This window comes from Mastigoproctus giganteus, chromosome 2, assembly GCF_048544385.1.
Source record: "Mastigoproctus giganteus isolate SK-2022 chromosome 2, ASM4854438v1, whole genome shotgun sequence".
NCBI lineage: Eukaryota > Metazoa > Arthropoda > Arachnida > Uropygi > Thelyphonidae > Mastigoproctus > Mastigoproctus giganteus.
The window spans coordinates 86,915,703-87,394,076 of record NC_143576.1 but is presented as its reverse complement, the minus strand read 5'-3'; the positions used below and the strand labels follow the sequence as shown (position 1 = coordinate 87,394,076).

Genomic DNA, 478,374 nt, shown 5'->3' with positions numbered 1-478,374 from the left:
GTTCAACTGCAGAATTTCTTAAAGGTCTATTCAGTCTGGTTTTCCCCATGAGTTATTTCTAGATTTTTCAGCCAAGCAAATCATGGCAAGATTTTCAGCCAAGCAGATGCATGCTCTGTAAAATCAATAACTGGATATGTTTTCTTTTTTGAATAAGCAAGCATGCATGATCCTCAGAAAAACAAAAATTCAAAAAAACACCAGTATGGAAAATGAAGTGCACAGTCTGGAACAAGAAAATCTTCTCTGGATTAATTTTAAAAAACATGATTAATGCCAAACATATCATGTAACTTTACAGACATTGAGGAATTCCTTAAGAAAACAGCCTCAACTTCTTCCGATAGAGCCATGACAACATATGATTGCACAATGGACAGCAAATTGATTAGAACACTTTACAGCACTTCCCCTTCTCATTTAGTTATCATAGTTATCAGATTTCCATTTGTTTTGTCACCTTAAGTGATAGAAGGAAAGCATTTCTTAACAATAAGGTTATTTGAGCAGTTCAACGGTGTTACCAGTGTCATGACACATTCTAGTAACATGATTTTGAAAATCTCATGAAATGTCCATAGTGATTATGTTGAGGAATAGACTACATGTTTCTTTTACTACACATAATTTCTTTTCCCTTTCTTGTGAAACATCTGAAAAATGAAATATTACAGACCTTACTATCTGATTTGCCCTGATATTTGGTAAAAGCTGTTGACAGCTTTGCCTCTATTTAAATAATCATAAAGGAGACATAATATATGACAGGACAGATAATATTGCACCAAACATTTAGTGGAATAAAATGAAAGAAAATAAATTTAAAGATATTTCATTGCATTTGTGTAATAAGTAATTCAAAGAATCTTTTTATATTCGTGCTTTCTCTAATGTTACTATAAATAAGAATAAAAGTTTGGGTTGCTATTTCCATCTGAATCCATATGCTTTTTTGAATATCATGGATTACAATCATAAATTTACTTTTGAAGACACTTCCCTTCACTTCACTCTATTATGTTAAGAATCTTTATTATTGACTTTCCTAAATCACTATAAACAAGGTCGATATCGATCCCATCTGAATTAATTCCTTCAAGCATAAAATGAGTATTGGATTCTTATTCTCGTCTTCAGTGCTAATTTCAGTGGTCCACGTCACTGATGCATTTGGTTATCTTTACGCTCTCAACCATCACAACTACCAACTACCATGTGCTCCAGCTCACAGCATTGATTCCATATCATGTACAACTTCTTTAAATAATACTGCATTTCATTCATATGTTTCTTCCTATTTATATTTTATATGTTCTTGTTTTTCATGCTTTAAGGAAGTCAGAACAATCTTGGATTCAACATTCAGTTAGAGATGTCTCTGTAGCCAAGTGGTCAGGAGCGGGAGTGCAGTAGCACACGCTCCTTGAGTAGACCGGGGTTCAACCCCCTGACTGCTAAATACGGTTGATCTGCCAACCCACACTGGACCAGCGTGGCAGATTATGGTCCATTTCCCTCAACATGAATTGTTGAGGAGGCTTCCATCCTGTAGTGGTGGTGGTGGGGGGGGGGCACTCGCTTCTGAATCTGATTTTCCCTCCATATTATTAATATAGCTTTTCCATCTTCGATATAGCACCCGAATGCTGTTTTGTGATCACTGTTGGGGCAGACTGGCCCCCAGTGTGAAATACGTTGATCCTTTAACACAGGGGTCGCCAAACTTCTTTGACCATTGATCCCTTCAAGAGTTTCTTGACTTTTTATTGACCCCCTCTATTTTACTATTACATAATTATAATAGGACAAGCAAAAAAGATGCTTATGTGAGTTTTTAGATTGTTTAATTTATAGTTAGTGTTTATTGTATGTATAATATAGTATATATTATTATATTGGCTTAACGTCAAAGGGATATGTTTTTGTTTTTGATGTCCTTAGCATTACATATTTGATAGGAGGGATAAATAATATATAAAATTTAATTTAGATAACAAAATAACAATAATACAATCTTCCTTATATATATGAAAATAAGACTTTTATTAACTTAGTATACAATTTACTAACGTCAATGTGAAGGGTGTGCTTCGTGACTGTTGACAAGATTAGCAATGTTGGGTTCAAAATTAGTAAGTTTCAGCCTTAAATTGCCACAGAATTCTATATCTAGCTTATTTCTTTGTTTCTTTAAAATGGAATTAATGGTACGAGCTTGGAAATGCAAGCAAATACCACTTCAGAAAGTTTTGGATATTTTTCTACAACATTTATATTCGTCCAAAATTAACTTAAAGTCCGATTTTTAAAAAGCGTCTTAGCTTCAAGATCAACTGACATCGATAAGTTCATCTTGTAAGTTACATTCGATATTTTCAGTATCTGCAGAAAATGGCGTGATAATTCAATCTGGAATGTGCATGTTTTTAAAATCTGCAAAGCACAATTTAAAATCATCGCTCAAATTTTGAAGATGTTTTGTGTATATTTCTAAGTCTTCATCTTTTACTTCCAATTGCCGTAGGTTCGAAAAGTACTGAAAATCTTTTCGTAACAATGATGATTTAAATAAGGCTAATTTAGCTTGGAAGCCTAAAAGAATTGTCCGAGCTTGAATAATCGTGACATCTTTACCTTGTAGGATGGGTCTGTATGTCATTAAATTTTGAAAATAAGTCTGCCAAGTAGAAAATATGATTCTTATTTCTCTTCAGTTCATCACTCAAAAACAAATTAACATCTGTAAGAAACTCTAGGGTTGAGTCGAACAACTCAACAAATCTTTGTAGACTTGCACCTCTAGACAACCATCTTACTTCAGTATGCAAGAGTAATTGGTTTGATACTTCATTTTTTTCACAAAGTTTGGCAAACAATCATGATTTAAGAGGATGAGCTCTAATTTGATTAATAGATTTAATACACACTCTTAGAGTATCGTGCAGTTCGTCACTGAGAGTTTTTGCCACCAAATGGTTTCAGTGCAACACACAGTAAATAGTACGTACACTTTGAACTTTTTCTTTCAGAAAGGCAGCGAAACCTCAATAACGGCCCACCATTGTAGGTGCGCCATCTGTGGCTACTGCTGTTATATTATAAATGGAATATCATACTTATTTAAATATTTCTCCAATCGCTAAAAATTTTCCAACCCCGTTCCATCACTTTCAAGATATTTTGCAAATAAAAATTCGTCAATAATTTGATGTTTGGTTTTACTATAATATCTTACATAAGCCATAAGAATAGAAGAACTATCGAATGTAGATTCATCAAGATGGATGGAGAACTTACTATTTCTGAGTTCTGATACTACAGTTTTTTCTACATCTTCAGCCATTTCACCAATACGCCTTTTCACGGTATTCACACTCAATGGTAAGCATTTTAAAACGGCCAGAATCTTTTTTCATTATGGTTTAAATTACTTCTTTGATTGCGGGTATAACAATGTCCTCTGCAATTGTATATGGTTTTCCTTTTTTTGCTATATTAAAAGAAATATTGTAGGAGGCTGTTAATCCTTGTTTATTGTCAGTTTCGGCAGGTGCTTTCATAAATGATTTTGTTGGTCTTTCAGTTCTTTAAAAAAGTCAAATCTTTATCTTTCTTATCGGGATAAGTCTTTGAAGATGACCTTTCATTTTTGCTGGTTTCATTGCATCGTTACTAAAAGTTTTTTCACAAAGAAGACACATAGGCCTCGTTTCGTTTGTTAATGAAGCAATAAACCCAAGTTTCAAATATTCTAACAAATATTGCCTGCATTTATTTTTCGAATCTGAAGCTGCCATTGTAGTTACTGGGGTTGTAACAAAATAATTAAAATTGAAGCCAGTAAGCAAAAGTAATAAGTCTAAATAATATACCTACTCACGTATTTCTATAGGATGTACGAAACTACCAGCCCTGCTCAACTCTTCAACATAGAGAAGTTTAGTTCGTGAATGAATAACGATTGAATTATAATATGTATGTTGATGAATTTTAGAACATTAACACTCACTTGTATGTCGATGCGCAAAAATGAGACTGGAATCGAATACATGTAAGTATAAGTAAATAAGCAACCGCGCATGTGTTGCAATCTCGTTCCAGCCATGCCGGAACCACCGACATCCATTTATTGCTAAATATGTCATTTTGGCCTACTTGATTGGCCTCCTTAACTATTTTCACGACCTTGCTCCATCTTACAGGTCCCATTCATGTCACTGTTCCCACGATTCACTCTTAATTGCATTGTCATTCAGGATGGAGGTAATCCAAGTTAACCGAATTAAATATTACCCGTACAATGATGTCTTATATTTTTCTATTGACCCGAGCCCGAATCGACCCCTGGGGGGTTGATATCGACCACTGCTTTAACATGTTCTTTTATACACACACTGTCTCTTAAAATAGTATTCACTGTTGAAACAGCAAGACCTAATTCCGTACAATAGATGACAAACTTTGTCATGCTTCGTACTTCTTAATTAACCATCTTCATTTCTAAATCAATTTTATTTCGTTTTGTTTCCCAGCACTGCCAGCACTTGCACTTTTCGTTGGTCGATTTCCCTTCATCACATAAATAGGAAGGAAGAGAAGATTCTGAAAATTTATTTATGTTTTTATATGATTGAAGATTTCAGTGAAGGGGGAACACATTTCATCATAATAACGTAAAAACCCACAGAAGTCGAGTATTACATGAGTCGGGGAGTTCCTGTATTTTCTCCGGAACAGAAGTTAAACCAACAGGTCTATAATTATTTGTGTCACCCCTTGAACTCCCCTTGTGAATTGGGGATACATCCATACATCTCCAATCCATGGGATCTCCCCTGACTCTAAGGATGCTCTCATAATTATGGCTAAGGGTCTGCCCACCTCCCCTGCTGCCTCCTTCATTATAACTGTTATATCATCTAACACTCTGGCAAGGCAAGATTTGTGCATTTTGTATGCCATTATGTCTATGGGAATATATTTTCCATAGACACAATGTCAAAAACATGGGTAACATTCTCAACAAAGACCCGACAATAGTAATGGTCAAATCTCATTGACCGCTGCAAAACAACACTTTATGCCCAAACAACGATTCATCTATCCAAAGAAACAAAAACATGGCCCCAAAAATCAAGCAAATTACAATAATAAAGAACCCATGTGACTCAAATGCCAAAGAATGTCCACTCCTTATCATCATCGACCGATGACAATCAAGAACAAACCCATGATCTCACACCTCGTTCTCAGTACTATTCCTCCTTGCTGCTTCTCCCCATCTACATCACTCTCCATAGCACACCATACAGCATCAACAAGGGGAACAAAACTGAAACAAGACAGCGAAAATGAAGAGCAACACAACCATTCCCGCAACGCCAGAGCAACAACTGCCTTATACCATGTAAGTCAGTGAGACACTTCCCTCCACCTGAACAAACAAACAAATGTACGCACTGACTGTACACAGTGCTCGTGACTGTACAGCCACGAGCATGGCTCTGTTCAGTTACACATGCAAAAATACCACATTCATGAATGTCAATCCCCTCATTGCAATCAATGCCCATACCTCCAAACTTGTCATACCTGACAATCAAAAAAAAAAGAACCTGCAAACCCAGGAACACACAAAGTGGGAACCGCCCACAATGAAAAAGCCACACTACGGGCACAGAGCCTGAAAACTCACAACCTCCGAGGTCGCCGTCCACAGGCCCATCCAACTTTTGGGCAGTAAATTTGGGTAGCCAAAAACAGAAAAACTTAACAATTAAAATATCAATTAGAAATTACATCAATGAATTTGTCATCCATAAGCATGATGTTGACTTCTGATCTCTATCATTAATTTTTAAGAACAGCCATAAATAAAAAAATTTGTTATGGTATATTGTGTACAAAGGTGCTATGCCTACACCTGTGTTCATTATCTGTAGAGCTTTGATCTTGAGCATCAGAAACAAGGTAGTCAGGAAATAAGTTCTTTGATAACAAGTCTGCTGTTACTGAAGATATTTCTTCTCATTTTCAAATACAGTGCCAAAATAAAAAATAAAAAATACAATTATGAGGTGTGAAATTTAACTATTTCTTGTCTTTTATCTCACAAAAAGCTTTGTGCATTTTGTACACATGCTTTTCTTGGATTATATATTTTTTTTTGTTTTTTCATGCTGCTAGAGAGTTAATATAAGTCTCAGAAAAGCTTCAAAGTTCAGTGTGTAAAAAGTTTTGCATTAACGAAAGAGAATAAATAACAATGCTTAAAAACTGTTTCCAACTTACCGTATTTCCCCATGTATACGACGCACCTTAATTTTGGGGCCCGAAATTTGAAAAAAAAATGTATTAGTCATCGTAAAATTCATACAACTCATCACTGTCAAAACTCCCATCCATTAGCTTGTCCTCATCTGTGTCTGATGACGAATCACTGTCTTCATATATTGCCTCATCCTCAGTTCCATCTATGGCATTTGAAATGCCACACTTCTTAAATGACTTGACAACGATCTCAATCTTGATATTATCCCAGGATCTTTTCACCTAGGTACAAACTTCTCCTATAGTTGGTTTCTTCACTCTTCCTGCTGGTGTCAAATTGTCCCCAGAAGACTTCATCCATTGGTTCCATTCATCTCTCATGTCAGCTTTGAAGGGTTTGTTAATGCTGACGGCAAGTTTTATTTTTTGCTCTGCAGCAATCTTCTTTGTATTTTTTGTTATGTGTGCCCTGAACCGATCAAGCACCGACAGGGCAGGTTTGCATAAGAGCCCACATGGTCTCCTGCTCCAAACTTTCTCAAACCAGATCTTCATCCCATCCTGATCCATCCAACCCTTGTCATGAACGTGGACAATCACTGCTCGAGAAATGTCTTCTTTTGGCATGGTTTTGCATTTGAAAATCAGCATAGGAGGCAGCTTGGTTCCGTCAGCACAACAAGCTAGAACAATTGTATAATGGCTCTTTTCATGTCCACTTGGCTTCACAGTTACAGTTTTCACCCCATTCTTATCAACAGTTCTGTTACTTGGGAGATCAAATTGAAGGGGACTTTGTCCATATTTGCAATCTGTCCCAACTCAAACTGATTTGTCTTCCTACATTGAATGACAAAACGATGAAATTCAAGGACCTTCTGCTCATAACTTTCAGGCATCTTTTGGGCAAGTCTGGTGCGTGTATGCATACTTAGTCCATTCTGTTTCATGAACCTGAGGCACCAATTGTGTCCTCCTTTGAAATCAGTAACTTCTTTTTCATCAGCAATTCTTCTTGCCTCATGCTGAACCACCTTTGTGGACACAGGAATTCCGATTGCCCTTTGCTCCTCAATCCATATCTTCAATTTTCTCTCTAAATCAGGCCATTTTTCTGACTTGCCTCTAATGGCCTTCTGCCGTGGCATTTTCAGTAGGGTTTCTTCTTCTTCCCATAGCCAGTCTCGGATTGTTTTCTCAGTTGGAGGAGGACCAAACTTACATTCAGCAGCATGATTTCCATTGATTTTTGCAAACTGGATCACTTTTAACTTGAATTCAGCACTGTATGAAAATCTTTTCTGAGCCATTTCTGGGCAGAACATGGCAAAACGTGACCTAATATACCAGTAGCAAGCGCGAAACAATAAGCGCAAAAAAGCGGAAAATGGAAGTAAAAAAAAATTCTACAACCACTGTATAAGACACCCCCAGTTTTTATACCCCAAATTTTTCGAAAAAAGGTGTCTTATACATGGGGAAATACGGTACTTGATTGTGCCTTGCTTTAGATATGGTTTAATTATGAAATGATGTTTGAGGGCCCTCCTCTCTTTCTATCTCACTCACACATACTTGGTATTTGTCAGAAAGAGTTGATATTAAGAAATATTCCTATGTTAAGCATGCACTCAAGGTATTCAACAGTAATTTGCATAGTTCAAATTTGTGTCCACAAGTGCAGGATAAATTATTTACTGAGTGATGCTTAACGTGGGTACAATATGGCACATTAGTGAACCATTGCTGTTTGTTTGTTTTTTGGGTTTTTAGGAGCATTAGCAACTAAGGCCATATTGCTCCGGGATATGCAGTGGTCATTCCCTGACCTTTGCGCATCCTCCGTATTTGGTGGTGACGGGCTCGAACCCCAGTCTAATCAAGAAGCGTGTGCTACACACTGCTGCTCCTTCCCACCTGGCTACGGAGGTGCCATGAACCATTGCATTGCACTGCCAATACTGAAGTCATTCCACAGGAATAGCGATGTATATATAATCTTCTGCATGTTCTAGTTCAAGAAGCTTGATAAAGAAATTTAAGGCTACAGGTTGCACACGTAATATACTGTGAAAAGGATGACCTTTTGATACTACAGAAACCTGTGCTCATGCAGTAGAGCCAAAATCCATAGAGTATTGCCAATGCAAATGGCATTTCTTGTCTAAGATTTGAAAATGTAAGTGCAATGAAGCTCAGTTTTTCCTACTTTTAAGTACTCTTGTTTAAATATAAGATCGATATCATAGCTTTATTGTACTTTGTAAAATAATAAGAGGAGTTTACCTCAATATAACACGTAGAACACTTCCGTATGATACTCTACAGAAATTAAAACGAAAAAATCTAAAAACTTACATTAGAGTAAAAAATAATTAAAAATCAATTTAACGCAATTAAAAAGAATCTAATGAAAATATTCAAAACGATTTTCCTTCCTGAAGCTGACAATGCTTTTCGACCGTATGTCGTGATCACAGGAATGAAAATTACCGAATAGGGTTGAACACGAAACTTAAATAGTGATTATTTGTCTTCGCGCATGCACGTAAAGGTCCACGCATCGGAGATCAAATATGGCCGATGAACATTAAGTATTTTGGCCTCATTAAATAAAAAAGTATGTTTTTCGTTAATGGCACGAAAGGCTAATTCTGATGCTGCTGAACGAGAAGCACGAACTGAGGCTTCATGTTGATTTACCCCATATTCAGAGAAAAACGTGTCGAACCTTGGTAAGATGAGTTGCAATCACCACAAGAAATGTATACCAGGTCATTAATTTGTGTTGCGAAGGCGGAAAGAACCGCCAAGTGATTGTTCAGTATAGTGTGTAATTTCCGTATTGGCCTGGCCACAATTTTAAATTCGGTATCTTTAATGAATCTATTAAGCTGTTTGTGCCACTGTTCAACATGTGGGACAGAAATAAAGTATTTTTTGTTAAATTGATTTTTAATTATTTTTTACTCTAATGTAAGTTTTTAGATTTTTTCGTTTTAATTTCTGGAGAGTATCATACGGAAGTGTTCTACGTACTATATTGAGGTAAACTCCTCTTATTTTACAAATATTAATATCAACGTAGAACGTATTGAGCATTATAGCTCTGATTCATACTACCTTTATTGTACGAAATCTTGACCCGATGCTCACATTAAACTAATCCGATTAATTTTATATAAAATCTTAAAAACCGTGAACATATCCCTATTGAAGGATTGTTGAATTATATGATATTAAATAAAAAACTAAACTTGTCTTCAATTCACATAGTCTGCCAGTTGCCGCCAAGGAAGGCCAAGCACAGCCGATGCACATCAACTTACCCCAACCTAAACCCATTAGCATTGACAGACCAGAAAGAGAAGACAATTGTCAAACTGTGTTAAGACTATATTAAATTAAAACCGTATTAAAATATTCTAAGGTTGAACTTCTTAATACATGATCAGGTATTTCGGTCATAAACCGTGCTCACAAGAAGTAACGAGTTAAAAACAATATCCACTCTTTTATATTTTAAAATAGGCACACTGCGACAAGATTATTACCATTAACAAATGTGAATCGTGCTATTCACACATGCATGTGAAGGTTCATGAGTCCAAAATAGTATATGGTCTCCGTACATTTATAGAACAACAATTTAATCGGATCAGTTTGATGTGAGCATCTGGTCAAGATTTCCTACAATAAAGGTATGATATCGATCTTATATTTAAACATTTCCTGTCTGTAGTATGGAAGGTTCTTCATTAAGCACTTGGGATGTTTCTATATATCTTCTGGGTGACAGTTTCTTTGCTAATTTGAAATTGGATGAGGAATGGCCACAATATCCTGTGAACAGATGAATCACACTTTGCTCTGTCAGGTGATGTGAATAAATGAAATTATTACTGCATCAGACACCACATCCAACTCCCCTTCATGGCACGAAAATGACAGTATGGTGTGGTTTCATTCCTCATTTCATCCTTGGTCCACAAATTACCTACCCAAGTCATACTCTGGTTGGGTGATGTGAAAGGTTCTTTTCATGCCATGCAAGATCCACCACATATTGCTGATAATTCAAGATGATATTTAATAAACATGTTCCTAGCAGCATAATTTCTCTAACTTTGCATACACATGGTCTCCATGTTTTCCAGACTTAAAAGCAGTGATTTTGTGATCATGGGGGATACATAAAGTCCACAGTTTATATAGAGTCCTCAACAGTGCCAGTACTGAAAGGAGATTTAATTAGAGATCACAAAAATTCCAGGTATAATATTTTTATCAGTGATAAGCCATGTGCAACATATCATTATTTATGGTCATATTGGAGTGTTGCAAAGTTTGCACCACTAATAAAGTTTTTACAGTCATTTTTGAATTAATTTGTTTATTTGTTCTTATAACATCCTGAACCTGGGGGAACAAACTAAAACTAATGCAAATCTAATATTATATAATTCAAATGCATGTCCAATATCGGAAGTGCACCCCTTTGTTCCTCTCACCAATTTTGTTGCCCTCCTCTGTACTCATTCTAGCAACTCTACATCCTTCCTAAAATGAAGCCTCCAGACCTGTATACAGTACTCAAGGTGTGGCTTGACCATTGCCTCATACAAAGGGATAATGATATATAGGCATTTTGCTAGCAAAATTCCTATATATCATTGACAAAACTCCATGACTTGCTCTGGCAGCCCATCTGCACTGCTCAGAGAACTTCATATCTGCTGCACAATTACCCCCAGGTCTTTTTCATTCTCCACCTCCCTGAGTGTAGTAACACAGATGGTACGTTTCTCTTGGATTACTGCTACCCATATGCAGTACTTTGTCAATTGTCAATGTTAAACTTCAGTTGTCATTCTCAGCCCATCTACCTAACTTTTCTAGACCCTGTTGCAGTAGCATACTATCTTTAGTGTCATTAACAACCCTGTCAACCTTTGTATCATCTGCAAACTTGGATATTAAGCCTCATATAGCTTCATCGATATCATTGATAAATACACAAAACAACAATGGGCCCAGCACCGAAACCTGGGGGGCTCTGCTAATAACATTAGTCCACGTAGAGCAGTGTCCATTTATTACCACTTTTCTAGACCCTGTTGCAGTAGCATACTATCTTTAGTGTCATTAACAACCCTGTCAACCTTTGTATCATCTGCAAACTTGGATATTAAGCCTGATATAGCTTCATCGATATCATTGATAAATACACAAAACAACAATGGGCCCAGCACCGAAACCTGGGGGGCTCTGCTAATAACATTAGTCCACGTAGAGCAGTGTCCATTTATTACCACTGTCTGCCCTCTCCCACACAACCATCCCTTTATCTATTGCAGTAACTTGCCCTTAATGCCATACTGCTACAATTTGTACAGAAGTCTTCACTGTTGAACAAAAGCCGAGAATTAGGGTTGAATTTGAAAGTGTCTGCAATTCTGCCCAGACACGATAGGAGGGAGTATATGATGAGACCCTTGTCGATCAATTCGGCCCTGGAAAGACTGTGCAAGGCTCAAGGGGTAGAATTTTTTTCAGCCTGGACTGTACTTGTTAACAGGAGAGATTGCTTCTACAGGGATGGGATACACTTAAATAGAAAGGGTGCAAGAATATTTGCTGATGCTATCGAGGCAGTGTTAGGTGGGTCGGAAAACTGCTAGCTTGGGGGGAGACAAAGACCAATAGATTGGCAGTAGCCACTGGCAGAGGTGAAAGAGATTCTTGCACTGCTTCTATTAGAATGAGCAGAAGCCTGAAAAACAAGATGCATGGTATTTCAGAGACTGCTGGGAGCCATTGCGGTACAAGTAAACACATGGGTTGTGTTAGGGTAGCTAAGAATAGAAACAGGTGCAGGTATACTTGCTTGTACACCAATGCTAGGAGTTTAGTAAATAAATTTGATGAATTTGAGGTATTGCTCAAAACATCAAAGGCAGATATTCTTGGGATATCAGAGACGTGGTGTCACACAGATATAAGGGATGCAATTTGGGGAGTACAACGTCAACAGAAAGGATAGACAGGATAGGGAGGGGTTATGCTATTAGTTAAGAAACACATAAAAACCAAGGAAGTGAAGCCACTCGACATCGCTGGACAGTGCAATATTGAGTCAGTTTGGTGTGACATAAGCATTGGGAGATCAAAATTGAGTAGGAGTGTGCTATAGGCCTAATGACTCTGATGAATATAATAAGGAACTGTACAGGAAAATAGAGTGGGCCAGTAAATCAGAGAGTCTTATAATGGGAGATTTTAATTTCCCAGATATTGACTGGAATTTGGGGGCTGGTCACTCACACACTAGCAGGGCTTTTGTGGATTTATTGGATGATTGTTTTCTACATCAGCATGTTCGGGAGGCAACTAGAGGGAGTAATACTCTTGATTTGATTATCAGTAGCGATTCTTCGTGCATTAAGAATCTGCAGGTAAATGAACCACTAGGTGGCAGTGATCACAGTGTGCTGAAGTGGGATTTACTCAAAGAGGTAACTACCATTAGGGGTAAAGGGAAGGGTTATTGCTTCCGTAAAGGCGACTACGATGGACTGAGACAGTATTTAAATTCTATACAGTGGGCCGGTCCAACTGATGTTACCAACAGCAAATTCAAAATGGGAAGCATTCAAAGAACTTATCTTGGAAGCTACTAGGCTTTACATACCAACAAAGAAATATTGTTCAAGGTTTAGGCCAAAATGGATGTCAGATGAACTAATGAGGCATATGGCAGAGAAGAAAAATGCATGGGATACTTACAAATTAACACATGACACAGAAGCCTATGATAGATACAAGTTGATATGCAAACAAGTTACAAAGGAGGTTAGGCAGGCGAAGGCAGATTACGAGAAATCCTTGGCAAGGGATGCAAAGAAAAACAGCAAAGAGTTCTTTACTTATGTAAACTCTAGAAGGAAGGGGATAAATCAGATTGGTCCACTTGATATTGATGGGTCAACTGTTGATGATCCTGCTCAGGTAGCTAACAAACTAAATGAATACTTTGCATCGACATTCACACATGAGGAGTTATTCAGCGAGGGGAATGCCAGAGGTGTATTCAACTCTAGCAGTAAGCTACAGAATCTTGAAATAACTGGGAGTAAAGTGGAGGAGAAACTGTTGAAGATAAACACAAGAAAGGCACCCGGGGTGGATGGGATCTATCCAGTTATATTAAAGGAGGCAGCAAAGGAAGTAAGCAAACCCTTAGCCATAATTATGAGAGCTTCCTTGGACTCAGGGGAGGTACCCATACACTGGAAATGTGCAAATCTGACCCCAATTCACAAAGGAGGATCAAAGTAATTATAGACCTGTGAGCTTAACTTCTGTTCCAGGAAAATTAATGGAGGCACTGGTTAAAGAAGCACTGCAGGATCATTTAGACAAGACTTCAGTTATAGCTCAGATACAGCATGGTTTAGTTAAGGGGAAGTCTTGCCTGACCAATTTGATTGGATACTATGATGCAGTCACAAAAGAACTGGATGCAGGGAATAGCTTTGATATTATATACTTGGATCTTAGAAAGGCTTTTGATACTGTTGCACATGGAAGACTGCTACACAAATTGGAGCAGTGTAGCATTGGAGGCAAATTGCTGCTATGGATAAAGGGGTGGTTGAGGGGGAGAAGACAGAGAGTGGTAATCAATGGACACTGCTCATCGTGGACTAATGTTATTAGTGGAGTCCCTCAGGGCTCAGTGTTGGGTCCATTATTGTTTTCTGTATTTATAAATGATATTGATGATGGTATATCAAGCTTAATGTCCAAGTTTGCAGACGATACAAAGGTTGGCAGGGTTGTCAAGGACACTACTGACACTATGCTGCTGCAACAGGATCTGGAAAGGTTGAGCAGATGGGCTGAGGGGTGGCAAATGAAGTTTAACATTGACAAATGTAAAGTACTACACATGGGAAACAGCAACCCCAGAGCAACATATCAACTCTGTGGTGTGGTACTACACTGACAGTGGTAGAGAATGAAAGGGACTTGGGGGTGGTTGTGCAGGCGGATATGAAGTTCTCTGAACAGTGCAGACGGGCTGCAAGAGTAGCTCATGGTGTATTGTCAATGATATATAGGAATTTTTCTAGCAGGGATAAGGAGGTGATTATTCCCTTGTATAAGGCAATGGTCAGGCCACACCTAGAGTACTGTATACAGGTCTGGAGGCCTCATTTCAAGAAGGATGTAGAGCTGCTGGAACGAGTACAGAGAAGGGCAACAAGATTAGTGAATGGAACAAAGGGGTGCTCTTACGAAGAAAGGCTTAAGTTTTGCAAATTACAGTGTCTGGAGACTAGGCACCAGCGAGGTGATCTGATAGAGGTGTATAAAGCCTTGAATGGTTTAAGCATGCTCAATGCTGATGGGATTCTTCCTCTAGCTCAGAAAAATCACCCGAGAGGGCATAAATTCAAATTGAGGAAAGACAGATGTAGGATAGACGTGCGGAAATTTGCCTTTAGCCAGCGGGTGGTTGGTTGGTGGAACAGACTTCCATCCCTTGTAGTGGAGGTTGAGAGCCTAAATAAGTTTAAGGCTCAGCTGGACAGGTATTTTGAACGAACAGAGGGGTGAAGTGGGTTTTTTTTTTTTGCTGATGCTGCATAAGCTTGCTTTATTGCATCAAATGCCTCTACTAATGCTAATGCTAATGTGCAACAGTATCAAAAAGCTTTTTTGAAATCCAAGTATCAAAATTATTTTTAGCATCCAGTTCCCGCATGACCACATTGCAGTATCCAATCAGATTGGTCAGATAAGACTTCCCCTTAACAAACCCATGCTGCATCTGAACTATTGCTGTTGTCTTGTTTAGGTGATCCTGTATCACCTCTTTAACTCCATTATTATTCTCGGAACAGAAGTTAAACTAACAGGTCTATAATTATTTGTGAATTGGGGATACATTTGCATATCTCTAGTCCATGGGACCTCCCCTAACTTTGAGGATGCTTTCATAATTATGGCTAAGGGTTTGGTTACTTCTCTTGTTGCCTCCTCCGTTATAACTGGATAAATTCCATCTGCTGTAGGTGCCTTTTTTATGTTTAACTTCAACAATTTCTCCTCTACTTTGCTCTAAGTTATCACAAAATCATAGCTCCCTGTTAGAGTTTGATAAACTTCTGGCATTCCCCTCCTTAAATAACTCATGTGTGAATGTAGATGCAAAATACTCATACAGTTTATCAGCTACTTGAGCAGGATCATCAATAGTCGAACCATCTGTTAAGTGGACCAATCTGATTCATCCCCTTCCTTCTAGAGTTTACATGATTAAAGAACTCTTTGCTGTTTTTCTTTGCTTCCTTTGCCAAAGATGTCTTGTAATCTGCCTTTGCGTGCCTCTTTTGTCACTTGATTACAGACTAGCTTATATCTGTTGTAGGCTTCTGTGTTGCCTGATAATTTATGTGCACGTTATGCATTTTTCTTCTCTGCCACGAGCCTCATTAATTCATCCAACATCCATTTAGGCCTGAACCTTGAACAGTAATTCTTAGTTGGTATGAAAAGCCTAGTAGCCTCCAAGATCAAACTCCTGAGGGCTCTCCATTTAGAATTCACCATTGGTAACATCATCAGTTGATCCCACTCTATAGAATTTAAAACTGTCAGTCCTCTGTAGTCACTTTTATGAAAACAAAAACCCTTCCCTATACCTTTGATCGTAGTTACATCTTTAAGACTACATCAGTACACTTAAATCTTAACGCTCTTTGTACATGTCGAAAGAAATAATATTGAATCCAGATAAAGAATAGCTGTGTTGAGTGTGAAGTCAGAGAAGCCACTAAATAAAAAAGTGCTTATAAGTGTTCTCGGAGTGATAGGGGAGCAGGTGATACAGGCTCTAGTGGATAATGCAGCAGACATTTCTATCATCACTTGTAATTCTATCAGAAAATTAAGGATAATAGGGAGTGGAGGAAATTATTGTTTTTCATCATGCTGTGTAACAATGTGTGACTGATGATCTTAATAGCTGGCTAAAATATATAGATCGTTGTATTAAGATATGTATTAATATAGTTTGTCCTCACCTGTAAGTGATCATTAGATCACTTTCAGCTTAAGACTATCCAAAGATATGAACTGGAACAGTTTTATTACAGGGTTTCTGGACACTCCAAGGGTAAATATTAGTAAGAAGGTGGACCATGTGTTTAGGTACAATTATGCAATCTTTAGAAAACTGATGAAAAACTGGTTGTCGATAAGACTAATATGGTCATTGACTGAGAAGTGGAGTGTAATTCACATAACTGAAATGCAGAGAAGTACATATCATGAAATGCAATGAAATACATATCTGGGAGAATTACATAAGAATTTACTTTGTTGACAGATCTGCAATAAATTACAATTCGATCATAATGGTATTATAAAATATAGGGTTGAAAGTCAAAGTACTGCAACTTCAATATTTGCACCTTCAGAAATGGTATCTCGGATTCTAAAAAACTACCGTTATAGGAATTTGGTGGGACACCTTGGCACAAATTTTAGAGGTGCTTCTGGTTATACAGTGGATTCCGGTTATTTGGGCCACCGGTTAATCGGGGCAGCCATTTATTTGGGGCAAATCTTAAAAAACAGAACCCAATCGAGAAAATAGCCAGGGTTTACTTCGCTTAATTGGGACAAAATGCTGTTTAATCAGGGCAGGAGAATGCAGCACTGAAGATTACCCTACAGTTGTCTCCGACCGAACTATGTAGTTCGGTTGGATTTCTGGAGGTCATAACATAAAACAATAAAAACAATTAGCAGTCATCTGTTTATTGGGCTTTTCTGTTAGTGGAATCTATCATAAACGGATTGTAAACTCGATCTTATTGAATTTGCGATAATACCGACAGCTGGAATTCTGTGGGTTATTATGGTGAAATATGTTTACACTGCCATGGAATCTTCAATCATACAAAAAAAATTAATTTTCAGATCTTCTCTTCATTCCTTTTTAAAGCTTTGTAGCTCATTACTCTGTTCTTACTTGCGCGTATTTTGTTACTTGCAATTTACAAAATACAATGTACCCCCCCACCACAGACAACTGCAATGTTGTCTGTGGGGGGGGGGGTACATTGTACTTTTAACTATTTACGTGAAACTTCGGGTAATTGGGGCAGCCACTTAATCGGGCCAAAATGCACTTGTCCCGGTGTGTCCCAAATAACCGGAATCGACTGTATATGAAGAGTGACTTTATAAAACTGTCACGAATGTCAGATCAGTATCTAACCTGTATTTCCTATGTCCTTGGATACCACATGCTGTTTTTTTCTTGATGCAATAGCTATTCACTGCCATCTCTGAAGAGGGTGGATAGGTGTCCTCTGGTGATTACACTCCAAGTCCTTCAGATCCCAAGCAAATGCAAACCGGTGAAATGATACAAGAGTTAAAAAAATATAAAAGGTTTTTTTTGTTTATTTTTATTTTATTATAAAAAAAGGACTGCTCATTTAAGAATAGTTGACTGCAATGGGACAACTGAGGGGTGTGGTTATTAGTTGAAATTTTAGTTTTGATATTGCAACTTAGGTTTAGTTCAGCTTTGAAATAAGGTAGTGGATTCTTATCCAGTCAACTTAAGTTTCTGTACAAGTTATGAAACTTTTTAAATACTATAATATATATACAGATACATCTGTAATATTTTAATGCAGATATTAAATTACTAACATAAGTATACAAAAATGTAATGCAGTGGTTCCTCATTATCCATCATGAATTGGTTCCAGGGAAGTAAAACTTGAGCACAAATCTACTTTTTTTTTGGTTTGCCTCAATTAACAATAACAATTTATTGTATTAAATAAACGCAAATAAAAACTAGTTTGATGATAATTTTATTCATTTAAATATAGTGTGAAAATACATCCCTGATCTCACTTGAAATTTAAAATCCAGAAGTTGAGGGTTGTGGATGCCTGGAGTTATCTTTCTTCTTAAAAAGTGGGTACAGAGTTTACTGCCTCCTATCAGTCTTCCTCTCACTCAGGACTTGTAGTAATGAAGATTGGTAGAAACCAGTCTTTGTAGCTACAAAGCAGATCTCTTTGCATTTGGGTATTCACTCCCCATTCTTGAAGAAATCAATCAGTGTTATTCTTAATTTCCTCTTTCCAGCATCATCATCATCAGTAACTTCTCTGAGTCACTGAATTCACTTAATTGAACCAGGTCTTTATTTCAACATGCCACCAAAAGTTCTTCAACATCCGGGTTCTGATTCCAAACTTAACTCGTTACCCCCACTCACCAATTCTTTCCTGTAGTTTTTGAGCATTGTTGGGAATTCATAACTACATTCAGGCCATATCTTCATGTAGCATTCATAAAGCAGGAACTGAGTTCGTCACAGGTGGCTGCAATGTTGTCTGTTGCATTCTTGACATTGAATTGTTTCCAAAATTCCCCTGAAGTGAGCTCTTTTTTATTTTCAGGAATTTAGTAAAAGATCATATGGTAGTATTACTTGAAAATAGTAATTGCATTCTGATCAAAGGGCTATAAGATTGATTTCATATGGGAGGAATAAAGTGAATTTCCTCATTTCACTTCCACCATCCTATTGCTAAGTCATTCTTGCTGAGGTAAATTTTTAATGTAGGGCAGAAATGATAGAGCCATTTCTTTGAACAAGGCACTGGTAACTCAAACTGTTTTGTTTGATATACAAATCAAGGAATCTAAAGTCCTTGGGTTTTTTAGTGGTAAATGAGTGTCAGTTTCAGAATTGCTTCCCAGAATTAGTCACTGATATCCAATTTTTAGATGATTTATGGCCTATCCAGCTCTTCTTTCCCTTTCTTCATGATGAAAGTTCTTTTGGGAATCTTCTGTAATTGTCATGTTTAATTGATATTAAAGAGTTGTTTAGGACTGTATCTAAGCTTCTCGATAATTTGTGCAACCTTGCTAACATAATTCCTTGCTGATTGGATATCAGTGCTTGCTGTCCTATGTTGAATGAATTAGTATTTAAAAAGGGAAAAAGACCATATTTCACCACTGATCCACAGGTTTGAATGGGTCAGTGGTGAAGGACTGTTGTTAAAGGAGGACCAGCTCAATAATTGCATTCTGTAATATTTTGATAGAGTAATTTATTCGTGGAAGCCAAATTTGTCTTTAATGCTTATTATACTAAACAAGAAAAACAAATCCTGTATTGGTTTCGGATAAACATATTAACCGAAAAATAGTATTGCTCAGCCCTTTTTCCTAATATGGATAGGATGAGATGTGATTTCAAGTTTCAGACCAGTGATGTAACTTTTTTAAAGTGCTACTGGGGTTGCATTTATGAATACAAAAATGTTTCTAAATAAATATTATTTATTAAACTAAACACTAAATTGTTCATCATAAAATTTTAATGATAAATTTAGTGTCATCATACTTCTTGTCATATGTAAATAAATACATAGAAAGGATTACATTCTTAATAACAGTAGTCAGAATGTTTCAAATGAGTTAGTTGATTATTCCATTATTTTTGGATTTATGCATAAACTAGCAGCTGCAAATTATTAGAATATTAATAGAAATATAGTTATCAGATATTTATATAAATATCTGGTAACAGATAAAAATGTTATAGAATAAACAAGCAAGCACCAAAGTCATCATTTGTTTTACTTAGAGCTAATTACTGCACACTGGTAATTATGAAAAAAATTATAAAAGATCTGTATTCTTCTGATGTATAGATGTTCATTGTATAAAATAATAAAAATACAGGTATATAAGAGTTCCAATAAATAATTTTTTGCTACCATCATATATTTAGTAAGCCTTGGAATTTGCTAGTTGTAGATTCTGTTCAATAGAAGTTACACACATCTGTATGTTCAATGTAAGAATACTTTTCTACCTACAGTAAAGAATTACAGCACGTGTATATCGAATAAATTTATACAACTACTTCATTTGTTACTTCATCACTATAAAATATACTAAAGACATCAATCATAAAAAAATAACATAATGCAGTTTCAAAATTGTTGACATTCTTATAAAAATGAAAAAGCAGCTAGCTTTTTGAAAAACAAATCCAGAAAGTCAAGTAATGTTATAAATGGTAGATGTACAAAGTTTGTAGTTTTTAGGTGTAAGGAGGTCTGCCAGAACTCGGTAGGTAGGGCATGACACATTAATGTTACATTTCTCAGCTGAAACAATCAAACTGTTTTTTTTTTTCTCTCTCTCTCTCTCTGAGCTGCTTGCACCTGTAAAAGTCTGGGTAACCCTGATGTAAATTGTAAAATTGTGCCATATATCTAAAATACTGACTTTTCAGCATTATATATGTACACTTATAGTATTCAGCAAGAAAATATAACTTTTCTGCTTGTGAGACCACATTAAAAGATTTATAATCAACCTTGAACAGCCTTTATTTACCTTTTTTTTTTTTTTCTTTTTTTTTTTAAGCACCCCAAAGTTTTGTAAAGTTCGTGCTGATTATTACTGCACACACACACACACAATCAAATTCTCTTTCAGATTTGTACAGTCATTTTGTTCACTTTGATTCCCTGCTTTCTTTTTTATTTCCCTAAAAAAAAAAAATAAAAAAAAAATACATATATAGAAAAAAATAAATACATATATATATATATATATAAAAGCTATTAAAAATATACGAAATAGAGTAGCATACAAGATGTATGAGAACTGAGTGAAAAATTATATGTAGAAAACAATGAAACAGGTAGTAGTAGTAGTGGCATGTGATTCAAGGTGTGCCAAGAGGCTACTGCTTGTTCTTTTGGTTTTCTAAATTTAATTAATTTTCATGGTTTCTACACTTCCATCCTCTTACTATATATTTTTACAGTTTTATTTCTTTTGATTTTAATATATATATATATATAAGTTGATTTCTTGGCATGTGATTTGCATCAGAGACTTTATGTTGTCGTCCTTTTGTGCAATCTTGGTGGTCAGCTTTTGATGATGACACCAGAGTTACACGACAGTATATTTATTTTTTTAAATTTGTTATATGTTCTTTTTTCTGTATACCTCCATTTGTTTTTTCCATATATTTCTTTGCTCTTTTTCTGTATCTGTTTGCTCTATTACTTATATTTCTTGTCTTTTTGCATGTATACAGGGCATCTCAAAAATACACGACATAACTTCAGGAATGAGTTCCTCATATGGAGACAATAAAAATATTTTATATCAACATAGTTCTGGAAATGCTTGGTTTCCGAGTTTTGAAGGTCTGTCTATGACACTTAACTGTTCACATCACCCACCTTCTGCCTGAATACAGGCCTCTCATGGACTCGCGAAGACGATGCCAGATTCCTGGCATGTTTCGTATTGGCTCACAACCTGCCACAATTCAATTGCGGAGAGTTTCCACATCAGCTACCAGAGTCGAATACACCAATAACTTTTAATGGTCCCACAAGAAGAAATCTAGTGGGTTTAAATCAGTGAGCATGGAGGCCAGGCAGTTGGTCCACCTCTACCTATCCACTGACCAGGAAACCTTTGATTCAGGTAATTGTGGGCTAGGTGACTGAAATGTATGGGAGTGCCATCGTGCATGAAGTGTGCTTGTTGACGAATGATCAGTGGCGTGGTGTCAAAAATCAGGCATGTTGTTTTCCAGAAAGTTTGTGTTCGCCTTTCTCTGTGAGTTTGATTGGAAGTACATGGGGCCCAAATAACTTATCATCAAAAACACCCACCCAGACGTTGAGGCTGAACCGCTGTTGGTGATGTGATGGAAGAATTGCAGGAAAGTGAGTTGTACCACACTGCTGCAAGAACCACTGGCAGAACATTACTTGCACAGGATAATCTACTGGTGACAAGGCCTGTACCAGTTGCAGATGGTAAGGATACAGTTGGTGTTCTCGCAACACTCTCCAAATAGTCCAACGTTGAACAGCCAGTTGCATTGCTATTCTGTGTGTGCTGATTCCAGGAGAGCATGTACAACATCCAAAATCTCCTCCTCTACTTCAGGAGTCGTAGATCTTGGTTGTCCTCTGTCGGCAGCACGAGGTGTAAAGGTCCCATGTTCACAAAGGCGGTGATGGATACCTTCAAATGTTTTCCTGTCTGGACATCTTTGTTCTGGAAACCTTTTGTGGTACAAACGACAGAGCCTCCAGAGCATTGCCATCCGCCAAACCGTACATAAAGTGCATATCCGCTTGCTCCTGATTTGAGTACATGGTCGGAATGGAAAACCACCAGATTCTATCAGTACCTTGTGATGAAGGAAATCACCTGCAGAAGATAAGACATTCCAGTTAATAACTCGGGAGCCAAGCATTTCCGGAACTATGTTAATATAAAATATTTTTATTGTTTACATCTGAGGAACTCATTCCTAAAGTTATGTCGTGTATTTTTGAGACACTCTGTATACAGGGGATCCTTGTCATCCAAGGATAATTGGTTCCAGAAAATTCCACTTAAAACAGGGCTCAAATTTTTTAATGGTTATTATTTAAATAAAACCAAATGCAATTAGGCATAATATTTTAAGATTCTATATCTATATAATATTAATGTAGGTATACCATAGACAACTCTTAAAGAAAAACTACAGTAGTAGTGTGAAAGGTATCATTTCATCTGTATCTCATATTGTGCTCATCCTTCACAATGAGTTGCCCATGTATTGCACTACCTCGAATAAGTAATGCTTCACTAATAGAGAAGACTATTGTTACTTATTCTTGGTGGGCACCACTCCCAAAATGATATGGGATAAGAAACTGTGCTATCCACCTACTATCCCTATTAGACTTCGGAAAGTGATTGTAGGAGAGGAAGAGGAAGAAATGCCATCAAAAGAAGAAAGTGACCATTACTCCCACTCACTCCCTGAACTAAACCACTCACGAACCCCCAGAATAGGCAACGCTTCTTCATCCTTAACAAATTACCATGTATTGCACTACCTCGAATAAGTAACGCTTCACTAATAGAGAAGGCTGTTGTTACTTATTTTCACTGGGCACCAACACCCAGATGGCACTGTTTCAAAGCTAGTTGGCTTTTCATCGGCTTTTCACCCACCGATGAAAAGACAACTAGCTGTGAAACAGGTGAAGTTCAATGGTGAAACAAAGTGTGAACTTTGTTTATCTGTTCACAGGTACCTGTGGGCAGGTAAGTGATTAATTTTGACATTTTGAAGACTGAACAGGAAGTATATTGGTGAAGTAAAATATAAACTGTGTAAATAAAGTAATTTTCTTTCAGGAGAGGATTGAACTTTTTAAATTAGCATTGTATGTTGTCTACTTTTCTACTTCATTTTACTGCATTACCTTTATAACATGGATAATACCAAAGACAGCAAACTCAACTCGGGAGGTTGGAGTTGAGATCCCTTCTATTAGTAATGTAAAATTGACCACGCAATTGGACAAGAAGTACCCCAAGGTTATTATCACAAAGTGTAATAAAGATTTACTGCTGGATGAAAAATCCACTTCAGTTGATTCTTCCCCCGTTTCTGAGGTGCATGATTCAATAAACACAAATGAAGAGGTAAGTCCTCCTCAAACAGAATGTTTGTTTGTTTTTAGGAGCATTAGCAACTAAGGTCACATTGCTCCGGGGATATGCGGTGGTCATTCCCTGACCTTTCTGCATCGTCCATATTTGGTGGTCACGAGCTCGAACCCCGGTCTAATCAAGAAGCGTGTGCTACGCACTGCTGCTCCTGCCAACCTGGCTACTGAGGCACCAACAGACAATGTAAATAATAGATCTTTCACAGAAGGTTTAGACCTGAGTGAGCCACTGGATGCATCAACTGTGCATAGTACTGTAATTAAGATCAAAAAGGCCTTAGGTGACTTAAGGCGAAGTCCGTCGCGCTCCATATTAGGGCAGAGCTTTCTGACCAATTCATCAAAAATCAACCTGCTGCAACAAGATCGTTTGCTGATGATGTTAGAGAGGGAGTACCCAAACAAATGCTTGCCAGGTCATGGTAAAACAATTTCTAAACAACTAAACATGGATAATAATGAGGTTCAGAGTGTTATGGACCCTTCATCAGCATCTAGTTCTCAAGGACTGGGAGATCCCAATAAATGTTTATTTTGAGACCTCTTTCTGACTCTGACATTAATTCAAGCCAGGATATTAAAAATACAGTTACTAACACAATAAAACAGGACTATAGAGGTAAAGAACATTGGATTCCTAAGAAATAAACGGGTGTTGACTGAGACAACAGCAGATGCTGAAAAGATTAGTAAAGCAAGCTCTCTTACTGGAGCTGGATTGTTGATTGATAAACCCAAAATGACAAATCCTACAGTCCTTATATATGGGGGTTCCCAAGGACTTCACAAAAGATGAGATACTTGAGGATCTTTATTTAAAGAACTTCAAAGATTGTGGCTTCTAGCAGGATGAGGTAACAAATGAGACTGCCTTTAGATTCAATTCTGGATCAGCTGTCAAGGTTACAAACTAGGTGATTAGTTTTAGCGCAAGACTCAACACAAAATGACAGAGCGTATCTTGGTTTTATGTTACACAGGTTTCGTAGATTTACTGTTGTTGATAAATATTTCAGAGGCTTAGCATATGGCCATTCCTCTAATAATTGTATCCAAAAGACTGTATCTTGTGGCCAATTGCGCCAAGGGGGGACACATATATGCGAAGTGTAAGTATAAAAACCAGCCATCGCAGTGTGTGAACTGCCAACGGAAAAACAAAGATCATGACCATTTGGTGAGAGACAGTAAATGTGCCGAGTATATCAAACTTGAAGTAACAGTTTTAATTCAACAACACAAGAAATAAAAGTACTACAAATTAATAGCCATTGCTCTAGAGTGGCATCTGACGAAATCAGAATTGCAGCTGTTGAAAATGATTCTGATCTTATATGTATACAGGAGCCATTTTTCTTCACTCAGGTTGGGGGAGCCGCTCATAAAGTGATGGGCTTTCCAATCTCAACAAGAATAATAGCATCTAGCGATGTACCTCCAAAAGCAGCTATTGTTGTCAAGAATAATGATCTAGTCATAACTGTTATTAGCATTAGCATTAGTAGAGGCATTTGATGCAAGAAAGCAAGCTTGTGCAGCATCAGCCAAAAAAAAAATAAAGTAAAATAAATAAATAAAAAAATAACCACTTCCGCTTCACCCCTCTGTTCATTCGAAATACCTGTCCAACTGAGCCTTAAACTTATTTAGGCTATCAACTTCCACGACAAGGGATGGAAGTCTGTTCCACCTACCAACCACCCTCTGGCTAAAGGCAAATTTCCGCACGTCTATCCTACAACTGTCTTTCCTCAATTTGAATTTATGCCCTCTCAGGTTATTATTCTGAGCAAGAGGAAGAATCCCATCAGCATTGAGCATGCTCAAACCATTCAAGGCTTTGTACACCTCTATCAGATCACCTCGCTGGTGCCTAGTCTCCAGACACTGTAATTCACAAAACTTTAGCCTTTTTTCGTAAGAGCACAACTTTGTTCCATTCACTAATCTTGTTGCCCTTCTCTGTACTCGTTCCAGCAGCTCTACATCCTTCTTCAAATGAGGCCTCCAGGCCTGTATACAGTACTCTAGGTGTGGCCTGACCATTGCCTTATACAAGGGAATAATCACCACCTTATCCCTGCTTGAAAAATTCCTATATATCATTGACAATACACCATGAGCTACTCTTGCAGCCTGTCTGCACTGCTCAGAGAACTTCATATCTGCCTGCACAACCACCCCCAGGTCCCTTTCATTCTCTACCACTGTCAGTGGAGTACCACAGAGTTGATACGTTGCTCTGGGGTTACTGTTTCCCATATGTAGAACTTTACATTTGTCAATGTTAAACTTCATTTGCCACCTCTCAGCCCATCTGCTCAACCTTTCCAGATCCTGTTGCAGCAGCATAATGTCAGTAGTGACAACCCTGCCAACCTTCGTATCGTCTGCAAACTTGGATATTAAGCTTGATATACCATCATCAATATCATTTATAAATACAGAAAACTATAAAGGACCCAATACTGAACCTTGAGGGACTCCAGTAATAACATTAGTCCACGATGAGCAGTGTCCATTGATTACCACTCTGTCTTCTCCCCCTCAACCACCCCTTTATCCATAGCAGCAATTTGCCTCCAATGCCACACTGCTCCAATTTGTGCAGCAGTCTTCCATGTGCAACAGTATCAAAAGCCTTTCTAAGATCCAAGTATATAATATCGAAGTTATTCCCTGCTTCCAGTTATTTTGTGACTGCATCATAGTATCCAATCAAATTGGTCAGGCAAGACTTCCCCTAAACAAAACCATGCTGTGTCCGAGCTATAACTGAAGTCTTGTCTAGATGATCCTGCAGTGCTTCTTTAACCAGTGCCTCCATTAATTTTCTGGGAACAGAAGTTAAACTCACAGGTCTATAATTACTTGTGTCAGCCTTTGATCCTCCTTTGTGAATTGGGGTCACATTTGCACATCTCCAGTCCATGGGTACCTCCCCTGAGTCAAAGGAAGCTCTCTTTTTTTTTTTTTTTTTTTTTTTTTTGATTTGGTAGTTGTTGGCGCATCGGCTTCTGTGGCCATATTGCACCTCCCAAGGTTTTTGCAGTACTTTGATCGAAGCCCGAGGCGGGAATCGAACCCGTGACCTTTGGGTTGCCGGGCAGGTACTTTACCCACTCAGCTAGCCCGGTCGGCTAAGGAAGCTCTCATAATTATGGCTAAGGGTTTGCTTACTTCCTTTGTTGCCTCCTTTAATATAACTGGATAGATCCCATCTACCCCAGGTGCCTTTCTTGTGTTTATCTTCAACAATTTCTCCTCCCCTTGACTCTCGGTTATTACAAGATTCTCTAGCTTACTGCCAGAGTTGAATACACCTCTGGCATTCCTCTCGCTGAATAACTCCTCATGGTGAATGTCGATGCAAAATATTCATTTAGTTTGTTAGCTACCTGAGCAGGATCATCAACAGTTGACCCATCGATATCAAGTTGACCAATCTGATTCATCCCCTTCCTTCTAGAGTTTACATAAATAAAGAACTCTTTGCTGTTTTTCTTCGCATCCCTTGCCAAGGATTTCTCGTAATCTGCCTTCGCCTGCCTAACCTCCTTTGTAACTTGGTTACAGATCAACTTGTATCTATCATAGGCTTCTGTGTCACGTGTTAATTTGTATGTATCCCATGCATTTTTCTTCTCTGCCATATGCCTCATTAGTTCATCTGACATCCATTTAGGCCTAAACCTTGAACAATATTTCTTAGTTGGTATGTAAAGCCTAGTAGCTTCCAAGATAAGTTCTTTGAATGCTTCCCATTTTGAATTTGCTGTTGGTAACATCATCAGTTGATCCCACTGTATAGAATTTAAATACTGTCTCAGTCCATCGTAGTTGCCTTTACGAAAGCAATACCCCTTCCCTTTACCCCTAATGGTAGTTACCTCTTTGAGTAAATCACACTTCAGAACACTGTGATCACTGCGACCTAGTGGTTCATTTATCTGCAGATTCTTAATGCATGAAGAATCACTACTGATAATCAAATCAAGAGTATTACTCCCTCTAGTTGCCTCCCAAACATGCTGATGTAGAAAACAATCATCCAATAAATTCACAAAAGCCTTGCTAGTGTGTGAGTGACCAGCCCCCAAATTCCAGTCAATATCTGGGAAATTAAAATCCCCCATTATAAGACTCTGATTTACTGGCCCACTCTATTTCTCTGTACAGTTTCTTATTATATTCATCAGAGTCATTAGGCCTATAGCAAACTCTTACTCTCAATTTTGATCTCCCAATGCTTATGTCACAACAAACTGACTCGACACTGCACTGTCCAGCGATGTCAACTGGCTTCACTTACTTGGATTTTATGTGTTTCTTAACTAATAGCATAACCCCTCCTCCCTTCCTATCCTTTCTGTAGACATTGTACTCCCCAAATTCCAGTTCTGCATTCCTTATATCTGTGTGACACCACATCTCTGAAATCCCAACAATATCTGCCTTTGATGTTTTGAGAAATACCTCACATTCATCAAATTTATTTACTAAACTCCTAGCATTGGTGTACAAGCAAGTATACATGCACCTGCTCTTCCTCGTAGCCACCCTAACACAATCCATTTGTTTACTTGTACCCTCATGATTCCCAGCAGTCTCTGAAATATCCTGCATCTTATTTTCCAGGCTGCTGCTCATTCCAATAGAAGCAGTGCAAGAATCACTTTCTCCTCTGCCAGTGGCTACTGTTAATCTATTAGTCCTTGTATCCCCTCAATCTAGCAGTTTTCCGACCCACCTAACACTGCCTCGATAGCATCAGCAAACATTCTTGCACCCTTTCTATTTAAGTGTATCCCATCCCTGTAGAAGCAGTCTATCCTGTTAACAAGTACAGACCAGGCTGAAAAAAATTTTACCCCTTGAGCCCTGCACAATCTTTCCAGGGCCGAATTTTTCGACAAGATTCTCAACATATACTCCCTCCTATTGTGTCTGGGCAAAATTGCAGACACTTTCAAATTCTACCCTAAATCACGGCTTTTTTTCAGCATTGTCTTGTACTTGTTAAGTAATTCTGCCGGTCTCCTACTCTTAATATTATTAGTGCCAACGTGTACAACAATATCACCCTTTGTGCCCTTAAAGGATGATATCCGCCCTACAACGTCATCAACCTTTGCCCCTGGCAGACATACCCTGGTCCTGTTCTGCCTATCCTTTTTACAAAGCATGTTTCCCGTTTCCCTGACAATAGAGTCACCAACAACTACTAGTTCCTTTGGGACCAGCGTATTCTGCCTTGGGGGTTGCCGCTGTATTGCGCGATGACCAAGTGCAAGCTCTGGCATTGGTGTGGGCAGCTGAGAGCTTGAGGGGCCCCTCACTTGTAATCCTTCGATGGCATCCACCCTGTCCTTCAAGCTCTCATAGAGGCCCATAACAACGTTGAGTTGTCGCCTGATTATCTTACACTCCTTGCATCGCGCACGTACAAAGAAATCCCCCATGGCAGTATCATGTCCCATACCTGACTGCTCCGCAAACATCAAGCAAATAGTGCATCTTAAAAGGCTGTGATTCAGAGGGCAACTGTCCCCCCCCTGAGTTCTCCCCTGAGCCACAGCATTCCCATTAGCTTGAGCCTTTTGCTTTGCTGCTCTGGTTTGAGTCATACTTTAATAAAATTTAAATTTCAGTACAAAATTAAATCCTAAACTTTTATCCCAACACAGTTATAACGCTATATTTATGTTTCAGTAACGAGTGTTATCTACGAAATCTACAAGTGTTATCTACGAAATCCCTTTATATAACTTCCGTATCAAGTTATGTATTAATCATTTATTTTTACTAATTATTTATGTTACGTAACCTAAGTGGTTATATGTAGAGTTAAAAGTACAATTTAATTGCCAATGAAGTTCGACAAGATTAATAGTTTTACTGATTAATTTTCGCGTAACAATGGCGGCTATTTACGAATGGTAAACACGTGGATTATACCCTTTCCGATATTAAGTAATACCTACAAAATCTCTATCTGAGATACTTTAAACTTAAGTACCGTAAATAGGAATATAAAGCTACTCTAGAAATAAGTTAATATGTCAATTTAAACTAATAAAGCAGAAAATAAATCAGAAAAAACTTCTCTGTTCCAAGAGCGGCAGAAAGGCACGTCCGCACAGGCAACTCTCGTCCTCAGATATTACTCAAGAATGTTCTGCAAATTCTGCTTGTATTGTGGTTTCTACTGACTCAATATCACTTTACCTAGTTTTTCTATACTGCCTTCCTTTGGAGAATCTGAATAACTCCTTACATATATTGGACAAAACTCCAGATTTGCTTTTTGCAATGAAATAACTGCTGCCTTAATGCAAAGTCTCTGTTGTGGCATAGTTTTTACACTGATGTTAGAGGGAATTTATTTGAGGCATTGATTCTTAATCACAACTTATGTATACATAACCTCCCAGACAAACTGTTCACATATGCTACCGTGAATGGGGAAGTTGAATATTGACATCGCTATGTTTTCCCTCAAAATTGTCAATAAAATTCAAGACTGCAAAGTTGAGCAAAATTTGATAAAAACAGTGATCATTGTGCTATCACATTTAATATTAGACTTGACTTGTCAAAACAAACTGCACCATTTAAGAAGATTTCTCATGGACAAAGTAAATTGGCATAAATTTCACGAATTTTTAAATGTATTCTTTAAAACGTATTAAGTGTATTTTTTGAATTAAGTGTATCTTTACTGAAAACATAACAATTAAATAATTTGTCTGCAATAGAATACCTTCGATATGTGGCACCTCCGTGGGCAGGAGCAGCAGTGCGTAGCACACGCTTCTTGATTAGACCGGGGTTCGAGCCCATGACCACCAAATACGGAGGATGTGGAAAGGTCAGGGAATGACCCCTGCATATCCCCGGAGCAATATGGCCTTAGTTGCTAATGCTCCTAAAAACCAAATAACAAATAACAAACCTCCAATATGTACAGTCTCATCTCTTTTTGGTGATGCAATTTTCTACCTGTAAGAAACAAAATAAAAGGAATCTCTGTACCATGGTGGAACTCTTCTCTGGCAGATCTGGGGTTTCGAGTTCAATGAGCAAGAAGGGCATATCAACGTGGCAGACAATGTCTGAACAAGATGTTTTAATTCTTAAAAATGACCTGAAAGATAAGAGAAAGAATTTCCATAAGGCTGTTGCTGAAAGTAAACTGAAGTGATGGCAAGACCTGGTTAGGCAAATTGGGAAATCAGAATCTTGGGGCCTAATATACAAAATAGTGAGAAATAAACTTATCACAGAGACATCTACAACACAGTTATTAGCAACACTCTAGAATCTACTGACTGGACAACCACAGTTGACACCATAGTTAAACAATTATTTCCCTCGGACGTAATTCAGAATGACACTTTTGAACAGACACAGATACGTAAAGAAAACATCGAATATACAGGTTCAACAGATATAGAACTTTTCACCACAATTGAACTTGTAATTGCCATCTCTAAATTAAATCCAAAAAAAAAAAAAAAAGATGCCCAGGTCTTCACCTTATTGAAAATCAAATAATAATCAAATTTCATGAATTTTTCCCAGCTGTACTGCTCAACTTGTTCAACAAATGTCTTCTGGAGGGCAGCTTTTCAATTCCATGGAAGTTGGCCCTTCTAAAAATACTTCATAAACCAGGAAAGCCCATGATAAATCCCTGTGCCTACCGACCTATGTTGCTCTTGGCAAAGTCTTTGAGAGGTTGCTCACCCCAAGATTAACCAAAATGTTTGCAGATTGTCATCTTAGCTCAGAATGTCAGCATGGATTTAAAAAAGGGCACTCGACTGAGGATGCTATACAGACAGTTTTAAATTACATCCAGACTTCATCCAGTAAATATGTTCTAATGGTTTTTGGGGGCACTTTGGCTCATTTTGGTGGGGGAGAGCTCCCTCAAGTCTTTGTGTTTTGCACACTGTGATAAATACATCTTTGAAACTCTAAGATCTTATTTTCAGGATGGGAAGGTAAAAGTATGTGCTAAGCATTTAACCTGAATCTTGTGTTTCCAGAGGATGCCCTCAGGGTTCTGTACTGGGCCTCTCCTCTGGAATGTGGTTCTAGATCAATGGTTTGTAAGAGAAATCTGGATTGTATAAAGGTTGCTTATGTGGATGACCTGGAGTTGGGTGTCTCAGAATGGTCCAGGAGAAATATTGAGGAAAAAATTCAACTGGTCCTTGATGACCTATCTGATTGGGTTAAGCTGAATAAATTGAAACTTTCTCCTATTAAGACCAATTTTATGGTATTTAAAATGAAATTAAACAGATCTCCTAGAGTTTTATTAGATGGAAAACAAATTCCTTTTGTCTCCAGCATTAAATATCTTGGATTGACTCTTGATGGTAAGCTTACATTTCAGGTACGTTAATAAAATTTCGGAAAAAATAAACCTTGTTAACCTTGTCTAGATTTGATTGAATACACTACACTACATTCCAATTTTATAATATAGAAAAAACAAATTTTCTTCTCCTTTTTTAGCTTTACTAACGAGACACAACCAATGTTTTCCACCAAGGCATTAGGTGTCACTTCAATTGATGTTTACTTGAAAATTTGACATGAAATGTTTACCTGTTTATACACAATGTTTACAGTCATCATTTTATCTAATATTTACCGAAAGTTCGTATTGCAGGCATTAATTTTAAAAACATAAATCCTTTGCAATTTTCAAGAAAATACAAAGGCATATATATATAAATAAATTTACCTGGTATTTTTTGAGGTCTGTTTGTAGTGCGTGCACTTTGGACCGTTCCTGTTCCAAAGATGCGTGCAGTTCTGCTACCTGTAAGAAATAAAACTATGATGTGCCTCCTTATGCCAATGAATCAGATTTGTTTATTAGTTTTTTTAAAGCAATTTCAAAAAAATATGTTATTTAAATTTTCTTTGTAAGGTATCAATGAACTCCTTCAAGATGGCAGTTATATGTAAATGATCACATTCAACTACCATCACACTACATGTTATAAGAAAGAGCATTTTATTCTGATCCACCTAATGCTGCTTTCTAATATTATTGCACAGATTGCTCTTCACTGGAAACAGAGAAATATGGTACAAGGCTATAGAACTTGCAGTTCTATATGCCTGGTAATGTATGTTTTTACTTAATTTATTTATTATTTTAACAACTGACATAATTCACTTAATATATCAGCAGAATAAAACAAAGTATAAATCTTTAAAGATATAAGAAATCAAAATGATGCAGTTCATTCCTAAAGGCTAAGTCAGAATAACAAATAGACCTAGATAATTAATAGTACGATATACTAAAATATTTTCAATGAGAACAATAAAAAAATTACAATATGAGCAATAAGGAATACTTTTAATAAGTACAGTTATAATAGGAAGCATAAAAATAATTACAGCCCAGAGATGACATTGTTTTTTAAATATAGAACTAGTCACACATATATAGATCTAATTTATATCTGTTAAACAGTCTTGTAACCCTCTAATACCAGTTTCATAAGCAACATATAGAAACAAAATCAGGCTTAAACAAATAGTGCATCACATGTCTAGCAGGACAATAAAAATTATTACAGGAGACAAGGACCAAAGACTTCTATATTCTTTTAATGAATGAATTTTAAAGAATTCTTTTAATACATGAAAATGGAGTCTCTGCTCAAGGTAAGGCTTAGAGCAGGGGTTGGCAAACTGCGACTCTTTGAACATGTAACTATGGCTCTAACTTTTAGCCCACATGTACGACAAGCATGGTGCACAGTGGGCATGGGCGATGACGTGAGTATATCATTAGTTTCAGCGCAAGCACTTTCTCAGTTTAGTTTGCCTGCGCATTGTGAGCAGAACATACATCTGCAAGGTGTTGAAGATTAATCCTTGTGGCAGTGGCGAATATAAAATAGTTAAAACAGGAACAAAATAATATCCGTGTGTACATAGTGTTTGTGATAGGTATGTGAATTCATATTATACATCACTTGACTTTTTACGTGGTAACGTGGTATTAAACAAGATTACATTAAAATTGCTATCATTTTTAAAATGGCAACTCAAAAGAGAAAGACTGAGCAAGAAAACTGAGAATTTAAGAAGGAATAGACTGAGTCTTATGCATTTTTGGCAAATACTACAGGACTTCCATTGTGTTTAATATGTGAAAAACTTTCAAACAATAAAAAAAATTAACGTAGAAAGACATTTTTTGACTAAACATGATACATTCTCCTAAAAATATCCAGCCAGTGAGCTAAGAAAAAAAGGTTCCACATGTAGTGAAAAGTTACCATATAAGCTAGAGTGTATAGGGGTTATGGGTGGAATCACAGAAGGATAGGATGCAGACGGTTAACAAACAACCATTTTTCAGAGGGGAACGGGGTTATAAGCAATGTCCTTCTGGTTAATAAAGGGTACGATGTTGAAATCTGCTGGTGAATAAAGATCAGAGAGGATTTTTCTTAGCAGAGAGAATTTTGCAGCAGTAGAGGCTCCAAAATTCTACAGCACTCTACGCTATTAAGTGATTTAAACATGCCACTGAAATAAAATATAATAATACAGTATATTATGTAGTCAAAAGAACAAGATTTTATTGTATTAATTTGAAAACATATTAGAAATAATTCATAAATATCACCAGTTTCAAAATAACAATATTTTAAGTTTTCAGACCTCGAAATACAATAAAAAAAAAATATATGCAAATTAGAACGATATAAAAAACAAATTTATCAATAATCTTAGAGATGTTTATCTGAATCACTTAGAAATGAATGCTAATGAGAAGTGTCCCTAATTATTCAAAAATATTACTAAATTATGTTTTTTTTTAAAATCTATATGGTAATACCATTTTAAGGTAATATCAACCAGTAATAAACAAAAAAACACGTGCTGACCACATGTTTATTAGCATAAATCAAAAGACAAAATGAAAATTGCATTAAGTGGCCCTCTATTAAGTATCATCCTCTGTTAACAGGATTTTTATCAGTCCTTTGCTAAGTTCCTCTTATAAGCCCCAATTATGTCTACCATAAAACACAAGCCATGTATTCAGCCCTTCCAAAGCTAATCTCACTTGTGTTAAGCAAGCATTTTTGTTGTCAGCTAATTTATTTTGTGCATTTTTTGAAAGATTTATGTTTTTTTAAAATCTACTTAGTCAACTAATTATTTTCATGTGGGCTAATTAAACAGATTTCTCTCTTCTTTTTTATCATCAACAAATAATGATACCGTAACACAAAAATATAAACAGCAATACTATATGCTTTAAAAATAATCTTTTGAAACTGTGAATTTCTACTAGCAAAATACTCAAAATACTGAAATTCCAATTGTGGCAATGCTCACATAAAAACCAAAACCAATTACTAATTTTTAACATTAGTATTAGCAAATGATGCAAGAATGCAATCTTATATGGCATCAGTCAAAAAAAAATTGCCAACACTCCATATCACCTGTCCATCCCTCTAGAAGTGGGATTTAAAAATAGGTGTTGTGTTGTAGGAGATTGTTTGAATTTATTCAAACAATCCACTTCTACAACACCGGTCCAACAACTGGCTGAAAGCAAATTTCTGCACACTTATCCTGCAAACATCCTTCCTTGAATTGAATTTATGTCCCCTCATGTGTGTAGTCTGAGCAAGAGGAAGGATAACATCAAGTGGATCAAAGATATTGAGCTTACCAATCCATTCAAAGCCTTAAACATCTTAATTAAATCTCTTTATAGGTGCCCAGTCTCCAGACAGCAATTTGCAGAACTGAAGCCATTTAGGGTACATTTCTATTACAGTTACTAGTAGCAAGGAATGTATACATGTAATATCAATTAAAGTGATGTCTTGTGGTTTCTTTGTACGGTTTTAGTTTCAATGTTTCATAAAGGAGCCAAATACTATAACATGTTTATAGCTGTGCAGTTTAGTAGTGTAATGTTAAAAAATGTTGCAGCACAGTTTTAATTTTAAAAGAAAGAGTAGATATAGTATCAGTATTAGCTATATAGTAAAATTAAAGTCACAGGCTTTTGCTACACTGGCCAAAAACAAACAAAAAAAAAAAAAAAAAAAAACAGTAAAAAGTAGATAAGAAAATAGTCAAATTATGCTCTTCTCTCCTCACATAAGTAACTGTCTACTTGACCTCTGAATTCCTTCAAACTGTCAACCTCAACTGTTGGAGCAACTTGTTCCAACAACTTACTGGCTAAAAGAAAACTTTAGACAATCCAGACTAAATTTTGTCCACCACAATTTGAATTTATGACTCCCTAGTTCTGATATCATTTATAACAGAGAAAATTTCACCCTCATTCATTTTGCTTTCTCCTCTCAGACCCTTGTACACCTTGTTCAGGTTGCTTCTAAGATGGCTGATTGCCAAGCTCTGTAGCCAGATAACTGAGGTCTTTCCTCATAGGGTTGTACTTTGCTCAAAGGGTCCAAAGATGGCAACTCACAAGTTGCCATCTTTGGACCCTTTCAAGAAACTCAATGTATTTTTTTTAGATGAGGTCTCCATACTTGGACACAGAATTCCAAATGTGTCTTAAAATTGCCTTATACGGGATTATGACCTCTATCTCTATAGGCTATTGTTTGATAAATCATTAATAGGGAACAACAGGCTTTCCAGGCTGCGTGTTTGCGTTACTCAAAGAAATTCATATCTGCCCATATCATAACTCCAAGATCCCATTCTTTTCTACTGTTTTTAATTCAATCCCACCAAGTGTATATGTTATTTTGGGACTGCTATTCTGGAAGTATAAGACCTTGCATTTTGCTGCATTAAAACATAGTCACTTTACTGACCATTCTTGAAGCCAGCTCAAGTTGGAGTGAGTTTAATGCTATAAACTGTGAAGAAGAAGAATTTCTGAGCTCTTGGAAATGAATATGTTTTTTTGAAATAGTTTTTTGGTTTTTTTTTTTCACTTAATTAACATATTCAATTGTGTTCAGTAAATAATTTTAATAATCTTAGTCATGTTTGTTAGATTATTTTTAAATTTAGCTAAAGATTTTGTATGTTATGACTTAATATTCATACAGAATTTATATCAGTGATTTGGTGCAAATATTGTACCTTATGACTAAAAACATGTAATGCATGGTAGTGGAATTGTAATGTTTTAATTATTATAAATAAGTAGCTCAGAAATTCTAATCACGTAGGTTGGTAATTTTTTTTGTTTTTAGTTAAGAAATTTCATTAACTAGTAAGATATTACATTTTAACTATGAACATAATAGTATAGTGTTAATACATATGACATAAACTTACTAGTGTAATATCTATTGTTACATTTAAGGATATATTAGTTTAGTGAAGTATTCTTAAATTAAACTGAATTTAAATTAAAATCATAGTTCAAACTAGAGAAGAAAAGCAAAGGACTCAAAGTAGCAGGACTGCTATGGCTTAGAAGGGAACTGAAGGGAGCAGTTCTCCTACAAATCATGGCCTTACAAAATGCACTACTTGCTTGATGTTTGTGGACTATCTGGAAAGAGATACTGAACAGCCAAAGGGAGATGTCTTTGTGTGTTTTGGTGCAAAGGGTGTGAGGAAATTAAGTGCAAACTCAGAATTCTGATGGATGTTTATAAGAGCTTGAAAAACAAGGCGAATGCCCTCGAAGGAATTTAAAATGGGAGACCCATCAAACTCTCAGCTGCCCACCTCAATGCCACAGCTTACACTCTTGCATCAGGCAACACAGGGGTAATCCCCAAGGCAGAATGAGCTGTTTCCACAGGAGATGGTTATTGTCGGTGACGCTATTATCCGGGAAATAGGAAATATATATTGTGCAAAAGTGGATAGGTGGTATATCTATCAGAGGCAAAAACTGATGATGCTGGAAAGTAGACGTCATCCTTTAAGGGCATGAAAGGTGATATAGTTGTATACACTGGCACTAATGATATTAAGGGTAGGAGATCTGAGGATTTCCTTAACAAGCACAGGGCAACGTTGAAAAAGTCACAAGTTGGGATTAAATTTGAAAATGTTTGCAATTCTTACAAGACATGACAGGAGGGAGCACATGATGAAAGCCTTGTCAATCAATTCTGCCATGGAGAGACTCTGCAACACTCATTGGGTAGAATTTTTTCCAGCATGGTCTGTGCTTGTTAACAGGAGAGACTGTTTTCATAAGGATGCATATACTTAAACAGAAGAGGTGCAAGAAAACTTGCTGATATTATCGTGGCAGTGTGAACTACTAGCGAGAGGGATGCACAAACACATTAACAACAGACACAGGCAGAGGTGTAAATGATTCTTGTACTGCTTCTATTGGAATATGCAGCATCCTGCAAAGCAAGGTGTTGAGGATTTCAAGGACTGCTGAGAGTCCTTATGGAACAAGCAAATACAAGACTATGTTAGGATAACTAAAAATAGAGAACAGGTGCATGTACTGGTACACTAATACTAGGTGCATAGTAAATGAATTTGATGAACCTGAAGTACTCGATTAGTCATCAAATGCAGACATTGTAGGGCAATTGGGGACATGTCACTCAGACATAAGTGAATAGAATTTGAATATGGAGAGTACAATATACACAGAAAGCACAGGAGGGGGGGGGGGGCGGATGGGTTTTGCTCTTAATTAAGAAGCATATTAAATATAAGGAATTGCAACCAATTGACACAGGAGAAAATACAATGTTGATTCAATATGCTGCGACATAAGCATTGGAAAATGAAAATTAGAGTATCGGTGTGTTACAGGCCTAAAGTATGAGATGAGTATAATGAACAACTACAGGAACTCCCTGACTTACGTAATACTCGACTTACGGAAATTTGACTTTATGTAAGTTTTTGCCAGCCGGTGCAAACTTAAAAAAATCATGGAAACGTATTTTGCATCCCATAGGAATAAATGAAGGTATTGTGAAAATATCGCAATGTGAACGAATAACACGTTTTTTTTTTGTGTTTTTTTTGTAATTTGTTCCACGTCTTTGAAGTTGAAAATTTCACTATATTACTAAGCTATTTATCTCTCTAAAAGGTCATATTTGTAATGGAAATTGCACTACCCTTTCATCGTTATCATATGTTCCCATTATAAGAATGAATTTTGAATGCCGTTGTGATATTTTTCTAAAGCACGTTTCTGGAGGTCATGACTATAAAACAATAAAATCAATTTGCACTTTCCGGTTTTTTGGGCTTTTCTGTTAGTGCATCTAATTATAGATGGGCAGTAAACTCGATCTTATTGCATTTGCGATAATACCAATAACTGCAATTGTGTGATTTTTTATGTTATTATGGCGAAGTGGTCCCATCACTGAAATCATCAATCATATAAAAAACAAATTTTCAGAAACTTCTCTTCATTCCTAGTTAAGTATTACAATGGTGAAGGGAAAGCGATCAACGAAAAGTGCAAATGGTGGTAGTGCCAGGAAATGAAACAAAATTGATTTAGAAATGAAGATGAAAATGATTAAGAAGTACAAGCAGGACAAAGTTTGTCATTTATTGCAAGGGAATTAGGTCTCGCTGCTTCAACAGTGAATACTACTTTAAAGGATAGTGTGCGTATAAAAGAACATGTCAAAGGATCAACGCACTTAAGATCAACGGTGAATACAAAACAGCGTTCAGGTGCTATATCGAAGATGGAACAGCTGTTAATAATGTGGATGGAAAATCAGATTCAGAAGCGAGTGCCCCTTGCTTCTGAAAAGTTGTTTAAATGACGCATGGAAGAAAATATGCTCGATTAGCATATTTTCTTCCAAAAATAAGCGAACAATTCTTAAAAGTTAACAGAGGGGTGAATGATATGCTTGCTTGCTTGCTACAAAGAAATCTACGATGAAAAGAAAAAAGCCACCATCCAGTCATCCATTAATATATTCTTTTGTAAGTTTGAGCAGCCGACCCCTTCTAAATCTCCACAGCCCTCAACTTCCGCAGTGGTGTACTTATCAGCTGAAGACGTTGATTCTGGCAACGATGCTCGAGAGGTAAAACTTACTGATGTTGTGGCTGTCTCCTCTCTTTTTTTGTAATTTTATAAATTTTTTTAAATTGCACGCTTTTGTAATTTTTCTTGCGCATGAGATAAAAAATTTAATAAATACAATAAATAATTCTATTTACATGTTTGTCAAACATTTCTTTTTTGATTCAATCAATTCAGCGAGCACAGTTGCAAGTTCTGCACAAGCATGGGGGAAATTCTGACTTATGTAGCGTTCCACAGAATGCAACCCTTACGTAAGTGGGGGAGTTTCTATATATAGAGAAACAGACTGGGCCAGGAAATCAGATTGTCATATAATAGGGGATGTTAACTTTCCAGATATTGACTAGACCTTGTGGGCTGGTCACACATACTAGCAAGGCTATAGCAGATATATTGGATGGCAGTTTTCTACAGCAGCAGCAGCATGTTTGGAAAGGCAACAAGAGAGGGCAATACACTTGATATGGTTATTAGCAGTGGTTCTTCATGCAATAGGAATCTGCATATAAAAGACCCAATGGGGGTATTGATCACAGTGTACTGATGACGAATTTACATAAAGATGTAACTACAGTCAAGGACAAAGTGAAGGGATTTTGCTTTCATAAGGATGACTACAATGGTCTCAGACAGTTTTTAAATTCTGTGCAGTGGAACAAACTGTTGATGTTACTAAAAGCAAATTCTAAATGGGAAGCATTCAGGAAAGTAGTCGTAGAAGTTGCTAGGCTTTTTAAATCAACCAAGTGATAGGGTTCAAGGCCTAAATTAGACCTAAATGGACGTTAGATGTACTAAAGACACTTGTGGCCAAGAAATAAAATGCATAGGATGCATATAAATTATACGGTGATAAATTAGAAGAAGTAAAATGCATAGGATGCATATAAATTATAAGGTAATATAGCAGCATACAGTAAATATAAATTCCAAACAGGTCACAGAGGTTAGGCAACCTAAGGCAGGTTATGAGAAGTCTAAAGCTATGAATGCAAAGAAAAGAAAAAGTAGAAAATACTTCTTTACTTATGTAACATCGCACAGGAGATATATTTTAGGAATAGGAAATGTCAGAAGTTTACCAAATTCTAAAAAGAAATTAAAAGATTAAACCAAGAAGAAAGTGGAAGAGAAATTGCTGAAGTTATAGATAAAAATGGCACTAGGGGTAGTAGTAGTGGCATGTGATGCAAGAAAGCATGTGTATGAGCTTATGCAGCATCAGCCAAAAAAAAAAAAAAAAAAAATCACACCATTCCCTCCAAGTGCCTGTCCAGTTCCTCCTTAAATTTATTCAACCTATCAACTTCCACAACGACAGATGGAAGTTTGTTCCAGCAATTAACCACCCGCTGGCTAAAGGCAAATTTCCGTACATCTATTCTACATGTCTTTTCTTAATTTGAATTTATGCCCCCTTAGGTTCGTAATCTGAACAAGTGGAAGGATCCCATCAGAATTCAGCGTGCTCAACCCATTCAAGGTCTTATACACCTCAATCAGATCACCGTGCAGGTGCCTAGTCTCCAGCCACTGCAATTTGCAGAAATTAAGCCTCTCTTGGTAAGAGGATCCCTTCATTCCCCTCACCAATCTTGTTGCCCTTCTCTGTACACGCTCAAGTAAATCTACATCCTTCCTAAAATGAGGCCTCCAGACCTGTAAGCAGTACTCAAGGCGTGGCCTGACCATTGCCTTATACAGAGGGATAATCACCTCCTTTTCCCTGCTAGCAAAATTCCTATATATCATTGACAAAACCCCATGACCTGCCCTGGCAGCCTGTCTGCATTGCTCAGAAAACTTCATATCTGCCTGCACAATTACTCCCAGGTCTTTTTCATTTTCTACCACCTTAAGTGTAGTACCACACACAGTTGGTACGTTTCTCTGGGATTACTTCTACCCATATGCAGTACTTTGCATTTGTCAAGGTTAAACTTCAGTTGCCACTTCTTAGCGCATCTGCCCAAATTATCTAGATCCTGTTGCAGTAGCACACTGCCATTACTGTCATTAACAACCCTGCCAACCTTTGTATCATCTGCAAACTTCGACATTAAGCCTGATATACCTTCATCAATATCACTGATAAAAATACAAAACAACAGTGGACCCAACACCGAACCCTGTGGGACTCCACTAATAACATTAGTCCACGAAGAGCAGCACCCATTGATTACCACCCTCTGTCTTCTCCCACTTAACCATCCTTTTATCCATTGTAACAACTTACCCTTAATACTATTCTGCTCCAATTTGTACAATAGTCTTTCATGCGCAATAGTGTCAAAAGCTTTCCTGAAATCCAAATATATGATATCAAAATTATTTTTTGCATCCAGTTCCTTTGTAACCACATCATAATAACCTATCAAATTTGTCAGACAAGATTTTCCCTCAGCTGCAGTCTTGTCTAGATGATCCTGCAATGCATCTTTAACCAGTGACTCCATTATTTTACCCGGAACAGAAGTTAATCTAACTGGTCTGTAATTACTCATGTAACCCTTCGATCCCCCTTTGTGAATTGGGGATAAATTTGCACATCTCCAGTGCGTGGGAAGCTCCCCTGAGTCCAAGGATGCTCTCATAATTATGGCTAAGGGTTTGCTTAGTTCCTTTGCCGCCTCCTTTAATATAACTGGATAGATCCCATCCACCCCAGGTGCTTTTCTTATGTTTAACTTCAACAATTTCTCCACCACTTTGCTCTCAGTTATTACAAAATGATTTAAGTATCCTGCTACAATTTGATAACCTTCTGCCATTTTCAAACCTTAATAATTCCTCATGTGTGAATGTAGATGCAGAATACTCATTCGGTTTGTTTGCTATCTGACCAGAATCATCAACAGTCGAACAATCGATGTCAAGTGGACCAATCAGATTCATCCCCTTCCTTTTAGAGTTTATATAAGTAAAGAAATCTTTGCTGTTTTTCTTAGCATCTTTTGCCAAGGATTTCTCGTGATCTGCCTTCGCCTGCCTAACCTCCTTTGTGACCTGATTACAGACTGGCTTATATCTGCCATAGGCTTCTGAGTCGCTTGATAATTTATATGCATCCCATGCATTTTTCTTCTCTGTTACAAGTCTCATTAGTTCATTTGATAACCATTTAGGCCTAAATCTTGAACAATATTTCTTAATAGGTATGAAACTTTTAGTAGCATCCACGATTAATTCCTTGAATGCTTCCCACTTAGAATTTACTGTTGGTAGCATCGTCAGTTTATGCCACTGTACAGAATTTAAAAACTTTCTGAGACCATTGTACTAACCTTTACGGAAGCAAAACCCCTTTCCTTTACCCCTGATGGTAATTATATCTTTAAGTAAATCCCACATCAGTACAATTGATCACTGCCACCTAGTGGTTCCTTTATCTGCAAATTCTTAATACACGAATGATCACTGCTGATAACCAGATCAAGGGTATTACTCTCTCTGGTTGCCTCTCGAACATGCTGCTGCAGAAAACAATCATCCAATAAATCCACAAAAGTCTGACTAATGTGTGAGTAACCAATCCACAAGTTCCAGTCAATATCTGGGAAGTTAAAATCCCCCATTATAAGACATTCTGATTTACTGGCCCACTCTATTTCTCTGTATAATTGTTCATTGTACTCATTCGAGTCATTAGGCCTATAACACACTCCGACTCTTATTTTTGATTTCGCAGTGCTTATGTCACACCAAACTGACTCAACAGTGCACTGTTCATCTATATCAACTGGGTGCACTTCTTTTGATTTTATGTTTTTCGTAATTAACAGCATAACACCTCCTCCATTCCTATCCCTTCTGTCCTTTCTTTACACATTGTACTCCCCAAATTCCAATTCTGCATTCCGAATATCTGTGTGACACCACGTCTCTGCTATCCCAACAATATCTGCCTTTGATGTCTTGACCAACACTTCAAATTCATCAAATTTATTTACTATACTTCTAGCATTGGTATACATGCAAGCATACATGCTCCTATTCCTATTCCTAGTTACCCTAACAGATCCCATATACCCACCTATTTCAGGATGACTGCCATCCATCCCTGAAACCCCCAACACCCCTCGCTCCAGGTCGCTACTTATTCTAATAGAAGTTGTGCAAGAATCACCTTCACCTCTGCCTACGGCTACTGTTAAACTATTAGTCCTTGTATCCCCCAAGCTATCAGTTTTCCGACCCACCTAACACTGCCTTGATAGCATCAGGCTTTGCTGCTTCCCTCAAGTTACAATGTGGGAAGCAGCAAAGCAGGTAAGCAAAGCCTTTAGCCAATTATATACGAGCATTCTTGTATTCAAGGGAAGTCCCTGTGAACTGGAGATGTGTAAATGTTTTCCCAGTTCACAAAGGGAGTCAAAAGGGTGACATGAGTAATTACAGGCCTATTAGTTTTTTTTAATTTCTATTATAGGGAAAATAATGGAGCTACCAGTTAAGGAAGTAATGCAGTACCATACAAACACGAGGGTAGTTATACTGCTGTCTCAGCATGGATTTGTTACATGGTGATCTTGTCTGACCAATCTGATTGAATACTGTGTTTGAATATTATAGAGCATAGTATATACTATAAAAATAGTAGTAAAATATCACCATATATTTATCTGTAATGGCAAAAACTATGAAAGTAGTTTTTCACTACTTTCGTATGGAAAAACGTTTTCATTACTTATTCGAGGTAGTTTTGCACTACCTCGAATAAGTAATGCTTCACCAATAAAGAAGACTGTTGTTACTTATTCTTGGGGGGGGATACCACCACCCAGACGGCGCCATTTAAAGGCTAGTTGGCCTATCATCTGTGGGCAGGTAGGTACCCTGGTGTTGCAATCATGCCAACCCAGTTGTGAAGTATAATTCCACAATATGAGAGATGCCATGTACACAGTAGTAATACTAATAAAATAAATGCAACAAGGCTAAGTTAGGAATTGGTAATATAATATAAAAATAGCAGTGAAATATCGCCATATATTTATCCGGAATGGAATAATCTACGAAAGTAGTATAAATGGCATCAATTTAATTGTATCACAATATTGTGACTACTCCTTCACAACAAGTTATCATGTATTGCACTACCTTGAATAAATAATGCTTTACCAATAAAGAAGACTATTGTTACTTATTCTTGGGGGATACCACCACCCATTTGTGGGAGGAATTATATTGTGGAATTATATTTCACAACTGGTTTGGCATGATTGCAACACTGGGATACCTATCTGCCCATTGATGATAGGCCAACTAGCCTTGAAATGGTGCTGTCAGGATTTACTTCTTTGCTGCCTCCTATAATATTACAGGATAGATACCATTAATCCCAGGTGACTTTCTTATGTTTAACTTTAGCATTAGTTGAGGCATATAATGCAGGAAAGCAAACTTATACAGCATCAGCCAAAAAAAAAACCCTTCCCATTTTATACATCCAATCACCTCAAATGTTTGTCTAGTTCAGCCTTAAATTTATTTAAACTATAAACTTCCATAACAGCAGATGGACGTCTGTTCCAGCAATCAACTACTCACTGACTAAAGGCAAATGTCTGCACATCTATTCTGCAACTGTCTATCCTCAATTTGAATCTATGCCCTTTCAGGTTAGTAATCTGAGCAAGTGGGAAAATCCCATCAGCATTAAACAGGCTCAAACCATTCAAGGCCTTATACTCCTTAATCAGAACCCCTCGCAGATCCTAGTCTTCAGATATTGCAACTTGTAGAATTTACTTTTCTTGGTAAGAGCATCCCTTTGTTTCTCTCACCAATCTTGTTACCATTCTTTGTACTCGTTCTAGCAACTCTACATCCTTCCTAAAATGAGGCCTCCAGACCTGTACACAGTACTCAAGGTGTGGCCTGACCATTGCTTTATACAATGATAATCACCTCCTTGTCTCTGCAAGAAAAATTCCCATATATCAACATACTTCATGACTTGCTCTGGAAGCCGGTCTGCATTGTCAGAGAACTTCATATCTGACTGCACAATTACCCCCAGATCTTTTTCATTCTCCACTTCCCTGAGCGTTGTACCACACAGTTGTTATATCTCCCTTGGATTACTGTACCCATATGCAGTACTTTGCATTTTTTTTGCCACAAGCCTCATTAGTTCATCTGACATCCATTTAGGTCTAAATCTTGAACAGTATTTCTTAGTTGGTATGAAAAGCTTAGTAGCTTCCAAGATAATTTCTTGAAGGCTTCCCATTTAGAATTTGTCACTTTTAACATCATCAGCTGATCCCACTGTATGGAATTTAAAAACTGCCTGAGACCACTGTAGTCACCTTTACGAGAGCAAAAAAACCTTCCCTTTACCATTGATGGTAATTACATCTTTAAGTGATTTCATATCAGTACACTGTGATCACTGTCACTAGTGGTTCCTTTATCTGCAAATTCTTAATGCATGAATAATCAGCGCTGATAATCAGATCAAGAGTATTACTCCTTCTGGTTGCCCCTCGAACATGTTACTGTACAAAACAATCCTCCAGTAAATCCACAAAATCTTGCTAATGTGCAAGTGACCAACCCACAAGTTCCAGTCAATATCTGGAGTGTTAAAAATCCCCCATTACAAGACATTCCAATTTACTAGCCCACTCTGTTTCTCTGCACAACTGTTTGTTATAGACATTATGCCCATAACACACTCCTACACTGATTCCCTTTCCCAGTGCTTATTTACACCAAACTGACTCAACATTGCACTCCATAGCAATGTAAACTGGATGCACTGCCTTCGATTTTATGTGTTACTTAACTAACAGCATAACCCCTCCTCCCTTCCTACCCTATCTATCCTTTCTGTACACATTGTACTCCCCAAATTCCAACTCTACGCTGCTTATATCTGTGTGACACATTGTCTCTGATACACAAACAATATTTGTCTTTGTTATTTTGACCAGCACTTCAGATTCATCAACTTAATTTACTATACAGGGAGTTCTCAACTTTACGAGTTAATTCGTTCCTAGCACACGCTCGTAAAGCGGGAATTTATTTCCCATAGACATAAGGTTAAAAACAGGGGTTACGTTCTCAACAGTGAAATTAGTTAGCTAATTAGTTTATGTTTAAACAACGATTGATTTATTGAAAGAAATGAAAACACAGCCTGTAAAATCAAGCAAATTATAATAATAGAGAAATTATTTACGACTTACAAATGTTAAAAAATGTTTATTCTTCATCATCATCGACTAAATACACACTCGTTGATCACTTATTATTGGCTCGGCACTCGTTGGTTTGTTGCAGAAGGAGTCGTCTTCTTCAGAAATGTTTCAAGAGGCATTTGTTTCCAAGATAACATTCTCTTTTAATTATAAATTTCACGATTGCATGCATAAGCATTTTTTAACGGCACAACAAATTGCAACTAACACGTTTCACATGGAGTAACAAGTTTACGAAGCTTAAAAAAAAAGGAATGAAGAGAAGATTCTGAAAATTTATTTATATTTTTTATACGATTGAAGATTTCAGTAAAGGGGAAACACATTTCACCATAATAATCTAAAAAACCACACAATTCCAGTTATCAATATTTTAGCAAATGCAAGAAAATCGAGTTTACTACCTATTTATAATTGCTTGCAGTAACAGAAAAGCCCAATAAACCGGAAAGTGCAAATTGTTTTTATTGTTTTATTATTGTGACCTCCAGAAATGTGCTTTAGAAAAATATCATAAAGGCGTTTAAAATTGATTCTTATAACGGAACATATGATAATGATGAAGGTGTAGTGTATTTTAATGATTTGAATTGGTAACTAATACAATTTACAAACCACGCTCACGACCTTTTATATGGCCTTTTAGAGAGATAAATAGCTTAGTTATACAGTGAAATTTCAACTTCCGAGATCTTGAAATGAATTACCAAAAAACAATGTGTTATTGGGTTCACATTACGATATTTTAATGATACGATGGTGTCTATGGAACTGATTAATATCCTAAAGTGGGGTACACTGTATTGTATAGCTATGCATGCGGTATTTATGAATGTTTAACATTCATTTTTTGCAATTAATGTTCATATTTTCAATTTTGTTGATACTTGGAAAGAAAAACTCGTAAAGCGAGAACTGCCTGTACTTCTAGCATTGGTGCACATGCAAGTATACATGCACCTGTTCTTACTCTTAGTTAGGACACATCCTAAAACATTTGGAACGAATGGATCAGTGAAATGGGAAGGTTTTTTTTTTTTTTTTGGCTGATGCTATATAAGCTTGCTTTCTTGCATCATGTGCCTCTACTAATGCTAATGAGAATCCCATGTATTTACTTGTTCCATGATGACTCCCAGTAGTCCTTGAAATCCCCAGCAACCTGCTCTCCAGGCTGCTGCTTATTTCAATAGAAGCAGTGCAAAAATCACTTTCGCCTCTGCCTGTGGCTACTGTTAATCTTTTAGTCTGCGAATTCCCCCAAGTTAGCAGTTTTCCGACCCACTTAACAATGCCTCGATAGCATCAGCAAATATTCTTGCACCCTTTCTATTTAAGTGTCCCATCCCTGAAGAAGCAGTCTCTCCTGTTAGGAAGCACAGACCATACTGAAAAAAATTCGACCCCATGAGCCTTGCACAATCTCTTCAGGGCCAAATTGATCGACAAGGCTCTCATAATATACTCCCTCCTATCGTGTCTGGGCAGAATTGCAGACACTTTCAAATTTAACCCTAACTAGTGACTTTTTTCCAACATTGACCTGTACTTGTTAATTAAACCTGCAGATCTCTTACTTTTAAAGTTATCAGTGCCAATGTGTACAAAAATATCACCCTTTGTGCCCTAAAAAGATGATATCCGTTCTACAAGTCATCAACTTTTGGCCCCAGCTTGACATATCCTGGTGCTGTTCCACCTATCCTTTTTGTATACCTCAACAATTTCTCCTCCACTTTGCTCTCAGTTATAACAAAATCATTTAGCTTCCCATTTGAGTTTAATAAGCTTCTTGTCCTCCACTTCCATACAGAATTCCTCATGTGTGAATATAGATGCAAAGTACTCAATCAGTTTGTCAGTTACCTGAGCAAGATAGTCAACAGTCAAACCATCAATATCAAGTGGACCAATCAGATTCATCCCCTTTCTTCTAGAGTTTACATAAGTAAAAAACTCTATTGTTTTTCTTTGCAATCTTTGCCAAAGATTTCTCGAAATCTGCCTTTTCCTGCCTAACCTCCTTTGTAACTTGATTACAAACAAGCTTATATCTATCATAGGTTTCCACGTCACCTATTAATTTATATGTATCCCATGCATTTTTCTTCTCTGCCACATGTCTCATTAATTCATCTAACATCCATTTACCCCTTGAACAATATTTCTTAATTGGTACGAAAAGCCTAGTAGCTTCCAAGATTAATTCCTTGAATGCTTCGCATTTAGAAATTGCTGCTGCTAATATTGTCAGCCACTACTCCTAATGCTATCATAGCAGTGTTTTTGGCGGGAATATTGTAGCATAACCAGTAGCTCAGAAGAATAGCAGGGTTTAAATTGTAATAAATAATCGACCCAAATATCCAAAATAGCGCATTTTGGCCCGATTAAGCGGCTGTCCCAAATATCCGAAGTTTCACGTAAAAAAAGTTAAAAATACAACGGACCCCCCGCTTTACAATTGGTTAACTGTATAATCAAATCACGTTATGATGGAGTCACCATAGTACAGTACAGTTCACTATACGATGTGTAGTACGTGCCGGTCATTGTGATCACGTTTGTGAATTGAATTTTAATTCTATTAAACAGCGATCCTAATTAGCAAAAATAGGAGGAATATTATCCACAGGCTATAAAAGTAAAGATATATTAAGCACAAATTTACCCTTTATTACTTTACCAATTAAAAAATTAAATGATATGTGAAAATCAGAAGAATATACGTGATAATCGGAATAATTAATACATACTGTAATATGTACATACTAACTAGTAGACATTTCTGTTCACTGGCATTTGTGGGTGGGGGTTAAAATTTAAAACAGTAAAAAGATAAGCAATCAATAACAAAGAACATGGCACACACAAATTGAAAGTAACAATACGCACAAGTGAGAATAGAGTAACAAGTTACGAAGCTTTAAAAATAGGAATGAAGAGAAGATTCTGAAAATTGATTTTTTTATGACTGAAGATTCCATGGAAGTGTAAACACATTTCACCATGATAACCCACAGAATTCCAGCTGTCAGTATTATCGAAAATTCAATAAGATCGAGTTTACTATCCATTTATGATAGATTGCACTAAAAGAAAAGCCCAATAAACAGGTGACTGCTAATTGTTTTATGGTTGTGACCTTCAGAAATCTGACTGAACCACATGGTTTGGTCCGAGACAATCGTAGGGTAATCTCCAGTGCTGTGGTCTCCTGCCCCGATTAAATGGCATATTGTCCCAATTAAGTGAAGTAAACCCTGCCTATTTTCTTGATTGGGGTTCTGTTTTTTAAGATTTGCTCCAAATAAACGGCTGCCCCAATTAACTGGTGGCCCAAATAATCAGAATCCACCATATTTTGAAAGGTTTAATCACCTTTTGGGCATTTTGATTAGTTAACGTATTAATTTGTGTTTTACAAATAGATTAGATTAAATATGTTTAGCAGAGTTTGTTAGCGTATTTTTTAAAATTTAGCTAATGACTTTGTAACTTGCTACTATTACCAACATTGTATTGGTGTTTTGACTGGAATATCACAGCATAATCAATAGTGCAGAAGAATAGTAGGGTTTTAATTGTAGTAAATAAGTATTTTGACAGTTTTAATCACTTTTTGGGCTTATATCTTTTGTATTAAATAAGGATATAACTATTTTAGCATTGTGACCATTATAGTATAGGTTAACTTGATAACGTATATCTCGAATTTGATAGGTAAGGTATAAAGTAAAACTATATAGTGGAATGCGCATTACTACATTAGCTTAGTATAGTATTGTATAGTAAATTAATCAATTAAATTTATTAACCTTATTAATTTTCATTCTTAGTAAAATCATATTTAAATGCAAATCATGCCCCAGACTAGAGCAGCAAAGCAAGATGCACAAAGTAGCGCGTGTGCTGTGGCTCAGGGAAGAACCGAATGGGGTGATTGTTAAATGCTTGCAGACTTTCTGGGATGGGACATGATGTTGCCAAGGGGGATGTGTGTGTGTGTGTGCTCAATGTAAGCAGTGTGAAGAGGTTAGATGCCAACTCAGCATTGTTATGGGCCTTTATGAGAGCGTGAAGGACAGGGTAGATGCCTTCGAAGGACGTAATTAGGGGACCCATCAAGCTCTCAGCTCCCAACATCAGTGCCACAGCTTGCACTTGATCATCAGGCAACACAGCAGCAATCTCCAAGGCAAAACGCTCTGGTCCCACAGGAACTAGTTATTGTTGGTGACTCTACTGTCAGGGAGACGGGGAATATATTATGCAAAAAGGATAGGTGGAATAGGACCAGAGTATGTCTGCCAGGGGTGAAAGCTGATGACGTTATAGGGCAGATATCATCTTTTAAGGGCACAAAAGGTGATATTGTTGTACACGATTGCACTAATGACCTTAAGAATAAGAGAGCTGCAGATTTACTTAACAACTACAGGTCAATGCTGAGAAAAATTTGCAAGTTAGGGATATGAGTGTCTGCAATTCTGCCCAGACACGATAGGAGGGAGTATATGATGAGAGCCTTGTCAATCGATTTGGCTCTTTAGATATTGTGAAAGGATCAAGGGGTAGAATTGTTTTCAGCGTGGTCTGTGCTTATTAACAGAGACTGCTTCTACAGGGATGGGATTCACTTAAATAGAAAGGGTGCAAGAATATTTGCTGATGCTATTCAGGCAGCGTTAGGTGGGTTGGAAAACTGCTAGGTTGGGGGAATTCACAAACAAAAAGATTAAAAGTTGTTGTTATTTGGTTTTTAGGAGCATTAGCTACTAAGGCCATATTGCTCCGGGATATGCGGTGGTCATTCCCTGACCTTTCCGCATCCTCCGTATTTGGTGGTGACGGGCTCGAACCCCGGTCTAATCAAGAATCGTGTGCTACCGCTGCTGCTCCTTTTCACCTGGCTACAGAGGAGCCGATTAAAAGTAGATGCAGGCAGAGGCGAAAGTGATTCTTGCACTGCTTCTACTGTAATGAGTACCAGCCTAGAGAGCAATTGTTGGGGGTTTCAAGAGCTACTGGGAGTCATCAGGGAACAAGTAAATACATGGGCTGTGTTAGGGTAACTAAGAGTAAAGACAGGTGCATGTATACTTGTATGTACAATGGTAGAAGTATAGTAAATAAATTTGATGAATTTTAAGTGCTGATGATGGCATCAAAGGCAGATATTCTTGGGATATCAGGGACATGGTGTCACACAGATATAAGCAATGCAGAATTGGAACTTGGGGGAGTACATTAGCATTAGCATTAGTAGAGGCATATGATGCAAGAAAGCAAGCTTATTCAGCATCAGCCAAAAAAAAAAAAAAAAAAACCCTCTCCCATTTCACCCCTCCGTTCGTTCGAAATACCTGTCCAGTTGAGCTTTAAATTTGTTTAGGCTATCAACTTCAACAACAAGTGATGGAAGTCGGTTCCACCAACCAACCACCCGCTGGCCAAAGGCAAATTTCCGCACATCTATCCGACATCCGTCCTTCCTCAATTTGAATTTATGCCCTCTGAGGTGATTATTCTGAGAAAGATGAAGAATCCCATTGGCATTGAGCATGCTCAAACCATTCAAAGCCTTATACACCTCTATCAGATCACCTCGCCGGTGCCTAGTCTCCAGACTCTGTAATTTGCAAAACTTAAGCCTTTCTTCGTAAGAGCAACCCTTTGTTCCATTTACTAATCTTGTTGCCCTTCTCTGTACCCGTTCCAGCAGCTCTACATCCTTCTTGAAATGAGGCCTCCAGACCTGTATACAGTACTCAAGATGTGGCCTAACCATTGCCTTATACAAGGGAATAATCACCTCCTTATCCCTGCTAGAAAAATTCCTGTATATCATTGACAAGACACCATGAGCTACTCTTGCAGCTTGTCTGCACTGCTCAGAGAACTTCATATCTGCCTGCACAATTACCCCCAGGTCCTTTTCATTCTCCACCACTGTCAGTGTAGTACCGCAGAGATGATACATTGCTCTGGGGTTACTGTTACCCATATGTAGTACTTTACATTTGTCAATGTTAAACTTCATTTGCCACCTCTCAGCCCATCTGTTCAACCTTTCCAGATCCTGTTGCAGCAGCATAGCGTCAGTAGTGTCCTTAACGACCCTGCCAACCTTTGTATCATCTGCAAACTTAGACATTAAACTTGATATCCCATCATCAATATCATTCATAAACACCGAAAACAACAATGGACCCAACACTGAACCTTGAGGAACTCCACTAATAACATTAGTCCACGTTGAGCAGTGTCCATTGATTACCACTCTCTGCCTTCTGCCACTCAACCATCCCCTTATCCATAGCAGCAATTTGACTCCAATGCCACACTGCTCCAATTTGTGCAGCAGTCTTCCATGTGCAACAGTATCAAAAGCCTTTCTAAGATCCAAATATATAATATCAAAGTTATTCCCTGCATCCAGTTCTTTTGTGACTACATCATAGTATCCAATCAAATTGGTCAGGCAAGACCTGCCCTTAACAAAACCATGCTGCGTCTGAGCTATAACTGAATTCTTGTCTAGATGATCCTGCAGTGCTTCTTTAACCAGTGCCTCCATTAATTTACCTGGAACAGAAGTTAAACTAACAGGTCTATAATTACTTGTGTCAGCCTTTGATCCTCCTTTGTGAATTGGGGTTACATTTGCACATCTCCAGTCTATGGGTACCTCCCCTGAGTCCAAAGAAGCTCTCATAATTATGGCTAGGGGTTTGCATACTTCCTTTGCTGCCTCCTTTAATATAACTGGATAGATCCTATCCACCCCAGGTGCCTTTTTTATGTTTATCCTCAACAATCTCTCCTCCACTTTCCTCTCAGTTATTACAAAATCATCCAGCTCACTGCCAATGTTTACTTTACCTACATCATTCTCCTTCCTGAATAACTCCTCATGCGTGAATGTAGATGCAAAATACTCGTTTAGATTGTTAGCCACCTGAGCAGGATCCTCAACTGTTGAACCATCAATATCCAGTGGACCAATCTGATTCATCCCTTTCCTTCTCGAGTTCAAGTATGTAAAGAACTCCTTTCTGTTTTTCTTTGCATCCTTTGCCAAGCATTTTTCGTAGTCTGCCTTTGCCTGCCTAATCTCCTTTGTGACTTGGTTACAGACCAACTTATATCTATCATAGGCTTCCATGTCACCCATTAATTTGTATGTATCCCATGCATTTTTCTTCTCTGCCACATGTCTCATTAGTCCATCTGACAACCATTTAGGCCTAAACCTTGAACAATATTTCTTAGTTGGTATGTAAAGCCTGGTAGCCACCAAGATTAGTTCCTTGAATGCTTCCCATTTTGAGTTTGCTGTTGGTAACATCATCAGTTGGTCCCACTGTATAGAATTTAAATACTGTCTCAGACCATCATAGTCGCCTTTACGAAAACAAAAACCCTTCCCTTTACCTCTGATGGTAGTTACCTCCTTGAGTAAATCCCACTTCAACACACTGTGATCACTGCCACCTAGTGGTTCATTTATCTGCAGGTTCTTAATGCATGAAGAATCACTACTGATAATCAGATCAAGAGTATTGCTCCCTCTTGTTGCCTCACGAACATGCTGATGTAGAAAACAATCATCCAATAAATCCACAAAAGCCTTGCTAGTGTGCGAGTGACCAACCCACAAATTCCAGTCAATATCTGGGAAATTAAAATCCCCCATTATAAGACTCTCTGATTTACTGGCCCACTCTATTTCCCTGTACAATATATTATTATACTCATCAGAGTCATTAGGCCTATAGCACACTCCTACTCTCAATTTTGATTTCCCTATGCTTATGTCACACCAAACTGACTCGACACTGCCCTGTCCATCGATGTCAACTGGCTTCACTTCCTTTGACTTTATGTGTTTCTTAATTAATAGCATAACCCCTCCTCCCCTCCTGTCCTGTCTATCCTTTCTATATACATTGTATTCCCCAAATTCCAGTTCCGTATTACTTATATCTGTGTGACACCACGTCTCTGATATCCCAACAATATCTGCCTTTGATATTTTGAGCAATACCTCAAATTCATCAAATTTATTTACCAAACTCCTAGCATTGGTGTACACGCAGGTATACATGCACCTGTTTCTATTCTTAGCTACCCTAACACAACCCATGTGTTTACTTGTAACGCAATGACTACCAGCAGTCTCTGAAATATCCTGCATCTTGTTTTTCAGACTTCTGCTCATTTGAATAGAAGCAGTGCAAGAATCACTTCCACCTCTGCCAGTGGCTACTGTTAATCTATTAGTCCTTGTATCCCCCCCAACTAGCAGTTTTCCGACCCACCTAACACTGCCTCGACAGCATCAGAAAAAATTCTTGCACCCTTTCTATTTAAGTGTATCCCATCCCTGTAGAAGCAATCTCTCCTGTTAACAAGTACAGTCCAGGCTGAAAAAAATTCTACCCCTTGAGCCTTGCACAATCCCTCCAGGGCCGAATTGATCGACAAGGCTCTCATCATATACTCCCTCCTATCGTGTCTGGGCAGAATTGCAGACACTTTCAAGTTCAACCCTAATTCACGGCTTTTTTTCAACAGTGACCTGTACTTGCTAAGTAATTCCGCCGGTCTCCTACTCTTAATATCATTAGTGCCAACGTGTACAACTATATCACCTTTTGTGCCCTTAAAAGATGATATCCGCTCTACAACGTCATCAACCTTTGCCCCTGGCAGACATACCCTGGTCCTATTCTACCTATCCTTTTTACAAAGCATGTTCCCCGTTTCCCTGACAATAGAGTCACCAACAACTACTAGTTCCTGTGGGACCAGCGCATTCTGCCTAGGGGGCTGCCCCTGTGTTACCTGATGACCAAGTGCAAGCTCTGGCGTTGATGTGGGCAGCTGAGAGCTTGATGGGCCCCTCAATTTATTTCCTTCGAGGGCATCCACCCTGTCCTTCAAGGTCTCATAAAGGCCCATAACAACGCTGAGTTGTCGCCTGATTTCCTTGCACTCCTTACATCGTGCACACACAAAGACATCCCCCTTGGCAGTATCATGTCCCGTACCCGACTGCTCCGCAAACATCAAGCAAACAGTGCATTTTAATAGACTGTGATTCAGTGGGCAACTGCCCCCCTCAGTTCTCCCCTGAACCACAGCACTCCCATTAGCTTGAGCCTTTTGCTTTGCTGCTCTTTCTGTACAATGTGTACAGAAAGGATAGACAGAACAGGAAGGGAGGAGGGGTTACGCTGTTAGTTAAGAAACACATAAAATCTAAGGAAGTGCATCCAGTTGACATGGGTGGACAGTGCAATGGTGAGTCAGTGTGGTGTGACATAAGCACTGAGAAAGGAAAAATGGGAGTATGTCAGTGTGGTGTGACATAAGCACTGAGAAAGGAAAAATGGGAGTATGTCAGTGTTATAGGCCTAATGAATCTGATGAGTACAACAAACAGTTCTGTAGAGAAATAAAGTGAGCCAGTAAATCAGAATGCCTTGTAATGGGGATGATTTTAACTTTCCAGATACTGACTGGAACTTGTGGGATGGTCATTCGCACGCTAGCAAGACTTTTGTGGATTTATTGGAAGATTGTTTTCTACAGCAACAAGTTGAAAGGGCAACCAGAGGAGGTAATACTCTTGATCTGATTATCAGCAGTGACTATTCATGCATTAAGAAATTGCAATAGAGGATACACTAGGTGACAGTGATCAGAGTGTACTGATGTGGGATTTACTTAAAGATGTAACTACCATCAGGGGTAAGGGGAAGAGTTTTTGCTTTCGTAAAGGCGACTACAGTGGTCTCAGACAGTTTTTAAATTCTATACAGTGGGATCAACCGATGATGTTAAAAACAGTGAATTCTAAATGGGAGACCTATGGGGACTTAATCTAGGAGAATACAAGCTTTACCAACTAAGAAATACTGTTCAAGGTTTAGGCCTAAATGATGTCAGATGAATTAATGAGGCTCATGGCAGAGAATAAAAATGCATGCGATTCATATAAACTATTAGGCGACACAGAAGCCTATGGCAGATATAAGCTAGTCTGTAATGAAGTCAAAAAGGAGGTTAGGCAGGCAATGGAAGATCATGAGAAATCTTTGGAAAAGGATGCAAAGAAAAACTGCAAAGAGTTCTTTACTTATGTAAACCTCAGAAGGAAAGAAATCAATCAGATTGGTCCACTTAACATGGATGGTTTGACTATTGATGATCATGCTCAGGTAGTTGATAAACTGAATCAGTATTTTGCACCTACATTCACACAAGAGGAGTTATTCAAGGAGACGAATGACAGAAGTTTATCAAACTGTAACAGGGAGCTAAGTGATTTTGTAATAACTGAGAGAAAAGTTGAGGAGAAATTGTTGAAGTTAAACATAAAAAAGGCACCTGGGGCAGATGGAATCTATCCAGTTATATTGAAGGAGGCAGCAAGGGAAGTTGTCATAATTATGAGAGCATCCTTAGAGTCAGGATAGGTCTCCATGGACTGGAGATGAGAAAATGTATCCCCAATTCACTAAGGGGGTTCAAAGGGTGACACAAATAATTATAGGCCTGTAAGTTTAATTTCTGTTCCAGGGAAAATAATGGAGTCACTGGTAAAAGAGGTGATACAGGATCACCTAGACAAGACTGCAGTAATAGTTCAGACACAGCATGGGTTTGTTAAGGGGAAGTCTTGTCTGATCAATTTGATTGGATACTACAATGTGGTCACAAAGGAACTGGATGCAAAAATAATTTTGATATCATATACAGTACTTGGATTTCAGCAAAGCTTTTGATACTATTGCACATGGAAGACCACTGTACAAATTGAAATGGTATGGCATTAAGGGCAAGTTGCTGCAATGGATAAAGGGATGGTTGAGCAAGAGAAGGCAGAGAGTGGTAATAAATGGACACTGCTCTACGTGGACTAATGTTATTATTGGAGTTTCCTCCCAGGGTTCAGTGCTGGGCCTATTGTTATTTTGTGTATTTATCAATGATATCGATCAAGGTATATCAGACTTAATGTCCAAGTCTGCAGATGATACAAATGTTGACAGGGTTGTTAATGTCACCAAAGACAGTATGGTACTGCAACAGGATCTAGAAAAGTTAGACTGAAAAGTTAGGGCTGAGAAGTGGCAAATGAAGTTTAACATTGACAAATGCAAAGTACTGCCGATGGGTAGCAGTAACCCAAGGGAAATGTACCAACTGTGTGGTACTACACTAAGGGAGGTGGAGAATGAAAAAGACCTGGGAGTAATTGTGCAGTCAGATATGAAGTTCTGATATGAGCAGTGCAGACGGGCTGCCAGAGCAGATCACAGAGTTTTGTTAATGATGTATAGGAATTTTGCTAGCAGAGACAAGGAGCTGATTATCCCTTTGTATAAGGCAATGGTCAGGCCACACCTTGAGTATTGTGTATAGGTGTGGAGGCCTCATTTTATGAAGGATGTAGAATTACTAGAATGAATACAGAGAAGGGCAACAAGATTGGTTAGAGGAACAAAGGGGTGCACTTACAAAGAAAGGCTTAAGTTCTGCATGTTGCAGCATTTGGAGACTAGGGACCTGCGAGGTGATCTGATTGAGATGTATAAGGCCTTGAATGACTGGGTAAGCTCAATGCTGACGGGATACTTCTGCTTGCTCAGACTAAAAATCTGAGGGGATATAGATTCAAATTGAGGAAAGACAGTTGTAGAATATATGTGCAGAAGTTTGTCTTTAGCCAGTGGGTAGTTGATTTCTGGAACAGACATCCATCTGTTGTTGGAATTTAATAGCTTAAATAAATTTGTCTGAACTAGACAAACATTTGGAGTGACTGGATGGGCGAAATGGGAAAGGGCTTTTATTTTTTTATTTTTTGGCTGATGCTGTATAAGCTTGCTTTCTTGCATCATATGCCTCAACTAATGCTAATGCTCATAAATATCTTTGATAATATCATTTTTAAACATATAAAGACTTCAAGGTATAAATAAAAATTACATCTCAAATTATTTTAAGAAATTAGAATAATTAAAAAATAATTAATCAAAATACAGTAAACCCCCGCTATTTGCAGTATCGCGTATTCGTGGTTGCTGAGTTAATATAAAATGAAACCTAAAAAAATGTGAATTATAAAGCACCGTGAACATTTTCCACCATAAAAAAACATGGGCGTGGCTAAAATTATCTTTCCCAGTCAAAACAGAGCTCAGTGGGTGGGGGAGAGGGGTGACAAAATCGCGAGCGTGGATGTTTCTCGCTAATCCTTGTTCAGTATGTGTTATGCGCTTGTCATGGAAGGTTTCGTCGTTTTCTTTTAATTTATATGCTTATAAATTGAAAGAATTTATTCAATTTATAAGCATAATGGATAATTGATATGTTACAAAAGTGATAAATCTACCGTTTTGCAGTGTAAACAAGTGTGTTAACGGAAGAAAGTGACTTTATTGTGGACAAGTTCTTCCTAAACCGTACAAAAATATGGCTACGAATAACGAGGGAAATGTGAAAAGATCAAAGAAGATGATGACATTAGCGAATAAATTGAGTTATTAGACAAAATTTCTAATGGTGAAAGTGTCTCCTCAGTGGCAAAACATTATAAAAATCAATCAGTCAAGGGTACAATCAATCAAAAAATCGGAAGAAAAAATCCGCCGTAGTGTCCGTGAAAACGCGCTAATTTCTTCAAAAATTTGCTGTAACTCGTGATGTTAAATTAGAAAAAATGGAAAAAGCTTTAAATCTGTGGATAGAAGACCAAACTCAAAATAAAATTCCGTTAAGTTCACTCATCATTCGTGAAAAGGCAAAACTCCTTTATCAACACTTTAGTGAAACTGATGATACAACTTGCGGGATAAGTTTTTTAGCTAGCAAAAACGCTGGTTTGAAAGATTTGTTTGAAATTTCTAATAAATATTACATTTAATGTTAAATTGTTTCTAATTTTCATTTCGATGCCATATGCTTGCATTTCACTATGTACTGTCTATGTACATAGTCATATTATGAAGGTACATATAATACATACATGGACAAAATTTTAGACTAGTTTTTCTTATATATTTCATACTTCGGAAGCCATAACTCAGTATTCGCGGCATTTCTCAGGAACATAACCCCCGCGAATAGCGGGGGTTTACTGTATATAAAAGTTGTCCAACAAGATGATATATCAACAAAAGTAAAAAATACCTAGAAATTCTACTTATGATTTAAGTGTCATTATTACAAAATATTCCAACGATCCTGAAATTATTAATACATAAGCTTACCTTGATATTTAAAAAACAGGTTTTTGTGACATCCATCCATTATGTGTGTGCAACATAAATATCAAGTGATTAAATGATGGACTAACTTACTTAATTCCTAGGCATAATCAACTGTCAAAATCAAATGGGTGTGAAATTTAGAAATTTTAAAATTCAAAAGTAAGATGAAAATATCACAGTACTTATCAGTATAATACACAACAATATATTAACTATATAATATTAGTAAAAATAATAAGAGGAGTTTACCTCAATATAGTACGTAGAACACTTCCGTACGATACCCTCCAGAAATTAAAATGGAAAAAATGAAAAAATCTACAACTTTCCGGTACATTAGAGTAAATTATAAATAATTAAATAATTAATTTAACACAATTCAAATAAATTTAAAACAATTAAAAATCAAATTAATGCAATTAAAAGAATCTAATGAAAATATTCAAAACGATTTTCCTTCCTGAAGCTGACAACGCTTTTCCACCGTATGTCGTGATCACAGGAATGAAAATTACCGAATCCGGTTAAACCTGAAACTTAAATAGTGATTATTTGTCTTCACGCATGCACGTAAAGGTCCACGCATCGGAGATCAAATATGGCCGCCGAACATTAACAGAATTCTCGTGTAATTTAATTTCAACGGTTTCTGCAATTAATAGTTGCGTATAATTACGTTGAACGTTAAGTATTTTGGCCTCGTTAAATAAAAAAGTATGTTTTTCGTTAACGGCATGAAAGGCTAATTCTGACGCTGCTGAACGAGAAGCATGAACTGAGGCTTCATGTTGATTTACACGAATATTAAGAGAAAATTGCGTCGAACCTTGGTAAGACAAGTCGCAATCACCGCAAGAAATGTTGTATACCAGATCATTAATTTGTGTTGCGAATGCGGAGAGAACCGAGCGATTGTTCAGTATAGTGTGTAACGTCCGTATTGGCCTAGCTACAATTTTAAACTCAGTATCTTTAAAGAATCTGTTAAGCTGTTTGTGCCACTGTTCAACATATGGGACAGAAATAAAGTATTTTTTGATATTACTATTGTTGATTGGTGTAGTATTTTGTATCCTATCCTTAGCTTGTACCCTAATTCGGTTTATTGTGGTAATGGAATAACCCCTGTTTAAGAATCTGCTGGTTAATATTTGTATTTCTGAGTCCAAAGCAGAATCCGTCGTTGAATATTTATAGGCATTTATAAATTGATTAAAGATAATCGATCTTTTGTAGGTGAACGGGTGATAGCTGTTATAATGTAGAAGCATACCTATGGTTCAGTTGAAGGAATTGAAGTCCAGAATATATACAATATTCCTGCACTTTTCGGTCAGGTAAAATTACACAAGACCGGATTTCCTATTCGACCTATTGTTTCCTACAGGAACTCGGCATTTTCATCCTTAGCCACACATGTATATAACATTATAAAACCCTTTAGACAGGTAATACAATTTAGGATTAAGAATTACGATACATTATTTAATAATCTTAAAGACTGTAGACTCTGACAGTGACAATGGCAATTGGTGACAATGACAATTTATTCTCACTAGATATTACCTCATTATATATGAATGTAAACGTTGAATACACATTAGATATTATTTGGGATATGTTAAATAAAAACTCGACACCGATTAATTATATGAAGTTACCTATTAAGGAAATTTTTCACTTAATTAACTGTTAGTTGAGGCTAACTACATCACCTTTCGAGACAAGGTGTACAAACAAATTTTTGGATTACCAATGGGTTTGAGCCTGAGTGGCTTAATTCAGAGATCTATCTCTCAACAATTGAGCAGATACATTTGACACCTTTTCGACCCCGTACCACATACTATGGGAGGTATTTAGACAATGTTCTAGTTATTACCGATAGTAGTACTATCCAAGACATTTTACATCCCTTTAATAATATTCATTCTAGACTCAAATTTACATTGGAAAGGGAGAATATGGATACAAAGTCATTAAACTTTCTAAATTTCTCGCTAACCCGAGACTCGAATAAAATACAATTTAGCATCTATCGAAAACCTACAAACACCGGTATGCTTCTACATTATAATAGCTATCACCCGTTCACCTACAAAAGATCGATTATCTTTAATCAATTTCTAAATGCCTACAATTTCTAAATTCAACGACGGATTCTGCTTTGGACTCAGAAATACAAATATTAACCAGCAGATTCTTAAACAGGGGTTATTCCATTACCACAATAAACAGGGGGCTCACATCTGGTGAGTTTGGGCTTGGCACACCCAGGATCCTGAGCTGGATATCATCATCCTTCTTTCTTGGTGATTCCCTTCTACTTCTCTCTCTCTCCCTCTCTCTCTCTCTCTCTCTCTCTCTCTCTCAGGGTAACTCGGGAATTTTTTTTTTTTTGGCTGGTGCAGCCATAAGCCTCAGGCTTCCTTGCACCATATAGCTAATAATAATAATAATAATAATAATAAACCGAATTAGGGTACAAGCTAAAGATAGGATACAAAATACTACACCAATCAACAACAGTAATATCAAAAAATACTTTATTTCTGTCCCATATGTTGAACAGTGGCACAAACAGCTTAACAGATTCTTTAAAGATACTGAGTTTAAAATTGTAGCTAGGCCAATACGGAAGTTACAACACAAATTAATGATCTGGTATACAACATTTCTTGCGGTGATTGCGACTCGTCTTACCAAGGTTCGACGCAATTTTCTCTTAATATTCGTGTAAATCAACATGAAGCCTCAGTTCGTGCTTCTCGTTCAGCAGCGTCAGAATTAGCCTTTCATGCCATTAACGAAAAACATACTTTTTTATTTAACGAGGCAAAATTACTTAACGTTCAACGTAATTATACGCAACTATTAATTGCAGAAACCGTTGAAATTAAATTACACGAGAATTCTGTTAATGTTCGGCGGCCATATTTGATCTCCGATGCGTGGACCTTTACGTGCATGCGCGAAGACAAATAATCACTATTTAAGTTTCAGGTTTAACCGGATTCAGTAATTTTCATTCCTGTGATCACGACATATGGTCGAAAAGCGTTGTCAGCTTCAGGAAGGAAAATCGTTTTGAATATTTTCATTAGATTCTTTTAATTGCATTAATTTGATTTTTAATTGTTTTAAATTTATTTGAATTGTGTTAAATTGATTATTTAATTATTTATAATTTACTCTAATGTACCGGTGAGTTGTCGATTTTTTTCGTTTTTTCCGTTTTAATTTCTGGAGGGTATCGTACGGAAGTGTTCTACGTACTATATTGAGGTAAACTCCTCTTATTATTTTTACTAATATTATCAACATAGAACATATTGAGTATTACAACTCTGATTCATACTATCTAATTAACTATATAAAAAAAGAAGTAAAATCAGACCACTGATGATAAAATTCAAATTGTATTAAGAAGTATGGCCACTGGTTTTATGTGTGTTTTTTTTTTTTTTAGTTAATTTTCTTAAAATTAAGTGCAAATAATGAAATGTACGTTTCATTATTTGCACTTAGAGAGAGAGAGAGAGAGAGAGAGAGAGAGAATGCATTCAATGTGCCATAATTTTCAGAATTTTGAGAAATAACAACGTTCCAAAATAATGGCTGAAGAGTAAAAGTCTGGAATTCTTAGCTAAAAGTGAACACTTACTTTTTGGCTGAGCTGTAAAACAGAACAAAACTCAAAATTCTATTCCATATACATAAATTAACCTCACAGAAGCAAAAAACAAAAATGTGTACCAAGCTAAAAACAAATATGAAGCAGCTGCCAATAGCATAGAGTTCAATCATTGTGCCAGCAGAATTAAGCAGGTAATTTCATATATCTTTACTCTTACACCACTTGTATATTGACCTCTTAAGAATGATCACCTATATGCATTATGGCACAGCACTTGTAGTACCATTTGATGCTTATATGCAGCAGACGCAACAAATATTTTAAACCAACTTACCAAAAATAGCAATAAAGATTGTGTTTGAATATAAGCCTTTCTTTCCAGGAAAAGATCCAGGAATTGCTCATCCATGAGCCTGTCAAGGAATGCATTGACTTGTGGATGGGGGAGGAGAAAAGAGAACCAGTACTTATAATTTTTTACTATTAGTTGATGAGCATCAACTAATAGTAATGCAATCTCTGAATTTCAGCTTACTATGCCATTTAATTTTATTCCAATATATCTATGCATGTGATAAGTGCATTTATAATTACTCTATATTAGTATTTTTTTTATCTTTCTTACTTGGTCAGTTAGTTCATCTTTTACTTGAATTAACTGTTCAACCTGAGCTTGAATCTGGGCCTTTTCTTTCACTGCAATTAAAGATAAAATAATCAGCACAACACATACACACAAGTTATAACATGACTAAAATGTTCACTCTGTATATATATATATGCAGAAAACCAAGATAATCATATTCAAAGAATTTTATATCACAATTTGAACATGATTATTGGGAAAAATGCAATCTTACCCATGATAAGATTTTTTCAAATCATATATATATATAAAAATAAAAGGCTTTTAATTGCTTTTTCCAAATAACACACAGTTGTAACATGACTGAAATGTTTACTCTGTATTTATGCAGAAAACTTAGATCATCATATTCAAAGACTTTTATATCAAGATTTGAACATGATCATTGGGAAAAATGAAAAAAGAAACCCATCTCTTTCCCACAATAATATTTTTTCAAATCATGTATACAGGGTGTCTCAAAAATATTGGCAAACGTTTAGGGGAGGTAGGTAACATCTAAAGGAATGTGAATCACATAAGAACCCATAATTGGAAACGTCACGGGAAAGTAGTAGCAGAGGCACAAGAAGCAGAAATGACACAAGACAGTAATTAGTGGCAAACATTTATTCGACATAATATTAACAATTTAGTACGAGATGGATGCATTTCATGATGTTACAATGAAGGTTCTACCATGCTCGAAGGTTCTACCATGAGACGCGATGCATGCGTGACACCGACGCAGCATGGATTGGCGGACACGGTCGAACACACCTGGAGTTTCTTTGACAGTAGCAGCAGCGCAGACGAGTCTCGCCACGAGATTCATTTCCATCTCCACAAGCGATTCATACACGATAGATTTGAGGGCCCCTCTCACAGAAAGAAATCAAGGCTCGATAAATCAGGTGAGCGTGGGGGACCAGGCAACGGGTCCACCACGGCCAATCCATCGACGCCCAAAACGCCTGTTCAAATGGTCACGAACACACCTTCCATAATGGGCAGGCACCCAGTCATGTTGCGTCCAAATATTGTGTCTCACATTTGCTGGAACATCGTCATGTAACCCTGGTAGAACTTGTTCAAGAAAGATCCGATATTTAGCAGAGTTCATGCGAGATGGTAACAGGTATGGGTCAACTAAGCAGTCACCGACAATATCTGCCCACACATTTATTGCGAAGCGATGTTGTGCTGCATGGGGGTGCACATCGTGTGGGTTGTCGTGAGCCCACACATGAGCATTGTGCTGATTGAATAAGCCTCATCCGTGAACAAAACATAGTCTGGAAAATTCAAGTCAACACTTTCTTGGAGAAACCACTGCGTAAAAGCCACACGTGCAGGATGATCTTGGGGGAGCAGTAACTGAACCCTTTGGAGATGAAAGGGGTGTAAGGAATCATTGTGCCAGACATGCTGTACACTGCAACGAGACACTCCCAAGGCAGAGATAACAGCATGTGTGCTGGTAGTAGGATTATTCTGGACTGCATTCAACATACTTTCTTCCATGGCGGGAGTTCGCGTCGAACGTGGTCTGCCTGCACTACTCCTGTTACCTCTGAATGACCCATAATCGCACAAATTTTGATGCACATGCACAAACAAACGGTGGTCCGGTACATGTCTGTCTGGGAAGCGTTCTCCATAAATTCGTTGAGCGGTTGGGTGCATTGCCCTCTGCTAATCCATACACTAGGTGCATGTCTGCCAGCTCACAGTTCGTATATCGATGCATGCTCTTCGTGTGGCGACTACTGCTTGAATGAGTAAACCAGAAATTTTCCCTTTTGCAAACTGATGAACAGCGCCGTGTACTGACTTACAGTGATGTTTCCGGTTAGGGGTTCCTATGCCATTCACATTCCTTTAGATGTTACCTACCTCCCCTAAATATTTGTACCAATATATTTTGAGACACCCTGTATATATAGATATATATATATATACAGGGTGTTTCAGTTAAACGTTTCAGAACTTCTAAGAGGGGTAGGGTACATCCTGACAACTCGAAATCATATAGCAATGTGGGGTCGGAAATGCTTTCCTGAAGCGGTGCTGTACACAGAAGCACCATAAAGAAAAGAGAAATCGTTTTAATAATACATGAAAAGAAGCAAAAGGTACATGGATTAAAGTAAGTGTTTGAAGTTTCTTCCACGGGCTACAATGCACGCCTCACATCTCCGACGCATGGACATCCGAACATTCTGGAATACTCCAGGCGAATTTCGAATTTCTTCGGCAGCTACTGCGATTCTTGCAACCAGCTCCTCAGCATTGTCAACAGGGGTGTCATAAACTAGCGATTTCATATGACCCCAGAAATAAAAATCAAGACATGATAGGTCGGGTGACCGAGCAGGCCAACGCACGGGACCACCACGTCCGATCCACTGTTGACCAAATGTGACATCCAGGTAGTTACGAACATCTCCGCTATAATGGGCAGGGGCTCCATCGTGTTGGAACCATGTTGTCTGTTGCGTCGATGCAGAAATCTGTTCATCTCTCAAAAGTTGTGGCAATACTTGCTGCAGAAAGATCAAGTAGATAGGTCCGGTTAGACGACACGGTAACAGGTAAGGTCCGATGAGGTGATCTCCCATAATACCGGCCCATACATTGACCGAAAATTGAATCTGTGCTGCACGACGTCGTATTGCATGCGGGTTCTCGACCGCCCAGATATGGTCGTTATGCGTGTTGAAAATTCCTTCCCTTGTGAAGGATGCCTCATCGGAAAACAACACTTCAGCAGGAAAAAGGGGATTTGTAGCACATTTTCCAAGGTACCACTGTGCGAAAGCAATACGAGGTGCATAATCCTCCGGTTGCTGTGTCTGGACACGCTGCACGTGAAACGGATGCATGTCTTGTTCTCGGAGAATCCTCCAGACGCTGCAATGGGAAACCCCGACTGCGTTTGCTAGACTTCGTGTACTCGTTCTTGGATTCCCCTGTACATGCTGCAGCACATTCTGTTCGACGGCTGGAGTCCGTGCTGTTCTTACCCTGTCCCTGTCAGCTCTTTCAAATGAACCTCTCTCAGCTAACCTCTGGTGCAGTCTTGCAAAGAAATTATGACTGGGAATACGCCTCGTTGGATATCGTTCCGCGTACAAATGCTGTGCGGCTGGCCCACTACAATTTGCAGCCCCATACGCCAAATGCATATCGGCTAACTCTGCGTTCGTGTAATCATCCATCCTACTAACTTGGCGTTCTTGTTCAAGAAATTCGAAATTCGCCTGGAGTATTCCAGAATGTTCGGATGTCCATGCGTCGGAGATGTGAGGCGTGCATTGTAGCCCGTGGAAGAAACTTCGAACACTTACTTTAATCCATGTACCTTTTGCTTCTTTTCATGTATTATTAAAACGATTTCTCACTTACGGTCTCTTTTCTTTATGGTGCTTCTGTGTACAACACCGCTTCAGGAAAGCATTTCCAACCCCACATTGCTATATGATTTCGAGTTGTCAGGATGTACCCTACCCCTCTTAGAAGTTCTGAAACGTTTAACTGAAACACCCTGTATATAAAATAAAAGCTTTTAACTATTTTTCCAAATAAGAAACAAATAAACAAATTCTACAATCCTGTGTTTTAGAAACTTGCTGACTGTTTTTTCCAGCTGATCATCACACACAATATGAAGAATTGATGTAAATGCTGAAGCAGTAAATTATGTAATTATTAGTTTTAGATCTCAGGTTTTTCTTGAAAAATATGATTGAGTGATGTGCAGGGAACCTTATATATGTAATGGTTTTCACCTTTTCAAGTTCAGCTGTTGGTGTAATGGGTAATAGTCAGCATATAAAAAAGTATTCTGCACTTAAAGCTTATTCTTAATTTTTTCCCCATCTTTTTTTCTTTCTTTCTTATAATTGTTGATTTAAAAATAACACAGGTTTCTTTACTGCTCATGAATATATAAAATATTTGAATTGAACCATTTTCATGTCACTCAAATCCAATCTATCATTATTACACTGACTCATACAAGAGATGTATACAAGATTTGAAAAGTAAAGTAACAGATGCATTTGTGAAAACACAGTTAATTGTAGAACAATGAAGCAACAGATAAATGAAGAAATATTAGTGCATTACTTTTGACATAGTTATTCAGTGCATTTAGATACTGTCCTACTGCATCACTAGTTGTTAGTCATGAAATTCAGCCACATTCTCATTTAAACCTTACAATGACTGCATTTGCTGAATGCATGTGGGACTTGGGAAGGGGGGGGGTTCCAATAGAGGCTACCTCTGTGGAGTGAGAATTTGTGGAATTTTAAAAATTTGTAAAAATTAAAAAACTTTGTATATAAATGCTTTTAAATATTTATCTATTCTTATTATAGCTTGATTGAGAACATTACAGTGAAGTTATTGACAAAAATAAAATTAGTTTTTTAAAAAATCATATAACTCATCCTTATGCTCATTTTTCAATAATATCTTTTACATAAATTTATGTATCACCTGATGCAATTTCATAAACTTCTAGTTCTCAATTCTAAAAAAAAAAAAAAAAAACTTGTATATGTCCAAATCAAATAAACTGCAAACCTATTTTCTTGATGCCATCTATTACAAACTATGTTTACTATAAGAAAAACAGATAAGAGATAGTATATTTAGCCATAAAATAACCATGGTTAGTGTTTACTACTTAGGAATGCTTCAATATTCTTCAGATTTTCATATGGCTAGAAATTTTCAGGTCTTCAGTTCAGTAAAACCTATATACCAACCAGTGAACAAGGTCACATCCTTGTTCACTGGCTGGTACACAGGTTTTTCTGAGCTGAAGTTCTTATTTTTTTAAAAATCTGCTTTGAATTCAGGAAATTACTACTAATTAAGTTGGGCAGGATGAAAATGACACCAAAGTTATCACTTGGAATGGCCATTTAGTATCAGTAGTGGGAAATAATGTCAGAAAGTAAGATTATAAAAGCGTCAGCCAAAAAAACAGAAAAGACCACTTTCTACATCACCTGTCCATGTTCTCTAATAATTTGTCTAGTTCTTCCTTAAATTAATTCAAACTACTCACCTCTACAACAACAGATGGAAATTTGTCCAAACAATCAACTACCCTCTGGCTGATGGCAAACTTCCACACATCTATCCTGCAATTATTATTCCTCAATTTGAATTTATGCCCCTCATGGGTGTAATCTGAGAAAGAAGAAGAAGAATACCATCAGTGTTGAGCATGCCGAATCCATTCAAAGCCTTAAACACCTCAATCAGATCACCTTGCAAATGCTTAGTTTCCAGATGATACAATTTGCAGAATTGAAGCCTTTCTTGGTAAGGTCACCTTTTTTTTCGCCTCACCAATCTCATTGGCCTCCTCTGCACCTGTTCTAGCAGATCTGCATCATTCCTAAAATGAGGTCTCCAGACCTGCATGTATTCAAGTACTCAAGATGCATCCTAACCATTTCTTTGTACAATGGAATAATCACCTCCTTATCCCAACAAAAAAGTTCCTATACATCATTGACAAAACCCCATGAGCTGTCCTGGCAGACTGTCTGCACTGCTCAGAGAACTTTATATCTGACTGCACAATTACTCCAGGTCTTTTTCATTTTGCACTACACTCAGTGTAGTAACACATAGTTGGTATGTTAATCTGGAATTACTGCTACTCATATGCAGAACCTCGCATTTGTAAATGTTAAACTTCAACTGCTATATCTTAGCCTATCTGCCAAATTTTTCTAGATCTTGTTGTAGTAGTATACCTTGATTACTGTCATTAACCACCCAATCAACCTTTGTATCATCTGCAGACTTAGTTATTAACAGTGATATACCTTCATTAATAAATACAGAAAACAATAATGGGCCCATTGCAGAATCCTGGGGGATTCCACTAATAACATTAGTTTACAAAGAACAGTGTCCATTAATAACCACTCTGTGTCTTTTCCCACTCAACCAACCTTTTATTAATAGCAGTAACTTGCCCTTAATGCCAATTTCTCAAATTTGTACAGCAGTCTTTTATGTGAAACAGTATCAAGGGCTTTGTTTAAATCCAGGTATATGATATAAAAATTATTTTTTGCATCCAGTTCCTTTGTTATTACATCATAATATTCAATCAGACTGGTCAGACAAGATTGCCATTTTAAAAAATCCATGCTGTGACTACAGAATAATTGCATTCCTGTCTGGACAGCTCTGTATTATTTCTCTAACAGTGACTTCATTATTTTAACTCGAACAGAACTTAAGCTAACAGGTCTGCAATTACTCATGTCACCTTCTGATCCCCCTTTATGAACTGGGTATATATTTTCACATCTCCAGTCCACAGAGACCTCACTTGAATCCAAAGATGCTCTCATAATTATGGCTAAAGATTTGCTTACCTCTCTTACTACCTCTTTTAATATAATTGGACAGATTCTATCCACCCCAGGTGCCTCTTTTATGTTTAGTTTCAATACAGGGCTGTCCAGGCAGTTATCACAAATCATCTAGCTCGATCTTAGAGTTTGATAATCTTCTTCCTTTCCCTAAAGAATTCCTGATGTGTAAATGTAGATACAAAATTCCTATTTAGTTTGTCAGCAACCGAGCAGGATAACCAGCAGTTAAACCATCAAGGTTACATGGGCCAGGGCAATGTGATTCAATCCCTTCTTTCTAACATTAACATAAGTAAAGAAGTCTTTGCTTCTTTTCTTTGCCAGATTTCTCGTAATCTCCTTTATGATTAGACTAGTTTATGTCGACTGGATGCACTGCCTTAGATTTAATATACTTCTTAACTAAGAGCATAATTCCTTTCCCTTCCTGTCATGTCAGTCCTTTCTATACAGATCACTCTCCCCATTTTCAAATTCTGCATCCCTTATGTCTGGGTGACACATGTCACTGATAGTCCTAAAATGTCTGCATTTGATGACTTAATCAGACTTCAAATTCATCAAATTTATTTACTATTCTCCTAGCATTAGTGTACATGAAAGCATACATGCACTTTTTCTTACTCTTAGTTACTCTAATGCAGCCCTTGTATTTACTTATTCCATGATGATCCCCAGCAGGGTTTGAAATCCCAAATACCTTGATTTCCAGGCTCCAATAGATGTAGCATAATAATCTCTTTTGCCTCTGCCTGCATCTCAAGTTAATCTAATAGTCTGTATATCCCCCATCCAAGCAGTTTTCTTACCTTGCCTTGGTAAAATCAGCAAATATTTTTGAACCCCTTCTATTTAAGTGTTTAAGTGTATCCCATTCTTATAAAAACAGTCTCTCCTGTTAACAAGCACACACCATGCTGAGAAAAATGCTATCTCATGAGCCTTGCACAGTCTCTCCAGGACTGAATGTACAAAGGGTACTAGGAAAGTTTTGCAATACAGCTTTGTTTATTTAATTTTTTCAAAGTAATTTCCTCTACATTCAATACACCTCTCCATCCTCCGAAACCAATCTTTAAACCAGTTCTGCCAAGTTTCACTAGGGAGTAAAGCACACTCGTTGTCCCAAGCCCGTAGAAGGTCCTCATCACTGGAAAACTGCCTCCCTTTTAGCTTCATTTTCACATGCGGGAACAGTGCAAAGTCGCAGGGAGCAAGGTCTAGACTGTAGGGAGGGTGCTCTAGAAGTTTCAGTCCTGTCGTGGTCAAATATTCGGTGCAGGCTTTGGCGCGGTGAGCTGAAGCATTATCGTGATGCAGGTACCAGGTGTCCATTCTTGACTTTGGCTGCAGGTTCTTCATAGATCCAATGACTTTAGGCAGGCATTGTTCAGTATACCACTTAGCTGTGACTGTTTTCTGTGTGTCCAAAATGACACGTTCCACAATTCCACTCGATTTGAAAAATACAGCTATCATTTTCTTCTTTACAGATCGGGATTTTCTGACAATTACGGGTGTGTCGTCATCATCAAAAACCCAAACGTTGTTTTGAGCCTTGGTCGGCAGATCGTAATAGTACAGCCAAGTCTTGTCACCTGTCACGATGTTCACATACCGAGATTGTCCCTTATCAAACTTTTTTAACATCTCCCGGCACCAAGTCACACGTCGTGTCATCTGCTCTTCAGTCAGTTGATGCGGCACCCAGAGAGAACAAAGTTTCTTCATGTGCAAATGATCTTGCAGAATCGAACGAATTGCTGGTGCATTTAGGCCCAAAGTATCCTCTATCTGCTGGTAGGTCACTCGCCTGTTTTCGTCAAGCATTTTCCTCACAGCAGTAACGTTTTCCTCCGTAACTGACGTTCGTGGCCTTCCCGGCCTCTCAGAATCCTCCAGAGTGAAATTTCCCCTTTGGAATTCTCTATACCACCTGAATATCGTTGTACGATGTGGACAATCATCATCTAGTGCAAGAGTAATTTCTTCTAAGCACTGGTCTATGGTTAAACCACGCACGAAATTATACCGCAAAACTGTCCTTATTTCATTTCGTGACCACGATGCCATCGCAAGCACTTTACACTCTCACTACTAATGAATAACTGAGCCCATCGACTTGGTGCGGCGGCTACTATGCACGTATGAACATGTCTCAACATGCAGCAACAAGCAGCTTCCTGTGATTCATTGTTGCGTCATATTGCAAAACTTTCCTAGTACCCTTTGTATTTACAAGGTTCTCAATATGTACTCCTCCTATCATGTCTAGACAGGATTGCAGACACTTTCAAATTTAATCCTAACTCGTGACTTTTTCCCAACATTACCCTGTACATGTTTTTTTTTTTTTTTTTTTTTTTGGTAGTTGTTGGCGCATAGGCTTCTGTGGCCATAATGCACCTCCCAAGGTTTTTGCAGTACTTTGATCCAAGCCCGAGGTGGGAATCGAACCTGCGACCTTTGGGTTGCCAGGCAAGCACTTTACCCACCCGGCTAGCCCGGTCGGCCCTGTACATATTAAGCAAGTCCTCAGATCACTCACTCTTAATATCATTTGTGCCAATGTGTACAACAATATCACATTTTACACCTTAAAAGATGATATCTGCTCTACAACATCATCTACTTTTGTCAATGACAGACACGCCCTGGTCCTAGTCCACCTATCCTTTTTTGCATAATATATTTCCTCTTTTCCTGCCAATAGAGTCACTAACAACAACTACCTCCTGTTCAACCAATGCATTCTGCCCTTGGGATTGCTGCTGCTATGTTGCCTGATGCACAAGTGAGTGCTCTGATTGAGTTGGGTAACTGAGAGCTTAATGGGCCCTCATTTCTTTGAGAGCATCCAACCTGTTCTTTAAACTCTCATAAAAATCCATCAGAATGCTGAGATTGCAGCTAATTTCCTCATACTCTGCATCAAATGCACATAAAGCCCCCACTCTTGGCTGTATCATGTCCCTTTCCAGATAGGTCTGCAAACGTCACACAAGTGGCACATTTTGTTAGGCTGTAATTTCTAGGAGAACCATCCTCTTCAGTTCTCACCCAAGCCACAATAATCCCACTACTTTGAGCCCACTGTGTTACAGCTCCAGTCCAAGGCATGATTTCTGTTAAAATTCAGTTTAATTTGAGAATACACTAAATTGATAGATACATAAATGCAATAATACACATTATGCTATCAAGTTTACATTATTTGTATTATGCTATAAAATTTATATTATATGTATTACAAAAATATTTAGGTTAGACTACTCAGTTAATTTAATCTACGTGAATTTAATTTAGAGTACTCTAGTTGTATTTAGTTTAAAGTCTTTTCTTTTCCTTTCTTGCTCTTCTCCAAGGACTAGGTTTATTCTCTCTCTCTCTCTCTCTCTCTCTCTCTCTCTCTCTCTCTCTCTCTCTCTCCCCTCCCCCTTTAAGGTTGTTAAAAGAATGAAAATTTTTCATTTTTTGAGTGAGTTTCTAGTACAGCATTAAATTTTTGTGAGTTTCTAGTAAAGCATTAAATTTTTGTGAATTTCTAGTAAAGCATTAAAAGTTGCTCTTATTTCTTTAGTTGGTATGATTTATATTGGCCAGCTGTAATGCCTGCACTGTATCTGACAGCGTACAGAGATTTTAACTGTCACTTTCATGTTTTCAGTGTTTTCTTTTCTGGAAAGAGTTACTGGCCATTCAACACAATGTGGCTGATTTGCTAATTTTCTCTGGGCTCCAGCCCAGTATGGGCTCAAATCACTTGTCATAATTCCATGCTGGACAGGTGAAAAAAAGCAATGTGTTTCCTAGCAAGTTTAGCCACACAATCACTTGGACTGATAACATAACTTACAAAACTCTCATTATAGCAGATGAAACTCCACAACTCCAATTAGTCATTCTGGCAAAGAGATTTTGTATTATTGCAATGTGAATGTATTAAAAATAACACTTAAAAATAAAATGAAATTTTATTTTTAAGAATTAGTGAATATGCACAATGTTGTATCCAACATAGTGTTTATTAATTGCATTAATTTTTAGTTTCTCAGTTCTTGAAGTTTTATCAACATTAAAGATATGCTTAACCCTTTCAATTACAAATTTGGCTTTGGAAAATGTGTGTGGCTTCATAGTAGTGAGGTTTCTGCTATGGCTGGCTCTGTAGAGTGATTTTTTTTATTTTTATTTTGTAGAATTAAAAAAAAAAATATATATATTGTAAAAATGAAAACTTTGTACCTTAATGCCTTTAAATATTAACTTATTTTTATTTTGAACTGATTTCCCAACAGTAGAGTAAATTACCCAAAAATCGAATCCAAAATTTTAAAACAATTGTAAACTGTTTTTGAAAAATATTAAAAAAAATTATCAAACTTCATTAAAAACTGTAAAAATACTTGTGGTTATCATAATTTTTTAAAACAGTGGCATTCTTTATAGCCACTTATTTTTTGTTTAATTCAATTTCAACAATTTCTAAATCTGACTTCCAGAGAATTTTGGCTTTTTTAAACCCAAATCAGACAACAACAACAACTGATGCAATATCCTCTTTTGATTTTATTTTCAAAGCTATTTTTATCATGCTAACTATTAAAATTGAGTCTATTATTAATTGGAAACATGAATAAGAGATATAAGCATGTACCAGAAGATTTTAAAACAATCTGTATGCTAACACACACACACACACACACACACACACACACACACACACACACACACACACACACACACACACACACACACACACACACACACACAACAACAACAACAACAACAACAAATTTACATTAATATTTTGGAAAAATATAAAGTGATGAGAGAAAGGTATTATTTCTTCAGTTATTAATTATTAATAAAATTGTTCTCAACAATAAACAAGTCAAGTAATTACACATTTATAAATAGGTGAGAAGTACTCATTTTTTAAAAAGCAACATAATTGATTTTAGTTTTTAATGCAGCATCTTGAAACTGATTTTTCACTTAAGTCTGACCCTTAGTTGAAATTACTGAAAGTAGCTCTTACTCTGATGCTAACTACACCTCAAACTTGTTACTGTTCTTTTCTACATAAATATAGCAAAGGAATTCTGCCTGGACTATATCCACTATGTTTGCCATGTCACAAGCCAAATGAATCTTTCCAATTATCATATGGATTCAATTGACACAATATTATTACTGAGACAATTATTTGCTTCCAACAATAAAGCCATACTGCCTCAACAATAAGAAGCTGAAACAAGAAGAAGAAATGAATCACTTATAAGTTTATCAAGTGGCAATCTACTGTACACCAATGGAAACAGTGAAAAGAGTGAAGGTGGAGTTGGGTTTCTGGTCCATATATATTTCAAAAACATTTTGGAATTCAAAATTACATCATCGAGGGTGTCAAGACTAATACTCAAGATTTCTAAGATGTACAAGATAATGGTTATAATGATTTATGCACCAACATCGAGCCATGATGATGAAGAGATTGAAGAAATGTACACCAAAATTGAGCGTCTTCTAGATGAGCAGAAAACCCACTACACTGTTATTATGGGTGACTTCAATGCTAAGGTTGGAAAAAGACAAAACAGTGCAGAAAAGGGAACTATAGGAAATTTTGAAATTGGTGAAAGAAATGAAAGAGGTGAAAGACTTGTGGAATTTGCAGAATCTAGAGGAATGTCAGTAATGAACACTTTTTTCAAGAAAAGGGTGAACAGAAAGTGGACATGGAAGAGTCCAAATGGATTAACAACTAATGAAATCGACTTCATCTCACTAACAGAAGATATATTGTGAATGATGTTACAGTCTTCAATAAGGTAAATGTTGGAAGTGATCACAGAATGGTAAGATGTACACTTGATATAGATGTAGGAAAGGAAAGGAAAAAACTGCCTCGAGTAAATAATACAAAGATCTTTGAGATAAAAGAAGAGGAGAAAAAGCAGTATTTACTGGAACTTAAGAACAAGTTTGAGCTTCTACAGACTGTTCAGGACCAAGATATCAACGAGGAATATCATAACTTTCTGAAAGTGATAAGGCCCAAGAAACCTATAGGGAAAAAGAAATCCAAAGAAGAAAAAATTAGTCAAGAAACACTTGTTATGATGAACCGAAGGCAAAAAATGAAGAGCAAGATAAACACTGACAAGGAAAAAATTGAGTATACTGAGTTATGCAAAGCCATTAGAAAGAGACTTAGAGAGGACATAAGAAGATTTAATACATGAAAAATAGAACAAGCATTAAGGGGAAACAAAGATTTAAATCAGCAGCCATGAGCAGTAATACAGAAAGACAAATGATACTGAAACTGAAGAATAGCGATGGTGTACTTATAAACAGCAGAGAAGGCATAATTCAAATAGCAGAAGAATACTATAGAGAATTATACAAGGAGCGAGGGAATGATGCCAGCAGTGGGGAAGATGGATTGCAAATTAGGAACACATACGACATACCCGATATTCTTCCTGATGAGGTAGAACATGCATTGAAGAAAATGAAGAATCAGAAAGCCCCGGGGGAAGATGAAGTTACTGTAGAGTTGTTAAAATTGGGAGGAAGAGACATAACACTAAAACTGGCAAGGCTCTTCACAAAGTGCATTAGAAAAGGTGTGACGCCTAAGCAGTGGAATAATGCAATCATAGTTTTGCTGCATAAGAAAGGAGATAAATCAGAAATTGGAAATTATAGACCAATTAGCTTGTTATCCCACATCTACAAGTTGTTCACAAGGGTCATTACTAACAGATTAGAAAGAATACTTGATGAGAATCAACCGAAAGAGCAAGCTGGCTTTAGGACAGGATTCTGTACTATGGATCACCTTCACATAATATCACAGCTAATGGAGAAAGCAAATGAATATAAAACACCATTATGCCTGGCATTTGTGGATTATGAAAAGGCATTTGACTCCATACAGCATAAGGCATTGTTTCGGGCACTGGAAAGACAAGGCATAGATACCCTATATATTATGATTTGAAAAAAAATATATGAGAGTGCTACCTCCTTTAATAGACTAGACAAAGACAGTAGGAAATTTAAAATCGAGAAAGCAGTTCGACAAGGAGACACAATATCTCCGAAACTGTTTACTGCTGTCCTTGAGGAAGCTTTCAGAAGATTAGACTGGTCGCAGAAAGGAGTCAATGTGAATGGAGAGTACCTAAACCATTTACGATTTGCAGATGACATTGTGGTCATAAGCCACGATCCCAAAGAATTAGAGGAAAATCTTAATCAGTTATGCACAGTTAGTAAGAATTTTGGACTAAAGATGAATATCGCTAAAATAAAAGTAATGATGAACAAGTATGCCACAGAAAGGGAAATAATGATTGAAGGAGCAGTAATTGAAAAGGTGGAGTCATATACTTATCTGGGACAAGTTATTAGCTGTAATAATGATAAATGGCTGGAAGTCAAGAGAAGAATAAATTTTGGATGGATAGCATTCAGGAAATATAGTCACATACTGAAGAGCAATATCCCAGTTTGTCTGAAACGTAAAATAATGAACCAATGTATACTCCCCACCATCACTTATGGAAGTGAGACTTGGGCACTCACCAAAAGAATGGAAGAGAAGCTGACAACTACACAGCGAAGATTGTATCTAACAGTCTGATTCCCAATATAATTCGTATTATATTGGGAATCATATTGGGAATCAGACTGTTAGATAAGAAGAGAAACACATGGATTAGGCAGCAAACTCAAGTAAAGGACATAATTATCAAAACTAAAGAACTAAAATGGTCTTGGGCAGGACACATAGCTCGAAGACATGATGACAGATGGACTAAGAAAATAACAGAATGGTACCAAAGAGGAGCTAGAAGAAAACCTGGAAGACAAAGGCGGAGATGGATAGATGAAATTCATGAGTTTGGGGGTAGTAAATGGATGGCCAGTGCTCAAAACAGAAGGAACTGGAAAGTTGCTGGAGAGGCCTTCATCCTGCAGTGGATTGAAAATGGCTGATAATGCCTCAACAATAAATGGGTCCTTGGAGCATTATCAGAATGATTTCCTAGTTCACATCACTTAAAAAAGATTTTACAAAGATTCAATGAAAAAAGTTAAGCAAAATAATAATACATACTTTCAGCTTGCCCAAGTATGCTACAGAGCTTCTTGTTTCTACTTTTAACACATTTCAATTCTTCCTGAAAATAAAAAAATATATAATTTTTATTTTTTAGTCAACAATTATCAAATAATTCAAGATTTTTCATTCTAATTAAATGGAATATCACTATTACATAAAAAGCTTCTATAATATATCATATAGAATTCAAAGTAACACCTTTCCACCATTTTGTTGCTTACAACAATCTTATTATGAACGTCATAAGAAATACAGGTAATTTAACTCTCCTCTCCATATGTTAGAATAATTCAATTTGTGCTAAATTTTATTACACATTGTGAAAATTCTGATGGTTGCTCCAGGGATAACAAGCTAATTGGTCTATAATTTCCAATTTCTGATTTATCTCCTTTCTTATGCAGCAAAACTATGATTGCATTATTCCACTCCTTAGGCGTCACACCTTTTCTAATGTATTTTGTGAAGAGTCTTGCCAGTTTTTGTGTCATGTCTCTTCCTCCCAATTTTAACAACTCTACAGTAACTTCATCTTTCCCCAGAGCTTTCTGATTCTTCCTTTTCTTCAATGCATGTTCTACCTCATCAGGAAGGATATCAGGTATGTTGTATGTGTTACTAATTTGCGACCCATCTTCCCCACTGCTGGCATCATTCCGTCGCTCCTTGTATAACTGTTTATAGTAGTCTTCTGCTACTTGAATTATGCATTCTCTGCTATTCATAAGTACACCATCACTATTCTTCAGTTTCAGTATCATTTGTCTTTATGTATTACTGCTCATGGCTGCTGAAATTTAAATCCTTTGTTTTCCCTTAAGCTTGTTCTACTTTTCTTGTGTTAAATTTTCTTATGTCCTCTCTGAATCTCTTTCTAATGGCTTTGCATAACTCAGTATGCTCAATTTTCGCCCTGCCAGTGTTTTTCTTGCTCTTAATTTGTCGTCTTCGGTTCATCATAACAAGTGTTTCTTGACTGATTTTTTCTTCTTTGGATTTCTTTTTCCCTATAGGTTTCTTGGGCTTTATGACTTTCAGAAAGTTGTAATATTCCTCGTCGATATCTTGGTCCTGAACAGTCTGCAGAAGCTCAAACTTGTTCTTAAGTTCCAGTACATACTGCTTTTTCTCCTCTTCTGTTATCTCAAAGACCTTTGTATTATTTACTCGGGTAAGTTTTTTCCTTTCTTTTTTTACATCTATATCAAATGAGCATCTTACCATTCTGTGATCACTTCCAATGTTTACCTTGTTCAGGAGAGTAACATCATTCACAATATATCTCCTGTTAGTGAGGATGAAGTTTATTTCATTAGTTGTTAATCCATTTGGACTCTTCCATGTCCACTTTCTGTTCACCCTTTTCTTGAAAAAAGTGTTCATTACTGACATCCCTCTAGATTCTGCAAATTCCACAAATCTTTCACCTCTTTCATTTCTTTCACCAGTTCCAAAATTTCCTATAGTTCCCCTTTCTGCACTGTTTTGTCTCTTTCTAACCTTAGCACAGAAGTCCCCCATAATGATAGTGTAGTGAGTTTTCTGTTCATCTAGAGGACTCATAATTTCGGTGTACATTTCTTCAATCTCTTCATCATCATGGCTCGATGTTGGTGCATGAATCATTATAACCTTTAGCTTATACCATTATAGCAACTTGCATTTAATGCCATACTGCTCCAATTTGTACAGTAGCCTTCCATGTGCAACAGTATCAAAATCTTTCCTAAAATCCAAGTATATATCAAAATTATATTTTGCATCCAGTTCCTTTGTGACCAAATCATAGTATCCAATCAAGTTTGTCAGACAAGACTTCCCCTTAACAAACCCATGCTGTATAAACTATAATTGCAGCCTTGTCTAGATCATCCTGCATTGCTTCTTTAACCAGTGACTCCATTATTTTCCCTGCACAAAACTAACAGATCTGTAATTACTCATGTCACCCTTTGATCCCCTTTTGTGAATTGGGGACTGGTGACTCCTTTAATATAACTGGATAGATCCTATCCACCCCAGGTGCCTTTCTTATGTTCAATTTCAACAATTTCTTCTCCACTCTGCTATCAGTTATTACAAAATCATATAGCTCCCTGCCAGAGTTTGATAAGCTTCTAGTCTCAACTTCCCTACAAACTTCCTCATGTGTGAATTTGCAAAATACTCATTCATTTGGTCAGCTACCTCAGGCTTTACTGAAATTACTCTCAGCAGTCTCATCAACAATTGAACTGTTGATGTCAAGTGAACCAATCTGATTCAAACCCTTACTTCTAGAGTTTACATAAGTAAAGAAGTCTTTTCTGTTTTTCTTTGCATCCTTGCCAAAGATTTATTATAATCTGCCTTCGCTTGCTTAACCCCCTTTGTGATTTGATTACAGACCAGCTTATATCTACCATAGTCTTCTGTATCACCTGATAATTTATATGCATCCCATGCATTTTAATTCTGATTAGTTTATCTGCCATCCATTTAGGCCTAAATGTTGAGCAGTATTTCTTAATTGGTATGAAAAGCCTAGTACCTTCCATGTTTTGTTCCTTCAACTTCCTATTCAGAATTTGATGTTGGTAACATCATCAGTTGGTCCCACAGTATAGAATTTAAAAACTGCCTGAGACCACCATAGTCACCTTTACGAAAACAAAAACCCTTTCCTTTACACCTGATGGTAGGTACAACTTTAAGTAAATCCCACATCAGCACACTGTGATCACTGCCACCTAGTGGTTCCTTTATCTGCAAATTCTTAATGCATGAAGAATCAATGCTGATAATCAGATCAAGAGTATTACTCTCTCTAGTTGCCTCTCAAACATGCTGCTGTAGAAACGCTCATCCAACAAATCCACAAAAGCCTTGCAAGTGTGTGAGTGACCAACCCACAAATTCCAGTCAATATCTGGGAAGTTAAAATCCCCCATTATAAGATAATCTAATTTACTGGCCTACTCTATTTCTCAGTTTGTTTGTTTATTTGGTTTTTAGGAGCATTAGCAACTAAGGCCATATTGCTCCGGGATATGCAGTGGTCATTCCCTGACCTTTCCGCATCCTCCGTATTTGGTGGTGATGGGCTCGAACCCCGGTCTAATCAAGAAGCGTGTGCTACGCACTGCCGCTCCTTCCCACCTGGCTACGGAGGCGCCCTATTTCTCAGTACTGTTGTTGTTATGTTATTTGGTTTTTTAGGAGCATTAGCAACTAAGGCCATATTGCTCCAGGGATATGCGGTGGTCATTCCCTGACCTTTCCGCATCCTCCGTATTTGGTGGTCACGGGCTCGAACCTAGTCTAATCAAGAAGCGTGTGCTGCTCCTGCCCACCTGGCTACGGAGGCGCCTATTTCTCAGTACAGTTGTTCATTGTACTCATCAGAATCATTAGGCGTATAATACACTCCTACTCTTGACTTTGCTTTCCCAGTGCTTAGGTCACACCAAACTGACTCAACATTATGCTGTCCACCCATGTCAGCTGGATGCACTTCCTCAGATTTTGTGTGTTTCTTAACTAACAGCATTACCCCTTCTCCCTTCCTATCTCTTCTGTACACATTGTACTCTCCGAATTCAAATCATGCAATCCTTATATCTGTGTGACACCACATCTCTGATATTCCAACAGTATCTGCCTTTTATGTCTTGACCAGCACCTTAAATTCATCAAATTTATTTACTAAACTCCTAGCATTATTCCATTGGATGTGTTCTGGAAAACTAACATCCTTACTACAGTCTAGTATGCATATCATTTTCCATAAATAATAGCAATGCAATATACATTTGTGAATGTATTTGCATTAAAGAATGTGAAATCTTAATGTTATCACATTTTCCATTAACATAATCAGTGGTGTATTTACTAGGGTGGAAAAATTTCAGTGGTGGCATAATTCAGGGCAGTGCCTATTATTGACTTATTTGGTTAGGATTAGTATGTGCACTGTTTGGGCTTAACTGATACATTTGTTTGGTTATTTGAGGTGATATGTTTATGGCTATCTGTTAGCTTATTTTTTTTTTTGGAAAAAGTGGCCTACCAGTGTTCATATCATCTGCTGGATAAATTTTTAAAATTAAAATCATCCTGATATTCTTTTTTCATCATAAATCATGGTTGGCACTAAACTTGCACCTTTTACCTATTTCAGAGCTACTGGTTCATTCTGTTAGTTCCCAATAGGAATTTATCTGGAAGTATTGTTAGCAGTATATTTATTATTATTGTTGCTCTTATATTAATTCCTTCCAGACTGGGGGGTTCCACCCTGTGACAGGTACTGCTACCAAGTACACAGCTGGTTGTTATGTCTGGTGTTACTGTTGGTCAAGGAATTCTCTGACTATCCTACAGGCATTCAGGATTTCGATTTCCTGGAGTTCCTTGTAGGTGTTCTCTGGGAGATCTATTGCTGCTAGGTTGTTATGTAGGGTCTTTGGCAGCATACTGGTTGTTATGTAGGGTCTTTGGCACCATACTGGTTGTTAGAACGATCATCAGGGTGGTCGTTACTTGTTGTACATGCCATATCTCTTTAATCTCCTATCTTAGGTTCATGTACTTCCTGATATTTTTCTCATGGGTTTGCTGGAGATTGCCAGTCCTGAGCACCGTTATATCAATCAGATAGGTAGCCTTTTCCTTCTTAATGACAAAGTTTATGTCCGGTGTGTTGTGCGGGATTGTCTTGTCCATTATTATGGTGAAGTTCCAGTACAGCTTGTGGGTTGGGGTCTCCAGTACTGCCTGTGGTTCGTACTTGTAATACAGTACACTTTCTTTGATCAACTGGTATTTCCTTGCTAGCTTCTGATGCATTATCCTGGCTACCTGGTTGTCTATGAGTGTACTCGGTCTGGGTGATCACCTTGCAGCCTGCAATGATGTGTTGGATCATTCCAGAGGCCAGGTGGCATAGTCTATGTGGGTCATCTGACACTCTTCATCGTTCTTCTGTTGGCATTTGTAGTGAGCAGACATATTTTCATACTGCTCTGGGATTAAGTGCAGATTAAGAGAGCATATTGATAGAGAGTTTAGATAAATGCTTTTAGTTAATTTCTCTAATAGATTTTGATATAATTTTTTTTTCTGTAATAGTTTGTAAATTTAATTTTTATAATATTATAAATATAATTTTTTAAAAGTTACTTTCTGTAATATTTAGTATATTTAAACAATGGTTGTGACAAGATCCACCTCGAATACTTCATCAGAGGGTATCATGACTCATATGGAAATAGCAAACGGCGATTTCCGGGTGAATCATGATTTGATTGTTCGCTGAACCTGAGGCACATATTCCAAGTTCAGCTTAGTGGTTAATCCTAGCCCACCAGGCAATTCTTTTCTTTGTCACTGCTGTATGGAGTGGGCCAAAGTTAAAATTTGGTGCATTGCTAGAAGAATTTGAGTCACTGAAAAAACAGGTGCTTGCCCTAGAGCAGTGGTTTTCAACTGGTGGTTCGAAGGATTTAAATTGAGGGGCTCATCAAGCTCTCAGCTGCCCACATCAATGCCAGAGCTTGCACTTAAACATCACACAACACAGAAGCAACCCCCAAGGCAGAATGTGCTGGTCCCAAAGGAACTAGTGGTTGTAGGTGACTCTACTGTCAGGGAAATGGGGAACATATTGTGCAAAAAGGATAGATGGAACAAGACCAGAGTATGTCTGCCAGGGGCAAAGGTTGATGACGTTGTAGGGTGGATATCATCCTTTAAGGGCACAAAGGGTGATATTGTTGTACACGTTGGCACTAATAATATTAAGAGTAGGAGACCGGCAGAATTACTTAACAAGTACAAGACAATGCTGAAAAAAAGCTGTGATTTACGGTTGAATTTGAAAGTGTCTGCAATTTTGCCCAGACACAATAGGAGGGCGTATATGTTGAGAGTCTTGTCGATCAACTCGGCCCTGGAGAGATTGTGCAAGGCTCAAGGGGTAGAATTTTTCTCAGCCTAGTCTGTGCTTGTTAACAGGAGAGACTGCTTCTACAGGGATGGGATACACTTAAATAGAAAGGGTGTAAGAATATTTCCTGATGCTATTGAGGCAGAGTTAGGTGGGTCGGAAAACTGCAAGCTTGGGAGAGATACACGGACAAATAGATTAACAGTAGCTGCTGGCAGAGGTAAAAGCGATTCTTGCACTACTATTGAAATACAATTGAGCAGCAGCCTGAAAAGCAAGGCAATGGGAAATTCCAGAACGACTAGGAGTTATAGTGGAACAAGTAAATACATGGGCTGTTAGGGTAACTAAGAGTAGAAACAGGTGCATATATACTTGCATGTACACCAGTGCTAGAAGTACAGTTAATAAATTCAATGAGCTTGAAGTGTTAGTCAAGACATCAAAGACAGATATTGTTGGGTTATCAGAGACATGGCGTCACACAGTCATAAGCAGCACAGAACTGGAATTTGGGGAGTACAAAGTGTACAGAAAGGATAGACAGGACAGGAAGGTAGGAGGGGTTATGCTGTTAGTTAAGAAAGACATAAAATCTAAGAAAGTGCATCCAATTGATGTTGGTGGAAGCAGTGTTGAGTGTGTTTGGTGTGACATAAGCACTGGGAAAGGAAAAATGAGAGTAGATGTGTGTTATAGGCCTAATGAATCTGATGAGTACAATGAGCAATTGTGCAGAGAAATAGAGTGGGCCAGTAAATTAGAGTGTTTTATAATGGGGGATTTTAATTTCTCGGATATTGACTGAAATTTTGTGGGCTGGTCACTCACACACTAGCAAGGCTTTTGTGGATTTATTGGATAATTGTTTTCTACAGCAGCATGTACGGTAGGCAACTAGAGGGAGTAATACTCTTGATCTGATTATCATTAATGATTCTTCATGCATCAAGAATCTGCAGATAAAGGAACCACTAGGTGGCAGTGATCACAGTGTGCTGAAGTGGGATTTACTCAAAGAGGTAACTACCATCAAGTGTAAAGGGAAGGGTTTTTGCTTTCGTAAAGGTGACTACGGTGGTCTGAGACGGTATTTAAATTCTATATGGTGGAACCAACTGATGATGTTACAACAAATTCAAAATGGGAAGCATTCAAAGAATTAATCTTGAAAGCTACTAGGCTTTTCATACCAACAAAGAAATATATTGTTCAAGATTTAGGCCTAAATGGATGTCAGATGAACTAATTAGACATGTGACAGAGAAGAAAAATGCATGGGATACATATAAATTAACATGTGACACAGAAACCTATGATAGATATAAGCTGGTCTGTAACCAAGTTACAAAGGAGGTTAGGCAGGCGAAGGCTGATTACGAGAAATACTTAGCAAAGGATGCAAAGAAAAACAGCAAAGAGTTCTTTACTTATGTAAACCCTAGAAGGAAGGGGATGAATCAGATTGGTCCACTTGATATCGATGGTTCAACTGTTGATAATCCTGCTCAGGTAGCTAACAAACTAAATGAATATTTTATATCAACATTCACACATGAGGAGTTATTCAACGAGGGGAATGCCAGAGGTGTATTCAACTCTGGCAGTAAGCTAGATAATTTTGTAACAACTGAGAGTAAAGTGGAGGAGAAATTGTTGAAGATAAACACAAGAAAGGCACTTTGGGTGGATGGAATCTATCCAGTTATATTAAAGGGGGCGGCAAAGGAAGTAAGCAAACCCTTAGCCATTATGAGAGCTTCCCTGGACTCAGGGGAGGTACCCATGGACTGGAGATGTGCAAATGTGACCCCAATCCACAAGGGAGGATCAAAGGGAGGAGACAGATAATTACAGACCTGTTAGTTTAACTTCTGTTCCCGGAAAATTAATGGAGGAACTGGTTAAAGAAGCACTGTAGGATCATCTAGACAAGACTTCAGTTATAGCTCGGACACAGCATGGGTTTGTTAAGGGGAAGTCTTGTCTGACTAATGTGACTGGATACTATGATGTAGTCACAAAGGAACTGAATGCAAAGAATAACTTTGATATCATATATATGGATCTTAGAAAAGCCTTTGATACTGTTGCACATGGAAGACTGCTGCACAAATTGGAGCAATGTGGCATTGGAGGCAAATTGCTGCTATGGATAAAAGGATGGTTGAGTGGGAGAAGACAGAGAGTGGTAATCAATGGACGCTGCTCTTCGTGGACTAATGTTATTAGTGGAGTCCCTCAGGATTCAGTTTTGGGTCCATTGTTGTTTTCTGTATTTATAAATGATATTGACAATGGTATATCAAGCTTAATGTCCAAGTTTGCAGACGATACGAAGGTTAGTAGGGTTGTTAATGACACTAATGACAGTACACTGCTGCAACAGGATCTAGAAAAGTTGGCAGATGGGCTGAGAGGTGGCAAATGAAGTTTAACATTGACAAATGTAAAATACTACTACAAATGGGAAGCAGTAATCCCAGATTAACGTATCAACTCTGTGGAACCACATTGACAGTGGTAGAGAATGAAAAGGACCTGGGGGTAATTGTGCAGGCAGATATGAAGTTTTCTGAGCAGTGCAGACGGTCTGCAAGAGTAGCTCAGGGTGTCTTGTCAATGATATATAGGAATATTTCTAGCAGGAATAAGGAGGTGATTATCTCCTTGTATAAGGCAATGGTCAGACCACACCTTGAGTACTGTATACAGTTCTGGAGGCCTCATTTTAAGAAGGATGTAGAGCTGTTGGAATGAGTACAGAGAAGGGCAACTAGAGTAGTGAATGGAACAAAGGGTTGCTCTTACGAAGAAAGGCTTAAGTTTTGCAAATTATTGTGTCTGGAGACTAGGAACCTGCGAGGTGATCTGATTGAGGTGTATAAAGCCTTGAATAGTTTGAGCATGCTCAATGCTAATGGGATTCTTCCTCTTGCTCAGAATAATCACCTGAGAGGGCATAAATTCAAATTGAGGAAAGACATGTGTAGGATAGATGTGCGGAAGTTTGCCTTTAGCCAGTGGGTGGTTGATTGCTGGAACAAACTTCCATCTGTCATTGTAGAGGTTGATAGCTTAAACAGATTCAAGGCAGAACTTGACAAACATTTGGAGCGAGCGGATGGGTGAAATAAGGGTTTTTTTTTTTTTTTTTTTTTTTTGGCTGATATAAGCTTGCTTTCTTGCATTATGTGCCTTTACTAATGCTAATGAGCTAGGACTGTTAGCTATAGAAAAGGAATTGTGTGAATGTTTAGAATTATCAGATGTTAATGAATTGACAAATAAGAAAGCAAGAAGAGTCCAGTTCTAACTTAATGGGTACATTTTGTTACTTCTGTTTGATATCTTGTACATTTTTGATTTGAATAAATTAAAATAAATATAGCAAATATTTTTATGGATTTTTTTACCTCTGTCAACTATATGGAACTGTCATAAAAACTTACTAGTAGAGTCCCATGGGTTGGGTTAGGTTATGAATCTACTCACGATCTGCACTGATAGGGGTGGCCAAATATCTCTAGCACGCAGATAGTTAACAGCCCAAAACCGGCTCTGGTTGTGCCTCAGATTTGGTTAATGTAAGAAATGGGGTTTTACCAAAGATCAGTACTGGGACCACTGTTGTTTTTGATTTTCTTAAATGACGTCAATGAAGGGATAGGGGGTGTGATGTCTAAATTTGCAGATAATGAAAAGATCGGTAGAGCAGTTAATGATCATTGCCAAGCAGAGCTTCTTCAGAGTGACCTAGATAGACTTCAGGGATGGTCAGAGAAGTGGCTTTGCTTTAATTCAGCAAAATGCAAGGTCTTGCGCCTGGGGAACAGTAACCCCAAAATAACTTGAACTAACGTTGAACTAACGTCTGTAATGGAAGAAAGGGACTTGTGAGTTATGATACGGTCAGACATGAAGTTCTCCAAGCATTGTAGGCAGGTTGCAAGGAAGGCTCATTGTGTCCTATCAATAATTTATTGAACATTTGCTAGTAGAGATAATGACATCAAAATCCCACTATATAAGGCTATTGTTAGACCACACTTGGAATATTGTTTTCATGTATGGAGACCATACCTAAAAAAAGACACTAAGCTCCTTGAAAGAGTCCAAAGGTGGGTAAATTGCCTGATGAGATTGACAAAGGGGCATCCATATGAGGAAAGACTTCAATGTGGGTTACACAGCTTGAAAACTAGCCACCTTAGTGGAGACTTGATTGAGGTGTTTAAGGCTCTGAGGGGCAAAAGTAAAATGAATCACGACAAAATTTTCATGGTTATAAATGATTCCAGAACTAGGGGCCATAATTTCAAGTTAGAGGAAGAAGTTCAGACTGGATTGCAGGAAGTTTTATTTTAGCCAGCAAGTTATAAATTACTGGAATAAATAACCTACATGGGTGGTTGAGGCTGACAGCTTGGGGAAATTCAAAGGTCAGCTGGATAGTAACCTACAGGAGGAGGGAAATGCATAGGTTATTTCCTTTTTTTTTTATTAATTATTTATTTTATATGCTATTTTACTTCTTTTTTTTTGGCTGGTGTAGCTTAAGTTTTAGGCTTAAGCTACACCAGCCAAAAAAAATATACTTGCACCAAAAATATACAAAATATATATATATATATATACTTGCACCATATGGCCATTACTAATACTAATACTCCGGGCTCATTGGCTATGTATTTCTATAGTTTCTGGCATTGATTACCTGGTTTTGGATGTCAAGCATGAATCCTTCAGTCTCAGGGAAGAGACTGAGGACAAGAGAATACTACTTGTCTATCTTCCTTATGGCATGGTAGAGTGCTGCTATGTTTTTCTGGAAGTAATTGTTTTCAGGTTAGCTATCGCTGTTTTCTGTTGCTTGATGAGGTCTATCAGGCCCCTTCCTCTTTCCAAGCTATTGTCAGTCTCTCCATGGCTGACTTCGGGTGGTGTTGGCAGCTCTTGGCTTCCTTGCACCATAAGGAAATTAAGGCCTGCTTGAATTTTGGTCAGGCAGGCGTTAATTTCCTTGTTCTCTAACTGCTGAACCTGCATCGTCCCCAGGTATTAGTAGGTCTCCCTCTGTCATGGCCTCAATCTCTTTACCAGTCTGCAGCTGGTAGTTTCAGCCGACTGATTTCCCCCTGATGAAATCAGTGGGCCTTGCATTTATCTAGACCAAATTTCATCCTCATATCATTGCTGAATTCTTCGGTGATCTGGAGTAGTTGCTGGAGTTACTTTTAGGTTGTTGCATAGAGCTTGATGTCATCCATGTACATCATGTGGAAGAGGGTGTTACAGGTTTTTCCTTCCTTATTTGAGGTTATATCCATACTTGCTGTTGTTGTTATCCACCATGCTCAACAACAGCAAGTATATCCATACTTGCTGTTGTTGAGCATGGTGGATAGTGTGTTGAGTGCTAGACAGAACCACAATGGGCTCAGGACAGCTCCCTGAAAGATTCCTCTCCTGATGGGGATTGATCTGGTTGGGTTGTGGTGTTCTTGACCTTGATGGTGGTACTCCATTTCGCATGGTAGTTTCTAGGAAGTCTGTAACTGCCAGATTGACTTTGTAGATCTTCAGTGTCTCTACTAAGCAGCTTCGAGGCACAGAGTCAAAGGCCTTGCGGCAATTGATGTAGGCTGTGAATATGTTGCACCACTTCATGCAGGCTTGCTCTATAACTGTGGCATCTATGGTTAATTGCTTCTTGCATCCTTTGCTCATCCGCTTGCATCCTTTCTGCTGTTTGGCCATTATGTTCTGGCTCTGCAAGTGGTGTGATATCTTCTTGGTTATGCAGCTGGTCAGGTTCTTGTTCATCATTGGGAGACAGGTGATTGGCCTGCATTTCACCGGGTTTCTTGTATCTTGGTCTTTAGCATTCAGATATGCGATTCCTTGAGTGAGAAACTTTGGGATTGCTGTGCCTTATTATTATTAAGTTTAATATACACTACAGGCATGTGCCAGTTAAAGTCCACAACAAAGTAGTATACAATACATGCATTACATAAGATTATAAGCATTAAGTTGTAAATAAATAGAGTTTAAAAATAAATTATACAATAAAAAAATGAATATGATATGTACAATGATGGTATAATTTTATCATATCAGTCTCAAGACTAGGAAATGTTCACTTCTTCATCTTCTTCTGGTGTTATAACCCAGGATGGATCTTAGCCTTCTTGATGATGTTCCGCCAATAAGCCCTTCCTCGTGGTCTTTAAGTCCTCTTCTACATCATCCATCCATCTTTTCCATGGTCTTCCTCTTGCCCTCCTCCCAGAAGGTTTCCATTTCATTTTATTCTTCATTGTTCTGCTGCCATCCATTCTTATAACTTGTTCCAACCAGGCAAGTCTCTGGCTCTTCACAAATCTGACGTCCACACCCCCAATAAAATGGTCAATTTCATGGTTCATTCTGATCCTCCAGGATCCATCAACATCTTGTATGGGGCCCAAAAATATTTCATAAAATTCTATGCTCGAACACTCTCAACAATTGCTCATCTTTACTCATTAATGTCCAAGCTTCACAACTGTATGTCACAACTGGTCTAATGAGGCTTTTGTATATTCTTAATTTTAAATGTCTGGTCAATACTCTGGACTTCATTAGTTTTTCACGTGCATAGAAATATCTGTTTCCACTCAGGATACAGTACTTAATTTCATTAGTAATAGAGTTGGACTGGTTTATCTACAAACCTAGGTAGGTAAAATTCTGAACATGCTCAAACAAGAAGCCACCGGTTCTTAAATTTACCATATTATCTGCCATTCTCCGGACTTCCATATATTTTGTCTTCGCTTCATTTATCCTAAGTTTTCTTCTTTGTGCTTCACTATCCAGCCTGGCTATGGTTTCCTCAAGTGCTCCTTTAGTCCTTGTTATGTTATGTTATTATTTTATTTTGTAAATGGTCAAACCATGATTAACATCATCATATTGGACATTCAACCTTCAACATGCCACCAGGGCAATAAACCCATATGCACTAATGATAATAGCGACATCATCAGCATATGCACAGACTTGCACTGTCTTTATGCCTATGTGCTCAGTCCCTTCTAATTTTCTGACAGCTGCCTCCAAAACCAAGTGAAATAACGCCGACCGGGCTAGCCGGGTTGGTAAAGTGCTTGCCTGGCAACCCAAAGGTCGCGGGTTCGATTCCCGCTTCAGGCTTGGATCAAAGTACTGCAAAAACCTTGGGAGGTGCATTATGGCTGCAGAAGCCTATGCGTTAACAACTACCAAAAAAAAAAAAAAAAAAGAAAAAAAAAAGTGAAATAACACAGTAGAGAGTGCATCACCTTGTCTAACACCGGCATTAATGTCAAAGGGAGTCATCAACTGGTGAATTCTCACCACTGCTTTAGAGCCAGTCAAGGTTGCTTTTATGAGCCTAAAAATCTTTGCAGGTATACCCAAGAGAAAGAGACCATTTATCATTTCCTCTCTGTTGAGGAAATCAAAAGCTTGTTTGAAATCTACATATAGGTTAAATGAGTGTACATTGTACTCAAATGCTTATTGCATTTGAGTACAATGCACTAAATAACTTTTCAAATTTCACTGAAGCTACAGTCTTCGATTCACAGTTCTACTGTATAGTACAATAGTTGTTTTGTTTCAGTCTTACTTCCTGTCAAGATGCTCTTGACTCAGGATACAGTGTTTCCCTTTCCACCATTTCAGAACCTCCTTTCTCTCAGTCAGCAAGTTTCCTTCACTATCTCTACATGCAGTAACTTTTGAATGGAATTCCTGTGTACTTTCTTTAATCTCCTTATGAAACTTTCTACTTTCCTTCTTATTGTAATGTTCCAGCATTTTGTCGACATTCCTGCTCAAAGCTTCTCTCTTTTTTTTTTCTACATATCCTAGCTGCAGCGATCCATTTTCCACTTCAAATATTTCCTCCTGGCTTGTCTCTTCAATGCCACTGCTTCTTGGCACTTGTCATTGTACCATTCCTCATTTCTCGGTCTTGAGGTCTCACCCAAGGTTATGCATGCTGCACCCAGAATTGCTTCCCTTATGCAAGTCCATTCATCTTCAACCCTGTCACTGTTTTCCTGTTCCTGCAGTTTTCGGTACAACTGCTGGAGTCCCTCAGGATTCAGTGTTGGGTCCATTGTTGTTTTCTGTATTTATTAATGACATTGATGATGGTATATCAGGCTTCATGTCCAAGTTTGCAGATGATGTGAAGGTTGGCAGGGTGTTAATGACACTAATGACAGAACACTGCTGCAACAAGATCTAGCATATTTGAGCAGATGGGCTGAGAAGTGGCAACTGAAGTTTAACATTGATAAATGTAAAGTACTGCATATGGGAAGCAGTAACCCCAGAGTAATGTACCAACTGTGTGGTACTACACTGACAGTGGTAGAGAATGAAAAGGACCTAGGGGTAATTGTGCAGGCAGATATGAAGTTTTCTGAGCAGTGCAGATGGTCTGCAAAGTAGCTCATAGTGTCTTGTCAATGATATACAGGAATTTTTCTAGCAGGGATAAGGAGGTGATTATCCCCTTGTATAAGGCAATGGTCAGGCCACACCTTGAGTACTGTATATAGGTCTGGAGGCCCCTTTTTAAGAAGGATGTAGACCTGTCGGAATGAGTACAGAGAAGAGCAACAAGATTAGTGAATGGAACAAAGGGTTGCTCTTATGAAGAAAGGCTTAAGTTTTGCAAATTACAGTGTCTGGAGACTAGGCACCTGCGAGGTGACTGAGGTGTATAAAGCCTTGAATGGTTTGAGCATGCTCAATGCTAATGGGATTCTTCCTCTTGCTCAGAATAATCGCCTGAGAGGGCATAAATTCAAATTGAGGAAAGACAGTTGTAGGATAGATGTGTGGAAGTTTGCCTTTAGCCAGCGTGTGGTTGATTGCTGGAACAAACTTCCATCTGTTGTTGTAGAAGTTGACAGCTTAAATAGATTCCAGGCAGAACTAGACAAACATTTGGAGCAAGTGGATGGGTGAAATTAGAAGTTTTTTTTTTTTTTTTTTTTTGGCTGATGCTATATAAGCTTGCTTTTTTGCATCATGTGCCTTTACTAATGCTAATGCTAACTCTGTACTGGTACTTCGTTTCAACAAGTCTATCTTGTGTGAAAATAAAAAATGTTCACTGCTTTCCTATAATTCCTTATCATGGAAAAGTCATAAGAAATATCACATATTAGCAATTCATCAACCAGATAACTGAGTCCAAATAGCCTGTGAAACACTTTCCTGTCTAAAGAAAGATCAGAGTCATGCCGGTTTATAAATGCCACAGTTCTTTTAAAGAAACAGTTCTTGGATATCTGTAATCTTGATCTACCGACATGGAAGGTGATCTTATGTCTCGTAGTTGCCACAAGTGCATGAAAATTAAGAAGGCACAGGAAATCTGGAAGATAACTTGATCCAGATAACATAGCAGATTAAGATCTAGGACAGTTTGCTGTGTTTCCAAAGATTGCAGCTCGAAGTAGGAGCACAGAATAGGACAGAAGATTCAGTGACAGAACATAGGATTGCATCTAGGATGACAGTGGATGAATTTCATTTGCAATGATTTTATTTTCTATTTTCTGTACGCAAGTTGCACAGTGAGGGTTCTATATTGGAGCAGCATACTCAAATATGGGAAGAACATTTGCATTAAATAGAAGCACAAGTAACAGAGAATCTTTGAACCTGTATGTTGGATGAAGAAAATTATTTTTTTTTTTTTGGTCCAGTATATTCTGGATATGTTAATCAAAATCACTTCCTGATGTAAATGACTCCCAGACCTTCATCATCAAAAACTCCAGAAACTGGAATGCCATTCGTGGAGTATTGGTTTTCCAAAAACTTAGCTGTCCTTGATCCTGGATTTATTTCATGAGTTGCATGATTTGTTGGGGGGATAGATTGTTCCTTTAACACAGCAATGGTGATGCCCCTGTTTGTTGCAAAACTATGGTGGGGCATCCAACAGGTGCCCACGCTCCTTTTTTTTTTTTTTGGAAAATGTTGTGGGATTTTTTTAAAATTCTGCATGAACAATATCAGTATTTCATCTTTTTACTTATTATATGCAATATAATAAGTAAAAATATGAAATGTTTTATTGCAATACTTATTATACGTAACTTTTAAAGTTTAAAAAAAATTAAAATACACAATATATTTCAGACCTTTTATTTTTAAAAAAACAACAATATTAAATCTGTAAAAATTACAAAAAATAGACAAAATAGAAACAACAGTCTCTTGCATTTTCCAATTTAAAAGACTGTTAATCACGTTAAATTTCAAACTTGATCCAGATTATTATGCATATAAATATTATTAAAAAATTATGAAAACATTATATTCAGTACTATAAGTTACTTCCATTTTTCAGGATATTTCAAAATTTATTTCAAATTTGGTGCCCTTCACAGTGCAAGAAATTTGAAGCTACATATGTTGTTCTGAGTAGAGAAGTGTCCCATTTTGAGAAAACACCACATTTCATGTTATCATCTTGATGCTATGAAAACAATAATAAATATTTCAAAAACTAGGTAAAGTAGTAGATGTTTACTGACCTAGTGGGAGAGGAAAAACAAGCAATCTGAAACTTTAAACAAACACAGCATTAGTACTTGTCTGGTACCATGTCATTCTTCAAGCAAACTCCAAATAGCTGAAAAAATTGTCGTGGGGCACCTGACAGGTTTTCATGCCCTATTTCTATGTGAAAATTGTAAGAAAATCACTTCAGAAACTACTGCAGTGAAACATTCAGACATCGAAGTGTTTGGTGAAACTGGGAATTCAGTCTGAACTACCAAAGAACGTTGCTTTTGAGCTACTGATGCACATGTAAACAATTTTGTAGGTACTATGAACTACTTCACCTCCTGATGTGACACTATACTTTATTCTTATATTTTTTAATTTTATTTTCTTGTTTCCATTCGACACATTCTTTAGAGAAAGAATTATTACCCTGGCAGTTTGAATTTCAGTGTTACAGTGTGTATGCGTGTGTTCTTTTTGAAGGGGCACAAGTGGCTACACCTCTGTAGGCAGACTGACCAAATTTTTTGCTCTTAAAGGCACTAGACTGGATTAAGGATGTAGGGTTGAATGCGGCGCCTTAATAACCAGATGTTATACATCTGGCATTTTAAATGTGAGTATAACTGCAAGTAGGGAGAGGCATTCCATCCTTTTTGATGACTATTCTTTTGGCTTGTACTGCACTTTTATTACACTTTTTGCTTAGTTTCTGAACAATTTCATTCTCTGATACTGGAGCAGATCCCACTCTGCTCTCTCCACCCTTTAGTGGAGTTCAGGGCAGCATGTCAGGCAACCTTTGTGGAAATTCCAGCAAAGGTATATATTTTCAAGAATATTCTGCATGTCTGTGTTCAGTCATTTCAACTAGTAAATCTCCACATGGTAGTCACTGAACCATTTTTAGAGGCCCTCTAAAAATGATTTGGTGGCTGTGATCTGGAAATTTATTATTTTTTCTTTTGTCTCTTTGGATGGGATATGTTTAGGTCCTCTTGCTCTGTGAGAAATTTAGATCAAAATATCCAAGTTAAATGCAGCCTGCTTAGGGCCAAAAGGTTGCTAATCATCAGTGTAAAATTAAACTGCACATTTCCTAGAGATTTTTGACATAGCCATATTAGCACTTATTTTGATTTTTGTTCAATGACATCTAGTTTATCATTGTGTATTAACTGGTGAACTGTCAGCAAAATCTTCACTGCTTCAAAAAATGCAAATAATGTGTTCCTAGAAAATCTCAATTATTCACACTGGTTGAATAATTTTTCCTACAAGCATATTTTTATTACAGAAAAGGGATCTGAACAGTACATTAACATGGTAACAGTACAGGGTGGTTATAGAGTCTTTTCAATCTATCTGGATGAAAATTACATGTAAATGTAAATACTCTGCTTATTTTGGCTTTAGGTGCAGAATTTACTGAAAACAAAGTAAATTAAGTTCATTTTAGGGTATGTGTAATAAACATTATTAAAGATACTTTTCCAGAAATAGATTCGGCCTTTATAAATACCTTTATAAATAAAACACATGGAAACAAATTAAAGCTGAAATAAGATTTAGCAATGGAAAATGCTTATGTAACTGGTTAATACAAAAAAATGTCAACTGTGTCTAAGTTGCTTTGTGGCGAATGCAGGGTTTCCCCTTTAACTGCTGTAGAATCTGTAAGGTTGGTGTAAGCCTAGCTGGTTGTATGTATGTTGATTGATTGATTATGATTTTCTTGGTGCATTAATTAATTATGATTTTATTGGTGCATTAGTGTCTAAGGCTATTATGGGCCAGGAACATATGTAGGTAGGTGGCAAGTGTCAGTTTTGTGCAGTGTTTGTGTTGTGTGACTGGCATCCAACACCCAATTGGATGCTCCCTGCTTCCAGTCCCTTGCAACATGGAAACATGCCAGGTTGTACCATGTACTTCAATTGGCCTCCCTCCAGAGCAGAAGCTATGGGGAGGGCCAGTAAAAAAAAAACACAGCGGAACATAGTTGGGAGATAGCTAGAGAAGTTTTGGGTTTGGATGGGGGGGAGGGAACAGGAATAGAAACAGAAAGTTAGGATAGTAAGTAGAAGGCTTCCCCAGAAAACAGAAGAGAGATGGATGAAGTAAATTATTTTAGGGACAGTGGGAGAATCCCACCCTGGTAGTACCCAAAACAAGGAGGATGGCTGGGGAGGACACCCTGACCCAGGCACAGCCAGGGTCAACAGTTGATGATTCCCACCCCAGCTGAAAACTAGCTAGGGTCAGCGCAATCCCACCCCAGAAGGGGTCAGCATCTGGTCCCTATTTGCATTCAGAAGTTAGCTAGGATCCACTGGGGAGGAAGGGCTCCCTGGCCATCAAGTCTTCATCAGGATTCTTCTTTGGTTGTCATAATCCCACCCCAGAAGGGGTCAGTAGGTTGTATTTTTACCTCCAACTTCCCCCTAGTGGGATCTATGATCCCACTAGGGGGAAGGGCCCCTGGCCAGCATGTTTTGATCGGGTTTGTGGTCATGTCTGGTGGAGTTTGTCATTATCAGGAAAGTCTTAGTAATGAAGGTCTCCTGTTGAACACCTTATTTGCAAAGTTGTTGTATGCTGCAAAATTTTGTTTTGTGTCTATTATTTGTGGTTCTCTCAACCCCTTTGTAGGTCACCTACTTCCATCTCAAGGGTGAACCTCAGGTCTGAATAAAATGGGCAATCAAACATAATGTGATCTGAAGTCTCTCTCTGGCCACATGGGCAGTTTGGTGTGGGAGTCAGCCTTAAGTCAAAAAATTTTGCATTGCCATGTCCTGTTAATAGGTACGTGATGTGAACCATGAAGTTTGTTTTGTTGACCTCTCTGACTTCTGGGATATATGTTTTGGTCAGTTCTCCCTTCGTGGTCGCATTCCAGGTTTGTTGCCACTTTTCCTGTCTGCAAAGTAACTGGTCATAATTTTGTAAATAGGGTTGATCACTCTGGCCTCTCTAAACCTCTCCAGAGTGCTCTCTGCCACCGTAGGGTGTCAAAGGCCCTTTTTGAAGTCCAAAAAGAGGTCAAGGAGGTATTTCTCTTCAGTGTTTGCCTCTGTATGTCCACCAATTTTCTTATTGGATCTTTTGTACTTTTACCTCTGGTGAATCCGAATCGGTTGCTTGATGGTAGGTTTCTTTGAACATAATTAATGGTGATTCTTTGGGCAATTATTTTCTCAAGTATTTTCCCTAGCACTGGCAATAGGCGGTATGGAATCAAATCCATTGTAGGTTTGGCAGGGTTCTTGAGAGCAGGATTTTTAACATGGCCCTTTTCCATCGTGGTGGAAATGTTCTCTCTTCCAAGCAGGTATCATATAGATTCAGTATTAACTAAGGTGCTGTTTTTCATGCCCATTGATGACGTCCACCTCTATAAAGTCCTCTTCCGAGCACTTGCCTGATCTGGTAGATTTCACAGCTTCGTCAACCTCCTCTAAAGTGATTGGTGGTTCGGTAGGTTCCTTCATGTGTGATGTGTTGGATTCTCATTCTAGTTTGTATGCTGCTTTCTGAGCCATCTATGTCATGGTGAAGAATATTGTCTAGTATGGTATTGACATGGATCAAAAATTGACATGTACATGTACAAATTGACATTAACATAAAAAACATGGATTTTTTTTGAATTTTACTCGGTTAGAGAGTTAGGAATGCCCACAACAGTTTATTTTAAGGTTAGCCAGGAAAAAGGGAGGCTGGATGAGCATTTGTTAGTTGCATTAAAATTATGCAGTTAAGTATAAATAATACAGTATGAATTTTCAGCTTTAGGACACTAAGTTGGTCTGGTGTATTAAATTAATTTAAATTCAATTACTGAATAAGTGGTCCAAGAATCACAAAATCTGTATCACAAAACAACTAAGAATTATCTGTATTTCTTTAAGAAATTAACCATTTTGTGAATGAGTGTCTCAAATTCGTATGGGAGTGAGTGAGTCTGTGGAGTGAATTTCATAAAATTTTTATGTAAATGCTCTGAAATATTAATTTCTTCTTGTTTTTCCTTAATTTTGCAGCATTACAGTATTGTCAAAAATGAAATCAGAAATTAAAGAATAAAATAAAAAAAATTATAAAATATGGTTAAAAAAATAAACTTGTTAACTTTTTTTTTTTTTTTTTTTTGAGGCAATAATATCCTCATATATATATCTCACTTAATTTGATTTCATCGACTTCTGGATGTGAATTCCAGAAAATTTCTTCAATTTCAGCTTTTGTAAGCCAAAATCAGACAACGGCTAACAGGTGTGACAATTTTTACAGATATTTTCATGCTAAAATATTTTAAAACTGTCTATTATTAGTTGGAAACAGTCAAAAAATGGCAGCATGTACCAGGCAAATTTGAAAAAAATTTGTACAAAAGAGGCAAATTATTTGAAATGTACTTGATGTGACTTTGTAAAAAAGACAGATCTAGCATTAGCATTAGCATTAGTAGAGGCATTTGATGCAAGAAAGCAAGCTTATGCAGCATCAGCCAAAAAAAAAAAAAAAACCCCCACTTCCACTTCACCCCTCTGTTCATTCAAAATACCTGTCCAGCTGAGCCTTAAACTTATTTAAGCTATCAACTTCCACGACAAGGGATGGAAGTCTGTTCCACCAACCAACCACCCGCTGGCTAAAGGCAAATTTCCGCACGTCTATCCTACATCTCTCTTTCCTCAATTTGAATTTATGCCCTCTCAGGTGATTATTCTGAGCAAGAGGAAGAATCCCATCAGCACTGATCGTGCTCAAACCATTCAAGGCTTTATACACCTCTATCAGATCATCTCGCTGATGCCTAGTTTCCAGACACTGTAATTTGCAAAACTTAAGCCTTTCTTCGTAAGGGCACCCCTTTGTTCCATTCACTAATCTTGTTGCCCTTCTCTGTACTCGTTCCAGCAGCTCTACATCCTTCTTGAAATAAGGCCTCCAGACCTGTATACAGTACTCTAGGTGTGGCCTGACCATTGCCTTATACAAGGGAATAATCACCTCCTTATCCCTGCTGGAAAAATTCCTGTATATCATTGACAATACTCCATAAGCTACTCTTGCAGCCCGTCTGCACTGCTCAGAGAACTTCATATCTGCCTGCACAACCACCCCAAGTCCCTTTCATTCTCTACCACTGTCAGTGTAGTACCACAGAGTTGATACGTTGCTCTGGGGTTGCTGTTTCCCATGTGTAGTACTTTACATTTGTCAATGTTAAACTTCATTTGCCACCTCTCAGCCCATCTGCTCAACCTTTCCAGATCCTGTTGCAGCAGCATAGTGTCAGTAGTGTCCTTGACAACCCTGCCAACCTTTGTATCATCTGCAAACTTGGACATTAAGCTTGATATGCCATCATCAATATCATTTATAAATACAGAAAACAATAATGGACCCAACACTGAGCCCTGAGGGACTCCACTAATAACATTAGTCCTAATATGAGCAGTGTCCATTGATTACCACTCTCTGTCTTCTCCCCCTCAACCACCCCTTTATCCATAGCAGCAATTTGCCTCCAATGTCACACTGCTCCAATTTGTGTAGCAGTCTTCCATGTGCAACAGTATCAAAAGTCTTTCTAAGATCCAAGTATATAATATCAAAGCTATTCCCTGCATCCAGTTCTTATGTGACTGCATCATAGTATCCAATCAAATTGTTCAGGCAAGACTTCCCCTTAACAAAACCATGCTGTGTCCGAGCTATAACTGAAGTCTTGTCTAAATGATCCTGCAGTGCGTCTTTAACCAGTGCCTCCATTAATTTTCCTGGAACAGAAGTTAAGCTCACAGGTCTATAATTACTTGTGTCAGCCTTTGATCCTCCTTTGTGAATTGGGGTCACATTTGCACATCTCCAGTCCATGGGTACCTCCCCTGAGTCCAAAGAAGCTCTCATAATTATGGCTAAGGGTTTGCTTACTTCCTTTGCTGCCTCCTTTAATATAACTGGATAGATCCCATCCACCCCGGGTGCCTTTCTTGTGGTTATCTTCAACAATTTCTCCTCCACTTTACTCCCAGTTATTTCAAGATTCTGTAGCTTACTGCTAGAGTTGAATACACCTCTGGCATTCCCCTCGCTGAATAACTCCTCATGTGTGAATGTCGATGCAAAATATTCATTTAGTTTGTTAGCTACCTGAGCAGGATCATCAACAGTTGACCCATCAATATCAAGTGGACCAATCTGATTTATCCCCTTCCTTCTAGAGTTTACATAAGTAAAGAACTCTTTGCTGTTTTTCTTTGCATCCCTTGCCAAGGATTTCTCGTAATCTGCCTTCGCCTGCCTAACCTCCTTTGTAACTTGGTTGCATATCAACTTGTATCTATCATAGGCTTCTGTGTCATGTGTTAATTTGTAAGTATCCCATGCATTTTTCTTCTCTGCCATATGCCTCATTAGTTCATCTGACATCCATTTTGGCCTAACCTTGAACAATATTTCTTTATTGGTATGTAAAGCCTAGTAGCTTCCAAGATAAGTTCTTTGAATGCCTCCCATTTTGAATTTGCTGTTGGTAACATCATCAGTTGGTCCCACTGTATAGAATTTAAATACTGTCTCAGTCCATCGTAGTCGCCTTTACGGAAGCAATAACCCTTCCCTTTACCCCTAATGGTAGTTACCTCTTTGAGTAAATCCCACTTCAGCACACTGTGATCACTGCCACCTAGTGGTTCATTTACCTGCAGATTCTTAATGCACGAAGAATCGCTACTGATAATCAAATCAAGAGTATTACTCCCTCTAGTTGCCTCCCGAACATGCTGATGTAGAAAACAATCATCCAATAAATCCACAAAAGCCCTGCTAGTGTGTGAGTGACCAGCCCCCAAATTCCAGTCAATATCTGGGAAATTAAAATCTCCCATTATAAGACTCTCTGATTTACTGGCCCACTCTATTTCCCTGTACAGTTTCTTATTATACTCATCAGAGTCATTAGGCCTATAGACACTCCTACTCTCAATTTTGATCTCCCAATGCTTATGTCTCACCAAACTGACTCAACACTGCACTGTCCAGCGATGTCGACTGGCTTCACTTCCTTGGTTTTTATGTGTTTCTTAACTTATAGCATAACCCCTCCCTATCCTGTCTATCCTTTCTGTAGACGTTGTACTCCCCAAATTCCAGTTCTGCATCCCTTATATCTGTGTGACACCACGTCTCTGATATCCCAAGAATATCTGCCTTTGATGTTTTGAGCAATACCTCAAATTCATCAAATTTGTCTACTAAACTCCTAGCATTGGTGTACACGCAAGTATACTTGCACCTGTTTCTATTCTTAGTTACCCTAACACAACCCATGTGTTTACTTGTACCGCAATGGCTCCCAGCAGTCTCTGAAATATCAAGCATCTTGTTTTTCAGGCTTCTGCTCATTCTAATAGAAGCAGTACAAGAGTCTCTTTCACCTCTGCCAGTGGCTACTGTCAATCTATTGGTCTTTGTCTCCCCCCAAGCTAGCAGTTTTCCGACCCACCTAACACTGCCTCGATAGCATCAGCAAATATTCTTGCACCCTTTCTATTTAAGTGTATCTCATCCCTGTAGAAGCAATCTCTCCTGTTAACAAGTACAGTCCAGGCTGAAAAAAATTCTACCCCTTGAGCCTTGCACAATCTTTCCAGGGCCAAATTGATTGACAAGGCTCTCATCATATATTCCTTCCTATCGTGTCTGGGCAGAATTGCAGACACTTTCAAATTCAACCCTAATTCTCGGCTTTTGTATATATTTTGTATCTATGTATGTAATCAGACAGATCTTTGTCCGGTTTGCAACACTACTTTGGGAGCCCACACTTGTAAAATGTAGATCTACATATGTAACCATGAAAAGGTTAAAGACAGATTTTATGTTAAAGGTTAAAAGCAATATTAATTTTTTTTTATGTCCTATTTAATTCTCAGATGTTTAGCACACGCCAGGGCACTTTTTTTTGCTATGTCTATAATTAGATTCAGCTGTCACTGATTAATCTGATATACATTTTCATTTTCTTATACTTGCTAAAGCATAAAGAACACTTCTCCCCCAACCCCTGATATAAATGAGAGTCTGTTTAAATTTTATCTATTCTTAATAGTGTAGAAGTTATTACAATACATAAACTTCAGCTCAACTCATATACACTGCATTGCTAAAAGTAACCAGACACCTGCATTTTTCAAAGAATCTGCTATTGATACAATATTTAATAATGTGTCAGCTTATCTTTGCCGTTAATTACACTGTATCCTAATTAGCAACTTCTGAATCAATTTTTGATAACAGTAAGACAATATTTTTATCTATTATTTCCTTCAATTTAGTGGTCTACCTGGCTACTGATTGCATGCATGTTGATTGAGCACAAAGCCAACATTCCAGTTCATCCCAAAGGTGTTCAAGGTGGGGTTAAGGTCAAAGCTCTAGGCAAGGCCCATGTCTGCAAAGCCAAATCACTACAGGCTGTGTAGTATAACATGGTGCATTGTCATACTGAAACAAAAGGATTTTCCCTATAATGCTGCCATGTAGAAATAGTAAAATTGCACAGAATGTTGGCATGCCACATGGCATTTGTTGTTCCAGGAATGATGATTAATGGCTCAAGCACCAAAACCATGAGAAACAACCCCAGGCGGTGACAGTACCTCTGCTAAACTTCAAATTTAACAGCTGGGATGAAACAACAACAACAACAAATAAACAAGTATAAACAAGAAATTTATTTATTTATTTAACAACAATGGTAAAGTATAAAGTGTAAAGTGTGTTTAGGGTCAAGCGGCACCAGGGGTTCCCCCCCATCTCCGCGTAGTTTACATTGTGGGTGAACCAGTTGACTGGAAAAGCCAGAGATTTAAAAGTGTATGGACTTTGTATATGTGTGATGCCTTGTTCCATTGTTCATCTGGTCATTTAGCCGCCAGACCCATACTGAGGCCCGACGTTGTCCCACTTTCACCCCCGTGGAGGCAGACCAGGTACTCACTAGTATATAGTTCACTCTGGCAGGTCCTGCCACCTAATTTCCTGAGATTTCAGTGGCTAGGACCTAAAAAAAAAAAATCGCATACACGTCACTGGAAGCACTAGGAGAAGTCCAAAATGTTGGGCAAAATTAATTTCGATTGGTGATTTTAGATTGTGTGGGGCGTGTTCACATTGCTGTCAGATAAAGTGGGATGAAGGCTGAAGACTGGGGGGAAGATAGACAGAAATATGGAGCCGAAAGAGAAGGCAACTCCAGTTTACAGTGGGGCATGGGTAGAAATTGGTAAATAACATTCTCCAGGCATCTGCTAAACCTAAACCCTCCGGTTTGCAAAACTGTGTACTGTGTGCATTGTGTGCTGCAATGTTTGGCTTACATGCAGCAGTTCTGTAAAATTTAATGCTATGTGATTCCCTATGTATCGTTCATGCAGTGATATCAATTCCTGTGGCCAACGCCAGTGTAAAATCCAATGCTACGCAGAACACTATGCATCATCCATGGTGTACTACTAACACCAGTTCCTGTTCACTCTCTGAACTCCCTGCTGACAGTATTCGATGACTGAGAGGATCAACCACTTTCTAAGAAACCACCCCATCCTGGTCTCCTTCAGTCAATTTCTGCAGTTTACTTGAACATTTCCTTGCTGCAGTATCACTATGATATTTCCTTTTGGTGATTACTTCAGCTGTTATTAATCTAGGGTAACTCCGCCATGGATGGTACCAAGCCTGGCTGCGAAAGGAGGAGGGTGGTCATCCTGCCGAAATGACCAGGACCGGGAAACCGGGGGAAACTAGGCAAGAAACTGCATGGAATTTGGAACAAGCTCTTTCAACAATGTTACCGCATCTGGGACAGCCAGTGTGCCAGCACTGGGGACCCAGGGTGCCGGTGTGAAGTGGACCACTGGCTACAGCAGTAAGCTTACTACGCCGAAAAGGGCAATTACCATTGGCGAATGGAATGTTCGAACAGGGCACCACGTTGGACAAAAGGAAATCATCGCCCAAGAACTACTTAGGTGCAAGATATCAATCGCGACATTATCCAAACTAAGGCTCACCGGGTCTGGAACGATGATCATCCAACCACCAGTACCGAGCGAAGGGGTTACACTATTCTACTCTGGTGGTGAGAAACGAGAAGCAGGAGTGGCTTTATGGTCGATGTTCAGGCCACCAGTAGTGTGGTCGTCTTCCAACCAATATCGGACCGCCTGGCAGTCCTTGCTGTCAAGGGCACCATCAAGACCCATATCATCTCCGCCTGTGCACCAACTGAGACTAGCCTGGACCCGACCAAGAATGATTTTTACAACCAGCTCCAACATACACTGGATTCAATTCCACAGATAGAAGTGATCATCCTCGCAGGTGACTTTAACGCCCACATTGGTGTGGACAGATCTGGTTGGGAAACAACAATGGGCAAGTTTGGTCATGAGAAGATCAACGACAACGGACTGTCTGTTGTCCTTTGCCGCATCTAACAACCTGATCATCGGAAACAGCCATTTCCAGCACCCTCAAAAACATCAACTTACATGGCGAAATCCATCTGGCAAGGACACAGCAATCCTGAACTACATTTTGATCAACGCCCGATTTCGCTCATCACTCATGGACGTCCGTGCCATGAGGGGACCTGATTGTGGATCTGGCCACTACCTCATCCAGGCTAAGGTGCAGCTCAAACTACGACATGCAAAAAGGTCATCTCGGTCAGCCAAGCTGGACTGGAGGCAACTAATGAATGCTGCCAACAAACAGGCATATCAGATCGCCCTATCCAACTGCTTTGAGACACTGGCCGCGTCCGAGGATATAAATGAAGAAGAAAAGCAGATCTCTGATGCCATCCTGGAATGTGCAAGCCCCTATGCCCACCTGCCAGACACCGAACGCAACCATGGATATCAGACGAGTGCCTCGACTTCATGGACAAACGGAAATAGGCAAAATTGGTCGACTTCGAACGGTACCGGCAGTTAAACCAAGAAGTCCGACAGAGGATGAAAGCGGAGAGAGAGAAACATACTGGAACCAAGTGGCATACGATCTTGAAGAGACGGCATCCAAGCACGAGTACCGTACCCTCAGATGTCTGAGTGGAAAGACCAAATTGACTAGTCACAACATCAAGAACGCTGATGGGACCTTCGTGCGATCACCGTCCGAACATCTGCAATGGTGGAGTGAATTCTTAAAGCATTGTATAATCACGACCCACCTCAGGGACCACCAGCAGCCGCACCACCGATCGATCCCCCTGAGGTCTCCATGGTCGATGTCCAGCCTACAGTAGAAGAAGTGAAAGCAGCCATACAATCCCTAAAGAATGGCAGGGCACCAGGAGTGGACCAAGTCACCACAGAAGCGATCAAAGCCGGGAAGATGTACTGCTTCGCCGACTACACTCACTCCTCAAAACCATCTGGTGCACTGAACAAATTCCGCTAACATGGAGGAAAGCCATTATCGTGCCAATCCACAAGAAAGGTGATAACCGGGATTGCAAGAACTACTGTGGCATCAGTCTCCTTTCCATCATCGGAAAGGTCCTTATGAAGATCATTCAGTCAAGGCTGCAAAAACATCGTGAGCAAACCAGTCGAGAAGAACAGGCGGGATTTAGACCCGGGCGAGGATGCTGTGATCAAATCTTCGCCATCCGTCAACTGATGGAGGAGAGGATCCGGTGTGGACAGCGAACCATCATTGTTTTTATTGACTTTAAGTCTGCTTTCGACTGTGTCCACCGGCCCACCTTATGGAAATTGCTAGAGGTCAAACATGTACCTCGAAAAGTCATCACACTCCTCCAAACTGCATACAACAGTTTAACCAGCCAGGTGTGCATCCAGAACGATTTATCTGAGGAATTTACCATCCAAACTGGAGTCCGCCAAGGGGGGCGTGGCCTCCCCGTTGCTTTTTAACATTGTGGTCAACGCCATTATGAGGCAAGCATTCAGCAACAGATGGGGTATACAATATGGCAAGGATCACTATGTGACTGACTTGATGTTTGCCGACGATAGTGCTATCTTTGCTGGAAACGACGCTGAAGCCAAGGACATCCTCTACGACATTGCCCGCATTGCCCAGCCATACGGGTTGAAGATCAATGCTGATAAGACAAAGGCCCTGACAACAGATGGGTCACATGCCACCATCTTTCTCGAAGGCATCCAGATCGAGCAAGTGCAGGACTTTAAATACCTTGGGTTGCGGGTCCAGGAGAAGTTGCATCCACCGTGGAGATCCACAGCAGAACTGGACAGGCGGCCACTGTGTTCGCCTCGCTCAAATGGTATCTGTGGAAGAGAACCAACATTTCCAACTCTTCCGGACTTTGATCCTGCCCATTCTCCTTTACGGATTGGAAACATGGATTTGTCTCAAGCTAGATTTAAACAAACTTGAGGTATTACAAATGCGATGACTGCAGCAGATCCTGGGCATCTCACTTTGCAACCGCATCACTAATGATACCATCCGTGCCAGATGCCAACAGCAACCAACCATCGCCGACCAAATCCAGAAGCGAAGGCTTAGATGATTTGGCCACGTATGTAGAATGGGTGTGAATAGAATACCATCCACACTCCTTTGGAGACAACGACCCACCCAATGGAGCATTCAACGGACCGCATCTAGGAAAACGTGGGCCAAGCAAGTGGAAAATGACCTGAAGAGCCGACGTCTCGACCTTAATCAGGCCAGGACTGACGCCATGCATCGTAAAGCATGGAAGGACATCACAGAGCAAGTCCGAACACAGAATTAGTATGCTGCTGTAGGTGCTCAGCGGCACCTACAGCAGCGTACTGGTCGTGTGGACAACCGCCTCCTCCAGCCGTCAGCTAAGGACCAAAGAAGAAGAAGAAAGAATCTAGGGTATTGCATTGCTGCAATGGCATAAACAAATTGACTGCTAACATAGCATTCTATGACTTTCTATTTTAAGTTGCTAAGCTCAATGCCTCAACCCATCTACTGTATTTCATTGATCAGTTTACTTTTAGCATGAATGGAGTTAATTTTTTCCAAATCTCAGAAATGTCCAGATACATTTAGTAATATAATGTATATGACACACCTAGGATAATTCACTTAAAATAAGAGAATATTATAAACTTACTTTTAATTTTTTAATTTCATCCATTAGTTCTTGAATTTGTTTATCTTTTTTTTCTATTTCATCTTGATACTGATGGTTTCTGGCTTGTTTTTCAAGGAATGGCTGTAGATAAAAGCCCCTATATTAATGTGTTACTTAATACATGGAAAAAGGTTGATAAATATCTATAATTTAATTTTTCAATATAGCATTCATAAATATCAGTTTCAGTTACTTCATAATGGAAGAACTGATATTTGCAAGTAATTTCAAACACCCTTAGTTCTGTTTAACAATAATCATGTTACAAAAATATTTTTCCCAATTGTTTTTGAAAAAAAAATTATGAAAAATATAGTTCTCTGCGTAATTTTTCTGCTCAACCTAATGTTGGAATTCTTCCAGAAAGTAACATTTAACACAACCATTATTTACATATTTGTACCCATGCGCATTAGAAGGAAAAATTAAAGGAAATAAATTTTCATATAATACCACCAAAATATAAAATCATGTTTTTTTATGCATAGCCTTTTCCAGGCTTGAAGTTCATCTTCAAATCCAGAAAAAGAGCCATTAAAAGAAAATTATAGTTGTCAACTTTTGACTTTCAAAAAGTGTGAGATTAGGTATTTACAGACAGGAAGCTTTCTACAAAAAGCAGAAAAACAAGAGGAAAATTGGTGATTTTTCAGATAAAGCAGATTTTAAGTCTATGCCACACTAAAAATAAATTTCACTGACAAAATACACATTTTATATTACTAATTAGTATCAGTAAGGCCAGATGATACACAGAAATGGACCTTTTGTGCATCAGCCAAACAAAAATAAATTAATAAATAAATAATAATATATTTATAAGTAACATAAAATAGAATATTTATACTATTCCCATTCCCATAAGGAAACCACCCATTTCTAGTCTGAATTTAGCCAGACTCACTGCATCCACTATGCTGGGAGACAACTTTTTGCACAGTTTTCAACAACTCGCTGCCCATAGACAAACTTCTGTTATTGAGATTTAGTCTTCTCTTAAACCTTAACATTTTATATTTGTGTTCTCTTCTTGTCTTACTTTTCAAGGAAAACAGACTTTCTTCATTGATTTTATTTAACTCCTTCAGTGCTTTATACACCTCATTGAGATCTCTCCTTAAATGTCAAGATATCAAACTTTGCAGGAACAAAAAAAAAAAAAAAAAAAACCCCCACCAATGAAACACTTTTAAGTCATTCTTCATATATGCATCAATTTGCCCTCATCACTAATCTGGATGCCCTTCTTTGAACACTCTCCAAAAATTCTATGTCTCTCTATGTCTTTTTTTCAGGTGCAGTCACCAGATCTGAATACAATATTCCAAATGTGATCTAACTGTTATCTTGTATAGAGGGATAATGATGCCCTTCTCACTACTAGCAAAAGTGCTATAAATCATGAACAGAATCCTGTGTCTTCCTAGTCATTTGTTTACATTGCATAGAAAATTTTGTCAATGAATCATAACACCTAAGTCTTTTTCCTGGTGAATCACTATTAGCACATTTTCCCTATATTATATTTGGCTCCAAGATTTTTTTTCCTCAAATGCATAACTTTATACAGTCCTTTCCGGTTATTTGGGACACATCGGGATTAGTGCATTTTGGCCCGATTAAGCGGCTGCCCCAATTATCTGAAGTTTCACATAAATAGTTAAAAATACAATGTACCCCTTTACAATTTATTCACTGTACAATCAAATCACGTTACGACAAACTCACCATAGTAAAGTACCGTTCACTATACGATGTGTAGTAAGCGCTGGTCACTGTGATCACGTTTGTGAATTGAATTTTAATTCTATTAAACAGCAATTTTAATTAGCGAAAATAGGAGGAATATTATCCACAGGCTATAAAAGCAAAATATATTAAGCACAAATTTACCCTTTATTAGCTTACCAATTAAAAAATTAAATGATACGTGAAATTCAGTAGCATATACGTGATAACCGGAATAATTAATACGTACTGTAATATGTACATACTAACTAGTTGACATTTCTGTTCACTAACATTTGTGGGTAGGGGTTAAAATTTAAAACAGTAAAAAGATAAGCAATCAATAACAAAGAACACGGCACACACAAATTGCAAGTAACACAATACGTGCAAGTGAGTAACGAGTTACAAAGCTTTAAAAATAGGACTGAAGAGAAGATCTGAAAATTAATTTTTTTATATGATTGAAGATTTTGTGGAAGTGTAAACACATTCCACCATAATAACCCACAGAATTCCAGCTGTTGGTATTATCGCAAATTCAGTAAGATCGAGTTTACTGTCTGTTTATGATAGATTTCACTAACGGAAAATCCCAATAAACAGGTGACTGCTAATTATTTTTATTGTTTTATGGTTGTGACCTCCAGAATTTCGACCGAGAACCACGTGGTACCGTCGGAGACAATCGTAGAGTAATCTCCAGTGCTGCGGTCTTCTGCCCCAATTAAACGAAGTAAACCCTGGCTATTTTCTCCATTGGTTTCTGTTTTTTAAGATTTGTCCCAAATAAACGGCTGCCCCGATTAACCGGTGGCCCAAATAACTGGAATCCACTGTATTTAGAAGCATTAAATTTTAATTGCCAATTTCTGGACCACAAAATGGAACTGATATTTTTTGAAGCATTATATAGCTTGACTCAAATTGTTGACCCTCCTTCCCAACTTAAAATCATTAGCAAACTTAGATAGCTTCCCTTGGATATCCCCCATCAATATCATTTATGGAAATCAAAAATAGAAGGGGACTTAACACTGAGTTCTAATGGACCACACTTGTTACATTGGTCTCCACCCTAAAGACTGACAACTCTGTCTCCAATCGTATAGGAGGGAGACAGAGTTGTCAGTAGAGTAGTTGTCACTTTTATCATTGTCTTATCATTGGAAGATAAGACATTCCAATTTGTCTACCCACTCTATTTGTCTGTACAGTTGTTCATTATATTCAACATAGTCATATGGCCTATAACAGACTCCAACTCTTACTTTTGTTTTCCAGTAAAGGAGATTCACTGTGCTTTAAATTTTGACTTTGTAATCATGGTCTTTGTTTACTTGGCTGCACTACTTTTTTAAATCTTCTGATCCTAATATTGCTCAGATTATGTCAGTGAAATTATTCTTCTCAAGATGAAATTCTTTATTCCTTATTTCACCCTGAATTCTTATCCTTTGTCTAAACCACAGTTCCCACTCAATAAATCCATAGTTCTAATATATTCACCCTCCCTCTGCAATTTGCACAATTGACAGATGCCATAGTACTGCAACATCTTTCTTCATCTTCCAACTAATGAACTACTCAATGAGTACCTGACAAAGGTTCCTATACTGTAAGCTCTATGACATCATCTGATTCATGAGTCTACAATATCTATACAAGGTCTACAATATTCTTATTCCTAGTATTTTCTCTAACATGCCAGTACAAATAATAATCATCTAGTTTATTTAAACATTTTGTTCCCCATGGTGCGTTTCTCTTCCTCTTGTTCCAATCAATTAAGGGCAAACTGAAATAACCCATAATAAGACATTCACGCTTGCTTGCCATTCCATTTGCACTTAGAGACTCTCATCATGCTCTTTACAAGCTTCTGGTCTGTAGATTACCCCCACTCTCATTATACTTTTGCTTTCAACTAACTCATATGTGTAACTTCCAACTCAGTAAAAGCTCTTTGCATGCCAGTGGAAATATCCATTAACTTTAAAACTCTCTTAAAGCCTTCCATTTGATTAATGATTATCAATATAGATTGGTTTGGTCAGCATAAACTCATCAGTAACAGCTTGGTTTTTGTTATTTATCTTTGGACAAATTCAGTGGTAAAGTTCAAATACACTCAAGTAGTTGCCTTTGACATTTCTGCTTCTGTCTTATGGTTTGCTTTTCTCACTCTCTCTTTTTTTCTTTCTTTCATTCTTTTTTTTTTTTTTTTTTTTTTTTTCGCAACTGGGCAGCAAGTTTTCTCATCAATTGGTAACTGCAAGTGATCGTAAATGTATCTCTATCTTCTAGCTTATCAACTAATGCTGGAGTTCCCCAAGATTCAGTTCTTTCTCCCACTCTTTTCCCTCCTTGTACATTAACGACCTCCTTCCACTGACTGGAAATTATGTCCATGCTTTTTCTGTGATATATACACTACATTTCATCTCAAACCTTCCATTAAAAAACCTTGCTCTGCACAAAAAACTTCAATTTCTCAAATATCCACTTCCCTAAATGCTATCTTAATTAATAGTGGATAGAACAAAACTTGGTAAACTTCAGTCCTCTCTTACTTCTCACAAAAAGTGTCTGATTCTCCCTTAAGTTAACCCCGGATGTTTATTAATGAAAATGTTAGGCCTAAATGGATGTCAGATGAACTAACGAGGCTCATAGCAGAGGAGAAAAATGTGTGGGATGCATATAAATTGCAGGTGATATGGAATCCTATGGTAGACATAAGCTAGTCTCCAATCAAATCACAAAGGAGGTTAGGCAAATGAAGGCTGATTACGAGAAATCCTTGGCAAAGGATGCAAAGAAAAACAACACAGACTTCTTTACTTATGTAAACTCTAGAAGGAAGGGGATGAATCAGATTTGCCCACTTGATTTCCTGCTCAGATAACTGACAAACTGAATGAGTATTTTGCATCTACATTCACACTTGAGGAATTCTGCAAGGAAGGCAGGAGAAGTTTACTAAACTCTAACAGGAAGCTAAATGATTTTGTAATAACAGTGAGCAAAGTGGAGGAAAAATTGTTGAAGTTAAACATAAAAAAGGTACCTGGGGCAGATGGAATCTATCCAGTTATATTGAAGGAGGCAGCGAGGGAAGTAAGCAAACCCTTAGCTATAATTATGAGCGAATCCTTAGATTCGGGGGAGGTGGTCCTCAAGGACTGGAGATGTGCAAATGTATCCCCAATTCACAAAGGGGATTCAAAGGGTGATGCAAATAATTATACACTTGTTAGTTTAACATCTGTTCGGGGGAAAATAATGGAGTCACTGGTTAAAGAAGTGATGCAGGATTACCTACACAAAACTGCAGTAAAGTTCAGACACAGCTTGAGTTTGGTAAGAGGAAGTCTTGTCTGACCAATTTGATTGGATACTATGATGTGGTCACAAAGAAACTGGATGCAAAAAATAATTTTGATATCATATACTGGATTTCAGCAAAGCTTTTGATACTGTGGCACATGGAAGAGTACTGTATAAATTGGAATGGTATGGCATTAAGGACAAATTGCTGCAATGGATAAAGGGATGATTGAGTGGGAGACTGCAGACAGTGGTAATCAATGGATGCTTCTATTCATGGACTAATGATATTAGTGGAGTCACCCAGGGTTCGGTGTTGGACCCAATGTTGTTCTGTATATTCATCAGTGATATTGATGAAGGTATATCAGGCTTATTGTCAAAGTTTGCAGATGATACAAAGGTAGGCAGGGTTGTTAATGACAGCAATGGCAGTTTACTACTTCAACAGGATATAGAAAATTTGGGCAGATGGGGTGAGAAATGGCAACTGAAGTTTAATATTGACAAATGCAAAGTACTGCATATGAGTTGCAGTAACCCAAGAGAAATGTACCAACTGTGTAGTACTATGGTCAGGGAGGTGGAGAATGAAAAAGACCTGGGGGGGGTAATTGTGCAGTCAGATATGAAGTTCTCCAATTTCTATGGCGTCTCCGTAGCCAGGTGGGAAGGAGCAGCAGTGCGTAGCACACGCTTCTTGATTAAACCGGGGTTCGAGCCCATCACCACCAAATGCGGAGGATGCAGAAAGGTCAGGGAATGATCACCGCATGACCCGGAGCAATATGGCCTTAGTTGCTAATGCTCCTTAAAAAAAAAAAAAAACCAAAACCAAACCAATTTCTATGAGCAGTGCAGATGGGCTGCCAGCACAGGTCATGGAGTTTTGTCAATGATATATAGGAATTTTTCTTGCAGAGACAAGGAGGCGATTACACCTTTGTATAAGGCAATGGTCGGGGCCACACCTTGAGTACTGCATACAGGTCTGGAGGCCTAATTTTATGAAGGATGTAGAGCTGCTAGAACAAATACAGAGAAGGGCAATAAGATTGCTGAGAGGAACAAAGGGGTTCTCCTACCAGGAGAGGCTTAAATTCTTTAAGTTGCAGCATCTGGAGACTAGGCACCTGTGAGGTGATCTGACTGAGGTGTACAAGGCCTTGAATGGTTTGAGCAGGCTCAATGCTGATGGGATACTTCCACTTGCTCAGATTAAGAACCTGAGGGAGCACAGATTCATATTGAGGAAAGACAGTTGTAGAATAGATGTGCAGAAGTTTGCTTTTAGTCAGCAGGTAGTTGAGATTGCTGGAACAGACTTTCATCTGTCGTTGTGGAAGTTGATAGCTTAAATAAATTTAAGGCTGAACTAGACAAACATTTGGAGTGACCAGATAAGTGAAATGGAAAGGGTTTTTTTTTTTTTTTTTGGCTGATTGTCTATAAGCTTGCTTTCTTGCATCATATGCCTCAACTAATGCTGTATATACAAATATATTGTATTCAAGTTATGAAAATATTAGGACTTGAAATAGGAGTTTGAAATTAGCAGATACATTGGCAAAATTTTCACCAAGCATGTTGACAATATCTAAGGGATTTGTGACCAACTGTCCTTTCCAATTCAGTAATGGGGAGGGGGATTAATTTGGGAACTGTTTATTATCTTTCTGATCTTTTTCGAGATAGGTATAGCTGGTGTGGAACTGGTTATAGTGGATGAAAATTTGTTCAAAATCGCTTTTTTGATGATTTTATGTGAAATGGCTCTCTTTAATTGGATTAGATTATCCGTTTTTGGATTAGCATTAGCATTAGTAGAGGCATTTGATGCAAGAAAGCAAGCTAATGCAGAATCAGCCAAAAAAAAAAAAAAAAAAACCCACTTCACCCCTCTGTTCGTTTGAAATACCTGTCCAGCTGAGCCTTAAACTTATTTAGGCTATCAACTTACACGACAAGGGATGGAAGTCTGTTCCACCAACCAACCACCTGCTGGCTAAAGGCAAATTTCCGCAAGTCTATCCTACATCTGTCTTTCCTCAATTTGAATTTATGCCCACTCAGGTGATTATTCTGAGCAAGAGGAAGAATCCCATCAGCACTGAGCATGCTCAAACCATTCAAGGCTTTATACACCTCTATCAGAACACCTCGCTGGTGCCTAGTCTCCAGACACTGTAATTTGCAAAACTTAAGCCTTTCTTTGTAAGAGTACCCCTTTGTACCATTCACTAATCTTGTTGCCCTTCTCTGTACTCATTCCAGCAGCTCTACGTCCTTCTTGAAATGAGGCCTCCAGACCTGTATACAGTACTCAAGGTGTGGCCTGACCATTGCCTTATACAAGGGAATAATCATCTCCTTATCCCTGCTAGAAAAATTCCTATATATCATTGACAATACACCATGAGCTACTCTTGCAGTACAATACACCATGCGTACAATACACCATGAGCTTCTCTGAGCAGTGCAGACTGCTCAGAGAACTTCATATCTGCCTGCACAACCACTCACAGGTCCCTTTCATTCTCTACCACTGTCAGTGTAGTACCACAGAGTTGATACGTTGCTCTGGGGTTGCTGTTTCCCATATGTAGTACTTACATTTGTCAATGTTAAACTTCATTTGCCACCTCTCAGCCCATCTGCTCAACCTTTCCAGATCCTGTTGCAGCAGCATAGTGTCAGTAGTGTCCTTGACAACCCTGCCAACCTTCGTATCGTCTGCAAACTTGGACATTAAGCTTGATATACCATCATCAATATCACTTATAAATACAGAAAACAATAATGGACTCAACACTGAACCCTGAGGGACTCCACTAATAACATTAGTCCACGATTGTTGCAAAAGAGGTTCTAGGTTCTATTTATCTCTTTTTTTAGCATCCTGACACTCATTGTTCCACCATGGTTTTGGATACATTCTGGCTGACCGGGCTAGCCGGGTGGGTAAAGTACCTGTCTGGCAACCCTAAGGTCGTGGGTTCGAATCCCGCCTCGGGCTTGGATCAAAGTACTACAAAAACCTTGGGAGGTGCATTATGGCCACAGATGCCGATGCACCAACAACTACCAAAAAAAAAAAAAAAAAAAAAAAAAAAAGGATACATTCTGATGTTAGCGTGATTTTTCATATATTGTCTTTTTGGTTGCTTGAAGAATGCTATCTATGACATAAGACAGTGTCACTTGTATTGATTCTTGTTTAATAATATTGTGATTTAATTTTGTTAGTCTCCTGAAAGTTTTCCAGTCCACATCATATATTTTCCATCTGGGATGTCTGCTGGCTTGGCATGGAGCTTTCTTTGTGATTTTCAAATATGGGGTAGTGTTCGCTGCTCAATGGATTCTCATGCACGCTCTGTTGAATCATCGGATACAGTGTGGTGGAATAGATTGATAAGTCTATTGCAGAGATGCTTTGCAATAGTAGGTGGAAATGTGTGTGTGTGTGTGTGTGTGTGTGTGTGTGTGTGTGTGTGTGTGTGTGTGTGTGTGTGTGTGTGTGTGTGTGTGTGTGTGTGTGTGTGCAGTCATTCAAAATCATGAGGTTGTTCTCAGCTATTATTTTCTTGATTTGTTTACCTTTCTGGTCTATTTTGGGATCGCCCCATAGTGAGTGATGTCCATTTAGATCATGTCATATATTTTCAATCAGCTCTTCAAAATCTTTCAAGAATTCTTGACTAGGAGATAGATACAAGTACAGTCTGTCCTCGTATAGCACGACAGTTGTGTTCCTAGAAACCCTCGTGCAATGCAAAATCGGGCAATATAAACAACAGGCCCTATCGGAAAAGTGGGGTTAGGTGCCGACCACCCAAGATTGAACACACATTTGGAACCAAAACATTACCAAACACAATAAATAATCGGGTGATTTTAATCGTTATAAAATACTTACGTATTTTATAACGATTAAAATACGTAATAAAAAATATAATATATATTTTTTATTATAATATAATAAATAATAAAAAATAAATATTTTTTATTATTTATTATATTATAATAAAGTATTTTTAGTATTTTTTAATACTAAAAAAGTATTTTTTACGAATAAAATAGTATTTTATTCGTAAAAAATTTATTGTATTAAATAAAATAGTCGTAATAAAATACTTACGTATTTTATAATACGTAAGTCTATTACGTAATAAAATATTGCTAATGCTTTTGCTTCTATCGTAAGCAAACTTTTTTGTTTGATTTTCTATCCAAACAGATGACAGCTGTTCCATCTCTTCCAAATCTTTGTGTGTTAATCTAATGGATTTTAATTACACTTTGAGTTGTTACCGCTATGAAAGTTGTTTTTATTTTCTCCGCATTCTTTCTAATTCTCGGCGTTGCCTCATTTAGGTCTGTAGCACGTGCAATATCACATGGTCTTTCATTTCGCTCAAAGCGTTTCACAATTTCATATTTTTTTCTCTATCGACAGAGGCGGACTGGCCATAAGCCTTACCCGGGAAATCCCGGTGGGCCAGAGGCCGGTGTGATTTTGGCCATAAACCGTAGTATCAGGCCACTATAAATTTTCCTGGGTAAGAATTTTTGATCCAGTCCGCCTCTGTTTATCGATATTGCTTTTTTTTTTCTCTCTCTGAATCTGCAGTGTCTTCGCCAGGACTTCCTTTTCACACCTTTTAAGAATTTTACTCATTTTTAGGGAATAAAGCGCAATTACAAAACGTGGAGGCACGCTTAATACACATAAACAAAGCTGCGCGCGTATAGCAACTGAATAAACAACACCGTAAAGGCCGAGATACACTATTAACACCCCACAGTTTACTAAAGCACATTTCTGGGGGTTACTACCATAAAACAATAAAAACAATTTCCAGTTTCGTTTCTGCTAGTGGAATCTGTCGTAAACTGGTAGTAAACTCCATCTAATTGCATTTGCGATTATATCGATAGCTGGAATTGTGTTGGTTTTTAGGTTATTATGGTGAAATGTGTTTCCCCTTCACTGATATAAAACACATAAATACATTTTCAGAATCTTCTTCATTCCTATTGTGTTGCGTTCGGTTGGGGTGATTCAGTGTTCGACTGCCATTTCCTGTAAACACAAAGGCGAATCGTGCATAAGCGAATTCGGTTCGTGTTATATAAGATAATGTTCCCCTATTTATAAATCGTGTATGATCGAATTCGTGTAATGTAAACACGTGTTATACGAGGACCGACTGTATACTGAGGTTATGGTAATATCAAAGCCTATTTCTAGATGGATTACAACTGTTTCTAAGGTGGTGTTCAATGGTATTGCTCGAGATGCCACGTCTATTAACTAATATTGCAACTCCTCCTCGTGCTGTTCCATCTGATACATGGTCCTTTCTGTACATGGTATAGTTTTTAATTGTACTGGTGTCCTTATAGGCAGATACTTAAAGGATGATAATGAGTAATGAGGTCTATAATATCATTAATGTTTGCATGGAAACCTCAACAGTTCCACTGGATAATCATATCTGTCATTATGATTGGCTCCTTAGTGGTTGTTTCGCTTTGTCTGCTTTGGTTTTGTCTTTGGAAAATAGGGTTTTTCTGCATCCATTTCTTCTTTCATGAAAATTTCAAGGACAGGGTGGTCCTCTCTGAGATTTCCTACCTCAATATCCATTTGTTCTGTCATCTTTGTTTCTGTATTACTTTTCCTTTCTTTGTTTATTTTTCTTCTTATGCTTTCTGTGTTATCCGGGAGAAAATACAGAGGTGTATTGACCATTTATTCTTGATGCGTTTGTGGTGGAGAAGATTTGTAAAATTCACAAGCCCATTCTGAGATTGATTCTCTTGGGGGAATTGTAACATCCGCTTGTGTTCCAAAGCATTTTGAATCAGGAAGTCTCGTTTCCGAGATCTTTTTGCATGTAGTAACTTGAGCAATAAGGTTTGTTTTCTATGTTTATTGCAATTGCTTTTTTAGCTTCTTGATATGAAACTCCTTTTTTGCTTTGTACTTTTTGTATTCTTTTTTCTTTCTTTTCTTCAGATTTCACTCTTTCTTGAGTATGCAGTATGTTCCCCCCCCATACAATTTGCACATTTATGATTTCCACCTGTGCAAGTAGAAGTGGAATGTTCTTGGGATCCACAGTTTGCACACATTTATTTTCCTTTACATATAGTCTGTGAGTGTCCAAACTTCTGGCAATTGAAACAGCGGAAAGGATTCGGGATGTATGGTCTAATAGTGCAATGTAGATATCCTACTTTTACTGATCTGGGTGGCTTCAGTGTGTTAAAAGGGTGTATCAGATTCCTAGTGGGGTGATTGTCCCTTCTTTTTTAATTGTAATTCTTTTGACACTGATGACTACTTGTTCCTGAAGTTTACTTTGAATTTCCTTTTCAGGTATGTTTAGAAGGTCCCATTATGTACTGACACCTTTTGCCATATTTAAGGTATTGTGAGGGGATACTGTTACTGGTATTCTTGCAAAGGCTGTCATTTGTAAAAACCTTTTGGAATGTTTAGAGTGGGCTGTTTCTACTAAAATTTCACCTGATTTTAATCTCGTAACATTTTTTGGTGGGCCGGCATAACTCTCAAGATTCTTTTGCATGGGAAAGGGTGACAATTGGCCTACCGGTTTCTCTATATTTGAATGTATTATAAGATATGTTAGGAGGTATTATATAAACTGAGATATCTATTATAGGATATACAATTAAAGTATTTATGTCAGTTTTTAGTCTCTTTGTGGAGACAGTCTTTTTTGTCGCCTTTTCTAATCATTTTAGATGTATCTCAAAGAGAACTAGATTCTTCATATCTTGGATCAGTTATATTTGGATCCATGAACCCAGTAGATTTCTGGGTATTGGAGTCAGTTTGCTCCATTTCACCCTGGAAGGGAGAGGTCAGCCCTGCCATGTTGAGCAGTACCACCCTGTGACCAAGCACTGGGAGGTTAATAATTAATATGTATACAAGTAAAGAAAAGGAAAAAGAGAAAGTAGTTTTCCTTCTTAATCCAGTAAAGTCGATTTCTTTATTAAGATTAGTTAATTGTGTGTTAATGAATACTTAAAATAAGGAAACAATTTCTGTTTCAAGAAAGAGTACTAATTCAGAGCAGTGTTGCTTGATCACAGATAATTTGGCCCCCTAGGGCCCTGGCTGTCAGATGAACTGATGAGACAAGTATCAGAGAAGATGTGATGATTATAAATTGTCAGGAGACACAGATACCTATTGTAAATGTAATCAAATCAGTAAGGGGGTTTAGGCATGTTGAGGCACATTAAGAGACATCTAGATAATAGCAAAGAAAATTAACAGAGAAAATTAGTAGGAAAGGGATGAAACACACTAGTCCACTAGATATGAATGGTATAACTATTAGTGATCCTGTTCAGTTTGTTGATAAAATGAATAAATATTTTGCATCTACATTCATGCATGTAGATGCAAAGAGGTTTTTAGGGATATCAGAAACATAACAAGCTCTATCTGGGAGTGAAATAATTTTGTGATTACTGAGAAGTGGTCAAAGTTAAAAGTAAATAAGACACCAATACCTGATGGATTCTGTGCAATTACATTAAAAAAAAAAAAAAAGAAAAAAGGTAAGCAAACCTTTATCCATAATTATAAAGAGCATTCTTAGATTCAAGAGCAGTCCCCACAGATTCACAAAGAGAGATAAAATGTTGAAATGAGTAATTACAGACCTGTAATATTGACTTCTGTTCCAAGTAAATAATAGAATTAATGGTTAAAGAAGAAATCCAAGATCACCTTAGTAGGAATTCAGTTATATGGCAATTACAGCATAGATTTGTTAAGGAGGAAATTTCGTCTGATCAATCTGATTAACTACTATGACATTGCCACAAAGGACCAGGATGTAAAAATGATTTTGACATCATGTTCTTGGATTCCAGTAACTCTTTTGTCAATGTTCCCCATGAAAGACTGCTGTACAAATAAGAGCAGTGCGGCATTAGAAGCAAGTTAATGCTATAGCTCAGTGGGCCGCAGCACAGCACCTTAGGGTGCCACAACAACATTTCAGGGGTGCCCCATAATTTCGGTTTACGTTACTTAAACTTATTATTTTTTTAAAAATTTATACATTTATTTCATTATAAAAAGGTGTACGGTATCTTTTTAATTTTGTGATGATCTATAATTGATGTTTATTTAGTACCTCTATATAAAGAATAAAATTATTATATATATATATATATATATATATATATATTTGTATTATGAATTGTAATTTTGTTTATAGTTATATTATTGTAATAATTATCAAATAACATATTTTTTTAATATTAGATATATATACAGAGAGAGAATTGAATCTGATTGGCAGAAAATTGAGTAGGGGTGCCACAAAATAAAATAAATTACTTAGGGGTGCCGCTATTAAAAAAAAGGTCGAAAACCACTGCTATAGATGAAGGGAAAGCTGAGTGGCAGAAGACAGACAATGGTTATTAATGGTCTAATGTCATTAGCAGAGTCCCTCACGTTTCTAAGGTGGGCTACCTACACTGATTTCAATATTTATTAATAATATTGATGAAGGCATCAGTTTTAATTTATCAATAATTACTTTAGCAGTTTAATGTCTAAGTTTGCTGATGATACAAAGGTTGGCAGGGTACTTAATGATAGGAATCAGGGGTATGTTGATGCTGGGGGTTTTATTGGTGCATTAGCAACTAAGGCTATAATGTGAGTATGTTGATCCAATAAGACCTATAGAAACTAGTGAAGTGGGCTCAATAATGACAACACTGATGTAACGTTGATAAATGCAAGGTACTGCATTTATGTAACAGTAACCCCAGAATAACATACAAAGTGGTTGCCACCACAGTCAAGGTAGTGGAGAACTAGAAAGACCTAGGGGTAACTGCACAGTCCAATATGAAATTTCTGAGTAGTGCAGACAGGCTGATATACCAGAACTGCTGAAACAGAAGAAACAGGAAGGTGATTATCCCATTGTATAAGGTAATGGTTAGGCAACATCATGGGTACTGCATACAGGTCTAGAAGTCTCATTTAAGGAAAGATGTGGGTCTTTAGGAATGGGAATAGAGAAGGGCAACAAGATTAATCAAGGCCCAAAAGGGTACACTTACCAGGAAAGATCTGACTGAAGTGGTTAAGGCTTCAAATGGATTGAGTAAACAAAATGCTAATGACATTCTTATTCTTTCTCAGATGATGCCCATAAGAAGGCATAAATTTAAATTGCAAAAGAAAGTTTGCAGGACAAATTTGGGAAAATTTACTTTCAGTCAGAGAGTAACTGATTGTTGGAACAAACTTCTATCTGGTTTGAATAAAATTAAGAAAGGATTAGACAAATTATTAGAAGGGATGGAAAAATGATGTTGGTTTATTTATTTATTTTTTTGACTGATAAGCTTGATTATTTGCATCATATGCCAAAAACTAATACTAACTGGACAAAAAAGAAGCATATATCTTGAAAATATACTGAGGAATTCCAAAGTTACTGAAATATTCAGGAATTTAGGATAAATTTCCTGTAAGTCACATCAAAACTCATATTGTTTGCATTTTTCATTTGGCATTAACACTTTCAACAACTATAGCATGCAAGCTTTTAAAAGCAAATGCTTCCAAAATAGCAAACTATTGGCATATCAATTCATGGCTACATCCTTATTTGGACTTTTTGTAAGTTTGCTGGAAGACTTATTTTTAGTGAAGCACTCTAAAGGCTGTATCTGCATTTGAACCAATTTTAAATTGATTCAAACTATGGTGAGGTCTTTTTGCACTGTCCAAGAAAGCATGTTACACACATGCTTTATTATCATCATCATCAGCCATTTTCAATCCACTGCAGGATGAAGGCCTCTCCAGCAACTTTCCAGTTCCTTCTGTTTTGAGCACTGGCCATCCGTTTACTACCCAAAAACTCATGAATTTCATCTATCCATCTCCGACTTTGTCTTCCAGGTTTTCTTCTAGCTCCTCTTGGGTACCATTCTGTTATCTTCTTAGTCCATCTGACATCATTTCTTCGAGCTATGTGTCCTGCCCAAGACCATTTTAGTTCTTTAGTTTTGATACGAATGTCTTTATTTGAGTTTGCTGTCTAATCAATGTGTTTCCTCTTCTTAGCTAACGGTCTGATTCCCAATATAATTCGTTCCATTCTTTGCTGTGTAGTTCTCAGCTTCTCTTCCATTCTTTTGGTGAGTGCCCAAGTTTCACTTCCATAAGTCATGGTGGGGAATATACATTGATTCATTATTTTACATTTCAGACAAACTGGGATATTGCTCTTCAGTATGTGACTATATTTCCTGAATGCTATCCATACAAAATTTATTCTTCTCTTGACTTCCAGACATTTATCATTATTACAGCTAATAACTTGTCCCAGATAAGTATATGACTCCACCTTTTCAATTACTGCTCCTTCAATCATTATTTCCCTTTCTGTGGCATACTTGTTCATCATTACTTTTGTTTTAGCCATATTCATCTTTAGTTCAAAATCCTTACTAACTGTGCATAACTGATTAAGATTTTCCTCTAATTCTTTGGGATCGTGGCTTATGACCACAATGTCATCTGCAAATCGTAAATGATTTAGGTACTCTCCGTTCACATTGACTCCTTTCTGCAACTGGTCTAATCTTCTGAAAGCTTCTTCAAGGGCAGCAGTAAACAGCTTTCGAGATATTGTGTCTCCTTGTCGAACTCCTTTCTCGATTTTAAATTGCCTACTGTCTTTGTCTAGTCTTATAAAGGAGGTAGCATTCTCATATATTCGAGAACGAAGGTAGCCTGTGCGGACGTACATTTTTGCCGCTCCTGGAACAGAGAAGTTTTTATTGATTTATTTTCTGTTTTATTAGCTTAAATTGGCATATTAACTTACTTTCTAGAGTAGCTTTTATTCCTATTTACGATACTTAGTTTAAAGTAACTTAGATAGAGATTTTGTAAGTATTACTTAGTATCGGAAAGGGTATCAAATCCATGTGTTTACCGTTCGTAAATTGCCGCCATTGTTACGCAATAATAGATAGCATAAGCTTAATATAGTATAGTACATAATATTGTCAATTAATCAGATAATTAATCTTGTTGAACTTCATTGTCAATTAAATTGTCCTTTTTACTATACATATAACGACTTGGGTTACGTAACATAAATAATTAGTAAAAAATAAATAATTAATACTTAACTTGATACGGAAGTTATATAAAGGGATTTCATAGATAACACTCGATACTGAAACATAAATATAGCGTTATAACTGTGTTAGGATATAAGTTTAGGGTTTTAATTTTGTACTGAAATTGAAATTTTATTGAAATTAAATCGAAATCATGACTCAGACCAGAGCAGCAAAGAAGCTTGTTCTTGTTAACAGGAGAGACTGCTTCTACAGGGATGGGATACACTTAAATAGAAAGGGTGCAAGAATGTTTGCTGATGCTATCGAGGCAGTGTTAGGTGGGTCAGAAAACTGCTAGATTGGGTGGATACAAGGACTAATAGATTAACAGTAGCCACTGGCAGAGGTGAAAGTGATTCTTGCACTGCTTCTATTGGAATGAGCCGCAGCCTGGAAAATAAGATGCAGGATATTTCAGAGACTGATGGGAATCATTGGGGTACAAGTAAACACATGGGTTGGGTTAGGGTAGCTAAGAAAAAGAACAGGTGCATGTATACTTGCATGTACATCAATGCTAGGAGTTTAGTAAATAAATTTGATGTATTGCTCAAAACATCAAAGGCAGATATTGTGGGGATTTCAGAGACGTGGTGTCACACAGATATAAGAAATGCAGAACTGGAATTTGGGGAGTACAATGTCTACAGAATGGATAGACAGGATAGGAAGGGAGGAGGGGTTATGCCATTAGTTAAGAAACACAAAATCCAAGGAAGTGAAGCCAGTCGACATCACTGGACACTGCAGTGTCGAGTCAGTTTGGTGTGACATAAGCATTGGGAGATCAAAATTGAGAGTAGGAGTGTGCTATAGGCCTAACGACTCTGATGAGTATAATAAGAAATTGTACAGGGAAATAGAGTGGGCCAGTAAATCAGAGAGTCTTATAATGGGGGATTTTAATTTTCCAGATATTGACTGGAATTTGGGGGGTTGTCACTCACACACTAGCAAGGCTTTTGTGGATTTATTGGATGATTGTTTTCTACATCAGCATGTTCGGGAGGCAAATAGAGGGAGTAATACTCTTGATTTGATTATTAGTAGCGATTCTTCATGCATTAAGAATCTGCAGGTAAATGAACCACTAGGTGGCAGTGATCACAGTGTGCTGAAGTGGGATTTACTCAAAGAGGTAACTACCATTAGGGGTAAAGGGAAGAGTAATTGCTTTCGTAAAGGCGACTACGATGGACTGAGACAGTATTTAAATTCTATACAGTTGGACCAACTGATGATGTTACCAACAGCAAATTCAAAATGGGAAGCATTCAAAGAACTTATCTTGGAAGCTACTAGGCTTTACATACCAACTAAGAAATATTGTTCAAGGTTTAGGCCTAAGTGGATGTCAGATGAACTAATGAGACATTTGGCAGAGAAGAAAAATGCATGGGATACATACAAATTAACACGTGACACAGAAGCCTATGACAGTTACAAGTTGATCTGTAACCAAGTTACAAAGGAGGTTAGGCAGGCGAAGGCAGATTACGAGAAATCTTTGGCAAGTAATGCAAAGAAAAACAGCAAAGAGTTCTTTACTTATGTAAACGCTAGAAGGAAGGGGATGAATCAGATTGGTCCACTTGATATCGATGGGTCAACTGTTGATGATCCTGCTCATGTAGCTAACAAACTAAATGAATATTTTGCATTGACATTCACACTTGAGGAGTTATTCAGCAAGGGGAATGCCAGAGGTGTATTCAACTCTGGCAGTAAGCTAGAGAATCTTGTAATAACTGAGAGGAAAGTGGAGGAGAAATTGTTGAAGATAAATACGAGAAAGGCACCTGGAGTGGATGGGATCTATCCAGTTACATTAAAGGATGCAGCAAAGGAAGTAAGTAAACCCTTAGCCATAATTATGAGAGCTTCGTTGGACTCGGGGGAAGTACCCATGGACTGGAGATGTGCAAATGTGACCCCAATTCACAAAGGAGAATCAAAGGGCGACACAAGTAATTATAGACCGGTTAGTTTAACTTCTGTTCCCGGAAAATTAATGGAGGCACTGGTTAAAGAAGCACTGCAGGATCATCTAGACAAGACTTCAGTTATAGCTCAGACACAGCATGGTTTTGTTAAGGGGAAGTCTTGCCTGACCAATTTAACTGGATACTATGATGCAGTCACAAAAGAACTGAATGCAGGGAATAACTTTGATATTATATACTTGGATCTTAGAAAGGCTTTTGATACTGTTGCACATGACAGACTGCTGCACAAATTGGAGCAGTGTGGCATTGGAGGCAAATTGCTGCTATGGATAAAGGGGTGGTTGAGGGGGAGAAGACAGAGAGTGGTAATCAATGGACACTGCTCATCGTGGACTAATGTTATTAGTGGAATCCCTCAGGGTTCAGTATTGGGTCCATTATTGTTTTCTGTATTTATAAATGATATTGATGATGGTATATCAAACTTAATGTCCAAGTTTGCAGACGATACGAAGGTTGGCAGGGTTGTCAAGGACACTACTGACGTTATGCTACTGCAACAGGATCTGGAAAGGTTGAGCAGATGGGCTGAGAGGTGGCAAATGAAGTTTAACATTGACAAATGTAAAGTACTACATATGGGAAACAGCAACCCAAGAGCAACGTATCAACTCTGTGGTACTACACTGACAGTGGTAGAGAATGAAAGAGACCTGGGGGTGGTTGTGCAGGCAGATATGAAGTTTTCTGAGCAGTGCAGACGGGCTGCAAGAGTAGGTCATGGTGTATTGTCGATGATATATAGGAATTTTTCCAGCAGGGATAAGGAGGTGATTATTCCCTTGTTTAAGGCAATGGTCAGGCTACACCTAGAGTACTGTATACAGGTCTGGAGGCCTCATTTCAAGAAGGATGTAGAGATGCTGGAACGAGTACAGAGAAGGGCAACAAAATTGGTGAATGGAACAAAGGGGTGCTCTTATGAAGAAAGGCTTAAATTTTGTAAATTACAGTGTCTGGAGACTAGGCACCAGTGAGGTGATCTGATAGAGGTGTATAAAGCCTTGAATGGTTTGAGCATGTTCAATGCTGATGGGATTTTTCCTCTTTCTCAGAATAATCACCTGAGAGGGCATAAATTCAAATTGAGGAAAGACTGATGTAGGATAGACGTAATGAAATTTGCCTTTAGCCAGCAGGTGGTTGGTTGGTGGAAAAGACTTCCATCCCTTGTCATGGAAGTTGATAGCCTAAATAAGTTTAAGGCTCAGCTGGACAGGAATTTCGAACGAACAGAGGGATGAAGTGGAAGTGGTTATTTTTTATTTATTTATTTTTATTTATTTTATTTTTTTGGCTGATGCTGCATAAGCTTGCTTTCTTGCTTCAAATTCCTCTACTAATAATGTTAATAATAATATATTTTCTTTAAAATCATAATATATGGGGTATCTATGGCTTGTCTTTGCAGTGCCTGAAACATTGCCTTATGCTGTATGGAGTCAAATGCCTTTTCATAATCCACATATGCCAGGCATAATGGTGTTTTATATTCATTTGCTTTCTCCATTAGCTGTGATATTACGTGAAGGTCATCCATATTTGAGAATCCTGTTCTAAAGCCAGCTTGCCCTTTCGGTTGATTCTCATCAAGTATTCTTTTTAATCTGTTAGTAATGACCCTTGTAAACAACTTGTAGATGTGGGATAACAAGCTAATTGGTCTATAATTTCCAATTTCTGATTTATCTACTTTCTTATGCAGCAAAACTATGATTGCATTATTCCACTGCTTAGGCATCACACCTTTTCTAATGCACTTTGTGAAGAACCTTGCCAGTTTTTGTGTTATGTCTCTTCCTCCCAATTTTTACAACTGTACAGTAACTTCATCTTCCCCCGGGGCTTTCCTATTCTTCATTTTCTTCATTGCATGTTATACCTCATCAGGAAGAATATCGGGTATGTCGTATGTGTTGCTACTTTGCAATCCATCTTCCCTACTGCTGGTATCATTCCCTCACTCCTTGTATAGTTCTCTATAGTAGTCTTCTGCTATTTGAATTATGCCTTCTCTGCTGTTTATAAGTACACCATCGCTATTCTTCAGTTTCAGTATCATTTGTCTTTCTGTATTATTGCTCATGGCTGCTGATTTAAATCCTTTGTTTTCCCTTAATGCTTGTTCTACTTTTCTTGTGTTAAATCTTCTTATGTCCTCTCTGAGTCTCCTTCTAATGGCTTTGCATAACTCAGTGTACTCAATTTTCTCCCTGTCAGTGTTTTTCTTGCTCTTCATTTGTCGTCTTCGGTTCATCATAACAAGTGTTTCTTGACTAATTTTTTCTTCTTTGGATTTCTTTTTCCCTATAGGTTTCTTGGGCTTTATCACTTTCAGAAAGTTGTAATATTCCTCGTCGATATCTTGGTCCTGAGCAGTCTGCAGAAGCTCAAACTTGTTCTTAAGTTCCAGTACATACTGCTTTTTCTCCTCCTCTGTTATCTCAAAGACCTTTGTATTATTTACTCGAGCCAGTTTTTTCCTTTCCTTTCCTTTCCTACATCTATATCAAGTGTACATCTTACCATTCTGTGATCACTTCCAACATTTACCTTATTCAGGACGGTAACATCATTCACAATATATCTTCTGTTAGTGAGGATGAAGTCGATTTCATTAGTTGTTAATCCATTTGGACTCTTCCATGTCCAATTTCTGTTCACCCTTTTCTTGAAAAAAGTGTTCATTACTGACAGTCCTTGAGATTCTGCAAATTCCACAAGTCTTTCACCTCTTTTATTTCTTTCACCAATTCCAAAATTTCCTATAGTTCCTCTTTCTGCGCTGTTTTGCCTTTTTCCAACCTTAGAATTGAAGTCCCCCATAATAATAGTGTAGTGGGTTTTCTGCTCATCTAGAAGACTCTCAATTTCGGTGTACATTTCTTCAACCTCTCATCATCATGGCTCGATGTTGGTGCATAAATCATTATAATCTTTAGCTTGTACCTCTTAGAAATCTTGAGTATTAGTCTTGACACCCTTGGTGATGTACTTTTGAATTCCAAAATGTTGTTTTTAAAATCTTTATGGACCAGAAACCCAACTCCACCTTCACTCCTTTCACTGTTTCCATTGGTGTACAGTAGATTTCCACTTGATAAACTTATAAGTGATTCATTTCTTCTTCTTGTTTCAGCCAAACCGATGATATTCCAATTCACAATTTCTAATTCCTTTTACAGCTCTAATATCCTGTCTTCACCGATGAGTGATCGTATGTTATAACAGGCCAAGTTCAGTTTCCGTGTGCTTTATTCTAGTCAGTAGTGATTTTTGCTTTGTAAACTGTAACGCAAAATGCCATTGCAGACAGAAAAGCCCTTTTAACACCCTGGGGAATATGATGGGAATTACAACTCTGGCAGGGATTTAAAAAAAAAAATCAGAGTTGATATATCATTTAGTATTTGATAATTTACTGTCATATACATTAACTTTTTATGCACATCTGAAACCATTTACTTTTTTGTACAGCCCTTTTTATAATCACTTTCATTGTCAGCTATATTCTTCATGGAGGAACTTCTCATTACTAAGCCACACCACTAGCCTTTTAATCTATTCTCACAATCCGTGTAAAAACTGAAAAATATACTAAGAACTGGCATTAAATAGAAAAATTTTATCATCTAAAAATGTATGTATGTTTATAATTTTTTCCATTTGACTATGTAATGAGTTCATGAGATTTGATTTCACATCTAATGCAGATAAAATCCAAAACCATACAATCTAAAAACAGAAAATTATAAAAATGGAATGTTACAATCCATTATTAAATAATTCATAATCCAGATCTCTGTGGCTTTAAATGATCTGCATCATTTACATATATATATATATATATATATATATTATTTTTTTTTTTTGTAAAAAATCAAACAAATTCAATGGTCAGGGATGAATCTATTCTCAAAATTTTTTTATTTTGAAAATTATATTGTTATTTGTGAATTATGTTAATTTAAAAAAATAACATAATGCAATGAATATTACTGACTGCAGCATTTTTATAGGCTTCCTGCCGCTGCTCTTGAGAAATTATCATTTCTGTATCTTCTTCCACTTTTTCAAAGAAATCTGGTTCATCAGATACAGAATTTTCTGGTTTTTCTTTTTGACATGGACTATTTCCACCTAATCAAAATAATAATTAAAACAAATCATATATAAATTACAATAAAATGTGTAATCGATGCACACACAAATTGGACATTCAGGTAAATATAGTAATTGTTTTCTTTGGCAATAACTATATAGTTTAAAACATTTTTTCCCATAAGTTTTAAAAAATATATTTCAGCAACACTGTAGAATCTAAGAGGTGGTAGGGGTTCTAGACTATTACTGTTGTGTTTTTTTTTTTTTTTTAACTCTGTTCTAGTTTTGAATTGTGTTAACTACTTTCACATATTTAAAAAAAGTGTTGTTCCTGCTCTTGTTGTTATTGGTAATATAAGGAACCATAACAAAAAAGAATGATGTATCTTAACTGACAATAAACTGATATAACACCCAAAAAACTCTCAACTGTCTACAGAAACAAGATAACGAATTTAAGCCAAACCACAGCTAGTATCAGCATAGCAGCTCAAGTATATATGATTGAGAATGGGCAGTGCAGTTCATGCCAAATCTCTTTATTTATTAGATCAACAACAGCTCCATGTGATGCAAAACTTTTATACTAAACCAACTGGCAGCAAACTAACTTATTTTTATGTTAATGAATTGATAGATACTACGCTATGATATGATGTAGTAGATTAAGTAATTTTTTATTGAAATTATACATTTAAAGGATTGAACCAACTCAATGCCAAACACAGATAATTATGGCTTTTAGGAACTCACTGTTTCCTGTCTTCAGTTTCCAAAACATAGCCATAATTGTTTAAGTGTTTGGCATTGAGGTGGTTCAATAATAAATGACTTAATCTACCATGTGATATAACAGTGTAGTGTATATCAATTCGTTAACATAATAATGAACAATTACACAGACCCCTTCTTCTAAGTAACTTATAAAAGTTCTGCTCCAGTACCACTCCAGTAAAAGTGATAAAACCAAGTAAATGCATTACATCCAAGGAAATAAACAACTACTTAACTTTACAAAACCATATTATAAAATAAATTTTGCCACAATTGACAAGAAACAGTATTGGCTGTGGCCTAAAACCTAAACGTAACTTGAGAAACTACAAATACAGGAAACCCTTGATTAGTGCGGTTAATGAATCCTTGAAATATACCGCACATATTAAAACCGCACTAATCAAACTTAAGAAACAATGGGAATAATTATAATGAATCCTTGAAAATTATGAAATTGTAAAAATATATTTTTTCTTACTCAATACGTACCTATAATGCACTGCATAGTTCTTAAATTATTAAGGAATAAATTTAAAAAAAGATAGTATGATTTAAATTTTATTTTTTGCAAAAAAAACTTATCTAACTTCAATTGAACAGGGGTAGCTTTCTTCCTTTCCTCCATGATTTTGCGATAACAATCAATTTGCTTATCTAACCCTCAACGAACGTTCATGCTTCTCTCTGCATCTGGATCAATCTCTAGTATGAGTTCTTTTGCTTTTTAAAGTGTATTAAATAGTTCAAGTTTTTTGAATGAAATTTCTTTGGGAGCAAATTGCTTTTCTTCTGCTTCATTTTCGTCTTCTTCCTCGTATGCATGTTGATGCTCAATTTCAAGAAGATCGGCGTTACTTTTGAATGCGATTCCAATAATTCTCTAACGTTTTCTGAATCTACTTCCTCAAAGCCGAGGTCTTTTCCAATTGTAGTAATTTCATCAATAACTTTGTTGACAGGATTAATGAAACCGCAAAAATCATTTGCGCATTCAGGCAAAAGATTCTGCCAGACAGCTCTCATGCAGCTGTTCATCATTTCTTCCCACGATTTGTGTATGTTCTCAACTGCTTCTTTAATATCATAATATTAAAGAAGTTTAATATTAATAATAAAAGAATAAAAGAATATGAGTTACCAGAGCAAATTTCAATTTCAGAGTGGTATGGGGTGCTGCTGTCGAGCATTTTGGAGTCGATTCCCATTCATTTAAGTTAGAAGACCCTGGTGAGTGCGTATCACGTATTTGCCGCTTTAGGCGCCGTTGTGAGTTGCCAAGCACCGCAAGAAAAAAACAGCGCACTAATCAAATTTGATAACGCATATATTAAGGGGATAGTATCAAAAAAATTTTGCGCACTAATTAAAACCGCATTGTTCAAAACCGCATTAATCAAGGGTTTCCTGTAATTAAGATACTCCACAATAGAAAAGCAGAAGGGAAAATACACTTGTCCCAATTATAGAGATAACCCAGGGTCCTAAGCTGGATATCATTATTCTTCTCTTTCTTGGTGATTCCCTTCTACTTCTGACTCTCTCTCTCTCTCTCTCTCTCTCTCTCTCTCTCTCTCTCTCTCGTCCTTCTGGGTAAATCAGGATTTTTTTTTTTTTTTTTTTTTTTTGTTTCTGCAGCAAAAGCCTCGGGTTTCCTTGCACCTTAATAATAATAATATGAGGGAGAATATTCAAGATGGCTGCCTAGCATGTTGTGTGTGAGTCTGAGTTCTTAATTTGTATTAAAACTTTGTTTATTTGTGATTCTGTGAGTGAAGAATCTTGAGTGATTATTGAATACTTAAGGATTTTTCAGGTACAGTTATTTTGGAGGAATTCTGCATTTAATACATATTTTGGATATAATTTAACATGTTAACATTAGTGCCATTATGGTGCCAATGTGGCAGCCATTTTGGTGAATTTAAAGTACTAGTGACAAGTGTGTGTTAGGAGTTGTGATTAGAATTGTTTGAAAGTTAAATAGTTGAAAATTAACAGGGTGAATACTGTTTGTTATTTGGATTTTAGGAGCATTAACAACTAAGGCCATATTGCTCTGGGAATATGTGGTTGTCATTCCCTTGACCTTTCTGCATCCTCCGTATTTGGTTGTGACGGGCTCGAACCCCGATCTAATCAAGAAGCGTGTGCTACGCACTGCTGCTCCTTCCCACCTGGCTACGGAGGCGCCAGGGTGAATACTAATTATCTTTAGGTTGTTACATACTAATTCCATTATTTAATTTAGAGTAGTTGAGGAGTGATACTAACACGAATAACTTGTGAGATTAAGAAGTGCAATGATAAGTATATATTAATTACATGGAGGATGGAGGATAAGAATCCATTTAGTGGCAAGCCTGCAGCTGGAGCAGGGGGGGAAGAGATGAAAGTTCTCCTTTACTCCCTCCAAAGCTGCCTAAATCTTTAACTGAAATTAAGAGGCTGGGGGAATTTGTATACACTAAAGGTTACAAATATGAACAGTCTAAACCAGTGGTTCCCAAACTACTGAGATCTACGGACTCCTTCAAAAATAAAAAATAAAATTTTGGATCCCCTATATATATATATATATACCAATGAGCCAAAACATTACGACCAGCAAATCGAAGCAACTGCAGGTGAATTACGGTGCATGAGCAGGCTGGGACACGGTGTAAAAAACATCTGAAACTGAGTTCCATAAATCAGTGTTACTCTTGTTCTTTGGATGGGAAAGGCTGCGGACTTAAGCAAGTTTGACAAAGGCCAAATTGTAATGGCCAGATGACTGGGTCAGAGCATATCTGAAACGGCATGGCTCGTGGGATGCTCACTGTCAGCCATAGTTAGTACCTACTGAAAGTGGTCCAAGGAGGGGGGGGACCCATGAACCGCCTGCAAGGTGTTAAGTGACCACAGCTCATCGATGTTCAAGGTGAGCGTAGGCTCTCCCGGATGGTACGTGGAAAAAGAAGGGCGACTGTGGAGTAACTAGCCAGCAACTGGAATGCTGGTGATGGGAGTAATGTGTCACAACACACAGTACATCGACCCCTTCTGAAAACAGGGATGCGTAGCTGCAGGCCGCTCGGCGTGCCAATGCTAATCACAGTTCACCGGCGACAGCACCTACAACAGGCATGCGAGCATCGAAACTGGACCTTGAGTGATTGGAAGAAGGTCATCTGATCTGAAGATTCACATTTCCTGTTGCCCCATTTGGACGGCTGGGTACGTGTGCATCAATTACCTGGGAAAGTGATGGCGCCTCGATGCACCGTGAGACGAAAACAAGCTGGTGGCAGCAGTGTCATGCTTTGGGCGATGTTCTGCCTGGATACCCTGGGTCCAGTCATCCATGTGCCGGGCACTCTGATGTATACCACTTACCTAAACATCACTGCTGACCAGGTACACCCTTTCATGGCAACAGTCTTCCCCTCTGGCGGTGCCATCTTTCAGCAGGATAATGCACCATGCCACACCACCCAGATGATTTGAGACTGGTTCGCGGAACATGAGGAAGGCTTCCAGGTATTGCCCTGGCCTCCAAATTCTCCAGACATCAATCCGATTGAGCATCTGTTATTGTGTTGGAACAGCAACTCAGATCTGCGGCATCTCAGCCACTGACCTTACAAGAGTTAAAGGATCTGCTGGATATGTGTTGGTACCAGATACCGCAAGACACATTCAGAAATCTTGTAGCATCCATGCCTTGCCGGGTACAAGCTGTTTTGGCTGCACGTGAAGGACCAACATCATATTAGGTAAGTGGTCATAATGTTTTGACTGATCGGTGTATATATGCATATGTTTCTCTGTGTGTGTGTGTGTATATATGTATGGACACTAGGTTTTCTGAAAATAAAATTTATTTAAAGTTTTATTTGTTTTATGTTTAAAAACAACTAAACTTTATTCTTATTTTTACATAAATATATAATAATAACTTTATTTATCATCAATTTGCTATGCATAGAACGAATAATTTGACCAGTTCCAGAGAGTCATTTCGTGGATCCCCTGGAACTGGTCTATGGACCCCGGTTTGGGAACCGTTGGTCTAGACCATAGGTTCCCAAACTTTTTCGGGCCACCGCCCGCTTTGCAAGACATAAATTTTGTAAGGCCCCCCATTATAACAGTTTTTTGCGTTCAAGCATTAATGGGGGGACGTTTGATATTTTCGACGTAAATAGCAACTAATGATACATTACTGCTTATGCTGTTAAATTATTGAAAAAGTAGTGGCCAATATGTGCTTCATCTTGAACAGAGTTATTGCTATTCTGATTTTGATGAAACATAGCCCATATGTAAAGATTGTAAAGTGTATGCTCGAATAACATTATGCACAGTTTCATACAATGGTTTAAATATGAAAATTCAGAATACATATTAGGAGATTGTATTACATTAGTAAGAATCAAATTATAATAATTAAAACACCAAACACCATCAAATGTATTAGAAAATTGTTTATTTTGAACTTACAAAGTAAAAATATAAAGAAAAAATAACAATTAATGTGAAGGATGAGCCTGATGCATTTTTAAAAGTTTGTTGTCATTGGGTTCAACTTTCGTTAAAAACAGTCGTAAATTGCCACACTCAGTTATATGCAATCAGTTCCTTTTCTTAGATAGTAAATTCGCTACAGCACTAAACCCACGTTCAGCCAAATAAGAAGATGGAAATGCAATTAAAAATTTCTGCACTATTTCCGATAATCCAGGGTACAGTGTCGGTATTGATTTCTGAAGCCAGAACTCTTGGTATCCACTTTTGAATTTTATTTTTAGTTCTTCATTTGTTGTGAGTTCTATGAGTTCCGCTTCTAAATTTGATGATCCTGCTGTGTTTACATGTGAGAAAGGATCTAGAACCCAATTTGGTATATTCATGTTTAGAATATCCTTGAATCGCTCATTAAAACCAGCATGGAGAACTTCCAAGTGTTGGCAGTATGTAAGTAAGTCTTCCTTTTTGAGAGACACTGCTGATAAATTTGAAAAGTGGCTATATTCCCCTTGGCCTAGATTCCATTTGAACAGAAGAAGTTTCCCCACAAAAGCGGCAATAACGTTTTTTTGTTTTAATTAAATTCCATTCATCACCTTATAATTGTAGATTGATTTCATTAAATATTTTATAGAGGTCTGTCAAATAAGCGATATCATTTTTGGATGTAATCAGGTTGGCCCGCAATCCATCGTCTCTGTTTTCTAGGAACTCCAGTACTGAATCAAACAAATTGTAAAATCGATTCAGACAAATACCTTTTGAAAGCCAATAAACTTCTGTGTGAAGCAGCAAACGATTGAAATCTTCATCGTTTTCACTACAAAGTTGGCTAAACAATTTGTCACTCAATGAATTGCTTCTAATCTTGTTGACTGCTCTAATAATGTAATGGAGCGACGTATTAGCATTAGTAGAGGCATATGATGCAAGAAAGCAAGCTGATGCAGCATCAGCCAGGAAAAAAAAAAAAAAAAAAAAAACCTTCCACTTCACCCCTCCATTCGTTCGATATACCTGTCCAGCTGAGCCTTAAATTTATTTAGGCTATCAACTTCCACAACAAGGGATGGAAGTCTGTTCCACCAACCAACCAACCAACCACCCGCTGGCTAAAGACAAATTTCTGCACATCTATCCTACATCTGTCTTTCCTCAATTTGAATTTATGCCCTCTCAGGTGATTATTCTGGGCAAGAGGCAGAATCCCATCAGCATTGAGCATGCTCAAACCATTCAAGGCTTTATACACCTCTATCAGATCACCTCGCCGGTGCCTAGTCTCCAGACACTGTAATTTGCAAAACTTTAGCCTTTCTTCGTAAGATCAACCCTTTGTTCCATTTACTAATCTTGTTGCCCTTCTCTGTACTCGTTTCAGCAGCTCTACATCCTTCTTGAAATGAGGCCTCCACGTATGCAGGTGTTCACTTAAATTCTTCGCAACCAAATGTTGATGATAAAGAACACAATGTAAGTAAATCTTCCTTTTTGAGAGTAAGCATTCGGTACTGCTTGTTTCAAATGCGCTATGAAACCCTTGTGGCGCCCTGTCATTGCTGGAGCACCATCAGTAGCAGCAGACAAAATATCACGAATAGGAATGTCTTTCTCTTGAAAAAACTTATTCATGGTATTAAATATATTCTCCCTTTGTATCCGCTTCCAAATTTTAACAAATTATAATTCTTGACAAACTTTTTCTTCTTTTATGAATCGTACATATGATAAGAGTAGTGCTTCATTATTTGGGAGAGTTGATTCATCGAGTTGAATGGAAAATTGGCATGTCTTCAAATAATCGCACAATGATTTTTCAACATCTTCAGCCATTTCATCGATTCTTCTTTGCACTGAATTATTGCTCAAAGAAATTTTCCTGATGATATCTGATGCTGGCTTATTTATTACTTGTTTATTACTTCTTTTACTGCCGGCAAGATTAATTCCTCACCAATTGTGTGTGGTTTTCCCGCTTTTGCGATTAATAATGAAATATTATAAGAAGATTGTAATCCGTCATTATCTTGTTTAGTGGATGACGCAAAAAGTTTTGATATAGTTGGACGTTTAAAATATTTTTCTTCTAGCACTTGAAAATAGGACAAATCTTTATCCTTTTCGTCAGCATGCATTTTAGTCAAACGCTCTTGTAGCCTAGAAGGCTTCATTGCTTCATTTGAAAATACTTTTTGGCAAATCAAGCACATAGGTAATAATTGGTTCGTAGGAGACTGAATAAAGCCATATTTCAAATACTCAATACTGTACTGTCAACATTTCTTCTTAGATTCAGACATAATGAAGTAATAAAATTTGCAACAATATTCACAAAATAAAAGATTTAATTTACACTTTGTATGACTCCACTTATCTATCACACTTTTGACTGATGATTGTAATGAAACTTATTCCTAAACAGCAAAAATGTATGATCACATATCAATTTATGAATTATTACATCGGCAAAACGGCCTTGGAAGCTTTGAAGATGAAATGCGCTACGGCATTAGTTTAAAATTTGGGCCTAATCTGTCTCAAATGAATCAACAGACGCGGAGATATAATTGACTGGTCAAGCTTACGTCATTAGCGTTACCAAGGTGATCCAAGGAGAAAATAAAACTGTAAACAATTTTCGTGGAAAACAAACAGTTGAGCATCATTACTTGCGAACAATATTTTGCATTGTCGCTCTGTCACAACATTTTGCTTTTACTGCTTTTCGTAATTGTTGTACGAAATAACTGCAACGAATTGGTTTTGAAAAACAAAAAAAAAATCGCATTTCCTTTCTTCAGTATGTATTGTATCTACTAACAAAAAATATAGAAAATTCATCTATTGGAAGCCATACTGGAAATGGAAGGAAAAAAAAAAAAAAAAAACGTAAAACTGATCACTACAATGCACATTTCATAAAAAAAAAAAGTTCACTTTTTTGTAATTGTTTCTAGAGGACTAAATCGGAACAGCAGTTTCATGGATGTATATTTGATCTTCTTACGAACTTTCAAGAAAATATTTCTATTCATAGCTTCGTTATAAACTTCAAAAACTTATGTCGAAGGAACTTTGCATGCATCTTACCTGGTGTGCAAACGAAAAAAAAAATATATATATATGCTATGAGTAACGAATTGTTTTATATGCATTTGATACCATCAAAAAATTTGAGGGAAAAATTAAATTTTCATTATCACACACCCGAAAAATTCATCATAAAGTGTGTCATATGTTTGCTTGCTTGAATTCCATTCTGAGCTGCAAATGTAATTTCACTTCTCTTGCGCTGACAGAGCTGCTGTTTGCCAAATGAAGGAAAACAAGGTTCATTTTCCTGAAATTTCCACTTCCTTTCATTCACTTGGGGGAAAAACTCCTTAGGGGGATTTCACCCTTTCTAGTCCGACCCTAAGGGAAAGAGACAGAGAGAAAGAAATAAAAATACTCTTTTGGTGGGAGAAAGGCCACGAGATTGTCAAAGATCCACAACTGTAACTTTCATCACAGATGCTGAAGTTCTAGTAAGTCAGTTTCATTGCGGATTCAAAAGTATTTCTTTATTGCATTCAGTTTCACAACAGATGCTAAAGTTCTAATAAGTCAGCTTCATCGTAGGATGCCTAAGTTCAGATTAGTCCGATTTTTGTCCGGTGTGCATTCGATAAAAAACCCTCTTTGCTTTATTGTAATTGTTTTTTGGAACAATATTTTGAAATAATTCCCCTGAAAATATTAGCCAGTGAACTGCATTATACATTGCAAACATCGCCGTATAGCTTGTCCTTGAATATAAATGACTAGAGTTACTTTTCTTTGAGTGACTGCCTTGTACAGTTGTGGACACTTCCTTCCAGTCAGTAAAATCATCAGTAGTCGTCCTTTATTGTACCTAAAGTAATTCGTTATGTTGGGGCAAATGGTTTTTGCTCCTAATTGAAGTAGCACTTTCGAATTTTGCCCAAGTCGATTATCTGCACATATTGAAAATTAGAAGGACAGTAAAAGAGTTGATAATTAGTGTCATTGGTGGGCAGCATTCCGACTAACAAATTTTCTGTTTATACTCCAGGATGACCACACAGTCAGAGATCCCGAAATAGAGAGAGAGAGAGAGAGAGAGAATACAAGAAACCGCATCGCATTTAGCAGTCACCGACTTGATTGTGTGAAATTTCTCGCCAAAAACCACAGCAAAGCAAGAGAAGTGATGGGGAGAAAATTTATTTTTCAGCAGGGTTATCTGTTTATTGCAGTTCAGAACAGCATTATGACCATGGATAGTGAATTTATTCGGCTTCTGTACTAAAACAGAATTTCTCCCTTTGCGATGACATCAAAGCGTAACAAGCAAATATCTTCTAAGAATACTTTTTGAGCAGCCGTTAGTCGCAATCTGTTAGCTTTATACTGTTAGAAAATATTGCAGTTTTGTGAAGAATACGCATTTCAAGAAACAATCCGTTATTCGTAGCGGATGATTTTTTTTTCCTTCTTTTGCACACCAGTTTTTGAAGTTTATAACGCAGCTACAAATGGAAATATTTTCTCGAAATTTCGTTAGAAGATCAAACCCAGGAAACTGCTGTTCCGATATTGTTTACTAAAAATAATTACAATAAAGCAAACTTTTTTTATCAGTTTTACACCAGTTTTTCTCGTTTCTAAAAGATGAATTTCCCTGATTTTCTGTTCGTAGGAGCAATACACGTTGAAGAAAGGAAATAAGATCTGTTCGCCTTTCAAAAACAGTTGTTGCTACTGTTTCGCTTTATTGCTTCTTATGTCAACTCACAGTAGCTTGCGTTGTCGCATTTCAAAGGCCCTAGGCTAATTAGGGTGGGTTTAGAAAAATAACAGAAAAAGGCCTAAAAAAATACACACTCAATGTCACATTTTTGTCACTTGCGTGAAATTCAATAGAAGGTTTTGAAAACTGAAGTAGGAAAATCGAAGAAAACAGTTCTCGCTGCACCTATAGCGAATTTCAGCTGTGTCCATAGAGTAAAAATTATAGAATTTATTAGCTGACCTTTGAACTGGGTCCACTGGACCCGAGGAGATAAAAATACAGATAAGGAGCCACCGACACCTAGACTGCCTGAAGGCCCCCCCAAATTGCTTCTGAATCCACTATCGCCCCCCCCCCCCCAAGAAGGCTTCAGCGCCCACTTTGGGAACCTACGGTCCAGACTCTAGACATCTAGACCATATGGAAGTACAGTCAGTCCTCATATTACACGTGTTTACACTACATGAATTTGATCATACATGATTTATAAATAGGGAAACTATGTCGCATATAACACGAACCGACTTCGCTTATGCACAATTCACCTTTGTGTTTACAAGAAATGGCAGTCGAATGCAGCGGAATCACCCCAACTGAACACAACACTAGGAATGAAGAGAAGATTCTGAAAATTTATTTGTTTTTTATGATTGAAGATTTAATGGAAGGGAAAGCACATTTCACATAATAATGTAAAAACTCACAGAATTGGTATTGGTATTATCGTAAATGCAATTAGATCGACTTTTCTACCCGTTTATAGCAGATTCCACTAGCAGGAACCCCCAATAAACCAGAAACTGCAAATTGTTTTTATTGTTTTATTAGCATTAGTTGAGGCATATGATATAAGAAAGCAAGTTTATAGAGCATCAGCCAAAAAAAAATCCCATTTCATCCATCCGGTCACTCCAAATGTTTGTCTAGTTCAGCCTTAAATTTATTTAAGCTATGAACTTCCACAACAACAGATGGAAAATTATGGTAGTGACCTCCAGAAATGTGCTTTAGTAAAACATAAGAGGTAAAATATGAGCATAATGTGTTTCAGCCTTTACTGCATTGTTTATTCAGTTTCTATGCTGGTGCTGCATCATTTATTCAGTTGCTACTTGCGCACTGTGCTGTTTATGTGTATAAAGCATGCCTCTTCATTTTTATTCTTTTTATACTTGTGCTCTATTCCCAAAAAAATGAGTAAAATACTTGAAAAAAGTGTGAAAAGGAAGTGTCCTGGTGAAGATTCTGCTGGTTCAGAGAGAAAAAGAAAAGCAATATCAATAGAATAAAAATTGAAATTGTGAAACGCACGCTTTGAGCAGAATGAAAGAACATGTGATATTGTGTATGCTACAGGCCTAAATGTGGCAACACCGAGAACAATTAGAAAGAATGCAGAGAAAATAAAAGCAACTTTCATAGCAGGAACAACTCAAAGTGTAACATAATCAATTAGATTAAGACAAAGAATTGGAAGAGATGGAACATCTATTATCTATTTGGATAGAAGATCAAACAAAGAAGAGATCAGGAACAAGTTTGCTTACGATAAAAGCAAAGGCATTGCCAGTATTTGAAGACCTCAGAAATAAAGCTGAAAACTCTCAAGAAGTGCCTCACTTTACTGCCAGTAGTGGCTGGTTTAATAATTTCAGGAAACATCACTCTTTCCATAATGTGAAATTATCAGGTGAAGCTGCGAGTGCAGATGAAGAAGCAGCAAAGGCATTTCTGCCAATACATAAAAAACTACTTGAGGCTATACACTGGATCAAATTTTCAACTTTGATGAAACTGGACTGTATTGGGGGAAAAAATGCCATCACGAACATATATTTCAATAGAGGAAGTGCGAGCTCCAGGTTTCAAGGCTGCTAAGGATAGATTGACCATTACGTTAGGAGCAAAGGCAAGTGGCAACTTGAAACTGAAGCCTGCCATTGTTGTTTATCATGCTGCCAATCCACGAGCATTAAAAGGATTCATAAGGTCTACCATGGGTGTTTACTTTAGGAACAGCAGAAGAGGGTGGATGACAGGGCAGATCTTCACTGATCTTCTACTAGATGTATTTCGAAGCTACTGCAAAAAGAAAATTTTGGATTTTAAGATTTTAATTGTTTTGTACCAAGTCCAATGCACCAAGTCACCCTCCAACCCTTGCTGAACTGTCACCAAACATCAAAATCCTGTTTTTACCCCTAGCCACTTGACCAAGGAGTAATTACTGCACACAAGAAGCACATTTAAGATGTTGATAGCAGAAACGGAGCCTGAAAATGCACGAACAGTTAGAGACTTTTGGAAGCGATTCAACATAAAGAATGCAATTTACATAATTATGGAGGCTTGGAATTAAGTGACAAAAGAATGCTTACATGGTGTTTGGTGGCCTCTTTTACCAGATTTTATTTGTGATTTTAAAGGCTTTGATCCTGTAAACGAGCTTTCTAAATTAAAAGCATTGTGTTGCCCTCGCAGAACAGGTTGGCTTTGTGGAATTGGAGGAAGAAGATTTTGAAGAGTTGCTTTTCTCATGAAGAAAAACTTTCAACTGAAGAACTGCAACAGCTTGTTGATGGAGGGCAGGTGGAAGGTGAGGAAGACAATGAAGATGGATGCCTGAAAGTCACCATAAAACAGCTTTCTACTTCAGAGTTATCTTCAGTTTTAAATTCATTTGAGAAAAGTAGCAATGGTTAGAAGATAACGATTACAATGCAGAAAGAAGTAGAAGAGCACTTCTTAAAATTCAATTGCTTTGGATCTATATAAGCAGCTGCTTTGTGAAAGAAGAAAGATAGCAAAGCAACAGAAACTAGATGTCTTTTTTATGAAAACACCCAAGAAAGAGACAGAAAATGAGCCACAGCCCTGTAGTTCTGGTGGGACCACATTTTGTCCAAAGCCCTCATCTGCTTCTCCTCCACCTCCGAGTTCCGATAATGATGACAACCTGCCACCACTTTCCCCATAATTCCGCTGCTTCAACCCTTTCTCAAGCCTTTTCCCTCAAGCTGTCTTCATTTATTTTTAAGGTAGGAATCTAAATGATTAAATTATTAATTTTACATTTTTCAACTGTGTAAGTGTTTTATTACGATTATTTATTGTGTTTGGTAATGTTTTGGTTACAAATGTGTGTACAGTCTTGGGTGGTTGGCAACTTAACCCTATTTTTCTGACTGTATAGTGTCACAGACAACACCAGATCGTGAGACAATTTTAAATAAAGAAATAGTTGCTGATGGGGAAGGTATCCACAAGGTGGGGAAGATATTCAAATTGGGAATATTTCCACAAACGAAGCTGGTACCATGACTGAAGGTGTCGAAAATATTCAAGATGCATCCTTAATGTATAAGGAGGTTTCGGAGCTATGTAAAGACATGAGCTTCTTTTTGGGGGAGGCAAACAAGGTTAACCAAAAAAGCTGAAGACAATATTTATGGACAAATGGGCAAATTTGGAGACTGTGGCCACTGCCTTATTGATCGAGATTGAGAGGTTGAAAGCTGTCAATGAGGAAATCAAAAAGTGTGCTGAGCTGGTAGCCATAATTATGGGGGCATCCTTAGAGTCAGTGGAAGCCCCCCATGGACTGGAGCTGTGCAAATGTATCCCCAATTCACTGATATAATAGGGTTAACAGAAACATGGTGGCACCCAGAAATTGTGATGATGAGTTCCCTAACAGCGTGTATAATGTATTTAGGAAAGATTGGGAAGATAGAAGGAGTGGAGAGGTCATGCTTCTTATCAAAAGTAGCCTGATCACAAAACGTTTTTGCCGAGTCTGAAGTTAAGTCTGCCAGCATAGATCTGTGTGGTGTGAGTTAGTTGGAAGCAAAGGAGCAATGAGAATGGGCGTAACCCACAGACCAGAAGATTGTGAAGAATATGATGAGTCTTTACATGCAGATGAAATGAGCAAGCAAGCATGAGTGTCTTATTATGGGTTATTTCAGTTTGCCCTTAATTGATTGGAATAAGTGCAAAGGAAACTCGCCATGGGGAAAACCTTTTTTTAGATAAACTAGATGAGTATTAGTACCAGCATGTTAGAGAAAGTACTAGGGGTGAGAATTTCTTGACCTCATCATTACTAATGAATCAGATGACATCACAGGGCTTAAAGTACAGGAACCATTGTCAGGAAGTAATCATGAAATCATCAGTTGGAAGATGAAGAAAGATGTTGCAGTAGTTAAAAGTAAAGGCATGGGTTTTAACTTCAGAAGAGGGGACTTTGATAGTTTAAGGTGCTATATGGCATCTGTAAACTGGGCAGATTTCCGAGGGATTGTAGGAAAATATCTTTTAAGATATTTTGCTGAAATGGATGACTGAGGAGCTGGCTGGTCAAACAAAGAAGAAAAAGATAGCATGGGCCAGTTACAGAGTGATGAAAAGTACTGAAACCTACAAAGATACAAGTTGATCTGTAATAGTACCATAAATAAGGTCAGGGAGGCCAATGCTGTATATTAGAAAGCATTGGCTAAGAAAGAAAAGAATGTGGACAAGTAATTTTTCATGCATGTGAATACAAGGAAGAAAAAAGTGAATAACATTGGACCCTTGTGCACTGGGTGTGGGAAAGTCTTACATCTGTCTTTACTGACAAAAGACCCTTCATGCTGAAAAGAGGCTGTGCAAGTGAGAGAGAGCCACATGAAATTAGTGATGTCGTAATTACAGATGATTGTTTATTAGAAAAACTTTTGAACATAAAGGTAAGTAAGGCTTCAGGAGATTGAATGGCATATACCTATAGTTTTGAGGGAGAGTGTGGGGGAGTGTATTGAACCACTGAGGTTAATTATGAGGGCAGCTTTGCATTCAGGGAAGATTCCTTTGGATTGGAGAAGTGCCATTGTATCGCTAATACATAAAAGCGGTTCTAGGTGTGAAGTTAACTACAGACTGATTATACTTACTTCAGTGGTAGGAAAAATCTTAGAGGCAATGATTAAGAGTGCAATCCAGGCATATTTAGATAGCTATGACATTCTGAAGGCCAGAAAAACAACATGGTTTTTTTAAGGGAAAATCATGTTTAACTAACTTAGTAGGCTATTTTGACACAGTTACTATGAGCTGGATTTAGGGAACAATTTCAACATAGTTTATTTGGATTTTAGCAACGCATTTGATTCGGTTCCTCATGAGAGGTTATTGTATAAATTGAACAGATTAGAATTACTGGTAAGATTCTAAGATGGATTGTTGGGTGGCTGCAGGGGAGAAGGCAGAGGGTTGTAATTAATGGATATTCTTCAGATTGGTGTTACATTGGGAGTGGGGTCCCTCAAGAATCGGACCACTGTTTTCTCATTTTCATAAATGACATCGACGAAGGGGTTAGAAGGCGTGATGTCAAAATTTGCAGATGATATAAAGATTGGCAGAGTCATTAATGATCATGTCAAGCGGCACTCCTGCAGGATGACTTGAACAGACTTCAAAGATAGTCTGAGAAATGGCAGCAATATTTTAATGCTGCTAAATGCAAGCTTCTACATTTGGGAATAGCAACCCACAAATAAATTATACACTTCATGGGATTGAATTAAAAACAGTGGAGGAGGAGGAAAGGGATCTGGGAGTTACAATATGGGCAGATATGAAGTTTTCTGAACAGTGTAAACAGGCAGCCAGAAAAACCCAGTGTCCTATTGATGATTTGTTGAAAACTATCCTGTAGAGATAGTTGTTGTTGTTGTTGTTGTGGGGGTTTCATGGCGCATAAGCTACTTTGGCTATAATGCGCCTTGTAGAGATAAGAAGGTCATAATTCCACTGTATAAGGCAATTGTAAGACTACATTTGGAATAGCGTGTTCAAGTATGGAGACCTCATGTAAAAAAAAAGCTTCTTGAAAGGTCCAAAGATGAGCAACTCAAATGGTGAGATCGACAGAAGTATGATCACATGAAGAAAAATTCCAATTATGGAATTTGGCAGCCAAGAACTTGGAAACCAAGCACTTCAGAGGTGACCTGACTGAGGTTTAGGCTCTGAGAGGGATCGGTAAAATGAATGAAGGTGAAATTCTCACTGTTAAAAAGAATTCCAGAACTATGGGTCATAAATTCAAATTACAGGGCTTGAGGTTTAGATTAGATTGTAGGAAGTTTTCTTTTAGCCAGCAAGTTGTTAATTGTTGGAACAGTTGCCCTAGCAGGTAGCTGAGGCTGACAGTTTAAAAAAATTCAAAGGTCAACTGGATAGTTAGGTATGTGAGGAGGGAAGCATATAATTTGTGCTTTCTTATCTACTTGTGGTTTTTTTTTTTTGTTTTTTTTTTGCTAGAGCAGCACAAGCCTGTGGCTTCCTTGTGCTATATGGCAAACACTATTACTATTACCTCTGAATCTGACAACAACCTCATAATTAACTCTAAAAGTTGGGTTTAGTTAATTCCTTTGCAGCCTCTTTCATTATAATTAGGTAAATACCATCTGTATCTGGGCTTTACTCATTTTCAAGCTCAGTTGTTTTTCTGTTAGACTCTCTTCATAATACGGTTATCACGTCTTACGGTGATTGGGTATATTAGCATAATATCTGGCATCCCAAAAGAAAACATCTGCTGTAAAGATTAATACAAAATATTTGTTCGGCTCATCAGAGACATCTAATGGATTACTTATGATTCTTTCCTATAAGCAAAGGTTCTGTCTGGTTACTCTTTTCCTTTTCATGTTTACAAAGGTACAGAACTCCTTGTACCCATTCTTGGTTCTACAGGCTAATGCTTTCACATACTCAGACTTAACCTGCCTAACTTTCATCTCTATGGTCTTGTTACAAATCAACTTATAACTATTATATGAATCTGAGCTGCCTCTTGATGTTATATCAAGCTTGTTAAATCCTTTTTCATCCATCTTGGCATCCATGTTTTGTGGCTGTGTGTTCATGGCTTCAATGATGACTGTCTTGAAAATATACCTTTCCTTCTTATATATTTCATCACAACTAACTGAATGCAAAAACCTCCTTGGTATACAGTAATCTCCCTTCTTGAAATTCAAACTCATGACCTTACCCTTGACTACTGAAATCTCATTTGTCATCATTCACTTCAGGATACTGTGGTCACTTACTATTAATGGCTCCTGTAGCTCCATATTTGTAATATTATTCAGGTCACTGGCGATAACTAAATCAAGAATATTCCTGCTTCCTATACTTTCTGGACAAGTTCATACAAATAACAGCCATCAAATTTATTCAGAAAATTAACCTCACAGGTCATGTTGCCATGAGTGTAAGTTGAAATCCTCCATACCAAGCAGACTTACTTGCCCAATCATGTTGCATATAGATTCTTACCATATACATTGCTATTGTGTGGTCTGTAACACCCCTCCCCACTTTCCTTTAGCACTAGGCATCTCACCCCCAACACACCATACTCTCCTGAACTTGTTCTGAATCAGGATCTAATCTTACTACATTATGACAACTTTTTATCAGAAGCATAACACTGATCTCCTCCATTCCTCTCTGCTTTCCTATACACATTATATATTCCAAAATGAAACAGTATTTCCTGTATTAGGGTGACACCAGGTGTCAGTTAATCCTATTATATAAGCATCTGTAAACCTTAACTGTACACCAAACTAGTAGATCCACCACTAGTAAAGGTATTCAGAGCATATCATTCAGATGTCACAAACTGCCTCAGCTATGATACATATATGTTGTCTGCAAACTACAAGCAAGTCTATGCTTGATACCAGGTAGGATTACAATATGTACATTTATCTATACTAAATAGAAGTGATATTGTCCAAGATATCAAAGGTTTGGATTGTGGTGTATGGATGTTTGAAGGATAGTTGAATTGAGTATAGCTCCACTATCAGAATAAACAGTTTCACATAATGTGTGTGTGTGGGTTGGGGGGGATACACAGCATTTGTAGGAACAGGATCTTTCCCCCCCCCCCTAAAATGGCAATGGTCTTTTTATATTCAGCACATATGCAATTTTATGATATTGATCTCTCTCTCTCTCTCTCTCTCTCTCTCTCTCTCTCTCTCTCTCTCTCTAATATTGGAATTTCACAGGAGAATCAAGGGTCGTGACAAAATCAAATTACGGCTACAAGGAAAGAAGCTGGAATAACACAGATGAAGAAAACAACATTAAGACCTTGAAAAATACTGTTTTTTATCACTTTTAATTGGTATAATTTAACAGGTTTCAAATTGCACGAATACCTTAGTATTGAATGAATATAAGGCATTACAAATTATATTTTCACAATTTTTATTGAATGTGTGTTAATGTGAGGAATGTGGGCAATGTTCTCACCATCAAAGCTTTTTTTAGGGTTATTTCAAATTTTAATAAGAATTGCCTACAATCATGGAAAAAGATTAGGATATCTAGTAGAGTACTAAACAGGCAAAATCAAAATATTAAATTAAAAAAACTACACAAAATATTCACCCCGTGAAAACATTCCGGCATCTATTTGTGATGGCAGTAAGTTGTTAAATTCTTCAAGACTCATAGTTGGTTGTTTGTTATCTTTCTTATGATTTCCTGTTTTTTTCTTTTTCTTCTGATTTTGATTTCCACCCTTGTATTGTTCTGCTTCTTTTTGTCTAGCTTCATAGACCTTAAAATTTTTTGAAAATATCAAATAGAAAAAAAATTAATTCTTCTACATCTAAATTTCTTTCTAAGATTATTGAATCAAATCATTTACTCACAGGTATGTCTTCAAATTATACACATGTGTATTTAGGTTTGCTGATAAACAAAATTTTGCATCTACATTCACACCAAAGAAGTTTTCAGAGATGGGGATACCAGAAATCTATGTAATCTATATAATTTGGAGGTTAAAATATTTTATGCTGACTAAAAGGAACCTGAAAGAGAAATCATTAAAGCTAAATGTACACAAGGTACATGGGACTAATGGAATCTATCCAATTATATTAAAAGAAGCAGCTATCTTATCAAAGGTAATCAAATTTTTATCTATAATGAGCATCCTAGATTTCAAGGGAAGTAGAGACTACTTACAGATAGCACTCATTTAAAGCCATATTATGAGTTACACAAGTATTCAGATAATAGTAAGTGAGCTCACACACCACTGCATGTGGTATCGTTAGAATATTTATTGTCTATAGTTTATGAGTAAGTTAATGACAATAATAAAAAAAGTTAAGTTAAAGGGGAGGGATGGTAGCTGACATTTTAGTTGTATGCCTTGTATAGTCAGTCAGGTTTTGTTTTGTAATCCTGCTACCAGGCCGGCCCTGCTCAGAAGTAAAAGAAAGCAAAGTGGTCTTCAAAACATTGGCTAAATACTCCGTCCACTTTTATCTTTTAATTATTACCATTAATTTACACATAACCTTTAAACAATAAACATTTTAATATTACCATATAATGACAGTAAGTTGCTAAATTCTTCAAAGACCCAAGGAAGCAGTTATGCATAAAATTCTCTGAGCAGCACAAGACAGGGTGCTAGGATAGCTCATGGGATTTTGTCAGTGATACACAGGAATTTTACCAGCAGGGATAAGGAGGTGATTATCCCATTGTATGGTCAGGCAATGGTCAGGCCACATCTTGAGTAGTACTGCATACAGATCTTGAGGCCTCGTTTTAGGAAAGACGTAGATCTGTTGCAGCGGGTGCAAAGAAGAGCAACAAGATTATTAAGTGTAAAAAAAGATTATTCTTACCAAGAAAAGCTTCACTTCTGCAAACTGCAGTGTCTGGAGAATAGGCAGCTCTGAGGAGCTCTGATTGAGGCTCTGATTTAAGGCTTTGAATGAACCAAGTAAGCTAAATGCCAATAGCATCCTTCCTCTTGTGCAGGTAACACATGAAAGGAGATATAAATTTAAAATTAAGGAAGGGTGGTTCCAGGGCAGATGTGTGGAAGTTTGTTTCTGGCTAGTGGATAGTTGATTGTTAGAATAAACGTTCGCCTGGTATTCTGGAAGTGAGTATGAATTAGACAAATTAGAAGGGTTGGAGAGGTGAGGTGGGAAGTTTTTTTTTTTTTTTCTCTTTCTTACATCATTTGCCACTACTAACACTAGTACCATATGTAATGATGTGTGTGTGGTTACTTATTATTCTCAACAGACTGGACACATGCAAATGTCTTTCCTATTCATAAACATGGTTAAAAGGGTAAATGGAGATGAACTGATAAATGAAAGGGTGATCTATCAGTTTTACCAATATGCCAAGGAGAAAAACAGATGTTGGTTATTTGGTTTTTAGGAGCATTAGCAATTAAGGCCATATTGCTCCGGGGATATGTGGTGGTCAATCCCTGACCTTTCCGCATCCTCCGTATTTGGTGGGCACGGGCTCGAACCCTGGTCTAATCAAGAAGTGTGTGCTACGCACTGCTGCTCTTGCCCACCTGGCTATGGAAGCGCCTAAGAGAAAAACAGAGTTAACAGTTAAAGAAGCAATGCAAGATCATCTCAATACATCATATACAGTAGAGCGTCGAAAATCTGACCCATCAATAATTCGAAACGTCAATAATCTGAACGAGTCAGCATTTATTTATTTTTTATGCTGGTGCCATAACATAATTACAATAAGCGCTGATTATCGTGATCATATTTGCAAATTGAATTTTGATTCTATTAAATGGCAATTCTAATAAGCGAAAATCAGAGGAATATTATACGCCATAAAAATGAAGATATAAAGCACAAATTTACACTTTTATTACCTTACCATTAACAAAATTAAATGATACATGAAAATTGACAAACTGAATCAACAAATCAAATGCTATCCAACTCTCACCTATTCTTGCTAAAAAGAGAGAGATCTGGTAACAAAGAAATGAAGTTCAAAAATGGTGCAGCAAAAAATAAGTAATTATTTTCGTTAAAGGTCTATAGATATGTTACTGTGGCTGAAAGTTCCATTTGTTTTGTTACCTATGAATAAAAATATGTAAGTACAACTTAGTGTTTTAATTTCTAAACTTAACTAGACCTTATTTTTAGTCTTCAGAATAGTATTTTTGATAAGTTCGAAAATCCAAACAAATTGGAAGTCCGAACTACCCCCAGTCAGTTCGGATTATCGAAGCTCACTGTACTTAGATTTCAGTAAAGTTTTTGATACTGTTCCAGATGAAAGACAGTTATATAAATTGAAGTAACATGACATTAGAGGCAATGAATAAAGGGATGATTAAGTGGTAAGAGAAAGAGTGTAATTTCTCACTCATTAATAACATTAGTCATTGAAGACCATAAATGGTCTTCAATGACTAATGTTATTAATGAGGTCCCAAGGGGTTCAGTGTTGAGTCCCATGCTGTTTTAATTATTAATGATATTGATGTTCATATTTTAAGCTTAATACAGAGTGTCTAAGTCTGCTGATGATACAAAGATGGGATTGATTTGATTGATTTTGATTTGGTAGTTGTTGGCGCATCGGCTTCTGTGGCCATATTGCACCTCCCAAGGTTTTTGCAGTACTTTGATCCAAGCCCGAGGCGGGAATCGAACCCGCGACCTTTGGGTTGCCGGGCAGGTACTTTACCCACTCGGCTAGCCCGGTCGGCACAAACAAAGATGGGAAGGGTGGTTAATGACATTAATCAAGATATGCTACTTCAACAAACTCTAGATAAACTAGTTCGATGGGCTGAAGAATGGTAATTGATACATACAATTGATATAATGTTTGGGCCATCCATGATCTACTGATTAGCATATACAGCCAAAAGTAAGGAGGTTGAGTCTGTATGCTACCACAAAAATGCATGGCTTATCATAACTGTGGCATAGAAAATCCAGCTGCCAGCAGTAATTAAATACAGTAGTTTCCTGTGCCATTCATTCATTCAGCACTTGTTTGCTGCAGTGCTCTGTATTTTTTAATACCCTAACCCAGAGCTGCACTCTACCCACCCACCCCTGCCTCCAGAATAGTGCTATCCATTCCATATATCTTTGGGAGTACCCAATTAAAGGAATTTCTAATGGATTTCACTTTGATTTCACTATTACAAATTGACTTTTAACCAATACTGTAATTATGGCTAAATTTCCAGCTAAAGTGGAAACTGTTACTTATTATCAGAATAAGTAACAGTTCCTCTGAGGTGATTATCAGAATAATCACCTCAGAGGGCATAAATTCAAATTGAGGAAGGACGGATGTCGGATAGATGTGCGGAAATTTGCCTTTGGCCAGCAGGTGGTTGGTTGGTGGAACCGACTTCCATCACTTGTTGTTGAAGTTGATAGCCTAAACAAATTTAAAGCTCAACTGGACAGGTATTTCGAACGAACGGAGGGGTGAAATGGGAGTGGTGTGTGTGTTTTTTTTTTTTTTTTTTTGGCTGATGCTGAATAAGCTTGCTTTCTTGCATTATATGCCTCTACTAATGCTAATGCTAATGCTATTCTCAGTTGAGAACAAGAAATAGCAGTATGGAGGAGTTTTAGTATTACTTATTCGATGTATAAAAGCCAGTGAACTTATTCTGAAGGATTTCACATGAGATGATGTAAAATGATGCACATGCTATACCACAGTCTGAATATTTTTCATAGCTTGAGGCTTTACAGCCATTAATCTTTATTAGTAATAATAAAAATTTAAGTGAAGCAAAAGGGGTACTTTTTAGTTTAGCTGATGTTTCCAAAAACACTTTCCCCTTCATCTCCTGGGCTAGACCTATATAAAAACAATGGGGGAAAATATAATAAACATCTAAAGATATATGAAATATTTTTTATAAACTCAGGTAAGTGAGTCTACTGATAAATGCATTATACAAAGTACAAAAGCTTACCTGGATTGACCTTGCAGCAGATTCAAAACACAACCTAACCATGACCACTACATGAAGTGCAATCAAAATCAGAACAGTGGGTCATTGTCTTTAGAGGAATGTACAATCGATTTGGTGGTACATCTCATGTTAGTCAGTTGTAAGTGGGGCTCACTTACCTGGTTTTTTACTCCAGCCCCAAGATGGCAAAAAATATTACTCCATATATTTCTAGATATTCATTATATTTCCCTCCTTCCTTTCTTTTCGATATTCTAGCTCAGAAGAGAAGGCAAAGTAGAATTTGAAACATTGACTAAACACTCATCCCCCTCTTCAAACTTAACACTTACTTTTTATTATTATCATTAACTTACTCATAATTTTTAGATAATAAACATTCCGTTACCATGCACAACATTTCTCTGCACAGTAGTGCTAGGCCCACTTATTATTATAACAGTAGCCGCAGGCAGAGGAGAAAGTGATTCTTCCACTGATTCTATTGTAATGAGCAGCAGCCTAGAGAGAAAGTTGCTGGGGATTTCAAGAGCTGCTGGGAGTCATCATGGAACAAGTAAATACATAGGCTATGTTAGGGTAACTAAGAGTAAGAACAGGTGCATGTATACTTGCATGTACACCAATGCTAGAAGTATAGTAAATAAATTTGATGAATTTGAAGTGCTGATCAAGGCATCAAAGGCAGATATTGTTGGCATATCAGAGATATGATGTCACACAAATATAAGCAGTGCAGAATTGGAATTTGGGGAGTACAATGTGTACAGAAAGGACAGACAGGGTAGTAAGGGAGGAGGGGTTATGCTGTTAGTTAAGAAACACATAAAATCTAAGGAAGTGCATCCAGTTGACATGGGTGGACAGTGCAATGATTAGTCATTTTGGTGTGACATAAACACTGGGAAAGGGAAAATAAAAGTAGGAGTGTGTTATAGGCCTAATGACTCTGATAAGTACAATGAATGATTATGCAGAGAAATACAGTGGGCCAGTAAATCAGAATGTGTTATAATGGGAGATTTTAACTTCCCAGATATTGACTGAAACGTGTGGCTTGGTCACTCACATGCTAGCAAGACTTTTGTGGATTTATTGGAGGATTGTTTTCTGCAGCAACATGTTGGATGGGCAACCAGAGGGGGTAATACTCTTGATCTGATTATCAGCAGTGATTATTCATGCATTAAGAACTTGCAGATAAAGGAACCACTAGGTGACAATGATGACATCTACTGATGTGGGATTTACTTGAAGATGTAATTATCATCAAGGGTAAAGGGAAGGGTTTTTGTTTTCGTAAAGCTGACTACAGTGGTCTCAGGCACTTGCAGATGAGCTAATGAGGTTTAGTCTTAATTTTTGTAAAAATACTGTGAAAGGTATTAGATTCTGAATGGTAGGTATTACGAAATTGGATCATTTTGTGATAACTTGTGCAGATTGTTGTGATTTAGTGCTAAAGACTATACCAATGACAAAATTGGTAAACTTTTTAATGATTTTTAACTTTCTGGAGTTTTCACTGTGTGTTGACCATGTTCATGCCTTTGTTAAACTATTAAGAAAGTCTATATTGGATTTTTTTTAACTACCTTCTGAGTATGACAGTAAAGAATCTGCTTTATATGCAGGGTGTTTCTGAATTACACTGACAATGTATAGCAGTAGTTCTATGTGCAAAAACAAGTAATGTTCACATAAACAGTGTATCTGATTCTGAACAGTTATTGAACTATGGCTGTTTGTATTAAAAAAACAAAAATGGCTGTGGAGCATTTAAACTTAGAAAAAATTAAAATAATAAAATAATACAGAAATAATAAGCAGACACATACCTAGTATACATGAACATTTTACTCAGTTTGTCTGCTTATCCTTATTTATTATTTTGACTATTCAAAAAAGCTCCATAGCCATTTTTCAAAATTCTGACAGCCATAGTTTTGTGACCATTCAAATTTGGAGATATGTTTATATGACCTCTTGCTAGCTTTGGCATGTAAAACTATACACATAATTCTGTTGGTATAATTCAAAAACATCCTTGTATATAGTAAGTTATAAAGTAAGTTAAAAAAGAAATAAGCAGAAAGCTGGTGATGAAAATGAAGTGGTTCAGAGTTCTGTGTGGAAAGGCCAGGAGAGACAGAATAAGAAACATGGCCATTTGGGAGAAAGTGAGAGAAGAACGATTACAAGAAATGACTGAGAGGAACAAAATTTACATGACCAAACAGAGATGGTTTGGTCATGTAAAGAGAATGGAGGATAGAAGACCAAGAGGAAGGTTGAGAAGAAGATGGCAAGAAGAGTGAAGAGTGATGTGGAGAGAATAGGCAGCATTTGCTAGGAGAAGCTGGAAGGAGAGAAATGGTGGGAAGATAGAGTTAAATGGAGCAGACTGGTTTCCTTATTGACCCAGCAAGAAGCTGGGATGACATTGGATAAGTATAAGTAAGCCGGAAACTAACCTGAACAACATAGCATTTGTTTTTTAACATATTGCCAAAAAAGTTATACATTTGTTTTCCAATACTTTATAGAATTCTGAAAAACTGGTGCACAAAAGGTCACCAGTTTGTAAAGTGATTTATATCAATTCAAATTCAGGATTATCATGATGATGATGAATCATGGGTCCAGCACTTTCAGTTTGAATCCAAACATGAATCAATGCAATAGACACACCCAATAATGAAGTTTAAGGCTATGCTGTTACCACGGAAGGTAATGGGTTTTTTTTTTTTGGGGCTGTCATAGTAGTTTTTTCATTTTTAAAAGCACAGAGATATGCTGAAGTGTTACAGACTTCTGATAGAACTTAGGGACTCAACTGCCAGAAAACTGTGAATTAATAAAAAATAAAATGCAGGCATCCCCTACTTTATGTAAGAGTTGTGTGGAATGGTGTTAACTGTAGTGCCCAAATGCATTTTATTCCAATAAATACATGCTAACATACATTAAGAATTAACACTAAGCTAACAAATGTTGTTTGGGACATTATTAATTAACTTAACATTAATTAACATACATCGTTTGGGACATTGTTTTAACTAAAAATAAATCAACACTCACCAAAATAGGTAGACAGTAAGACTCAGAGGAATGAGATTTGGTGCTGATGATGGAAGATTATGTATCTTACAGTGATGCAGGGTCATCTGGGTTTGAATTTGAATTGGGAAAATGAGACAGGGTTACATGAAGTGGCAAAATCTCTGGTGGGCTACACAACATTGAAGACATCAGAGTTGATAAAGCATTTGCCTCATCAGTGTGAGTTGAAAGTAGAGATGATGTCTCTGGAGCTGGAGATAAAGACTGTGGCCTGAGGAACTGCATAATACTGGTTTGCCATTTAAAATGTAGGCTTCTTTCATAACTGTGGTCTGCATTTGCTATTGCCTATATAAGTGCTTCAACTTGAGAGAAGAATGCAGACAATTGCTTCGTAGCAAAATCCTTTGCTTGTTGAACTCCATCCTGTTCTTCTTCTTTGTAGTCTTTATTTTCCTGAGTCATTTCCATTAGATCATCCACCTTCGGCTCTTCTTATCAGAGACCCCCTCACCACCCACTTTCCTTCGGACCTCCATATTAAAATCATTCACACACTCAGCCCACAGAGACTTCCAGGAAGAAGCATTCAGAGTTGACTGCTCCTCCTCCTCCCATGATGCCTGAATGCTGTCAATTTCCCCCTGGATGTTGTAGCTCTTCCACCACTCGTGTACAGTAGGCTTACTTTCCAGGTTGTCAAAGTCATCCATTGCATCAAGGAACTGGCGCATTGTCCTATGTAGATAGTACACTTTGAAGGTTGACAAATCTTATCTATCATCTCCTAGGAGATGATAGATAAGATAAGATAGATGTTGTGCCGGGGAAAAAAGAACAATACACGAATGTTGGGATTGATGTTGTCAGGGTATCTTGTATGCCTCAGAGCATTATATAAGCAGAACTTTGAAGGTACCACTACAGTAATGCTCAGCTTCCACAGCAAAACATTAAGTAGACCAGTCTTCAAAGACTTGTCGAGTGGCCCAAGCCCTTTTATTTACCATCCAGTGGACTGGTAACATATTCTTGCTTAACTCTTTCTGAGGAGGCGCATTACAGCCTAAACTGCTCTTGTGCCAATAGCTCTCAAACAACAACAATCTTTCTGTGGACGGGAATTAAGTGAGCGGTAAACAAGAAGAGGCTTTATCTTATAATCACTTGCAGTGTTACTACATAGCAAGAGTGTCAGTCTATCTTTATGCACGTTAAACCCCGGAGAAACTGTTTCTTCCTTGCTGATGTCCTTGATGGCATCCACTCCCAAAATAAGCCTGTTTCGTCAGCATTAAATACTTACTGTGGTTATAGTCCATTTCATTACTGAGTGTTTTTAATTCATCAATAAATTTAGCTGCAGCTTCGTGACTGGCACTAACTGATTCACCTAGCATTCAAAATTGCTCAGTTTTTCTGATGAACCATGCATAAAATTATTTGCATAAAATGGTTCTGGCTCTGTAAAATTTTCTTGACAAAATTGCTCATAAATTTTGAGAGCTTTATTCCTAAGCACTAGGTGACTCAAGCATGTTTCCTTCTTTGCCTCATGCTCTATGTACAGTGAGAACATTTTCTCCATTTTTCTATAAGTGGATTTCCAACCCATGTGGTTATCCTGGCAGACAGAGAGGTAGAATGCATCACAGTATTGCGAACTTTATAGGCATTCGTCTTTATGTTACATACAGTAGACTTCCCTGGTTAAAAATCCACTCTAGGGCTGAGGATCCTTCACAGTGGTGTAGCTACCATGTAGGCAGGCAAGGCAATTGCCTCTGTGCCCGGCGTCTTTGGCTGTCTCCTGTTTTTGCAATTTTAATTAATTAAGTAGGGGCCCAAACATGTTCTTTGCCTCCGGGCCCGAAAAGGGTAGCTACGCTATTGATCCTTCACCAGCCTAGCACAGCATAATATTTCGAACTTGGTTTCCAATGTTAAGGAGATCCTTTTTCTTTTCATTTGGGGTGCAGGTGCTGGAGAAGATGATGATGGCCATTTTGACTCCATAATAACAGTGGCAGCTATAGCAGGAACGGATGTGAACGAGTAAACACAATGCACAAACAGCACAAACCTGCAAACCATGGTGGCAAGTGTGTGACTGAAAGAAGAGCATCTAATTGTTTTTGCAGAGTATCTTGGTGGACTTCTGGACATTTGGCGAGAATTTATTCTACCATCACAGACTGCACAAAAATAATATTTTTCATATAAAGAGGATACTTGGAAGAAAGGGGTCAGTCACATTAAAGCCAATTTGCGTATTTATCAAAAATCAGTATTACAACCACTAGTCGAATATTGGGGGGCTCCAATATGGCTGCCGTTCAGTGTGCACGTGCTAATTAATGCTCCGTTAATTTCAGTATAAATTAGTGATTTTAACCTGTGCTACAGCTTAGATTTTCTGCATCACAAGGCTTTTAAGAACTAAGAACAACATGGCGAGGTTTGCCACTTGGTTTATGGGTCTATTCGTGTGTTTCAACACGTTAATTACTCAATGCCAACGATAATATGTCTGTTCACTACTTGACGTGAGAGAGCCAATATGGCTGCCTTACTAGTTGGACATGATGATCAACGCTCATGAAAAATGTGCTTAAATATGCGTTTTAATTATAGTTAATTATAGTAAACTAGTGGACTCCCATGGTAAGAAATTTTTAAATTTCAATTGGGAATTTAGTAGGCTTAAATTTTGGTCCTTGAGGTTGTCACATTCTCTCAAATATGCCAGACAAGCTGTACTTGCAACGTGGGAGTCTAAAATGCTGATGGAACTGATATTCGGATGACATTCAAGTCAGTGTACCCAATTTCAGCGAAGTCAAAATGGTCTGTGTCAGCCAAATCCTTTGCTTGCACCCTCACCATGGTGGGACTGTTAGTAATCCTGGGTATAACCTCAATGCACAAACACACTGTGTGACCACCCAGGGGTGAACCAACATAAGCAGAGGTCAAGGTGTGGCGCACACACCACATGGAGGAATGCTGCCCATCTGTGTTACCAGGCAATCCTAGGTGGTAGCTCATCAACCGGTGAATACCACCACTTCATTTATTGGAGGCTTGAAGTGGTGGAACCCATGTTTAATCTCCAGAGCTAAGTTCCGGTCAACCCTTCCCCCATCTCTTCCATCATGCAGTATGACTGATGACTTTTGAGGTTATGATGAACATCATGGCGAGATCCAATCTTCCTTACATTTCGAGGGTACAGCTCTAAAACGGTGTTCGCAGGCCGGCCACTAGTTAGTACATTGGACCGAACCTATTGGTAACTCTTTAGGAGGCTTCCGGTTCAGCTAGTGTATAATCTTGCTGGATCTACTCTGTCAGATAGTGACTGGAGGGAGTCCGAGTAGTGTGTATGAGGGAGGCACTGTCAAGGATCTCGGTATATTCTTACCATGTGTACAACATAACCAAAAATTTCATTACTGCATACAATATGTCTCCCCCCACTTTTTCTAACTAGTGAACACACCATGCATTAGCATTAGTAGAGGCATATGATGCAAGAAAGCAAGCCTATGGGGCAACGGCAAAAAAAAAAAAAAAAACTGCTCCCATTTCACCCCTCCTTCGTTCCAAATACCTGTCCAGCTCAGGCTTAAATTTATTTAGGATATCAACTTCCACTACAAAGGATGGAGGTGTGTTCCACCAACCAACTACCTGATGGCTAAAGGCAAACTTCCGCACATCTATCCTACATCTGTCTTTCCTCAATTTGAATTTATGCCCTCTCAGGTGATTATTCTGAGCAAGAGGAAGAATCTCATCAGCATCAAACCATTCAAGGCTTTATATACCTCAATCAGATCACCTTGCAGGTGCCTAGTCTCCAAACATTAATTTGCAAAATTTAAACCTTTCTTCATAAGAGCAACCCTTTGTTCCATTCACTAATCTTGTTACCCTTCTCTGTACTCGTTCCAACAGCCCTACATCCTTCATAAATTGAGGCCGCCAGACCTATATACAGTACTCAAGGTGTGGCCTGACCATTGCCTTATACAAGGGGATAATCACCTCCTTATCCCTGCTAGAAAAATTCCTGTATATCATTGACAAGACACTATGAGCTACTCTTACAGACCGTCTGCACTGCTCAGAAAACTTCATATCTGCCTGCACAATTACCCCAGGTCCTTTTCGTTCTCTACCATTGTCAGTGTAGTACCACAGAGTTGATACGTCACTCTGGGGTTACTGCTGCCCATATGTAGTACTTTACATTTGTCTATGTTAAACTTCATTTGCCACCTCTCAGCCCATCTGCTCAACTTTTCTAGATCCTGTTGCAGCAGCGAACTGTCATTAGTGTCCTTAACAACACTGCCAACCTTCGTATTGTCTGCAAACTTGGACATTAAGCTTGATATACCACCATCAGTATCATTTATAAATATAGTAAACAACAATGGACCCAACACTGATTCCTGAGGGACTCCACTAATAACATTAGTCAAAGATCAGCAGTGTCCATTGATTACCACTCAACCATCAATTTATCCATAGCAGCAATTTGGCTCCAATGCCACACCGCTGCAATTTGTGCAGCAGTCTTCCATGTGCAACAGTATCGAAAGCCTTTCTAAGATCCAAATGTGTGATATCAAAATTATTCTTTCCATCGGGTTCCTTTGTGACCACATCATAGTATTCAATCAAACTGGTCAGACAAGACTTCCCCCTTAACAAGCCCATGCTTAACATGGGCACAGCATGCTTAACACAGCATGCTGTGTCTGAGCTATAACTGAAGTCTTGTCTAGATGATCGTGCAGTGCTTCTTTTACCAGTGCCTCCATTAATTTTCCTGGAACAGAAGTTAAACTAACAGGTCTATAATTACTTGTGTCACCCTTTGATCCTCCTTTGTGAATTTGGGTCACATTTGCACATCTGCAGTCCATTGGTACCTCCCCTGTGTCCAAAGAAGCTCTCATAATTATGGCTAAGGGTTTGCTTACTTCCTTTGCTGTCTCCTTTAATATAACTGATTAGATCCTGTCCACCTCAGGTGCCTTTTTTATGTTTATCTTCAACAGTTTCTCCTCCACTTTCCTCTCAGTTATTACAAAATCATCTAGCTCACTGCCGCAGTTTAACTCACCTCTGGCATTCCCCTCCCTGAATAACTTCTCATGGGTGAATGTAGATGCAAAATACTCATTTAGTTTGTTAGCCTCCAGAGCAGGATCATCAACAGTTGAACCATCAATATCCAGTGGACCCATCTGATTCATCCCTTTCCTTCTAGAGTTTCCATAGGTAAAGACCTTTTTGTTGTTTTTCTTTGTATCCTTTGCCAAGGATTTCTCATAATCTGCCTTTGCCTGCATAATCTCCTTTGTGACTTGGTTACAGTCCAGCTTCTCTTTATTGTAGGCTTCCATGTCACCCATTAATTTATATGTATCCATGCATTTTTCTTCTCTGCCATATGTCTTATTAGTTCATCTGATATCCATTTAGGCCTAAAACCTTGAACAATATTTCTTAGTTGGTATGTAAAGCCTAGTAGCTTCCAAGATAAATTCTTTGAATGCTTCCCATTTTGAATTTGCTGCTGGTAACATCATCAGTTGGTCCCACCATATAGAAATTAAATACTGTCTCAGACCACCATAGTCGCCTTTACAAAAGCAAAAACCCTTCCCTTTACCCCTGATGGTAGTTACCTCTTTGAGTAAATCACACTTCAGTACACTGTGATCGCTGCCACCTAGTGGTTCCTTTATCTGCAGATTCTTAATGCATGAAGAATCACTGATGATAATCATACCAAGAGTATTACTCCCTCTATTTGTCTCGCAAACATGCTGATGTAAAAAACAATCATCCAATAAATCCACAAAAGCCTTGCTAGTGTGTGAGTGACCAACCCACAAATTCCAGTCAATATCTGGGAAATTAAAAGACTCTCCATTATAAGACTCTCTGATTTACTGGCCCACTCTATTTCCCTGTACAGTTTCTTATTATACTCATCAGAGTCATTAGGCCAATAACACACTCCTACTCTCAATTTTGATCCTACAATGCTTACATCACACCAAACTGACTGGACACTGCACTGTACAGCGATATCGACTGGCTTCACTTCCTTGGATTTTGTGTTTCTTAACTAATGGCATAACCCCTCCTTCCTTCCTATCCTGTCTATCTTTGCTGTACAGATTGTACTCGCCAATTTCTACATTCTACATTCCTTATATCCCAACAATATCTACCTTTGATGTTCTGAGCAATACTTCAAATTCATCAAATTTATTTACCAAATTCCTAGAATTGGTGTACATGCAAGTATACATGACTTCATATTCATAGCTACCCTAACACAACCCATGTGTTTACTTGTACTGCAATGACTCCCAGCAGTCTCTGAAATACCGTGCATACGTCACTTTCACCTCTGCCAGTCGCTACTGTTAATCTATTAGTCCTTGTATCCCCCCCCCAAGATAGCAGTTTTCTGACCCACCTAACACTGCCTCGATAGCATCAGCAAATATCCTTGCACCCTTTCTATTTAAGTATATCCCATCCCTGTAGAAGCACTCTCTCCTGCTAACAAGTACACACCAGGCTGAAAAAAATTCTACCCCTTGAGCTTTGCACAATCTTTCCAGGGCCGAATTGATCGACAAATTGTCAAACTAATAGAGTAAGCTTATCTGCGAAAAGATCTAAACCTCCCAAACACTTCCAAGTTCATTACACAAATATATACGTAGTCTCAATTCTAATCTCAACAATGTCCATTTCCACTTGCAGTCTGCCAAACCCCATGTACTTTTTCTGACAAAATCTCAGTTATCGGTTGATTCAACTACTGCTCATCTCAGTTGCCCAAACTATTCGCTGTGTGATTCCTTTTGCCTCAAAGGTGGTACTTGTGCATATGTCCGTTCCGATATTCCCTGTCAGGGATTTGGTGATTTGGAATCTCTTCTGGCTTAAAATCTCTATACCTCACTGTGTCGTTGTTATTTGTTATTTGGTTTTTTTTTTTAGGAGCATTAGCAACTAAGGCCATATTGGTCCGGGGATATGCGGTGGTCATTCCCTGACCTTTCCGCATCCTCCGTATTTGGTGGTCACAGGCTCGAACCCCGGTCTAATCAAGAAGCATGTGCTACACACTGCCACTCCTGCCCACCTGGTTACGGAGGCGCCTCTCACTGTGTCAAATTCATCTGTTGTCTCTACCATTCTCCCAACTCCACTAATCACTTGGAGATCTTTGACTTCCTCTCTTTGCAACTTGACTTTCCCCAGTCCAACTTCCCTAACAGTGAGGTAATTTTCCTTGGTGATTTTAATGTTCACAACTCCAGCTGGCTTCCGTTTTCTTGTCACACTGACTCAGCTGGTCGAGATGCTGATTCTTTTGCAATTACTAATGACCTTGCAGAGATTGTTCATTTACCTATAAGAATACCGGACAATCCTAACCATACAGCCAACACACTTGATCTTTTTTTTTTTCCACAAACAACCCTTCTAAGTACACGGTCGAAGTGAGTGGTCCTTTAGGCATCTCAGATCACAACTTGGTGATTGTCTCTTCTCCAATGGAGCCTTTATCTCATGGCTATTCCAAACACCATATTGTTTGGCATTACATGAATGGAAAATGGGATGACCTGCAAGATTTCTTTTCTTCCTTTCCTTGGTCGGATTACTGTTTCAAAACTTCTGATGTCAACGTTTGCTCAGATCGTGTCAGCGAAATTATTCTTGTAGGAATGGAATCCTTTATTCCACACTCCACTTTAAAATCTCGTCCTTTATCTAAACTTTGGTTTTCCAATAAATGTGCTAAGGCTGTTGAAGAGAAGAACGTTGCATATCGTAATTGGCTTGTTTCCAATTCTTCAGTTTCATTTTCTGCCTACACCAAAGCTCACAACAATTGTAAAGCAGTTATTAATCAGTCCAAACTAGATTTTGAACAGGCTAAGAGTAGAAAACTTGCTTCTTGCGCTAATGGTAGCCGAACATTCTGGTCTCTTGACAAAGCTATTGGCCGCAACTTTTGCCCATCTCTGCTCCTACTTCTGTCAAAACCAGATGGTTCTGTTGTTACTTCAGCCAAGGATAAAGCTGACCTGCTAGCATCCCATTTTTCTTCCAACTCGTGTATTAATGATCTTGGTAAAACACATTCCACCATTCCCAACATGCTCCAGACAATGCCTCCTGTGGTCTCCGTCAAAAGGATGTCTGAAGGATTTTGACGAATCTTGATGCTAAGAAAGGCCCAGGTCCCGATGGTATTTCTCCACTTGTTCACAAGACCTGTGCTCCTGAACTTACTCCTGTTCTTTGCTTCCTTTTTTCACTTTCTTATTCCAAAGGTGTTTTTCCTTCTGCTTGAAAATTTGCTCATATCTAGCCAGTTCTTAAAAAGGGTTACAAATCCCTCCCATCCAATTATCGTCCCACTGCCAATTACTTCCACTCTTTCTAAAGTAATGGAGAAATCAATTAACTGCCAACTCTTAAACTACCAAGAAACTTTCCGTCTGATCAACGATCGCCAGTATCGATTCTGTCAGTGTCAATCCAATGGTGATATTCTGGCTTATGTTACCCATTTATGGACAAATTCAATGGAAAAGTTGTGCTTGGTCGAATGACCAGTGGTGCAAAGCTACCATCCGTGGAATTACGACTAAACGCCTCTAAGTCAGAATCCCGTCTAGCCACTGCAACGACACTGTTCGTGCCTCGCGCATTGAAAGGCCATGCTAGCCAGAGTTGCTTTCATGCTGCCATGGCACGATCACTCTGGCAATGAGATCGCTAGAACAGGAGCATCACGGCAGCTGTTGAGACCATGAGGTTGCTGCTTCCGATGCTGCACCATTCAGGTGTGACGTGCGGGCACCAAATCGTCTGCAGACAACCTAGGTACTGGTCTGGGTGTTGTGCTTAGAAGAGCAACCACCATACTGTGATCTATTGAGACTCCTATTGAGACTTTCAATAGGAGACTCAATAGACAAATGTAGAATTCATTCAGCACCACAGTAGCTCTGTTTTATTAGCATTAGCAGAGGCACATGATGCAAGAAAACAAGCTTATGCAGCATCAGCAAAAAAAAAAAAAAAAAAACCCCTCCCATTTCACTCATCTATTAACTTCAAATGCTTGTCCAGCTCAGCCTTAAATTTATTTAAGCTATCAACTTCCACAGCAAGAGATGGAAGTCTGTTCCAGCAATCAACCACCCACTGGCTAAAGCAAACGTCTGCACATATAATCTACAACTCTCTTTCCTTAGTTTGAATCTATGCCCCCTCAGGTTCTTAATCCGAGCAAGAGATTGTTGTTTTGTTGTTTTTTTGGTTTTTAGGAACATTAGCAACTAAGGCCATATTGCTCCGGGATATGCGGTGGTCATTCCCTGACCTTTCCGCATCCTCCGTATTTGGTGGTGACGGGCTCGAACCCCGGTCTAATCAAGAAGCGTGTGCTACGCACTGCTGCTCCTTCCCACCTGGCTACGGAGGCGCCTCCGAGCAAGAGAAAGAATCTCATCAGCACTGAGCTTCCTCAACCCATTCAAGGCTTTATACACCTCAATCAGATCACATCGCATGTGCCTAAGCTCCAGGCGCTGCAATTTTCAGAAGTAAAGCTTATCTTGGTAAGAGCATCCCTTTGTTCCCCTCATCAATCTTGTTGCCCTTCTTTGTACTCGTTCTAGCAACTCTACAACCTTCCTAAAATGTGGCCTCCAAACCTATATGCAGTATCTAGGTGTGGCCCGAATGCTGTGTACCACCATTGCCTTGTACAACAGGATAATCACCTACTTGTCCCTGCTAGCAAAATTCCTATACATCATTGAAAAGACTCCATGACCTGCTCTGGCAGCCTGTCTGCACTTCTCAGTGAACTTCATATCTCTTGGATTACAGCTACCCAAATGCGGCATCTTCGTAGCTAGGTGGGAAGGACCAGCAGTGCGTAGCACATGCTTCTTAATTAGACCGGGGTGCGAGCCCATCACCACCAAATACAGAGGATGTGGAAAGGTCAGGGAATAACCATCGCATATCCCGGAGCAATATGGCCTTAGTTGCTAATGCTCCTTGTTGTTGTTGTATTTGGGTTTTCTGGCACAAGGGCCTCTTGGGCCATATTGTGCCTGTTCGATATTTGCTTATCACAAATTTCTCATGTTATTGTGATCATAGGCTATTATAGAGATTTATCTGTTTCAAATAAGTAAACAGTTCCTCCAAATTTGCATCATTGCCAAGAATCTGCAATAAGGATATCGGTTCCTTCAAATGGGATAGGGAGGTAAAGGTTGATTTTCTGGTAGTTGAAATTGGGGACATTCAATGAGAATATGATATATTGTCAACTGCGACTGGCACAACAAACACTGAGGAGGGTTCTCTCCCGTAAGCAAATACAGATGAGTTGGATGTGAGTGTCCGATGCGGAGCCTTGCTAGAATTACTTCTTGTCGCCTGCTTTTCCTGATACTAGATGTCCACAATTTTGGCTCTTTTTTTATCTGCAACAGTTTATTAATTATTTGAGCTTTCCAGAGGTCAGACCATTGCTTCCTACATGATGTTTCAATGATGGATTTGTAGTCGGTGTAGGGCACTGTTTGTTGAATGGAAGTGTTTGAGTTAGGGTGTTTAGCGGCGGCGGCGTCCGCTTGTTCATTACCTGGAATGCCTGCATGACCAGGTATCCAGCAGAAGGTAACCTTCTGGTTGGCTTTTTTACAGTAAAATAACTTGGACCGTATCTCTTTAAGAATTGGATGAGAGGGCGACATGGTAGTTTGAATGGCAGTGATTGCGCTTAAGGAGTCTGTGTATATCAGAGATTGCTTTATACAGCTGTTGTGTATTCTATCTAGAGCTAGTTTAATTGCAAATAATTCTGCAGTATAGATAGTGCATTCCGTAGGAAGAGACACAGCAACTGAGAAGGCGGAAGAAACTGCTGCAGCACCAACGGCTACGTCTGTTTTGGGGCCATCAGTATCGATAGGTACTTTATCTGAGTTTTCCAACAAATGAGTTTTATGGAGCTGTTGATAGTTTATATTTGCCAGAGAGGATTTTCCCCATCTTGAAAAGAAATTGTCTCAGAGAGGTGAGAGTTCAGTCCAGGGAGTTTCAGGAGTAGCAATGTCTTGGAATATGTTGTGAAATTTAAGATCCCAACTGATCGTGAGTTCTTGCAGTCGAATCCCTGAGGGGCGGTTTTCATTAGGCTTATTGTGATATAATTCAACATATTGAGGATCAAACAGGTACTGCCAGCTAGGGTGGAATGGCATGCTTTTAATTTTTGCTGCATAATTACACAATAAGGATTTTCTCCTGAGATGCAAAGGGGATTCATTGGCCTCAATATACAGGCTGTGGACCGGAGATGTTCTGAAGGCTCCCACAGCTATCCTAAAATTACTATGCTGTATGGTGTTTAGACGTAATAGTGAACTTTTCCTAGCGGAGTCATAGACAGGTGATCCATAATCTAATCGTGATCTTATCAAAGCTCTATACAGATGAAGGAGAGAGCTTCTGTCAGCACCCCAGGACTTAGCAGAGACTGCTCTCAGGATGTTCAGTTTTTTAAGACATGTAGTTCGAAGGAAAGCAATATGGGAAGCAAAATTAAGTTTGTTATCTAAATATAACCCCAACAGACGGAAATTGTTAGTGACAGGAATCAGGTTGTTTTTTAAAAATATTTCTGGATCCGGGTGAAGTTTGCGTTTTTTACAAAAATGAATTGCACTAGATTTCTTTTCTGATAGGGAATAGCCATTCCGCAATGTCCATGATTCAATTTTAGCGATGGAAATTTGAAGCTGTCTTTCAATGGTGTTCATGGTTTGGGATTGACAAGAAACAACGAGGTCATCAGCGAACATATACGATTCTACTGTATTAGGTACATCCTGTGTCATGTTTGTAATTCTTATTGAAAATAACGTCGGACTAAGAATGGACCCCTGAGGAACACCCTCCTCTTGTTCAAATGATTTAGATAAATTGTTCATGTATCTAACCTGAAATGTTCTGTGGCATAGGAAGTTTTGTATAAAGTGGGGTAAATGACCTCTCAAGCCAAAAGAATGAAGATCTTGAAGTACACTGTATCGCCAGGTGTTATCAAAGGCTTTCTCAATATCAAGATTGATCATGACCAGATGTTGTCCCCTTATGAAGGCATTTCGGATGTTTGCTTCTGCTTTTATCATTACATCTAACGTGGACCGGTTCTTTCGAAACCCGTACTGATTGTTATTTTGCAAGTTGTTAGTTTCCAGGAACCACGTTAACTGCCTGTGAACCATTTTTTCCAAGACTTTGCCTAAGCAGCTGGTCAGTGAAATCGGCCTGTAATTATGTGGAAAGCTGCGATCCTTTCCTGGCTTTGGAAAGGCTAGTATAATTGAGTGACGCCAGGAGTTTGGGTAAGTATTTTCTAGAAATATTCGATTGTAATATTTTAACAATGCCCTTTTTGTTCTGTTGTTTAGTTGGCTTATCATGATGTAGTAGATCCCATCTGGACCAGCAGCACTACTGGAAGTTTTATTGAGTGCCCCTAAAAGTTCTGTTAATGTAAATGGCTGGTTGTACGGGTGTGAAACTCTAGTGGAGAAATTGATCTTATGCTGCTCTGATGATTTTTTAATTTTCTGAAAGATTGGATTGTAGGTGGATATGCCTGATATACTGGCAAATGATTCGGCTAAGGCATTTGCAATTTCTGCCGGAGAGGACAACTCCTTTCCTTTCCAGTTTAATATTGAGGCCGGGGACTGGACATATTTGCCATCAATTGTTTGTATTTTCTTCCAGATGAGTCTGATAGCTGTGTCCTTGTTTATACTAGAGGAAAAGCTAATCCATGCTTCTCTTTTTGCTTTCCTTCTTATTTGGCGGAACTTAGCTTTCATTCTTTTAAAACTAATTAGGTTACTGGTTGTGGGGAATTTGCGGAACAAATTCCAAGCCCTATTTTTTTTCTGTTTAGCGTATGTACAATCCGGATTCCACCAGTAATTATTGTGTTTGCGTTTCCCAGGCAAGGACTTTGGTATTGTAGAGTTGGCAGCTTGTAATATTTGATTAGTTATATGTTGTGTGACATAATCTATGGGTTGAAGTTGAATTATTTCATCATCTAACTGAACATTTGAAGCATATTTATTCCAGTGTGCCCTACGAAATTTCCATTTGGAGCGACCCGGCAAAGGGGAGTTTACCCGTGTTTGCAGCTTGCAGAGAATTGGTAGATGATCGCTATTTAGTGGATTTTCAAGAACAGACCACTCTGTATTAGTACATATGGAGGGAGAGCAGATTGAAAGGTCTATAGCACTCATGGATCCTGTAGAAAAATGTATATAGGTAGGCTCTCCAGTATTCAAAAGGGTAAGTTGGCACACATCGAGAAGATTTTCTATTTGTTTACCTCTTTTGTCGATTGTTGGAGATCCCCACAGCGAGTGATGAGCATTGAAGTCTCCGAGTAAATAGAAAGGAGGTGGTAGCTGGTCTATTAGATTTTCTAGATTTTCTGAGGAGATTGAGGAATTTGGGGGAATATATATTGATGCTATTGTAATAGTCATGCCAATTTCTGCGCGCATTGCCACTACCTCAAAAGGAGTCTGAAGAGCAACAGGTTTAGACGGAATATTATTTCTAACAAGAACCGCCACGCCTCCACAGGCCGGTGAGTCGATACTCCTATCTCTTCTGAACATGGTATAATTTTTAATGGTAGGACACACTTGTGGATTTAAATAGGTTTCTTGTAGGGATATACATGCTGGTTCATAGCGGTTTACGAGATCATGCAAGTCATCTTTTGCATTACGAAAGCCTCTACAATTCCACTGAAGAATTCTTTCCATTATGCGTTCTTGTTAGTTGTTTTTGCTTCTAACAATTTTTTGGTTGTAGCTTGTTTATACCTCTCTATTTTTACTTTGTCTTTCTTAGGAAAGAAAGGACGTGTTGTGTCCATCTCATCAGTTGCGTGGAGTTCTAAAATTCCATCATCTGAATTTTTCTCCTGATCAATATCCATTTCCGTTGAAATCCGTGGATGCACCATTGGGGTTTCTGTAGCTTTTGGTTTCATTGTTGACGCATCGGCTGGAATGGAGATTGGAGTATTGCTGGCTTGTTCAGTTGTTTGTTGTGAAGAACACTGTTTGGGAGAAGTGAGTATGGATCGTGCCCAATTCGCGACAGATGTATTAGGAGGAACTGTAATGTCCGTTTGGATACTTACTGATTGCACCTGTTTGGCAGCTGTGGCATACGTACGCTTTGGTTCCATTTTGATTATTTCTCTTCTCGCCTCTGAATAAGTGACTTTGTTTTCCACTTTATATTTCTGTATTTTTTTCCCTTGCTTCCATAGTTCACATATTTTGGAGAAAGCTGGGTGATTACCTTTACAATTTGGGCAATTAGGAGTGGTAGCATTGCAATCGGATTGGTTGTGGTCTTTCGATCCGCAGTTAGGACATATTACCTCACCTCTACATGCAGTCTGAGAGTGTCCATATTTTTGGCACTTATAGCACCTGATTGGGTTTGGGATGTAGGGTCGGACACGGCAATGGAGATAGCCTGCTTTGACAGATGTCGGTAAGATGGGAGAGATAAAAGTGAGGATTATGCTCCTTGTTGGAATGAGAGTACCATCTTTACGAGTCATGATTCTCCTGGCTTGGATGACTCTTTGTTCTCGTAGCTCTTTGACTATTTCCTCCTCTGATACGGTTAATAGGTCCCATTCTGCAATTACTCCCTTGGAGGAATTTAAGGTGGCATGGGGAGTGACTTTTATTGGATGTCCGCCGAAAGTTGTCAGATTTAATAACTTTGCAGAATGCTGGGATTTCATGGTCTCTACCAGAAGATCCCCAGACTGGAGTCGCCTTACTGATTTTGGTGAACCTGCCACAGCCTCTAAGCATTTTTGCACAAGGAATGGAGACAATTTACTTAAAGGCTGGTCTGATGTAGAGTGCAGTATGAGAAATGCTGGTATCTCCTCTTGAGGATTTGTTTTCAACCTCTTGGGTTGGGAGAAGTCATCATCAGTGTGTTTTGTCGCTAGTTTTGAGCTTGGAGGCTCTAAAGGTGGGAACGTATTGTTATCCATCTTTGCTCCTTTCAGCCCCGGGAGAGGGGATTTCTTCTCCCAGGTTACCGGCCCCGCCACGGGGAGGCAGGAGCAGTGCCGCTAGAGTGACCAAGCGGTATAAAAGTTAGTATATTAGTTTAAAAGGAAAAAAGAAAGGTGATTTGCCTTTCTGAAACTTAGTTACAGATCGTAAGTCTAAGTTTACTAGTATTTAATGAAACGTAAGAAAACTTTTTTAACTGAACAAAAACTGCAGCTTTGAGAAAAACGCTCTAGAAATCACTGAGAATCGCTTGATCACTATAACGCTTGGCACCCGGGGCCGCTAATGCTCCTAAAAACCGAACAACAACAACTACCCATATGCAGTACATTGCATTTGTCAATGTTAAACTTCATTTGCCACTCCTCAGACCATTTGGCAAACTTTTCTAGATCCAATTAAACTGACAGGCCTGCTGTCTTTACTGTCGACCCTGCTAACCTTTGTATCATCTGCAACGTGTACATTAAACCTGATATACCCTCATCAATATCATTGATGAATACACAGAACAACAATGGGCCCAGCACCGAACCCTGGGGAACTCCACTGATAAGGTTAGTCCCATGGAGAGCAGTGTCCATTGATTACCACTCTCTGTTGTCTCCAACTCAACCATCCCTTTATCCATTGTAGTACCTTGCCCTTAATGCCATACTGCTCCAATTTGTATAGTAGTCTTCCATGTGCAACAGTTACAAAAGCTTTCCTGACATCAAAGTATATGATATCAAAATTATTTTTTGCATCCAGTTCCTTTGTGACCACATCATAGTAGTCAATCAAATTGGTCAGACAAGACCTCCCTTTAACAAACCCATGCTTGTCTTAACTACTACTGTAGTCTTGTCTAGATGAACCTGCAATGATTTTTTAACCAGTGAATCCATTAATTTCCCTGGAACAGAAGTTACACTAACAGGTCTAGAATTATTTGAACACGTTTTGTGAATTAGGGATACATTTGCGCATCTCCAGTCAATGGGTACCTCCCTGACTCTAAGGATGCTCTCATAATTATGGCTAAGGGTTTGCTAACTTCTCTGACTGCCTCCTTCAATATAAGTGGATAGCTTCCATCCATCCCAGGTGTCTTCCTTATATTTAACTTCAACAATTTCTCCTCCACTTTGCTCCCAGTTATTACAAAATCACTTAGTTCCCTCTTAGAGTTTGATAAGCTTCTGGCATTCCTCTCCTTGAATAACTCATTCAAGTGTGAATGTAGATGCAAAATACTCATTCAGTTTATCAGCTACCCGAGCACTATCACCATTGGTCAAACCATCTATGTTAAGGAGACCAATCTGATTCATCCCTTTCCTTCTAGAGTTTACATAAGTAAAAAAGTCTTTGTTGTTTTTCTTTGCATCCTTTGCCAAATATTTCTCATAATCTACTTTTGCCTGATTAAACTCCTTTGTGACTTGATTGCAGACTAGCTTATATCTGTCATAGGCTTGCGTCTGATAATTTATATGCATCCCATGCATTTTTCTTCTCTGCCATGAGCCTCATTAATTCATCTAACATCCATTTAGGCCTAAACCTTGAATAGTATTTCTTAGTTGGAATGAAAACCCTAGTAGTCTCCAAGATTTAGTCCCTGAAGGCTTCCCATTCAGAATTCACCATTCGTAACATCATCAGTTGATCCCACTGTATAGAATTTAAAAACTGTCTGAGACCACTGTAGTCACCTTTATGAAAACAAAAACCCTTCCCTTCAAGATGTAACTACCATCAAGGTTAAACCCTTGACGGTAGTTACATCTTTAAGTAAATTCCACCTCAGTACACTGTGATCACTGTCACTCAGTGGTTCCTTTAGCTGAAAATTCTTCATGCATGAATAATCACTGCTGATAATCAGATCAAGAGTATTACTCCCTCTGATTACCTCTTGAACAAACTGCTATAGAAAACAGTCATCCAATAAATCCACAAAAGCCTTGCTAATGTGCGAGTGACCAAACCACAAGTTTCAGTCAATATCTGGAAAATTAAAATCCCCCACATTCTGATTTACTGGCCCACTCTATTTCTCTGCATAATTGCTCATTGTACTCATAAGATTCATTAGGTCTATAACACACACCTACTCTCATTTTCCCTTTCCCAGTCCTTATGTCACAGCACATTGACTCAACATTGCACTGTCCACCAATGTCAATTGGATGCACTTCCATAGATTTTTTGTTTCGTAACTATCAGCATAACCCCTCCTCCCTTCCTGTCCTGTCTATGCTTTCTGTACTCACTGTACTCCCCAAATTCCAATTTTGCACTGCTTACATCTGTGTGACATCACGTCTTTGATATCAGAACAATATCTGCCTTTGATGTCTTGACCAGCACTTCAAATTCACCAAATTTATTAACTATACTTCTAGCATTAGAGTACATGCAAGTATACATGCACCTGTTGCTACTCTTAGTTAACCTAACATTACCCATGTAGTTTCTTGTTTCACTATGACTCTTCTAATAGAAGCAGTCATAGTGAAATAATCACTTTAGCCTCTGCCTGTGGCCACTGTTAATCTTTTAGTCTGTGTATCCCCCCCCAAGCTAGCAGTTTTCTGACCCACCTAACACTGCCTCAATAGCAAATATTCTTGCACCCTTTCTATTTAAGTGTACCCCATCCCTGTAGAAGCAATCTCTCTCTCTCTCTGGTTAACAATAGTTAACTCTAGTTTATTGATCTTTGGAGAAAGTTTAATAAAAAGTATTTAATATTAATTAAGATAAGAAACTTACATATTATTATATGACCCCTAAAGGCTTTTGGATACTGAACTGGATCTTGGTCTATAGGTTCAGTTTTAAGAAATGGAGTAATTATTGATGTCAACTCAAAGAAATAATACTTGTAGACACATGTTTCGACAAGGTGCAGCAGAAACTCAATGACAGTATAATAAAGAATACAGTGAGTCAATGTAAGGCATATAATGTTAATAATTTAAGGGTTAAAAAGTTAAAAACTGACTTATTACATGATGATATATGTAAACAAGGAAACTGTCCAGCACAGAGTGTGAGTTTGTTCATAATTTGCATTTGAAATGAAAATGAGGAAGGTGATATGTTGATAAAATTAAATGAAATACTGATATATTGAGACAGCCTCAATTATCATTCTTATTAGTATTATTTATTATTATATAATTTATAAATGAAAATGACAACTATGTGCACCACAAAAAGATTCACAGTTAAAAAGAGTTAACTTGTGTTGCATTCATAATGGAACGCAAGTTAACTTTTAATATTTTGTATTTTACATCTTTCTCTATGCTGATATTACAATATTTGGATTGAAAAATATTTCTTGATAATGTCTAAGAGTATGAAAGAGGTTGTTTATGCATGAGTACAGCTCTTCCATCATTTCTACTACACAGGTAGTACAAATGCATTGTTTATTCATATCTCATATTGTGATCACCTTCACAATGACTTGCCGAGGCATTGTACTGCTTTGAATAAGTAACGCTTCACCAGTGGAGAAGACTAATGTGACTTATTCTTGGCGGATGCCACCACCCAGATGGCACCATTTCGAAGCTTGTTGGCTTACTCATTGGTGGGTAGGCAGGTACCCTTTGTTGCAATAGTGACAACCCATACTTCAAACGATGCATTCACACTACCTAAGTAATAGAAATGATGGAAGTGCTGTACCCATGCATAAACAACCTCTTTTAATATTTGGATGTTCACGTAATCAAAAACTGAAATTTAGAATAGCAAGCTGAAGAGAAAGTATTTAATATAAATTAAAATAAAAAACTTACATCTTTTTTCTCTTCATAATCTAGCTTACTAAGAAGAATAGCTTGCTGGAGATCATGTTCATATGCTTCATTCACAAACTGCAAACATAAAAAAAAAAAAAAAAAAAAGTTATAATATGAAAGAAGTCATGCTTGAGAATTCCTCATTTTACACGAGAAAATGCTGAAAAAGTGCTATTCAAAGCAAAAATGCATTAAAAAAACAATTTCCTTATAAGAAATAATGTAATGTGTAGGGAGTTCATTGCAAAATTTTATAGCGATATATTTTTAAATAAGGTATTATTTAAGATGTGTTCTTAAATGTTTTTTTATAAAAAAACCTGAACACAAAAGGTATTAGAACCTATAGTACTCGGTGCTGTGCATGGGTTGAAGGTTGAGAAGACTGAAGATACTTGTTGACATTAGATTTGAATTTCTGTAGAGTGTAGTTTTCAGGAAATATATGTGAATGAAGGTCGTTCCAGAAAACAGAAGTTGAAGGGATAAATGAAGAAGAAAAGTTGATTCTGTGAGTTTGATGTTGGACAGTAAATGCATGCTGACTGGTTGCAGGATGTGTTTGGATTAATTCAGAAGACAGTGGAAAATTTACAGCCATTTTCTTTTTACCTTCGGAAGTTATATAATAAGAGGCATTATCTTATTTTTACATTTATCACGTTTATTTTTATATTTAAGCAGTCGGAAACATTATCTTTCAGTTTATTTGCTAGCGCACGTACTTGAATGTGAATATCATTCATTCTATCAGCATTAGTCTTTCATTCCTACAGTAAGCACCCTGCACACAGTTGAGTATGCTGCCTTCATTCACTGGTTTTTTTTCTTACTATGTGATGTCACTCACATTACATCCCACACTGATATATGGATGAGGAACTGAGTGGCTCATCATACTGTGATTCACTGAACTGGATGTGACTTATTATTTCTAGCTGTATCTGTATTGTATCTATATCTGATGAGTTGTAGTTTTTGTTTAATAAATATTCAATTTAATAAACAGCTCATAACAGTTATAAAACAGCTATAAATGAATACAAACTCGATTTTGAGCATGCTAAGAGTAAAAAAACTTTTTTCTTATCCAGGGGAAAACAATTCTCTAGATGTGATTATTGCATAAGAATATTCTGGTAAAGAAATCACTGGGTGGCAGTGATCAGGGTGTACTGGTGTGGAATTTAATCAATAATTATCATGTGTAAAGGAAAGGGATTTTGTTTTCACAAAGGTGATTATAATGGGCTTAGACATTTTTTAAACTGTTTTCAGTGAGATCAACTAAAAAAAAGTGCAAATGCCAAATGGAAAGTGTTCAGAGAGGTAATCATAAACTATTAAACATTTTATACCAACTAATAGATATATGTTCAAAGTTCAGACTTAAACATATCAAATTAACTGTTAAAACTAATGGCAGAGAAGAAAATGCATGTGATAATTTATATATTAATAGCGGACAGAGAGACCTATATTAAGTATAAAGTAGTGTGCAATCAAGTCACTGTATTATCAAAGACTTCTTGATATGCTAAAGACTTCTTGTAACATCTTAAGGCATGTTAAAAGAAGTCTTTAGCAAAGAACATTAAGAAAAGTAGAAAAGAATTCTTTGCTAAAAGGAAAAAGGATGAATTACAGTGGCACACTAGATATGGATGATTAACTATTGATGGTTCTCTTCAGATTGCTACACAACCCAGACACAATAGGAGGGAGTATATGATGAGAGCCATGTCGATCAATTCGGCCCTGGAAAGATTGTGCACGGCTCAAGGGGTAGAATTTTTTTCGGCCTGGTCTGTACTTATTAAAAGGAGAGACTACTTCTCAGGGATGGGATACACTTAAATAGAAAGGGTGCAAGAATATTTGCTGATGCTATCGAGGCAGTGTTAGGTGGGGCGGAAAACTGCTAGCTTGGGGGATACAAGGACTAATAGATTAACAGTAGCCACTGGCAGAAATGAAAGTGATTCTTGCACTGCTTCTATTGGAATGAGTAGCAGCCTGGAAAACAAGATGCAGGGTATTTCAGAGACTGCTGAGAGTCATTGCGGTACAAGTAAACACATGGGTTGTGTTAGGGCAGCTAAGAATAGGAACAGCTGCATGTATACTTGCGTGTACACCAATGCTAGGAGTTTGATAAATAAATTTGATGAATTTGAGGTATTGCTCAGAACATCAAAGGCAGATTTTGTTGGGATATCAGAGACGTGGTGTCACACGGCATTAATGGAATGCAAAACTGGAATTTGGGGAGTATAATGTATACAGAAAGGATAGGAAGGGAGGAGGGATTATGCTATTAGTTAAGAAACACATAAAATCCAAGGAAGTGAAGCCAGTCGACATCGTTGGACAGTGCAGTGTCGAGTCAGTTTGTTGTGACATAAGCATTGGGAGATCAAAATTGAGAGTAAGAGTTTGCTATAGGCCTAATGACTCTGATGAGTATAATAAGGAACTGTACAGAGAAATAGAGTGGGCCAGTAAATCAGAGTCTTATAATGGGGGATTTTAATTTCCCAGATACTGACTGGAATTTGTGGGCTGATCACTCACACAAAAGCTTTTGTGGATTTATTGGATGATTGTTTTCTATATCAGCATGTTCGGAAGGCAACAAGAGGGAGTAATACTCTTGGTTTGATTATCAGTAGTGATTCTTCATGCATTAAGAATCTGCATATAAAGGAACCACTAGGTGGCAGTGATCACAGTGTACTGAAGTGGGATTTACTCAAAGAGGTAACTACCATCAGGGGTAAAGGGAAGGGTTTTTGCTTTTGTAAAGGCGACTATGGTGGTCTGAGACAGTATTTAATTTCTATATGGTGGGACCAACTGATGATGTTACCAACAGCAAATTCAAAATGGGAAGCATTCAAAGAATTTATCTTGGAAGCTACTAGGCTTTACACACCTACTAAGAAATATCGTTCAAGGTTTAGGCCTAAATGGATGCCAGATGAACTAATGAGACATATGGCAGAGAAGAAAAATGCATGGGATACATATAAATTAATGGGTGACATGGAAGTCTACGATAGATATAAGCTGGTCTGTAACCAAGTCACAAAGGAGATTAGGCAGGCAAAGGAAGATTATGAGAAATCCTTGGCAAAGGATGCAAAGAAAAACAACAAAAAGGTCTTTACCTATGTAAACTCTAGAAGGAAAGGGATGAATCAGATGGGTCCACTGGATATTGATGGTTCAACTGTTGATGATCCTGCTCTGGTGGTTAACAAACTAAATGAGTATTTTGCATCTACATTCACACATGAGGAGTTATTCAGGAAGGGGAATGCCTGAGGTGAATTAAACAAACTCTGGCAGTGAGCTAGATGATTTTGTACTAACTGAGAGGCTATGTGGAGGAGAAATTGTTGAAGATAAACATAAAAATGGGATGGGATCTATCTAGTTATATTAAAGGAAGCAGCAAAGGAAGTAAGCAAACCCGTAGCCATAATTATGAGAGTTTTCTTGGACTCAGGGAGGTACCCATGGACTGTAGATGTGCAAATGTGACCCCAATTCACAAAGGAGAACAAAGGGCGACACAAGTAATTGCAGACCTGTTAGTTTAACTTCTGTTCCAGGGAAATTAATGGAGGCACCAGTTAAAGAAGCTGCAGGATCATCTAGACATGACTTCGGTTATAGCTTAGACACAGCATGGTTTTGTTAAGGGGAAATCTTGTCTTATCTTACCAATTTGATTGGATACTATGACATGGTCACAAAGGAACTGGATGCAGGGAATAACCTTAATATCATATATTTGAATCTTAGAAAGGCTTTTGATACTGTTGCACTTGGAAAACTGCTGCCCAAATTGGAGCAGTGTGGCATTGGAGGCAAATTGTTGCTATGAATAAAGGGATAGTTGAGTGGGAGAAGACAGAGAGTGGTAATCAATGGACACTGCTCTTCGTGGACTAATTTTATTAGTGGAGTCCCTCAGGGTTCAATGTTGGGTCCATTGTTGTTTTCTGTATTTATTAATGATATGATGATGGTATATCAGGCTTAATATCCAAGTTTGCAGATGATATGAAGGTCGGCAGGGTTGTTAATGTCAGTACGCTGCTGCAACAGGATCTAGAAAGGTTGAGCAGATGGGATGAGAGGTGGCAACTGAAGTTTAACATTGTCAAATGTAAAGTACTGCATATGATAAGCAGTAACCCCAGAGTAATGTATCAAATCTGTGGTACTACACTGACAATGGTAGAGAAAGAAAAGGACCTGGGGGTAATTGTGCAGGCAGATATGAAGTTTTCTGAGCAGTGCAGACGGTCTGCAAGAGTAGCTCATGGTGTCTTGTTAATGATATACAGGAATTTTTCTAGCAGGGATAAGGAAATAATTATCTCCTTGTATAAGGCAATGGTTAAGCCACACCTTGAGTCCTGTATATAGGTCTGCAGGTCTCATTTTAAGAAGGATGTAGAGCTGCTGGAACTAGTGCAGAGAAGGGCAACAAGATTAGTGAATGGAACAAAGGGTTTTTCTCTTACGAAGAAAGGCTTAAGTTCTGCAAATTACAGTGTCTGTAGACTAGGCACCTGCGAGGTGATCTGATTGAGGTATATAAAGCCTTGAATAGTTTGAGCATGCTCAATGCTGATGGAATTCTTCCTCTTGCTCAGAATAATCGCCTGAGATGGCATAAATTCAAATTGAGGAAAGACAGTTGGACAGATGTGTGGAATTTTGCCTTTAGCCAGCGTGTGGTTGACTGCTGGAACAAACTTCCGTCGGTCGTTGTAGAAGTTGATGGCTTAAATAAGTGATCACGGAGTTCTACGGTGGATGATGACGAGAGAGGTAGCAGAAGTAAAAGGCAAAGGAATGGGTTTTAATTTCAGAAAAGGAAATTATGATGCCTTAAGGTACTACATGGCCTCTATTAACTGGGTAGATATTGCGCAGAGAATTAATACAATTGAACTGTGGTACGCTTTTAAAACATTAATCACAGATGCCTTGAATGCGTATATACCATTAAAAAAATACTCCACGAGAAGGGTTCCAAATTGGATGAATAGTGAAGTTGCCGCATTACTTGAGCAGAAAAAGGTGGCATGGAAAGGTTACAGAGCAATAAAAAGTACTGAAGCCTATAACAGCTACAAGGTAATGTGTAATAGAGCCACAGAAAAGGTTCGACAGGCAAAGGCAGTTTATGAGAAATTACTAGCAAACAGAGCAAAGAGGGGGGGATAAAGAATTCTTCACATATATAAATGCCAAGAAGAGCAGGACAAACCAGATCGGCCTTTACGTAAGGGAAAGGGGATAGTATTAAATACACCAGCTGCAGTTGCAGATGAACTCAACAGTTATTTTGCATTGATATTTACAAATGAAAAGCCTTTTGTGGCAATGGGAAATTGTGGGAGCGAAGTTAAAAAATATGTAATTAATGATATTGAAATTTCGCAAGATTATTTAATGTAAAAACTTTCGAGCCTACAGACCAGTAAGACTCCTGGAGTTGATGGAATATACCCCTATAATCTTAAGAGAGGTGGCAAGCGAGTGCATTGAACCATTGAGGCTAATTATGCGAGCATCACTAGACTCTGGGGAGATTCCCTTGGATTGGAAAAGTGCAAATGTATCTCCCATACATAAGGGTGGCTCTAAAAGTGAAGTTGGAAATTATCGACCTGTCAGTCTGACTTCAGTAGTAGGGAAAATCATGGAGGCAATGATCAAGGGTGGAATTCAGGATCATTTGGATCGAATTGAAATTCTCAAGGATACTCAGCATGGTTTTGTAAAGGGAAAATAATGTTTAACAAATCTGGTTCGCTATTTCGAAAGGGTCACTCACGAGCTGGATTTAGGGAATAATTTCGACATTGTTTATTTAGATTTCAGCAAAGCTTTTGACTCAGTCCCACATGAGCAGTTTCTTTATAAGCTGGAACAGGTTGGAATCACTGGGAAAATCCTTAAATGGATAGAAGGATGGCTTCAGGGTAGGAGGCAGAGGGTTGTGATAAATGGCTATTCCTCAGATTGGGTTGATGTAAGAAGTGGGGTTCCCCAAGGATCAGTATTAGGACCACTGTTGTTTTTAATTTTCATAAACGACATTGATGAAGGGATAGAGGGCATGATGTCTAAATTTGCAGATGATGTTAAAATTGGTAGAGTAGTTAATGATCACTGTCAAGCTGAGCTTCTTCAGAGAGACCTAGATAGACTTCAGGTATGGTCAGAAAAATGGCAGCTATGCTTTAATCCAACAAAGTGTAAGGTATTACACCTGGGAAACAGTAATCCCAAAATAACTTATTCACTCGGTGGAGTTCAACTAAACCCAGTACTGGAGGAAAGGGACTTGGGTGTTACGATACAGTCAGACATGAAATTCTCTGAGCATTGTAAACAGGTTGCAAGGAAGGCCCATGGTGTCCTATCGATGATCTATCGAACTTTTGCAAGTAGAGATAGGGACGTGATAATCCCATTATATAAGGCTTATGTTAGACCACACTTGGAATACTGTGTTCAAGTATGGAGACGGCACCTAAAAAAGACATGGAGCTTCATGAAAGGGTACAAAGAAAGGTAACTCGCCTGGTGAGATCGGCAAAAGGGCGTCCTTATGAAGAAAGACTTTGAATATGTGGGTTGCAGAGTTTGGAAACTAGACACCTTAGAGGAGATTTGATTGAGGTGTTTAAGGCTCTGAGAAGCATCAGTAAAATGAATGAGGACAAAATTTTCAAGATTATAAATGATGCTAGAACTAGGGGACATAAATTCAAATTACGGGGGGAAATGTTTAGATTGGACTGCAGGAAGTTTTATTTTAGCCAGCGAGTTATAAATTACTGGAATAAGTTGCCTTCATGGGTGGTAGAGGCCGACAGTTTTTGGGGAAATTCAAAGGTCATCTGGATAGTATTTTCGGGTAAGGGAAGCCCATAGGATGATAGGTTTAATTTCCTTTTTATTTATTTTTTATTTATTAATTATTATTATTTAGTTATTTATTTTATTTATTTATTTATTTTTTGTTTTTATCATTGGTTTTTTTTTTTTGGCTTGTGCAGCATAAGCCATGGGCTTTCTTGCACATGCGGCCGTTACTAATACTAATAGATTGAAGGCAGAACTTGACAAACATTTCGAGCGAGTGGATGGGTCAAATTAGAAGATTTTTTTTTTTTTTTTGACTGATGCTATATAAGCTTGCTTTCTTGCATCATTGCCTTTACTAATGTTAATGCGATAAGTTATCAGCTTCTTTATAGCCTTCAGAAAACTTTTTTCCCGACTTACAAGGTGCAAGCTAAAAGTTACCATACTGGCCATGTGGAGTACTAACCACATACAGTATAGTAGGTGGCATTATATACTGCAGAACTAATTCATTATGAGTTAACGTGGTGAGTTTCAAGCTAACAGGACATTATGCTTCTGAGCAATTAGTGTTTAATTGTGGTTTTGTTGAGTGTCTTGCAATTTTTGTAGCCGATAAGATAGCACATGTTAAGGAACAGCAAATTTGTATCAAAGTTTGTCATAAACGTTTTGGGAGAAAAAAACTTTGAAGACTTAGGAAAATGTTTAAACAAGTGTTTGGTGGGGGGTAGAACAAAAACTTTTCGATGATATTCACATCTCCAAGGCAGCCAAACTTTGGTTGAGGATTTTGAGCACTTAAGTCATACATTGTTAAGTCGGACTGAAGAAAATGTTGAAAAATTTTCAAGTTATTCATGAGCAGATGGCATACAATTAACAATATCTGTGACATTCTAGGACAAGCATATGGCACATGCCAATGCATAAACTGTATGAGGCAGATTGCCACAAAATTTATGCCCTATTTTCAGAGTGGTGAATAGAAACAGAAGAGGATTTCTGTATACAGATACCTGTAAGCATAGTCAGAAAGGACATATAAGGGATGAAATTTGGGTTTACGGTTATGACTCAGAAACAAAGCAGCAGGTTTCCCAGTGGAAAAGTTCATCATTTCTGCATCAAGAAAAGACAAGGCACATCAGATCAAATGTCAAGAGAATGCTGAGAATTTTTAAATAATGAACAAATTGTTCATCAGGAGTTCCACCAGGCCAAAGTGTAAATCACCAGTTCTACATCAGAGTCCTAAGGGGTTTGAGGGAAGATGCCAGGAGAAAATGCCCAGACAAATGGTGCACTCGGGATTGGCTTCTATACTTCAGCAGTTTTTAGCCAAGAACAAAACTGTGATGGTTCCATACTCTCCCTATTCTCCCAACCTGGGACCCCTGTGATTTCTTCCTGTTCCCCGAAATAAAAATCCATTTAAAAGGATGAAGATTCAAAGACAATATGGAGTTTCAAACTGAACTGGAAAAAGTGTTGGACAGCATCACAAAACAGGAGTTCCAGAGATGCTTCAAACAGTAGGAGAAGCAATGGGTTCCATCTATAAACTCTGGAGGGGACTACTACTTTGAAGGAGACAATGCTAACATGTAGCTAACATAAGCCTAAATAATTTTTTTTAATTTTAACTTTTGGCTTGCTCATACACTTGCCCATGATAAGTCTATTTTCCATATTGTACACAACTTATGGAGAATTTCAGTTGATTTCACTCTCTCTTTTAACAAGAATCTGATGTTATGTCACTGTTCTACACTTTGAGTGAGAGCCTGTTACCATCTTGTATTGCTTCTGATGCTCATGCATGGAGGGCATAGGTATGTTTCAGAGACTGAGGGCAGTGTTCCCACCATCTGCCATGATGAACATTTTGTTGTTCTGGTGTACATAACTTCTGAAGGGGGGGGGGAAATCAGGCCAACCTTAAACCAATCTCATATATTTGCATTTTGATATCCAAATTCCGAAGGAGACATAGAATCGAAAAGCATAAGAAATTTTTTGTCATAATTAGCAAAAAAAATTTCAGCATATAACAGACAATGTAAAAAAAAAAACATTTTTCCTACTTGGTTATCTTTCTTTTTCCATTCCTCCCACTGTTTCTCATTTGATAACTTCTGACCACCTGATTTCTGCTGAGGCTGTGGAATTTTGTTCTTAACTCTGGTCACACTTCCAAATGCCAAATTTTGAAGCTGCATATCAATTTAAGAAATGTAATTCTTGTTTTACACAACAACATATTATTGTTATAGGCTGTACATCAATTTTTAAAGTGTTAGTAACATTAAGCAAAATGATATGCCACAATATATATATATTTATATATATATATATATAAAAAAAAAAATAAAAAAAAACTTGCTGGTATATCGTTTCGAGTTTTAAGGAAATACCAATACAAATAAACAGCACTTCCGTTACGAGTAGTATAATTTCCAAGGGAACTTGTGAGGTATCCCATACTATCTTTCATAAGTACTTTTTGTCTTTCCTTGCCTTAGCTATAATATAAAAATAACATAATCATCTTAATTATGATACTTCCTACTTTATGATAAGGATAAGCTTTAAAACAGCATTTGGCATTTCTTTGCATAATTTAAATTTAAGTTATGTTAGGATTTATTATTGTTATTTGGTTTTTTTTAGGAGCATTAGCAACTAAGGCCATATTGCTCCGGGATATGCGGTGGTCATTCCCTGACCTTTCCGCATCCTCCGTATTTGGTGGTGATGGACTTGAACCCCGGTCTAATCAAGAAGTGTGCGCTACGCACTGTTGCTCCTTCCCACCTGGCTACGGAGGCGCCTTATGTTAGGAACTGCACTGATAAGGTGCCTAGCCACCCTCTGAACAGATGGAAATAATATAGGATAATTGTTAGGGAGATGAAACTGCATTACAAATAAATGGTAATTATCTTTCTTGTATTCAAGGTGCTATTTATTTGAAAAACAACTAAAGCAACTCACAGAAAAGGAATCCCAAACAGTGAGTCTGACACCTTCACCTCACCCTATATATAAAATATATGTGCAAATCCTTTTAAATACAATATATAATATAATCAGTAAACTATTTTAAGCAGAAACCCTAATGTGTTACCACCTGAGTAGGAAAAAAAAAATCATATGAAAAGTTACTAACAAATTTCATCAAAAATAGTAATCAATTACTGTAATTGCAAAAGCCCTTAATTACAACTTGAGCACTAATGCTTTGTTCCAGGTTAAATTCTCACAGAGATTTATGGTTTTACATACATATATGTAATACATGAAAAAAGAAATCCTTGTAAATTTATCTCTATCCTCTGTATACTATAATTTTAATCTTGACATAAACAAATATAGATCATCATCAAGGAAAGCTTTCTGGGTCATTGCTGAAGGAAGCCCCCCTACATATTTTTTTTTTTTCAACCAACTAATGTAAGATTTATTCTAGTTAGAATTTACATCACGATAAAATTTTGAGTAAACAGAGGGCAGTTTTTCTACAATGAGAATTCCATTAAAAAAACAATATAAACAAAACCAATCTATACCACAGAATACCTACATTCTACATCATAAAAAATAGCATGGAACTCTTTATATGTTTTAGTATCAGTTAGTTTACTCAGATGGTTATAAGATAATTAAAGCCATGAAGTTACAATAATTTTATTATTACACAACAAAAAAAAACAACAAAAAAATATTTCAGCTCCAGTTTTGCATGTAGAAGTATGTTCATTGGCAAGTCTAAACCTTTGTTGAATAAAAAATACAGAATGCCTATATGGGTTAATCAAACATCAGTTTTGAATGAAAAGACCTCTTTAAAAATTTCTCCCGTCATTAATTCCTCCATTTCTTCAATATGGCATACTTCATAGGTGTTCCTTGTCTTCAGTAATTGCAAATAAAACTGGAGGGGATGGATAGGTAAAAATGGGTTTTTTTTTAAATTTATTTTTAAAAATGTTTTTTTATTTTTTGGCCAATGCTACATCAGCTTGCTTTCTTGCATCATTTTGCCACTACTAATAACCACATTAATTCTGATTTTTGCTCCATTTATCATCATATTATGATAGCTACAGTATAGTGTAAATTGATAGTATATATCGCTAACTTAATAGCGTAAGGTATATCGTAAAATAGATAGCGTAATACATATCACTGCATTAGCTTAGTATAGTATTGTGTAGTCAAGTATAGTATAGTCAATTATTCAATTATATTTATTAACCTTATTATTTTTCATTGTTGACTAATTAAATCATATTTATGTGAAAAACATGCCCCAGACTAGAGCAGCAAAGCAACGTGCACAAAGTAGCGGGAGTGCTGTGGCTTGGGGGATAACCAAAGGGAGCGATTCTCTAATGCATCAGATCCTAAAAATATGTGCAACTTGTGAAATGTTTGCAGACCTTTCTGAAACAGGACATGATCTAGCCAAGGAGAATGTCTTTGTGTGTTCCAGAGAGTGTCAGGAAATTAAGTGCCATCTCAGTGTTCTAAGGGGCATCTATGAGAGTTTGAAGAGTAGGGTAGATGCCCTCGAATGAATTAAAATGGGGGCCCATCAAGCTCTCAGCTACCCAACTCAATGCCACAGCTCACTCTTGTGCATCAGGCAAAACAGCAGCAATCTCAGTGCAGAATGTGCTGGTCCCACAGGAGCCAGTTATTGTCAGTGACTCTATTGTCAAGGGGGATGGGAAATATATTGTGCAAATGAGGATAGGTGGAATAGGGGAAGGGTATGTCTGCCAGGGGAAAAGGTTGATGACATTGTAGGGCAGATATCTTTTAAAGTCACAAAAGGTGATATTGTTGTACATGTTAGCACTAATGAAATTAAGTGTAGGAGATCTGCAGACTTACGTAACAAGTAAAGGCAGATATTGTTGGGTTACCAGAGATGTGGTGTCATACAGATATAAGAGGTGCAGAATTGGAATTTGTGTACAAAAATAATACATAGGATAGAAAGGGTGGATGGATCATGCTGTTAGTTGGGAAAAATAAAATCTAAGGAAGTGCATTCAATTGACATTGGTGGACAGTGCAGTGTTGAGTCAGTTTGGTGTTACATAAGCACTGGGAAAGCGAAACTGAGAGTAGGAATGTGTTATAGGACTAATGATTCTGATGAGTACAATGAACAACTGTAACATTGAGTGGGAACTGTAACATTCATTGAGAAATAGAGTGGGCTCATAAATCAGAATGTCTTATAATGGGAGATTTTAATTTCCCAGATATAGACTGGAACTTGTGGGTTCATCACTCTCACACTACCAAGACTTTTGTGAATTTATTGGATGATTGTTTTCGACATCAGCATGTTTGAGAGGCAACCAGAGGGAGTAATATTCTTGATCTGATTATCAGCAGTGATAATTCATGCATTAAGAAACTGAAAATAAAGGAACTACTAGGTGACTGTGATCACAATGTACTGATGTGGGATTTACTCAAAGATGTAACTACCATCAGGGGTAATGGGAAAGGTTTTTGCTTTCGTAAAGGTGACTACAGTGGTCTCAGACAGTTTTTAAATTTTATAGAGTGGAAAAAACACATAATGTTACCAACAGCAAATTTTAAATGGGATTCAGTCAAGGAATAATCTTGGACGCTACTAGGCTTTTTCATACTAAGAAATGCTGTTCAAGGTTTAGACCTAAATGGACGTCAGATGAACTAATGAGACTCGTGGCAGAGAAGAAAAATGCATGGAATGTACATAAATTATCAGGAGATACATGTGCCTATGATAGATATAAGATAGTCTGTAATCAAGTCACAAAGGAGGTTATGCAAGAAAAGGTAGATTACGAGAAATCTTTGGCAAGGATGCAAAGAGTAACAGCAAAGATTTCTTTACTTATGTAAACTCTAGAAGGAAGGGGGATGAATCAGATTGGTCCACTTGATATCAATGGTTTAATTGTTGCTGATTCTGCTCAAGTAGCTGACAAACTGACAAGGAGTTAAATGATTCAAACAGGGAATCAAATTCTAACAGGGAGTTAAATGATTTTGTAATAACTGAGACCAAAGTGAAGGAGAAATTGTTGAAGTTAAACATAAGAAGGCACATGGGGTGGATTGGGTCTATCCAGTTATATTAAAGGAGGCAGTAAAGGAAGTAAGCAGGCCGTTAGCCATGATTGTGAGGGCATCCTTGGATTCCGTGGAGGTCCCCAGGGACTGGATATGTGCAAATTTATCCCCAATTCACGAAGGGGGATTGAAAGATGACACGAGTAATTACAAAACTATTAGTTTAACTTTGGTTCTGGGGAAAATAATGGAGTCACTGGTTAAGGAAGCACTGCAGGATCATCTAGACAAGATGCAGTTATAGTTCAGACAAGGCATGGGTTTGTTAAGGGGAAAGTCTTGTCTGATCAATTTGATTGGATACTACGATGTGGTCACAAAGGCACTGGATGCAAAAAATAATTTTGATATCATATACTTGGATTTTGAGAAAGCTTTTGATATTCTTGCATATAAAAGTCTGCTGTACAAATTGGAGCAGTGTAGCATTAAGGGCAAATTGCTGCCACAGATAAATGGATGATTGAGTGGGAGAAGACAGAGGATGGTAATCAATGGACACTGCTCTTCGTGGACTAATGTTATTAGCAGAGTTCCTCAGGGACTTGTGTTGGGCCCATGGTTGTTTTCTGTATTTATCAATGATATTGATGAACGTATATCAGGTATGTGTGAGGAAAGGAAGATATTAAGGAAAATCTTTGGCCCTGTAAAAGTCAGGGAAGAGCGGAAAATAAGGACAAACCAAGAGCTGAAGAAACTGTATGGAGAACTGGATATAGTAGGAGTGATAAAGAGCTCAAGACTTAGATGGGCAGGCCATGTTATATGAATGGAGGAAAACAGATGGCCAAGGAAAGCAATGGAAGGGGAACCGGGAGGAAGAAGATTAAGTTGTTGTTGTTTGGTTTTTAGGAGCATTAACAACTAAGGCCATATTGCTCCAGGGATATGCGGTGGTTATTCCCTAACCTTTCCGCATCCTCCATATTTGGTGGTCACGGGCTCGAACCCTGGTCTAATCAAGAAGTGTGTGCCATGCACTGCTGCTCCTGCCCACCTGGCTATGGAGATGCCAGAAGATTGAGAGGAAGACCGAGAAGGAGGTGAATGGATGACATAGAGAATGACCTAAGGTAACTTAGGATGCGATGATGGAGAACAATGGCGAGAGAAAGACAACTGGAAAAAAAATCATTGAGGCGGACAAGGTTCTACAAGGACCGCAGCACCATGAAGTTAGTGATTGAGTAAGTATATCAGGCTTAATGTCAAAGTTTGCAGACAACATGAATGTTGTTAGGATTGTTAAAGACTAAGGATGGTATGCTACTGCAACAGGATCTAGAAAAGTTGAGCAGATGGGTGGCTGAGAGGTGGCAACTGAAGTTTAACATTGACAATGTTAAACTGAGTTTCATTCTCCAGTACCCTGAGTATAGTACTGTGCAGTACTATACTCAAGGTACTGGAGAATGAAAAAGACCCGAGGGTAATTGTGCAGTCAGATATGAAGTTTTCTGAACATTTCAGACAGGTTGCAAGAGTAGCTCATGGAGTTTTGTCAATGATATATAGGAATTTTGCAAGCAGGGTTAAGAAGGTGATTATCCCCTTGTATAAGGCAATGGTCAGGCCACACTTTGAGTATTGCATACAGGTCTGGAATACTCTTTTTAGGAAAGATGTAGAGTTGCTGAAACAAGTAAAGAGAAGGGAATGGGTACAGAGAAGATTACTGAGCGGAACAAATGGTTGCTGTTACCAAGAAAACTTAAATACTGCAAATTGCACCATCTGTAAGCTAGGCACCCGTGAGGTGATCTGAATGAGGTGTTTAAATCCTTATGGATTTGAATGGTTCAAGCAAGCTCAATGTTGATGGGATTCTTCCTATTGCTCAGATTCCACATCTGAAGGGGCATAAATTCAAATTGAGGAAAGACAGTTGTGCGGAAATTTGCCTTTAGTCAGCAAGTGGTTGATTGTTGGAACAAACTTCCATCTGTTGTTGCAGAAGTTGACAGCTTAATTCAAGAACTAGACAAAGAACACTGATTAGACAAACTTTTGGAGTGACCAATAAGCGAAATGGGAAGTTTTTTTTTTTTTTTTTTTTTTGGCTGATGCTATATAAGCTTGCTTTCTTGCATCATATGTTAATATTAATGCTAATATACTTTTGATGGCTATTAAAATCCAGAAATGATATATTTTGAAATTATATGCCTCTTCCTTCCCTCTGACCTTATTTTGATTTATTTGTCCTTGTTGATAATATTCTCATTTATCCATGGCACAAAGTTATTGTTTTTTCTGGTTACTTTTATGTTTACTGTACATTAGTAAAACTTTTGATATTTATAGACCTACCATCATTACATTTACAAATTTAAAAATCTTCAATACATCTGTCTATCCAACCATATGTACATAATAACTTTTAACTCCCAATGGATGGGTTTTCATAAAATTTTATATTTGCATCCCATACAAATTTCCATTAAACCATACTAAATTTCATTAAGATAATACACAGAAATCATACTTTTTTTCATATGTATCTTAAGTGATCCATGTGTATACTTATTATTAGATGAAGTACTAGCAGTGTATTGATTTGAGAAACAAATGGGCAATGTAATGTGGCCTATGTATAGAAAAACAAATTGTCTTCAACCCATGCAAAGGTGGCTTAAAAACGGCTGCATGTTTTGATAATTTACTCAATATATAAATAATAAATTATTACTTTTTATTTATCCTATTAATCTTAGAAAACTGAAATTTTTTTTTTGTATTTCATTCAGTTTTATTAAAATACATGTAAGGTACATTACAAAAGGTCTGAGAGAATATTAGATTGAGGCACACCCAGTGAAGTGTAAAAATAAATTTTTTTATATATTATTAGCTAATTAATTAATAACTAATTAGTGAGTTCATATATTTTCTGTTTTTGCTTTTATTAATTATAACAATGGAAATATGCAATTAATTTAATTTTAAAAAATTAACACACTTGAAAATCAGTCAGAAAACAAAACTGCATTGACAGTTTGGAGAAAAATGAAGACAAACCTTTTGAGAATGTGGTCATCTTGTAATGAAATATGGCTTTCTTCAATACAAAATGGAAACCAAACAAGAATTGATGCAATGGAAAACACCTCTCTCTCTAAGACCAAAGGAATGTTAAAATTGTAGACCAAGATAATGCTTGTCGTTGTCTTTAAACGAACTGATCAAGCACTGAATCAATGGCATTCTACTGAATTACTGTCCAAAAGATAGAATTAAAAAAAAAAAAAAAAAAAAAAAGGACTAGAATTGCAGGAAAAAGGTTGGATAATACACCAATACAAAGCATTTAGTTTGTATTTATGCAAAATTGGTTCAGCAGTTGAAAAGAGTTTCTGTATATGACCAAGCTCTGTACACTCTTAATCTTGCTCTGTTTGAATTTTTTCTTTTTTCTGAAAATTAAATATTCACTCAGAGGAACCTATTTCTAGTTGATTGAGAAAAAATGTCCTTAGAGGGTGCAATCTAGTGACATTTAGATAGAAAATTGTGAAGGGTGCACAGCATGAGAAAATTATGTTAAGAGAAAATCATATTTACCAACCCGGTAAGCTATTTTGACAGTTATCTATGAGCTGGATGTATGGAATAATTTCAACATACTTTATTTGGAATTTTAGTAAGGCATTTGGCTCAGTCACTCATGAGAGGTTACTGTACAAGTTTGGATTACCAGAAAGATTCTGAGATAGAGATAGATCACAGGGTGGCTGCAAGGAAGATGGCAGAGGGCTGTAATTAATGGATATTCTTCAGACTGATGTAACATCACAGGTAGGGTCCCCAAGGATCAGTTCTTGGTCCACCGTGTTGCTTATTTTCATAAAGTACATTGATAAAAGGATGGAGGGCATGATATCAAAATTTTCAGATGATGTAAAGATTGGGAAAGTTGTTAATGATCAATGAAAAGAAGGTGAACCTTCAGGATGACTTGAAGAGGCTTCAAGGATGGTTAGAAAATTAGCAGTTTTTTTGTTTTTTTTAATGTAGCAAAATGCAATGCCTTACATTTGAGGAACAGCAACCCAAAAATAACTTATCACTTGGTAGTGTTAAATTAAAAACTGTAACAGAAGAAAGGGATCTGGGAGTTATGCTACAAGTGGATACAAAATTCTCTGAGCAGGGTAAGCAAGCAGCCAGAAAAGCCTATAGTGTCCTAAGGATGATTTATTGACAACAGCCTGTAGAGATAACGAGGTCTTAATCCCACTGTATATGGCAATTATAAGACCATGCTTGGAATTCAGGGTCCAAATATGGAGTCCATCTAAAAAAAAAAGACATTGAGCTCTTGAAAGAGTCTAAATATAGGCAACCCACATGTGGTGAGATCAGAAAAAGGGTGACTGCGAGGAAATACTTCAAATATGTGGGCTACAGAGCTTGGCAACCAGGCAATGGGGAGGGCACCTGATTGAGGTTTACAAGACTTTGAGAAGGGGATAGTAAAATGAATGAAGGCAAAATTTTCACTGTTATAAAGGATTCCAGAACTAGGAGCCAATTAGATTATGTAATATAATCTAAAAAAGCATAGTTGGTGTAGTTTGTACTGCTGTTAAATAAGGATTAGTGTTATTCTTTTCAATCTCTTAGTTCCAGGTTTGTTTTAAAATTAAATTCAGACTAAAGTCATGCCTCACACTAGAGCAACAAATCAAAGCAGCCGGAATGCTTTAGTTCAGGAGAGGACTTCCGAAGGCAGTTCTCATACGAATCAGGATTATATTATGTGTTACTTGTGCTCTTTTTACGGTTACCTCTAGCAGAATATGATAAAGCCAAGGCACGATGCCTGTGTGTGTGTGTGTGTGTGTGTGTGTGTGTGTGTGTGTGTGTGTGTGTGTGTGTGTGTGTGTGTGTGTGTGTGTAAAGGGCATGGGGAGGTTAAGTGCAAACTTGGCATTCTGATGGGATTATATGAGGGCTTGAAGAATAGGGTTCATGCCCTTGAACGATTAAAAGAGAAGGAACCATCAGACATTCACTAACAAATGCCTGAGCCCATAGCCCAGTATCAGATAACACAAAGATAACCTCTGCAGCAGAGATCCTTGGTCCCATAGAAAGTAGCTATAGTTGGTGACTCAATTGTCAGAGAAGCATAAAATATATTGTGCAAAAAGTATAGGTGGAATAGGATCAGGGTATGTCTGCAGGGGGTTAAAATAAATGATGCTGTGGGCAATTATCAGGCAGCTGTCATCGTTTTAGGGCACAAAAGGTTTGACTGTTACATGATATTAAAAATAGATCTGATAACTTAATTAACAAGTAGAGGGCAATGTTAAAAAAAAAGCCATGAGTCAGGGTTAAATTTGAAAGTGTCTGCAATTCTGCCCGACATGACAAGAGGGAGTATATGATGAGAGCCTTGTCAATTATTTGGCCCAGGAGAGGCTGTGCAAGTCTCTCAGGGTAGAATTTTTCTGTGTTGTCTCAGCTTGTTAACAGGAGAGACAGTTTCTATAGGGATGGAATACACTTAAATAGAAAGGGGCATAAGAATATTTGCTGATGCTATCAAGGCAGTGTTATGTAGGTCAGAACACCTCTAGACGAGGAGGGGGAGAATACACACAACAAAAGAATAACAGTAGTTACATGCAGAAGTGGTAGTGATTCTTGCACTGCTTCAATAAGAACATGAAGCAGCCTGGAAAGCAAGATCTGAGGGATTTCTCAACCTGCCAGAATCTCCTTGTGGAAAAAGCAAATAGATAGGCTGTTAAGAAGAACATAAAAACTAAGGCAATGCATCCTGCAGACATGAATGGCTAGTGCAATGCCGAGTCAATTTGGTGTCACATAAATGTTTATGTCATACCAAATGCAAACAAACATGAAGGGAGGATTGTATTACAAGTTTAATAACTGTTATGAGTATAGTAGTAGTAGTGGCAAATGATGCAAGAAAACAAGTTTATATCAACAACAACAAAAAAAAACAAAAAACTACACACTTCTCCACCCATACCATCCAAAAATTTGTATAGTTCATGAATTTATTGAAATCATCCACTTCCACAACAATGGCTGTAAGCCCATTCTGACAATCACCTACCTGATGGCTGAAGGCAAACTTCTGCACATCTATCCTGTAACCATTCTTCCTCAACTTAAATTTATGCCCCCTCATGTGTGTAGTCTCGGCAAGAGGCAGAATGCCATTCACATTCAGCTTAAGCGATCTATTCAAGGCCTTAAATGCCACAATCAGTTCACCTCACAGGTGCCTAAGTCTTCAGATACTACAATTTATAGAACTGAGGCCTAGAAAGCAAGAGCATGAGCTGTTCCGGTGGCATTTTTGCATGATGTAGAGAATTTCATATCTGACTGCAAAATTACTCCCAGGGCCTCCGTAGCCGAGTGGTCAGGAGCGGGAGTGCAGTAGCACACGCTCTTTGAGTAGACCGGGGTTCAAGCCCCTGACTGCTGAATACGGTCGATCTGCCAACCCGCACTGGACCAGCGTGGCAGATTATGGTCCATTTCCCTCAGCATGAATTGTTGAGGAGGCTTCCATCCTGCAGTGGGTTGATAATGGCTGCACTTTACTTTTTTTTTTTTTTTACTTTTCATTTTCTACTACTCTGATTGTAGTACCACACAATTGATATTCTGTGGTTACCATTACCCATATGCAGTACCTTGCATTTGTCAATGTTAAACTTCAACTGCCATTTCTCAGCTCATTGACCCAATTTTTCTAGATCTTGTTGCAGTAGTCCACCCTAATGACTGTCATTAACTACTCTGCTGACCTTTGTATCATCTGTAAACTTAGACATTAAGCCTGATATACCTTCATCAAATATCAAGGATAAATATTGAAAACAACAGTGGGCCCAGCACTGAACCCTGAGGAACTACATTAAATATATTAGTCCACAAAGAGCAGTTCTCATTGGTAACTACTCCCTGTTCTCCACTTAACCATCCCTTTATCCATAGCAGTAACTTTCCCTTAATGCCACATTGCTCTAGTTTGTACAGCGGTTTTTTATACGCAACAGTATAAAAAGCCTTCCTGAAATCTAAGTATATGAAATCAAAATTATTTTTTTGAATCCAATTTCTTGGTCACTGCATCATAGTAATCAATCAGATTTGTTAGACAACACTACCCCTTAAAAAACCATGCTATGACTGCAGTATAACTGCATTCCTGTCCAGATGGTCCTGCATTACTTCTTTAACAGTGACTCCATTATTTTCTCTGGAATAGATGTTACACTAACATGTCCGTAATTATTCACGTCACCTTTTGATCCTCCCTTTTTGAATAGGGGATACATTTGCACATCCCCAGGTGTCTTGTAGACACCTCCCCTGAATCTATGGATGTTCTTAACCATAATTATGGCTAAAGGCTTGCTTACCTTTAATACAGACATATAGAGTGAGCCCTTAAATCAGAATGTCTCACAATGATGGACTTTCAATTTCCAAATATTGACTGGACCTTGTGAGTAGATCACTCACACAACAGCAAGACTTTTGTGGATTTACTGGATGACTGTTTATTACACCAGTAAGTTAGATAGGCCAACAATAGAAAGCAATACTCATGATCTGATTACAGTTAATCCCACACTTAAGTAAGCCCGAGTTACGTAACTTCGGACTTAAGTAAATTTTTTTGATAAAATCGTAAAGATACTTTCTGTATAATTTTTAAGAGTGAAGTCGAATGAGGAACAATAAGTATAAGTTTTTATTTTCATTCCCATACAAACTATGGTGGATAATAACCTGTGGAGTAACTAGAAACTAGGTGAGTGACTACAGTTAACATTTTATTTACTGCTTTAAGAATTCTGAAGAAATATTCGACATGTGTTTGAGACAGGTGAACTACGTCAAAGCACTTCAGAGAAACCCCCACGGCATTCAATCCATGTGGACTATGTCCAGTGGTGAGCTGTGAATATTTTAACAATGGGCTCGCAGTTTTGCTGGCTTTTTGATATGAAATATCCTTGGGGATTCCTGCGGCGGATAATGTCATGGAAATGACGTCATCATCTGTAGCTTCCAGCAGAGGCGCTTCCCACATTCACACTACTAGTCTGTGCTGAGCACTCACTAGTAGTGTGATTAGAGCACGTGACGCATTTTTTGTGACCGGTATGATATCTCGAGTCAGTCTGGTCATCATGCCCCTTTACGATAGTATCTTGAGTTCTAACATTTTAGAAATTCTGAATGGTATGAAGTCACAATCATACTTCCTGAAGTAAGTGTGACTGCAACAATCATACTGCAGTAAGTATGATTGCAACAATGCAAATATTTGTCAACAATTTTTTTTTTGTCTCGCATTTTTGTAACATTTTATTGTTAGGTGCCCTGAACAGCGTTTCAAATGACAGCTTGCAGTCGTTTCAACTACAAGAGCGGTACTTCAACCGACGCTGTTTTCTAGAGACATTTAGATATGTTGCAATCGCAAGTATACTTCTCTTACTTTAGTTATCATAAATCCATTGTATCTTGCTGTCCAGAAATTATGAAAATTTGTGAATGTTCAATAAAATATTTACAATCCAAAAGCTCTTTTATTTCATAATCAGTATACAAATCAAAATACCTAAAAGAAACACAAAGGTTCACATAAAACCATCTACCATGCATGCCCGACACACGAGCCACTTTTTTATTCATCTCTCTTTTTTTTAGCAACTAGGGAAATATAATGGATACATTTTTTTTCATGATAAAATTTTAATATTGCAAATAAAAAAATAACATGAAATATTTTCCATATCACAAATAACAAAAACTATCACAAAACATTCTACAATATAAAAACAAATAATACATAAAAAATAAACTCTTCAATAAAAGGTACACAAAAATCACAGATTACATGAAAAAAATTACTATACAAATATTCGAGAAAAATTTATTCTAAAAATTGCCGTATAGAATTTTTGTTTTTTGAGATCCTTAGCCATTGCCAAAAATTGATATTTATATGCAGAAATACTACTAATTGTGTCACCCACATTTTTATTTTTTACTTGTAATTCCAAATTCAGATCACTTAATTTACTGGTAAAATCTGCCAAAAAAGCCAGATCACACAACCACACTATATCTTGCAGCTGCTGATAATCATCTCCTTTTATCGACAATTTTTAAAAATTTTCATTCAGCAAATTTCGAAATCTGTAGAAACTTACTCCGACTCATCCACCTCACATCTGTGTGTAATATCAGATCTGGTTCATTTTCATCAAGGTGAATTTTGAACAGTCTCCTTTTAAGAGCTTGTCCTATGATGGAATTCACGATTTTGAAAGCTATGTCCATAATAATATCAGTATTTAATCTTTTGCTGGCTAACACTTTTTTTGGTGGTGGTTGTTGTTTTGGTTTTTAGGAGCATTAACAACTAAGGCCATATTGCTCCGGGAATATGCGACGGTCATTCCCTGACCTTTCCGCATCCTCCGTATTTGGTAGTGACGGGCTCGAACCCCGGTCTAATCAAGAAGCGTGTGCTACGCACTGCTGCTCCTTCCCACCTGGCTACGGAGGCGCCCCTTTTTTTGGTGGATGATACAGTGGTGACTCAAAAAAAATCTGGGAATTCATCATCCTTTTGGCACAATGCAATGAATCCGTTAAGATGCCTCGTCATTACTTTAGCTCCATCTGTTGTTATTGATACGAGCTTAAATAGTGGTAATTTAATTTTTTCAATAAAATGTTTGAATGAGTTAAAGGTATCAAAACCTCCAGTTCTTTCTTTTAATGAAACCATACCCAGCAGTTCTTCTCTAGTGGCAGAATTATCGAAAACCATACGAATAACAACGAGCAACTGAGCTGCATCACTGACATCTGTAGATTCATCCAGTTGTAAAGAAAAGGACACACAATTAGCAATATGAGCACGCAATTGTTCGCTCCCATTTTTACTTAATTTTTCGATGAGTCACATCACAGTATTTTGAGATAACTGCAGATCTTGAAGAGCACTTTTAATTCTATTTTTGTTCTTAAAATTTTCAAAACGAGAATCTGTTATTTCTAAAAATGCATCTTTGATGAATTGACCATCAAAAAATGGCTTGCATTTTTTTGCAAGATGACCCACTTTAAATGATGCTACAGTTACTGCTGTAGATTGTAAATTAGGTGTCACAAAGAAATTTTGTTGTGTGAATAATCTGTATTTAAGTTCTTTTAATTTATTTTTTCTAAGGTCACTATTAGACTGAAAATCCAATTGGTAGTTACCATGGAGTGCGTTGAAGTGCCTTTCTAAATTTCCTTTTTTGGGTATAGCCACGGAAGCATAGCAAATCAAACAACATTTTTCTTTTATCATTACAAAAAAGTATTCTAGTTCTCACTCTTGATGAAAATGATACGTTTTACTCTTTTTCATAGTATTCATTTTAAATCAAAGGGTATTAAATTAACGTATAGACACTGACCAGTTATTAATATTAAGTAAGCCAAATAAGAATTCGACACATACGCTATGCTCTCCTCAACGTAACTGTGTGAATTTTCACTAGATAAGCCTAGCGGCTGCACGGCAACAAGAGTGGTCATGTGGTTCAACGGATTTGTAATAAGCATATGCAGTGGGGCATATATATATTTAAAATTCGTCGTGATCAACCGAAATTAAAGCCGCGATCGACTGGTAGATCGCGATCGATTTCTTGGCCATCCCTGTCTTAGACCAAAGACCTGTTCTTTTGTGCTAATTGATTGTTTGTTATTTGGTTTTTAGGAGCATTAGCAACTAAGGCCATATTGCTCCAGGATATGTGGTGGTCATTCCCTGACCTTTCCGCATTTTCCGTATTTGGTGGTGACGGGCTCAAACCCCGGTCTAATCAAAAAGCATGTGCTATGCACTGCTGCTCCTTCCCACCTGGCTACGGAGGCGCCTGTGTAATTGAGCCAGCTCTATAAATTAGTGATATTGTAAACAATGTAACTGAATGATCTATAATAACTTACTAAATTTGTTAATACGGCATTCCCCGTTAAGGGAGTTTTGATGAGAATATAGCATTTCGATTTCCCTAACCGACTAACTTACTATTTACTAACCCTATTAACACCTGACGAGGAGGATACTGGATATCTTGATGTCAGCTTCCTCCTTGTAGGTTAATTCTTTACTATGTAAATCCCTTGGCCATCTTTCCAGCCGTGGAGGGAACTTTGCCTTATATATAATTAATATAAAAATATAAATAATACATATGCTAGTAGCACGGCAAAACTGTAGAGTGAAAAATTAACATAAAAATTAAATTAACAGGGAGGGGGAAGTAAAGGTAACAAGACTGAAACTGTAGCCGAAAGTCTCCAAATAATTTAGAAGTTCAATTAAATCCAATTAATAATAAATCCATTTTAAATTTAAAATATAAAGCCGATTATATAATAATTTAGCGGCACCCCCCCCCCCCAAGTAAGGTACCAGTTCAGAGAAATATCACCAAAATGGGACTAAAATGAACTACTGAAATAAAACAAAGTAACAAAATAATAGACTGCCCATTATGCCCCATATCGACAGAGGACTACGAGGCCAATAATGGTCATGAAATTGCTGCATTTCAATCGCTAAACAAATCTTCACAAAGGCAAACCGATCGAAGGACCAAACCACCCCTTCATCCTCCGATCGATCCACAAATGCAGAGGATTTGCATAGCAGTGGTCCTTATGCAGTGAGAAATAAACTACAGAACAGACCAGCACTCCAGAGCAGAGCCACACCACCGACATAATGTAAGCTTAACCAGCTTATATAGAGAGAAAAAGGAAAATAAAGTATAGATGGTGGCATAGGTGCAGCTTTAGCATGTCAAACCTACTACTACAATCTGATTTATATTTGAATAATGGCTTTAAAAAGTTAGAATACAATAAAATGAAATAAGAAAATAAATAATGCTTCTTGATTAGACCGGGGTTCGAGCCCGTCACCACCAAATACGGAGGATGCGGAAAGGTCAGGGAATGACCACCGCATATCCCGGAGCAATATGGCCTTAGTTGCTAATGCTCCTAAAAACCAAAATAACTAACTAACTAACATAACAAATAATTAATATAAAAATAAAAATAATATATATATATATATATATATGCCAGTGGCATGGCAAAACTGTAGAGCAAAAAATTAACATAAAAATTAAATTAACAGGGAGGGAGAAGTAAAAGTAACAAGACTGAAACTTTAGCCAAAAGTCTCCAAATAATTTAGAAGTTCAATTAAATCCATTTTAAATTTAAAATATAAAGCCAATTATATAATAATTTAGTGGCACCCCCAAGTAAGGTATAAATGATAGCTTTATATTTATTTATTTTCTTATTTCATTTTATTTCATTCCAACTTTTTAAAGCCATTATTCAAATATATATGTAGTATTAGTAATGGCCATATGGTAAAAGGAAGCCTAAGGTTTATGCTGTGCCAGCCAAAAAAAAAAAAAAAAGAAGTAAAATAATAATAAAATAATTCATAAATAATAATAATAAAAACAGGCAATTCTGTGCATTTCTCTCCTCACATAGGTAACTATCCAGCTGACCTTTGAATTTCCCCAAAATGTCAGCCTCTACCACCCATGTAGGTAACTTATTCCAGTAATTTATAACTAGCTGGCCAAAAGAAGACTTTCTGCAATCCAGTCTAAACATCTCCCCCCCCTTACCCGTAACTTGACATTTATGGCCTCTAGTTCTAGAATCATTTATAACCACAAAAATGTTGTCCTCATTCATTACAGGGCACATGCCATGAACCTCAGGAGCCTTACTGGCCTGTAGGTTAAATTTTTTTCAATAATTATACACTTCTCATGTCTCTAAAGTATCTAGCAGTCACATGACTGCTAGATACTCAAATTGAACAAATACTAAATGTAAATTAAATGATTAAATGAAATACATGTACATTAGTATAAATGATGTTTTTCATTAGTATCAATGAAACAGAATTATTAATTAAATATGAATTAAATGATTAAATGAATAGTTTCATATTGTATAAATGAAACAGATTTATTAATTATTGTACTTACAAAGAATGTTTTAGTACTGCTGCTGCCAAAGTGGCAAATTTTAGAATTTACTGGAACTGTGGAGCTAAGTCAAGGGCTTTCAGGATTAAAGTCCGTTTCATAGGTGACTGTTTCATTATGGATTGCCGATGTTGCAGGGGAGGACATCTGGGGTACATAAAGTTGAAACCACGGGATTTTCAGATGTAGGCCTGCAGCTATGGCTCATATTCTTCTTGGCTATCTTTTTAAATATTTCATCCAAGGGAAGTTGTTTCCTGTGCTTTCATCTTTCCCAGTGTAATTTTTCATGCATCAAATAGATTCATTAGATCTTGTTCTGTCACAAAGGTACATTGTTCCAGCCCTTTCATTAATTCAACTGACAATTCAATTAACTGTCAACAGTAGGTCTTTTAGCTAATTTCTGTTTCATCTTCAACATTTTTATCTTTATCACTTTCATCGTTTACATCAGAATTTTGAACAATGTCTTTCATCCATTTGAAGTCTATTTAAACAATGTCTTTCATCCATCAAGTGTCACATGCTGGATGGTGAATCCATCCAGCATGTGACACTGGATGGTGAATCTTTTTAGCTTTTGCACTCAAAAAGAATTTCTTCCTTGAAACTTTATGATAATATCAAATGTACACCAAGGAAATATACAGTGGACCCTCGCTTTATGATTGGTTCACAGTTCGATCAAACCACTTTATGATGTACTCTCCATAATAAAATACCGTTAATTATACAATATGCAATAAGTGCCGGTCATTGTGATTACATTTGCCAATTGAATTTTAATTCTATTAAATGCAATAGGAGGAATATTATCCATAGGCTATAAAAGTAAAGATATAAAGCACAAAGTTAGACTTTATTACCTTACCAATTAACAAAATTAAATATGTGAAAATCGAAAGAATATTTTCCACAGATTAGCAAAATAAAAATAAATTTATGCTTATGTACATAGCTTAAGTAATAATGTAATATATATATATATATATATACTAACTAATTGATATTTCTGTTCATTGACTTTTTTTTTTATGGGTATGGTAGCATTAAATTTTCAGTCAGTCCAAATGCTTTATCCCCTACAAAAACAAATGGCACTGCCAGCTCATTTGTACCAGGAAGAACTCTATTTAACGGTAAATTAAGTTGTTTTATTAGCAATCTTCTTCTAAAATTTGAATTTTTAAAAATGTTTGAATCACCATCGTGTCCATAAGTACCAACATCAATTGTAGTGAAACAGAAGTTTGTATTGATTTCCACATCACGGTATCAACTTTTGCAATTTTTTTCACTAATTAACATTAGCAGTTCATCAAAACTCTGTATCAACATTCTGTAAAATAAAAAAAAACTTCAAGAAACTATCATCCTTTTCTCTTTCTACGTGCACTCAACTGTATACATAAATGCGCAATACATCCAACTTGAATAACATCCATCTTGAAACTGAAAATAGAAAAAGTAAGCCCCTGGTGGTATACAATGCAATGTTAGAAAAGTCCCTTCTAGTTTGAAATGATCTGATGGTAGGAACACTATGTAGTAGTTTGCTGCTATGGAGGCGTTCATGCCACCACTTTAAGTGCTCGTCTGGTATAGCCTTATCATGTTCTAAATCTAGTTTGGACTAATTAATAACTGCTTTAAAATTGTTTTGAACTTTGGTGTATGCAGAAAATAAGCCTGGAGATTTGGATACAAGCCAATTGTGATATGCAACATTCTTCAGCCTTAGCATATTTATTTGAAAACCAAGGTTCCCAAAGCGTTTCCCAAACTTTTTTAGTCACGGAACACTTTTCATCTCACAATATATTTACAGAATACTTACGAAACACAAGTTTAGCTGGAGCCAAAGAACTAATATTTTATTTAGTTTTATTTATTGAACTAATATTTGCTAATATTTTATTACACACGACGCACTGTGCATCAGGAGCATCTTTATTCCAAACATATGTAAAGGCGAAATTCAAATAACTGTCGTCATACTTTCGTGTTGGTCTTTTATTAGTTGGTTCCTGCTTTTTCACTTTGGATTTTAGGGGAACAAAAGGCTGCGATTGTTCATCCTCACTTATAGTATGATAATATTTTGTTGTTTTCATCGACCACAGTTGCACTACTAGTACTTGCTTCTCGTTTTAAAGTTCCTTTTTTCAACCACAAATACATGGTCATTTATTTTAATAATAATATTTTGAAATACTGATAATTATCAAAAAAAATTTATACAAGGAAGTGAGTTTAGTTATGATATCGGTTTGCTTCCCCCTTTTCCTTCAATCCCCACTAAATCACATACAAATGGCATATTAGATCACTACATTGCTATTTTTTGTAGATAGCATTATTTCTACGCATACCTTTCTTTGCAAAGCCCACCAAAATAAAGTGTCCACGGTCTATTCGATTATTAGTCTATCTCAGTATATTAATAGCCAAAAAAAAAATTATGTTAAAAATTATAATGATACAAAAGTGGTCTACGCTACAAATATGCAAAATTTATTTATTTTTAATTATTAATTACGATTTTTCATGGAACACTTGTTCACATCTCACAGAACACTAGTGTTCTGCAGAACACAGTTTGGGAAATGCTGGTTTAGATAAAGACAAGATTTTAATGTGGAGTTTGGAATAAAGGATTTCATTCTTACAAGAATAATTTCACTGAAATGATCTCAGCAAACATTGACATCAGCAGATTTCAAACAGTAATCCGACCAAGGAAAAGAAACCTTGAATATCATCTTATTTAGCATTCTTGTAATGCCAAACAACATGAGGTTGAGAATGGTCATGAGAGAAAGGCTCCATTGGAGAAGAGACCATCACCAAGTTGCAATCTGAAGGTACCTAGAGGACCACTCACCTCGACCATGTAGTTAGAAGGGTTGTTTGTGAGAAAAAGATCGAGCATGTTGGCTGTGTGGTTAGGATTGTCTGGTATTCTGGTAGGTAAATGAACAATCTATGCAAGTTCATTATTAATTGCAAAAATCTCAGCATCTCGACCAGCTGGGTCTGTGTGACTAGAAAATGGAAAACAGAAGCCAGCTGGAGTGTGAACATTAAAAACAAAAAGGAAAATTACCTCGCTGTTAGGAAAGTTGGACTGGAGAAAATCAAGAAAATCAAATCAACAATAAAGACAACAGATGAATTTGACAGAATGTGGTAGAGAGATTTCAAGTCAGAGAAGACCGAAAAGAGGAGATCCAAATTACTAAGTCTCTGACAGGGAATATCAGAACAGACATATACACAAGTACCACCTTTGAAGAGAAAGGAATCATACAGCAAATAATTTGGAAAACTAATTTGAGCTAGGGTTGAATCAACCGATAATTGGGATTCTGTCAGAAAAAGGACATGGGTTTTGCTAGACTGTAAGTGGTAATGGACATCACTGAGACAACGTATATTTGTGAAATTATTGAGGAAGTGTTTGGGAGGTTTAGATCTTTTAAGAGATAAGTTTGTTCGATTGGTTTGACAATTCGTGGCGTATTCTGTAGTAAGAAAACGTGGAGGGGGGAACATGTATATGAAGTAATGAAATTTTGGATATGGTGTACACATGGTAAGAATATACCCAGCTCCTTGATGTAATGTGACCTCAAAAAGGTGCCCTGCACACATGCACACTACTTGGACTGCCTCCAGTCACTATCTGGCAGAGTAGAGGCAGCAAAATTATACACTAGCTGATCTGTAAGATTCCTAGAGGGTTACCAATAAGTTTGGTCTGATGGACTATCTAGTGGCTGGACCAAAAATGCCATTTTAGAGCTGCACCCTCGAAATGTAAGGAAGATTGTATCTTACTGTGATGGATGTCCATCATAACCTCAGAAGACATCAATCATACTGCAGGATATAAGAGATGAGGTAGTTGCCAGAGCTTTGCTCTGGAAACTAAATATGGGTTCCATCACTTTAAGCCTTCAATAAGCAAAGTGTACTGCACCAGTTGATGAGTGTTATCTACCACCAAGTAGACTAATTTATATCTACCATAGGCTTATATATCTCCTGATAATTTTTATGCATCCCATGAATTTTTCTTCTCTGCCACAATATGAAGAGGCTCATAGCTTCTAAGATTACTTCCCTGAATGCTTCCCACTCAGGGAAGCATTCAGGGAACTGAGTGCAAAGTGGAGGAGAAATTGTTGAAGTTAAACATAAGAAAAGCACCTGGGGTGGATGGGATCTATCCAGTTATATTAAAGGAGGCGGCAAAGCAACTAAGCAAACCCTTAGCCATAATTATGAGAGCATCCTTGGACACAGGGGAGGTTCCCACACACTGGAGATGTGCAAATGTATCCCCAATTCACAAAGGGGGATCGAAGGGTGACACGAGTAATTACAGACCAGTTAGTTTAACTTCTGTTGCGGGTAAAATAATGGCGTCACTGGTTAAAGATGCATTGCAGGATCATCTAGACAAGACTGCAGCAATAATTCAGACATAGCATGTGTTTGTTAAGGGAAAGTCTTGTCTAACAAATTTGATAGGATATTATGATGTGGTTAAAGGAACTGGATGCAAAAAATAATTTTGATATCATATATTTGGATTTCAGGAAAGCTTTTGACACTGTTGTGCATGAAAGACTATTGTACAAATTGGAGCAGAATGGTATTAAGGGTAAGTTGCTACAATGGATAAAAGGATGGTTGAGTGGGAGAAGACAGAGGGTGGTAATCAATGGGTGCTGCTCTTCGTGGACTAATGTTATTAGTGGAATTCCACAGAGTTCGGTGTTGGGTCCTCTGTTTTGTATATTTATCAATGATATTGATGAAGGTATATCAGGCTTAGTGTCGAAGTTTGCAGATGATACAAAGGTTGACAGGGTTGTTAATGACAGTAATGGCAGTGTGCTACTGCAACAGGATCTAGATAATTTGGGCAGATGGGCTAAGAAGTGGCAACTGAAGTTTAACCTTGACAAATGCAAAGTACTGCATATGGGTAGAAGCGACCCCAGAGAAATGTACCAACTGTGTGGTACTACACTTAAGGTGGCAGAAAATGAAAAAGACCTGGGAGTAATTGTGCAGGCAGATATGAAGTTTTCTGAGCAATGCAGACAGGCTGCCAGGGCAGGTCATGGGGTTTTGTCAATGATATATAGGAATTTTGCTAGCAGGGAAAAGGAGGTGATTATCCCTCTGTATAAGGCAATGGTCAGGCCAAGCCTTGAGTACTGCGTACAGGTCTGGAGGCCTCATTTTAGGAAGGATGTAGATTTGCTTGAGCGTGTACAGAGAAGGGCAACAAGATTAGTGAGGGGAATGAAGGGATCCTCTTACCAAGAGAGGCTTAAGTTCCGCAAATTGCAGTAGCTGGAGACTAGGCACATGCGCGGTGATTTGATTGAGGTGTATAAGGCCTTGAATGGGTTGAGCACGCTGAATTCCGATGGGATCCTTCCACTTGTTCAGATTACGAACCTAAGGGGGCATAAATTCAAATTAAGAAAAGACAGATGTAGAATAGATGTGTGGAAATTTGCCTTTAGCCAGCGGGTGGTTAATTGCTGGAACAAACTTCCATCTGTCGTTGTGGAAGTTGATAGGTTGAATAAATTTAAGGAGGAACTAGACAGGCATTTGGTGGGAATGGTGTGATTTTTTTTTTTTTTTGGCTGATGCTGCATAAGCTCATACACATGCTTTCTTGCATCACATGCCACTACTATTATTACACTCAGAATTTGCTGATGAGTAATTTAAGAGCAAGTTAGTCCCAACAAGTTAGTTCATCATCGGATGGTCCCACTGTATAGAATTTAAAAACTGTCTGAAACCACTTGGGGGCGGGGAGTCTTTTATTGCACCACCTTCAACTATAACAGTTATAAGCTTGGACATGGTTGCAATGTCCCTTCAACAGTGTCGGATTTACATATGGGCTGAGTGGGCTGCAGTCCAGGGCCTTATAATCTAAGGGGGCCTCAGCCTCCTGCCCAAAAAAAAAAATTTTTTTTAAATTTACCATTAATTTTATTTCATTTGTAATGATAAAAATCAGGGGCATACCCAGGCCAAAATAATGTGTAAGCACAAATCCAAAATTCAGGAACACATTGATGGGATTGTTGAACACACTCACCCTTGAATACTTGATTTTACTATCTAGGCCCAGTTGCTTACTAACATTAAACACGTGATGTATGAGTCTATGACTGTATAACAGTTACACAAGTACGTAACTGTATAACTGTTACTGAAGTTCGTGGAGGCTTTAAAGCTACTCAGAATCAAATGATCAAGTCAGCTATGAAGCAATACAAGTGTTCAGATCACTGTCTATCATTATAGCGTGCATTTTGAGAACAAGTGAGGATTCTTTTATATCATTGTGAATCACAATAATATTTAAATTTTACAAAAAGTCAAAATGGTGCTAGTAAACGAAAGCAACAAAAAGAACAGAAAGAAATACTCAAGTTTAAAGCCAATCACGTCATATGGCTTTGTACAGAAGGCAGAAACAGCCCTACACAATCCCTCAGATACAGAACATTTGTGTTTACAAACAGAAGAAAATCAAGTAGACTACACTGAGCAGACTGAAGAACAACCAGTTTATATACAGAACACAGCCTCCCAAGAACTTCAAGGCAAACTGTTGTCAGTAACTACCGCTACTAGTGCAGAAACTTCTGGAGAAAGTGAATGGAGTGACAGGACCTACAGCCAAAGAATTAACACAAGGTGCTGAAGGAACATTACACAAGATAGTTACACCAAAAGAAGCAGTTCAAGCTCATTACCATCTTAAAGAAAGCAAATGATCACAAAAGCAAATGATCTCAGCAAAAACCCTAACATTACAGACACAAAAATACCAACTGTTCATGCTACTAGTGCAGACTGTTCCAACTGTTCATGCTACTAGTTCATGCTACAAGAGACAATGACGTAGGTTTATGGACCACATTGAATAACGAAGAAATATCATTCTGGATTGAGAAAGGTCCATCGGGATGTCAGCACTGGGATGGACCTTTTACCAATTCAAAGTGAACATACAAAAACCAAGCCTGGTTCTGCTCAAAGAATTTATTTAATTCCACCAAAGTAAATGGAGAAACCGACCCTCGAGAATGGCAAGTGTATTCCCCCACAAAAGGAAAAGTCTACTGTTTTGTGTGCAAACTATTCCCTAACCAAACTACCTCAACTACAGCTTTAGCTTCTACTGGATTCGATGATTGACATCATGCTTATCTTGTTCAAACCCACAGAAACACTAAAAATCATATGAACTCTATGCTAATATACTTAACAAGAAAGTGTGGTCAAATGCTCACATCAAAACTCGAAGAGCAAATCAAAGCAGAGCAGGATTACTGGAGGCATGTACTTCAGCAAGTCACTGCAGTGATTTCCCTTTTGGCAGATCATGGCTTGGCATTTAGGGGAGATGATGAAACATTTGGTTCACCAAACAATGGTAACTTTCTTGGATTGCTTGAATTAATTGTCAAATTTGATCCCTTCCTGATTTATGTGTGCTCACATAAATCAGTATGGAGGTAAAAGCTCTGGTCAGCCATCGTACTTATCAAAAACCATATGTGAAGAGGTTATCCAGTTGATGGCTAATAAAGTTCGAGAATCAATACTAAGCAACATCAAACAGGCAAGTTATTTTAGTTTATCTGTCGATTCAATCCCTGATGTTTTCCATGTTGATCAACTTATTGTCATTGTTAGATATGTTTCTCCTATTGATGGATTACCAGTTGAACGCTTTCTGAGTTTTCTCGAACTGAAACATCGGTGAAAGTATGGCTGAGCTGATACTGAACTACTTCAGTGAACTTAAAATAGATTTCAGTAAATGTAGAGGATAATTATATGACAATGCAGCCAATATGGCTGGAAAGTATAATGGCGTTCAACAAAAAATTCTGAAAAGGAACAAGCTTGCAAAGTTTATTTCATGTGCTGGACATTCCCTAAATCTAGTTGGATGAACCGCAGTTGACTCGTGCCTAGATGCAGTGAATTTTTTTGGCACAATAAATGAGCTTTATTGTTTTTTCTCAGCGTCTACAAAAAGATGGCAGTGCTAAAAAATTTCTTGCCTCCTGAGTCAAAAGTTCCTAAACATTTATCAGACACAAGATGGGAGGCTCAAGCCAAAGCTACTGCAGCTATTAGCGAAAGTTATGCTAACATTGTTGAAGTCCTCAGTCATATTTACTGTGATGAAACTGAAAAAGAAGATACTAGATGACAGGCTGAAAATCTTCTGCAGAAAATGGAAGAATTAATTCATTTTCATGCTTCATCTTTGTACACATTTGCTAGATCAATTTCATAAAGTTAACATGGCACTCCAAAGTTCGCAAATTTCATTGAGCACATGTGCAAATATTTACAGCTCATTATTGCAGTTCGTATCAAACACTTGGGCTAATTTTGATGAAACTGAACAGCAAGCAAAATTTACTCTACCATATGTAGAGTACAAAACTGTCAAAAGAAGGCAGAGAGTATGAAAAAAAGAAAACAATGATGGGACAGCACACAAAGCCTTAGAAGAACTTTCTCCACGAGACAAGTTTAGAGTAAATTCATTTATCACTGTCACGGATGCTCTTGAAGCAAACCTAGACAGAAGTGCAACAGTGTATAGGAGTGTAGCTGGCAATTTTTCATTTTTGGTGAACCTGCAAGCAACCACAGAACAGATTCACAATGGTGTCGAGATGTTGATGCAAGAGTACCCAAAGGATGTTGACCTTAGTCTAGTCCAGAGGTTCCCAAACTTTCTCGGTTCATGGCGCCCTTAGTGTCGCAGTAATTTTTTCACAGCATCCCTAGGCCAAAAGAAATACTTAACAGAGTGGTTTTCGACCTTTTAATATATACCTATATAATATTTTTTTCTTTATATAGAGGTACTAAATAAAGATCAATTACAGATCACCACAAAATTAAAAAGATACAGTACACCTTTTTATAGTGAAATAAATATACAAATGAAAAAAAAAAAAATAATAATAATAACTTTAAGTAACTTAAACCCAAATTACATGGCATCCCTAGAATGTTGTTGTGGCACCCAGTTGAAAACCACTGGTCTAGTCGATGAACTCTTGCACTTCCACGTGCACGTAAAACAAGCTCACCCTGAAAAAGAAAATTTCGGCCACCAAGGTATGTATCAAATAATATTCCAGGAGACAATTCGGACAGCTTTTCCAAATGTGGAAACAATTTTCAGATTGTTCCTGTGTTTAATGGTTACCAACTGTACTGGCAAAAGATAATTTTCTAGACTAAAAAGGATAAAGAATGATCTATGGTCAACAATGTCCCAGGGTCAGTTGCCTGATCTAAGCATTCTCTGCATAGAAAATGATAAACTGCGACTTACTGATTTTAATGATATAATTGATAAGTTTGCATCCAAAAAAGCTTGAGAGAAACTGTTCTGGCTTTGTATATAGTGTAATGTTATAACATTGCTATGATTCCCTTATGAATGTTTTGTGTGAACGTCTTCATTAATTTCATACTTTTGTAAACTTATTAAAGGTTATAATTTTATAAACAATCTTTTTATAAATGCTAAAATTTCAGCAATGTTCTACTTTCATTGAGTAGATAAAGAATAGAACTAGGTTTTGTTTCTCATGATTAGATGCTATTAATTTTGGGCCTCCCAAGGTCTCCTAGCCCAGGGTCTCCAGTTGCTTTAATCCGGCACTGCCCTTCAAGGCCAAAAGTTGACACAACCCTTATGAAAGCAGAGGCTCTTCCCTCTACCCTTGATGGTAGTTCCATCTTTAAGTAAATCCCACATCAGTACACTGTAATCACCACTGACATATAGTGAATCGTTTACTTGCAGATTCTTAATGCATGAAGAACTGCTACTGATAATCAGATTATGAGTATTGCTTCCTCTTGTTGCCCCTCTAGACATGTTGATGTTAAAAACAGTCATCCAATAAATCCCCAGATATCTTGATAGTGTATGAGTGAGCAATCCACAAATTCTAGGCAATAACTGGAAAGTTAAAATTCTCCATTATAAGGCATTCTGATATTCTGGCCCACTCTATTTCTCTATACAGTTATTTGTTATACTCATTACAGTCATTATGCCTATAACACACTGCTACTCTCATTTTTGAATTAAGTATTTAACAATGTTCAACATTAAAAAAACAGCAATTTAAGAGCAGGCCAGTACTGACAATTTTGTTCAACAACAAATCATAACATATCTCTTGATTATTAATTTCTGAAGCAATATTGCAGTTATAATAAAATGGTATACGTTCCTAACTCTCTCTCTAGAACTAACTACTAAATATCCAGGAGATGACTCATCTCCTGGACATTTCATCTCAAAGTACCTTGCAAATGGGAATGAAATCATTTTCATTCTCAATGGGAGAACATTTAGCTTATGTGAATGCGTTCATCACTACATATCTTTTCTTCTTAATATCTAACAACAGCATGTCACTAAAAAACGTCACAGGCATACTAAAGGACAATAATCCACTTCCATTATTATCAAAATATTGCATAATATATTTAATATATTTGTTATTCAGAGTAGTTATGTTATTATCAAATATGTTTTTATATGTTTGATAATGTTTCAGCATGTGTGCTTCACTCAGTTTTGAAAGTTTACTTAGGATTTTACTTTTGTAATTAGGACTACAACAATTATTCAAAATAACAGAAGAATGCTATATTTGATAACAGTATTAAATTCTGAGGGGGTATAATTTGGGAAATATCCTTCTGCACAAAATTAAAGATGCCAGCCTCCATGATCCCAGCATTTTCCAAAATTATCAAAACAGACCTTGACTCAAGACATCCCCAAATCATTTATGATAAACATCTTACCTAAATAATCTATTAGCCATGAGATATGTGCACAGGGTTAATGATATCCAATACAGTATTTCAGCTATTTGTGCTATTCATCTACTCTCTTCACACAGCTGAAACTGCTATCAGCTGTTTTTGAAAATGTTTTCTTTGATTTCTCCACTGAAAATTAAAGAAATCTCTGTTGATTATCCCTGCAAACAGGAAAAGTGTAGGAATCAGGTTATACCCAATTATATGTTGTGTTGAATGGTATTTGTCACAAAAATTTATTGACAGTGAGCTGGCTTTATCAACATGTACTTTCCTCTAATTGGTAATGCTCTCTGGCTTTGTGACATTGAAATGTCATCTGGAATCCAATTGTTGATGTGCACTTCGTTTCATGGAGTGCTTATTTACTGACAGATGGGCATCCAAATGCATTCATTCATTAGAGAGCACAGGCTTTTCGATTTACACTTTGTTCATCAATAGGTTTAAAAGATGTTTTCAAAAATTAATTAAAAATATGTTTTTAATAGGAAAAGTGTATTTAGTAATAGTAATAGTGGCATGAGATGCAAGAAAGCAAGTATATAAGCTTATGTAGCATCATCCAAAAAAAATAATAATAATTCACACAACCATTCCCTCTAAGAGTTTGTCCAGTTCCTCCTTGAATTTATTTAAGCTATCAACTTCCACAACGACAGATGTATGTTTGTTCCAGCAATTAACCACTCGCTGGCTAAAGGCAAATTTCCACACATCTATTCTACAACTGTCTTTCTTCAATTTGAATTTATGCCCCCTTAGGTTCATAATCTGAGCAAGTGGAAGAATCCCATCAGAATTCAGCATGCTCAACCCATTCAAGACCTTATACCCCTCAATCAGATCACCTCGCAGTGCCTAGTCTCCAGCCGCTGCAATTTGCAGATCTTAAGCCTCTTTTGGTAAGAGGAAACCTCCATTCCCCTCATCAATCTTGTTGCCCTTCTCTGTACACGTTCAAGCAAATCTACATCCTTCCTAAAATGAGGCCTCCAGATCTATACGCAGTACTCAAGGCATGGCCTGACCATTGCCTTATACAAAGGGATAATCACCTCCTTTTCCCTGCTAGAAAATCTGACTGCACTATTACTCCCAGGTCTGTTTCATTTTTTACTACCATAAGTGTAGTACCACACAGTTGGTACGTTCCTCTAGGGTTACTTCTACCCATATGCAGTACTTTGCATTTGTCAATGTTAAACTTCAGTTGCCACTTCTCAGCCCATCTGCCCAAATTTTCTAGATCCTGTTGCAGTAGCACATTGCCATTACTGTCATTAACAACCCTGCCAACCTTTGTATCATCTGCAAACTTTGATACTTTTGTATATTCATTGATAAACATACAAAACAATAGTGGACCCAACACCAAACCCTGTGGGACTCCACTAATAACATTATTCCACAAAGAATAGTGTCCATTGATTACCACCCTCTGTCTTCTCCCACTCAACTACCCTTTTATCCATTGTAGCAACTTACCCTTAATACCATTCTGCTCCTGGCACACTATGGCCATAGTTGCCGATGCGTCTAAGAAATCGCTAAATCAACCAACCAACCATTCTGCTCCAATTTGCACAGTAGTCTTCCATGCACAACAGTGTCAAAAGCTTTCCTGAAATCCAAGTATATGGTATCAAAATTTTTCACAGTTCCATTTAGAAAATATCGAAATAATGGTGGAATCAAAAAGTGAACAATTTTGAATTATTTCATGGTGATTACTAAAATTTCCTGCACATCGGGTTACTCAGACCCCACACCTAGAGTAACAATTCTTCACATGACCGGCAATGGATTAACAATTCTTTTAAACTTTTAGAATAATTATTTCTGAATGAAAGAATTTTAAATCCTGGTTGTTAGCAAGGTTAACCCTTCAGTAGTCACATGACCTTTAGTGACCAATTTGTTACATGGATGATAGTGATCATCCATTTTAAAAATTAATTTTTGTGTTTGTGAATTTCTTTATAATCTGGTAATGTATTCAGAGACATGATATGCAGCTTTTAAGTTTATGGAACTAAAAGCAATGTTTTAAATAATCGAGTTACCTGATGTACAATGATAGAAAATATTTTAGTACTTCAGCAACATTTAACAAGAAATAAAAGTGTTGGTTTCCAGCTAATGTGTATTAGGCTATACAGGGTGTAAAATAACATGTGGGACTCACTTCAGGGATGGATTTAGGACCTAAAAACAATAAAAAAAAGTTCACACAAACATAGGTCTGATTTTTTCTTGTTTCTGAGTTACAGCTATTTTTGTATTCCAGCAATTATCTGCTTAATGCTCAAAATGGCCACCACACGCATGAATACAAGCTTGCAAATGCCTCGAACATAGACCTCCTCATCTGCTCAAAAGTTCCAGGTGTCTGTTGGATTTTCTGTTCTGGTCCTGATGGGTCTACCACCATCTGAAACTTATTTTCTAAACGAACCAGTTTCTGCACGGCATTCATTCTGAAAGGTCTTTTTATTTGGCATCAGATGAGTGGGGAAGTTTTCTGCATATAGACATTTTGCCTCAGCTGCATTGCATCTAGTAAGTTCATACATGAGATGCATGTCCATCATCTCTCAATTTGAATAAGCCACCATTATCACAGCCCATGCACAGCATCAAAATGTTAATAACAAGTTCCAAATGTAGTGTCCTTGTCAGTAGAACTAACTGAAATCCTCAGTTAGCCTAGAAATCCTCAAAGAACACTACGGGATCGTGTTTACATAATTATCAGCAAGGCCCTCTATGAGATATCAAGCACTGTTTGTAAACAGTCGAATGGAGCCAGATATACTAACTCAGTTTGTGGAAAAAATTGTTGGAACACAAAAATGGCTGTAACTCAAAAGGAAATGAGGCAAAATCAGACTTATGTTGACATGATTTTTTTTTTAAATTGTTTTCAGGTTCTAAATCCATTCCTGAAGTGGGTCCCCACTTATGATACATACTGTATGTTTTACAAAAAAATGTTTCTCTTTAAAAATAGTAACTCTGTTCTTATTTTGGCAGCACAGTGTGCAGGTAAATCAAAATGGAAACCTATGAAAACCTAAGCACTTTGGCTTGAGTAAAGTGAAATCTGTCATTAATTTCATGAAGGAATACAGATATTCTCAGACATTTTATGATACTTTCTATACCACTTCTATAGTGAATGAATTGTTGTCCTTATTACACTTCAACTTCCCACACATTCACTATGATGAAGAGAGCAATCCAGTTACTGAAGATGTTGCACAAAACAAAATGTCTAAAAATTATCTGTATTCCTCATAGAAGTTAAAAGACTATCACTCGAAGCAAGTTGAAATGCTGAGATTTTCACTATTCTCCGAAATAATGACTGCACTACACTTTATTACAGTAAAAATACAGAAATGCTACATTTTATTACATACATTTTATACAGAAAATCACTAGATTTTATTACAGTAAAAATTCACATCTTCCTAAGTTTTCTGTTTGACTTACAAATACAACAGTATTTGTTAGTGACACAATTTGTCACATGTCAAATTAAAAATTAATTTTTGTGTTGTGAATTTCTTTTTTCTTTATAATATTTACAAATACTTCTTTCTTTATAATATAAATACAATATTCGTAAGTCAAACAGGAAACTTATAAAGATGCAAATTTTATTTCAAGTGCTACATTATGAAATATTGCTATTATTACAGACCATGTTCAGAACAATAAAAATTTATAAAAAAGAGTAACCTTTAATGATATGTAGGACCTTTCAATTGAATTTTATTTGTCAGGGAAGATATAATTATTTTGATTCTGCCATGATTGTTCAAACAATTTACATGCCACCATGATTGGAGAAAATTCACTAAAACTTTTCCAATGTTATCTGGATGTAGTGCAATCATGGTCACTACATCCAATACCATCAGCTTCAACAGTATTGTCTCCATCTTCTGAATTATTTAGTTCCAGGGGTGAAAAAAACCAGCATGGGCACTAGGACATTGCCCAGCTTTGCCTCACTGAGCCCACTTCCTCCTTCAATTTCTCTTTTCTGTAACTCTTGGCTGAGGTCTGGGCTCCTACTTGGTGTCCACACCCAGGGTAGCTACATCCTCCCAATATCTCTGCCCACCCAATATCTCTATTTATTTCATAATCCATACATTAATTAATCTCACTCTAACAGTTATGTTTCAACCCAGCATTAAATTCATATGCACCAATTTGTCTATAATACTACATGGAAATGTCTATTTACACATAAACAAAATAACTACATGATTACACACAAAACAGGAATGTTTGACTCTAGAATCGAAACTAAAACCAAAATAATAATGAGGCTGGAATAAAATAACTGCATGTTTACACAGTGAACAAGAGTGCTGCATCTGAAATTGAAACTGGAATCGTAATGAGACTGATCACACGGAAAACTATATCATACACCCATTTGACCAACAGCTGACCTCAAATCGCACTGGAACTACGAACTAAAGTTAGATAAGAAGGTATTGAGAATTTCATCCTTACAAATGCAAGTACCAAACATGCCAACAGTTTTAAATATGGTGGATAACCAAAAATATTATCCAGAATTTTTATGTGTTGTCATTCATCTCTTTTCTTACACTACTGCTTGAGGTGGAAGAGGAAACAAAATACACATACACAAAATAACTGAGAGCAAAGTGGAGAAGAAATTGTTGGAGTTAAACATAAGAAAAGGACCTGGGGTGGATGGGATCTATCCAGTTATATTAAAGGAGGCAGCAAAGCAACTAAGCAAACCCTTAGCCATAATTATGAGAGCATCCTTGGACTCAGGGGGAGGTCCTCACGGACTAGAGATGTGCAAATGTAATCCCAATTCACAAAGGGGGGATCAAAGGGTGACACGAGTAATTACAGACCAGTTAGTTTAACTTCTGTTCCAGGTAAAATAATGGAGTCACTGGTTAAAGATGCATTGCAAGATCATCTAGACAAGATTGCAGCAATAATTCACACAGCATGGGTTTGTTAAGGGAAAGTCTTGTCTGACAAATTTGATAGGATATTATGATGTGGTTACAAAGGAGCTGGATGCAAAAAATAATTTTGATATCATATATTTGGATTTCAGGAAAGCTTTTGACACTGTTGCGCGTGGAAGACTATTGTACAAATTGGAGCAAAATGGTATTAAGGGTAAATTGCTACAATGGATAAAAGGATGGTTGAGTGGGAGAAGACAGAGGGCGGTAATTAATGGGTGCTGCTCTTCGTGGACTAATGTTATTAGTGAAGTCCCACAGGGTTCGGTGTTGGGTCCTCTGTTATTATATATATCAATTATCATTGATATATTTATCAATGATATTGATGAAGGTATATCAGGCTTAGTGTTGAAGTTTGCAGATGATACAAAAGTTGGCAGAGTTATTAATGACAGTAATGGCAGTGTGCTACTGCAACAGGATCTAGATAATTTGGGCAGATGGGCTAAGAAGTGGCAACTAAAGTTTAACCTTGACAAATGCAAAGTACTGCATATGGGGTAGAAGTAACCCCAGAGAAACGTACCAAATGTGTGGTACTACACTTAAGGTGGTAAAAAATGAAAAAGACCTGGGAGTAATTGTGCAGTCAGATATGAAGTTTTCTGAGCAATGCAGACAGGCTGCCAGGGCAGGTCATGGGGTTTTGTCAATGATATATAGGAATTTTGCTAGCAGGGAAAATAAGTGATTGTCTTGTCCTTCTGTATAAGGCAATGGTCAGGCCATGCCTTGAGTACTGCGTACAGGTCCAGAGGCCTCATTTTAGGAAGGATGTAGATTTGCTTGAGCGTGTACAGAGAAAGGCAACAAGATTGGTGAGGGAATGAAGGAGAGGCTTAAGTTCTGCAAATTGCAGTGGCTGGAGTCTAGGCACCTGCACGGTGATCTGATTGAGGTGTATAAGGCCTTGAATGGGTTGAGCACACTGAATTCTGATGGGATCCTTCCATTTGTTCAGATTACGAACCTAAGGGGGCATAAATTCAAATTAAGAAAAGACAGATGTAGAACAGATGTGCGGAAATTTGCCTTTAGCCAGCAGGTGGTTAATTGCTGGAACAAACTTCCATCTGTTGTTGTGCAAGTTGATAGGTTAAATAAATTTAAGGAGCAATTGGACAGGCATTTGGAGGGAATGGTGTGAGTTTTTTTTTTTTTTTTTTGGCTAATGATACTTGCTTTCTTGCATCACATGCCACTACTACTACTACATGTAGGGGTTACTAGAGGCCTAGTTTCTTATCAAGGATCAGAAAAGACAACAGTATAAAACTTGTGTAACATAACATTTACATAAATACAAGTTAATATAATATAATGTGGACAAGCCTTCTAAATGCCAAAATGTGGGAGCCAACTTGTTTATAACTTACAATGTGTTATAAGCCTTGTGTGGGACTTAGTTTTCAATGTGTGAACTGCTCCATAGACGTTATTTTAATTATTTATGCTCATGTCATATATAAATAAAGGTATAAGAAGCAAACTAAAAACATACTTCAGCAACTTCGTTACTGGTACCCTTTTTCTTCTTCTTTGATTTTGATTTTGATTCACTTGGTGGCAGTGGAGATTTTGTACCCTGAGCAACTTTTAATTTATCTGTTTTAAAATTACTGCTCTCATCAGTGAGCGTTGATTCCTCCAAATCATCATCTTCTAATTTTAATACAGCAAATCTGGATGCACAAGCAGTAGCCATTTACGGGGAGGGGAAATTTAAAATCAGGATAGGGTTCTTATTTTTTATAGTACTTCAAATTCTTTTACACTGAACTGTTTCAGCTTTGGGGAACAAGTGATTTGCAGACGCTCGGTGTTCGAGGCACCAACTTGAATATTCAATTCTATGATTAAAATCATCTAAATAACAAAAGACGAAGCATCCTGGAAACAATATATGTCAACACATACACAGAAAAACACAGACTAATATATAAATAGCTTTTATATTTTTTTAATTGTTATTTAAACTACAAAATATCTTATAAACACAGGCAACTCATAAAAACGTCAGAATATCACGTTGGCCGGAAATACATTAGCTCCCTCTATTTTCAAAATTGTCGGTGCAGGTCGTGCTTTTAGGACTTTTTTCAGTTGTGTAAATTGGTTACAAGTTGTTATCGGACGTTTTTAAAATAAAACGCACCCCACATTTCGCTCAGTTTCAGATTTTGAAAGCTTGCTTTGTGTTTCATTTGTTTGTCGTAAGGACTAGGATATCGTGACAAAATAGAAACATTCGATTTCTTTTTTTGTTTCTTCAGTTGTGCTGTTCGAACAGAAATGACAGCTGCTGCATCGGCTGCTATAAGTGCTGCCAAACAAGCACTTCGCATAGAATTAAAAAAGAAGATGAGACTTTTAACACATGAAGAGAGATTGCGACAGTCAAAACTGGTTACCGAAAAGGTTAGATGAATATGTTTATGATATACTATTGATTTTAAAAATTAGATTTGTGGTTAAGTGCGGCGGTGTGACACTGGTCACAATGAAAACCCGTGATCAACTAATGTATCTATTCAACTTAGTCATCAGTGAAAGTGCCACCGCAACATGTGGCAAAAACCATACGAGCTGGTCCAGCTGAATCAGTTCTTCACATAATTAAAACTCCTAAAAGAGGATTTGTAAGTAGAATTGCCAGCTCGTGGAGAGTTAATTCTGGGGGATTTTATCAATTTTTTTAATCGGTTAGAATAACAACTGATGCGAAAAATGAAATTTGTTGATTTGGGGGGGGGGGGGGAGTACATATATATTTAGGCATCATTTTATTGTAGAACATAATAAAAGTAATAATCTGATAATAAGTAGTAATGGTAAAAAAAAAGTTAACTTACAAAAAAATTTCATTAACTTTTAAAAAAATAGAGATTATTTATTAAATTTGAATTTCTCTGAACCGTTTCTTACTGTCAGTAATGTCCAAAAGATCAGATTTTGATAATACAATGGCATGCAAATTTGTACAAGAATAATTAATAGAAAGGCATGCAAATATCTTCAAAAACAGTTGAAAAGGCAGGTGAAATTTTATAAGAATAATTAAGATTGCCACAGTCTACACTTGAATCTCTGCCTTTAACTTGAACTTTGCTAAATTTGTTTTGACCTTTGAATCAAAGGTGTAAATATAGCAATATACTTCATTTTCTGTACCTTTAGTGGTGTTTTAGGGCACTGAGATGATCCAGAGATGAATTACATGACACATTAGAAACAGTCCAAAAACAAGTTACCATGAACAAAACAGCTAATCTCTTAGCATTAGTAGAGGCACACAATGCAAGAAAGCAAGCTTATGCAGCATCAGCCAAAAAAAAAAAAAAAAAAAACAAGCTCCAATTTCACCCCTCTATTCGTTCTAAATACCTGCCAGCTCAGCTTTAAATTTATTTAGGCTATTAACTTCCACAACAAAAGATGGAAGTCTGTTCCACCAATCAGCTACCTGCTGGCTAAAGTCAAACTTACGCACATCTATCCTACAACTGTCTTTCCTCAATTTGAATTTATGCCTCTCAGGTGATTATTCTGAGTAAGAGTAAGAATCACATCAGCATTGAGCATGCTCAAACCATTCAAGGCTTTATACACCACAATCAGATCACCTCACAGGTGCCTAGTCTTCAAACGCTGTAATTTGCAAAACTTAAGCCTTTCTTTGTAAGAGCAACCCTTTGTTCCATTCACTAATCTTGTTGCCCTTCTCTGCACTCGTTCCAACAGCTCTACATCCTTCTTAAAATGAAGCCTCCAGACTTGTATACAGTACTCAAGGTATGGCCTAACCATTGCTTATACAAGGGGATAATCGCCACCTTATCCCTACTAGAAAAATTCCTGTATATCATTGACAAGACACCATGAGCTACTCTTGCAGACCATCTACACTGCTCAGGAAACTTCATATCTGCTTGCACAATTACCCCCAGGTCCTTTTCGTTCTCTACCACTGTCAGTTTAGTACCACAGAGTTGATATGTTACTCTGGGGTTACTGCTTCCCATATGTAGTACTTTACATTTGTCAATGTTAAACTTCATTTGCCACCTCTCAGCCCATCTGCTCAACTTTTCTAGATCCTCTTGCACCAGCAGCAGCATATTATCATTAGTGTTATTAACAACTCTGCCAACCTTCGTATTGTCTGCAAACTTGGAATTAAGCGTGATATACCATCATCAGTATCATTTATAAATACAGAAAACAACAATGGACCCAACACTCTGAACCCTGAGGGACTCCACTAATAACATTAGTCCACAAAGAGCATCGTCCATGATTACCACCCTCTGTCTTCTCCCACTCAACCATCCCTTTATCCATACCATAGCAGCAATTTGCCTCCAGTGCCATTTGTGCAGCAGTCTTCCATGTGCAACAGTATCTAAAGCCTTTCTAAGATCCAAATATATGATATTAAAGTTATTCCCTGCATCCAGTTGCTTTGTGACCACATCATAGTATCCAATCAGATTGGTCAGACAAGACTTCCCCCTTAACAAGCCCATGTGTCCAAGCTATAACTGAAGTCTTGTCTAAATTACATGACAATTTGTTTTGATCTTTGAATCAAAGGTGTAAATATAGCAATATACAGTACTTCATTTTCTGTACCTTTAGTGGTGTTTTAGGGCACTGAGATGACTTATATGACATATTAGAAACAGTCCAAATATAAGTTAACTTTAACAAAACAGCTAATCTCTTAAGAACTAATAACAATGAGAAGTACCAATGATATCAATATTTGCTGATTCTATAGAGGCAGTGTTAGTGGATCGGAAAAACTGCTAGCTTTGGGGGGGGGATTCACAGACTAATAGCTTAACGGTAGCCACAGGCAGAGGTGAAAGTGATTCTTGCACTGCTTCTATTGGAATGAGCAGTAGCTTGGAAATCGAGGTACTGTGGATTTCAAGGGCTGCTGGGAATCATTGTGGAACTAGTAAATACATGGATTGTGCTAGGTTAACTAAGAATAAGAATAGGTGTATATATACTTGCATGTAGACCAATGCTAGGAGTACAATAAATAAATTTGATGAATTTGGAAGTGCTGGTCAAAACATCAGAAATGAATATTGTTGGGATATCAGAGACATGGTGCCACATGGATATAAGTAGTGCAGAATTGGAATTGGAAAGTATAATGTGTACAGCAAGGATAAACAGGACAGTTAGTGAGGGGGGGTTATGCTGTTAGTTAAGAAGCACATAAAATCTAAGGAATAGGCATTGGTGGACGATGCAATGTTGTCAGTGTGTTGTGACAAAACACTGGGAAAGGGAAAATGAGAGGTGTGCATTATAGGCCTAATGAATCTGATAAATATAATGAGCAATTGTTCAGAGAAATAAGAGTGGGCCAGTAAATCAGAATGTCTTATAATGGGGGATTTTAACCTTCCAAATACTGACTGGAACTTGTGGGTTGGTCACTCGCACACTAGCAAGACTTTTGTGGATTTATTGGACGACTGTTTTCTTCAGCAACATGTTCGAGAAGCAACGGAGGGAGTAATACTCTTGATCTGATTATCAGCAGTGATTCTTCATTTGTTAAGAATCTGCAAATGAAGGAACCAATAGGTGGGAGTGATCACAGTGTACTGATGTGGAGTTTATTTAAATATGTAACTACCATCAGGGGTAAGGGAAGAGTTTTTGCCTTTGTAAAAGTGACTACAGTGGCCTCAGAGAGCTTTTAAATTCTTATCAGTGGGATCAACTGATGATGTTACCAATGGTGAATTCTAAATGGGAGGCCTTCAGGGACTTAATCTTGGAGGTTACTAGGCTTTTCATACCAACTAAGAAATACTGTTCAAGGTTTAGGCCTAAATGGATATCAGATGAATTAATGAGATTCGTAGCAGAGAAGAAAAATGCATGGGATGCATATAAATTATCAGGCAACACAGAAGCTTATTGCAGATATTAGCTAGTCTGTAATCAAGTCACAAAGGAGGTTAGGCAGGCAAAGGCAGATTATGAGAAATCTTTGGCAAAGGATGCAAAGAAACGCATCCTTAAGTAAATTCTAGACAGAGAGGGATGAATCTGATTGGTCCACTTAACATAGATGGTTTGACTATTGATGATCCTGCGCAGGTAGCTGATAAACTGAATGAGTATTTTGCATCTACATTCGCACATAAGGAGTTATTCAAGGAGGGGAATGCCAGAAGTTTATCAAACTCTAACAGGGAGCTAAGTGATTTTGTAATAACTGAAAGCAAAGTGGAGGAGAAATTGTTGAAGTTAAACATAAGGAAGGCACCTGCAGCATACTTCCTTGGACTCAGGGGAAGTCTCCATGGACTGGAGATGTGTAAATTTGTCTGCAATTCATAAAGGGGGATCAAAGGGTGACACGGGTAATTACAGACCTGTTGGTCTAACTTCTGTTCTGGGTAAAATAATGAAGTCACTAGTTAAGGAAGCGATGCAGGATCATCTAAACAAGACTGCAGTTATAGTTCAGACACAGCATGTGTTTGTTAATTGGAAGTCTTGTCTGACAAATTTGATTGGATGCTATGATGTGGTCGCAACAGAATTGGATGCAGAGAATGATTTTGATATCATATACTTGGATTTTAGGAAAGCTTTTTGATACTGTGGCACATGGAAGACTACTGTACAAATTGAAGCAATATGGCATTAAGGGCAAGTTGGTACAATGGATAAAAGGATGGTAGAGTAGGAGAAGACAGAGTGGTTATCAGTATATACTTGGATTTTAGGAAAGCTTTTTGATACTGTGGCACATGGAAGACTACTGTACAAATTGAAGCAATATGGCATTAAGGGCAAGTTGGTACAATGGATAAAAGGATGGTAGAGTAGGAGAAGACAGAGTGGTTATCAGTGGACACTGCTCTTCATGGACTAATGTTATTAGTGGAGTCCCCCAGTGTTCGGTTTTGGACCCATTGTTGTTTTCAATATTTATCAATGATATTGATGAAGGTATATCAGGGTTAATATCTAAGTTTGCAGATGATACAAAGGTTGGCAGAATTGTTAATGACAGTAATGATAGTACGCTACTGTAACAGGATCTTGAAAAGTTGAGCAGATGAGCTGAGAGGTGGAAACTGAAGTTTAACATTGGCAAATGTATAGTACTGTTTATGGGTGGCACTACACTCAGCAGAGTGGAGAATGAAAAGGAATGGGTAATTATGTAGTCGGATATGAAGTATTCTGGGCAGTGCAGACAGGGATAAGGTAATGATTATCCCCTTGTATAAGGCAATGGTCAGGCCACTCCTTGGGGATAATAGTTAGGCCTTGAGCCCTAAAGTGAGGGCTCGAGTCCTGTATGCCTGGAGCTCTCATTTTAGGAAGGTGTTGAGCTACTTTGAAAGAGTACAGAGAAGGGCAACGAGATCAGTGAGTGGAACCAAGTTTTGCTGTTATGAAGATAGGCTTAAGTACTACAAATTGCAGCATCTGGAGACTAGGCACCTGCAAGGTGATCTGATTGAGGTGTTATAAGGCCTTGAATGGTTTGAGCAAGCTCAATGCTGATGGGATTCTTTCTCTTGCTCAGATTCAACACCTGTGGGGGCATAAATTCAAATTGAGGAAAGATGGTTGTAGAATAGGTACGTGGAAATTTTTTTTTTAGCCAGAGGGTGGTTGATTGCTAGAACAAACTTCCATCTGTTATTATGGAAGTTGACAGCTTAAATAAATTCAAGGCTGAACTAGATAAACTTTTGGAGTGAATGGATAGGGGAAATGGTAAGGAAGGAAGCCTGTGGCTTATGCTGCACCAGCCAAAAGAATTTCCCGAGTTACTCTGAGAGAGAGAGAGAGAGAGAGAGAGAGAGAGAGAGAAGAAAGGAATCACTAAGAAGGAGAAGAATGATGATATCCAGCTCAGGACCCTGGGTGTGCCAAGCTCATACTCACTAGATGTGAGCCCCTGGGGCTGAATGTACTGTTGGTGTTCTGAGGGTGGAAGCGGTGGTGTTATGGTTTGAGTACTGTTTTTGGGTACTGGATCACCATTAATCAAATACTCGATGGGAACATCTGCCTTTCTATCGTTGCCGACCAAAAAGGTGGAGTGCACCAAACCATATGTGTTAAATTTTATTTTAAAATCAGAAAAACCGTGTGAAACATTTGATCTTAAAATAGCATATGGGAACTCTGTAGTGGGCACTATACAGAAGTTTCTGACTGGCAGTGCTTCAAAAAAGCATAGAGAGTCTTTTAAAAGTGGTTTGCAATTTGAATGGTCTTTAGTAATAATGGTATCAAGTCTATAGTGAAAACTTTGGTATTAAATGACTGAAGAGTACTTGTTTGTGAAATTGCTGAAGAAACTTGTATCTCCATTGATCTTGTCATTCCATTTTACTGAAAACTTTGAGCACAAGACCAAATTCGTGTCACAGCTCTGAACAAAGGAACAATATGAAAAATCACTTTCTCCCAGTCAGACTATGCCTCATTGTTTGGGATTCCTATAGGTAGATCTACTTGAAGAAACTCAGAGCTATCCAGTATACCTTCATAAAGTACATCTCCTCCAGGAATCCTCTGTTTTACTGCTTCTGTTACTATCAGTCACAGTGTATATGCAACTGATTAATTCTCATTCCCCTCCTGGGCTAACCAGACATCAACACACTTTCCATATCCATCCATTGAACAGTGATATTACAAAATACAGTCCTATGATCCAGGGTTATGGAAACCCTGGTTTTCATTCATCTGAAGATGCAGCATCCAGGCACCAACCTGCCAAGGACTCCTCATGATGGTATCGCATATTTCTTGAATATAAATTATGCTTTATCTGTTAGGAACCATATATACAGAAAAACTTGGAAGATCCATAGCACAAACAATTCATTCAAAGAAATTATTTTTTGGGGAAGTTATACCTCCCAACTTACACCAATAATAGATTGCATTGTCTTATCTTAATTGAAAAAAATCTAAATCAGGAATTATCTGCCTCAAGTAGTACTATAATTAAAAATGAATGATTCTTTCATATACATAATTTTGTGTATGGTTTTTTTTAATGATTTTTTTGTAATTTATTTACTTCATTTTCAAATAAAATTTAATGCTCTTTGTAAATTTTGTGAATAAAAAACTGCAGGCAGAAAATTTCTTTTATATATAAAGACTTTTCTTTATATAATTTTATTTCTTAATGCATATGCATGTATAAAACATCCAAAATGTGTCAATAAAATTAGAATCTAATAAAATTTAGATTTTTAAAATATTTAAAAATATTAAAAATATTTATCAAATAGAAGGAAAGTTTCATATGTATATTCTGTCCCTAGTTTTTTTTAAAAAAACATTAATTTTGTGTGTAATAGGTCAATAGTCTTAAATAATTTTATTTTAAAACCCAACAAGCTTGCCTGTCAGAAAGGCTAATTAAATTTTTTATGTTACCAGCAATTATCAGTACTGAGTGTACTCTCTTCAAGTATCTGAGTGGTCTCAGCTCAAGATTCTTAAGTACTTTTTTTTTTTTTTTATACTAATATTTATTAGATGATTTAAGCATTATTTTACAAATGTTCACTCTAGTTTATAAAGTTAGTTAAAACTGTCAAAATGGTTTTCAAAAAACTAATTTTAGATTTGTAAAAACTATTTAATTTTAATAGTTACTAGTGGGCTCCGCCCCCTGTTCGCTTTGCTCGCCAACCCCTGCGACGAGAGATAAAAGGTGATAAAAGAAAATAGAAAGTGTGTAAGAAAAAACTATAGAAAGTAAAATTGTGTAAATGAGTTATTAATAATTGCATGTTCTATCTTAGCCTCTTGACCGGACAGGCTGATGGCTATGCTGGCCCTCAGAGGCCTCATGGTTATCCAAGCTGACACCATGCTATAGCTTTTTCTGGCTGGCGTGGTGTATGATGCTGACACTGGCCATTTGGGTAACCCCCAGGCCAGTGTGAGACAGAGCTGCAAAAAAAGCACGCTCCGCCATAATCTTTCTTTATGTTCTTTTATTCCTACCACCTGGGGTGGTTGTCTCCCCTTCCCCCACCCTGAGTGACCCCTACTCCCTTTTGCCTGGTGGCTCACCTCACCACCCACTTTCAACTTCCACTCACTGGACCAGGAGGGGCATCCTGTACCAGGGGTCCCTTACTGTCTCACCCTTTCAAATCAGGCTGGTGCCTCAACTCCCCTCTGTTCTCTACCACTTTTTATCCCTCCCTCTTCCTATCTCCTTTCAATAAAAAATTTTTATTTTTGGGATATCCTTGAATGCCTAGGCTACCCCAGAGTTCGCCCCACCAGAGCTTTCTTCTCTCCTAATGTGTCCTGACCCACCTCCCTGGGGTAGTGACAGAAACTGGGAGTGTTAATGGCTCTCCACAGGTCCCCAGCCTAAATAGCCAGAGGAACAACACAATATACACTAATACTTCACACAACGCACACCCTGCCTTACGCAGAGTATTGTATTCTACACAGAGTAAAAACGCGGAGTTGGGGGCGACCCCAGGCAAAAATCCCTGTCACTATGATTGATATCTAATCAGCAGATGACCTATGTAATCATTTACCTGTGCATTTGTAGTGCGCAGCATTCTCAAATTTGAATAAATATCGCTATGTAATTATTTACCTGCGTTAACATAAGTTGCTTAGGGAAAGGCTTTTTTGATTGGGGTTCTATAATGCATGAGGAATATTGTTGCACCCAAAAGAGAAGGTTTAAAATATTTAATTGAAATATATACAAACTACAAATATTTATAAAATACTAAACCAGTGGTTTTCAACCAGGGTGCCGCAACATTCCAGAGGTGCCACATAATTTGGGTTTAAGTTACTTAAACTTATTATTATTTTTTAATTTATATGTTTATTTCATTATAAAAAGGTGTACAGTATCTTTTTAATTTTGTGATGATCTATAATTGATGTTTACTTAGTACCTCTATATAAAGAATAAAATTATATACTGTGTGTATATATACAGGGTGTCTCAAAAATATTGGTACAAACGTTTAGGGGAGGTAGGTAACATCTAAAGGAATGTGAATTGCATAGGAACCCATAAACGGAAACGTCATGGGAAAGTAGTAGCAGAGGCACAAGAAGCAGAAATGACACAAGACAGTAATTAGTGGCAAACGTTTATTTGACATAATATTAACAATGGAGTATGAGATGGATGCATTTCATGATATTACAACAGATGCTCGAAGGTTCCACCATGAGGCGCGATGCATGCGTGACACCGATGCAGCATGGATTGGCGGACATGGTCGAACACACTGGAGTTTCTTTGACAGTAGCAGCAGCGCAGACGAGTCTCACCACGAGACCCATTTCCGTCTCCACAGACGATTCATACACGATAGATTTGAGGGCCCCCCACAGAAAGAAATCAAGGCTCGATAAATCAGGTGAGCGTGGAAGCTAGGCAACAGGTCCACCACAGCCAATCCATCGATGCCCAAAACGCCTGTTCAAATGGTCACGAACACACCTTCCATAAAGGACAGGCACCCCGTCATGTTGAAATCAAATGTTGCGTCTCACATTTGCTGGAACATCGTCAAGTAACCCTGGTAGAGCTTGTTCAAGAAGGATCCGATATTTAGCGGAGTTCATGAAGGATGGTAACAGGTATGGGCCGATTAAGCAGTCACCGACCGTACCTGCCCACACATTTATTGCGAAGCGATGTTGTGCCGCATGGGGGCGCACACCATGTGGGCCCTCTGCTAATCCATACACTAGGTTCGTGTCTGCCAGCTCACAGTTCGTATATCGATGCATGCTCTTCGGGAGGCGACTACTGCTTGAATGAGTAAACCAGAAATTTTCCCTCTCCCGAGCTGATGAACAGCGCCGTGTACCGGTGATGTTTCCAGTTATGGTTTCCTATGTGATTCACATTCCTTTAGGCCGACCGGGCTAGCCGAGTGAGTAAAGCCTGCCCGGCAACCCAAAGGTCGCGGGTTCGATTCCTGCCTCGGGCTTGGATCAAAGTACTGCAAAAACCTTGGGAGGTGCAATATGGCCACAGAAGCCGATGCGCCAACAACTACCAAATCAAAAAAAAAAAAAAAAAATCACATTCCTTTAGATGTTACCTATGTCCCCTAAAAGTTTGTACCAATATTTTTGAGACACTCTGTATATATAAATAATTTGTATTACGAAATGCAATTTTTATAATTATATTATTGTAATAAATATCATATAATATATATTTTTTAATATTTTTATATATATATATATATATATATATATATATATATATATTGAGAAAATTGAGTAGGGGTGCCATTATTAAAAAAAGATTGAAAACCACTGTCCTAAACTATTTTACAAATATACAATATTCATTAATGTACAAAAAAAAAAACGTTACAATGGAACATCAAATGATGCACGTGCACGAGGTGGTGAACGTTTTGGAGGCAATTGTCAATAATTAATTGCAATTGTAGTGACGTAATTGCCTCGCCCTCTTCTACCATTGACTTGAATAAATATCACTAGGAGGAAAACATTAATCTTTAGACTGATATCTGTGATTAAATCATTTATTTTCCAGTTTGTGTAAAAATGATAATTATGTCATAACAGTCATTAATTTTTTTGAATGGTGTAACAGATGAGGTAAGTATGGAAAGCATAATCATCTTACTTACCCAGGAAAAAATTAGAGAATACGGTGCTATGAACATGGTTTGTTAGCATTTTATTGACTGTGAGACTGTTACCCTCTAAGAATATGGTTCAGAGGGACATACAATTAATAAAGAGTTTTATGTTGAAGTAACAAACAGTCTGTGATGCAGATTGGAAAAATGAAACTCCAAAGACTGGTTGCATCATTACATTCACTGCTGCTTATAATGAGTTTTTTGGATAGACTTGGAATCCCTCTAGTCCAGCAACCCTCGTGTTCACTAGATTCCTTATGACTTTTTTTTGTTTCCTAGACTGGAAAAAGTGATTTTAATTAGCATTAGTAGAGGCATTTGATGCAAGAAAGCAAGCTTATGCAGCATCAGCCAAAAAAAAAAAAAACCACTTCCACTTCACCTCTCTGTTCGTTCGAAATACCTGTCCAGCTGAGCCTTAAACTTATTTAGCCTATCAACTTCCACAACAAGGGATGGAAGTCTGTTCCACCAACCAACCACCCGCTGGCTAAAGGCAAATTTCCGCACGTCTGTCCTACATCTGTCTTTTGTCAATTTGAATTTATGCCCTCTCAGGTGATTATTCTGAGCAAGAGGAAGAATCCCATCAGCATTGATCGTGCTCAAACCATTCAAGGCTTTATACACCTCTATCAGATCACCTCGCTGGTGCCTAGTCTCCAGACACTGTAATTTGCAAAACTTAAGCCTTTCTTCGTAAGAGCACCCCTTTGTTCCATTCACTAATCTTGTTGCCCTTCTCTGTACTCGTTCCAGCAGCTCTACATCCTTCTTGAAATGAGGCCTCCAGACCTGTATACAGTACTCTAGGTGTAGCCTGACCATTGCCTTATACAAGGGAATAATCACCTCCTTATCCCTGCTAGAAAAATTCCTATATATCATTGACAATACACCATGAGCTACTCTTGCAGCCCATCTGCACTGCTCAGAAAACTTCATATTTGCCTGCACAATTACCTCCAGGTTTTTTTCATTCTCTACCACTGTCAGTGTAGTACCACAGAGTTGATACGTTGCTCTGGGGTTGCTGTTTCCCATATGTAGTACTTTACATTTGTCAATGTTAAACTTCATTTGCCACCTCTCAGCCCATCTGCTCAACCTTTCCAGATCCTGTTGCAGCAGCATAGTGTCAGTAGTGTCCTTGACAACCCTGCCAACCTTTGTATCGTCTGCAAACTTGGACATCAAGCTTGATATACCATCATCAGTATCATTTATAAATACAGAAAACAATAATGGACCCAACACTGAACCCTGAGGGACTCCACTAATAACATTAGTCCACGATGAGCAGTGTCCATTGATTACCACTCTGTCTTCTCCCCCTCAACCACCCCTTTATCCATAGCAGCAATTTGCCTCCAATGCCACACTGCTCCAATTTGTGCAGCAGTCTTCCATGTGCAACAGTATCAAAAGCCTTTCTAAGATCCAAGTATATAATATCAAAGTTATTCCCTGCATCCAGTTCTTTTGTGACTGCATCATAGTATCCAATCAAATTGGTCAAGCAAGACTTCCCCTTTACAAAACCATGCTGTGTCCGAGCTATAACTGAAGTCTTGTCTAGATGAACCTGCAGTGCTTCTTTAACCAGTGCCTCCATTAATTTTCCTGGAACAGAAATTAAACTCACAGGTCTATAATTACTTGTCAGCCTTTGATCCTCCTTTGTGAATTGGGGTCACATTTGTACATCTCCAGTCTGCGGGTACCTCCTCTGAGTCCAAGGAAGCTCTCATAATTATGGCTAAATGTTTTATTTTAATGATGAGCAAAGAATAATTTAACCCCTGTTTTTTGAAATTTGTTTTTCATTAGTGGGAAAGTGAATCCATTCATGCACCTAGTTGACATGTGGGTGGCCAATGCAATGATGAGTCAGTTTGGTGTGACATAAACTCTGGGAAAACAAAAATGAGAGTCTGAGTATGCTATATAGGCCATAGTATGTTATGAGTATAACAAACAGCTGTACAGACAAATAGAGTGAGTTGATAAATCAGGATGTCTTATAATTGGGGATTTTAGTTTTCCAGATATTTAATGCAACTTATGCATTGGTTACTCATTCAGTAGCAAGACTTTCTGGGATTTATTGAATAACCTTTCTACCTGAGCATTTTAGTGAAGCAGCAAGAGAAATCAGTACCTTTTGGTCTGATTATGAGCAGTGATTCTTTGTGTATTGGAATCTCCAGGTAAAAGAACCAGTAGGTGGCAGTGATAACAGTGTATTAATGTAGAATCTACTTAAAGATAACTATGTCAAAGGTAAGATATAACTTAAGATATATCACAGGGTATTGGTGTGAATATAACAGTGTATTGATGTGGGATTTCATAGGATAGAACTATGTCAAAGGTAAAGAGGAAGGAATTTTCCTTTTTGTAAAGGTGACTACATTGAAGCTTAGAACCTAAATGAATATCTGGTACAACACCGAGAAAATATAAAGAAGAGACTGTGCGACACCGAGAAAAAATATTGGCAATCAGTTATTGAACTTTTAATATACACAATACAGTATTTATCGGGGCAATGTATTGCTTTGAGGTTCTTCCAAAAATTTATATGATAAGGACAATAGTAACTTTCTAAAATTAGTAGAAACCATTGCTAAATTTGATTCAGTAATGTCAGAACATTTACTTCGCATTCAAACATCGCAAAAAAAAAGAATATTGCACATTATTTTGGAGATAATATACAGAATTCATATAATTTCCGAAGGTATAAAACAAAATATTTTAGTTATGGTTAAAAATGCAAAATATTATTCTTTAATTCTTGATACAACTCCGGATATATGCCTAATAGAACAGTTAATGCTTGTTATCAGGTTTTTGTATCTTAATAAAGATAAAAGCATTGCAGAAATTCACGAATATTTTTTGGGATTTTACTCTGTCAACGATACCACTGGCCGGGGATTATATAGATTTATTTCAAATCATTTAAATTCATTAATGGGCTCCAACAAAAAATTATTGAAGCAAATTCTAGAGCCTTCTTTGTACCATGTTCTGCTCACTCTTTAATTTTAGTAGTCAATGATGCAGCAAAAATTTTTTGAGATATTTGATTTTTTTTTCATTATACAGGAATTATTCAATTATTTTTCCTCATCTACTAAGCATTGGGCTATATTAAAATCCCACGTTCAAAATTTAAGTCTAAAATCGGTATCAAATACAAGATGGGAAAATCGAAAAATAGAAGCAATAAAGCCTCTTAAAATTAACATTTTGGAAATTTATCAGGCCCCTTGGATATAACTGATGATAATACTAAAGATATCAATTCAAGAGCTCAGGCTAATAATCTTATTTCAAAAATAACTTCATTTAAATTTCTTTGCTCAATCATTATTTGGCATATTTTTAGCCAAATTAATGTCATCAGCAAAATGATGTAGAACCCGTCATTTAATATAGAAACAGTTACTGAACATGTTGAATATCTTGTAAATCATTTAAAAAATTATAGAAAAGACCAGAAATTTGAAAATGTTATTGATTCTGCAACACAAATAGCGAATATTTTGGATATTGATCCTGTTTTTCCCGAGGTTCGAAAAAGACCAAAGAAAAAAAATGTTTGAATATGAAGCAAGGGATGAATCTATAAAAAATGCCAAAGATAATTTTAAAATAAACTTTTGTTTTCTTGATACTTGGCACTACTCTGTCATCTCTTACTGAAATGTTTATACTGTTGAAAGAGAATAATGAAGAGTTTAAAATTGTCCACAATATCAACGTGTTAAAAGTACGGAATGAAGAAGATATATTAAAAGGTTGCAAAGATTTGCACATGAAATTAAGCAACAACAAAAATTCGAATGATCGTGATATTGACGATATAACTCTTTTTGAGGAAATCAAATTCTTACAACGTTTTATAAAAAAATAAATGTCGCCTCATGAGAACAATTTACAGGATGCATTTCCAAATATTTCAGTAGTCCTAAGAATTTTTTTGACGCTGTCAGTTACTCCAGGGGAAAGAAGTTTCTCAAAGCTTAAAATTATAAAAAATTATTTACAGTCAACTATGGCACAGGAACATTTATCTATAATATCTATAGAAAATGATATTATGGATAATTTGGACATTGGTGCATTAATCAAGAATTTTGTAGCAGCAAAAGCCCAAAGAGTACAAATTATGTAGTTATTTTAATTATAATGTATGTGATTAAATTCCATGATTATATAAAAATATAATACAAATTTACATACTACTAAATATTAGTGCAATAGACTGCTATTTGATTATAGTTATTACATATTATACAGCAAGGCCCCGTTATAACGTGGTTCGCTTTACGCTTATTCGCTATAACGCTGTTCTTATATTATAACCCGCATCTGACTATAACGCTGTCACAGATCACTATAACACTCTTTTACAGATTGCATTTTTGTCATATTTAACGAAATCGTTTCATTTGATGGAATTGATAGCTTGAAAATGAATAGCAAAACAGCATTAAAACGTTTACCACGCCGACTTAAGAAATTTTCCCACGCTCAGTGAAAATACGTAACAGTCACTTGTTACGTATTTCCGAGATCAACATTTTAAAAAATGATCAAGTATATTGCTTGAAATATTTGCATTATATGCATTTATCTGAAGTCTAGTCATCACTCAGTACAGTATTAGACATTGTGCGTATCAGACAGTTTACTTGAACATTGTATCGTAATTAATGCAACCAACGCAGTTACATTTTCGAAGAGTTAATAATGGCAGATAAGAATGAAAAAGCAACAACGTCTTGGCACAGTACGAAGACTATAAATGTAAGAAAAATACTACTGAATTTGAAAATTAAATTAGACGTTTTGAAGCGAATCGATCCCCATCAAAGACAAGCGGATGTGTACCATAATTTAGGACTTGCAAGTTTAACTGTAAGAACAATTATAAAAAAATAAAGAATTAATTTTAGCAGCGGGGAAGATAGCTGTTCCACTTCAAGAAACTAGGGCTAGGCCGGCTATTAGGATTGGGAAAGACTTCAATTTTATTGAAGAATTCAGTTAAGTTAAATATTTAAAAAAAAAAAAAAAGAGAGAGAGAGAGAGAGAGAGATTAGCCAATATGATCTGAAGAAAACTCACCTAAAAAAAAAAAAAAAAAGCCGAAACTTTCAAAAAAGAAGTTAAAATTATTGAAGAGGGGTATTATTTGTTATACTTCTCAACAAGTTTTTAACGTAGTTGAAGCAGGACTTTTATGGAAAAATGAATGCCTAAAAGAAGTTTCATATTGAAAGAAGAAAAAACATGCCAGGTTTCAAACCGGCGAAGGATTGTTTGACTTTATTGTTAGGTGGTTAATGCTGCGTGGATTTTTAATTAATACCCCTTTTAGTTTATTTGGAAGAGGGCCAAAGTTCAACCCAAAATCGACACATTTTTCATGATTTTAATTGGAATTTTAAGAGTTTAATTTTGATACATAAGTAGTTACCACATAATTATATACATATGTAATGCAGAATATTTTATATGTACAAATATTTGAATATTAAATATTTTGACTGACATTTGTGCTTCTTTTCACTACCGTTTATTATTGATTAGGAAATATCTTATGGCACTGACCGCAACTCACAAATACATATGTTACCTTATGGGAATGCGGCGCTCCCTTAGCGCGGATTCACTTATCGCTCTGTTTTTCCGGAATGAATTATCAGCGTTAAGCAGGGATCACCTGTATAAGATTAGAATATTAGACTAATAGTTACTTATATACACTGAGTGATCACTGAATTATGACCATGACCACCTACCTAATACTTCGTAGGTCCTCCTTTTTCCCTCAGTACAGCAGCTATCCGATGTGACATTGATTCAACAAGATGCCAAAAGCGTTTGGGAGGTATGGCCAACCAAGCTGTGTGTAATGCTGTCAGCAATGCAGGTATGGAGGTGATTGGTGTATCCAGATGCCTGATATACCTTTCCATAGTGTCCCACAAGTCAAGTGCTCTATGGGATTGATATCGGATGAGTTCGGGGGCCAATCGATATGCCGAAAGTCAGAACTGTGTTCCTCAAACCATTTCAGCACATCAAGTGCCTGATTGCTCGCCGCATTATCATCTTGGAAGACATTTGGGAAAAAGTGTAACGTAGTGGGGAGTACACAGTCAGCAAGCAGGTGACGATAGCGGAGACCAGTGATACGTTGTTCCATATGCACCAGGGGTCCAAGTTCCTACCATTGAAACATGCCCCCCACCATACAACCGCCTCCACTGGCCTGCACTTTTGATACCATGCATGATGGATTAAGAGCCTCATGTTGTTGACGCCAAATCCGTACACGACCATCCAAGGTGTGGAGTAGATAACGTGACTCATCTGACCAGCATACATTCCAGTCTTCTAATGTCCAACTTGCATGCTCTCTGCACCAGGCAACTCTTTTACGCCGATGAACCTTGGTTAGGAGAGGATGCCATAGGGGTCATCTGCTGGTATAGCTCATACATGTGATGCATAGTCATGCCAGATATTGTTCCGGGTTGGCCCATGTTGTATCGGGTAGTGAACTCTTCAACAGTGCTGCACCTGTACGAGTCGTCAGACTCGATGCTCACCTCTAACATCAACCTTTTGCTCACCTTTGTAGTTTTGCCATCGGGTTGTTGTTTGACCATTTTGATGCCAGTCCTGGTACACTTTAACAACGGCGGCTCTCAAACACCCCACCAGTTCAGCCGTTTGGGAAATCGAGGCACCAGCTCGTCGAGCTCCCACAATCTGTCCTTTATGAAAGTCCAATAAATCCTTTCTTTTACCCATCATGCTCGGAATTTTATTACCTACTGAACCCACTGACACTTTATCTATGCTATGTAGGTCGACTAGTTGCGCACTCTCATACCTCACGTGGTCAACGGGTCCCATTCAGTTTTCATAGCGGTGGTCATAATTCAGTGATCACTCAGTGTATGTAATCTTTTTGTGCTGCCAAAAAAATATTTTGTTATCTATTTATGTATATATATATTTTTTGTGTGTGTGATATATTGAACAATAAGTTGAACTGAATGTACTTTGATTACTAAAATAATAAAGAATTTTAAATTCTTTTTTAGTGATACTTATTATTAACAAGTTGAACTGATTATTATCATACTATGTAATCTTTTTTTTTTATGCCGAAAATTTATTTTGTGACCTATTTATATTTTTTCTGTTTTTATAATATATTTAACAATGAATTTAACTTTGAATTTAATATTTAACTTTGAACTGGTTGTACTGTGATTAAAATAATAAATATGTATATAATAAAATTTTTAATTATTTTTGTAACCCCTTTCTAGTAGAGGGCAGTCTTATGAAAGTTTGTGCACGGGCAGCTGACACCCATGCGGCGGCCCTGATCAGAGACAGGGTGTCACTCAGATATAAGGGATGCAGAATTTGAATATGGGGAGTATAATGTATATAGAAAGGACAGGAGAGGGCAGGGGTTTATGCCCTAGTTAAGAAGCACATAAAATCTAAGGCAGTGCATCCAGTTGACACGGTTGGCCAGTGCAATGTTGAGTCAGTTTGGTATGACCTAAGTACTAGGGAAAACAATAATGAGAGTAGGGGACTGAATGACAGTAATGAGTGCAACAAATGACTTTACAGAGAAATAGTGAGTCAGTAAATCAAAACCTCTTATAATGAGGATTTTAACTTTATAAACAAAACTGGGCTACTACAGACGGTCGTTTTCAAAGCCGCTAAGTGGATTTTTCTTATTTATTGATTTGAAATTATTGTTTTTCTAAAACTTTTGATTTAAATTTAGTAGTATAACATTATTTTGTGATTTTCTGATTAATTTGGTGTATTTATTCTTTACTCGGCCTTGTAATTGCATAAAAGTATCGGTAAAGGTTTCCACGTGTTTCAACTCCGCTAACCGTTCGTAATTTTCCCGCCTTTGTGATACGATATACCGTACTAGATAGCGTTGGTTGAACTTCGTTAGCAGTTAAATTGTACGTTTAAATAAATACATATAACGACTTAGATTACAAACGTAATATAATTAATTTTATTTAACATAATTAATTATACATATAACCACTTAGGTTACGTAACATAAATAATTAGTAAAAACAAATAATTAATACATAACTTGATACGAAAGTTATATAAAGGGATTTCGCAGATAACACTCGTTACTGAAACGTAAATATTTCGTAGATAACACTCGTTACTGAAACGTAAATATTCCGTAGATAACACTCGTTACTGAAACATAAATATAGCGTTATAACTGTGTTTGGATACAAGTTTAGGATTTAATTTTGTACAGAAACCGAAATTTTATTGAAAGTAACTCTAAATCATGACTCAAACCAGAGCAGCAAAGCAAAGGGCTCAAGCTAATGGGAATGCTGTGGCCCAGGGGAGAACTGAGGGGGGCAGTTGTCCTCTGAATCACAGCCTTGTAAGATGCACTATTTGCTTGATGTTTGCGGAGCAGTCAAGTATGGGACATGATACTGCCATGGGGGATGTCTTTGTGTGTGTGCGATGCAAGGAGTGTAAGGAGATAAGGCGACAACTCAGCGTTGTTATGGGCCTATATGAGAGCTTGAAGGATAGGGTGGATGCCCTCGAAGGATTACAAGTGAGGGGCCCATCAAGCTCTCAGCTGCCCACACCAATGCCAGAGCTTGCACTTGGTCATCGCGGAACACAGCGGCAACCCCCAAGGCAGAATGCGCTGGTCCCAAAGGAACTAGTAGTTGTTGGTGACTCTATTGTCAGGGAAACGGGAAACATGCTTTGTAAAAAGGATAGGTGGAATAGGACCAGGGTATGTCTGCCAGGGGCAAAAGTTGATGACGTTGTAGAGCGGATATCATCTTTTAAGGGCACAAAAGGTGATATAGTTGTACACGTTGGCACTAATGACATTAAGAGTAGGAGACCGGCGGAATTACTTGACAAGTACAGGTCACTGATGAAAAAAAGCCGTGAATTAGGGTTGAAATTGAAAGTGTCTGCAATTCTGCCCAGACACGATAGGAGGGAGTATATGATGAGAGCCCTGTCAATCAATTCGGCCCTGGAAAGATTGTGCAGGGCTCAAGGGGTAGAATTTTTTTCAGCCTGGTCTGTACTTGTTAACAGGAGAGACTGCTTCTACAGGGATGGGATACACTTAAATAGAAAGGGTGCAAGAATGTTTGCTGATGCTATCGAGGCAATGTTAGGTGGGTCGGAAAACTGCTAGATTGGGGGGATACAAGGACTAATAGATTAACAGTAGCCACTGGCAGAGGTGAAAGTGATTCTTGCACTGCTTCTATTGGAATGAGCCGCAGCCTGGAAAATAAGATGCAGGATATTTCAGAGACTGCTGGGAATCATTGGGGTACAAGTAAACACATGGGTTGTGTTAGGGTAGCTAAGAAAAAGAACAGGTGCATGTATACTTGTGTGTACACCAATGCTAGGAGTTTAGTAAATAAATTTGATGAATTTGAGGTATTGCTCAAAACATCAAAGGCAGATATTGTGGGGATTTCAGAGACGTGGTGTCACACAGATATAAGAAATGCAGAACTGGAATTTGGGGAGTACAATGTCTACAGAAAGGATAGACAGGATAGGAAGGGAGGAGGGGTTATGCTATTAGTTAAAAAACACATAAAATCCAAGGAAGTGAAGCCAGTCGACATCGCTGGACAGTGCAGTGTCGAGTCAGTTTGGTGTGACATAAGCATTGGGAGATCAAAATTGAGAGTAGGAGTGTGCTATAGGCCTAATGACTCTGATGAGTATAATAAGAAACTGTTCGGAGAAATAGAGTGGGCCAGTAAATCAGAGAGTCTTATAATGGGGGATTTTAATTTCCCAGATATTGACTGGAATTTGGGGGCTGGTCACTCACACAGTAGCAAGGCTTTTGTGGATTTATTGGATGATTGTTTTCTACATCAGCATGTTCGGGAGGCAACTAGAGGGAGTAATACTCTTGATTTGATTATCAGTAGTGATTCTTCATGCATTAAGAATCTGCAGATAAATGAACCACTTGGTGGCAGTGATCACAGTGTGCTGAAGTGGGAGTTACTCAAAGAGGTAACTACCATTAGGGGTAAAGGGAAGGGGTATTGCTTTCGTAAAGGCGACTACAATGGACTGAGACAATATTTAAATTCTATACAGTGGGATCAACTGATGATATTGCCAACAGCAAGTTCAAAATGGGAAGCATTCAAAGAACTTATCGTGGAAGCTACTAGGCTTTACATACCAACTAAGAAATATTGTTCAAGGTTTAGGCCTAAATGGTTGTCAGATGAACTAATGAGGCATATGGCAGAGAAGAAAAATGCATGGGATACATACAAATTAACACGTGACACGGACGCCTATGATAGATACAAGTTGATCTGTAACCAAGTTACAAAGGAGGTTAGGCAGGCGAAGGCAGATTACGAGAGATCCTTGGCAAGGGATGCGAAGAAAAACAGCAAAGAGTTCTTTACTTATGTAAACTCTAGAAGGAAGGGGATGAATCAGATTGGTCCACTTGAGATCGATGGGTCAACTGTTGATGACCCTGCTCGGGTAGCTAACAAACTAAATGAATATTTTGCATCGACATTCACACATGAGGAGTTATTCAGCGAGGGGAATGCCAGAGGTGTATTCAAATCTAGCAGTAAGCTAGAGAATCTTGTAATAACTGAGAGCAAAGTGGAGGAGAAATTGTTGAAGATAAACACAAGAAAGGCACCTGGGGTGGATGGGATCTATCCAGTTATATTAAAGGAGGCAGCAAAGGAGGTAAGCAAACCCTTAGCCATAATTATGAGAGCTTCCTTGGACTCAGGGGAGGTACCCATTGACTGGAGATGTGCAAATGTGACCCCAATTCACAAAGGGGGATCAAAGGCTGACACAAGTAATTATAGACCTGTGAGTTTAACTTCTGTTCCCGGAAAATTAATGGAGGCACTGGTGAAAGAAGCACTGCAGGATCATCTAGACAAGACTTCAGTTATAGCTAGGACACAGCATGGTTTTGTTAAGGGGAAGTCTTGCCTGACCAATTTGATTGGATACTATGATGCAGTCACAAAAGAACTGGATGCAGGGAATAACTTTGATATTATATACTTGGATCTTAGAAAGGCTTTTGATACTGTTGCACATGGAAGACTGCTGCACAAATTGGAGCAGTGTGGCATTGGAGGCAAGTTGCTGCTATGGATAAAGGGGTGGTTGAGGGGGAGAAGACAGAGAGTGGTAATCAATGGACACTGCTCATCGTGGACTAATGTTATTAGTGGAGTCCCTCAGGGTTCAGTATTGGGGCCTTTATTGTTTTCTGTATTTATAAATGATATTGATGATGGTATATCAAGCTTAATGTCCAAGTTTGCAGACGATACAAAGGTTGGCAGGGTTGTTAAGGACACTACTGATGCTATGCTGCTGCAACAGGATCTGGAAAGGTTGAGCAGATGGGCTTCGAGGTGGCAAATGAAGTTTAACATTGACAAATGTAAAGTACTACATATGGGAAACGGCAACCCCAGAGCAACGTATCAACTCTGTGGTACTACACTGACAGTGGTAGAGAATGAAAGGGACCTGGGGGTGGTGGTGCAGGCAGATATGAAGTTCTCTGAGCAGTGCAGATGAGCTGCAAGAGTAGCTCATGGTGTATTGTCAATGATATATAGGAATTTTTCTAGCAGGGATAAGGAGGTGATTATTCCCTTGTATAAGGCAATGGTCAGGCCACACCTAGAGTACTGTATACAGGCCTGGAGGCCTCATTTCAGGAAGGATGTAGAGCTGCTGGAACGAGTACAGAGAAGGGCAACTAGATTGGTGAATGGGACAAAGGGGTTCTCTTACGAAGAAAGGCTTAAGTTTTGCAAATTACAGTGTCTGGAAACTAGGCACCAGCGGGGTGATCTGATAGAGGTGTACAAAGCCTTGAATGGTTTGAGCATGCTCAATGCTGATGGGATTCTTCCTCTAGCTCAGAAAAATCACCTGAGAGGGCATAAATTCAAATTGAGGAAAGACAGATGTAGGATAGATGTGCGGAAATTTGCCTTTAGCCAGCGGGTGGTTGGTGGGTGGAACAGACTTCCATCCCTTGTCGTGGAAGTTGATAGTCTAAATAAGTTTAAGGCTCAGCTGGACAGGTATTTCGAACGAACAGAGGGGTGAAGTGGAAGTGGTTATTTTTATTTATTTATGTTACTTTTTTTTTTTTTTCTTTTTTTTTTTTTGGCTGATGCTGCATAAGCTTGCTTTCTTGCATCAAATGCCTCTACTAATGCTAATGCTAATGCTAAAAGTCCACAGATAGTTGTGGATTTATTGGATGACTGTTTTTTACACTAGCATGTTAGAGAGGCAACAAGAAAAAGCAAATGCTCTTGATTTGATTATTAGCAGTGACTCATCATGTATTAAGAATATTCAGACAAATAATCCACTAGGTGGCAGTGATCATAATATATTATGTGGTATTAACTTAAAGATATAACTGTTGTCAAGTGTAAGGAGAAGGGATTTTGCTTTCAGATAGGATCACCTATATAAAAGCAAAATCCAGTAGTCTTAGATAGGTGTTAAATTCTTTTCAGTGGGACCAACTGAGGCAAATTGTAAACGGGAAGCATTTGGGGAAGTAATCATAGAAACTACTAATGTTTTTATACCAACTAAGAGATATAGTTCAAGGTGTAGGCCTAAATGGATGTCAAATACTGATGAAACTAGCTGCAGAAAAGAAAAATATGTGGGATGATTATAAATTAGCAGGGGACATGATATACCAGTGCAGTAGTATCACTCAAGGTGGCAGACAACAAAAGAGACCCAGAGGGTAATTATGTGTGTGTGTGTGTGTGTGTATATATATATATATATATATATTTTTTTTTTTTTTTTTTGTTAGTTGTTGGCGCATCGGCTTCTGTGGCCATATTGCACGTCCCAAGGTTTTTTCATTTTCTACTCTGATCCAAGCCAGAGGCGGGATTCGAACCTGCGACCTTTGGGTTGCTAGGCAGGCACTTTACCCACCTGGCTAGCCCAGTCGACGGTAATTGTATAGTAAAACATGAAGTTCTCTGAGCATTTCACACTGGTTGCCAAAGCAGTTTGTAAGGTTCTGGCAATAATATACAAGAACTTTTCCAGCAAGGATAAAAGGGTGATTTTTCTGTTGTATAAGGCATTGGTTATGCCACATCTTGATTGCTAATACAAGTCTGGAAGCCTCATTTTAAGAAAGATGTGGATCTTTTGGAACAGGTGCAGTGAAGGACAACCAGATTTGTCAAAACACAAAACAGTTATTTTACCACAGTTGACTTCAGTTCTGCAAATTGCAACATTTGGAAACTAAGCACTTTCAAGGTGATCTGATTGTAGTGCTTTGAGGCCTTAAATGGGTTAAATAACTATATGTGATGGTATTCTAACTCTTTCTCGGACAATGCACACAAGGGGGCATAAATTGAAAAAGGATGGCTGCAGGATAAATATGCAAAAATTTGCTTTCAGCCGTACAGTAATTAGTTGTTGGAATAAACTACCATCTGGTATTTTGGAAGTGCATAGGTGGAATAAAGTTAAGGAAGAATAAGGTATTAGATAGGAAGGATAGTGAGGTAGGAAGTTGGGCTTTTTTTTTTTTTTTTGCCTGATGCTATTTAAGCCTGCATTATTTGCCAAAACTATACTACTAATAATAAATTCCTTCTAGTGCATAATCTCTTCAGGACTGAATTGATTGGCAAAGCACTCATTGTGTACATCCTACATGCCTAGGAAAATAACTTTGAAATTTAATCCTAACTCACAACTTTTTCTCAACATTGTCCTATACCTGTTAAGTAACTCCTGACATCTATTCTTATTACTACAATATCTCAGATCTATTCTTAATATCACAAAAGGCAATATTTGTTGTACAAGTGTGTACAACAATATTATCTTTTATGTGCCTAAAAGATCTTAGCATCTCTACAAGAGCATTAACTTCTCCCCTGGCAAATGTGTCCCATCTCTGTTTCACTTATCCTTTTTATGCAGTATATTTCTTATTTCCTTGACAATAGAATTACAGACAACAGCTACTTCCAGTGCTCTCTCTACCAATGACAATGATTGTTCTCTGATGCACGAATGCAAGCTGTAGAACTGAGCTGGGCTGACTGCTTGATGGGTTCTTCATTTTAGTTCCTTGGATGGCATCATCTAAGGAACTAAATCAAGACCATCATCGCTATTCTTCATGCACTTGTATAGGCCCATCAGAACTCTGAATTTCCACTTAATCTCCTCACATTCTTTGCATCAAGCACTCAGAAACATAATTTCTTTGGATGTACCATGTTCCTTTACAGATAATTCGGCAAACAAGTGATTAGTAGTGCACTGTATAGATATTGTCAGATGAACTATTGAGACACATGATACAGAAGCCTATGGTATATATCTTCTTCTTCCAGTCACATAGTTCCCTGAGGAGTTGTTGTGGCTACCAACAAAATCCTTCAACTGCATCGATCATATGCTATACGAGTGGCATTGCAAAATGTCACGTCCAAAAGTTCAATGATCCCATCCTTCCGCCGACCAGGCTAGCCAGGTGGGTAAAGTTCCTGCCTGGCAACCCAAAGGTCGCGGGTTCGGATCCCGCCTCGGGCTTGGATCAAAGTACTGCAAAAACCTTGGGAGGTGCACTATGGCCACAGAAGCCGATGCGCCAACAATTACCAAAAAAAAAAAATCCCATCCTTCCACCTAGTTGCAGGTCTTCCTTTAACAGCAGTTTTTGGAGTTGGTTTTGTTATGGTCTCTGTGGCATCAGATAATGTGGTGGTTTTAATCATAGGAAGAGTCGTCATGCATCCCACGAGATGCTCTTGAAGAGGAAAGGTGACTACAGCAGAGCCCCACTTATTGCAGAAGGCTGATTACAACTGGTTTTTGCCTGGTTTCCAGTGGTCGTCTGACTGTATTACATCAAAGCCTCTTTCCCTTCAATATTTCTTCTGCTGAAATCAGTTGTTTCTTCTTCTTTTGATGCCGTCTCCTGTTGGAGGTTGGCGATCACCACGCTGTACTTCTCTCTGTCTTGAGCAAAATGAAAAGAATCCTCAGCTGATCTGCCAGTCCACTACTAGCCATGATGATTATTCTTGAGAAGCATAATGCAGTAGATTCCCCTTGCTTAATGCACCGCAGTACTTCAGCTGTGTCCGCTGGTTCAACTACGCCTGAAGTAATCCGAAAACGAGCCGGAATGAAGTCCGGAATATATATACTTATGTATTATTCAATTAGTTTTGCACTATTTATTTTATTATTATTATTATTATTTTAATCTTCAGTGAGGTGGCACATTATCCCTCATCCTCTCTCAATCTATAGCTAATAATGTCCAATATATTAATGATTTTTGAATTATCTTAAACATATTTTCATGGTGTTTTATACAGGCTTAGTCCCAATGAATAAATTTTAAATTATAGCTAGATAAAATGTTAAGTATTTCCGCTATGCTGTAACATAGGCAAACAACAAACAATCATTGACTGTTAGAACTAAGAATGTTCCAACTGTCAAATAAATCCATGTCTATAAGTAGTTGAATACAACCTGATGCGGTGCAAAAACACTCAACCCTAATTACAGTGCAACTTGTTAACAAGGTGATCACTAATAAAAATCAAATAACTCTTCTTAATATCACACTTTAACATAAAATCCAGAAGCACACAGTAACCGCATTAAGCACAGACTGGCCAGTAGCACCACTGTAGATATAAATTAGTTTGAAAATAAATGGGCCTGTTGTACTGGATTCCATTGCAAAAAAGAGATAAATACTGTATAATCCAGTGAAAAACTTTTATAACAAATGCCGTGAAGCTTTCAGGGTTAAATGGGCCCCTTCATCAAATTCTAATGGGATAAAGACGTTAGAGACAAAATTTAACAGAGTTGTGCGTTCATGGTCACGGGATTAAACATTCAACTACTAGATTTCTGCTCATGTTGTTGCACGGATGTGTGTGGATTTGCTGCCAGTGTTTATCCAGTTTCAAGATAGTTGCCTCCAAGATAGGGTGTAGCCTCGTGCCTGTGCAGCAATTCATAGTTCTTGAATTGCGCAATATGTTAAACGACTCTAGCCAGAGGCAGTGGTGAAAGTGTCAGGATTAGTCAATCACTTCGTGTTCGTGCTTGGGGTTAAGGTCATGGTTTTTCGACCAGAAATGTTCCATGATTGCGGATTGGTCAGTCTCACCAAGGCGAATTGACCTGTCGTACTCTGCAAGGCGGTCTTGAAGGCGTCTCGAGCTCTCCCCTATGTAGTAACTACTAAAATGTGCAGGTTATGTGGTATATCACACTGCCCGCAAATAGAGGGCCGACCGGAGTCTTCACAGTAGAAACCAGAGAATGCAAACTCCTACTGGGTAGTTGCACACATTTTATGTGGTATTTTCGGAGGATTTTCGAAATCTGGCCTGACATGCCCGGATAGTAGGGAATGTAGGAGGTTGGCATATTGTTATATGTCAATGACAGTCTTGGGTGGATCGTGAGCTCTTGCGCTTGCAATAAGCACTTGTCTAATATGTGGGTTGGGTAGCCACAATTGACCAGGTCCATCCTCACTCTGGAAATCTCGGTGTGCCTAGCTCAATCTGAGCTAGAATGGCTCCAGGCATGAGAGAATAGGGTGTGGGTGGTGCTGTTGAGATGGCTAGGGGCGTGGCCCCATCTGTAGTTGGTAAACTGCCCGCACCACATTGGCTTACGGTATACCAAGGTTTCCAGGTGTGGGCCCACACGTTTTACCAGAACATCTAAAAATGGAAGGGACCTGTCCACTTCTAACTCTAAAGTAAACTGGATGAACACTGACAATGAATTGAGGTACTCCAGTAAAGTTGCTTCAGAACCACGTGGGATGACGGTGAAGATATCATCGTCGTATCTGCACCATGTTGTAATAGGTACAGGCAGGCCCAGGAATATCTGTTCTTCCAATTCCTCCATAGTGATGTTGGCCACAACAGAGCTAACAGGAGCGCCCATGGCAGTACTGTGCACCTGCTTATATGAGGGAATTCCCAAAGGTAATGATGCTGCCTGATAAGCATAGGTTGAGAGCAGTACAGATGTCATCTGTGGATAGTGATGTTCTGCTCAGTAGATTTGAGTCATTCTCCAGAAGCCTCTTGGTGCAGTTTACGGCCTGTGGGACTGGAATCAATGTAAACAGGGATACTACATCGAATGACACCATGATCTCACTGTCAGAGATTGAGAGCTCTTTAACTGCAGAGCAGCTCAACGTTTTGACTGCCAGAATGAATTTTGCTGTCTTGCCATCGAAGCCACCATTCACACAACTTGCTATGGGAGTGGAAGCAAGCATTACCAACATCCCTGAAGAAGCTGCTAATGAAATCCGCTTGAAAATGGCCTCCGTCCTCCGATGCACACGACTTGCCTGCTCCAACCTTAACCACAACAGCACACTGTTCTTTCCTCCATAAGAAAAGATAGCACCATCGTCGTGCTTCCTGCAGACAAGGGATGTTGCACTGCCATATTAGACCATCAGATTATCTAGAGAAAGCCCTCATCCTCCTACAAGACCTCAACGTCTATGAACCTGTGACAGATCTGCCTATCAAAGTCTTGGGACACCTGGAGTCAAACGTTAACAAACTAGTTTATACGTGGTTTAAATCAGGGAAAATTTCTGCTTCGACTCAGTGGCGTCTGCATGCCACAGGTTGCCAACTACCTTGATTTTATGGCCTACCTAAGATTCATAAGCCAGGCATTCCCCTCCGGCCCATTGTGTCTTGCTGCAATGCACCTACATATAAGTATATTGCCCGACTCCTTACACCCCATTTGGGAAATGCTGCCTACACTGTCACTAACAGCAGCGAGTTCATTCACCTTATTAAAGAGCTCTCAATCTCTGACAGCGAGATCATGGCATCATTTGATGTAGCATCCCTGTTTACATAGATTCCAGTCCAACAGGCCGTAAACTGCACCAAAAGGCTTCTGGAGAATGACTCAAATCTACTGAGCAGAACATCACTATCCACAGAAGACATCTGTACCGCCCTCAACCTATGCTTATCAGGCAGCGTAATTACATTTGGCAATTCCCTCATACAAGCAGGTGCACGGTACTGCCATGGAGGAATTGGAAGAACAGATATTCCTAGGCCTGCCTGTACCTATTACAACATGGTGCAGATACATCGATGATATCTTCACAGTCATCCCACATGGTTCTGAAGAAACATTACTGGAGTACCTCAATTCGTTGTCAGTGTTCATCCAGTTCACTTTAGAGTTAAAAGTGGATGGGTCCCTTCCATTCTTAGATGTCCTGATAAAACGTGTGGGCCCACACTTAGAAAGGCCGCCGTAGCCTAGTGGTCAGGCGCGTGGGTGCATAAGTACACGTGCCTTGAGTGACCGGGATTCAAGCCCGTGACTGCTGAATACGGTGCTGTTTCTTGTATTCTGTCTATCTTGTGAACTCCTCTGACCGTTTGGTTGTCCCGGAGTATAAACAGAAAATTTATTTATTTTATTTTAAACCTCGGTATACCATAAGCCAACGTGGTGCTGGCAGTTTACCAACTACAGATAGGACCATACTCCTAGCCATTCCAGCTCAGATGAAGCTAGGCACAGCGAGATTTCCAGAGTATTGCAAGCGCAAGAGCTCACAATCCGCCCGAGACCGTCATCAACACACGACAATATGCCTACCACCTACATTCACCATCTGGGCATGTCAGGCCACATTTCGAAAATCTTCCAGGAATACTGCATAAAATGCGTGCAACTACCTGGTAGGAGCTTGTGTTCTCTGGTTTCTACCGTGAAGACTCCGTTGCCCCTCTTTTGCGCAGCGTTGTGGTATACCACATAACTTGCAAAGATTGTGGTAGCTGCTACATAAGGGAGAGCTTGAGATGCCCTCAAGACCACCTTGCAGAGTATGATAGGTCAATTCACCTTGGTGAGACTGACCAATCCGCAATCATGGAACACTTCTGGTCGAAAAACCACGACCTTAACCCCAAGCACGAACATGAAGTGATTGACCAATCCTGACACTTTCACCACTGCCTCTGGCTAGAGTCGCTTAACATATTGCGCAATTCAAGAACTATGAATTGCTGCACAGGCACGAGGCTACACCCTATCTTGGAGGCAACTATCTTAAAACTGGATAAACACTGGCAGCAAATCCACACACGTCTGTGCAACAACAATGAGCAGCAATCTAGTAGTTGAATGTTTAATCCCGTGACCATGCACTCATTACTGCACACATAATTCTGTATCTATTAAATTTTGTCTCTAACGTCTTTATCCCGTTAGAATTTGCTGATGAAGGAGCCCATTTAAATCTGAAAGCTTCACGCCATTTGTTATTAAAAGTTTTTCACTGGATTATACAGTATTTATCTCTTTATAAATTAGTCTGTCATCAAGTCACAATGGAGATTTGGGAAGCTAAGGCAGATTATGAGAAGTCCCTGGCAAAGAAAAACCAAGTATTTCTATGAATATATTAATAGTAGAAGGAAGGGGTTGAATCACATTGAGATGCTTGATATCTATGAGTTAATTTTTGATGACCCTGCTCAGGTTGCCGAAAATTGAATAGGTATTTTGCATATACGTTTACACAAGGAATTCTTTCAGAAAGCTGATGCCAGAAATTAATCAAACTCTAACGAGGAGCTAAATGATTGTTATAAATGAAAGGAGAGTGGAGGATAAATTGTTGAAGATGGACATAAGAAAGGCACCAGGGGTGAATGGAATCTATCCAATTATATTAAGGGAGGCAGCAAAGGAGGTGAGAAAACCCTTAGCCATAATTATGAGAGCATCCTTGGACTCAAGGGAGCTCCCTATGGATTGGAGATGTGTGAATATATCCCAAATTTATAAAGTGGGGGATCAAAAGGCAACATTAGTAAATACAGACCTGTTAGCTTAACATCTGTTCCAGGGAAAATAATGGAATCACTGGTTAAAACAGTAATTCAGGTCCTTGAGGCTGTCACAGATATTCTCTGAGATATGGCGGACAAGCTGTGTTTGCTACCTGGGAATCGAAAACGCCAATGGAACTGATATTCGGGGACACTCAAGTCAAATGGACCCTATTTCTGCAAAGTGCGGACAGTCTGTGACAGCGAAAGCCTCTGCTTGTACCTTCACAATGGTGAGGCTGTTAGTAATCCTGGGTATAGACCTCATACACAAGCACACTATCTGTGACCACCCAGGGGTATGAACCAACGTAAGCAGGGATCGAAGTGGGGTGCCCACACCACATGGAGGAATGCCGCCCCTCCATGTTACCAGGCAATACTAGGTGGTAGATGACTCTCATCAACCGGTGCAGTATTACTACTTTGCTTATTGGAGGCTTGAAGTGGTGGAACCCATGTTTAGTTTCCAGGGCAAAGTTCTGGTCATCCCTCCCTTCCTCCCTCATCTCTTCCATCATGCAGTTTGATTGATGTCTTTTGAGGTTATGATGAACACCATGCTGAGATCCAAACTTCCTTACATTTCAAGGGTACAGCTCTAAAACTGTGTTTGCAGCCAGCCGCTCGTTAGCACACCGGACCGAACCTATTGGTAACTCTCTAGGCGGCTTCCAGATCAGCTAGTGTATAATCTTGCTGCCTCTACTCTGCCAGTTAGTGATTGGAGGGGGTCCAATTAGTGTGTCTGCTCAAACTATTCAAGGCCTTATACACCTCATCAGATCACCTCGCAGGTGCCTAGTCTCCAGATGCTTCAACTTGCAGAACTTAAGCCTTTCTTCGTAAGCGCACCCCCCATTGTTCCTCTCACCAATCTTGTTGCCCTTCTCTGTACTCGTTCTAGGCTCCAGACCTGTACGCATTACTCAAGGTGTAGCCTGACCATTGCCTTATACAAAGGGATAATCACCTCCTTGTTTGTACTAGCAAAATTCCTATATATCATTGACAAAACTCCATGACCTGCTCTGGCAGCCGGTCTACACTACTAAGAGAATTTCATATCTGACTGTACAATTACCCCCAGGTCTTTCATTCTCCACCTCCCTGAGTTGGTATGTTTCTCTTGTTCTACTGCTACCTATGTGCAGTACTTTGCATGTTAAACTTCATTTGCCACTTCTCAGCCTATCTGCCTAAATTTTCTAGATCCTGTTGCAGTAGCATACTGTCATTAACAACCCTGCCAACCGTTGTATCATTTGCAAATGTGGACATTAAACCTGATATTCCTTCATTGATAAATACACAAACAACAATGGGCCCAACACCCGAACCCTGGTGGACTCCACTAATAACATTGGTCCACGTAGAGCATTAGCATTAGCATTAGTAGAGGCATATGATGCAAGAAAGCAAGCTTATTCAGCATCAGCCAAAAAAAAAAAAAAAAACCCTCTCCCATTTCACCCCTCCGTTCGTTCGAAATACCTGTCCAGTTGAGCTTTAAATTTGTTTAGGCTATCAACTTCAACAACAAGTGATGGAAGTCGGTTCCACCAACCAACCACCCGCTGGCCAAAGGCAAATTTCCGCACATCTATCCGACATCCGTCCTTCCTCAATTTGAATTTATGCCCTCTCAGGTGATTATTCTGAGAAAGATGAAGAATCCCATTGGCATTGAGCATGCTCAAACCATTCAAAGCCTTATACACCTCTATCAGATCACCTCGTCGTGCCTAGTCTCCAGACTCTGTAATTTGCAAAACTTAAGCCTTTCTTCGTAAGAGCAACCGTTTGTTCCATTCACCAATCTTGTTGCCCTTCTCTGTACCCGTTCCAGCAGCTCTACATCCTTCTTGAAATGAGGCCTCCAGACCTGTATACAGTACTCAAGATGTGGCCTAACCATTGCCTTATACAAGGGAATAATCACCTCCTTATCCCTGCTAGAAAAATTCCTGTATATCATTGACAAGACACCATGAGCTACTCTTGCAGCTCGTCTGCACTGCTCAGAGAACTTCATATCTGCCTGCACAATTACCCCCAGGTCCTTTTCATTCTCCACCACTGTCAGTGTAGTACCGCAGAGTTGATACATTGCTCTGGGGTTACTGTTACCCATATGTAGTACTTTACATTTGTCAATGTTAAACTTCATTTGCCACCTCTCAGCCCATCTGTTCAACCTTTCCAGATCCTGTTGCAGCAGCATAGCGTCAGTAGTGTCCTTAACGACCCTGCCAACCTTTGTATCATCTGAAACTTAGACATTAAACTTGATATCCCATCATCAATATCATTCATAAACACCGAAAACAACAATGGACCCAACACTGAACCTTGAGGAACTCCACTAATAACATTAGTCCACGTTGAGCAGTGTCCATTGATTACCACTCTGTCTTCTGCCACTCAACCATCCCCTTATCCATAGCAGCAATTTGCCTCCAGTGCCACACTGCTCCAATTTGTGCAGCAGTCTTCCATGTGCAACAGTATCAAAAGCCTTTCTAAGATCCAAATATATAATATCAAAGTTATTCCCTGCATCCACTTCTTTTGTGACTACATCATAGTATCCAATCAAATTGGTCAGGCAAGACCTGCCCTTAACAAAACCATGCTGCGTCTGAGCTATAACTGAATTCTTGTCTAGATGATCCTGCAGTGCTTCTTTAACCAGTGCCTCCATTAATTTACCTGGAACAGAAGTTAAACTAACAGGTCTATAATTACTTGTGTCAGCCTTTGATCCTCCTTTGTGAATTGGGGTTACATTTGCACATCTCCAGTCTATGGGTACCTCCCCTGAGTCCAAAGAAGCTCTCATAATTATGGCTAGGGGTTTGCATACTTCCTTTGCTGCCTCCTTTAATATAACTGGATAGATCCCATCCACCCCAGGTGCCTTTTTTATGTTTATCCTCAACAATCTCTCCTCCACTTTCCTCTTAGTTATTACAAAATCATCCAGCTCACTGCCAATGTTTACTTTACCTACATCATTCTCCTTCCTGAATAACTCCTCATGCGTGAATGTAGATGCAAAATACTCGTTTAGATTGTTAGCCACCTGAGCAGGATCTTCAACTGTTGAACCATCAATATCCAGTGGACCAATCTGATTCATCCCTTTCCTTCTCGAGTTCAAGTATGTAAAGAACTCCTTTCTGTTTTTCTTTGCATCCTTTGCCAAGAATTTTTCGTAGTCTGCCTTTGCCTGCCTAATCTCCTTTGTGACTTGGTTACAGACCAACTTATATCTATCATAGGCTTCCATGTCACCCATTAATTTGTATGTATCCCATGCATTTTTCTTCTCTGCCACATGTCTCACTAGTCCATCTGACAACCATTTAGGCCTAAACCTTGAACAATATTTCTTAGTTGGTATGTAAAGCCTGGTAGCCACCAAGATTAGTTCCTTGAATGCTTCCCATTTTGAGTTTGCTGTTGGTAACATCATCAGTTGGTCCCACTGTATAGAATTTAAATACTGTCTCAGACCATCATAGTCGCCTTTACGAAAACAAAAACCCTTCCCTTTACCTCTGATGGTAGTTACCTCCTTGAGTAAATCCCACTTCAACACACTGTGATCACTGCCACCTAGTGGTTCATTTATCTGCAGGTTCTTAATGCATGAAGAATCACTACTGATAATCAGATCAAGAGTATTGCTCCCTCTTGTTGCCTCACGAACATGCTGATGTAGAAAACAATCATCCAATAAATCCACAAAAGCCTTGCTAGTGTGCGAGTGACCAACCCACAAATTCCAGTCAATATCTGGGAAATTAAAATCCCCCATTATAAGACTCTCTGATTTACTGGCCCATTCTATTTCCCTGTACAATATATTATTATACTCATCAGAGTCATTAGGCCTATAGCACACTCCTACTCTCAATTTTGATTTCCCTATGCGTATGTCACACCAAACTGACTCGACACTGCCCTGTCCATCGATGTCAACTGGCTTCACTTCCTTTGACTTTATGTGTTTCTTAATTAATAGCATAACCCCTCCTCCCCTCCTGTCCTGTCTATCCTTTCTATATACATTGTATTCCCCAAATTCCAGTTCCGCATTACTTATATCTGTGTGACACCACGTCTCTGATATCCCAACAATATCTGCCTTTGATGTTTTGAGCAATACCTCAAATTCATCAAATTTATTTACCAAACTCCTAGCATTGGTGTACACGCAGGTATACATGCACCTGTTTCTATTCTTAGCTACCCTAACACAACCCATGTGTTTACTTGTAACGCAATGACTACCAGCAGTCTCTGAAATATCCTGCATCTTGTTTTTCAGAGTTCTGCTTATTTGAATAGAAGCAGTGCAAGAATCACTTCCACCTCTGCCAGTGGCTACTGTTAATCTATTAGTCCTTGTATCCCCCCAACTAGCAGTTTTCCGACCCACCTAACACTGCCTCGACAGCATCAGCAAAAATTCTTGCACCCTTTCTATTTAAGTGTATCCCATCCCTGTAGAAGCAATCTCTCCTGTTAACAAGTACAGTCCAGGCTGAAAAAAATTCTACCCCTTGAGCCTTGCACAATCCCTCCAGGACCGAATTGATCGACAAGGCTCTCATCATATACTCCCTCCTATCGTGTCTGGGCAGAATTGCAGACACTTTCAAGTTCAACCCTAATTCACGGCTTTTTTTCAACAGTGACCTGTACTTGCTAAGTAATTCCGCCGGTCTCCTACTCTTAATATCATTAGTGCCAACGTGTACAACTATATCACCTTTTGTGCCCTTAAAAGATGATATCCGCTCTACAACGTCATCAACCTTTGCCCCTGGCAGACATACCCTGGTCCTATTCCACCTATCCTTTTTACAAAGCATGTTCCCCGTTTCCCTGACAATAGTCACCAACAACTACTAGTTCCTGTGGGACCAGCGCATTCTGCCTAGGGGGCTGCCCCTGTGTTGCCTGATGACCAAGTGCAAGCTCTGGCGTTGATGTGGGCAGCTGAGAGCTTGATGGGCCCCTCAATTTATTTCCTTCGAGGGCATCCACCCTGTCCTTCAAGGTCTCATAAAGGCCCATAACAACGCTGAGTTGTCGCCTAATTTCCTTGCACTCCTTACATCGTGCACACACAAAGACATCCCCCTTGGCAGTATCATGTCCCGTACCCGACTGCTCCGCAAACATCAAGCAAACAGTGCATTTTAATAGACTGTGATTCAGAGGGCAACTGCCCCCCTCAGTTCTCCCCTGAACCACAGCACTCCCATTAGCTTGAGCCTTTTGCTTTGCTGCTCTGGTCAGAGTCATGATTCCAATTTAATTCAATAAAATTTAAAACAAAAATTAAATCCTTAAGTTATATCCCAAAACAGTTATGTTATATATATATATTTTTTTTTTTTTTTTTTTTTTTCGGTATCTAGTGTTCCCTTTATACAACTTCCGTATCACGTGTACCACTATAGTTATGTATTAATTATTTGTTACGATTAAGTCGTTATATATATTTATAGAGTTAAAAATACAATTTAATTGACAATAAAGTTTATCAAGATTAATAGATTTACTGATTAATTGACAATATTATATTATGCAGTATACTACACACTAAGCTTATGCTATCGTGTAAAAATGGCGGGAATTCACGAACGGTATTTCTACGGACTCGTAAGTATTGATAAGCTTCGAAATCTCGCTATCTCAATTTAGAATAAACTAAGGATCCTGACTAGGTCTATAATCTACTTATAGAAGATAATTTGATATAACAATTGGTTAATAAATCGACTAAATTTGGTTAAAAGACCTCTCGTTCAATTCAATTTGTGACACGTGGATTTGATACCGTTACCGATACTAAGTAATATCTACGAAATCTCTGTCTAAGTTAAACTTTAAACTAAGTATCGTAACTAGGAATATAAAGCTACTCTAGAAAATAAGTTAATATGACAATTTAAACTAATAAAGCAGAAAATAAATCAGGAAAAACTTCTCTGTTTGAAGAGCTTTAAGGAGCAATGTCTGCACAGGCTAACCTCGCACCCAGACTCCACTTATTACCACTCTCAGCTGCCCCCCACTCATCTATCCCTTTGTCCATTGCAGCAGCTTGCCATTAATGCCATACTGCTCCAATTTGTACAGCAGTCTTCCATGTACAATAATATCAAACGCTTTCCTGAAATCCAAGTATATGATATCAAAGTTATTTTTTGCATCCAGTTCCTTTGTGACCACATTGTAGTATCCAATCAAATTGGTCAGACAAAACTTCCCCTTAACAAACCCATGCTGTGTCTGAACGATTACTGCAGTCTTGTCTAGGTGATACTGTATCACCTCTTTAATCAGTGACTCCATTATTTCACATGGAACAGAAGTTAAACTAACAGGTTTATACTTATTTGTGTCCCTCTTTGCATCCCCTTTGTGAATTAGGGATAAATTTGTATATCTCCAATCCATGGGCCCTCCCCTGACTCTAAGGATGCTCTCATAATTATGGCTAAGGGTTTGCTTACTTCCCTTGCTGCCTCCTTCAATTGTATAACAATGGCGGCAAGTTATGAATGTAAAATCTATAGAAACTAATTATTAACTTTCAAAGTAAACCACGGAACTTGACTAGAACTATAAAGCTACTTAAAGAAAATAATTTAGTACAGTGGATTTCAGTTATTTGGGCCACCGGTTAATCGGGGCAGCCATTTGGGGCAAATCTTAAAAAACAGAAACCAATCGAGAAAATAGCCAGGGTTTACTTCGCTTAATTGGGACATCATGCCGTTTAATCAGGGCAGGAGACCACAGCACTGGAGATTACCCTACGATTGTTTCCGACGGTACCACATGGTTCTCGGTAGAAATTCTGGAGGTCACAACCATAAAACAATAAAAATAATTAGCAGTCACCTGTTTATTGGGCTTTTCCGTTAGTGAAATCTATCATAAACAGACAGTAAACTCGATCTTACTGAATTTGCGATAATACCGACAGCTGGAATTCTGTGGGTTATTTTGGTGAAATCTTCAATCATATAAAAAAAAATAATTTTCAGATCTTCTCTTCATTCCTATTTTTAAAGCTTTGTAACTCGTTACTCCGTTCTCACTTGCACGTATTGTGTTACTTGCAATTTGTGTGTGCCATGTTCTTTGTTATTGATTGCTTATCTTTTTACTGTCTGTTTTAAATTTTAACCCCCATCCACAAATGTCAACTAGTTCGTATGTACATATTACAGTACATATTAATTATTCCGATTATCTCGTATATTGTTCTGATTTTCACATATCGTTTAATTTTTTAATTGGTAAGGTAATAAAGGGTAAATTTGTGCTTAATATATCTTTGATTTTATAGCCTGTGGATAATATTCCTCCTATTTTTGCTAATTAGAATCGCTGTTTAATAGAATTAAAATTCAATTCACAAACGTGATCACAATGACCGGCGCTTACTGCACATTGTATAGTGAATGGTACTTTACTACGTTGAGTTCGTCGTAATGTGATTTGATTGTACAGTGAACCATTGTATTTTTAACTATTTACGTGAAACTTTGGATAATTGGGGCAACCACTTAATCGGGCCAAAATGCACTAGTCCCGATGTGTCCCAAATAACCGGAATGGACTGTATAACAATTTAGTCAATAAAATGACTTAAATATAAATAAAAACTTAGCGTTCGCTGGAGCTGCAAAAATCTTATCCAACACGGGTAATAACCTCGTATGATGTTATATGTTATAGTATGTCAGGTTGTAGTATGTCTCCTTGCAATGAACAGAGTGGGCAATGGGGATGGATGGCTTTGTATTCCAATTAATATTAGCATTTGAATTAGTAGAGCAAGAAAGCAAGAGATGGAAGTTTGTTCCAACTATCAACCACACACACACTGGCTAAAGGTGAATTTCTGCACATTTTTTTTTTTTTTTTTTTTTTTTATGAAAACCCCAAACACGAGAGGTATTAGAACCTATAGTACTTAGTACCATGCTTGGTTTGGAGGTTGAGAAGACGAAAGAAGATATTTGTTGACATTAGACTTGAACTTCTGTAGACTGTAATTTTTCAGGAAATACGTATGAAGGAAGGTTGTTCCAGAAAACGGCAGTTGAATGAATCTTCAACATCTATTCTTCAATTGTCTTTACTCAATTTGAATTTGTTTCTCCTTAGGTGAGTAATCTGAGCAAGTGGAAGAATCCCATTAGCATTGAGCTTGCTAAAACCATTCAAGACTCTTATACACCTCAGATCACCCCACAGGTGCCTAGTCTCCAGAACCTGCAATTTGCAGAACTTAAGCCTTTCTTGGTAACACCAACCCTTTGTTCCACTTACCAATCTCGTTGCCCTTTTCTGTATTCATTCCAGCAGCTCTACATCTTTCCTAATGAGGCCTCCAAACCTGTATAGAGTACTCAAGGTGTGTCCTGACCATTGCCCTGTATTATATTATGCAAGAGGATAGATGTCAAAGTTTATTGTGAGGAGTTGATAAATTGGCAACGTTCACATGTGAATCTGTACTTTGACAATTCCCTAAAAACTCATTGATATCATGGCAGTAGAGAGTAGACTGTTTACTGAAAAGAATATCATTAAAGCATGGTTTTTGTTTTGACAGTAAGACACTGGCATTCTTCTTAACTAAATGTTTCTGCTTTAGTCTCAAAGCAAGAAGTTCAGCTTTAAATTTGGAGAAGGCTAGATCTCTAATAAGGTCATTCAATTCCACTTGGGTAAACAGATTCAACTCCTATGTTTGTGCTCTTAGCCTCGCAAAATTCTTTTTCACTGAATTGGTTACACTTGTCTTAAATATTTGTCCTTGGAATTGTTTAGTTTCACTAAATCATAGAAAATACACTGGACCACTCCCACGTTTGTCACTATTTACTTCTAATCATTGTTTTGTTTTACTAAACTAATTTAGTAAAACAAAAACTTTGAGTTGCTCTTGACAATGCAGTTTTTCTATTATATGTAATTTGGTTTAAATAAGTTTTTGAAATTGCATAAACAGACTAATCATTTTATTAAATCAGTAAAGTTTAACATAACATAAATTATTTATAATATACCTGTAAGCAGTTCATAAAAATTGGTAACTGATTTCTTACAGCTTTTGAAAAATGATCGATTTAAAGGTAGTCATCGAGTTTCTATTTATTTGTCCATTGATGATGAGATTAGAATCCAGACAGAAGGCATTTTGCAACACATTTTTCGCACTGGTAAAGAGTGCTTCATTCCAAAATTTTAGTAAGTACAGAAATTGACTGCAAGTTGCTACCTCAATAAAATTTAATTAGGAATTATGCTTTTTAAATAATTGTAGTTTAACCTCTCAAATCTGGCAGTATATTAAACAGCACCACTCAGTTCAGTTATGTTTACTGAAATGAGCAAATCCATCAAACTTCCCAAGATTTTGCAAATTTAGTTTTCAGATTTGATCCCTTGCCCAAGCTGTGCATTGAGCTATTTGCAAATTGTGGAGATATCATCTCAGAACCCTAAATTTTTACTGTGCTCCAACCACCTCAAGAAATGTGTTTTGCTGTGGAATTATCTAATTGATATTCATAAACACATTTAGTGACTTGTTGATAATAACTGAGATTAATGAGTTTTTATGATTTGGACTTAAGTGTTAGACTGATATAATAATTCACTATTTACAGAATATTTTTATAACATTTTGTTGTCATTTGTGAACAAAATTGGAACTGCAACTTTCATTTGGCTCACATGTGCCACCCATATGCTACATACACAGGTTATTCATTATCTATTATGGTAAAGGTATTGTCAAAAATTCTCGACATGGGGACTTCAGTGGAGCCATTGTGTAAAACTTTTCATTCCCTTTTCCCTTCCAAAATATATCATGTTGTATAGCATAAAATTATTTCTCCTTTCAAAATATCATTATGTTTGCTATGCTCCAGACTGTGTCCTGTATATTTGGTGTTCTTTCTCATTTTCTGTATATACTCTTAGGAAAAATAAGGATATGCTCACTACAGTAATATGTACATTAAATTAAACTATAGGGATTTTTTTTTTTTTTTTTTTTTTTATGATTCGGCCATTTTCAATCCACTGCAGGATGAAGGCCTCTCCAGCAACTTTCCAGTTCTTACTGTTTTTGTGCAATGGCCATCCGTTTACTACTCACAAACTTGTAAATTTCATATGTCCATCTCTGTTGTTGTCTTCCAGGTTTTCTTCTAGCTCCGCTTGGGTACCATTCTGTTATTTTCGTAGTCCATCTGTCATCATGTCTTCGAGCTACATGTCTTGCCCAAGACCATTTTAGTTCTTTAGTTTTGATAAGAATGTCCTTTACTTGAGTTTGCTGCCTAATCCATCTGTTTCTCTTCTTATCTAACAGTCTGATTCCCAATATAATTCGTTCCATTCTTCGCTGTGTAGTTGTCAGCTTCTCTTCCATTCTTTTGGTGAGTGCCCAAGTTTCACTTCCATAAGTCATGGTGGGGAGTATACATTGGTTCATTATTTTATGATTCAGACAAATTGGAATATTGCTCCTCAGTATGTGACTATATTTCCTGAATGCTATCCATCCAAAATTTATTCTTCTCTTGACTTCCAGCCATTTGTCATTATTACATCTAATAACTTGGCCCAGATAAATATGACTCCACCTTTTCAATCATTATATCCCTTTCTGTGGCATACTTGTTTATCATTACTTTTGTTTTAGCCATATTCATCTTTAGTCCAAAATCCTTACTAACTCTGCATAACAGATTAAGCTTTTCCTCTTAATTCTTTGGGATTATGACCACAATGTCATCTGCAAATCGTAAATGGTTTAGGTACTCTCCATTCACATTTGACTCCTTTCTGCAAACAGACTAATCTTCTGAAAGCTTCCTCAAGGGCAGCAGTAAACAGCTTCAGAGATATTGTCTCCTTGTCGAACTCCTTTCCCAATTTTAAATTTACTGCTGTCTTTTTCTAGTCTAATATAAGAGGTAGCATTCGCATGTATTTTCTTAAAAAATCATAATATGTGGGGTATCTATACCTTGTCTTTCCAGTGTCTGAAACATTGCCTTATGCTGTATGGTGTCAAATGCCATTTCATAATCCACAAATGCCAGGCATAATGGTGTTTTATATTCATTTGCTTTCTCCATTAGCTGTGATATTACATGAAGGTGATCCATGGTTGATTTTCATCAAGTATTCTTTCTAATCTGTTAGTAATGACCCTTGTGAACAATTTGTAGATGTGGGATAACAAGCTAATTGGTCTATAATTTCCGATTTATCTCCTTTCTTATGCAGCAAAACTATGATTGCATTATTCCACTCCTTAGGCATCACACTTTTTCTAATGCATTTTGTGAAGAGTCTTGCCAGTTTTTGTGTCATGTCTCTTCCTCCCAATTTTAATACTCGACAGTAACTTTATCTTCCCCCGTGGCTTTCCAATTCTTCATTTTCTTCAACGCATGTTCTACCTCATCAGGAAGGATATCAGATATGTTGTATGTGTTACTAATTTGTGATCCATCTTCCCCACTGCTGGCATCATTCCTTCGCTCCTTGTATAACTCTTTATAGTAGTCTTCTGCTATTTAATTTATGCCTTCTCTGCTGTTTATAAGTACACCATCACTATTCTTCAGTTTCAGTATCATTTGTCTTTCTTTATTACTGCTCATGGCTGCTGATTTCAATCCTTTGTTTTCCCTTAATGCTTGTTCTACTTTTCTTGTGTTAAATTTTGTTATGTCCTCTCTGAGTCTCTTTCTAATAGCTTTGCATAACTCAGTATACTCAGTTTTTTCCTTGTCAGTGTTTATCTTGCTCTTCATTTTTTGCCTTCAGTTCATCATGAAAAGTGTTTCTTGACTAATTTTTTCTTCTTTGCATTTCTTTTTCCCTATAGGTTTCTTGGGCTTTATCACTTTCAGAAAGTTGTAATATTTCTCGTCGATATCTTGGTCCTGAACAGTCTGCAGAAGCTCATACTTGTTCTTAAGTTCCAGTAAATACTGCTTTTTCTTCCATATCCACTTTCTGTTCACCCTTTTCTTGAAAAAAAGTGTTCATTACTGACGTTCCTTGAGATTCTGCAAATTTCACAAGTCTTTCACTTCTTTCATTCACCAATTGCAAATTTTCCTATAGTTCCCCTTTCTGTGCTGTTTTGTCTCTTTCTAACCTTAGCATTGAAATCCCCCATAATGATAATGTACTGAGTTTTCTGTTCATCTTGAAGACACTCAATTTTATTGTACATTTCTTCAACCTCTTCATCATCATGGCTTGGCGTTAGTGCATAAATCATTATAACCTTTAGCTTATACCTCTTAGAAATCCTGAGTAGTAGTCTTGAAACCCTTGGTGATGTACTTTTGAATTCCAAAATGTTGTTTTTTATATCTTTAAGGACCAGAAAGCCAACTCCACCTTCACTCCTTTCATGTTTCCATTGGTGTACAGCAGATTTCCACTTGATAAACTTATAAGTGATTCATTTCTTCTTCTTGTTTCAGCCAAACCGATGAGGTGCCTCCATAGCCAGGTGGGCAGGAGCAGCAGTGCGTAGCACACGCTTCTTGATTAGACCGGGGTTCGAGCCCGTGAGCAACCAAATATGGAGGACGCGGAAAGGTCAGGGAATGACCACTGCATATCCCCCGAGCAATATGGCCTTCATTGCTAATGCTCCTGAAAACCAAATAACAACCACCAAACCGATGATATTCCAATTCACATTTTCTAGTTCCTTTTCCAGCTCTAATATCCTGTCTTTACCAATGAGCGATCTTATGTTGTAACAGGCCAAGTTCAGTTTCCATGCATGGCAGCCTGGTCGTAGCCAGAAATTCTTAGCACTCTCTGCTTCCACTCTGATCCTCTTGCTGCTATAAAAAGGAGAGTGAAAGCCACTGGGGACTGAGGGCCATTTGTTTCATCGTGCTGTAATGTGCTAGTGGGTTTGGTCTTTTCCTCTTCATGATGACCAGACGTCTTGAAGAGAACACTTTATACATCCGTTGTCACCAAGATGATGTAACAGGGCTTACCATCGAGAAGGTGTGCACGAATGGATTTTAGCGAGGCAGGCCAACCGGACTTCTCCAAAATCATCCGAAATTTAAAGATATTGGATCCATCAGTGTTTTAGACTGAGTGTTTTATAACACACAGAATGCCTGTTTTCCCCTCTAAGCCCCATGACTATAATATGACCACCCAAAATGTGTAAAATTCCAAAATATGGCAAAGAATGCTTTCCAAGGGTGTCTGGATTTCAGAGGTAGTAGTAGTAGTGGCATTTGATGCAAGAAAGCAAGTGTATGAGCTTATGCAGCATCAGCCAAAAAAAAAAAAAAAAAAATCATACCATTTCCTCCAAATGCCTGTCCAGTTCCTCCTTAAATTTATTCAACCTATCAACTTCCACAACAGATGGAAGTTTGTTCCAGCAATTAATCACCCGCTGGCTAAAGGCAAATTTCCGCACATGTAATCTAAATCTGTCTTTTCTTAATTTGAATTTATGCCCCCTTAGGTTCGTAATCTGAACAAGTGGAAGGATCCCATCAGAATTCAGCGTGCTCAACCCATTCAAGGCCTTATATACCTCAATCAGATCACCGCCTAGTCTCCAGCCACTGCAATTTGCAGAACTTAAGCCTCTCTTGGTAAGAGGATCCCTTCATTCCCCTCACCAATCTTGTTGCTCTTCTCTGTACATGCTCAAGTAAATCTACATCCTTCCTAAAATGAGGCCTCCAGACCTGTACGCAGTACTCAAGGCGTGGCCTGACCATTACCTTATACAGAGGGATAATCACCTTCTTTTCCCTGCTAGCAAAATTCCTATATATCATTGACAAAACCCCATGACCTGCCCTGGCAGCCTGTCTGCATTGCTCAGAAAACTTCATATCTGACTGCACAATTACTCCCAGGTCTTTTTCATTTTCTACCACCTTAAGTGTAGTACCACACGGTACGTTTCTCTTGGGTTACTGCTACCCATATGCAGTACTTATCCCTGCTACCAAAATTCCTGTATATCATTGACAGAACCCCATGAGCTGCCCTGGCAACCTGTCTGCACTGCTCAGAGAACTTCTTATTTGACTGCACAGTTACCCCCAGGTTTTTTTCCTTTTTCCACTACCCTGAGTGTAGTACCACATAGTTGGTATGTTACTCTTGGGTTACTGCTACCCATATGCAGTACTTTGCATTTATTAATGTTAAACCTTAATTGCCATTTCTCAGCCCATCTGCCTAACTTTTCTAGATCTTGTTGCAGTAGCATACAGTTATTAATGACATTAACCATCCTGCCAACTTTTGTTTCATCTGCAAATTTGGACATTAAGCCCGATATTCTTTCATTGGTAAATATAGAAACAACAATGGGCCCAACACCAAACCATGGGGGACTCCCTAATAACATTAATCCATGAAGAGCAGTACCTATTGTTTGTCACTCTCTGTCTTTTCCCACTTAATCATACTTTTATCCATAGCAGCAAATTGCCACTAATGACTAGATTTATAAAACAAAAAATGGGACACTGTGGCAAGTTAACATGATTCAACTGTCATGCTAGTTAGAATGATCCTCTTGTACTCATTTCATATAAACTAGCCATAACTGTTTCACTTGATTAAAATTAACAGTAGGTTACTTACATATTTATTGCTGTCTTAATCTCACATTAACATTGTAAAATTACAGAAATCCTTGTTGAGCAGATGGTCCAGAACATACACTGCTAAAATCTTTGTTATATTTTTTAGATGACTGAATTTCTTCCAAAAGGTTTGACTGTTCTTTTATGAAATTGCAAAAGTAAATACAAGAAATGTCTTTAAAATGTGTTTTGTTATTAATATTACCTGTACAGTTTCAACTGACAACTGGTTCCTTTCATCAGTCCAAAATGCATTCATTAAATAAAACACCCTACATAATGATGCATTTGTGCCCAGTATTCCTAACACAAAACTCACAATGTTTATTATGTTCCCAAAACTAATGTCTTCATTGTCTGAATTCACCTCTCACTAGTTGTCACACCACATTTCTTCCAATGATCCATCTTATATTCACATATATTCTTCACATAATTCACTTCATTGAATAGTTCATCTTCATCTATTACTTTTAGTATGTTGGTGTAAATTTTGGACATGTTTTGGACACACTGTTGAACAACACACCAAGATGGAGGGATATTTAACAAAACCCATTTAAAGTCATATAGCTCTGCAAAAGGGTTGGTCCAGTTTTCCACATATTCTAGGAAAGTATCATAGAAATTGTTGACACTTTCAGTAAATGTAACATCTGATGACACTATCCTCTATCAGTTGGTTTTTGAGGTCCAGGACAGCAGATGTAAAAACTGTTGCTCCTTTCTGTTGAGCATTTGTTATGTCAGGGCAGTCAGTTTTTGTGCCACTTCACTGCCACAAATGTCCTCCCTTTCAATCTTTTTGATAGTGTTATACTCATTTTAAGTTGGCTGTGAATGAACTTGAACCAGAGAAGTGACTGTGGATTCTTAAAAGAATCCCTCAAGAGTTTGGGGCTTTTATCTTGTGATAGAAAATATCACTTGAGACCATCAAACATTTCAATCATTCTTTCCACTGCAGGTAGCAAGGAAAGCCATCTCATCTTCATACTTCCTAAAAGTTGCTTGTATTCAACTTCAACAAAATTGCAGGATTTCAGTGCCTCAACTCTTATAGTCAAAACATGAAAATGTTGAAACACTTTGTTAATAATTGATTCCACATCAATTGGCAGCATATTTGCACTTGTTTGCAAAGTGTTATGCATGATATGTGCAGCACAGCCTACTCCCAAGATGTTCATTAAGCATTTTTTGCTTAACTTATGAAAGACAGTGTTCTTGCCTTTTCTCACAGTGCAACCAAAGTTGGTGTTGCAGTTGTCACCACAAAATGCTATTATCTTGTTGGTTAATTTATATTTCTCCAGTATGGACAGAATGTGATCCACAAATATCTAAGACGTTTCTACTAAGAGATTTTGGTGTTCCAACAATTTCACTTGTGTTCCTTTTGTAGGTATAAAATACCTCAACAAACTGGGACCAACTTCAGACTTGAGTGATTTGATGAATATACCATAACAGATACATATTTTGCCTCACGTAAGTCACTTATCACTTTGCAAAATGCAAAAGGAGCCAGTACATTCACAGCTATACTTTCACATTTTGTTCTTGCACATGTTAATCTTTTTGAGAATAACTTTCGTATGATGGTAGATGTGCAATCTACTGATCTAAACAAATGGTTATGCTTGATACTGTGGAAAGCTAGAGTCCTTCTTGTGCAGCGAGATGTTTCCGTTCACCATTTGCATCTTGTTATTTTGTCATGAAATAGGTTAGTTTATGGTTTGCACTTTTTGCTGCAACTGCTTCTTTGTGCTTCTTTTTAGCAGTGTGCTATGTAATATCTGAACAAGCACCATGTTCAATAGAAAATTCAGCTGTACAAACAGTACATAAAACTTTACCATTAACATTATAACCTTCAGTTAGGAATTCTTGTTTCAACGTGTCCGTGAAACTATATTTTCGCTTGGGCATCTCACAACCCATAGTCAAAAATTGAATTTATAATTAATTACTAGACCCCTCAAATAATGTTACAGAGGTTTCATCACCACCAACACATCAATACTTTGAAAAACACCAAAGAAAATACTGTAATTCATTTGCATGTATCTATCAGATTGGTCAGTGGCTGAAAAGGGGACAATCCCGTTAAAAATAGTTAGGAATTCTTGTTTCAACGTGTCCGTGAAACTATATTTTCGCTTGGGCATCTCACAACCCATAGTCAAAAATTGAATTTATAATTAATTACTAGACCCCTCAAATAATGTTACAGAGGTTTCATCACCACCAACACATCAATACTTTGAAAAACACCAAAGAAAATACTGTAATTCATTTGCATGTATCTATCAGATTGGTCGTGCTAAACACAAGTCAATTCTCGGATTCTTGACTGGTACATGAGGTGCAGAAGAAATAAAAGAAAAATGGGACATGTTTTTAAAAAATGGGACATTTGCCATCTTGTTTACATTTTCTTGGAACAATGGAATCAGTGGCTGAAAAGGGGACAATCCCGTTAAAAATAGGATGTCTGGTCACCCTACCTTAATGCCACACTGCTCCAATTTGTATAGCAGTCTTTTATGTGCAAAAGCTTTTCTGAAATCCAAGTATATGATATGAAAATTATCCTTTGACAACAAAACCATGCTGTGTCTGAAGTATAACTGCAGTCTTGTCTAGATGATCCTGCATTTCTTCTTTAACCAGTGACACCACTATCGTACCTGGGAACAAAAATTAAACTAACAAGTCTGTCACTCATATCACCCTTTGATTCCTCCTTTGTGAATTAGAGATACATTCACACATCTCCAGTCTGCAAGGACCTCCCCTGAATCCAAAGATGCTCTCATAATTATGGCTAAGGATTTGCTTACTTCCTTCACTGCATCCCTTAATATAATTGGATAGAGCCCATCCACCCCAGGTGATTTTCTTATGTTTAACTTCAATTTCTCTTCATTTTCCTCTCAATTATTACAAAATCATTTAGCTTTCTGTTAGAGTTTGATAAACTTGAACCAGAGGACTGAGGATTCTTAAAAGAATCCCTCAAGAGTTTGGGGCTTTTTATCTTGTGATAGAAAATATGACTTGAGACCATCAAACATTTCAATCATTCTTTCCACTGCAGGTAGCAAGGAAAGCCATCTCATCTTCACACTTCCTAAAAGTTGCTTGTATTCAACTTCAACAAAATTGCAGGAGATTTCAGTGCCTGCAACATCCACTTCCCTAAAGAATTCCACATGTGTAAATGTAGATGCAAAATACGCATTGAGTTTTTCAGCCACCTGAGCAGGATCATCAACAACGAACCATCAATATCAAGTGACCAATTTGATTCATCCCCTTCCTTTTAGTGTTTACTTATGTAAACACTAGAAGAACGTTTTTCTTTGCATCCTTTGCCTAAGAAATAAACCTCCTTTGACTTGATTACAGACTAGTTTATATCTACAATATACTTGTGTTGCCTGAAATATTATATGCATCCCATGCATTTTTCTTCTCTGCCATGAGGCTCGCTAGTTTATCTGACATCCACTTAGACCTAAACCTTGAACAATATTTCTTAGTTATGAAAAGATTAGTAGTTTTTATGATTAATTCCTTGAATGCCCTTTTAAAAGATAATATCTGCGCTACGTTGACAGACTTTATCCCCCTGTCAGATGTTTCATAGTCCTATTCCACCTATTCTTTTTTTGCACAGTATCCCTGACAGTAGAGTTACTGACAACAACTATCTCCTGTGGGTCTAGTACATTATGCCTTGTGGGTTGCCACTGTGTTGCCTAATGATTAAGTGCAAGCTCTGACATTGATGTGGGCTGCTGATAGCTTGATAGGCCCCCAATATAAATCCTTTGAGGGCATTCACCCTGTTCTTCAAGCTCTCATAAAGGCCCATAACAGCTGAGTTGGTGCCTAATATCCTCACACTCTTTACATTGAGCACACAAAAACAATTAGTCTACATTTATGATATTAGCGTTCAATGATGATCACTGTGCAAATTACCCCACTCTGTTCTCCCACCATTGCCTGCGCACAGATTAGTACTCAGCTTAGAACCCTGTTCTTCCTCTCCATCTACAGCCATCCAGGAGAAGACATCTCTGCGGCAATTTCCATCATACAAACTGTTGCTCTGTGCTCTGGCATAGTCGTACACTGGATAGAACCCCACATGGAAATGTTGTGAAGCTAGAAGACTATCTACTCACGTTGGGCTTCAAGTTGTAAATTGACCAGGTCACCTCTCTACATACAGCGGCCCACTCTGGGAGGGTGCGATAGACATTACTGTTGCCACCCTGGGCATAGCAAACAGAAAATCAAACTGAACGGTACAAGAGTCCTGGACAACTTTGGACTACAGGGTGATTACCTTCTCCTTGACTCGCTCTGTGTAACGCACAGTCCCAATACCAAGATATATAATCCGTTACAACACAAAGCAAGCGGATTGGCAGCAGTAAGTGGAACTATCCAGAAGACTTCCTGAGGATGACCCGGTGGCAAAAATGCTCTTGCCTGAGGCCTGTGTGTGAGACATCACCAGGATTACCCAAGAAACTTGTGATCTTGCAATCCCATGCAGGAGGCCGTACAAATATGCAGTTTCATGGTGGAACCCAAACCATGAAGACCTATGAAAAAGGGTACACCAAGCTAGGAAGGTGTTCCAATGGACGAGAGCCATGCTTCCACTGTGTGAAATTGCCCATGCTAAGGAGGAATACAGGGTGATTAGAAACCTATACACTAATGAAATCAGAAAATGTAAGAAGGAACCTTGGCAAACATTGGTTGCCTCTGCTGGAAATGAGGATCCTTGGGGCATTGTTTTTCACATTATTACAAATAGACTACCTAGAGGAGAGGTTCAAGAAACTACCCTAAAACCAGACGGCTTATCCACATATACCTGGACTGACTCCACAACATGCTTGACCACATCTGCCCTCCAGAACTTATGGCTCTCACACAAGAGCAGCAGTAAATTGTTGATGAAAACCAAGCTTACCAAACACTTACCACTGAACTACCTTACACTGCAGCAGAAATGAATCTGGTGTTTGCTAAAACAAAAGAAGGCAAAATCCTGGGCACAGACCTCAGTGGATGTTGCCAAGAGATTGACTGAACGGTCAACACTCTAGCCCTACAAATTATCACAGGATGCCTCCCACTATACCTCAAGGTTGTCAAAAGAGGACTATTCTCCCGACTGAAGAGAGGAATACCAACGCAGCTATGTGACCTGCAACTTGACTTAACAAACGACTTAAGACAAAAGAAAATAAGAATTACCAACCACCTTAATTTATGGCAACAGACATGGGAACAACCCCAAAGGGTGAAATCACAAGGCACTTTCTTCCTCACATAGGTATGATGCATCCAACAGCCCCTCCCTAGTACTCACCTTAACTACATGTTACCTATAAAATTTCTAGACACGGACCATTCAGACAGAAACTTGCAGCCTTGGGGATAGAAGAGGACCCACACTGCCACTGTGGAGAACTATAATCATGGGTGCACCTCATGTACAAGTGTCCTACATATGAGGACAACAGGCTAAAATTTTTCACAGAAATACAAAGTAACCCCTGAAACCAGGAATACTTTCTCCTCCACGAAGAAAGTATCTACAAAGCCCTGACCAGATTTGCCCAAGCAGTCTTCACAACCAGAAGAAATAAACTTGCTGATCTTAGGGAAAGACAACAAAATGTCCCTTAACTCAACAATCTGAATAGAAGCTACCATGATGCGACTGGCATGACCTCAACAAGGGTTTAAACTGTCTGCACCGTCTTAATGCAGGATTGCTGGCTCTCTGTGGACTGCTCCACACACACACACACACAGAGAGAGAGAGAGAGAGAGAGAGAGAGAGAGAGAGAGAGAGAGAGAGAGAGAGAGAGAGAGAGAGAGAGAGAGATGCAAACCCGTAAGGGTAGAATAATGCTGGCACCGAAATGGTGTGGAATTGCTGGCCTTCTGCAGACAGTGGGATTCAGTGCAAACCCACAAGGGTAGGATTCCGCCGACCCCACCATGGCTTTGAGATTGCTGGCCCTCCAGACCCCTCTGGGGGGTGGGATGCTACTCTAACCCGTCTGGGTAGAATTCTGCTGGTACCATCTGTTGCGGGATGCTGACTCTCCCTGGATTGTAGGATTACATGGTGATCACACATATGGTTTATTCCAGCTTCTCTCTCCACCGGATAGACAGATGGCCATTGGAACTTTATGGACCCCAAGGTCATCCATGTTGACACCATGCTGTTCATTGATCCTAGCAGGCATGGTGTGGGATGCTGACACTGGCCGCCTGACTAACTCGTCCTGTCCAAATTCAAGCAGGACAGTCAACCTGACTACCATCATTATTTGATGGGACCTCTGTTCCATGAATGATTTAACATCGTTTTGGACCTTCCTGATTTAGACGCTTCATTAATTCTGACAAAATGCAACTCTGCTGACCCAGCAACTAAATGGATGGGAGCCCTGAAACTTGCTCTGAAGTCAGACTGCACTGAAAGTACATCTCTAACTTTGACTTACCAGATGGGAACAGAATCCCAGGAGAGAACCCTACTGCTGACACAGCCCATTGATAACCACACACCTAATGACCAGACCCGAAAGCTCTGAACTCATAGTGACCAGTATACGTCGTATGGATCACATGATGTATAGTCCCAAGTGTGACCACAAGAACTGACATATCAGACTCACCAGACTTTGACAACCAGGACAAGATGGGACCTTTGTCCCAGGTGTGACACAACCACCAGCACAGCTCAGCTGCTGCCATTAGGCCTTCCTAGCCACACTCCCTTGCATGCTCCTTTGCCTCCACTCCCCAGGCAGGAAGGGGAAGGCAACCTCCGGTCTCCTCCCCCTCACCGCCCCTCTTCCCTCTGGTGGGGCTAGGTACCTGTATCTCTGTCTTCCCCCACCTTCAGTCTCCCCCCAACTTAAAGCTACTAGCATCCGAATAATCTCTAAATTGCTTGAGCCCTACACCCAAAAACTTAATAACATCAAATCACCTAACTAGTACTCCTTTTGGCTGACCCTTAGCATTTTTTTTTTTTTTTAGGTCCTAGCCACCGAATTCTCAGGAAATTAGGTGGCAGGATCTGCCATAGTAAATAACTAATAATGGTGTACCTGGTCGGCTTCAATGGGACAGAGTGGGACAAAGTTGGGTCCCATTAGGGGCCCAGAGGCTAAATGACTAGAGGAACAATGGTACACAACACTACACCTATACAAAATCCATACACCTTTAAACCTCTGGCATTGACAGTGTTCTGTTTCACACCCACAATGTATACTACACGGAGATGTAGAAACCCCTGGTGCTGTTTGACACTAAACACACCCTGCACTCTTTCCTTTCCCCTTACAGGGGCAAAGGCTCCCTGTCCCCTGTAACTTTATAATCCCATCTCCAAACCCAATTCTGCCTAATATAGGGTGGTAATCTGCCTAATCTCCCCTATCCATCCACCCACTCCTTTTTCTCTCATTCTGACCGCTACTTCTCTTACCTAGTGCCTCCTTTCAACAATTTTTTTTTTTTTTTTTGGCTATGTCTGGAAGCTTGGGCGACCCTGGCAGAGGCCAGCCAGAGTATGACAGACATCCCGGCTCACCTCTCAGTGGTGGTGGTGACAGGCAAAGTGGGGTCCCACTGGGGCTCTGCGGCCAAGAAGCCAGAGACACAACAGAACATAACGCTACTCTTACACAAACCAGACATTACACTTTTCTGGCTTTTACAGTGATTCTGTACTTCTTCACAAAGTACCATGGTGCAAATGTGGGAAACCACCGGTAGTGCCTTACACAAAACACTGTGCTGCACTATGTGCAAACTGGAAATGGAAAAGACTGTCTGTTGTGAAGCACAGACAGTTCAGGGGCGGCTTGTTGGTAGGCACTGCCTAACTGCAGCACCCCTAGCTTTTTAAATCTAAATATACAGTCAACGGAGTTATATGAAATTTTGTGAAGCACGTGAATGAATATTTTTATTAACAGGTGCTGCATATAGTATTCTCATCCTCTATTTCCAATAATCATTTCAATAATAAACAAATAAAAACACGAGATCATTTTCAACTTTGAAGTTTAACCATAGGTAGAACTATGCACTACACAGTTCACATTTAGGCTCCAGTGGTTGAGTCAGTGCTTAGTTGGCAGGTTCCCAATACGCAATTTTATAGGTAATAAAACGAGTCAAAGGAACTGCGGGGCAAGCGCAGTGCTGATTTGAACAGTGCGCAAAACTTGAGTAAAAAAAGTTATTAATCTATTTTCAACAAATAAAAAGTGAAGAATGGATTTATTTTTAAATAAAATTCCGGGATTCCCCAAGTCTGTTAATGGTAAGTGTCCAATTAATGTTTTTGCAGTATTTTTAACCTGCTTATTATTATTATTACCATCTATGTCTACATGTCTTATAACCAAGGCAATTTAATGTAACTTTAAGAAGCGGCACCCCCATACATCAGAGTCACGAGCCTCCACTGGTGTTGCCAGCAGATATTACTTGAAAGTCTTCAAATAGAGCTTTAAAAATCTTGAGTAGTAATAATAGTGCACACAGCCAAGTTTGGCCTCACGTGATCAATTTTGCATTTTTCAATGGATAGCTATGTTTGTTTTATTATCATCATATTTTTTGGAATTTAATTTTTTGTGTGCATTTCAAATTTCATATGTGCACTAATTTCAAAACCTGTTTGCACTCGCACGGGAACATTGCAATATTCCCACTGTATAAGGCAATTGTAAAACTGCATTTGGAAAACTGTGTCCATCTAAAAAAAAGACTGAGATTCTCAAAAGGTCCCAAAGATGGACAACTCGTACGGTGAAATCAGCAAATGGGTGACCATACAAGTAAAGACTTTGATTACAGAGCTTGGCATCCAGGCTTTTTGGTGGGGAAGGGGACCTGATTGAGGTTTGTAAGGCTCTGAGAGGGGGTTAGTAAAATGAAGGCAGAATTTAAATTCAAATTACAGAAGCGGTTTAGGCTAGATTTTAGTACGCAAGTCAGAGAGTTCCTGACTTCTAGAACAGGTTCCACCACAGGTAGTTGAAGCTGGCAATTTGAAGAAATTCAAAGTTCTCTAAATAGAATTTGTTACCTGTATGAGGGGGAAGTGCATAATTTGTATTTTTTATCTACCTTTTTTTGTGGGGGGGGGGAACAGTGTAGCAAAAACCTGTGGCTTGTATTATATGGCTATACTAAAGTGAAGAACTCGTCAGTATTTTCACACGTGGAAATCAGCATAAAAATATTCAAATTGTTCGTCAAACAATAAAATATTTTAAGAAGTCTACTGTGTGCAACGGTTTTCTACAACAGAAAATAAAATGTGAATTAGGATATGAAATGGAATTAATTACAGATGTTAAGACGCTTTGGAATTCATTACTTGATATGATTTTAACTTTTTTAAGACTGTTTCAATTCATTAAAGCAGCTCTTGAATATCTTGGTAATATGGATTTAATAAAAAATTTGAATCAATTGCTTCACGATTTGAGTAACTCCTTAAAGTTGATTAAATTAAGTATAGAAGCACTTAGTAGACAAGATGCAAATCTTATTCAGCACATTTGGCAGTTAACTTTATGCTAAAAAAATTGGAGAAATTCCAGGGAAATTAGGTCAAGAACTGTTAAATAAAATGAAAACTCATATAAATGAACGTCGAAATGAAAATCTTGAAGAAATTTTGGATTTTCTTGTAAGTGCTAAGAGATTACGAAAAAAAAACGGCTTACAGATTTTGCAACAAACTTGATGATTAGGCTGTTTCCGAGTGAAATTGTTCAATTTAATGAGAATCAAACTGATTATAATGAAAATGTTGCAACTATTGTACACCATATACCAATGGAAGAAGAATTAAAGACAATTTTAGAAAACTCGAAAAATACTTGTCCTCCACTTTCAAAAACAAATTTTAATATATTAAAGCAAGAATTTGTTATTTTTAAGTACTAAACAAAGAACTGAAAATCTGGACAAATTATATTATACTTTAACAATTCAAACTACATCGACAACTGCTGAGTGAACATTCTCCGTTGCGACAAACTTTTGCACTAAAATGTGTTCTAGATTATCTGACGTATCACTAAATGCCATGCCGACCGGGCTAGCCGGTGGGTAAAGTGCCTGCCTGGCAATCCAAAGGTCGCGGGTTCGAATCCCGCCTCGGGCTTGGATCAAAGTACTGCAAAAAAACCTTGGGAGGTGCATAATGGCCACAGAAGCCGATGTGCCAACAACTACCAAAAAAAAAAAAAAAAAAAAAACTAAATGCCATAGTTTTTTTAAGATACTAGTTTTTAAATAAAGTTAAAGCGTAATTTATTTTACTTATTGTTAGTTATTACTTAGAATGTATTTCTGGATGTGAAATATAAATCTAAATAAAAATGTTTACTAATATACATAATACCTATTTGTTACCAAATCAATTTTGATTTTAATATTTGTAATGTAATCAAAAAAATAGGTTGCTCAGAATTTTTTAAGCCTGGACTCTGACCCAAACTCGACTCGACTCGACTCGGACACAGACTCGCTAAGCCCCAAGGTACTGTCTTCCCAAACCCTGATATTGTTGTACACATTGGCACTAATGATATTAAGAGAATGAGACCGACGGAATTACTTAACAAATACAGGTCAATGTTTAAAAAAAGTCGTGAGTTAGGGTTGAATTTGAAAGTGTCTGCAATTCTGCCCAGACACGATAGGAGGGAGTATATGATGAGAGCCTTGTTGATCGATTCAGCCCTGGAGAGATTGTGCAAGGCTCAAGGGGTAGAATTTTTCTCAGCCTGGTCTGTGCTTGTTAACAGGAGAGACTGCTTCTACAGGGATGGGATACACTTAAATAGAAAGGGTACAAGAATATTTGCTGATGCTATTGGGGCAGAGTTACGTGGGTTGGAAAACTGCTAGCTTGGGGGGGGGGATACATGGACTAATAGATTAACAGTAGCCACTGGCAGAGGTGAAAGTGATTCTTGCACTGCTTCTATTGAAATGCAATTGAGCAGCAGCCTGGAAAGCAAAGCAATGTGGATTTCCAGGACTCCTGGGAGTCATAGTGGAACAAGTAAATACATGGGCTGTGTTAGGGTAACTAAGAGTAGAAACAGGTGCATGTATACTTGCATGTACACCAATGCTAGGAGTATAGCTAATAAATTTGATGAGCTTGAAGTGCTAGTCAAGACATCAAAGGCAGATATTGTTGGGATATCAGAGATGTGGTGTCGCGCACACACACACACATAAGCAGTGCAGAATTGGAATTTGGGGAGTACAATGTGTACAGAAGGGATAGACAGGACAGGAAGGGAGGAGGGGTTATGCTGTTAGTTAAGAAACACACAAAAGCTAAGGAAGCGCATCCAATTGATGTTGGTAGACAATGCAGTGTTGAGTCTGTTTGGTGTGATATAAGCACTGGGAAAGGAAAAATGAGAGTAGGTGTGTGTTATAGACCTAATGAATCTGATGAGTATAATGAGCAATTGTACAGAGAAATAGAGTGGGCCATTAAATCAGAGTGTCTTATAATGGGGGATTTTAATTTCCTATAGATTGACTGGAATTTGTGGGTTGGTCACTTGCACATTAGCAAGGCTTTTGTGGATTTATTGGATGACTGTTTTCTACAGCAGCATGTTCAGGAGGCAACTAGAGGGAGTAACACTCTTGATCTGATTATCATGCATTTAGAATCTGCAGATAAAGGAACCACTAGGTTGCAGTGATCACAGTCTGCTTAAGTGGGATTTACTCAAAGAGGTAACTACTATCAGGGGTAAAGGGAAGGGTTTTTGCTTTCATAAAGGTGACTACGGTGGGACCAGCTAATGATGTTACCAACAGCAAATTCAAAATGGGAAGCATTCAAAGAATTAATCTTGGAAGCTACTAGGCTTTTCATACCAACTAAGAAATACTGTTCAAGATTTAGGCCTAAATGGATGTCAGATGAACTAATTAGACATGTGGCAGAGAAAAAAATGCATGGGATACATATAAATTAACATGTGACACAGAAGTCTATGATAGATATAAGCTGGTCTGTAACCAAGTCACCAAGGAGTTAGGCAGGCAAGGGCAGATTATTAGAAATCTTTGGCAAAGGATGCAAAGAAAAACAGCAAAGAATTCTTTACTTATGTAAACTCTAGAAGGAAGAAAGGTACTTGGGGTGGATGGAATCTATCCAGTTATATTAAAGTAGGCAGCAAAGGAAGTAAGCAAACCCTTAGCCATAATTATGACAGCTGCCTTGGACTCATTGGAGGCACCCATGGACTGGAGATGTGCAAATGTGACCCCCAATCTGCAAAGGGGAGACAGGTAATTACAGATTTGTTAGCTTAACTTCTGTTCCAGCGAAATTAATGGAGGCACTGGTTAAAGAAGCATTTCAGGATCATCTACACAAGACTTCAGGTATAGCTTGGACACAGCGTGGGTTTGTTAAGGAGAAGTCTTGTCTGACCAATTTGATTGGATACTATGATGTAGTCACAAAGGAACTGGATGCAAAGAATAATTTTGATATCATACATTTGGATCTTAGAAAGGCTTTTTATACTGTAGCACATGGAAGACTGCTGCACAAATTGGAGTGGTGTGGCATTGGAGGCAAATTGCTGCTATGGATAAAGGGATGGTTAAGTGGGAGAAAACAGAGATTGGTAATCAATGGACACTGCTCTTCGTGGACTAATGTTATTAGTGGAGTCCCTCAGGGTTCAGTGTTGTGTCCATTGTTGTTTTCTGTATTTATTAATGATATTGATGATGGTATATGGCTTAATTCCAAGTTTGCAGACGATACGAAGGTTGGCAGGGTTGTTAATGATACTAATGACAGTACACTGCTGCAACAGGATCTAGAAAAGTTGAACAGATGGGCTGAGAGGTGGCAACTGAAGTTTAACATTGACAAATGTAAAGTACTGCACATGGGAAGCAGTAACCCCAGAGTAACATATCATCTGTGTGGCACTACACTAACGGTGGTAAAGAATGAAAATGACTTGGGGGTAATTGCACAGGCAAGATATGAAGTTTTCTGAGCTGTGCAGATGGTCTGCAAGAGTAGCTCATGGTGTCTTGTCAATGATATACAGGAATTTTTCTAGCAGGGATAAGGAGGTGATTATCCCCTTGTATTAGGCAAAATGGTGAGGCCACACCTTGAGTACTGTATACGTGTCTGGAGGCCCCTTTTTAAGAAGGATGTAGACCTGTTGGAATGAGTACCGAGAAGAGAAACAAGATTAGTGAATGGAACAAAGGGTTGCTCTTACGAAGAAAGGCTTAAGTTTTGCAAATTACAGTGTCTGGAGAGTAGGCACCTTTCAAGGTGATCTGATTGAGGTTATAAAGCCTTTAATGGTTTGAGCATGCTCAATGCTGATGGGATTCTTTCTCTTGCTCAGAATAATCACGTGAGAGGGCATTAATTCAGATTGAGTAGACATTTGTAGGATAGATGTGCAGAAGTTTGCCTTTAGCCAGTGGGTGGTTGATTGCTGGAACAAACTTCCATTCATCATTCTAGAAGTTGATAGCTTAAACAGATTCAAGGCAGAACTAGACAAACATTTGGAGCGAGTGGATGGGTGAAATGAGAAGGGTGTTTTTTTGGCTGATTCTATATAAGTTTACTTTCTTGCATCATGTGCCCTTGCTAATGTTAACCCTAATTCTGAGTATATCATATTCCAATAGATGCAAAAAACTTTCCCATGGTCTCCAGAACAGTGGGAAAGATTTTTGTTTAGTGTCAGTCACACAAAGGGAACGGATCTAAAAGCTTTTACTTTTATTCCTAAAAGTTTGATATCTTTTGATATTAAGGAAAATTTAGAATTACGATATAGTTTAGGGCTAAAGCCTCAGGTTATGTAAAGAGTTTAACTAATGTCTCTTTACATAACCTGAGGCTTTAGCCCTAAACCATATTGTAATCTAAATTTCTTCACAACTGGGTTGTAATCATTGCAACACCAGTGTACCTCTGCCCATCCACTGATGAGGAGCCAGTAAGCTCCGAAACAGTGCTGTATGGGGGATGATATCCGCTGAGAATAAGTAACAATAGTCTTTTCCTATGGTGAAGTGTTACTTATTCGAGGTAGTGCAATATCATGGCAACTCATCGTGAAGGTATTCACAATATGAGGTATATTTAATGATGCCAATTTATAACTACTTAAGTAGTTGGCTGTGTACTGAAATGGTGCAATTGCACTAACTAGTACATTAGGAAAATTTAGGATTATTAATCCTAAAAAAAAAGTATAACAAATCTTGCAAAAAACATCCTATGTGTTATTTTGTTTCTGTTCATTTTCTTCTCCCCATTATTTTTCAGTGTTCTCTCCAGGACCTATTGAATGGGTGCACTGGCCGTTTAATTTAACAGACTGTCCATGATTCTTGCAGTTCTCGCAGTACTGTATGATACTGATCTCAATGAATATTAATTCAAACATACTATGCGATCGAGATCAATGCAACAGGAGCATATAATGTTAATTAATTATGCAATTAATTTTTGCTCTGGATCACTTAAGTCACATTTATAAATAACAGAAAATTTTATAATATTGCGAAGTATTACACTTCCCCTCCTGGCTGGCAAAATTTTCCGGGGAGAACAGTTTTTATTTATTTATTTTTTTTAATTGGAACATTACCAGAGGGATTTTGTAGTGATTGCTTCAGTAGCTTCATATTGCCAACTTTCCCATTCCAAATTTTGATCAGTGGCCTTAAAAATAAAAGAAAATAAATAAGAATCAAATAATGTAGTTAATAAAAATAAGTTTTAAAGTAGAAAAATTATCAAAAACGTAGACGTCCATGCTGCTGATGCATTCTCCTATGCTTGAATTTTGTAATTTTTTTGATTGGTTAGATTTATTATCCAAAAACCAGCAATCTCCAGGTCCCAAGATTGCCCCATTTTAAACATTACACCTGTAATATTTTTATAATCTGTTGTGCAAATTCCTCTGACATTATGCGGCTGTCTCAGAGTATAAACTGAAAATTAAGCTGTGCATGCTAATTTTATCTCAATCCATTTTATTTTAAACTGTATATTTGACATCTATGCAGTACTGTATCAAGTTTAAAGCAGCATAAGTTAATACATTTTAGTTTTTGTAATACCTGAATTGCCAGCAAAAACTTCAAGATTATTTTTACTTCTGAATTATTTACTCTTCGTTTTTTGTTACTGGAACCTGCTTGTATTTTTCATTTTTAAACATGTTTCCATTTAATTACAGTCCTGACAGCCAGTATATGGAAATTTTAAAACTATATTCAATGGAAGATTATGCTAAGCTGCTAATGACAAATTGGGATATTAAACCCCCAACAGAAGAAGATATGGAGCGGGAGGAGGCTATTGCTAGTGGGAAGTATTACTTTTAATTTTCTTTTGATAAATCTTAATAATAATCATCAGAGAACATTTGAAAATATAAGATTCAAAGAGATTTTACAAGGAGACAGTTTCAAGTTATTTACAATTTCTATTTATTTCATGTTAAATGGAAGTTTTAAATAATTAATGCATATTGATAAATAACTATTTAAGTTGTGAAAAAGTTAAAGATTAATAAAATATCATTATTTATAAAGCTTGGTTTTAAGTAGAAACCTGTGGATGCACTTGTTATTCCATTATGACAAAAGGCATACGTACAGGTTGTCTATAAATTATTCACCTGATTATGAAGCTCAATTAAAATTTTATTGTAATAGGTATCGTAAAATGTTTTGTTACAGTTATCAAAGCAACTCAATGAGTTTTCTCATACAGTTGGCAGCCTTGATCTCAGCAAGCATCATAACAGTACAGCATTAAAATGGCTGAAACAGGTTCAAGAAATTGGCGCTGTGCTACAGCAGAAAGGAGCAAGTAGGCCTAGTGTATCTGCAAATAAAAGTTTCAGAAATTCAGGAAGTGTTTATCCGAAGTCCTACAAAATCTGTCTGCTGGGCAAGCCTGCAGCTGCAAATACCACGAGCAACATTGCACAGGGTGGTTGGCAAGGGATTGAAACTTTATGTTTATAAAGTGCAAATTATCCAGGAAATTAAGCCTCACGACAAACTGCGATGAGAGGAATTTGCTGTTCACATTGTTAACTCTATAGATGAAGATTAGCACTTTCTTGAAAATGTTGTTTTTAGTGATGATTACTATCACTATCCTTCAACGAGGTGATTGGGCCATTTTTCTTACACAAAAACACTGAACTTTGCAAAATTACCTAGATATGCTTGAATTGTAGGCTGCACCTCAGCTGGAATATACAAAGGGTACTAGGAAAGTTTTGCAATATGATGCAACAATGAATCACAGGAAGCTGCTTGTTGCTGCATGTTGAGAAATATTCATACGTGCATAGTAGCCGCCGCGCCAAGTCGATGGGCTCAGTTATTCATTAGTAGTGAGAGTGTAAAGTGCTTGCGATGGCATCGTGGTCACGAAATGAAATAAGGACAGTTTTGCGGTATAATTTCGTGCGTGGTTTAACCATAGACCAGTGCTTAGAAGAAATGACTCTTGCACTAGATGATGATTGTCCACATCGTACAACGATATTCAGGTGGTATAGAGAATTCCAAAGGGGAAATTTCACTCTGGAGGATTCTGAGAGGCCGAGAAGGCCACGAACGTCAGTTACGGAGGAAAACGTTACTGCTGTGAGGAAAATGCTTGACGAAAACAGGCGAGTGACCTACCAACAGATAGAGGATACTTTGGGCCTAAATGCACCAGCAATTCGTTCGATTCTGCAAGATCATTTGCACGTGAAGAAACTTTGTTCTCTCTGGGTGCCGCATCAACTGACTGAAGAGCAGATGACACGACGTGTGACTTGGTGCCGGGAGATGTTAAAAAAGTTTGATAAGGGACAATCTCGGTATGTGAACAACATCGTGACAGGTGACGAGACTTGGCTGTACTATTACGATCTGCCGACCAAGGCTCAAAACAAACTTTGGGTCTTTGATGATGACGACACACCCGTAATTGTCAGAAAATTCCGATCTGTAAAGAAGAAAATGATAGCTGAATTTTTGAAATCGAGTGGAATTGTGGAACGTGTCGTTTTGGACACGCAGAAGACAGTCACAGCTAAGTGGTATACTGAACAATGCCTGCCTAAAGTCATTGGATCTATGAAGAACCTGCGGCCAAAGTCAAGAATGGACACCTGGTACCTCCATCACGATAATGCTCCAGCTTACCGCACCAAAGCCTGCACCGAATATTTGACCACGACAGGACTGAAACTTCTCGAGCACCCTCCCTACAGAACAGACCTTGCTCCCTGCGACTTTGCACTGTTCCCGCATGTGAAAATGAAGCTAAAAGGGAGGCTGTTTTCCAGTGATGAGGACCTTCTACGGGCTTGGGACAACGAGTGTGCTTTACTCCCTAGTGAAACTTGGCAGAACTGGTTTAAAGATTGGTTTCGGAGGATGGAGAGGTGTATTGAATGTAGAGGAAATTACTTTGAAAAAATTAAATAAACAAAGCTGTATTGCAAAACTTTCCTAGTACCCTTTGTATGCTGCCACGTGTTCTATCAGCAAGATGGGACACCACCGCACTGAAGCTTGCATGTGCATGATTTCCTAACTGATGGATCAACTGGAGTGGTCCCATTTCATAGCCTCCTCATTCTCCGGATATCACACTTATGGAGTTCTTTGTACAGGGCTACATAAAAGAAAAGGTATATGCAAAAAAGTTAACATCACAGAGGTAAACAACCAGATTCAACAGGTTTGCGACTTCCATTTCTCAAGAGATGCATCAAAACACTTGGAATGAGATTAGCTATTGTCTTGACATTCTTTGTGCTACCATAGATGCCCATGTGGTGGTTTACTGATGTGTATTTGTGATAATAAATTCATTGAGTTAGCATTAGCATTAGTTGAGACATACGATGCAAAAAATCAAAAAAAACCCTTCCCATTTTGCCCGTCTGGATACTCCAAATGTCTGTCTAGTACAGCCTTAAATTTATTTAAGCTATCAACTTCCACAACAACAGATTGAGGTCCTGTTCCAGCAATCAACTACCTGCTGGCTAAAGGCAAATTTTCGCACATCTATTCTACAACTGTCTTTTGAATCTATGTTCCCTCGGATTCTTAGTCTGAGCATGCGGAAGTATCCCGTCAGCATTGGGCCTGCTCAACCCATTCAAGACCATAGACACCTCAATCAGGTCACCTCGCAGGTGCCTAGTCGCCAGAAGCTCTAACTTGCAGAATTTAAGCCTTTCTTTGTAAGTGCACCCCTTGTTCCTTTCACCATTCTCATTGCCCTTCACTGTACTCGTTTTAGCCACTCTACATCCTTCCTAAAATGAGGCCTGCAGACCTGTATGCAATACTCAAGGTGTGGTCTGATCATTGCCTTATACAAAGGGATAATCATCTCCTTGTCTCGGCTAGCAAAATTCCTATATATCATTGACAAAACTCCATGAACTGCTCTGGCCGCCCATCTGCACTGCTCAGAGAACTTCATATCTGACTACACAATTACCCTCAGGTCTTTTTCATTCTCCACACTCCCTGAGTGTAGTACCACACAGTTATGTTTCTCTTGGGTTCCTGCTGCCCGTATGCAGTACTTTTGTCAATTGTACTTTTCTCAATTGACATTTGTCGATATTAAACTTCAGTTGCCACTTCTCAGCCCATCTGCTCAACTTTTCTAGATCCTGTTGCAGTAGCATACTGTCTTTACAGCCATTAGCAACCCTGCCAACCTTTGTATCATCTGCAAACTTGGACATCAAGCCTGTTATACCTTTATCGATATCATTGATAAATACACAAAATAACAATGGCCCCAGCACCGAACCCTGGGGGACTCCACTAATAACATTAGTCCACGTAGAGCAGTGTCCATTTATTACCCTCTCTACCGTCTCCCACTCAACTATCCCTTTATCCATTGCAGCAACTTGCGCTTAATGCTATACCGCTCCAATTTGTACAGCAATCTTCCATGTGCGTCAGTATTAAAAGCTTTCCTGAAATAAATGTATATGATATCAAAATTATTTTTTGCATCCAGTTTCTTTGTGACCACATCTTAGTATCCAATTAAATTGGTCAGACAAGACTTCCCCTTAACAAACCCATGTTGTGTCTGAACTATTACTGCAATCTTGTCTGGGTGACCCTGTATCACCTCTTTAACCAGTGACTCCATTAATTTCCCCTCGACAGAAGTTAAACTAACAGGCCTATAATTATTTGTGTCACCCTTTGAACCCCCTTTGTGAATTGGGGATGCATTTGCACATCTCCGGTCCATGGGGACCTCCCCTGAATCTAAGGATGCTCTATAATTATGGCTATGGGTTTGCTTACTTTCCTTGCTGCCTCTTTCAGTATAACTGGATAGATTTCATCTGCCCCAGGTGCCTTTCTTATGCTTAACTTTAACAATTTCTTTTCCACTTTGCTCTCAGTTATTACAAAATCACTTAGCTCCCTGTTAGAGTTTTATAAACTTCTGGCATTCCCCTCCTTGAATAACCCCTCATATGTGAATGTAGATGCAAAATACTCATTCAGTTTATCAGCTACTTGAGCAGGATTGTCAGTAATCGAACCATCTATGTTAAGTGGGCCAATCTGATTCATCCCCTTCCTTCTAGAGTTTACATAAGTAAAAAACTCTTTGCATTGTTTGCCAAAGATTTCTCATAATCTGCCTAACCTCCTTTGTGACATGATTACAGCTAGCTTATATCTGCCGTAGGCTTCTGTGTCGCCTGATAATTTATATGCATCCCATGCATTTTTTGTCTCTGCCACAAGCCTCATTAATTTATCTGACATGAATTTAGGCCTGCACCTTGAACAGTATTTCTTAGTTGGTATGAAATGCCTAGATTAAGTCCCTGAAGGTTTCCCATTTAGAATTCACTGTTGGCAACATCAGTTGATCCCACTCTATAGAATTTAAAAACTGTCTGAGACCACTGTAGTCACCTCTATGAAAACAAAAACCCTTCTTTGATGGTAGTTACATCTTTAAGTAAATCCCACATCAGTACACTGTGATCACTGTCACCTAGTGGTTCCTTTATGTGCAGATTCTTAATGCATGAATAATCACTGCTGATAATCAGATCAAAAGTATTATTGCCACTCAAACAGGTTGCTGTAGAAAACAGTTCTCCAATAAATCCACGAAAATCTTGCTAGTGTGTGAGTGACCAATCCACAAGTTCCAGTCAATATCTGGAAAGTTAAAATCCTCTATTACAAGACATTCTGATTTACTGGCCCACTCAATTTCTCAGCACAACTGTTCTTTGTACTCATTAGAGTCATTAGGCCTATAACACATTACTCCTCTCATTTTCTCTTTCCCAGTGTAGTGTTTGTCACACCAAACAGACTCAACATTGCACTGTCCACCCATTTCAACTGGATGCTCTTACTTAGATTATGTGTTTCTTAACTAACAGCATAACCACTCCTCCCTTCCTGTCCTGCTGTACACATTGTACTCCCCAAATTCCAATTCAGCGTTGCTTATATCTGTGCGACACCATGTCTGTGATATCCCAACAATATCTGCCTTTGATGCCTTGATCAGCACTTCAAATTCTTCAAATTTATTTACTATACTTCTAGCATTGGTGTAAATGCAAGTATACATACACCAGTTCTTACTCTTAGTTACCCTAACACACAGCCCATGTATTTACTTGTTCCATGATGACTCCCAGCAGCTCTTGAAATTCCCAGCAACTTGCTCTCTAGGCTGCTGCTCATTACAATAGAAGCAATGCAAGAATCACTTTCGCCTCTGACTGCAGCTACTGTTAATTTTCTAGTCTGTGAATCCCCCCAAGCTAGCAGTTTTTCGACCCACCTAACACTGCCCCAATAGCATCAGGAAATATTTTTGCATCTTTTCTATTTAAGTGTATCCCATCCCTGTAGAAGCAGTCTCTCCTGTTAGCAAGCACAGACCATGTTGAAAAAAATTCTACCCCATGAGCTTTGCACAATCTCTCTAGGGCCGAATTGATTGACAAGGCTCTCATCATATACTCCTTTCTATTGTGTCTGGGCAGAATTGGAGGCACTTTCAAATTTAGCCCTTACGACTTTTTTTTTCAGCATTGACCTGTACTTGTTAAGTAAATCTGCAGATCTCGTACTCTTAAGGTCATTAGTGCCAATGTGTACAACAGTATCATATTTTGTGCCCGTATAAGATGATATCTGCCCTACAATGTCATTCAATTTTCATCCCCGACAGACATACCCTGGTCTTGTTCCACCTCTCCTTTTTGCATAATATATTCCCTCTCTCCCTGACAATAGAGTCACCAGCAATGACTACTTCCTGTGGGAGTTGCTTTTTATTAAGTGCAGCAAACCATTTTACACTACATGTTACAATAAAATTTTAATTGAGCTTCATAATCAGGTGAATAATTTATAGATACACTATGTGTATAAAATGTTAGGTAAGCATTGGACTACATTTAAGGCATGTTCATTTATTAAATAACATACCTCGTAGGTTAAAAAAACAATTACACTGCACCCAAGAATAGCTTACCAAATCCTCACCATATGATTTTACACATAATAGGTAGTCACGAAGTGAGATATACGTAGCAGTTGGGTGGGGGAAGGGGGGGAATGGAAACAGGTGTACATTGGATGTTATGGGCTAACTTGTCAACATGAAATTTGGCCCAAATCAGAATAAATTCTAAAATTGTGGAAACTGTTCAAAGTCTATGGCAGTATTTCTATTGGGGAAGGGGGCTATGGTTTGTTTGTTTTCGTTTTTAGGAGCATTAGCAACTAAGGCCATATTGCTCCAGGGGGCCTATGGAATTGGATCTAAACCTCCTTAGGAAACAATTAAACAGGTGCTAAAAATATGAGGTTTGTCTAGTTTTCCTTCCCAAGTAAGACTCGAAACACTCATTTTGAGTGTGTGCGCTTCCATGGAGGTTTACAGAATTATACTTGATCTTAAAAGCTTTCCAGAAACCAACAAACATTTCCTGAAAGTTTAGTATATATCTGACATGGCATACCTTATGCAGTATATAATAATTTAAGGGTCCAGTTCTGGAAATATTGTAAATTTCTGTAGGGGAACTTAGAGTGAAGATATTGAATAAGAAATGATTCTTAAGCCTTTCAGGGGACTAAAAGAACGTATGCCTTTTTTGAAGTACATCTTTCAAAAGCATTACATTTCTGATGACTATTAAGTACCCACTTATAATGAACTGGCTAAACCATAATTAAGTTATATGAAGTCTGTTATCAATTTTTTTTTTTTTTTTTTTAATTTAAATTACCTATAATCATTTATTGCTTTATGCAGTAGATGCATTCCCAAACAACACTGTGTAAATTAAAAAGAATATCCCATCAGAAATAATACAAAGAGTTGAATGTAAAGGTCATCTAAATGCATTGACTACAGAAATTATTTTTTTGACTAAAGAAGTTATTTTTATGTATTAAGTGTTTTTAATGATTGTACTTAACAGAATAAAGTACAGGACTGCTGCGTGTTGGATACCCTATGGTCTTATTTCAAATTTTTAACTTTTTTTTTTATTATTTAGTTTTTAAGATTTTATCTCATATATTTTTTTCGTGACTTCTTGTTTTATTAAACCAAAGGCAAGACTAAGTCAGTAAAGATGTATATTTTATTGTTATAAAATATATTATAATGCTAATGCTAATTTAGCATTAAGAATAGTTACAATTTACAATAGAAAATTGCAAATATTTAAAATTTATGCAGTGCATGAACATATGAGCAAATTGCATTTGGTGCACTGACATATATAGTCTTTTAACTATATTTTAACGAGGCTTTCAAAATCATTCAATCAAAGTCAGTAAAATTCATCTACCAGTACTTGTAATCTTCTTTCTTACAAACCATGTTAAAGCAAGAACTAAAGTGCGCTGAATTGTAAAGTTATATATATTGTTCAATCACATTAAACAAATGGCTCAGGTGAAAAGTGCATGAATCAGGAAATGACTTTACATCACATATATCAGGTTCTGCCAAAATTAGTGTAGCAATTTTATATTTCTATATTTTTTGAAGTAATGATTTTTGTTTATTTTTTATTTTATTTTTTTCAGATTAAAGGGCAAAAAGTAGTGTCCATGTAGAAGTTGACAATCCAACAGCATTCTGAAATTGTGGAATTGTATTTTAAAAACAATTGCTCTATTGCTCAAAGACCTTAGCAAATAAGAAGGGTATGAATGCTGCCACTGCTCTCCTGAAAACATATGTTAGTATATGGCAAGATTTCAAGAAATTAGAATGATTTGTGATATACAATCAACAGAAAGGACTACAAGAACAGAGAACAGTGTACTTGTATGCCAAAGTGTTTTGAGCAGTCAGAAGGTGTTTCAGAACTTTCAACTATTGAAATGTCTCCTAGGTGAATTATGAAAAAAAAAACCAAAGTGTTATCCCTATAAAGTACAGCTTTTCACAGAAGACATTTATTCAAATGACAGTTAGTGCCTTTTGGAACTTCATTGATAATAGTCACATTTTAAAATTTATAATTGTCTGATGAAGCACATTTTCATTTAAATGGTTTTCTGAACAAATATAATTATTTGTGAGCCACAGTGTTCAGTAGAGAAAATCAACCTGCTACATGACTGTGTGATGTGGAATCATGCAAAGCAGAGTATTGGATTGCCCTTTTTTGAAGCTGATCAAATAACAGTGAATTGTGAAGTATACCAGCCTATGATCAAAATTTCTTCAACGGGAATTAAAGGACATTATCTACTATCTTCGAGGGTTGTTCAACAAGGTGGTGCCTCCATCACACAGAAAGAGCTGCAATTTATGTTGAGAGAAATGTTTTACAACAAATTAATTTCATGCCATGGCTGTATTAACTAGCTTACCTGATCTCCAGATTTGACAACACAACTTTTTCTTATGAGTATACCATTAAAAACTATGAACACCTTAATTATAGTAACTTAGCGAATCAAAAGACTATAAGGACTGAAATCAGTGCTGTAGCACTTATAGAAAATTTTATTTTAGGAGCACACTGCCAACTTTTAGCATACCAAGGTGGTCATTTACTAAGAATTATTTTTCATACTTGAAGTTTAAATATTTAAATTTATGATTATGTTAATCTATAAAAATAAATTGTTCTCCATTATTATTTAAGAAATATAAAATCCTTGCACCATCCATCAGTGCAAGGATTTTATATTTCAAAATCTTGTACACATCAAAACATATAAGTGTTTAAAAAAATATGTAATTTTTTTTACAGATGGTAAACAGAAAATGTTTTTTTTTTTTTTTTTCTAAAAAATGTTTCACATTAAACGTTTTCTGGCTAATTATAACACAGAGCATTCAGTTCTCTGACAGTGACCCAGAGAGGTTCCCTGCATTTTTACAGTATAAATAATGCAAAATAATTTGAGGCATTTGCACCCATCTCCCCCCCCCCCCTTTTTTTTTTACATCTTAATTCACTTGCAAACTAGTTTATTTGCTTTGAAGTAATTCGTGACTTTTTCCAATTTTTTTATCAGTTGATTTGAAATTTGAGATCTCTATTTAACAGGATAAAAATGTTCTATAAAGTTAGCACTATATGATTTCAGATGATATCTGATTTCTTGCATATGATTTCAAGTACTACCAGTGTGTTAAAATATTTCTGTAAAATCTTGTGTTTAATATATTTCCTTAAGCAGTTGTAAAAATTAGCAACTGTGATTTATGTAACTGTAAGAACTCTGATTACAAATAAAATTTAGTTTGTTATGGAAATTTACAGAATCATTAGCAGAGATTCATTTTTTGTTCATTGAAGGCAAGTATTTGGGTATGCAATGTAAAATCTGACTTCATATTATATGGGCCAATAATAGTAACATCCAACAAGATTATATATCTAGTTGATTAGTATAGTGGCAAAATGGAGCAAGGAAACAATCTTATATAGAGTATCAGCCAAAAAAGGAAAAGAAGAAAAATGCCACTAACATCATTTGCCCATCCCAATAATCTACCCAATCCTTGAAATTCATTCAAACTATCCACTTCCATAACACTAGTAATAGTAGTAGTAGTGGCATGTGATGCAAGAAAGCAAATGTATGAGCTTATGCAGCATCAGCCAAAAAAAAAAAAAAAAAACACACCATTCCCTCCAAATGCCTGTCCAGTTCCTCCTTAAATTTATTCAACATATCAACTTCCACAACGACAGATGGAAGTTTGTTCCAGCAATTAACCACCCGCTGGCTAAAGGCAAATTTCCGCACATCTATTCTACATCTGTCCTTTCTTAATTTGAATTTATGCCCCCTTAGGTTCGTAATCTGAACAAGTGGAAGGTATGCAACTAGACAGAAGTTTGTTCCAACAGTCAAATTAAGCAAATTTTCATCCATCTATTCTTCTGTAACCACCCTTTTCCAGTTTAAATTTATGTCCCTTTACGGTGGCTTCTCGTGATTGATGTATTGGGGTGCTTCTTAAAGTTACATTAAATTGCCTTGGTTATAAGACGTGTAGCATACCCTTCGTAGTCAACAATCAAATTGGCACTGCTCGCTCCGCAGTTCCTTTAACTCGTTTTGTCACCTCTAAAAATTGCATATTGGCAATTTGCCAGTGGCAACTCACCGACCAGGAATCGACTCAACCACTAGGAGCAAAATGTAGAACTGTCTAGCACACAGTTCCACTTATGGTTAAACTTCAAAGTTGAAAACAACTTCATGTTTTTATTCATTTATTATTAAAATGATTATTGGAAATAGTATGAAAAGCCTAGTAATCTCCAAGATTAAGTCTCTGAATGCTTCCCATTTAGAATTCACCGTTGGTAACATCATCAGTTGATCCCACTGTATAGAATTTAAAAACTGTCTGAGACCACTGTAGTCACCTTTATGAAAACAAAAATCCTTCCCTTTACCCTTGATGGTAGTTACATATTTAAGTAAATCCCACATCACTGTGATCATTGCATCCAGTGGTTCCTTTATCTGCAAATTCTTAATGCATGAATAATCACTGCTGATAATCAGATCAAAAGTATTACTCCCTGTGGTTGCCCCTCGAACATGTTGCTGTTGAAAACAATCCTGCAATAAATCCACAAAAGTCTTGCTAGCATGCAAGTGACCAACCCACAAGTTCCACTCATTATCTGGAAAGTTAAAATCCCCATTATAAGACATTCTGATTTACTGGCCCACTCTATTTCTCTGCACAACTGTTCGTTGTACTCATCAGAGTCGTTAGGCCTGTAACACACTCCTACTGTCATTTTCCCTTTCCCAGTGTTTATGTCACACCAAACAGACTCAATATTGCACTGTCCATCCATGTCAACTAGATGCACTTCCTTAGATTTTGTTTCTTAACTAACAGCATAATCCCTCCTCCCTTCCTGCCCTGTCTGTCCTTTCTGTACACCTTGTACTCCCAAATTTTCATTTCTGCACTGCTTATATCTGTGTGATACCATATCTCTGATATTCCAATAATAGCTGCCTTTGATGCCTTGATCAGCACTTCAAATTCATCAAATTTATTTACTATACTTCTAGCCTTCGTGTACATGCACCTGTTCTTAATCTTAGTTACCCTAACACAGCCCATGTATTTACTTATTCCATGATGACTCCCAGTAGCTCTTGAAATCCCCAGCAACTTGCTCTGTAGGCTGCTGCTCATTACAGTAGCAGCAGTGCAAGAATCACTTTTGCCTCTGCCTGAGGCTACTGTTAATCTTTTAATCTGCGAATCCCCCCAAGCTAGCAGTTTTCTGACCCACCTAGCACTGCCTCGATAGCATCAGCAAATATTCTTGCATCCTTTCTATTTAAGACTGACACTGACACCTAACATTGCCTCAATAGTATCAGCAAATATTCTTGCACCCTTTCTATTTAAGTGTATCCCATCCCTGTAGAAGCAGTCTTTCCTGTTATCAAGCACAAAATTCTACCCCGTGAGCCTTGCACAATCTGTCCAGGGCCGAATCGATTGATAAGGCTCTCATCATATACTGCTTCCTATTGTATCTGCGCAGAATTGGAGACAGTTTCATATTTAACCCTTACTGCGACTTTTTTTTCAGCATTGAGCTGTACTTGTTAAATAAGTCTGCAGATCTCTTACTCTTAAGGTCATTAGTGCCAATGTGTACAACAGTATCATCTTTTGTGCCCTTAAAAGATGATATCTGCTCTACAACATCATCAACTTCTGCTCCTAGCAGTCATACCTGGTCCTGTTCCACCTATCCTTTTTGCATAATATGTTCTCCGTCTCGCTGACAATAGAGTCACCAACAATAAATAGTTCCTGCGGGACCAGTGCATTCTGTCTTGGAGATTGCTGTTGTGTTGCCTGATGCACAGGAGTGAGCTTTGACATTGTGTTGGGCAGCTGAGAGCTTGGTGGGGCCCCCTCATATTAATTTCTTCGAGGGCATCTACCCGACACCCCAAACTCCTCATAGATGCCCGTCAGAATGCTGAGTTGGCACCTAATTTCTTGATCCCTCTTTGTGAATTGGAGATACATTTGCACATCTCTAGTCTATGCAGACTTCCCCTGAGTCCAAAGATGCTCTCATAATTATGGCTAAGGGTTTGCTTACTTTCTTTGCCACCTCCTTTAATATAACTGGATAGATCCCATCCACCCAAGGTGCCTTACTTATGTTTGACCTTAACAATTTCTCCTCCACTTTGCTCTGAGTTATTACAAAATCATTTAACTCTCTGCTACAGTTTGATAAACATCTGGTTTTCTCCTCCATTCAAAAAAAGGATAAGGATTCCATCAGCATTTAGTTTACTCAACTCATTTAAAGCCTTAAACACTTCTGTCAGGTCTCTTTGGAGTTGCCTGGTTTCCAGATTCTTCAATTTACAGAAATCAGATTGGTAAGAGTATATTTTTGTGACCCTGACTAATCTTGTTGGTCTTCTCTGCAGCAGCAGCATCCTTTCTAACGGATCCACATCCTTCCTAAAATGAGGCTTCCTGACCTGCGTGCAATAGCCAGATGTAGCCTAACCATTGGTTTTTACAATGGGATAGACACTTACTGTCCCAGTGGGAAAAATTCCTGTATATCATTGCCAGAATTCCATGAACTGTTCTAGCTGCCTGTCTCTGCACTGCTCAGAAAACTTCATGTTTGACTGTACAATTATTTTTAGATCTTTTTTTTCTTCACTGTCTTTAGTGTGGTATCACCTAATTGGTAAGAGTGGGTTTACTACTGCTCAAAATCCATTATCTTTAGTTGCATAGGGTCGATTCAACTCTGACCATATTTCAGCAGTTTGTGCTTCTCTACTCCATCCATACAACTGAAACTCCTAGTGCCTGTTGTTGAAAACGTTTTCTTTGAATTCCCCATGGAAAATTCCAGAAATTTCTGTCAGTTGCACATTTAGGAAAAATTCATGATTGAGTTAAACCTAATTATATGTACGTATTAATTGACATATTTTATGAAGAGTTATTGATGGTAAGTTCACTTTACTGCCATGTGCTTTCCTCTAATCAGCAATGCTCTCTGGCTTTGTGACATTGATGCATTTGGAATCAAACTGTTTCATGTTTCATGCAGCAAGCACTTCTGTTATTGACATGCTCTCACTAATCATAGTGTAGGGGTGAAGTATGCAGTTTTTAATTTGCATTCACTCGCCAACAGGTCTAAAGGGAGTTTAGACCTGCTGGCAAGTTTTTATAATATATGCAGTCAAACTTTGATATAATGTCCCCTTGTAAGCACCAGTTATTACTTGTGAATTGATCCTCTGAATAAATATTAATAGGGGAATCTCTTGGTAAAGTGCCAACCCCACAAGCTGCCATACGCCATATCTATAAATTACTAAATGTACGATCTTTCTTGCAAATGAACCTGATGTAACGCCAAACCTGCATACCAGTCTGCCTCATCTTTTTATTTATAGAATATAGTCGTCAAGTGATATTTTTCGAACAATCATGAAAATCATTTTTGGTACTGTAAATAAGAAGGTGGATTCAAGGAATTCCCCACCACTGTTTCCCACCATTTTCATGTTTCATTCCTCACGCATGTCTTATACTGCGAGAACAGGGGTTCTAATACAGAAGAAAGAACGTTTTACTTTCGTGCTTTAAATGTCTTCCTACATTTGTGACAGCTTTAAGCAGGTATTTTTTGAACATTATTATTGAATGTATTTTGGTATTATTATTATTATTATTTTTTTTTTTTTTTTTTATCTAATTTACAGAGTAACTTTTTCTTTATTTTCTTTAAAATTAATTCAAGTACTGACCTCAAAATGAGTAAGAGAGCAGCATTGAATGAAACTGCAAAGAAAGAGGTGTTCAGTTACAAAGAAAAATACCCTGGTAACAGCCAGCTGATGATTGCTGACGATTTTTCTGCTGTCTGGGGTAAACCAATGAGTTGGCACTGTGTTAGAGACATTCTTAGTGAACAAAAGAAGCGGCTGAATTAGTGAAGCAGTGACAAAAACATTAAAAGCTGGAGGATGCAATAGTTATTGGATTGGACAGGTTAATGCAGTGGTTTTCAACCGGGGTGCCGCAACAACATTCCAGGGGTGCCACGTAATTTGGGTTTAAGTTACTTAAACTTATTATTATTTTTTAATTTATATGTTTATTTCATTATAAAAAGGTATAGTATCTTTTTAATCTTGTGGTGATCTATAATTGATGTTTACTTAGTACCTCTATATAAAGAATAAAAATTATATACTGTATACAGTCAGCCCACGTATAACACGTGTTTACACTACACGAATTCGATCATACACGATTTATAAATAGGGGAACGATATCTTATATAACACGAACCGAATTCGCTTATGCACGATTCGTCTTTGTGTTTACAAGAAATGGCAGTTGAACGCAGAATCACCCCCAACCGAACGCAACACGATAGGAATGGAGAAGATTCTGAAAATGTATTTATTTTTTATATCAGTGAAGGGGAAACATAATAACGTAAAAACCAACACAATTCCAGCAATCGATATAATCGCAAATGCAATTAGATCGAGTTGACTACCAGTTTATAACAGATTCCACTAGCAGAAACGCAACTGGAAATTGTTTTTATTGTTTTATGGTAGTAACCCCTAGAAATGTGCTTTAGTAAAATGTGAGGTGTTAGTATATCTCTGCCTTTACGGTGTTGTTTATTCAGTTGCTACATGCACGCAGCTTTGTTTATGTATATCAAGCGTGCCTCCTCGTTTTGTAATTGTGCTCTATTTCCTAAAAATGAGTAAAATACTTAAAAGGTGGAAAAGGAAGCGTCCTGGTGAAGACACTGCAGATTCAGAGAGAAAAAGAAAGCAATATCAATAAACAGAGGCAGACTGGGTCAAAAATTCTTACCCAGGAAAATATATAGTGGCTTCATACTATGGTTTATGGCCAAAATCACACTGGCCCACCGGGGTTTCCCCAGTAAAACTTATGGCCAGTCCGCCTCTGTCGATAGAGAAAAAATATGAAATTGTGAAACGCTTTGAGCGAAATGAAAGACCATGTGATATTGCACGTGCTTCAGACCTAAATGAGGCAACGCTGAGAATTACAAAGAATGCGGAGAAAATAAAAACAACTTTCATAGCAGGAACAACTCAAAGTGTAATCAAAATCCATTAGATTAAGACACAAAGAATTGGAAGAGATGGAACAGCTGTCATCTGTTTGGATAGAAAATCAAACAAAAAACAAGTTTGCTTACGATAGAAGCAAAAGCATTAGCAATATTTTATTACGTAATAGTCGTAATAAAATACGTATTTTATTCGTAAAAAGTACTTACGTATTTTTTATTATTTTATTTTTTATTACGTATTTAACCCTATTTTTCCCATAGGGCCTGTTGTTTATATTGCACGATTTTGCATTGCACGAGGGTTTCTAGGAACACAACTATCGTGCTATACGAGGACTGACTGTATATATAATTTGTATTATGAAATGTAATTTGAGAGAGAAGAGAATCGGATCTAACAGGCAGAAAATTGAGTAGGGGTGTCACAAAATAAAATAAATTACTTAGGGGTGCCGTTATTAAAAAAAGGTTGAAAACCACTGGGTTAATGCAAGAAATGAAACATTAACTGATAAAGTAATTTAGGAGCAGGCAAAATTAATGGGAGAACAGAGATTTTGCTTATAGAAATGGTTGGTTGCATCATTTTAAGCAGCCCCGTCAGTTGATTCAAAGGAACAGATATGGAGAAATAGCTGTGGTTGACAGGGAATCAGTGGAATGATATCATGAAAGAATTTTCGATTTTTTTAAAAAAGCAAGATCAATGAGACATTTATAGCATGGATGAAACAGCTCTCTTTTATAGAATGCAACCAGACAAAACAATATTGAGTGGCTTTGAAAGGGTGTAAAAAAATAAAAACAAGAGTCATCCTTGTGTTCTGTACAAATGCAGATTGACAAAGGGACTGTTACTGTAATCAGAAGGGCAAGCAAAACCTCAGTGCTTTAAGAATTTCAACTTATCAATTTATGTGAATTATAGACATAATAGTAAAGCATGGATGACTGCAATAGAATTTTGTGAGTGAATGCAAAATTTCAACAAGTAAATGAGAAATAAAAACCGAAATCTGCTTTTGCTCTTAGATAATGCTCCTTGTCACAAAGCAGTGGATCTTAGTAATGTGGCGATCGAGTTCCTACCTCCTAATTAAACAGGTTTCCTACAGCCTCTTGATGCTGGAATTATTAAGAGTTTTAGGGCACATTTTTATAGTTCGTATCCAGTGAAGAAGATAGTAGAGAGCATCAATAATAATTGTTCACTTGAATTTTCCTTCAAAGATGCATTATATATGATCAAACTTTCATGGGATGAGGTTTCACCACAAACAGTAAGTAACTCTTGGGCTCACACTGGCTTATTGAAAAAGCTAATTTAGATGAAATAGAAGATAATCCTAACCAGGAGTTGCGAATAACCATGATTGATATTCAAATTGTGAATGCATCTATGTCTAGTCACCTGAAAAATTTCTTGAGGTTGACCAAGAAGAACCTGCTTTTGGAGAAATAACAACTGAGCAAATTGTGGAATTAATACAAAGAAATGAGCTTTCATTTGACAGTGATAGTGAAGAAGATGAGATTGAAGTTTGTGAAAAAGTGACAGCTAAGGTATGTCTATAAAAAAAATTCATAGATTCCTTGAAAAGAACTCAAATGACAAAGACCTGATGAAACATGTTATATCTCTGGACATTTCTATAAGTAAAATTGATTACAAAACTAACATTCTGACAAAACTGTATAAGTACTTTTAAAAAATTAATTTTAATATATTTTTATTTACATTTTAAAATCCTGTAATGCATAACTTGCATTTTTTTCCCAATATACTAGATAATTATTATTATCATCATTTACTTTGTGTATCTGGGTAACTCCTAAATATTTTTCTTTCAGCATTATACAGTAAACCCCCGCTATTTGCGGTATCTGTATTCGCGGTCGCTGATTTAATATAAAATGAAACCTAAAAAAATGTGAAATTTAAAGTGCCGTGAACATTTTCCGCCATAAAAAAACATGGGCATGGCTAAAATTATCTTTCCTGGTCAAAACAGCACTCAGTGGGGGGGGGGTGACAAAATCGCGAGCGTGGATGTTTCTCGCTAATCCTTGTTCAGTATGTGTTATGCGCTTGTCATTTACTTTTAATTTATATGCTTATAAATTGAATAAATTTATCAATTTATAAATTGATATGCTTACAAAAGTGATAAATCTACCGTTTTGCAGTGTAAAACAGACTTTTTCAAATGTGTTAACAGAAGAAAGTGACTTTATTGTGGACAAGTTCTTTCTAACCCGTACAAAAATATGGCTACGAATAACAAGGGAAATGTGAAAAGATCAAAGAAGGTGATGACATTAGCGAATAAAATTGAGTTATTAGACAAAATTTCTAATGGTGAAAGTGTCTCCTCAGTGGCAAAACATTATAAAATCAATGAGTCAACGGTACGATCAATCAAGAAATCGGAAGAAAAAATCCGCTGTAGTGTCCGTGAAAACGCGCTAATTGCTTCAAAAATTTGCTCTGTAACTCGTGATGTTAAATTAGAAAAAATGGAAAAGGCTTTAAATCTGTGGATAGAAGAACGAACTCAAAATAAAATTCCGTTAAGTTCACTCATCATTCATGAAAGGGCAAAACTCCTTTATCAACACTTTAGCGAAACTGGTGATAGCACTGGTGGGATAAGTTTTTTAGCTAGCAAAGGCACTGGTTTGAAAGATTTGTTTGAAATTTCTAATAAATATTACATTTAATATTAAATTGTTTCTTATTTTCATTTCGATGCCATAAGCTTGCATTTCACTATGTACTGTCTATGTACATAGTCATATTATGAAGGTACATATAATACATACTTAGATAGTATGAATCAGAGCTGTAATACTCAATATGTTCTACGTTGATAATAATATTAGTAAATTAATAAGAGGAGTATACCTCAATATAGTACGTGGAACACTTCCGTATGATACCCTCCAGAAATTAAAACGGAAAAAACGAAAAAATCGACAACTTACCGATACATTAAAGTAAAATATAAATAATTAAAGTAAAATATAAATAATTAAAGTAAAATATAAATAATTAAAGTAAAATATAAATAATTAAATAATCAATTTAACACAATTCAAAATCAATTCAAAACAATTAAAATTCAAATTAACGCAATTAAAAGAATCTAACAAAAATATTCAAAACGATTTTCCTTCCTGAAGCTGACAATGCTTTTCAACCGACTGTCGTGATCACAGGAATGAAAATTCGTTAGATTCTTTTAATTGCATTAATTTGAATTTTAATTGTTTTGAATTGATTTTGAATTGTGTTAAATTGATTATTTAATTATTTATATTTTACTTTAATTATTTATATTTTACTTTAATGTATCGGTAAGTTGTCGATTTTTTCGTTTTTTCCGTTTTAATTTCTGGAGGGTATCATACGGAAGTGTTCCACGTACTATATTGAGGTATACTCCTCTTATTAATTTACTAATATAATACATACATAGACAAAATTTTAGACTAGTTTTTCTTATATATTTCATACTTTGGAACGGAACCCCTTTATTACTATGGGAGCCATAACTCAGTATTCGCGTTTTCGGTATTTGCGGAATTTCTCAGGAACGTAACCCCTGCGAATAGCGGGGGTTTACTGTATTTCTTTATATCATTAATATGCACAAATATATTTCGATATTCCCTTTTACCTCTAGAGAAAATAATGTCATAATTCTTCAATTTCTTAATGCCAAAGTAACTACTATATGTAGTTCTTATTGTTTGAAGTACCTTGATGACCCCTAATTTAGTGCCAATGTCAGTGGTGAACAGTTGGTGGTGCTAAATCAAGGTTCGACTGTATTTTTAATATAGGGCATGGATTTTTCACAATTGTGTTCAGAAAAGATTGAAAATATAGATGGCATCAAAAAAATGAACAGTTTTGAATTGTTTTATGCTGATTTTTTTGAAATTTCCCACAACTGTTGACTTTATACTGGTCTTGTTGGGGTAGCATACCCTGATTACTGCCATTAACTCCAGACTCCCAGTAAGGGGAAACTGGGGTTAATGGCAATAACAATTCCTTGCCGAGAGGACTCCACTATTAGCATTATTCCATGAAGACCATTGACCTTCAATAACCATTCTCTGCTTTTTGCCACCTAACTAGTTCTTAATCCAAAGCAGTAATTTTCCCTAATGTTACAGTGTTCTAATTTGTACAAGAATATTTCATGTCAAGCAGTATCAAAAGCTTCACTGAAATCTAAGTATGTCAAAATTATTTTTTGCATCTAGTTCCTTTATGACTACCTCATAGTAGCTAAGATCTCCTCGTAACCAGTCCATGCTGTGATTGCCATTTAACTGTATTCCTGGTGATTCCTTGAATGCAGGCACAACTGCATTCAAGTTAATCCTGCATTACTTTTGTTGCCACAGATTCCATTATTTTCCCTGACACAGAAGTCAAGCTTGCAGATCTGTAATTTTCCACTTCTCCCTTTGATCCACCTTTATGAATAGAGAGACATTTGCTGATCTATGTCTGTACCTCTCCTGAATCTATGAATGTTCTTTTAATTATGACTGAAGGTTTGCTTACCTCTTTTGCAACTTATTTTAATATAATTGGATAGACTCCATCAACCCCAAGTTCCTTAACAATTTGTCTTCCACATTTCTCTTAATTATCATAAATTCACCAGGTATCCCAGTTAGAGTATAATATGATTGATTGTCAAAGTGACCCAAATCAGTGAGCATATAGATGAAAAGAATGTTTTGAGTAGCTTTTTTCAGTCTCTTCCTTAACTGAACAATTTGCCAGTTTAAAATTTTGTGGACTTATAAAGGGACAATGCTGCCTGGACTCAACTAAACTTAGCATGTCTCCCTTCCTACCTACTGTAATAAGAAAGTAGAAAAGGTTCCTCTGCTAGAATTTGCTTAATGTAGAGGAATAATTTTGTTACACTGAGTTAAAATTACAAGTAATTTTCTTCAAAATCCAAGCCTCACTAGACAATTTTGCTGCAGCGAGAATATTATTATGGAGTTCAGCTGTATTGAATGTTATATTATTTGTAATAGCTTGTGACATTAAGTAGATTTAAAAATTCTTTATGTATATTGCTATGATATACCAGAGAAAATTATAAATGTTAATGAAAAATTATATTTTTCTTCTAAACAGGAGGCCTTGACTTGATGATAGTTCCAGGACTTGCCTTTACAAAAAGAGGGCATCGCATAGGTGGAGGCAAGGGATACTATGATGTGTATGTTGGACGTTGTCTTCATGATCCCCAGGGACATCCTTATACCATTGGTCTTGCATTTCGTGAACAGATTTTGCATAGTATCCCAACAGATGAGCATGATTTTATGGTAGATGAGGTTGTTTATCCAGATGATTAAAACTTACTTGGCATGTTTGTGATCTTGCTGCTTTTTTTCAGAAAGTTATTTTTGTGTGTAATTTCTTAATTTGAAAAGTCAAGTAGTCCTTTCTAGAAATATATGTGCCAAATAATGCTATCTGTTGTTATGGGATAGTAATGATGATGTTTAAATAAGATTAACAAGAGGTAGATTTTTTTTAATGTTTGTAATTGTATTATATATTTCAAAATTAAAATTTTATGAATGTTTTCTGCAGTTCTAAATAACTGTATATAGTGAGTTACATTTTCTATAACTGAAGAAAAAGATCAAGTAAAGAAATTTGCTGCTTTATACTTTTTGCTGTGTACTACTATGTAACAGCACTAAATGGACTATGTACATGTATATAGCCCACTCAGCTTGTCTATTCCGTAGTGCTATTTTTAGCGGAGTTCATATTTCTGTTCGGGCCTAAAAGTATATATGATATTGAACATCACTTCATGGAGGGCATAAGAAATAGGCAATTCATTTGTATTTATTTACATTACACTATACTGTGTTCCATATTATGGATATTTTAAAATAGAACAGAGTGTAGTATAAATAAATTTGAATAACATCTCTGCATTTATTTGGAACACTCCAAATTTCTGTTATATATTAGAAATAGAATAATAATTTGAAAATTTTAAGAAGTGGGAAAAGGGAAATGCAGTTCATCCTAAAATGATCTGTGCTTCTATTTCAGATTCCTTGCTTGTCATTAAAATTAGTTAAAAAACATAGGAGTGAGAAGAGTATGATTTACAGTATATTTTGAGAATTTTTAAAATTATTATAACACATATATGACATTTATATATTATTTAGTAATTTAGATTTACATTGGGAATTAAAGTTGTATATCTCTTATATGACATTTCTGGGTATGTTTTAAAAAAAAACATTCAAGAAAATATCTACTTTCATGAAGATAGTTTTGCTAACTGCTTCTGTAAATAACTTTTTAATTAAACATCACTTCATAGAGGGCATTTAGTGCATGTTCTACTGTCTTCTGCAAATTCATGTTCATTGTAAAATTTCTGATTGCCTAATTAATAATTGTAAATAGTTGAACCTCCAGTTTCAGTAATCCATTTTTTGACATTGCCAGTTTTCTAGGTAGTTTTAGAAAAATGTGGAGATCTGAAAAACCATCAGTGAATTGACAAATTTAGTCTAAAATTAGCCATTTGCTCAAGCAATGCATCAGGGCTGGTTGCACGGGATAGAAATTTTGCCTCAGAGCCATAAACGATTTTACAGTGCTCTGATACTTTAAAGCATGTGCACAGTAATATACAGTACAGTTGTTTTCAGATTAATGCATATTTGAATTATAATTTATGACATGGGGAAGTTTTTTAGAAGGTCATGGGATTGTCAACTGATACTTTTGAACAAGATTCACAACTCAAAATTAGTGATGGAAAACTCAAATGTTTCTGGGTTTTGTGACATGTAAATGAAGCATTAAATTGATATGAGGCATTCAATAAATTCTGAATATTTAGATATTTGTGTTTGTAAACATTACCATAGCAACTTTTATTCATTTGACTGGTGTTGGGGTGGTGGGAGGTTTGAAATCAAAGGTGCTCATTTGTATATTTTATTTTGAACTTACCCTGTAGTAATATCTTAAAGGAGCTTTGGTATTTTTTTGTATAATATGTATGTATTCATAGTTAAGGCACATGTACCAAGGTTTCATTAGTAGTCTCTAACTTCATATAAAATGATGATGGTTGCTGTAGTAGAATAGAACATATGCCTTATCTGTTGTCCATAAGATGTGAGGATATGAAAGTCACAAGAAAATAATTTAGGACTACAGGAAGTGAAATATAGTACCTCCCATTGTGGAGTATTAGTATGGGTGAGACATAATGTAAGAGTAATCCACTTTGTCAAAAGCCCTGGATGCCTGAAGAGTATTACCTATCGCAACCATGTAATAGTACTGCAGTGCTTTTCAGCAATGATTGTTATAGCATGCTGAAGAAACTCGATTAAACAGCTGAGTGTCATAATCACAATGAAACATCAGCACCTTTTTCTGCAGTTAGCATGGACTTGATGGTGGGGAGGAGAGATATTTTTATTGCATGTTCATGTACTTGATTATGGGGATGTGTAATGTTGGCATTTTTAATAATCTATCCTCAACAAATATGGTTAAGAAAAAAATGTTCCGACTGCTTATGTCAAATGAATGCTGCAGCTTTAATCGATAGTGTTTGCTGTGTCTTTAAATGAGATGTTTTCTTCCTTGATATATGTTGCAGTCATATGTCATCCCCTTATCCACCAAAAAGAAACCAGGTTATATTACATTTATATGCTTCCATGCTGTGCAGTGCATCGTTCAAAATACCTTTGACATATTGAAGCCACAACCAAAAATTTCCTGCTGTGGTTATGTTCTGCTTTATGTATAGTGCAATGCACCATATTGTGATTGGGTAACAATTGCTTAGTCCACATTAGAATTGTTGAGGCTATCTGCTTTTTCTCTTTGGTGGTTTTTTTTTTTTTTTTTTTTTTTTGTACACTCATCATATTGAATTCTAGAATGGATGCATGCGAATAATGTAATTATATATAAACCTTTGTACGATTGTATATCTTACAAGTTATAAGTTGGAAGAGAAAAGAAAAAAAACAGCCAGCCTGTATAGTTGTATACTAGCTAATATTGCAATTTTTCTGAGAACTGGTATACATCATATGTGTGTAAGACCTTGTAAAACAAGAAAAATATACAGTATAATCTAATGTGAGTATTGTAATATTAAATTTAAAATTCTGACTAATTTTAAGTCACAATTTGTTTTAGTTTTGAAAAGGAATTAAAATCATGAAAAACAATAAAAATCATTTTATGCTAAAAATCATAGCAGATAAGTCTTTCTGGGGGAACTTTGTATAAAACTAATTCTTTGGATTACCCTGTTTGTGGAACTTATTAGAAAGTTGAAACTTACTGGAATTAGTGTTTTAGATAGATACTGAGGGGATAAAGGAAATGTAAAGAAATTGCTGATATTTTAATTCTCTCACCATGTAAAATTATCTTCATTAATACACTTAAAAGGTTACTTTTGAAAAATTAGCTTTCATTGTTAAGTTTGTATTGTAATTAAAATTGCAAAGTTATTCAACTCTATAGTGGTACATTTATAAACAAGTTAGGCACCTCTTTTAACTACCTGATTGCACACCATTTGAAATTTTAAAAAAAATTTCTGTCCTAAAGTCAAAATTTAGAACCTATTTATATCTGACAGTGTCACACATCTGTCTGATATGCAGTGCTATCAGACAGATGTGCTGAAATTTTTATTTTATTTTTTTTTATGTAAACCCCAAACACGAGAGGTATTACAACCTATAGTACTTAGTACTGTGCTTGGGTTGGAGGTTGAGAAGACGAGAGAAGATATTTGTTGACATTAGACTTGAACTTCTGTAGACTGTAATTTTCAGGAAAGACATATGAAGGAAGGTTGTTCCAGAAAACGGCAGTTGAATGAATAAACGAGGAAGATGAAAAGTTGGTTCTATGAGTTTGAAGTTGGACAGTAAATGGATGTTGGCGGCAACTGTCCGAACAGTTGCTTTAAACGGGAATTATACAAGCCAATTCAGAAGAACAGTGCCCATGGAAGTATCTGTAGAAAAGCCATGAGTCATTAATTTACCTAACTACCATCTTCTGAATGGAATCTAGAAGCTTGAGAGAGGTTTTGGGGGCACCACCCCATATGTGGGAACAATATTCCATGGTAAGGCGGATTTGCGATTTGTACAGAGTGAACAGCTGTTTAGAAGAAAAGTAAAGCCGACTGCGAAAGAGGAAACCAAGTTTTTTTTAGATGCAGAGAAAGAAATATTTGTAATGTGCTTGTGCCAAGAGAGATTAAAAGTCAAGGTAATCCCCAAAAGAGATACAGTGAAACTTCTCGTAACGGACATCTCTCTCTCTACAACGGACATTTTCAAATTCCCCAACTCACCTCCATTGGTTTTAACGTGTTTGCAGCTTCTGTCTAGCGGACATTCTCTGTAACGGACGCGGACAGGCAATCTGCACTGTTTCGTTTAGATTAGCACTTAATTTGATCTCCCCATAACGGACAGCGGGCAAGCTCATGGCCCTTTTTCTAGGAACGTATCTTCCATGTATTGCCTCAATCGTGTATTTATTTTCTATTTCCGATTCTCTGAATTTTATCAAGGTTTACGTCGCGGTTCTAAACCCTTTTTCAAGAATTTTAAGGCACGTGTAAAACTTCTGATGAATTCGGTGTGTGCAGGGAGGGGGGGAATATGGTCGGCCTTTCGTCTTTTCAGTTTTCAGTTTTGTTCAGTGTCGTGTGAAGTGCACAATGTCTTCTCGTAAACATTTAACTTTAAAAGATAGTCGAACTCATTAATTCGTATGATCGGCAAAAAAATAGTGTTCGCAATCTCGCTGTAAAATTCAAAATCGGGAAGACGCAGGCAAGCGACATCCTAAAGAAAAAAAATGAACTGCTCAAACAATTTTGGCAACACGTAAATGATCAGGTTCAAAAATCATTCCCGAAAACTGTTGGACTTCAAATTTGTTGCGCACATGCTAAAAAAATTCCCATTAATGGGCCTATTATTAGGGAAAAGGCTTTGGAGGTTGCGAAATCTATGGGAGTAAATGAGTTCAAAGCTTCTGTGGGATGGCTAGATAAGTTAAAAACTCGGCATAAAATTTCTTGGAAAACTGTAAGTGGTGAAGGTGGGATCTGTTGATACTGGGGTTGTAACAGAGTGGATCGTCAAATTAGAAGATTTATGTCGTGATTTTGAAGCTAAGGATATATACAACTGTGACGAAACAGGGTTGTTTTTTTAAAGCTCTTCCTGAAAACACAATGAGTCTAAAAAACGAAAAGTGCCAGGGCGGAAAAATTTCTAAGGAACGCTTGACTGTACTATTGTGTACAAATATGCTGGGAGACTTTGAACAACCTCTTGTTATAGGAAACCCACAAAATCCTCGTTGTTTCAAGGGCATAAAGTTGAATCTTTTGGATGTTGACTGGAAGTCTAATAAAAAAGCGTGGATGACACGAGATATCATGAGCGAATGGATAAGTCACTTTAACCAAAACATGATTTGTCAAAACAGAAAAATTATTCTTTTCATGGATAATGCTGCATCTCACCTGCACATTGAATTGTCCAACATTCAAATCATTTTTCTGCCACCAACACATCTGCAGAGTGTCAACCCTTGGATCAAGGGATAATAAAAAATTTTAAACTTCACTACAGAAAACGTGTTTTAAGACATCTCATTGCAAACACGAACGATATAACATGTGCGAGTGACCTTGCAAAGAAAATCAGCATCCTAGATGCGATTCAATGGATTTCCTCTTCAGTAAACGCAATTAGAAAACAAACTGTCGTGAACTGTTTTGTAAAGTCTGGCTTCTCAAATGCAAAAATTAAAGTTGTGAACAGCAATGTGGAGCACCTAGAAGAACAAGAACTTCAACATCTATTGATAATGTACGATATTTCCGCTACAAGTGACCCCTGGCTACAAAGATATAGACTCAAACCTCACTACAGAAGATGGTGCTCTAGATATCAACGACATTATCATCGATATTTTTCAAGAAGTTCCTCATGAGGATGAAGAAATGGAAGGAGGTCATTCTGTCGAAGAACATATTAACAACGAACCACCGATGAAAATAGAAGAAGCGATCATACAAATCAATCGTTTAAAAATGTTTTTCACCGCTGAAGAAGATACTGAAGGACTTTCGATGGTTTCTTCACTCCAAACAAATGTTGAAAGCAAAATTATCAGCCGGAAGAAGGTGCAGAAGAAAATAAGTGATTACTGTATGTATTTTTCTTAAGATAAAGTCATAATATGCATAGCACAATTGTATGTATATTATTTACAAAAATATTGTGCAAAATCTGTATATAATTTAATTTAATTTTACATTAAATGTTTAACGATTTTTCTTTATCTCTTGTTTATGTAATTGTATATTATTTACAAAAATATTGTTCAAAATGTGTATATATTTTAATTTAATTTTACGTTAAACGTTTAACAATTTTTCTTTCTTACTTTCTTTTTTTTTTTTTCTCCCTCAGACTTCTTGTTTGCGGACACTTCTCTCTAACGGACACATTTTCGTTCCCCATGGCTGTCCGTTAAAGGAAGTTTCACTGTATATCATTTTGCCTAGAAATTGGAGTGTCACCAAAGATAAGCATAGGAACAGAAGAATCCTTTTTGCGAGATATATGACAAGACTGAGTTTTAGAAGGCTTGAAATCAACTAAGTTGTCTTTGCCCTACTGGAGAATTATCTGAAGATTGGCATTTAAGGAATTGGTAGCAAATATTTGAGAAGTTGAAGCTGATTGAGCAGGGCAAGGTTTCTCAAAATGGAAAGTGGAATGCAATGTGCTACCATCGGCAAAACTATGGAAAATTTCCTTCTCATTAAATAAAGGCTGCTAGATAATGCACCTGCTCACCCTAATGCTGAGAGTTAAGTTAGCAGGGATTAAAGAATTAAATGTGTTTTTCTGCCTCCTAACTGATACAGCTGATGGATCAAGGTGTAATCGTTGCATGTAAGAGGTTGTATAAGAAGTTTTTGGAATAGGTGATGCTTGTTTTGGAAGAAACAGAAGATGCAGAAGAAGCTACAGAAGGCACCAGGACGCTGTAAAATTTACATGCATACAACATCAGTTCTGCTATCTTCAACTCAGCAGCTGCGTGGAAAAATATATTTCTACCTTGGCCATTGCTTGGAAGTTGTATGTTGTAGAACCAGAAATGGACTTTGAGGGAGTTGAGGCGTATAATTTTCAGGACACTCTTCTGAGGGCCGGCAACAAAAACCCAACTAAGAATTATGTGGAACAGTAGATCGAAAATGATAAAGGTGATCCGGGCTATCAAATTTTTTGTAAAATAGAGATTGCGGAACATGTTCTTCATGGAGAACAAGAGGACGATGATCATGACAAAGATGAAGAATCAGTTGCACCTCATCTTAAATTGTCTGTTATAAGACAACATATGGATGACATAGTACATTATATTGAATCATCATCAGACCCTGATGTGCTTCCTTATTATGAACATTTTAGAGAATTTCAATCTACAGTAATAAGGAAGCAGCACCAAGGTGTAAGGCAACTGAAGCTTGATGATTTCTTCAAGACCACTTCATCAACTGGACCTGTTTCACCAGAAACCTCTACCAGCAAGGAATTAACCCCTCTCACTCCAAATGACAGTTGTTTCTGACTCTGAAAATTGTGATTCTTTCAATTAAGTTAATATTAATAGTGAATATTATGGATCTTTTTTTTAACGTTTTTTTGTATTTTTTTTTTATTCAATGGGGTTTAAGAATTTTAAAGTATTCTTTTCCCTCTAAAATAGATTTAAATGAAAAAACTAATGTTCACATTTGAAAACAACTTTGTGTGAGCTTTAAGAAAAACAAAATAAAAAAAAAAAGTGGTGGAAACATTCCATTAGTTACATTACATAGTTTTTGACTTGTTTTAATTAAAATAAAGTTTGGTTCCTGTCGTTAATTTATTTTTATATTTTTAACAGATGTTTTTAGTGGCATGTATAAATTACTCAATGTACATTTTAATACATACATTATAATAACATTTTAATACATCCTGTACATTACGTTTGTTATTAATACAGTCGGACCTCTATATAATGAAATCGATTGCTCCCTTGAAAAAATTCGTTATACAGAAATTTCATTATAAAGAAATATGACCTTTTCAACAATGAAAAATAATGTAAATTCAGAAATATAGTAAAATATGGGAATGAATACATTTTCTAACATTTTAAAACAATTTATTAATAGATGCATATTAAGAAATGACTACTTACATGGTGCCCACAATCAGTACACTTTTAAGAATTATGTCTTAAAATATTTGGTTATTTTCTGTTATACACTGTTCATAAAAATATTCACATTTGTTTAAACTTTAAACACTCAGATATATTTTCTGTTACATTTCCTTCCCACTGAAGGCCTTGATGCAAAGTTTCAAATGCTGCCAACTGCTGTTTAACATTGTCCTCATTTTCATCCAACTCATTGTCGATATTGTCACTAGTTCCTTAAATACTTGGAGTCACTCGGATATTCAGCTACTATGACATCAATATCAACTCCTAAAAATTTGTCAAGAACAATTTCTCCACTGATCAAACCTCGCTTGGAACTCTTCCCAACATTGCTCAATGTCTTCTAGTAGTTCATCCCTCTCATCTCTGTTAATTAGCATTTTAGCAAAACCTGCTTTGGCAAAACAATTCTTAATCATTGCTGCTGTCACATCTTGACTCCACATGTTTGCCAACTCTGATGTGCACATCCACAAATCTTTAACAGAATCTATAGGTTGGTTGGTTTCTATTCTCAGTATAATTTTTTTTCAGTATGCACCTTCGGTAGTGCATTTTCAAATTCTTGATAATGCCTTGGTCCATTGGCTGCAGTTAAGACGAATTATTTAGAAGGAAAAAAAACAAGCTTCGTACTTGTAAGTTTCGAAATTACCAAGTGAAGGTGGGCAGGGCAGTTGTCGACCATCAATGCGATTTTTCTGTTTTCTTTCATCATCTTCCTATCAAAATTTAAAATCCACTGCTCAAAAATTTCGCATCATACAAGGTTTTTTGTTGTAGTTGTAGTCCAACTCTAATGACTTTACTCCTTTGAAACATCGGTGTTATTTACTTTTGCCTATTACCAAAGCTTCAGTTTTTCATTACCAGCCATATTTGCCATCGGGAGTGTAATTCTCTCATTACTATTTTTACCACCTAAACATTTATGACCTTTGATTCATCTGTGATGCTACTAAAACAATTGATAAAATGCCTTTATTAAACAAAAAAAAATAATAAAAATACACATACTGACTGTATAAACTGTATATTAAAATGAAATAAAATGGTACATAACAAGAATAAAATGCAACAAAATATAAAATTAAAAGTGCTAAAAAGATGTTTAAAATCAGTATAGAGTTTGTAAGGATATGCTCATCTGGACATCCACTCTTTGAAGCCCTTATCCTGAGAGATGTATGTTTTAGAGTGGTTTGTTCCAACGCATGAGAAGTGGACTGTGCGCAGGTGCCATAGTTTGTGTCACGGACCTGCTGGGTCTTATATGTGTACATATATAGATTGTCGGATAACCTGCAACCATTATTGCTGATGAAGGTGGCCACTGCTGCCGAAAGTTCCTGTTTTAGTGGTTTTTAGTGATTTTAAACATCTTTTTAGCACTTTTAATTTTATATTTTATTCTTGTTATATACCATTTTATTTTATTTTAATATACAGTTTATACAGTCAGTATGTGTATTTTTTGTTTAATAAAGGCATTTTATTGATTTGAGTCAGTGTTTTAGTAGCATCATAGATGAATCATAGAGTTCCTGACTCCAGAGGCCTCCTCAATGAATTTATCACCGTTAAAAGTCAGTGTCTTGTTCAGAAAACATTTAAAAAATAGACATGTTTCATCAACTTTGAATATGTCTTTGGACTCGTAGTCCTCCGTAATTTTTTTCAAAACTGTTTTTTTTTTCCAATGGGTATAGTTTTCTTCGATTGCAACCCCTGAAATAACTTTTTCGAGTAAGCCATTACGCTCTTTAAACTTGTCCAGCCAACCAGAACTGACTTGGAATGTTTTGGTCTCGAATCAACTTCATCCACTTAAAAACTGCTTCATCTACATCTTCCCAAAGGCATAATTTTGCACGCTTCCCATTGGGTCCCATTTCCTCAAAAAGTTTGAGAATGAAAACATGGTTTTTCAGAATGGTTGACACTACTGGCAGGGACATCAAATTTTAAAGTGTTTTTTTTTTTTAATGCCACAATCTACGCAATTGAGCACTCCCACTTTTTCATACTACACTCAAGGATTTCCTCTTAGAAACTGTAAGGTTACGTGCACAACAGTCAAAACAAAGCTGAAATTAGGGACCACTTGTAGTTACCATGTAAACAGAGACAGGTGAAATTTAGTGAAAGTGTGGACAACTCATTTCTTCGAAACAACAGATGAATTTCCGGGATAAAGGAAAATCACTTTCTCTAATAGGATGCTTGTGGTAGAATGTAGGTTGACCAGAGCCAATGCCCGCATCAGGAATATGCCTTAATCTTTGCCAATGGCTGTAGACAGCTGACCAGCGAGACTTCTCAGCATAGTAGTGTATAACTTGTATAGGTTTTACTTCTTTTTAGCCATTGCTGGGCAAAGGCCTCTCCCAAACTTTTCTATCTTTTTCTATTCCAGGCTGTGGTTGGCCAGTTTCCTCCTGCAGGGTTTTACAGGCACCATTAAATTTTAAAATATTTTAGCTCTTAATTTGTGGAATTAGTCTTTAGCTATTAAAAGCTAAAGCTTTTAATAGCTAAAGTTTAATAGCTTTTAATAGCTAAAGACTAATTAAAAGGATTAATGCTTAACAGCATTAAAAGGATTAATGCTTAATCCTTTTAGCTCTTAATTCATACTTTCTGCAGCATCAGCTTTATTGACTGAAGGCCATAGGTGCGAAAAATGCATACCAAGGTCTCTTGAAATCAGTTCGTTATATGGAAATTTTGTTCATTATACGGAAACTATTTTCAATGTAATGACCAGGGGAAAATCAAAAAAGTTCGCTACATAGAAAATTTCACTATATGGAAGTTAGTTAAAGAGGAGGTCCGACTGTATATGTTTTTAAAATACATTTGATTTAACGGATTATCAGTAATAGCGACACCCCTTCTCCCAATTAGTCCGTTAAATTGAGGGCCTACTGTACTTTTATATATATAACTAGATATGAAGGTGGACTGAAAAGTAATGCCTCTTATTGCAGAAATAGAAACAAGTCAAAAAACATACTTGTAGATAAAAAAGTTGACTTTAATTTTATGTATATTTTTCTCTGTATGCCCCCACATAATTCAATACATTTCAGTACTTAACAAGTTTTTATATGCTATTCAAGTAAAATTCTTTCAGCTGAGAAACCAGGCATATCTCGTTTACTTTCTTTAACTTCACTGAAGTAATACCTATTGCCTCACAGATGTTTTGTAATATTTGAGAACAAAAAAAAAGTTGCTTGGAAGATTTGAAATAATCTCACATTCTATCTGTAGCCCAAATCTAGGCTATAGGGAGGATGTGGGGCAACTTCATATCCCATTGTTGCAAGCTGAAGTGAAGTTGCATGTATTTAAACAATTTACTGTATTACCAGCCTTACTCATTTGATTTTCTTTTTAATTAACTTAACCAGTGTCTCATTGTGATCCCTTTTGAATTTAATTGAGTGTCATCACTTTTTCCAAAAATTAATGTGGATAACACCCAATGAACCCTCAAAAACAGTCAGCATTACTTTGCTGGCTGATTTTTTTGATGCATCGACTTTGAATTTTTTGGGACATGGAAATGTTTAATGGCAAAATTCCTTGGACTGTCTCCTGTCATTGGAACTGCATATTCAAAAACACTTCCATTTAAATATAACTTGTGATTGGACAGCTACAAAGAACTCTACTGCTCACTTTTAGACATTATTTAGATATGGAAAACTTAGTTGAAACTTGATTTACCACCTAACACTGAAGTGATGAAAAAAGTTGCAAGTTAGGGTTAAATTTGAAATTGTCTGTAATTCTTTCTGCCCAGACACAATAGGAGAGAGTATATGATGAGAGCCTTATCAATCAATTCAGCCTTTGAGAGATTGTGCAAAGCTCATCGGGTAGAACTTTTCCCAGCATGGTCTGTGCTTGTTAACAGGAGAGACTGTTTCTACAGGATGGGTGCAAGAATATTTGCTGATGCTATTGAGGCCATGTTAGGAAAACTCCTAGCTTGTGGGGGAATGCACATGCTAATAGATTAATTAGAGCCACAGCCAGAGGTGACATTGATTCTTGCCCTGCTTATATTGAAACATGCAGCAGTCTGGAAAGAAATGTATTGGAGATTTCAAGCCCTGCCGTGGGTTGTCATGAAAAAAGCAAATACAAGTGTTAGGGCAACTAAGAGTAAGAATAGGAGCACAGTAAATAAATTTGATGAATTTGAAGTAGTGATTTAAGTTGTGAACTTTGGACTTTGTGGGGATATCAGAGAAGTGGCATCACTCAGATATAAGGGATGCAGAATTTGAATATGGGGAGTACAATGTATATAGAAAGGACAGGCATGATAGGAGGAGGGGGGTTATGCTCTTAGTTAAGAAACACATAAAATCTAAGGCAGTGCATCGAGTTGACATGGGTGGCCAGTGTAACGTTGAGTCAGTTTGGTATGACGTAAGCACTGGGAAAGCAAAAATGAGAGTAGGAGTGTGCTGTGTAATAACTCTGAGTGTAACAAACAACTGTACAGAGAAATAGTGGACCAATAAATCAGAATGCCTTATAATGGAGGTTTTTAACTTTCCACATATTGACTAGAACTTGTGGGTTGGTCACTCAGACTAGCAAGGCTTTTGTGGATTTATTGGATGACTGTTTTCTACAGCATCAGGTTAGAGAGAGAGAGAGAGAGAATATTCTTGATCTGATTATCAACAGTGATTATTCATGAATTAAGAATCTTCATATAAAAGAACCACTACGTGGCAGTGAACAGTGTGTTGAAGGATTTACTTAAAGATGTAACTACCATCAAGGGTAAAGGGTGGGCTTTTGTAAAGATGACTACAGTGGGACCAGCTGATGGCCTTACCATCAGCAAATTCTAAATGGGAAGCATTTAAGGAATTAATCATAAAAGCTACTAGGCTTCTCATACTGATTAAGAAATTCTCTTCAAGGTATAGGCCAAAATGGATGTCAGATGAACTGATCAGACTCATGGCAGAGAAGAAATATGCACATGGAATGCATATAAATTATTAGGCGACACAGAAGCTTGTGGTAGAGATAAACTAGTCTGTAATCAAGTCACAAAGGAGGTTAGGCAGGCGAAGGTAGATTATGAGAAATCCTTGGCAAAGAAAAGCAGCAAAGAATTCTTTACTTATGTAAACACTAGAAGGAAAGGTATGAATCAGATTTATCCTCTTGATATCGATGGTTCAACTGTTGATGATTGTGCTCAGGTTGCTGACAAACCAAATGAGTATTTTGAATCTAGAACTCAGGATACAGCAATAGTCAGGCCATATCCTGAGTTCTGCATACAGGTTTGGAGGACTCATTTTAGGAAGGATGTAGAGCTGCTGGAAAGAGTACAGAGAAGAGCAGCGAGATTGGTGAGGGGAGAAAGGGGTGCTCTTATCAAGAAAGGCTTCATTTCCTCAAATTGCACCATCTGTACACTAGGCACCTGCTAGGTCATCTGATTCAGGTGTTTAAGGCTTTGAATGGTTCAGCAAGCCTCAGTGCTGTTGGGATTCTTCCTCCTGCTCAGATTAAACATGTGAGGGGGCACAAATTCAGATTGAGGAAGGTAGGTTGCAGAATAGATGTGCAGAAGTTTGCTTTTAGCCAGCAGGTGGTTGATTGCGGGAACAAACTTCCATCTGTTGTTGCGGATGTTGATAGCTTAAATAAATCAAGGAAGAACTAGACAAACTATTAGGGTGAAGGAATGTGTGAAATGGGAAGTTTCTTTTTTTTTTTTTTTTTGGCTGATGCTATATAACTTGATTTTTTTTTTTTTTTTTTTTTTTTTTGTATCATTTGCCACTACTAATGCCATACAGAAACATTTCATTTCTGTGGTTCAACTATCTCAGAAATGAAAATTGGCATTTATTATTTTTAGGATATACATAGATGGACAGAGAAGACAGCCCACTTTTTTTTTCCAGATACCTATGTGCATATATGATATCAGGTACTGCTGCTTCGGCTATTCTGTGTTTCAGTTCAGGGGTATCCATTTGTAATGGTAGCACAGACATGGTAGTCTATGCATAGTCCCTACAAAAAGAAAACATATGATGTTGTTTTAGGTGTGGAGACCTGGCGGGACAGAAGCACTACCTCTCATCTTTGGTACCTCAATTCATCCTTCTGAAAATTAATTGATATTCAGCATATTTAGGGAATATATTTAGCATATATTCCCTAAATGTCTTTTCCATAAATTTTTTTCTTTTGCAAGATGGCACAAAACATTTTAGGGGAAGTCCATTCATGCTTTGATAACTTGGTGAAGATTTTCAGCAACCTACAACTGAGTTTGGGCATTTCACTTTTTTGATTAAGTGAAAAAGTGTCTGGTACTGAAAGCACATGCTGCTGTAAGACCATGCTCTGTTACGTTCTCTTGAAAGTTACAACAAAACCCATACTGTTTGTGTTTATTGTTTGGTTTTAATGTGCTCAATAACTTCAACTTGTAAGCTTTCAAGAGTAAGCATGTCAAGGACTACTCCAGACTGTTGTTTCAGACATATTGAACTCGTGGACTTTGCTGAAAGATTTATCTAATGTATTGCACTATTTCATCAGTAGTGCAAGGTTGATCGAGACTCTCTTTTGTAGATAGCATTTGCTTCAATCTCAGAAAAAGGGAGTAGATTTTCCCCGGTGAATTATTCTGGGCTTTTCATCCTTATTATATTGTCAGCAGCCTGAATTAAAAAAAAAAAAAAAAAAAATTAAACTTGGATCCAGTATAAAAGTTTGTTTATAGTTTAAAAATAGTCTTTTTGTTGTTATTTTCACTTTTAATTTGATAACTTTAGAAGCACATGATAGTTGTCAGTACATAAATGTAAAAAGTTTTTGTCCAACCACACTGCCCATATTTATTCTAAAAAAATCAATTGTTGTTATTTGGTTTTTAGGAGCATTAGCAACTAAGGCCATATTGCTCCGGGAATATGCGGTGGTCATTCCCTGACCTTCCCACATCCTCCGTATTTGGTGGTGACGGGCTCGAACCCTGGTCTAATCAAGAAGCGTATACTAAGCACTGCTGCTCTTTCCCACCTGGCTACGGAGGTGCCTCAATGTGTTTATAAAATGTTCAACCTGTTAGTTTTTATTCTTACAACTGAAACTGTGATATATTTTTTTTTTTTTTTTTTTGTTACTTTGTAAATATACAAGGCAGGATCAAAAAAGTTACGTGTCTGAAATTTGGTAAAAAATAACTGAACACTGAATAAGAAAAACTTTTCTTTTATTTTGCAACCTAGAATTTTTTTTGTGATGTTTATTTTATCTGTCAGTCTCATTTTTTTTATAATGCTTTTTGAATGAGTCTATAAAATTTTTTGCTTTTTTGTTGAAGAAATCAGTTTGAGGTTCTGTAAAAGTTATTATTGAAGTGTATGGAAAAAATATTTTAACAAGAGCTAAATAGGTAGGAATGATATTTAAATGCTACAAGTATTTGTGCCTGTCAACAAATAACAGACTTCTTTCTTGCATTTCAAACATTATTCAAACCAGTCATTGAATATGAATTGAAGATATTGCATGTTAGTTGCCCAGCCATTAAAACTAATGTTTTAATCATGAAAATATTATGCAACTTCTTTGTTCCCAAAGTTTTACATCAGATCAGATGAAAACAAGGTGTGAGCTTTCAAAAAGAATTGCTTAAAATTTGTGATGAACCAGGAGGTGAAACATGAAGTTATCTGTCTGCTACATAGACAAAACACCAGTCATTTGAATAAAATCTTTTCAGTGTCTTCCAGGATGGGGGGGGGGAAATCGATTGACAGTGTAAAGATAAATTATGCTAGAATTATTTTTTGCCTATAAAAGAATAATTCATTATGAAATTATACCAGATCACACTGTTGATAGGATTAAGTATTAATTAAAAATGAAACCTCAGTTGTAGTACTCACCCCTTTAATGCAGTATTTATGAAATTGTTTATAAAAAAAAAAATATGAGAACATGACATGGTTTGTTTGTTTGTTATTTGGTTTTTAGGAGCATTAGCAATTAAGGCCATATTGTTCAGGGGATATGCAGTGGTCATTCCCTGACCTTTCCACATCCTCTGTATTTGGTGGTCATGGGCTCGAACCCCGGTCTAATCAAGAAGCGTGTGCTGCGTACTGCTGCTCCTGCCCACCTGGCTACGGAGGCGCCTACGTGACATGGTCAAAATTAAACTACAAAAAATTTTGCAAAAGGAAAATTCACTTGAGTAAGCACTTGCAGAATGTAAATGGAAGGAAGAGGCCTATCCTTTAAGGGGAAAAAAAAGTCAGTTACTCCTTGACAACGTTCCTGCTCACCATGCAACAGTAATTTCAGAATACCTTTACAAACACTCTGTAACAACTTAGATGTTACAGATTTTTATATATTATTTTTTTCCCACAACTAAAGAACTCATTAACGGGACAGTGATATTCTGGAAAAGCAGAAGTTACAGCATCTATGACAAATTCCATCAAATAACTTTCAGAAAAGAATTTTGAAAAAACATTTTTTACAATTAAAAAATGTTTGTTTACAGTCTATAAAAAAAGTGCATGTATACTCTGCATGTTTCACATAAAACATCTTTGTATGTCAAAGATGTTTTATGTAAAAACATCTTTGACGAAAACCAGAACCATTTTAAAATTGAACAGCTAGAACTGAAGTTATGAACAACGTAACGTTTTATGCTCAAGAATGCCAGTTTACCAAATCATTTAGGAAGTAGTGGGTGTGAGCTTATGCTCACGTCCATTTTTTCCTAAATGTCATCTCACATTTTCTTTACCAATCGGTTTTAGTTCAGTCCAAAATATTTCATACGAACGACGTGATGTTTTTTGTTCATGTCCACTACTTACTCTACCAAATCAATGTTAGTGACTCAGTTAGCATCATTTCCATCTTGCATTTTCATTACCAATTGGTTTGACTTCAGTCTGAAGTAACGATGTAACGTTTTATGCTCACGCCCGCTACTTCTTCTACTGAATCAACGTTAGTGACTGCATTAGTGTCATTTAGAAAGTGACATAATTTTTGCATCATTCCTATTTCACATTTTTTGAAACAGAAATGAGAAATGGTTTTAGACGGTCCAAAATTTAGTAGGTGCTGCCAAAGATGTTTTCACATCAACAATCAATGTTAGTAACTGCATTAGCGTCATTTAGGAAGTGATGTAATTTGCATAATTTCTGCTTCACGTGTTTGTGACAAATTGGTTTTACTTCATTCCAAAATTTAGTAGGTGCCACTAAAGATGTTTTCACATCAATAAGCAAGGTCATTATTTTGAAATAATCTCTGAATAATTAACTATAAATGTTGTTTAAATAAAAATTCAGTCCTGAAACGTTTTGATCCTACTTTGTTCAATTGGAAATAAAAAAATAATAAATTGATTAAAACACTTTACTGTATCTTATGTCTTGGATATTATTTAGTATTAATAATTTTATTTGCTTTTATAAAAAATAAAGAAACAGTAGTAAGCAAAAAGAAAAAAAAGTAATATAAAATAGCCCTATGTTATGACTGTTGGTTAAATCTAGCCCCTTCACATACATATTTTACAATAGCTTTAATTATTTTCTTGTAAAATAATAACTGCACTCATAATGAAGAACACAACTATTGCTGATAAAGCAAATTTATTTAAATATATTGCACTGAAAAACAGTAGATTATTCCTAAAATATAAAACAGATGAAGGTTAAGTTTACAGTCTATGTAAATTTAGCTGATCAATATTCATTAAGTATTAGATTCATTTGTATTATATTTCTGAATTGGCCTTTTTATGTGGTTTTACCATATAGAATGGACAGTTTGTATGTCAATTTAAATAAAGCATGCCTTGTGCTGAAATACTACATACTTGGGAGGAACCTGTAGTCAGTAATTTTAGTACACTGGTTTACCTTAAATGGTTTTTATGCACTGAATAAAAATAAGAGAATTAATGAAGTAAGTTCCATCATTCTAATATTTCGTGTAAAAGTAAATTACTTTTGAATATGATTATCACAAATTAACTAAATACATTATTTACCACAGTTTTTCTTTGCAATACTTTTTAAACAAAACTAGACTATATTAATTGCAATGCATAACAGTATTTCTTTTAAATACAAGTATGTTATAAAATGTAATAAAAGTTTTTTATGATGTCTGGAAATGTAAACTACAAAAAATATAATCATAGTTGGATTTTTTAACTCCTCTTTAAACAAAGCACTTTTCATGCCTTCCCCTGGCATATGAACATTTTTTTTTTTTTCCTATCTTAATTTTTTGTAATAATTTGCTTATTTGAGTTTGTTGACAGCTCTCTTTCTTCAAACCCTTCCTTTCATTTTAATCTTTGCTGTTGGAACTTCATAAAAATCTCCCGTCTTCTTCCACAAACAGAAAAATAAACTTTACAAAAAAAAACATTAGTCCATGTGCAAAAACACTATTTTGTGTCCCAATATAAAAGTACTCATTCCCAATTGATAAATTGCCATTCTATGATTAGCGTAATATTGAAACAAAAAAGTTGCATATGAAATAGCAAATGAAGCATGTTCAGTTAAATGGCTACTGAAATTTGCTATTCACATTCTTTTCTTCCGAACCAGACTGAAAACCTGATGTTCAGTGGGCACTCTTCAAGCTATATTATTTTTTTGTTCATTCATTCTTTATATGTATTATTGAAATCACAGCTGTTTCCTCCTTAAATATACCATCACAACTGCAACTATGAGACCTACAAAAACTACAAGAGCTAATGCCATTGCACCCATAAACAAAGCACGGCGTCTGCGTTTCCGTACCATTCTGTGCCTCATGAATTTATCCCATTCCTCCACATCCCAGGGATACATTCTGTATGGGTCACTATTCTGCAAAGAAAAAGACAAGTACTAAGTGAAATATTTGCTGGTTTATATTTCTATGTATGAATTATCACAAGCCCATTGGAGACCTGTGTTAATTTGTAGATACGAATGGAGTGCAGCACTCATTAGTCATTGTATGTTGGTTTTTTTTTTATTCACATCAAAAATTATTAAAACATCAGAATCAAATATTGAGTAATACATCCACAGGGGGAAAATATTTACCCTCTTAATTTTAACATTTAAATGATCTTTGAGTAACCTTAAGTTAAGATCTTTGAGTAACTAAGATAACCAGTCATATTCAAGCATTTATGGGGACTGACATATTTCAGTCAATAACTGATTTTCCAGTTCTTGGATTTATGCTTTTTTTTTTTGGTTGGTGTCATGTGGATATCCCATAGCCACATTCCTATAGAAAAGATCCAAGATCAAACGTGTTGTGTTAGGTTTCTCCACTTTCTCCTCCTCTTTTTTTTTTTTTTTTTTGTTAATGTCTGGTGGATTAAGTTATTTTAATTTTGTTATTTATATTTTCTTGTTTTGTTTAAGTTTATATGGAGATAGAATGCATGGAATATAGAAGTAGGAGTGCCAACTGATTTGGCTTTACTCTATCTAGTGTAAATAATTGACATAGGGTGGCATCAAAAACTTGGTAGGATAGATATCTTGGTTTGTTGATATACGGTGCATATTCTTCCACTTAAGCTTAAAAATTCTCATGATATGTGTTAGAACAGAATGTTTTAGTGTTGCTGTATAAAAGGAAAGAAGTTGCCTTTACATAGGTTTATTTTACCTGTCCTCCCATCCCACTGCTGGGATACTTCTGAATATGTAGGAATTATAATTATAGTATGTAGGTATAGTAAGTATATATATAAATATCTTCTGAGTATGTATGAATTCAAGGTTTTTTAGGAAATCACTTAATGGTCTCTGTTGAGCACCGATGAAAAAACTGATGACATTCAACAGTTCAGATTTCTTACTTTTAATGAAGTTTAATGTAAAAAATAACTGGGAGTTGTAGTTAGTCGATCTCAGGTGGAAGGAGTAGGCTCCTCATAAGTTTATTCTGGGATTTTCAGCTTTCACAACATTCAGATTAGCCTGTGAACACAAGTTTTGCATACATAATATACACAATATAATATAGCTTTAGATGCTAATACACTATATAAATAATAATAGCAACAACAATATAAGAATATCTAATTCTAGCCAAAAAAAGGGTCCACCTTTTTCTTGGCTTTGGGCCAAAACAATCCAGAAGGTTACAGGCCACATGACCAGTTCCTTGCCATTAATTATTTATTTCTTGAATATATTTATTGTCGGTTTTTGTATTTACATTTTTTTTTTTTAACATTAAATACAAAAATCCACCAATTATTACATAACAAGGATACCCATGGCAAATATATCATCAAAACTGTTTCAGAGAAGTAGTAGTAAAGATTGATATCAAAGTAATTACAAAAACATTTCCCTCTGCTCCCTTAACTGCTAGATAAGGTATCAGTAGGAAACTGATACAAAAAGTTGTCCATGAGCAAAAATATCAAATTTGTTGAAAGTCTGACACTAAGATTTGTTGATTGTGATGACAAAAGCCAAGAAATTGTCTTCTCTTCAAAGTAAATGATTTTGATTTTTTTTTTTTCTCTCTCTTAATTTTACTGCAAAATAAAACCTGTTGCAAAAGGAATCAGGTTTAAAGCTTGTTTAATCTTTGAGTTATTCAAGCGCTCAAAGAGCATTCTGGATGGAGGGACATAAGGAAGTTATTATATAAATACTAATAGCATTCCCACATATGGTAATAATATTGCTAAATTCAGAGGAAGATACACGAAATGTAAGATAACAATATAGAAAAATTGAATATTATTAAAAATGGATATTGTGAAACTATATTTTTGTGACAGGCTAGTTTTAAATTCATGGGATGCATAAAACTTGAAGGGTGTGTAAGTGGTCGCAGGCCACACGATGTGAAGAAGTGGGCTAGCTGTGGGATGGATACCTCTGTGTTATTTAGTTGGCCAAATTTTTCATCTTAAGCATGGGTTTCAATTTTACAAATTCGTTGTCCTTTGATTTTTGTAGGCAGTGGAGTTTAGTTGATAAAATGATGTATTGAGAAAATCCACATTCAACAATTATTCTGAGATGAATTCAGTTATTTGTGTGACCATTCCAGCAGTTCTGCAGCTCAGAATATTAAGGTTCAGACTTCAGAATATTGAAGTCTGAACTATCAGAGTGTAATTGAATTACAGTTTTGTGGGTCCTACTAACTCTTCTGGATAAAAGCAGGATGATGTTTTCTCAATTTCCTCTTCTGTAGTGGAATGTATTATTAGTAAGTGGAGGCAGTATGAAATGTTTTTGGTGTTTATTTATAATAGCATCATCATGTAGGGACCCCATTGAGGTTCCATAAGCAAAAAATAAAAGTTTCATGTGACTAAAGAGCTTTCATTGAACTTATTCTACCTACTACAAAGCCCCAGGAGGACGATGTGTGGGTAGTATGCTCACCATATGGCAAATAATAACTGTCCTAAGGAGGATGTCACATATGAATTCTGCCTCAAAAGCAGACTGTAAGACATTTGATATGTGTAACTTAATCCACTATCAACCCTGAGGCTTGTCAGAGACATTCTTCTGGGTATGACAGCTAGCGCTTGCTACCTGGGAGTTTGAAACGCTGATGGAACTGATAATGAAAACTTCCTCGTGGGTGATTTCATGTCAAGTGGCCTAATTTTGAAGATGGTCCCTGCTCGACCATCTTCAGTTTTGTTGAAACTTGGTGTAGATGTTTAAACGGATTTCCAAAGAAGCTGTGCAAAAATTCAGTTCAAAATGTAGTATGCTTGAGGCATCAGCACCTTTTTTTTGTGGAGGTCACTTGTGTTACGTGGAGCAAATCACAAAAAATTTTCAAAGTTTTAAGTGTTACTGTTGCACAACATTGAGAGGTAGTGCTCTGAAACGTGGTATACCTAGTTAACTTTTGGCAGAGAATATAAAACTTTTGGTGTCCAGGCTCAAAAACCACATTTTTTATAATGTGGTCTAAAACTGGCACCAAAAATTTGTCATGACAAATTTAAGCAAGACTTTTGAAAGTCATAACTTTGAAATAAAAACCTTTGGTACCTTCTTCTTTGGGCATTCCATTTAACATCTGCATGAATTCAGCCTAACTAAATATAAGCTCTTGTACTTGGTTGCTGGCTGAGATATTTTCCTTCAAAGATAGACTCAAAATTTGACCTATCTTTAGGGGCAAATATCTTAATGTGGGACACCTTCAATTCTCTCGTTTTTGCCACCATTGGAAAGAGCAGTTTTTAAGCAACAGGAATCATGATTTTTCAGTTTAATGTTTTTCAGATCAATGTCTTGCTACTTAAGGCCTAAAAAATGGCCTTAAACATTTTATATTTTCCACATAATATTTGCATACTTATTTGATGGCGAAGTTTCACATCTCAATAAGGACAGAACTATTGCATTTACAAGTGTGAAATTTTCTGCAATTACTCTGCCCTTTGGTTTAAGGAGAAAGGATATATTGCCATTGCTAATGCACAAAAAGATCTGTATTTTTTACAATGGGGAGTGCAAATCGCAAGAAAAGAAATTGCATGGGTTTCTTTAGTGCAAGTTCCCAAGCCTGAAAAGTGATCTTTATTCAGGATTCCAAGCATGAAGACTATGTTCTATTGGGTTCTAAGCTTGAAAGAAGTTATAACTGCAATAAAATTTATTTAAAACAATACAATTTGAAATAAGCAAGTGAGTGTGAAGATATTGAATCACTGCTTCATAATGGACTTGAATTTTTCATTCATGGTAGATATTACTACTTCAGGCAAGCTATATTGTCATCTCATTGTTGTTGTTTTTAGTGCTGGAAGATTGGCAATAATTTGTTGTTCAGGAATACAACAGACATCTTGTCTAGCAGGCCAGTGAAATGAGCAAGCTTCTCCATGAGGATGCATGAAATTTACCAATATATCATGTTCTTCAAATGAAATTTCACAAATATTTCCAATCCACCAATTATTGTCATAAATACAGGCAATGTATTGGCCAGGTTTTAAATTAACAATTGGCACATATTGAATATTGGTTTCGCTAGTCTGATCTACATGAGCTACAAATGATGATGGTGTGTCGTTTGATACTCTGCAAACACGAATCTGTCTTGCATCAATAGGAATGAAGTGATGATTTTTCTCTTGTTCCAGCAATAGTAAGACCGTCTATCAATCTTTTCTCTTGAAATGGCCTTACTTGCTCAGTTTCCTCTGTAGAAACAAAACAGAATTTTATTCCAGTCACATGCTTGTCACAAAATTCAAACATGTTTCTTGGTGTCAGGATTTGGTTTTCAATTGGGCATTGGAGACTTGCACGTGCTGCCAATCGTTTTATTGTTCCACCAATTCCTTGGCCATGGCAGTGACTTGCCATGGCCAATGCCCAAGAAATTCCATTCAGCACTGATATCAAAATCCTTCTGATGATGACACAAGTTAATAAAATTCTTGAAATTCTTGTATTGAGCTGCAGAACCATCACTGAAGTAGTAAATGTGCATGATTTCTGTCATGAAACTCTTCAAATATTCAATTAAGTTGGTTAGAAAAACATGCACTGCAATTGTGTCATGTCGAAGGCAGTCACTGATTATGCAGAAACTTATATTCTGAAGTTCAACATCCTTGTAATAAATGACAAATGGATGCAATGTAACCTGGCTATTCTCCCATTGGAACCCTCGAACAGCATCTTGCACAACAGATGAATAATTTTCTGCAAACTATCAAGATGACTAATTCTCCTGTCATTAGGCTTTCCTTTGTTGACTTCAAATGGTAGCTTTGATGTGTAGCAATGTAGTGATGACAGGAAAGGTTAGATATCTTTGTACTCAACTCTTCAATAAAATCTTCTGTTGTTAATTGCTTTGTGTCCAGTGTATCTCTGTCAGTGTGTATCCCTTACTTGAATTCAATAATATCTTTGGTTCACTGTTTTCAAAAATATTCTCTAGAAACTTTTTTAATTCATCTATTCCTGGACATTTTTCACACTGATGAAGCATACAATCTTTTGACTCCAAATCACAGACTGTTTTACCAATGAGAACCTTGTAATCACATTCAACAAGACTTGCTGCTAGCATTAACTTGACATTTTGATGGATTGTGCATACACATACAGAATGTGTTCCTGGTGCACAAACTGTGACACACCACTTGAGTTGAAGTTCCCAAAATTTAGGAAAATCCAATGTCAGATCCATTTCTATCTCGTTAAGTTATAAACATTTCCTTCAAGTTGCTGGGTAGTAGTCGCTTTTGCATTTGCATTTTTATTCCATTGGCATTTCTAATGAAAATGTAATCTTTCTTTCCAGGGCATATCTGACTAAATTCATCATCTTCAAAAAATTCCATTATCTTTTGCTTTACTTGCTCAGAAAGCTTTTTTCCATGCTTTTTTTCCAGGTATGACCATTATTTCTTCTTCTGCTTTAAGTTTTCTAGCTTTCTTGACCATTCTTTCTGAGACACTAAACTCTTCCATTGTTTTCTTTATGGACCAACTAACTGGAGCTAGTGTTAATATTTGAAGTATTTCTGAATGACTTGATACCACTAACTTTTCTTTCATTTCTTTCAGCAGCTCATTTTAGTCTAAGCAGTTTCCACAGTGATGACTTGCACTTGACTCCATGATGTCATTTGGATCCAAGTCACCAATAGATGCAATTTTACTGGCAATTACACCTTGTACTTGATTTGCCTTCCTTTTGGCATAGCTTTGTGAGTCTCTGAAATTTGCTGCTAGCATTAACTTGACATTTTGGTGGAATGTGCATACACATACAGAATGTGTTCCTGGTGCACCAACTGTGACACACCACTTGCTGAGGAGAAATACCAATAGCCATCAAACTTGTGATCAAGCTTTCAGTCACATGCATTTTATCATCATGGTCTGATCATCATGCTTTTCAGCATGATGGCACAGCTTCTGGCCTGGTTTTATGTCTACCTTTGTTAGGTCTTTTAGGTAGTCTGTCATTGACAAATCAATTGATTGTAAACTTGTTTTCACCATATGATTTTCCTTCTGGAAAGGACTGCAACATGAACACTGCAAAAATTCAAATGTCAAAAGCAAAGCTTCACGATGTAGACAAATTGTGTCTTCATCCAGTTTTAATCCACATTGACCTATCAGCTGTTGCTCTTCAAATTCAAATTCTTTAAATAATTTTAACCCAATTTTGCATGTATAATATAGCACATGACATTTAGAATTATCCATATAATTGATGTTGCATGAGTCCAACTTATCTCCAGCAAAATCTTCTGATTCCATGGCTTTCATGCTGACTAATAAGTGAATGTTTCTGCAAGCAATGAAAACTTAATTAACCTTATTACAGCCAAACAATAAAATATAGAGGAACAAAATAAACAAACTGTTCATCATGAAGGTAAAGCACATTAATAACAGCATGGTTCAAATATCAGCTATTTATACTTTTTTTGTATGATTCTAGAATATTCCTAAGTTCCAGAATGTTCTAGAATGTCCATCAGTTTTTTTTTTCCCCCTTTTTTTGGAATTCAAGAATATTCCAGAATTCTAGAATATATTCTATTTCTAGATTATTTTAAACATTAGGCAGGATTAAAGAAGTGTTCTGCAACAAAAAAGATTACACAAAATAACAATACAGCACATAAAACTACTTCATGTTTAAGCTTAATTTTAAGGCCTTAAGTGCAAAGACACAAAACAGATTATTATTATTAGCCATATGGTGCAAGGAAGCCTGAGGCTTATGCTGCACCAGCTAAAAAAAAATTCCCAAGTTACCCTGAGAGAGAGAGAGTCAGAAGTAGAAAGGAATCACCAAGAAAGAGAAGAATGATGATATCCATCTCAGGACCCTTGGTGTGCCAAGCCCATCTCACCAGATGTGAGCCCCTGGGGCTATAAACCATGATCCTTGTAGCTGAAACTCTGCTCTTTCCAGTAATGGCAAAAATGAGAGAATTGAAGGTGTCCCACATTAAGATATTTGCCTCTTAAGATAGGTCAAATTTTGACTTTCAAGTTTTGAATAAATCTTTGCAGGAAAATATCTCAGCCATAAAACAAGTATAAGCGCTGATATTTAGTTAGGCTGAATTCATGCAGTTGGTAAGTAGAATGTCCATTTACCTACCATAATACCAGACAATCCTAACTACACAACACCCTACACACTCTTAACCTTTTTCCTCCAAACAACCCTTCAAAGTGTACAGTCAAGGTGAGTGGTCTTCTAGGCACCTCAGATCACAACTTGGTGATAGGCACATCTCCAACACAGCCTCTCTTGCTGTCATGGCCATTCTCAGCCTCATGGTGTATAGCATTACAAAAATATGAAATGTGATGGTCTGTGATCTATTCCTCTTTTCCTTGGATTACTGTTTTAAACCTTCCAATGCAAATGCTTTTCAGATTGTGTCAGAACAATTATTCTTATAGAGACGAAAACCTTTATTCTTCATTCCACCCTAAAATCTCATCCTTTATCTTAACCTTGGTTTTCCAACAACTAGCTAAGACTGTTCAAAGTAAAAAGGTGGCATATTGTAATTGGCTTGAATCTAAATCTCCAGTTTCTTTTCCTGCCTACACTAAAGCAAACGTAGCGCTTGTCCAAATGGTAGTTGAACATTTTGATCTCTTACAAAAGCTGTTGGCCTCAACTTTTGCCCATTTATACTCCCACCTATGTTACAACCTGAAAATTCTAGTACATCTTCAGATAAAAATAAGGCTAACTCACTGGCATCCTACTTTTCTTCTAATTCTTGTATTGACAACTTTGAAAAATTACCTTCTATCATATCCAGTGCACTCCATCCATTGCCTTTGTAGTACTCCTACAGAAGGCTGTTAAAATTTTAAACAGTCTTAATGCTAAGAAAATTTCAGGTGCTGAAATTCCAGTGGTGTGGAAGAGGGTGTACTTTCAGTGGTGTGGAAGAGGGTGTAAATGCAATCATGTAGCAGAAATTCCTAGCAAATTTCTTCCAGGAATCATCAGTGGCCGAAATTCATAACAAATTTCAGTGCGGCCCCACGTTTTTTAACAACCATACCAAATCAGCTGTTGCATCCCTGTGGTAGCGGACTGGCATTATATTAGTTTTGCCACTGCATCCAGTTCACCCTCTCCCCTTTTGCATGGCCCTATCTACAAGGTACTTCAAAATACAGTAATAATCTTGTCTCTTTTGTAAACCCTTCCCTGCCAAATGTGGCTGTCCCAAAATGTGTAAACAGAAAATTTATTTTATTTATTCAGGGCCATGTCAAGGCTTTAAGTGTTTAACAAACAAGAACATATTCCCATAATCACAAAAAAGTCCCAGTTATGGTGTTTCATTAAGGAACCTTTCCATGATTGTGGGAAAGTTTCCAGTAATGGTAATGGTGAATCATTTTGACACCTCCAAAATACAAGATAATTTTCCAGTAGTGAGGGAAGATGAAGGAAATGTATCTCATTATATCACAGGAGTACAGCCATGTTAAAACTTTTAAGCACTAGAACAAATTGCTTCCCTTCCCTCTATGTGAAAAGGTTGTCTCAGTGACACTATTCATTTTGCTGCTATACCACTACATGAAAAGGTTTGTTCCAATGATTCCAATCACCTGTTTCCCCCCTGAAAAGACATTAGAAGGTCACCTTCAGGCTTCTACAAGACCATGCACATGGCCATCCACTTCCATTTATGTAGCAGTATTCGGTGCAAAGGAAAGCTGAACTGCTCAATTGTCAGCAAGGAGTGCAGATGGTGATTCTGAATGGGTAATGATAGAATACCATTTCATGCTCAGTACAGGATAAACATAAAATAATACCCTCAATGAATTTAAAATTTTTATGTTTACAGTGTATTGGTTAACCATCTTGCAACAATCCACGAAATGTAAATTTTGTAGAGAGTGCTTATAAATTTAAAAAAAAAAAAAAAAAATGAGTGATATATTCTAGGAACTTGGGCTTTCTCTTAAAATCACTCTGAATTTATCAACAACTGAAGAATATGTTCCTTATGTCATATACATGTAACTCATGTTATATGTTAATACCTTAAATCTTATAGAAAACACGGAGAGAGAGAGAGAGAGAGAGAGAGAGAGAGAGAGATGAAGAATAATTCTTCATCTCTTCACTTCCACTAAGACAAGAAGTGTGCATTAGGCCAACAACTCTTCATTTCAGGAAATATTGAGATTTTCAAGAAATTGGTTCCCCACCAAATTTTGGCATTTGCAGTGGGAGGGATGTTTGATCGTTAAGGTAGTTTTAAAAGCCATGAGATAAACATTTAGTAGTAGTAGTAGTAATGACAAATAATGCAAGAAAGCAAGCTTATATAACATCAGCCAAAAAAAAAAAAAAACCTATATAGTTCACTCATCCATAACCTTCAAGAATTTGTCTAGTTCTTCCATGAATTTATTCAATCCATGCACTTCCACAAAACAGATGGAAGCCTGTTCCAACAATTTACCACTTGCTGGCTGAAGGCAAACTTCTGTACATCTATCCTGCAACCATCCTTTCTCAACTTGAATTTGAGGAAGGATGGTTGCATGTGTGTAGCCTCAGCAAGTGGAAGAATACCATTAACATTCAGCTTACTCAATCCATTCAAGGCTTTAAACATCTCATTCGGATCTCCCCATAGGTGCCTAGTCTCGAGATGCTGCAATTTGCAGAACTAAAGCCTTTCTAGGTAAGAGCACCCTTTTGTTCCCTTCACCAGTGTGGTTGTCCTTCTCTGCACCTGTTGCTGCAGACCTACATTCTTCCTAATGTGAGGGCTCCAGACCTGTGTACAGTACTCAAGATGCACCTAACCATGGCGTTATACAAAGGGATAATCACCTTATCCCTGCTAGTAAAATTTCTGTATATCATTGACAAGACCCCTTGAGCTGTCCTGGCGACATGTCTGCACTGCTCAGAGAATTTCATGTCCGACTGCACTATTACCCTCAGGTCTTTTTCATTCTCCACTACCCTGAGTATAGTACTACACAGTTGATAAGTTACCCTGGAGTTACTGCTACCCGTATGTGGTACCTTTCATTTGTCGATGTTAAACTTCAACTACCATTTCTCAGCCCATTGATCCAGTTTTCCTAGATCTTGTTGCAGTAGCTCATCCTGATTACTATTGTTAACCACCCTGCCAACCTTTGTATCACTGCAAACCTAGACGTTAAGTTTGATATACCTTCATCAATATCATTGATAAATATTGAAAACAACAATGGGACCCAGCACTGAATACTCAGGAACTGCACTAATAACATTAGTTCATAAAGAGCAGTACCCATTGATAATTACTCTCTGTGTCCTTCCACTTAACCATACCTTTATCCATAGCAGTAACTTGCCTTAATTTCACATTGCTCCAGTTTGTACAGCAGTCTCTTATGTGCAACAGTATCAAAAGCCTTCCTGAAATCCAAGTATATGATGTCGAAATTATTGTTTGCATCCAGTTTATTGCTCACTGCATCATAGTAACCTATCAGATTGGTTAGAAAAGACAAAAAATCCATGCTGTGATTGCAGTATAATTGCATGCCTGTCCAGATAGTCCTGCATTACTTCTTTGATCAGTGATTCCATTATTTTTCCTGGAACAGATGTTAAGCTAACAGGTCTGTAATTACTCACATTACCTTTTGATCTCCCTGTAAGGTGGACTGGGGATACATTTGCACATCTCTAATCCATAAGGACCTCCCCTGAATCCAAGGATGCTCTCATAATTATGACTAAGGTTTGCTTATCTTCTTTGCTGCCTCCCTTAATATAATTGGATAGTTGCATCAGTCATGATACTACCAATTCTGGGTCTTGCACCAGCAAGTTCCCCATACTCTTAACACCCATATCAAACAAACACCTTTAACCCCTGCTGCATTAGCAGGCCTGGTAATAGGATCATTTCATTACTTGGCAATATCCGTACAAGAACAAATCTATTCATTCAGGTACTCCGAACAATCACATGGGTAGAATGAATTTTGCCAAGATTTGTGTATCAAGGTCAGATGAAAAGTTAAATTGAAAAGCAAATGTATCGTGGACAGAGACTCATTTCTCCCTCCATTGCTGTCAACAACCACATTTGTGTCATTTGGATAAAGAAACCCATGGTTACTTGGACTCCACACAAACATTGAAATCCTCCTTGCCATGATGAAAATGTTCTGGATAGTGTGGCTTAACATCATGCTTTTTGATTGGATTGTATTTTCAGAGGGAAAAGTTAATGGGATACTAAAAGCTGTTGTAGTACTAGAGGAAAACCATGCCATGATATTGTTAGGCATTATTTTGTCTGAATTAAAGACATCCTTGACAGAAAAATGGAGTTTTACCTCATTTTCATCAAAGTGAAAGGGGTTTTCTCAAGAATTAATTTAGTTTTCATAATATATGGCCTCAGTATAGTGCTGATTTAAATTCTTTAGTATTTGTCTATGGGACACACATAGAAAGACTGTGCTTACAAAACCCAGCCTTTGAATTTATTATAATTTAAACATGTAATAAAAAGTGAAATTTCAAATACAGTAAACCCCTGCTATTCGTGGTATCTGTTTTCGCATATTCGCGATCGCCGATTTAATATGAAATGAAACCTAAAAAATGTGAATTTTAAAGCGCCGTGAATATTTTCTGCCATAAAAAAATATGTGCGTGGCTAAAATTATCTTTCCCGGTCAAAACAGCGTTCTGGGGGAGAGGGGTGACAAAATCGTGAGCGTGGATGTTTCTTGCTAATCCTTGTTCAGTATGTGTTATGCGCTTGTCATGAAAGGTTTCGTCGTTTACTTTTAATTTATATGCTTACAAATTGAATAAATTTATCAATTTATAAATTGATATGCTTACAAAAATGATAAATCTACCGTTTTGCAGTGTAAAACAGACTTTTTCGAGTGTGTTAACGGAAGAAAGTGACTTTATTGTGGAAAAGTTCTTTCTAACCCGTACAAAAATATGGCTACGAATAACAAGAGAAATATGAAAATATCAAAGAAGGTGATGACATTAGCGAATAAAATTGAGTTATTAGATAAAATTTCTAATGGTGAAAGTGTCTCCTCAGTGGCAAAACATTATAAAATCAATGAGTCAACGGTACGATCAATCAAAAAATCGGAAGAAAAAATCTGCCGTAGTGTCTGTGAAAATGCGCTAATTGCTTCAAAAATTTGCTCTGCAACTCGTGATGTTAAATTAGAAAAAATGGAAAAATCTTTAAATCTGTGGATAGAAGCCCGAACTCAAAATAAAATTCCGTTAAGTTCACTCATCATTCGTGAAAAGGCAAAACTCCTTTATCAACACTTTAGCGATGGTGATGGCACTGGCCTGTTAAGTTTTTTTGCTAGCAAAGGCATTTTATTATATTTAATATTAAATTGTTTCTTATTTTCATTTCGATGCCATATGCTTGCATTTCACTATGTACTGTCAATGTACATATTCATATTATGAAGGTACATATAATACATACATAGACAAAATTTTAGACTAGGTTTTCTTATATATTTCATACTTTGGAACGGAACCCCTTTATTACTATGGGAGCCATAACTCAGTATTTGCGTTTTCAGTATTCGCGACATTTCTCAGGAATGTAACCCCCGTGAATAGCGGGGGTTTACTGTATTTTTAGCAGCAAAAGTAAACTCTGGATTCCTCTCACCCCACCATATTGCTAATGGCCCCATGTGATATATAACAATACCAAAGGAACTGTCAGCTTTCCCAATGGTATGCTTGTTTCCCCACTGAATATTGTTCCCAAGCACTTAATGACTGAAAATAATAATAGAAAGGTGTCAAATTGATGTGGATACTTGGCTACGAACAGATTTTAAAATTTATATTCTGTATTTCCTTGAGGTTATAAATAAATATCTGTTTATAAACTTTAAATTCATTATGGGGAGTTATTTTATGCTCAATCTGTTCAATTGGGAAACGCTTACATCATGTAATGGCTTGACTATAGCTATATGTATACTGTATAGCTACACACACACACACACACACAGTACTTTGAATCCAGAAAATGACTAGTTCTGTGTTGTTGTTTTTTTTTTTTTTTGCAAATTTACTACTTTGATCATAGTGTGCCAGTTCATATGGTCTTTATCATCTATAGGATGAGACATACACACACATATATATACATAAGCCAATTTACATTTAATCAGGCTGTGTTCACGTGCCGATTTATATGTTATGGAGATACAAAAAAACCCTTAATTCATGAAGAACTGTACTTGTGCCACCTGAGATTGGGTGGTATAGCCCTGATTGAAAAGGCCATTATTAATTCCTTCAATCCCATATGCACTTGAACCCACACCTTTTCAAATGAATGAAAATCCACTGGTGGTGAAATTTGCAGGAGCACAGTAGTTACCATCACTATCTTTCTACATTATGTGGAAGGACAGCAAAAGCTCCCCAATCCTCATTGGTCTCAGGTGAGCATTGTATGGTTCCCAAAAACTCAGAATTTTCATTAGGCAAAACAGGCAAACCAACCATAAAATACATGCAATTTACTGACATTATATACTGACTTTCATAGACTTAATTATTTTAGTGTAAAAACAAGCAACAACCTTATTGCCCGTATTTTGGATAAAGGTCTCAGCAAATTCCATTCTTCTGTCATGACCACCATCACTTAGGGCTTGATAATAATTTTAAAAAATAAACTCTGTATCCAGTTTTAAAATTCTTATGTCTGTGACAATTTCTGTTCAGATGATATCTGCTGTGTTGACTTTTCAGGATTTTTCTGTGGAGCTGCAGTCTCAAATCTCATTATTGTTTTGTAAATTGTTTTATGGTTAAGCAGTGAAATGTATTGTCCATTCTCTACCAATAGGACCCATACTATTAAATATGTAGAAAAGAACATTAGAATTGTTCTTTATTGAATCGAATTGCAGCATCTTTCTAACAGATTTTAAAAGAGTTCCTGCAATAATAGTAACAATGAACAATTAAGTAAATCAAAAGATTAAATTTTTTGATTTACTGAATTGTTTGTTATTATATACTGATATACTGACTTTTAAAAACTTGAATACTGTTAAACAGTATTCAGGTTTTTAAAAGTGTAAAGTAACTTATGGCTCCCATTTCCTGTTTGATTTTGACTTTTTATTTAAATAACATGTTACAGTAGTGTCAATATCCTATACTTTAGCCACACATGTGGGCTTTAAAAATTTTAAATGATTACAATAAGTTTAGTCTTTGTTTCTAAGTAAAATTAAGCAACATTGACAATGTAAGATAATTTTTGTGTTCCTTTTTGTTTAAATATCACAAGAATATTTATTGTTTTTGTGGAAAGCCATGTCTTCTATCAGTTTTTGACATATCATAAATGTTGCTAATCTGTATCAATAAAGCAAGGCTTTCTCTTTCATTATCGGTGTTACTTTTCTTTTAAATAACTGTTGTCCCTCCACAAATGACAAACCTGCCCTATCACAGAATATTAATGGTTTTCCCCCACTTACAAACTCACTTAACTCTGTGAAACAGACATGCAGTTCATACGGGTTTTCAATAGGCACTTGGCAGTAGTAAAACTACTATATGTCAAGTCTGCCATCGCGTGTGCAGGGAGAACACCAGTGGCTGGTTTTGTATGGTCATTTAAGATCGGGGCCATTCGGAACTCTCATGAGACAAGGCCAACAATTTATAGTTTTGCCTGTTTCATAAACCCTTCTGAATTATCATTATTTAAGAGCCATATGAGGTATGGCTATTAAATAATGAGACTACACACACACAGCCGTTACATACCAAGTACCAATTGTGAAACAAACAGCAATTGAACCTTTCTGCAGTTGTAAACTCATGTTCCAAACATGCTCATTCACATTGCAAAGCTACAGGTTTTCACTACTTGTGTTTCTGTAATTGGCCAGAAAAATTACAGATAAAAGAATCAAACAACGAATCATCCTCAAATTTTTAACAAAACTAAAGAAAACATAAACTGAAAGTTATGAGTTGTTACATCAAGTTTATGGGGAAGATAACTATGTCAAGAGCTTGCATGTTTGAATGTCATAAAAAATTTTTAGAAGGAAGAGAGAATGTAGTAGTAATAGTGGCATGTGATGCAAGAAAGCAAGCGTATGAACTTATGCAGCATCAGCCAAAAAAAAAAAAAAAAAAAAAAAAAAAAAAAATGTGAAGGACATTGAATAACCAGGCTGTCCAGTATCCATGAAAACAGATGAAAGTGTGGACTGGGGTAAGGACATTAATTAGAAATGATTGTTGTTTAAGCATTAGAATGGTTGCATCAAAACTCAATATGGACAAATAAACAGTTAGACATTATTTTAACTGAAAATTTATACATGCAAAAAGTGTGTGCCATGATGGTGCCAAAAATTCTGAATGAAGTTCAATGAATGAGAAGACTCCAAGGTTGTGAAGAGGTTTTGAAAAAAATTGAAGATCCAGACATTCTGAATATGTAATTACATGTAGTGAAAGTTGACTGTTCCAGTACAATCTGAAAACTAAAAGACAGTCAATGCAATGGAAGATAAAACAATTCCCCAAACCAAAAAAAAGCCAGAATATCAAAATAAAAAATGAAAACCATGTTTATTGTTTTCTTTAATATTAAAGGAATTATTATGATTGAATACATCCCACCAAATCAAATACACTACATTGACGTTCTGACAAGGCTGTGTGAAGAAATTCAAAGGAAAAGACCTGAATTATTATTATTATTAATATCCATATGATGCAAGGAAGCTTAAGGCTTATGCTGCACCAGATTATGATTATGATTGAATACATCCCACCAAATCAAATACACTACATTGACGTTCTGACAAGGCTGTGTGAAGAAATTCAAAGGAAAAGACCTGAATTATTATTATTATTAATATCCATATGATGCAAGGAAGCTTAAGGCTTATGCTGCACCAGGAAAAAAAAAAAAAAAGTTCCCGAGTAACCCTGAGAGAGAGAGAGAGAGAGAGAGAGAGAGAGTCAAAAGTAGAAGGGGATCACCAAGAAAGAGAAGATTGATGATATCCAGCTCAGGACCCTGGGTGTGCCAAGCCCATACTCACCAGATGTGAGTCCCCGGGGGTTGTTGTGGAAGGATAGTTGGATGCTCCATCAAGACAATAGTCCAGCACACAACACTAGGGTTACCATCTTCTGCACTCATAAAAAGAGGACATTTACATGTTTTGGGGCAAATAAAAGAGGACAAAAAGTTCATCTTGGATTAAAAAAAGGAGGACAAACATATTATGCAAATAATAAAAGACAATGTAAACCACATTTACTGATGTTTAGGATTAGTACATTCATATTTGTCTTGAGAAATTATTACTTTCAATAGCTCTGGATTGCCTCTCAAATATGTGTAAAAATCAATGCATGACATATGTTTGAAATTGTCTGCAAAAACAAAATACCTTTTACAGAATTGACATTTAACCTATTACTTTCTTTTGTCCACTGACTTTACATTAGAGAGAATACTCTCTCTCCATTTTCATTGCGAGGAGGAATTGCAAAGAAAAACTGGGCAATTTTCAACAATTCTGAATGGAATTCAATATTTTTTGAATTACTAAAATATTTGGCCCACTTTTCATGTATAATCATGTTTTTAAAGTCTTTATTATTCTTTTGAACCTCAAAAAATTTCTTCAATTTTTTAAATTGGTCAAAACACAACATCATCAATTGTTACCCCTTTGTCAATCAAGTAGGAAATAGAACATTCTACATCGTTCCAGCTTGGTACTGCATCCATTTTCATCCACATAAAACAGGAAATGGATTCCATATGGTGAAGCCACTTATCTAAAGATTCCATGCAATTTCTATAAAGATTTTTTGTATCACTAGAAAATTTTTCACATTCAAGTACAAGTCCTTCATCATGTTTTTTGTATAGCATTTCCTTTACTCTTAATGACATGAAGTTGTGATCCATCTGTTTCGAGATAGTTTCTTTCACTGAGACTAAGACATCTAGCACTTCTGCAGCTGAGTTACTTTCCCTTTCAATTCATTGTATGTGTGTTTGGAATACACTGATAAGTGATTGCATGAACCAAAGATGAATCTCACTAAATCCATTTTCAAAGAACCTTTTAATCACAATGGGAGGTTTTTCTTGGGACAGAAAATAAGCCTGTAAAGCTGGAAACATATCTATGAGCCTTGTGATGCTTGGAAATAATGAAAGCCATCTCATCTTGCTGTGTGAAAGGAGTTGTCTATATTCAATCTCAACAAACTCACAGTATTCCTTAAGCTCTTCAGTCCAGACTGTATAATTATGAAAATACTGGTAAATTTTAAAAACAATGTACATCGACTTCTCAAAGTTCTGCGGCATTCTGAAGACAATTGTTCAAAATATGTGCAGGGCAGCCCACTCCAATCAAAGTAGTGTTATGCAACAATTTCTTTAATTTTGCAAAGACATTATTCCCTTCTTCATTTCATCTCAGTCCTCCAAACATTGTATTGCAATTGTCCCCAGTGAATGCAATACATTTTTCACACAAACCATTTTTTTCAAGAGTTTCTTTAACATACGTAGAAATGGTATCTGCAGTCTCGTTATGCATCTTCTGTAATTCAATTAATTTTATTTGTAACCCTCCTTAATTTACATCAAAATACTGAATAATTAATGGGAAGATTTTTTCAGAACCATGATTACTTCCATCAATTGAGACCCCACAGTATGCAATTTTATTTTCTTTTAAAGTTTTATAGTAACATTAAGAGAATGATTTGCAAGTACAAAGTTTACAATGGCTTCTGTCTTGGGTCTATCACAGGAAAATCTTTTTGCTATCTCAGAATCAAAAAATACATTTTTTAACATGACAGTTGTGCAATCCATTGATTTGTAACTACTATGATGTTTAACAGTGTGAAAATCAAAGGTACCCTCTGCAGCAGCCAGATCATATTCTATTTTACCGACAGCTTTGACAAAAAAATCTGTAACCTTTCCCGAAGAATCCTCACCTTGAACTGCTTTCTTGTGCTTCTCAGTTTCAATGTGATGCTTCAAATCACCAACCCCTTTATTGGCTACTGAAACATATGACCCCATTCTGCAAACTTTACATTCAGCTTCCCATTCCTCTCGGCCAGATACAAAACCTGGAAATTTGTTTTTCATCTCTTCTGTAAACATGCACTTCCTTTTAGGCATTTTAGGGGAAGTATAGTCTTTATAATATTAATTTTTATAATTGAAATAATAATAAATATTTTTTATTGTAAGTAGTGAAGCATAAATTTTATTGTTAGGTTATGTTTTACATTCACAACTAAACTAACCTAATTGCAGAAAAGTACCTACAGGTTATAAAGATGGATAATAAATATTTTTGTAATTAAAGTGAAAAACAGTATTTTAAAAAAAGGTAAACTTTGGTATTAAATAAACTAGTGTCTACCTCTTGATTGGATCGTTGATAAGTATACCAAATTTAGTTGACAGTACAATTTGGTATGCATACAGCTCAAATCCACGTTTTCATATGCTGCAATCAATTTCTAGAGAAAACAGTCCCTCTAACTGTCAATATTTATTTGACATGCTGGAATTTCTGTAATTTATATATCTTTTTCTAGCACACCATCTGATCTTCACGCGTTATCTACTCTCTAAACCAAAATATTGTATTGCTAGACTATATAAAATTTATATGCGTAAATTCTGAAGTAGGTTAGTATTGTTACCGTGGGTTGGTAACAATCTCAATGCACTAAATTCAGCGTCGTCGGGGTCGTCCGCCTAACTGTCAACGCGGAAATTTGAATTGAAGAATCAAATTCCAATTCTAAAAAAGATTCTCTATATAACGTAACTCAGTAGTTTTCGTCGAGCTTGCAAAAAAAAAATGTCGTATAATATAAAAATCCAGACTTTTAGACAAAAAATCCACTGAGACAAAAATTTTAGACAAAAAAATCTGGTTAAAAGAGGACAGATGGTAACCCTACACAACACACTCTCTGTTCACTAATTTCTGGCCAAAAACAAATCCCTGTGTTTGAACATGCACCCTATTCACCAGACCTAGACCCTTGTGACTTTTTTTTTTCTTCTCAAAACTGAAAAGTGTACTTAAGGGAACTCATTTTCAGTCCATTGAAGACATTTGGAAAAAAACGACTGAAGTGTTAAAAGGGCTTACAGAAGATGACTTCCAGATTTGTTTTTGTGCTTTGAATAAACATACAAAACAATGGGCGCCTCCGTAGCCAGGTGGGCAGGAGCAGCAGTGCATAGCACACGCTTCTTGATTAGACTGGGGTTCGAGCCTTTGACCACCAAATACAGAGGGTGCAGAAAGGTCGGGGAATGACCACCGCATATTCCCGAAGCAATATGGCCTTAGTTACTAATGCTCCTAAAAACCAAATAACAAACAAACAAACAAAACAGTGTATGCAAGCCCAAGGCAATTATTTTGATGGGTTAACTTGTTAGGTATGAAATATTTCATTGTATTTATTTTATTTCAACAGTCTCATTATTTAATAGCCACACTTTTTTGTATAGCTCTACCTTATTTTTTCAGACCACCTTAAATTTTAGTTAGCTCACGTTAGTAAATGTTCATCCATAATTCAGCTCCAAATTTCCCAAACTAACTTCTCATCACCATTATTTATCTTTTTTACTTCTGTTCTCTGAATGAACTTTAATATAAAAGTGTAATAATGTTAATTAAACATTTAATTACAGTATATAATTTCATTTTTATGCAATTGAGTCCAATGTCAAAATTATTGTGTGTATTTTCAACCCATAAGATGGTACCAGAGCACTGCAGGTAATAATAACCTTTCGTATTTGAGGATTGTACAACAAAAAGACCACAAACAATAAATTAAAAAAATAACTTTTTCTCTTCCTACACACAGTGGTATTGACAGGGAAGGGAATGACTGACTCTGAGGAGATGTGTTGATGTTTGTTTTGGACCTACACTTGATCTCAGTATATAGCAAAGCCATCTTTAGTTATGTAAATAGTAGAAGGAAATGGATGAATCAGTGGGTCCAATAGATATAAATGTTATAACTATTGATGATCCCGCTCAGTTCACTGAAGCAACAAATAGATACTTTGCAACTATGGTTACACAAAAAAATTTTTTAGGGATGGAAATCTCAGTAGCGTATATTACAGGGAGCTAAATAATTTTGTGATAAAGTGGAAAGCTAAATGTGAATGAGACACCTGGACAGATGGGATCTATCCAATTATATTAAGAGAGACAGCAAAAGACTTTTAGCCGTAGTTATGAGAGCATACTTTGATTTTCTTGAGGTCCCTATAGACTGAAGATGTGAGAATGTGTCCCCAATTCACAAAAGGTGAAGTGAATAATTGCAGATCTGTAAGCTCGACTTCTGTTCCAGGGAATATAATGAATTCACTGAATAAGAAGCACTGCAGGACCATCTAGATAGGAATGCAGTCACAGCATGGATTTGTTAAGGAGTGATCTTGTGTGACCAATCTTATTGGCTACTGATGCAGTAACAGAGGAGCAGAATTCAAAAAATAATTTTGACATCATATACTTAGATTTCAGAAAAGCTTTTGATACAGTTGCATATAAAAGACTACTGTACAAATGAGAACAGTGGTATTAAGGGCAAGTTACTGCTTGGGATAAAGAGCTGCTTTTCTTGAACTGTTAATTAGTGGAATTTACCATGATTAAGTTCTAGGCCCATTGTTATTTTCAATATTTATTAATACTGCTGAAGGTATATATCAGACTTAATGTCTAAGTTGGCAGGTATGAAGGTTGTCAGGGTATTTAATGACTGCAATCAGTATATGCTACTGCAGCAAAAGCTAGAAATATTAAGCATGTGGGCCAAAAGGTGGCAATTAAAGTTGAACATTGACAAATGCAAGATGCTGTATATGGACAGAAGTAATCCAAGAATAACATACCAACTGTGTGGTACCACACTGACTGAGAGTAGTGGAGCATGCAAAAGATCTGAGGTCTAATTGAGCATTCAAACATGAAATTCTCTAAACAGTGTAGACACGATGCTAAAATAACTCATTCAGTTTTCTCAATGATATACAGGAATTTTGTTAGCAGAGATAAGGAGGTGAGTATTCTGTTGTTTAAGGCCACATGTTCAGTACTGCATACAGCCTGGAATTCTCATTTTAGGTAGGATGTGAATCTGTTGTAATGGGTGCAGAGAAGAGCAACGAGATTAGTGAGGGGAACAAAAGGGTACTCTTATGAAGAAAAGCTTCAGTTCTGCAGGTTGGTCACATCACTGACACACACACACCAACAAGAATTTTGTGGATTTATTGGATGACTTTTCTACAACAACATGTTAGAGATGCAGTAATATCCTTGATCTGGTTATCAGCAGCAATTCTTCATGAAGTGATCACTGTATACTGATGTGGGATTTACTTATAGACATAACTACTATCAAGGGTAAAGGGCACGGCTTTTCCATTTGTAAGGGCAACTACAGTGGTCTCAGACAGTTTTTAAATTCTAATTGAGTTGGTCCTATTATACAGTAGGACCAACTAATCATGTTACTAACAACAAATTCAAAATGGGAAGTATTCAGGAAAATAATCATAGAAGCATTAGCATTAGAAGAGGCATATGATGAAAGAAATCAAGATTGTATAGCATCAGCCAAAAAAAAAAAAAAAACCATTTCACACATCAATTCCCTCTAAACATTTGTCCAGTTCCTCCTTGAATTTATTTAAGCTATCAACTTCCACAACTAAGATGGCAATTTGTTCCAGCAATCAACAGCCCACTGGTTAAAGGCAAATTTCCACACATCTATTCTATAACTGTCTTTCCACAATTTGAATTTATGAACCCTCAGGTTCGGAATCTGATCAAGAGGAAGAATCCCATCAGAATTGAGCCTGCTTAACCCATTCAAGGCCTTATACATCTCAATCAGATCACTTTGCACGTGCCTAGTCTCCAAATGCTGCAACTTGCAGAACTTGTCTTTCTTCGTAAGTGCACCTCTTTGTTTTTTTTCTCACCAATCTTGTTGCCCTTCTCTGTACTCGTTCTAACAACTGTACATCCTTCCTAAAATGAGGGCTCCAGACCTATACGCAGTACTCAAGGCATGGCGTGACCATTGTCCTTTACATAGGGATAATCACCTCCTTTTCCCTACAAGCAAAAGTCCTGTATAGCACTGACAACTCCCCACGACCTGCTCTGGCAGCCTGTCTGCACTGCTCAGAAAGATCATATCTGACTGTACAATTACTTCTAGGTCTTTTTTTATTTTGGGGATACTTCTATCCCTATGCAGTACTTTGCATTTGTCAAGGTTAAACTTCAGTTACCACTTCTCAGCCCATCTGCCCAACTTTCTAGATCCTGTTGCAGTAGCACACTGCCATTAACAACCCTGCCAACTTTTGTATCATCTGCAAACTTGGACATTAAGCCTGATATACCTTCATCAATATTATTGATAAATATACAAACAACAGTGGGCCCCTCACTGAACCCTGGGGGAATTCCACTAATAATATTAGTCTATGAAGAGCAACATCCATTGATTAACACTCTCTGTCTTCTCCCACTCAACCCCCCTTTTATCCATTGTAGCAATTTGCCTTTAATGCCATACTGCTACAATTTGTACAGTAATCTTCCATGTGCAACTGTGTCAAAAGCTTTCCTGAAATCCAAGTATATGATATCAAAATTATTTTTTGGATTCATTTCCTTTGTAACCATATCATAATATCCAATCAAATTCATCAGACAAGACTTTCCCTTAACAAACCCATACTGTGCCTGAATTGAATTTTTACTGCAGTCTTGTCTAGATGATCCCACAATGCATCTCTAACCAGTGACTCCATTATTTTCCCCAAAACAGAAGTTAAACTAACTGGTCTGTAATTACTTGTGTCACCCTAAGATCCTACTCTGTGAATTGGTGATACATTTGGGAATCTGTAGTCTATGGGGACTTTCTCCGAGTCCAAGGATGCTCTCATAATTATGGCTAAAGGTTTGCTTACTACCTTTGCCACCTCCTTTAATATAACTGTATAGATCCCATCCATCCCAGGTGTCATATTAAACTTCAACAATTTCTCCTCCACTTTGCTCTCAGTAATTCAGGACCATCTAGATCCTGAATTACTTCTTTACCTTCACAACACTGATTTGTGAAGGGGCAGTCTTTTCTGACCAATCTGATTGGATACTATGATGCATTAACAAAGGAATTGGATGCAAAAAATAATTTTGATATGTATCAATGGTTACATACAAGTGTTTTCATAGAGAGCAGGAGTGTAACTTTTCCCTCTGCCATTATTAGTAGTAGTAATAGTAGTATTGGCAAATGATGCAAGGAAGCAAGCTTAGCATCAGCTAAAAAAAAAAAAAATCCTATCTGTCTAACACTTCTAATATTATGCCAAATTCTTCCTTAAATTTATTCAAGCTATCCACTTCCACAACACCAGATAGTAGCTCATTCAAACCCTCTGGCTGAAAATTACCCTCAATCAATTGCCCTCTGGCTGAAAACAAATTTTTGCTTATCTATTCTGCAGCTATTCATTTGCAATTTATGTTTGTGTGTGTGTGTGTCTGAGAATAAGTCAGAATACCATCATTAACTTTACTCAATCCATTTAAAGCTTTAAACACTTCAGTCAGGTCTTGCAAATGGATAAATTCGAAGTGCTGCAATTTGCAGAACCAAAGTCTTGTGGTAAGAGTACCCATCTATGTCCTTGACTAATCTGGTTGCTCTTTTGTGCACCTGTTCCAAGGAATCCACATCTTTCTTAAAATAATGGTTCCAGACCTGTATTCAGTATTTGAGATGTGGCCTAACTGTTACCTAATAAAATGCAGCAATCACCTCCTTGTCCCTGCTGGCAAAGTTCTTGTATAACTTTGACAGACTTCCATGAGCTGTTCAGAATACTTCTGCACTGTTCGGAATACTTCACACCAGACTGTACAAAATTGCCCCAGTGCTCTTTTATTATTATTATTATTAGCCATATGATACAAGGAAGCCTGAAGCTTTTGCTGCACCAGCCAAAAAAAAAATATTTCAGTACCCTAAGAGAGAGAGAGAAGTAGGAGGGAATCACCAAAAAAAAGAAGAATGATGATATCCAGCTCAGGACCCTGAGTGTGCCAAGCCCATACTCACCAGATGTGAGCCCCTGGGTATGTTCCACCTTGTGTGTAGGTTATTCTAAGATTACTGCTGCCCATATGTAGTGCCTTGCATTACCAATGTTAAATCCCACCCAATTGCACTTCTCAGCCCACCTGCCTAATTTATCCAGGTCTTGCTGAAGTATGCTTTGATTTCTGTCACTAAGCACCCTGCCAGCTTTTGTATCACCTGCAAACTTAATCTATGAGCTGATTGTATACTAACTTCCCTAACACCCCAAACTAACAGTTTCTCCAAGTCCTTAATGTCTCTTGAATGGCATTAGCAAAACCTTGCACCTCCTCTGTTTAAGTGAATAGTCTTTACAAAATAAATTGCATCTACCAGCAGAATAGACCATGCTTAGAAAAATTCTTTCTTTCTCCCATGAGCCTCTTTGCAGTGTCCCTCGATCTCAGAACTAATCCACTAAACTTTCGTCATGAAATTCCCTCATGTCATGTCTGGCCATCATCGCAGACACGAGAACATTTTGTTCTATCCCATTGTAGGTTTAGTTTTTTAACATGACCTTATATTTCATAAGCGATTCATCAGTTTAAGCTTCAAATCATTAGTCCTCCCTTGTATTACAATGCACCCACTAGAACAATTACAAGCTGTTGAAGCGTTTGTCATGTCCTCATTTTTTCTCCAGATTTATATAACTGATTGTATACCATCTGTTCTTTCTTACAGCTATGTTCCCTGCCTTCCTTAAAATTGAGTGTCCAATTAAGACTGGCTGGTATGAACAAAGGGATTTACAGTTTTGCCACTAAGCTCCACCATGAAATCCCCTCCTGTATTGTCTGGCCATCACTGCAGACATGATAACACTTTTTGAAGTTGTGCTGTGCTGCAGCAGCATGTATTGATTTAGTAGTGGCAAATGACTTATTATTATTATTATTACTAGCCATATAGTGCAAGGAAGCCTGAGGCTTATGCTGCACCAGCTAAAAAAATTTCCAAGTTACCCTGAGAGAGAGAGAGAAGGGAATCACCAATAAAGAGAAGAATGATGATATCCAGCTCAGGACCCTGGGTGTGCCAAGCCCATACTCACCAGATGTGAGCCCCTGGGGTTTGCATCATTTGCCACTACCACTACTAATAGCTTCTTTTTGCTATGAAAAGAACTTTTCTAAAGAAATTTAAGGTACTTGTAAAAGAAAGAGGTTCGTTTGCATTTGGTAGCCAAACTTTTATTGGTCATGTAACATTTATCTAGTGACCCAGAGAATCGATTTGCTCAAATTAACATATTTATAAAAATGTTACTGTGAACAATGTGGCTGAGTGGTCATGCACTAACACTTTACCTGTTCGAATCCATGTATTGGATTCGAACAGTTAGTCTACACCTCTATTGTATGGTTAGGTTTTAGGGACTTTTATGTATGTTATAACTATTGAACAAATCTTTTTTTGGGATCCAAGTGGTTCGCATCCAGTCAGAATTAATCACTGACTTCGCTACTTTCCCTTTTGTTATCTGCATGCTTACAGGATGTACACCAGTTAGCATTAGCATTAGTAGAGGCATTTGATGCAAGAAAGCAAGCTTATGCAGCATCAGCCAAAAAAAAAAAAAACCCACTTCCACTTCACCCCTCTGTTCATTCAAAATACCTGTCCAGCTGAGCCTTAAACTTATTTAGGCTATCAACCTCCACGACAAGGGATGGAAGTCTGTTCCACCAACCAACCACCCGCTGGCTAAAGGCAAATTTCCACACGTCTATCCTACAGCTGTCTTTCCTCAATTTGAATTTATGCCCTCTCAGGTGTTATTCTGAGCTAGAGGAAGAATCCCATCAGCATTGAGCATGCTTAAACCATTCAAGGCTTTATACACCTCTATCAGATCACCTCGCTGGTGCCTAGTCTCCAGACACTGTAATTTGCAAAACTTAAGCCTTTCTTCGTAAGAGCACCCCTTTGTTCCATTCACTAATCTTGTTGCCCTTCTCTGTACTCGTTCCAGCAGCTCTACATCCTTCTTGAAATGAGGCCTCCAGACCTGTATACAGTACTCTAGGTGTGGCCTGACCATTGCCTTATACAAGGGAATAATCACCTCCTTATCCCTGCTGGAAAAATTCCTGTACATCATTGACAGTACTCCATGAGCTACTCTTGCAGCCCATCTGCACTGCTCAGAGAACTTCATATCTGCCTGCACAACCACCCCCAAGTCCCTTTCATTCTCTACCACTGTCAGTGTAGTACCACAGAGTTGATACGTTGCTCTGGGGTTGCTGTTTCCCATGTGTAGTACTTTACATTTGTCAATGTTAAACTTCATTTGTCACCTCTCAGCCCATCTGCTCAACCTTTCCAGATCCTGTTGCAGCAGCATAGTGTCAGTAGTGTCCTTGACAACCCTGCCAACCTTTGTATCGTCTGCAAACTTGGACATTAAGCTTGATATACCATCATCGATATCATTTATAAATACAGAAAACAATAATGGACCCAACACTGAGCCCTGAGGGACTCCACTAATAACATTAGTCCACGAGGAGCAGTGTCCATTGATTACCACTCTCTGTCTTCTCCCCCTCAACCACCCCTTTATCCATAGCAGCAATTTGTCTCCAATGTCACACTGCTCCAATTTGTGTAGCAGTCTTCCATGTGCAACAGTATCAAAAGCCTTTCTAAGATCCAAGTATATAATATCAAAGCTATTCCCTGCATCCAGTTCTTTTGTGACTGCATCATAGTATCCAATCAAATTGGTCAGGCAAGACTTCCCCTTAACAAAACCATGCTGTGTCCGAGCTATAACTGAGGTCTTGTCTAAATGATCCTGCAGTGCTTCTTTAACCAGTGCCTCCATTAATTTTCATGGAACAGAAGTTAAGCTGACAGGTCTATAATTACTTGTGTCAGCCTTTGATCCTCCTTTGTGAATTGGGGTCACATTTCCAGTCTATGGGTACCTCCCCTGAGTCCAAGGAAGCTCTCATAATTATGGCTAATGGTTTGCTTACTTCCTTTGCTGCCTCCTTTAATATAACTGGATAGATCCCATCCACCCCTGGTGCCTTTCTTGTGTTTATCTTCAACAATTTCTCCTCCACTTTACTCCCAGTTATTTCAAGATTCTGTAGCTTACTGCTAGAGTTGAATACACCTCTGGCATTCCCCTCGCTGAATAACTCCTCATGTGTGAATGTCGATGCAAAATATTCATTTAGTTTGTTAGCTACCTGAGCAGGATCATCAACAGTTGACCCATCAATATCAAGTGGACCAATCTGATTCATCCCCTTCCTTCTAGAGTTTACATAAGTAAAGAACTCTTTGCATCCCTTGCCAAGGATTTCTCGTAATCTGCCTTCGCCTGCCTAACCTCCTTTGTAACTTGGTTGCATATCAACTTGTATCTATCATAGGCTTCTGTGTCGTGCGTTAATTTGTAAGTATCCCATGCATTTTTCTTCTCTGCCATATGCCTCATTAATTCATCTGACATCCATTTTGGCCTAAACCTTGAACAATATTTCTTAGTTGGTATGTAAAGCCTAGTAGCTTCCAAGATAAGTTCTTTGAATGCTTCCCATTTTGAATTTGCTGTTGGTAACATCATCAGTTGGTCCCACTGTATAGAATTTAAATACTGTCTCAGTCCATCGTAGTCACCTTTACGGAAGCAATAACCCTTCCCTTTACCCCTAATGGTAGTTACCTCTTTGAGTAAATCCCACTTCAGCACACTGTGATCACTGCCACCTAGTGGTTCATTTATCTGCAGATTCTTAATGCATGAAGAATCACTGCTGATAATCAAATCAAGAGTATTACTCCCTCTAGTTGCCTCCCGAACATGCTGATGGAGAAAACAATCATCCAATAAATCCACAAAAGCCCTGCTAGTGTGTGAGTGACCAGCCCCCAAATTCCAGTCAATATCTGAGAAATTAAAATCTCCCATTATAAGACTCTGATTTACTGGCCCACTCTATTTCCCTGTACAGTTTCTTATTATACTCAGTTCTTTTTTTATCCACTAAGAAAATGTTCTTTAACATTTCTACACCATAACTTCTGTTGTAAATGCGATTGTTATTATGTTAAATGATCAAGACAGAGAATTAAAAGTAAACAATGCAATGTTAACTGATAATGCAATAAGAATTGGTTAAAGCCACTCGTCGTTATCTCAGATGTACGACACGTGTCCAGAAAATAAAGCGGATCAAGTGCTAATACTTTGTTCAGTTTAGTGTCCTTGTTCTCAAGGCCATTTCTTAAAAGACAAAGAAAAACATATAGCAAGACAGAGGCGATCTGTTATATGTTTCATTTGTGATCAGAAAGTAGGTTATTGTTAAAGGACCGATGTCGCCAAACGAGTTTTTGCGACAATGCGGAATGCCTAAAAGACAAAATATGCTTGAATTCACAGGATAAATAATAGCATCTTAATATTTTTTTTCAAGTGTATAGTTGTAGAATTTCTGTGTTCTATGTGTATAAACCTGATCAAATTAATAACGTACGCTCACAAAGCGATTGATATTAGAACAGCGGCAAAACTACCATACCAGAAGGTTTGCACCGCAGGGGAGGAGCGACGGACAGTTTGGAATGGTTGCTAGAAGCACATGGGGGAAGTTCGGCAATCTGGTGGAAGGAGAATTTATTTCACCTATTTATTAGAGAATGAAATTGGCAAGTTTTCGTGTTACTGGTATTTTCTGGGAATCTTCTTGCAATATTATTATTATTATCCATATGGTGCAAGGAAGCCTGAGGCTTATGCTGCACCAGCCAAAAAAAAATTTGGAACCATTTTATTATTATTATTATTATTATCCATATGATGCAAGGAAGCCTGAGGCTTATGCTGCACCAGGAAAAAAAAAAAAAAAAAAAAAAAGTTCCCGAGTAACCCTGAGACAGAGAGAGAGAGAGAGAGAGAGAGAGAGAGAGAGAGAGAGAGAGTCAAAAGTAGAAGGGAATCACCAAGAAAGAGAAGAATGATGATATCCAGCTCAGGACCCTGGGTGTGCCAAGCCCATACTCACCAGATGTGAGCCCCCGGGGTTAAATAGTTGCCCTAATTGCCACTGTCGTGCAAATATTTTTCTGATTTTCAGTTCACTTTATTTAAAATATTCAGTTCAAAATATTGTTTCAAAAATTGAGCAAATATAATGTATTTGCTCATCTTTTTTTAAATTTTATATGCTTCTGCTTTTCTTCTTTGTAGATATTTTAATTTGTTTAAAAATTTTAATTGCTTCTTGTTTTCCCCCAAATATTAAATTCTAAATTTTAAATGTAATTTTAATTTTTAGATTCTGAATTTATTTGAATCTTTTCGTTATTTCATGCTAATATTGGATACTTCTCCTTTTATTAATCGCTGTAACACTATTCGTTGAGATTACTAAGCTTATGCATGCGTAATTAAAGAAAAAAAATAAAATAAAAAAATCTAAAAGCAACTGTAGGATATTCATGTTATCCGGTAACGTCTGACAATAGATGTCCATCAACGGTTGAATACGGTGATAAAAACTTGTTATAGAAGTGTTTTCATTAGAAATAAAATAATAATAATAATAATAATATAAAAAACTAATATTTATATTAAAAATCTAAAATCATTGTTACAGAAATCATTACAGGTAAGCCTTTTTATATGTTATTTCTATATTTACACTAAGGTATTTTATTCTTAGCAATTGCTGCTATTTTGGTATAAATATATGGTATAGATAGTTCTTGCAAGGTGTTTTTGGGCGGTGTTTAACCAGGTTGGGTTGGTCTTCTTCCATCCCCCCCCCAAATTCTTTTTGCCATAATAACGTTATAACAATTTTCCCTTTATGTGAGGACTGGAGGATCTTAAAATTTCTTGGAAAAACCATCATAGTTAACCTTTTTATATGTTATTTTTCATATTTTTGAAATTTTCGCAAATTATGCAGGTTAGTAATGCTGCTACAAATATGCACAGGCCCATAAAATGGTATCTGTAGACTTCAGTTTTTAACCTCCCACCTTTTCTTATAATTATGCCATAAAAATTTTTGCTTGGGGTTTCTCCTTCTCTGTGTACTTTTTTTTTAGGGGTTTCTTCCCCTCTATGCACTCCGTCGAGGCCAGGGTACTTACTTTTAAGTTATACTAAAAAATGTAAGGAATGTTACAAATTATGTAATACTAAGTTCGATTCGCCTACCTGCTGACAGCAAATATCTTTTATTGCACCAAAAATGCATTTAAGGTAAAAAATTTCCGTTCACGGTCCCAAGAGCTGAGTTAACATGTTCAATATGTCAGGGTGTCACTTAGGGGCCAGTTAAAAGTTCCAAACCAAGATCCACTTCTTCACGTCAGAATGCAGCAGTTTAAAATCTCAGTTTCCTTAGCATAACCCAATGGTTGGATTGGATCATAGAGCACCGGAACGGTCGTGTCTTGCTATGTGCATTGGTAATTCAATGTACATACTTGATTATTAATAGATATTTTATTAACGAGCATTCGTTACGAGTTTCTTAAAATTTTCAATTTGGAGCCTCCGGCACGTATTATTTTGATTTTGATTCATTGTTTGTAACCATTTTTAGTCAGTAAGGTTGTCATGCTGTAACTTAAAAAAAAAAAAAAAAATTAAAACTTAACAGACTCGATTCAGTCCCGTCAATCGGGATTTATGGACAAATTTTCTGCTTCATTTTAATCAAGCTCATTTAATGCATTAAACCTGTATTTTTCGTGGTGGGGGCGGGGTGTCCGGCACAATATACACTGTTGGACAAAATTAACAGAATAAGATGTTTTTCATGAATATTTTATTGTAAACAGTGCTGCCAAAGGCAAATATTTGATATAATAAGCACCTGGCATGCAAATTTCGAGTATCCAATAGAAATCGATTTGCCACCTTACAGGGTCACACATTTTGAAAATTATTCATGTCGCGTCCACACACTTCATTCCGTTTTTTGCCTTGCTCAGTGGGATAGCCACGTCTCCAATACCCATGATGGTAAGTCATCGTCGTTTAGATCAGTACAACTCAAAGTGTGGTCCGTGGACTGGTGCGGGTCCGCGAACTGTTTGTTACCAGTCCGCGACGAATCGGAAATTGGTCATGGACGTTACTGGTACGCGACAATTCTTCCGTTACCGGTCCGCAACGATTGTATTTTGCAAAAGTACCGGTCCGCGACGGATTGGAAATAAAATAAACTAGTCCTTCGCCACAGATAGTTTGAGAAGCACAGGTTTAGATGGTTTTTTTTTCAGATGGCAGGACATTGGACGACTTGAAGCCAGGCAGAGGTGGTGCATTAACGTAATGTGTCGTCTCAGTCTCGACACTAAGGAAGCAGTTTTAAGAGCAGGAACAATTACAAGAATAGCTGGCCAAGGTCGCCCGAGGGCTACGCCAACCAGAACAGCTCGCTGTCTGCTCTAACAACAAGACGAAACCCTATGATGTCCTGTCATCAGCCATCTCTTGAGGTTGCTGCGGCCACACGTGAAAGCATTTCCAACCTGACTGTGTTGAGAAGGCTCAATTCAAGTGGACTCTACACAATGAAGCCAGTGGTTTGTGTCCCTAACCTGAACCACTGCAGAGTTCGTCAAAACTGGTGCCATGAACATATGACTTGGTGCCCTGAAAAATGGGGTACAGTTTTGTTATCTGATGAGTCTCGTTTTAGCCTACAAACAGATTTTCGACGTCATTTCATCTGGAGACAACAAGGAATGCTGTACCATCCTTCCAACATCAGAATAGGGTTTTAGGAGCATCAGCGATTAAGGCCATATTGCTCTGTGAATTGTCTGTCTGTAAATTGCTTGTGTTCTGAGGTCGATTTTCTGTTGCTGGGCCTGGATGAAAAACCCGAGTTTCTGGGACTATGCTACCCTCGCCTGAGACACCGACTAAATTTACGATGGATGCGGTATTCTCGTATGGGGCGGAATGATGATCAATGGCCGCACCCCTCTTCGTGTTTTGACTGGTGTACCGTAACTGCGCAGAGTTACTGAGAACAGATCGTCAAACCTTATGTGCGACTTTTTTAGAGGTGCCTTTGACACAGATTTCCTTTTCATGCACGACAACTCCACTGCATATAGAGTTCAAGTGGTGAAGGAATATCTTGAAACAGAAGATATCCAATGACTGCCATAGCTAGCACGATTACCTGACTTAAATCTGATCGAACATGTGTGGGACGTCCTTGGGCGTCGTATTGCACGCCGACAGCTAACTCTTTTGGTCACTTGGTGAGCTAAGGTCTGAGCTAGTGGAAAAATTGGATTTGTTGCCGCAGAATCTTATAGACACCCTTATATCGAGCATGGTGCGCCGCTGTCAGACCTGTTTTATCGTTGGAGGGGACTGCACGCCGTACTGATGTCATGTGACCATATTTTCAAGCATCTTGTATCAACTTATGTATGTGACCTTTTTGGTAATTCTTATACAACCCAAATAAATGTCCCTTATACCTGTCCGAAGTTTCTCGCTGTCTCCTCATTGCATCGGTATTCTATGGTACACCACCATACCAAATGTTGTCCCCGTTCATCGCGAGCTGCACAAGTTAAGAAAACATTTTGTTATTATTATTGTTGTTAGCCATACGGTGCAAGGAAGCCTGAGGCTTTTGCTACATCAGCCAAAAAAAAATTTCTGAGTTACCCCTGAGAGAGAGACAGAAATAGAAGGGAATCGCCAAGAAAGAGATGAATGATGATATCCAGCTTAGGACCCTGAGCTGGATTATCTATGGGTTCTGTTGTTAGGTTTTTTTTTTTAGGAGCATTAGCAACTAAGGCCATATCGCTCCGGGAATATGCGGTGGTCACTCCCTGACCTTTCCGCATTCTCCGTATTTGGTGGTGACGGGCTCGAACCCCGGTCTAATCAAGAAGCGTATGCTACGCACTGCTGCTACTCCTTCCCACCTGGCTACGGAGGTGCCTCTATGGGTTCTGTTAATTTTGCTGAGCAGTGTAATTGTTGGGCTTTCCCAGTATTTTTTTTTTTTTCGCAGTTTAACTCAGAAAATACATGAGTTAATCAGATGCTATTTTAAAATACTAAGCTAATTTTAAAAATGTAATATAATTTCCTATAATTCTGTGTCAGCATAACTTATTTTTCAAGAATCCGTATTGAAAGGTGATTTGCCTTAGACTTGATAATTCTACGGCTTCGAGCATACAAAAGTGCGACTCTCATTTTACACATTGACTAAAATAAAAAAAAGAAATCAATTATCTTTTTTCAATCATTGATATAATTAAGTACAAACAGAAGTATGATACCAATTATCATCTGTTATATCTTCCGTCTTGTTTATTTCGTTTTAAATAATTCTGTATAATATGTTGCAGCTCCTAAAATTTCTTTTTTTTATTTATCTCAAAAAACAAAAAAAAAGGAATATTCTTAATTTATTCGCCAGGGCTGAATGATATACAATGTGTACAGAAAGGATAGACAAGACAGGTAGGGAGGAGGGGTTATGCTGTTAGTTAAGAAACGCACAAAATCTAAGGAAGTGTATCCAATTGATATTGGGGGACAATGCAATGTTGAGTCTGTTTGGTGTGACATAAGCACTGGGAATGGAACAATAAGAGTAGGTGTGTGTTATAGGCCTAATGAATCTGGTGAGTATAATGAGCAATTATGCAGAGAAATAGATTGGACCAGTAAATCAGAATATCTTATAATGGGGATTTTAACTTTCCAGATATCGACTGGAACTTGTGGGTTGGTCACGCGCACACTAGCAAGACTTTTGTGGATTTATTGGATGACTGTTTTTTACAGAAACATGTTCGAGAGGCAACCAGAGGGAGTAATACTCTTCATCTGATTATCAGCAGTGATTATTCATGCATTAAGAATTTGCAGATAAAGGAACCACACAGTGATCACAATGTACTGATGTGGGAATTACTTAAAGATGTAACTACCATCAAGGCTAAAGGGAAGGGCTATTGCCTTCGTAAAGGTGACTACAGGAGTCTCAGACAATTTTTAAATTCTGTACAGTGGGATCAACTGATAAACTTATACTCCGGGACGACCAAACGGTCAGAGGAGTTCACAAGATAGACAGATTACAAGAAATACCAACGGTGAATTCTAAATGGGAAGCCTTCAGGTACTTAATTTTGGAAGCTACTAGGCTTTTCATTCTAACTAAGAAATACTGTTCAAGGTTTAGGCCTAAATGGATGTTAGATGAACTAATGAGGCTGGTGGCAGAGAAGAAAAATGTATGATACGCATATAAAGTATCAGGTGACACAGAAGCCTATGGCAGATATAAACTAGTCTGTAATCAAATCACAAAGGAGGTTAGGCAGGCGAAGGCAGATTACGATACATCCTTGGCAAAGGATGCAAAGAAAAACAGCAAAGAATTTTTTACTTATGCAAACTCTAGAAGGAAAGCGATGAATCAGATTGGTCCACTTAACATAGATGGGTTGACTATTGATGATCATGCTCAGGTAGCTGATAAACTGAATGAGTATTTTGCATCTACATTCACACATGAGCAGTTATTCAATGAGGAGGAGTGCCAGAAGTTTATCGAACTCTAACAGTGAGCTAAGTGATTACGAGAGACGGATTTTACAGGGATGGAATGCACTTAAATAGGACTGCAAGAATATTTGCTGATGCTGTTGACGCAGTGCTAAGCTTGTCGGAAAGCTGCTGACTTCGGGGTGGGGGAAATACACAGACTAATGGATTAATAGTGAGCCGGAAGCAGAGATGGAAGTGGTCCTTGCGCTGCTTTTATTGGGACATGCAGAGGTCTGGTAGAAAATGCCAGGAATTTCAAGGCCTGGTGCGATCCCTCATGGGACAAGATACAAGGGCTTTGTTAGGGTTAATAAGAACAAAAAAAAAACCACATTTTTATTCTTCATTTCCTACCACGTCGGCAAGGTGGAAATGAAGGGTCACTGTTGATAATAAGATCAAGAGTATTGCTTTCTCTTATTGTCACTCTGGCATGCTGATGTAGGAAGCAGCCATTCAGTATATCCAGAAAAGCCTGCAAGTGTATAAGATACCTACTCACAAATTCCAAACGCTTTCTGTGATGTTAAAATCGCTATATATTACAGACAAATAGAGTGGGCCAGAAAAATAGCATGTCGTGTGATGGGAGATTTTAACCTTCCAGATATTGTCTGGAACTTGTTGGTAGGTGGCTCAAACAGTAGAGAGCTTTTCTATATGTATTGGATGACTTCTTTCTTCACCAGCATGTGACCCTTCATGCATTAAGCTAATAAAGTTACCAGTTGGAAACTCTAAATGAGGAACATTCAGAGAAATAATCATAGAGATTGTTAAACTTTTTATATGAACTAAGAAATGTTCATAGTTTAGACCTAAATGGATGTCAGATGGACTGATGAGACTAGTGGCAGAGAAACAAAATGCTTGAAATAATTATAAATTATCAGAGGACGCAGAAACCTACAGTAATTACAAACTGGTTTTCATTCAAGTCACTAAGGTGGGTAGGCAAGATAAGGCAGATAATGAGAAGCCTTTGACTAAGAATGCAAAGAAAAGTAGCAGTGAATTCTTTGCTTACTTACATTAACGCTAAAAGCAAAGGAATGAACCACAGTGGCCCATTGGCTATGAATAGCATAAGTATTGATGATTCTATAGCAATCTATCCTAGCAGCCTGTCTCCCAGCAGACGGGCTGCCAGGACAGGTCGTGAGGTTCTGTCAATGATATACAGGAATTTGGCCAACAGGGACAAGGAGTTGATTATCTCATTGTATAAGGCATTGGTTAGGCTACACCTTTTATAACTGGGAGCTAAATGATTTTGTGATAGCTGAGGAGAAAATGGAAGAGGACTTGTTGAAGCCAAAAGTAAATAAAGCACATGGAGCTGATGGAATATATCTAGTTATATTAAAAGAGGCAGCCAAGGTGATCAAATTTTTATCGATAATTATAAGAGTATGTTCGGTCTGCTGTACAAATGGGATCAGTGGCATTAAAGGCAGCTTATTATTATGGATAAATGGATAATTAAGTGGTATATATATATATATATATATAACTGTAAGAGTATAATTGGTACTACACTGGTGTGCAAAATTTAAGGACCAGTCAGGTTTTCACCTTTGGCTTCTCATAGCAGTGGCCTGGATATGGGAAAAGCATACCAAAGGAACCTCGTGAGGTACAGAAATGATGAAGGAAACAACAACAACGGCAACAAAACGGTGTGTGTGTGTGTGTGTGTGTGTGTGTGTGTGTGTGTGTGTGTGTGTGTGTGTGTGTGTTTTACCTGTATCAAGGGTGCTCCTAGGCCTAAGCCCATCTCCACCTTGCACATCTGTGTTGGTGCAGAAACTCTGCAAAGCTTTACGTATTAGTGTATGGGGTGTCGCTTGTGTCAGTCCACCTCGCCACCAGGGAGCAGCCAACACCTAGGCAGCCGCTGCCCGCCCCCCGTTCCCCCAGACACAAGGAGCCGAGCCTGGTGCTACTATCACCTTTAGTGCCTTGTGCACAAATCCCGCAATAAAACGGTACAGAGGGACTTTATTCAAAATTGGCAAAATAGCACTGGCTGCCAAAAATGGAACAAAGTGAAGTGGTGGTCTTCAATAGGAGGTATGGCCACCCCTAATGTCTATGCAGACTTTGCAGAGCCTGTCCATACTTAGAACAATGTTGTTGATAAGTTCTTGCGGTAACATCGTCCATTCCTCTGTCAGCCATCTTCAGCTGGTGAACATTTTCTGGTGGGTGTGGATGCCGCTAGGCGTCTCCCCAGAGCGTCTCATATGTGTTCGATGGGATTTAAATCGACTGGGAACGGGCAGGCCAATCCATACGAACAATGTCCTCACTTTCCAAAAGCATAGCTGCAGTGCGATGGGGTGTGGCGTTATCATCCATAAACACGAACTCGGGGCCAATGGCACCTCGGAACAGACGCACATGGGGAACGACTACCTCAGTACAGTAGTGTGCACAAGTTACAGTAGCGCAATGCAGTATCTGGTGTTGTATACGTTCATCCAAGATAACGCCTTCCCAGACGAGAACACCTCGACCGCCATATCGATCCCTTTCAGTGATGTTTGCGGGGTGATACAGTGTGCCAACCTCTCGCCAGAATGGCTGCTGAGACTGAATCTACTCTCATCGGTAAAGAGTACCTTAAGTAAAGATTTCGTGGTTGTAACCTTTAGAAATAGTGTTGGTCCTTAAGTTTTGCACACCAGTGTATATAGGTACTCAAAGTGTATTAAAACATTGGCATAAAAGTACTAAGCGGGCCATAAGGCCAAAAGAACCTATAAAGACTAAAATAGCCTGTGTTGGTTTACATTGCTTTATCCTAGAAATAAACATATTATTAGCAATAAAATAAAAATATAATTAGCAATAAAATAAAAAATATAAAATAGAATAAAATAATGATTATGCAGCTAATTATTGATAATCGGATACATTGAATGGCACTTTTTTTTTTTAGGGCTAACACCATTCAATACATCCCACCAATAATTAGCAAGGCTATCTGTTTCGCCGACCGGGCTAGCCGAGTGGGTAAAGTACCTGCCCGGCAACCCAAAGGTCGCGGGTTCGATTCTCGCCTCGGGCTTGGATCAAAGTACTGCAAAAAAAACCTTGGGAGGTGCAATATGGCCACAGAAGCCGATGCGCCAACAACTACCAAATCAAAAAAAAAAATCAATCAAGCTATCTGTTTCTGATTATCTGCCTGTTTAACCTAGGCCCAAATAATAAACATAAAGGCAATCTATGCTAAACTTTAAATTTAACAGCAAACAGGCAAGATAACAGATAGCTTTGAAACGAATATACAGAATATAATACAGAAAAAGAGTACCAACCATAATTTTCACTTCAGTTGTGGTGTTTTTTATTTATTTTATACATATGCAAAAGAAAGCTTATGCTGACATAAGTAGAAAGGAGGTAAGAATAAGTATAGTAATATTACCACAATTTCCTTCCAATTACTCTAATAGATCTTGTGATATAAAATATAGAGTTAGAAAGTAAAAAGTGAAAAGCAAAGAAAATAGCTTTTTTATAATGGTACTTGGGATATACCGGAGCGTAACTGCCTGACCCTTTAGTAAGGGATTCTGGTATAACTACAAGGGGTTAAAGGATGTTGTGTAATGGACAAAAACAGGATTATAATAATAAAGAAATATTATATTTCTTTATTATTATAATAAAAATTGTATAACTAGAATAACAATTGTAGATAGTAATATGGAAATATATATATATATATATATATATAAACTGGCACTGCTCTTCTTGGGCTAACGTTTTTAGTGGAGTACCTCAGGGTTCAGTGCTGGGCGCTTACTGTTTTCAATGTTTATTAACGGTATTGTTGAAGGCATATCAAATTTATTGTCTAAGTATGCAGATTATACAAAAATTGGCAGTGTGCTGAATGACAGGAATCAAGGCACGCACTACTGCAAGAAGACAAGATTTAGAATAATTGAAGAGATGGGCTGAGAATTGGTCCTGATTTAAGTAGAAATTGAGTTTATTAATTCAAGGTAGTTCATATGGGGCAACAGCGTTCCCAGAATAACAAGGTAAAAAGATGGTGCAGAACGAAAGAGATCTATGGGTAATCGTGCAGTCAGACATGAAGTTCTGAGTTCGGAAAGGCTGTTGGGACCGCTCATGAGGTTCTGTCAATGATATACAACAATTTTGCGAGCAGGGACAAAGAGTTGATTATCCCATTCTATAAGCCAGTGGTTAGGACACATCTTGATATTGCATACCTGTCCAGAAACCACATTTTAAGAAGGATATGGATCTGTTGGAACTGGTGCAGAGGAGAGCCACAAGATTAGTACGGACACAAAAGGGTACTCTTACTATAAAAAATAAACTTCAGTTTTCTAACTTGCAGAGTCCGGAAACTGGATATCTGCGAGGAGACCTGTTTGAAGTACTTAAAGCTTTAAATGGATCATGTAAGTTAAATGCCGATGACATCCATTCTCTTTCTGGGACAGCACGCATAAGACACCATGAGCTACTCTTGCAGCCCGTCTGCACTGCTCAGAGAACTTCATATCTGGCTGCACAATTACCCCCAGCTCCTTTTCATTCTCTACCACTGTCAGTGTAATACCACAGAGTTGATACGTTGCTCTGGGGTTACTGTTTTCCATATGTAGAACTTTACATTTGTCAATGTTAAACTTCATTTGCCACCTCTCAGCCCATCTGCTCAACCTTTCCAGATCTTGTTGCAGCAGCATGGCGTCAGTAGTGTCCTTAACAACCCTGCCAACCTTTGTATCGTCTGCAAACTTGGGCATTAAGCTTGGTATACTATCATCAATATCATTTATAAATACAGAAAACAATAATGGACCCAACACTGAACCCTGAGAGACTCCACTAATAGCATTAGTCCACGATGAGCAGTGCCGATTGATTACTACTCTCTGTCTTCTGCCACTCAACCATCCCTTTATCCATAGCAGCAATTTGCCTCCAATGCCACACTGCACCAATTTGTGCAGCAGTCTGCCATGTGCAACAGTATCAAAAGCCTTTCTAAGATCCAAGTATATAATATCAACGTTATTCCCTGCATCCAGTTCTTTTGTGACTGCATCATAGTATCCAATCAAATTGATCAGGGAAGACTATCCCTTAACAAAACCATGCTGTGTCCGAGCTATAACTGAAGTCTTGTCTATATGATCCTGCAGTGCTTCTTTAACCAGTGCCTCCATTAATTTTCCTGGAACAGAAGTTAAACTAACAGGTCTATAATTACTTGTGTCACCCTTTGATCCTCCTTTGTGAATTTGGGTCACATTTGCACATCTCCACTCTATGGGTACCTCCCCTGAGTCCAAGGAATCTCTCATAATTATGGCTAAGGGTTTGCTTATTTCCTTTGCTGCCTCCTTTAATATAACTGGATAGATCCCATCCAGTTATATATAAGCGGCTTTCTTGTGTTTATCTTCAACAATTTCTCCTCCACTTTACTCTCAATTATTACAAGATTATCTAGCTTACTGCCAGAGTTGAATACACCTCTGGCATTCCCCTCGCTGAATAACTCCTCATCTGTGAATGTCGATGCAAAGTGTTCATTTAGTTTGTTAGCTACCTGAGCAGGATCACCAACAGTTCAACCATCGATATCAAGTGGATCAATCTGGTTCATCCCTTTCCTTCTAGAGTTACATAAGTAAAGAACTCTTTGCTGTTTTTCTTTACATCCTTTGCCAAATATTTCTCGTAATCTGCCTTCGCCTGCCTAACCTCCTTTGTAACTTGGTTACATACCAGGTTCTCTGTATCATAGGCATCTGTGTCACATGTTAATTTATATGCATCCCATGCATTTTTCTTCTCTGCCATATGTCTCATTAGTTCATCTGGCATCCATCTAGGCTTAAACCTTGAACAATGTTTCTTAGTTGGTATGTAAAGCCTAGTAGCTTCCAAGATAAGTTCTTTGAATGCTTCCCATTTTGAATTTGCTGTTGGTAACATCATCAGTTGATCCCACTGTATAGAATTTAAATACTGTCTCAGACCATCGCAGTCGCCTTTACGAAAGCAAAAACCCTTCCCTTTACCCCTGATGGTAGTTACCTCTTTGAGTAAATCCCACTTCAGCACATTGTGATCACTGCCACCTAGTGGTTCCTTTATCTGCAGATTCTTAATGCATGAAGAATCACTACTGATAATCAGATCAAGAGTATTACTCGCTCTAGTTGCCTCCCGAACATGCTGATGTAGAAAACAATCATCTAATAAATTCACAAAAGCCTTGCTAGTGTGGGAGCGACCAACCCACAAATTCCAGTCAATATCTGGGAAATTAAAATCTCCCATTATAAGACTCTCTGATTTACTGGCCCACTATTTCCCTGTACAGTTTCTTATTATACTCATCAGAGTCATCAGGCCTGTAGCACACGCCTACTCTCAATTTTGATCTCCCAATACTTATGTCACACCAAACTGACTCGACACTGCACTGTCCAGCGATGTCGACTGGCTTCACTTCCTTGGATTTTATGTGTTTCTTAACTAATAGCATAACCCCTTCTCCCTTCCTGTCCTGTCTATCCTTTCTGTAGACATTGTACTCCCCAAATTCCAGTTCTGAATTCCTTATATCTGTGTGACACCACGTCTCTGATATTCCAACAAGATCTGCCTTTGATGTTTTGAGCAATACCTCAAATTCATCAAATTTATTTACTAAACTCCTAGCAATGGTGTATACATGCACGCAAGTATACATGCACCTGTTCCTGTTCTTAGCTACCCTAACACAACCCATGTGTTTACTTGTACCGCAATGACTCCCAGCAGTCTCTGAAATATCCTGCAACTTGTTTTCCAGGCTGCTGCTCATTCCAATAGAAGCAGTGCAAGAATCACTTTCACCTCTGCCAGTGGCTACTGTTAATCTATTAGTCCTTGTTTCCCCCCAAGCTAGCAGTTTTCCGACCCACCTAACACTGCCTCGATAGCATAATAAATTATTCAAATTTCCAGACATAATGTCTCATAGTCTTTTTTAAGTTGCCTGAGCGTAAAATATAAACAGTCAGTTTTACTCTGGATAATTTTAGATATATTTATTTATTCATTCATTCATTATAATTCAAAAGACTATTTTCTTTTTTTCATATTCAGTTTATTTATTTAGCATAAATAAACTGAATATTATATTTAGCTAAAGAATTTAATTATTTAGCATAATTATAAGAAAGAATAACAGAGCGCCATTATTATGAAATTGAACCATTGGATTTTTTTTTTTTTTTTTTCATGATCATATTGTTATTTCAGACTAACTTGGATGCTTTAATATTAAGTTTTCACATCAGTTTCCTTGAATGAATTTTCATTACTTTATTTTAATTTACTTACCATGAGAGAACCGTTTCCTTTCTTGTCTTCTATAGTTTTCTCATCTCCATTTTTAATTTTTTCTTCCTTACTCTTTCGACTTGTTTTGGACGTCGTACTTCTGGTATCCTCTTGTTCCTCCCTATGAGACGAGCTGGATAAATCAAAAGCTACCGAACTTCCGCTGCGATGTCCAGAAGATGCATCTGAAGGCACATCGTGTACTTCATTTCTCAGTGATCTCAATTTCCCATTCTTAGTTGGCTTTTTCCTCTGGCCTGCATGCTTATACTCTGCAAATTTTACTTTCCTTTCGTGGTCATAAATGTCTGCATGTCGTTCGCATGTGCAAGGAATTGCAAGCGAGTACCTACTTTTTACAGATCCACCATGTCTAAAATTCTTGCGAAGTTTTTCTAAATAAGATAGTTCTCTGCACTCATCGCAAGTGCATGCAGGGAGAGATTTATGAAAATGTCTCGAAGTTCGTATATCATCTGCTGAACTGTGGCGAGAAATATGATTTTTAGAATGTTTACCGTTAGCTGAGTCTGTAAATCTCGGAATGGTCCTATCTTTTTTGTTGATCTCGTTAAGTTGCGATCGGAAGGTTCCTTGTCTTGATTGATTATCGCAGACGCTGCATACACCGTCGTCCCAGTATTCGTCCCATGACATATCCGAAGCCCAACTTTCTGGTCTTCGACGAGTGTTTGAAGTAATACCATCTTGGATTACTTTCATATAGTAATCGTCACATGCTCCCTTTGTCATACCCGCCCTATGCAGCCGTGCATGCCTGGTAGCACCACAGTGTCGACATGACTTGTGGCCATGCCTTGAATATCTTCTACGTTCTTTTGGTGGTCGCTCGGGACCGTGTTGGTGATGAGATTTCTCGTGCTTGGTTGTTCTCACACTTCCTGTCAAATGAGGGGAGGAGGCTTTTTTCATGGTTTTATTTTCAGCTTCTTTTCTTTCTGACAAGCGACTATCAGAAGACACCTGATCTCCACGGGTAATCCCACTGTCTTCAGAGGTTGATTTTCTTGGAGGATCCTCTACGGCTGATATATCTTTGTCACCTGATGTGGATTTTGTACTTTCGTTGTTCTTTTCGGCTTCCTTTTCTATTAGAGGACCGTCAGTGCGTGTGATTCCAGAGTTCATTTTACTATTTCTCCTAAGAACGGAAGAGTCATCACTATGTTTTATAGCTGTGGAAGTTTTATTATTACTCATTTCGCCCTCATTTATAGCTTTCGTTTGTTGTGCTGTGTCAGTTTCTTCGCTTTGACTACTTGTAACTTTAATCGGTGCAGATTTTTGAATATTTCCGTCACCGTTTAGCGAAGCGTTGCTAGTTATATATTTCAATTCATCAGATGTTGATGAGGACAAAGTTGTTAGCACACTGTCCGTATTTTTAGTGGTTAATAACATCATTGTAATGGTATTATCATCCTTTTCCTCAACTTTGTGTTCTGTGCTTGACATTTGTATAGGTGGTTGGGGAGCACGTGGTTTGGTGGAATGACTGCTTTTTAATTTTGACGTTACTACTGCTGCCGTGTTGGAATTTTCTTCTTTAACATTATCATCTATTTTTTCTTTAATTTTTTTATCTGCCTTTTCACTATTTTTGGTTTCTGACTTCCTGAGAGATGTTTGAGTCCTTATCTCTTTGACTTTAGAGGCTTCTTGAAATTTTTTTATGAGCTCTTCAATACTTTTAGCCCTCTCTTGTATAAGGGAAGGTTTATGTTGTTTATTAGGGTGATCCGGAGAGTTATCTTCCCTTTCTGGTTGCTTCATTTCTTTGTCCGTTACAGAATTAGCGACGTTTTTAGATGAATTTAGCTCCTCTTCCTCTACCGGTTTCACTAAAACTTTCCTTTCTTGCACTCTGCTTTGGTGATCGTACTGACTTTTTACAACGTGTTCACTATTTATTGGTTCAGTTTCCTCAATTATGTTTAGGGATACAAATTCCTGCGTAATCTCAGGTTTTGTGACATTATTTATTTTCGTTTCCTTGGGAAATGATTCACTGATAGCTGTATTGACTCTCTTGTTACAAAAGCTCGTATTATCGTCTGTTTCACTGATGATTATAATTTCTTTATTTTCACTGGGAGATGTATCTTTTTCTTCCGTCCCCTTTGAATTATGTATTGTTACTGCTTCTACGATATTTTTATCTTTTGACACTTCACTTGATTCTGTGGCCTCACACGCCCTCTGCAAATTCAAGCGGATACTTTCTTGGGCATCAGAAGTTCGATGTAAGTAAATTTTCGGTGTGTCACCTTCCAAGTCTACTCCTTGTGTTACTGACTCAGAAACTTCAGTTGAAACATTTTTCTGTTGTGGGTCAGTATTTTTGTTAGTGGAAGGTTTCTGATCGGGATCTGGCTTGCATGTAGAATGTGCACACTCTTCGGGATCGTTTGGAGAGAATCCTGTACTAGAGATTAAGCTGGCAGGTTCATCACTGTCAGTGGTGTCATAGAGTGGATTTACACGACTTACACCAGGATACAATGAAAAGTTAGAGTAGAGATCCTTCCGGAGTGCACTGTCAGTGGTTAGCAAAGTAGATGGCTTCTTGCGATGTGTTTTCCAATGTCCAAGCAAAAGTTTCAGCATTCCGTTTTCTTTCAGAAGGGTCACTGAAATATAAACAAAAACATAATTCTCCATACTTTCACAATATAATTCTTATATATATATATATATATATATTATAATACAGATATATACATTATCCTATCAAAAGTCGTAGGACATTTAAAACGGTGAACAAAACATGCATTTATTCAAATAAATTAATAGCCCGTTGACCGTCTTTGGTCCATAATGAATGCTTCAATGCATTGTGGAAGACTTTCTACCAATTTTTTTATAAAAGCCGGTAGTATTGTGCTCAACCATCCTTTAAAGTATTCATAAGGCCCACTTTGGTCTTTCTCTAATTCTGTGTTCCATTTCATCTCAAGATTGGGTTGAGGTTGAACACTATGCTAGTCATTGTTAATGTTTGGAAATTATTCTCTTCAAACCACACATTCATAATCCTTACTTTATGGACTATTATTGGTAAGTTTACGGACATTTCCATAAAACTGTTACAATGTAAGGCAATGAGATATACTATGCAGGACGCGGCATTCACGATTCCATGCATTGCGACTCGTGGATGGTCCATAGTAAAAACACGCCCACGCCACATGACATTTCCTCTTCCTATCTTTTCTTCAAGCATCCACCATATCCAAACACTTTTCTTCAGACTGGAAAAGCGTGGCTTGCACCACTCCGCAGGACTGATTTCCATTGATCCAAAGGACAGGTTCATTGTACAACATGATTCAAAAGACACGCAGCCTACAGTATATTTACAGTTTTATTTCAATAATTATTATAAATATAATTATAACAGAGGTGCAACAAGTAAAAAAAAAAAAACTCGTAAACCCGGGAACTCGTAAAGCGAGAACTGCCATGTACTACACTAAGCTAATGCAGTGATACGTATTACGAAGGTCGGCAGCGTTGTTAATGACACTAATTACAGTACGCTGATGCAACAGGATCTAGAAAAGTTGAGCAGATGGGCTGAGAGGTGGCAACTGAAGTTTAATTAACATTGACAAATGTAAAGTACTGCCTATGGGAAGCAGTAACCCCAGAGTAACGTATCAACTGTGGGGTACTACACTGACAGTGGTAGATTATGAAAAGGACTTGGGGTAATTGTGCAGGCAGACATGAAGTTTTCTTGGCAGTGAACACGGTCTGCAAGAGTAGCTCATGGTGTCTTGTCAATGATACACAGGAATTTTTCTAGCAGAGATAAGGAGATGATTATTCCCTTGTATAAGGTAATGGTCAGGCCACACCTTGAGTACTGTAAGAGGTTTGGAGGCCTCATTTTAAGAAGGATGTAGAGCTGTTGGAACGAGTACAGAGAAAGGCAACAAGATTAGTGAATGGAACAAAGAGTTTCTCTTACGAAGAAAAGCTTAAGTATTGCAAATTACAGTGTCTGGAGACTAGGCACTTGCTAGGTGATCTGATTGAGGTGTATAAAGCCTTAAATATTTTGAGCATGCTCAATGCTGATGGGATCCTTCCTCTTGCTTAGATTAATCGCCTGAGAGGGCATAAATTTAAATTGAGGAAAGACAGTTGTAGGATAGATGTGCGGAAGTTTGTCGTTAACTAGCGAGTGCTTGATCGCTGGAACAAACTTCCATCTAACGTTGTGGTTGATAGCTTAAATAGATTCAAGGCAGAACTAGACAAAGATTTGGAGCGAGTGGATGGGTGAAATGAGAAGGGTTTTTTTTTTTTTTTTTTGGCTGATGCTATATAAGCTTGCTTTTTTGCATCATGTGCCTCTTTACTAATGCTAATACGCTCTCTTTTTACGTTATACCTTACGCTATCAAATTCGAGATATACTATCAAGTCAGGGTATACCGTAACGATCATAATGTTAAATTAGTTATATCCTTAGCTAAATACAAAAGAAATGTGTCCAACAAGTGATTGTTTTTTTTTGGTAGTTGTTGGCGCATCGGCTTCTGTGACCATAATTCGAACCCGCGACCTTTGGGTTGCCAGGCAGGCACTTTACCCACCTGGCTAGCCCGGTCGGCTAACAAGTGATTAAAACCTTCAAGCTACTTATTAATCACAATTAAAACCCTACTATTCTTCTGCACTACTGGTTACGTACTACGCTATTCGCGCCAAAATTTCGATACAATAACGGTATGAGTAACGAGTCGTAACTTACAAAATCACTAGCTAAATTTAAAAAATAAGCTAACGAACGCTACTAAGCCTATTTAATCTATTTGTAAAACATAATTTAATAAGTTAATTAATCAAGAATACCGTAAAAATTTCTAAAAAACTTATCCGTTTGCAGGAGCTCAAGGAATCTACTTCTTCGAACTTCCGGTTTATGCATTTACACAAACTTAAAATCATATTTATTTATTTATTTACATACTTCTCACCCACACGGCACGCAAACCTTAGACATTGATGAGACGGATGAGCACTACAGAGAATCAAGAAAAAGTAGTTATTTGTAATAAAATATATACAAAATTAGGATTAATGAAACAGAGTAAAAAGCAATTTCCTATACATAGATGTATAAGAAAGAAGAAATGTGTAATCAATGGTAGTGATTATTTAATATTTGAAGAAAACGGAACAGAGGACAAGCAAGTAAATGTTAAGTAGGTAGGCAGTTAGGATTATTAGTTTTATAACGAGGATTAGTTAAAAAATTAATTTCTCACCTCTGGGTATAGGAAACGGTATTGATTCAAGAAGAAATGGAGAATCGATATCAGAGTTTATGATATTGTAAACAAAAAACGATCCACTGAGTTGTCATCTAGATCGAAAGGAGACAATTCTGAAGCGATGGCAAAGTGTTTCATAGTTTCGATAGTGAAAGGCATTGCGATTTCGAAAGCACACAGAGATCTCCCCGCTCTGGGGAGTAGGGAGATCTCTGTGTACTGGAGATGTGGCATCATATGCAAATGTATTCCTAGTTCGGAATGGGGAAACAAAGGGTGACATGAGTAATATCACCCTTTGATTACAGCCCTATTAGCTTGATTTCTGTACTGGGGTAAATAATGGAGTCACTAGTTAAAAAGTAATGCAGGACCATATAGACAGGAATGCTGTTATACGGCATTCACAGCATGAACTTGTTAAGGAGCAATCTTGTTTGCCCGATCTGATTGGATTTGGAAACAATGACTCAGTAACAAAGGAACTAGGTGCAAAAAATAATTTTGACAGCATATACTGTATTTAGATTTCAGAAACGCTTTTGTTTCTGAAATCATAAAATAAAGTCACATAAAATAAAATACTGTTGTACAAATAAGAGCACTGTGGCATTAGGAGCAGGTTACTGCTGTGGATAAAGGGGATAGTTAAGTGAGAGAATCCTAACTTTCGATATTTATTAATGATATTGATGAAGGGCTTAAGTTTGTGGATGACGCAAAAGTTGGCAGGGTAGTTAATGACAGTAATCATAGTATGCTAGTGTTAGAAACAACTAGAAAAATTAAGCAGATGAGCAGCGATTGCAAGTTGAAGTTTAACGTTGACAAATGCAAGGTACAGCATATAGGTAGCAGTACTTCAATAATAACATGCCAATTTGTTGATACGTTATTATCACGCGTGCAACAATTATCCAACCCCGGGCCGTTTTTGTTCCCCATACTCAAGGTAGTAGACGAGGAAAAAGACCCGACCCGGGAGGTAATTTTGTAGTCAGAAGCGAAGTTCACTGAGCAGTGCAGACAGGCAGTTAGAAAGCTCATGGGGTTTTTTTCAATGATCCTGTTGTAAAAAGGCAGTAGTTAGGACACATCTTGATTACTGCGTACAAGTCTAGAAACCTCGTTTAGTAAGGATATGGATCTGTTGGAAATGATGCAGGGAAGAGCAACGAGATTAGCGAGGAACAAAATGGTAACATTACCAACAAAGACCAGTTCTGAAAAAAATAACAGCTCTTGGGAACTAGGCCCTTGCGAGGAGATCTGATCGATCGAGGAGGTGTTGTTAAAGCTTTGGATAGTTTGGAAGCTAAATGTCAGTTTCCTTATATTCTTGCTAACACTAACACACACACACACACACACATGGGGACATTGGAGTACATTTAAATTGCGAAAGTATGGTTGCAGGACAGATGTGCGTAAATTTGCTTTCAGCTAGCGATAGTTGATTGTTGGAACAAACTTCCGTTCGAATAAATTTAAGGAAGAATTAGACAAATAGATTAGAGGGCAAATGGTATGAATGTTTTTTTTTTTTTTTTTTGCTGATGGTGGTGTATAAGCCTTGGTTTCTTGCATTATTTGACATTTATTATCTTGCATATATTAACTTGCATATATACTTTGCATATATTAACTTGCATATATATCTTGCATTATTAATACCAAATGAAAGACATCGACAAAAATATTGAGGCTATTATGCTTGTGGACAGCGCGCGCGCACGCACTCACGCACACACACACACACACACACACACACACACACACACACACACACACACACACACACACACACACACACTTAAAATGACCTGTCCTCTTAGATTTTGAATTAAACACTACAGACCGCTGCCTTTTTCAACTAGGTCGAGTTCTGTGAGAACGATGATCTGGGTTGTTCCCGGTCTTGTGCTGAAAGTGTACCCCTTCCTTTCCCCTTGATAGCCTAGTTTCTGTTATGCCGACTCAAATGTGCATTATGTCATTTCGATACCAGGATACAACTGTGCATCACCTCGTCACCAAAGCACGAATCCCCTAGTCCTTTTGTGTGTTGTGAAAATGGAGTGCAGCGAACAGTGCTTAACTCTCGTTTTCTCGAGCCCTGCAATCTGGACAGAGGCTCCATAACTAAAAAACAGGGAAGAATTAATTACGAGTGGGAGGCTGGGTAATATTTTGACTGCTCTCAGCGTCTTTTTAACGACGCATTACCTTCACCGATCGCGGAAGTTAGGGATCAACTAACCGTCGCTATTGGCAAAAATCGTGAACAGCGAATAATACAAATAATAGAAACTGTCAGTTACGTTCCAGGCGAGTTTTAAAATAAGAAAACAATTTTTAAACTATAGAAATATGGAAAAATTCATAATGTAAATTATACGTAAATATAACTGTTTAACTTAGAAATATCAGAAAAAGATGTTGAGGTGTTGATACGTTGGAGATAGTGGGGCAATTTGTTTCTTGCAATTGGATGCAAAGCCAGTAAACGAAGTGGAGGTAGAATTCGGCGTCCAGAATTGTGTTTGAAAGTTGCTTATTTTTCTTTTTAATTTATTTCTAGAGTTCTCTCTAGAATTATATCTATAAAATAATAGAACAAACTGCAAAAACAAATCGTGTTGTCCATACATACTTGTACATATAGATATATTACACGATGAACCATGTGAGCCAATGACTATAACAATCGATGCGCCAAAAATTTCCAAAACTAAGAACAACGTAATAAATGTATCTTTCTTTTGATACTTTTCATAAGTGGAAGAATAACATAAGATACGAAGTTTAATGCGATTATGTATGATTAGTAGGTATTGCTGCTTGGGATTGCTACTCTAATCTCCTCACAAAGCCGTTTGTCTCGCCACTTTAATGTCAGTGCCAGTGAGCACTATCGGTTCCTGTCCGTGACAGTATTTCGTAAGAATATGCTGATTCTTCTTTCTTGATTAATTCCAACTGCGTAGGATAACAGAAATGTTTAATCCCTTCGGGTCATCTAGATAATTGTGATATGTGACAAATACTGTTGCTATAGTCTTTATGGGTGACCTAAGATGGAGACACTTTAAGGCCTTTTTTTTTTTTCACTCGAAAGGTTTTTACTCTAAATCTGTAATCTGTACTAGCCTTGTGATTGATTTTGCTTTGTTCCACACAAATATTATATTTAACAGACTCGGAGACAAGTAAGAGTTTAAAAGATAGATAGTAACTATAATTTGTTGCGTTATAGTAGTATTAATTATTTAGCAACAAGTTGTTAGTTTTTAACGGGAAAAAGTTATGCTTTTGAAAGAAGCGAAAGTAGGTTATAAGGCTGGGTATACCTTAAGTTTAAGATAAAAAGTGGTTATGGCACAATCACACATCTTCACCTCATCTGCGTTTTTTCATAAGCCAACATGTTTCTGCACTTATTGTTGATTAGGTGAAGAGAAGTGTATTATTATTATTATTGTTATTTATTCAAAATCGAATACAGTACTGTAATCTTTATGTCATGAAGCTATTTACAAGGGCACAAACTTATAGAATTCACCCCTTTGATAACATAATTCTGTTGCAATAATAAAAAAAGATATGTTTTTGTTTATACTCCGGCACGACCAGCAGGATAGTGGAGTTTACAATAAATCAATCACTGCAAATGTTATTCGTATGAATAACACACTAGAGAAGGAATGGTCCGTTATAGTAGTACAATTTTCTTACACAGTTTTTATGAGAATAACTAAGATACCCTATGTAAAGAGAATGTGATGGACGAGTCTGCTGCAATGAATATAGATACAAGAATTAGGAAAGCATTACTTATAATTTATTGTGTTTGTCTGGACATTTTCCAAGTTATAGGTTGTAAATTGTCAGTACATGAGTTGGAGTTTGTACTGTTATAACTAAGTTTCTCATTGTAAGATAGCAGTTCTGTAAGCTTTATTAAAGAATAATTTGTTACAGTTAGTTTGCAATTTATTTAGAATCTTAATTTGACGTATTTCTGTATTTTCTGGAAATATCCTACTCAGACCTTTCAGCGAGATTAGGTTGGAGCGTGGTGGTCCTATTTTCAGTCCACCGAGATATTTCTCACTGACTTCATGGGGCGTGAGATTGTGCCGGATAAAATTTCCACATCATATCTAGATGTCAAAAACTTGACCAGTATATATACATATCCTGGTCAAAGATACGTACAGTATTATATATATCAAGTTTTTCACATCATACACTGTCCAAGCATACCAAGCATACACTGTCCAAGAAATGTGGACAGTGTATGCTAGATGCTTTAATCATGTAGCTACTTTAAGCCAGAAGTTGCAACGAAAAGAACACAAATCCTACTGGAAGAAGATTATTGTACTCCATCACCGGCACTGCAGACTCTCCTTATACGCAAAAATCAGAAGATAATATTACAGATAATCACCAAAACTTTCAACACCGAATGCCTGGAACTTTCTTGCGCCAACACCTCATGCGTAGAGCTCAGGACAATGGGTCCATGCTGTAGGTGCACTCATGGGGGAGGAGGGGGGGGAGCTGAGGGAATTAAATATCCCAAAGAATATATCATTTCATATTATATACAAGGATCGATCCATAAGTAAGAGATTAACTTACCGAAATTCAGTGGCGGCTGTAAACCCTATCCCATGGCTTACCGAGAAGTTCCACTGGTCAACTGCTTTCTATATTAAAGGAGGCAGCAAAGAAAGTAAGCAAACCCTTAGCCATAATTATAAGAGCTTCCTTGGACTCAGGGGAGGTACCCGTAGACTGGAGATGTGCAAATGTGACCCCAATTCACAAAGGAGGATCAAAGCTTGACACAAGTAATCACAATAGACCTGTGAGTTTAACTTCTGTTCCCGGAAAATTAATGGAGGCACTGGTTAAAGAAGTACTGCAGGATCATCTAGACAAGACTTCAGTTATAGCTCGGACACAGCATGGTTTTGTTAAGGGGCAGTCTTGCCTGACCAATTTGATTGGATACTATGATGCAGTCACAAAAGAACTGGATGCAGGGAATGATTTTGATATTATATACTTGGATCTTAGAAAGGCTTTTGATACTGTTGCACATGGAAGACTGCTGCACAAATTGGAGCAGTGTGGCATTGGAGGCAAATTGCTGCTATGGATAAAGGGGTGGTTGAGGGGGAGAAGACAGAGAGTGGTAATCAATGGACACTGCTCATCGTAGACTAATGTTATTAGTGGAGTCCCTCAGGGTTCAGTATTGGGTCCATTATTGTTTTCTGTTATAAATGATATTGATGATGGTATATCAAGCTTAATGTCCAAGTTTGCAGACGATACGAAGGTTGGCAGGGTTGTCAAGGACACTACTGACACTATGCTGCTGCAACAGGATCTGGAAAGGTTGAGCAGATGGGCTGAGAGGTGGAAAATGAAGTTTAACATTGACAAATGTAAAGTACTACATATGGGAAACAGCAACCCCAGAGCAACGTATCAACTTTGTGGTACTACACTGACAGTGGTAGAGAATGAAAAGGACCTGGGAGTGGTTGTGCAGGCAGATATGAAGTTCTCAGAGCAGTGCAGACGGGCGCAAAGAGTAGCTCATGGTATATTGTCAATGATATATAGGAATTTTTCTAGCAAGGATAAGGAGGTGATTATTCCCTTGTATAAGGCAATGGTCTGACCACACCTAGAGTACTGTATACAGGCCTGGGGGCCTCATTTCAAGAGGGATGTAGAGCTGCTGGAACGAGTACAGAGAAGGGCAACAAGATTAGTGAATGGAACAAAGGGGTGCTCTTACGAAGAAAGGCTTAAGTTTTGCAAATTACAGTGTCTGGAGACTAGGCACCAGCGAGGTGATCTGATAGAGGTGTATAAAGCCTTGAATGATTTGAGCATGCTCAATGCTGATGGGATTCTTCCTCTTGCTCAGAGTAATCACCTGAGAGGGCATAAATTCAAATTGAAGAAAGACAGATGTAGGATAGACGTGCGGAAATTTGCCTTTAGCCAGCGGGTGGTTGGTTGGTGGAACAGACTTCCATCCCTTGTCGTGGAAGTTGATAGCCTAAATAAGTTTAAGGCTCAGCTGGACAGGTATTTCGAACGAACAGAGGGGTGAAGTGGAAGTGGTTATTTATTTTTTTAATTAATTTATTTATTTATTTTATTTTATTATTATTATTATTATTTTTTTTTTTGGCTGATGCTGCATAAGCTTACTTTCTTGCATAAAATGCCTCTACTAATGCTAATGCTAATGCTAATGTGTTCGTAGCCAGTGAAAAGCTTCAGTTGCATGTCGCTGCTGGGTTCAAGTAAGCGGTCACCTGCGTTCTACGTGAGAACACCCTTTCTTCTGCTGTACCCCACTGCCTCCCCGAGGTGGTGAACGAAAACGCTGGATCCCACTAGGGACCCTTGTGGCTAAATGCCGGAGGAAACAACAGACCAATCGCACACTACACTACACTATGCAAGCTAACACAAATACCAACACTATCTCTGGCATTTACAAAGTTTGTACTGGCCACAAGGCATACTTTGCTGTCCGGGGATTCCCCATACTTTGTATGGAGAATACCCGGTGTCGCTAGACAAGAAACGCTATACAATATACGCTATACACTATGTCTCTTGTTAGCCTGTTTCGTAATGGATTTAACATATATTTAATTTGAGAAAATACTCGTTCTCAAATATATGAAGAACCAAATACAGATAGAATGGCGATCAAAATTTCTGGTGTTACACGCATGCACATCGATATATCAACTATCTGGAATGCAACACGGCGCCGCATACTACAATCAAGCTTGCAAGGTACTCGAATTGAAACTGCTTCGCGGATTTTTAATTTTTTTTTAAATGAATTAAAATGTTCGGTACAGGTCAGCCGAATCATGCTGATGGGTCACCTTCTGACCCGCGGGTCATAGGTTGTCGACAACTGCTGTAGCTCTTGCACATCGTTGTATATATGGTTATATCCTGTCTTTTTGAATAATTGCATCCAAATGGCAGTGTTTTCTTCAATGCACACAGATTTTGGTCTTCTGTTCCTTGGCTAGTCACAAATGTCGGTGATTTCCTCATTTAAAATGTGCAAGCCATCTTCGAACATTGTTTATATCAGTAGTGTCTTGTTGGTATACTTTTCTCAATTTTTCATGAGGCTGGACAGCTGAGCTTTTCCCGACCTGAAAAGGAACTCTCTCACCGAACCACTGGATCATCAACAGTTGAACCATCAATATCGAGTGGACCAATCTGATTCCTCCCTTTGCTTCTAGAGTTTACATGGGTAAAGAACTCTTTGTTGTTTTTCTTTGCATCCTTTGCCAAGGATTTTCATAATCTACCTTTGCCTGCCTAATCTCCTTTGCGACTTGGTTACATACCAGGTTCTCTCTATGGTAGGCTTCCATGTCACCCATTAATTGATATGTATGCCATGCATTTTTCTTCTCTGCCAGGCGCCTCCGTAGCCAGGTGGGAAGGAGCAGCAGTGCATAGCACACGCTTCTTGATTAAACCGGGGTTCGAGCCCGTCACCACCAAATACGGAGGATGCGGAAAGGTCAGGGAATGACCACCGCATATCCCAGAGCAATATGGCCTTAGTTGCTAATGCTCCTAAAAAAAAAAAAACCAAACCAAAACCAATCTTCTCTGCCATATGTCTCATTAGTTCATCTGACATCCATTTAGGCCTAAACCTTGAACAATATTTCTTAGTTAGTATGTAAAGCCTAGTAGCTTCGAAGATAAGTTCTTTGAATGCTTCCTATTTTGAATTTGCTGTTGGTAACATCATCAGTTGGTCCCGCTGTATAGAATTTAAATACTGTCTCAGACCATCATAGTCGCCTTTATGAAAGCAAAATCCCTTCCCTTTACCCCTGATGGTAGGTACCTCTTTGTGTAAATCCCACTTCAGTACACTATGATCACTGCCACGTAGTGGTTCCTTTATCTGCAGATTCTTAATGCATGAAGAATCACTACTGATAATCAGATCAAGAGTATTACTCCCTCTAGTTGCCTCCCGAACATGCTGATGCAGAAAACAATCATCCAATAAATCCACAAAAGCCTTGCTAGTGTGGGAGTGACCAACCCACAAATTCCAGTCAATATCTGGGAAATTAAAATCCCCCATTATAAGAATCTCTGATTTACTGGCCCACTATTTCCTTGTTCAGTTTCTTATTATACTCATCAGAGTCATTAGGCCTATAGCACACTCCTACTCTCAATTTTGATTTCCCAATTCTTATGTCACACCAAACTGACTCGACACTGCACTGTCCAGCGATGTCGACTGGATTCACTTCCTTGGATTTTATGTGTGTTTCTTAACTAATAGCATAACCCCGCCTCCCTTTCTACCCTGTCTATCCTTTCTGTAGACATTGTACTTCCCAAATTCCAGTTCTGAATTCTTTATATCTGTGTGACACCACGTCTCTGATATCCCAACAATATCTGCCTTTGATGTTTTGAGCAATACTTCAAATTCATCAAATTTATTTACGAAACTCCTAGCATTGGTGTACACGCAAGTATACATGCACCCATTCTTTTTCTTAGCTACCCTAACACAACCCATGTGTTTACTTGTACCGCAATGACTCCCAGCAGTCTCTGAAATATCCTGCAACTTGTTTTCCGGGCTGCTGCTCATTCCAATATAAGCAGTGCAAGAATCACTTTCACCTCTGCCAGTGGCTACTGTTAATCTATTAGTACTTGTATCCTTCAAACTAGCAGTTTTCCGACCCACCTAAGACTGCCTCTATAGCATCAGAAAATATTCTTGCACCCCTTTCTATTTAAGTGTATCCCATCCCTGTAGAAGCAGTCTCTCCTGTTAACAAGTACAGACCAGGCTGAAAAAAATTCTATCCCTTGAGCCTTGCACAATCTTTCCAGCCGAATTGATCGACAAGGCTCTCATCATATACTCCCTCCTATCGTGTCTGGGCAGAATTGCAGACACTTTCAAATTCAACGCTAATCCACGGCTTTTTTTCAACAGTGACCTGTACTTGTTAAGTAATTCCGCCAGTCTCCTACTCTTAATATCATTAGTGCCAACGTGTACAACTATATACAGAGCCTACATCGATTACTGCAAGACCTTCGACTCCTGCCTCATAGCTGACTAATAGAGGCGCTGAACATCTACAAAGTCAATCCCGATAGTGGCAAACTTCCTAGGAGAAACGATCGGGAAATGTAGTACGAACATTAAAGTCGAAAACATCACAACCAGGCCAAGCCCCATCTGGAGAGGCTTCAGAGAGATTTCCTGAGCCCATTGTGGTTCTGTCTAGCACTTAACCCGCTATCGAACAGTGAGCCGAAGAAGGAAGAAAGAGCCTGGACACCCTCACCCACCTGATATACATGGATGACATCAAGCTCTATGCGGGAACCGAGAAGCAGCTTCAGTAGATACTCCAGATCATCGAAGAATTCAGCAATGATATTAGGGTGGAATTTGGTCTAGACAAATGCAAGACCCACGGATTGCTTCAAGGAAAATTGGTCAACCGAAACTACCAGCTGCAGACTGGTAAAGAGATCGAAGCCATGGCAGGGGGAGAAGCCTACAAATTCTTGGGGATGATGCAGGCTCAGCAGTTACAGCACAAGGAAATTAAGGCCTGCCTGACCGAAAAATACTATCCGAGTCTCAGAAGCAGGCTGAAAGCAAAGATGAACAGAGGGAACACAGTTAAAGCCATAAACACCTATGCAGTTCCAGTGCCAACAGACTCCTTCGGGGTCATAGATTGAACTAACACCAAGCTGGAGGATATCATGAGAAAGACAAAGACAATGATGACCAAGAGCCGCCAACACCACCCGAAATCAGCCATGGAAAGACTGACAATTGCCCTCAAAAAAAGGAGAAAGGGGCCTAATAGACATCATCGAGCAACAGAAGACAGCGATTGCTAACCTGAAGGATTTCTTTCAGAAACACAGTAGCACTCCAGAAGGACATAAGGAAGATAGACAAGCGGTATACCCCACTCAGCCTAAGCAAACAGACCGCTCCCAGCCAGGACGTACAAACGAAACTAGAAAGATGAGTACAGAAGACACTCCATGGCAGACACTACAATGATTTCCACATCACATAGATAAAATTGCTTCCAATGGATGGCTTACGAGTGGCATGCTCCTCCCCGACTGAAGGATTCATGCTCGCCATCCAAGACCAGGTAATCGACGCCCGGAACTATAGAAAATACATCGCCAAGGAGCTCGGAGTGTCCGATGACACATGTCGACGATGCCACCTGGCTTCAGAAACGTTCCAACACATCACCGCGGAATGCAAGGTGATCACCCAGATTGAGTACACTAATAGACAGGATAATACATCAGAAGCTATCAAGGAAATACCAGTTGATCGAAGAAAGTGTACCGTACTACAAGTACGAACGTCGGGCAGTACTAGAGACCCGAACCCAAAAGCTGTCCTGGGACCGCGCCATAAAGCGGATAGTACTATTCCGCACAACAGACCGGACATAACCCTTGTGGACAAGAAGGAAAAGGCTACCTATCTGATTGACATAGCGGTACCCAACACTGGCAACCTGCAGAAAACCCATGGGAAAAAAATCAGGAAGTACACGAACCTAAGATCAAAGAGATGTGGCATATGCAACAAGTAACGACCATCCCGATCATCGTGTCAACCACAGATATGGTGCCAAAGACCCTACATAACAGCCTACCAGCAATAGGTCTCCCAGCGAACATCTACAAGGAACTTCAGAAAGTCGCAATCCTGAACACCTGTAGGATATTCAGAGAGTTCCTCGACCAACAGTAACATCAGACATAAGAACAATCACCCTGTGTACTTGGTAGCAATGCCTGTCACGAGGTGGAACTCCCAGTCAGATAGAAATAATATAAGAGCAATAACAATATAATAATAATATGGTGGAAATGGTAGTACAAGCCATCGACCAGAATGTACATAAATGGTGGCAACTGTTCTCGTATGGGAACTATTTTCGTTGTACGAGACTGACATTCTCGTTGGTTTTTTTTTGGGTGGGGGGGGGGTAATATAATCTGTAGCCTCTATCTGGAAATTCCTGAATTAGTTTAGCCTAATTCTGGCCCTATCTAGACGAACTGTTTCAAGCGGAAAATGTCACAAAAAATAATTGTGCGAATAGTTCAAAAATGGCATGCAGAGCAATCCAACGATACACAGGATAAGAATCTGATTATAGCCCAAATAGTGACAGGGCCTGAATCCCATCGAGAATCTGTAGAACTTTTTGGAATGAGGCATTCAGCATAGATTTCAATATCAGTAACGCCAATGAATCTATATATAGGTCGTTTTCAATCAGAAATGCAATAAACATCACCAGGAGCACTTTTGCACACTTAGTTAAATCCTTTTCAAGCAAGAACGGAAAGGATTCAGTGTAGGTCCATTTCTGGCTACCGCTGATAGAATGACCCTTAATACAATTAGGCACTTTTTGTAATATTTCGATAGGGTAGTGTAGGTTTCCAATTTTATTTTTTTGTATTAAAACTTCATAACAAGGTTGGTTTAATGAAAACGGTAAAATAACTATATCGATGAATTGCTGAAATTTAACTTCGTTTACATCGGGAATAAATAAATTTATTTTTTTTTTTTTACTCGGTACAACCATCCTCGGCCAGAATAGCTTAGAACTAGTTGGAAATGTCAGCCTTTACCAAAAACAGATGACAATGGGCTATGAAATTTTTATAGTGGCGTACTAGATCGACCTCACATCATGCATGTTAGTGGTCACATACATACGCCATTCCACAACTACAGTCAATCCAAAGTGTCTTTTATATAGCCCCGATAGTGTTTCAGGGCCTATAATATTTTTTTTTTTTTAAATTACTTATAATTATTTTTCCTTCGGTTTCTATGCTGCTCTGTTCTCAGTCACGATTACTGTGGCTTTTACCATTACGTTCTTGGTCATCACTAATTTAGTTTTCTTCTTCGTTTAAGGCTTTTTTTTTTTTTTTTTTTTTTTATTGTGTGCGTTTTTATTGTGGTACGTAGGGACCCCCGGAACCCTTTTCGAGTCACTGGTTGAGAATCACTATTCTGATTTCTTCTAAAAATATACAACATATTTTGTTGTTTGCTACGAGTAGGTTTCTAGAACAAATGATTAGCATTAGTATTAGCATTAGCATTAGTAGAGGCATTTGATGCAAGAAAGCAAGCTTATGCAGCATCAGCCAAAAAAAAAAAAAAATAAATAAATAAAGTAAAATAAATAAATAAAAAATAACCACTTCCACTTCACCCCTCTGTTCGTTCGAAATACCTGTCCAGCTGAGCCTTAAACTTATTTCGGCTATCAACTTCCACGACAAGGGATGGAAGTCTGTTCTACCTACCAACCACTCGCTGGCTAAAGGCAAATTTCCGCACGTCTATCCTACATCTGTCTTTCCTCAGTTTGAATTTATGCCTTCTCAGGTGATTATTCTGAGCAAGAGGAAGAATCCCATCAGCATTGAGCATGCTCAAACCATTCAAGGCTTTGTACACCCCTATCAGATCACCTCGCTGGTGCCTAGTCTCCAGACACTGTAATTCGCAAAACTTAAGCCTTTCTTCGTAAGAGCACCCCTTTGTTCCAATCACTAATCTTGTTGCCCTTCTCTGTACACGTTCCAGCAGCTCTACATCCTTTTGAAATGAGGCCTCCAGGCCTGTATACAGTACTATAGGTGTGGCCTGACCATTGCCTTATACAAGGGAATAATCACCTCCTTATCCCTGCTAGAAAAATTCCTATATATCATTGACAATACACCATGAGCTACTCTTGCAGCCCGTCTGCACTGCTCAGAGAACTTCTTATCTCCCTGCACAACCACCCCCAGGTCCTTATCATTCTCTACCACTGTCAGTGTAGTACCACAGAGTTGATACATTGCTCTGGGGTTGCTGTTTCTCATATGTAGTACTTTACATTTGTCAATGTTAAAGTTCATTTGCCACCTCTCAGCCCATCTGCTCAACCTTTCCAGATCCTGTTGCAGCAGCATAGTGTCAGTAGTGTCCTTGACAACCCTGCCAACCTTCGTATCGTCTGCAAATTTGGACATTAAGCTTGATATACCATCATCAATATCATTTATAAATACAGAAAACAATAAAGGACCCAATAGTATAAACAGAAAAAAAAAAAAAAAAAAAAAAATACTGAACCCTGAGGAACTCCACTAATAACATTAGTCCACGATGAGGAGTGTCCATTGATTACCACTCTCTGTCTTCTCCCCCTCAACCACCCCTATATCCATAGCAGCAATTTGCCTCCAATGCCACACTGCTCCAATTTGTGCAGCAGTTTTCCATGTGCAACAGTATCAAAAGCCTTTCTAAGATCCAAGTATATAATATCAACGTTATTCCCTGCATCCAGTTCTTTTGTGACTGCATCATAGTATCCAGTCAAATTGGTCAGGCAAGACTTCCCCTTAACAAAACCATGCTGTGTCCGAGCTATAACTGAAGTCTTGTCTAGATGATCCTGCAGTGCTTCTTTAACGAGTGCCTCCATTAATTTTCCGGGAACAGAACTTAAACTCGCAGGTCTATAATTACTTGTGTCAGCCTTTGATCCTCCCTTGTGAATTGGGGTCACATTTGCACATATCTCACATTTGCACACACTCTGGGTTCCATCCCTGAGTCCAAGGAAGCTCTCATAATTATGGCTAAGGGTTTGCTTACTTCCTTTGATGCCTCCTTTAATATAACTGGTTAGATCCCATCCACCCCAGGTGCCTTTCTTGTGTTTATCTTCAACAATTTCTCCTCCAATTTACTCTCAGTTTTTACAAGATTCTCTAGCTTACTGCAAGAGTTGAATACACCTCTGGCATTCCCCTCGCTGAATAACTCCTCATGTGTGAATGTCAATGTAAAATATTCATTTAGTTTGTTAGCTACCTGAGCAGGGTCATCAACAGTTGACCCATCGATATCAAGTGGACCAATCTGATTCATCCCCTTCCTTCTAGAGTTTATATAAGTAAAGAACTCTTTGCTGTTTTTCTTCGTATCCCTTGCCAAGGATCTCTCGTAATCTGCCTTCGCCTGCCTAGCCTCCTTTGTAACTTGGTTACAGATCAACTTGTATCTATCATAGGCTTCTGTGTCACTTGTTAATTTGTATGTATCCCATGCATTTTTCTTCTCTGCCATATGCCTCATTAGTTCATCTGACATCCATTTAGACTTAAACCTCGAACAATATTTCTTAGTTGGTATGTAAAGCCTAGTAGCTTGCAAGATAAGTTCTTTGAATGCTTCCCATTTTGAATTTGCTGTTGGTAACATCATCAGTTGATCCCACTGTATAGAATTTAAATACTGTCTCAGTCCATCGTAGTCGCCTTTACGAAAGCAATACCCCTTACCTTTACCCCTAATGGTAGTTACCTCTTTGAGTAACTCCCACTTCAGAACACTGTGATCACTGCCACCTAGTGGTTCATTTATCTGCAGATTCTTAATGCATGAAGAATCACTACTGATAATCAAATCAAGAGTATTACTCCCTCTAGTTGCCTCCCGAACATGCTGATGTAGAAAACAATCATCCAATAAATCCACAAAAGCCTTGCTAGTGTGTGAGTGACCAGCCCCCAAATTCCAGTCAATATCTGGGAAATTAAAATCCCCCATTATAAGACTCTCTGATTTACTGGCCCACTCTATTTCTTTGTACAGTTTCTTATTATACTCATCAGAGTCAATAGGCCTATAGCACACTCCTACTCTCAATTTTGATCTCCCAATGCTTATGTCACACCAAACTGACTCGACACTGCACTATCTAGCGATGTCGACTGGCTTCACTTCCTTGGATTTTATGTGTTTCTTAACTACTAGCATAACCCCTCCTCCCTTCCTATCCTGTCTATCCTTTCTGTAGACATTGTACTCCCCAAATTCCAGTTCTGCATTCCTTATATCTGTGTGACACCACGTCTCTGAAATCCCAACAATATCTGCCTTTGATGTTTTGAGCAATACCTCAAATTCATCAAATTTATTTACTAAACTCCTAGCATTGGTTTACATGCAAGTATACATGCACCTGCTCTTCCTCTTAGCCACCCTAACACAACCCATGTGTTTACTTGTACCCCCATGATTCCCAGCAGTCTCTGAAATATCCTGCATCTTATTTTCCAGGCTGCTGCTCATTTCTATAGAAGCTGTGCAAGAATCACTTTCTCCTCTGCCAGTGGCTACTGTTAATCTATTAGTCCTTGTATCCCCCCAATCTAGCAGTTTTCCGACCCACCTAACACTGCCTCGATAGCATCAGCAAACATTCTTGCACCCTTTCTATTTAAGTGTATCCCATCCCTGTAGAAGCAGTCTCTCCTGTTAACAAGTACAGACCAGGCTGAAAAAAATTCTACCCCTTGAGCCCTGCAGAATCTTTCCAGGGCCGAATTGATCGACAGAGCTCTCATCATATAAATGATTCTTAACCATTCTGACTCTACGGACCACCTTTTAGATTAAATAAATGTTACTTGGATTACCTTAATACCCTTTTATTTTTGGTTTTATTAAAATAATAGAAATACTATTAATGATAATTTTATGGGAGCATTTAGCTCAGTATATTATCATCCTAAGTACTGTGAGACGGATCACACGTTAAGAACACTGATATAGAGGATTTTTTCAAACATTTAGCACCTCAATATTAAAGATGTTACACTATTTCAGCATTTTCAAGCCTTTGTTGTAATTTGCCAGTATTATACTCGGCCTATTGAATTAACACAATCAGTCCCAGTCGGAAATGTCAGGATTCTGTCCGATACACGTGGGCATTATACACACACGAACTGTAGTTCTTCATACTCCATTGTGTTTGAGTGAGTGAATATAAATATTCGGTAATTCACGAGCCTGCTTTTCATGGAGGTTAACTTCATGGTCGAATAACCGGTAATACTGAAGGCGCGGGAAAATACACCTTACCGTCTGCTTGCTCCTAGGTCAAGAGTCACGAGGAACTTGATTTTTGAGGGCATAGAAGTGAAACCGAAGTGAATGCCTTTCATTCCGAATGGCAGTTGTTACACCTGCTCGACTATAGTAATCTTTCTACTTAGTTTTTTATTTTTTTTATTCTGCTTTTTCAAAGAGACAGCTGCTCGTGAGGTTTCTATTTTGCTCTCTCTCTCCCAATAAATACAAATGTGTCATTTGTATTTATCGTATATACTTTTCTTAGAGGTTCCATGGTCTCCCAGAATTCTTTTATGTGGATAGCATGGCTAATTGGTGTAGACCAGCGGTTCCCAACCTTTTTTCCCTCGCGAGCCCCTTTCAACGTAATCTTTTTATCGCGAGAGAGAGAGAGAGAGAGAGAGAGAGAGAGAGAGAGAGAGAGCGATTGTGTCATGGTCAAGCATCTGCCAAAAATAAAAATATAATTAAAAAAAAAAAAAAAAAAGAAAATAATAATGAAGAGTCTACTCATAATCTCAAGATCTATTCTTAATTTCAATTTCCGGTAATAAAATGGACCAAATTAAAGATAACAATGTCAGATTTGCTGTATTTATTATACAGAAGTACAGCAAAGTGTTTCAAAGGTATGCCATAAAATTCTGGGACGTACTCACGGGTTCAAGATAAGAAAAGAAAAGTCATATAAAAATTTGTTTGAAAAGGCATACAAACTAACTACTCTTAATTTTTAAGGTCCGTATACCGATTTTATAAGTATAATAACCAACCATTAAATCTAGTACATTTCGCAGATATACCGGTACCATATTTGTTGTTCCCGAAGTATGGTATATCGCATAGATTTTTATGAACTGAATCCAAATTTGTTGCTAGATATTGCTTAGCACCCGCAAATTTAGAGAGGAATTTTTACCATTATTAGAATTTTTACCATTATTAGAGGTTACCATTATTAGAATTTTTAGGTTACCATTATTTACCATTAGAATTTTCAGGTTACCATTATTTACCATTAGAATTTTTGGTAACCATTATTAGAATTTTTAGGTTACCATTCTTTACCATTAGAATTTTAGGTAACCATTATTAGAATTTTTAATTAAATTTTACTATTACAATAAACGATATGAAAAACAAGTTAATTTCTTTTTCATTTGCTTTACCTTTTGAAATAATCAGGAGTCTTTCTGATCAATGTCCAGCAATAGTCTGACAGTATTATACTCGACCTCCACCTTCCTTTGTAAGGTTTTTCCATGGTAGAAATATCTCTAGGAAAATATTCACTACTTTCATCGCTAACTTTTTTGTCCAAGATTATCAGGAGAGAAAAAAATTCTAAATGGGAATGGAGGAAGTGTATTTTTAGAGACATATTGCACCTGAGATTTTGGTGAGCTTGTAATAATTTCTCAATCAAAATTTTATTGTTGTTTGCTCTATTTATTGCCCAAAAATGTTCACAAACTTCTTGAAGGATTTCCGAGCTTCCAGTTCCATAGTAGCTCTTTCATCGGTGTACCGACAATTACGCCTTTGATTTTGGCATCAATATGCAAGAAAACTTTAGTTTTATAATATTGAAAGTCATCTCCATTCCTGTTTGTGGCTTTTAATATTTATTAAATTTTACTAAGCTAACAGATGACTTTTCTTTTTCCAGGTAAAAGATTCATGCGACGGAGCTAAATCTTAGTTTCTCAATGAGTGGTTTTGACTCGACTGACCTCGCATAAAAAAAACAATATTTTGTGCAGTCAGATTGTAGATCTAAAAGGATCCTGATAACTCTGGAACCTCCGCAAATGTGTCATTTGTATTTATCGTAATATACTTTTCTTAGAGGTTTCTGTGAAACCTCTAAGAAAAGTCTCATGGTCTCACAGAATTCTTTTATATGGATAGCATGACCGATTGGTGTAGACCAGCAGTCCCCAACCTTTTTTTGACTCGCGAACCCTTTCAACGTAATCTTTTTATCGCGAACCCCTTTCAACATAATATTTTTTTCGCGATCCCCTAAGACTATATTCTCTGAAATCGTATAATAGTTCTACATTTTTATTATAAAATATTTCCACTACTACGTGTTTATAAGCGATAATACGTAATCATCTAAAATTTTTATTAAGTAAAAGGTTAAAACTAAGTACCTATACATAACAATGGTCTTGAAGAATGGAAAAAAAATTCGTATGGAAAACATATTTATTTAACACAATATGCTGTAAGATAGTTAACTAATTATAAGGAATTATGGAAGATGTGGTTTCTTTCTTTGGCAATTTTTTACTTTTTATTTAATTTTATCTTACTTTATTGTTTATTATTAGTTATATTTTGTAGTTTACAAAAATATACCTATCTAAATTTAAGCAGACGCCATTACAGAATTTTTAGTGTTAACGCCCTGGAACACTCTCGCGAACCCCCCAAGGGTTGGCGAACCACTGGTTAAGGAACCGCTGGTGTAGACGGATTAATGTTTTCATTTTGGAATACCACAGCTTTTAGATTTGATTTCCTAGAGTTAATGAAAAGCAGACTTTATTTTTATGGTCTTTCTCTTCCAAGAGCATCAAGCAGTTTACCAACATCATTACAGTAGCAAAATGAATCTTCCATAGCAAGGCATGAAGGAAGTTATTTTCGTTATTTATGAAATACAGAAATAGTTGTATACATATTTTTTCCCCCAACAAATTCCATTCCTTCAGAACAGATCCCGAAAGCTTTGCTGTGTTTCAGATTTAAATCACACGAAAAATCGTTTAACTTATTTTGACTTTTTTTTTTTTTTTGTTAGCGCATCGGCTTCTGTGGTCATAATGCACTTCCCAAAGTTTTTGCATTTACTCTGATCCAAGCCCTAGGCAGGATTCGAACCCGCGACCTTTGGGTTGCCAGGCAAGCACTTTACCCACCTGGCTATCCCGGTCGGCCATTTTGATTTATAAGATGAGGCTTGTTTGGATCTTGGCATTTGTTTTCTGATTCAGAGCTCGTATGAACAGTTTCCGTTATATCTTTGTTTTCCTCTTCTAATGACCAGGTTTCTGGAGTATTAGGTAGTATATATACACTACCCTACATTAATTAGCGCAATATTCGGACACCTGCCTTTAGACAAAAAAAAAAAAAAAAAAATTTTATTGTGTCATTTAATATTTTGTGCTGAAATCTTTTGCTTTTATGACGGCCTTCAATCTTCGCGGCATACTCTCAACTAGCTTTTTTATAAATGTCAGGTGATACGTTCCTCTACTCGGCATTTAACGCAGCCACCAGTTCGGCTTTGTTCTTTGGGCGATCTCGACGTGCACGTCCCCGACGATCCAATACATCCCAAAGATGCTTGTTAGGTTCAGATCAGCACTCTGGGCTGGCCAATCCAACTTTTCCACACCCATGTCCTTAACCCACTCTGTTACGACCCGAACAGTATGGCATGGCGCGTTGTTTTGCTGATACAGGTATGGGCCTTCTCCGAAGTCGTTATCGACAAATCGTCATATGTCGATTTGTCGATAACGACTAATGAGGCCAAGCCAAACCATGAAAAACAGTTCCATACCATGACACTGCCTCCACCAAACTTCATTGTTGGCAGGATACAATCAGGAAGGAAATATTCCCCTGGCATTCGCCACACTCTGGAACGGCCATCAGACTGGTAGAGTGAGAACCTTGACTTGTCTGTCCATAGGACTGTTTTCCACTGCTCTACAGTCCATGATTTGCGCTCCTTACACCGTGTTAATCGGCGTGTAGCATTTGTTGAGGTGATCAATGGCTTGTGAACAGCTGCACGATCATTGTAACCCATATCATAGTGTCCTTCGTATTGTACTAGTGCAGACATTAGTTCCAATACTCTCACTGGGGGTTTGTGTGGCATGAGACAATGGCAAATTACGATTTGCGCGCACAGTTCTTCGCAGAATTCTCTTTTTTCCGTCCTGTTAGTTTTCGGAGTTTACCAGGCCGTTTTTTGGCAGAGTCAATCCCATTCCTCTTCGATTTACATATGACGTCACTAACCGATGGCCTAGGTATCCCCAGAGTGACTGCGATGTCTCGTACAGAACGCTTGCTTATGTGGAATCCTACTATCATTCCCCGTAGGAAGTCTGTTAATTCTGTTGAATGTGTCATCTTGCATGCCCACTTTTGCAATTGTTTGTTCGAAGCCCAGTGTGCGTATTTATAGCAGGTTCTGTGACGTGTTGTATGGGACAACACGTCACAAACAATAGGACCTGTTTCCCCATCCACGGAGGGGTGTCTGGATATTAATGATAGGGCGGTGTTTATATATATATATAATATAGTCTAAGTATAATATATGTTAATGATGTTAGTAATAGGTGATCTAGGTAGAGGCTAATGGTGTAATTTACACAAAAATTGCAGGTTATAGTGCATATATATTATATGCACTATATTATAGTTCAGGTTATAGTGATCTGGGATAGTTTATTTATTAAATTTAGTTTATTGATTAAATGTATTTATGCAATTTCCTTACTTTGGATATATATATATATATATATACAGTATACATAAAAAAAAACCGTTTTATTTCTAATGGGTGTAGAACGTGTAGTGGGTGCTAGTTGCTTTGCGCTGCTCGTACTGCCCTTTATATTCTGTCTATAATTTGTTTTTATTTTCTGTTATCAGCTTTATTCCTTGTTTTTGGCTGCAGTCTGGTCTAACGGTGAGTGCTTTTCTGTTCTTACTGTTGCTGCATAAGGGCCTGCGTAATGTGATTTTATTGTTTCGGCGGGCTGACGTTTTAGTTAATGTCTGTCTGAGTCTGTTGTGGTACGAGGGTGGTTCAATAAAGAATCGCCCTCACCTACTTCCACATATCAGAGACTCGTGATATTTTGAGTGTCGCATCATACATATCTCTGTACTAAAGGTGTAAAATTTCAGCCCTGTGTCTTAATTATTTTGAACGAACAGAGGGGTGAAGTGGAAGTGGTTTTTTTTTTTTTTTTTTTGGCTGGTGCTGCATAAGCTTGCTTTCTTGCATCAAATGGCTCTGCTAATGCTAATTTGTTTTTCTCTTACAGAGATGAACGTGTGACGAAGTAGCATCATGGACAAAGTTGAAGCCAGAGCTGTAATCCGGTATCTGTTCTTGAAGGGGAAATCTCCTAAAGAAATCCACGAGGAGATGACTGCTGTATATAAGGATGAAGCCCCATCCTATGGCACTGTGAAGCACTGGCATAGACAGTTTAGGTGTGGTCGATCGGTAGAAAAAAAAAAAAAAAAAAAAAATTTATTTTAGGGTTCCCCGTAGACGTAAATGATTACATCTACCCACATTTTTTTTGTCTCTAAATTGCGTGTGTTCTCTGGTCGATTTGCCTGTTTGCTGGACGAAAAAAACCCCAATTTCTGGGGGAAAAAAACTTTCTATCTACGCCTGAGACCGACTAACTCAGCCACGGAGTAAAAAAAGACCACTAAAGTTCCTCTCGTCATTGACGGGATTCGAACCCGGGCCTTTTCCATCCGGTGTGGGGAGGACGGTGACGATGCCACTGTGCTACCGCGCAGAGTGGACATCGGTAGAATCTGAGCCCATTCCAGGTCATCCCCATTCATCCATTGGTAACAGCACGATCACAAAAGTGGAGTCATTAATCATGGAAGATCGCCGGATATCTGTGCGTGAATTGTTCCAGGAGGTGACGATTAGTGTGGGCTCTGTTGAAACAGTCCTTCATGACCAACTCAATTCACGGAAATTGAGTGAAAGATGGACTTCCTGATTATTGACTGGTTTCCAGAAGGCAGATCGACAACAGAAATCACAAGAGTTGTTAGCCCTGTGCCAAAAAAATGAGGAAGACTTTTTCTCTCGTCTAATCACTCAGGATGAAAGTTGGATACACCATTTCGACCCTGAAAGTAAAAAGAAGTCCGTGGAATGGCGACATCATGGTTCCCTTCTCCCCAAGGAGGCAAGGGTCCAAGCGTCAGCAGGAAAGGTCTTGCTGACAGTGTTTTGGGATGAGAAAGGCGTAATAATGACTTATTACCTGCCGAAAGGTAGAACAATTACAGGTGCCTATTATGCCAACTTACTCATAAAATTACGGGAGAAAATCAGAACATGTAGGCGTGGTATGCTGTCCAAAGGTGTGAGAATGCTTCAAGACAATGCCCCCAATTCACACTTCTGAAATTGCAACAACATAAGCGGCCACATGTAGATATGAAATACTTTCCCATCAAGCGTACTCACCCGATCTTGCACAATCGGACTTCTTGTTTCTTTCTCTCAAATCATTTCCTCGGGGGGGGACCCATTTCCCTGACGACGAGACACACACATCTACAACAGAGTCATGGTTCAAAGATCAACCTCACCACTTCCACAAAAACGGTATCCGTAGCCCCATCCATCGATGGGAAAATGTGTAAATCTGCACGGTGGCTATGTAGAAAAGGACTAAAACTTGTGCCAAGAATCAACAAGCTAGCAGCTCTGCAGCTAGGTCAGGGCGATTCTTTATTGAACAACCCTCGTAATTTGCATTATGTTTGAAATGGAGTAATTTTCACGGCTGTTGTATTCAGGGTTCCTCTGACGAAAATGATGCCACGGTCGTCTGTGCTTGTTGCTTGGTCTGTTTGTCTTAAATCTATTTTCTTTTGTGGTTGGTTTCTTGTGTCATTTTAGTGATATTTCACATTTTTGGCCTTGACGTTATCTCCAGTCGGCGCCGGTCAAATTTAGTATTTATTGGCTTATAATTTTGGCTATATTTACCCTATATCTAATATTTTTATAAAAAAAAAATTTTGACACACGCAAGCAAAAAACTCACCATACCACAGAAAGACAAGACTTTAGGATGATTTGAATGGCCTACTATCGACCCAAAACTGCACTCCCTTGTGCGGTTTTTTTTTTTTTTTTTCGGGGAGGGGGAGGGGGTATTTGCTCTTCTCCTCTCCTCGCCTCCCCATATTTTCACTCTGGTGGGGCATGGGCATGCCCCACTGAAAATGGGGGGTCACCTCTCTATCCGACCCCTCTTCTTCCTATTTCATCCCCCAGTCTTCACCCTCCCCTCCCAACACTTTCTCTTGTACAGCGACTGCCCCCATGTCCAAATTTAAATCACATCAAATTTTGCCCGACCTTTTAGGCTCTCTAGAAATAGTTCTTTCAGCGTAAAACCCCACGCAGCGCTTTCTAAATGCAATTTTACTTAAACCGATAACTCCAACCTTTATTTTAGGTCCTCGTCACCGAAATCCCAGGAAAGTAAGTGGCAGGACCTGCCAGAGTATAATTAGTCTCTTGGTACACCCGGCCGGCGTCCCCGTCGCTAGGTATGGAAACGCCGGGTCCCACTGGGGGCCCGGCGGCCAACAGGCCGGATGAACAATGGGCACAACAAACTACATACCACATGACCGGGGTTCGAGCCCGTGACCATCAAATACGGAGGATGTGGAAAGGTCAGGGAATGACCACCGCATATCCCCGGAGCAATATGGCCTTAGTTGCTAATACTCCTAAAAACCAAACAACAACAACAACAACCACATGACCCATACATTATTTTTAAACCTCTGGCATAGACAGGGTACTGTCACTCGATACAAAGAACATACGCGGAGATGGGAGAAATCCCCGGAGCCGTCAGACCCTCAACATACCTATACCTGTACCTATACCTATACATATGAATCTAATCTGGATATCACACTACAGCCCCCTCTCTTGTCAACAGACTAAGGCACTGGAAAGTACACGACTTTGCCACCACCAGTGATCATCGACTAATAACATATAGCATTTAAAACAGCACCTCTACTCGTTTGATGTATGTTCACGATACCATCAGATTCTCCACTAGAACTGCCAAATGGGATATCTTTGAGAATATTATCCGAGATGCTCTTCACCACCATTCAGCTGAGCGCTTTCAAACCATGAATAGCTACCAGAAAACTAATTTCCTGCAAGACTTACTCCATAAAGCCACTCAGCTAGCAGATAATTCTGACGCCCGTTATATACTGGCGATTTTTATAGATTTTAAGAGAGCTTTTAACACCGTCTGGTGGCCAGGGATCTTGCAGCGAGCCAGAATATCTGGCTGCATCCTCAACATCTTCAAATGTCTTACAGATTACTTCTATAACAGAAAAGTTACCATGAAAACAAAATTTCATAGTATCACCCACCAACTCACCAGAGGCTGCCCACAGGGCTCTGTTTCGGGGCCAGCTGTTTGGAATATGATTCTGGATGAATGGCTCCTGCAGGACTTCCCCCACACCACACAGTTCTCATATGCAGATGACCTGATTATCGTTGTTGAGGGGCCCTACTCGTGCAGCTATTGAGACCAGAGCCAACACAGTCTTGAATATCCTGTCGGTTTGGGCTGAAGAGAATAAGCTGGAAATCTCTACAGATAAAAGCAGAACCCTGCTTCTCAAAGGCCGTCTTGACATCAACAGACCACCAACCATTCGTTATAAAGGACATGCACTCAAGAATCAACGTTAATTCAAATATTTAGGTGTCACCCTAGATGATCGCAGAACTTTCATGCCACATCTAAAGTCCATGAAAGAGAAGGCCAAAAATTATATCAATATGTTTGCTCGCTTTACCCGCAAAGACTGGGGTCTTAAGGGACCTGCACTCCACCTTCTTTATTCAGCTGTTTTTGTACCCTTCGTAACATACGGCGCTGCCTTATCGTTCCATCGTTTGCCCATCATCAGCACTAGGAACGTTATTCTGCAGATACAACTGTTGATGTTATTAAAAATGAGTAGGGCTTGTAGAACGACCTCAACAGCAGCACTACAAGTATTAACAGGTTGTATCCCCCTTGACCTCCAAGCGGCTTTCACAGCGCTTTCACATGGCATCAGAAAGAACAAAGAAACTGAATTCCTGGGGATAAAAACTATTGTCGATGCAGATCCGAAACAAGAACTCCGGCGTACTTGGCAGGAACTTGTTTCCCTCTGGCAAATCCGTTGGGATGATTCCACCAAAGGCAATACTACCAAGATATTTCTACCTAGTGTCTCCTATCTCAACAAACAAAGACTTGGCTGGTTCTTCCCTAATTTACACGCTACCTTTCTTCTGACAGGACATGGGTCATTCAAAAAGCGACTTCAGGACTTTGGGCTTGTAAACGATGCCCATTGTGTTTGTGGAGAACTGGAGGACTGGCACCACGTAATGCACTCGTGTAACATCTACCTGGACCTACGTAATCAACTGTTACGAGATACAAATTTACTCACACTCAGCCCGGAAAGCAACCTGTTAAAATCAAAAGAAGCGTTTTTAGCTTGTAGCAGGTATGCCTAAGCAGTCTTCAAAAGGCGTTGGTATCATCTCTCCACGTCTGATCCCACAACATAGACATCCAAACCAGACGTTCCTGAAACCGCTATGATCTCTCCTCGTACCTGCTCTTCCCTCATCACCGAACACTATCAGAACTGAATGAACACCTAACTGGACATCTTCCTCGTTGGAACGACGGCACTGAACTGATAGAAATCAAACTCAGACACTTTCCGTTGCACCTTCCCAACTTTGCAGACCTCCTTCCAGGGAAAGGAAGACAGCCTGCAAGCTATCTCCTTTCCCTGGCCTTCGGTGGACTCCCAGATCAGGAATGATTCCTACTTCTCCCTTCCCACCTCTTCTTTCCGCTGGAGGATGCCTTCTTTCCTCATCCTCCTCCTTTTGCCTACTTTGACTCCACCACTTCTACTATCTTCCCCAGTCTCTTCCCTTTTTTTTTTTTTTTTATTTTTGTCTCCGTCCAGAAAGCTTAGGTGACCCTGGCGGAGATCAGCCAGAGTAAGAAGGCAGCCTGGCTCACCTCCCAGTGATGGTGGCGGGCAACGCACGGTTCCACTAGGGGCCCTGCGGCCAAGTAGCCAGAGACACAATAACAGAACATAACATAATACTGCATAAACCTGACACTACACTTTTTTCTGGCTTATGCAGTAGTTCTGCATTCCATCACAGAGTACATACGGCGCAGATGTGGGGAACCACATGTGGCGCCTCACCCTAAATACTATGCCACTATGCCACATATTCCTTCCATGTATTTCTATTTCCACTTCTCTCTTAATTATTTATTTATTTGTTTATTCGCTCTTTTTCCGCTTTTTTTAATAATATATATTGCTTCTATTTATATATATGTATGTTGCAATCCCAACATCTTTTTTCATCACTCCTGCATACAACACTGTACAAGTCAGTTGAAATTCTGCCTGTTTCCTGCTGTATCACCATCCACAGATCCTTTAATGTTTTTGGTTTTTGAGAGTACTGCTTAGCTTTAAAGTATCCCCATGCAAAAATATCTAAGGGACCTATCCAGTTGAGTGTATAGGCAATATCAAGGCGACCCATCACTTGTCTACTGAAATTGCCTCTGAGCGCCATCATTCCTAAACCACACGTCACATTTTGTTCAAAGAGGAACATCGTAAGCAATCCCAGCAAAATAATTTCAAAAAAAAAAAAAAAATTTTAAAGTAGGTAAACCTGGCTGGTCAGTCGTTGTGGAAGAACATGTGTTAAGTGATACTCAACAGTATCACATTAGATGCCAGTAAAGAATTACTCGTGATGGGATTTTCCATGTGGATTAAACCATGCAAAATTTATTCCTTCCATTCGTGAATATTAATGATTCCATTTTTCGCAAATTTCGTTTCTCCATGAAGCAGTCCGAACCCTTATTCGGTAATCTGAAGCCTTATTCTGGGACTCGTGTTGCTGGAGAATCCTCCCTGCTTCGCTCAGAACTATTCGTGCCTTCTGCTCATCACAGATCCGCCTTTATCTAGCAGATAGTATCCTTCCACAGCAAGTGGCAGGAATCGATCTCCTAGATGAAGCTATCTTGAATCTGGACACTAGCCTCATGAAACTAGCCATTGATCGAGTTTTCAGTACGCTATCCTGTTGTAATTCTATCCTCTGAAAGCGGCTTCTAAATAATCTCTGCCAAAGGACTAAAGTCAGCTCTCCTTGTTATGATGGACCTACTTGCATTATTTTATGTTTATAGCTTCTCCTTCAAACAGCCTTACTCTAGAAAAAGAGATCCCGTTTTTCACCGTGGTAACATAAATGATTCTTGTGTGACACTCCACAATCAGTACCTGAAAAGGAATGATTCAGTGCCACACAAGCAGATCCCAATATGGACTCAAAGATTCTAATGGAATCTAACGGTATATGACAATCAAAGTATTATTGTAGTAATGCGGTTCCCCATTTACCGCTAGGTATATGACAATCAGTCTGCTTTAATAATCCATCTGTGACTCTTGACTCCGCACTATATGCATGACCACTTTAGTTCATTATATTTTTTAAATAACACGCCACCCTCCTCATATGTATATTATCTCGTATTATTTCTTTATTTTTCTAGCTTTAGTCGATACTACCTAAAATGAAATATTTTAGGTAGTATCGACTAAAGTAACATGTCTGGTTCTCCCCCCCCCCCTCTCTCTCTCTCTCTCGCACTCTCATCTTCGCAATGGGAGAACGCGAGGTAGAAGCCCTAAACAACCCTCGTTACTCTGATCATACCACTCGCTGAGGTTTGCTAACCAAGATTTCCTTCTTTTCCCTCTACTTCTTGCGCCTCCGTAGCCAGGTGGGAAGGAGCAGCAGTGCGTAGCACACGCTTCTTGATTAGACCGGGGTTCGAGCCCGTCACCACCAAATACGGAGGATGTGGAAAGGTCAGAGAATGATCACCACATATCCCGGAGCAATATGCCTTGATTCACTACCAGTGCGACAAACTTGTAGGAGGTGTAGGGGGCACAAAGACGAATCGGAATCACATAGCATTGCAGGGTCCGAAATGCCTTCGTCATGCGGTAGAGGACGTTGAACGGGAGGTCACGTGAACAGCGATCCCGCTGGAAGTCAGCATTTGCGAACCGTTCCTGTTGAAGAAACCAAGTAGCAAAAGTCCTCCGGAGTGGATAATCCGCAGGCTCCAATGATTGGACGCGTTGCAGATGGTATGAACTCATTTGGTTTGTTGACAGTATCCTCCATACAGTGGATTGGGAAATACCCAGTCGTTGGCCTATCTCTCGAGTACTCGTACTCGGATTGCCTTCTGCAAGACGTAGGACATTCTCCTCATTGTCTGGCGTCCTCGTCGTTCGCTCTCGATTCACGGTACCTCTCGTGAAACAACCAGTCTCACTTAACCTTCTCATCATACGATTAAAATCGTATGATGAGGAGCACGCCTGTGCGAGAAACGTTCGTGGTACAAGCTCAGAGGGGTGCACCCGTTACAGTCCGCAGCTCCATACGCGACGCTAGGTGCATGTCGGCCAGTTCAACGTTTGAATACTCGTCCATCCTACTGCCTCGGGAACCGGTTAGAAAATGCTGACTTCCAGCGGGATCGCTGTTCACACGACCTCCCGTTCAACGTCCTCTACCGCATGATGAAGGCATTTCGGACCCTGCAATGCTATGTGATTCCGATTCGTCTTTGTGTCCCCTACACCTCCTGCAAGTTTGTCGCACTGGTAGTGAATCACCCTGTATTTGTAATTCCTCATTAAATGTCCTAAATATTTTAGTTTCCTCTCCTTAATTGTGTTAATTATTTCTGTCTTTTTCTTCATTCGTCTCATGATTTCATCATTCTTTATCTTATCAGTCCATGACACTCTTAGCATTCGTCTGTAACACCACATCTCAAAAGCATTTAACTTATTCTGGGTCTTCTTTGTCAGTGTCCAGGCGTCAGCTCCATAAAGGAGGACAGAAAAGACAAAACATCTCAATCTTCTTCTTCTTAAAGGAAGCGTAAGATCACTATGGCATAGAAGATTCTCCATTTTAAGGAAGGCTGCATGTGTTGTTCAATTCATGAGCGTACTTCAATAGAATGGTCCCAGTCCTCGCTCAGCATATATCCAAAGTAGCGATAACTTTTAACCCTTTCAATTTCTTCATTATTTATTGTAATTTTTGTTTGTACTTCTTTCTTACTGATCATCATCAGTTTTGTTTTCTTGATGTTTAACTTCAGACCAAAATTTTCACTTATTCTATTAACTCTATCCATTAATGTTTGTAAATCCTTCTCAGAGCTGGCCAGCAATAGAGTATCATCTGAATATCTGATCATATTTATTGTATTGCCATTAATCTTTATCCCTTCTGTACATCCCTCTAAAGCTTTTTTAAAAATTTCTTCAGCATACACATTAAACAATATAGGTGATAGAATACAACCTTGACGAACTCCTCTTTTAATTTCTATCTCTTACGATTATTCTCCTTCTATGCATACCTTTGCTGCTTGTCCCCAATACAAATTCGCCATTATTTTGATGTCTTTGCTATCAATTCCAATCTTCTCTACGATTTGGAACAGTCATGTCTTACCCTATCTAAGGCTTTTTCACAATCCAAGAAGCAGATGAATAACTCTTGGAACACATCTCGACATCTTTCTATTAGAGTCCGAACTGCAAACAGGGCTTTCCTGGTATCCAGTCCGACAAGGATGCACGTGTTGTTCAATTCTTGAGCGAACTTCAATAGAATGGTCCCAGTCCTCGAACCAGGGAAGTTCACACCTACGTACTCAATATCGGAAAACGACTTCATTGCTGTGAAACTATCATTGACTGATTCTAAGAGAAACGGCTCCCATTATACATTGAGCAGACGCTCTGAAATCTGTTGATTCTTAGAGAAGGGAGGGAAGGGTGAATGCAAACAAATGCTTCCCCTTTATTTTGAGATCACATTCTTTCGAACAAAACAACAATATCGTGTTTTATCTATTAACGTTTAGCACATTCGCATCTCTGTTTCCTTAATTCCGAATTAAGGATACTTTTGTGATTGTTGTAAACCACTTTCTTGTGTAACAATTTGCTTACTATTAGTAAGGCCAAATGATGCTTCTTGCATCATTTGTCTTTACTGATACTAACTCGGAAATAAATCAATTTCAGACGCATGTTTAACATGACTTTTAACTCTTATTTTGTACCTTAGAATACATCTAAGAATTTTTTTTTTCATGCATGTTTTGAAACCCGCCGTATATTCACAAAGTATCGTTAAGCGTACAGTGACTCAATTAGTGATTTAATACTTCGTTTTAATCACTTAATTGGTAGCATTGTGCTATCTGTTTGTGGCAAGAGGCAAGCTTAGCCAAAGATAAATGGGTAATTATAGAAATATTAATTGCAAAGGTAACGGTATAAAAAATGCTGGCTATTGAGCACCGATAAGTCTTTTGATGCTCTTCCTTTTCAATCATTTCCCGGTATTCAAGGTATCATTACCAAGATATCAGCTAGGTATATTTCTAAGAAAAGAGGAACTGCATATATGTATAAATTGTGTAGCTGCGATAACTTAGCTAAAGAATGCCGTGATGGTTGCAGTGTTCTTATTACCAAATTAAAATAATGATTATTTTGATTATTTCTTGATCTAGTGCTTACCCCTATGGATAACTAATGTGAATTATTTCCTCTTGTGTTAATAATGTCAATCATCCTCATTAACCACATCTAGAAAGACCAATAACATATAGAGAAGTCGTATGTTATGGCATTTGTTACAGATTCTACTTCTGTTATCGGTGAGATTAAATCAAATGTTTCGCAAAGCCGGTGGAGAGGGACATACAGAGAATCGACATGAGCTATGAACTCTCCCTCTCGAACTGCAGTATTATGCCGCGCCACATTTTTAACGTCACAAAATTAAAAAGTAAGAAATAAAGATTCTCCTTTGGTTTTGCCACTGTGTTTATACTTAAATGGCCTGACGTAGCCGAGTGGTCAGGGGCGAGAGTGCAGCGCACGCGTTCCTTGAGTGACCGGGGTTCAAGCCCGTGACTACTAAATACGATAATTATTTGTATTGACGATTTATTGTAAACTCTACTGACTTGGTTGTCGTGCCGGAGTATAAACAGAAAATTTATTTATAATGTTGAAAGAAGTCTCATTTTTACAATGATGCAACAAGTTGTAGTATAAATTATATTTAAAGACTACTTAATTAATTTTCTAATTTGTTTTAGCATGATAATGATAAATTTTTCTGTATTTTAGGACGAAGTTGTTAAAATTAGTAACTAAATATGAAATAATTAGTAACTAAATATGAAACGTGTTCAGGATCGCAGCTTTCTAGAGGTCCACGAAAGTGTTCTCTGTGAGACCAATTGTTGCTAGGAGACTCTTTGGCACCATGCCAATGGTTGACACGGTTATAGGGATGGTAATTACTTTCTTCATTTGCCACATTTCTTTGAATTTTTGTCTTATGTCTATGTACTTCCTGATCTTTTCCTCATAGCTTTTCTGGTGTTGGGCACCTCTATGTCGATCAGGTAGGTAGCCATTTCCTTCTTTTCAATGAGGGTTACGTCTGGTCTGTTCTTTATTATTGCGCGGTCGCAGTATAGTTTGTGAGTAGAGGTCTCTAGCACGGTCTAGTTCGTATTTGTAATACGTACACTTTCTTTGATCAACTGGTATTTTTTCGCTAGCTTCTGATGTATTATCCCAGCGATCTGGTCGTGTCTGTGTGTGTACTCCGTCTGGGCATCACACTGCAACCCGCGGTGATGTGATGGATTGTTTCTGGGCCGGTGACATCGTCGACATGTGTCATCGTCACTCTGGGGTACTTTGCAATGTATTTCCTGTAATTAAATAAAATTCCTGGTGTTGATTACCTGATCTTGGATGGCGATTTTTCCCACTCATTTTGGGATACCTGTTAGCCATGCTTTGGAAGCCATCTTATCTATGTTGTCTTGATGGAGATCATTGTAGTGTCTGCCGTAGAGTGCCTTCTTCGCCCATCTTTCTGCCTTTCTTTCTTCTGTCTGTGTGAGACAGAAGTAACAAAGACAGAATAATAATAACAATTATTATTATAATAGTATTAATAATAATAATTATTACTATTCACTAAATCAATTACATCGCTCATCCCGAACACAGCATTCATACGCTAGGAGGGCAATACAGAAAATTATACTTATACAAAAAGCATACATAACATATTTATACATACGATCTAATTATTAGATTTTAACATAAAAAAATTCACAGCGGAAGTTTCACATACCATCTGATAATCGGACATCTGTATACATATTCTCAAAATATGTACAAAACAGACAAATCTGGCATATTCATAAGTTCAGTAGACAAAGGTTGCTTTAGAGCTGTAGATTAGCGCAGGATTCTTCGAAAACCACGTTTCTGGATCCTGTATTTTAGCATATCCTCCAAAGATTACTGTCCATGCTATTTACAAATGTGTTAGCTGAAAACGTTATTCAAAGAGCTTAGCTGATCAGTTATTCTTCTGTTCGTTCGGTGCATTGAGTATTCCTGCTCTAAGTTTAGAGCAATGAACATCCATGGGATTATTTCCAAGAATGAGAGCAAAACCGCCTTGGAGGATTTCATTGAAGGAGGAGAGGGGAGTTCGACTGAGCCATCTTAATATGAAATACTTAATATCTGATGTTTCAAATATGTTGATAGAGCCGAAGCCCAAATCTCTGAAGCATAAAGAACAACTGGTGTGATGCAACACTGCATATATTTTGTGATTAATTTTATATTCTAGTATGGTATTATAAATATTTGTATATTCTTTCGTCAAATGTTCTTTGCAAATATATTAAGAACATATTATGTGTAAGCTAATTTAATTCACTCTCGTTTTACTTTATAGAATGCTATGTTTTTGTCCAGATCGTGAGAAAAAGACGGCTAAAAATTAATTACGACACTAGTGCAAAATTCAGCTGTTTGCGATAATTCTCAGCAAGTAAAATACACACTCGTCGCAAGATTTGTAATAGATCATCGTTGGTTTATCGACTATAAATCTGTAAAATTTCTTGAAAATTCGGTTGAAAGCAGTTCAAAGTTCATTACTCGTCAATATCCTATAACGTTTGCAAACTTATATCACCCACTTATTTTGCCAGTAGAGCTGTAAATCAGAAAAACGAATTGGGTAATGTACGCATTGCGTTATATTTCAGGTTTGATTATCAAATAAACTAGTCGCGTATAATTACGTTGGACACTAAGTATGTTGGCCTCGTTAAATAAAAAAGTATGTTTTTCGTTAACAGCCTTAAAGGCTAATTCTGACGCTGCTGAACGAGAAGCCCGAACTGAGGCCTCTTGTTGATTAACACGAATATTCAAAGGAAAACGCGTCGAACCTTGATAAGCCAAGTCGCAATTACCGCAAGAAATGTATACCAGGTCATTAATTTGTGTTGCGAAAGAGGAAAGGACTGAGCAATTGTTCAGTATAGTGTGTAATTTCCGTATTGGCCTGGCCACAATTTTAAATTCGGTATCTTTAAAGAATCTGTTAAGCTGTTTGTGCCACTGTTCAACATATGGGACAGGAATAAAGTATTTTTTGATATTACTATTGTTGGTTGGTATAGTATTTTGTATCCTATCCTTAGCTTGTACCCTAATTCGGTTTATTGTAGCAAGGGGATAACCCCTGTTTAAGAATCTGCTGGTTAATATTTGTATTTCTGAGCCCAAAGCAGATTCCGTCGTTGAATATTTGTAGGCATTTAGAAATTGATTAAAGATAATCGATCTTTTGTAGGTGTTCTAGTTATCTTTTCGGCCTCAGTTCGGGCTTCTCGTTCAGCTGCGTCAGAATTAGCCTTTCACGCCGTTAACGAAAATCATACTTTTTTATTTAACGAGGAAAAAATACTTAATGTCCAACATATACGCGACTATTAATTGCAGAAACCGTAGAAATTAAATTACATGAAAATTCTGTTAATGTTCGTCGGCCATGTCTCATCTCTGATTCGTGGGCTTTTACGCATGCGCATGCGCGAAGACAAATAATCCCTATTTAAGTTCCATGCTCACCCCTATTCGGTAATTTTCATTCCTGTGATCACGACATACGGTCGAAAAGCGTTGTGAGCTTCAGGAAGGAAAATCGTTTTGCAATTTTTTGGGCTAAATTGATTTTTAATTGTTAAATTGAGTTTTATTGTGTTAAATTTATTTTTAATTATTTTTTAAACTATTTGTTACTCTAAAGTAAGTTTTTCGATTTTTTTGTTTTAATTTCTGGAGATTATCATACGGAAGTGTTCTACTACTATATTGAGGTTAACTTCTTATTATTTTACAAGCATTGATAATGTCATATACGATTATACGAGGTGTGACTATTAAATAATGAGGCTGCACGCGCAGCCACTACACACCATGCCACCTGTGAAACGAAGGCATAGCAATTCATCGTGAACCTTCCTTTCCCTAGTTGTCTGCCAAGTGACTTTCCAACACACTCATTTGCTTTGCAGTGAGACAGGTTTTCATTACCTTGTGTGCAAAGCAGTGTATGCCGGAAAAATGGCAGACAAGAGAATCGAACAACGAACCATTCTCATGTTTTTTTAATATAACTAAAGAAAACACCAATTGCAAGTTATGAGTTGTTGCGTCAATTTTATGGTCATGTCATAGATACTATGTCAAGAGCTCATCTGTTTGAGTGGCATTGTTATTTGTTATTTTTAGGAGCATTAGCAACTAAGGCCATATTGCTCCGGGAATATGCGGTGGTCATTCCCTGACCTTTCCGCATCCTCCCTATTTGGTGGTCACGGGCTCGAACCCCGGTCTAATCAAGAAGCGTGTGCTACGCACTCCTGCTCCTGCCCACCTGGCTAAGGAGGCGGTTTGAATGGCATAAAATATTTTTAGAGGGGAGAGAGAGAGACGATCAGGCCATCTCGTTTCCATGAAAACTGATGTAAGCGTTAGAATGGTTGCATGAGAACTCAATATGGAAAAAGAAACAGACAAATTTTAACTGAAAATTTAGGCATGAGAAAAGTGCGTGCCAAAAATTTTGAATGAAGATCAAAGAATGAGAAGCCTCCATGTTTGTGAAGATGTTTTGAAAAAAATTGAAGATCCAGTCTTCTGAGTACTGCGATTACTTTCAATGAAAGGTGGCTGTTTCACCACTACCCAAAAACTATAAGACAGTCAATGCAATGGAAGACGGAACAATCCCCCAGACCGAAAAAAGCAAGAATATCAAAATCAAAAATGAAAACCATGTTTATTGTTTTCTTTGGTATTAAAGGAATTATTATGGCTTAATACGTCTTACCAAATGAGACTGTCAATCACAAACATACTACATTAAAGGGCTAAGGTAAAGAAAGCCTGCGCGAGAAGCACGCAAAAGTTCGATGAAATTTGCTGGTAAAAGTACTTTGCCGTAACGGCATTTGTATTGTTGCTCGCTCGGTAAACAGACGGTGGGAGTTATCGGTCTGGATTAGAAGTTGAATCCCACGGGAGCTTGAAACCCTCACGAAGTCGAGGGTGGGGGGGATAACTTGACCTTTTTTTTTGTTTAGAATCACTAATTGAATCACGAACAGAGTCATATTGGTAGTTCTGGCGTTGTAAAAACTGTTCGTAACGTAGTTTGTTGTTTTTGTTATTTTGGTTTTCAGGAGCATTAGCAACTAAGGCCATATTGCTCCGGGAATATGCGGTGGTCATTCCCTGACCTTTTCGCATTCTCCGTATTTGGTGGTGATGGGCTCGAACCCCGGTCTAATCAAGAAGAGTGTGCTACACACTGCTGCTCCTTCCTATGCTATGGAGGCGCCTGGCTATGGAGGCGCCGTAACGTCGTTTCACCGGTAAACTTTTTCGACGTTTGCTGTGCTTCTCTTGTGGGCTTCCTTTGCCTCTTTTTTTTTTTTTTTCTTAATAAACAATTTATCCACTAGTCCACCAGTGATTCTAAAGAAAAAAGGTCACGTTATTCCCTCCACTTCGGGAGGATTTCAATCTCCCATGGGATTCAGTTTCTACTCCTGACCGATAACACCCACTGTATGTTTACTGAGCGAGCAACAATACAAATGCCGTTACGGCAAAGTACTTTTACCCGTAAATTTCATCGAACTTTTGCATGCTTCTCGTGCAGGCTTTCGTTACCTTCGCACATTAAAGTTCTGACAAGGCTGCGTGAAAACATTCGAAGGAAGAGACATGAATTATTGAAGGATGGTTGGATGCTCCATTATGACAATTCTCCAGCATACCACACGCTGTCTTGGCCAATTCTGACCAAAACACAAATCCTTGTTATGAACATACACTCTAATCACTAGACCTAGCCCCCTGTGGCTTTTTTTCTCTTCCCTAAACTGAAAAGTGTACTTAAGGGAACCCACTTTCAGCCCATTGAAGAAATTCAGAAAAAAAAAAAAAAAAACCGACAGAAGTGTTAAACGGGCTTACAGAAGATGACTTCCAGATATTATTATTATTATTAGAATCAGTTTATTTCCCAAGAAACCTTGGGTCACCCCAGGACGGCTCTGTGCCAGAAGGGTGTGAATATTTACAGACTAAGGTGTGAGGAACACAATGTACAATAAACAAGAGTACATGCGTGCTCGACCCGAGACTTTTACAGGATTAAATATACAATAATGTACAAAATATACAATAATATACAAAATATATGATTGCATGAAGACAAAAAGTCTTTGTCATATACAAATAGGCAACTTAAAAAAAAAACAACAAAAAAAAAAACAGTCTGTCCAGGAGCAGGTGAGTATTATAAGTTCATAATCTGGTAGCAGTTCTTGAGGATTTCTTTCCTGTAGGGCTTGTCTTCACAGAACCTATCAGGGTGGATCCTAAATTTATTGAAGATCCGAAGACAATTGGCTGGAAACATGTTCCTCAGGGAATCAATGCTTGACAGCGTAAGACGTAAAGGGAGCCAGGAGTCGGGGTGCTCCCCTCTTGCCCTCCTAGGGCCAGAGATTAATGTGGATACCGATGGAGCATCAATTCGCCTCGTTTTAAGCCGGGCAAGCGTGAGGACATTTTTTGTCATGATGATATGTCTCCAGGGAGTGGTGCCCAGATTTGCTTGTAGGATAGATCTGGAGATAGTTAGGGGGTGGCCTACCACCCTGTTTATCCATCTAAGCAACCACTACTCTAAACTGAGATACTTCTGAAGGTATGAGGCAGGGGCAGATGACCAAATTTCTGAGAGGAATCGGCGTAATACACCTCAGGATGTGCCGAACAAGCAGCGCTGGCTGATGCACACCAACGAGCTCTTGACGCACTGCCCAAAGAGCAGCGTACATCTTCTGCCTCATCCTGGCAAAGTGAAGCTGAAATGTGAGCCCAACGTCCCAGGTGAGGCCAAGATGTATGAGAGGTCACCTTTTGCACCGGCTCCCCACTAACAAAGATTTGGATATCATTTTTGACTTTCTTCTTGGTTATCGTCAGTTGTGCTGATTTGGAAGGGCTCAGATGTAGCCCTATTGTGGCAAGATAACTTTCCAAGCTCAATATCTGCCTAGAAGCTTATTTGTTGATATCATGAATCTGATGATTATGATCTGAGCTCAGGTAGAACTTCAGATCGTCGGCATAAGAGACAAAGTTCGGATTCTGAGCAAGGAATGGCTCCAAAACTGCTGGAAACAGGATAGCTGACAGTACGCTTCCTTGTGGGATGCCTCTTGAGACTTCAATAGTTACTTGAAAGTCATTGTGGGTCACAGACAGATGTCTAGGGAGTAAAATAGACTTCAAAATTTGAATTAAGGTATCCGCCAGGCCGAAGTAGTGTTTCAGAATGGTAAAAAGAGCTGGGAGGTGTATTCTGTCATAAGCCGATTTTATGTCTAGGAATATGATATCAATCTGTGATTTGTTGTTAAGGGTGCGCTGAATTCTGAAGAGGGTATCAAGAAGGTTGGTAGCTGTCGATCTCCTTTGTAGAACGGTATGCAGGCACTCGGGCCTGTACAATGCGTGCAAGCCAAATGCAATTACAGTATATACATGTATGTATGTATTCATGAGAGTAATTAGACAGAAAAGAAAGAAAGTGAAACCAATAACTGAAGAATGACGATAAGGGACAGTAATATAGATCGTATAGCATAATGGTCTATATGCTGTAATTATAAAAGGCAATAGCTGAAAATAACCGTTAAACACCAAAAAGAATAATTAAGAAACCACTGAAGAGACTGGCTATTCTTTTTTGGTTTTTAGTGGTTATTTAGATTATTGCTTTGTTATAATTTTATACAATGTTCACAGTTACTATACTACTGTCTCTGCTGTTTTGTCCGAGTCCGCATAGACACTTGTTTTCTCGAATATCTGTTTTCTTGTGTGGTTTCTGAACTCGCATAAATATATATCTTAAGTGAACAAAATATAAATTTCTAAAATAAATGTAATTCTTAATTGGATTAACAAACAGGGAAAATAAGAAACATTGATCTTTTAAAAGTCAAAACCTGTGCCTTCAGTATCACCACTTTTCTCGTAGGTCATAATATTAGATGCAAATAAATAAGAGAACACGTGTCAAGATGCGTCTAGGTGTCTCTCCAACAAACGAGAACTGAATATAAATTAATGTGTAATGGACTGTAACGAATAGGTGAGTTGCTTTTGTTAAATATTCTTATCAGGATGATATTCAAGTTGTCCTAAATGTATAATAAATAAAAGTAAACACTTATCAAGATGACGCGCACAATAAAACTGGAGTGGTACCAAGGGCAAACAGACGTATACATTTACCTCTCAAGAAATAAGCCTAAATAAAGAGATACATTCGGTACTTATTTAAATTTCTAGCAAGTCACTATATTAATCACATCAATCATTTATCGCTCTTTTTAGAATTCTTTTGACCGTCATTACAGACTCGAGTAATGAGTTCAGTCAAGAATATATTCAGAAAGAGAGAGAGAGAGAGACTATGAATGCGGTCAGTGGCACACCCAGCATTTTTTTTTTTTTTAGGGGGACGGATGGGGTAGTATATCTCACACAGATTTTTTTTACTACAGTATTAGTTAACACATGACAGTGCAATTATATAAGATAAAACAAAATTTCGTGAAGGGATTAGCGTCCTTTAGTTCCCTACTCTCATGGGTGCACTTATGATTGCGTTCGCTGTTGATAAAGTTGTATTTTATCGCCAAGGGGCCCCCCTGTGCGGATTCCTTTTTGGGGCCCTATTCATTACCGAAATAAACGTGATTATGTTCGCAAATGCGGGTCCGTCAGTGTTGATCCACTGGTGATATACTGGCTTACGTTTCCCATCTATGGACAAATTCAATGGAAAAGTTTGGTAAAACTCAAGCAGTTGCTCTTGACATTTCAATGGGTTTTGGTCGTGTTTGGCATAAAGACTTTCTAAATATGCTTCAATCTTATAGTTTTCCAACTGTTTTTTGTAATTGGATATCCAGTTGTTGTAAAAGGCTCTCTGACCACTCACTGCGGGTAGATAGCTTTCTGTCGTCTAACTTCTTCACTAATGCCGATGTTTCCCAAGATTCGTTTATTTCTCCCACTCTTTATCTCTTGTATATTAATCAATTTCTTTCATTGACCAGAAATCCTATCCATAGTTTTGTTGATGACAGCACATTGCATTCCACCTTCCAGTTTGAGAAACCTTGCCCTGTACAAACATTTTTCACTTTTTCAATATCCACTACCAGTTCCTTAAATGCTGATCTCCAGTTAATTCTCTATGTCGGGAAAAGATAACTTAGTTAATTTAAATCCATCTGAAACTCAGTCCTGTCTTATACCTCACAAAAAAGATTCTTCTGCTCCTGTGCTTATCTTCGAGGACATTCAGATTTCTAGGCAAAATGGCATATCTCTGTTAAGGATTACCCTGACTTCTAATCTGTCTTGGCATATGCACATCACAAATATTGCTTCCTCTGTATCTAAAAAACTGAGTTACTTTTCTTTTAAACAGCTGTTCACTCTGTAAAAATCTCAAATCCGCCCTATCATTGAAGAATATTGTTCCCACATTTTTCTTTTATTCAGTTCTACAACTAATTCGTCAAAAATTATGTAAATAGTTCTTCTGATTAATTTTGTTCCCGTCTAAAAGTTTCATTGTTTTCAGCTTCATAAAAAAAAAAAAAATACTTTTTCCTTAAACTTTTCTTTCCTTGTTGTAGTTAAATATGATTGACTATACATTCTATAAAGAAATATATGTAATTCCCTTTCAATAGACGGGTAATCATTAGTTGCATTAGCATGCATGCGTAAAACGCCTCTTGTCCCCTCAACATAAACAACACAAAGGTGCCGCGTCTGCGTCGCAGACGCGGTTTTACTCATTAACATATACAGAGGTTTAATTTTCAGTTTTTCAAGAACAGTTGGAACTTTGGAAGGAAAAAAACTTGAAGAATACGGATTTTATTTTCAGGTCTCAGCAACAGTTGGAAATAACAAGGAATTTATCTTCCAGAAAAAAAAAAATGTTTTCCATCCCGCACACAAGGTACCACGTCGCAGACGCTGGGGAGGGCGGCGGTGCTGTGCTATGGCGGGTTGGGCGGGCGGTGGTGCCGTGCTGCGGCGGTGCCATGCGGTGGCGGGGCGGGCGGTGGTGGTGCCGTGCTGCGGTGACGGTGGTTCGGGTGGGCGACGGCTGCGGCGTCCCTCCCCCCACACACAAATTCCTCTAGTTTCTAATACAAAATATCTAGGAGTGATTTTGGATGACAGGATGGGTTTTCATTTGCATGTGTCGCACCTAAATGAAAAAATCAAGAAATTCACCTCTGCAGTGATTCGGATTTCTAGGAAGGAATGGGGGCTTAACAAAAGAACTATGATATTATATTACAGAACTGTCTTTCTGCCAATAGTGGCTTACGCGGCAGGAGTGTGGATGGGTGCAGTAAATAAGGTCCGAATCAGAAGCAAACTCATGTCACTGCAGAGATCAATGTTATTGGCTTTTTTACATGCTCCAAGAACTGTGTCAACAGCGGCGTTGCAGGTCATTGCAGGAACCATTCCATTGGATTTATATATTATGTATCGGGGAATGCTGTACGCACTGAGGAGGGGAATTTCGACTGAGTGTTTGGACATTTCCGTTGACCTTACTAACAACGTCAAAGAAGAAAAACTTAGAATCTGGAGTTCATTAGTTGAAGTTTGGAGGAATCGGTGGGGCTCTTCTGAGGTAGGACAGGTAACGAGGAAGTTAATCCCATCAGCAGATTTTGCAATGTCAAAAACAGTGTCGTCATGGTTTCATCCTTCGATGTATACCAACTATATATTGACAGGACACGGGTCCTTTCGTGAAAAACTACGAGGATTGGAGCCTGATCCGTGGTGTTCCTGCGGCGAGGCGGAATCTTGGACACATGTTTTATTTCTTTGTCCTTTGTATGGATCTGTGCGGAGCCGACTTTTCAATGAACTTACTAACATCACTGAGGATAATGTGCAGGTGCTTTTGAATGACGCTTCCAGTTTTCAGGCCTTGCAGAGGTTCGCATCTGCTGTGTTCACCAGAAGGACGATCATAAGAAATTTGTCGGAGGTTGAGCTGGCAGCATATTTGAATAATGCATAAATGCATCTGGGTTGGGAGCTTCAGATCAGGAAGCTATATGTCTGATCTGTGGTTCCTCAACATGTACCACTACGGTGGGTTTTTTTTTTTTTTTTTCCCCTTCTTGGCTCTTGGGTTTGGGAAACCTGAGACCAGGAATGTTGGCACCCGACAGTATTGCACTTTTTCTGTCGGGTGCAGGATTGTGCTTTGGCACTAATGATCATAATAGTAGAGCAGGTCCGGCTCCACGTGCCGGGGACGGGCATTACTTAGCAGCTGTGGATGACAGCTGCTTCCTGATGGCAAAGTGACCTGACATTAACAACACACTATACACACAAACACTTCTTTAATACAATTTTAACCTTTCCTATACAAAATTCAGTTATTAGTTTTAGATCATTGTTCAAAATTGAATCCATCTCAAAATTTTCTTATTTTGAATATTCTATTTCTTAGCTATAATTCAGGCCCACTTTACAGTTTTTCTGTTAAAATGTTTTAGGTGGAGATGGGCACATGCCTAGGTACCACCCCGACACAGTACACACACACACACACACACCCATACACAGCATAAGCATCCCCAAAATACACCTTCCCTATTAATCTTTCAGAAAAAAAAGGTTTTTCATCCCGCATGGCCTTTTATACCCACACAAGGTGCCGCATTTGCGTCGCAAACGCGGGGGGGCCATCCCACCCTACAACATAAACTTCTCCAAAATACACCTTCCCTGTTAACACCCACAATGCATTGCCACGTAATTAATGTTAAAATTATTCACAAAAATTCAGTATGGCATCACAATTGATACATTCAAAACCAACATCTAACCCAAATCTAACGGGGAACCCAGCACTGGGCGCGAGTCTACGTCTCCGATCGCCACCCATTACAATCGCAGATCGCACCCCGAAAAATAAAAATAATGTTAAATTCAGAAATTACAACTACCATCATCTATTTTCTACCCCCATGTGTACCCTCGCACCCCTTCACAAAGGATTCTGTGTCAATTTTGTTCTCCGACAAAGGATTCTTTCGTTCTTCACAAAGGATTCTGTGTCAATACCGACCTCCATTATTACTCAAATCCGTTAATTATTATTTGTTTTTTTTTTTTTTAATCACCTGGGCTATCCGTGTATTTTATATTGTAACTAAAGAATACTGGATATTATGATTGTTGCCGTGTACTGATTGGAGAAATAAACAGGCAGTATGGAATTTCACAAAATTTCATATTTGGCTCTCTTAGAAATATTGTCCAGCCGTCCCAAATTTTATTAATTTTGGACCAATTTATGATGTGCAGAAACGAAATGTTCGTGCATAAAAGTCGTTGCTTTTTGCTCTCTTATATACAGGGTGTCTCAAAAATACACGGCATAATTTCAGGAATGAGTTCCTCATATGTAGACAATAAAAATATTTTATACCAACGTAGCTCCGGAAATGCTTGGTTCCCGAGTTATTAACCGAATGTCTTATCTTCCGCAGGTGATTTCCTTCATCACAAGGTACTGACAGAATCTGGTGGTTTTCCATTCCGACCATGTACTCAAATCAGGAGCAAGCGGATATGCACTTTATGTATGGTTTGGCGGACGGCAATGCTCTGGAAGCTCGTTTTTTGAACCACGAAAGGTTCCCAAAACGAAGATGTCCCGACAGGAAAACGTTTGAATCATCGCCGCCTTTGTGAACATGGCACCTTTACACCTCGTGTTGCCGACAAAGGACGACCAAGATCTACGACTCCTGAAGTAGAGGATTAGATTTTGGATGTTGTGCATGCCACTCCTGGAATCAGCACACGCAGAATAGCAATGCAACTGGCTGTTCAACGTTCGACTATTTGGAGAGTGTTGCGAGAACACCAACTGTATCCTGCAGTGGGTACAGGCCCTGTCACCAGCAGATTACCCTGCACGAGTAACGTTCTGCCAGTGGTTCTTGCAGCAGTGTGGTACAACTCCTAACTTTCCTGCCTTAGTGATATTCACAGATGAAGCACAGTTCACACGAGACGGAATCCAAAACTTTCACAATCAGCATGTATGGGCTGAGGAAAATCCACATGCAATCCTTCCATCACATCACCAACAGCAGTTCAGCCTCAACATCTGGGCGGGTGTTTTTGGTGATAAGTTATTTGGGCACCATGTACTTCGAAACAAACTCAGAGGGCACACACTCTTTTTCCAGAAACTTTCTGGAAAACAACATGCCTGATTTCTTGGACGACATGCCACTGATCACTCGTTAACAAGCACACTTCATGCACGGTGGCGCTCCCGCACATTTCAGCCACCTAGCCCGCAGTTACCTGAATCGAAGGTTTCCTGGTCAGTGGATAGGTAGAGGTGGACCAACTGCCTGGCCTCCACGCTCACTGATTTAAACCCACTAGATTTCTTCTTGTGGGGCCATTGGTGTATTCGACTCTGGTAGCTGATGTGGAAACTCACCGCAATCGAATTGTGGCAGGTTGTGAGACAATACGAAACATGCCAGGAATTTAGCATCGTCTTCGCGAGTCCATGAGATGTCGATGTGAAGCCTGTATTCAAGCAGAAGGTGGACATGTTGAACAATTATTTTAAGGTGATGTGAACAGTTAAGTGTCTTAGACAGACCTCCAAAACTCGGAAACCAAGCATTTCCGGAACTATGTTGATATAAAATATTTTTATTGTCTACATACGAGGAACTCATTCCTGGAGTTATGCCGTGTATTTTTGAGACACCCTATATATATATATCATGAATTGTTACTATTTGTTAACGCTCCTGAAAACGCAATGCATACATTAACTAATTTGTTTTTTCTTTAATGGTGAATGGCTTAAGCGAAGTCAACAATTCTAAGTCACTAAATTTGGTCTTCAGCGATTTGTTCACACTATTTTGTAACAAGAGATTAAGGATAAAATGTAAGGATAACATTTTTAAACTTTACAAAGTTTTTCGCAAAATGTTTTGTTTTAACCTTCGTGAGAGAGAGAGAGAGAGAGGCTTGGAGGCCCCTCTCTCTCTCTCTCTCTCTCTCTCTCTCTCTCTCTCTCTCTCTCTCTCTCTCTCTCTCTCTCTCTCTCCCCTTCCTCTGAACTATCTTTGTGAAATGGAGAGACACTTGCATATTTCCAATTCTGTAGGAACTTCACCTAATTCCGGAGTACTTTCAGTATCGTGGCTGATTTTCGTTCAAATTCAATATAATTAAAAATACTCTACTAAACAAATATATCTAATGCAGTAATAACTATACACCGATTATGCTACGAAGTTTACATTATTAATTATATATAATTAAAATTCGAATATTCTTATCGATACACCAGTTTGCAGCTATAATACTACCACGCTGCCAAGTTTGCGTTATATGTATTAGGCTTTACCGTTACATTTGAAAGTTATAAGTTAATTATAATATATAACAGAATTATCCAACTAACGCCAACCTAAGTGATTTGAACTTTAGATTTATTTATTTTTCATTACCTATTTACCACATTTAAAAAATTTGAATTTCATTTGAGTTCTCATAAGTATATATATACAGGGTGATTCACTACCAGTATTACGAACTTGCAGGAGGTGTAGGGCGCACAAAGACGAATCGGAATCACATAGCATTGCAGGGTCCGAAATGCCTTCGTCATGCGGTAGAGGACGTTGAACGGGAGGTCACGTGAACAGCGATCCCGCTGGAAGTCAGCATTTGCGAACCGTTTCTGTTGAAGAAACCAAGTAGCAAAAGTCCTCCGGAGTGGATAATCCGCAGGCTCCAATGATTGGACGCGTTGCAGATGGTATGAACTCATATGGTTTGTCGACAGTATCCTCCATACAGTGGATTGGGAAATACCCAATCGTTGGCCTGTCGGTCGAGTACTCGTACTCGGATTGCCTTCTGCAAGACGTAGGACATTCTCCTCATTGTCTGGCGACCTCGTCGTTCGCTCTCGATTCATGGTACCTCTCGTGAAACAACCAGTCTCACGTAACCTTCTGTGCACACGTCCGAAAATCGTATGATGAGGAGCACGCCTGTGCGGGAACCGTTCCTGGTACAAGCGCAGAGTGGCGCGCCTGTTACAGTCCGCAGCTCCATACGCTAGGTGCATGTCGGCCAGTTCAACGTTTGAATACTCGTCCATCCTACAGCCTCGGGAACCGGTTCGCAAATGCTGACTTCCAGCGAGATCGCTGTTCACGCGGCCTCCCTTTCAACGTCCTCTACCGCATGACGAAGGCATTTCGGACCCTGCAATGCTATGTGATTCCGATTCGTCTTTGTGCCCCCTACACCTCCTGCAAGTTTGTCGCACTGGTAGTGAATCACCCTATATATATATATATATATATATATATATAGAGAGAGAGAGAGAGAGTCATATAAGTCCCTCAGTTGGTTGCAGTGGAAGTGGTAGATGAGTTGGATGGATACTTCTCAGTGATATTTACAACCGAAAGCAAGCTTTATTTTTTGAGAAATGTAAGGAGTCAGATTGCCGTAAAATACGAGGGGATATCAAAAATGTTTGTACACTGACCTAGATAAAACATCGGTAGGAGGATGTTGTTTTTAACATAAGTTGTCTACATATTCAGTAACTAACATGTGAAATTTCATTCCCGTAAGTGATCATACACCAGAGGTGGAGCCCAGAATCTGAGAAGGACGCTATGGTTGACAAAGTGGAGTATCAAGCAGTGATCAAATTCCTGTATTTGCAGGGCAAGAAAGCTCAGGAAATTGCGAAGAAATAAAAGCTGTGAATGGGCAAAAAAGCGGAAACGGAAATTCCCTTGCAGTCGTAGAAGTGTCTTTGACGATTCAAGAAAAGGAAGGTCATTGACATCCACAGACAGTGAGATGGTTGCAAAGGTTGAGCAGCTGGTGCTGAGTGACAGACGTGTGACAATTCAATTAATCGCAAATGCAGTGGGAATTAGTTATGGGTCTGCCCACAGCATTTTACATGACCAAATTATGATATTAGGGTCACCCGTAAATGATTACATCTACCTATTTTGTCTGTAAATTGCTTGTGTTCTCTGGTCGATTTTCCTGTTTTCTGGACAAAAAAAAACCCCAGTTTCTGGGAGAAAACCTTGTTATCTACGCCTGATTAGTGATGAATCAAAATCGATGCACTTATGAAGAATGGTTTCGAAGGTGTGGACTGCAAAGTTTGATAACTAGACATCAAACGGGAGATCTGATTGATGTGTATAAAGGGCTGAATAAAATGAACAAGCAAGTAGGTTAAAGAAGAATCAGGGAGAACATGTATAAAATCTCAGGAAATATATTAAAAGGCTGGATCTCATGCAGCGTGTTGTCGAACAATGGAGTGAATTGTCGCCCTATGGGGATGAATTCAGCCAGTGTGTCCGTCTGAATTCAAAGCACAATTTGATGGTTACCTTGTGGAAATAAGAATAGTATGAATATTATTATTTGCTTTATTATTATTTTTTTTTATTTCGGCTGATGGAGAAAAAAAGGCCACTTCTTTGCATCATTTGGCCTTACTAATACTAAGCAGGTAAATGTGTGCTGTTTGTGTTCTTTGTAACTCTAGCACAGCCAATATAATTAATTATTCCATGACCACCTCTGAAGGTTTTGCAATCACTACCTTGCTTTCCAGGCTGCCGCATGTCCCAATAGAAAAGCTGCAAAAATCAATTTCGCTGCTACTTATGGCTGTCAGTAAACTATTGGAAAACTGCTGGTTTGGAGGGAGGAGGAAAATAATGCCATAGCATTAGCAAATGTTCGTGCGTCCTTTCTATTCAAATGTATCCGATCTCTATAAAAATGGTCCCCTCACAGACCACTGTGAAGAAATTCTCTTCCGTACTGGTGTGTACGTAGTTCCTATTTTAAACATATGTGATTATAATTTAAATCTTTGGCCATTCTGCCCTTTTTAATGGTGAAGTTGTGCTGATAGCAGTCACTGAAGAAGTGGTAAGAACATACCACGAAACACCTGATATTCGTATTTGTATAATTTCCAGTTAGAAATAAACGGATATACTTCGCACGTAGGTAGAAGTGATTTGAGCCTTGTTTTAATATATTATGTTACCCAGTGCTTTTTTTGTAAAACAAATAGGTATCGGTACTCATTCTTTGCTATCAGGAAAAATTGAAAATTAAAAGGATATGAAAAGTACTCTAAAAATTTTTTTTTCCTGATATTGTTACTTTCGTAGTAATGTTTTTGGAATAAGAACAACAAATGTAGTATATTAACACAGTTTATTAAGTATAAAGTATATATAGAAAAATAAGTAAAATGAATAAAATAAGTAAATAAATCGGTCAACTACTGAGTGCCGGGCACTCAGGATGACACGAATGGTCGTTAGTGTAGTATCTCAAATAGAGAGCTTTATGGTAACTGAAAAAAGTTTCTAGTACCCCGGCTTGGCCTAAAACTTAGGAAATAACGAAAACGTTGCCTATTTGAGTCTTTCTAGTTGTGATTGCCAAGGGTGGGAGAAGCGACTCTGACTTCTTCCTGGAGAAGTGATTAAAGTCTCGGGGGAGAAGCGACTGGCAAGTGAGGGCCGTGCAAGACTCCGCGCAGGCGCCTCTCCACCACCACCACCACCGCCTCAACACTGGCTCTCTGAGTATCTCCTTGCCGGGACAATTCCAGCTTTGAAAAATGTTAAAAATACTTCTGGTCGCAAAATTTATAAATGACCTTTATAGAATTATTAACTAACTATTTAGCAACCTTTTTGTCACCAAAAGGAGAGTTACTTAGTACAAAGAGGCGTGCTATCGAAGTGCAATAAAAAATTGGTTTTTTAATTTTAACACAAAAATAAATGATAGATTTCAATCGGAATAGTTTTCCCTTGATAAGCATCGAATAACAGGAAATAGAGGGGGACACGAAAATTACTCACATTTTCCTGTCTTGCGCCGCCATTTTTAATTTTAAAAATATTTTAAAATTATATTTTAAACACACTCGTTGAGCTCTTTCCAATGGTGTAGCTATAGGTTGTCGAAAACATTTTATTCCCCCCCCCAACATTTTAACCCCCTCCATTTCTCAGACAAATTTTTCTCAACAATGATCAATATGGTGTTATGTTGGCCCACTTGATATGCAAACCAATGCAAAATTTCTAGTCAATAGGTTGAGTGGTTCCAGAGATACAACGCTGTCTCAGACGGACGGACAGACAGACAGCCGAGTGACATTTTAAGGGTCCTTCGTTAGACTATGGCCCCTAAAAATAATAAGTAAAAATAAATAACATAAGTAAAAATAATTTTATAATAAAGTTTTTGTAGAATATTCCAAATTTTATTAAATTTCCATCCGACACCCTATGCCTACTTCTTTTCTTCCTCTTTGTGTGTCGGTTGCTGAATGACGTTTCCGAAGCAGCCACGAATCGACATATTTTGCTGGATCGAAGCGGGTCAGCGGTGGTCATACAATTTTAAGAAACAGTAGTGAAGAAATTGTTTTTGTCATCAACGAAGCTCTGGTTGGGCTGACATTCAGATTCATTTGTGAAAATCCTCGTTCACATTCACGCGATGAAATTGGTATCGTACTCAGAGCGTCCATCAAATTCTTCAATTCTTCCGAAAGCATCTTTTCAATTAGGTACCCCCCAAATCCACGAATTGCATTTAACTGTAACCTAATTGACAATTTTCTAACTTCATTTTCACCAAATGCCAACAATTCGTGCTTAGAAGGTTTAATATCTTCATTGTTCTCGTTTTCCTTTTCTCGTCATCGGTATTGTCACTAGTTCTTAAATTAGATTTTTTTTTTTTTTTTTTTTTTTTTTGAAACTGTCCAAAATGTCAGTGTCATTCGGATATTCAGGCGCTGTGACCATGTAAACAGAGAAAGGGAAAAATGTCGATAACGCACTTCTGCTAAACAACAGATGATTATTTGTCGGGGTAAAAGAAAATCACTTTTCTAATTCTTGAACGGGGCGCTTACAGTTGATTCACAGCGGTGTCCAACCTACGGCCCGCCCGGAAAGTGAACTAAAACAGCATTTTAAATTTTGTTAATTATCAAAAAAAATCTCATTAAATGTTTTGTTCAGTAAATGTAATTGTGTAATGTACTTAATAAAATTTTTAAATAATTTTAAGCTTATTTGAATAGTAGATAAACATGTGAAAAAAATTTACGGAATATTACAAATTTCAAAGTGCACTGCATCCAAATGTCACACGTCACTGTTAATAAAGGTACCGGTACGTTGTACCGTTGCGTACCGTCACAATAAAAGCACTGATGTTACCTGTGCAACATGGCGCTCAAGCGACATCTAAGGAACGAACTTTGCCATTGCCATTCACAAATTCTCAAGCATGAAATTAATGCTCAAGGATATAAAAGAGAGATTTTTTTTCGCCCTTAAAAGTTCTAATCCAAATTTGATTATGACAAAAATCCAAAAACACTGTTTCAGCAGAAACTTTAGAGGAGAAGAAGCCATTCAGGATTTTTCTAATTGTTTTTACCGAAAAATCAACTGGATGGGATGCATTATGATTTTTTTTATTATGATAACAGAAGATTTAAGTTTATCAACCTAAGGGTTAGAGGGAAATTGAAATACTAGTACATGGTTCGGAATTATTTTCCTTGACTGGACCGGACCGGTCTTGAACCCCGGTCTAGTCAAGGAACGCGTGCCCTACACTCTCGCTCCTGACCACTCGGCTAGTATTGACAGAAAATTGAGTCGGAAATTTTGATGCAAGCCAGTTGTGATATATTTATTTCTATACCAAGCACTCAGTGCATATTTAATTATTCTGGTCCTGGTGCAATGTAATTTATTTATTTATTATTATTATTTTTTTTTTTTTATATTTATATTTTCCTTTTGTTCCTCCCCATGCACCAAGCTTAGGACTCTGATGCAGCTGCGCCACAGGAGAATACGCCACTGAAATTACTGTGCACAATAAATTACTTGTATCTGAAGAAAAACACACAGTACTATAACTTAAGATCACACCACGAAAAATACTGTTCTGTTCAATAACTGCATAATCTAAATAATAAAATATATTCCGTCTTAATTCTCTCTCTCTCTACAAGAATAACAAGTTAATACGCTGCTCGTGTACCACCGAGACTGTTACAACTAATTTCTTTTGGACGCTCGCTAAGTAGGTGAGTGGCCTGCATAAGAAACCATTTAATCCTGGGTCCACAGGTCTATTTCTTGCTACATGCGTCCTTGCAGAGGTATACGAACGTGTCCCTGAAATAAGGTGTGGCAAGGGAGGGTCATACTTCTGTTGGTGCATGCACTACCCTGCACCGAGAAGGCCAACGGGCATCCATTGTTTTATGTTTTCCCGTTATCTCCGTTGCAAGCTCTTAGACGGGATACAGACTCTCACCTGTTGGCCTTTCGATTTATCTACCTGCTTCTCTTTAGCATGTTGTAATGATCGGCTACCTTGCCTATAAAGCAAGCTTAAAGGAAATGCAATCACCCTGATTAAACTCAGACACCAGAGCTCCAAAATATTAAGTAACCGAGTTATAAAGGACTCTCTCTTCTAGTGGAATTTTTTTATTTTATGTGAAGTACATCATCATCATCATCATCATCATCAGCCATTTTCAATCCACTGCAGGATAAAGGCCTCTCCAGCAACTTTCCAGTTCCTTCTGTTTTGAGCACTGGTCATCCATTTACTACTCAAAAACTCATGAATTTCATCTATCCATCTCCGCCTTTGTCTTCCAGGTTTTCTTCTAGCTCCTCTTGGGTACCATTCTGTTATTTTCTTAGTCCATCTGTCATCATGTCTTCGAGCTATGTGTCCTGCCCAAGACCATTTTAGTTCTTTAGTTTTGATAAGAATGTCCTTTACTTGAGTTTGCTGCCTAATCCATGTGTTTCTCTTCTTATCTAACAGTCTGATTCCCAATATAATTCGTTCCATTCTTCGCTGTGTAGTTCTTAGCTTCTCTTCCATTCTTTTGGTGAGTGCCCAAGTTTCACTTCCATAAGTCATGGTGGGGAGTATACATTGATTCATTATTTTACGTTTCAGACAAACTGGGATATTGCTCTTCAGTATGTGACTATATTTCCTGAATGCTATCCATCCAAAATTTATTCTTCTCTTGACTTCCAGCCATTTATCATTATTACAGCTAATAACTTGTCCCAGATAAGTATATGACTCCACCTTTTCAATTACTGCTCCTTCAATCATTATTTCCCTTTCCGTGGCATACTTGTTCATCATTACTTTTGTTTTAGCCATATTCATCTTTAGTCCAAAATCCTTACTAACTGTGCATAACTGATTAAGATTTTCCTCTAATTCTTTGGGATCATGGCTTATGACCACAATGTCATCTGCCAATCGTAAATGGTTTAGGTACTCTCCGTTCACATTGACTCCTTTCTGCGACCAGTCTAATCTTCTGAAAGCTTCCTCAAGGGCAGCAGTAAACAGCTTCGGAGATATTGTGTCTCCTTGTCGAACTCCTTTCTCGATTTTAAATTTGCTACTGTCTTTGTCTAGTCTAATAAAGGATGTAGCACTCTCATATACTTTCTTCAAAATCATAATATATGGAGTATCTATGCCTTGTCTTTCCAGTGCCCGAAACATTGCCTTATGCTGTATGGAGTCAAATGCCTTTTCATAATCCACAAATGCCAGGCATAATGGTGTTTTATATTCATTTGCTTTCTCCATTAGCTGTGATATTACGTGAAGGTGATCCATAGTTGAGAATCCTGTCCTAAAGCCAGCTTGCTCTTTCGGTTGATTCTCATCAAGTATTCTTTCTAATCTGTTAGTAATGACCCTTGTGAACAACTTGTAGATATGGGATAACAAGCTAATTGGTCTATAATTTCCAATTTCTGATTTATCTCCTTTCTTATGCAGCAAAACTATGATTGCATTATTCCACTGCTTAGGCATCGCACCTTTTCTAATGCACTTTGTGAAGAGCCTTGCCAGTATTTGTGTTATGTCTCTTCCTCCCAATTTTAACAACTCTACAGTAACTTCATCTTCCCCCGGGGCTTTCCGATTCTTCATTATGTGAAGTACATAGTGATGTAAAACTATTGCTTACCATTTTGCAGAATAATACACAAGGGGGGGGGGAGAAAATCAAAAAGAAAAGGAGATTTCTGCAAATACCCAAACTCATTGCGCCCAACCATTCACACATATGGATTACTGTATTTCAAAATGCTCAAAAAAAAAAAAAAAAAAAAAAAACACAAAAAATCAGTGCAAAATCCTATAAAATTATAGACTTCATTAATTTATCAATGCATTTATCAATAAATATCAAAATCAAAAGAGTAAAGAAACTTCTTAATAAGAAATTGTGTAATCCACATTAAGCCATGTTCGGTTCGATGTGTGTGTGTGTGTGTGTGTGTGTGTGTGTGTGTGTGTGTGTGTGTGTGTGTGTGTGTGTGTGTGTGTGTGTGTGTGTGTGTGTGTGTTAAGTGCCAAAACAACTAAGGTTATGAGGGGTCAAACCCCATGCCTTTTACAACCCGTGTGGGAGAATGGTGATTACAACCACCGTACTATGGGTTAGGGCCGTATACGTCATCTGTTGGTTATGATATTCAATACACTGTGCATATTTATTCCGTTGACTGGTAAATCAGATCCGGTTCTCTCAATAACAAGGTTAATTGCTGAAACTAAAGTTCATTGCATGCAGTGCACTTTAGTTTCAGCTCTTTCCCAGTTTAGGGTTAGCTTTTACGTAATGATATAGGCCTCCGTAGCCGAGTGGTCATGAGCCAGAGTGCAGTAGCACACGCTCTTTGAGTATACCGGGGTTCAAGCCCCTGACTGCTGAATATGGTCGATCTGCCAACCCGCACTGGACCAGCGTGGCAGATTATGGTCCATTTCCCTCAGCATGAATTGTTGAGGAGGCTTCTATCCTGCAGTGGGTTGATAATGGCTGCACTTTACCTTTTACGTGATGAGTTGATCACTGATTTTCAAAACGCATTTAGTGTTCTCATTTGGTGTTACCAGTTTACTTATGTGTAAGAGAATGAGCTTGAAGCAACTACAGTACACCACTAGTTAAAAGAAGTTTTGACATTTTTTAAATCGATGTCGTGCTGAAAATGTTTTTTTTTTTCTCTCTTTCAAAATGATAATGGAATGTGCCATTTACTCAAACTCGATCCACCATAATTTCTTTATCCTCGCTTACAAAAATAATAATAAAACAAAACTATTGGACCCTTAGGAACCAATAAAGCATGTGCTGAAAATGTGGTGTGGATCCCACTTTTCATTATTTCTCCAATGCTGAATTCTTTCATTTATGTAGAGTGACAGGCCAGATATCTTTTTAGCTACAGTAAATATTCTTGGCTCTGGTGTGCTTTTACTGTTGATGGCACTGAATATGTGGGATTGTGTCTTATATCTTGATTTTCTACCAAAATCCTATAAAATTATAGACTTCATTGGATTTTTCGCCTTTTCGTATGAGAAATGTGACTTGGAAATAACGCTAAGCAGTTCAACATTTTTAAGTGGGACAGTTTAAAAAACTAAAAATTTCCTAACGATAAGCTTATTTAAATACCAGCTTGCTTCAGGCACCATTACAATAATAAATGTGGGTCAAAATATCGAAAATTCGACATTTTAGAATATAGCGCACGGAGCTGTTGTTATTTTGGTTTTCAGGAGCATTAGCAACTAAGGCCATATTGCTCCGGGATATGCCGTGGTCATTCCCTGACCTTTCTGCATCTTCCGTATTTGGTGGTGACGGGTTTGAACCCCGATCTAATCAAGAAACGTGTGTTACGCACTGTTGCTCCTTTCCACCTGGCTACGGAGGCGCCGCGCAAGGAGCGCTATCTTCGGAAATTATAAAAGTGACAAAATCAATCGTCAACATAAGTCTAGCTAGTCCAGTAGGATTAGCTTGTTTTGAATTATTACGATAACCTTAGACTACGGGTTCAATGTGTTATCTCTATAAATTGAGATTGCGTACCTTGAACGTGATGAAAACTCAAGAACACTGGTGGACACCTTTGCCTGAGACTGACTGATTGAATTCGATTCGAAAGCCCATTCTATAAAGTTTCTCCTCGCGCCTTTCAAATATTCCTGTTAAGTATCAGCTGTCAGGATAGAGAGAGAGAGAGAGAGAGAGAGAGAGAGAGGGTTTTGGTGTGGGGGTGGGGAGGAATAACTATAGATCTGGATTGGAAATACAAAGGTGTTATTCATTAGTTTATGTTTTCTCTGCTTCGAACAGTATTTCTTGGGTTTAAAATACTGCAGAACGACCGCTGAAAGTCAGAAATAATGAGTTCAGGCAGAATAAAACACAAGTCACTATTTTTGACTTACTTTTCAAAAAATAGAAAATCGAACTTATGCGATCACTTTCTATGAGTGTATAACTGTTCTGAACTACAAAGCTAAGTTACAGCCATTATTTTAACACGATTGCATATTGCACAAATTTTACGTGAGATTTGACTTCCTGATATCGCCTAGCATTATACTGTAAATCCAAATGTGACATTGCTGTAATATTTTAAACTCTGAAAGATGCAAATCAGGCGGACTATAAACAACGGACTATAAAGATGCAATCAGGTGGCACAACAATAGGATCGCTCACTTCTAATCCATTGTAGTGTAGAACGCGTCGGATTAAGGGTTTCTCTTTCTGTGGAGTGCAACGTAGACGTTCGGATGATTCGAAGCGGAAGATGTCTGTTAATAAAATGAAGTTACGACAGTCGTAAGCTGAGATTGCCAGGGCATTAAGATGGGTAAAGATTTGATGGGCAAAGTCTTGAAACTGATTTTCGATATACAGGTAGTTCTCGACTTTACGAGTTAATTCGTTCCAAGCGCGCTCTCGTAAAGCGAAAACTCGTAAAGCGGGAATTTATTTCCCATAGACATAATGCTAAAAATAGGAGTTACGTTATCAACAATGAAATTAGTTAGTTAATTTGTTTATGTTTAAATAATGATTGATTTATCCAAAGAAATGAAAACGTAGCCTGTAAAATCAAGCAAATTATAATAATAGAGAAATTATTTATGTCTTACAAATATTAAAGAATGTTTGTGTATTCTTCATCAACTAAATGCACACTCGTTGATCACTCATTAATTGTCTCAGCACTTGTTGGTTTGTTGCACAAGGAGTCATCTTCTTCAGAAATTCTTCAAGAGGCGTTTATTTCCAAGATAACCTTCTCTTTTCTTTATAAATTTCAATAGCATGCATAAGCATTTTTTAATGGAACGCACAAATTGCAACTAACACGATTTGCGCGGAGTAACAAGTTTACGAAGCTTAAAAAAAAAAGAAAGAGAAGATTCTGAAAATTTATTTGTTTTTTATACGATTGAAGATTTCAGTAAACGGCAAACACATTTCGCCATAATAACGTAAAATCCACACATTTCGCCATAATAACGTAAAATCCACACAATTCCAGCTATCGGTATTTTCACAAATGCAATAACATCCAGTTTACTACCCGTTTATAATTGCTTGTAGTAACAGAAAAGCCCAATAAACCGGAAAGTGCAAATTGTTTTTATTGTTTTATGGTTGTGACTTCCAGAAATGTGCTTTAGAAAAATGTCACAAAGCCTTTCAAAATTGGTTCATATAACATATGATAACGATGAAAGTGTAGTGCGTTTAATGATTTGAATTGGTAACTAATACAATTTACACTATAAAAACGACCTTTTAGGGAATTGTATAGCGAAAATTTAAACTCCCAAGGTCGTTGAATGAATTAGCAAAAAATAATGTGTCATTGAGTTGACATAGGATATTTTCGCGATACGATGGAAACGGATTAATATCGTAAAACGGGGTACACTGTATTGTAAAGCTACGCGCGTGGTTTTAAATGCGGTATTTATGAATGTTTAACGTTCATTTTTTGCAATTAATGTTCGTATTTTCGATTTTGTTGATACTTGATACTTGAAAAAAAAAAAAAAACTCGTAAACTCGTAAAGCGAGAATTTCCTGTATTTTTATATGGGAAAACTTAAAGCATGTTCCATCTTTCCTTATATATTGGAAAGGACTAACTAACGTGGCTGATGGTCTGGGGCAGGCATTATTAAGAACAACTGGCCATACCAAACTTCACACCTTCAAAGAAAATAGCTTGGCTGCTCAAAACTATGGGCACGAGATCCTTGAGCCTGCGCATATGTGTGTCATCTCAGAGGTGAAAGGGCTCTGAATTTATTCTCACGTACGATAATTTTCTTCTTCATTGAACTCAGATGCTTAACGAGTGCCTTCAAAGTGAGGATATTCTTTGGATAGAGTGGCCAGCCAGATTTACGGATGTAAATCTGATTGAACATAACTCAGACTCCTTTTGGAGGTTAATGTGGGAACGTTGACCTCCTCTCTGAATCCTCCATGAGATCTGCCGTGGTAGAGACCTCATGCCTACCACAATGGTAGGAATTGTAGCTTTCCACACTGTTTGACTTCTGTTTGGACGGAGGAATTTTTATGGTGCTTTTTCATGAGTGATCGAGTTAGTCGTTGCCGATTGAGGAGTGGTGAATTTTCTTTAAAGCAGGTCCCCAAAATACGCAAACTAAATGGACAAGCATGTCCATCCACCAGACAGGCTTGACTGCTTCTTTTCATATTCATCTGTTTGTGCCTTTGAAAAGACATCTAACAGGGAACTGATTCTATGACGACGAAGTTAAGTGGTTCATTGAAACTTGGTTGTTTGAATGAGAATGTACCCTACAACAGATTTATCCCCAGATGTATGGAATGTACTTTACGATAGATTTGGCTGCACTCGTAACATAATGAGACTGGTGCCTAAATGTGATGGTTGACTATGTAGAAAATTAGATTAGCGATATATTTTCGTTTGGTCGTCTTTTCATTTGTTATGTAATTAAATGTCTTTTTTTTTTTTTTTTTTTTCAAATATCTGTTAACTTACTTTTTAAACAGCTCTAATAAATTTTATATGAATCTTATAAATTCATATAAAATTTCTCGCAGTATAAATTTTTCCTATTATTTACTCATATTTTATGCTTGTAACTTAGCTTTTAGACAGAAGCGCATACCGTAAAGAGTTAAGAAAAAAATGCATTGTTATAGTGATTTATATTTATTTATTTATATTTATCTATTATTTTATTTTATTTTTCTATTATTCATTGTTAATGAATATAATGATTCAGAAACTGAAGTACGAGTTAGTTATTGTATTTTTTTGCTCACGGAGATGTTAAATAGCATTTGTATATACAGTATGTATCTTTGACTTCCCTGTACCATTGTGTTCTTGTTTATACTCTGGCACAACCAGCAGGTCAGTGGAGTTTACAATAAATCAATCAATACGGATGTTAATCGTATTTAACAGTCAGGGGCTTGAACCCCGGTCTACTCAAAAAGCGTGTGCTACTGCACTCACGTCCCTGACCACTCGGCTACGTCAAGCCTATGGTCATGTCTCTGTTAATTTCATTGGTGGAGGTCAATTTTTTTTTTTTTTTTTTTTGTTGTTTTCACTTTGGAACTATCCGTTGCCACATTAGTTAAGGAGATGACATGGGCCGAGGCAAAGTTCCCTATTCTCCATTAATAAAAATAAACATTCTAATTAAAATAATCAACAAAAAATAATGAAATACAGCAAATTATTATTGTATTTATTTAAAAATTATATATGTATCTAATCTTTAAATCATTTTTGCGCCCCCTACTTGTAGTTTGATGCACATTGAGGCAAGTGAGGCTGCTTGTAGTTTTGATTCACCTTGAGGTAGCTTGTCTCGTCCTAGTTACGGTTCTGGTGATATAACGTTATTATTACAGGAACAAGGACACAATATTTTCCTTGCTAGTATTCCAAGCGTTATGGAAACGGACTCATTATAACTCACCGATTCAAATAACTAGCATCTGCAAGATTATCCTTAATTTTTTCACTTCGTGCGATTAAAATGGGAAGTGCTAGTAGTTTCTTTCGGGTTTTTTTTCCCCCCATAATTTTCCACTGCTAATACCACACTCACTGCCAAAAAATTAAAAACCCTTATTCAATATCTAGTAGGGCCACCTTTTGTCCAAATTACAGCATGGATTCCACTAGAGTCTAGCTCCAGATTTGACCATTCTTCCATCGCGATATTTGTCAGCTTCTATGGTCGGTAGAGACCTGCGAAGACGAACTGCCCTTTCCAACATATCCCAGACATTCTCAATTGTACTGAGAGCTGGAAAAATTAAGCGGCCAGGGCAAATGTTGAAAATCTTGGGAGTGTTCCTACAACCATTCAGATACAATTTTTGCACGGTGGTAGTTGCGTTGTCGTTTTGAAATATTCCATCAGTCCCGGTAAGAATGAAGCATTGAAGGGTAAAAATTTGTTCGGAGACGACAGAAAGATATTCACTGTAGGTAACAGGACCTCCGTTAGGACTACCGTTAGAAAGGAACCATGATACCACCTCCAGCTGCTTGAGTGGTGGACAAGAGACAGTCTGGATGCACGACTTTATGAGGTTCACGCCACACTTTCACCCTACCGTTGGTGCAAAAAAGTATAAATCGAGACTCAATAGCCCACATGATCTTTTTCCACTGTTCCATAGTCTAATCTTGGCATTGGCAGTAGCAGCACCACTCCAGTCGAATCTTTCGATTTTTTACATAGAAAAGTCGCTTTTGTATAGGTATACAACTAATAAATCCCAGGTTCTTCAACTCTCTCCGCATAGTGCAAATTGGTCTTTCTTTCTTTGCTTAAATTGAAAAATTCAATTTAAGCAAAGTTTTTTCAGCCATTTTCTGCGCACTGGACCTGTCGAATTATTCTGACGCAGAATTCACTTTAAATTCCTGTGGTCTCGTTCTTGGAGTACCGACTTTCTGCGCATTTCTTCTTTTTGGAGCTATATTCTCCTTTCGACCCACTCATTTAATGATTCAGAGATAGTTGCTTTCAACAGTGATTTTCTTTGTTTTCTCAATTGTGGCTCCTGCTAAATATGCTCCAACAATAACACCTTTCCTGAAAATTGGAAAGATCACCTGTCTTCCCTTTGACCGGATGGAGTAAGAAGACCCCAGGAAAGCGTACAATATTTATTTTATGTGATGCCAAGGATGCTGTGATCATATGTGACAATTCACATTTTCATACCGTACGCGGTTAATTGTCTGTTGACGCAAACTGCAAAAGTTTTCTAATCTTTTGGTCAGCGAGTGTAATACTAATACTAAAATAATGCTGGCCGCTTGTTCTGCCATGTTTTAATTTCGGAGATCAAAACGGAAGTTATATAAACAAGAATAAATTTAACGGTACATCTTTAAACGTCATTTAAAGAAGCACTGTATACTAGACTATTTACTTTTTTGTTTTTATCACTTCATGTTCATCTGTAGCTTAAAAGTTCCCATGTTTTGTAATTCTAATTGCCTTCAGATGCTTAAAAAAGGAAGAATACTGCTTAGCATAAGGAAAAAAAAAAAAAATAGAAAATGATTTCAATAGTTCTTTACTAATTCGATTTGTAGTTGGTGTAATTGGCTTAGAGTTTAACTTTTTGCACCAAGAGAAATCTTTCTCGCTCTCACTCTCTCTCTATCTATAGCTGTTGTGTATTGATTTGATTTTTATAAGCTACACAAAAACAGGAATGTGCTTTTTAATTTTCTGAAACACTTCAATTTGTTCTGGTAACCTAAAACACCCCACATTGAGTAAGAATGAATTCTTGTCCTTGACGTGTTAAGTTGACGAGTTGTAATACTGCATTCCATTCTCAAAAATGCAAGTCGTGACTCCAGGTGGATATCTCTTACCGTAGACAACTTTTATGATTAAAAGCACACCACGAACATCTTCTGATACAGTATTCGGAAGTAATCAAGATGTAACTCTTTTACGAAATTTCTAGATAAATTAAGTTATCTAGAAATTTAGTATTAATTAGTTTCTTGTCTGTTTAAGCATATAAAGTTAGGTAGCTTTTGCGAAGCCAACTGGATAATTGTTAGGTAGCTTTTGCGAAGCCAACTGGATAATTGAGGAATTACAGCCCAAAAGTGCGAGGTTGCAAGCGGCCGTGAGGTTACAGGTAATCTCTCGCCACCCGAGAGATTGCCTGTAGTCTTTATTTCTATATTCTGTATTGTGCTTCATTCTGTTTCTTAATCACTGTTCATAACTTATAAGATTTTTCCTTACATTTATGGGAAACAACACGGCGTGCTAAGCTAAAAAGATTAAGACCAGTATTTTTAAACCACCCCACATCGAGTAAGAATGAATTTTTGTCCTTGACGTGTTAAGTGCACACTAATGTGCCGCGGCACACAGGTTGAGAAACACTGTTTTAGACAATAAAAAATGAGTCAGTCTTTTTATTCTTAGTACTTGCCGGAATTTCCAAGATTTTATGGCTAAATGATGATTAGGTTTTAGATTTACTGCTGTTTACCATACTCAAATTAAAAATAGATAAGATGTGGTTGTATCATAGTGATCGCTGAGTTATCATGTCTATAAATAGCATGTGTGGTATGGTATGGTCGAATCCACTATAGAATACATGTAAAAAAATAGGGTTTTTTTTTTTTTTTTTTTTTTGCATTATAAAATACCCACCACCCGAGACCGATAAAGTTGCCCTCGATGTGAAAATAAAGCCGCAAAAGCCCTTCTCTTTTCTATGAAACGTATTTCTCAACTTTAGTCGAAAAATACTTTCCATTAAAATAGTGAATTTAAGTTAAATTCCCATCGAAATGTCGATGGGAATTTAACTTAAGTCTTTTTCCTGTCTTAAGAAGAACAGCATTCGTAGTCACTATGTTAGCCAATAGTGATAAGCCATAGAAATAGCAAATAATATGTTGCATATATTGCCGACTGAAAATTTTAAGTGTACAGTCTTTGGATTTATTGTACATTGTTATGACAACAGCCTGAGACCAGCCAAGCTCAGGCTGATCTGTCTTTAAGAATGAAAGAAAAGCATGGAAAACTTCCATGAACAGGTGCAACTGTGGCCGAAAATGTAAAGTGGTTGAGAGAGGTGTTCGATATCCGGGGCGGATTATCATGTGCAATCGTTGACAAACGATGGAACAATTAACCTCTACATTTGTCTTTGCGGATGGCGCTGTGGTTATCATCACCGTCTTTCCCACACCGGATGGAAAAAGTCTGATTCAAATCCCGTCAATGACTCAACTCACTCAAATAACTTTTATTGGCTTTTTTCACTCTGTTGCTGAGGTAATCGGTGTCAGGCGAGGATAGCAAAGTTTCCATTGCGGAAACTCGGGTTTTTTGTTCAGGAAAACTGATCAGGAGTATACACAATTTACAGAGATGATATGCACGGGTAGATGAGATAATTATCGGATGGCTCTAATATAACTTTACAGAACACTTAATATAAAACTCTATAGTTTTACGTTCTCTAAACTTAGCACAGTATAATTACAACTGTGTATTAATATTTTATTATTACTCTTCTCCTATATAGTTTTCACAGAATGGTAAGACGTACACTTGATATAGATGTAGGAAAGGAAAGGAAAAAACTGACTCGAGTAAATAATACAAAGGTCTTTGAGATAACAGAGGAGGAGAAAAAGCAGTATGTCCTGGAACTTAAAAACAAGTTTGAGCTTTGCAGACTGCTCAGGACCAAGATATCGACGAGGAATATTACAACTTTCTGAAAGTGATAAATCCCAAGAAACCTATAGGGAAACAGAAATCCAAAGAAGAAAAATTTAGTCAAGAAACACTTGTCTGGATGAACTGAAGACGACAAATGAAGAGCAAGAAAAACACTGACAGGGAGAAAATTGAGTATACTGAGTTATGCAAAGCCATTAGAAAAAGACTCAGAGAGGACATAAGAAGATTTAACACAAGAAAAGTAGAACAAGCATTAAGGGAAAACAAAGGATTTAAATCAGCAGCTATGAGCAGTAATACAGAAAGACAAATGATACTGAAACTGAAGAATAGCGATGGTGTATTTATAAACAGCAGAGAAAGCATAATTCAAATAGCAGAAGACTACTATAGAGAATTATACAAGGAGCGAGGGAATGATACCAGCAGTAGGGAAGATGGATTGCAAAGTAGCAACACATACGACATACCCGATATTCTTCCTGATGAGGTAGTACACGCATTGAAGAAAATGAAGAATCAGAAAGCCCCGGGGGAAGATGAAGTTACTGTAGAGTTGTTAAAATTGGGAGGAAGAGACATAACACAAAAACTGGCAAGGCTCTTCACAAAGTGCATTAGAAAAGGTGTGACGCCTAAGCAGTGGAATAATGCAATCATGGTTTTGCTGTATAAGAAAGGAGATAAATCAGAAATTGGAAATTATAGACCAATTAGCTTGTTATCCCACATCTACAAGTTGTTCACAAGGGTCATTACTAACAGATTAGAAGGAATACTTGATGAGAATCAACCGAAAGAGCAAGCTGGCTTTAGGACAGGATTCTCAACTATGGATCACCTTCATGTAATATCACAGCTAATGGAGAAAGCAAATGAATATAAAACACCATTATGCCTGGCATTTGTGGATTATGTAAAGGCATTTGACTCTATACACTGCTTTGACTCTATACACTGCTTTGACTCTATACATAAGGCAATGTTTCGGGCACTGGAAAGACAAGGCATAGATACCCAATATATTATGATTTTGAAGAAAAATATATGAGAGTGCTACCTCCTTTATTAGACTAGACAAAGATAGTAGCAAATTTAAAATCGAGAAAGGAGTTCGACAAGGAGACACAATATCTCCGAAGCTGTTTACTGCTGCCCTTGAGGAAGCTTTCAGAAGATTAGACTGGTCGCAGAAAGGAGTAAATGTGAACGGAGAGTACCTAAACCATTTAAGATTTGCAGATGACATTGTGGTTATAAGCCACGATCCCAAAGAATTCTAGGAAAATCTTAATCAGTTATGCACAGTTAGTAAATATTTTGGACTAAAGATGAATATGGCTAAAACAAAAGTAATGATGAACAAGTATGCCACGGAAAGGGAAATAATGATTGAAGGAGCAGTAATTGAAAAGGTGGAGTCATATACTTATCTGGGACAAGTTATTAGCTGTAATAATGATAAATGGCTGGAAGTCAAGAGAAGAATAAATTTTGGATGGATAGCATTCAGGAAACATAGTCACATACTGAAGAGCAATATCCCAGTTTGTCTGAAACGTAAAATAATGAATCAATGTATACTCCCCACCATGACTTATGGAAGTGAAACTTGGGCACTCACCAAAAGAATGGAAGAGAAGCTGAGAACTACACAGCGAAGAATGGAACGAATTATATTGGGAATCAGACTGTTAGATAAGAAGAGAAACACATGGATTAGGCAGCAAACTCAAGTAAAGGACATTCTTATCAAAACTAAAGAACTAAAATGGTCTTGGGCAGGACACATAGCTCGAAGACATGATGACAGATGGACTAAGAAAATAACAGAATGGTACCCAAGAGGAGCTAGAAGAAAACCTGGAAGACAAAGGCGAAGATGGATAGATGAAATTCATGAGTTTTTGGGTGGTAAATGGATGGCCAGTGCTCATAACAGAAAGAACTGGAAAGTTGCTGGAGAGGCCTTCATCCTGCAGTGGATTGAAAATGGCTGCTGCTGCTGCTGATGATGATATAGTTTTCGTCCGAGAGAGAGAGAGAGAGAGAGCAATTAATTAATCAAGTATTCACCTTCTGCACAAAAATGCCCCAGGCTTAATACTTATATTTCTACCAGCGTTCTTTATATTTATCCTTCATATTAGATCATATATTCTATCAAGGAAATCAGTATGGTCTGCAGTTGTTTCCAATATTTACCCCACAAAGACTAAAATAAACAGACTTGTAGCGGAGATAATATCTTGGTAATATGGTTCGTACATCTTTTTTTTAGTTTCTCAAGGGAGTTTACGCGGACAGGAAACTACTTTTGTTATCCCTTAAGGCTCCCGGATTGTTTAAAAATAATAAATTTAGCGGGAAGCACTCTCTAATTTTCTCTTATTTCAAGAAAGCGAGAAACTAGGCTACCGACGTACGCAAATTTCGAAACAAGAATCAGGTAAGTGTTCAACTGTCTACCTCATTAGGGACACATCAAGATGGTATATACAACGTATAGGAAGAACTGACTGGCTAAGTAGCCTAAGGAGATCAGCACTTCTAAGAATTATCTTATTAGAGCAGTAAACAGGTTTCATGTCATGACCTGTTATCTGTCTGTTCTTCATATTTTATGTACGCACCAGCCTTTCCTTTCTATAATTATGATTCCGACAGCAAATATTCAATAAACATTATTTCATTCTTTAGTTTTTAGCTTTGGCTTCACGTCGGCTGTTGAAGAAAGAAGGAAAAGGACGAAAGATGATTTGTCTACCTTTAAATAATGTAACAGAAGTAAGATCACATAAACAGTGAATGCTTTGTAAACATTTCTAAATTGTAAGAAAATTCGTTCTTGATAATATTCAGTAATTTTACCTCTTATTTTATTGTAATCAAGTTTATTGTAAAGAAGGGTTAATTAGGTTATAATTAAACTCTAAAGCACTCCTCTTTCAGGATTTAGTAGTATTATTTTTCAGTTTTAGATTATATTTTATACGCTCCAATTTTTGGTTGTTATGACTATGATCACAGAAGGAAAATTGAGACTACATACGAATACAGTAGTTACATATTTAACAATTGTACCTAGCGACGTCAAGTGCCCAGCACGGGCCTTGGAACAAGCAGTCTTACCAGGCCTGCCTTCTTCCAATTCCTCTCTTACCTACTTGATATGCCCCCCCCCCCTGGGGGTAGTTGCTTTTCCTTTTCCTTATAATTCTCCCTGGTTTTAACTGATGCTTTAGCATCCTGTTGATGTGGGACAGGTTAGACTACAAAAATGTAACTATTCCTGTTAATAACTATTACATAAGTCAAAGCAGAATTGGAATGGGAATAGTATGAACATTCTGTTTTGTTTTGTTTTGTTTTTATATTATTGTAATTTTATTTTATTTGTTTTTTGTCTGATGTGGTGAAAGCCCAAATCCTTGCATCATTTGGCCTTGCCCTTACTAATACTTACTAATACTAAGTCAATGAAATGTAAACATTTGCATTGCATCTAAAAAGTATAGTAAAACAGGCTTTGCTGTACACCGCCATCAGTTCTAGCAAAAATCCAGTTAGAAAGATGGATTGGGTAGAGGATTAATCAGAACGGAAATTCCACAAATTTCGGGATATTTTCTTGAAACAACTGTAATTGAATTTAACAAAAAAAAATCACGATGGGTTCGAAGAAATTGGAGATGAAAAGGATAATATGATCTGTCTCTTCCCCTTATTCGATCGAATTAGAGGATGAGACAGACCACTCACAGAAATGTTTAAGTTGAAAAATTCAACAATTGAAAGATTCTGCATCATGAGAGTAGTTAAGTTGTTCTTCATTAAATACTCCCAGATGATTTACGATTTCTCTCTCTCTCTCTCTCTCTCTCTCTCTCTCTCTCTCTCTCTCTCTCTCTCTCTCTCTCTCTCTCTCTCTCATATTCATTCTACTGATGGCTCATACGACTTGAGGTTACACTCTTAATTCTAAAAAGTGGTCTTAGAAAGCACAGGATAACCATTTGCTACATGTACTACATTTTATGTAGCAAACTGTCAGCAATATGTCTAGTATGAAATTCAAATCCAAAGTTAACAGGCTTATCTTATTTCTCGACTCATCTATCGTACTAGAACACTATAGGTTTCAGTGATCTTTCGTGTTTGTGACTGCTGTAAATAAAACAAGAATTTTTTTTTTCATTTTGCTATTTTAGCAACAGAATAAACTTAATGCTAATCAAAATCAGATTGTAAATATTTTCTTGAAAAAAACTTCGTTATATCAGTAAAATTTTATTCAGTTGCTTTAACCATCGAGTAGTGACTGAAAATGGAATGTTTAGTTATATTTTTATAATTATTCGTTAAATTTTTTTTTGATATAATTTTTATTTTGAAGTGAATTCATGTATCTTAATATTCATATTATATCTTATATTTTAGCCTTCTGAAAAATTATGGATGACTGATTTTGAAGTTGAACTACTTTCAGGCGAGTGAATTTCAATAATTTAATTGTAATATCATATCTAAGTTAAGTGGAAATTAAAAATGACCCAAAGGGTTAGCATTAGCATTAGCAGTGGTAAATAATGCAAGAAAACAAGCTTATACAGCATCAGACAGACAAAAAATAAAATAAAATAATTAAAATAAAATAAAAGAACTCCTCCCATTTCACCTATTCATTTCCTCCAGTAATTTGCCCAATTCTTCTTTGAATTTATTTAAACTATCAACTTAAACAACAGATGGAAGTTTGTTTCAGCAATCAACCACCAGCTGACTAAAGACAAACTTCCGCACATCCATTCTGCAACCATCTTTCCTCAATTTGAATTTATGCCCTCTCATATGTGTGGTCTGAGCAGGAGGAAGAATTCCATCAGCATTAAGCTTGCTCAATCCATTCAAAGCCTTAAATATATCAGTCAGATCATTTCGCAGGTACCTTGTCTCCAGATGCTACAATGTGCAGAATTGAAGCCTTTCTTGGTAAGAGCACCCCTTTGTTCCTCCCACCAATCTCTTTGCCCTTCTCTGTACTCGCTGCCCATTGATTACCACTCTCTGTCTTCTCCCACTAAACCATCCCTTTATCCATAGCAGCAATTTTCTCTTAATGCCACTCTGCTCCAATTTTGTACAGCAGTATTATGTGCAACAGTATCAAAAGCTTTTCTGAAATCCAAGTATTTGATATCAAAATTATTTTTTACATCTAGTTCCTTTTTTACAACATCGTAGTATCCATTCACATTGGTCAAACACGTATAATTGCGGCCCTGTCTAGATGATCCTGCATTACTTCTTTTACCAGTGACGCCATTATTTAATCTGGAACAGAAGTTAAACTTACAAGTCTGTAGTTAATCGTGTCTAGGGCTTACAATACCGAGATTTCAGTCATTTTTTTTCCGGTATTCAAATCCCGGTATTGATACAAAAATACCGGTTTTTCGGTACTAATTTAAAAAAATAATTATCCATTATTTATTCACATAAAGGTTATAAAATCGACAACAATAAATCATTAATACTGCTGAATTTGCAAATGAGGGATTGTTATACACAGTACAAATGCAACGGTAACCTGAAAACGTCATGAAACTGTAAGAGAGAAAATCTTACAAATATATTTCTCTTAGTGAGTAGAGTGCTTGAGTGTGGAAGTAAAGCGCTTAAGGAATAACCAAAACCATCATTACGGAAATATTTCCATTAGTGGGAGTAGGCCTTGTAGGGCAATTAAGGAAAATGGTGAACAATGGTATGACAGGTGCGGAAGGGTTAAAATTAAAAGCTTCTGAACAATAGTTTAATCCCTCTATTACACAGCTACTTGAGGATGGGACACTTAGTGCATTTTGGAAAGGGTGTTGGTGTGGAGCAGTTCAAAGGTATTGTGAACAGGTGATCTTGAGGTAAAAGATGAAAGCGTTTCGTTGTGTGGGAAAAATATTCTGTTTTTCCCACCAAATGAAGAAGAGTGAGTTTAAAGAACTCACTCACTGTGATTGGGTCAGGTTTAAATTAGATAGGGGAGAAACGTAAATGGGTGCAAACCCCAGAGGGATTTACCTTATGCGTGCAAATCCCTCTGGGGTTTGCACGCATAAGGTAAATAAGGTGCTCGCATCAAAAGAGGGGTTTGTAGTTATTGTTCGGAGGAGTTTCAGACTTCCAATTATAGTTCTGGGTTCAGTTCTGGTCCAGTTCTTGATAAAGTCCCGCACGAACAACTTCTGGAAAAACTTAAGCTGTATGGCATCCGTGACCCTTTGCTCTCATGGCTACGCAGCTATATTACGCATCGTTCCTTGAGCGTTATCATCGATCAAGTGAACTCAGACTGTTTTATACCACTAAGCGGAGTACCACAAGGCTCTCCCTTAGGTCCTCTTCTCTTCATTGTTTTCGTAAATGATCTTCCTTCTTTCATCTACACCTCCAATGTTCAAGTTGCTCTCTATGCAGATGATCTTAAGATCTACTCAGCAGTGAAGGAGACTACCGATTCTCAACAACTTCAATGTGCTCTCAATAAATTCTCTCTGTGGCTATCTCTGAATGGCTTGTCTGCTAACCCCTCGAAGTGCAAAGTTATCTCTTTCTCATCTTGCAGATCTCCACAACTAATGAATACGGAGTATAGTATTAACTCTGTGATCATCGAAAGGTGTGACCAAGTTAACGACTTAGGGATTCTCTTTTCCAGCAGTGCTAAATTCGATGCCCATGTCCTTAAAATCACCAGCAAAGCATTCAAAACACTGGGATTCATCAAACGGAACACATACAAGTTCAAAAACTACAGATATGCGGTTATCCTTTATAAAACTATTGTTCTGCCAATCCTTGAATTCAGTTCACCCATCTGGAATCCTCACACAAAGACTTTAACTAACAAAATTGAAGCAGTCCAAAAAAACTTTATCCGTTACCTTACGTACCGCAATCCTCTATTCTATCACTCAGTGTATTATGAATCGCTGTGTGATTACTTTCATCTAAGGCCTCTGTGCACTAGAAGAGTTACTGCTGACATCGCCCTTCTAGCCAAAGTAATCACTGGAATTTATGAAGCATCTGATATCCTGAGTAAAATAAACTTCAGTGCTCCTTGTAGACAAGTCAGGAACCTTACACCGTTTCGCCTTGACTCTGCCACCACGGACTTTATGAAGTTCAGTCCACTGAACAGAATCAGCAAATCAGCAAATGACTCTCGCATTGACTTCTTTGACAACTCCCAATCACTGATGAACTCCATCCACAAGTTTGCCTCTTCTCTTAAACTACAAAGTGACTAGCTCACATATAATTATTGTAGTTTATTATTATTTGTTATATTATTTTTCTATTCTCTAACGGATTAATTATTACTTGTTTTACCGGTAACTTAACTTAATACAATCCTCTTTTGTACATATGCTTTTATTGTTTGAATCTATATCAATGTTTATCGTCCTGTAGGATTTCACATTATTGTTATTATGTTTATTGATCTGATCTCAGATACACTGTTAATGGTTACCTGTTGTGTATCTTTTTATTAATAAAATAAAATAAAATAAAATATAGTGAAGGGTTCCACCGGGAATATTCCTTTGCTAGAAGTTAATCTGGAAGTTGAATAACAAGCCAGTCAGATAGCGCCCTGGCTTCTACTACTGCTGTGGTAATTTCCTTCAGTTTAACAGAGAACTGTTCTCGAAATCCCGAAATAAGACAGTACTGGAAGAGCTATACAGCAGAGATGCAGAGTTCAACTAAGAAGAGAGAGAGAGAGAGAGAGAGAGAGAGAGAGAGAGAGAGAGAGAGAGAGAGAGACATCATCGCACTCCGTGGAAGGAACCCGCACACAGGGATCCCACCGTGAAAGAGAAGGAAGGCAAGTCCTCTGAACTGTATTGTTTTGGAAATGGTATTTAGATTAAGTGGGAGATTATTTTAGAGTAAGGTTGAAGTTGTAAAGAAAATTGATATTGCTAAATGAAGAGAGATTACATGTAATTGTTAATATTAAGTTCGCGATTTATGGATTGCTGTTAAGAAGAGAGAATTGATATTGCTGATTAAGAGAAATATGAGTAAGTGATTAAGATTGAATTAGTTTAGTGTTTGCAGCTGTAGAGAGAGTTGATATTGTTAATTGAGAGAAATTTTATGGAAATGATAGCATGTATTAACAGATTAAGTCAGAAAAATGAATAGATTACATGTAAATGAATACCAGTTATGTATATACTTGTAAGTAGTTTTGTATGATAAATGACTTGTTTTATATTTGTGTCATTGCTCTTGAGAAACTGACAGTTCACATATAATATATATACTCGTGTGGGGGGGGGGAAATAGCTCCTGAAAATTCTCATTTTTTAGCGCAGTCGGCATTAAGGTAGCTTGTGGGCATTAGTGCTTGAGGGGAGCTCCTGTGCGAAAATCATAACAATGGCCACTGACGGCGATACTAAGGTACAGGGAAATAAAAATTAATAAATAAACAATCCCCCCCCCACAACTTGTATTTAGTTTCCTCACCAAGTCCCTTTCTTTCGTCCCTTCAGTCCCTTTCTTTCGTTAATTCGGATATACTGTAGTGCCATAAAAAGTCAAAAAGGAAATATTTTTTATTTTTGATAAAAAGGAAATAAGATTTTTTGAAGGTGAGGGAATAAGGGGGGGAATAACTGCAACTCGTCACTACAAAGCACCAACCCGCATAGAATCCAAAAGGACGTTTTCTGCCGCTAATTAAATATTGTATGTACCAAAATTTTAAACGATAAGAGTTTCTTAAGAGCTCACTTTATTCGGACAGGTAGTGTAGATGCTTATTTTTTTGTTTTTAGGATAACTGTATGTTTAATAATATTTGCTTAATATTATTAAACAAATTTAAATTTTTATTAATTATTAAACAAAAATAAATTTTTGTTTAATAATTCTGAACCGATAGTTAACGGTTCAGAAAGCCGGTAGTGCGTTTACTTATGGCAACGGTCACATTTTTAGTTGTGTTTTTTGTCAATCCACGAACGCAACTTACTCCCATCTCAAAAACTGCCTGGAGCGCATCTAAAGAAGTTTCACTACAATAACTCAACCCATCGACATAAAAATTTGCTACAACGATTCATAAAATATTCTAAGCAAGCAATGAATGTTTAAATGGGCCACACCCCCGTTCCAAATTTATAGTAATATTTCTGTAGGAAAAACTGGAATGAATGCTATGAAACCGGAATTGAACTTAGAGCTATCCCACTCCCAGAGACCAACAGAATATATGCGTACCAACAGAAAATTTGCTGGCAATCCGCATTTTTCTCCTTGTCGATTAATTCGAAACATGCTTTCATTTATGACGATTTTTTTTATGGGGATGGAGGAAGAAACGACGGCTGTGAGTGAAATCGTGGAACAGAACATAGGTTGAAAATTCAGCTTGGATCCGACTTGGTGGTGGGCGGAGGAGAAGGCTATGATTAATCTTAAAAGCTTTTCAGGGATCAACGAAACACGCTGAAAATGTGATATCGATTGAACTTCTTCTTAATTAAGTAATGTCTAAATATCCGATAACATACTTCCGTTAGAAGTTAGGAAATTAGCATTAGAATTAGTGGAGGCACATGATGCAAGGAAGCAAGTTTACACAGCATCAGCCAAAAAAAAAAGAAAAAAAGAAAAACAACCTTTATATTTCACTGATCCATTCATTCCAAATGTTTGTCTAGTTCTATCTTGAATTTATTTAAGCTATCAACTTCCACAACAACAGATGGAGTTTTGTTCCAGCAGTCAACTACCCGCTGGCTAAAGGCAAACTTCCGCACATCAATTCTACAACTGTCTTTCCTCAGTTCAAATCTATACCCCCTCAGGTTTGTAATCTGCGCAAGAGGAAGAATCCCGTCAGCATTGAGCCTGCTCAATCCATTCAAGACCTTATACACTTCAATCAGATCGCTCGCAGGTGCCTAGTCTCCAGAAGCTGAAATTTGCAGAACTTCAGCCTTTCTTCATAAGAGCACCCCTTTCTTCCCTTCACCAGTCTTGTTGCCCTTCTCTGTACTCATTCTAGCATCTCTACATCCTTCGTAAAATGAGGCTTGCAAACCAGTACGCAGTACTCAATGTGTGGCCTCTCCATTGCCTAATACAAGGGGATAATCACATCCTTATCCCTGCTCGCAAAATTCTTGTATATCATTTACCCCCGTGACCCCCTCTGGCAGCCTGTCTGCACTGATCAGAAAACTTCATATCTGACTGCACAATTACCCCCAGGTTTCTTTCATTCTCCACTACCCTGAGCGTAACACCACATGGTATATTTCTCTGCGGTTACTGCTACCCATATGCAGTACTTGGCATTTGTCAATGTTAAACTTCAGTTGCCACTTCTCCGCCCATCTACCCAGCTTTTCTAGATCCTGTTACAGCAGTATACTGTCATTACTGTTATTAACAACCCTGCCAACCTTTGTATCATCTGAAAACTTTGACATTAACCCTGATATACCTTCATCAATATCATTGATAAATACTGAAAACAACAATGGGCCCAAAACCGAGCCCTGGGGGACTTCACTAATAACATTAGTCCATGACGAGCAGTGTCGATTGATAACCACTCTCTGTCTTCTACCACTCAACCAACATTTTATCCATTGTAGCAACTTGCCCTTAATGCCATACTGTTCCACTTTGTACAGTAGTCTTCTATGTGCAACCGTATCAAAAGCTTTCCTGAAATCAAAGTACAGTACTGTATATGATATCAAAATTATTTTTTGCATCCGGTTCCTTTGTGACCACATCACTGTATCCAATCAAATTGGTCAGCCAAACTTGTCTGACCAATTTGCCCTTGACAAACCCATGCTCTGTCTGAATTATTACTGCTGTCTCGTCTAGATGATCCTACAATGCTTCTTTAACCAGTGACTCCATTATTTTCCCTGGAATAGAGGTCAAAGTAACAAAACTAATGTACTTAGTGCGTTACATTTCAGACGCATTTTATTTTTTTCTTAAAATGAATTGAATTTTTTTATAGCACAAATTTAGGGCTATAGCCTCAGGTTGAGAAAGAAGTTAAGTTAACTTACGTACAATTTAGTGTAACTACCTCATTTCTGCACGCAGTCAACTACTAAGTAGTTAAAATTGGCATAATTTAATCAACCGGCTTATAGGAGAAACCCTGGACAGCGCATACAATACACAAATCATTTAATCATCGTTGTGAAGGTATTCACAATATGAGATATACTTAAGTGATATCAATTTTAACACTTTTTTCAAGAAAAGGGTGAACAGAAAGTGGACATTGAAGAGTCCAAATGGATTAACAACTAATGAAATCGACTTCATCCTCACTAACAGAAGATATATTGTGAATGATGTTACCGTCCTGAATAAGGTAAATGTTGGAAGTGATCACAGAATGGTAAGATGTACACTTGATATAGATGTAGGAAAGGAAAGGAAAAAACTGACTCGAGTAAATAATACAAAGGTCTTTGAGATAACAGAGGAGGAGAAAAAGCAGTATGTACTGGAACTTAAGAACAAGTTTGAGTTTCTGCAGACTGCTCAGGACCAAGATATCGACGAGGAATATTACAACTTTCTGAAAGTGATAAAGCCCAAGAAACCTATAGGGAAACAGAAATCCAAAGGAAAAAAATTAGTCAAGAAACACTTGTCATGATGAACCGAAGACGACAAATGAAGAGCAAGAAAAACACTGACAGGGAGAAATTTGAGTATACTGAGTTATGCAAAGCCACTAGAAAGAGACTCAGAGAGGACATAAGAAAATTTAACACAAGAAAAGTAGAACAAGCATTAAGGGAAAACAAAGGATTTAAATCAGCAGCCATGAGCAGTAATACAGAAAGACAAATGATACTGAAACTGAAGAATAGCGATGGTGTACTTATAAACAGCAGAGAAGGCATAATTCAAATAGCAGAAGACTACTATAGAGAATTATACAAGGAGCGAGGGAATGATACCAGCAGTAGGGAAGATGGATTGCAAAGTAGCAACACATACGACATACCCGATATTCTTCCTGATGAGGTAGAACATGCATTGAAGAAAATGAAGAATCGGAAAGCCCCGGGAGAAGATGAAGTTACTGTAGAGTTGTTAAAATTGGGAGGAAGAGACATAACACAAAAACTGGCAAGGCTCTTCACAAAGTGCATTAGAAAAGGTGTGATGCCTAAGCAGTGGAATAATACAATCATAGTTTTGCTGCATAAGAAAGGAGATAAATCATAAATTGGAAATTATAGACCAATTAGCTTGTTATCCCACATCTACAAGTTGTTCACAAGGGTCATTACTAACAGATTAGAAGGAATACTTGATGAGAATCAACCGAAAGAGCAAGCTGGCTTTAGGACAGGATTCTCAACTACGGATCACCTTCACGTAATATCACAGCTAATGGAGAAAGCAAATGAATATAAAACACCATTATGCCTGGCATTTGTGGATTATGAAAAGGCATTTGACTCCATACAGCATAAGGCAATGTTTCGGGCACTGGAAAGACAAGGCATAGATACTCCATATATTATGATTTTGAAGAAAATATATGAGAGTGCTACATCCTTTATTAGACTAGACAAAGACAGTAGCAAATTTAAAATCGAGAAAGGAGTTCGACAAGGAGACACAATATCTCCGAAGCTGTTTACTGCTGCCCTTGAGGAAGCTTTCAGAAGATTAGACTGGTCGCAGAAATGAGTCAATGTGAACGGAGAGTACCTAAACCATTTACGATTTGCAGATGACATTGTGGTCATAAGCCACGATTCCAAAAAATTAGAGGAAAATCTTAATCAGTTATGCACAGTTAGTAAGGATTTTGGACTAAAGATGAATATGGCTAAAACAAAAGTAATGATGAACAAGTATGCCACGGAAAGGGAAATAATGATTGACGGAGCAGTAATTGAAAAGGTGGAGTCATATACTTATCTGGGACAAGTTATTAGCTGTAATAATGATAAATGGCTGGAAGTCAAGAGAAGAATAAATTTTGGATGGATAGCATTCAGGAAATATAGTCACATACTGAAGAGCAATATCCCAGTTTGTCTGAAACGTAAAATGATGAATCAATGTATACTCCCCACCATGACTTATGGAAGTGAAACTTGGGCACTCACCAAAAGAATGGAAGAGAAGCTGAGAACTACACAGCGAAGAATGGAACGAATTATATTGGGAATCAGACTGTTAGATAAGAAGAGAAACACGTGGATTAGGCAGCAAACTCAAGTAAAGGACATTCTTATCAAAACTAAAGAACTAAAATGGTCTTGGGCAGGACACGTAGCTCGAAGACATGATGACAGATGGACTAAGAAAATAACAGAATGGTACCCAAGAGGAGCTAGAAGAAAACCTGGAAGACAAAGGGGAGATGGATAGATGAAATTCATGAGTTTTTGGGTAGTAAATGGATGGCCAGTGCTCAAAACAGAAAGAACTGGAAAGTTGCTGGAGAGGCCTTCATCCTGCAGTGGCTTGAAAATGGCTGATGATGAAATATCGGTATCTTCTTATTAATTAATTATTAAGATTATAATTTTATAGAACACTTAATAAAACTATATTTTACGTTCTGTAACAGTGTAATAATTATTACGCTTTTCTCTGTTTTTTTTTAAGTCTCTTTTCTCTCTCTATATATATGTGGTATCGCTTCACAAGCGATACTACGTTCACAAGGCTTACCTAACAATAAATGCGAAGTGTACACGGACTGTTCAAAGCTAACAGTACTGCATTAAAACTACATTTGATTATAATTTTTTTTCCATACAAATTTGATATATATATATATATATATATATATATATATATATATATACAAATTTGTTATATATATATATATATATATATATATATATACACGGTGATTCACTACAAGTGCGACAAACTTGCAGGAGATGTAGGGGGCACAAAGACGAATCGGAATCACATAGCATTGCAGGGTCCGAAATGCCTTCGTCATGCAGTAGAGAACGTTGAACGGGAGGTCGCGTGAACAGCGATCCCGCCGGAAGTCAGCATTTGCGAACCGTTTCTGTTGAAGAAACCAAGTAGCAAAAGTGCTCCGGAGTGGATAATCCGCAGGCTTCGATGATTGGACGCGTTGCAGATGGCATGAACTCATTTGGTTTGTTGATAGTATCCTCCATACAGTGAATTGGGAAATACCCAATTGTTGGCCTATCGCTCGAGTACTCGTACTTGGATTGCCTTCTGCAAGACGTAGGACATTCTCCTCATTGTCTGGCGTCCCCGTCGTTCGCTCTCGATTCATGGTACCTCTCGTGAAACAACCAGTCTCACACATGCGAAAATCGTATGATGAGGAGCACGCCTGTGCCGGAAACGTTCCTGGTACAAGTGCAGAGCGTCCTCTGCGCTTGTACCAAGAACTTCCTCTACCGCATGACGAAGGCATTTCCGACCCTGCAATGCTATGTGATCCCGATTCGTCTTTGTGCCCCTTACACCTCCTGCAAGTTTGTCGCACTGGTAGTGAATCACCCTGTATATAAAAGGGAATAATAATTTCCGGATGTCTATTTGTCCGATGATTTTAATGAAATTTGGAATTGCTCAACAAATCCTTTTATATGAACAAAATATAAAATTGCGTAAAAATCCTCCAGTGGAAGTTCAGTTGTTACGTGCGGATAGACAGACGGACACGGTGAAGAAAATAGGCACTTATGTATATATACACGCCAAAAAATAGTAAAAAAATAATGCCTCATTCCTATACATCAGTTATAAATCGTTGTATGTATAAAATTAAGGTGCAGATGTTCTTAAGATTCACTGGTGTGTGTGTGTGTGTGTGTGTGTGTGTGTGTGTGTGTGTGTGTGTGTGTGTGTGTGTGTGTGTGTGTGTGTGTGTGTGTGTGTGTGTGTGTGTGTTCATTTAAAATTTTCTGTTTCATTCACGGAAGCCCTTTCTTTCCTCCTGCTTTTAGTATCCTGAAGGCTACTGAGCAATAGTTTCCAGCGTTCCTCCAATACGCGCATACTGCTTGAAGCATGTTCGAGTAAAAAAAAAAAAAAAAATACCTGTCTATAACAATAAAAGAAATCTACAACCAGCACTGTCTCCCGATATACAAGTGAAAGTTGTTTGTTAACTGTCGCCAAAATAAAGATAAGTCGAGTAACAAAACAATCAGGACCAGCTTTAAGTCTGCCATCCCCCAACCTCTAAAGACAGCTAAGACAACAACCTTTTATGGCTGATCTAGGCAGTGGTTAGTCTGCCAACAATAGTGGGTTATTATGTCGACCGAGGTTTCTAGCATTATCGAAGTCAAACATTACCTAACGGTGTCAGAAGCGAGCACGCCTTCAGAAACAAAATAAACAAACAAACAAAACGTAGCTTTCCGATTTTGTTTTATCTACTTTCTCTGTCACGTATTTCACGTATGGATAGCTGGTGAAACGGCAGCTCTCATGGCCAGGTGATTTATCATTTTTTTAAAATAATAGTTGTTATATGTAGGGTGATACGGAGTATCGTCCTAGACAAGCATTCATCTGTTTAACTCCATGAACGGAAGGAACGAATCTCTTCGACACCATTTAAATAAGTTTTTGAGTTTCTGAGCTGAGTTAACTTTGTACTCAGAGTTAATTGACCTCTGAAACATTTTACCATTCAGGTAGGTTGAATCCTAGTCGTTGAATATTTTTTCGTAAGCGTATTCTTTATATTTTATTTCAGTTTTCCAAGCGTGTGTCTTATATAAATTTTACAGTGCAATTTGCAATATGATTTTCTGTCATATATCAATAAAGCTTAAGTCCAGTTTCTATAATTATTTTCTATAATTTTGTTTCGTTATTCGTTTCAATATTCGAGAATAAACTGCGATATTATTGGGGGGGAATTTCGAATGTAAGCAGAACTAGAATTATTTAGGCTGACATACAGTGGAACGCTAATTACACATCAGTTCGTAATTAGTTAATTACTGATTAATAAATTCGGATAAGCAGTTTGATCGGATTATAATTTTTTTATTAAATTTTAATTTTGATTCCTCATTAAAAAAAAAAAAAAAAGTAGATGCCCTACTTCATATTTCACCGCATAACTGATAATATTAGCCCCGCGGCTTGAAATTGATGTCAACACGCTGGAACGCCGTCCCGGTTCGTTATATGCAACGATAATGTCATGTTTATATACTCATTAACTGCCTTTTGCATGCATTATCCTGACGAGCATTACATTTCGTTAAATTTATCTTAACATATTTTTATTTATTTCTTGGACTTTTCATCTCATTTCTTGTTATTGATTGATATTACTGACGTTTATCATGGATGTAACTGCCGGACAATGGGCGATTCAACACAAACCGTTCGTTCTATATTACACGTAAAGTATACAGCGTTTCAAAAGTATGTGCAAAAAATTCTGTAAAAATTTCATGGTTCAAAATAAGAAAAGAAAAGGTAAAAAAAAAAAAAAAAAAAAAACGACAACTCGATTCTGAACAGTTATGGAGCTATGGCTGATCAAATTTTAAAAAGTTAAATACGCACTTCGTTCCACTTCAGGTGCATTCGAATTTTATTTCTTAAATTAATTGAATTTTTTATTTTTTGTGATTAATAGAAGTGAAAATTTATCTTGTTATATTCTATATTTATATAATATTCACTGAAAATTTCTTAGTACTTTGTCATCAATACCCTGTGAAACGCAAGGCATATTTCAAACGGCGCTCTGAAAAAAAAAAAAAAAAATCATAATTTGCATTGCTTCAACTACAGCATACAGTATATGGATAGCCTATGGGACAGAAACATATATCAGAGGAACATATCGAGGAACTTTTATGGGCTTTTTTATCCCACTCCATAGCTGAACTCTTCGGTCTGAGGTGTGGATTCGCCTCCTTCCAGAATCTGGATTTTTCGTCCAGCAAAACAGGTAACCAGAGAACACACGCAATTTATGGACATAATACACATGGACAGATGAGAGCATTGTCGATTGGCCCTAATATGACAGTTTTATTTATTTTTTTAAAATTTTATTTATTTTTTTTTTACCATGGAATTTAAACAGGGCGATAAGCAGTGTTTCCAAATCCACGATCCAACGAACCCTGTTCTTTTTGGGCCTCGGATTAGGCGCCCGGCCAAGGTACCAATCATTACGGCCCACCCAACGCCAACAGGCGCCTCCGTAGCCAGATGGGAAGGAGCAGCAGTGCGTAGCACACTCTTCTTGATTAGACCGGGGTTCGAGCCCGTCACCCAAATACAGAGGATGCGGAAAGGTCAGGGAATGACCACCACATATCCTGGAGCAATATGGCCTTAGTTGCTAATGCTCCTAAAAACCAAATAACAAACAAACCAACGCCAACGACGCCAGACGTTTGCATGTGAACGGCGTCATTGGACCATTGACGACTGGAAAAAAGTTGCCTTTTCCAATGAATCACGTTTCTTGCTATAGAAAAACTGGGGAGAGCAATCACTCCGATGTCCTGTTCCAACAGAAACAGGCAAGTGGTAGCAGTGTTTTAGCATGGGAGTGTTTTTCTGGTATTCTCTTGGAGCACTTAGACCTCTGCTCTGAATAATAAAAAATTGCCTATTCATTGTCGTTGATCAGGTACATGCCTTCATAGTGACTGTCTTCTCAGACGGCACAGGTGTGTTCCGACATAGTATGTGTATGTTCCCTGTTTATGGCGGCCTCTAGGCATGTGCCTATCTCCACCTAATGTCTCTGTGAAGGAAGAATCTGTGAACTAAAATTAAAATAAAACTGCAAATTATGGGTTTAAAACAAAAAAAAACATGGGTGAGAAGATTTGGTTTTTGGTTATTTGGTTTTTTAGGAGCATTAGCAACTAAGGCCATATTGCTCCGGGGATATGCGGTGGTCATTTCCGCATCCTCCGTATTTGGTGGTCACGGGCTCGAACCCCCGTCTAATCAAGAAGCATGTGCTACGCACTGCTGCTCCTGCCCACCTGGCTACGGAGACGCCCAGGGTGAGAGAGAAAAAAAAAAAAAAAAAAAAATATATATATATATATATGAGTGAGAAGAAAAAAAAAAAAAAAAAACGTAGTGTTTATGTATGTCTTCTCGGATGGCACAGGTATGTTCTGACATTTATTATTATTTTTTTTTTTCATTTATTAACACACAACTGTATATACATTCTCAAGCTACTGTACGTATTAATCAATGTATATACAAGATTTATATACATACTCTTATATATGCTGTAGCCTTTCTGTCTTCTCGGATGGCACAGGTATGTTCTGACATTTATTATTATTTTTTTTTTTTCATTTATTAACACACAACTGTATATACATTCTCAAGATACTGTACTTATTAATCAATGTATATACAAGATTTATATACATACTCTTATATATGCTGTAGCCTTTCTGTACATTTGCTTGTGTGTGTCCTGATATGAAGGGTGGCTCCTGTGAGTAATGTTATGTCTCCAACTATTACTCCTGTAATAACAGGAGTAATAGTTGGAGACATAACTCACAGGAGTCACTCCACCTATTACTCACATGAGCTTATGTCTCCACCTATTACTCCTGTAATAGCTCAGAACCTCTGCAAAACTGGCCTGAAAAAAGAGTGTTATGTCAGGCCATTTTGCCACCAGGGACTAACCAACACCTGGATCAACCATTCTCTGTGTGTGCTATAATGCACAAATCCTGCACCTAGCGGATGTAGTGCTATACTGGTAGGTGCCAGCAATCCCGCCCTCAAGGCTGCCCAGACTTCGAGGCCAGCGAAAAAAAATAATAATAATAAAAATTCCAACTAGGAACAATGTATACTTGTTGAAACAAAAGCAACATTATACAATTATTTACATGTAAATAGCAAATACATACACACACTTAGAATGGCATTAACTTATAATGACACTTAGAAAACATTAACTTATAATGACACTTAGAAAACATTAACTTAACACTTAGAAAACATTAACTTAACACTTAGAAAACATTAACTTATAATGACACTTAGAAAACATTAACTTATAATGACACTTAGAAAACATTAACTTAACACTTAGAAAACATTAACTTAACACTTAGAAAACATTAACACTTAGAAAACATTAACACTTAGAAAACATTAACACTTAGATTAACATTATCTCCACTTAAGAGTCCATCCACAAATGCAAGCCTGCATTTGGGTATCCAGGAACGGAAGATCAACTCGCACTGTAAACCAGAAACATCTTATGAAGATGACAGTACACGAAGCGTTCTGTCGTAAAATGTGCAGCACTTCCATTAATTGGTATCCTGCAATAGATTTCTTAACTCCTATCTTCTTTTAAAAACTTTGGCTGAGAATTCCTGAAGCAAAGCAAAGATGTCCCACCTCTGAACCAAGAGAGGTAAATTATTCTCCGTGAGGTTTGGTAACCTATTTAGTAATTCCTGCCTGTCTGAAATATACAGTCCGCATTCAAGGATGACATGTCTCCAAGATTCAACCTCACTGCACGAACAGTAGGGGTCAGGTTCTAATCCTCTTTCAAATAGTTTGGCCCTTAAGCCATGTCTAGTGATTAAGTAACTCGTGGTCATGGTGGGAGCAAACCAAGAAGACACCCTCTTGTCCATTGTAAAGTTTACAGCTGGAATGAACCCTCTTGTAATTGTTCCATACTCACTCAGATCCGAACATTGCTGCCAGCAATTCACAAGCTCACCTCAAATTCTACGTTTTTCCTCCTTTATGTTATTATTTGGATTAGAGGTGATATTCAGTATTTGTAACTGCCATCCCTTCTTTAAGTTATATACAATACCTCCGAAAATAATGTGTAAATCCAAGGGGATGGTACCTGCAATAACCTGTAAGGCATTTGTTGACACTGTCCTGGGAGTGTTCATAACTGTAAGCAGAATTGTACGTTGCAGGGACAGAAGCTTAGCTTTAGTTGTAACCTTGGTAGCAGCCGAAAACCAAATACCAACACCATTAACTACAATGGAAAGAAATATCGTCTTGTAGTACAGTACCAGAGTTTTTTTTGGATAAACCCCATTCCTTCCGGGAAATTCTAACAACTGCAGCTACGAACTTTTTGATTTTTTCATTGATTTTAGTGACATGTACATGAAACCTGAGACGATCATCTAAAGTTAAACCCAAATACTTGGTATTCTGTATATATGGAATTTGAGTACCATATAGGGTTACCTTTGGCGGCCTTCCATAATCGAAGTGGTGTTTAAACACCATGAAATTGGTCTTGGTGACAGAAATCTTTAGTTTATTTAAACCCGCCCATGCCCCTAAATTATTCAAAACTGACTGATTTTTTTGTTCGAGAATTTGTTTTGATCCTCCCTACACTGCCACCACCAGGTCATCTGCATATGCAACTTTGATGAACTCATCGCTATCACTTCGTGAGCCACTGGTCGAGCATTGCATAATAGAAGAGAGGTCCCAAGACTGAACCCCAAGAGCATCCTCTTGAAACGGTATTCATGTATGATAAATGCTTTGCACATACTCTAATTTGTCGGTCCTTAAAGTAAGATCTAAGGACTTTGAACAGGTAGTCGTCACACTTTGCCATTTGCAGTGACCTGAGAGCACTCTCCCACCAGAGGGAATCTAAAGCGCCCTCAAAGTCACTAAAAACAGCAAGAACATATTTGCTGTTTGCCTCCTGAATGTAAGTCAGCAAGGTTGAGATTGCATCCTCAGTGGATCGTTCTTTTTTCAATCCGAACTGGCAATCAGAGGAGAGTTTATGTTCGGTAAATAATTTTAAAATCCTTGGCGCAATCATCCTTTCAAATAATTTGCCAAGATTGGCCAATAAAAAGATTGACCTGTATGCTCTGGGGTTTGTTTTTGGCTTTCCCGGTTTATGCAAGATTTTTAGGAGCGCAAGCTTCCATTCAAGATGGAAGCATAGCAAGCATTTATTAAATAAGTTTAATAAAGTCTCAGGGAAGAATTCATAAAATTTTTCAATCACTTGATTCTCAATGAGGTCAATGCCAGGACATTCTTTATGGTTCAATTTAGCTGCTGCAGCTCCTAGCTCAAGCATGTTAAAAATGGCAATTTCAGTTGTCCCCTTATATTCCCGATTAATGCGTCTAATTTCCGCTTGGTCAGGGCTGTCGATATACGGCAATTCCGGAAAGAGGCTACTCACTATCGCTTCGATTGTAGATTCCCAGTCCGAAGTTTCTCGATTCTCTCTAATTACCGTATTGTAAATTTCACAACACAAAAATTTATTTCTTGAGATCTTATAGATTATACCCCAAGGGTCAACATTTCCTGTTTTCTTCACCACACGTTGCCAACAGTTTTTCCTGCTATCAGCAATTGCTTTATGGTACCTCTTCCTCAAGTCTCTGTAATCATTTTTCAAAGCCTGAGTGTCTGCCTGCGATAGATGCCTATTCCTTTGGTATGCTTTTCGTACTTGTTGAGTTTGTTGTCTCAATTCAGCTAGTGCTGAAGACCACCATGGGGCAGAAGTTCTTCTTGTCTGTTTTCTTTTCGTCGACATATTCTTTTGCTGTTAAGGCGTTAATGATTACTTTGTCAACTCCATTAAAAATTGTGTTCAGATATTCACGAAACTTGGTCCAGTTCACCCTGTCCATCTGGAAACGCCTTAAATCCCTTATTGTTGTATCTACTTGTCTATCCTCCGGTAAAACCGTGAAGGTGATTGCTCGATGGTCACTATTAATTAAATACGGATTGACGTCCCAATCTTGCATCCTATCCACCAGATTAATGGAGGTTAATGTAGCATCTATATTAGATTCACCATTTGTCGTCGAGAATGTATACGGTTTATTAGGTAAGTTCTTTACACAGAGATTATGATCCAAGATCAGATCAACCAACTGCTCACCTCGAGCATCAGAAAAGCCGCTGTTCCAAAGTGTAGACTTAGCGTTGATATCACCTGTAATTAGTAAGTTGTTAGCTGAAAATCTGCTACATATCAAGTCTGTGTAAGGCTGGCTGAATATCTTCCGAGGGAGGAAAATACTGGGAAACCCAGATAAAACGACTGGTCCCTGGAAGAAACCAGTATACAAACTGTGGTAGCAGAACATTCACTTGAGATAGTTGTTATTACTAGTTCATTGTTAAAGATAATTATGGCGGCCTTGGGTCGATCGTCACTTGAGGCAATAACCCTTTCCGAAATTGGATATCCTATAACTTTATACGCTGAACCCCCTACCTGAGAAGAGTAATACGGTTCTTTCAAGCATACAGTATCAAACCCCAGATTATCAGCAGCTTTCCTAATCTCAACCGCCACGACACGAGATCTCTGCCCATTAATTTGAAGAAATTTTTTTTCGCCGTATTGCAGGTTAACACTTGTTGAATCAATTACCATTGTAATATTCATGTCTGGTTCTTCGGGTCTGTCAATTCAACAGCTTTAAGATACTCAGGGCATTTATTATCCCTAACCGAATGATTATAATCCCTACCTCTACGTTTACAATTAATGCACTGAGGTGGCTCCTCCTTGTGGATACAGTCAGCAAAAACATGGCCTCCACCTGAGCAGTGGCCACAAGATACAGCTTTATGGGAACAGAACTGCGCACTGTGACCATATCCCAGACATCTGAAGCATTTACTTACAACTGTAAACTTACGAAATCTATGTGACTTAAAACCTAGATAAATTTTGTCACTCTGAATCACGTATCCCATAAGGCGTGGGCTCAAACCAATAACCCAATTGGTCAGTCTGGTCCCGGTGCCAGAGTTAAATCTGAATGTAATATCATTCTTAACTTCCGCCTGGCTAAAACCAAAGTCTTTTAAATTTTTATTAATTAAATCCTCCAAAATATCCTCCTTTGAGTAGTCCTTCGAGTCACCGTAGATCAAAACTGTAGGATCAGACAATCTGGGTTTTTCCATTGACGATCCTGCTTCTTTTAATGCAGAAGCACTTGAAATCTTGGCATCATCAGGATTTGTTGTCTCTAACAACACCCCCTTGTTTCTCAAAAGACGTGCACCCTTGATTTCTATGTCCTTGTGATCTTTTTTAATCACTTCAGTAACTGCCTTCCTGACATCCTGACTAGACGCCAGGGACGATTCTGCTGAGGGCCTAAGTATCAGTATGTTTTTTTTCAGAATCAGAGACCCCACTTCCGGAATCCATCCTATCTGCACCAGCAATTGATCTGCCCGAAGAAGCTGTCACCTCCACTGAAGAAGTCAGCAGTGGAATCTCTGTTATTTCAGGAGTCTGTTTATTTCGCCTTGAACTACCACGAACAGTTTCCGCAAAAGTCTTATGAGGATGTAGATCACGTTGGATCTGTATCATCTTGTCCAAAAGACCTGCCCTGATTTCCAATTCAGATGCTTTGGTCTTAAGTCGTTCATTATCAATTGAGTCTATGGGATAATGGTATCTCTATTTTTTGAGATACCATTATCCCATAATGGTATCTAAAAAAAGATTTCAATGATATATGTATAAGCACTATGCAGTGCAATGTACGACTATGAAATCAATTACTCAGTGTGTAATATAATCTCGTGCAAATAATTCCCCAACCCCACGGTCCCAACGACCAAAAAATCACCTATGAACTCACCACAACTTTAACTTCTAGGAACACATATTTACACATAAGGGGGATTGTCAATGAACACATTAAATATCTCAAAAAGCAGGAGCACGATCACTTCACAAGATCCACACTGGACGACACAGCGCCCTTAGGATCGGTATGTTCTGACATCATTCATCATCATCTTCATCTTTGTTTCTGTTCTATGGTGGCCCCAAGACTCTCGTCCAAATCCACCTAGAACTATAATTAAACATGTACTCTATGAATATTACAGGTGGCCTAAACATTATATTCAGGCCACCTCACCACCAGGAAGCAATCGCCCCTGGGCAGCTGCTTCCTGGCGCCCGTCGCAGGCACGTTTTCCAACCGGGGTCTACTAAAACTCTCATTGTGTGAATTGGCACCAATCTCGCATCCAGGCTGCCCAATCCCGAGTGCCAGCAAAAAAATAAATAAATAAAATTAAATTTAAAAAATAATAAATAAAATAAAATAAAAAATAATAAAAAAATAAATAAAATAAAATAAAAAATAATAAAAAAATAAATAATAAAATAAATATATTAAAATAAATAAAAAATAATAAAAAAATAAATAATAAATAAAATAAATATATTAAAATAAATAAAAGAATAAAGTAAATAAATAAAATTAATAAAATTCAATTAAAATTAATAATAATAAATAAATAATTATAAATAAAAATAAAATAAGAAATAATCCTGTCGGGCATTACCCTGTCAGCATGTTCCGACAGGATAATGCCCCTGCCATGTTGCCGGTGGTGTTCGAGAGTGGTTCGCCGAACACAAAAGTGAAGTCCAGATGCTAATAATTGGCCGCCAAATTCTCTGGATATGAATCCCATAGAACATCTCTGCGATTACGCTGTTGATAGATCCTGCATTTGGCTCCTCCACCACGGACTATTGCAGTCTATGGACTCAGTCTTGACGATATGTTACAGTACACCTCCTACAATGCCTTCATGGGTAGCACAGTTGATAGAATCGCCGTCCCCCTCCCACACCGGGTATAAAAGACCTGAGTTCGAGTCCCGTCGATGACGTGAGGAATTTTTGTGGGCCTTTTTCACAACATGGCTGAGTTAGGTGATCTCAGGCGAGGCAGCAATCGACCACATAACACACACACAGTATACACGGAGCAATGCAGCTTTAGTCGCTGATGCTCCTAAAATCCTACTACTACTACTTTCTGCGGCACCTCCGTAGTCATGTGGGAAGGAGCAGCAGTGCGTAGCACACGCTTCTTGATTAGACCGCGGTTCGAGCCCATCACCACCAAATACGATGCGGAAAGGTCAGGGAATGACCACCGCATATCCCCGAGCAATATGGCCTTAGTTGCTAATGCTCCTAAAAAAAAACCGAACTACTTTCTGCAATGTTCAAAGGCCTTATAAAGTCCAGGTGGAAGCAAGAGGAGCACATACTCACTCTTGTTCGTGAGGAATTTTTGACATTTTTAAAAATATGTTATATATATCATATTTAAAAAATAATAAATTTTAGCCTTCATTACATAAGTTAACAATTTTTTAAACTATTTTTTGTAACGTTATAAAATAAGCTACTTTTGACAAACTGCTCCGCTGATCATGAAAATTATATGCACAAAGTTGTAGCACGAACAATGTTTTATTTTTATGCAAGATACTTGATCATACAAGCATTATTCACTACATTATCGCACATTATTAAAACAAAATCTTACAAAAGTAATTTAAAATTTCAATAAAATAAAACTTTTTCTCTTGCGTACTGTTTCACCTTCTCTTTGTCCATCATGATTGGACTCCAACTTTCTTAGTAGTGTTGCTCCATTATACTTATATCTGAGTGGAATCTTTCACCTTGTTCATCGCTAACAACATCCAAATGATCGGGGAAAAATCCAGATGGGAATATAGAAAGTGTATCTTAAGCGCTATCTGGCAAGCTTTCAAAAATTTTAAATTTTAAATTTTCATAGTTACGTAACAGTTCTTTCACCACTTCATTGTTTTCTGCGTTTTTTATATTACCTAAAACCTGTGAACTAAGGAAACCAAAGACTTTCATGAAGATAACTAAATGAGACTTTTTTTTTTTTTTTTTTTTAACTGCTGTCATGCAAAGGTTTAATTTGACGTAGTCCAACAAAGATCCTTCTTTGAGTTTCGCATCACTTAAGTTTGGGAAAATTTACTCCAAATAGTTAAAACAACCGCTTTCTTTGCGCAAAGGTCACACAAATTTTCATTATATTCAGTTTTGTAGTGCGAGCAAAAGAATTACCAAATGAAGATCCACTAGCCGAGTGGAGCATATCTGCCACTACTCTTCCTAGAAACGAATTTTGCTCTCACTGGATAGCCCTTAACGACATAATATTGTTCTATTGCTCGACTATCCCATAAGCAGAAGAATACTCAAAGAAGAAGAATAGCAAAGTAAAATTCCCACATCTGCCAACGACGTTCCTTATATTTAATTGCATTCAATGTTTGGGACATATTCTCCTTCCTTCAAGCAGAATGGCTACAGGTATTGAAAACGCTTTGTTTCTGTTATGTAATAGAACTGATTGATAAAAGAGTTGGAATTTCTGTTAAAGTCCCGATTCTTCCATCAATCCATCTATAACACACATACACACACACACACACACACACACGCGCGCGCACGAGAGAGAGAGAGAGAGAGTCCTGCACGCATCTGCCAACGACGTTCCTTATATTTAATTGCATTCAATGTTTGGGACATATTCTCCTTCCTTCAAGCAGAATGGCTACAGGTATTGAAAACGCTTTGTTTCTGTTATGTAATAGAACTGATTGATAAAAGAGTTGGAATTTCTGTTAAAGTCCCGATTCTTCCATCAATCCATCTATAACACACACACACGCGCGCACGAGAGAGAGAGAGAGAGAGTCCTGCACGCCATAAATATCAACAGTTTTTTCAGTCTTGATTCTGCAAGTCCTGCCTGTCGCTTTGATAGATTTAAATCACGTAGTACTCTTTGTTCAGTTTAGATGTGCAGTTCTTTGTAACTTGGTTCTTCCGTTGGGTCCTCGTTTTCTTAATCGGGAATGGGGCATTTTTTCCAGCTTGTTAGAGGTATATAAGTAGGAAAACCGTCTTCGTGAGGGGCTGGCTTCATTGCAGAAGCAACGATTGGATATTCTATTTTATTTTTTCAGCTTCTCGAAAAAGCCGTTGTAAAACAGAAAGGGCAATCTTTATTATGGCTGTTTGGTTCACTCCATACCGGTAACAGCATGCACTTCTTTTCTTTTCATTAAAACCTTTCAATATTTAGACTAAGGCGCATTTAGGGCTAGAGCCTCAAGCTGCGAACAAATTTAGACTATGTATATAAAGTGCTTAGCATCATAATACACAGCCATTTCTGAATAAACAGAAAATTTTTAAGGTGGCATCGTTTTAGGTTATATCTCATATTGTGAATGCCTTCACAACGAGTTGCCATGATATTGCACTACTTCGAATAAGTAACGCTTCACCTAAGGAGAAGACTAGTGTTACTTATTCTCAGATAGGTACCACCACCCAGACAGCACTGTTTCAGGGCTATTTGGCCCTTCGTCAGTGAGTGGGTAGGTACCCAAGTGATGCAATGATGGCAAAAACAGTTATGAAGTATAACTCCACAATATGAGAGATGCCTGATGGTGTATGATGTATTTAGACTAAGGCGCATTTAGGGCTAGAGCCTCAAGCTGCGAACAAATTTAGACTATGTATATAAAGTGCTTAGCATAACCTAAAACGATGCCACCTTAAAAATTTTCTGTTTATTCAGAAATGGCTGTGTATTATGATGCTAACCACTTTATATACATAGTCTAAATTTGTTCGCAGCTTGAGGCTCTAGCCCTAAATGCGCCTTAGTCTAAATACATCATACACCATCAGGCATCTCTCATATTGTGGAGCTATACTTCACAACTGTTTTTGCCATCATTGCATCACTTGGGTACCTACCCACTCACTGACGAAGGGCCAAATAGCCCTGAAACAGTGCTGCTAGGGGGAGCTTGATGATGTCCGGAGTTTCCGAGACTAGGTAACAACCGCCTTCTCCACTGGGGAAGCGTTGCCTATTCGAGGAGTTTATGAGTTTTTGAGTGGTGTGAGTTGAAGGAGTTACTGTCCCTTTCATTCTTCTACACTGTTTCTTTTCCTCTTCCACTCCTACTTTAACTTTCCCTCTACCTTTTTTGCTTTTCTAAGTCTAATAGGGACAAGTGGATATTCGAGTAGATATTCACATACATACATCAAATAGCCCTGAAACAGTGCTGTCTGGGTGGTGGTAACTATCTGAGAATAAGTAACACTAGTCTTCTCCTTAGGTGAAGCGTTACTTATTCGAAGTAGTGCAATATCATGGCAACTCGTTGTGAAGGCATTCACAATATGAGATATAACCTAAAACGATGCCACCTTAAAAATTTTCTGTTTATTCAGAAATGGCTGTGTATTATGATGCTAAGCACTTTATATACATAACCTTTCAATATTTAATCTATTCGATACCGCGATATATAGCATACGTGACTAACACGTGTCTTGACATTCCAAATGGCATGGAAAGTAGAAGTAATAAAGCATGCTTAACAGTTTTTGTTATTGATAGATGTTGTGAAGTTAAAATGCCCCATATATAACAAACTGGTTGATGAATTCACACAGTTGTGATATAAAAAAAAAAAAAAAAAAAAAAAATCGTAAAGGACACACAACTAGCCTCAAATGCGCATTGATGACAACCGACAATCAGCATGCACTAACCTGTTATAGAAATTACTCATAACAGATGATTCATAATTTCTCTCTCTCTCTCTCTCTCTCTCTCTCTCTCTCTCTCTCTCTCTCTCTCTCTCTCTCTCATCTTTCTCTTCTGCATCCCCTCTACTCCTATGTTTCCCCTATATTGAGTAAGCATTTCTTATTTTCTAACTGTATGAAAATCAGTTATTGTGTTTTACACTGTCACTTGCTCTAAAATATATTTGCCTAGATTGGTAATTCATTTATAAAGTTAAGTTTCCTTTTCTTATTCTTTTCCCACTAAGCATATTGCTTATTGTGCTTAGGATAGATTATCTTTCCATCTTCTTCTTAGTCTTCCCTACTTCGTTTGCCGTTTCAATTTCTTTAATATTTTTGTTCAGCTGTTTTTGTCCAAAGAAAAGGCTTCACGATCTTTCCTTTTGTCTAAAAAACTGCCAGTTCTTTCAAATTGATCCACTAATTTAAACACTGTTTGATTTGTTGGGCCCTTATACACGCGAAGTGCTGTCAGTGCCTTCTTTGAGCAGAAACAATTGAATTCCCAATTGTGTACTGTTCCTTATGCCGCCATTTTATTCACGTCATGTATTCATTGTTACCAACCAAATCTCCAAACCTCGTTCTACAGAGCCACGATGTTGTTGGTACGAAAAAGTTGAAGCTTACGATTCTACAAAGCAAAGAAATAGTGTAGTAAACAAACAATTACCTGTATTTGGAAAAAAAATACCTCTTAGAAATTTTTGTCGAGGTGTGCCAAATTTCATTAAAATCGGACCAATAAAATTCCGGCAATTATTATTTTTTATTTATTTATTTATTCTTTTCATACATATCACATAGGCTATTCTTATATCACATATTGTAGCTGAAGCACTATGTATTAAATTTGTTGCCATGTGCTGGCTGGAAGAATGAATAAGCAATATGGCGGCTGCGTAGAAACGAAATGTTCCGGTTTGCGCATAAAGGTTGTTTGCCTTTTTTTTTTTTTTTTTTTTTCCAAATCATGAATTATTGCCATTTGCTAGCGTGCCTGAAATGTAACTCACTGTGTATAAGAAACAACTTAATTTTTTTTTCTTGCTAAATTTAAAACCGTTTAACAACAATAAAGATTTTTTTTCTCTTTCACTTTGAATTATTTCACTTCCAGCGGACGTTTTATACAAATGTCCCGTATGGTCATATTAGAAGTCTGACGCTTAAAATAGTGATTACTATTAGAAAATCACCCACTGCCTCTCTACCCATAATTGTTTATCTCTTGATAATCTTTCACCTGAAAATCCCTTGATATCCACTGAATTTCAGGAACGATTGGCTCTTAGTTTAGCATTAAGTTTTAGGATATAGTAATAATAGTAATAGTAATAGAGGCATGTGATGCAAGAAAGCAAGCGTGTAAGCTTATGTAGAATCAGCCAAAAAAAAAAAAAAAAAAAATTCACACAACCATTCCCTCTAAAAGTTTGTTCAGTTCCTCCTTGAATTTATTTAAGCTATCAACTTCCACAACACCAGATGGAAGTTTGTTCCAGCAATTAACCACCCGCTGGCTAAAGGCAAATTTGCGCCATCTATTCTACAACTGTCTTTCCTCCATTTGAATTTATGCCCCCTTAGGTTCGTAATCTGACAAGCAGAAGAATCCTTATAATTCAGCGTGGCAACCCATTCAAGGCCTTATACACTGTGAAGTGATCAATCAGATCACCTCACAGGTGAATAGTCTCCAGCCGGTGCAATTTGCAGAATTTAAGCTTCTCTTGGTAAGAGGATCCCTTCATTCTCCTCACCAATCTTGTTGCCCTTCTCTGTACACGCTCAAGTAAATCTACATCCTTCCTAAAATGAGGCCTCCAGACCTGTACACAGTACTCAAGGCGTGGCCTGACCATTGCCTTTTACATAAGGATAATCACCTCCTTTTCCCTGCTAGAAAAATTCCTGTATATCATTGACAAAACCCCCATGACCTGCTCTTGCAACCTGTCTGCATTGCTCAGAAAACTTCATATCTGACTGCACAATTACTCACAGGGCTTTTTCATTTTCTATCACCCTAAGTGTAGTACCACACAGTCGGTACGTTCCTCTGGGGTTACTTCTACCCATATGTAGTACTTTGCATTTGTCAATCTTTCTCTTCTGCATCCCCTCTACTCCTATGTTTTCCCTATATTGAGTAAGCATTTCTTATTTTCTAACTGTATGAAAATCAGTTATTGTGTTTTACACTATCACTTGCTCTAAAATATATTTGCCTAGATTGGTAATTCATTTATAAAGTTAGTTACCTTTTCTTCTTCTTTTCCCAAGTTAGTTTCCTTTTCTTATTCTTTTCCCACTAAGCATACTTTCTAGAAAATTTGGGCAGCCCACTCCAACAAGATCTAGAAAATTTGGGCAGATGGGCTGCCCAAATTTTCTAGATCCTGCTGCAGTGGCACACTGCCATTACTGTCATTAACAACCCTGCCAACCTTTGTATCATCTGCAAACTTCGACACTAAGCCTGATATACCTTCATCAATAATTGATAAATATACAAGACAACAGTGGCCCAACACCGAACCCTGTTAGACTCCACTAATAACATTAGTCCACGAAGAGCAGAGTCCATTGATTACCACCCTCTGTCTTCCTCAACTCAACCACCCTTTTATCCATTGTAGCAACTTACCCTTAATACCATTTTGCTCCAATTTGTGCAGTAGTCTTCCATGCGCAACAGTCTCAAAAGCCTTCCTGAAATCCAAGTAGCTTGACGTAACCCAGTGGTCAGGAGCGAGAGTGCATAGTACGCGTTCCTTGAGTGGACCGGGGTTCAAGCCCGTGACTACTAAATACGATAAATATTTGTATTGACGATTTATTGTAAACTCTACTGACTTGGTTGTCTTGCCGGAGTATAAACAGAAAATTTATTTATATCAAAATTATTTTTTGCATCCAGTTCCTTTGTAACCACATCATAATATCCAATCAGATTTGTCTGATTATCAATGTACCTGAAAATTAAGGAATTTGCGGTTTGAAATTTTGTGATGCGGCTTGCGATATTCACGCAATAAATGCAGAAGTAAATTTTTTTTGTCGTTTGGAAACTTGGGAAAAGAGGTCCGTCACCCTACATTTTCGGCAGCAGCTAAATTTTTGCGGTCGTATTCCATTGGTTAAAGACTCGAACAACACTAGTCTTAGAACACTCGAGCAATACAATTACCTCCGCCGAACAGATTTGAGCAACAGTCGGATCACACGGTTTTCTAGCGTCCTCCTGGCTACGTCACACATCATGTGATATCTTCAATTCACTTACTTTTGTACGGGTTGTTGCTTAAGTCCAAACCTCTACTGTTGTAATAAAGTGGCTAGGTAGCTTTAACATATTTGACATTTTCATTCTCTAATACAATGTCTTGATATTTAAGCTCTTTTTATGTAAATGTTTTCGTTAAAAAAAAAAAAAAAACTTTGGGTAGAATGAGGGGGGAATGAGCTGATACTCAGGACTTACAAAGAGTAGTGATTTATTTTATATACGCTCATTCCGTTGGCCTAATTAACTCATGAATGAAAGAACTGCGCAGAAAATGTATTGCTATAAAAAATATAAATAAAAAAATAAGTGTCGTTTCCTTAGCTAACTGTAATCCGTTATATTTAACTTTTTAAATCTCGGCTAAGCAAAGTGACCTTGCTGTACCACGCCCCGTAATTCTCCAGGCTGACACTTATAAGGTGTGGTCTTAGTTTTATACAGTGGAACGCGCACACATGCTAGTTAGCGTTTAGCGAATTTCCACCATTAACTTTGCTTTAGTTAACGTGTACCTAAGATTTGCTTCTTGTTTTAAGAAAAGTTTTCTTAACACAAGAAGCAACACATTTTTCTAATAAATTTAGTTTTCTTGTATGTAACTCATTTTCTGAAAAACCTCGTTTTGTTACCTGTTCAGTACCTACATGACTGCTAATAAATGTATAAATTTGTTGTTGTGCCATTGTACAATCCGTGGAACGATCTTTTCACAGTACATAAAGAGAAAACAGAGAAGTTTTTGTTATTAAACAAGCACTTCTCTTCAGATGAGGGAATGCACTAAACACATTCTTTTTACCGGACGTTGAATAGTTTTTCCTTGCACTATACATTGTTTATATATATATATATAAGTGAGGAAATTAAGGAAAGTGAACGGGCTAGACATGACATAACGAAAATTGCATGACTGCTAGTATCTAGATTACAAGAAGAAAACTAATGAAATACTGTAGACTGCTGAAGGAAAGTGGCAAACTGCCGCGGGGCATTTCGTGGCTAATGTTATAAAGATTTCACCATACCAATTGTACTTCAAGAGATGGGGCACGGATGTCAAAACGAGATGCTGTCAGGGTGTGCGGAATGTTGCACAGCTCGTGCCACTAGTTTATTGTAACATATGGAAAGCAAAAGCAGATCAGCAAAACAACCCGTTCACACAGACGTAAAGAGGCCAACTGCTTCTTAGTTTCCTTATACAGCTAACCAATACAAATTAATGAATCAGTACACGATTCAGGAAATATCCCTATAAACAGGCATACCAAACACATATGGCCCCTTGTCACAATGTTTGCCAAAAAATAATAAGCATGGGAGAAATTTTGATTTTATATTTGTATTCATTTATTTATTTTACCGTAGAACTCATTTAAACGATATTATAATTGCATCTGGTGTATTGTAGCAGTTTGACAAGAATTACGAAAACTATACTATTATATGCGAAAACAGAGCTAAGCGTTTCATTCATCGTGGTTTTTGTTCTACTATATTTAAGAGCCATTAAAAGCAATTATTATGTATATGAAAATATCTAGTTTGCCTCGGTATCAGAATGAAAAACCGAATGAAAAATTCGCTTGAAAGTAGGCAAGTGTAAAACGCAAATGCGGGTCCGCGGAATGTCAGATCGATCAATCTGACATCCGTGCTCTCAAAGAATGAAAGAAAATATACATGCAAGGGGGGTTTTGTGTATTTTAAAATATTTAGAACTCACTCTCGTCTGCAAAGTTCGAAGTAAATTGTTCTTCCCAGAAATATCAATAATCCATCAAAGTAAACAATATTGTCATCTATAAATAATTTTAATAACTAACTTTTAATTTTTAGAACTTCAGTTCTAAGACTGAAGTTGCTTTTCTCAACCGGCGATATGAATCTGAAGATATGGGATCCTCTGTTTGTATTATTGAGATCTAATGAGGAGCTGTGGGGACGGGGTTTCTTACTATTTATTTTATTTATTTATCTGGTTAAGTGTCGTTATACCCCGTGCTTTGGAACCCAATTTTGGTAGTTGTGTATTATTTTTGATTTAAGTACAACTGGTTCCTCACCCTTCCAAAGCTCACAAGCTACCTGACTGCTATATTTATTCTTTCTGTCACAGAAGATTCCGGGCACTGAGAATATATTTATTCTCCTTGTACAGGTTTGGACTTAGTGCAAGTTTTTTTTTTTTTTTTTTTGAGGACAGTGTATATTTCTCTTAGAATAATGAAGCACTTATTTAAATTTCTAAACATAACAAAGGTTTATTTCCATATCAAAATTTGCACAGTAATATCTCATTTAATGTTAAAAAATATTATCCCCACCTTTCCGAAATTGTACAACCTACTCTTAATTAAGGTTAACTTCAGGATCAATAAAACTTCCTTCTACCTCATTTTTACAATTTTTTATACATATCTTTAATTATACCATTTAGTTAAAAGTTATAATCGCCCCTTCCCTTCTGCAAATTGTACGGCACTACTTTTAATTAAAGTGAACTACAGGAACAATAAAAACTTTCCTTCTACCTCCTTTACACATATTCATCATACATTTTATCAATTAATCTAAATTTTCTTTCAAATATTTTTGTACACAACACCTTTCCTCTAACAATCTCAGACTATAAAACTCTGAAAACAATCCTTTTACCCTTACAAAATACTGCTCCACTAGCCAATTATCAATCAAATATCTACCCCTTTGTTTTTTTTCACAAACATATACAACTTTTTTTTTTTTTTTGTTGTTGGCCCATCTGCTTCTGTGGCCATAATGCACCTCCCCAGGTTTTTGCATTTTACTCTGATCCAAGCTTGAGGCGGGATTCGAACCCGCGCCCTGTGGGTTGCCAGGCAGGCACTTCACCCACCTGGCTAGCTCGGTCGGCATATACAACTTAGGGATACATATATTCTCCCTAGAGCACTTATGCAACATAATCTTGATTCTCTCTCTCTCTCTCTCTCTCTCTCTCTCTCTCTCTCTCTCTCTCTCTCTCTCTCTCTCTCTCTCTCTCCTGAGCGTATTCTAACAATTAATCTTTATAATTGTGCCCTTTCTTTATTTCGCAGCCACCGGTAGATTGATCCTCCTCTGTAGCCGTCTTTCTTGTACCTGGCTTACAGATTTTTCAAGCATTTCTTTCCTAGATTCTGCTTTCGAGAAATCAATGGGCGATGGTCTGCATCCATTTATTTGCTTAATGCGATGAGGCTTGGACTTCTTAAGCATTCTGCAGGCCATTCATCAGACACACTTCTCATTTTTAGCGACTATCTACACTCCTCCCACCTTCACATCAAACACAGACATTTCTACTTGACCGTTCTTTCAGACACGACGTTACAACATTATTTTTCAGATATTCACAAACCAAATTTTTTTTTCAACGACACACTTTCTCCCCGTGCTCCTGCTTTTTGTTTCCATCTTCTTAACCAATCACAATCATCTTCTCTTCCAGCCTCTTTACTGTAATTCATTCTTCATCTGAAATCTTTGTTTCCTCCATGTGCTGTATGGCTGGGCATCTTTCTCCCCTAAGTACAACGGTTGCGGACCCCCTGCCTTCTGGAACGTTTTCCTTAACTGTATTTCCCTTAATCAAGTTTGTTCCATTCATAGTCAGAACCAGATGCCCTTCTGTTTCTCAAATGCATTCTAGGGGGGAAATTTCATTGTATATACCAGAAGCCTAAATTATTTTCCCTTACTCTACACATGCATAGAGTTAATGGCTAATTTGAGCGGTGACTTTATTCCTTTCCCAACATATCTTTCCTGCCATCGCCTGCATTCCGAACCATTATTGTTAGAAATCAAACTTGCCATCCATTGTCATCTTCCAATTGTTCTGTACTTGCTCACATTGGCATAACTAATCAGTAATCTGCTTCAGATGAATATCTGTAGGGATTTAGATGCAAAAGCACAAATTCAACCTTCCTCGCACTAGTGCGAGGAAGGTTGAATTTGCAACCGATTCCACTGTTTGATAGACGTTCTGTTTGTACTCCAACACGACAACATAAGGCAGATAGGATTTACAGCTCTGACAAGAATAAAATCATCAACCGCAGTTTAGTAATCATGTGAGTTAGAACCACAACCAAAGGTTTTACTAGTGCATTTCCACGCTGACTGCTCAGGTCAGGCCAGTAATTCTTCTGTTTATGCGCCAATACAGTCATATAAGGTCAGAGGAGTTCAAAGATAAAGAATATCAAAATGTCATCGTATTTAGAGGTCATGTGGGCTCGAACCACTGTCAGCTCAATCGCGTGCACTGCTGTACTACTTAGCAGGCTCTGCTACGCTTAGGCAAACATGACACTTACGTAAGCAATGCTATCTGGCATTATGGACGAGGAAAAACAAACATGGTTTGTGTTAATACCATCAAAAAGTCACCCTCATCTACAGTTGTCGTTCGATGTAGGAGCAGGGAGGGAGACTAGATTAGGACCCGACGTTACCATTGCAGGCTATCACTTTCACTCTTATAACCGACGTACTTGCGACGATTGAATTGCAGGATTCAGTACACTTTATCGATGATGAACTTTTTAATGGTTCACATCCATGTTTACAATATTCAATTATTTTAGCTATTAAAAAAATAATTAAACTTTCTACACTGTTTTAGTCGTCTTCGCTTATGCTTAAAGCGCCTGTTGCCTTTACCACAACTGTCCATCCACTCGACTCTTTGTGGACGGATTTTCATGAAATTTATATTTAGCTATTTTAGACAGATTTGTCGAGACATCCCAAATTTAATTAAAATCGAACAAATAGAAATCCGGCAATTATTAGGCATTGACTTCTATCATGTATAGACGAAAAAAGACTAGTATCAACACTGTTAAAATGATTGTAGGATAAATCTCTGCCCCATCATTTTGGAAAGTGGCCTCTGGAGAATCCTAGAAGCGCCCTGAGGGCCATGCAATGTGCTCGTGCCTGAGTCGTTTACATTTTTCGGATCATTTTCTGCCCTTTCAGATGCCACGAAGTTCAAGCATTGGATGTGGACCATAAAAAGTTCGTCATCGATGAAACGTACTGAAGGCGCATTTTTTCAGTTCAATTTTTGCAAGCCTGCCGGTTATAAACATGAAAGTGATATCCTCCTTATGGTGTCCCCAGGTCCCAATCTATTCTCCCCCCTTTCTCAGACCGAACAAGAACTGTAGCTAACAGTGACTTTTGATGATCATAATATGGAGCCATAATACTTTTTTTTTCTTCTATCTGTGATGCCTGATAACACTGACTGGGCAACATACCATATCGCAATCGGTTTCTTGTTCTTTTGTAATGGTTTGCTATTTTGTATATTTATTCTTAATGTTGTGTTTTGTAAATTATATTTTTATCTTCAATGCAAATTTAAATTCTATTACTACATATTCTTCCATACTACAGTATTTTATTAAATATATACATTAAAATACTGTGGTATGGAATCATTATGTGGTACCAATCAGATGACATCACAGGGCTTGAACTACAGGAACTGTCAGGAAGTGATCATACAATTGTCAGTTGGAAGATGAAGAAAGATGTTGGAGTAATTAAAGATAAAGGCATGGGTTTTAACTTCAGAAGACAGTTAACTTCAGAAGAGACTTTGACAGTTTAAGGGGCTGTATGGCATTTATGAATTGGGTGGATTGCTGAGGGAGGCGAATACATTTTAATTATGGAAAACTTTTAAAGCAAAAATCACAGAAGCCACGAAAGCATACATACCATTAAGAGAATATTGCAATAGGAGAGTGCCGAAATGGAAGACTGCAGAACTGAAGGGTCAAATAGGCATAAAAATTTAGGGTGGGATAGTTACAGAACGATGAAAAGTACTGTGGCCTACAACAAAGAAATTATTATTATGTTAGGATAATTGATTACATATACCCATTTATGTATTTTGTCTGTAAATTGTGTGCGTTCCCTGGTCGATTTTGCCTGTTTTGCTGGACGAAAAACCCCAGTTTCTGGAGAAAAAGCCTTGCTATCTACGCCTGAGACCGACTAACTCAGCCACGGAGTGAAAAAAGCCCATTAAAGTTCCTCGCGTCATCGACGGGATTCGGATCCGGGCCTTTTCCACCCGGTCTTGGGAAGACGGTGACGATACCATTGTGCTATCGTGCAGACTCAAAAGTTTATCTGTAATACACTGCTTGACAAAATTAGCAGAACAAAATGTATTAATGAATATTTTATTGTGAACAGTGTCACCGAAGGCGAATAGTTGATATAATAGGCATCCTTGCATGCAAATTCCGAGTATCCAATAGAAATCGACCTATCACCTCACAGAGCCGCACATTATGCAAATTATTCATGCCTATAAAAATACGGGTTACGACCACTTCACTTCATTCCGTTTTTGGCCTGCTCATTGGAATAGCCATATCTCCAGTACTCAGGATGGTAAGTCATCGTTGTTTAGATGATTCTTTCGGATGGCGGGCCGTTGGACGATTTGAAGCCGAGCAGTCGCAGGCGGAGGTGGCACGTTGGCTTACTGTCTCACGCAGTGTTGCCTCGGCATTATAGAAGCGGTTTCGGGAGACAGAAACCATTACAAGAAGAGCTGGCCAAGGTCACCCGAGGGCTGCGTCAGCCAGAACAAACCGCTATCTGGCTCTAACAGTAAGACGGAATCCTACGATGTCCTATCATCAACTGTCTCTTGCGGTTGCAGCGGCCACAGGTGAAAATATTTCCAACCGGACTGTGTAAGAAGGCTCAATTCAAGTGGACACTATGCAAGGAAGACGGCGATTTGTATTCCATTAACCCCAAACCACTACAGAGCTCGTCAAAATGTGCGATTTGGAGCCCTGAAAAATGGGGTACAATTCTGATATCTGGTGAATCCCGTTTTAGCCTACAAACAGATTCTAGACGTTATTTCATCTGGAGACAACGAGGTATGCAGTACCATCCCTCCGACATCAGAGAAAGGGACACTTAACCGTGGAGGCGGTGTTCTCGTGTAAGGCTGAATAATGATCATCTGTCGCATCCCTCTTCATGTTTTTGATAGGTATACCGTAACGCTGAGAGCCAACTCCTCTGTCACTTAGTGAACTAAAGTATGCGCTGGTGGAAGAATGGGATTTATTGTCACAGAATCTTAAAGACACCCGTATATCGAGCATTGTTCACCGCTGTCAGTCCTGATTAGCCACTGGAGGGAATCATATGCCGTACTGATGCCAGTGACCTTTTTTCGAGCGTATTGTATCGACTTCTGTAATGACCTTTTTGTTAATTCTTATACAACCTCTATAAATGTCCCTTACACCTGTCGAAGTTTCTCGCCGTCTCCTCTCCTCATTTCATCGTTATTCTATGGTACATTCCAAATTTTGTCCTGCTTCATCGCAAGCTGCACGAGTTACACCACGTTTTTTATGTTTCTGTTAATTTTGTTGATCAGTGTAGTACCACAAATAAGGTTAGAGAGGCCAAGGCTGCATATGAGAAAGCATTGGCTAAGGTAGCATAGAATGGGGACAAAGAATTTTTCATGTATGTGAATACAAGACGTAAGCTAGTCAGATCGGACCCTTGTACACTGGGTGTTGGAAATTCTTAGATAACCAAGCTGATACTGCGGATGAATTGAATAGGTCTTTGTGTCAGTCTTTACTGAAGAAAGACTCTTCATATGGGAAGAGACTGTACAAGTGAGGCTGAGCCGTATGAAATTAGTGATGTCGTAATGGCAGATGATTGTTTATTAGAAAAACTTTTGAACATAAAGGCAAGTAAGACCTTCGGAGTTCATGGCATATACCAGTTAGTTTTAAGGGAGACCTCCGGGGAGTGTATTGAACCATTGAGGTTAATTATGAAAGGGATCTTTGGTCTCGGGGGAGATTCCTTTGGATTAGAGAAGTTCCAACGTGTCGCCAATGCATAAGGCAGTTCTAAGACTGAAGTTGAATACAGACCGGTTAGTCTGACCTCAGTTGTAGAAAAAATCTTAGCGGCAATGATTAAGAGTGCAATCCAGGCATATTTAGACAGATATGACATTCTGAAGGACAGAAACACAACATGGTTTTTTTAAGGGAAAATCATGTTTAACTAACTTAGTAGGCTATTTTGACGCAGTAACTCGTGAGCTGGATGTAGGGAACAATATCGATAGATTGTTTATTTGAATTTTAAGAAAGCATTCGACTCGGTCTCTCACGAGAGGTTACTGTATAAGCTTGAACAGGTTGAAATTACTGGTAAGATTCTAAGATGGATTGCTGGGTGGCTGCAAGACAGAAGGCGAGGGTTGTGATTAGTGGATATTCTTCAGGTTATTGTAACGTCAGGAGTGGGGTTCCACAAAGATCATTTCTTGGACCACTGTTGTTTCTCATTTTCATAATGACATCGATGAAGGGATAGAAGGCGTGATTTCAAAATTTGTGGACGGCGTAAAGATTGGCAGAGTCGTTAATGATCACTGTCATGCAGTGCTCCTTCAGGATGACAATAATAATAATACAATACAAATTTATTTATCATTTGAATTTGTTTACAATACAAGAACCCGTTAAGAAAAGTAAATTTCTTGACAACAAGTTGCAATTCATCAGTTAAATCAGTTTTTGCATACAGAATTGTTGTCTAAAAGAAAAGACAATGAAGTCATTACACATAGTACATTCCACTTGTAAACAGAGGTAGTGATTGATCCGTATTGAAAATCTATTCTACTGTATCATTGAGTATCAAAAATTTTCTTACTAGGAATTTTAATTTGGAGATTGAATAACTTCTCCTGAGCCTGAAATCAACGCTTGCCAACAAGTTATTTAATATGTTCATTGTATGCCTATCTCCAAATCTATTTAGTACCCTAGGGTGATGCAAAACAACTGCTTTTGGATTCCTTAAGTTATGTGAAACATTCCTTTGAAAATTCAACTCTTCATAAATAGTGTTAAGATTTTTAAAAAATAAATTTGACTTCAGTTTTTGAATTGGATATAGTATTTTGTATTTTAACAAAAATTGCCTTCTCTTATTCAGATCATTCCAAGAGTTTGGCTCCCTTAACAGTTTCAGAATATTGTTTAGTAAATTGTTTATAACCCTTATTTAGTTATAATTAAGTTGGGAGTCCACTAATGCATAATATAAGGTGACTTGTGTTCTTTGATTTCTTTTATTTTTAATATAATAAAAGATGTACACATAAAATCTCATTTTTAGTTAATTTGTTATTTGCATTGCCCAACTTAGATTATAGTCTATCCATAACCCAAGGTAACAGTGATTTGAAACTTCTTCAACTGTTAGACAATTGCAATTCTGGAAGTTCTATTCATGTTTATGTAATTTAATAGAGGGATGAATGTCCAGGGTTTGGTGAGGGGGTCTAATTACCAAGAATTTGGTTTTTTAAAACTGAGTGCTAATTTATTGTCATGCAACCAATTTTGTAAATGTATTACATCCTGCTGTAAATCTAATGTCAGTTTTGTAAGGTTCTTTCCAATTGTATATAAGATTAAATCATCCGCATAAATTTTTAAAAAGGAGTTCTTAATTACTTCGAATATGTCATTTATATAGATGTTGAAGATGATTGGCCCTGCATGGGTGCCCTGTGGTACTCCTCTCTTTATATTGTATGATTTTCCCTTTGTATTCTCTACTTCAACTGTGATTTTTCTTTTGGTTAAATAAGATGTTAGGAGTTGATTGACTGTTCCCCTTATGCCATATTTCAGTAATTTCTGTTTCAAGATTGAGATATCAATTAAGTCATATGCTTTGGTCAAATCTATAAATAAGATCATTATGAAGTTATTGTTGTTCAAATGTAAGTTAAGAGTCTACTAAACTCTCTAATAATGTCTGTGTGCTCTTACCCTTCTGATATGAGAATATAGAGTTATTTAACAGTCCATATTGATGTAGATATTTACTTATATGGGTAAATATATAATTTTCTATTATCTTATTTGTAACTGACTGTATTGTTATTGGTCTATAATTACAAAAGTCATCAGGTGGTCCCTTTTTATATATAGGGATTATTTTAAAAGAAAGTAAGTTTGTAGGATAGACTCTTGATGCCATCATCCGTGCTATAAGCTCCACCAAGAGAACAGTGAACTGTTCTTTATTTATCTTTACTTCGGTTGCTGTAATACAGTCAAGTCCGTAAGATTTCTTGTTCTTTAACTGTTCTATGATCTTGAGAATCTCCTGTGGAGCAAAGAATACACAGGAGTTCACTACCTGAGGAAGGTAGTGAACAGGTTTATTGACAGGTATATAGGTTTAATAATAATAATTATTATTATTGCTCTTATATTATTTCTCTCTGATTGGGGGTTCTACCTCATGATGGGTATTGCTACCAAGTACACAGGGTGGTTGTTGTTATGTCTGGTGTTACTGTTGGTCTAGGAACTCTCTGACTATCCTACAGATGTTCAGGATTGCGACTTTCTGGAGTTCCTTGTAGGCGTTCGCTGGGAGACCTATTGCTGCTAGGCTGTTATGTAAGGTCTTTGGCACCATACATGTAGATCGGGATGGTCGTGACTTGTTGCATATGCCACATCTCTTTGATCTCCTGTCTTAGGTTCGTGCATTTCCTGATTATTATTTATTAATTAATTTATAGATGAGAGGCCGATTTTGTAAGTTTTTGGCAACATCCTTATTTTGTCAATTTTGTAATTATTTATTTCTTATTATGCATATTTTATTAATCTTCTATCACTCTCTAACTCCCTCACTTTCTTTATTTATTAATTTATTGATAAGAAGATAACTATATTTACTTTCACTTCTGTTAATCACAGAAAAAAAAGCAATTAATTTAAGGAAAAAAAATTCGAACGCGCCTGAAATTGATACGCACCTCGTACATTAGCCAGTTTGTTAATTGCGTTCATTGCAATATAACCTTTGATGGTTAGAAGTTTAGGAAAGCTGCATGTGAATTACCCTATACATAAATGTCACATCATATATTTTTTCGAGTTTGTTTATAAATGTAAGTTTTTGTATAATTTTAAAAATCAGAGTGGCTATACAGTTACAGCCATTAAAACGTGTTATGTTTTAGATAACATTACGTACACATACGGGTGTTGCTCAAAACATTTATAAATTAACATTGCTGTATCATTGAAAAAAACCTGTTTATGCAACCATGTGCAATGGTATCACTATACTAACATTTTTTGAAATGTAAACATCTTTGGCGGCACCTACTAAATTTCGGACGGCAGTAAAATCAATTTGTCAAGATTTTGCGACGCGGAAAATTACATAATTTTACGTCATTTCCGTTTCATAACAAAGAAAAACGGAGTCGGGAGAGGAGATCGCGCTAAGTATCATGGGAGGTGATCTTGGATGTACTCAGAGCTCTAATAAACTAGCTGGTGGCGGAAAAACGTTTATGATTCGGGGCATACCACTTAGATGGCTTTGGGTTAACCATTACAACCCGTGGCAGAAACCTTTTGGTAACCGGAGAAATGGATATCTTACAAAATTTAAAGTAAAATGAAGCATTTAAAGCAAAGGATCATGGGAGCAAATGATCATGGGAGGTGATCTTGGATGTATGATTAGAATATGTATTCTTTGACTATTTATCTATTTATATTCATACATGTAACATTTATGTATTCTTAATATTCATTAATGTAATATTGTAAAAATACTATGTCTATTAAACTGAGACAATCTCTTAAATGTTACGCTCCTTGTATATTAGCAAGAAACCCCATGGCTTTGAATGTCGTTTCCGGGGCAAGGTGTACACCTTAATCTGATTTGAATAAATAAAAATAAAATAAACGTCGCTATACTCTGTTTTCAGTATGGCGAAAATTTCACCTGAATTCACGTGTTTCTTCAGCAGTTGTGCACTACGTAATAAAACCTGACCCTTGAGTACCGATTGAACTAATCTTGCTACTCTTACTATAGATAATGGTTGGCTCTCCATCCGATGATTTGTATACCTATCTTTCTTATATGTCGTTAATAAAATTAATTAATACAGGAAATGCATCGCCAAGGACCCTGGAATGATAGATAATACATGTCGACGATGCCAACTAGCCATAGAAATAATTCAGCACATCACCGCGGGATGTATGATGATCACCCGGACGGAGTACGCTCAAAGACATGACCGGATCACTAGGATAATACATGAGAAGCTAGCGAAAAAATACCAGTTGATTAAAGAAAGTGTACCTTATAACAGGTACACTTTCTTTAATCTTCAGGCCGTACTAGAGATTCCTACTCACAAACTAATGGGACCGCGCCATTATAACCGACAAGACGATCCCGCACAACAGACCAAACATAGCCCTCATCTATAAGAAGGAAATGGCTACTTACCTGATCGACATAGCGGTACCCAAACACCAGCAACTGCAACCTTCAGAAAACCTACGAGGCAAATATCAGGAAGTACATATATATAAGACAGGAAGTCAAAGAAATGTGGCATATGGAAGAAGTAATGACCATCCCGATCACTGTGTCAAAGGGCGCCCATAAGAACCTAGCAGCAATAGGCGTCCATCAGAACCTAGCAGCAATAGGCGTCCCAGAGAACATTTACATGGAACTCCAGAAAGCCGCAATTTTTAACACCTGTAGGATAGTCAGAGAGTTCCTCGACCAACAGTGTTAATAACAATAATAATGAGAACCGGACACAACCAACCACTCTATGTACTTGGTAACAGTTCGTGTCACGGGCTGGAAAAAATCCCATAAGATGAAAAAGTCACGATAATAATAATAATAAATTCTGATTCGTATTTGAATTAACATCGTATATATATATATATAAGAAATTTGTATATAACATGCATTGGACAGCTTTGGCTTTTGTATATCTTTTTCGTTCAGCTTCTGTCCTTGTTTATTTAATAATTTGTTTCTTCGTTCTTTTTCCATTCTGCCTCTATTTTACTTATTATATAATATGGTACTCCGGCACCACCACCAGGTTATAAGAGTTTACAATAAATCATGAATACAATTTATCAGTGATGAGCTTGAACCAGAACCTGTGCTACTGCGCTCTCGCTCCTGACCATTCGACTATTTGAAAAAGAGCACTGAGCTCATGAGAGAGAGAGAGAGAGAGAGAGAGAGAGAGAGAGAGAGAGAGGAAAAGAAATGAAGCGAATAAAGAAAGGTCACTAAGCTCACAGGGACAGGAAACTGCAAGCAGTTTACCTTCGTTATATACACCTCCAGCATTCCCCTTCTAGCCGAACAAGTGCTGTAACATTTCGTGGGTCGGTCGTTTGTGGTCCCGTTTCTCTCCTTTCTATACTACTAAAAAAAAAAAAATTCTATCGGCAGTTGTAACCATATGGTGTGGAACAACTGTCACTGAGTTATATGTCTGACTCCGAAGCTTCAGATAACTTATGTTAATCGTGATGAAAATTTATCATGCCGGAAAGTTCTCTTTTCAGGGGAAAAGAAAAGATTGCAAAGAACCTCGGTCAATTTTGATACACGTTATTCTGGAAAAGATTTACATCCGTTATTCTGGAAAAGATTTACAATCAGCCTGCTTTAAAGGAATTTAAATTTACTGCCTGGTGGTTAAATAAAAAATAAAGAAATCAGCTCCTCATCGCATTTTTACTGTTTTTTCACTACCAGTATATATCCATGTGCACAGTAAGAAAATTATACAATGCTTAAGAGCTGTGCAAAATCCCGTCTTTCTGTTTATATGACTATGTATGCATCGCTTTTCTTAACGTAAATTATTTTTTCAGCATGGGTCTTCAAGCAAAATATTTGCCAGTTCTAGCGTTGCAATGAAAGCATAACTCCATTTGTTTTTATCATTTCCTTGAGGAGTGAGAAGTAATCTCTGTGAACGTTTTCTGTAATCGAACACCGAACAATTAGATATAGAAAGTGTCGACTTACGTGATCACACTGACGAAGATCCCGAGCGGCAAATTATTCAGTTCGCTTCACTTTCCACCATGTCACTCCGTATGTGGTTTCAAGAATAACGGTACCTGAGTAGCCTCACAAGAAACAGCTTCCCCCCCACAACTTCCTCGTCTCTTCAACTAGTTCAGTTTCTCTAGATGAAAAACTTGTATCACTTGTCCTTCCCTCGTGTATGCGCGCGCAGTGTTATCCCACTTCCTTATTTTTCCCCGCTTGCCGACGGCTGAGTGGAATACATAATTCAGGAACGTGTGTTGCTCAGTAGGCTACGGAAAGTAGAGCGCACCGTTGACCTTCTTGCTTTCTACAAGTCATATTTTTTAAACTCCTAGTGCTTGTTAACTGTTCTGCCCTGCCCGCTAGCGACAACAGCCCTGAAGCAACGATAAGCATTAGGGGAAGAACTCGTTCCTATTTAAACTTGGGGATGTGAGTGCAGTACATTATTCGGCATGACCACCTACTCCATCCGGCCACGCTGGAGACACTTTAAATCATCGAATATTTATGTAAGAAATAAAATTGATGGTGTCAGCTCAAACCTGACAACAATCGTAAATGCGACTCCGGAAGACTTTCTCACACATAAGTGGAACGGACGAACTTTCTTTTTCCACGTGTAAACTTACATGATTACGCTGACGAGAAACAGTCAGTTACTTACTTTTCATCGTTACTTCATATACATTTTCACAAATAACGGCAGACGATTCTTCTCAAAAAACAATCCTCCATCCTGATTATTCCTCTGTTCTCTTTCTCTAAATGGAAATTATATCACTTGACCTTCCTTCTGTGCTACAAAACATATAATCACTTCAAGGTTTAAGTATTCTAAACACACACCTTTGTATAAATAATCTTATTAAAAAAAAAAAAAAAAAAAAAAGTCAGGTCTGTATCAGGTTAAAAAGGCTGTCTTATTTTTGCAAACAAATTTGAAATACCAGATAAAGTCCTGTATATTTATTCCCAAATATGAAGAAAGTATGCTTTTCTTTCTATTTTAAGAAATAACGACAATAGTATGCCTGTGGTCAGCGTTTTCTCACAGGAAACGTCATCATACGAAGACACTGCAAATGAATTTGCGTTTTGTTTT

The 478,374-nt window shown here is 37.7% G+C and overlaps 3 protein-coding genes across 5 annotated transcripts; 1 reads left to right on the top strand and 2 right to left on the bottom strand.

Annotated features, from left to right (window-relative positions):
- Nucleotides 1-20,771: 20,771 nt before the first annotated feature.
- Nucleotides 20,772-220,599, bottom strand: LOC150089395 (G kinase-anchoring protein 1-like). Of its 2 annotated transcripts, XM_090368564.1 has the most exons (10): nt 219,979-220,599; nt 185,332-185,460; nt 176,342-176,419; nt 149,874-150,045; nt 131,223-131,359; nt 108,915-109,016; nt 79,246-79,309; nt 64,696-64,766; nt 32,647-32,724; nt 20,772-20,887 (listed from the first exon to the last, which is right to left on the bottom strand). In XM_090368564.1, exons 1-10 carry the CDS (start codon nt 220,180-220,182, stop codon nt 20,855-20,857), a joined length of 1,068 nt encoding a protein of 355 aa, XP_090224690.1. In that variant the 5' UTR covers nt 220,183-220,599; the 3' UTR covers nt 20,772-20,854. The 2 variants fall into 2 exon arrangements, with proteins under 2 accessions (XP_090224690.1, XP_090224691.1); XM_090368565.1 differs by lacking the exon at nt 176,342-176,419.
- On the top strand, nt 220,564-302,430 carry LOC150089394 (5-formyltetrahydrofolate cyclo-ligase-like). The gene is made up of 4 exons (XM_090368566.1): nt 220,564-220,895; nt 260,438-260,577; nt 281,399-281,530; nt 302,044-302,430. The coding sequence occupies exons 1-4, from the start codon at nt 220,770-220,772 to the stop codon at nt 302,264-302,266; spliced, it is 621 nt and encodes a 206-aa protein (XP_090224692.1). The 5' UTR covers nt 220,564-220,769; the 3' UTR covers nt 302,267-302,430.
- Nucleotides 302,431-316,791: 14,361 nt separating this feature from the next.
- Nucleotides 316,792-477,369, bottom strand: LOC150089393 (uncharacterized). Of its 2 annotated transcripts, none has more exons than XM_090389385.1 (3): nt 477,243-477,369; nt 363,640-366,290; nt 316,792-316,978 (listed from the first exon to the last, which is right to left on the bottom strand). In XM_090389385.1, exons 2-3 carry the CDS (start codon nt 366,265-366,267, stop codon nt 316,940-316,942), a joined length of 2,667 nt encoding a protein of 888 aa, XP_090245511.1. In that variant the 5' UTR covers nt 366,268-366,290; nt 477,243-477,369; the 3' UTR covers nt 316,792-316,939. The 2 variants fall into 2 exon arrangements, with proteins under 2 accessions (XP_090245511.1, XP_090245508.1); XM_090389382.1 differs by lacking the exon at nt 316,792-316,978 and adding an exon at nt 320,487-321,190.
- Nucleotides 477,370-478,374: the final 1,005 nt, after the last annotated feature.

What these genes read in the sequence shown, in the direction of transcription:
- LOC150089395 (XM_090368564.1), bottom strand. Translation starts at nt 220,182, where the DNA reads ATGGCTACTGCTTGTGCATCCAGATTTGCTGTATTAAAATTAGAAGAT. An exon ending in AAGCCTATAAAAATGCTGCA is followed by an intron (nt 109,017 to 131,222) that starts GTCAGTAATATT and finishes TTTTATCTACAG; the next exon opens with CCATTCCTTGAAAAACAAGC. An exon ending in CAGACCTCAAAAAATACCAG is followed by an intron (nt 20,888 to 32,646) that starts GTAAATTTATTT and finishes TTTTTTTTTTAG; the next exon opens with GGAAATAAAAAAGAAAGCAG.
- LOC150089393 (XM_090389382.1), bottom strand. Translation starts at nt 366,267, where the DNA reads ATGCTGAAACTTTTGCTTGGACATTGGAAAACACATCGCAAGAAGCCA. An exon ending in AAGGAAACGGTTCTCTCATG is followed by an intron (nt 321,191 to 363,639) that starts GTAAGTAAATTA and finishes TTTTCTTTGCAG; the next exon opens with AATAGTGACCCATACAGAAT.
- LOC150089394 (XM_090368566.1), top strand. Translation starts at nt 220,770, where the DNA reads ATGACAGCTGCTGCATCGGCTGCTATAAGTGCTGCCAAACAAGCACTT. An exon ending in CAAAACTGGTTACCGAAAAG is followed by an intron (nt 220,896 to 260,437) that starts GTTAGATGAATA and finishes GATTTCTTACAG; the next exon opens with CTTTTGAAAAATGATCGATT. An exon ending in TGCTTCATTCCAAAATTTTA is followed by an intron (nt 260,578 to 281,398) that starts GTAAGTACAGAA and finishes ATTTAATTACAG; the next exon opens with TCCTGACAGCCAGTATATGG.